The 474,731-nt window shown below is 43.1% G+C and overlaps 1 protein-coding gene, 1 long non-coding RNA gene, 1 other non-coding gene and 1 pseudogene across 13 annotated transcripts; 2 read left to right on the forward strand and 2 right to left on the reverse strand.

Annotated features, from left to right (window-relative positions):
• The first annotated feature begins 32,951 nt into the window (after positions 1-32,951).
• On the forward strand, positions 32,952-425,735 carry Camk1d (calcium/calmodulin dependent protein kinase ID). 11 transcript variants are annotated; one of them, XR_013426686.1, is made up of 12 exons: positions 32,952-33,043; positions 193,264-193,395; positions 285,909-285,983; positions 364,501-364,639; positions 370,976-371,102; positions 386,965-387,040; positions 407,856-407,968; positions 409,745-409,823; positions 416,773-416,860; positions 417,996-418,117; positions 419,812-419,942; positions 424,882-425,735. XR_013426686.1 is itself a non-coding variant. In XM_078023256.1 (12 exons), exons 1-11 carry the CDS (start codon positions 32,967-32,969, stop codon positions 419,928-419,930), a joined length of 1,143 nt encoding a protein of 380 aa, XP_077879382.1. In that variant the 5' UTR covers positions 32,952-32,966; the 3' UTR covers positions 419,931-419,942; positions 424,882-425,735. The 11 variants fall into 11 exon arrangements, 9 of the variants coding, with proteins under 9 accessions (XP_077879382.1, XP_077879383.1, XP_077879385.1 ...); XR_013426687.1 differs by having other exon boundaries at positions 424,906-425,735; XM_078023256.1 differs by having other exon boundaries at positions 417,996-418,113.
• On the reverse strand, positions 329,295-329,980 carry LOC120887394 (tubulin alpha-3 chain-like; annotated as a pseudogene).
• LOC144367346 (uncharacterized) lies at positions 394,617-396,001 on the reverse strand. The gene is made up of 2 exons (XR_013426688.1): positions 395,829-396,001; positions 394,617-395,030 (listed from the first exon to the last, which is right to left on the reverse strand). It is a non-coding gene; the product is annotated as an uncharacterized LOC144367346 (long non-coding RNA).
• Positions 425,736-445,527: 19,792 nt separating the features above from the next.
• Positions 445,528-445,715, forward strand: LOC120887698 (U2 spliceosomal RNA). The gene has a single exon (XR_005731034.2). It is a non-coding gene; the product is annotated as a U2 spliceosomal RNA (small nuclear RNA).
• Positions 445,716-474,731: the final 29,016 nt, after the last annotated feature.

Raw genomic sequence — 474,731 nt, forward strand, 5'->3', positions numbered from 1 at the left:
ATTTTCTTCTAGCAGTTGCAGTTTCTGGTCTAATTCCTAGGTCTTTGATCCACTTTGAGTTGACTTTTGTGCAGGGTGAGAGATAGGGGTCAAATCTCATTCTTCTACATATGGATAACCAGTTTTCCCAGCATCATTTGTTAAAGACGCTATCTTTTCGTCAATGTATGTTTTTGGCTCCTTTCTGTAGTATCAGATGACTAGTATTTATGTAAGCTTGTCTCTATGTATTCTACTCTGTTCCATTGGTCTTCCTGCCTGTTTGGGGGCCAGTACCATGTTCTTTTTGTTACTATAACAATTTGAGATCTGATATTGCAATGCCTCCTGCTTTCCTTTTATTGCTAAGGATTGCTTTGGCTATTATGCATCTTTTATTTTTACAAATGAATTTCATAACTGCCTTTTCTGGTTCTGTGAAGAATGTCCTTGGAATTTTGATGGGAATGTGCTGAGTCTGCCTCTGTGCTAACAGATTTGATGGCTGAGAGGACTGTAGCGATGATCCAGCAAGCAGAAATCTTCTGACTCTTCTGAAGCCTCCTTTTTGGGATTTCTGTACTGCTAAGGGAGGAGTATGGATTTCCTCTTTGAAAGGCCCTATTTGTAGACTCTTAAGCTTGGATTCTGCAGACTTCATTTTATGTGGCCATTGGTCTTTGGAGAGGGATTTCATTGAGCAGAAACACCAGGAAGACACTTGGAGCTTGAACCCAGAGGTGCTTTACCACTGATCTACATTCCCAGCCCCCATTTTTTTTTTTTGAGACAGCATCTTACTCAACTGCTGAGGCTGGCCTTGAACTTGCAAACCTCCTGCCTCAGTCTCCAGAGTCTGTGGGATTATAGGCATGTGTCACAGTGCCTGGTCACTTGGAGCTTTTTAATGGTAGAAGTAGGACAAAATTGTTGTAGTATTAAGAAGCTGGTGTCAAAGAAGCAGTTAAAAGCTGGTAGGAATGAAAGCCTCATCTCAGACACCTGGATGTCTTCCAAATCCTCAGTTTACTCTAAGATAGGGAGAAGAGAAACTGTTCCAGTATGGCTCTAAGCATCTTCATTGTTACCCCCAACCCCATTACAAAGAAAGCTAGCAAGACCCACCCATCAGATAAGCCATGGGATTACTTGTTCACTTCAACACTTTTCATGGTGCCTATCTCAGTAAATGTTAAGTAGCTAAATGAATGAATGGTACCAACCAAACAAAATGCCCAGTGATTTGGCAAACTGTTTAAGGATTAAATCAATTATAATTTCAAGTCAAGTACACCTCCTGTTGTTTTATTGTTAAGATTAATTCCAGGAAGACTTGATTAAGGCCCTTGTTATTTTATTGCATTCATTAGAACAGTTTGGGTTCTGAGTATAGAATTTAGAGTCCTTGTGTATATATGCCACACTTTTTTTTTTTTATCTATTCATCTATTGAAGGGCATCTAGGTTGGTTCCATAGTTTAGCTATTGTGAATTGTGCTGCTGTAAACATTGATGTGGCTGTGTCCCTGTTGTATGCTGTTTTTAAGTCCTTTGTGTATAGACTGAGGAGAGGGACAGCTGGGTCAAATGGTGGTTCCATTCCCAATTTTTCAAGAAATCTCCATACTGCTTTCCATATTACTCAGCAATAATAGAGAATAAAGTTATGACATTTGCAGGTAAATGGAGTTAGAGAAGATAATGCTAAGTGAAGTTAGCCATTCCCAAAAAACCAAATGTCAGATATTTTCTTTGATATAAGGAGGCTGATTCATAGTGGGAGAGGGAGAGGGAGAATGGGAAGAATAGAAGTGCTCTAGATAGGGCAGAGGGGTTGGAGAGGAAAGGAGAGGGCATGGGGTTATTAATGATGGTGGAATGTGATGATCATTATTATCCAAAGTACAGGTATGAAGACACGAATTGGTGTGAATATACTATATATATGTGTGTGAATATACTATGAATATACTATGTATATGTATAGTCTCCAGAGATATGAAAAATTGTCCTCTATATGTGTAACAAGAATTGTAATGCATTCCACTGTCATATATAAATTTAAAGACCTTAAAAAATGAAATAATACATTTATTGAATATAGTAAAACAAAACAAAACAGAAATTACAGTCCTGAGGACAAGGGTTATACCTCATTTTCTCTCCTTACCTGCTGATAATGCTGTGAGGGGAAAGACAGTATAAACTTGAGATGGCAAATGTTTCAATACCAGTTTTCTATTAATTATTATTATTATTATTATTATTATTATTATTATTATACTGGGGATTGAATCCAGGGTGCTTTACCATGAGCTATATCTCCAGCCTTTTTTAATTTTGAGACAGGATCTTACTAAGTTGCCCAGACTGGCCTCAAATTTGCAATCCCCCTGCCTCAGACTCCCGAGTTGCTGGAATTATAGCTGCGTGCCACTGTAATACCCATTTTCTTTAATAAAATATTTTCTCTATTCATTACTATTCACATAGAGTAATTTGCTAATAGGAATGACCCAAAGTGATCTGGGTTACGTATTTGTTCTGCTTTTTCTTAACCTAAAGACAAAAAGAGGACTCTTGTTAGTCATGTATAAGGAACTTTGGGTGAACATATGCCTGCAAAACCAACAGTAGTTTTTGTAAAGTGCATCTAAGAAGGAAAATATCTTATTTAAAAAAAAAATCATGAAAGAGGTAGAGATTTCATTGTTCAACATACGATAATCTGCCTTGAGAAAATTCTCCAGTTTGTGAGGGGGAGTTCTGACTAAGGGCCAGGACACTCCCCTGACAAATGTTCTTATAATATTAAGTAGGAAAAAGTTTCTTGACTTTAATTTGATTTTCAAGGATTTAAAGATGTTTTCTTTGCAACCATGGCAATGAACAAAACTGGAAACTATGAAAAGGCAAACGGAACCACGAGAAAAGTAATAATATATCCCTTAAGAACAAAATAATATATCCATTCGCCAAAATTTGAATCCCCTCAGTCTATAGTTTTGTGACTTCAACCCCCCAAACAAAAACCTGGGCTTCCGGGAAACTGATCCGGTAGCCCATTCTCTGTCTCTGAGCAGAATTTGACGTTAGCCATCACAGATGACTCACTCTATCCAGTGAAGTGGATCCTACCTCAGTCCAAGGGTGAAGATGCTTCAGTTGAGTCACCATGTTTACAGCCAATAAATTCTTCCTAACACCCCACTTGCTGGGCCCTTGGTAGATGCCCAGTAAATATTTGCTCACTTAGTAAACCAGATGTCCTATGTAAGACTCAAAGCTAAGATATCTAATTTCTTGACTTTCTGGTCTCTCATCTGCTGTCAGTGTGTTTAGTTCTCCATGGACCTGCTCCTCCTCTGTCTTTGTTCCTTCTCCTCAGTCAGCTGGAATACAGCCTTCTCGCCAACGTGAGACCTCCTTTGGGAGTCTGGGATTGGTCTTTCCACTTCCCCTACAGATGATGCAGTTTTTCCTTCACCACACAGAAGAAGGTCTCACCCGTTGCACCACTCCAATTTCATCCAACTTTATTCTAACCTGAATTTTCGAGATCCAGTGACTTAAACACCATAGTGAATATCTGCAGACACCCGTTTGCTCCTCCGATTCATCTCTAGTGGTTCAGCGTATACCAGGTTTTTTCCTCTGCCTCACAATAGAGCAATAAATGATGTCAGGTCCCTTGAAAACCCTGTGCAGTAATAGCACCTATCTTTTTGAATTGCCTTCATAAGTAGCAGACACCAGTCTTGGTGAATACTAGAAACATTGGTGCCAATTTCCCCTCCTGTACCATGCAGGTTAACCCTCCTGTGCCTTCGGCGTAGCTACCACTGCCCCTGGTACCAGAAATGGATCCAGGAACTAAAAAGAGAGAGAGTGGCTATGTGCAGAGAATGTTCTAGTAAGAAAGAGGACAAATGAGACTCCTTCCTAGGTGATATGACCTTACTGTTCCAGGGACCTGGAATGTCTTAGGGAGTCAGAGTGAGAGAAGGATGATTTTGGGGTCCAGAGTTTCGGGCTTTTTGTCTTGTGGCACATGGGAGTGGTTGGTGGTTTGCTTAACACGGATGAGACCAGTGGTACTAAATGAATTCCTTTGCCTTCCTGGGCCCCAATTTCTTCATGAACAAATGGGAGTTAATACTGATCACAAGAATAATTCCCCAAGAGTTTTGTTGGCAGGAATAGTAGGAGAGGATGCATGGAGAACTCTTAGCACCAAGCCTAGGACATTGTAAGCACTCATTAACATCTGCCTGGGGAGGCTGGTTCCCCTGTCCTTCTCCCTCACCACCACAGGGTTCTTATGTGATTCATGATTCTTCTTGGAGGCCTGCCGCCTGCCCCCAAGCCATTATGAGGCTCCTATTCTGGGGCCTTATAGTTTTCATGATAAAGACTATGACAGCTAATTTATTGAGCACCTACTATTGTCCAGCACTATCTAAACACTTATGTGCTCGAACTCAGTCCTTGCAACTTATGCAAGTTAGAAGCATTATTATTTCTAAATTACAAATGAGGAAACTGAGACACAGGGAGGTTTACTTTGCTGCCCAGCTGCTGTGACTCAGACAGCAGGTCACTGGCTACAGGGGTCAGGCTCAGGGCTTCTGCCTTAGCTACACCTTTGTGGACCTGATCAGAAAATACCCAACAGCTCCTCGTCACACCTTTTTTTTTTTTTGAAAAAATGTGTTTTGAGTTCCCAAAGCCAAAGTGTCTACAAGCTTTTGGAACAATGTTCCTTTGTTAAGTCGGTGCTGCTGGTATTTGGGGAGGGGGTGGGGGTGGGGCCCCTGAATATCTGTTCGCTGAGCTGAGTTATAGGGTGACTACCCCCACCCTACTGCAGGGCAGCAGCTCACTTCCCACACATCTAGGGGCTCATTCTTCTACGTCAGTGGCTCTGGCAGGCTTCCAGCAATTACTTTATGCTTTTGGACCATCCAACGGGACTGGCCTAGTTTCCAGAGGTGCCCTACACATAACTCTCCAGAGACAGCTGCAGTTTCAAGAGCTAGCTCCCATGTGGGAGGTCTAATTCATGGAAGGGATCTTTGGATTATCAAATATATTAACTGTTACTTGTCGCTTGCTTTTTCCATCCTCCCTTTATGTGTTAACGATTTCAGTTTCTCTGTTCCTTGTTAATGGAAGGGGACTGTTCCTGCCTCCTTTTAAGGAATTCTCTGTTGCTGCTGCTGCTATTAGCTATTGTTTTGTGAACTTGCTCTTTGTCCTGGGCAGCACGTCCAGCTCTTTACATTCGTTCTCCTCCGTTTCACAGATGAGGAAACCGAGGCTCAGAATACCAACTAACACCATCGGCAGAGCTGGAGCTGAAACCCAGTTTGGTTTAGTACCAATGTCTGTTTTCTTACCCATCAGGTTCTACCCTCAGCTGCCTGTGGTCCTCTATAGGGATAAAGGGGATGCTCTTGGGGAGAATTCAAACACTAGATGACTTGTGAAAATTCTGTTTGCTTCTGGAATCTGTTATTGACGGACTTACTTGATTTATTTGGACTAATATTGCCATCAATTTACATTTTGTGAGTTTCCAGCAGCTCAGGTTTGGAGGTCAGGAAGAGGGATAAGAGAGCAGCTTGGAGCTTGGGAACCAAGAAACATAGGAGACTGAGTTTAAAAGTCAGTCTCATGGGGGTTGGGGACGTAGCTCAGTGACAAATTTCTTACCTAGCATGCTTGTGTCCCTGAGTTAAATCCCCAGCACTGCCAAAAACAGGAAAAAGAAAAAGAAAGACTGGGCATGGTAGTACACACCTGTAATCCCAGCAATTCAGGAGGCTGAAGCAATTCAGGATGGCAAGTTTGAGGCCAGCCTGGGCAACTTAGACACTATCTCAAAAATAAAAAGTAAAGAGGGCTGGGGGTATAGCTCAGTAGTAGAGCAGCTTTGGGCTCAAACCCCAGTTCCACAAAAATAAATATATAAAGACAAAACTGGGTTCACCAGACCAACAAGATGGTGGCTGCACAAGTGGATAACCAAGGGTTGGCTCTGTACCAGTTTTGTGGTAAATGATAAAATGATAAATCTCAACCTATGGTAAGGTTTCATTAAGTTCAGATGCTTCCTGTTTGGAATTCATGGTGATCCAGCAGCAGCTAAGTTGAAGCCTTCCTGTATTTACTTAGCAAAATAATTTCTTTGAAGATTATACCAATAAGTAAGAAAAACAAGGACATGGGTACTGTTTAAGATAAACCGGTTTTGCTGAGTGTCTTTAGACACAGACATTTCATTCCAGATCATTGTATGAAGGAGGTACAGGTCTTACTCCCAGTTTATTCAAATGGTCCCCACAAAGACCATTTGCTAGTTGGGGTCATCACCTTCCTTTGAAAAATGCTAGGATTAAAACTGATGATCTAAAGGGAGTGGGTATGAATGGGATATCAGGAAGGGCAATGGGAATTCTCTAAGAATATTTTTGGTATGCTTTGTCTTTTAATTACATTAATATTTTAAATAGTCAATAAATAAAATTGAATTTAATTTTTTTTCCCTCAGATTTGGTCTGCTTTAATGAGGTTTGACTTGTCTCTGGAGTTTTCCATTGCTGTACCCACAATACCTTGGTGAGCAGTAGTGTGGAACGTGCATTTTTGGTGTATTAGAGTAGTGAGGATATCATTGTGAATGAGGAAAAACGCAATGCATTTGCTTTAAAAGGGGTTATTTCCCCCACTCAGGAGGCTCTGTTTTCCCTCATGGCCATTTCTAGAAAAGATGAGCCCCTTCTAGATTCAAACAATTTTAGGCTAAATGGGAGCTTAAATGTAGCCAACTCCTTTTCAGACATTCCTCAGGAATGTCAGTTTTCCTGAGAACACAGTCCAAACAAAATGTGAAAAAAATCCGGAAGCCTCATTGGTCTGTCCCAGACCAGGGCTTGTTTCCGGTGGGGCTCATTTGCATACTTGCTTCCATGTGTAGGCCTGTCTCCTTCATCCCATTCTTATTTGCTTACAGGAAAAAAACAAAACAAAACAAAAAAAAAAAAACAAACAACAACAACAACAACAACAACAACAAAATAGGCTTCAACTCCAGGCCCAAGAAGACCAGGATGTGATGTAGCTTTGCTCATCATATTTATCTTTTAATTTTAATTTTTTTGGGCATTCTTTGGGGTTGTTCAAAACAGATAGATAAAAGGAATTGCATACCTGTAAGAATTTCCAAAGTGCCAAGATGAATTTCACTGACACTGACTACTATTTGGCCAAGGCTAGGCTGTTTCACTTTCCCATTGGTTCTTCATTCATTCGACATGAATTGACGGCCACGTGCCATCCATTGATGGTAGAGCCATAAACAAAGCGCAAACCGTGTCCTTCGAGAGCTCACAGCCTAGCAGGTGAAGAAAACTGACTTGCTTCTCCCTAAGAAGGCAGACCTTTTGAGTTGTTTTCTAGGGATGGGGATAGGTTGGGCTGACTCATAGCTTCCTGAGTTTGTTTGTGACCCAGGACACAGGTTTTCCAAAGCTGGTTGAATGGGAATTGCAAGGAAGACTCTTACAGTGTAGGGGAATCTATGACTCAAGGCCTTTTGGCACCATGTTCTGACAGTGAGATTGGTTCCACACAGATGTGATGTGGCTTATGGTGATGGCAAAGGCTACAAGTCAAGTTGATTTGCCAAGTTTGATACCTGGATGAATCCATCTTCCCTAAATCCTTAACAGCTGATCCCAAACTGAGGGTGCTGGATAGGTGGTTGCTACCTACCTCTGTGGACCTACTTTATAAGAACAGGAACCCAATAGATGAAGTTCAATGTGGAGATGATGATTCATGTGCCACTCCTAAAGAATGGGGTAAGTGGAATCCACTTGTATGGATTCTATGTTTACTCTGAAAGGTTTCTATTTAGGAAAGTAAAATTCCAATGGTCATAACTTTGACTTCCTTTACAGATTCAGGTTTTCATGAGGTTAACCCACCCATTCTCAATTTGAAAAAATGAAGCAAGCTTATGTTCAGATTTTACTAGTGTTTTGTTTTGTTTTTTCCAATTCAGTAAGTGTTCCATTTTAAAATCAGGCCATGCCTTTTATTTTTTTTTCTACCAAAGAGGAGGCAGAGAATTGCAAGATTCTTTCTTAGGCTTCATCAAGACATCTGTTTCTCAGAACATTTGTCTCTTACATGAGTAATAAGTAGGAGAAAAGAAATGAGACAAATGGATGATCTTCATTTTCATGGGATATTATAAAAGCACAGGGAAGATCTCCGAAACAGTGAAAAGTTCTATATAGTCATCTCCCTTATCTTTTGTCCTAAGATCCCAGTCCGCCTCCTCCCTGTCTCTCCCAGTGGATGCCTGAAGCCACAGATAATATGGAACCCGCTATAGACTATGTTCTTCCTATTCATTTATACCTATGACAAAGTGTAATTTATAAACCAGGCACAATAAGGGATTAATAATACCCAGGAATAAAGCAAAGCAATTATAACTACATACTGTAATAGAAGTTATTTAAAATTTACAAATTGTTTATTTCTGGAATTTTCCACTTATATTTTCAGACTGCAGTTGACCAAAGGTAACTGAAACCATGAAAAGCAAAACTGCAGACAATATTGTACTATATTGTAAAAGTCCAGTAATCGAAGTAGCATATGCATATTGTAAGATTATAGTAATTAGGGTATTTATCAGCATAAATAGTGAAACAAGTGCATAGAACAGTCAGATTTCTATCACTGTAACAAATACCTGAGGTAATTAACTTACAAGAGAAAAGGTTTATTTTGGCTCACACTTTTGGAGGTTTCAGTTCATGATTAATTGGCCCATTGCTTTGGGGCCTGGAGGGAGACAACACATCATGGTGGGGAGCATGTGGTAGAAGAAAGCTGCTCATCTTGTAGCCAGAATGAGAAGGAGAGAAGAGGGAAAAAAACCAGAATCCCCACAATTCCCTTCAAGGGCATCCCCTCCAGTGATCTAAAACCTCCCGCTAGGCTCCACCTCTTAAAGTTTCTACCACCTCCCTAGAGTGCCATGCCAGGGACTGGGGACTTTGGGGGTCACCCAAGCAACAGACAAGAAGTAGGTCCCAGAATGTATAATAAAAATAGGTGATAAAGGAACTTCACAAACCACTACTAAAAGGATGCATCTGATGAATGACGGTAGGAGAACGGTGTATCTGGAAGAAGTCCCCAGCTGTGTTTACTTCCCATCAGAATGTCAAGTCCAATCAATGAATCCAAGATAGAATGAATAAAATGCAAAAATGAAAACACAAGGAAACCTCAAAGAAAATATAAGTAATCTTAGAGCAAAGGAGGACTTTGTAATTTTTTAAAAATCAGAGAAATAAAGTTTCAATTAATGCCAAGATTAATTGAATCATAAAATGTAAAACCATTTTAGTCTGAATATGAACATATTATAACAAATGTTAATCAAATGTAATTAAGAGCTCTCCTTTCTCTCCTCCTTCTTCTCCTCCTCCTCTTCCTCCTTCCTGTCTCTCTCTTTTTCTGTTGAGACAGAGACTCACTGTGTTGCTCAGACTGGACCCAAACTCTCTGCCCTCAGTAGCAGAGGCTACACTTGCTGGTGCATCATTGCATCTGGCTGTTAAGACCTTTTTTTGCATGGGCCCTCCCATAGATCAAACCCAGGGCTTTGTGCATACCCAGGGCAAGTTCTGTATCACTGAACTATACCTGTAGCCCAGACATGTTTATGATTAAAGAAAACAAATGTTTTGCACTGATGAATTATACAAATAATTTGAAGAAATGCACACTAATGAAAACTACAGTTTGAAAAATTCAAACTCACAAGTTCCAAAAATAAGTATTTAAATGTAATTCTGTGATTCCATTTTTCCTTCTCAAATTAGCAAAGATTTAAAAAAATACTTAACTCTAGGGGACATATGCAGGAAAACAAGTCCTTTCATGTTCTGATGACAAATGTGTAAATTGGTAAAATCTTTTTTGACAATGATTTGTTGATATATATCAAGTCCTAAAAATGTTTACATCCTTTAATAATTTCATATCATGAATTAATTAGAATAATGCATATTTATCCATCAGAGATGCTAATTATAGCATAATTGATAATTGAAAAATTGGAGGCAAAGAGCAACCATGAATAACATCATGGTACGTCAAGAAAATGGAACATCACGGAACTAGTAACATCTTGATCTCACAAAATATGCAATACATGAGACAGTTTCATGATATGGTGTAAAGTGAGAATAGGGATGCTAATTTTATTTGTATACATAAAATACATTATATTTAAATTGCTTTTAGAAATAGTAGAAAATATGCCAAAATGTTGAGTATGATTATCACTGATTGTTAGATTACAGGCAAATTTTTAGGTTTTGCTATTTTACAGATTTTTTTTTACAACAAACCTGTATTGTATAATGCTTATATTATGTAAGAATCAAATGGGAATAAATAGCAATGTTTATTTTCAGTAAACTGAAAAACACTGCCCACATACAATTTTATTATGCTTATTGTTCCCTATATCACTGGATTGGACAATCCAAAATTTTTCAACTAGAATCAAGTTCCTCTGAGATAGGCTCTCTACCTCTTTTCCTATTTCCTTTACTTCCTAACCCCGGCCCTCCCGTAGACCTTGTCTGCTTCTCTGCCAGACCTCCTTCTGCCTCTGGGCATGTGTAGTTCTCTCCATGTGAAATTTCCTCAGTGCTGCTCCCTACCCATTCAGGTCCAGAGGTTCAAGTGACATCTCTACTCTGGGAACGCTGCCCAGGCGGGCCTCTGAATTCCTACAAGCCTCTGTTACAGTTCTGTTATCTAGATTCCTCTGTGGTATCTGTTTCTGCAATTGCATCGCAATCACCCACAGGGCACTTCCCCTATTGTATCCAGGCCAATGCTTAGTGTACAGGAGGTAGTATTAGTACACAGTGGGTGCTCAATGAGTATTGCAGGTCATCCTGATCTATTTGTGGCAATATGGTTCACTATGCATTTGGAAACCTTTTTTTTTTTAAATATGTCTTTCCTTTTATATCTTTTTTTTAAAATATTTTTTTAGTTGTTGATGGATCTTTATTTTATTTATTTGTATATGATGCTAAGAATTGAACCCAGTGCCTCACACATGCTAGGCAAGCTCTCTTCCACTAAGCTACTCCAGCCCCTCCTTTTACATCTTAAAAAGAAAAAAAAAAAGCCATTTAGTTACTGATGTCTCAGACCTAGGGCAATCTCGGTGAGCCAAATGAGCATCCCAAACTGAATACAAATTAGACTAGACCTAGCAGACACTTATCCTTTTCCTTTTCATTGTTTTTCATACATCTCTGTGCTAGAAAGGAATCCCTTGGTATAAATTCTAGGCAGATGCCTAGACTCTTCCCCCTACCCGCTTGGTACTAGGAATTGAACTCAAGGTCCAACACATGTTAGGTTATCACTTTACCACTGATTTATATTCTCAGCTCTTTTTGTTTTATTTTGAGACATGGTCTTACTGAATGGCCCAGGCTGGCCTCAAACATACCATCCTCCTGCCTCAGCCTCCCAAGTCTCTGGGATGGCAGGAGTATGCCAAGCCTGTCTAATATATATAAAATAAAATAAATAAATAAAATAAAAAAATATATATATATTATTTTAGCAAAGAAGAAGGAATTACAAGACATCAAGACTTCTTCTTCTTTTATTTTTTATTTTTTTTTTACTTCCTTTAAATGAAATGAAACCAGCTTTCATTTGAGTTTCTAAAGTTTAAAGAAGGCTGAGCTCTCTTTAGAGGTGAGTCTTTATATGCTGGAAACTTGGGCTGTGGACTAGAAATGATAGCTGAGGCTGGAGGCCATAAGATACAGGCAAGAGGTCACTGACTCAAATGCCTGTATGCCAGGTGGGTAGCACACAGGAACCAGGCTGGGTGTGAAGCAATAGCCGTGGGTGGGCCCAGAGGTGGCTTTTCTGTGGAAGCACATGGTGTGTGGGCTTCTTGAGGTCTCACGTGCTCAGGTCCTTGGAGGGGCCTAGCAATTTTGTATTTATAATTTCAATTTATTTTTCTTAGAGAAGTCATTCCAAATTACATAAGCTTCAGGGCCCACAAAGCCCAGCTCTGCCTCTGGTAGGATTCTGGTGGCTGGTGTGCCCCTGCCTCAGCTGGTAGGACTATTTAACTCTAGTGACAGCTAATCAGAAGTGTCACTCAAGCTTCTAATTTTTCCAAAGCAGCAGGAATCCAGATTTTTGTATGAAATCTACATTTTAAATGTTGTCAACTTAAAACAAAAATCCTCTGTGGCCAAGTGAGTCACATTTAGACTTGACTGGGCTTATGGATTCCCAGTCTGGGGTTCTGATGATCGGAGTCTGGGAGAACTGCAGAGCTGCCAAGTGCTAGGGGTGGCCCCATGACAGGATTCACCTGCCCTCCTTGTCCTCTGTGCATGAAGAGCAGATTGGCATGGGTCGACACCGGTGTGCTTTGATCTTTTCCAGGGCTGTAGCCAACCGCCAGACATTCTCTAAATATTTGCCACTGGCCACAAGGACAGAGAGCTGACCAAGAGTATGGACAGACAAATTGGTGTGAATTCATTCCCACAATAGGCAAGGCCAGCCAACACGGGTGGTATGCTCGCTGATGTGGCAGCAATGTCACATGGACATCCCAAGACATCATGGGGTGGTTATTCATTTTCCCTGGGCACTAATTAGTCTTGCAGGTGGGCAATTGTTCTGTACTCCTCTGTGGGGCAAAAGCCAGAGAGTTCAGCAAAGATTTATGTGACTGCTCATACAGAGAACAATTCACTTCCCTAGGACCTCCAGATCCTCACAAGGCCAGATGCAACATTTTATCACTGCCAACTTTCCACCATGTGAACACTCTTTGGAGACAGTAATGCACCCTCACCTTCTGAATTAAAGGAATTCCTTCTGGGTGTCATTTCATATCCAGAATATGAGCACTCCTCTAAGTTCCTGGGGTGACAGAGGACATCGTGACTTGGTCACATGAGGCCACATGTGGAATTTGAGGCAGAACTTGACTGTAGGGACTTTGGAGAGGGAGAGACAGGCCAATGAGAATGAGGGATTGAAAGGGACAACTTGTGGGGTACTTCTGCTGTCAGCTCGGTTTGACCATAAAGCTGCTCTCCTTGGTTGCATTGTGATCACTCATGAGCTTGTGGCGGGAGCTGTTTTACCAAGGTGGCTTTAGGAGCTGCCACTTGGCTTTTCAGTAACTCTCAAATCCATTGTGGAGACGAAGCTTGTGCAGAATGGGGCCAGAGCTGGGGGCATCTGCTGTATACATTCCACTTTTCCAGCTTCACAGGGGCAGAAGCAGGAGTAGGGTGGGGATAGTGTTAGAGGGGACAGAGGGAGAACACAGCACATTTATTTTTGCAAGGGACCTAAAGGCACTATCCCCATGTGCACGGGTGTCCCCTGGAAAGGGCTCATCAGAATCACCTGGGGCCACTTTGAACTGCGCACCTCACCTCTACCTGGAGGATGTGGCCAGACATCCCTCTCCCCACTCAGGCTTCCTCCCTGCCATGATTTACTCTATTCCAACCCCTTCATTGTATAGGAGGTACCCTGGGCCCCCCAGGAGTGAGTGCCTGTCTACAGTGCATGGGTGCTGGTGGCAGGGTTGAGCCTGGGCTACCTCATCTAGAACGTCACATCCCAACCTGCAGCCTGATTGGTGCTTCACCTGTCTGTTCCGTTCTCTGAGCACAAGGGTAGGACTTCACCAATGGCTGATTTCTTCAGTCACTTGAGGATGGGAGCTGGAGGTCCCGAGGAAGGCCGGCCAAGGTCAGTGTAGAAGGAAGAGATCTGCTACAATGCCATGACTATTTAAGAGTCATGGCCATTTTTCCACACCCCTGTCTGCTGGTGCTTAGTGTTAAGGTCTGTAGACAAGTGAAAATAACACGTGGTATTTTGCCAGGGGAATGTTAGAGTTCATAAGCAAGTCTGGATGGTGCCTGGCACAATGCCAGAGGGAGTAGTTTGAGAAGTAACAAAAGCGAGCCATTAAGTGTGGAGATTCCTTATTGGTTGACCGATGTATCTAGTTTATGCTAATTAAGATAAGCTGTGCAAAATGTATAAATAGCTCTGTGGTCCTACAATAAAGGGCTCCTACACCTGCTGTATCAACGTATAGAAGTTATTGGTCCCGCCCTCCCGCTATTTTGCTGCAGCTGGAATGCGACAGCTTAGTACAAGGCTGTGTTTCTTTCTTATGGCTTTTTTTTTTTTCTTTGAGCAACTGAAGATCACCCCTAGGGCCTTATGCATGCTAGGTAAGAGCTGAACACTGAGCCACACCCCCGACCCAGGGCTGTACTTCTTGAAGGAACTAAAAAACTAGCAATCTTATATTAAAAATAAACAACAACCACCACAAACCCCAGCACTTTCAGCCTTGTAATGTGGCTGAAAGGAAATCTAGGAACCGGGAGATGGGCAAACAAGAAATGAAAGACAGAGACCAGGCAGAGATACACACAGGGCTTATTTGTCAGAGCTGACAAATGAAGGCCATCCCCTCTATAGATGGAGAGAGGCGACATAAGGTTGAGGTTTGGGACTTTTATGGGGCAGGCTCGAGGATTAGAGCCAGTAGGTCCTTATGCCAGTGGTTAAGGGTGGGGTTGGTATGAGGGAGTAGTGAGCCTTTCTCAGAAATGCCCTTGGGCCGGAAAGCGAAATTTTTCTTAAGATGGCGGCCTCACTTAAGATGGCCGTCCAGATGCTAAGCAAAGACCTTACAGTGGCGCACACCTGTAATCCCAGCTAGGCGGAACCAGGACAATGGCAAGTTTGAGGTCAGTCCTCCTGATGGTGGTGTTCTTTCTCCACTATGTTCAGGCCTTGATGGAAGATGGTCCTCGAAGGAATGGAGAGAAAACCACATTGGCCTCATAAGGTCAAGGTTTAAGATTCACATATGCACATAACATAATGTGGTCATTACTATTCCCCAATCCCTTCCCCTAACCCCCTCCACCTCCCACCCCCCACCATGTCCCTTTTTCTAACCTAATGGTTTCCTGTCTATTTTACTCTCTAGCTTCGTATGAGAGAAAACGTACAACACTTGTCTTTCTTAAACACATTCTCTTTTTATATCCCCCACCTACTTTTTTTTTTCAGATTGAATTCTGGCTAGTTTTTTCAGACCTCTCTTGCAGTTCACCAGTTCTCTCATCAGTTGTGATAATCTATTAAATCAGTCGTTGGGTTTTTAATTTCAATGACTTTCACTTCTCAGTTTGAGAATTTCTATTAGACTCTTTAAAAAACATTTTACAAAATTTTCTATGGTTTACAGCTCCTTCTCAAAATTTTCAAGTATGGTTTTAATGTTTCTGAATAGAGTCAATGTCGTTGTTTTATAGTCTAAAATGGAGAATCCTCATTCTCAGTTTTTGAGAGTCTGTTTCCACTTGTATTTTTCTGTTTTTTGTTGTTACTACAATGAAATAACTGAGATAGCCTACTTGATAAAGAAAAGAGGTTTATTTTGTCTCATAGTCCTTTTCCAATGTTGAAGAACTGCATCTTTTTGCTGGCAGAGTCCTGAAACAACATGGGATATAACAAGGCAAGAGACACGAAGCTGACATTGTATGTCTGCTGGTCTCTCTCCCTGTTCTCTTTTTTGGGAGCGTGGAGTACCAGGGATTAAATTCAGGGGCACTTGGCCACTGAGGTATATCCCCCACCTTATTTTTTATTTTATTTGTAGACAGGGTCTTACTTAGTTGCTTAGTGCCTCAGTGTTGCTGAGGCTGGCTTTGAACTTTCGATCCTCCTGCCTCAGCCTCCTGAGCTGCTGGGATTACAGGCTTGTGCCACCGTGCCTGGCTCTCTCCCTGTTCTTGTAGAGCCACTGGGATTCAATCATGGGGGTTCCACACTGATGGCCTCATCCTAATCCTAATTACTTGATTAAAGAGTGCAACTTGAACATTGTATTCTAGTTGGATTAAGTTTCTGCTTTCTTAATACCTCACAATGGGAATTAAATTTCACATGAACACTTGGGGTACACACTCAACCCATATCCAAACCATAGCCCAATTATTGGCTATTGTTGCTACTTTGCTCATAATTTCCTGTTTTCCTGGGTGCCTCAATTCTCTTAGATGATGTCAGGCCTTGCATATATGTGAATCTACATGTATATACATGAATAGCACGTATATAATAATAATGGTGAACTCTATTTCCAGGGAGGCTTTTCACAGTGTCTGTCGGGCTCTGGGAGGAAGGCACTACCAGTTGGAACCACCTTAATCCAAGTTCAAAGTCTGAGACTTTTGGATTGCCCAAGACCTGAACTTGTCTGCAAGCCTACACGCTGTAGAAATCCTTTTCTCCCCACGCAGAGGACTTTGTTTAAACTGAGGAGTTGTTAATCTGTATCCTGAACTTTGGTGGGCCCTGGACTTTTTTTGCTCCCCTACCTTTGTGAGGCTCTCAGGAGAACAGGTCAATTTTAAACTTGATTTTTTTCCAGATGGACAAGTGCCTTAGGCTAAAAACTGTGGGGCTGAGCTAACCTCCTCTGGTTTGCTGTCTTCGTGGTTTTGGCAAATGTTTCCTTACCACCTTATTCTTGCTGTTTTGCTTTTGAAAAAGTTAAACAAATATTTCATCCAGCTTTTTAAGTTGTCTCTGGTAGGAAGGTTGGTGGAATGACTCAACTTGCTGTTGCCAAAGCAGAAGTCCCGGGTGACCTAGGTTAAAATCCCAGCCATCACCTCCCACTGGCTGACGTTGGCCTATTAGTTCTCTCATCTCTCAGATGTGTACATTAAACCCTACTTATTAGACAGTGGGGCTGTGAAATTTGAAAGTGAAAGTCTTTTGGAAAATGGCACAGTGACATTTTTGTTGATTGACCATGTCCAACAGTAGAAGGTAAGATCCAGGATTACAGCATATTGCCACCTACCCCAAATAATGCCTAGGACCCAGTAAATGCTCAGTAATTGTGAAATATAAGGAAGGTTTATTTGATTTTGAAATATTTTTTATTGGTTCTTTTTAGAAATACATGAGAGTAGGATATATTTTGACACATATACATGGAGTATAACTTATTCCAATTAGGATTCCATTCTTGTGATTATACATGATGTGAAGTTTCACTGTGAGAAAGGTTTACTTTATAAGCAAGTACTTAATCTAAGTACATGTATTTAAAATGAAGCCATTTAGGAAAACTGTACTCTTGGAGGTCAAGATTACATCTTACTAGAAACCTCTACTATTTAGGAAATCCTATTTCCCTTTATTTGCTTTGTAAACCTGGTTGTTGTATCAATGCAATCATGGTTTTTAGCTTTTCACTTAATGTTATTTTGAATAGAATCTTCGTCTTAAGTAAAAGTCAGATATTCCATTGCTTTGTGAAAGAACATGGTCCTGGCCTCTTGGACACTTGGTCATTTCCAGTCTGCAGCTATTACAGATAATGCTGGCTTCTTTGCCTGCTGATGAGATTGAAAAAGTAAAATGTGTCCATTGTCCAACCTTGACACAGTGTTCAAGTCCGTCTGTCAGGCCTTGAAGTCAGGCATCTTCTATTGTACAAACAAAATCAACAAAAATTGATCACTACTTTCAAAGGAGACCTAAGGGAGGATGTTCAAAATGGAATTCAGGGTCGCTGTCAAATCTTAGTTAATAACAGTTTTTGACCAAAATAATACATTTAACAAATCATTGCCATAAGTGTGTGTGTGTGTGTGTCTGTGTGTGTGTCCGTCCATTGTTTAAAGAAAGGAATGATTTAGAAAAGATATGGTTTACCTTAAGACATAGAGAAGCTAGGTGCTAACTCATTCTATGATCTTCCACAGCTTTTAAGATAAAGAATTAAAATAATTTTATGATCAGAACAACTAAGTAACCCAAGAGTGCTTTCATTTAAGGTTCAGATGATCAAAAGATTCTGTGTTTCAAGTCAAAGAGCCCTGACAATGAGAACTCCCATTTATTAAGTTTCTTTGTTTAGATGTTTGTCTAATGTTCTCAAAACACTTCAACCCAGTAGAGACTGCTGTGATTTCCATTTTCCAATAAAGCAACTGAGGCTAAGAGGGCCCCCTATAACTTTCCCAAGACTACAAAGCTAGAGAGGGCCAGAGGCAAACCAATGGTGCCTGAATCACTGCCTCTATGCTTTCTGATTTGTTTATTACCATTAAGGAAAAGATGACATTTCTCTGTGGTTTGGATGTTAATTAAATTCATGAGTTTATTTAGGACCTAGGGCTGTGGATCAGGTGTCTTATAAAGGTGATAAGGGGGTGTAAGACATGGTATCAACCTTTTGGGGACTCAAATGGAGAGGTGAGACATCTGTGCACATGGAAGTGACAACCCAGGGACCACATGGAGTGGCCTGAGCATGCAGAGAGAGGGCTGGACAACTGGGCCAAGGGAGGAGCCCTGGCTAGCCCATCTCTGATGAGATCAAGAGTCTGGGACTTTAAAAGTCCATATTATAGACATAAAAGCTGAAATAATGTCTCCCCAGTCTCTAAGAGTACCAATTTGAATTAGCAGGCAAAGCCAAATGTGATATATTTCATTTTCCCTGAGTTCTACAGGAATAAGATGAACCTAGGATTTAAGGTTGGAAAACAGACTCCAATTGTTGAAAAAGTGGAACAAATATTTCATCTTTGAGGAGCAAAACTGCCCTTGGCTGGCATTCTTCTGTCCCCCTCTCCCACTCATTTGCCATTTGTCACTTGTGGAGATGGTGGAGGAAAGGACCAGTCCACAGATGGAGGAGAATCATACTGAAGCCCTCATTCTTCCCACAGGGTTTCCTCTGAATTAACCTGCAGCTCATACCCTGTGGATGTTCTGATTTCTGGAAAGTGCTGTATGCACAGGGTTGGACTGGGTCAAATTCAAACTTCGGGCTTTATGTAGACACAGCATCCAAAAATTTAGAGTGCCATGTCCGAGGATCCTCATCAAGCCAGAAATAGAAGATGGACTGGTGGCCTGCAGGTCTCGCTGCCTCTGGTAGGGACTGCCTCTCACTGAGTGTAGCGTGTGAGTCACAGACATCCCCGGCACAGGGAGGCAGCTCAGGGGCTCAGCATCTTTTCATAACCCTCAGTAGCTGGGTCGAGGGAAAGAGAGAAGTTTTTGTTCATGATCTCATTCCAATCAGAATGTGTCCAGACGCCCAAATATTTGATTTGAGCCTGGTTGCTAAGAGACCTCCCACTGGGACCCAGCTGCCTGCGGGCAGGAGGGCGGTATTGGCATCACTTCAGATTTCTGCCAATTTATTTTGAAACCAGAAAACCTGGAACCGCGGCCTCCTCAAGGCGAGCATGGGGAGAGGAGAGCTCTGAGTCAGCCAACCACCAGAGGAAAAACCCCACTGACCTTCTGCCGGGAGCTGTAGGAAGATTGGGAGAGAACCGTATCACTGCAATTGTTTACTTAATGGGGAATGTGCTGGGAGGACAACGAAGAAGAAATCTGGACTTTGCACTTGAAAATGCAGGTGACATCTTGAAGCCACCTCAGGGATCCCAGAGCAGTGCTGGATCTCTGGGTTATGATTTGGATGTTGCGAAAGCCACCCTGATTCAGAATCAGAACACACACCCAGCGTCTCGGGTTTTAATTGCTTGGTGACTTAAATCCCTTAGGGAAATGACAGGAGTAGAGCTGTCAAGATAAGTGTGTGAGGGGTCAGTGCACCAGGGAGAATTGGGAAACCCCCCTTCTGGTTCCTCTCCGGACAGCTGAACCCAACAAGCTTAGTCTGCCTTGCTATTGGTGAATACTCCCCAGATCCCAGGCTAACAGCAGAGCAGAACCCTGCATGTGCCCCCTCCCCCGTCCCTTGCCATTCTCATCACCAAATAGTAATATACAGAGGACTCAAAAAATTTCCAGGGTATCTGAGTTTGGCTCTGGTATTTATTTATAAAATAAATATATTTATGTGAGAATCCTATGTTTTGCTACTAGGATGTCTGGATGAGATTTGTAATATACAAATTTTAAAGGTCAACAGGTCCTATAATCTGCTGTGTTTGAACTGGATACCCAGGAATGGGTGGTATAATTCCAGTCCAAGTCTGAAGGCCCAATAGCCAATACAAATCCCAGGCCAAGGGCAGAAGATCAAGGTCTAGGCTCAAGCAATGAGGCAGGAAGAGAAAAAGGGGGTGAATTCCTTCCTTCTGCCTTTTTATTTCGTCCAGATCCTAAGTGGATAGTATGATACCTGTCCACACTGGGGAGTGCAATCTACTGAGTACACAGATTCAGATGATAATGTCATCTGGAAAAGCCCTCATAGACACACCCAAAAGTCACTTTTAACCCAGGCACTTGTGGTCCAGTGGGATTGACAGAGTGAACCATCAGTCCTCCTTTCAGGCACTTCCTTGGAAGCAGGAATAGCAACATGGGTTTTACTTTCAGGATAGACCTATTGCAGGCTTCCTTGAGTTTTTCTGCTTGTGACGCTAGAAATTGAACCCAGGGTCTTGTGCATGCCAAGTAAAAACTCTACTGCTAGGCTACATCCCCAGCACAAGCTCCACTCTTTTCTGATCAGCCCTATGGCTCTAGGTGTGTGTAGGGGGTCTGATGCCTCAGTTCCCACATCTGTCAAAAGCCATCCTGAAAAAGTATTTGCTGGGTTCAAAAGAGCAGGTAATAATTTTTGGTGCTTAGACTGAAAATTGGTGCAACCAATCTGGAAAGCAGTATGGAGATTCCTTAGAAAACTTGGAATGGAACCGCCATTTGTTCCAGCCATCCCACTTCTCAGTCTGTACCCCAAAGACTTAAGATCAGCATACTAGAGTGACGAAGCCACATTATAATTTTAGAGCAGCTCCATTTACAATAGCTAAGCTATGGAACAATCTAGGTGCTCTTCAACAGATAAATGGACAAAGAAACTGTAGTATATATTCACAATGGAATATTATTCAGCATTAAAAGAGAATAAAATCATGGCATTTGCAGGTAAATGGATGGAGTTGGAGAATATCATGCTAAGTAAAGTAAGCCAATCCCAAACAACCAAAGGCTGAATGTTCTCTCTGATGAGTGGATGCTGATCCATAATGGGGAGGGGGGAGGCTTGGGAAAAATGGAGGAAATTTAGAACAAAGGGGAGGGAGGATGGGAGGGTGCAGGGGGCAGGAAAGATGGTGGAATGAGATGGATATCATTTCCCTAATACATGTAAGACTGCACATATGGTGTGATGCTACATTGTGTACAACCAGAGAAATGAAAATGCTGCAATTGTGTACAATGAATCAAAATGCATTCTGCTGTCATATATACCTAATTAAAATAAATTATTAAAAAAGAAAATCAACAGAAGAGACAAATGGATGGAAATTAAATATGAAAATAAGAGATCAAAGGGCTCGGGGTCTAGACCCCTACACAGTGTGGACACACAGTCACCAACCAGAAGCTCTTCTGGTTGCCTTAAAAGGCTCTAATCAAGTTTGCTTGACTGGAAAAGATGAGAAGGTAGATACCTTCAAGGTTCCATGAATATAGGACTTTTGAAAACCAAGAAAGAACTGTTTGAATGTAATGTAGGAGGTAATGGAGAGTCCCCAAGAAATTCCACTACAGGCTCTCAGGGTTCTGAAAGGCATCCAATTAGCAGACAATACAATTTCCATGTTGCAAACCAGGGAAAAGATGCCCTCAAAAAGTGAAATATCCTTAAAGCCAGAGAGAATAGCCTTCAAAAAAACAAGTATTTTTAGCTGTTCAGTCTGCATGCTGAAGAAATCTGCAAGAAATATTTAAATTTGTTACCTATTCTCCCTCCTTTTGGTTAAACATATCATGTCATTCAAGGTACCCATAGTTTGTTTCCATGAAAGAAGCAATGACATCAGTCAGAGAATGCTGCCATATGATGTCACCACAGGATCCCTCAGGTGCCTGACCAAAGAAACTGTCTCTTGTTTTGAATACAAATATCCTTGCTAATGAGGAACATTGGCAGGGAGAAGAAGGAGACCGCTCCAGATGAGATAAAGGCAGCAGACTGAGGCCAAATTCTGCATGGAGATCTTGAATATTCCACAAGATATTCAGCCAAAACCTGTCTCTTAGTTTTTCAGTAATGATAGATGGCAAAGCCTGGGGTAAAAATAAACCCACTTCCAGTGTTGTTTCTGGCTGGTTCAGCGGGAAATAGCATCGTTAACCTTCAGGAGACTGGGGAGATGTCTGAGATTTGGAAGCCTGGGGCTCTCCAGGGAGCTGGGAACGAGGAAGGCTAAGGTAGTACAGAATATTCAGGGCCCAAGTTCCTCCTTGTTCTCTTTGCTTAGTTCCTGTGTAAATTTGATTAGGAGTAAAGCTTTTTGTCAAGGCTGGTAATATAAACATCTGTCAGGCCCCAAGTGCATTAGGTAGAATATTCACACAGTCAGGGGTATAGTCCTCATCCAATAATCTTGCAGACTGGTTTGTGTGCATCTGAGGTGTTCATTCCACAGATGCCTCGATTTGTGAGCCCCGAAGAGAGTAGTTAGTCCAGGAACTCACACAAGTGAATTATGTCCCTGTAACATTTTGAGTGGGCATCTCCCCCTCACTTTTCCTGCTTTCAGAAACACTTGAAGTTAAAGAACCACAGCACCTCCATCATGGTACATTGTCAACTTGAATCAGAATATCTTTTTTTTTTTTTAAATTTTTCTAAATTTAAAAGTTAGCGTGCATGAGGTCCTGGGTTCAGTCCTCAACACTGAAAAAAAATGTTTAATGTTAATTAATTGATTATGAAGCTACAAATCATTTGCCTTTATAAAAATACTGGTCTTCTCATATTGGTCTGTGGTTTAAGTAGGAAAAACTGCTATATGTTGCTGGTGATAGATTTGAAAATTTTTGGTTTCTAAGAGTTAACATTTTTGGGTATGGTTATACATACCTGTTATCTAGCTGTTTGGGAGGCTGAAAGGATCAGGCTGAATAGTTTGAGACCAGCCCAGGCAACATAGTAAGATACTGTCTTATAAAAAGAAAAAAGAAAAAAAAAACCCAATAACAAACCCCCAACTAACACCCCCCACACACACACACAACCTCTCTCAAAAATCCATTTAAAAAGCTGGGATGTATGTAGCTCAATAGTAGCTACATAGCAGGATAGCTTAGCATGCAAGATATTCTGGGTTCAATCCCCAGTACTGGAAAAAAAAAATGCCTACACTCTTAGAGAATAATGTATTGGCAGAATCTTGATAATTGATAGGTTTTATTCTATTTGAAAACCCCTGCGGGGGCGGGGGGGAAGGAATCTATGACATTCCAAGATTATTTACACTTGATATAAAATGCGCCCATCTAGTAGAAGTCTTGTGGATGGATGTAATTTAGTAGGATTTGTGTGTGTGTGTGTGTGTGTGTGTGTGTGTGTTGAAGCCATTCATTTTATAATCCAGGCAGAAAACAAAGAGCCAGATGTGACTGACAGCTATTTAAAAGAAAAAGATCCATAATATTAATACCTTATGTTTATCTGCTGCCTTTCTTATAAGAAGTCCAAAGTGATTTGTAGATGTCTCTCTTCCATTTCCATATGTTATCCCCAATTGAAGAAAGGATGGGGGAAAATGCCTGAAGTCAGGGAGTTCGGTAGGTGTCAGATTAGACCTCGGTTCTTTTATTCTGTGTGACACCTTGCTCTGGATTGTACCCTGTATTTAGTGCATCAGTATTGAGACACAGCAAGATACCTTTCACCCAAGTCTTGTTATAACAAACACCCCCCCCCATGGTACTTACTCAGGTTGTTCCCCTGCAGCCCTAAGGCAAAAGCCTGAACAGGCAAACAGCTCTCACCAGACCCACAACTGACAAGCAAATTAGTTGGTGGCTCATTTCCTGCATTGGGCTGTCTGCAAAGTCACCTATGCACAGTGTACCAACCTACACACCAATAACACGATTCCAGGGCACAGTTCCATCGACCTGGAGTTAAGATTCCTGATTTGACTCTGTCTCTGAGACTTTAATGCCTCATAGGGATGCTCCAATAGTAGTTTGCCTTTTAGAATCCTAGCTAATTAGACCATCCTCAGCCCGTCCTTAATACTTCACCCCAAATGTCCACACTCCTTAATGACTAAAAATTGAAACCCATTACTAACCTTCAAAGTAGGAATGGAGGAAGCAACACTGCAATTTTCTCAGAAGCTGCTGGTGTGAATTCCTTTAGAGTTGTTCAGTGTTCTATGGAGCTTATGGCTGTACCCCACCAAAGACCCATACACTCTCTATGGGTGACAGAACCATTGATGAATGGTGTGTGTGTGTGTGTGTGTGTTGCTGTTTTCAACCCTGATCATCACTGATTGAAGCACTTCATATTTTATTTTTTGGTTAAAGTGATTCCTTTCACAAACAGATCCTTCAGATTTTCCCCAGCCTCCAGTCTCCTGCTCTCTAACACTCATGCTTACTGAACACAGAGCTTTATGTGGCACCTTTATGGTGATATTAGCACCATTTGCCAAGCACAACTGTCTTCTGCATCCATGGGTTCAGCATCTGGAAATTCAATCAACCATGGATCAAATACATTTGGAAAAACATCGCATCTGTGTCAAACATGTTTAGACCTCTTTTTCTTGTTGTTATTCCTAAACCAATACAATTTATCAACTATTTATAGAGTTATCAGGTATGATCAGTAATCAAGAGATGATTTAAAGTATATGAGAGGATGTGCATAGATTATATACCAATACCAAGCCATTTTGTACAAGTGACCTGAGCATCTACAGATACTGGCTTTGGGAGGGAGAGGAAGGCTCTTGGAACCAGCCCCTCAGGATACTACAAGTCGACAGCCTTTCTCTCTCTTCATCTTCTGGGTTTGTGATGAGATTGCACTCTCTGGCTTCTTTGTTTGGGTGGGGCTGTGTCACTAGTTTACCAATAATTTGTGAGCAAAAGTGGTACATGTTACTTCTTGGACAGAGCAATTAATTGCTGGTGTAAATCCGGATTGAGTTCCCTCTGTCGCAGCAATTAGCAAAATTTAAAACTGTATCTTCTCTGCCAGCAGGTAGGTCACCAGCCAATTTATGAGGGATGTGAGAAACCAAATCTTTGCCACTAAGATTTTGGGGATTGGAACCAAAGCTACACTCTTCTGATGGTAACACCATTCTTTAATTTTTGCATCTTTTCACATGCTTTCCCATCTGTTTGAAATCCACATCCTCTCTTCTTTGCTTGGCAAATTCTTACCAATCCTACCAGACCCACTTTAAAAGGCGTCTTTTCTGAGAAGCCTCTTCTGACACCTCCAGGAAGCTTGTCCTCCCTAACCAGTGCTTGTGCACCGCGCTCTGTACAAACAAGCCTCCATTATAGTCTAAGTCCCACTTTATTCTTGCTGTCTATTTACAAGCTCGATTTCCTCTAGGAGACTTTGGACATCTTGAGGGCAGAAACTATGCTTCATTGATTTTTCTATGCACAGGGTCTATTTCAAAGTACAAACTCAACAACTGTCTTATAGAGCCAGGAAGGCACTCAGAAAGGACAGAGGACTAGTTAAGGTCAGCGTGTCAGCATTAGAATTTATAGTCCCTAAGCCTCCAGATACATCAGAACTGGTAATTTACCAAATGCTGTAAGATATTTGTTAAGATTGGCTTCTTTCCTTACTTCAACATCCTTGTCTGTAGTCTGAATAGTTAAAAATAAATTTAAAAAAAAGCATCTTCCAGTAAAACTTCTTTTTCTTTTCTTTCTTTCTTATTTTTAATTTTTTTGGCACTGGGGATTAAACCCAAGGATGTTTTACCACTGAGCTGCATCCCAGCCCTTTTTATTTTTTTTATTAAAATATTTATTTATTCTAATTTGTTATACATGATGGCAGAATACAACTCATTTCATATTACACACATGGAGCACAATTTTTCAAGTCACTGATTGTACACAAAGTATTTCCACACCATTCGTGTCTTCATATGTGTACTAAGGGTTATGATGTCTGATTCATTCCACAGTCATTCTACTCCTGTGCCCCCTCTGTTCCCTCCCTCCCGTTTGCCCTATCTAAATTTTCTCCATTCCTCCCATGCTCTTCCCCCATAGCCATTATGAGTCAGCATCCTCATATCAAAGAAAACATCCAGCCTCTGGTTTTTTTGGGATTGGCTTCTTTCACTTAGCTATGTTCTCCAATTCCATCCATTTACCTGCAAATGCTATGATTTTATTAACTTTTAATGCTGAGTAGTGTTCCATTGTGTATATATATACCAAAGTTTCCCTATCCATTCATCTATTGGAGGGCATGTAGGTTGGTTCCACAATTTAGCTATTGTGAATTGTGCTGCTATACACATTGATGTGGCTGTGTCTTTGCTGTTTTTAAGTCCTTTGGGTATAAACTGAGGGGTGGGATAGCTGGGTCAAATGGTGGTTCCATTTCCAGTTTTCTAAGGAATCTCCATACTGCTTTCCAGATTGGCTGCACCAATTTGCAGTCCCACCAGTAATGTATCAGTGTGCCTTCCCCCCCAAATCCTTGCCAACTCTTATTGTTGTTTGTATTCTTGATAGCTGCCATTGTGACTGGCATGAGATGAAATCTTAGATTAGTTTTGATTTGCGTTTCTCTAATTGCTAAAGATGTTGAACATTTTTCATATATTTGTTGATTGATTGTAATCCTCTTCTGAGAAGTGTTTGTTCAGTTCTTTGGCCCATTTATTGATTGGGTTGTTTTTTTGGTTTGAGTGCTTTATATATCCTAGAGATTAGTGCTCTATCTGATGTGCTTGTAGTAAAGATTTGCTTTTAGTTATTAATTTTTTTAAAATTTTGAGACAGAGTCTCGCTAAATTACTTATAGCCTTGCTAAATTGCCGAGGCTGGCCTCACACTTGTGATCCTCCTGCCATAGTCTCCTGAGTTGAATTTGCAATCCTCCTGCCTCAGCCTCCTGAGTTGCTAGGATTACAGGCTTGCATCACTGCATGCTGTTCAGGCTTCTTATGATTTCAACTTTCCTTCTTTTTTTAATTGGAAAAGATAAAAAAAAGAGAGAGAGAGGCAGAGAGAGGGAATTTTGGAGAATAGCTTCAGGGGAATTCTTTGGAGGCCATTGTGTGGTTTAGACTTGGCTTTGTGTATAAAGGGAGTATATTTGTTGACTAAGTGTCTTAAGTTTTTATAAATGCATGTATACATGTCATCAATTGTACCTGCCTTGACTGTTTGGAATATACTATTCAGTTCCAACATAACCTGGGAAGATTATGTTTCAATGTTGTAGATGAACTAAAATTCAGTTTATGTTAGCAAATCAGGGGAGACACCATTTTTGTTTAGGTTTCGTTCCCCATATAAGAGGCAACATATTTATTGTTATAGTGTCCTTAATTTTAAAATGCATCTGTGCATATTGCCAGATGCATCTCATTGAGTTGTTAAGAATAGACTCTTAATTCTAATATGAACTGACAAGATTGTGTTTCAATGTCAGTAGCAGAAGAAGCTAAATGCACATCGGGGAGAAAGTCAGGAAAGGTCTGGACATTTTTCAGGTCTAAGACAGACAGATCCAGGCTAATGTCCTCCATGCAAATACCCAAGGGGATGTGTTCACTTAAAAGTCCCTTGAGGCTTAAGAAACAAATGAAACTTTAAAAATGTTTTGGATGATAAAAACATATACCTTTGGAGATTCAGCAGTCATTCGATTCTTTTAGTTTGGTTTTGAACAAATTTATTGCTTTTCCTCTCTTTCTTAATTTTTAAAAACATGATTCTTACATTACACTGGATTTCTATTGTGTTTGCTTGTTCAAAATCCATTTCTCTTTTCTTGATGCCTTTTATTTGAAGAACACTCTGACAGAGGCACTCTGGTATAATAGTTGGGAGCACGACTCTAAGCAGGCTGCTTGAGTTTTGTGGCCTCACTCTGTGTGACCTGGGTATGTTACTTAACTTTTTCACATGTTAATCCCCTTCACTGAGAATGAGAATGATACTACCTACCTCACAGAGCTGATGTGAGAACTAACAAATGAAAATACTTACAACAGGGCTTGATGCATAATAAGAACTCAATAAGTGTTAGATGGTGTTATGAAATTCTTATATCACAAATGTTTTCCTTACGACTTTATAGTCACTGCCTTCTATTATCAGCCATGGCTATAGAAAAGTCTATGTTATATATCGGAATACATACATTTCCAATATACATGAATTTTTTTTCCTGAGAAAACATCATTTTTTGGACATATACTGATATCAATAATTCATTTATTTCTTTTTTCATTCTTTCACAGTGCTGAGGATAAGACCCAGGGCTTTGTGAATATTAGGCAAGCCTCTACCACTGAGCCCCCCTTTCTAATTGAAGGAATTTTGAGAAATTTTGTGAGGGTTTTGTGCAGGTCCCACCTTGATTTTTCATCATTTTTAAACTATATATATATATATATTTTTTTTTTTCCCTTCATGAATAGCTCTTTTCAAAGAGGTCCTGGTAAGCAGTGGGCCTAGACATCTCCAGGCCAGCTAGAATTCTCCTTGGATCATACTTAGTTTCTTTATGACCCATATTTGTGACAAAAGATTATTTTAGTCTTTACATCTTCTGCTAAAGATTTGAAGCTACAATACTGAGGATCTTCTCCACGTTGCCTGACAGACTGCTCTTTGCAAGGTTAGCAGTTTCATCTGATCTGTCATTTAGTTATGCCGTTCCATGGTGCAGGTTTAGTGCACACTGTCAACAACGCCTGTCAATCATCTACATATAGGAAACATACTCAAGTAACTCTCTCCTATTTCCAAGGACTAAGTAGATAATTTACAATGCCAACAGTTTCGTAGCATTTATGAGAAGAAGTGTTTTCAAATAGTCCATGTATTGGAGAGAGACACTCAACATTTCATGAGGAAGTGTTTTTCCTTGCAAATAAGGAAGTCTTTTTTATTGCAATATTCCATGTTGAAATTTAAACAACTTATTCATGTTAGGTGTAAGTCATGGCTAATTTTTATATATACATATATATGAAAATATACATATGTTTAATTATTTTTTTAAAATATACATTATTTTACAAAATATAAATTTTACTTTTTTTGTGTGTTTGTGTGGCAGGGCCTCACACATGTTAGTGCTCCAAAACTCAGCTACATGCCCAGCACAATAAGCAATTTCATTTAGTACCATTTTGGGTAAATGAATTCTTACATTTTCAGAGACAAAGGAATAATGTTCTGGATCAGCTTTGTATCATATGAAAAAAAAAAACCCACTGATTTGGGAGTCCTAAAGATCATCTAGTCCACCTACTATTCCACCTTTTACAAACTGAATTATATACACTCAGATACACAGGATGCCTTACATACAAAAATAATGGCAGAACTGGGCCTCAAGCTCATTTCTGGACTTCTAGTTCTTTCTGCCACTCAGCTTGCCTTCTTGGATTATCACTTTATGTATGATAGACTGTGAGTGGTAATTTAGAGATTTCAAATTTAACCTGTGCATTTTCTTTACATAGTATTTAGTTCTAGCACACCATTTGCCCAGTACTGAACCTGGGCCATGTAAACATGACGTATTGGTAGAAGGGTTGATTAGAGAAGAGTTTGATGGGCATAAAATTAGTAACTCTTTAATGATGGGTTATTAAAAGTGCCTCTTCTTTCAGCTCTTTAAAAAAGAGTTTAAGGGCTTTAAGGAAATATAAAGACTTTGAACCTGTGTTAGTCAGCTTTCCGTCACTAAAGCAAATCCCTGAAGGGCTGGGGGTGTAGCTCAGAGGTAAGGCACGTGCTTAGCACATGAGATGTGAGAGACACTGGGTTCCATCCTCAGCACCAAAAATGCAAAATCAAACCAAAACAACCCCAAAAAACCAACAAAACAAAACCAAACCACAGGTACCTGAGATAATCGACTTAGAAAAGATTTATTTGAGGTTTCAGTCTATGGTCAAGTGGCCCCAGTGCTCTGGCCCTGTGGGGATGTGGCACATCATTTCAGAATCATGTGGGGGAGCCAAACCGTTCACCTCATGGTGGGTAGTGAAAAAGAGGAAGAGGAAGAGACAAGGTCTCACAGCTCCTTTCAAGAGCATGTCCCCAATGGCCTGAAGACTTCTCACTAGGCCCCACCCTTTAAAAGTTTCTACCATCTCCCCAAAGTGCCACTCTAGGGATGACAGATCCTTTACCACATGGATCTTTAACACCCAAACCCTAGTAGTACCTAAACCTTAGTAATCCAAAATACCCAGCAGAGATTTTTGGAGTTGAAATTGTTGGGGAAGAGACAACCTTTGACTGACAAGTAATAATTTATTGGCAACAGAGTTGAAGGTGGAGCACAGAAAGAGACCCAGTTATCATTTGTTCCTTCAAACTGGAGAGAACCACCAGTTACCCTGGAAGGCAGTTGAATCAATGGCCATAAAACAAAAATGGGAAGTGCACAAGGTTAAGGCTTAACCTTTCCTAGGGGAATGCAGGGTTTTAATTTTTTAAAAATATTTAAAAAATATTTATTTATTTTTTAGTTGTAGTTGCACACAATACCTTTATTTATATGTGGTCCTGAGGATCGAACCCAGGGCCTCGCACATGCCAGGTAAGCGCTCTAGCACTGAGCTACAACCCCAGCCCCAGGGTTTTGATTTTTTTTTTTTTTTTGAGAGAGATAGAGAGAGAGAGAGAGAGAGAGAGAGAGAGAGAGAGAGAGAGAGAGAGAGAGAGGGAGGGAGAGAGAGGGAGAGAGAGAATTTCTTAATATTTATTTTTTAGTTTTCGGAGGATACAACATCTTTGTATGTGGTGCTGAGGATCAAATCCCGGGCTGCACACATGCCAGGCGAGCGCACTTGAGCCACATCCCCAGCCTCAGGGTTTTGATTTTTTTATTGCAATTTTCAGGATTAAGAGTTTCTATTTGCTTGGTTTCTGATAAGGGGGAAATGAATATAATCAAGTCAGACTGGACTTGTCTTTAACATTTCCACTTTTCTTTTTTGGGCCCTGGGGATCCATTCTTCTGGGTCTAACTTCTCCAACTCTCTATTAAAAGTTTGTGTTTTTTCTCAGGAAGTTGGTCCCAGTGAGACTAGCTTGCCAATACTGGGTGAACATCATTGAGGAGACTGGGAAAAGAAGGCAAGCCCGGGGTAGGGGTGGGGCTGGGGTTGTGGCTCAGCCATAGAGCACTTGCCTAGTGCGAGGCCCTGGGTTCTGTGCCATGAGTAACATGTTCTTTGCCCTCATGGAGCTTACAACCTTGTAGGAAAAGTCACGCTGTAGAGACATGTGAAATGTCAAACTTCATTTTCCTTTCTCTTTACCTTTGCTGTCTCTGTAGAGAAATTTTTTTTTGAGCTCTGGAGGTTGTTCCTTAGGCAAGGGGCAAGGGCAAAATAGGAGAGAAAGGAGGGGAAGAAAATAGAGTGAGAGGATGGGAAGGAGAAATAAAAGACAAGATGGTGACCGAGAGACATGGAAAAGTGTCTATTGGGACCTTATTTGACTTAGGCTCTGAATCCCACTGTTGACATTACATAGCCTAGGTGTGTAGTAGGCTACAGCTTCTAGGTTTGTGTAACTATACTCCGTGGTGTTCACACCTCACTTAACTATGCATTTCTCAGTACATATCCAGTCCTAAATAAAAGTTATTACTGTGTAGTATTGAAGGGAATGCTGTTTGCCTGGACTTCGGTGATGTGCCCCATCTGTGAGAAGTTTCTTAGTAGTTCTCATTATCCCTCCTGGAAATTGAGTTTGGAGTTTTATTTGTGGTTCTACGGCAAGTACTGTCATGCATGCATAACTACATTCTGAGGGTGGTCCCATAAGATTATAATGGAGCTGAGAAATTTCTGTTGCCTAGTGACCTCATTGCCATCATAACATCATAGCACAACCTATTACGTGTTTGTGGGAATGGTAGTGTAAACAAACCTACTGTGCTGCCAGTCTTTCAAAAGTATTGCAATACAATTATGTAGAGTACATAATACTTGATAATGAAAAATGTTACTGTTTATGTATTACTATACTGAACTTTTAATCATTCCTTGAGAATGTACTCCTATTTATAAAACAAAAGTTTACTATAAAATAGGTTGCTGTATTATGCTGGCAGCAGCCTTGGATATCTCATATTTGCCACGTCTTTAGCTGCATCATTTTCTCCCGTGTGTGATTTAATCTTGTTTTGTTCATTTTGCCCCTAGGCAAATATATACCATATAGCCTAGGTGTATAGTAGGCTACAGCATCTAGGTTTGTGTAACTACAATCTGTATTGTTCACACCTCACTTAACTATGCATTTCTCAGTACATATCCAGTCCTAAAGCCATGTGTGGCTATAATCCCTCTTAGCTTTCCTCAGTTTGGAGAGCCTTAGGTTAAAACCAGAAGTGTCAGGGAAGGGAGGTCCAGCTGGCTTCTGACCTTCTTGGGATCAACAAAGGATTTGAAGTCAGTCCACAGTCAGAACCACGCAGAAGTTGCTGGATTAAGTTTCATTTTCCAAAAGCAGATTTTCTTTTCACCTTTACAGTGAAATTGGAAATTGGAACAGTCCTGGGAAAATGGGACAGGTGTCCCCAATCAAGAGACGGTGGCTGTTTACCTAACTCGGCACAGGGGCCCTAAGGGATGGGAAGTCTTGATACTAAAACTAAAAATTTCCCATCAAAAGGTAGTCCCTTGCTGATTGAGGGCCAGGGATCTAGGGAACCAGCACGTGGGCTGCCCTCTGACAGGTAGACAGCGGGAGTGGGTGGGCAGGCCAAAGTTCACATGGGACATGGGAGGCAGGAGGCAATTCTTTGGGTTACTTTCTCCAACATGAAGGAAAGGATGTTTCGAAGTGCGTGCCCGCCATCTGGTCTCCCCATAAGACTGCGGGGATCGCGGTGGGGGTGGTAAGTAGGGGCAGACCTCCTTCATGGAGAGTGTGGGGCAGACATTCACTTCGTGCTGAGTCCGCAGAGTGTCGTGAGGCGAGTGGGAGAAACCAGTAGAGTACAACCGTGAGCTAGGCTCGCTGTTCCAGGCCCGGGCCAGGACAGCCCGCGCTGTCCCGCATCCACCCGCCGCACGGCCACCAAATAAACCCAGGAGTTTTGCTTCCAAAGGGATTGCAAGAGGCAGTGGCAGGCGCGTCCTGCGCGTGCCCGTTCCCGAGACTCCCAGGCTTTCTCCTCCGCGATACCGAAATTGACGTGAGGCTGAATTTGGTGCAATGCGAATTAGCTCTAGCCGGCAAGTCGGGAGGGGAGTGACAAGCTCGGGGAGAGCCCGCGCTGGCCCGCGCCGCGGGGCCGGAGTCCACGCCCATCAACGCCTCCATCCCCACCGCCGCCGCCCGTCGCCATAACAACCGGCCCCCGCCCACCCGCCTGTCAGCGGGCCTGGCCGACTCCGGCCGCTGGTCCCGGGCGCTAGGAAAAGGCTCCCCGCCCTGGGCGCCCGGTATCCGGCCGCTGCGCACCCCCATCTCTCCCGGCGCTTCCGAGCGCCACGCAAAGGCGCCCCCTCCCGCTGGAGGAGGGAAAGCCCGGGTGCCCCCAGTCTTGACTCCACAATAAAGCTCCTCCAGGAGTAGGGCTCTCCCGCGAGCGCCCCAGCGCCTTGCACCTGCCAGGGTCCCCGCCCCTGCCCTTGCTCAGCTCCAGGGCGCTTGACCGCCGGGGAGTGTGGCCTGGCTGCCAAGTGAGGCGCCCCCGCGCCCAGTGCACGGCGCTCCCCGGGAGGGGAGCGGGACATCCCCGAAGGCGGTAGCGCGGGAGGCGGGGAGGCGGCCGGGGCGCGCGGGGAGGGCGGGGAGCCCGCGGGAGGAGGCGGGGTGGGGGGGGAAGCGGGGCGGGAGGCGGGGAGGGAGCAGGAGGGAGGCAAGAAAGTAGCAGAAAGTGAGGCTGGCAGGCGGCGGCAAAGGAGCAGGCGAGCAGCGGCGGCAGGAAGTCTCTGACCGAAACGAGCAGAAATAAGAGCCAGGGAGGGACCGCGACAGCGGCGGCGGCGAGAGCGAAAGAGGAAACTGCAGAAGAGGAAGCTCTGCGGCGGCCCCGAGCCTCCCGCCTAGCGCCCGGCATCCCCGCGCGCCCCTGCGCCCGCGCCGCGCCCCCGGCGCCCCCTCCCCAGCGCGCCCCCGGCCGCCCCACCGCGCCGCGCCGCGCTCGTCTGCCATGGCCCGGGAGAACGGCGAGAGCAGCTCATCTTGGAAAAAGCAAGCCGAAGACATTAAGAAGATCTTCGAGTTCAAGGAGACCCTCGGGACGTAAGTGGACGCTGGGGAGAAGAGGGTGGAGGTGGCCGCGGTGTCGGCTGCACAAGCAGCTCCGGCTGCCATCACTACCGCCACCGCGGCAGGATCCCGGCTTGTCACGGCATCCTCATTGTCCGGTTCTCTGCGGAGCCCCCAGCGCGACCTCCGCGTCGTGGGTCTGCGCCCCAGAGGTGGCACAGCTCCTGTGCGGGGGAGGGGGAGCTCGGGCTCTCGGAGGACAGCCCACGCGAGCGGGCGACTTTCCACTTCCTCTGCCACCGCCGCCCTCGCCACCGCTTTCTCCCCACGCGTGACTGTGGGCTGAGCATGGTGGATATCGCTGTTTACTGGCTGTGTGCATTTACTCACCATGTGTATGGAGAGAGTCGTGGCCACGAGAAAATTCCCATTTCTGTCCTTACATCATGTATTCACATGAAATTAACATCTGCACGTACTAGGTGTAGGCAAGACTTTGGATGGCCTCGCGATTGTGGAAGAATTTCGCAGTGTTCAGGGTCACATGTGGGCAGAGTGATTGTACATTTCACACGGGCTCAGCCTCTCGCGCTGGGGTGCGTGTCCCCAAGGGAGGGTCTGCGAGTGTCTCTGTACCGGGCGATTCTCTCCTGCACTACATTTAGTCCGATGCTGGTGGCTGCATCTCAAGAAAGCAGAAATAATCAGAAGTCGATGGTTATCAGTGCTCCAAGCATGTGCTGCTGCTCCGTTCAGCCTCGGTTCCTTTCCTGCCCATGAGTTGGTTTTTGTTTTGTTTTGGAGCGCTTCAGATTCTACGTAGAGGGGCTGATAGTGAAAGAGAATCAGACACTGCTGAATGAGCCTGAAGTTCAAGTTGTCCCCCCAACCCCCATGTGCTCCGTTTCTGCTGTCATCCGTGTCTGTCAGTGCATATATATTCATACACGTGCTGTAAGAAATGAACATTGTGTAGGGGGTCGGGAAGTGTTGATTTAATCAGGAAAGAGGTGTTGCATGGATAAATCAGTGTTGCCGGGTGGTACTCTTCTTTTCTGTTCTTCCTTCCCCCACCTCCCCTCAACCCCCCACCCCTTACTGTTTCTGTGTTTGGCTTGCCTTTCCAGACCCTGTTTTCATACCCACATTATCTTCTGCCGTGAGCTCAGGGTCCACTGCAGTTGTTAGTCATATTCCTCACCCCACCCCCACATCTGCAGTGGATCCCCCAGAGAGAAGTTGTGAAGGCGGCATTCCCAACCAGGTTTCAGATTCCTGGGGAAGCCAGTGTGCCAAGGACTGGAACAGAGTCTAGGTGCTGTGGCTGCTGCATTTTGGGAGGGCACCTGTGGGCACTGACTTGCCGTCTTTGTCGAAATGAAATCAGAAAGTGCTTAGGTTTTTAATAAAGAGGGGTTTCCAAGATAAGGGGTTAATTAAGGTTTATTCACATTTGGGGTTGTGACTCTGGGAAACTCTAGTCACTGTGAAATTAGAATTGTGCTTTTTGCTTGCTATCCAGAAACTCACTGTGTGACATCAAGATGAGGGGACTGGAGAAAGAGGAGTCCTATCATGTGTGAATGTGTCACTTTAATGGCTTTTACCCACCTGGGCCCCTTTGCCTGCAGTCTCCTGGCAGGCAGATCAGTGGCCAGGCTGCTGAAGCTCAGTGAGCTGTGGCTCCCTTGAGTGGCTCCTGCTGTAGCCTGCTGTTTGAGGATGACTGCGGGTGGCTTCTGCCTCTGGGAAGGAGGGGTGGTTGCCTTCTGGTGCTGGACTTAGCTCTGGCCAAACAGCTTCCTGGACTCTGACCCCATTCTGGTAAGTTTTGGATATGGATTTCTTCTAGGCCCCCCAAAGTGTCACCTTCTGCCTTGGAAATAATTCTTGGCAAAGAAACTTCCCACTGTAGTGCTGGCAGGGGTCCTAGAAGAATGAAATAAAATGTTCAAGATGTTTTTTTTACTCAATGACATAATAGTAATGGTAACCATGGGCGACAAGATACCAAGTACCAGGCATTTATTCTAAATGCCTTGTGTGTATTAACTCATTTAAATCTCACAGTGACCTTATAATGCAGGTATTTACTATTATCCCCAATTTGTGTTTCAGAAAACTGAGACATCAGAGAGATTAAGTGACCTGGAAAATATGAGTTAGCTATTAGGTGGTGGAACTGATATTCAGGGCTAGGCAGAGCAACTCTTGATTACCTATATGGAGTTGAATCACTTTTAGCAGATGTTTAATAATAATTTGACTTGGGCTGGGAATGTGGGTGAGTGGTAGAGCCCATGCATGAAGTCCTGGGTTGATTCCTAGCATAGGAAAAAAAAATGACTTAACTTTAGTATTTGAGAAATAACTATAATATTAATGCAAGTAAAACATAAGGGACAACCTGTTATCTAAATATGTAAGAATTTCAAAGCTTTTAGATTATCAGCATCATTTTGTCTCCTTGGATTTGTTGGAAGTGATCCCAAGTTCAGTATGTCCATTTCACCTGGGTCAAGTCTAGGGACCTGGGCCTGAGTCTTAATAGGAAGGTCACTTCCTATGCCTTTGGAGTGTTTTTTTTTTTCTAGTGGACACAATATTTTTATTTTATTTATTTATATGTGGTGCTGAGGATTGAACCCAGCGTCTCACCCTTGCTAGGTAAGCACTCTACCACTGAGCTACAACCCAAGCCCATTGAGTGAGTTTTGAGTTTGGTCTTTTATCCTATTTGTAATGAAGTCTGGCATGAGTCAAAGGCATCAACAATTGTAATTGGAGTCCATTTCCCAAAGACCTCTGCAGTTCCAATCACATTGTTTGTCACACCTTCACCATATGTCTGTAAGATCCTAAGGCAGGAAAGCCCCAAGAAGCAAGGCTGTCAGCTTACAGTGTTAAACCGCTTTTGAAATAAAGCACTGTAAAACCCGAGGAGCGCTCACCTTGCCAGCCTGTGTAATCTGATATTTGGCTGCTGCATCCAGGTATCTTTCCTTGCAGAACATTTACTGTTGGAAGCTAAGGGTCAAGCCATTTGGTCAGTGTGGTTAGAGGGATGCTGCTGGAGAGTGGGGCCGAAATGGAAGTGAGGATTGGCCCAGGAGGGTGGAAAAGACCTTGAGGAAGCAAAGAGCATAACAGGGGAAAGGAACAGGCTTTGTGGCCTGGGCCTGAGCTGGCTGATGCATCTCTGAGTCAGGCCTTTGGAAAAAACCTTTCAACTCATGGCCTTCACTTTGGCCTTCTTTAAAAGGGTATCCCAGAACCTAACCAGAGCTCTGAATTAGGTGGTGAGACTTAATTACTGTTTATTAATCAACAACATGTTTTCAGATCCTTGGCACACGGTGAGAGCAAATAAATGTTGTGTAACAGCAAATTAGGAATGGTAAACATTTCTGTTGGCACATTTGCTGAGCCTGTTTGGGCCATCTCTGCTGTAGATAGCATTCAGTGACTTCTGTTAGAACAGAAACCTAATGTATGCCATTTGGAGAAGTGTATGGATTGGAAGAAAGCTTTGGTGTGATAGCTGTGAAGTAGCCCAGACTCATGAAAGTCACTTCTTCAGTTCCCAGGCTATGAAATGCATGTGACTAGATAAGGCCTCAATACCTGGTACAGACAGAATGACTTTCCCAACATATCTCATTTCCCCTAGAGTATGGAAAATAGCATGTTCTAGAAAATATACCCACATCTCTGCAGGGTATGAGTACATGTTTTTCATATAGACTGACCATTTGAAGTTGAACTCACTATTGTCGGCAGGTGGTTGGTTGTGGAAGATCTGAGCTTGGGTCCTGGGTCTGGCTTTGCCACTTAGGGGTTGTATGGCCTGATTGGCCATCTGCCCACAGTAACTTGTCTTGGCTTCTTCATCTTTAAAATTAAAGGGAAGGGGAAGGGAAGACTAGGTGATTTTTAAGTGCCTTGACAACCCTAAAATATTGGGGTTCACCTGTGTCGGGAAGGTACTTGCAGTTGCTCCTCAGGGGCTTCTCTTGTGTGGCTAGGTGCGGCTGTTTCTGTTTGGAGGTGCATTTTTAGGACTGTGTAGGTAGTGTATTGAAACAGCCCCATATCAGTTGCCTTATCTGGTGTAGTGTTAGTGGCAGTGGGTTCTATTTTTCATTAGAGAAGGGCCTGCTGGCTTATTCAGGAAGAGAATAAGCTGACTTTTCTATGGGGCAAACACTGTCTTTCCCCACCTGCCTCATTCCTAAAGTGCTTATTCTGAAATTGGTCAGTAAATACACCTGTTGAACACACAGGTGATTGATTTGTCTGAAAGCCCAGATGGTAAACAGACTCATTTCTCTTTTATGGGGTGTGTGTGTAAGTAGGAGGGGGAACGAATGCAAAGCTTCTTGAGGTGGTTCGTGTATTTGGCTGGTTGATTCAATGGTATTTATTCTGAGATTACTCAGAATTTTAGTGTCCGTGAGAAACATTTGAAAGAATATTACGAAGAGAAAAATAGGGCCAGGAACCTTAGATTTCTATCCTAAGGTAACCCAGTAGCATTATTTGCTATCAGTTTGGACTTCTTGTTTGGAGGCATGATATAAATTGAGCCTCAAATATACTTGAAAATATCTCTTGAACGTCTCCTGTATTCTAAGCATGAGGATATCTCCTGGAACCAGCAGGAGAGGATGCTTGCTCTCCTGGACTTCCCTTCTGGTTTTAGGAGCCAAGAGATAAAAGAAAGAAGTGAAGTAGACAGTGTGTTTTGTGGTGTGCACATTAGGGAGAAAATGAGTTAGGGAGAGCATTTGTGGGGTTGGGGGTGGTGGCAGATTGAGGTCGGGTAGCCAGGAAAGGCCTTGCTGAGAAGCTGTCATTGGAATTAAGATCTGAAGGACCTGTGGGATAGCTAAAGGTAGAAAGTTCCAGTCAGAGGACAGGGCAGGTGTCTGAGGCAGGAGCATGCCTGGGAACTCTGAGGACTACTGTGGCTAGAGCTGAGGCTCCAGGGGAAGGAGAGTGGGACCTGGGGGTGGGAGAAGTCGGGGTGAGTGAGGAGTGGGGGGAGGAGGGGCAGAGTTGAGGAAAGGCCTTGAAAGTGAAGAGTAGACTTTGGCTCTTGTTTCAAGAGAAATTGGGAGCTCTGTAGGGATTTAAGCAGAAGAAAAACTTGATCTGACTTAGGTTTTTTATCTTTCCTGGGGTTCCTGGTCTTAGACAGATGGCCTGGGCTCAAGAGTGGAAGCGTGGAGGCCACTACTGTGATCCAGAGGAGGGATAATGGCTTTTTAGAATTGGAGGTAATGAGTGGTTGGATTCTAGATGGGAATGTTGAAGGTAGAACCAATAGGAGAGGCTAGTGGGTTGGACATGGGGTTCTCCAAGGATCTGGGGTTGGGAGAACTAGTAGGTACGTACCATTGGTGGTTTTGTTCGCTATTTCCAGAGATTTTTTGAGCAACTCTTCTGCCTGCCTGGTTACTCTGATTGGCCATTTGCCCACAGTACCTTCTCCTTGTCTCAGCTTCTTCATCTCTAAAATTAAAGGGAAGGGGAAGGCAAGACTAGTTTCCAGGGCAAGCATGTGCCCTGTAGGCTTCTGGACTGCCCTGGTGATGACCTCTAGCATTTTTAGAATGATGTTCTGGGAAGGAGTTTCGAGGTACCACCTCTTCTGTCCCAGTGGGAGTCTGAGTCAGGCTGGGGATTTAGCAGGAAGACCTTCACACAAGTACAATATCTGTGTGAAAATACAGTTTTATGCTTTGAAATTATATCAATAGGAAGGGTTAGATCTCTTTGACAGGCGGGCCCATAACCTGTAACTCTCTCACTTGACTGAGGAACGTGAAACCCAAACATTCAGTGGACAATAGTACGACCCCTGTCTTTGGTAGACTGTTCTGTATTTGGAAAGAAAAAGTCAAACATTTTTCTTGACTGGGAAAAGACGATCGGCTGTAGTGTCCTTATCGATGAAGACAGGGGGGTCTGGGAATGGGACTTGGGGGAAGAGCTTGTTCCCAGAGGGGCTAATAAGGAGTGGTCTCAAGTACAGTTTCTGGTTCAAACTTGGCATCTGAATGGATGATAATTAAGCTTGGCTGGTGCCACGGGGGACATTTGTTGTCCTGTTGGGAGGATTTCAGGGGTTAACTTGTTGAGTTTTTCTTTGGCTGGGTCTCCATAAATCCCTTTAATCTTTCCTTTCCCCCAAATAAATCTCTTTAAATCCCCTTCAATCTCTCTCTCCTCCTGCTTCTCCTCTCTCCTCTGGGAGGGCTTAGGCATTGGTCCAGCGGGGAAGTGTCACTGTATCGGTCAGCTTGCCTGAGGGTGGCAGACCCATCCTGGCAGCATGTCAGATTTCATGGGAGGGAACCTCATGAGGGAGCCCAAAGCTCACTGGGGACACCTTTCTTTAATTAATGAAGGAACTGCCTATGGGTAGCCACCACAAGCCTAGTGGATCCTGGTTTCTTTCCTCACTATGGCCAATTCCAGCATTTATGTAGTTAAACCAGGAGGACACATGAACTCTGGGAGAGATGCCAACATCATTTTTTTCTCAGTCTGTGTTGGTTATGCACTTTGACTTTCTGTGAGATTGGAAGATCACTTTTTCTCTGGGTTAGTTTTTATTACATTCCACTTTATTTTTTTTAAGAGTTACTTTGCAATGTATGGATTATTCAGGCTGCAGTCAGAAGCAAGGGTAACCTCCAAATAGATGTTGCAGGTCAAGTTCGTTCTGTGGCAGACCATGTTCATTCAATGTCTTCAGGTATTGGCTGTGTGCTTTGTGTTGTTTTCCCTGGTATTTCAGCAGGACTCAGAAATACAGGTCTTCTGTCTCCTGGTGTATACCAAATCTTGAAGATAAACCTTTAAGATGGGCCAGGCAGGGGAGACGAGAAATAGACTTGAAAGCTAGGTCCAGTACTACCATTCATAGCTGTGTGTTCCTGGATACGTTCCTTAATCTTTCTGAGTTATGATTTTCATAGAGATCATTTCCATGTGAGATTGATATAAGGATTCAGTGATTTACAGAGGTTCCTGGCACATAAACAGTAAATGTCATCAAACTGTAAGTTGACTACACAAGAATATTCAGGGCCAGTACCAGTGAGGAAGAATCTGTCACTGTGTGTCAGAAATTGATTTTTGGAAGCTCTGTTGCAAATATGCAGGGTGATGCAAATGGGACCTCTCAAAAAATTGATTTCAGCAACCATAAACAGGTCTGCATTTGGCTGGAGAAGAACAATTGAGGAGCACAGTGAGGAGCTAACTATCCAGGCTCCGAGGGTGATGGGGATGGGTGCAGGTCGATCCTGGCTGGATCTACTGCTTCCTAGCTGTGTGGCTTTGGAGGAATTATTTTTACCTTTCTCAGCTCCATGGCCTCGGGGGTAAAACATGAGAACCCTGGGAGAACCCTGGGACCTAATCTAAGGGTTGGGGGATAGAGCTTGGCACGTGAGTCTGTGTTCGGTGAATGCCAGTCCCCTCCCATGAGTCCCTGCTCTTCAGAGGCCATTTGCACAGATTCAGAGGGTACACTGCACCATTCAACATTTGCTCCCAACAGGAGGTGATTAGTTCTCGTGGTGCCAGCATTAACCCAAGACTCGGCCTGGGCCACTCGTGTGTGTTGGAGTTGACCTAGTTTGCTCCACGTCGCAGGTTCCTCCCTTCCTCTAGTTAGCTCATCAGCTTTGTCCCTCTGACCCTCGAATGGCTCCTAAGCTGTGCAGGAATTCTGTCCCTCTCCTCCTGAACTGGTGGTCTTCCCACCACCCTTGGCCTCTGCTCCTGCTTTTTTTTCTTTCTTTCTTTTTTCTTTCTTTCTTTCTTTTTTTTTTTTTTTTTGCAGAATTGCTTCAACGTTTCTGCTTTGTTCCTTCTTGCAAATCATAGTTGGATGAGATGATTCAGGTCAGTGTCTTCCCATCGTGGAGTCATGTCGTTCGAGATTTCCATGTGCTGAGTTTATTTTAATGTTTGGGGGTTTGAGAATGGCAGTGTGTGTGTGTGTACCACATGAGCACATGTAATCATTTATTTAAAAATCTCCTGGGGTGCAGGGTAGCTGGGTAGAGCAATTGTCTACCCTGGGTCAGCCCTTGAGCTCTGTCTCAGTCTCTTTATAGGGGAGGTTTGGGTGAAAGGTGGGAGAAGGTCTCAAAAGCCTTTAATTTCCCAGGTCACAGCATACAAGGATGACGCTTGAGCTGATTTCCAGATGGGGCATTATCCCTCTTCTTGACTGTTCCACTTCAGCCCTTTTGGTGGCCAGTGTCTGGGTCTTGATTTTTGGAACCTCTGTAATAGGGTGAACAGGGGGACCAAGGTCTTAAAGTGAAAGTAGTTAATATTCTATTTGTTGAAAGGCTGTTTCTCTGTCTTTCATGACTGTGAACACAGATCATTGAAACTGGTTTTACGATGAATTGGATTTGGCCTGTATCTGAAGGTACTGTATTAAATAAAACCTGATTTCCTTTTCTTTTTCTTTTTTTAAATTGATTTTAGTGGTCTGAGCATGAAGTATTATTTTTCTTTTTTTTAAAAAATTTATTCTTTTTAGTGATATTTGTCTATAGAATGTACTTTGACATATCATACATACATGGAGTAGAACTTCCCATTCTTGTGGTAAACACCTGATTTTCAAGTCACAATCTTGTGTGCCTCCCCCCACAACTCTGTCTCCTCCCACCAAGGCCCACAGTATTCAACAGGAAAAGTCCCAAACCCCAAACCTTCATAGTTTTAGAAACTTGGGGTGGAAGAAAGAGGAGAGCTGTACAGTCAGGCGGTCTCCCTGAGTAACTGGCAGGGCAGTGTCCTCTGACCCCAAACAGCTGTCCACATACAGGCTGAAACCTCCTCAATCTAGAAAACAAAATGACTTCTTGGGAAATGCCTTAAAACTTTTTACAAATCTCTTGCAGTAGGTTGAAAGCCTGCCAGTCATTCCCTGTGTAAGAGATTTTAAGGGCAGCACCTCTGCCCAGGGCTGTCCCTGAGGTTTACCCTGCTCTTCCTCCTCCCCCAGCTCAGGGGCTCCCAGCGCCAGGCCAGGACTGTCAGGGCCAATATTCAGTCATCCCATGGACAGGGCCCCTCTAGGCCTGAGTGCAATCCTATAGACAAGGAAAACTATCACTTCTGTCAGAATATGCCTCAAATTCCAACCGAAACATAAAATGAACTCTTGGAACAAACCTTGTGTATCAGTAAGGGACATCCAGAGTTTGGCAATAATCTACAAGGACATATTCCTTGGATTCTTTATGACTATGCTAGCATGGCTGATAAAACTGGAGTTTGCGGTCCTAGTAATGATTTAAAAAAAAAATGTTGGCCTTCTGGGGCTCTTTAGTTCTTTCTTTTTTCTATTTGATACTGCAGATTGAACTCAGAGGCACTTAACCACTGAGCCACATCCCTGGTCCTTTTTATTTTGAGACAGGGTCTTACTAAGTTGCTTAAGGCCCCACTGAGTTGTTGAGGCTGGCCTTCAACTCATGATCCTCTTGCCTCAGCCTCCTGAGCTGCTGGGTCCTTTGGTTCTTTGACAACTGGGATATAATGTTCTAGAAGACCTCATATTTGAGTGTTCTTTCTTTTTTTAAAGATCATGGTTAAAAAAATACATAAAACTGAATATTGTCTTTTTGCGTCTGGCCTATTTCACTTAGCTTTTCTTCAGAGTTCATCCGTCTTATAGCAGAGGTCAGAATTTCCTAGCTTTTTGAGGCCAACCCCCTTCCAATTCATGTGGCGTGGTGAACCACACTTTGCTCATCCATTTGTCAATGGATGTGACATGGATATGCTTTGATCTCTTGGCTATTGTGAATAATGCTGCTAAGAGCATGAGCAGTCAGATCTCTCTTGGAGACCTTGCTTTTGGTTCTTTGAGTGTCTATCCAGAAGTGGACTTGCTGGGTCGTGTGGTAGTTCCATTGGATATTTTGAGGAAGCACCATGTTGTTTTCCACAGCTGTATGCTGTTTTGCAGTTTGCAAAGTGGTTTTTCCATCCACGATTCCTCCAATAAGCCTGTGAGTGAGCTGCAATTATTGCCCTGGTTTTACAGATAAGAAAATGGAGGGTCAGAGAGGTTAAATGACTCAGGTTAAAATGTTGCTAAGTGGCAGGTAGAGATTTAGGAGTCTTCTGACTCCAATGCAGTGGTTATCTTCCTATCTCGTGTGGCTAACAAGCTGGTTAATGGAGCCGATGGAATAGAGAACCACTGACTGTTAAAAAAGGAGAGAAAGACCCAAACCTCACTGTTCTGTGGTTGTATCATAATATGACCAGGAGACCACTGGAGCCTCTGTGTGCCATAAACCCACCCAGGCAGGAGGGAAGCCCTGATTTGTATTACTTGCTGGTGCCCATGGTGTAAATACTCCCACTGGAGTGGGTGGATTTCAAGGCCCCCATGGTTTAACAACCTACTTGGGAAACCCATGAATTAGGCTATCATGAGCTGGGATAAGGGGGCTCCAGCACACCCCCGAATCTTAATTCTGGTTCTTCCACTGAGGAACCAGAATCTCAGTCTTATCCTCTCTGGATCTTGATTACCTTTCCTGTCAAAAGGAAATAATTACACCTGAATTACACCTGCTTGCATTGATAAGTCCCTAATGAGATAAGGCACGTGTGATGCAGGTGTATATTGAGGCCAGACACAAACAGAAGGTATTATTATCTTACGAAGAAGACAGCTTTAAAAATATTCCTTTCTTGGGGCTGGGGGTGCAGCTCAGTGGTAGAGTGTTTGCCTAGCATGTGCAAGGCCTTGGGTTTGATCCCAGCCCCACCATCCCCAAAATTCTTTCTTATAAATGTTAGCATCATGACCAGTCTTCGAAACCTAACTATCATCTCTTGGGTAGGAGTCCCACAGAAGTTGGGTCTTATGTGGACCTTGAATCTCCATATGTCAACATAGGCCCTAAGATTTCATATTATATTTTATACAGCCCCATTCAGGTGTCCTAATGTTTTCATTCTCAGGTTTCAAGTGATTGGTAACATAAAGAGAAACTTTTTAAAGAAATTATAAGAGCAACCTGTCATCCTCGTAGAGAATTTGAAAAATATTGTCTATGTCTGTTTTCTGTTGCTATAACTGGATACTACAGACTGTGTAGTTTATAAAGGAAAGAAGTTTATTTAATATATCACTATGAAGAGATGGTGAGGGGAAAGGGGAAAAAAAACAAGGGAGAGAATTGAACAACAGCTGATGGGGTAGAGAGGGAAGATGGGAGGGAAAGGGAGGGGGGATAGTAGAGGATAGGAAAGGCAGCAGAATACAACAGTCACTAGTATGGCATTATGGAAAAATGTGGATGTGTAACTGATGTGATTCTGCAACTTGTATTTGGGGTAAAAATGGGAGTTCATAACCCACTTGAATCAAATGTATGAAAGATGATATGTCATGAGTTATGTAATGTTTTGAACAACCAATAAAAAAAAATGAATCACTATTCTGGAAATCTAAGAAGTGATGCCAGCATGGGTTTGGCTTCTGGTGAGGGCCTTCTTGCTGATGGAGAATCTTTGTAAAGTCCCAAGGCAGCACAAGACATCGAATGATGACACATAAAGCCACGTGTCATAAAGCCACTATTCAATCATGGGAGCTCCACCCTCATGACCTCATATAATCCTAATTACCCTCGTGACCTTGTCTAATTCTAACTACTACTCAAAGTCCCTGCTTCCAAATACTATTAACATGTGACTTGGTGGATTAAGTGTCTGTCCATGAACTCTAGGAAACATACTTAAACCATGGCATGCCAAGGATGTAGAGGATGAACTGATTGGCTGGATGGACCCTGGGCTATCCTTCTGGGGTGAGAGATGTAGAGAGATCTCAGAGGGTGCCCAAAGCGTCAGCAATGGGAGTGTCCCCCTGGGGTAAGATGGGCTTGTGGATATTTACTGATTTTAATACTGTTGGTGTTTCAGTATTTTGCCAACAATTAGGGTTGAACCACAGAGCACAGGTTGAATATTGGCTGTGGATATCGGAGTGGGGCAGTCTTTGCTGAGCACTGTGGGTGTCTGATTTTATTAAGTGGTGGTTGTGGTGATGGCTTAGGTCATTGTCATGGTCACCATCTCTACCCTCATCACCACCTCCAGACACATTCCCAGAGTTAACAGTGTGACTGATAGAACCTGGTGTCGAGATGAGACCCTGCTCAACAGAATTCCAGAGAGCTAATTATATATGTGAGAAAAAGGAGATAAAAAATATTCCTACCCATGTGTGGCTGACTTTCTCTGGTTAGGACAAGTCATGGGAAACTGGCTTCTCTGTTGTTTGGTGTAGAAAGTAAATACTCTTCCATACATGGCCCTTTCTTCTGCCAAACCACAGACACCTGAAGCCTGGAAGCCAACCTCTTGTAGAACAGTCTTCGGAATCAACTCAGTCATATGATTTTATGGTGGGGTCCAACTCCAGTGTAGACCAGCTGGACCCAGTTTCTCATTTGTGTGAACCATTGAATCCAGGTGTTTTGAGATCGAGGGATCTGCCTGAGATCCCACTGTTATTCTTTTTTTTTTAATATTTATTTTTTAGTTTTTTAGGTGGACACAATATCTTTATTTTACTTTTAAGTAGTGCCAAGAATCGAACCCAGTGCCTCACGCATGCTAGGAGAGCGCGCTACCACTTGAGCCACATCCCCAGCCCGACCCACAGTTATTCTTGACTGCATCCAGACCACTGGGGCTTTGGCCAAGTCCCTTCCTGTGGTGTGGTCTTTGAGGATGCTGAGAGGAAACTTAAGGAAGCCCTGCCCCAGTAACCAGTGATGGTTATTAGAGAAGACCCATCTCTGCCAGGTTTGCCTGTGCCTGTCACTGTTACATCCCTGTGTCCTGTGCAATTGGCTTTGCAGGGGTTGTGAGATGAGCACCTGAGGACGGAATGGGCTCCAGAGAGAACTCAGAGCCTGTAGCTGGTGATTTTGCTACCTCTGCTTGCTTCTCCTCTATTGTGTTCTGGCTCACAGGCCATGTGCCCCCTAGTTAGGAATTGGAACTGCAGCTAAACAGCCCGGTGGTCCCTGTGGGTCTTACCAGCAGAGACCTGAGTCAGGCCTGTGTTGAGGAGGCATCCTCACATCCCATGTCACATCTCATGGACACACAGCACCTAGCTGAGGAGAGACCCTGATGTGCTTAGGAAATGTTTGTTGAGAAAATGAAAAGATCAGCAGAAGAAAAGCAGCACCAGCTTTGATTAGTTCAAATCCTACCTGTGCTACTTAGGGATTGTGAGACCTTTGGGACGAGTTACATTGAGTTTTTTCATTGAAGTTGGGATAACAGTACCTGCCTTTTCAGCTTATGGTGAAGTTTTGTTGCAAAAAAAAAAAAAAGAAAAAAGAAAAAAAATGGATATGAAGCATGCTACATGTTATAGGTACACAAGGAACAGATCCTGACTTAATTTTTAAACAGATAGGTGTTGGGCCCCATCATGTGATGAACTTCATTGGAAAGACTGACGCCTTCAGGAGGACCATTGGAGATTCATTTTTCTCAAATTTAAGAAATTAAGCGTTAATAGACATTTATGGATTAGGTTAAAAGAGTTTGTTAGAATGAGCTTGGAGAGTTAGATGGGAAAGTGATCTTGAAAATCACAAGGGATTGGACTAGAATTAAGGAGTGGAAATAATGTTTATGCCGGGGAGGAGGCTAGAGGCTGGTAGAGTCAGCCAGAGTCATAGCACTCATTCATTCATCCATTCCTTCATCCATCCATCAAAACATACATACATTCATTCACAAACCATTTCTGAGAAAGGCAGTAAGAGCCCAGCATCTTCTGCCTCTCTGGCTTGAGATGGCTATACTGTTTGTGACCCTCATGGCCTGCCTAAAGAATGGGATTTGCTTACCAGTTGGGAGCTTCCATCTTGTGGTCACCCTGTGTTGCTCAGGTGAGGGAACTTATCTGCTGTCCTGGGAGGCTCTGCCTTGGTTGGAGGCTCCCAAGCAGAGACCCAGTGGGGGTTAGACATAGTATGCTCTGAGTTCAGGACCAGTGACATGTAACCTCCCATCCCATCCTCAGTGTCGGTCCTCTTTTGTAAGACTTCTTGAACGAGTATCCCCTGAGTGTAACCGCATTCTGGGACTGTGGGAATGGTCTACCTGAAGGTCCTTAGAATTGGTCACCTTCTAAAGCTCACTAGGAAGAGTTTGGGATCTGCTGTGTGGGATCCAGCATGGCCAGTGGGGTATCGTCCAAACAGATCCTAATCCTGAAGGAGACTCTTGGGGGTCTTTGGATGCTGGGCAGACAAGTTCCCTCTTTCTGATCCCACTTGGCCCTTGGGGAAAGGGAGAAACTTGAACTTGTCCTGGCACTAGAAATTCAAATGGATATGTCTGGACAGGACCACCTGGAAATCTGCCTTTGCTTATTCCCTTTGGTTAGACTTCCAGTAAGATTTGGAGAATTGTGAGACTGGTCTGCTTTGTTTTGTTTTTAAGTTTCTCAGATTTGGTTGATTTCAAGTCCGCCCATGCCAAGCACTACGGAGATGCTGGTGAACATGAGGTATTTCTTGTCCTCAGGGATCTCTTAGGATAGATGTATAATTACAATTCAGTGTGGCAGTGGTGTGGCTGGAGGGGGGAACACAATGTGTAAGAAAGAGGAGGGTTATCTCATTGGAATTGGGGGCTCAGGGACAGTGATTCGGGCTGTTGCTAAGAAAGTTCCAGAAATCAGGGATGGGAAAGCTTAGCATTCTCTGTGAGTATGTAATGACCTGATATACGCCATGGAGAACATTGGCTTCTATAAGAGAAAGGAACATATGCTTTTTTATTTTTTGATGTGATGTTGAGGATAGAATCCAGGGCCTCACACGTTCTAGGCGAGTGCTTTACTGCTGAGCCCCCCCCCCCCCCGGCCCCAGCCCAGGGAACATATGCTTTTAATAATATAATGAATAGCTTTCATTATTCCTCATCAAATAGGTGCTTAATGCTAATGCAAGTATAATATTTTACATAACTTTTCCCATGAAACCTGACAGCAGTCCAAAAAAAAAAAAATATATATATATATATACTGTTGTTGTCACCATTTTAGAGGTGAGGAAACTGAGGGCCAGAGAGGTTAAGTAACTTGATCAATGGCACATAGACTATTTGATAGGATTGGGATTTGAACCTAAGTTACCTGTCAATGGCCATAGCCAGTGTTTCCAGCTGTTACCCTGCAGGGTCGCCCCTGAACAGTTTTGTAAATTTTGCCCCCTGGATTCTTAATAGAGAAAATTGGACATGTACCCATATTTCTACGGTGCAAAGCAACCTGCAAGCCATACAAATACAGTTTGAAGTGTTTTAGGGGTTCATAGGGTTTCACTAGGAATTTTGAACATAGATAATAGATGGAGACCAATCCTAAGCGCTGGTAAGGGGCTTGCTTTCTGGTATACCTTTTCCAACAAGTCACTTCCTGGATGGCAGATAAGTATTCATTTCACGAATAGTTTTTCAGTGCTGACTCGGGCCAGTGCTGTCCCTGCTGGGGCTTGAGTGATGAGTGGGGGATGTGGTCCTCTTCTTCCTGGTGATTGCAGTACAGTGTCCTACTGATAACCCCACACTTTCCCCGTCTCTTTCCCTGCTCTGATACTGTCTCCTGCTCCCAGTGCCTGCCCACACACTCCTCAGGGTCTGATCCCTTCCCTGGATCTCCCTCCCCCCATGCATGCAGCCCCCCTCTGGACTTCCCTAGGGTGTCCTTAGACCCCTGCTGTCTGTCAGGGCTCCCTTGTGCTTTCTTTTGTGTGAGTTCCTCTGTCTGATGCACCTGAAGTGCCTAGAGCCCAGGGACATTTTCTCCCTTGTGATTGATGGCCTCTGTGTTTCCCCAAATATCCAGCACACTGTGTGACAGAGAATTCAGTTTGCTTTAAAAATTCCTGAGCAGTGGACTTGCCTCCACGGTCACCGAGGGAGCTGGCTTTTCTAAATGTTTTCATTACTGATAAGCTCTTGGGAATGTTTCTTCCATATTTTCTTCCTCTGGATTTTGTCTAAATCGTCACCCACTTTTCACGTGTGGATTAATCACCACATGATTAGCTGTAGTCCATTTTTGATCCGTGGGCTTTGCCTGGCTTCCTACCTCGACATTTTCTTTTTCTTTTTTTTTTTTTTTTTGGTACTCAGGGGTGCTCAACCACTGAGCCACATCCCCAGCCCCATTTTGTATTTTATTTAGAGACAGGGTCTCACTTCGTGCCTCGCTTTTGCTGAGGCTGGCTTTGAACTTGCGATCCTCCTGCCTCAGCTTCCTGAGCTGCTGGGATGACAGGCGAGTGGGATTACAGTGCCATTTCGCCCAGCAGTCCCTGGGCTCTTCACAAGCCTCTTTGCTATAGAACTGTGTTTAGAGGAAGAAGTTGAATCGCAAGAAACATCTTTAGTATATAGACTTAGCATTGCTGTCCCTTCAGAAAAGATCCTTCCTGGGTAGTATAGAAGATAACTATTGATGACATCTGGCTCCTTACATGCTGCTGTGAGTTCGGCAGCCGAGGTTGGCTGAGCCCTGGGCTATCCTGTCCAACACTATTCTATTCTATTATCCTGTTATTGACCTTCTTGAGGGTCTCCCTCTTCAGTATGACTTGTTGCAGTCTTGGGATTATCCCTGGAAACAGTGTGTTTTTGACTTTTTTCCTTTTACCCTCACAAATGATGCCCTTTAATGGTTTTGGGACTTTTTTTCTTTCTGTATTCCAGTTTGTCTAATTCCAGAGAGTGACACCTTGGTTTGCACTGTTTGTTTTCAGAGGGATGTGATGTCTGTAGGACTGAAGATAGGGTGAGAAGTTTCAGGACATTTATAGTTAGTACCTCCTGAGTTTTTTTCTTCCTCAAAGTTCAGCAAATGCTTTGTGTCAATGTTCCAGATTCATTGACTCTGAAATAAAAGTGATGTTGGGACCTGGGTCAAACCTTCTGAGTTAAAAAAAAAAAAAAAAGAAAAAAGAAAAAAGTTTTCTGTTGCCAACACCCATTTCTTTTTAGTACTTGCGTTTTGAGGAGGTTTCCAGGGCTGGTGTTGAAGATACAGAGGTGGTTTGATAAAGGGTGATGTGGTTTAACAGTATTTGAGTATATTCTAGGTCTTGGTGCTTCCTAGACACTTGACTACTTGATGGGCCATTTAATCTGTCAACGGTTCTATGGATTTAGTACTAGATGAGGAGAGCTGATTGGCCTCAGGTCATGTGGCTAATAAGTCACAGGACAGAGGCTTGAACCTAGATCTGAAGAAGCTTCTGGAAGGCTGTGCTCCTTTTCTAGCTGACTTGGGTGGAGCTTCAGGCCTCCTCCAGGGGTATCCTGTAGACTCCTCTGCTGGCCTGGACCTGGAGTGCTGGCAGGGGGACCTTGGTGTACGTCAGTGTAGACATACACATTTTTATTGAGTCTTCAGAGCTTCATCCCTGCTACTTTCTCCTCAGGCCCAGGAAGGCCTTGCCCTTGAACCTGAGCTGAAAGTTGTATTGGACTCAGTGTGTAGGAGAGAGAGTGCCAGGAACTGGGATCCATGACCTGGCTCACGCCTTGGGCGGAGAGACTCATGGGCTCAATAGCTATTTTATAAGTCAAGAATACATTTTATTATTGCATTGATATGTCTAGCCTGGCAAAAATGAAGAAAATAATTTTTAAAACATTCAGAGAACCCTGATATTTCAAATAAGAGTATTTGAAAAATAAACAAATCAAACTACATATAAAAAACCCCAAACAGCCAATTATAGCACAGGTCCCAGAATTCTGGCAAACAAAATTGCATGATTCTCTAGAACTTGGAAAAATGGACATCATTTATAGCTTAGGTATCCATTGGCAAAAGATCATGGAAAATACAGTTAGAAATCCCAGAAATTTGGAAACATCTGGTTTATTTTCTCAAATGGCTGAAACCTACAAGAGTAGGGTTTCTATCCCTGTCTCTTGCATGAGCAGGTGTCAAGCTGCTGGCTTGGGGCAGGTGAGTTGGACGGTGCTCTCTGACTCACGCTTGCTGTTCTTCCTTTGCTTCAGTTTTCTTTTTGTTGTGATTTTGACCACAGTAAAATAATTATTTTTCTTTTCTTGTTATGACATATTGTAAATGTTATTCAGAAGTTTATTAGATTGGGGTTTACTTTTTCTCAGTGCTTATTAATTTTAAAGAGTCAATATTAGTTGTGTAATAAAGGACTCATCACATATTATGTATGTCAAGTGGTTTCTTTGTATTTTCAATGATTGGAAAGCACCAGGAGACAGACACTAGGAAAATCAAACATGGTGAACATCCCCTCCATTAAGGATCTCCCAGCACCACATACAGCGTTGCTCATTGCTTCTATTTTGTTTTGAAATCTTAGTTTCTGTAATGATTTGCATGGAAGGAGGACCTTTCATGTTGTCATAGGCAACTTTTTAACAATAAGAAAGGGTTAAAAACTGTCTTGTGTTGAGTTAATATCCAGAGATATCAGGGATCAAGCTGTTAAGCATTCTGGCTGCAGGTTCCCGGTGTGCCCGTGGTTAATCCTGGAGAAAGTATCCAACAGAGGAGCCTAGACTGTGGTCATTTCATAGGCCATTCGGCTTCCTTCTTTTGGAGTCCATTGTGACCTCCTTGGTTCAAGTCATCAATCCCTTCCTGGCCAGTTTCATAGATGTTCCACCTGCCTGGTTGTCAAGGGACCCATGTGCAGAGATCTCATGCTTTACTGAACGAACTCCTCTCTCCACCTGGAACTTTTTATTTTTTGGTATTGGGGATTGAACCCAGGAACGCATAGCCACTGAGCTATATCCCCAGCCCTTTTAAAATATTTTATTAGAAACAGGGTCTCACTGAGTTGCTAAGTGCCTTTCTAAGTTGCTGAGGCTGGCTTTGAACTCCAGATCCTCCTACCTCAGCCTCCTCAGCTGCTGGGAATACAGGCGAGTACCACCATGCCCTGCCACCTTGAACTTCTGGATGCTTTTTGAACAAGGGTCTCATCTCCCATTTGCATTTTGCCTGGTGCCCCACAAACCGCCGAGCTGGTCCTGATACCTTTTAATTATAAAACTTTCTACTCCTTTCAGACTAATATTACTTTAGTGATTGACTACCATTATTTATTTATTTTTTTTAAAGAGAGAGTGAGAGAGGAGAGAGAGAGAGAGAGAGTGAGAGAGGAGAGAGAGAGAGAATTTTTAATATTTATTTTTTAGTTCTCGGCGGACACAACATCTTTGTTGGTATGTGGTGCTGAGGATCGAACCCGGGCCGCATGCATGTCAGGCGAGCGCGCTACCGCTTGAGCCACATCCCCAGCCCCTGACTACCATTATTTTAGAGTTAGTGGTTAAAGTTTACAAACACTAAAATTTATTAGATACTTGAAAATGCCTGTTTTATTTTATTTTTTTTGGTGAAATCCCTATCCAGATATGATGTTTTGGTACATTAAAAAAAAAAAAAAAATCTGAGTCACTATTTTAAAAACATTTCAGAGGTTTCTAGAATCCTGGGACCTAGTAGATCTTAAGAATTATGAATTGGCAGTCTCTGGGTGGAGACAGCACTCCTGTGCCTGACTCTCAGCTCTGTTGCCTGCCAGGCATATCTGTCTGCATAACATGGTGCCATCACTTATAATCCATAAAACGGATGTCAAAATGGTGAACATAGCATACACTTGTGATGAAGAATTGATGGATAAATCCTATCAGATTTGTATGTTTGCTTAATGCCTGGTGTTTATTAAATTCTCTATAAATATTGGCTTAAATCACTTAATTTGGGGCCAGTTTTTGCTATTCAGATTCATGGCCAAATGTGATACCTCTCACTCCTAGCTATATGTATTTAGTTGAAAGCCTTCCTTTTCCTTTTAGTTTTAAAATGATTATTATATACATAACAATAGATACTACATATTATTATATATTATATGTTCATTCTTATATATTATTTTATATTATATATTTATATATTATAAATATTTATGCATGCACATAAATCTATACATATATATTTAAATATGACATAAAGTGGATGGATTGGTATAAATCCTTTAGCATAATTTAAAAAAAGGAGGGAGGTGTGATTTTGACATATTATCCTTGTAAATGAAGGGATTACTGAATCTCCTGGTGATTGATAATTAAAGCATAGTTCAGCATATTTAAAATTTGGTGTGTCACGTTAAAATGAGATGAGAGTAGTTCAGTATATGTGTGCATGCATACACACACACATACATCTACTATATTATAAATACTATGGATAAAAAAAATTTAAAAAACATGACTTTCTGCAGGAGTAACTGGAAAGATCCTTCCATAGTACTTTCTACATAGTCCAGCAGAAGTAGGAAAAAGGAAGGCATTTGTTCATGTGTTTTCTTTTCCAATGGGTAGAGTTCACAGGCCATGTGCTTGTGGTGTCTTGGGGTTCTCATTGCAGGGAGCTTGGAGAGAGGACTGTGAGTGACAGCTGTCAGTGTTTGGCTTGGAAGCTGCAAGTGGAGGTGGCATAGGGACCGGGGAGGGAGGCACCTGTGACTGAACATCAGGTGAAACCCTCTTTTTCTTCAGATCTGAATCCAGCAGAGCACTTATTGTGATACTGTTCCAGCTTCCAATTAAGAGGACCAATGATTTTAAATGTAAGAGGGAAGGTTTGTAATGCTTCAAGGAACCAGTCACACTCGTAGCTTACAATTATTCAGTTTGACAACAGAAAAGAGGACAAAAAAAAAATCTTGCCTTTTATGAAGCAGCTGACATAAGGACACCTCTGCTGTTCATGTGATTATGGCCCTTCTAAAATGTAATGATCTTTACCAGGAGGCCATCCTAGTCAATATACGTTTAAGAGCATTTCTCAACTAATGTAGGGGTTGCTCATTTGGTAATGATATAATTGGCTGCTGGGTCATTTATCCATCTGTTTGGGGTAAAAATGAATAGATGAGGTTCAGATGAAAACAATGAATAGTGTGTGCCTGTGTGGAACGGCTGGGGCGTTTTATAAATCTCTCCTATTTTGATTTAGTTGAAAGCTTTCCTTTTCCCTTTAGACTTAGAAATAAAGAGGAGGTAAAAGTTGAAAAGAAGACCCTGGAGGGCCTTGACTATAATAGCCAAAGAAGGTCAGTTTTGTACATACGTTGAGCCCTAACAATAGAGCCAGTACCCTATAAAGTCATAGAATTAATGCTGCCCCTTCCTGGGGTGGTCACAGCTAGACTTGGGCAATTGAGACGAAAATCTGAATCCTGCAAAGAGAAATTTTGAGCTGCATTTCTTTAAAAATGGGAGGTAGGAAGAACTAGAAAAGCACAGTGCTTTGCGGTGGGACCTGTCATGTATGATGTCCCTCTGGCAGCCAGGCTTAGCAGAGGGCCTGCCTGCTGTGGTCCTCCCTTTGTTTTGCAGATGTAGAGACATTCTGGACTTTGGAGTTTTGGAAGTTGAGGCTGGAGGGAGCCTTGTGAACATCTACTTTCTTGATAGGTTGAGGAAACAGAGGCCAAGGTTAACTGGGTACCTTCCACAGGGCCATGCAGAAAGCAGGTAGCAGATTCAGTTCAAATCCCCCAAGTTCTGGTGTTCAGGGCACTTTCCATTATTGCCTTGGGATGTCAGATGCTAAACTTCTTTAGGGGACAGAAATGCATGGATTCTTCTTTGCCATGAGTAAAATGACTTTGATTTTCCTTCTTATTGTCTTTCCATTGCTTTATCCATGGCCCCTGCAGGGAGGTAGGGGCATGGACCTCTGCTCAGGCTGTTGGGAGAATTCACTGAACCAGCGGGCGTGAAGTTCTTAGCGCCTGGTTCAGCCTGAGTGCCCTGTCTTCCTGAGCCTCTTGACATGAATGGGCAGAGTTTCACCTGCTTGATGACCATCTTGCCATTGTTCCATCCTTTTCTACTTCAGTGGACTATTTTTTTTTTCCTGGAGTATAAGTACAGGAGTCCCTATCTGCTAAATTATTATTGGGTTTATTTTTATTACTGCTCTGTGGATTTTTAGTTGTTGACTAGCATTCTCTTGTGGCTGACGTTATGAGAGAGGCCTGTGTGCGAGGTCCCCTTTTTACAGGACATTTTATACTGGTTTAATTTGTGAGCTCATGGCTAGCCCTGGGAACAAGGGGAGGTGACAGGCTGTGAGTGCAGGAGGAGCAAGGGTCTTCTTGTGGTTGCTGTTATGAAGTGGATCTAGCCCTGTTCCCTTTCTTTTGTCCCCGGCTTGCCTATGTGCCACTCACCTTTTTTGAGACAGGAACTTCTGGGAGGTGCTTGTAATTTTCACAGCTGGGAAAATACATTGCCTTTTGACTCATTCACAGGCTTTAATAGAAAAATCACGCACGCTTCTCAGAATTGATTACACAGGCTGAGTTTCCTGAAGGGTGTGTGTGGCATTCAGAAGCAGCCCAAGTTTCCCCTTAAAGTCTGGTCAGTTTTCTGTCTTGCTAATTGGATAATTTCAGATGTGCTGTTAGCTGGTGATGGGAACATATTTCACTAGTAGAAATGATATGTTAGGCAGTGCCATTGACTGATTAGTTTTCAGGGTGTACATGTGGCCTTTCTGATAATCTGGGAACAAAAAGAGTTAAATTTTGGAAAAGAAAAAGCTGATTTTGAATGCACTCATACTCTAAGACCCAAAGCATGGATTCATTATTGGAGTTCTTGGTGAAGGCCCTGAGTCCCTGGGGTCCCAACAAATCAGGCTCAGCCACCTGTCCCACGATGTCAATCAAAGAGAACAAGATTGGTGAAAGGCAGGGAAGGAGCTTCAGTCAGCATGACCACACCAGGAAGAACAGATATAGGGGTCCAGTGACCAAAGATCGGTCTTCAAGGGACTGATAGAAACTTTGAGGTCAAGGTTGGGAACAAAGGCAAGGGGTGAGAGCTTGCATGGTGGGAGGATGTGCAGAGCTGGCAGAGTAGGTCACCTTGGTCAGGCCTGGGTCTGGTTGATCATTATCTCAGGACTGGTTCTGTGAAGCTCTGGGGAGGTCATTAGCACTTGAGGGGGCAATTTGGTTCCCATAGTGAGATGGTTGCTCCTGAGTAGAGGGAGCCTCAGTTCCATTTTGAAGTCATTGCTCCTACTTAGGGGGGCAGTCTCGTCCTGGGGTGATCTGTTCATTGCTTGGGGATAGTTTTGATCTCTTGTCATAAAGGTCTTACCAACCAGGCCTGTAGTTCCCTGGACTCCAGGGTAACCACAGAAGGAAAAAGAGTCACAAAGGCAAGTGGAGTCAGAGGGGACAAAGTGGAGTTGGTTAGGGGAGTGACGGGGCCCACCCTCAGGTTTTCCCACACCAACCAGTTCCCTGACTCTCCAGACACCAGCTGGGTGCCCTGTGTTTCTGTTCTGACATTAACGGGTCACACGGTTCTTGCAATTCCAGAGATTGCCCCACTTCACAGGGCAGTTCCAAGCTTGGGGCTGTGACTTGCACTTCTGACCAGCTGGCTGGAAGTTAGGGGTTCCTGTGACCCCCTCTGCAGGTTTGACGATTTGCTTGGATGACTGACAGAGCTCAGGGAAGCGCTCATTTCCATTTACTAGTTTATTAGAAGGGATGTTACAGAGAATACAAACTAACAGCCAGATGCTGAAGTGCATAGGGCAACTCCCAGAAGGTCCTGCGTGCAGGGGATTCTGCCCCTGTGGGGTTGGGGTACACCAACCAGGAAGCTCCCTGAACCCCATCATTTAGGCTTCTTAGGAAGATTCCATTATGTAGTATGATTGATGCAATCATTGGCCCTTAACTCAGTCTCCAGCCCCTCTCCCTCCCTGGAGGTGAGAGGGTGGGGCTCTCTAATCAAGTGATTGGCTCTTCTTGGACCCACCCTCTCCATCTTGAAGCTATCTAGCCCCCCCCCCCCCCCGCCCCCTCCATTCATTTATTTCTTTAATTTGCAGTACTAGGGATTGAATCCAGGGGCTTTCTACCACTGAGATGCACCCCTAGCCCTTTTAATTTTTTTTTTTATTTTGTTATACAGTCTTACTAAATTGCTTAGGTCCTCACTAAGTTGCTGGGGCTGGCCTCAAACTTGCCATCCTCCTGCCTCAATCTTCTGAGTCACTGGTATGACAGGCATGAACCAGTGTGCCCAGCTACCAGTCATTCCATTAGCATATGTAAAGACTCTCTTATCACTCCTGAGATTCCAAGGATCCTAGAAGCTGTCAAGTCAAGAGCTGGGGGACTAAGACCAAATATTATAACAAAAGATGCATCTCTCATTCCTGTCACTCAGGAAGTTTCAAGGGTTTTTAGAAGCTGTGAAAAAGCATTTGCCCCAGAAAATGGAGACAAAGATCAAATATATCTATTTCGTATCATTTCACATTTTCAGTTTGTTGACTTTATGGCTACCCTGTAATGGGAAGAGGTGAGCAATGGTTGCATAAGCTAATATTTGTAATTATTAATGAAAATCATGTTTTGGAATATGTGCCAGATCTCTGAGCAGATACTCAGCCCAACCTGCACCTTTGATCTCTTTATCTCTGCACCTTTTTCGCCTGTGAATGTTTATGCTTGCCCCTGAGGCTCAGAGAATGATGCCCCCCACCTACAGCACTTTTTGGCACAGTGAGCAAATCAATGAAAAGGGAAAGACTGTGGAGTTCCCCTTCTCTGCCCTAGACCAGAATACAAAAGGGAACATAATTGCCTTTCTTCTCCTTGTCCTCTCTGACCAGAAATCCCATTATTTGTCTCAGAAAAGAAGGCTGAGGAGCATAATACACCACACTGGGAGTGGACTTTTCTTACAAGATGATGTCTGTCCCTTGGGCTCATTCAAATTCCAAAGACACTATCTCTTTTCCATAATAGCCATTTATAAGGCCTCAAAGAGGGTGATGGAGAAATGTCTCTTTACACCTACAATGTAAAGTCCTCATGGCATACACCACATCTATTTATATTAGATTATAAACTACTTGCAGACACATCTTTTGGTAATTTACATAAGATCTCACACATTAAATGCTTAGAAATGAAGGAAAGTTGCTATTGTCTATTTACTACAATACTTATGACACACAAAAGGCTAATATTGCTTAGAAAGATTAATTTTGTGTGTGTGTGTGGTGCTGGGTATTGACCCAGGACCTTGAGCATACAGCATAAGTGCTCTGCCTCTAAGCTACACCCTCAGGCCTAGGAAGATTTGTAACCACAAAAGTTTGAAAATCAGAAATTTAAATGAAATAGACTACCCCATTTCCCTGAAAAGTTTAGTTGAAAAATACTACTACTACAAAAATAATAGCACTGACTCTGTTCCAGGCATTTTATGAATAATGTGTGCTACAATCTTCATAGCATCTCTGCTGTTTTTTTTAAATTGGCACATAGAGGGTAAGTAACTTGCCCAACGATGTATATGTAGTAGTGCAAAGATTTGGGAGAGAAAGTGTGTGTGTGTGTGTGTGTGTGTGTGTGTGTGTGTGTGTGTGTGTGTTGCTGGGGATTGAACCCAGGGGTCCTCTACTACAGAGTTACATGCTACATCTTGAGGACCACCTCCTCTCCGCTCTATTTTTTTTTTTTTTTTTGAGACAGGGTCTTGCTAAATTGCCCAGGCTGAACTTGTGAACGTCCTGCCTCAGCTGGAATTACAGGCATGTAATATGACACCTGTGAAGATCTAGGATTTGAGGCCAGGTCTTTTACAGTTCAGATAGCTTCCTCTGCACCTCTCTATATGTATCGGAGCTAACTAAGACATTGCTGTAATATAATTTATTTTAGGGAATCAAGCTGCATAATCCAGGTTCCAGGATGTAGTTTTTGATTTGAAGTGTTAGATTTGACTGAATAACCAAATTAGGTAACTGTCAAATCCCTCTTTGTTTTAGGATTTACAGATTTAACTACAATTAGAATAGATCTTTCCAAATGTTTTTTTTTTTTTTTTAGTTATTGTAAAGAGCCTTTTGTGGTGGAACTAATTTTGGTGAGCCACAGAATGAGAACTCAGCAAGGAGAACTAAGAAAGAATTCAAAACTTAGAATCACCTCTCCTTTTCTGCTGTGCATTGAGTAGCTGGCAATTAGGGCAATGTCACATTGTCTCTAACATTATGCCCACTGCTTGGACTTTATATTAGCAGATGTTTATCTCACCAGACTTAGGCACTGGATTTTAATAAATATGTGTATTTCAGATGTTCTTGGAATTCTTAAAATTCCTGATTTTTTTTTTAAAAAAACATGCTATTGTCTCTTTCTTACCTAGTATAAGTATAAAGAATGTTAAAATTCTATTAGAGAAATAAATATTGAGAACATTGCATATTGGGAAAATAAGCATATTCAGAGTCTTTTAAGAATGGTTGCTGCTCTGAAATAGCCTCTTAAAAGTTTTTACAACAAATATTTGTAACAATTCTACTTGCAGAGCTAACATTATACTAATGGCGAAAGAATGAATGTTTCCTCCCAAGATGAGGAAAAAGGCAGGGACATCAGCTCCAGCCACTTCTGGTCAGCATTATACTGGAGGTTTAACCAGGGCACTTGGAAAATGAAGTTTGCAGATGAGATGGATCCTACAGTTGGAAAATCCTAGGGAGTCCCCTAGATAACTATTAGATCAAGGCTACAAGACACAAAAATCAACTTATGTATTGGTTAGTAATGAGCAATCAAAAAGTGAAATTAGAAAGTAATTGCAATAGCATCAGGAATAAAATATTTAAAATTTTTTTTAGTTGTTGATGGGTCTTTATTTTATTTATTTTATTTTTATGTGGTGCTGAAAATTGAACCAGTACCTCACACATGCTAAGCAAGCACTCTACCACTGAGCTTCAACCCCAGCCCAGGAATAAAATATTAAAGAGTGAGTTTAACCAAAGAAATGCAAGACTTCTGTACTGCAAATGCAAAACATCACTGTAAAAAACATTAATATAGACCTAAATAATGGATAGACATACTATGTCTATGGATTGGAAGACTCAATTTTTCTTTCTAAATTGAGATAGGGTCTTGCTATATTACCCAGGCTGGTCTTCAACTTGGGATCCTCCTGCCTCAGCTTCCTGAATATCTGGGATTTTAGGCATGTATTACTGCACCTTATTATTAAGATAGCAAACCCTCCAAATTGATCTGTACACTCAGCACAATACTTACCCAAACCCCAGCTGCCTTTTTTTTTTCAAAAATGGTAAGCTGATTCTAAAATTTGTATAGAAATATAAGTGACCCCAAATAGCCAAGGCTCTTAAAGAACAAAGTTGGAAGACTCATACTTCATAATTTCAAAACTATGACCAAGCTACAGTAATCAAGGCAGTGTGGCACTGGATTAAAGACAAATGGTACATAGACAAATGGACTAGAATTGAGAATCTAGAAATAAACCCTGATGCTTTTGATCTATTGATTTTTGATAAGGGTGCTAAAAGAATTCAAAGGGAGAAAGAACAGTCTTTTCAACAAATGTTTCTGGGACAACTAATTATCTCCATGCAAAAGAATTGATTTTGACCATTGTTTCACATCATATACAAAAATTGACTCAAAATGGATTAGTAACTGAAATATATGAGATAAAATTATAAAACTGTTGGAAGAAAAGATGGGCATGAACTTCCATGCCTTCTAAGCTGAGGCAAAAAAAAAAAAAGTCGTATTCCATCAAAATGATGAAATTTTGTGCTTCAAAGAATACCATTAAGATAATGAAAAGACCACCCACAGAATGGGAAATGCTTTTGGAAAATCTGATATGGGGCTTGTAACTAAAGTATGTAAAAAAATTCTTACAACTTAAAAATTAACAGACAACCCAATTAAAGGTGAGTCAAGTATCTGCATTGACATTTCTCCAAAGAAGATGCCAATGGCAGTAAGCACATGAAGAGATGGTCCACAACATTAACCATCAGGGGGCTGCAAAGGAAAACTGCAAGGAGATAGCACCTCACACCCACTAAGATGATTATAAGAAAAAGACAGATAATAATAATTGTGATGTCGATGTGGAGAAATTGGAACCCTCATACACGGCTAGTGGAAGTGTAAAATGGTATAGTTGTTTTAGAAACATCTGGCCATTCCTTAAAAGGTTACCACAAGCCAGCAGTTCTGCTAGGTAGAGTCTCAAGGGAGATCAAACTGTGTATCCTTCCAAAAACTTACACATGAATATATGTATCAGCATTATTCATAGTGGCTAAGAAGTGGAAAAAAGGTTATATATTCATCAACTGATGAATGAAAAAACAGTGTAGCCTGTCATACAATGGTATAATATGTGGCACTAAAAAGAAATGAAATATTGATACATGATACAATTCAACCTTGAACATTAAGATCATTTGGGTGAAAGACACCACTCACAAAAAAACAAAAACAAACAAACAAAAACTATATATGATCGCATTATATAAAATGTTCAGAATAGGGGCTGGGGATATAGCTCAGTTGGTAAAGTACTTGCCTCACATGCAGAAGGCTCTGGGTTCAATCCCCAGCACCCCCCTCCCCCCCCCCCCCCGCACATATATATACACACACACACACATACACACACAAAACACACCAAAAAGCAAAATACAGCAACAACAATAATAAAACCCAAAATATCCAGAATAGACAAATGTAGACACAGAAAGTCCATTATTGGATGCCTAGAGCTGGGGGTGGGTGATGGTGGAGAATGACTTATTTTTTATGGGGAGTGGTGGTGAAGAGAATGTTCTAAAATTGTGGCAATCATTGCATAACTCTGTGAACATACTAAAAAAATCACTGAATTGTAAACTTTAAATTATGAATTATATCTCAGTAAGGCATTTCAAAAATCTTTCTTCCAGCTGGGTCCAGTGGTGCCTGTGTGTAATGCCAGCAGTTCAGGAGCCGAGACAGGAGGATTACAAGTTTGAGACCAGCCTCAGCAATTTATCGAGAGCCTATCTTGAAATAATAAATAAATAAATAAATAAATAAATAAATAAGTAAACAAACAAACAAACAATTAGGGATGGGGACATAGTTCAGAGATAAAGCCCCTTTGGTGCAATCCCCAGTATCAAAAATAAAACAAAAAATCTCTCTTCTATCTACGCATTTGTATTTTCCTATGGTAATCATAAGTTAGAAACAACTCATTTAATAATATAAAGTTTATAAAATAAGTCATGGCATGTCAATACAATGGGACATTGTGGACTTTAAATTGTGACACAGGATTTTATTTAAGGACGTGTGTCGGTGATACACTGAATGTAAAAAATAAATTACCAGATGATATGATCCCAGTGTTGTAAAAGAACATTTTTAACGTGTAGGGAGAGGTTGGGGCATATCCATCACTGATATTAACACCAGTCATCTCAAGGTGTCGAAATGACTGGTGACTTTAATTTTCTCCTCCTTGTCTTGGTGTATTTCCTAGATTTTCTATAGTCACTATGTATTAGTTATGAGATCAAACCCAGGGCCTTGTATGTGCTAGGCAAGTACTCTACCACTGAGCTACGTTCCCAGCCCCATTTTAATACTTTAATAAAGTAATAATTAAATAGAACTAATAAGTTCACTTTATAATTACTTTATAATTATTATGATTCTCAGAATAGTGACATCTTCCATACTTTGACATCCACACACAGATTTTATACACACTACACATAATAGCTAACTTTGAGAGCTTAAAAAAATCGAACATACATAGACATTGTAAGCTTTTAATAAAAGTTATATATGTGTGTGTCACCCTTTCATAATAGTTGCTCAATAAATCCTAACACTCCTCTATTGAAATGTAATGTTTTATTCATTTGAAAAATTGGGCCAGAAAATCTTTTCCTTTCCCTCCTGCCTGCTTCCTCCAAAAACCAAGCTGCACCCTCAGTGAGTGAGGAAATGGAGCCACCGTGGGAGAGAAGAAACCTCAGCTCTTTCCCTGTTAGCTCCTTCCTTTCTGTAGGCCTCTTGCCAGACTGAGCATCTTTGCTTGCTCTGCATGTAGCTCTGGATGATTCTTGGAGCTGTGATACTCAGGAGGCATCCTGTATCTTCCCTGGAAGTGTCTTTACTGGAGGTCTTCATTCAGAGGCTCCTTCACTGAGAGTTGGGGAGACTGTTTTGTATTAGTTGTTTTTTGTTACTATAATGAAGTACCCATGGCTAGTATTAAAAGAAGAGGTTTAGGGTTGGGGGTGTGGTCAGAGGTAGAGTACCCTGCTGAGGGCCCCCTTAGCTACATTACCTTGTGGCAGATTGTACCACCAAGGCAGAAGCTTGAGAGGGAGGAAGAGGTCACATGACAAGACAGGAAGTTAGGATGAGGGGAGGGGCCAGTCTTGCCACCTACCACTAGGTCCCACCCCTTAAAGGTCTCACCACCCATGACAACCACATGAGGACCAAGCTCCCATCACATGAACTCTTGTGGAGCACACCCGAACCATATCCAAACGATACCTGGGCTCTAGGTATTTTTTTCCCACTTCCACTGGGAAGGAGAAATCAAGCCCTTGTAATTGTAGCATTTTACCAGAGTCAACTTTGAAACTTACCTTCCTCTCCAGACTCTAGTATCAATTTTTGCAACTAATGGTGTCAAGTAGAACTGGTTAGAAGCAGGGTTGAAAATATCCCCTGGACTTGGCTGGAATGATTCTTTGTTTCCCAAGAATCATTTTTTGGCAGTGTACTGTTTATTATGTCTGTTGGGGGCTGTTAAGAAGCACAAGAAGAGTTACCTCTCTGCTAATTGCAGAGGTTAAAAGTAAAAGTACTCCTAATATATCTTTCAATTAATAAATTACTAAAATTGCTGGGTTGGGGGGCTTCTGAGGTGCTCATGAACAGCTCTAAGGTTACCTAGAAATAGAAGTGCCAGCAATTTTCAGATCCACTGTGGGGCAACCTCGAGGGTTGTCCACGATGGAAGAAAACATCGCACAGTTTTGGAAGTCCTGAGATGCTGCAAGAATGCGATTTTGTTACCACTCCCTTCTGGAGTCACATTCATGCTGTTCTGAAAAGTCTGTCATTGGAGAAGAATGCTCGATGAGCCTTGGATAAAAGTGAAGCTTGCGATTTCAATTGTGAAGCACATTGTGAAGTCTGCAGAGTTACATCCGCGTGATGTAAATCACACTCCCTGCTGCACAATGTGGAAGGTTCTTCCAGTCTGATTGGTCTCATTCTGTAGGACCTGGAAGAGGAGGCGAGATTGGCTTTCTGTGGAGTGCCCATTAGCATCTGCTAGGGAAGCTGGCTAATTATGTAGGTTTCTAGCGATTCACTGCCAGCTCCAGATTGGAGTGTTTTGCACACCAGGGTGGCGTCAGAGTGTATGGTCGGTTCCTGATAAAATTGTACATGGAGTGAACTGAGGGGTCTGGTTAGCAGGTTGTCGGCCACAGCCTATGCATGTTTTATCTTGCACCAGCCCTGATCTGTACTGAGACCCAGGCTATCGTCTCCCCATGGCTCTGGGGACAGGATCCTTGGGTTATGGAGGACTCTCAGGATATTCTGACACTGTACCACTTGGCAGTATATGGCCAGAGAACCTTCCTCGGGCTCCAAGAAGAGCTGCTGAATGTGAGAATGAGACTCATCTTTTCACAGGGCACAGGGACCCTGGCCTGGAGCAGCCAGTGACTTCATCCAGGCCCGAGTGAGAACGTGACCTAGTTATTGTGCCTCCCAGCACGTTGGCAGAATGACCGGACTTTGCTTCCTCCCCTGCTCACAGCAAGAATTCCGCCGAGCCTCTTGGAGGTTGGAGGGCCAGTTTTAGTAACTTGCCCTTTCCTGGTTGGCGATCACCCAGTTATTTTGGGTGAGTGTTAATGGTCATGGGTTTGAAAGTTTTATTTATAAGGAAACACTCTCTTTTGACGCCGTGTCCTTGTCAAGTAGTATTGGTCTGAAGCTGCTTGCTTCCTTTTTGGGGAACAGGACAGAGCAAAGTGGTTACAAAACCCACTTTGATTGTCACCCGTGGTCTTCTGATTTTTTTTTTTTTTTGATGCCTTCCATCTGGATTTAGGTCAAGGGAGGGAATAAATCTAGCATACACCCTTGTAGTAGACGCTGTCCTGAAGCTTCAAAGAGAAGGCCACTTTCTTGTGGGTCATTTAGCATTACCCAAGGGATATACCACCACACCCTTCAAGGCCAATTCAACTTTGGGAGGTGGCTGGTGGGGCCTGGGTGGGATTTCATTTTGGGTCATCTCTGTGACCAGTAAACACTCTGGAGGAATGAATCAGTCATGTGAATATTGTACTTGACCTTTTATAAAGCGCTGGCACTACATGCCATGTTCAAGGCCAGTGCAGAATTTTCACAGTCCACTTGGTGGTGATTTCAGTCTGTGTTTGACTCAGAGGCCAAGATTTATTTATTTGTGGGGAGGAAGTAAACAGGGATTGAACTCAGGGGCACTCAACCACTGAGCCCTATTCCAACCCTATTTTGTATTTTATTTAGAGATAGGGTCTCACTGAGTTTTTTAGCCCCTTGCCATTGCTGAGGCTGGCTTTGAACTCGAGATCCTCCTGTCTCAGCCTCCCGAGCCACTGGGATTATAGGCGTATGCCACCACGCCCTGCCCAAGATTTTTTTATTGGTAGATTTCTAGAGCTGGAAGGGAGTTTGTATATATGTCTATGTCTCCTTCTGTTATGGTTTAGATGTGGTGTCCCCAAAAGCTCATGTAAGAGACAACAATGCAAGAAGGTTTGGAAGAGAAATGATTGGGTTTCTCTTGATTGGGGTTAACTGAGTGGTAACTGGAGGCAGGAGGGGTGTGACTGGAGGAAGTGATTCATTGGGATGTGGCAATTGGGTATATATTTTGTATCTGGAGAGTGGAATCTTTCTCTGCTTCTTGATCATCATGTGAGCTGCTTCTTTCTGCCACACTGTTCCACCTTGGTGTCCTACTCACCTCGAGCCCCTAGGAATGGAGCCGATCTTCTATGGACTAGGACCTCTGAAACCACAAGCCCTCAACCATTTCCTTCTCTATAATTGTTCTGGTTGGGTCTTTTAGCCACAGCAGCAAAAAAGCTGACTAAAACACCATCTCTCTGCGTGTCTATCTTGTACGTTTCTTGTGTGGGCAGAGGGATGTGCCCACAGTCCTGCAGCTAGTGAGTGGCCGCTCTTGGTCTGAAGCACAGCTTCAGCCACCTCCGGGAGCAGCCACAGGTTCTTAGGTTCAATGCAGGTGAACACAGAAAGGTGGACATAGTCTTGAACTCTAAGAATCAAGTTAATGGGATTCTGCCTGGGGTCAGCTATGTGCCCAGAGCTGGGCATAGCTGGGGGAATCTAAGCTCAGTTCTGGTGACTCCAGAGTCCCTGTGTTGGGCCACCAATGTCTTAGCATGAGGATTGCCTTTTCTCAAGGATGATTGGGATCTCAGTCTTTTGGCTAAAGGGGTAAAATTTAGCTTCTATTTTAAATCAGGTTTTTTTTTTTTTTGCCTGGATTCTTTTTATTCACATTGCATGATGAAATATTTTAACTTCAAGCCAGTTCGGGGCTCTGGGGACAAACAGGAAGTGTACTTTTCCCTGATTAAATTGGGATCATTGTGTAAATTAGCTTTCCAGAGATTGTCTTTGGGAATTCCTGAAGTGCTCTCAGGTAGAGGTCACATATAGAGAAAACGCTCCCAGCAATCGATCATAGAAGCTCATCTTCCACTCTGGATTTCCACAGCAAGGTGACTTCACCGCAGCTGGACTCGCCGGTTGCTTTTCATATTCTTAATTCTTTTGCCAATTTTCCAGATGCTGTTGGAAATTCATGCTGACCGTTTTTTTTTTTTCATTCCATTTTGAGTACTGAATATTTTCCTGTCACTACTTAACTGGCATGAATAAAATATTCCTTTTCAGGATGATGGTTTTCAAATATTTCTTAAAGAAAAACAAAACATCCCAGTTGGTTAAATTTAGGAGGCTTGTTAAAAATTCTTATAGTACCTGCAGGTGAATTTGAGAGTAGGAATTCTCTTTCCTTCAGTGCCGGGTACAGTGCATCGTAATTACAAGCATAAATGAATCCCTGAAAGGTTCAAGAGCTAACATGGGGTTTTCCCCACAGAACAACGTGGGATGTCTTTATTAAGTCTATGGGATAGCTGTTGTCATTAATAGTGTAAGTTAAAATGGTGAGATGATTTGAAAATAACATAAATAGTAAATGTAAACTTGTTGATTCATTTATTCATTTAGTCAATTTTCTTTTTTTTAAGTGTGCCAAAACATACAGGTTTGGAGATTTACTATCTCAACCATCATAAGTATTCATTTCAGTGGCCTTAACTACATCATGCTGTTGTATCCTTCTCACCATCCATCTGCAGAACTTTATCATCTTCCCAGAGACTCTGTAACCATTAAACACCAGTTTCCCACTTCCCCTTTCCATTAGCCCCTGGCAGCCACCATTTTACTTCCTGTCTCTGTGAATTTGACCACTCTGGGGACCTCACATGGGTGGGATCATACAGTATTTATAGTCCTTTTGTGACTGGCTTATTTCACTTAGCCAAATGTTTTCAAGTTCATCTGTGTTGTATCACGTGTTAGAATTTGCTTTCTTTATATTGATTCATTATTACTTTTTAAAAATTTATTCTAATTAGTTATACATGACAGTATAATGCATTTTGATTCATTGTATACAAATAGAGCATAACTTTTCATTTTTCTGGTTGTATATGATGTAGCATTGCACCATATGTGCAATCATACATATCCCCAGAGTAATGATGTCCATCTCATTCCACCATCTTTCCTGCCCCCATGCTCTCCCCACCCATCCCTCCCCTTTGCCCAGTCAAAATTCTTCCATTCTGGGGCTGGGGATGTGGCTCAAGCGGTAGTGCGCTCGCCCGGCATGCGTGCGGCCCGGGTTGATCCTCAGCACCACATACAAACAAAGATGTTGTGTCCGCCAAGAACTACAAAATAAATATTAAAAAGAAATCTCTCTCTCTCTCCTCTCTCCTCTCTCTTTAAAAAAAAAAAATTCTTCCATTCTTCTCATGGTGCACCGCCTCTGCACCCACCCCCCCTTTATGGATCAACATCCACTTATCAGAGAGAACTTTTGGCTTTTGGTTTTGGGGGATTGGCTTACTTTGCTTAACATGATATTCTCCAACTCCATCCATTTACCTGCAAATGTCATAATTTTATTCTCTTTTAATGCTGACTAATATTCCATTGTGTATATATACCACAATTTCTTTATCCATTCATCTGTTGAAGGGCATCTAGGTTGGTTCCACAGTTTAGCTATTGTGGAAGTTTCTTTTTTCTTTCTTTTTGGTTCTAGGGATCGAACTCAGGGGTACTCAACCACTGAGCCACATCCCCAGCCCTGTTTTTAATTTTATTTAGAGACAGGGTCTTACTGAGTTGTTCAGGGCCTCACTGTTGCTGAGGCTGGCTTTGAACTTGTTATCCTCCTTCCTTAGCCTCCTAGCTATTGTGAATTGAGGTGCTATGAACATTGATGTGGCTGTGTCACTATAGTATGCTGATTTTAAGTCCTTTGGGTATAGATGGAGGAGTGAGATAGCTGGGTCAAATGGTAGTTCCATTCTAAGCTTTCTAAGGTGATTCATTATTACTCTTTTTATCAAGTACAATATCTCATTCGAAATATGTGTACATTGTGGAATGACTAATTTGAATCAATAAACATATGCATTACTTTATGTGCTTAGCTCTGTGTGTGTGTGTGTGTGTGTGTGTGTGTGTGTGTTGAGAACACTCAAAGTTCACTCTCAGCAGTTTTCAAGAACACAACACTATTGCTGTTAACTGTCATCATTGTGATGTTCAATAGGTCTCTTGAACTGATTCCTTCTAACTGAAATTTTGTATCCTTTGACTGACATTCCCCACCAGCTACTAGAAACTACCATTTTTCTTTTCTGTGAGTTCAACTTTTCATGAGAAATTTGTTCCATTTTAAGGCCTACATGATCTTTTAGCTCTAAGTATGCTAAGCACTTTGAGAAGACCGAAATATTTCTTGCAAGGCACTTATAGTGTTAATAGGAAGTCTCCATTATCATAATTAATTTTTGAAAAATAATGAATTCCACAAGAGAGAGAAGGTGAAGAGAAACTAAGATGTGACAAGCATTTATGTAATCTCTCTTTGTTCTCCTGAGCTCAGTGAGATAGGTAGGTTCAAAGATGTTGGTTTTCCCACCGTGGGACATTCCGTCAGTCAGTGTTAAGTCGGGACTGAGACCCGGCTCTGGGAAGACACTCCTCTGCCTTTTGTAAGTGGACATCAATACCAGGCCCATTTGGAAATGGAGACCCAATTTCACCAGGGCTGGTGCAGACATGGTGGACATGTGAGAACATGATTCAGACCTTGGAGGAGTCCAGCTTTATCTTCCGGGTTGACGGGCAGACGGACATGCCAAGCCGGAAGTACTTCCACAGGAGACAGCAGGGTTTTCATAAAGGGTGGAGGTAGAGGGTAAATTTATATTTTCCCTTTTCACCATTTCACTTCTGACACCAAACACATAGGATTTTCCCTCATATTAAGCAATTTCCCAAAGCTGGGGACCACCAGCTGGATATTATAGAATCCAGTTGCAACACTAGACAAGCTAACAAAGACCCCCACAGGTGAAGGCTGAGCCCCACAAGACTGCCCCACCTCTGCCTCCAGTCCCCGGACTGTGACCTGTATTTCTCTCTCTTTTTTTTTGTTTTGTTTTTTGTTCCAGGGATTGAACCCAGGAGAGTTTAACCACTGAGCCACATCCATTAATTCTAAATAAAATATTAAAAATATTGTATTTAGAATCAGGATCTCACCGAATTGCTTAGGGCCTTGCTAAGTTGCTGAGGCAGCTTTGAACTTGTGATCCTCCTGCCTCAGCCTCCCAAACTGCTGGGATTACAGGTGTGCACCACGGCGCCCAGCTGTGACCGGTACTTCTGACCAGCTGGCTATGAGTGGAGGAGCCTCATGCCCTCCTCAGTTTGGATCCTTTGCTGGAAGGGCTTACAGAACTCAAGGAAACACTTTCCTAAAGCTTCAGCTCAGAAACCTCCAAGTGGGAGAGCTGCGTGGTGCAGGGCGGGGAGTGGGGACAGAGCCTCCAGCCCTCTCAGGCACACCACCTGTCCCCACCTGGAAGCTCCCAGACACGATCACTTAGGGTCTTTATTGAGGCTTTATTATGTAGGCATGATTGATTATCCAACTGGCCGTTGGTGGTGGACTGTGCCCCCACCCTCCCCTCAGTTCCCGAGGTTGGTCCTCTAAGAGTCCCCTCGTTGGTGTAAGCCTAGGTATGATTCTGAGGCAAAAGGGCTCTCTTCCCTTCTGTCACTCAGGGAGGGTATTTGGAGGCTGTGCTAGGAGCTCTTGGCCAGGGACAAGGATCAAAGGCCCATTTCTAAGTGTGCCGCCCATAGGAGATGGTGGGGTGGACATAAAAGGCGGGAGGTCATCAGGTAGCCAGCATGAAGGACATGTGAATGAGTGGGCAGGAAGTGAGGTTAGAAAGGTAGGTGAGGGGTTAGTTCTGGGTGGCTTTCGAGGCTCCTAGAGGCTAAAATGGGTCTAATGACAGGAACTGTTAGAATATCCAGAAGGTGGGAACATGAGCAGAGCTGGGCCTTGGAAGCCCATCAGAGTCTGGGCCAGTGCCTCACATATGCTAGAGGTTGGAGGTGGAGGGCCTGCAGGGCATTTGGAAGGTGGTCCCAGCCAAGTGGGCCTGGACTGGGATGGCAGGGCTGTGGGGGAGGCCGCCCTCCATCCAGGGCTGGGCTGGGTTTGTCTCTGCTGCAGGTGAGCCCCACATCACAGGCGGCCCAGCGCCTCTCCAGTTTGACCGGGACGTAATTTGTAGCTGCTTCTTCACAGTAGATAGAACAGTTGTAGTGACTGAAAGGTAGAGCATTTGCTGTCAGATTTCGTTGGAAGTGCTTTACAGATGCTTACCGACCTTCACGGCCACCATGTAAGGAATGTTCTTGTCACTTGTTCCATTTTACAGGCAATGAAGTGAAGGTGGGCCCGTGCCAGGACCTGCATGCTTATATATATATATCGCAAATGGACACAATATCTTTATTTATTTTTTAATTTTTGGGATCGAACCCAGTGCCTCATACATGTGAGGCAAGTGCTTTACCACTGAGCTCCAGCCCCAGCCCACGACCTGTGCTCTTAACCTCTGCTAAATTTGGGTTTTACTTGTTTTTTTTTTTTTTATTTGTAACAGAGGTTGAAGCCAGGGGTTCTTAACCACGGAACCACATCCTCAGCCCTTTTTATCTTCTAACTTGAGACAGGATCTCGCTAAGTTGCTTAGGGCCTTGCTAAATGGCTGAGGCTGGCTTTGAACTTGCAGTCCTCCTGCCTCATCCTCCTGAACCACTGAGATTACAGGCATGCAGCACAGCCCCTGGCCACTTAGGTATTACATTTAAGATTCCCCACATCGAAGTGTATTTCTCTGAATGTCGTCTTCCTAAAAATAAAGTGATTATGGAATCCCTTGGCTGTCCGCACAGTGGGAGCATGCAGTGAAAGTCCAAGATGTGGGATGTCAAGGGGGTCTTATGTGGGTAGAGTTGGAGTTGTCCTGCCAGGAGAATGAGAGCAGATTGGAATGGGAAGGACCAAAGGGGTTCTAAATTTTGGTCCCATCTCCTCATGCACAGGGAGAGATACAGGAAGACCAAGTGGCTTACAAGGGCCACCTTGACAGACTGGAAGTCGGGACTTCTGACATCGAGTGCATCGAGGAAGGTTCTATTAGCTTCAGGGGGTGTTTTAACAGAGAATAGCTGGTTTTCAGGCATTCAGTAGCCCTCAATCGAGGGGGCAGGCCAGCCCCTCCTTGGCACCTCTTCTGTCCTTTCTTCTTGTGTCTTGGTCATCTGCTCCCCTTCCTCTTGGGGAACTAAGAGCTCTGGGAACAGTTGTCAGTGTTGTTATTTTGCTGTTGAGTTGTTTTTTTTTTTTTTCCCACTTCAGGGTCCTGCCCAGTGACACTGTGTTCACATTCTGGGTCCTCCCACCAGAATTTGCATAAGGGCTTCTGACTTAATCTCTTTGTTGTATGTGGGGCAGGGGGCAAGTAGCCCTCTCCTGGAGAAAACATTTCTTCCAGGCCTCATGGAATGGAGGCTATGGTCATGGTATCATCTCTTTTCTGTATTTTTTAAAAATAAAGTTTATATATATATGTATATTTTGTCTTTGTAGATGGACACAATACCTTTATTTATTTATTTATTTTTTGTTTTTATGTGATGCTGAGGATCAAGCCCAGTGCCTCACATATGCTAGGCAAGTGCTCTACCCCAGAGCCCCAGCCCCAGCCACCGTGTTTCTGGTTTCTTATTATCTCTACTTCCGATCTAGGCCTTAGCTAGTAGATTCTTGCAACATCTTAAATACAAGCACTTAAGAGTCTTGAGCTAAGATCAACAGAGCGTTGATTGCTCCTTTCCTGGCTCCCAGGGCTGGGGATTTTCCTTTATGCAGCTGTTGGGGCCTCAGCTGAGTAGGTCAGGCTCCTCCTACTTCTCTTGCCTGGTGTGTCCAGTTCCACCACATGCCTTTCCTGAGGTTTGGGTCTTCAAGTCAAAGATCCTCCCTAGGAATTGAATGATGGGCCGAAGAAGAGGCAGATTTGATACAGCATCTCTGTGTTTGGCCTGCAGCTGTGTTTGTGTGATTTGAAAACCATTTTTCTCTCATCTCAACTGTGCCCCAGCAGTGGACCCAGCTCATCTGCAGCCATCGGTAATCTCCGTTTTAATTAATCTTTCAAAGAAGCAGATTAAGTTGATTGCTTCACAAGCTGAGTTTTGGTGTCTGTACCTTTCAGCTGCTTTACAGAAGTGATTAAAATAAGAATTTTTATATGAGCTTTGGTGCCCAGTTAAGATTATTTTTGGATCTCATCTCAATGGTTTATTTCTATCATGCTCCTGTTTTTAACACATGAACGAAAAATGAGGAGCGGGGCTGCTTTTTATCTCACTGCGGGTATTCTTTTCTTTCAGACACTCCAGGATCCCTGGTGGTGGCTCCTCCTGTCTCTTTTGTGAACAGACAGATGCTGACTGCCCTTTGAGCCTTTCCAAGATATCTGGGCCGAATCACTAACCTTACTTTTCTCAGAGCTGCCTTCTCTTTACCCCCAAGGCTTTTCAGATAGCACCATTTATTTCTTGCTTATCCAAGCAAAGGTCCTGTGGCCACTGTATGGAGGCTTTGACTCTAACACTGAATTTAACTGACTGCATTGGAAATGTTTGTCTGCTTGTGGATCTCCCTTGTTCCTTCTTGAGGGCAGGGAAGTGTTTTAGCCACCCTGTGCTCCCAGGGCTTGGGACAGTGCATGGCACACAGGAAGCACTGTGTGGATCTTTCTTTGAAGTGTATGCAAAAGTTGATGGAGGATGAATGTTGCTGAGAGCCAAGGTAGGAAAAACGTTGGCCCACAGGTATGTTTTGTTTGGCCTACTTGCTTAACTTTTTTTGAACCAACATATAAAAAAATCAGGTAAATTCTACAGAGGGAATCCAGATATGCAGCTTCTCTTAAAACACTTTAAGACGTGGACTATACCGGAATGAAGGGTCGGGCCTTCCTCTGGGAGCCTCTCTGCCCTTTACTGATGTTGAGTTCTTTTTGCTCAATTCATCCCTAAAATAGTCTGGGAAAGCTGTCTACCCCTCTCACACTGGGAGTTGATAGCTGAGGGTTTTCATCCTAGCTTACGGGTGGCAAAGGACATTATTTCAACTTTATTGTAAATATTGGCATCTTTAAATAGAACAGTGAATCATTATTTTAGCTGTAACCAGTGGAATCTAAACACCATGAAGATTTGATACCTATCATTATCCATTTAAAAAACTCCTAGAATAAGCTCTTCTTCAACCATCGGAATTTCTACCTCTTTTTTTTTTTTAATTTATATTCTATTCCCACAGAATTTTATCCTCTGGTATTATACTTGTCCTTGCAAAAAAAAATATGCATATGTATCTAAATTAAATTTCCTGTGGCTTTCAGGATATAGATGTTTAAAAGTTTCTTGCATCCGGGTATCATTGTGCTAATGATGATTGTACACTGGAATCAAAATGTACCATAATACATTTCGAAAACATATTGAAAGGAGAATGCAGCATTTACTTGGAAATACGTTGTCTAATGAAATGCATGGAGCTCCCCACCCCAATTGATTTTTGTGTCCACAGAGGAATAGTCTTTGCTTTGGATAAAAAAGTTTCAGCATTCGGTCTTTTCCTATTTTTGTGTTCTTGACGTAAGGGCAGAGAAACAGCAGGTAACAGAATAAGCACACGGGGCCTGGAGTGGTGTTATGGCTGGCCCTTGTTTCCTCGTGCTTTTCCTGAGCTCTGTGCCACGTGCTTCTTACACCTGCCTCTTCTTTCCAACAGGTCATTCTTATTTTTAAATTTTTTTCCTGGTACAGGGGATTGAACCCAGGGGTGCTTAACCACTGAGCCACATCAGCAGCCCTTTTTTGTATTTTATTTTAAGGCAGGGTCTCACTGAGTTGCTTCGGGCCTCTCTAAGTTGCTGAGGCTGGCTTCGAACTCATGATCCTCCTGCCTCAGCCTCCTGAGCTGCTGGGATTACAGGCGTGTCCCATAGCGCTGGGCCTCCAGGAGGTCCTTCTTGAGTGGAGGGAGCATGTCCTTGCGGGAGGTGTATTAAAGCCTGCGTGGAGGTACGGTGGGGGTGCTGTCAAACCATGCACCTGTCTCTTGGAGGCTCAGTGGCCTGAGAGGTGGTCCCCAGGTACATTCTGGAGGATAAAAGGTGAGGGTCATTGCTGGACAGCAATCTCCCTAAGGACAGGAGCCATGTCATGGCTTAGTTTTATTGGGATGCCCACTGGGACAGAACACAGTGGTGCCCATTAGTGCTCAGTAATATTTCAAATGTGAAACTAAATACATCCTCAGTTTTCCCAGTTGGTGAATTCATCTTGTCACTGTGAATTATTGCCACCTGCCCCCCCCCCCACTCCCAACAGCACTGAAGGTGATTTTGCAGTCATCTGGGGACAGGAGCAGAGGGGAACTCGAGTAGCCAGGTGACATGCCTGCTCCCAGCTGAGATCTGCAAGGCAGTGCTCTGCCATCTTGTCTCAGCTCTCAGACAGTCAACAAGGTGTTCTTTATGCGGTCTCTTTCGTGCTGGCAATTTTGCTGTTTAAGTGGCCCAGATAGATGTATGGACTGTCGCCCTCTTATGATGATTGGCCTATGATTTTTCAACTTTACAGTGGTATGAAGGTGACATACGTGGTTGAAACTGTACTTTGGATTTTGAATCTTGATCTCTTTTGGGCTGGCAATATTAAGATCCTTCCTCATGATGCTGACAGTGGCAGGGTGCTGCAGTGCCCAGCCAGTGCCACCTGTGGTCACCGGGGAAAGCCACCACTGCTCTGCAGGGTGCTGCGTTGCTGGGCTCTGACGTTTGCTGGACTAATCATATTAAATGCTTTTTCAACATAGAATATTTTCCATTTTAGGCAGGGTTTTCAGGATACAAGTCCACCGGTAGGTGGAAGACCGTCTGCAATGTTGAAGTGCCCCAGAGTTCCTAAGCGCCGGGAGGTGTGATGAGCCTTACCGAGAAAACCCACGTGTCACGTTAGCCTGGGTCGGGCCTGAGAGGTGGTGCCGGTGGCCACGAGTTCAGCGATAACAAATGAGTGATGTGCATTTAACGAGGCATCTTTAAACATAAACACACACAGAACAGGGGTAAGTATCAGTCAGTCGATGTGACCAGAGGCTTGTAGGAATTTCCCCCAGGAGCTGTGGTTTGGTAGGAGCTGATTCAGTGTTGGTCATGACTTTTTAAAACAACAACAAATAATAAAACTTACCCATGTGTGATTTCCTCATAGGAATTTAAGGAATAACATCAGGGTAATACGTTTGCAGGCGAGGTTGCACCCAGACTTGGAAGGAAGTGAAGAAATATTTTGTCTTCACAGGACAGTCTTTGAAAGCAGTTCCCTAAGGATGGGATCCATTAGTAACTCTTCCAAGTTCAATCTTAGTGTTCTAATGATAGGAATCATGTTCGCTATTTATTTCATTGTTTTTTGTTTATTTCTTTGTTTTTTTTTTTTTGCTGGGGCTGGGGCTCTTCTTCCTACTGGCACATGCTCTACCACTGAGCAACCTTCCGGGTCCACTTTTGCATTTAAACTTGAGCATGAACTTACTTCTTCGAGTCTGAGCAGTCAGGGGAGTGCTGGGTAAAGGGCAGTGTCTGGTCTGAGTTACTCTTTTACTGTTTGACTAAAGCTTGTGTCACCGGGAGATAATAGGCCTCAGCAAAGAAGCGTGGAGTTTGGAAGCTGCGCGGGTCCCCTAATTTACATTCATAGCCCTCTTCATTCATCCTCTGACTTTGCATGGCCTCAGCTTTTCCTCTGAAGAGCGGCTGGTTCAACAACTACTAATCCTTCCTAAATAGTACTAAAATGTAATTGTCACGGCTGGAGGCATTCATATTTGGAGGAACAGAGCATGTCTGGAAATGTGTGTTGGTTCCCTGGGATCCCCAGGGACTCATTGCCTTCCCCCCAATATGACATAAGTCTTCAAGAAATGAGGACTTCATATTTCCTCTTCTTCTTCTTCTGGGACAAATCGCTGGTCTAGGAAAACCTTTCTTCTCCTCCCCTCTTTCTGTTCATAGGATGTTTTATTGGCTCAGATCAGATTCCAAGTCTGAGTATATTATAAAGCCAACGGTTCTCTTTCCTTATATGTTGTCCCATAGTTAATTCATTAGTCTGAGCCCCTACTTTGCACCTGGCATGTATGTGCTGGGTGCTGGGGCTATAAAGACAGCCGGTGCCGTGCCCTGGGGTCAGGGAAAAGGCTGCATATAACATCTGAAGGGGTTGGCAGGTGTGTGGGGAGGTTCCTTCCAGCAGCTCCATAAGGGAATGGTCAGGTTGCCTTGGAGTTTTTCATAGAGTCGGGGGTGGGGTGGGGGGAGCTGTGCTGGGCCTCCCACTGAGGGATGGGAGGGAATTTAGCACCTAAATAAGGGAGAGGGGACTTCCAGGTTGGTGGGCCTACGACAGAGGCTGAAAGGGGGACTGTTTTGAGGTGGAGGCAAATATTGGGGAATGCAGAGAGAAGAATCGAAGGGGACCTGGGTTGTCAAGGACTTTACCACTTAGTAGTTTGGATTCTATCCTGTTGCTGTGGAGTTGAACGTGAGCAGCCTTTATGTGTGTTGGAAAGACTGCTTTGAAGCTATTGTTGGAAGGAATAAGATTGTGTCAGAGGAACCAGTTAAATTGCTCTGGAGTGGAGGAAGTGGGAGTCGGGGGAGAGACAGAGACCCAGCAGAGAAGCAGGATGGAGCAGATGGAAGGTATAGTATTAGTGTAGTCCACTTTCCTTCTTTTGGGATCACTTTAGATTTGGGAGCATCAGTCCTGGAGAGAAAGGTTGAGGTCTGATGCTTGTGTAATTGGATGGTACCTTCTGCTGAGATGCACACAGGAGCAGGTTTGAGTGGGAGAAAGGCAATGATTCTGAATTCCTAGAGTCACATGGCTCCGTGAGACCCCCATGGTGTGGTGCTCAGGTGAACAGATACATCAGGCAAATAGATACTTTTTTTTTTTTGATGGAAAGACAGGAAGCAAGGTGGTGGTTGATTGGTTGGTTGGTTGGTTTTGTTTCATTTGCCTGTTTTTGCCTACATTATGACTTAAGCAATTTCCGTTGACCTGTTTGTTAGCGGAAAAGGAGCCGGGAGTATAATGTGTGGAAAGGAAGAGGAACAAGCCCCAGGAGGAAGGAAAAAGCCTGAAAAAGCTGGTCAAGGACCAGCGTCCAAACCAGGTGCAATGATGGGTGTGGGCTGGTGTTCAGAAGTGCCTCGTGTCAACTGTCACCCACTTGCCACCTGTGAACATCAGCACCATGGAATAGTGCAGAGGCTGAAGACACTTCTCTGGCTTCAGGTGGACCTTGTTTAGCCCTTCAAGTGCACAGGGTCTTGGATGAGTCCCTGCCTTGTGTCTATACATTTTTTTTTTTATAATGGTGACAATCGGTCCCATTTTTGTTTGTGAAGATCATGTGAGATGGTGTTTCTTGGCCCAGTTCCTGGCATGGTGGGCATTTAAAACAATTCTCTTTCCAGTCATTACATAGACAGGTCTTACATAAACACTGTAAATTTAAATCAGCATTCCACAGTGACTCGGCCACATCAATGTTGATAGCAGCTCAATTCATACTAGCCAAGCTATGGAACCAACCTAGGTGTCCCTCAACAGATGAATGGATAAAGAAAATATGGCATATATACACAATGGAATATTATAGAGCCATAAAGAAGAATGAAATTATGGCATTTGCTGGTAAATGGATGGAACTGGAGAATATCATGCTAAATGAAATAAGCCGATCCCCCAAAACCAAAGTATAAAAGTTCTCTCTGATATGTGGATGCTACACACAATAAGGGGTGGGGGAGGATAGAAGTTCATTGGATTAGACAAAGGGGCAGGGAGGGAGGGAGGAATGGGAACAGGAAAGACAGTAGAATGAATTGGATATAACTTTCCTATGTTCATTATGAATACATGACCAGTGAAACTCCACATCGTACAACCACAAGAATGGAATCTTAATTAGAATAAGTTATACTCCATGTATGTACATCATGTATATCTAAAAAGAACAGATAAAAAGTAAATAAGTAAAAATAAACATAAATCTGGGATTTGGAATTGGTTTTCTAAGAGATTTATTTTCCGCTAATGAAAGAAAAGATATGCTCTAGAATTTCTATGGAGAATGCAGATTAAAAGCCTTTTTATTAGTGTGTTTAAAAATATTTGATTGGGTTGGGGCTGTAGATCAGTGCTAGAACTCTTGCCTGGCAAGTGTCGATCCTCAACACCTGCAAAAACAAAATGAAATAAAACAAAAAGTAATTTGCAAGAATTTAGAAGCTTTAATAGTTTATTATTTGCATGTCTGTGATCCTAGCTATTTAGAAGGCTGATGCAGGATTATGGCTTGAGGTCAGCCTTGGCAATGTAGTGAGAGCCTGTCTTAAAATTTAAAACGGCTGAGGATGTAGCTTGGTGGTAGAGTACCCTGGGTTCAGTCCCCAGTACCACAAAAACAAAACAAAATAATGGTATGTTAATAATAATCTGTATTATAATAAACTCCACAACACAGTGCTTTGAACCATTAAGGTTTTTCTTTTTCCTTAAGTATCTCAGCTGTTCTCTTTAGTAGGCCTCAAGTAGGACAGTATGGCCCTGAGGTTACTGGTAAGGACCTGAGACTCACCCATGTCACAGAACAGGGTGCTCCTTGGCTTCCCAGTATATGGTGTCTTGTGGCAGGCGATGGCACTGGGGCCTACTGAAAACTTTCCTTTTGCTTTTGAAAAAAAAGATTAAAAAAAAAAAAGGTGTGTGTGTGTGTGTGGGACACCTAGTTACTTGAGCTTTTAAAGAATAAGAATTTGAAGAAACAATTGCTAATTGATCAAATCCAGACCTTTCCCTAACCCAGCGTGAACCCATCATGTCCCGTTGTCCTGCCTATAGGGCACCTATAAAATTATTCAACTTAAGTTTTTATAGGTGTCCTGTATATGGGATGTTGGGACAGAATGGGTTAATAGCTTCAGAGACTACCCAGGTGCATCTAATTCTTTTTGGAACTATGATATACCTCGTAAATAAACACACCTTTAATTAGTTGCAAAGATTTAAACAAGGGTAGGAAAGCTAAGAGAGAAAGCTGTTATTGTTAAGCATTGTGCGGGCCACTGTAGTCAGGTTGGGTCACCCTTTGTTTTGTTAGCTTGTTGGGCCGTTGCTTGTGTGCTGGGAATGAACTCAAGCATACTAGGCAAGCGCTCCACCACGGAGCTACAGACCCAGCCCCTGGGTTATGCTTGGTATGAACTTCCTGTGAAAGTTAAAATCACGTAGTTTTGCAATATAAGAGATTTTGGAGATCAATTTTTTAAATCACAGTAACCAAGAAAACTATTTCTGAACCTTGATTCATTCCCCTTATATTTTCATTGATGAAGGGCAAACCTACCTGCCACAGAGGGCTTTCTGTTCTTGGGGTATCATCATGGCTACTGCACATTGCCTTGATTTAAGTCTAGCCCAAAGCAAATGTGATTTAGCCTGTGATGGGTCGCTATGTGGTTTCTGTTGGGCCTTTTGAAATACTGGCAAAAGTTGCCCCACCCTTGCCTTTGGGGACATCCATGGCCAGTTCCAGTCCAGCCAGCTGTTTTGTAGCCCTAAAGAGTTTCACCTTCTTGAGGTCAGAGAATGAAGGACTTTTATCCAGTACAGATTTAGTGCTGAGAAAACTATTGCTTCAATCAGTGAGCCCTGGTGTCATGCTCTTTGTAGAAAACACCATGACAGGACTGTAATACACACTCCTCATATGTTCAGCCCAAAGCCAGACAAAGAACTAGCAACAAAACTCCACTATTCTACTTGGACTGCATATTGACTCGTGTGCTCACAGTCCTAAGCAGTTATCTTAAAAAAAAAAAAAAAATTAGCCACAGTCTGTTGGCTCTAAGCACAGAACAATTAACACCTGTAATTGTCTTGTTCTGTAAGTGCCTGAGTGTCAAAAACCTCATTAATAGAGACCCCCATACATTTGGAATGCCTGGTGACAATCAACAGGGGTGGGCGAGGTTTGCTGGAGAGAGTATCGGTGAAAAAGGAGTTTGCTAAGCAAACTTGTAGTCTCAACATGATGTGGTCATATTGTTTAACCTTCTCCCAAGAACAAACACTTAGCTTTAATATTTGCATGTGTAGTTAAGTGTTTATTACAAGGAATTCTTATCAGGACCAACGGGGCTCCTGCTTAGCAATAACTTGCCAGTCCTCTGCGGTTGTTTATGAATTTCAAAGCTTTATTTATCGCATCTCTCTGTGGATGTTTTGAAATCTGCAGAGGAAAGGGCAAATGATATGGTGTCTGACTTGTTTGTACCCTTGCGGTCAAGGGTGCCTGGTGTGGAGGAGCCACTCCAGACTTATTTGTCAAATGTATAATTGAATATGTGGATACATCACATGGCAGTGGGGTGAGGGGTGAACCAGTTGGAAGAAGCAACTCATTGTATCTCTCAGTGAGGGCCCTATGGGCACCCAAGAGCATTCATCCTAGCTCAGGTCTGGGCTTTGCTCATCTGGGTAGTCAGTATCCCTAACTGCCACCACCCAACAGTAGTTCTTTCCCCTACTGTGACAAACCACAAAGCCCCTACTTGCTTCCACATACCCTTTGGGGAATCAGTTTCATCCCTACATAGTAACCGTCTTGTCTCATCATCACCGAAGAAATTCCAGATATTAACAAGTTAAGTGTAAAGAAAGGAAAAAAGTAAAAGAAAATGCAAGTTAATACCTGACATTAGATTTATGTTTTTATTTTTATTTAAGTTAGCTTTTGGACACTCTGCAGGATCATGCTTCTAGCTCTACCTGGCTTCCTCCATTACTGTACACCTTCTCTCAGGGTCCATTACATGTCCTCTTGGGCTATTCCAGCCCTTTACCCTATTGCTCTTCATCTGCACAGGAGATTGAGGCCAGCCAAGTGCCTCAGTTGCAGCTAGGCATCTCCAAACTGCAGGCTTTTCCTTTCTTTTTAAGGAAGGTTCCTTCTGCAGGGGCCCCCACTACTCAGCTACCTCTCCCACCCCCCAGCATTTCCCATTTGCCATTTTCTTTTCCTTTGCCCCACTCCCTGTGTCCTTTTTTTGGATGTCCCTAAATTCTGAAATGCTTCTTTAACATCTGTGTATCACCAGCCACTTGCCTCTTTTATTCTTCTCGACAACCTTTCCTTAGCCTGGAGGAAAGAGCTTGGTTCTGGAGGCCTCTGCCTACCATCCAGTCTGTTAGCTCATTCTGAGCCTGAGAAGAAAAATGGAGATGTAAGGCCTTCCAGAGAGGGAAAGTCACCCAAGGGCTGAAGGGACAGGGACAAAGAGTGAGGGACAAGGGACAGAGCTAATATGCACATAAGATCACGTCGCCCGTGCTCCAGCTTAAAATCCCTCAGTAATTCACCATTGCTAGGGAAGGAAAACCTCAACGAATCATCTCAGAGCAGGCTTCTTTCCTACTCTTTCTTTTCTCATTGTCCCCACCCTGGATTTCAAATTTCAGCCTCCTGCACCGTTTGTGTTAACTGTCTGCATCCCTCCCTACTTCCCCCAACTCTATCTGCTTTTTTTCTTTGACATCTTCTTCTTCTCTATGACTCTCAGTTCTCCAGCTCCCTCCTTCATTATTTTATGGTAAACCCTTCTTCTAGAAGGTTCCCCAAGGTTCCAGAGGTAGGGGCGAGGCTGCCTTGGCTTTCTCAGCTCTTGTCACACAGGCAGGCGTTGGAGATGTGGTGAAGGAAATGCTGGTTGATGGAATATCACACGTCAGATCATCTCCAGCTTCTCATCGACGATTTTCTTGAGCATTTTTCAATGGTTCATGTTCTAAATGCTTCCTCCCCCAACCCAAACAAATCTTCTGGGGAAAAGAAAACCAGATTCCTCCCTTGAGGACATGGACTGCTGACTCTTGAGTCCTTGAATGCTATGTTTGAAACACCACCACTGCGATCTCAGGATGCTTGTGGCATTTGCTCGTGAAAATATTCAAACCGAAGTCAGGCACGTTCTCAGACCTTGCCCCTGAGAAGGGTTTGTTTGCCCGCGGAGCTCAGGATCAAGTGGGTGTGGCCGTGCTGGGGTGAGCTCAGAGACGGGACACCTTCTTTCTCAACTCGGTTGCCATATATAGTATGTGGTGTGTGACATGTCCTCACCACTTGGCATTTTCCTGGTCTGGTCCTTTTCAAGTCAAGATGGTATTGTTTTTCTCTTCTGATTTTTGTCCCTTGCTTGCTTTTCTCCATTACTTATTCCCTCAGCTCATTTACTCCTTCTATAAATGTTTATTTAGTACTCGCCAGCAGGCTAGGTTGCTGGGAGTCCAATTAGCAAGACCCCTGGTCCCTGTCACCATGGATGGGAGGGACCCCTCCACTCGTGGTAGGAGGGGCAGAGGATGCTGGGCTGTGGATATGTACACAAATCAACAGCTACATTTGTGATAAATGCTGTGACAGGAGACAAGGGGACCGAGGGAGATGTTGTTTTAGTTGGGGTGGCTCTCCTGTGCAATTGAAATTCATTTCATTTTTAAAAATAGCTTTTCGGTGGCATAAATCCAGAGACCATGCAATCCATTCTCATAAGAAGAACCATTTGATGATTTTTGGTATATTTAAATATATTTAAATATATATGTATATATTTAAATATTTAAGTATACATTTAAATATTTTTTAGTTGTAGTTGGAAACAATACCTTTATTTTATTTATTTATTCTTTTGTGGTGCTGAGGATCGGACTCAGAGCCTTGCCCATGCTAGGCAGGTGCTCTACCGCTAAGCCATAACCCCAGCCCCTGAGTTTTGGTATATTATTAATGCTCTACAATATATGTGACATAAAGCTTGTCATTTTAACCATTTTAAGTGTATGATTCAGTGGTATTATTTATATTTACAATGCTGTGCAGCCGTTATCATTAATTTTCAAGCATTTCCATTGTCTCAAATAGAAATTCTGTAACTTTAAGCTAAAGCACACCCCTACCCTGCCCAATCCCTTCCCCTCCAGTCCCTGTTAATCTCTATTCCACTTTCTGTCTCTATAAGTTTTTTTCTATTCTAGGTACCTCAGAAGTGAAATCATAAAACATTTGTTCTTTAGGATCTGGCTTCTTTCACTGCTGACAAGTCTTTGAGAATCACTTGTGTTGTAGCATGTATCAGAACTTCCTTTCTATGGCCAAATAGTATTGTACTGACATTCTGCACTTTCTTTTTCCATGTTATTTGAACTGTGGAGGCATATTTTTTATTTTCCTAGGAATATCCCATAATTCTCATCAAGTTGACTTGCATGCCATATTGAAATTAACATTGCTTTCTTTTTTTCTCTTTGGTACTGGGAATTGAACTCCGGGGCTCTGAACCACTGAGCCACATCCCCAGCCCTTTTTCGTATTTTATTTAGAGACAGGGTCTCACTGCGTTGCTTGGGGTCTCGCTAAGTTGCTGAGTCTGGCTTTAAACTTGTGATCCTCCTGTCTCAGCCTTGTGAGCCACTGGGATTACAAGCATGCACTACCTTACCTGGCAATATTTCTTGATAGACTGAATTTACTAATACTTTTGAAAAAGAGGTTGGGGGGGTAACAAGCCAGAGATGCCATTTTCTGGTGTGTGTTTGTGTAAATGTGCATTTTCTTGAGTGTGTATATTTCTATGTGTCTATAAGACACTTATAAAGTGATGCTGTCTGGTTAGTGGACGTGGAGAGGCTAACTGGAGGCAGGCAGGAAAGACAGAGCTTTGGAGAATTCACCTACCTCCTGCCCCAAAAATTCTTGAAGGGAAAGATAGTTTAATGGAAGCTGTACATCTACCTGATTTCCTCTCCCAGTCTGCACAGACACTCATATTTGTACTCGTGTGTGGAGGGCTGCTCCCCGAGGAAAGTGAATTGATAATTTTTTGATTGTCTCACAAATCAAAGGAGGACACATGCCTTATGATAAGGTGGTGGCAACAGTAGTAGTTCCTTCTTAGCTAAATGACACACATCCAATGTTGTGACCAGAGCAAAGGCAATTCTAGAGCATCAGTCTAGCCTGAGCTTATTGAGCCTCAGTTTTATCTTGAAAGATATTCCTTGTCGTATTTTTACTAATGATTTTTGGCCAATCTCTGCAGATTTTTTTCAGTGTCCTTGATCTTCTCGAATTTGACTAATTGCCAAAGGTGGTAGGTGTGACGGTTTGTTGTGGTGGCTTCTGTGTGTCTGGGACATTTCTAGAATGTTCCTAGTGAGCTAACACCCTCTCATCTTCACAGATCCCATCCCACATTGAAATGCGCACTTGGATCACTCATTCAGTAGGTGTGAGCCCATCCCCTCAGCTCGCCTTACGTGGTGTCTCTGAATGTCAGCTCATGGGGTGTTTGGGCCAGTGTTGATATCCAGTGATCCTCCTTGGGACGAGATGGCCCTTTTTAGCCTGTAGTGTCTTTCTTATGTATGTACATACATATTGGGGATTGAACCCAGAGGTGATTAACAACTGAACCACATGCTCAGTCATTTAAAAATATTTTATCTAGAGACAGAGTCTCACTGAGTTGCTTAGTGCCTCACTGAATTGCTGATGCTGGCTTTGAACTTGTGATCCTGCCTTAGCCTCCTGAGCCACTGGGATTACAGGCATGTGCCACTAGGCCTGACTCTTTTTTATTTTTATTTTTTAAAAATATTTTTTAGTTATACATGGACACAATATCTTTATTTTGTTTATTTATTTTTACGTAGTGCTGAGTATCCAACCCAGTGCCTCACATGTTCGAGGCAAGTGCTCTGCCACTGAACCACAACCCCAGTTCTCTTTTTTATCTTTTATGCTTGTTTTTTTTTTGATGCTGGAGGTTGAACCCAGGGCCTTGTACATGCCAAGCACACTCTCTCCTGACGCACAGCAGGGCAGCACGTAGCCTTGCGTGTCTTGTTTTCTTATTCTGTGGGCATATCTGAGCATTGGTGGAATGCGAGGACCTAACCTCAAAAGTTTCTGACTTTGGTTTAAAAAGAATTTAGACCTTCCCTTAGAGCATCTGAATGCTTACGCGGTGAGCATTTATGATGTGCTCCCCATCTTCGCAGCCTGGCAGAGGCAGCTGCCTGTTTGCTGGGCAGGTGCCCGAAGTAGGGCCAGTGATTGGCCTTTGTTTAGGTAGCTCACAGAGCAGAGGTGGGAGATGGCAGGAGTCCCTGCGAGGGCCTTAATGAGATGCGGCTCTGTTGACACGCTGTGGGATTTTCAGTAGAAATAATGTTGTGAATGCATTTAAATTTATAGTGATATTTTCTATCTTCCCATGTTGTTGATAATAGTTACAGAAACAGGAATCGAAACAATGACTCTAAAAGAGAGGACATGACATCTGTGGATGGCTTTTGATCAGTCTTGCTTGGAGTTGGAGTCTGTCACTGTGGACGGTGTCTCAGGTGAAAATGAGGGTTAGAGAAACAGAGGAGAAGACTGAAGGTCAGGGCTCTGACAACACACAGGTGCTCCTCCACCTCTTGATGGCAGAGGGGCTTTGCTTTTATCCCAGTGCTCATCTCTTGGCATTTCCTGGGACCCCACCTGCCGTGTGAGCCGGTGGCATTGGTAGCTGTGGATGGGGTGAGCAGAGGGGAAGCCAGCAACTGCGTGCTTTCTCCAGTCAGCTCCGCATGCGCATCACGCCTCATTATAGACATTAGAGGAAGGAAAGTGGAACCAGAGCCTATGAGAAATGAAGCCAATTGTGAGTCGTAGCAGATGCCTGGGGTAGATCTAACGAAAACAGGCTGTGGTGAAACGGGGGTGTTTGGCACTGAATTTCCCAGCCACCTCCCCCTCCTGTTCTCTCGATGCATCCATCCCTTGCTCGTACGTGTTTGGCCCTCCTGTGGTTTTTTTTTTTTTTTTAATGTCCCTGGAAAGAGTTTATGAATGTCTTCCAACTCCCCTTTTCTATGCTCGCCTCAGGATGGGGCTGAGATTCTCTCCTTCCCCACTCGGGGGCAGGTTCTGGGAGCCGGAGTGTGGATCTGAGCCAAATGGAGCATTCTACAGAGTTAGGCCTCTTTTCCTTTCCTGACTGTGTACCTGCTGTAGGATGGTGGAGATGATGGTGATATTGCTGGTGATGATGGTGATGAAGGACATGATGGTTGTGATGGGGATGGGGTTGATGATATGATGACGATGGTGGTAATGATGAAGGTGATGATGATGATAGTGATGGTGGTGAAGAAGATGGTGGTATTGACTATGATGATGGTGATAATAGATGATGATGATAACTGTGGTGATGATGAAGAAGAAGACGGTGGTGGTGATGGTGATGGGGATGATGATGGTGATGAAGATGATGGTGGTGAAGATGATGGTGTTGATGATGGTGATAATGGTGATGATGGTGATGGTAGTGATGGTGATGAAGAAGAAGAAGATGTGGTGATGATGGTGATGGTGATGATGATGATGGTGGTGATAGTGAAGGTGTCGTTGAGCCCCATGTAGAAGGACACATAAATGTGCATTTGAAGAAAAAGGTGCTGGTCATTTGCTTATGTGTGTGCATCTTAATTTCTCAGATCTGGGATAGTTCTGATTTAATTGTTTTGTCCCATTGTTGTAACCATATATTTCAGACTAAAATTCTGTCATCTTTTGTTTGGGAAGACACATTAACTGTATTTTCACAGAGTTGGGTTCTTTTGTACTTCTGATTTTTTTTGAAATTATATGCTTCATACCAGTGTTTTTTCCGAACTTAACCCGCACTGGGATCATCTGAAAGGCCTGATAAAACATAAATTCCTAAGCTTTATCCCGGAGTTGTCAGGGCTTGAGGATTTGTAGTTCTAACAAGTTCCCAAGGTGATACTGCTGCTGCTGGACCATGGCCCACACGTTGAGAATCCTTACTTTATACCACTTTTGCTTGGGGTGCTGGCCCATGACATAATTTTCACTGGCTTGAAATAAAATGGAAAAAAAAGTGAGAGGCTTTTTTTTCAGAAATCCAAATGAATTAAATTATAGGGATTGTCTCTTTCCCCCCTTGATGTTCTATCTTTTCTGTTTTCTGGTGATAAGATACCCGTTTCTTTCCTGAAATGGTGGAGATAATATGCTAGTATGGATGGACTGACTTTACTTTAAAGATTAAAGGTTGGCAACTCTGAACCAGTTTACTAATTATTGGGAAAGTATCATAGTTCTCTGAAATCTTGATGTCTAAGAACCATAATCTAATAAATGAATAGTTTAGGTCCTTAACCTTTAAATTTTCTCATAGTTTAAATGCAAGATAAGGAGCTGGAGGTGGTGGAAAAGGAGGGTTGTATTTGTTAGGTTGGCTCATTCTGAGCTGGTTTATTTCCTGATGACAGTTGTGGTAAACTTTATATTTTGCAAAATCCTTGTATCTTCCAGTGAACTCACAGCATGAAAAACACAACACAGCAGGCCATGTGCACTGGGCATATTGGGTGTGGCATGTTTTATCTTTGAAATCACCTTTCTCCTCTGTGGTTGAAGAAATAACTGGGGAGAGTGGGTTGGCCACGGGGCTCCTGGTTTGACTTTTTGATCAGATACGTAATCTCTTATGCCTCACAACCTCATATTCAAAGGGAGTCAATTTTGCATTTTTCAAACTTTTTTGCAATTTTCTCAAGCCTCAATATTTAAATAAATTTGACACTAACATCCACTTACAGAAACCTCTTTGGAAGTTTTCTGCTGAGCTTTCATCATTGTTCTGGAATGTTTTAGGCAAAGTGTTGAAGAAAATACATCAGTGTCTCCCCATTAATTTGACTTTGGATAGTTTCTTTGGAAAACCCTCTTAGTCTGGGTGTTGCAGGCCTTTGCCATGATAAGTTGGGTGATTGATAGCCTTAATGCTCCATTGGGCTTTGCCTGTGTAGACAGTTCTGAGGTTTTCAGATCTTCGTTGGCCAAATTCAGTTGAAATTAAGGAAATAAATTATAGAGAGTCGATTTCTCATCTGTACTGAAAAGGTTCCATTTAACATTCATTTGGAATGTCTACAGAAAAAGACTCGGTTAACCCTCTTTAATTTTTCCTTATAAATCTGTCTTGTTTCTCAGCTTGATTCTGCTACCTTTCCCTCTTTTGTAGATTTCCCCCTCTATCTTTTTTTTTTTTTGCAGTGCTTTAACACTTTGCCTAAAACACTCAAACCCAGAGCCTCACACATGCTAGACAAGAGCTCTACTATTGAGCTCCACTCCAAGCCCCTAGACTTTCCTCCTCTGTTTTCACATGTCCCATTATCACAGTGAGGACCACTGTTATAGTTTGGATTTTGAATGTGCCCCAAGGGCCCATATGCTACAGACGGGGTCCCCAGCTTAAGCCTGTGGGGAGGTGGTGGAGACTTTGAGAGGTAGGGCCTAATGGAAGGTCTTCTGGTCACTGAGGACTTCTCCTCCTCATTTTTTTTTTGTTTCCTGGCCATGAGGTAAACAGTTGGGTCTTCCATTTTCTCCCTGCCATGATGTGCTGCTTTGCCACGGGCCCAGAAACATTCAGGCCAACCAACCATGGACTGATACCACCAAAGCTCCTTATCTTGCATTTATCTTTGGAAGTTGATTATCTCAGGTGTTTGTTGTAGTGACAGAAGGCTAAGTAACACCATCAGCTTGCTGACCAGATTAACTTCCCCTTTCTTGAAGATTGGTGCTGCGCTCTTCCAAAGCTTTTCTAGTCTATTAATATTACTTGAAATGTGTGTGATTTTTCTTTCCAAAACCAAAGTTACTTAGTACATCACTTAGCCATTTCCTTTAGTATCTTGAAGTATGTGTTGGTGATGATATTTCTATCTGTATTTACATTTTTCTAAGAATTATTTCTTCCATATGTTATATGTCCATGATTGTATTTCAGGATATTACTTACTTATATTTTGCATAATTTTTCTGAAGTTAGAGCTGAGAAATCATCCCAATTTGAAGCAGGTTGAAATCATGATTATTTAGTCTTCTTTAAAAAAGTTATGCATTTAACTGTGAGTCAGAAATATATAATTGTGGGTATTCTTGTGCTAAGATGTGCAATATAGCAGAATAAAAGACTATTCATGATTCTTTTTTTTGATATTGGGTTTCTTTCTTCCTCCTCCTCCTCCTCCTCCTCCTCCTCCTCCTCCTCCTCCTCCTCTTCTTCTTCTTCTTCTTCTTCTTCCTCTTCTTCTTCTTCTTCTTCTTCTTCTTCTTCTTCTTCTTCTTCTTCTTCTTCTTCTTCTTCTTCTTCTTCTTCTTCTTCTTCTTCTTCTTCTTCTTCTGTACTGGGGATTGAACTCAGGGGCACTTAACCACTGAGCCTCATGCCCAGCCCTATTTTATATTTTATTTAGAGACAGAGTCTCACTGAGTTGCTTAGGGCCTTGCTCTGTTGCTGAGGCTGGCTTTGAACTTGTGATCCTCCTGCCTCAGCCTCCCGATGACATTGTTTTTGTTAGTCTTTTTAGTGTCCATATCACTTTCCCTTAGGAAATACAGGGAAAGTCCCCATAAAAGGGGATGGTACCTTTTACAAATTCAGTATTAACAATATTAATGGAGAAGTCTCTGGAAATGTCAATTCAGATGGAAACATTGAGTTTGGATTTAACTTTTTGTGGAATTATTCATGTAGTGCCATTTGCGTTTGCTGAGATTTTGTATTATTAATAGAATAGACAAATCAGCATTTTGTCAGTATGTAAAACTTCGCTTGTTTTCCTGTCTTGATTGCTGGTTGCACATAAAATTCAGAGAGGGAAAAAGAGTGTAGCTCAGAGAGGAAGGAGGCGGGTAGGGTGACTCAAGATTCCCTACCCTGTTTCTACTCTCCAGCTCTCTGGCAGGAGGCCTTCGTTTATAAGCCACTGAATGGTGCATGGTAATATTAATATAATGCATTGTGAGTTGATGTGGACTAATCCCACCCAGGGTCCATTGGGGGAGCTAGTGGAGGGGGAAGGCTGAAGTGCAGAGTGGAATTGCTGAAGACAGTGATCTTACTGGGCTGTGACTGGTCCTTGGCAGTGGCGAGAACTAGAAACTTGCCACATTCTGTTATGGTTTTTCCAGAGTCAGGGCAGTTCTGTTAGGTGGGTGGATTCTGCTGCCCTTGCTTTTCTATTAGTTCAGCAGACCCTGCTCTGGGGCCTTTCCATCACTCTCAGCTTTCCTGGGAAGTGCTGCCAGAAATGGGCCTCCTCCTGGGTGTGTCTCAGGGGTTCATTGGTGGATTCCCTAAAAGTCTTCCAATGCCGAGATGCTGTAGACTGTTGCAGCCTGTGGACTTTGGGTTAATGTAGTTGGGGATCCAGAGTGACACTGCGTGTAGTTGGGGAACCCTGAAAAAATTCCTTAAGCTCTTGCAGCCTCTTTCCTCAACTGTCAAAAGGAATAGTACCAGAGCTTGTCTCATAGGGGAGTCCATGGAAAGACCTCAAGTTTTCAAAAAATATCAGCTATGTCTGTTATTATTGCCTAAACACAGGGAGATGGATCATATGACCTTCCGAATTTCCTTCTGTCGTGTGTGTGTGTGTGTGTGTGTGTGTGTGTGTGTGTGTGTATGTGTGTATGTGTGTAAGAGAGAGGGAGAGAGAGAACAGCCCAGACAGTGTGTGGACTGTAGGGGATATTTGAACCGAGTTTCAATGTCATGTCTTTGAAGAGAGCCAGGAATTTGAGGGGTACTCTGGTGCCAGAGAAAACAGGTTCTAGAGAAAGAAAACAGAGGTGGGATCCCTTGCAGAGCAGGAGGTGGCCACAAGTTGTTTAGGATGGCATTTATCCAGAGAGATTGCTCAAGCCTCTACAGAGGATAGCCTCAGGGGCCCAGGCTGAGGTCGGGGAGCAGGCCTTGTTAGGGGATGTTGTCCTGGGGGCTGGAATTCAACCTTAGTGAATTCCAAGCCTCCTGGCATTTCCTGTGCCTCCTGGGTGCTTCAGAAATGAGGGTTGGGGTTACCCACAGCTGGCCATCCCTATGAGTGAGTGAGCCAGCAAGGAATGCAGAGGTCCCTCAAGGTAGTGGCCACATGCTAGTGTGAACAGGTAAATGGGAAGTAGGCATCTATACTTTCTTTCAAAGGAGGTCTCAATTGCCATCTGGACTTTCCAGGCCAAATGACATATCATGAATTGAGCAAAACCGAATAAGCCTCCCCAGGGCCCTGGAGCTAAATAAATTGCTTGTTGTACTAAGTAATATTTAGACCAGTTCTTGCCTGCAGGGAACTCTCCGCCCAGGAGGCCAGATGAGGCAGGTGACAAGTCGTCAAGAGAAACATATGACTGGATGTGGCAATAAGGACAGAAGGATGGCCAGCTGTTGACAGGTGGAGATGGAGATGGGCCTGTTTTATTACCAGAGAAGGACCTGTGTTACTGTTGACTCACCCTAAATGATTATTGTTCTCTCTGGCTAAATTGCATTTAACTAAGTTGGTATCATAGACTAGATATTTTCCTACCTGTTTTCTTCCCCAACTTAACACGGATTATATAGTTGTTTGCAAATTTTTAATGGCATCTTCATATTTCACTCTCCGGTTGTGCCTTTGTGGTTTATTCTCTTGTTCAACATATGACTTATTTCCATTTATTTATTATCTTCACGATCTTGATAATTTTCTTGTGATACATTCTGAGAAAGGGAAAAGCTAAAATGATATGCATAAGTCTTAAGGGCTTCTATGGTGCCATAATTGGCTCTCAGAAAGGTGTTGATTACATTTCTAGAAGTAGTACACAATGCGTCCGTCTTGGCACATCCTTGCCCATGATTAGCATGCCATTTTTTTCCTAACGTGGTAGTGCAAAATGAAACCTTTTAAAGTTATTGAAACTAGTCAAAATAGTAACTAGTCATCACTTGATTGAGCACCAAGTTATTGCATTTGTACAGGAATTTTACATCCCACTTGGTGGGAGATGGAAAATGATGTGCTTTGCCTGCTGACGGATGTCCCACAGAGTCATTGGGGATGACAGACGTCAGCTGAGGGTACAGTCTAGTTGGAGGAATACTCCTACCAAACATCTACTTTCCGCTTTTTAACTTTCCTGATGAAAGAAACTTTATTTTATTTTATTTTGAAAGAGAGAGAGAAAAAAATTATATATATATAGTTTTCGGTGGACATAACATCTTTATTTTATTTTTATGTGGTGCTGAGGATCCAGTGCCCCACGCATGCCAGGTGAGTGCACTGCAGCTTGAGCCATATCCCCAGCCCCACAAACTCTATTTTTGACCTAAAATTTAGAAAGGTACCTGAGAGGTCATGCACTTGTAAACTTCATCATCTCAAATAACTGACAATCACCCTGCCATGAAAAACCCTAGAGACAGGAGCTTTTTATGAGCTTTAATGATTTTACCACCTATTTTCTTTAAAACTGAACAGGCATGATCTCATGAATCCCCACCTCCACTTTCTGCCCTGTTTCTTTCTTTCTTTTTTTTTTTTAATTAAGTAAAAGATAAAATTGAGGAAACTAAGCCTAATGAGGTAAGGTTGGTCGCCTGGAAGGTTCAAGAATAGAATTGGGTTATCCCAACACCTACTGGCTCTGGGCAGTCACATTTTCCAATGTTGGGAAGCAACATTTTCCAAGTTAATGTAAAAGATGGGAAAATCCAGTAGATATCCAGGGCCAAGTGCCGTTTCCTGACTTTCCACAGCCTTTACTGACTACCACAGGGCACACATTAGCAATGAGTCAGAACCATGGTTTTTCTAGTTCGTGAAACTCTGCAAAAAACAGCTAACTTCCCATTGGGCCTCAGTGGATTCTGAATGAAGCCAGAAAGTGATTCAGTCTTAGATCAAAAGAGAAAACACACACACCAAAAAGCAAAAATAGAGTTCCTATTATTTCTTAGTTACAGAAAATACTGAGATTGGAAAAACTGATTTTTCTGCTTCTTAGGAATTTTATTGTATATTTTGAGTTTTCTTTTGTGAATGAATAATGGCCACCACAATGGTTTCACCAGGATCATGACTCTTTCTTGGTGTGTCCCACTTTCAGAGTGAATTCAGTAACTAAATTGAGTTTTAAGAAATTTTTAGTAAGCAACAAAGAATTGGTTAGACTACCTTTCTCGCCCCCCCTCCAAGTTTTAGTGAAAAATCACATCTTTGTAACTTAAACACATGACATTTTAGTGACAGGTAGTGGAAACATGACATGATAGTTCTTTTTTTTTTCCTTTTCCACCTCGATGACCCACTTCCAATGAACGAACATTGTATAATATTATTTTATGAATTATAACAATTTGTTCCCCTAATTCCAGTAAAGCATTATCGGCAGTGGATTTTCTAGATTAGTTAATCTGGAGGTAATCAAGTTCTACTAGTTTAATTGCTCTTTGATTTGGGACTTTGTTTTAGAAACTGTATCCAAGTGTATTCATTTTTTTTGGAGTTATTTAGAAAAATGCAACGTCCTAGACACCTTGAATTTTCTGGTCAATCTTTGTCTTAAAAAGGGCTCTTGTGAATCTGAGAAGATAGGCATTTCAGGAGAAAACTTAATGCATTACAGCCACACAATTATGGCAAAAGTCAAGTTAATAACTACCTGAGAATGACACCACTTTTCTCTTACAAAGTGTCAGATGTCTATTTTTTCATTCTCTGAGGGATGTCATCTTTCTTGTGGGCTCACATTTGTATCTGGGACAACTGAGGAGTCCAATACACTGGCCATTAGATGAGGAGGGGCTTGGTAGTGCAGCTGGGTCCCCAGTGTGTCACCATAACACATGTTCTATGAGCTTGCTCTCGCCTCCCCGTGGTTGGGATTTTCCAGAGAAGTCCCTCTTGTTGGCTTGAATGGCCCACTCAGTGCCCTGCAGATTATATTTAATAATCCTTCACCTCTTGATTTCCAGGTGAAGCCCGACCCCAGAATTCATAAGGAATTCTAAGACCAGGCAGGTGTGTTTCGGGTTTCTGAGCATCGTCTCCCTCCTGCATTCACATCCCAGAGTGGAAAGAACTTTCTCTCAAGCCTGAATCAGCTTCTGCTTTGCTCAGAGAGCTTGAGGGAGAGGAGGAAAATCCTATTCATAAACCATCTAGCTGTACAACTAAAACTGAGGGTCAAGGCGTTTGTGGGCAGGACAGGTCCAGGGTGCTTTTCATGAGTGAGTGGGGCATAAAACTCAGGTGTTCTGGAGCCAGCATAAAACCAAATATGACCAGTGCCACCAAGCCATAGCCAACGGTCTCAGCCTAACTTCCTGCCTGGTTTCACTGTCTCCTTGTTAATGCCAGGCTATTCTACCTGATTTTTTTTTTTTTAACTTTTTGGTGTTGGGCATTAAACCCAGGCCCTGTGCATGCTGAGTACATGCTGTATCACTGAGTTATGACACCAGGGGCCTGGAATTTTTTGTTTGTTTTCCTGCTCTATTTTATTAAAAAATTTTTTGTTGTTGTTGTTGATATACCTTTGTTTATTTATTCGTGTTGCTGAGAATCGAACCCAGTGCCTCACACATGCCAGGCAAGTGCGCTACTGCTGAGCCCCAGCCCCAGCCCTCTGTTTTATTTTTTTTAAAGACTCTCTTTTTAGTAGATAGATGCAATACCTTTATTGAATTTATTTTATTTTTATGAGGATAGAACCCAGTGCCTCATACATGCTAGGCAAGCGCTCTACCACTGAGCTACAGCCCTAACCCCTGACTCTGTTTTAACTGAACTCTTTTTAATAGCCCACAGCCATACCCTTGTGATGTTATCTTATTCCCTAAGTATTCAGGAACAATTTTTCATTCCTTTGAAGCTTCTTTCTTCAGTTTGGCTGCCAACAGGTGCTAGGGCATGTAAGTCTGTTGGTGATGAATCTCAGTAAGGATTTTGTGGATAACAGGAGGGCAGAGAATGGAATCTGTCCTTTCTGAAGCTGTTCTTGATTTTCAGTGTGTGTGGGTAATGGGGTAATTACATAAGGATTGAAAAATAACTTAGTAGCTCTGATTGAAAGTGCCCATGTCCATGGGCATTACCACATAATGATAGGCATGATGAGGGTTTGCAGTTCTCTATTGTGAATAACTGGTGGATTTCAAGTTATGGCAGGCCACTGGAACACCCAAGAAAAATGGAGGAGAAGTTTAGAACTCCCCACCTGCCCTGCCCTGCAAAGACCTTACAGAAAAATAGAAAATAGAATTCTAGTATGGAAATATTTTACCAGTCTGAGCTCTCTTGAGGAAATATGTGGGTAGTGCAATGGGTTTTGTTTGTAAAAATGGACACACTATTCTGTATTTATTTTGGGAGCAGTTACATATGTATATACAGCTCATGTTTATATCTAGAAAGTGCAGGATTTTGGGTGGTGCTGCTTTTATGGTACAGAATAATAGAGGAAAGAAGGATGTCTATGCTGTTTATCTATACTTCTAGAACTTGAGAGTTTTCCTCTTGTGATATCCATGGATCTAATCTAATATTATGAATGGCCACTTAGCAACGTCACAAGGAAAGGTCCTTTAAATTCTTCCCTGCAACAAAAAAATTCTATTGCCTCTGATCAGGCTGAGAGTTGTGGATGAGAACACAGAGTATCCAGGCACGCAGCCTGTCTGTCTTGAAGTGTCAGTGGTGGAAATTCATTTTTCTTCTATCCAATCAGACTACAGCCTACAGGACGTGATAGTGTGCATGTGTCAGATTTGGATCTAAGGAATATTTCCCTTCAGGGTTGCTCAGAAAGCCATGAATGCTTTAGCCTGACTAATTTGCTTATTTTAAGTTTTGGTTTCTGTGGTGCTGAAATCAAGAAAAAGCCCCTGAATGAAGGGATCTTTGAAATTAGAAAGGCCATTTGCAAGTGCCCAGATTATTCCGGCTCCTTCCCTTGCAGCATCCTGATCTGTCTTCAGTGGCACGTAACCCTGTCAGTTTACACCCTTCAATGCCAAATATCTTGTTCTCTCTGCCTCTTTATCCCCTGACTTCTACACTCACTGCAGCCTGTTTGCCTGCCCTCCATGGGCACTTGTCTCTATGGGGTCACCACTCCCACCCCACCCAGGGGATAATTCCCATGTTCCATTTCCAGCTCACATCTCCTTCCTGAGCTGTAGCCTGTCTGTCCAGCCACTCCCTGGACATCTAGGCATCAACATGTCTCAGAGTGAGCCCTTCACCACAGTTGTCCTTGTCCTTCCCAGACATGCCTCCCTCCAAGTCCTCCAACTCTGCCTGGCCCTGCCATTCTCCTCTGATACCCCATAGCCAGTTAAAAAGCTTTGCTTCTTCCTTTACCTCTGGTCTGGTCTCTCTTTTAAAATCTCTTAGTCTGATCGGTGCTGAAATAATGGATGAGAACACAGAATATCCAGGAATGCAGCCTGTAAGAAATGTACTTCTTACATTTCATTGGAATCTCTTGAACTTCTCTGTTGGCAGCCCTGCTCCTTGCTCACACTTGCATGAAGTCAGCCTGTACCATCCCCTCCCTGAATTTCTCTAGAACATCTGTGCTGGCTTTGCTCCTTTCCACAGTAGGCCTTTCTCTGGTCTGTTTTCATGATGCACCCAAAGCAATTTTTTTTTTTAAACCACATACTGACGCTATTACTCCTTGCCTTATTAGAATGTGTGATATGTCAATATCATTGTAATGTTTTGAGCAACTAATAAAAAAATTAAAAAAATAAAAGTATAAAAGCCAATAGAAATAAAAAAAAAAAGAATCCACTGGGACTTCTCATTTTCCACAAAGTTCCAACTGCCTCCTGTGTCATCTGGTACAGTGACCATACATTGGGTTCATCTGGGACAGCCCTGATTTGTGTCTCTTCCCAGTATAAATATATCACTTTTATACTTGTCCTGGTGGAGGTGATAAACTACAGGTTGAGCATCCCTAGTCTGAAAATCTGAAATTGGAACTGCTCCAAAAATCCAAAACTTTTTGAGTGCAATGTGATGCTACGGTGGAAAATTCCATATTTGACCTCACATGACAGGTCACAGTGAGAACAAAGGTGCATTAAAAATATGGTATAAAGTTACCATCAGGCTGTGAGCATAAGTTGTATACAATGTATAAATGAATTCCTAGTTTCGGCTTTAGTTCCATCCCCAAGAAACCTTGTTATGTACATGTAAATATTCCAAATTCTGAAAAAAAAATCCCCATATCTGAAACATTTCTGGTCTCAGCTGTATCCGATATGGGATACTCAACCTGTGTGTGGTTTTCCTACTTACAAGGCTTTCAGGATGGGTCACCACACCCCCCACCTCTACTTCAGTCACACTGAATGACTAGGACCTTTCTGGGTCTTTTCCGCCTCCTTATACATGTGGGTCCCTCTTCCAGCCTGACCCTTCAGCTCCTCTGGTTGGCCCTTGTGCATCTTTGGTTTTGTTTCACCTAGGAAACCTACATCTCTCCTCAGCACTAGACAAGGGACTGCCTTCTCCCATGCTCCCTAGCACTTGGACTTAGCTCTGTGCACCGTGTATTATAATTGCTTATTTGTTTAGCTCATGGCTCAGCGAGAATCTAATCGGAAGGCAAAGACTATGTCTTGGTCCCAGGTCTCTGAGGCTAGCTCAGTGCTGGCTGCATGATAAATGCTTAATAACTATTTGTTCAACAAGTAAAAAAATGGGGAAGACTAAAGTAGGATTCCTTCAAGATAGGCAAATTAAATTTATTGGTTGTCCCATATATGATGACAGAAAGACTTTAAAGTCCTGTACTAGGAACACTTTTGAATGCATTGATGGAAGAACCAAGAATACAGACTAGAACATTCTCATCCTGCCATTAAATAATCCAGGTTCACTGTGACTTAGTGGCAAACAGCCCATGCCCTATATATGCCACCTCTTTAACATTAGCTAACTTTAGCTGATCCTGGTATTATTTTACAATTGCCTCTTTAGCACAGTGTTCATGATAGGCTGTTATTTTGAGCCCTGCTACTATTTCTCTTAATAAGATATCTTTGAATTGTGGTATAGTTAGGCCTGGCATGGAGTCAGCCCCTGGTGCCGAGAAGGTGCACCCCCTTGCTCAGGACTCTCTTATTTAGGCTGCTGTGTGTTTGCTGTAGAGACTTTTTTGGGACACTTGAGGATCCTTGGGTTTGCAGAGGAACGTGGCAGGAAAAGGGGACTCATTCTCTCTGGGTGGGTCAAATGGAGAGCCTTTGACAGAGGGGCTGATTGCAGAAGAGTGGGTGGGGTTAAAAGAACTAGCAATAGCTATTCAGGCACCCAGAGACTATTTCCACCTTCAGGCACAAGGTGACCAGGGGGGAGCCCAGTGAGCTCTGGAGCTGTGACAGAAAGTTTTCTCAGAAGGTATTGGTGTGGGGACAGCCAGTGCTGGAACCTTGGACTGGAGCAAGGACAGAGCAGAGAAGAACACTCCCTCTTTGTCCTTTTGCTCTCTACTCTTCAGACAGCATCTCCCTTGGCTGACCCTTGAGTGAGAGGACCAGTGTGTCTGGGTGACACCATCTGCAGACTCTGCCTTCAGGACAGGAGGAAGGTGGGAGAGAGATCTGGAAGGGCAGAGACTAACCTGCTACTCTGCTCTGTCCCCCTGGCACTCTTGGAGGATAAGATTCTGTTTCCCTTCATTTGGGTTCATGTATGTCACTTCTGGGGAAATGTCACAGTGCTGGAAGGAAGGACCTTTGGCTTTACTGACCTTACTCCTGACCACAAAGTGCATCCGACCAGCTCAGAGCACCATGCTGGCTTGAGCCTTCTTGATTAGTCTAGTTGTGAATTAGATGGAGACATTAAACTTTTAACAAAAGTTAAAAAAAAAAAGACTCTCAGCTCTTTTTTCACCAAAGTTTCTTTCCTTATCCCACTTTTAGTATTTTGCCTCTATTGTTCTCAGTGGTAACTGTCCCCCCCTCCCGCCCCCAATCACACTCATCTAAGACACTCTCTTTTCTGGGTAGGTGTCGTAGTTTTCCAGTGCCTTTCCTCTTTTCATCATGCCTCTCTTTAATTTAGCTGTTTCTTGGGTGCCATTTGTAATCCTGGGGAAACAGCATTTGGATCATGACATTGTCTTGTGTCAGAGCTTCCACTGGGGTCCTACTGCATTCAGAATACAATCTGGCTTCCTCACTGCGGTGGACTGAAAGCTTGTACCCTGCCCACATCTGAGTGCCTAAATGCTAACCCTTGTGGGGAAGGTGGTAGGAGGAGGGGCCTTTGGGAGGGGCTTAGGTCATCAGGTGGGGCCCTTGTGAATATAATTATCACCCTTCTAAAAGAGACCCCAGAGAGCTAGCTCCCTTACCATCCTGCCACGAGGACACAGCAAGAAGATGACCATGTTGGCAGCTTGAGTGTGGGCTTCCAGCTTCCAGAACTGTGAGCAATACGTTTCTCTTGTTTCTCAGGCTATGGTTCCTAGTTCTAGCAGCCTGAACCTATTGAAGAGGCCAAATGTGTTAGGCCTTCCTTGCCCAATTCTCCAGGCCACTGTCATCCCTGGTAATTGTGCTTCCCTCACCCTGCGCCTCAGCCACCTTGGCTTCTCTCTGTGGAGTTCTTCCAGTGCCCAAGCCCCCTCCCATCTTGGCCTGTATATCTCTTTCCTCTCTGGTGACACCCACCTTTCCCCTGTCCTTCTCTCTTTGCCTTGATGGCCTCTTCTCATACTCCAGCCCACAGTATGGCTGCCACCTTCTCCAAGTGTTCTTTCCTGACCACTGACTGTCCTATCCTCCCTCTCCTGACCACCCTATTATCCCTCTCATAACATCCCATGACCATGCATATCTGCCTGGTCCTCTGTCCACCTGTTGTGCCCAGCAGCCAGCACTTGGCCCAGAGTTCAGGTTTGAGAAAGGTGGCTCTGAGACCACACAGGTGTATTTGGAAGGCGGTCACACGGGACAGCGTTCTACGTGCAGTCTCACTTCCGGCATGTCCCCCCAGTGTGTGTGTGAATAGGTTGCATTCACTTAACTTACTCTACTTTCTTGGCATCTCAACGGCTACAGGGGTTGGGTGAACACAGTTCTCAGAACAACACTTTCTATCACTCCGAAGCTGATGTCCCAGAAGTTGAGCATAGAATGGTGGTTACCAGGGGCAGGATGGATGGAGAAAGGGTGATCTGTGGGTATGAAGATATAGTTAAGTTGGAGCAAGAGGCTCTGGGGTGCTGTTACACAGCAGAGTGACTGTAGGTAACAGTAATGTGCATGGCCAAGAGCTAGAAAAAGGATTTTTATGTTTTCTCCATAAAGAAGTGATAAATGTTTTAGGAGATGGATATGTGGGACCCAATTACACAATGTATACAGGTGTCAAAACACTACATGGCACCACATTAATATGCACACATTTTTTGGGTTTTGTATATCAGTTAGAAAATAAATTTAGGGGGCTGGCGATGTGGCTCAAGCGGTAGCGCGCTCGCCTGGCATGCGTGCGGCCCGGGTTCGATCCTCAGCACCACATACCAACAAAGATGTTGTGTCCGCCGAGAACTAAAAAATAAATATTAAAAATTCTCTCTCTCTCTCTCTCTCTCTCTCTCTCTCTCTCTCTCTCTCTCCCCTCTCTCACTCTCTCTTTAAAAAAAAAAAAAAAGAAAATAAATTTAGTTAAAAAAAAAGTACAATACTTCATTACCCAGTGGTGTGGGTCACCTACTCCTTTTGTTTTGGATGCCACCTATATCCTGCTTGCTTTCTCCTACCCCCTGCAGACTTCCTTTGCTTTGGTTTGGTTTGCTGAAAATAATGATGAAAGTACACGCATGCACTCCCCCTTCTTGTCATTCTCTCTTGGATGGAAGTCAGTAGCCAGTGTAATGGTAGGAAATCCCCTATTACTTCCGGTCCTGCTCTTTGGTGGGACCAAGCCTGTGTTGACCTTTGCGCTGTGTATGAAGAGGGGGTGGCTCAACAAAGCAACATGATCAATAAGTACCCGAGGCAGCACCATCTGCTCTTCAAGAGAAGGGGACAACTTGGGTGCTTCCCACTCCTGTCTGTAAGTGGGCTTACGTGGAACAGCCATTGGTGTTACAGCGTCCCATAGCCATGTGGTCTTGTTTTGGATGACCTCGAAGGGCATCAGTGTCCTTCAGATTATCTAAGAGCTTTCACTACATCAGATCAGCCTGTACCCCAAGTTATTTGAATTAAACACCTTTTCCAAGTTCCACTTGTGGGCCACATGGAACTGAGAGTGGGACAGCACATTGTTGATATTGCAGATGAAGAAACCGAGGCACAAGAGCTTTCCAGGCTGAATCTCTGCATGCCTCCTCAGGGTGCAGCTAGAGCTGGGCTCCGTGTGCTGAGTGTTGTATGTCTCTGTTTTAAGTCCCTGGAGCTTTTCAGACTTTTAGACTTTTGGTGCATACATGTGATGAATGATTTTATATGTTTTTCTTTTTTTTTTAATAATAAATTAGATTAGCCTCATTTTCTTATTTTTAAAAATGTATGCTTATTCCACCTTGTTTGTATTTCCTTATTACTGTAGGAGAGAAAGGAAAAAAAAATTAAAACAATAAACCAAAATGTTAGAGGGACTCTTGTAGAAAAGTTAATGAAGCACACATCTGCCCTCCACCTATGCCCCCTGGAGCTTATTGAGGGTAGAGAAGGAGCCAGGTCAGCTGGGGCACCTCCCTTATCTAGTGTAGTGTAGGTGGCGATGTTGCTAGAGGGAAGCTAGGCACACAGTTGGGCCTGGGTGAGTTGGGGGCCATGCTCACTCAGAATCTGAGGTGCGAGGTGACACAAACAGATAACTAAGCGGCAGGGGGAGAGGGTCCCATCCTGATCCTCCAAAGAGACTCAGGTGAACCCGTACACTACGAGGGACAAGCAGGGGCTCCCACACTTCTTCCAACATCTACTCAGATGAGCCAAACCCAGTGCAGCCCTTCAGAGCGCCCGCCTCACTTCTGAGTAGCAGGATGGGCCAGATGAGGTGCTTCCTCCTGCTCCAGGGCCAGCATCCGGGGACATCTGTCATCTGCTTTATTAAAGCCTCTCTTTGCCCGAGGGATCAAGCCTCTCTCACTTTGCCTTCTTCACTCCTTCCCTCAAGGGATTTCCTGGGAAAGCTAGAAGTGATGGCTATGGGCCAACTTTTCTATATTACATTTTAAGATTTACAGTCGCCTCACGTCCGTGCAGGATTTGAGGCTGTTCTCTGCAGACTCCTGCCTGTTTTCTCTGACGTCGGTGTGCCTCCAACCGTGATTTTCTTTTCAGTTATATGTTGGGGTTCCAGAGTCAGGTCTCTCTTGGGGAAAGACAACTAAGAAGGTTGGCCACATCCTCTTGAGCAGAGGCGCTTTGGTGAACTGTAGATCTGGTACCTGATGTCAGGAAGAAGGATTCTGGGTGGATCTGAGGAATGGTGATTTGCAGTTTGTGGAGGCTGTGAGGATGCCAGCACTTGGCCTTGCTTGCTCCCTGAAGACTCTCCACTGTCCAGCTTCGTGGTTTCTCGTCACTGGTGCTCTGCTCTCACTGGTCTGTTCCACGCTTTGGCACCCCTTGAAGCCCAAGATGGCAGTCTCAGCAATGGGAGCTTCTGCTCAGCCAGGGGAGACCCTTTGGGGGAGTCTGGCTTAAGGCACATGGAATTAGAGAAAATGCAGGTGTGACAGAGGGATTGTGAACAGTGCCTGAACTAGCTCACTAGTAGCAGAAAAGAACCACAGACCAGTGCCCAGATGCATCCTGGGCCCAGGGGCAGGTGGTACATGAATTATATAACATCACCAGGGAAAAACCGATAAACCACACACCAGGTGCTTCAACTCAGCCAACCTCAAAATTACCCTCTTTGCTCAAAATTACCCTCTCTTTGTGGTTCTTGTGCAGACAAGAGGAGCTGGGAGATCCTCTGATCTCTCAGCTGCGAACCTTACCTGCTGCAGCTACTTTTGTGTTCACCATTTTCCTGGAGATGCGCTGATTAATCTTATCACTACTAAGTGCTCTTCTACAGAACACAGGACTTCATCACCGGGGCTGATATTTTTCCTTCTGTCCTCATTTCCTGTCCCAGGTACATAGTCATTTCCTCCTCTGCTTCAGATTTAAAAGTTTGATTAAAAAAAAAATATTTCTGCTTTTTCAAACAAAATAGTCAAGATTTTCTTAGAGCCCTCTCCTCCCATGTTGCTTGGTTTATTTCGTCAACAAAAGGAAGATAAAATTAGGTCAAGGAAAGCAGAAACTGACAATGCATGGAATTTTGGAGCAGTTCAGAATTTGCCTATTTGAAGGGGACCATTCGTATTTGAAACATGGTGTTAGTGTCTCTCCTAGATGCCTTACACGTGATTATCTAGAAAGCTGGCTCTTGGTTTTTATTTGTTGAAGAAAGAGTATAGAAGAGAGGAAAAAACAAGGCCATAGAGCATTTTTGCTGTGACCTGCTAATGAACCTGCCAAACAGCCACATGTTCAAGATCCTGCTCCTTTCTTAGAAAACCCTTAGTATTCTTGAAGGCCTAGAGTAGTATTGAGTATTTTTGCATATGTCAACAGATGGAAACAGCTTTGCTTTCTTACCTTGAGCAACCAGCCCTCAGGTTTTCTTCTTCCACATACTAAAAAAATTTAAAAAAAAAAAAAAGATTGTTATTTTTTTCAAATTGTGACTGGCCACCGGATGATGGTATGGAGTACCTCTGGGATTTGGAGTCAGACACATTCTTGAATGATCTCTGTCAGGTGGCTCAGCTTTCCTGAATCTCCTCTGTTAAAAGGAATCCTTTAGGGCTTGCAGTTTCCTGACAGTGTGTGTGAAGAATCTGGCAGGGATCCTCAGTCATGGGAGCCCAGTGAATGGGCCCTGTTAGAATTATCAGGAGCCGGGAGCAGGACTGCCTCTAATCAGTGTTGTGATGTATGCTATGTTCCTGGCTTGTGTACTCAAGGGCCATTCTTCCTGCTAGTCATGAACTTTTTTTTGGGTGGGGGGTGGTAGTGAGTGGGTTACCGGGGATTGAACTCAGGGGCACTCTACCACCTAACCACATCCCCAGTCCTGTTTTGTATTTTATTTAGAGACAGGGTTTCACTGAGTTACTTAGCACTTCGCCTTTGCTGAGGCTGGCTTTGAACTTGTGATTCTTCTGTCTCAGCTCCCAAGCCTCTAGGATTACAGTAGCCACGAGCTCTTATTACTGACTCAGAGTTAGCTGGTGGCTCTAGGGATAATGACATCCAGCACATGACGAAGAATCCAGAGACTTCAGGCCCTTTATTAGCAAATCTCCATCCATAATTGAAAAGTTTAAAAAGCCCTTGTGGGGGTCTCAAACCGATTAAATAGCACTCTGAACTATGTGTAAATAAATGTGCTCTGTGTTCATGGAAAGGTTCCCCAAATGCTTGATGTTAGCCCAGGCACTTTAGTGGCCTTCAGCCTGTGCCAGCTACTCTGAGACCAGAAGGCCACTAAGGTCAATCTAGCAAAGGCCAGTCTGGGGCAAGTCACTAGCTTGTCATGTGAGGACTATCTTGTGACAGGAGACCAGCCCAAGAGGCGTCAGAGAGGAGCCAGCCAGGAAGCAGATTGCAGTCCCCTAACAAGAAGCCTTGTTGATGCTGATGGATCCCCAGCTGTGCTCCTGGATCTCATTTCTACCTTGGTTTTCTTCCTTCACTTGCTCAGCACCTTTGGAGGGTCCTCATTTCCACTGACGCATGGCACCGTTGTTCTACAAGGGCCTCCTGTAGAATCTTTGTGCAAAAGGCTGGAGTTCCTGTTCCCTGCAGACAACCTGCCTGCCCCTCCTATCACCCCACTTGCCTCCCCAGCTCCCAAGCAGCCTGTCTTTTGGCAGCTGATTTGTGAGGTCTGACTTGCTTTGTGGCCAGCATAGTTTAAGGACAGCTCTGTCATGAATTTCAGTGGTCATCTCCAAGCCCCTCCTTTGTTGTCCTACCCTCCCACTGTTTCACGCCTGCAGGGATTCCAGCGGGGACCAAGACTTCTTGTGTTTGTGTTTCTGAACAGATGAGGGATTTAGGTCACCTGTGGCTGGGGGGTATTTTCACAGGTGTCAGGGAATGCAAAAGTTTTATGAGTCAATGGTGAGCTCCTTGAAGGCTGGCAAGAACCCTTCTCATTGTCCTTGTGTCTCTAATACATCTTGGCATGTCATTTATTTGCTAAATAAATGTGCGAGGTTATCTGTGCATGTTCACTTTCAAAGCACAGCCATGCACTATCAGATGTTAGAGCTCACTGAAGCCCCATTCCCTGTTCATAGATGTGAGAAATGAGTCAGGGGGTGATGTAGTTGGGACCCCAGCCTAAGATGCCTGGGTCTTGGGCCTTTGAGCCCTCCTGCCTTGATTGCTTACAGGTGAAAAGCCTGAGAGGGTTGTGCCTTGTGTTGTCAAACCTAGGAAGGAAGGCTCGATTCTGGGTGAGTAAGAGCCCATGGGTGCCTTTGGCTGCCCAGGACCCTCCTCCACCTGCAACCCAGACCTGTCCTTGGCTTGGAAGTCATTTTGGTTCCTTGGTCTTCCTTTGTGTGTAGCTTGTCCCTGGGTGGTTGTTCCTGGTATCTTGGGCCAGACTAAGGGTCACTGTCCGAAAAGTCTGGAACCCGCTATGGACCTCAGGATTTGTTGAGTGCCTCTTCCTCACATTCGCAGGAAGCCACATGCTCTTTCTCAGGCCCTTGTTGGAGGAAAACTTGTCTACGGGGAATGTAGTGCAGCAACCCTAGAAGAATATCTGGGAAGCTGGTGGAGAGGATTCTTCTGGATTTTGTTGAGGCTTGCTAACCATTTTTGTTTTGACTTGTGTGAGGTTTATGCTCATTGGTGGAAAGAAGGTGACAGTGGAGCCTTGGTCCCATGGTGGGAAGAAGATGCCTGGAGTCTCCAACCTCATAAGCCCAGGAGCTGCCATTGGCCCACCTCAGATCCTCAGGGAGGAGGAGGCCTCTCTGCTGGCAGTGGAGCCCAGTGGGGGCATCTGCGTGGCATGCTGGCTTTAGGACTTGAGAAAGAGAATTCTGGACACAAGTGGTCATGTCTAGTTGATCTGGAGTCAGAGCTTCTTAGACAGTTGCAAAAATGAATCTTAAGCCCTGTGTGTTGGTCCCCAAGATCCCTCCCAAGTTTGATGATTCCCCAGCAGGCTAAAGCCTCTGCGCAGAGTCATACTCATGGCTGAGATTTGGACAGTGACAGGACACAGAGCAAAATCAGTGGAAGGAAAAGCATTAGGGGTAAATTCCAAGGGAGACCAGACACCAGCTTCCAAGAGTCCTCTGCCTGTGAAGTCACACAAGATGCATTTAGTGCCCCCAGCAAGGAGTGTGACAAGATGTGAAGTGATGTCCACCAGGGAAGCTGGGCAGAGACTCAGAGTCCAGGTTTTAGTTTGTTTTTATTTGTTTCTAAATACATTTTATTATTTTTTTTTAAAGAGAGCTAGAGAGAGAGAGAATTTTTTAATATTTATTTTTTAGTTCTTGGTGGACACAACATCTTTGTTGGTATGTGGTGCTGAGGATCGAACCCGGGCCGCATGCATGCCAGGCGAGCGCGCTACCGCTTGAGCCGCATCCCCAGCCCTACATTTTACTTTTAAGAGCATTTTTAGTTCACAACAAAATTCAGCAGAAGGTCCAGAAAGTTCCCATAGCCTATGCCCTCACCAATTCAGAGCTTCCCGCCACCATCCCCCACCTGAGGGGTACCTTTTTACAGTTGGTGACCTGCATTGACGCACTGTCACCCATAGCCCACAGTTTACATGAGGGCTCACTCTTGTTAGTGTACTGTATAGATTTGGGCTCATGTATGATGATGTGCATCCTCCATTATAGTGTCACACAAAGTATTGTCACTGCCCTCAAGATCCTCTGTGCTTTGCCTATTTATCCCTCTCACTATCCCTGATGACATCTGGCTCTGTAGTTTTGCCTTTTCCAGAATATCAACTAGTTAGAATCCAGGTTGGCTTTGGGTTTGTCAAGGGTTTCTATTGAGAGCTGGTGACGTAGGCACCCTCTGCCCGGCAAGTGCCCACATTCCAGACTCCCAGAAGGAAAGCAGGTGTTGAGCGTAAACCACACAGTTTGCATAAACAGTTTGGGCCCAGTGAGACACTCGTTCCAGTTAGGATAGTGGGAACCATCCCAAAGTCCAAGTTCTCAGATGCTAGGCAAGGGACAAATGTTGCAAGCAGGACTTTCGAAGGACAGTGGTCAGACCGGCTATGTTGACTCTTTCCTGCATACCTACTATGTGCCAGGCTCTTCAGAGAGCAATTCAGGTGGATAAAAGTTATTGGCCTTGGCCTTGAGCATTGATCCCCATCTGCTTTACATTGACCCCTGAATCATAGATCTGCCTTGGATCATTCCAAGCCACTCTTAGGTACTTAGGCCTCCTGGTCCTTTGCTTCACACGAGGTAGATGATCTCATTCTTCCCCTGTCCTGGTGAAATCATGAATATGGCTGTTGTCTTCTCTGAACTGGAAGGATAAAGAAGCACAATGCCCCAGGACATTCATTCTATTCCTTTCTTAAGAAGTTTCTTTTTTTATTTTTAATTTATTTTTTACATACATGACAATAGTGGAATGCATTACATTCATTATTATCCATTTACATTACAGCACAATTTTTCTTTACTCTGTATATAAAGTATGTTCGTGCCAAATTATGCCATTATACATGTACTCTCTCTTTTTTTGCATTACAATTTTTAATACACATTTATACCACAATTTATCATATCTCTGTTTGTATACAAGGTATGTTGACACCAAATTCACATCTTCATACATGTATTTTGTAAAATGATGACCATCACCTGCCACCATCCTTGTTAGTCCCCTTCCCCAAGAAGTTTCTAAGAAAACCCTGTTTGGAGAGCATGGAACAGCCCATGGAAATGTCTCTCTTGAGGTTACATTGTTGTCCTTACCATGGACCTTTTATATTTGTTTCACTAGTCTGGGAGTTAAACCCTTTTATGAAATTTGCGAGATATTAATGAGTTCTTACTCAGGAGTTGTGGCTGTACATTTTTGGTGCTAGGGATGATTGACATTGAGACTCAGAATTTTCAGCAGAGCGTCTGAGGTTTAAGGCATTGCAGTAGGAATGTGATACATTTGTTCTCCTTAGAGGGAGTCTCTTTCCTTCCCATCTTACTGCCTTCTATTACACAGTTCATAGTTTTGACTTTAGTGAAACAACAGCAACAGAGAAATCCACTTGTCGTTAGATGTTAAATGGGAATGTATCCTTAGATAACATGATGTTGCTTTATTTTTTTCCCAAATAATGCTTCCGTTTAATTTTGGCTTCCATGGAATTATCCCAAGACCTCAGCCTTCTGGTACAGGCTTTTCCCCATCTTCCCCTCCTCGTATTAAGCCAGAGTCAGACACCCCTGGCATGTGGGAGATTTGCCAGGGTAGGACAGACGTCAGGCACTATTGTCTGCATCTACCAGAAGCTATTATTCCAAGCCCCAATGCCTAGGCTGTCTGAGGACTTTGCTTTATATCCCACAGGCTAAAATCATTTTTCTTTTCCATGGCTCTTCTTTGAAGTCATTCTTGACAGGTGCTTTTTGTGGGTAAAAGTCTGTGTGTCTCAGAGTCCTGCATGGTTGTTTGTTGTGGTTTAATATTTATTGAAAGCTCCAATCTATGGGTGCCTTTATTGACTGTAGGAGGCCAGACAGTGAGAGCCACATGTTTTCAAAATTATTCTGTGCATGTACACTTTATATTTGCAGAAAGTTTTATCACCATTTAAGAACTACGGAGTCGAAGTCGACGTGACTGAAATGTTGTGTTTCTTTTTTGTCGACCGGCATTTTGGGCTGTGATAACCAGTGCGGTGTTTGGTAGGAAACTTTCCTCCCCTTTAGTGAGCCTCACTGGTGTGAAATCTGCTGAATAGACCACACTTCAGAACTGCACTTCCAAATGGTTTGCAGTTGAACTTGACCGTCCCTAGAATCCTGAGAGAGTTTGAGGACTGGCTTGTTTCTTCTGCTGTCTGATATGAGGCAGACTGGGGAGATTGTATTTTTCTAAACAAAATGGGAAACAATTTAGTGGCCTAGCTTATGTTCCTTTCTAGCAGAAAAACCTCTCTCTTTTTTTTTTTTTTTGTGGTGCTGGGAATCAAACCTGGGGCCTACATGCTAGGCAAGCACTTTAGCACTGACTGCGTCCCCTGCCTAGCAAATTCTCTTTAAATCTGAGGAAAGGTAGACATGGCTTCTTGGCAGAGAATTCATTCTTTCCAACTCCTCATGAAAGTCACATTTTAATTATGTAGTAATTATGAAGCAGTAGGTCTTTCTCCCACTGTTCCTACTATATTTTAGTCCTTTTGGATTTTTTTTTTTTTTTTTGCTTAATTTAGTGTGACAAAAGCAAACTCTCCCCCCTCCTTTAGTCTCAGTTTAATTTTTCTGTATATATTTATTCCATGTTCAAAGATGGCACTGAAACCCCAAATAAACTGAGAAGCTCTGGGTGACAGTTTCAGTGAAGTCTTCAGAACATAGAATGGATTGGAAATTGGATAAAATGAATTTTCTTGCATAAAAGTGTGAAAAAAATGGAAATTTGCAATTTATTTTTAAAGTTATGAAAGAGACTCTCTTTGATGGCATAACATGCATCTGTGATAATTATTCAAGTCTTCTTAAAGCATTGGAATGGACCAGACTCAGTAAAATATAAAACAAAGGCTCAAAAAGTTATTAAAGCTGTCTTTTTTAGTAATTTGATTTTCTTACTATCTTGATTTCTCTTGAACATTATGCAAAGATGAAGTTTCACTTGACTCATGTTTAGTTTCAGATAGACTTGAGGAGCCCTTCCGTTCACTATCAGCTTTTATCTGTCACTCCAAACTTTGAAAACACTTCATTCAGAATTTTCCTGTTTCTGAAGTCTCTCTAATGATGTTATTCTTTTAGCTGCTGAAAGAGGGTTCATGGAGGGTTTTTCTCTTCTCTTCTTTAGTAGTTTTTTTCTTTTTTTCTTAACGAGGCAAAGATCAAAAAGGTACTTCAGCCATCACTGAGCATTTTGGGAAATTGAGGACCTTACTTCACCTGTTTCATTTGTAAAGAGAAACCTGTTGAATGTGAATACATTTAAAAATGCCCCCAAATTCAGTTATGGGAGGATGTCATGAGATGGTAGATTACAGGCAAAAGTTTGGTATATTTTTTTTCCTGTCTTCCCATCTTACCTTTTCTTCTCCCTCACTGTTTCTTTCCTGTCTAATGTTTCTCTTCAGTTTTGAGCCATTTTCTTTTATTCCCTGTCTATGTAAGCTCCTGGAAGTCCAGAGAACTTCAATAAGTTAATTTTAGCTTGAGTAGGAAAGATATTCATGAGCAGGAATTCTCAGAGATTGCCTATTTATTAAACTTATTCAGTATTTCTGGAATAGATCTGATGGGTGCCTACTATATGCCAAGTGCTGTGGTCAGACAAATGGATAATCTCATTTTTTTTTAAGATTGGTGTGATTTTTTTATACTATTTATTTATTTATTCTTATCTGGTGCTGAGGATTGAATCCAGCGCCTCGCACATGCTAAGCGAGTGTTCTACCACTGAGCCCCAGCCCCAGCCCCAAATGGATAATTTCTATTGCTCCCATTTTGAGGATCCTTGTAATGGCAGGGGAGAGAACAGAGACAAGCATAGAAATCAGTTAGTTACAAGAGAAAAATGTAATTGCCTTCCTGGTGGTGTGGGCCATGTGCTGTGCTCCTACAGTTAAGGTGTAAAAACAATCATGGAAACCTCCAATCTTCCTGGTCTGGGAGACTTTGAGGCTGATTAGACTTCACACAGGATTTCTGAAACAAAACACAGGATTTTTTAAACAGCGCACAGCTAGAGGGTATTTCAACTTTGCTTTGGTTCTGCCATTTTGTTTTGGCTTTCTTTGGCTTAAAGATAGGCCTTAGTCCTGCTGTCCCTCATCCTTGACTGGCTTTCATGTGCCATTATGGACTGGAAGAGACATAGCACAACAATGTGGGCATAAAAATGAAGACCCAGCTGGGCTGCAGCAGAGACAGGCTGCCCTGTGGGTATTCAGAACACACCGTCTAGTGCTATTAACGTGCTTTTTTAGTCTGGAAACTTTCCCAAGGCCTTTTCTTTTCCTGACTTGCCTTTAGCCATTAAAAATCATTGCTTTTGCACAGTCTGCGGTAATAAAAAAAAAAAGAGAAAGTTCCCAGTCTCTCTAATGTAAAAGTCATAAACCATGCCTTGACAACCATAGAGAATTATATCACTAATTTATTTTTATTGTTAGTATAACTTTTAATTGCCTTCCTTATCTTCATGCCTGACTGTTGTTGGCTGAAGTTAACAATGTTTTGAAAGTCGGTTCAGAGGTGGACAGATGATGCAGCCATAATAGCAGATATAGACATGTTGTTGGCGTTTTGTGAATGTCAGATACTAATTTTAACAATAATAAATTTTTGAAAGGAACAGGAAGTTCCCAACTAGTAAATGGAAGGTATTCTGTGTAAGAGGCTCTCGTCATTTCTAGATAACACCGTTTCTACTGCAGATGTGATATACGGCTTCTTTGACTCCTCTATTACCTTCACCATCCAGCCTGCGGACGTTTCAAGATGCTCAGGTTTTTGGAGTACAACGGTAGCCATGGGATAAATCCTTTCTCTTCTTATAGTCCGAGCCTTTGCAGTAATGTCTATGCCAATAGTTCTCAAGCCCCTTGAAGTTAGAACTCTGTCCGTATTGATCTGATTTTTGTTCCCCTTTTCCTGTATGCCTTCAAATTCTATCTGCTGTTTCTTAATTTAACTTGCTTTGATAATTCTGTGGCCTGTTTTAAGGGTACAAGAGACATCCTAAACATATTCCTGCTGGTAATAACTGGACTGAATGAATGTAGGGAAGGGACTTTGGAAAAGGGTGAGGGAATATTTCAATAGCCCACTTCCCCAATTCATCCTAAGGCATCTCATCTTTTCTGCAATTGGTTGTTTGGATGGGTTCTTTTTTTTTTTTTTTTTTTTTTGTCTGTATCTCATTTTAGCTTGGAAGATATGACTTTGAAGAAGTAATTAAATCATAAGGATGAATTCATGGTCAGTACTGGGAAAGTATCAAAGGTATTAAAAGGCAGACTACATTCTCCTTTGGCTCCCATGTGACTCTTCCTGCAGAAACCCTCCCTTTGAGGGAATGACTGGCACCTTTCCATTATGGTGCACTGAGATCGAGGCCAGATGGGTAGCCTCAGGCCTCAGCTGCCCACTGGGAAATCTCTACACAGTTCTCTGGAGGAGAAATTGCAGAGCCTTGTGGACTCCCTGCTCAGGTTTGTTTGCAAAAGATGGTTAAGCACTTGAATAATTTGAAGTTTTCATGAGAAGAGGTTTTTTTTTTTTTTTTTTGGTTTTTGATTTTTGTTTTTGGTAATCAGACATTTTATTTTGGCCTATAGGACAGATTTTATTTTTCTCTTCTACTTTTTGTTTTCATTCTTCTGCACTATTTTTAAATTTCTCCCATTGAAAAACATTGGATGTGACTATCTGGAAGCAGAATGTATCCATAAGGAAGAAGATGCATGGTCAAGTCATGCAGAGCACCAAATGGTGCCTAGTGTTCTCTTGGCTTGGCATGTTTCTGAGGCTCTCTGTGTGCCTGGTTACTTTATCATGCAGTGGAGATGGTGTTGTGCTAATTACCTGAGATCATCCTTATAAAACACTTAGCATAGTGTCTGGTGCATGGGGAGTAGTTGATGGTTATTGCTGTATAACTAAGTCTATTATTTATGCACTAATTCTATTATGCTCTATTGGTATGTTATGGAAGATTCTGGTTTCTCACTGCACTGATGTCTACCCAGGCCACTGTCAAATGGTCACTAAGGTCAGAGAAGGAAGACAAGCTAGCAACTTATTATTCTTCATCAAAACTCAGTTTACCTCATGTTGAATGTAAAACACTGGAAACAGCCTCGGAAGGAATGAGGGTTGCTGTTAATCAGCTGCACTGCCAGCCAGCTGTGTATATAATGGGTCAGGTCAGTTATCTATTTATTTATTAAACTCATTCCATTTAAATAAAATGCTAAGGAATTTGCTAGGAGAGTGGATCTCAAATGTTACACACTCATGCACACTTGCACACACATAACTTTCAGGCAATGCATATGTAACTAGTTTGTAGTGATCATTTCACAATGTCTAAATGTATCAAAACATCACATTGTACATCCTGAATATGTGCAGTCTTTAACTTATCAATCATATCTCAATAGAACTGCAAAAAATAAATAAAAATAAAAATGCATATATGTAGAAAAAGCAAATCAAAGACTTCTTGACCTTCCACCTCTAATAATGACAGTCTGGATCTGTCCCCTCTCATCATGAAAGAAGCCAAGGAAAGAGGAAGGGAAGAGAGGAAAAGGAGATGGAAGCATCCCATGTAACCAAAATTCTCATGAATTTTGTGTTACATAACTAATTGTACTTTCTTACTGTCCTCTACTATCCAATCAGGTCATCCCCAGGTCTCCCCACTGTGTTGAGGTCACATGCTGCATTTGCAGTACCATGGTGGCTTTGTCTGAGGGACGGGGAGGCCAAACTGACTGAATAATCTTGAAGGTTCATATCAGATCAACATTTCAGGTTTAATACCTTTAGAGGTGCTGCTGATTGTGTTTATTTATTCCTGTTCTTAAAGAAGGCGGATCCAAACTTTAGAGACATAAATGGGAACTCTGTAGCCAGATGAAATGGGAATTATGGGGCTCATGGAATCCACAGGGACCCACAGGGACAGGATGCCTGCGTCTCACACTGCTCCCGACTTGTATATTGGGCAGAACTAGCATTTGCCCAAGGAAGGGGTGGGAGCGTGAACTGAGTATTGATCAGAGAGAGGGATGTATTGATTTGAGATGGCAGGATTGGGGGCTTGTATTCTGTGGTGCCCTTTAGAGTCACAGCAAGGCCTTTGATAGCCCTTTGGAGTTACTTTTATTTGAGACTCTAGTGTTTTCTTCAAGGAGACTAAGTTCTGGTTCTGTTCAGGGTACCCAAGGGAGCTCCCTTTGTTCCAGAATAAAAGAAGAATCAGAGTCATGCTTCCACTGCCTGGCAGATATCAGGGGCTGCCCACCCAGAGGTGATCATGGGCTGAGTGGATGTCCTGCACAGGGCAGGTTCCCCAGTGAGCACCAGCTTCTCATACTTCCTGCCCAAACCTGCCCTGGCTCATTGTCATGCAAGAGACACTGTGCTGGCTGTGGTGGACACGAGGGGCCTGATGATAGGACAGACACATTCTCTCTTGAGGTCTGAAGCAGCTGGGAAGTAGGGCAAGGCAGGTGAGACCAAAATATCAGCTTTATTCTGGATAAAGGATAAATGGGAGGATGGTTGTTTGTGGCAGCGAAGGGTTTCCGAATCTGAACCTCAGGGTCACACAGACTGGCTTGCTGGTCTCAGCATACACCACACCCCTCAGGTCCTCCCCTGGAGCAGGGAGTCTGTTTGCTCCAGCAGGCTCTTGAGACAAGGGACAGAGAAGGCACTGATTTTGTGCCCTTGCAGTCCCTCCCCAGCCAGTGAGGAAGTCCTGCCTCCTTCCCTGGGGAGGAGGGGGACAGACAGGGTTCAGGGAGAGTCAGCCACAGGCATGGGGACAGGAGAGTGGAACAGCCTTCCTCTTTACAACCACCTTCCTCCTGAGACCTGGTGTCCCCAGGGATGGGTCCAGTATCATGGTGCACCTTGTTGGTCTCCTCCTCTGAGGTACTTCCTTTTCTCTGCCTTAGTGTCACGGAATAATTTATTTAGAGGGATGAGAGAAATGAGATAAGTTCTGATAACATTGGTTTTCAATGAACGTTGTCGCTCACACGAATGCACTCTTTGAATGGGTAAATGATTTCAAAGAATCAACCTTCAGCTTTTCTTCCAGACTCTGAATGTTGAATGGATGGACAGACCATTCACTTGTTTACATTTGGGACACAGACTTGAGGGTAGTTTTGTGTTTGCGTGTGTGTGTGTGTGTGTGTGTGTGTGTGTGTGTGTGTGTGTGTGTGTTGAAGGTACGATTGGAGAAGAAGCAGGGTGGGGGGTTAAGATTTCTAGAAGATTCATTACCTAGAGGAATTCTGCACTGCTCTGGAGAAGACTCATGCCTAGGAGCTCCTCCATCGGAAGGACCTTCTGCCCTGGGTCTGGGGACCTTCTGCTCCTGGGTCTGGGGACCAGGGCATGCAGATTCCGGGGACTACTTGCTTAGGAGCCTTCTTAGGCACTTGCTTAGGAGCCTTCTCCTTAAGTAGTCCCTTTATTGAGGGAGAGATTTGGTATAACCCATCCAGGGCCAGTGAAGAAGCTGGTATGAGAGAGGAAGGAGGAGAAGCCAGAGGTCATGGGAGTATCTGGGTCAGGTGAGCGGTATTTGTTGATTCCTTGTCAAGTTTAGACACCATGCTGTGTTTTGGGGTATGTTTTGAAAGCAGAATATGGAGCTGGATAATGACCTTTGTTCCAATTAATGGAACAAAAAAAATTGTTGTATTATTATTATTTTTTGGTCATTTAAAATGTAACATAAAATTTACCTTTTTAACCATTTAAAGCATACAGGTCAGTGTCTTGGTGGAATTTACACTGTGGTGCAGCTATTACCACTAACCATCTCCAGAACTTGTGCATCTTATCAGGCTTGAACTGTACCTGAAAAACACCAACTCCCAATTCCCTTAGCCCAGGTGGCCCTTCTGTTTTTGATCTCTAAGAATTTGGCTACTCTAGCAACTTCAAATAATTGAAATAATATAATGTTTGTCTTTTTTGTGACTGGTTTATTTCACTTAACATTGTGTCCTTAAGGTTCCTTTTCCACAATGTCAGAATTTCCTTCCTTTTTGAGACTGAATAATATCCCTTGCATGTCTAGACTGCATTTTCTTTAGCTATTCGTTTCATGGATATTTGGGTTGCTTCCATGTTTTGGATATTGTGAATAATACCTATATGAACATTGGCAGACAAATAGTTTTGCATTATATTTTAGAAAGTAAACTGTATATTTAAATGTAATGTGTATACATTACAATTTTGGTGATCGCAGTACACTTTGGGCTCATGTTGAACCTGAGCTTATGGTTATTCAAAAACCCCTAAAGTTTTATAGTCCAGACTATATGGAGTTGTTCTCAGCTGCCTGACAGCTAGAACTAATTAAGGTCTTTCAAAGCCCCACATCCTGGAGCTCATGATGCTACCCATTTCTAACAGGTCAATTAAAATAATAACACCATCAAATCATAAAATAAAATTGGGTATCTTTTTTCCTTTTGGTACCAGGGATTAAACCCAGGGGTTTGCTTAACTACTGAGCCACATCTACAGCCCCTTTTGTGTTTTATTTAGAGACAGGATCTCTCTAAGGTACTTAGGCCCTTGCTAAGTTGTCGAGGCTATCTTTGAACTTTGAACTATCTTTGAAATCCTCCTGAGCTGCTGGGATTGATTACAGGTGTGCACCAATGCCCCTGCCAAAGTTGGTGTTTTAAATGCCATAAAACCCCCTAAAGTTATAAATGCAACAAAACTCTATTTACTTTATCATTGTGTCTGGCCTCTTTTATCCTAAATTGTTAAGTTTTGTGCACCTTATCATACACTTAATATTGTTGGATCCAGTTCACTAAACCAGCCTGTCCAGATCTTTTGGAATTCTGAGTCTTTCATCTGGTTGGGTTGTTGGCAGCTATGACGACCACATCTTCTATAGCTCTAAGAAGACAAAGGGGCCTGCAGCAGAGCTCTGTGAACACCCTTGGGAACCTCTCCCTGCTTGGCTTCTTTGTGTATTGCTGTGTAATCATTCACATACTTATTCAGTTTTCTTCACCTATAGCCCCTCTCATTTCTTTATAAGGAAATTTGTCACCAAGCTCTGTGTCTGCAGGGTCCCATGCTGTCACAGTCTATGTAATTGTTGAGAAGTGAATGATGGGTCACACACATTATTAGGTTGTTTTTGTTGGTCATGGAGCCACCCAAGTTTTTAGGTGAGAGCTTGCTGTTCTATATCCTCATTACCAGCTTTCAATGAAAGCAAGTTTCATTCCAAATCCTGCCTAAGATGCTTAGGAAACAGAAATGTGTTGGTGAGTAGGCCCAGCACGGTCCAGGTGGTCAGTTCCGGAATCCCGGCTCTGTGCCTTAGGAGGTGCTCTGGCCTCGTGGATGAAAACTTTCTTTGTGGCAGGTTTACCAATGCAGGTTGAGCATCCCTAATCTAAAATCTGAACTGTTCCGAAGTTTGAAGCTTTTAAGGCCAACGTGACACCACAAATGAGAAATTCCACACCTGACCTCACACAGTGGCATCTTTGTTGGAATGCAGGCACACTAAAACCAGTCTATGAAATTACCCTCAGGCCATGTGTAGAGGTACACAGGAAAAGTAAATGAATTTTGTTTTAGACTTGGGTCCCAACCCCCAGATATCTCATTATATACATTTACAAATATCCCCAAGTCTGAAATCCAAAATCTGAATCACTTCTGGTCCTCAGCATTTCAGACAGGACATGCTCGATTTGTATTCCAAAAGCAGAATTCTGTTCCTCGTAAGACAGACATCAGGCAGCCATAATGCTCCAAACCAGTGGCTGGACATTTTAAGGGATCTGAGTATAGTTGTAAGTCTTTCTGCAAGATTCTAATACCCTTTCTATGCAGAGTCAGGGACTATCTAAATTATTTTACCCCATTCTATTTTTTTTTTTGTACTGAGGATTGAACCAGAGGTGCTTTACCATGAGCTGCATCCCCAACTCTTTTTATTTTTAATTTTGAGTCAGATTCTTGCTAAGTTGCTTAGGGCCTCACTAAGTTGCTAAGGCTGGCCTCGAACTTCCAATCCTCCTGCCTCAGCCTCATGAGTCTCTGGGATTACATGCGTGCAAAACCACCCCATTCTTTTTTATTTTATTTATTTTAATTTGTTATATATGACAGAGAATGCAGTTCAATTTATATTACCCAAATAGAGCACAACTTTTCATGTCTCTGGTTGTACACAAGTAGTCACCATTCATGTTTTCATACGTGTTCTTAGGGTAATGATGTCTGTCTCATTCTACCATCTTTCCTACCCCCATGGCCCCTCCCTTCTCCTCCCCATCTAAAGTGCATTTATTCCTCCCATGCTCCCCCACCCCCGGCCCCATCCCCATTATGAATCATCATCCTGATATTAAAGAAAACATTCGGCATTTGGTTTTTTGGGATTGGCTTACTTCACTTAGCATGATATTCTCCAGCTCTATCCATTTACCTGCAAATGCCATGATTTTATTTCTTTTAATGATGAGTAATATTCCATTGTGTATATATACTACATTTTCTTTATCCATTCATCTATTGAAGGGCATCTAAGTTGGCTCCACAGTTTGGCTATTGTGACTTGAGCTGCTATAAACATTGATGTGGCTGTGTCCCTGTAGTATGCTGTTTAACATTCTTCAAGATAATCAACAAACCACTAATCCCATCAAGGAAAAAAAGTTCTGATGCTTACTCTGCTGTGGTGTCACTTGAATATAAACAGCCAAAGTACTTCTAGTTGCCACTTCTGAAGTAGGGAGTTCTTGGATAGGATGCTGCTTGACCAGCCCAGGATGGTGTAGTGTAATTAGCAAAGTTCACCAATCTTAATTTTTCCCCATGTAACAACCTCCTAGATCAAGATGTAGAACATTATGAGCACGCACAGAAAGCTCCCTGATGCCCTTTGGTACCCCCAAAGATAATCATTATTCTGACTCCTATCAAGATAAGATTAGTTTTGAATTTTTTGAATTCCATATATAAGGAGTCATACTTATGTTAAAGTGGCTCATTTGTTCCCAGTGCTGTGCAGTATTCCCTTATATGTATCTTTGATATTCATTCTTTAGTTGATGGACATATGGCTAAAATAAAGTGGCTAAAAACATTCTTGTACATGTGTTTGGTGGGTTGAGTATAAGTTATCAATTAGGTAACTCCCTGCAATTGAAATTTATATGGAGATTATAATATGCTTGATGATTTCTTTTTTGTACTGGGTATCAAACCCAGAGGCACTCAGAGGCACTTAAGTCACTGAGCACCAGCTGCAGCCCCTTTTTGTATTTTATTTAGAGACAGGGTCTTGATGAGTTGCTTAGGGCCTCCCTATGTTGCTGAGGCTGGCTTTGAACTTGCATTCCTCCTGCCTCAGCCTCCGAGCCACTGGGATTACAGGCATGTGCCACTGTGCCTGGTGCCTGATGATTTTAAAGCAAATTGAAGGTGATATAGAAAATCATTAACAAAAAATGAATTTAGTGTAGGAGGACTTGTATTTAGCAAATCCATGCTGATCCAAAACAGACCATGGCTTCCATGGTGCCCTTTGCTTACAATAAACATTCTCAGCCAGAAGTTTAGTTTCCTGAAAGTGGAGGTTCTTGTGGGGAAGGATGCCTTTTCTTCATGCCTCCTCTAAGAAGGGATGGGAAAGGCCCTTTTTGTTAATTCAGCAAATAGGTGTCATTTTCCAATTATAGAGTCTCACTGTGAAAAAAGGCATGAATTACTAAAAACGCTGAGAATATAAAGTAGTTTTTGGGATCTCCTGTGTTGGAATAAGATTTTTAAATAACCATTTACATACCTGTTCTCCTGTCATCTGGTGTTTTGTAGTGAAAACAATATTTGCTGCTGATTTACAATCCCTGAATACTCTTATCAAAGTTTAATTCCACCCATATTCACTGGAAGGTTTTTCTAGAATGCTGTCTTCCTCTGAGAGCTTGCTAGAAGGAGAACCTGCTAACCTAAGACAATCGGTGGATTCTAGAATAGGGAAGGTGAACTCAGACCACCATTGGGAGGTGCTTTGTTGATTTAAAGTTTAGAAGAGACTGTATTTATGAAAGTAAAGAAATAGCAGTTCCTTTGACAAAAATGGAGAAAAATATTCTAGGGACCCATATCACACATATACAGTCAAGGTTTCTCTACCTTTTTCTAACACCTAACCATATTTTTGAATAGCCCTAAGGGAGGGGAATCAGGCAGAGTGAACCAGTGTTACAGAAGCATTTACCCTAGGACCCAGCAATCCTGGTTTTGGGCATCTTTCTTGCAGAAGCAATGACACATGTAACAAAATGACATTCACACAGGCCATACTGAAGTTTTGTGTGCAGTACCAGAATGTTGGAAAGCCACCAAATGTCCATCAGTTAGTAGGGACTGGATAAAAGGTGTATGTCTACACTGGAATGCTATATAATATGTTGCTAAAAGAGAATGATGCAAATCCATATTCTGATATGGAAAGATCTGTAGGTACATTGCCAAGTGAAAAAAAAAAGCCAGGTGGAAAACAGTGTTTGTATAAGAAAGATGGGATATGAAAATATATGTGTGAGTTTGTTTGTATTTGCATCCAGAAATACTGGAAGGCTAAATGTAAGAAACTCATAAAGGGAGTGATTGGGAAGAGATGTAGGAATGACGCCTTTTTATATCGCATTGACCCTTGAATCATGCAAAAGCACCCACCTACCAGCTAGGGCATCCTTTGACATTGATCCAAAGCAAGTGGTAGAAACAAAGGTGGCTGAATGCAGGGTGAAGGGGTGAAGCCACCTTCTCTGTTTCTTTTCTCAGAGGCTAAACCAGCGAGTTCCATCATTCAGTCAGCAAGTGCTTATTGAGTCCTGTGACATGTCGGGCACTATTTTAGGTGCTGTAAGTGGGAATGCTGAAGCCCAGGCCCCTTCTTGAAGGGGCAAACAGATAGCAAACTAGTGATGAACAGAAGAGAAGATTCACGTGGCTGGAGCCCAGGGGGAGGTGAGAGGAGCACAGGGCACACGGGGGTCAGCGGGGTTGATTGCTGGTGTACTCCTATGTATTTGTGATGCATCTGTGAACAATATTGTCGCCCGTAGGATAATCAAGTGGTGTAAATTCTCACATTTGATCTTTAGCTATAGCAATCAGGATTTCAGTGTACCATAATACCATTATCACTTTAGATATGTTTCAAATCAAGAAAAAAACAACAACACAGAATTGCAGGTCAGTGTACCCCAACCTGTTGCCCCTATATTGGCCAGAGACTAGAATTTAGTCAAATAAATAAAAAATTGATTTGATCTTCTTAGTTGGCTTTTATGACGGTGGGAATATATTGAAGTTAATGTTGTCTATGTCATTTGTAACTATAACCATAGGCCATTATATGGATAAGACATGACTATGACCAAAAATATATTTTTTTTCTATTCAGGGAGTGAATGAACAAAAATAATACTTAAAATTTATTTCATATAATTTATTAGCTACAGAAAATTGAAAAAACAAACCCCATGTCCACACAGATAAACTGCATGGCCCTCACATTCCTCTTGTCTTCATGACAGTTATTGTTTGAAAAGACGATGGAGATATTTTCACAGTAGATAGTGTCGGTATTTGAAACGTATTTCTCCTGTGTTTATTTTCTTATTCCGTTCTTTTATTGGCAAATTTCTCTTTCATAGTTTCTGAGTCAGATGAAAGATTCATATTGTTTATTTTCAAAAAGTTTCTATGATATGATGAAATGATTTTTTAAAGAGATTTTTCTCTGTCTCTTTGGGTTCAATTAAATTTTGGTGAAACTTAGGAAATAATGAGGGATCCAGATCAAAGGCAGTGGTCACAGAGTTCCTTGCCTTCCCAGGTCTACAAGAGCAGTGACTAAGTTTTGCTCGGGGAATCAAGGGGGAGAACAGGCCGAATGGGCAGACTTGGGAGTCTGAGATTTTCCTTATGACATATCCAAACTATAGTTCGATGTGTTGTAGACCCAACATTTTCCTGGGAATTCCTAGACTTGTGATTTAGTTGAAAAAGCACCAGAAATCAGATTAAGGGTTAAAAGGGGGAAAAAAAGTAGAATAATTAAGGCTCTTCTTCCATGGTCACTATAAATCCACTCTACAGAATGATGAAGAGATGCTTTGGGTGTCCCCAAATCCACTTTCATCCTGAGAAATATACAGAAAGGTGACCATGGGTCTTGTCATGGAATTTCCCTGTTCCCAGTTGCTTGTAGACTTGATGCAAGTCTTAGCTTTTTCACAGCTGTGACCAAAAGACCCGACAGGAACTATTACAGGAGGAAAAACTTATTTGGGTCTTCACAGTTTCAGAGGTCTTTAGTCCATAGATGGCTGACTCCATTCTTTTGGGCCCGAGGTGAGGCAGAACATGGCGGAAGAGTATGGTGGAGGATAGCGGCTCAGGACTTAGCACCAGGAAGTGTGTGTGTGTGTGTGTGTGTGTGTGTGTTTTGAGGGTGGGGGGTGGGGGTGAGTCTCATTACTGTAGACAAAATGTAAACAAACCCCAAAGCCTACCCCCAGTGACCCACCTCCTCCAGCCACCTCCTACCACTTCAGTTACCACCAGTTAATCCCTACCTGGGGATTAATGCACTGCTTAGGTTGAGATGCTCATCACCCAATCACTTCACCTCTAGACCCTCTTGCATTGTCTCACACATAAGCTTTTGGGGGATACCTTATATCTAAACCATAGCAATGCATCTTTGAGGGCTGGGGTTTTGGCTGAGCAGTAGAGTGGCATGCATGGAGCTCTGAGTTCGGTCTTCAGCACCACATAAAAAAAATGAATAAAATAAAGGTATTGTGTCCAACTATAACTAAAAAATAAATATTTAATAAAAAAGACTAGTACGTATTTTGGTACTATAAAAAAACCCAATGCATCTTTGAGGAGTTTGGAATTTTATCAGATCTGTTCCCTTGGAATTGCAGGGTGAACTTGGGAACATGTGACGTTGACTTCCTAGACTGGCCTTAGGGAATGTTGGATGACATCCCTGAACCTGGATGGGGAGTTACTAGAGCTGGTCTCCGGTGTGTGATCGTTCACATTTCATTAGCAGAGTGACCCAATCTTGCAAAAAGATGTTCAAATCACCTTTAGCAGCTCTTAGCCAGGCAAACCTGCTTTTTTTTTTCCCCCCTCACCTGGAGTTGAGTTGAAGCTGGGGTCTGAAAACTACTTAAAACATCTCTCAAAACAATAATAAAGTGTACTGTCTCTTTTCTTTCTCCTCTTCCTGTGGTTGTTGGATGACTAAGGAAGAAGTTAGATAGGACACTTTCTGTGCAGATACATAGCACAGATCTCTGCAGATGGGCTGTCCAGCCTTCCAGAAAGGATTCCCACGTACAGAAAGCGTGGACTTAAGCATTTCTAATATCCCACAGACTGCTGAGGAGGACAGTGGCCCAGGAGGCACACCAAATGACCTTGTGACTTTACCCATTGTCAGCTCATGTGCCACACTTTGAGAAGTTCAGCATTAGTGGCTCATGTCAGAAAAGGCAGAAAAAGCCATCAGAGTCATCTTAAATATGTTTTGTTGTATTTCATATTCTTTGCATTTGACCACTTACAAACCACTTATGGTTCAGAAGGCAGTTTTCCAAAGCAGAGCATTAGATTCAACATCATGCACATTCTCTAACCGTTCTGGATTTCAGGAAGAGAATTATCAGCCCTAAATTCTGTGTTTGCATTGTGTGGAAATCTGATAAGAAGATTACCAATGAACATGATTTATCTATCTCTCATAAAATACTCAGAGTTCTGTGGGATCCTGTTCTGTGCAGAAGTTCAATGGTGGATATCTAATTGAAGGGTAAGGTAATGCAGTAGCATTTCTTCACTGTCTTAGATAAACAAAATGAAAACTCTTGCTCATCTGGATATTTCTGTAGCCCACTAGTTACAGACAGTCTCTACCCATGAATTCAGGGATTTTTGCAGGTAATAAAAAATTTCTGATAATCCCCAATTTCATTTTAGTGGTTAGTTCCTAATTCCAATCTTATTTTAAAAGAAACAACTTTTAACAACCCTCAAAGAGGTACCATTTTGAACAGTGGTCACATTTTCTACAGGTTTAGTCCTGCAGTGTGGTGTTATCCCCAATTACAGATAATGAGACAGAGGTTCAGGGAGGCTGAATGCAAGGTCGCTCACTGAGTCCTGGAGGTGGGGTTCAACTTTACCTCTCTAACTTAAGACCCACAGTCTCTCTTTTTTAAACTGCTGCCTGCCTATTAGTGAAAGCAGAAAGGAGGAGGCCAGAGAAGGGCTGAGATAATCTGGAGTCATCACTCTTGAGGAACCAAACATTGACACATATTTGAGAGAGTTTGCCTCAGTTTCTTCATTTAAAAAATGAGTTTGAGTCTGGCACAGTGGCACACTCCTGTAATCCCAGTCATGCAGGAGGCTGAGGCAGGAGGATCACGAGTTCAAAGCCAGCCTCAGCAAAAGGGAGGTGCTAAACAACTCAGTGAGACCCTGTCTCTAGATAAAATACAATCAAGGGCTGGGGATGTGGCTCAGTAGTCAAATGCCCCTGAGTTCAATCCCTGGTACCCTCCCCCCCCCCGCCCCGTGTCTCCCCTACAAAATGAGTTTGTTATGTTTTCCTATCTGGGGGGATATTGTAAATAGGAAATGAGATAATAGGTTTAAAAATATGTTGATAAATACAACCTGCACTAAATAGGCCATGGTTTACCCCTTTTTAAAGTCTGTATTCCTTGGGTATGCCCTGTGCCCAGGGAATGTGTCCATGGCCCTTCTGTGTTTTAGGGAGGTCACTGTGGCAACCACAGGGGATGTTCACACTAGTAGAGAGCTACCTCTGGTCTGGATAAGGAAGAGCTGTCAAAGCAACACGTTTCAAGGATTGTCAAGGCTGGGAGAACATTCACCTATCTAAGTTCTCTGCAATTTTCTAGGTAAAAGGCATGAGGGGTTTTGAGAATTCATTATTGATTGATTGATTGATTGATTGCTCTACTGGGGGTTGGACCCAGGGGTTCTCTAATACTGAGCTACATCCCCAGGTCATTTTTATTTTGAGATAGGGTCTTGCTAAGTTGCTGAGGCTGGCCTCAATCTTGCGATCCTTAGTGCACTTCTGTAATCCTGAGTTGCTGGGATTACAGATGTGCACCACAGTGCCTGAGTTGGAAACTCATTTTGAAACAAACCCAGTACCAGGAAGTTGAAATGTTGATTCCTTCGGCCCCTTGAGAAATTCACTCACCTCTGCATGAAGAGTTGAAGGAAGGAGGAGATGCTACTGTCTTTCAACAGGGAGTCAACTTGCAGAGGTGGTAGTTGGGAGTCTACCCTCATTTCTTCTTGATAGTTGGGACTTGGGTAGCTGAAGAAGTATTGGGACCACATCCCAGGGCCTGTAGAGTGCAATTATTTAATGCCTGTCTAAATATTTCCTTCTCAGTTAAAAAGGAAACCATCTATTACATAGGTCTTCCTAAAGGACATTTATCACTGCACAGCAGCTGAGAACATCATCTGACAGGCTTCCTAGTGCCTGGGGTAGTGCTTGTAGGGGTTGAATAAATGAACTTCAGAAGCATCTACAGAAACCAAGCTCAGTGTGTGTAACCACTCATAAGTAGGATGATCTTTTGGTTGGTCTTCATGTTTTTATACAGTGTGTTCTTATTTTTTATTTTTTTTAGGGGAGGTTTTTTTGAGAGAATTGTAAACTTACATGAAGTTGTAGCGAATGATATGTACCCTTTACCCATTTTCCCCCAGTGGGTGACATCTTGCAGATATATAGTACAAGATTGCAACCAGGATATTGCCATCGGTATAGTCCACACCTGTTGTTCCTATGATGCATCGATTTTATTCCAGTATGTTTTTTTTTAAAAAAGTGATTTTTAAATGGTGAAATATGAATGAGGATAATAAAAACCAGTCTGAGGTTTCTGGGTCAAAGGTAGAAGCAGAGCTTTCTGGGTCTCTGTTGGGATGAAATTGGTTCCCAGCTGCAGAGGACAGGTGTGTTTGCAATGAGGGGTGGGGGGAAGCCCCAGTGAGATGCGGGGAGGGACTTTCCCAGGGTGCCATGGGGCAGAGAGGTCCAACGGTCTGCCTTTTCCAGGACAGGCCAGCCCCTCTGACGGGTGCCCTCCCTGCTCATGGTCCCCCCTCAACTCCCCACCCCCACCCGGGCTCCAGCCCATGAGCTGGAGTAGTTTGGGCTCCTGGGAGCACTTAGTCTGATCTTGCTCAAGTCCCAGTTCTGAACCAGAATTTCTAGAATGTTTGAGAAAAATTAGTCTCTTTGTCATCCTTCCCTTTCCTAGGGTTGTTTTTTTTTTCTATTGGATTCAGGCAAGCAGATAATTAGGTGTTGGAGGGCTGGTGGTGCTTCTTTTATTCATTATTTAGCAGCCTCTTTTCCAGTCCCAAATCTCCTCTGCCCCAGCAGCCCACACAGCATCGTGCCTGGGAAAGGTGGGTAATTAATGCCCACAGAAAAGAAGGGAATTTTCTCCATGGGGAGCGATTGCCAGGGCATGGGGACATGCAGCTCCCCTGATAAAGAGAAAGTGGGCTGAGGAGAGGAGGGTGGGGTGCTGTCTGGGACATCCTGGGGCTCTTGAAGTTCACTGCCTGCTGAGCCTAAAGGGGCCTTCTGAATGGGAACATGGCCTTGTTTCTATTTAGGGAGTGAAAAGCCACCCAGCATCTTTGCACTCCTGAATTAAATCCAGTGTTCTAGGTTAGAAGGTAGTGGTTCCCCCCATCCTCTCCTTTTCATGTAGACTTAGGAAAAAAAAAAAAAATCTAGGTTTCTGCCTGTGCCAGGCCGCTAACTCCTGGAGCTAACTCTTTCCTATGAACTTGGCCTTGCCTCAGGTCGAATTCGCTGCTTCCGTTAGGGCATAATGGAGAAAGGGGACATTTGCATCATACACCCCTGCCTGGCTTGCCATCCTCTGCCACAGACAGGGAAAATAAAAGACACGCCTTTCCCAGGAATTACTAATTCATGAGCACGTAGCTGCATAACACATAGTGTATGATGTGGGAAACCCTGAGAACTTATTTCCAGGAAAAGCTAATAGAATAAAAAGCTTTTGCAAAAGTGTTTATGGTATAATATTATTTCATAAGGTTTTCAAGAACCCAGTTCTAAAATTTGCACTTTCTGGAGGAAATAATGCGATCATGTACTTGGAGAACAATTTAGTTGAAATGACCCTTTCAAGGGATTAGGAAAATGCACGTGGGACGTGAGTCTTTTGTCATTATGTGTAATCACTTCTTTCAGGACATGGTTATTCCTGGCAGATTTTCTTTTTTCTTGTTTTGTTCTCCTGCTGTTGCTTTTTTGGCTTACTGGGTTTTTCTTATTAAGTATTGAAAATTTTCTTTAGAGCTTATTCTGATATTTATATAAATGAATGAATGCCGGAAAGAAAGGACAGTGTTTTTTTTTTTTTTTTTTCTTGATTGTTTTAGATTTTTCTTGGGATCTGCAGATAATGTCTAAGTGATTCCAAATGTTCACATATTAGTAAACAACCAGATAATTAGGTTTGTGAAATTGTCTCAAAATGCCCATAATTACATAAACATAGCCAGCCTAGAGGTCTACATTTGCCTCCTGGGTTTCATAATGATTTTCTATAATGTTTTTGGAAACATGGACTTTCTATGTGGTACATATAGGGTTGACATTTTGAATTAAGGAAACTGTGCTATTTTTTTTCTTTGCATGATAAATAAAAACTGGAAAAAGGATATGAAATTCAACTCTAGTCCCACCACTCAGAAGAAAACTACTGTTGATTTTTTTGGTGCATTTCTCTTGTTTTTTGGGGGGGACATAAATAGTTGACCTAATTATTTTTATATTGTATATTGTTTCTTGCATTTATCCTAAGATGGTATATCTTGGGTATTTCCCCATATTGTAAATCTTTCTAGAAAATATCATGTATGCCTTTATTTATTTATTTGGTACCAGGGATTGAACTCAGGGGCACTCCACCACTGAGCCCCATCCCCAGCCCTGTTTTGTATTTTATTTAGAGACAGGGTCTCACTGAGTTGCTCAGCACCTTGCTTTTTGCTGAGGCTGGCTTTGACAACTTGTGATCCTCCTGTGTCTTGAAGCCCAGGAAACCCTGGCCTGAGATGTGCTTCATGGCCCGAGGTGTAGCACTTTTGCATTAAGCAACGCCACTGATTGAACAGAGCCGGGTGTGGGCAGAGGCTCTGCTTAGGGGGGTCTTGGTTGACTCCTCTATTTTTGTTAGGGTATCATCTTCCTCCTTTCCTCCCTTTCTTCCGTCCTCACCATGTGTTTTCTCCACGTATTATTTTTCTACATTCCTATTTTTAGTTCTACTTTCTCATTTGCCAGTATCGATGGGCAGCTTGGGGCTGAGTGGCATTCTTTCATGACTCCTTCTCTCCCTGTGCACATGTTCTGTCCAGACAGCAGGACCCAGGCTTGTCTGGCTTTGGAAGTGGGAGTTAGCCACTGCTCTGGATGAGGGTGTCTGGGGAACAGTGGGAGAGGTTTCCTATCTGGCTCTCTTTCATGACTTCTGGGCATGAGCCTCACGTGGACATCTGGGCTGTGAACGGCATCTCCTTCAAGATGGCAAACCGGTTTTTTAGGGGCCAGGGTGGGGCTGGCTTTGCATATTGGCTGACTATGGGAAACGTGTCCTGGGTCTTTCCTCCAGAGCTCCACAGCCAAAGCCTGAGGATTAGAATCCAGGAGCCACGCTGGCTGCCAAGGTGCAGGCCAAGGTCTGTTCAACTCATAGACTCCTGAGAATCAGGAAAGACAGGACTAGGCGCTGTCTCTCCCCATCCCCGCCCATCACCCCACCTGCGAAATAGATCTTAGGTTTCCTCCTTTTCTGCTTTCACAACAATTAGGAGACGTGTTGCATGTTGGAAAAGTGGTTTCTGATCTCGATTGTGACTCCCCATTTTATTTTTTCCTTCACTATGCTGGAGAATCGAACCCAGGGTCTCACACATGCCAGGCAAATGCTCTACCGCTGAGCTATAATCCCTAGCCTTTGGGATTTCCTATTTAATCTGAAAAGTCTCTTTGCTTCTTATCCTCCTCCTTTGTCCAGTACACAGTAAACTGCGAATCACCAAGATGTGAAGACATTTTCAGGGATAGATGACTTGCCAGTCACACTGATCCCCATCGTCTCTCTGTTCATTCAGGATGAAATGTGTCACAAGCATTGATGGCTTAGGCCTGGTGTGCCCTGTGCATCTCGGTCTCCTCCTCCTCTTGCTGTGATTTCCTTCCTGTGGTTCAAATATCGCTCTGCTTCCTTCCACTGTAGTCTGCCCTTCTTCCTTCACAGAAGAAGGTCTCATGCAGCAGTGTTCTAGCCTATCTCAAGGGACAGGCCTGTTTCTTATTCTTTTCTCTTCATTTGTCCCTAGTCCCAATTCCACTCTTTTCTTACTCAGCCTTCCTTCCTTCCTTCCTTCCTTCCTTCCTTCCTTCCTTCCTTCCTTCCTTCCTTCCTTCCTTCCTTCCTTCCTTCCTTCCTTCCTTCTTTCCTTCCTTCCTTCTGCCTTTATTGAACGTCTTCTATGTTCAGGCTCTTTGCTTGAGGCTGAATGTTCAGGGACAGTGGCACCTGGCCTTCCAGGAGCTCACCTTTCCTTACCTGGGGAGTCAGGGAAGCACTGGGGTCGCCACCGTGAGAGGTCAGTGGAAACCAGAGGAGAGAGATTGGACCAGGGTCAGGAAAGCCCTCCCCGGTGAGGTGACGCCCTCTCCTTGACAGTTTTCCAGGTCAGTGTGGGAGAGGAGGGAGCAGGACGTGCCATGCAGAGGGACCAGCAAATATAAAGGCTGAAGGCTGGGCCAGTGTGGCACGTGGGTGACGGCGTGCGGCATGGATGCTGCGCAGGGATCAGGGAGCAGAAGTCACTTGGAAAAAAGTTGGGTGTGGCCACCGCGTGAAAGTTCTTGTATGTCACGTAATAGTGACAGTTAGCCCTCACATGGTCCTTATTACGTGCAAGGTACTGTCTGAGCATTTCACGGATGGTAATTCACTCAATCCCCAGAGCAACTCTTAAGTGGTCGGAACCACTATGGTCTCCATTTTACAGATGAAAAAACTGAGATGAGAGTGGCCAAGATTTGCATGAAGTCACCCAGCAGCAAGGGGTAGAAGAGCCTCCAGCCAGAGAGTCTCTTCTGGGGCACCACGTGGCCCTCCTGAACGCCTGCTGCCTCTCCTGCTGCAGCTGCTGGAGTGGAGGAGCCACAGGAGGGCGTGAAGTCCTGGGGCATAGAAGCTGGAGTTTACCAAGTTAAGTTTTACAGTCAGATGAGGCTTGAGCTGCTTACAAGTCCCCTGCTATTTTTGAGGAGGAACCTGGTAGAATCTTTTAGAATCGTTCTCAGAGTGAACATATACTGAAACGGCAGCTCTCTGGAACTTTTTTGTTTTGCAGTGTTGGGGACCAAACCCGGGGCCTTGACTATCCTAGTTGAAGCGCTCTGCCACGGAGCTACCTCCCCAGCCCCTGGTGCCCAGGTGCTGGCGGAACTGAATATTTGAATTGAAGAATAACCACATTTATGTACTTGAGTCCCTTTGGACTTTCCTTTCTCTCTTGGGTCCTGCGGGAGGATGGTGGTTCTGCTAATAGCCTTTGGAAAATTGTTGAAAGAGAAGGAGGGAGAGGCAGCCAGAGACACTGTCTCTAACTGGTACCTCTTCCATGTGGGCATTGCTTTCGAACCACATCTTTATTGTGGTAGGATTCACAGCACGAACTACACCATGGTAACATGGTGACTGTTTTCCCGTGCTGAGTTCAGTGCCATTATGCACACTGACATTGTTTTGCAACCTTCAACCACCATCCACCTTTCAAACTCTTTTCATCTTGCAAAACTGAAACTCTGCACCCATTAAACAATGACTCCCCATCTCTCCTCTCCCTTGCCTCTGGCAGCCACTATTCCACTTCTGTCTTTGGGTTTGCCTACTCTAAGGATCTCATATGTCTTTTGTGACATGCTCATTTCACTTAGCATAAGGTCCTCATGCTTGGTCCATATTGCAGCACGTGTCAGAATTGCCTTCCTTTTTTAGGGCCGTGTAATATTCTATCGTGTCTGTCCCTCATTTTGTTTATCCACTCCTCTGACCATGGACACTTGGCTTGCTTCTGCCTTTTGGCTATTGTGAATGATATTGTTGTGAACATGAGTGCACAGATGTCTGAGTTCCTTCTTTCCAGTTCTTTCGGGTACTGTGAAGGGTTAGCCCCTCCTGGACCTGAGTGTGGGAACTGTAATTAGTTTGTTCATGGTTCCCTTTTCTTATCTATTATGTCAAATGAATCATAATCTTAAAGGGGGATTTCAGGAGCCATGTGGTTTACACCTGGTCCTCTGTGCCCCATGTATTGGGTAGGAAGTGCAGTGGACACACCTCATGGCTGAGGCGGTGGCTCCCTGAGCTGTGGCAGGGCTGGAGGAGTTAAGCAGGAGGGAGTCACAGGCGAAGCAGTGCTGCCTGAGCACAGTGTAGGAGGAAGAGGTGACGGAATTCAGGAGTGTGTGCTTCATGGTGGTCCGTGAGGGAGTGCGAACAGTCTCTAGTGAATCTCCGATGTCTAGCTTGGGTGACCAGATGACCATGACCTTGGGTGTCTGGCAGATAGGGGTGGTGCTGAGACACCACCCAGAGTGTGCATTTATTTTGAGGCTTCTCTAAAAAGGGGGAGGAAGCTCCTTGGGACCTACAGATCATCTGCAGGAGAAAGATCATTACAATACGGCTACATAATGGAGCTGGAAAATGAAATAAAGATACTGTATAATTAGTGTGAATGTAGATTCTTATTCAGAGAAGGTGGTTATATTTCTTGACAAAAATTCTTCTTATCGTGTCAGGATCTTTTTAATTTTGGAAATCTGCGGTGAAGGTTAATATTTTCTTGGTTTGTTTCACAGAGACAGTTGAAACTAGGAGAACGACTTGGTATTCAATGTTATAAGCGTTCCTACCTATTTTTGTACCTGCTTTGAACTTGCTGTGAGGTTAGTCACTACTCCCTTTTCCTGCCTTTTGTTGGCTGGCCCCATAGACTCCCGGCAGGCCTGCCAGTCTCGGTGCTGGGGCTCACCTCGTCCTCCACGTTCTCTGATCCAGGTCTCTGCACCGTAGGACTGGAGCAGGGCAGAGGTCAGAGGAGCAGGTGTTGTGGGAAAGCCAATGAGTTCACTTTCAGAACCTTGATCTTGGGGTGCAGGTGGACATGTGGGGGGCGGTATGAAGGTGGTTGGATGCAAAGGTGTAATGCATAGGAGTGACCCGAGGCTGGCGGACGAGGTAGATTATCCCCCAAGGTCAGTGGTGTGGATTGCCAGAGAGAACACAAGCCTCAAGAATAGAAGAACAAAGACGGAAGGGTGTCCTCTTCTTTGTCTGCTCCCAGGTGATAGAGGAGGTGATAGGCCAGGATTCAGGGATGCATGACCTGGAGCTTGGTCTCATGCACCATCTGCATATGCACAATGGCAGACTTCAGAGCAGGAAGATTGAGATTTTGGTGAACTGACTGGAAGACACAAGATGACGTGGGGCAGCCACAAGAGCCAGAAAGAGGAGCACACAGGGAAGGCTGAGGAGGGTGGGCCAGAGTGTTAACATGGCAACTAGGTCAGACGGGATGTCAGTCAACTTTCTGCCGCTCTAACAAAATACCTGAGACAATCAACTTATGAAGACAAAAGTTTTATTTGGGCTCATGGTTGTAGAAGTTCCAGTCCATGCTCAGGCAGACCTGTTACTTTTAGGCCTCTGGTAGGGGTGCCAGATGGCAGTGATGGGGAGCACGTGCCAGGGCAAAATTGCTCATCTCATGACCAAGAAGCAAAAGACAGGAAGAGGAAGGAGCTAGGGGTCCCCCAATCCCCTTCAAGGTCATGTAGGCTCCACCTCTTGAAGGTCCACCATCTCTCAATAGTGTCATTCTGGGGACCAGCCCTCTGCCACATAGACCTTTGGGGACACTTAAGGTCCATGCCACAGCAGTTGGCATTTTGGAAATCAAGGGGTGGGAAGTCGAGGGAGGGGGAGTGGTAACCTTCTAAATGCTAGAGGGGAGAACATGATCCACAAGTGTCCCTGCGCTGGCTGCCCGGAGCCCCTGACCTTCGTCAGAGTTGTTTTGGGTCGTGGTGCTGCGGAATTCAAGATGAAATACTTCTAGCCAGCTCTCTGCTTATCTCTTGAATTCCAGACATTGCCAGTCTGGACGTTATGCCTCCTCATATCACTTTTTCTTACTGAAAGTCCCTTTCGGCAATTTAGGACACATTCTCAGGACGTCCCTTATAATCACAAAGTCCATTTAGATGCCAGTGTGTGAGCACAGACCCCTCTGGCCGTCTCTCGGAGGCATTTCCTCGAAACTCCTATCACCTTTCTGTAAACGATAAAATGGGTGCGCTTTTATTTTCTGGGATTCCAAACCCCAGGTTCCTTGAGGAGTCAGAGTTGGTGGGAATCTCTTTGGATCTTGAAACCTGGGTCACAGGTAACATGGATGGGTCACCCCAGAATCCTGGGAACTGTGGGCTCCAAATCCTTTGGGCCATGTGTAGGGTTCGCCATTTCCTCTTAGCTTCTCTCCTGGAACCTCTTTTAAACCACTTCCTTGGTAATCAGGGCTGCTGTGGATTGCAGCCTTCCTCCAGTTGTTACTGTAAATCTGTCCCACAGACACTGGTGACGCACGTAACAGTAACTGCAGTATATTGGTGCCTACCATGTTTGGGGCACCATACCAAATATTTGACATAGATTGTCTCTTTTAATTTTTTTTTTTTTTGGTTGTAGTTGAACACAATACCTTTATTTTATTTATTTTTCTGTGGTGCTAAGGATCAAACCCAGGGCCTCCCATGTGCTAGGCGAACCCTCTACTGCTGAGCCACAACTCTTCTTATTTAATTTTTACATCAGCTTTATGAGTTGAGTGGTATTAACTTCCTTTATGAATGTGGGTACTGTGACTCAGAAGAATTGAAGTCACCCTTTTTGAAGTCATTGACTCTGCAACATGAGCATGCAGAGTCCCCTGCAGGGTGAGGGAACACGCTGCCAGCCCCACCCCCAGGAGGTCTGGGTTCAGTAGGTCCATGATGGAGCCCAGAAATTGTATTTCTAGCAAGTTCCCAGGCGGCCGCTGCTGGGGACTCCACCTGGGCTTACTCGACAGCCCATGGAGGGAAGGGGTCAGCACTCAATCCACACCTGATTCGTAGTCCTTTCTCCTTCCTCTAGACTTTGAGGCTAAAATAACCTGATTTTAAACACTAAGGAATGGACAAAATGCTATAGAGCTGTGCATTTGGTAGGTACATTTACCAGCAAAAATGCCACTTGCTGTAGCAGGCAGGGTCTGCTGACCCCATGTTGAATCCTCACACAACTTGTGAGGTGGGTTCTGTCGTCCCATGTTACAGGTGAGGAAATGGAGGTGCTCATCTCTTCTGACTTGGCCCCCCCAATACCAGACAGCTGGTCAGTGGGCAGAGCCAGGGTTCCCATGAGAGTCCATGTCCCTAACCACCAGGCTCTACTGCCTTTCAGGCAGTCCAGGGAGCTCAAGTTTTAAACAGGAGCTTGGCACCGTGTGGATCACTCACCATATTCAATAGCTAGTCAACACTGGTCGACTTGGGATGGCTAGTCAACACTGGTCCACTTAGGATGGCGGAACACCTCTCCATGATGGGTCCCCTCTTTCCTGGGGGCCCATGTGGTTTTTACCTCCACCGCAGTGAAATGTGATTTCCCTCCATGGAGGTGGTTATTGGTATTTATAGAGCATCTTATAGGCCAAGAGTTCCAGAAGCTACAATTACCTCCTTAATCCTCTTAGCCTCCCTGGAAAGAGCCCTGAACCCACAGAGCCAGCTCCTCTCCTTTCTTTACCTGCCCCCCAGAGTTCGCAGCAGCACCCAGAAGCAGTGGGGGTGGGTGGGGATTCCAGGGAAATCAGGCGTTTCCTGCAAGTCCCTTTCTGAGCTGGGTGGACCTGCAGGGCTACGGTGGGGCCTTCTGAGGGGCCTCCTGTGGGCTGTAGCATTCCCACTTGTTTTCCAAGGCCTGGGCTGGTGGCTGACTGGCGAGTCACCTGCTTCCTGTGAAGGGGTGTCTCCAGCTGCATCCCCTCTCCTGAGGCTCCAGGGAGGCGAGTTGCAGTCACAGAATTTGTTTTTCTCTTGGGAAGCAGGGAACTCTTCTGTCTTGGCAGCTGCTGTGTCTAAGATGCTCATCGGAGGAGTGACAGAGAAGGTGGAAAGGGAAGAGGTTTGGGGAACTTCCTGGGTGCTCCTGGGTTTTCCCCACTCGTATGTGCACAGGGGCCTGCTGGGCATGCTTGACAAGCAGCCTGTGGCCAAGACTGTCTTGTTAGTTCCGATTAATGTAACTCATTAGTCTGAAGATCCACTGTGAAGCCAAAGGCTGATTTTGATCAGTGGGATGGCTTGTGCGGGCTGGAAAGATCCTGAGTACACTCATGCCCTGTGTTACTAAGGGCGGAATAAAGCCTGCATAAATAACAACTGCTCTTGTTGTGGGTCAAGACACTTTCAGTGGTTAGGCTCTTCTGTTTGAGGGTTGTTAATCATTTCCCTGGCAAATCATGGTGCTAGTGAAAGAGAGAATACAGTTGGAGAAATGCTCACCCTTGTCTCCCTGTCCCCTACTGCCATGTCCAGCTGGATCACTCTCTGCTCAGCCATTCGTGGTATGTGCAACCTGGTGGAGCACCCAGATTTTGGGAGACTGGTCTATCTTTGCAGAGGATCATCATTTAGTTTCGTGTATTTTTCTTACAATTTTTTTTTAAATGAACTAATTTTATTACTGGTGACCAGGATGGGAGTGTGTTATATCCAGCAAGGTCCTGTGACCAGGCCCGAGTTGGCATTTCACATGCTTCACTCGGTGTTTATCTGCATGTCTGTCGCCCCTGAGCTTTGCAATAAGGAAGAAGGACATCAATATTGCACCAGCTGGGCTCTGAACCCTGGCTTCACTCCAAGGCACTCACCTCCCTGCTTCTAGCCCAGTACTGCAGTCTCTGCCCCTGTCCCCCTCTCTCAGCGCCTTCTCTGCAGCCAGTAATACCTAGCCATCGTCTCCCTTTGTGTTTTACCTCCAGAGAGAGGGAAATGAGCTCTGGGTTAGAAGGCAGGAAGGCCCATTAAAGAGATCCTGGGATAAAGCAGGAAGAAGGAAACATGAATTAAGGGCTTGAAAAATTGGCCTTATGATCCCTCTTCTACCTCCTTCCCTACAGGAAGGCAAAGATCAGAGATGGAGCGCTGTCATTATCCTGTTCATAATTACAGGAGAGAGCCGAAGTTCTTGGAAATGCCAGCAAACTCAGGCAGCTGATGGCAACTGAGCTCACTTGCTTTTCCAAGATGGCCCGAGGAAGCCAGGCAGGGAAACTAGCTCAGGGGGCGGGAGCTCATGGGGGGGGGGAAGGCTGTGCAGTGGAAAGGATGACGCCCCTGGGCCTCTGATGTGGAAAACATCTCCCAGGGTGGTGGTTCATAGAGCCAAGCCTCATTTGTGGCTCTCTTTCGATGGTCTCCGGGTTTCTAACACGTGTCATGCGGCTTCCATGGAGAGACCCTTCTGCAGCTGCTTCTGTGGTCACAGTGGCTCAGGGCTGGGGCTGGCCTGTGCCTGTGGAGGGCAGGTGTGAGGAGGAGGAAGCACGGGGACTCCCTTGTGTGCCCAGCTGAAATCTCTGTCCTGATTGGCCTCTTCCCTTCCCCTCCTACCCTTGGCTCTTTCTTTTACACCACCAATTACCATCCTGGGTGGAAAGATTTGCTTTGGGGATTTGAGTGCTAAGCACAGCAGGGCGGAGAGGAGCCTGTCTGAGGGGAATGTGGTTAGAACGTTTTGCATGTTTTCACTGCTCCCCATACGGGTTTTTCTAGGCAAGAATGCAAACAGGCTTGAAATAGAACATATTAGTAAGTGTAACAGAGAAGCGAAATGTATTTTTAGCAAATATGGCTAAAGCACATTATTGTAGGGTGAGATGGAGGCGAGGGGAGGGTGTGGCTCTGGGGGTTGAGGAAGGTGGTGGCTGTCAGATGGCCCTGGAGTTTGAGGGTGCCTGGTTCAGTGGTTCTTGGGTTGCTGGGGTTCTGGGGGATATGATGCTAGTTGCAGGGCCCCTTTGCTACTCACCATGGGGAAGGTATGCAGATACATCCGTGAAGAGGCCTGGCCTACCTGCCTGCCACTGGGTTCAGGCACCCCCAGCTATACACATGGCTGCTGCTGGCCACCTGTCCCTCGCTGGAGGAGAACAGAGACCTGGGCTGACAGAGCCCATCAGTCTGAAGGATGTTGAAGCCCTGGTTGTTGGAAACCCTGGGAGGGAAGATAGGACTCAGACGGTGTCTTCCAGTTCCTGGTGACCCCGGGCCACACCGCTCTGCGCTCTCTATGATGCAGCTTTTCTTCCTGGGAACAGAGTGTGAACAGTTTCTTAGGGAGTGGTGAGACCAAACAAGGTCACAGGTCAGGAAGGATTTAATTTTTGGAAGGAAATTCCCAAAAATGCCTAGATGTAATATTTTTCCTCTTGCGGATTAACCAGGGTTTAGTACCTGGTAGCAGTAGGAGCTTGTAATGATGCAGTTCACAGAAGGATAAGATTTAACGCCATCCTTGCTGACCATTAGAGTTCCAGATTTCACCGAAGGTTGATTGTAAGGGAGGTTTCCACCCCAGAGCCCCATGGCGGGGCTCCAATCCTCAGGTGGTTTTCTCTAAGCTGCTCAAGTACATTCTATCCATGATCCTCAGCTACCTGTGGGTCCCTGACATCTGTTTCCATATCTTCTTGTGGAGAACCACCATGACCAGTGTGAAGGTTAACTTTATGTGTCAACTTGGCTGAGCCACGGTGTGACCAGACATTTGGCCAAACATTATTTGGAGTGTGATTCTGAGAGTGTTTTCAAATGAGATTAACATCTGAATCTGTAGATGGAAGAAAGCAGATTTCCCTCCCTAATGTGAGGGGCCTTGTCTGATGAACTGAAGGCCTGAGTAGAACCGAAAGGTCGCTCTGCCCTGAGTGAGAGGATACTTCCTACCTGATGACCTTCCACCCAGGATATTGTCTTGAATGGAGCCATCGGCTCTTCCTGGGGCTCTAACCTGCTGGTCTTCAGACTGGAACTTATGCCAGTGGAGCTTCTGGGTCCCCAGCTTGTCCACTCACCCCGCAGATCTTGGAACCTCTTAGAATCACATGAGCCAGTTCCTCATAATAAATGTCACATGCATGCACACACCCTACTGGTCCCGTTTCTCTGGAGAGCCCTAATATAACCATCTGCTACATAAACTTACGCTTTGGGGCCCAGCCAGAACTCCACCTTCTTGTTATAAGATTTGATAGAAAAAGGCACTGGATAAGGACAGCAGTAAAATTTGGGGTCTCTGGTGGTTTCAACTTTGTGTAACTGGCAGTGGGTCAGAGACTTACAGCCACAGAGGCCCTATGTTTACAGAATTCCTTGCATAAAAGTTTAAACTTGGCCTGGGGATGTAGCTCAGTGGTAGAACATTTATCCAATGTTTTTTGAGGACATGGGTTCAATCCCTAGCCATGCAAGAAAGAAAAAAAAAAAAAAGGATAAATAAATAAGCCAAAGCCAAAGGAGAAATTTAAGTTTCTTTTTTTTTTTTTTTGCATTAAAATAGCCTTCTTCTAAAGTTCCTTTTAGTGAACAAGTCCTCTATTTTATTAGGGAAATTTTAATTTATATGAACCCTACCAGGAACACATGAATCATTTCAAATGAACCACCCACAACTTCCAGCCTTTAACAAGTAAAATTGAGTGACCTTAACGATCAATTCACAAGGCTTATCATTTGATGACTTATTCCGTGGACCATTCGCTAACAGCTCGAATGGACCTGGGAGTTGCCCTGTGGCAGAGAGAGAGCTGGAGTGGATTTGTACTTTTTCATGTGTATTTGAGTTTGGTTTTTATTGGATTGACTCTGAAGTTATTCCCGAGTTCTTTCCTAATCATCGAATGCCTGCAGCAAGCCATGAGCCTCGTTGTAATGACACATACCCAGAAGAAGGGCACCGATAACTGGAATCAATACTGATGAGTTCTACCAGGGACTTCTGTCACCAGAAAGATGCTGTCAGGCTCAGAAAAATCATCAGAAAAATACTTGCTTAGTATATTCTCATTTAACCACAAGAAAAGCTCAAGGATTGGTGGCCCTTCCATTCTTGTTAAGGGACAGTGGCACTTCGGGATTTCCCTGGGGTAGCTTCTGTTGATGACCACAAGCCTGGAAAATACCTGAGGCCTCAGGGAACCTCAGGGAACGTCTTTCTTGAGCTCCATTTCCTTCTCAGAGGTCACCCCCTCTAACTCTCAATACCACTTACCCTAAGGTGAAAGTGACTGGGGACAATGGTATGCTTTGTGGAGTTGCAAGTCTGAGGTCAAGTTTCCAGTACTATTTAGTAGATACAGATTTTTTTTTTCCCCTGAGGATGGAAGCCTTCCACGCTCCCTGAAATCACGGTGTTGGGTGTGCAAACCACATATACAATGATAGTTAAATATGGCCAGTGACCTACTTGTCCTGGATGAATATAATATGAGAAAATAACCTTATCTGTAGAGAATCTTCTACAGAGCCTGAAATGAGGGGTTGACCCCCCCTTATCCACAGTAGCAGGCAGTGAGCCCAGATAATGCAGGTGCTGAGGTAGACTTCTGGGTATAGACTGTCTACATGAAATCAGTGAGTGGGCCAATCCTCACCTTTCCCGTCAGGGTCATTACCATAGTGTATAAATGCTCCTGCTCTTGATACCCCTCCATCTAATCTCTCCCGTTATTTCAAAACCTCTTCAGCTGTCATGTGAGTTTGCCTGAGGTTGGTTATTTGCAGTGGCAATTGTTTAAAGGGGAAACTGGCTCTGTAGGGAACACGTGCCCATGTTCTGGCTGCTGCCAGGAACTCAGACATCTCTGATACCACATTCTGGCTCTTAGCCCAAGAGGAAGGTGCCACTGCGCATGATGTTCCCTGGCTGGAGAGTGCATGGGGCAGCTGTGAAGGGACATCCTCCTTCTTAGATCTGGGCTCTGAAGGTATTGGTGACACCTTGACCAGCACATTGGAAGGCAGGCTGGTACCACGTCGGTATCTCCAGCGATCAGGATTGAGACAGTTTTTCTGGGTGAAATCTTTGATGGCCCCTGAGTGAGAGCAGTTGTCCCTTTATATGCTGGTCCTTGGCTCTGCTAATGTGCACTCGCAACTGAGCATGGGGAACAACTTGAGGGCCATCCCCTCTCTGCCTGGTTTGCAAAGGACTGGGATATGTTGCAATTCACCAGAGGGTGATAAGGCTGGTGGAACAGCAGTGCCGCCCTTGGAACTGTCATCAATGCTAGCTGCTTACAGACTGCAGCCACCACCCACTCCCTCGATAGAGTCCTCTACCACTTGAGGCTGTTCCGATCTGTGGTGTAGAAAGGGAACCAGGGACCCTGCTCCAGCTTGGTGGGAAGACTGAAAAGTAAGAGCCGGGAGGGAGATATGCCACAGAAGGAGGAGGTGGCAGGATGGGCATTGATGGAACATCTCAGAATGTTCCAGCCTCACTGAGTGGCTCTTTTGGTCTTGATGGGGTTAGCAGGGTTCACATGTATCATCCCCTCTATAATGAAGAGAAGAGTCATGCCCTGAAGAGGCTGAGATTTGAGAAACTCTGGCTCAGTAGAGTCATGTTTCTACCACCCATTTCTGTGTCTTTGGCAGGGTCCTCGGGCCCGTTCACACTTGATTGTAACTATGGGTCACTGGAGGGTACAGTGTATGTGGGCAGGTGTCCAAAGACAGAAGTCAGGGTTTGATGGACAGTATCTGGGAACATTTGGCTGGGCTGTTCTAGAGTGTAATTGATGGTGATAAATTGAGCTCATCAGGCTGAATGAGGCCATCACCCAACTAAGAACAGAGGGGAAGCCAAGTGACAGTGCCTTTGCTATGAAAACTTTTATTTACTTGATTTACTTGTTTTATTTTTTAATTCAAAAATTATATGGCTTCATGGATTAAGGTCATTTAAAAGGTACTTTTTGAGGGTTGTTGGCTATGACTCTGTGGTCTAGTGCTTGCCTACATGTGTGACCTCGGGTTCAGTCCCCAGCACCACAAAAGAAAAACTTTTTGAGATGCTGTAAAATAAGACAATGCATATTTTTTCTTCTTGTCATGCTCACCAGTAAGTGGGGGGAGGAGGGCTGTGTCTAAAAGAAAGTTCCACCAAAATGAAAGATCCAGGAAATCCTCCTTAGGAGATCTCTGAGCTAGCCGAGGCTGAGCCCTGTCTAGTCACTTACTAGCCATGGGAAATGGGAGGCTACGTTTCATTTCCTCGTCTGTGAAAGGAGTATTTTGTCTCACAAGGGTTGCTGAGAGGATCACCTGAGGTCATATAAAGCATTCTGCATGGAGCGTGCACAGAGGGGACATCCTGGGACCATGATTCTCAACCGCTTCTGTTTTCACACATGTCTAACTGGAAGCTTCAGTTCTTTTGTTAAGTGGCCCCTTAGAGAAGGATGACAGTGGATAGCACTGACCATGGGTTTCATGACAGAAGGCCTTGGCCTTGCCGTTCCACTCTGGGATGTTGTGGCAGAGAGCAGGGAATGTCATCAGAGTGCCCTCCCACCATTCCCTGCGTGGACCGAATACTCAACTGTGGCTTCTCTTCTCCAGGAAATGGAGTGACAAAAATGTACACATGGCCAATATGAATGTTTGTTTGACACAGGGTAGATCTTCCACATCCAGCAAGGGGGTTGTCTCTCCAGTCATCTGTGGGTGCCCACCTGCTACCTGGGGCACATTGAACAGCCTGGCAGAGATGTGGCTTAGAGCTGCTTGAGCGCGGATCCCAAGGGACTGTCTGCTCCTGTTGCTGCAGGTGACCCTTGATCAATACTTTCTGAGGATAAGATTGTTCATCTTTGCAGCTAATTTCGGAGCCCGACTCCTGCCTGTCTGTGGTTGATCGAGGCTTCCCAGCTTCCATAGCTCTGCTCGGTGCTTCACGGACTGTCAGCTTTGACAGGTACAGTGTGCTTTTATAATGGATGCAGCCTTGAATGCTTGCTTTATATATTCTTGCTAATAACCCCACAGGGCACTGTGATGTGTTTGCGGAGCCACGTAGGCAAATCTTTTCAGGACACAGTTGATCTCTATAGACAGCCCTTTCCCGGTCTCTGCTCTGTCCCTTGGGGTGCCTCTAAAACAGGTACTGCTGGTCCCTCCTAGGAGAACATGGCAGCTTGGCTAGCCAAGAAAGTTCAGTGAGGCTGAGGAGCCAGGGCTGCACTCTGCAGACTAGACTGCTACCTTTGGAAGGCTCCTAGTGGCCCTGGGGAAGAAGTGGCGGGTACCACCAGCTTCCCGACCTTGTAACGTTCTGGGAGCAGGAAGGAAACTTCCATGATTGCCTAGTGCCTGTTCTTAACCTTTTAACGTTGTTTTAAACATCTAATGCCAACTGCATCTTCTCACAATGAAAATGCACATATACACACACACACCTTCAGTTTCATGGACAATTCCAGGTGTTCACTGATTGCCTGGAATATATTTATGGACGGTAGATAAGGAACAACTGATATATGGTGGAGTTTGGATCCCCTGTTCCCTTACTCACATCAGAGAAGATTGTGGAGGGATTGTTCCTGGCCACCTAGCCAGTGAGTGGTGAAGCCAGCCCTAGAAACTTAGTACTAGAACAGGCCTAGATTCTCAATCCAGTACTCTTTCTACACGGCCTGCCCCCTGAACTGCTCTCTCTTGCTGCTTTAAGTGACATTCACATGGAAATGACTATGTTCTCATTGTATCTCAGGGAAAATCTTATCAATTTGTTTTCCTGACTCTAATAGTAGAGGATAGCCCTGTTTGTGTTATTGTTTGTCCTGCACCTCCATCCTGATGTCTGAACTTCAAGTTCATTCTGAAAAAGCAAAGGAGAGTTTGTGACTTCATGGGCTTCAAGGACTGATCTGTTCCACTTTGCTTGATGTTCCCTCTTGTAAGCTGCAGCTGGGATGTGGGAATATTTACAGGAAATAGAAGTGTGTTTGTTCACTAAGGCCACTGTAACAAAGAACCACAGACTTGGGGTCTTCAGCAATGGACATTTCTTGTCCCAGAGCTCTAGAGGCTGGAGGTTCAAGATCAAGGTGTGGGCAGGGCTGGCTCCTTTTGGGCACTGAGGGAAGGATCTGTGCTAGGCTTCTCTTCTTGACTTGTAGAAGGTTATCTTCTCCCTTTGTTTTTCATGCCCTCTCCCCTCTATTCTGTCTCTTTGACCAAAATTTTCCATTTTTATAAGGACACCACTTGTAACGCAGGAGGACCCACCCTAATGACCTCACTTTAACTTGAGTATGTCCATTAATAACCTGTCTCTGCATAAGGTCATATTCTGAGTTACTGGTAGTTGGGACTTCAGTGTATGAATTGGGTGGGGGAGGAATTAGCTTATAACAAAAGGCATTTCCTGATTGGCAGGCCCGAGTGAGGAGTCTCCATGGCCCCAAACTTGACCCAGTTCCATGCACTTTCCATGACCCTTTCCCATCTGGCTTATCCAGACCCTATTACATACATTTCCTAAGAAAAAGTGACAAGACAAATCTTTGGAATACTGGAGAAAATCCTGAATTTACTGGAACACCTAGCAAGTGTGCTGAACACCTACCCAAGCCAATCAAACTTTTTTGGAGTTGGAGGGAGCTGAAAGTGTGGGATGAGCAGCATCCGTGGGGTTTGTGGGATTCATGCTCGAAGCATCAGGGCTGAGGTTGGGAAGAGTCTTGTATTCCTGTTCTTAAGTCTCTGACCTCCCAAACCCAATCCCAGCTGTCCCCTGGCCTTTGAGAATAAACAATCTGTTGGAATTACCTTTTATAAGCTGAAGTGATTGTATTTCTTTGGTAGTGGGGAAATCATACCATCAGAGATTAAATGCAGAAGCAAATTACAGACACCACCACCAAGAAAGATGAAGAATTCACAAATACATTCACCTTTTCACGGAAAAAAAGTTTGATTGTGTATTTTAGCCTTGGATAATACCTATGATATCAGCTGGTTTGTATATCTTTTTAATTTTAATTTTTAATTTTTTTTGTAGCGCTGGGGATTGAAGCCAGGGACTCAGTTATGCCAGGCAAGTGCTGTGCCACTAAGCTACACCCTCAGTAATCATGCAATTATGAATCTGGGATTTTTGTCTTCTTTATTTGCAGTGCTATGGATTGAACCTGTTTCAACGTATCCATTGTGTGTGAGGCAGGATCAAGAGGATCTCAGCTGGGCTGCACTGTTGGTTTTTGCTTGAAAGCGTCTCTCTTTATCTGAGCTTTATCAGGACATGTGGCAAATGCATGTTGCTGTAAAATGTGGGAATTGCAGTTTGGGGAAGATGAGGTGGAATGGCATGGTGAGAGCAGTTGAAGGCATGTCACAGGACATTGATCCTGAGGCTTGAGATCTGGGTTAGTGTAGAAACACCTCTTTGGTGCAGGGTTTGTGGAGGCGGAGGTGACCTGCTGGGGTTTCCTGGAGCAGGGATGAAGAACCCAGCAGGGCTGGGTGTCTCAGGCCTGACAGGTGTCATGTCGTTCTTGACAGGATAAAATCTCAGCCATTTATAGTACAGTACATCAGATGAAGATAAATACTAGAAGAAGCTTAAATTTAGTTACAGGACCAGATTATCTATGGCGGATTATCTATGGAAAATGTTGAATCCCAGGCCAGCTTTTCTCTGTTTATTTTCGGCATACAGCTTACTTTGGGGCCATTTTTCTTTATCAGCTGGAGTGTTCTTGGGAAATACACGCTAATTTTTAACATTCATGTTACATGTCTACATAGGCACATATTAAATTAGGACATCACAGGCAGGGGGCAGCTGCTGCCTGGACCCCACCTTGTCATTCCTAACCAGCCTATCATAAAATTGGGCATTTGGGGATTCATTTTCTTTTTGCTTTTGCCTTGAATTTTCTTGCAGCTCTTCACCTTCCTTGGTTCAGTTAAGATCTGACCATCTCATTGTCATGAATTTGAGATTTAGTAGTGAAATGGTTTCTCTGTGTGTGTGTGTGTGTGTTTCGGGGGGGGGGGTTGCTGGAGATTGAATCCAAGGGTGCTCCAGTACTGAACTACACCCCCATTTTAAATTTTATTTTGAGATAAGACAGCCTCAAGCTTTTGATCTTTCCACCTCAGCCTACCCAGTAGCTGGGTTTATTGGGGTGTGCCACCATACCCTGCAGTAGAATGAATTGTAAAGATAAACTACAGATCGCTGGTGCAGGAATAGCTTCAACGTAGAATTTTGTATTATGTAAAACTTTTTCATTTTCCCTTCAATTAAAGTAAAACTGAAACTGCAAGCTTGTGGGCTATAAACTTGTTTCTGGTTACTTCCAAATGCACATCTTTTCACTCTTGTGAATTGTACTCTCTCTCTCTCTCTTTAATGAAAAATGAAAATGCCTTTTATTTCACAAAAAATTCTCAGACCCAGGCAAATAATTGTTTCTTTTAACTGCCCTATCTACCAGTGATCTTATAATAATGTAGGACATAATGATATCAGTTTTAACAACTCTTTAGGATGAGCTAAATGTTATCAGGGCATATTTCCAATTAGTTCCAACTGTGATATGCCTTTTCTAATTATCCAAGATGCTTCTCTTTCAATGTGTCAGTTCTTTGCAGTTTTCAAAAAAAAATTATTGTATTTTAAAAATCAAAGTTGATTTCCTAGTAAATGGAGCAAAATAGGTAGCTGTGCAAGAAATTCAGAATTTCAGAATGGTTCACTGGGGCATATTGTTCATTTAAGGCTTAATGCTCTTCAGAAAGTTGAGGAATAAACATTTGGGCAATTGCAAATGATGAAAATACTCCTGTTTGTTACACTGGTGGAATTCAGAAAGGAAGAATGTAGGAGAGGACTTGTCTGTCAAAAATTTAGTGAGGTAAAAGAGTGAACTGCAGATGCATATTCACTACTGTAGGAAAAGTGTCTTTTATCCCTTAAAGATCTCTTTACGTATATGTTTTCTTAAATTGTTTCTTTTTTCTTTAAGGGATGCATACACGTATATTCTCAGTCAATGACCTTGATTAATTAATTTATGAAGGTGACGTTCAATTTTAAAATTTAGAACCTGAACTTTAATAACTATCTTTTAGGATTAGGATTGGCTGCATGTGATAGACAACGATGAATAACTGTGATTAAAATGGAATAGGAGGTGTTTCTCTCTTGTACAAGCCCTGCAAGAGGTTCTAAGGGCCAGTGTGGTTTCTCATGGATCCTGAGTCCTTCCATCTTGTTGTTCTGTTTTGTGTGACTTGATCTCAGGGCCTCAAGTGGAGGCATCCATATTCCAGGCAGTGGAAAGGATATTGGGCCATGTGAACTCGTTACCTGATGGGTGGTCATGCTAATTCCAAGGGAGGGTGGGAAGTACAGCCTCCATTCTGAGTTGTATGGTCCTTGCTTGAAATCAAGGGCTTTAAATCTCAGTGAAAGAGAGAATACCAGAGTCAGAGAATAGCCAGCAGTCTCTGTGACAGTAACAATCTAGCTATAAATATAATAGAATGATTCACTAATAAACAATCCATTGATCACAGATTAAGAAAGTTGAATTTCTTTTTATGGTTGTTATGGAGTTAAATTCTATCAGAGTTAAGATTTGGTATGCCCCCATGTATCAGTAGCTGAAGTAAACTTGACTTGTTCAAAATTAAGCAATGCAGGTATTCAAACTCCCGTAGATTTTATTTGAAATTTTCCATCTGTACCCCCAAATGACTGGGTTTGAGATGTGCACAATTTCATGAAAGCCTGATTTATGAAAATTGACTAAACTTAAGCCTCAGAAATGGCAAGAGAGTACAAATTAGGTGATTAGATTGGAAAGTGCCGAGGCTGGGAGTAGTAGATGAAGGGGGCAGTGAGAGTATATTTGAGAGGGGTGGGGAAGGGTAGGAGGAAAGAGAAAAAAAACAGGGATAAGACAAGACTGTGAGGATGATTAGGAGCCAGGGCATGGAATTTGTGAAGAGCAGGAACCCTTACACATGGGATCTTACACTGTGGCCTCAGCCAGACTGAATGGTTTTCCAGGTAGAAAGGGCCTTGGGCTAGGAGTAGGTGGGTCTTGGTAATAGAAGTATCCAGAGATGCTTTGGCTAAAGTATGTCTGTATGTATTGATGTGTCCAATTTCAACTTGGGCAACACCTGGGTGCTAAAGAGAACAAGCCCTTCAAGAAGCATAGAGTGTGTTCCCATCACTGGATGTCTTCAGAGAGAGGCTAGACCTCAGCTTCTCAGAGAGTGGGGATGACACAGGAAAGAGACTGGCTTCCAGAGGGAGGAAGATGGCCGTGAGTGTTGGCGAAGGGAACCTCCAAGATGGACAGCAGATGAAAGACTATCTTATCTTCAGACCTTGAGGGGCCCTGAGACATTACCAAAGTCACTGTTGCCACTGAACATAATCTCTCTCTCTCTCTCTCTCTCTCTCTCTCTCTCTCAATATATATATTGCCATCCTCAATCAGCCTATCATAAAATAGACTGATCTAGATAGATAGATAGATAGATAGATAGATAGATAATAGATAGATATTTAGGCTTATTGAGGATGTGGTTCAGTGCTTCGTAGATCTGAAGAATTGTGAAAAGAAGCAAGGATTCTATTGCCTTGCTTTGTCTAGAGAGGTTTTCCTTCCACGGGATGCCATCTAATTAAAGATTTATGTCAGTTTTACAATAGAAATTTGGTAACAGATACTCTTGTATAATATTAGCTGTGGATATGTTAAGGCATAGATTGGGAGTGACATCCCTCAGATCATGTCTGAGGTCTATATTCTTGGCTTCTAGATTTCTGCTTTTTTATTATTCATAGGAAAGTTAGTGATTTGAAATCCTTTCTATCACTTGCTGATTAATGGGCTTAGGGGCAAGAGGAATAGAACTAGGATCAGGTAAATAAAGGCTTCCCTGGCAGTTCTTCCATATTTTATCTTTTTTATCAATCTTGGTACTCAGAGGCTGAACTGATAAAGTCATTTAGGGTGACCAATAACCTTGGCTAGGATGCAGATGGATGGTTCTGGATCTTATTTCACTGCAGGCAGCCTGCACCTCTTTTCTCATTCTGATAAGGACCGTGCTGCTTTTTCTTTGCCGCCCACAATCCATATCCACATGCATATTTCATGATTTCCTTACCTTCCAGTTGCTTCTGAAAAAAAAAAAAAAGAAAGAAAAATCAAATGAAACAAGAAAGACAAGTCAGAGCCAGGAGCAGAAATAAACATTTTCATGTAGCATTGGGATCGATTTCCCCCCAAACCTGGATCCCTTCCACGGAGCCTGAGAGGTGGCACACTTTGGGGTACTGGGATGGGATTTGGTGGGAAGAACACAAAGCAGGGCGATTTTCTCACTCTTCTTCAACAAATGGGCTTGAAAAAGGGAGATTTTCCACCTCTGAGCAATCAAGGAAAGAGGACCCTAAAGTCAGGGAAGCTGGCTGCCATTTAGCTGGAGAACTTTGTAGAAATTCTCTCATGGGGGACATGGATATTAGCAGCTCACTACCCCACAGCAGGTCTCTGCCAAGACCTTGGGGTATCATTCCTGAACCTACCGTGTGCTCTGGGCAGACTGCTGAGGTCTGTAGTCTGCCTGAGGAGAAACAATTAGGGGAAGAAGAATTCCCTGTGGGTCATGTAGTAAAACCCTGAAAGTACCAGAGTGCTAGAGATGGTAGCCTTTGGCTCTGGAGGGCAGAAGAATACTGACTTCTTTCTCACTTGGATTAGAATCATTCACTCTGCGGACCTGTCCAGGCCTGGGCCTACCTTCTCTCAGACCACACTGAGGCCAGAGGCCCACGTGATGTAACACTGCCCAGCATGAATCTCTTCTGGTGGTGCTGAGTGACCAGCACCAGGGCCATTCCCTGTGTCATTGCTGAGGTGGTCTGCCTTTCCAGGGACTGAGGATTTTATAGGAAGAGTAACATATTTAGGTATCTGTATAGCTAAAAAGACCAGGCCAGATTCACTTTTGCTTTGTGACCTTTGGCAATCACCTAACCTTTCTTGGACCCTGTTGATAGGATAGGGTTGTTTGTCTGAAAATGCTTGGGCATTCTGCCAATTTGTCATTTAGTTGACATTTCTTTTAGAAAACACTAAGCTATGGAATTTTTTTTTTTTTTTTGATGAGGGGCTTACCAGCTATGTACAGAGGTACCTCCTGCACCTCTTACTTTATTGATTAGAAATGACATTATCAAATTCTCTGGTTAGCAGAAAGAAAAGAAAATTGTACCATTAGTAAATGCTTGTGATGTAAACAGTTTGACACAGATGAAAACCCACAAGAATCCTCTGCGGCTGGCAGCATTGCTCCCACTTTACAGATGACAGAAGGAAAGTTGCCACGGGCATCTTGCCAAAGACCTCTGGGCTAACTGTGCAAATATCTGGCATCAAGACTCATGTCCACCAGGCACTCCGTCCTTTCCCGTGCTCACAGGGCTTCTCACAAAGCAACCAAGGAAAGTACAGGGAAGATGGAGACGTGGCAGTCCCAGCCTATGTGGGTAGTAGCAAGTCCCTGTTTATTTTAGTTAGGTTTTTTTCTTTAAATAGTGCCCTGGGACAAAAATTACTCATTCTGCAAATTTTTATTGAGTCTTTGTATATTAAAACACTATGCATTGGCTCAAATCCCCTAAGCAGAGTGATTCAGAAATTCTGGCTCTTGTTTATGATATCATAAGGGACATGGAGGATCTTATGTGCCTTCAAGCCTCGTTTACCCAGGGGCATAGGTCCCTGCTGTCATGTTGTTTCTGCCACCAATTGCCACATCTTGCTTTTCTTCTTATGTTAAGCATTCCTGGTATTTGCAGTCCCAAATCAGGTGCTTGGAGGAAATAAAAAGAAAAATAAAATAGCATGAGCTGTATTGTCCAGGAATTCATGATTTATTTGAAGAGATAAGTATATTCTAGGGATTCTTAACTGGGAGCGATCTCTACCCCCAGCACATTTGGTGATGTCTGGAGACATTTGGGGGCTGTGTGGGCTGCTACTTGTATCTGTGGGTAGAGATCGAGGATGCTGCTAAGAGATCAGGGATGCTGCACAGGACACCCCACTCCCCCTGTACACACAAAGTATCATCTAACCCCAATGTCAGTGGTCCCATGTTGAGAAGCTCTGGCATGTCCCAAGGGTGTGTTCTTCAAAAGCATGTGTAAAACGGGTGTGGGCACTGAAGTGTCTCTGCACACGGGCTTAGCCAACCTTTATTGAACAGCATTGCACGACAGTCTCACCCTGTCTTCTCACCAGCCCCATGGAGCAGGAACTATCATTTACCTCCATGCTACAGAGGAAGAAACAGAAGCACAGCAGCCGACCTCGGTCCCATCCAGGAAGAGGCAGAGCCAGGCTTTCATCTGGGCAGTCCAGTGCCAGGACTCTCACTCTTCAGCCACGGTAGCTCATGCTCCAGGTGTGAGGCCACCTGTCCTGTCCTGGGACTGCACTGGGTGGGAAGGGAAGGGGTGATTCCAGGAGCACTGAGGAGGCATGTTTGCCTGGGCACCTGCCTGGAACCTGGAGTTCTGTGATTTGTTCAAGATCCTGGAAGGTTCGTTCATCTGCCATTTCACTCTTCTCTCCTCGGAGCCCATCTTTCCTGCGAGGGGGAGTTGGCTTCGACAGCCCTGTGTTTACTCCTTAATTTTAGCATCTCTGCATTTTCTCCCTTGGCATGGGTTTAATCAGTTCTGCACTGTTGCCCATTCAGCGTGTTAGTGTATGTGCACGTGTGTGTATGTGTGTGAATGTGCAAACGTGTGTAGGTGTGAATATGTGTATGTGTGCATATGTATATGTGGTGTGCATGTATGTGTGTGTGTGTGTGTGTGTGTGTGTGTGTGTGTGTGTGCACCATCTTATTCCTGCCCTTGTGTTTTTCTGCTGGGGTTGCACGAGGAGCACCTGCTTCTCTCCCTGTCTCAAGCAGCCAGGGGCCTGCACATGATGTATTTAAATACATTCAATGAGATGCGTGAACCAAAAACTACAGCTGAGTAGCAGGTCCCTGTTGGCATGTGTCACAGCCGTCTGGCAGCCTGGGCTACTTTTAACATGGGAGGAGAGAGTGAGTGAGGAGAGGAGGCCGGGAAGAAGGAGGGAAGGAAAAGTGGAGTGTGCAGAGAGAAGGGGTGTTAGCAGCAGTAGTGGGAAGAGATGGTGGGAACATTCGTGAGTACAGAACTTATCACGACAGAAAATTCACACGGCGCAGTTGACTCCGGTCTTGATGAATAAATACATTTGGTGCAGGATTAACTGAGACTGATGCCTTCTCTGATAGTTTTTATTTTGTGTTTCCTAACAAAACAGGTTTTCCCTTTTTCCTTTCTTGTTGAGTCAATCTTGAGGAATTGAGTGATGGGCCTCTATAGTAGAGGGCACAGGGTGGAAGTTGATGTTAGAATATTTTCTCTTGGAATCCCACTTGGTGTTGATGTTAAAGTTACAGTCCAGATTCTTAAGCATGGAATATACTAGGCTTATGGTAGTGGGTTTTACTTGAGGAGACCTAAAGTTCTTGTGCGAGGACATTCAGCTCCGTGTGACACATAAAGAAATTCCACAGGCTGGGCGTGGTGATGGACACTTGTAATCCCAGCAGCTCTGGAGGCTGAGACAGGAGGATCACAAGTTCAAAGCCAGCCTCAGCAATTTAATGAGACCCTAAGCAACTCAGTGAGACTCTGTATCTTAAAAAAAAAAATTCCACAAAGCTCCTCAAAGCTCCTGCACTCCCTATCTGGTAGAGAACCTATACATATTGACAAAAGAGTTATGTACTTGCGTTAGTCTATCTTCTCCAGAAAACAGAACTAATAAGATTATACATACATACACACATTAATATATACTAATCTATCTATTCTCAGTGGACAAAAAACCCTTCCAAATATACAGCATATATTCTATCCATCCATCCATCTATTCATTCATTCATCATGAATTTCTGTATTGGGAATTGGCTTACATGATTATGGAGGCTGAGAAGTCCAAGATCTGCCATCATCTGCAAGCTGAGACCCAGGAAAGCCAGTGCTATAGTTCAGTCCCAGTACAAAGGCCTGAGAACTGGGGAGGTGGTGGAGATGGTGGTGTAACTCAGTCAAATCTGAAGGCTCAGGAATTGGGGCATATACTTCCCAGGTTAGTACTGGAGTCCAAAGATCTAAGAACCAGGAGTGCAGCTGATCTGAAAGCAGAAGATGGATGACCCAGTTCAAGAAGAGGGAGCACAGTCACTGTCCCTTCCTCTACCACTTTGTCCTGTCTGGTCCTCAAATGAAGATTAGGTAGCACTTGCACACATTGGTGAAGACAGATCTTCCTTACTTGGTCTATCAATTTAAATGCTAATCTCTTCTGGAAACACCCTCAGAAACACACCCTGAAATAATGCTTTACCAGTTATCTGAGCACCCTGTAGCCCAGTCAAGTTGACACGATTAACCATCATGGTACTCAACACAGAAAGTCTGCATTTGAGTTCCACTGGGAACATGTCCATCAAGACCCTGAGGCTACTTCTTGTCTGTTCTTGATACCTCCCTGGAGGTGATTTTTTTCATATTTTTTCCAAGTTGTGTAATGCACAGCCTCAGGTACCTTGACCTGTCCTCTGATTTCTTATCTCCTGTGATATTCTTCTGAGGTGTCAGCCCAAATCTCTTGCAGACAGGGCCAGAAGCTGCACTAGTTAGGAGCTTGCAACTGGGAGAACAGCCAGTAGCAACAGAGCTGCATGTCTGAGCACAGGTGTCGCCTCTTCCTACTTCTGACAGCAGGGCAGTAATGCACTGTCATCGTGTTGTTCCTTAGTATCTGGTGTCTTTCTACCCCTGCATTGCTATTTATTTTTATGGTGTTTAATGGTCATCATTAGCCCCATCATGTCCCGATAGGTGCAAAAGCAGTGAAAGAGCTTAGTCTTAGTACAAAGAGGTGTCCGATGGCTTTGGAGCTAAGGGACACCTGATGGCAAGGTTTTCTGTGTGGATATGTGATTTCAGGTATAAGAACAGATGGCTTCCAAGAGTCTCCACAAACTGCATTTTGTAGGTAGAGGAGCTGATGGGCCTCTTGTGTCTTAAGGGTGCCAAGGAAGTGATCATTTTCCTTCAAAACCCAGGGTTGGCCAGTGATATAGAGTTCATTAAACCTGCTCTATAATTTTAAAAGCAATGAAATGGTGGTTAGAAACTATCTCCAAGGTGGATTAAAAGTTTCCCAATGTTACCAAGGTCCCTGCCATTTTTGAGCCTGTAATTGGTCTCTATTTCCTGGAGAGAATGTTTCCTGGTCAAGTGGTCCATCCAGCTTTTTCCCTGGTCCATAGAACAAGCTTAAGTCATGTTCATTCCAAGCAATGACTGTCCTTTCTTGCGTGTGTGTCATGATTGCACAATAAGGAATAAACACTAGTGAAAGAAAATGGACCAGAACTAGCATCTGGTTTATGAGGATTTAATTATGCTTCTCGTGACAACGTTGGATTCCTACTTTATGGCTTTATCACTGTTTGGTCTTTATTAAGGCCGGGACTGCATGTTGTAGCTTGTATCAGATAATGATGAAACAGAGCAGAGAAGGGCTGATCCCACAGAGTGAGTGATTTAGTGGCCTTCCCCCTACCCCGTTTCATCCCTTGTATATCTCACATATATGAAAATCCCCCATTTTTCCCCCAAGAAGGGCAGTCTCAGAATTTTTTTCTTCTGCATGAAAGTCATAAATGAGAAAGGGGAGTGTAGGTGGATTCCAGGGTACACTGCATGCTGGATAAGTAAAGATGGCGTTGCTTAGCTTCCCAAACCTTTAGTTTTTCATCTGTGTAATGAGTGTATTATGCCTGTCTAGATTGCTTCTTGGGATTTCTATAAGGCTCAGAAAACACAGTGTCTGAAGAGTGCTTGGACACTCTAAGATACACTATACACTGTAAAACAGTTGATGGAATGATCCAGGCCCTGTCTTCCATGTCCATCCAACACTTGGTACTATAGAGCACTGGGCTGGGGACCTTGTCTACTTTGTGTCTTTAGTTTCTGGCAGACGGATCAATAAATGTTTTTGGAATTAATGAAAAGGAGAAAGAAAATGATCTTTTAATATTCCCCACATAAACAAAGGAGTGGGAACATTTTTCAAGTGAACTGTGCTAATTAACAGAAGAAATGATTTATTGGGTGTTTTTTACAACACTGAGCACCTCTTTAAAATTTTTAAGGATGGACGATGATGAATCTCTGAACAATTTTGAAAACTTTACAGCTCTGTTTGTATAGGGCTCCTGGTCTGTAACCTGGATCTTTTTTGCAACCCAATTTCCTCATGATTCTTTTCTGGTGAGTAGTATGCGAAGTACATCCCTCAAGCCCATCAACACAGTAGAGAAACACAAAGAGGCTAAAAAAAAAAAAAAAAAAAAGCCCTGGAAATCCTGGGCCTGGTGGAAGATAGGTTTCCCAAATAGTAAATAGGTGACTTCTTTGAGGATCTGTCTTAAGAAATGGATGGTCTGTCATAAGCAAGATGGTCTGCCCATAGAATGCTCTTCCAGTCTTTTTAATTTCTGTTACTCACAAGAAGGCTGAAGGTCGAGGTGTACTACATTGTGCCTATGAGGGATTCCATCTCCTGCATTCCCTCTAGAATTAGGAAATCTTCTTGTTCCTTTTCCAAAACAACAGAGGGTCATTGGATGACAGAGCCAATTGATTCAGCCTAGCAGCTGCTTCAATTTGTGTAGAATTTGGGCCAGGGGCACCCCAAAGAGAGGGAGCTTTTCCAGATTTGCACAAAGGCATCATGGTGACTCCCTGAGACTTCTGTTTCTGGAAAACCCACCAACAGGTCCCTCCCACCTATGCTGCTTACCCTCTGCTGGACCCTTACTTCCATCCCCGATTCTTTCATTTATCTCTATGGATTGTCGGCTGCATTTCCCACATAGCCCATTCATCCTTCCCTGTCTCTGGTGGTGGCACATTTTGATCCCTCCAGCCTGTGGATATGGATGCTTCTCAAGATCATGTCCTAGAGTGACCCTCTCCTTTCTCTATACTGGCACCTTGGTCATCTCATCTGGTCCCCAAGCCTCAGCATACCATCTAGAACCAAATCATCCTCAGACATCCTCGTCTTCTGGGAAGCTTTTAGAATGCCGAGTCCTGGGACCTCTGCCAGTGGTTCTGATCCCCTGGGTCTGGGGTCGGATGGGGACATTAACATTTCTACAGAATCCCAAGACATTTTGAGGAACAGCTCTAGGAAGACAGTTTCTCAGTCCAATCTCCATCTAGTTGTCTGCTCTCAAGGAGAAGCCCTCATTTCCAGCTCTGTGCTAGGTTTTTTCTTTGGTGCCTCAGGCTAATCCTTCCAGAAGTAAACACATCCTAGTCCACAGTAGCCAAGGGTGGAAACAACCCAGGTGTCCAAGGAGGGATGAAAGGATAAACTGAATGTGATGTATGCATACAATGGGATATTATAATTTATATTATAAAAGGAAGGAAATTCTGACTCATGCTCCAAAATGGATGCACCTTGAAGACATTGTACTAAGTGAAATAAGTCAGACACAAAGAAGAGTGACAGACGACATAAAACAATAGCTTGTAAAAACAGCCAAAAAATAAGAACTGGAAGTTATGTTAAAATTTTTACTTTACAGGAAATTATGAGGTAGAGATAATACAATCCAGCATTGGCAAAAAGCAAAATTTGTTATCACCAATGATTCTTCAAATTGAATTTCTTTAGTAATGAGAAATATTAAAAATAATTTGAGATGTTGGAAAGATGTTTATCATTTATATGATCTTCTAGTATTTAAGAGAGTCACTGACAGCAAAGGAATTATATTATGGCCTTTAAAAGAATTTAATATGCTAATATCTTTTTTTTTGATATTCATAATGAATTCATGTGGCAAATAGACTTTAAAACACATGTACTAAACAAATACAACGTTCCCGCTGTTATGTCTTTGTAAAGACATAAAATAAATAAATGATCCGAGGTAAAAACAAACAAACAAACAAAAAAAACAATAGCTTGGTGGTCACAAGGGGTTAGGGGAGCCGGGTGGGGAGTTACAGTTCAATGGTACAAGTTTCCATTGGGGAAGGTGAAAAAATTCTGGAGATGAATGGTGGTGATGGTTGCATGATGGTATGAATGTACTTAATGCCAGTGAACTTGAAAAAGGTTAAAATAATAAATTTTATGTTGTACATATTTTATCACAATTTTTGACACATATATGAGGTCCAAGTGAGTTTTACCTCTGGAGGTCTCTGCCCAGTTACTATAACTCTTAAACAAGAGGAGGCTTTGGCAGCCTCTCAACTTGGTTCTGTATTTTATCCAAAAGTAATGAAATGGAATGTCTTTCTTTCCTAAATGATTTTTTTTGTGTGTGGGGTGGGGGTACTGGGGATTGAACTGAGAGGCACTCAACCCCTGAGCCACATCCCTAGCCCTACTTTGTATTTTATTTAGAGACAGGGTCTCACTGAGTTGCTTAGCACCTCGCTTTTGCTGAGGCTGTCTTTGAACTCGACATCCTCCTGCCTCAGCCTCCCAAGCTGCTGGGATTACAGGCATATGCCACTGCGCCCAGCTCCTAGATTCTTTTTAAGAATTTTAAAGGAAATGGAGCTCCTAAGCAGATAGCACTTCTGGAAAACTCCCTTGCCTCTCCTCACTCTGGTCTCCTTCCCTTTGTTGGGCTTATGTTCTTGGCCTTGCTGATCAGAAACAGCCTTTCCCCTTTGGGGAAAGAACTGAGGCCCAGGCCAGGGAGGTCTGGTAGCAGGAATCATCTTCAAGAAAGGTGAATGGGGACAGAGGCTGTGACCATGCACATCTTATGACATTTTGTCTTGTAAAGATGCTGGAAGGCATCTCCGTAGCAGCAAAGGCCAGATCTCAGAGGCTGGGGAGCCTTCACTGGAGTTAAGGCAAGATTTTCTTGTCGTAGCTGTTAATGGGAAGGCCAACAGGCTCCCACTTGGCTTTGGTGAGTATGCCAGTCGCCGTCCTGATTCAGGCACAAAACATAGCCATTTCCTTCACGCGGAGTCCAGCTCTTGGCTGAAGAGCCACTACAGACCAGCACTTGGCCACACCAGTGTTTTGTCCTGACAGGAGTCGGTCTGCAATGTCGGCTTCCTTCTAGAGGGGAATCTGCTTCTCTTGACACAGATGGGGTGATGGCATACTGTTTTTCCTAGAACCTTAAAGTTTTAGAATGTGACTTCCAGGTGACCCTTGTTTAAAAGGAGACTCTAGCAGAGTCCTACCATTAGTGCTTATAAACATCATAGGTTTTTCCCAATTCATCCAGGACTTCATGGGTGATGCAGTTCAAAAGCAGCCAGGTGGCACCGGGTAAATTCCATGAAAGCCTGAGTTTCCCATGAGGCTCCCTGGCTGGGCATGTATCTCCTATTTGGGGACTAGGATCACTGATCTTGAATGCCCACCTTAGGCCCATGTGTTTAAGGCCTGGTCTTGAGGATGGTCCTGAGGCCTCACCTCCTATAGATTCCACCACCTCCCAACAGCACCAGCCTCAGGACCATCCTCAAGACCAGGCCTTAAACACATGGGCCTAAGGTGGGCATTCAAGATCCAAAGTATAGGACATAGGTAAAAACAAGTGGAACAAGAATGGGACCGTTTGCCAAAGGGACACATGGTCCTGCTGCCAACCCTGGACACTCCTGTAATTTAGGGCTTCCCAAGAGTCACCAATGACCTGAGATTTCAATCTGCCCCCCCACCCCCGCTTGAATCAATCAGAGGAGTGGCTTCTGCAGGACACAATGGGGACACAAATGTGTAAGTGAGGCGTTTTCTGGATTCCTATGTACTCATTCTGCAGGGAAGACAGTGCAGCTGAATGCAAAGGAATGCAAGCCTCAGCCCTGACAAGCAGTGAACAGCCTTAATTCAGCAGTGTGCACACAGTTGATTTCTCTTTCCGTAAAGGCAGTCCCTGCTCACGATAAGAAATGGAGACCGGGGAAGGGAAAGGATTTGGTTAGACTTTGCAAAGCCCCCGATTCCAGAGCAGGATGGTTTGACCTCCGTTGTTCATCCCTTCAGCACTTATGCAGTAGGCAGAATTTGAATTTGCATTTGGTTTGTGTTGCAGAATATGCTCACATTTTCCTTTGCTGGCAATTGTCCTGGCTGTCAACGTCAGCAGGCTGTTCGTGGCAGGGAGTCTGGGATTTTGGAATTGGAACATCTCCCTTCCTTGGCCTTTATGAATTATCATTCAAAAGCAGTAGTCAGCTCGATTATATATCAGGGTAGAGGTTTTCAGCTATGGCTGCAGATTAGAATCATCTGAGGGAACTTTAAACACACACTCATGCACCTGAGCCCTACCCCAGTCCAGTTGGATCAGTATCTCTGGGTGGTGCCCAGACATTGGGATTTTCTTTTAACCATTCCTTGGTTAATTCAAATGTGTAATGATGTCAAGAACTGAGAACCACCCAGAAGGAGCTTACACCAGGACAGGATGAGTATAAAGACTTTTTTTTTTTTTTTCCCAATTACAGAGGTCATAAGAATGGATTGTCTGCAAATTCTCATCAGGCCAGAGGCATTTCTGGGTAGTGGGGAGCACATGTCTGACCTATGAGTGTGGTGATTCCTGGCTCTGTGCTGTGGAAAAGCTGTATGAGTTCATTCAATGCATGTGTTTTGTTTCTCAGTTTCTTTATCTGTGGAGTGGATACAGCAATTCCTGCCCCATATTCCTTATAGGGCTATTGGAAAGGAGCTAATGAAATCATATATTTATGACAAAGCAAATTTGAAAATAAAGTAAGCACTCCACAAAAGAAGCTCCGCTATTGTCTGGCATATTTTGATGTAATAAAAAAGCCAGTGCATTGTTGTGCATCTAAAAGGCTTAGCCTGAGTGCATAAATAAATATCAAATGTGTGGATTCACCCAAATGTTTCTAAAACCCTTTCCAAAAGAAACATACCGAAGAATCGATCTGAATACCTTTGGGATTCATTTGGGAGAAATCAAGGTACAAAAGGCACTGCCTTAAGCTGCCTCTGGGTTTGGACAACTATGGAGTCCACACTAGCAAAAAGCCATTTTTTATTTTTATTTTTTTGTTTTTTAGTTCCTGGGGATTGAACTTGGGGGGCACTCAACTACTGAGCCACATCCCCAGCCCTATTCTATATTTTATTTAGAGACAGGGTCTCATTGAGTTGCTTAGCACCTCACTGTTGTTGGCTGGCTTTGAACTTGTGATCCTCCTGCCTCAGCCTCCGGAGCTGCTGGGATGACAGGCCTGAGCCACTGTGCCTGGCTCCAAAGCCCGCTTTTGTTGCACGTGCCCCTGGGGAGACTCAGCCCATTCCTGGGACTGTTACTAAACGGAGCATGTCTTTATGTTCTCAGATAAGGCCTCACTGGGGCTCCCAGGGCTTCTACCCCTCGATGGTGGCAGTTGTGCTGTTTTTCTGCTTTTCATTTGCCCCTTGGTCGGTGACTTTTCATCTGGAAGTGGGCGTGACGCTGCGAACGGGCCATCTGTGTGCTTTGTTCAGTGAGGCTGTGCTCAGAAAAGCTCACACGGGGCGTTTGCTTACTTCCCAGGGAAAAAAAGTTTCCTGGTGCAGGTGATTTCACCGTGTTCCAAGAGTGCAGGGGAAAAACAAGCAAGCCGTGCGGGGCGCGTGTTGACCGTTCCCATGATAGATGGCCCAGAGCAGGCCCAGGGTGTTTACCTTTGCCTCACTTGTTTTCTTTTCTTGGACAGAAATCGACGGCACACACCTGAAAGGACACTGTGGGGTTTGTGCTCTCTTCCCATCGTGAGTATAAGGAGTTTGGCTTTACTGCCCAGGCCAGCCCCACAAGAGAACATTCGGATGGGGACTCATTTTTGTCACAGTCCCACAGTCAAGTATGTCTTGCTGTAGCTGACTGGCTGGGTGTTTTGCTGGGTTTATCATTCAGCCTTTTATTTGTCTGTTTCTTGACCAGCCAGAGGCCTTCCTGAGCTCCCTCTATAAGATGTTAGGAGGACAGGTGGAATAATGAGACTTGGTGAGGCCACAGCCACCCTGGTGGTGGTGAATGCATGTATTCCTAGCTACTTGGAGGCAGAGGCAAGAGGACCACAAGTTGGAGGCCAGCCCAGGCAACCTAGCAAGACCCTGCCTCAAAATAAAATTTTAAAAGGACTGAGGATGTGGCTTAGTGGTAGAGAGCTTGCCTTGATGTGCTTAAGTCCTGGATTCAATCCTCAGTACTGGGAAATAAAGTGAGGGAGGTTGTAAACATAGGTGGATATGCCTTGGGGAAGCCATGCTGGCAGGCTTTTGGGGTTTGGGGACTCAATATACTTCAGGTGGGCCTTTGCAGAATGAAAGAGCATTAGGGTAAGCGTTTGGGCCTTCCTGCTTTCAGTGCTAAGCCTCTAGCTACTGAAGGCATTCATATGCATTAGGCCCACATAGTGAGGCCTGTTAGGAATATTGAGTTTCTGGAGGGCACAGCCCTGGACTTCTACACAAAAAGTGTTTAATCAGGGCTGGATCTAGCTTAGTGGAAGAGTGCTTGCCCGGCATGTGCAAGGTCCTGGGTTCAGTCCCCACAACATTTAATCAATGTTTGCTGGATGGATGGTACATTATCCTAAATTTAGAGTGGACTGAGAATTGTGAAAGCTCCAATGATGGATGTGGTTTTAGTTCCACATTTATCTTCTGGGTTCACATCAAACATTTGTGATTCCTCCGTCTGCCTGACTGCAGTGGTAGGCTGTGCTTTAAGATTAAAAATGCTGCCTTCTGCAAAAGAGCATTTGTCACTGTGCTTTCCTGGAGAGAACAACAGTTCCCTGACTTGCTAGCATCAGGCAATGACAAAATGGACCCGAAAGCGCTTCTCAGTGGGACAGCAGTATGGAGATGGCAAGGTTGTGTTAATGTTAGTGCCAGGTGACAATTAGCTGTATCCTTGACTGCTTGTGCTGTGAGGCAGGAGGATGATCAAACACATCATGGATGATTGGCACGAGGGAATCCCTACACACACACACACACTGCTTATATTTAGCATACTACTTATTATTATGCAAATGTGGTGAAAGTGTAGGGCTCCCTTGGACCACATTCTGGAATATTTGCATCAAGTTAACAAAAATTTATTAGGTAGCACAGAGCACTATGCAGCTACAGTGATAAACAGAATAATGATGTCCATTCAGTCTAAATGCTAGATGCAGCCCTGTGGGCCCATGCTACCTAATTTGATTCTCACAAACCACACAGGTAGGAGGGTTATTTCCTTCCTACAGAGAAGGAAACTTAAAGTTACCTGTCTTCAATCACATAAGAAGTCTGTGGTCAGGGAGGATTCCAACTCCTAGGTCAGCCTTGCTTCAAAGTCTGCATTGCTAATAAATAATGCTTCAGTAACACTTTACTCTGGTTGGCTTCCTGGTATGGATCTTAAAAAGAACACTGAACTAACATCAGCTCTGGTCAAAGCTGTCTTGCAAATCGTCTTGCAATTTGAGGGAAGAAACAGTATTATTTACTTTTTCCACTCAGTAAGAAGTGCCTGGGTTGGGAATGTAGCTCAGGGGTAGAGGGCTTGCCTAGCATGCATGCGGTCCTGGGTTCAGTCTCTAGTACTGGGGGGGGGGGGGAGGCGGAGAGAAGTGCATGGTACATAGTTCCGTGTATTTATCCACATATGTTTAGAGCCCCCTCTTTTTTTTTTTTTTTACAAAATGCATTTTAATTTTTATACAGTTAAAAAAAATCACTTGGCACATGGTTCTCCAGGTTTTGACATATGCATAGAATCCTGTAACCTGATCACAATCAAGATAGAGAACATGGACTGGGGTTGTGGCTCAGTGGTAGAGCACTTACCTGGCATGTGTGAGGCTCTGGGTTTGATCCTTAGCACCACATATAAATAAATAAAATGAAAAATCCATTGGCAATTAAAAAATATTAAAAAAAGATAGAGAACATTTCCATAACCCCCTCAAATTCCCCATGGGGTCACGCTCTCCCTCCAGCCCTAACTCTTGGCAACCTTTTGCTATAGTTTTCCTCTTCTAGAATGCAATATAAAAGGAATGAAATGGTAGTCAGCCTTTTGAGTCTGGCTTCCTTCATTTCGCATAATGCATCTGAGATTTGTCCATGTCATAGCATGTGCTGGCAGGTTGTCCCTTCCTGTTGCTGAGTAGAATGCCACTGTACTATGGCCAAGAGTTTGTTTAACCATTCACCAGTTGAAGGGCTCTTGGGTTGCTTCCAGCATGGGCTGTTATGAATATAGTGGTTATAAGCATTTGCATATAGGCTTCTCTGTGTACATACATTTTCATTTATCTTGGGTAAATACCTAGGAATGGGTTCCCTGGTCTTATGTAAGTACCTATTGAACTTTATTGGAAACTGCTAAGCTGTTTTCCAAAGCCTTTGTACCATTTCATATTCCCACCAGCACTGTTTGATGTTCTGTTTGCTTGACGTTCTTGATAGTTCTTTCTTGTCAATTAAAAAAGATAGAATCTTAGCTGTACTATTACTCATGTAGAAGCATCTCATTGTGGTTTTAATTTTCAATTCCCTAGTAACTAACTATCTTGAGCATATTCTCATGGGCCTATTTGCCATCTGTGTATCTTTGGTGGTGTATTTTGTCAAATCTTTTACCCATGTTTAAAAACTGGGATTTTTCTTATTGCTGCTGTTGATTTTTTATGTGTATGTGCACTAGGGATTGAACCCAGGGATGCTTAACCACTGAGCCACATCCACAGCCCTTTAAAAAAATTTTTAAAAAATTTTGAGACAGGGTCTTGCTGAGTTGCTTAGGGCCTTGCTAAGTTGCTGCAGCTGACTGAACTTGTGATCCTCCTGCCTTGGCCTCCAGAGCTGCTGGGATTACAGGTGTGCGCCACCATGCCTGGATTATTGTTGAGTTTTTAGAGTTCTATATCTATTTTGTCTTGATTTATACATGTTAGAATTGTCAATTTCTACAACAGATTTTCTTTTGGGACTTGGTTTAGGATTGTGTTGAATGTGTAGGCCACTTTGGGGAAAATTACTATCTTAACAATCTACTATCATTCTACAATAAAACTACTTTCTTAACAATATTGATTTTCTAATCCATAAATATGGTCTATTTTCCCATTTACTTAGGTTTTCTTGGATTTCTTTCATCAGTGTTTTATAGTTTTTAACATACAATATTTTATTTATTTATTTTATGTTTATACTCAAGCATTTCATTTTTTGCAACTATTACAAATTTTATTATTTTTTAAAATTCTGATTTTCAATTATTTGTCGATAGTAGGTAATAATATAATTGGCTTTTACATATTGACCTTGCATTCTGTGACCTTGCTAAATTTACTTAATAGTTCCAGAGGCTTTTAAAAATTTTTGTTTGATTCTTTAGGATTTTCTAAATAAACAAGCATGCCATCTGCAAATTTAGTTGTGTTTCTTCCTGTTCAATGTGTTTCCTTTTATTTATTTGCTTATTTTATTCATTTTTGTCTTGCTTTATTGCACTCACTTAGACTTTAATTATAACATTGATTAGGAGGTACGAGTAGTGAGAGAGCAGACATTTTTCCTTGTTCCTGACCTTCAGAGAAAGGTAGGATGTTAGTTGTAGGGTTTTTATAATGCCCTTTATCAGGTTAAGAAAATTTACTTCTGTGTTTAGTTTGTTAAAGTTGTTTTTAATCATGAAGGATATTGGATTTTATCAATTGATTTGTATATATTGGGTTGATCATGTGGTTTTTCTTTTTCAGTGCATTAAAATGGATTGCACTGACTTTTGAGGATTGAACCAGCTTTGCATTATTGAGATACATACTACGTAATTGTGATGTGTTATCATTGTAATATATTAGTGGGTTCAATTTCGACAAATTAGTTTGTCAAAAATTTTATATCTATGTCCATGAGAGACATTAGTACCATTTTTAAAATTTCATATGCCACCTTACTGATAATTTAATAATAACAGCATTTAAGACAAGATATAAAAGCATAATAAAAATATTGTGTATTCATCAAGTGAAATTTAAAATAAAATATTGTCAATACAGTTGAACCTTCTGTGGGAGCTTTCTGAGGTTGCTAATGCTAGAGTTAACCATCCTTCAGAGAATCACTAATTTGAATTTGATTCCATTTATATAAAATTCTAAAGTAATCATATTGATATATAAAAAAGTAAAGACATCAATCCTAAATGTTCATGTACCTATAGAAATCTTCAAGACAAATTTTTAAAGATAAGCATGCACAAATCTAGAATTTATTTGGTGATTATTGTAGCTTTTTTACAAGGAAACAAGATGGACAGTATTGATCTTGGTCACTTGGATGACTTAAATGCACCAAAAAACATTAGATTCAATAGATTTTTTACAATGTTTTCCTTAAACAGCAGAGCATATATAGGGTACAATTATAAAATGTTCTAGTGTACAACTCATAAAATGTTTTATTAGTTCATTTTAGTTATACATAACATTAAGATTCATTATGATGTAATTATACAACCCTAGAATATAATTTGTTCCAATTCAGTCCTAGTATTTCTCCTTTCCTTCTCCTTCCTTCCCCAATCCCTTTTCTTTACTCAACTGATCTTTCTTCTATTTATTTATATGTATATTTTTTTAAAATCAGTGCATTATGGATACACATAAAGGTGAACTTTACTGTGGTATATTCATATATGTACATAGGAAAGTTTGGTCGATTCATTCCACCATTCTTTTCCTTTCCTGTCTCTCGTCCCTTCCTCTCAATCCCCTTCTTCTACTCCACTGATCTCTCTTCTATTTTTATGGAATTGTACCCCTCATCTTCCCATTTTTACCTCTCTTATTTTGTTCTAGATTCCACATATCAGAGAAAACATTTGACCCTTGACTTTCTGGGCCTGGCTTATTTCACTTAGCAGGATGTTCTCTGGTTTCACCTATTTACCAGCAAATGCCATAACTTCATTCTTCTTTATGGCTGAGGAAAACTCAACTGTATATACATATACCACACCTTCTTTATCCATCTATTGACAGGCACCTGGGACGGTTCCATAGTTTGGCTTCTGTGCATTGCACTGCTGTAAATGTAGACGTGTCTGCATCCCTACTGTATGCTGATTTTAGATCCTTTGGGATCACTAAAATGGGACAACTGGGTCATATGGTGGCTCCATTTCTAGTTTTTTGAGGAATTAGTACTATTTTATATTCCTACCAATAGTGTATAACTTGTAATGCTTTGGTTTGGGTTTGATATCAAAGATATCCTTTCTAATAAAAGTGTTTCCTTCTCTTCAGTCTTCTGGAAGGAATAGTATAGAATTGGTATTATTTATTCTTTCAGTGTTTGGTGGAATTAATCAGTAAAACTGCCTGTTTCTTCAGTTTTTTTTAAACTTTAGCTACAAATTCAATTTCCTTAATATATACAGGAGTATACTCAGGTTACTGTTTTCTTATTGAGTGATGGTTTGTATCTTTTCAGGAATTGGTATATTTCATCTCAGTCAAGTATTGGCAAACTAAGACCCACTGTGTAAAGTTTTATGGGAAGAGAGCCGTGCCTATTCATTTACCTATTGCTTATGGCTATTTTTGCTCTATTATAGCAAAGTGGAGTAGTTATTTTTTTTTATTGGTTGTTCAAAACATTACAAAGCTCATGACATATCATCTTTCATACATTTGACTCAAGTGGGTTATGAACTCCCATTTTTACCTCAAATATGAATTGCAGAATCACATCGGTTACACACTCACATTTTTACATAATGGCATATTAGTGACTGTTGTATTCTGCTGCCTTTCCTATCCCCTACTATCCCCCCTCCCCTCCCCTCTCATCTTCCCTGTCTACCTCATCTGCTGTTGTTCAATTCTCTCCCTTGTTTCCCCCCCTTTCCCCTCACAAACCTCTTCTTTGTAATTTTGTGTAACATTGAGGGTCTCCTACCATTTCCATATGCTTTCCCTTCTCTCTCCCTTTCTCTCCCCCCACTCATCTCTGTTTAATATTAATCTTTTCCTCATGCTCTTCCTCCCTGTTCTGTTCTTAGTTGCTCTCTTTATATCAAAGAAGACATTTGGCATTTGTTTTTTAAGGATTGGCTAGCTTCGCTTAGCATAATCTGCTCTAATGCCATCCATTTCCCTGCAAATTGTATGATTTTGTCATTTTTTAGTGCTGCATAATACTCCATTGTGTATAGACGCCACATTTTTTTTTATCCATTCATCTATTGAAGGGCATGTAGGTTGGTTTCACAGTCTAGCTATTGTGAATTGTGTCGCTATGATCATTGATGTGGCAGTATCCCTATAGTACGCTCTTTTAAGATCCTCAGGGAATAGTCCGACAAGGGCGATAGCTGGGTCAAATGGTGGATCCATTCCCGGCTTTCCCAGGAATCAAAGTGGAGTAGTTATAACAGAGATCATAAAGCCAGTAAGCTTTAAATATTAAAATTTATTCATTATAAAATGATTGCTCACATATGATCTCAGTTATCACCTACATAGGCTTTAAGTTGTTCATTGTATTTTCTTCCCCTCCTTCCTTCCTTCCATGTGGTGCTGGGGATCAAACCAGAAACTTGTACTTGCTAGGCAAGTTCTCTTCTGCTAAGTTACATTCCTGCCCAGTAGTCATCTTTTGTAGCCCTTTAATGTTTGTGGGATCTGTAGTGATATCTCTTCATTCATTCTTGGTACTGGTAAATTTGTGTTCTTTTTCTTTTCATTTCATGGTCAGCCTAGTAAGAGCTTTTATCAATTTTATCAATGTTTCTAAAGAATCATCTTTTGGTGTAGTTGTTCTTCTCTATTGTTTTTCTGTCTTTATTTCATCTTACATCCTTCCTTTTGCAAAATTTGGGCTTAATCACCATCTCCCACCAGGTTCTTAAAGCTAAATCTTATATTACTGATTTTAGTTATCTCTTTCATTCATATATATATATATATATATATATATATAATATTATATTTTTATCTTTAAGCTATATTGCACTAATTTCTGGTATGTTGTGTTTTGATTTCAGTTAATTCAGGGTATTTTCTAATTTTCTTCTTTTAATTCATGGATTATTTAGAAAAATATTGTTCACTTTATAAATATTTCAGAAGATTCTAGATAAACTGATACTTATAGCTGATTTATTTTATTAGAGTTAGAGAGCATATTTTGCATAATTTAATTTCTTTTAAAAATTTAGAATTTGTTTTATGATCCTGAATATAGTATATCATGTTGAATTTTCTGTGTGCATTTGAAAATACTGTATATTCTGTTATTGGTGGGCAGTTTTCTCTAATTGTCAGTTAGTAATATTTAATAATGGTATTCAGAAATTCTACATCCTTGCCGATTTTTTAAAAATATTTTTAAAGTTGTTGATAGACATTTAATTAATTAATTAATTATATGTGGTGCTGAGAATCGAACCCAGTGCCTCATGCATGCCAGGCGAGTGCGCTACCGCTGAGCCCCAGCCCCAGCCCTCCTTTTTTTTAAAAAAATATTTCATCCTTTCTTTCTTTAAAAGAATATATTTATTTTTTAGTTGTACACAAAACCTTTATTTTGTTTATTTATTTTTATATGGTGTTGAGGATTGATGAGCTAGATGAGCGCTCCACCGCTGAGCCACAACCCCAGCCCTCCTTCCTGATTTTCTGTTTAGAAGTTCTATTTATTATTGAGAGAGAAATGTTGAAGTCTTCATTCAAGTATGTTAGATTTGTCCTGTTTTTCCTTTTAATTCTATCAGCTCTTCATGTATTTTGAAGTCCTATTTTTAGGTACATGCACATTTAATATCTGCATTTCTTCTTGGTGAATTTATTCTGTTAGCCTCTCGTGGCAGCCCTCTTTGTTTCTGGATGTTCTTGTTCTGAAATTACTTTGATACTTCTATCTAGCTTTCTTTTGCTCATCATCCTGTTAAGTAGACCTTGTCTATATAATATTTGGAGTTTTTTTAAAAATAGATAGTCTATGCTTGGATCTTTTTTTTCTTTAAATCCCATCTGAAAATATCTGCCTTTTAAATTGGTATGTGTGGACCATTTATTTAATATACTTATGGGTGTCGTTGGAGTTAGTTGGAGTTTATTATTAGTTGGAGTGTATTATTTGTGTTCTGTTTGTCTCTTCTGGTTTTTGTTAATCTGTCCACCCTTTTCTACCTTACCTTTATTTGGATTATTTGCTATTTTTAATATTCCATTTAGATTTTTGTGCTGACTTTGATCCCTCCCCTCTTTACATATGTAGAGATTTTTCTAGGAATTACAGCATGTACATGCCTACATTTTCATGGTCTACTTTGGGGTGTATTTTATCAATTGAATTAAATTTGAAAGCTCTACAACAAAATTAATTCCTTTATTGTGTTCCCTTTATAATCATGATATTACTATATCTATATATCTTAAAAATCCATTTTAATTTTTGCTTTCAATAGTCATTCTAATTATATATAATTTATATTTGCCATTTGTTTGTTTGATCTAGAGGATATAAAATGCTGTGGATGGCCAGTGTTCATGAGTGTTGATGAGTGGATCTGTTAGTCTGTTTTCTGAGGTCATTAGAGATGTACCATACAGAACTGAGAGGTCTTTTTCTCAGAGGTCTGAGGTCTAACACAAAGTTTTCTTATTGTTACTGAGCAAGGCAGGCTTTCCCTTAAGCAAATGCACTTTTAAAATATGAGTGTCGTGGAAAGTCATGAAGCCTTTAAGTTAAAATCTATTGTAAAAGTTTTTCTCTAGGGCTGGATACTCATGAGCCTTTCAGGCTCTAGGTGGTGAAGTGGGGGCATGGATAGAGGGATGGCTTTTGCCTGCGTTGTGGTGAGGTGAGTGAAGATCCCTGGTCAGGAGCTTACGGAGGTGAGGCTCTGGAAATGGAAATAACTTCAATGTGAATTTCCTCCTACATATTTGCTACGTAGGAGAAAGTTCTTGTGCTGAAACCTTAATTCCCAGTGCAATGGTATCAAGGGGTGGTGGGATTGTTAAGAGTTGATTGGATCCTACTGGCCCCTTCATTAGTGGAGTAGTGCTGTTCTCAAGAGTTCCTGTGGGAGTGGCTTTGTTATGAAAGCAAGCTCCTCTGGACCTGCTTACCTGATCATCCGCTCTTCTGCCACGATACTGCAGCTCGGAAGCCCTTGCTAGCCACTGGGTGACACCTTTAGACTTTGCAGCCTCCAAGATCTTGAGCCAAGTAAATGTCTATTGTTTAGAAGTTTCCTCGTGTCAGGTATTCTGTTGAAGCAGCAGAAAATGGACTAAAACGATACTCAAGAAAAAGACATTTAGCCAGCTGGCCACCACAAATCAGGCTGATTAATACATAGAAGCATGAAGCATTAATTGCAATTCTAAGGAAAGGAATAGTGTCCCTCTTCTTTGTATATGGACACTGATGTCCAGGGTGGTTATTTCCCCTAATGTCCACGGCACCCTAATTTGTGCTGGTGTTGGGATTTGTATCAGGATATGGCTGAGTCCAAGGGCTGTGTGCTACTAAGCTCTGGTTATTGGCATTAGCACAGGGCAGATGCTGAAGCTGCTCCCTTTAAGCTAGGTATGGGGAGCCTTGGGCAGGCTGTGGCCCAGGGAAATGTGAACCTCTTTTTTGGGGGGGGGTACTGGAAATTGAACCCAGGGACGTTCAATCACTGAGCTACATCCTCAGCCTTTTTTCATATTTTATGTTGAGATAGGGTCTCACTGAGTTCCTTGGGGCCTTGCTAAGTGGCTGAGGCTGGCTTTGAACTCATGATCCTCCTGCTTCAGGCTCCTGAGCCACTGGGATTACAGGCGTGGGCCACCACATCTGGATGAATGTGAACCTCTTGTTTGGGGAAGGCATAGGGCTGAATGACCTCAGATCTTTTGTACATCCTTCCACCTTTCCTGGCTCCATTTCCTTTTGTGGGAGATGAGGACACTGAGCTGGGTGATCTTGCTGGCTCCTCTGGGTCTTAGAAGTTAGTGACCTTCCCTTGAAGTGTGGGAGACCCTCAGGTGGGAAATTACAATTCGTAAATGCATATGTTAGTAATTTTTTTGTGTGAGATCAAATGGAGAGGCACCAAGGTCCTGTTGTGATTTTTGTGGGAACTGGGAGAATATACAGGGGTTCCAGGAGAGTCTTTTCTTGACCTTGGGGCTTGGGGGAGGCAGTGGTTTCCATGTGCATTCTGCCAAAAACTTGTTTTGCATACTGCTCTTTGGATCCCCTTCTTCTGTCTATACTGCAGTTACAAGCTTCCTCCCTTCTGAGATGACCAGAAGTCTGAGATTGTCCAGCAAGGGACAGTTGGAGCATGGGCTTCGAAGACCCTGAATGTGAAGCTTCTCCTGTGGAAAACACAACTGGGAGTGGAGGTCACATGAAATTTCCATGAACATCAGCACTGCCATTGGTGCAGAGGCAGCCACAGTGCTATTATGACATGCCAATGATACCTGTCCTTCTTCAGAGATATATAGCATACAGTCTGTCCCCTGGCATTCATGGGGCCTTGTTTCCAGGACCCCCATAGGTCCCAGACTGTACAGATGTTCAAATTCCTAATGTAAAATTATCTAGAATTTGCCTTATACACGTCCTCCCATATGCTCTAAAACATCTCTGGATTACTTATAATGCCTAATACAATGTAAATACTGTGCAAATAGTTGTATTGTTTAGAGAATTATGATGGGAAAAATAATCTGTTCATGTTTAGTACAGACACAACTTCTTTCTGAATATTTTCAACCTGCAGTTGGTTGAATCCATGGATGTAGGGCCTGTGGATTCTGAGGGCTGAATCTATATTAGGGACTGCCAGGCAGAAAGCAAGGCTGTGTCCAACAGCCTGCCCTGAGCTCACTCATTCCCCTTCTGTCTTGTGCTAAAATATGATCATGGTTGCCAGGGATGCATGGAAATGACCAGAGGCAGAAGATTCCTAGGGCCTAGACCTCACTCATCTGTATGCATCACATTTGCTTAAACATATTGTCTGTGGGCAAAGTCCAATTATTTGGAAGCAGGTTAATGATGAACATAACGATGACTGTATCTACCATCGTGAACCACCACAGAGCAGGGGAGACTCCAGGGAAGCATCAGAGTTGAGCAAAATCAAACCCAACCTCCCATTTTGCTTGGAGCAGCCTGGTCGGGCAGTCCTTCAAGGCTCGTCCTCCATGTTCAAATGCAAAGTACAGAATACAGACAAATTGCAGATGAGGAGCAAGACTTGAAATTGCTGTCCCCTGACTTGGCTTTGCCTTTCTTTGTTTCCTAGCAATGATGTTCTCATAATATTCTCCCTGGGTGGGTCACAAACTGAAAAACTCCTTCTGCTGACTTTCCCCATGGGGTGGATGATGTGGCAAATAACAGTCGGATGATGAGGTCAGGGAATTGATGATAAAGGCAAAGGAGGTTTTCCATCTCTAATTACAAAGATTTATAACCTAGGAATCAGAAAAGTCTCCTGTAGTTAATTTTTAACAAATCCCTTATCCACCTCTTCCCAATAAAGAATGATGCCCCACGCTACGCAGGGGTGGGGGGCCCTGGCCAGGGTGGCCCATCCCTTCTGCTTGGCAGTCCCCTCCCTGGGCAGATTATTGAGCAATTAAGTCATTTCTATAATAGAAAAAGTCTGAGTGTTTCCAATCATGATTGGGTTTCCTTTTCTCAGTTTGATTCAGCAGTTTGCCTTGTTTCTTCTTTATTATTCTTTCATTCAACAGGCACATATTGATCACTTGGCCCAAAGAGTCATTTTTATTCTTTTCATTTCTGGCTGCATCTCCTAGTTGATTGACAGCGCTGGCGTGTCTCTGCTGCCCCCCCCCCCCCCGAATTGCTTATCTGGTTGTGAGATTATATGAATAGATGGAAATGCCCCACCCCTCCCTCCACGTGCAGCTTTCTGGTCATTTTCTGTAAAGTGATGAAGTATTCCACCAGTCATGTCATGAGTTTATCTCTTTAGAGCATGATTCTTAGGCCAGAAACTTCCAATTTTGTTTACGATGTGTCTACAGTATAGACGCATTTTTTTTCTTCTTTATATTTCGTGCTTCTTCTGTGCCGTAGTTCCAATGGCTCCATGTTACCCAGTGCCCACTGCTCTTCAATTTTACACAGCCCACCACTGTGTGGGAAATCTTTAAGGCTATTTTATTAGTAAAGAGGTAAACTTGATTGATAGTAACAGTTCCTACTAATATAGCACAAATAGCTTGTGGGCTTATTATTCATATAGAAGAATATTATTTTAAAATATTATTTTAAAAATAGGGCATCCGGGGCTAGTATGGAGGCTCAGCGAACATAAGGAACTGTTTTTTTTTTTTTTTCTGTTCCATCACCATTAGAAAGAAACTTCTGTCCTCAAGGTCATAAACTCACTGTTGGAGATCCAGCCATCATGAACTTATTTCAGATTAAGAGACAGGACAACGGACAAAAAAATATGCCTGATAGCTGGATCAGCTGCTTTGAAGGAGCTTTTCTGTGAGCATCACAAGATGACTTTGTCATTGGCCTCCATGAGCTTTCAGAAGGAAGGAAGTTGAGTCATCTTGCAGTTTGATGTATTCGGGTCACAGTAGCTGTTGTAGCAAATGCACCTCCAGATTTTAGTGGCTTATCAATAGGCCTTAATTTTTCTCTTATGGGAGTCCACTGTGGATGTTCCCTGTTGGCAGTAGTCTTCACACGAGGGACTAGGAGACCTGGGCTTCTTTCAGTCTGTGGTCTTCTCTCCTATAGGACCTTGAAGTCCTTTGCATGTAGTGGTGATGAACCCAGCCCAACTCCATCTTAAGATTGGGGACCATCTCATCACAAAGTCATGAAAAGTTCATTTCTGTTTAACTGTAAAATACTAAGATGTCTATTTGGCTTGACCATAATTTGATGTTTTAAAAACTTGCTTGGGATTCCTGCCGGTGCTTTGAACCTATGGTTACTCCTTGACCAGATAATAACCCTCCCTGAAATCCCAGCTGCTCCTCATTGACTTTGGTGTTGGAATTGGAGTTTGCTCCCTACCTTGAGATGTGAAACAACGTAGATCAGAAACCTGCCCTGGTATTACACTCACCAGAACCCTGCTGGCTCTAAGTTCCCAAGACACCCGCCTTTGTCACTTTTTGTGATATAAAATCTTCCCTGCAATCAGACCATTTGCTGTTCTCTGGCCCTGTTTTTCCAGGTGAGACAGTTGCTGATCAGCTCTCTGGTGTACACAATATAAGCTTGCTTGAGTCAGTGGTCTTTTCTTTGGGCCATGGATCAACAATGGGCAGGTGGTGAACCAGAATGGAGAGTCACCTGTGAGAAGTGTCTGTGGGCCAGGTGGAAGCCACAGTCTCCACTTACGATCTACTCTATTGGCAGAGTTCAGTCCCATGAGCAGACGGGCCTGCCAGGCTGGGAACTCATCTACCTCTACCTGCTGCTGCAGCTCGAGGCTCGCTGTTCCCGCCATTATCCTCCTGCTGGGCCCTTCCACCCCTGTGTCCCATACCTAGTCCAGGCTCCAAGAACCTCCTGTCATGCCACCAAACTTCCCTCTTGTTGTTTTTATTGCCCAGGGACTTTGTTTTTTTTGTCCTCTACACACGAGAACAGGGACTTCATCCTCCCCCTCCATCATCTTTATGGCTAGCTCTGCCCTTTGGGGTTCCTCCTCTGGAGAAAGGCCAGTGAGTATTCCATGAAATCAGCTCAAGGAAGTAGTGAGGCCAGGAGGGAAGTAGTTCACGTGAGTACAACTGTCTGGCCAATGTCCCGAGGCCATTCTTAGGGCCTCGGGGCTCCTAGTTAGGTTCTGACACTCTCTGTAAGCTCACGTACTATGCCAGCCGGGACAAGGCCTTCCTTTCCATGGATCAAAGTTTATTCTAGAAGATTCCTGCTCCTAAAAGATGACGACTTTGTGACAGTTCAGTGCTTGAGTTTGGCCAGGTGACGTTAGGTTCTCTCTGCCTGGAGTCGTCGGCCTGTTTTGTGAATATTTTGGGGGGCAGGGCTTATTTCCTTGTTAAAGCAGTCAGTATTTGCTGGTCACTCTACATAGTGAAGGTGCGATCTTCCTCTTCTCACTTAACCCTCTCCGTGACCTCGTGAGATCGGTGGTGTCATGTCTCTACAAACAAGGACATGGGCTCAGGGAGGTGAAGCCACTCGTCCTGGTCACTGCCAAGAGTGAAAGTCAGGCCTGTTCCTTACTGTCCTGGATGATACCTTCCAACTGGGACTGTCCTGAGACAACCAACCAGCACTGAGGGTTTCCTTCCCTTCTGTGTCCCCCTTCTTTGCAGTTTCTTGGAGGCACCATCGTCTATTATGACTTTGGTTAATTTTTTTTTTTAATCATGAGATGCTTCAAATTTACCAAAAAGTACAGAAAAATAAATGAACAGACTACCATGTAACCGCCACCCAGATTGAGCAACTGTTAATTAACATTTGTCTTGTTTGCTTCAGATTTCTTTAAAAAAAAAAAAAAGAAAAAGAAAAAGCTATGGATACAGGTACCTGCCACATTATCCCTGAAACCATTCCATTTGCTCTTTTGACCCCTGGGGCAACCTCTACCTGAAGCTGGTATGCTCCCTTCTTGGATATCTTTTTACTTTCACTACATAGTGTATGTGGTATGTCCAAACAATGTAGGGTTCAGTATTGTGGATGAGCGTCTTTTATAGGTGGGCATGAATAGAATATTCTGGTAACCTTTTTTTTTCACCCATTATGTCTTTGAAATTTATCCCTGCTACTTCATGTAGATCTCATCATTTAATTTAATGGCCATAGATTATTCCACAAATGACTTTATTACAGCGGACTTTTCTTGCTTGGGATACTTACACTTCAGGAGTTTGATCCACCTGGATGAGGATATATTGCTGTGCCCATGTCATGTAAATTAATAGCTATTATGTCTTATGGATATATCATATCCCACAGGATGACTGTTCCATTCCACTCTTAATAAAAATTCCTGTTTTAAAAAATTATTTTTCACTTCTTATAGTGCTTCAGTAAGCATGTTTATACATATATCTCTTTATAATGCCTTTATTTCTAGGAGAGTTCTTAAAATGTAACTTAACAGTATTGCCAGATTAGTTTCCAAAAATGTTGAAGCAATTTTTACTCAGCAGCTTTCCCACATAGATTTACCTTTTCTCAACCTGCTGAGAATAACGCTGTCTTATCGAGGTTTTAATTAGCATTTCTGGATTACTAGTGAGTTTTGAGCATCAGTGAGTACGTTTCTTGGCCATTCTGTGGACTGTGGACTGTATCCTTCCCACGTGGGTTTGTCCATGGAGGGTCTCTGCTGGGCTTGGTTTCTCTGAACCGATCCTGGAGAGGTGCACGTGGCAATCTCAGTGGGGAACTGGGGTATGATGTGTATTTTAACTCTTTGTCCATATTTTATTTGTAGGACTTGCATATTTTCCTTTTTCCGGTAAGATTTGTAGGTTTAGTTTCTTGCTTAAGAAGTTTAACTGCTGGGCACGGTGGTGCATGACTGTAATCCCAGCGGCTTGGGAAGCTGAGACAGGAGGATCTCAAGTTCTGAGCCAGCCTCAGCAAGGGTGAGGTGCTAAGACCCTGACTCTAAATAAAATACAAAATAGGGCTGGGGATGTGACCCAGTGCTTGAGTGCCCTTGAGTTCAGTCCCCAGTATCTCCCATCCAAAAAAGGAAGATTAACTTACATGTTCTCATTCTTTTCTCCTAAAATGTCTCCAACATTTTCACTGTACTCTTTTTGGTTAGAAATAGTAATCATCGTTAACTCTTTAAAGGACCCAGATTTTCCTTACATGGGATTATAATGTGGCTAAGACATTGGGACTCTTTTTTCCTAAAGATCGCTTGCTGGAACACAGTCAAAAGCTCTACTGAAAGAGGATGACCCTCCATGTGTTCTTGTCTTTCTCCTTTTTAAAATTCATATTTTGATCTTCTTTGTTCAAATACTGTGAGCCTGGTGGAGAGAGAGAGTCATGGTCAGTTCATGGCCGCACTTACAGGGAAGGGAGATGTACTTGGTTTAGTTAGGTGGGTCTGGTATTTTTGTTTAAAAATCAAGTAAGCAAACATGACCATTCTAGTCACCCCTGACATTTACCCTTAGGAAAGATTCAGGGTCCTGGAGACTGACAGAGTCTTGCAGAGGGACCGACGGGTGGGGTTCAATTCCAGGTTTGAGACCAGGTAGTTTGTTCCTGTAGATGAAGTGAAGGGAGCTCATTTGGCTGGGAGGCAGATCCAATTTAATGAAAACATTGGTGAATCTAGTTTATATCTTTAAGCACAATTTTCAGAAGTGTTAACGTATACAGCAAAGGGGAAAAAAAAAAAAGGAAAATCATAGCAGTCTTAGGTTTTTGTTGGGTGTGTAGTTTTGACACATTTCCAGAACCTTCCTTTGTCGATACATGAGACGACTTTTGCCATTGTGAGGATGAGGTCCCAGTTCCAGGAAGAGCCTGAGGAGGTGCAGGCCAGTTGCTAGGCGTCCAGCAGATGAGTGATGAGATGCAGAACAGCGCATTATCATTCTCCCCGCGTCCAGCGCGGTGGCAGAAGAGAGGCCTGCGGTGTGTGCGTGGGAAGTGGAAAGTGCCCGGGTTTGAGCCTTTCCTCGCAGGGGTGCCAGCCTGAGGGCCAGTCTGGGGTCCTCCCCTGCAGCGCTTGACTGAAGGGGGAGGCCGAGGGTGGAGCTTCACACCTCTCTTCCAGGTGGCAGAACTGAGGCAAGAGAGAGATGACTTGTAAACAGCTTCTTGGGAGAATTCGGGGAAGAGCAAGGGTCTTATCCTAACCCAGCAAGGAACTTTTGACTAAATTGGCATCAATTCTTCTTTTTAGGGATGTTGGAGGAAAAAATTATTCAGTGATGCCTACAAAAGCAAGAAGACAGGGAGGCTTGTTCAAGACTCTTGTGGTGGGAGAGGTGGCATCGACTTTCACATCAAACAGGTTGAAAATGTCAGAGTCTTGCAGAGGGACCGATGGGTGGGGCTCACAAGTACAGCATGGGCCAGGGGGAATTGACGGCCAAGGGGCAGGATGGCGGTCAGTGGATGGAAAATTGTGAAGAGGAAACATCAGGGGTAAGGGGGATTCTGGCTAACTCAACCTATTCTTGCTGAAGGCAGACCAAGGTGACCAGACACCACCTGGAGGTGTGGGAGGATGAGGAACCTGAGCAGGTGGGGCAGGTGATCCAATGTCCAGGACAAGGGATTCTTTCCCAAATTGGATTTTACAAGGAGGGCCGGGATAGTAGCATAAAAAAGGTTCAGGAGCCTCACCAATGTTTGGCTAAGCAGAGAATCTTTGTCAGGGAACATGAGAACAAGTAATTAATTTAGCTAGAATCATGGCATTTGGGAAACCGGCACTGGCCTGATTCTTTTTTTTTTTTTTTCTTAACTCTCACACAGAAGGAAAAAAAAAAGTGTGTGTGCTAAAACCAGTGGATCTGTACATCTGTCTCTCAGAAAAAAATCTGCCTCATCTTTGCCTTGGCCACAGGTCCTGAGGGTGTTTGGATCTCTTGGACCCCAATTCTTCCTCTCTACCTAGCTCCTGGCATCTGACCTCTTGGTCTTTTAACCAATCTCACAAGTCCCAGGCCTTCTAGCTATTGCCCCTTCTGGAAAAGTCTTCTACGTATGCCCATGGTTCTCAGTTCTCAGCAAGAGGCCTATCCTGGCCACCTATTCATGCCTGCATGTCCATCTGTAGTTCTGCCAACCTCTCTATGCGTCTAGCTCTTACCCACACCTGCCCTATCTACTATATGTGAGCTAGCTCATGTTGAAACTGTGTGCAGTTTCCAGTTTCATTCAGGACATTCAATAGAGTGGTGCTCGTGTCTCCAGATGACACACGGGCATGTCCCCAGGAGACACAACCAGGGGAAGTTGATAGCTCTGCTCAACCTAAAGAGGTGACCGCCCATGGGCTCTCAAGCACCTTAATCATGGGCCAATTTGGGGAGACACTTCTAGGCAGTCGAGTGTTTTGGAGCCCTCAAGTCACCCTGCCTGGGAATCTCCCTGTGTTGAGTTACCCTGCTTTTGCTTATCTGAAATCTCAGAGTGGCCTACTCTGTGTGTCAAGGAAACGTTACTTGCTGTGTGTCTCCAAACTGCGCCTCTCTCTGCCCTCTGGGCCAAGTGGAGCAGTCTGTGCCTGGGGCTGGGGTCTCTGGGGGAGGGGGTGGATCACAGTGTTCAGGCCGTGGTCCAGTCCTTTGGGACTGGCGAGGGCCTGTTAGGACCAGAGTCGCCCCATGTTCACTCCCACCTTCCCTGGGATGGGTCATAACCATCATGGCCAAGAGATTGAGAAAAGTGCAAGGAACAGTGCTCTCGGGCTCACTTGGTCCTTCACTTTTTGTCAGGGGTGTGGTCTCGGGGAGCCGTCTTCTGTTCTTGTGGGTAGCTGAAAGTCTTGCTCTTCTTTTTGGCCAGCAACATCTTTTTGCCGCCACAGGTAGGCCTGTGAGGTAAGAGCTTTCCTTCTAGCCATGATGGTCTTCATGTGATTATGTCGTAGAAAATAGGAGGGCCTGTCCTTTGGGCTTGAAGATGGAGTTGATTCTATTAAGCAGGAATTGAATAATGAGACCTGTGGGCAGTTTAGAAGGAGAAGGAATTACCACATGGGGCAATATAAGGGTCAATTTGCATCTACGGAGTAATTGTGCTGGTGAAAAGAATGAGAATTATGAGGCAGAGTTTTCAGATTCAAGACAATGAGGTAGAGGCTTAATTCTAAAACAACAAGGAGGGAATTAGGATCGGAACAGAAAGTCCAACTTAAAACCTCGGCCACTTTCCTCTAATTGGGAGCGTGGGCTCATGGAAATACCTCTACCCCAGACCTAGGGAGCTGGAGTGGGAGCTGGCTCCACTGGAGGGTCCATAATCTCAGAGAATTCACCTATCATCACCCAAATTGCTGTGAAACAAGAATTTAGACCCCCCCCCACCTTTTCTTGAGAGGAGAGGGAAGTACAGTGAAAAAAAAATCCTCTGTATCTCACTTTTTTACTCTTTCTGAATTGTAAAATTTACTACATTGACTTTTGCATCAAACCAGGTTGAAAATGTCAGTTCCTTAGGTGATGCTAAACATTTTAACCTCATTGAGCCTGGTTCCTCAGCTGTAAGGTGGGCATAAGAATGTTACCATGCAGGGCTTATTGATAGAGATTAGAAATTGGTTGGTAAATAGTTTCTAAAATTAAGTTTTAATAAAGTTGTGTGTGTGGACAGGAGAGGAAACTAGAGATGGAACCCATGGCCTCCTGCATGCTGGGCAAGTGCTCCACCATTGAGCCACACCTGTAGCCTTTAACAATGGTGATGGTGATGGTGACAGTGGTGGTGGTGGTGGTGGTATTGGGTATTGGGATGGTGGTGATGATGGTGATGGTGATGGTGGTAGAGTTGGGATGGACATGGTGATGGTGATGATGATGATGATATGATGATGATAATGGTAATTATCTAGTTAAGGAAGCTCCAGTTTTTGCACAATAACTTGTTTTCCCAGGGACAGGAATGTTCTCTGCATCCCAACTCTATACTCATCAGGAAGCACAGCATAGCCTGGGTCTTGGCCACACTTTGTTTACAACTTTACTTATGAAATTGGCCCAGATGTAGCTCAGTGGTCAAAAGATGCTCAGGGTCTTTCACTTGGTTAGCAAAGGGAAATGGGGTCAGTGTTGAAGCAATCATTTGCTAAAGGGATAAGAAAGAGGGGAGGAGTTTTCAAGGTGAAAACAAAGTATTTTTGATTACTCAGTAGCATGAGTAGAAAAATCGTGGGCCATAAATGAACTTCCTGCATGTGGGAGTGATATGACTTGGACAGGAAGGACACTTACCTGTTTCTCTTCAGAGGGATGTTGAAGAACACACACACACACACACAAATTATCTAAAGCACATTTGATTGGATGGAGAATACTGCATATTAATCATCTCTGTTCACTTTTCCCTCTAAGACCTGCCTCCCCCTGGCTGTCTGCTGTGTCAATGCACACTCTTCCATCTGATGTTCTCAACATCCACAGTGTGATCCAGGCTCCCTTACAAGGCAGCCTCCAACAACCCATCACATCTGGGCTTGAATCATGTCATAGTCACTGGCTTTGAGATTTGGATAACATCTGGAACCTCCATGATCCAGGGATAAATAATAATCATATAGATTTGCATTAGGTTCCTATTATGGCTATAATAAATTAGCAAAACTTAGTGACTTAGAGCAGCACAAATTTATTATTTCATAGTTCTGGTGAGAAGTCCAAAAGTGAGTCTTTTGGGGCAGTCATCCAGATGTAGGTGGGGCTTCTGGAAGCTCTAGGGGAGAGGCCATTCCTGACCCTTTCCAGCTCCTAGGGGTCACTTCCTTTCCTTCTTGTGGCTCCCTCCCAGCTGCGACCTCTGTTGCCTTGTCACATCTCTGACCCTTCTGTCTTCCTTTTATAAGGACCTGTGTGATTACATCTGCTTGGGAAAATATGAGATGCTCTCCCATATTAAGATCTTTAAACTAATCCCAACTGCAAAGTCCTTCTTGCTGTGTAAGGGGACACATTCACAGGTCTGGGATATGACATGGGCATCATGGGGGGGGGGCATTATCCTGTCACCATAAGATTCTATAGTGTCGTGAATATGAGTGACGTGAGCCACATATACACACGCACACACCACGTGCACATTCTGAGCGTTGTGCTTGCCCTCCATGCCGCTGACCCCGCTGATGCTCCTCTTCTGCATGTATCACCTGTCCTATTAGACAGGGTCCCCCTGGCCCTGGAACACCTTCTGCTTGTCATCTTTCCTGTCTGCCTGTTCTCTGTTATTTTTATCTGTTGAAACATACTCATCTTTCAAGACCCATTTCAAGTCCCCCCATTCTCTGTGGATGAGTCCTCTAGGGCTATTTATGGTCCCTTGTGTTCTTCATGAATGGCCTCCATGAAGAAAACCTTTTCTTCAATAAGCAACTGAATTTCTTCACCAGTGAAAGTGTCCAGTCTGACTGTGACCCAGGCTTAGAGGTCTAACTAACCGGTTCACATCAGCCCTCTTTAGATGGGTTATTTGTACAGCATGAAGGGTGAACTTGGCTATAGAACAGGATTGTCACTGACATTTTGTCAATGTGACATAGCTAGTTGATTAATCCAATTATAATATCTAGAACAAGGCTTTAATTAGCCAGAGAGCCATTTTACATAGATTATTATTGATTATTCTCATCTCTTTTTCCCCCCCAAAATGTTCTCTACTTCATTAACTTTAAATGGAAAAACTGTGTTCACCTAATAAAATGGATAAAAAGTAGGTCTTCCTTTGAGCCTCACGCTCAGGTCTCTCCCTAGAGACAACCAAGCTCTTTCTTCCTCTTTCCTGAGTCTGGTGCTCCTATGTACGAGTGTATGTTTATACAAGTGGGAGCTGCACCTTTATTTTATTTTTTTTTCATTCAATATATCTGGGGGATAATTCTATATTAGTACCCATAAATCTATTTAGTTATGCTAAATGGCTGACTGTACTCCACTGTATTTTCAGAGTGTTACTTACTTAACCTGTTCCCTGTTGATGGACATTTAGGATCTCTCCAATGTTTTGCTGTTTCAAGCTTTTGTTTCTTTTTATGAGACTGTTCGTCATATTTTCTTTACATAAATACAGCCAAATACCTCTTTCATTTAGTCATCGTTGTATCCAGGAGGACTCTGTGGTTATGTTTATGAGTGAGCTTGGAGTATTAAAAAGTGTATGGATGGGTGTTCTGTTGGCAGGAAACTTTCTTCATCTTTGTTGCTGAGACATCTTCCCTGATGAGAATAAAAAGTAAGCCCGTGGGGATGTTTAAAAGAAGAGGGGCCGGGCGTGGTGGCACACACCTGTAATCCCACTGTCTCAGAAGGCTGAGGCAGGAGGATCGAAAGTTCAAAGCCAGTCTCAACAACTTAGGGAGACCCCGACTCTAACAAAATCCAAAAAAGGGCTGGGGATGTGGCTCCGTGGTTAAGCGCTCCTGGGTTCAATCCCTGGTACCAAAAATAAATAAATGAATAAATAAAAAATAAAAGAAGAGTAGTGAGTAGTCCCCAGTAGTGAGCAGGACCTGTGTGAGGGACAATCAGCTGAGGTAACTCACGAATATCCTGACCCATCAGTGTCCCCCATTTGATGATGACACTCACTGTTCCCTACCAAAGAGGTTGTGCATTTGGCGCTGGGAGGACAGCGGCGCCTGGGAGCAGTCCGAGGGAATGTCTGCCAGGTCTTGTGTCCTCATCAGAAAAGGAAGGGAAGAGAAAATGTGACGGAAGAGCCGCCTCTGTAGGGAGAAATCTTCCTCAAACAGGAGACCTGGGAGGACCATGGTGAGAAGTGCCCTCTGGGAGTCGGGCACTGTTCAAGAAAACTGGAGAGTGTCCTGGGGGTTCTGTTTCATCCAGGTCATTCCCTCTGTCACCCAAATAGAATAGAGTTCTATGACAGGCACTCGTCTGTATTTCTAGACTTTTCTGCTGTGGCTCCAGGAGACTGTAATTCCAGAAGGACTGCATCTTTTATCCTGCTGCCACCTCCCTGAGCCAGGCCCTATGAGTGTGATAAGAAAAAAGGGACTGGCTCACTCAGGTTCCAAATCAGCCTTTGACAAGGCCGTGAGTGAGGACAGCCAAGATGAGGGGTGAAGCCCGTCGGAGAAGCCCGGGGGTAAGTTGTGCCGGGAAGTGAAGCGTGCTCTTTCAAGTGTGGCAGTTTGCATTCATTTGGAATTTATTTGTCTCCTGCGTTCGGATCAGTGACTCTATGAACAGTAAAGATTTAGTGCCACTGAAAAACCTTCAGAAACTGAAGATGTCACCGACGATGACAGTGCTGGCATTCTGATGCCTTCCCCCTGTGACAAGTATGGTTATATCCCAGACCTGCTCCGGTGGCTTTTGAGACACACAGCGGTACTGGGGATGAGAATCGATCTGGGCAAAAACCAGGCTAATTGTAGGAATATTTAAGGACGCCTCGTCATGGTTCTTGAAGCCATTGTGGCCGGGAGGGGGGGGGCGGTTGCTTGTCCTTCTGGGGTTTACTAGTCGCAGAGGAAGATGGGAATATTTCAGTGGAAAAGCCTAACTGTTGGAGTCTCTGTGCTCCTCAGGTCTACCCTGAAGTCAGGAAGCTGTCTCTAATTGGAACTGGTGAGTGAGGCACTGTCCAAATTAATAAGAGCCTCAGTTATCGATTACTTTTTAGGAAATAGAATTTTAATACTTTTAGCTTAAGCAAACATATGGCTTCCTATATAATTGCCAAGTAGGGATTTTCAGAAGATAGACTTTAATGAATAGATGCTGTATCTTAATTGGATAGCCATTTTCATGCACACATTATCTGTTCTGGATGATTTTTTTTTTTTGGCTTGACAGGACTTTATTTTATAGATTGGACATGGTTTTCTTTTGGTCAGCATGCTGAATTGGCACTCTAAAATGTCATTAGTGGTATGTGAGTTAGTGGAGATTTTAACTGAAGATTTTAGCAGAAAGCGTTGTCACTTCTCAACTTGCCTGGTTTCTGCCCAGAGAGGTGCTTAGACACAGAGTCTGTCTGACTCCGGTGCTCTTATTATCCATTTGGATTCTCTAGGGTCAGGAAGATTATTGTTAGGGTTAGCAGACAGGTTTTTCCATTTTAAGAACTGATTCTGCTGTGGAACAATGTGTCTAAAAGGCACCTGTCTGCTTCCTACATTGTCTCAAGCCAAATATCACCAACCTCACTTTTTGCTATTGAGTTCCCCCCCCCCTCCTATTTTTTAAAAAACTAGTCCTTAATATTATACTGGCCTGACACCAGGGAAAATAATATGCTTAGAGGAAAAGAACATTTTGATTTATGGTTCGAGGCTGGGGTGGGGGCGGGGGAACGTCTGTAGGCTAGGTTGCTTGGTACATTAATGGCCGTGGGCTGGAGGCGATGCCTTTAATAAAGTTAATAACACGATCAATCTGATTCGTATGTAGAATGACTAAAAAGCAGAAAAAGGCAATGAGCCAATAGTAGCTGACTCTAAGCTAATAGGGCAGATCATTTTAGCACCATCTGAGGATCTTTTGGTCTAATTTGGGATGGATATAAACGTACTGAATGGTTGGTTTAGTGTACTGTCATGCATCAAAGAGACAGCTCTAGAATTCCTGATCCTTGTTGGAAGTCAGAGGAGCCTTTTTAAAGAGTCTTTTCAGTTCAATTTGACTGACATGGTGGAGCATCTGAAATGTGCCAGTCCCAATTGATTGTATCGAGGTTTAAGTTTAGCTCGTTTTGTGATTAAATTGTTCTTATATGAGAACAGAAATTAAGTGGTGTGCACTTTAGGGTAAGGCAGCCTGGGCACTATCTTTTTATTTGATATTTATTATTAACAACTTAAGATTAAAGATTGTTAAAATTTGGGAAAGCAGATACCACAGTTTCTTTTTTAAAAAATAGTTTTTAAAGAAGCAGGGTCCTGCTATATTGCCGGGGCTGTCCCTGAACTCCTGGGCTCAAGGGATCTTCCTGCCTCAACACCCTGAGTAGCTGGGACTGATTCAGGTGCATTCCAGCAGACCTGGCTTCTGCTTTTTATAATAATGATCGCTAATGAGCAGGTGAGTTCACCAGCGTATCTATGGGCTTGGCCTAGCTCTGAGTTCTGGTCTCAGTAGAAGCCACAGATCTGGAATTAAGATGTGCTGCGTGGCTCTATGAATTTTTTTTAACCACTGTAAGGTACATGTGTATCCGAAGTTCACATGTCAGTTTTTAGCCAAGGCATCCTCAGGGTACATGGTTAGTAGAAGTGAGAGAGAATCTTTTGCTGCCTTTCCTGGGAAATCAGGAAGCTGAGGCATTCCCAGAGCCTAGCCTACTTTCTTGCTTTGTCCTCCCTTTGGTGGCCTTGATCGTGGACCATTGCGCATGTCCAGGTATGTGGAGATGCAGTGGGTGTACTTCTGGGTACGTAGTGTGTATGATGGTAATCTGTCATCATAACAACAGAATCCCAGTCTGGAAACTGACTAAATAAAGCAAAACAAAACAACCTTCTCAGAAACCATCATTTATGAAAGTTAAAAGAGTAGTTGTTTAGAATTCTTTAGTCAATATAGAAAACATGACCTCCCATTTAGTTCTGGAAATACAGCTCTCAAAAGATTGTTTGTTTTCTCCTGGCTTACAATCAGAGGCAGCTGCCCCCAGGTGAGGATTTGATTTTCTTTGAAATGTGGAAGAAAAGGGGGAAGGATTCAACTTTCGCAATTTGTATAGCTTATCTCCAGGTGCAGAAAATATTTAGCATTTCAAGAATAGTTTTTTTTTTTTTTGTCTGACCTCTCTGATAATTTGTCACAGAGATTTAATTTTGGTGGAAACTTGGTATTTTTGTAAATAGAATAATGGCTTTCTTTATAATTCAAATAAATGTTTTGTTACAACTTGAAAAAAGGGCGATTTTCGGAATACTGGAATTTTTATTTCTGCCATGATTATGTATTTTCTAATGTCTTTTCAACTAAAATCTGCTTTCTCTTTTACTATCAAATTTTATTTATCTTATTCAGCAGGATGAAGGTTTATGGGAAGAAATATATAAATCCACAAATTGAACATTTTATCGGTCAAGACAAAATGGTGATCTCAGGACCACGGAACAGTAGATTTTTACTTACACATTCAGTCATATAAGTAAAGGTTTAAGATGGATCAGGAAGGACTCAAAAGAATTTTTATGCCTCGTGAGAAACCCTGGAGGGCCTTTCTCCATAGACTTATGCGGAGACTCGCAGTTCCATGGTGGGAGGAGGAAAGAGACAAATGGTTCTTCTCAACATTGAGTGGAAGGTTATTAGAGAATATTATTTATTTTCTGGATTTTCAGCACAGCAGAAATGTGGAGAGCCAGCTGAGAATCAGAAGAGAGCTCCCAAATAATGGCGATCATCAAAACTGTCTTGGACACCAAGCTGGTGCCCAGTACCATTGGGTATATGTTTTAGAAAAGCAATTCCAGGAGCAGATAGGAGGTAGATAGAAGGTAGGCTTGCTGGGGGAACAGGTGAAATAATGAGGACCTGTCTCAGAGCAGTGGTGGAGGATTGGAAGAATACAGGGTATTTGAGCCTTTTAATGGAAGACCCGAGCATCTAGCAGGGTCAGTGGGTTAGTGGAAGTCAGAGAGACTCTTTTGCATGTGGAAAAGATTCAAATATAGACAAAGCTGAGGGGACCCATCTCTGGGTAGGAGGGTATTGAAACTAGGAAAACAACTAGAATTTTTCAGGGGTGGGAGCCTAGAAGAGGCAGAAGGACTATAAGGATGAGACCGTGAGTGTCACTGCTGGTTGAAGTGGGGAAGAGGACCAGGTGGGGATGGAGAAAAGAGTGGATGGAAAGATGGAAGAAGAGAACAATGTTATGGAACCAAGAAGAGTTTTAGGAAGGAGGTGGAGGCTATCACAAGGCACACAAAGACCAGTAAGACCAGCAGTGAGAAGCCATGGCTGGGTTTAGCAATGGGGAGCCCTGGTAGGGGAGGGCCCAGACCACCTGGTTCCAGTCAAGTGGTGGTAAGAGAAGCAGTCAGCTTGCAGAAAGCAGAGGAGAGGGCATGGTGTGGGTGGATTCAGGCATGCATCTCCAGATGCAAGTGGAATCGCAGCTGGCTGAGCTCCCTGCCATCTAGCTTTCTAGTGTGTGTGTATATGTGTGTGTGTGTGTGTGTGTGTGTGTGTGTGTGTGTGTGTGTGTATTGTGTGTGATGCTGGGGATAGAACCCAGGAGCATTGTACCACTGAGCTGCATCCCCAGCCCTTTTTATTTTTTATTTATTTTGCTTTTATTGATGCATTGTAGTTGTACATAACATTTGGGTTCATTTTGGAAATAATCAGACCTGCATGGAATTTAATTTACTCCATTTCAGTCCCCAGTGCCTGCCCCTGCCCACCTTCCTTCCCTCTCTTTGCCCAGGCTGGTCTTGAACTTGGGATCCTTCTGTCTCAGCCTCCCGAGTAGCTGGGATTGCAGGCTCTGCACTACTGCCCGGCTACCATTCAATCTTAAATGCGCAGGGCTTGTATTTTATGGCTGACTCCGTAACCTGCCTTGGCCTCTTTGTATTTTTAAGACATTGTCATTCTTTGTCCCTGCTTTTGTTCCTTGGATTTTATTTTCTTGGGTTGTCTGAAGGCTGTATGGGCTCTGGGATCAACTTTCCTTCCTTTGGTGCTTCCTGCCACCTGCTCCCTGTCCCTCCCTGACCCTTGCTTCTGCCCCCGTGGTGCTGTATAATTACATTGAAGGTGCCCAAACTACTCTTCATTCATGAGTTTTGTTTTTGATGTTTTTAAATGAGCTTTCTTGACCAGGGAAAGCGTTGTCAAGTGATTTTTGTTTATTGTTGAAACAATAAAAATTTATGCTGATCGTATATCCTCTAAGAAGACCTGAGCTCTGTCTTTGGAAGGCTTAGGGAAGATGAACGCACTTCGTTTGACTAAATAAGAAAGTGAGTGGACCTGCAGCTTGTGAGTGAAGGCAGAGCCCCAGCCAGAGGGACTGACCCGGATACTGTCACCTTCAGACTCCTGAGGTACTGAGCTCAGTACTGAAGTACTGAAGTACTGAGCTCAGTATTCTTCTGTCTGACATGGACGGACAGTAACTTCCACTTCTGTACTGTACTTGGTGGGGTTGTCAGGACTGGATTAGTTGACAGATGCCAGCACTTGGTAAATGTCAAGTGGTACACGCCATCTGGTACCCTGTGATCATTCCCAGGATTCCTCTTCCCTCTAGGGAAGTCATGAGGGGAAAGGGTTATCTAGCTCTTCCAATGGTCTCTCTTCTCAAGCAAAGCCATTGAGTTGAAATTAAAAAAAAAAAAAGTGGGCAGACATTCTATTTTTATTTTCTTATTTTGGTCAGATGGACATACCATAGACTTTTACATTTTAATTACAGTTCATGATATTGTGTAGCCATCACCACTGTCCATCTTCAGAACTTTTCATCTTCCCTAACAGAAACTCTGTCCCCACTGTACAATAACTGTCCCTCTCCCTTCCCTCTAGCAACCACTGATCTATTTTCTGTCTCTATGGATTTTACTCATCTAATGATCTTGCATAAGTGGAACCATATAGCATTTGTCTATTTGTGACCAGCTTATTTCAACAAGCCCACGTCCTCAAGGTTCATCCATATTTCAGCATGTGTCAGAATTTCCTTTTTAAGGGTGAGTAATATTCCATCATGTGTGTCGACCACGTCAGTGGACACTTGGATGGTTTCTATCTTTTGGCTGCTGTGAATAGTGCTGTGACTGTGAGTGTGCAAATCTCTGCCCAGGTCCCTGCTTTTCTTTCTTCTGGGGATGTATCTGGGAGTGGAAATGCAGGCTAGCCTTCATCCTGAGATGATGGGACTATGTCCTTGACTTTGCAGCATGACTCGGTAACGGTAGCTGAGGATTCTTTGTCTGCAGCCTTCCCTGAGCCCTTCCACAGAAGCCTCATTGGCTGGCTCAGGATTGTCAAGCTGGGGACTCCTGTACCTATCTCTGCCCAGGATCACAAATAGTCCCTCCTTCCCACAGTTAGGGACACAGCGGTATCACCCTGCTCCAGCTCCCTGCAGCAGCCCAGCGTTAGGGACTCAGGTGGAAACCGAAGGAAAATGAATGGAATATCTGGCACAGAGTCGCCCAGGTGCTGGAGCCCTGATGTTTCTCCCCATTACACTCCTGGTTCCACCCTCTGGGGGACAGGGGAAGGAAGCAGTACCTACTCCAAAGTTAAGGGTCTTCTTCCATCCAGGGCCCTCTGTGAGGTGAAGCCCCTCAGTTAGAGCAGAGAGAGGCAGGGGTCCTGCGCTCAGGGCAAGTCTCTGGTTTTCTGGGGCCAAAGCCACTGGCAGTGACCAGGTATTATCAGGGCAGTTTGATTTCCTCCATCCCCGTTGTGGGTTTTTAATGTCTTGATATTTAATGATTATTGTTCTGGCTGGTTCCAGAAGGCTCAGCATAGAGTCTTCTGGGAGGAGAATCCTACTTGCTAATAATTTATGCATTGGGGCAGAAGGTCCTTGTTCTAACGTTTTCCCTGTGGGTATTTTGTGGATGGACCATATTCTGCCCGTCAGGTTTGTGTAATTGGATTCCAGCCTTAAAGACAGATGGAATTCTGTCCTGAGAGTTAGGATTCCAGTAAGATCTGTGTCCCGAGGACCCACAGTCAGGTGCACCAACTGGAGGGGAATTCCCCTCTCTGGAAGGGATTTTTAAATTATGTGTTTGTCTTCTTAGGTCCCGTCAGATGGGGAAGGAGAGCGAGGGCAGGTACCTTCTCCTGGCTGAGCCAACGCTTTGCTCTTGACTGAAGAAGGCAGCCCCAAAGCCTTGGGGCCGCATTGGTGCTTCCAGTGGTTTCTATCAACGCAGCAGACTTTGTCTCTAGTCGTGGTTGTGTAGAAGACATCTTTAGCATGTCTCTGAGGAACTTAGAATTGCTCCTGAAGTTGGGGGACGGAGAACAGCTCAGTCTGTCCTGGGGTTTCCCTGGCCAGTGTGCTGTGAACCCAGTCCCTGAATGTGGAGACGGTGGAGGAGGCTGTCTGTGTGTCTCCGTTCTTGGGGCCTCTGGCCCCAGCCCGGGTGTGGCACCTCTGGGGACAGAGACAGGCTCTCTGGTTCCGGACATCTTGGTTCCAGTGCGTGGCTGTGCCCTAACAGAGTTAAATTTGTATTTTCAGGCAGGCACGTCTTCCCCACTGTGTGGTCCTTATTTGTTTGTTTGGTTTGAAAAGGAATTAAGCTGCTTAATGAAAACGTGCCTACCCCTACCGATTAATTAACCCCGCGTCAATGCCACGTGTTGCACCGACTCGCACTGTAATTACATCGTTACCTATCTGCAAGAATTAATTCAGTGTTTGTGAAGCGCTCTGAAACCTTCCTGTGGGGAATCTGGGAATTTCAGTAGGACTTTCTAGTCTGTGTGGCGGTGAGAGGGGTTGACAAATGCAAATAGACCCGGTCTGTCTCTGCAGGAGGAACCTGCCCCAGGACGGTACCTGTTGGCTCCAGGGGAATGCTGTCACCCCTTTGTGCAGGTGGCCCTGCAGATGGCCAACCTAGGTCCCTTTGGTCCAAACCTGTGTCGACATCCACTATCCATTTGTGGGAGGACACACTTGTCCCTGGGTTTTTCTTTGCACGAGGATGTTGGTAAGGAGGCCTGCTGGATAAGCAGTAGCTGTAAGGCCCGGGATCAGACCTATTGCTGTCCTTACCCAGACTTTGGAGATAGGATCAGAGGAGCGGCCGCAAAACTAGAATTCTGGACTCTAAGTCTTCTTTCTCTCTCTCTCTCTTCACAGTGGGGCTTTTTCTGAAGTGGTTTTAGCCGAAGAGAAGGCAACTGGAAAACTCTTCGCAGTGAAGTGCATCCCTAAGAAGGCGCTGAAGGGCAAGGAGAGCAGTATAGAGAATGAGATCGCCGTGCTGAGAAAGTAAGTGTCAGGAGGCCGCCTGGCCCTCCTCTCACGCTGCCCCCGTGTCCTTCCTCCTGCCTGCCAGGCCGGGCTTCCCAGAGGTCAGAGGGGTCACTGGCTGCTGGCCGGAAGCCTCTGCAGATGATGACTGACACTCACACAGCACTTCCCAAGCCCATTCCACTTAGATCTGGTCTCTCTAGTAAAATCCACTGGCCTCCATTCAAGGTAGTTGGCCTTTCCACAGAGCCCAGAGGTCAGGCAGACTTGGTTTTGAAAGGAGACCCTGCCATTCATTCTAGCTGAGTGACCAGTTCCTGAATAATAGCATCCCCTCTGTGCAGTGGAGGTCACCTCCTCTCCACTGCAGGGTGTGGAAAGGGGAAAGTGACCAGGCGCTTGCCGGGTGTGTGCAAAGCGCTGACCTCAGCATTGTGCACAGGAAGTGCCCCGTGACGGGAAGCTGCCGCCACCCCTACTCTGAGCACCATTATGATTGCTGTTACATTGGCTTTATTTTATAAAAGGGAGATGAAGCTCACAAATCAAAGGCCCACGTCCAAAGCCTCTTTTGCAGTTCACGTATGGCAGAGCTGGAACACCAACCCCTTTATGGTTGGTTCTAGGCTTTGGGATGGTGTTTTCCTCCTCTCTGCCACAGACGTGGCACGGGGCACCCAGAAGAGTCCAGTGTTGATTGTCTTTGTGCTTCACCTCTTCACTGAGTTTTAGTCTTGCTTCCATGTGCAATAGGACCAAATCAAAATCCCGTCTCCCCCCTCTAGAAAATGTGCACACAATCCATTCTGATGTGGCCGGATCCACGCTTTAGTGTTGTGCTCGGCTTTTCTCCCCACAACATTAGAATCGAGCCATTGTCTCACCAAGTTTGGGGGAATGAGCCCTTATACGGCACCTGCTTTTACTTGTCTGGCATTTATCTGAACAGTGAGCTATGGAAATTTTTTGTGTTGCTATTAATAAAAGATGTTCGAAACATCCTTGAAATTTTGGGGGTTTGGAATCACACCCTAGCAAGAGTCCTGGGACAGATAAACACAGCAGAGTGGGAGCAAGCCTTCTAGGGCCTGAAAGCAAAATGTCAGACATTCTGCATTCTTCCTGCAGAAGCCGTGCCTCACTTCATGTTCTGGGACCAACGTGCCCCACTGAACAATGCTTCGCCACCATCTGTCCAAACCCAGCACCACCGAGGTGGTCAGGACGGTCCATCCTGTTCTGACCTCTGTGTGACTCAGACAAGAACCCAGAGCATTTCTGATGTGTATTATTTCAGGACAAATGGGTCTCAGTGGCTTTTTAGTATTAGGGTTTTTGCTTATTTGTTTGGTTGTTTGGTTGGTTTCTAGGTTCTCTGGATTGTCTATTAGGGACCCAAAGAGTTTCAGATTGTCTTGAGAGGCATCACAGGAAATGATTCTATGGAAGGGAGTCTGGAAAAACAAATTAAGAACATTAGCATCAAGCAGGAAAACACTATGTTAATGAAACATTTATTTAAATTGCCCATCTTCCAATATGAAATCAGTGCTCAGAGAAATGATCCACTGGTGACATGATGTTGCAGATATTTGGCATTTTAGGAAGACTTGTGGGTAGCCCCAGGGCTTTTCAAGGGTTCGGCTTTGGGCACGGGGCATCTGCTGCTGAATTGAAGGTGGCACCTTTTTTTTTTTTTTTATGTGACTCCCTTGTGGGCTTAGAAGTAAAAACACTGAGGAAGTCAATTTCTATTCTTAATGTTATTTTCCATCCACATCCCAGGAGTCATGGATGTAGGTTTATAAGCCAGTCTTGGTTTATGCCACGGACACTCTGCTTTAATTTAACAGGGTAGTGCCTCTACCCTGTGTGTGACTCATATAATCACTTCCAGGGTGAGCGCATTGAAAACCTGGGGCGCCGGGAAGGATTTGGAACAACTCGTTTTGATAGTTTCTCACTATCATTTGCTGTGCAAGCGCTTCAAGCATGACTCTTCTTTTAGGAGTCAAGAACAAAGAAATGATTTCTTGGGGGATAGGAGGTGATTTATCTCTTGTGCTGATTTATTTTTTTTTTTTGGTTCTCTGAAAGTGATTTCAAAGTAGAGTGAGAGGCAGTTCTACATCATAAGCAGCCCAAAGAAAGAAAACAGTTTGGAATGACTCTTAAAATACTGTCATGGAGACATTCAATCATTAATAAATATTAATCAATTTCCTAGCCTGCTTCAGGAAGCCCTTCTGAGCTCCAAGTTGTAGATGCAGTTCTTGTCCCCTGAGATCTAATTAGTGCAGACAAGTTTTAGATGCTGCTATATAAGCATGACCAGGCACCTAAGAGAGGGGATTCCTAGTTCTTCTTTTATTTATTTTTTAAAATTTATTTATTTATGATTTTTATGATGCTGGGGATTGAACCCAGGGCCTTGTGCATGTGAGGCAAGCACTCTACCAACTGAGCTATATCCCCAGCCTCCTAGTTCTTCTTTTAGAGTGGGGTTGAGGACAGGTTGTGTAGAAGAGAGATGTCCATATGATGTGTATATTTTGCTGGGGCAGAAAGGCAGAGGACATTTCAATCAGAAGGAGCAGCCCAGACAGAGGTTGGAGATGGGAGACAGGCCAATGGGCTCGGGATCTCCATGTGGCTCCTCTCGCCAGAAGAAACAGTTCAAGGTGATGCCTGGGGAGAACTGAGGTTGGATTGTGGAGGGCCTTGTGTACCCTACTTTGGACTTTGAACTTGTCCCTGAGAAGCCTCCAAGGGGTTTTAATGAAAAGAGCACCATGACCAGGATTTTTTCTTGAAGACTATTGTAGCAAAACTTATTTAGATTGGAGGTAGAGGACTTGATCCATGGAGGGATAGTAGTTAGGAGGTCATCAGAAGAATCAGTAGAAAAATGAAGAAGCTGCAAATTAAAACAGGGGCTGTGGGGTTGGGATGGGAGAGACTGATATGAAGGGGTGAGCTCAGTGGCGTCTCCAAGGTGTAGAGATTTGGAAGGAGTAGGAGAGATAGGATTCCAAGGTGAGCATGGGTTTCTGATATGGATGCCTGAGTGGCTAGTGACCTCATTAACTGAGATCAGAAATATAAAAGCAGGAGGATAAGTGATGGGTTCTGACTTGGACATGGAGAATTTGGGGCTCTTGGGGATGTGCAAGTGGAGATGACTAGCTGAGTATCCAGGACTGGAGCCCACCTGTGATCTGCACTTGCTGGATATTAAAATTTTCTGAAACAACATACTAAAAAATTCTTTTGAACCTTTAAACGAGTCATTGTAGATGGTGGTGGTGGGGGGTCCCTGGTAGACCTGCTTTATTCTGAATTCTTCCATATCCCCTGGTCGTTAGTATATTTACATGCTATTTCCTCCAAGGAGTCCCATTTGAGAGGCTGCTTGCCCTCCTACGTGCTAAGTTTATTGTAGGGTGAGAGATTTATTTATTTCATTGGGTAAAAGTAATGCAGCTAATATATCCTTATGGATGTCTTTGCTCTGAAAATAGTTCCAAAATGAATTTTTCTACTTGATAAGTAGATATTAAGCCAAGTTCGGAGGGAAAAACCCCCGATAAGCATTGTGGTAGGCTGTTGCTATGCAGCAGGGAGAGCTGCTGGCCTGAGCTGGTGTTCAGTGGGCTGGATCTATATGATTCATCACGAGCTTTTCCAGACAGAATGGCTAGCTGCAGTTGCATGCATGGAGCTCTTATGCATATGGAATAGAACATCATTCACGTTACACACCTCGCTTGGATTATAGTTTATGATTTCTGTGGTATTATTGAGTTAGAGGGCAAGCGCTGCTCCAATCTAATTTTAAAGCAACACATAAAGCACTTTAGCTGGGATAGAAAGGCAAATATATAATCAGTCTGCATTTAAAGGAAAGGTGAAGAGAGGAGATGCATGAAGCTGACAAATAAGGGACAGAAGAAGCAAAACAGATGTATCTAGAACAGCCCTTGTAATCCTAGTAGGGGTAACTGAGGCTCTGGTTGGTTAAAGAGGTACTATCTGAATGAGACATGGTACCAGAATTCAATATGCTGTTCTAAAGATTACTTTGTAGGCTGCAGAGATTGTCAGCTTTGCGTTAGGAGGCTGGAGCAGGAACTGCTTTAAAATTGTGTCTCTAACTGGGTACACTGGGGAGTCTCCACTGATGGTTCCTGTTACTAATTAAGGTCAGTAGGAAAGCTTTTAAGAACATACTGATGTCCAGGCTTATCCTAGGCCAAATGAGTCAGACCTGGAGGTATGGGGAAGGTTGGAAAATGGAGAAAGCACCCCTGGTCACCCCAACCACCCAATGATTCTAACATATAACCAGCTCAGCATGGAAAACAGCTGCTCTTGGGCCCTGCCTGGGTGGCACCCTCCAGGGGAGGGAGCTACTTTTCCTCTTGTTCAGGAGCGTGGGCAAGTGTTACTGATGCGCGCGCGCACATACACACACACACACACACACACACACACACACACACTCAGAAACACACCAGACCATGGTCCCTTTAGGGGAGAGTTTCATGAGAGAACTCAAATGTGTTCCCTTTGGAAGAGCCAGCATGCGGCCACCTGAAGCTTGGCCAGGGGCTTAAGCCACAGTTCCCTGAGGCCAGACAGTTCAGGCCAACAGGAGAGAAGGTGGCTTTGAACCCCAAGAAGATGACTGTTGCTCGAAGATTAAGGAGTGGCCTTCAGAGAAGAACTCACTGAAATCTGACTTGTTCCGGCTCCTATAAGGCTTAGTTCCAACGGGAGGCTGGCCCTGTTGGCTTGTTTAAATCACTGCCAAATGCTGGTTTATTGTGTGTGTCAGAGAAACATGCACGTCAATAGCAATTCATTGATTGGGGGGTGAACAAAACCACTTTTCCAATAGCTGAAAATGGCTAAGCTCTGGTGAAGCTGATACTTGAATTTCTCAGGCACCAGTGAAGCTTCTGAGGATCTATCTGATGTACTTAGACGGGGACTTAAAAATCTCTGGAGTGGTAACATTGGGATGGAGGATGTGAGCAGGAAGTGTGTGAAGTAATGGCTCAATGCCATGTGATCACACTCAGGGAATCAGGCATTGCTCTCGTGATCCCAGAACCCTTGGTTACCTGGAAACCCCTTATCGAAAGATCCCCAGATTAGAAGAAAAAAAAAGGAATTTATGTACAACCGGGATTGAGGGGTGTGGTGGTGAGTTATTTGGTGGTGTGTGTCAGAGAAACATGTACGTCGATAGCAATTCATTGATTGGGGGGTAAACAAAACCACTTTTCCAATAACTGAAAATGGCTAAGCTCTGGTGAAGCTGATACTTGAATTTCTCAGGCACCAGTGAAGCTTCCGAGGATCTATCTGATCTGGGTGTTTCCAGGTGCCCTTCTCATGTGCTTTGTCCATCCTAATAATCTAAGAACATTTTGGATTTGACTTGAGATCTAGAATCAATGCATTTTTATTCGGTTGATTTTTTAAATATTGCCCACAGAACCCCTTGAATTGAAGGGAAATAGAATTGGCTATGGTCCCCATTGCAAGACTAGGATATTCGGATGACTTGGGCAGGCCTAATCGCTGTGTCTCTGCAGTGCCCCTCCCTGTGGTGTCTGCTTCCCAAATATTGCGTGGAGAGTAGCTCTCGTGGAACAGTTAGTTGGCCTCCCCCAGCACTGTGGGAATGAGGGTTTAGATGCATGTCTGAAGCTGGCCCTCCCACCTTCATTCCCAAAAGCCATCTGCTTGATAGAATCCAGGCTTCTTTGTAAGCCAGCCCTCTGCTTGGCGATCTCTAGGTTTTACCTCTCCACCCACACTGTGTTTCATTTGTCCCTCTGAAAGGAGCAGATGAGTGCCTCTGTCCCACTTTCCTGCTTCAGGGCAACACAGCTCTTCAGGGTGTCCCCCTTGATGATGTCCAAATGGGCCCTTGCCTCTGAGATTTCACAGCACCAAGGTCTACCTGACTCTGATGTACCATGTCTGCTTTCTGAGACTGGATTTCCTGAATCCTGCCCTGAACTAAAGGCACAGCCGTGAGAAGGGAGACAAGGGGTGGGGGAGTCGGTGAGATTAAGGAGGGTACAAACACTGGGGCTTAGATGCTGATTATCTGAAGGGGGTTTAGGGGAAAGGAGAATTCTGCACTGACTTCCAATTCTCCCTGGCTTTGGTGACTGCATGAGCTAGGGTTCTCCAGAGGAAGAAAAAAAACAAATAGGATAAATGGAGATGTACCCAGGGAGATTTATTAGGAGGGATGGGCTTTTGCAATTACGGAGGCCAGTTACAGAGAAATTCTACTGTGTGCCATCTGAAAGCTGGAGACCCAGGAAAGCCAGCGGGTGAGATGCAGCCCCAGCCCAAAGGTTTGGGAACCAGAGGAGCCATAGTATAAGTCCCAGTTGGAGTCTGAAGGCCTGAGAACCAGGAGTACCAATGTCTGAGGCAGGATGACCGTGCCAGCTCGAGCAGAAAACAGATGCTTCCTTCCTCTGCCTTTCTGTTCCGTTCTGGCCTCATGGGGTTGGGGGATGCCCACCCACATTGGTGAAGAAGACCTTTTTCTCTAGTTCTACTGATTTAAATGCTAATGTCTTTCAGAAACACCCTCAGGGACACACTAAAATAATGCTTTACCAGCTATGGAGGCATCTCTTGACCCAGTCAGATGGACACACAAAGTGAACCATCACAGTGAGCGAGGGGATGGCAGCTCCCTCCACCAATCCGGTGTATTCTAGAAGAGGAGGCAGCTGAGAGGCAGAGATGGTTCTCCTATGGCAACAGAATGCACTGAAATCGCTTAAATCAAGTCTGGCTGTTCCTGCCACCTTTAATACTATATATATCACTCTGTAGGTGTTTCGAGTAGTGGAGGAAACAATGTGTTTTAACACGCTTTTTGAAACAGTGTCAATCATGTGCATGCTCATTTCCTTGTGCCACCTCCCTGTCCTCTATTGTGGGTGTTTACTCAGGGAGTTCAGCTGTGTGCAGACGAGGTGGTGGTTCGATTCCTCTCATGCTATATCTTGGCAAATATTGTCTCCCTTCTTCTGTAAACTTACATTAGCTAATGATTTGTACAAATGCCACTTAAATGATTCCAAGGAAAGTGGTGGTGGTGGTGTGAGTGTGTGTGTGTGTGTGTCTGTGTGTGTGTGTGTGTGTGTTAGAGACTAGTATTTCTAAAAAAAAATGTGTGAACAACTTGCATTGGAGAATCACACTACATGAAAGATTAAGTGGAAGGATAATGAGAAAGATGATGATGGCAAATACAGAACACACAATAAATATACACCAAAGGCTTGCTATTACTGTTTAACTTTTGTTGCGTCCATTCTGTCTTCTACATGGTTGTTGGTGTTATTTATATGGGTAAATAAATTATTTTAGTGAAACTTTACATCTAACTCCCTATTTTATATTATATATAATTTGGTGAATGCACTTCATTTAGCATATTTGAAATCCAGGGTTATTATTTAGGTGGTTTAAATAATTGTTTACCTGGCTCAATAGTAGAGTACTTGCCTAGCAGGTGTGAGGCCATGAGTTGAGTTCAATCCGCACTATCCCACACACAAAAAAAATGTTCACCATTTGAAAGCTATAGAATGAGCTTTTTCTCTCTTAAAGTCAGAGGCTTTAAGTCAGGTTTTGGTCAATGTATAATCAAAGGAGTTTTTTTTTTTTCTAAATTAATAGTTTCATGGATTTTGACAAATGATGTTTAATATCCATTTAAAGACACTTTCATAAATATTTAAAAAATGATCTTCACTATATGATACAGACAAGTATTAATTATAATCTAGGAATCCAGATACATACAAGGATATTAAACAAATATATTGCTGTAGTAGATGTGGTATTTTGGTTCTTATTAAAGGCTACAGAACTGATGGACCCAAAACCCACACGTATATGTACCTGTGTATATACACGTATGTAAATATACTATATATTTGTATAAATATACACACATGCACAAATGTTAACCACATATCAGTTGCTTACATCTTTTTATTGAAAACTTGGCTTCATTCTGTAAATTGTACACTCAAGACTGTCAGAAATCTGCTGTCGAGGGTACCTGAAGAATATAATAAAGCACACAAAAGGTTTTTAATGTTAAAATGTTCTAATGTTAAGTGTTATACAAATAGTAGGTATTCCTGCTGTCGTTATACTATCAGGAGAGCTTGAGATATTTTTATGAAGAAGGAAAGAGCAGAAACTGTTTTGACCATTTTATAGAAAGGTGTGGAATGTGTAATTTGGTGAGTGAGGGAATCCAGGTGGGAGCAGAGAGCACCTTACCTGGGGGGCTGTCTCCATCTTTCTGTTAGGAAAGTACCATTGGCACTCCGGACACCCTAGCAGCAACCAATAGGGAACCTAAGTCTCATGACTCCCAACAACAAATTGTAAGAAATAGTTGTCAATTAATTAAATTAATAGATAACTTTCAAGTCAGAATACAACCTTTTGTTCCAACCTCATCTTCTGAAATCCAGAGTAATTTATACAGATCCTTGGAAATTTTAAGTCCAGGCATTCTCCCTCTTTTGTGATTTAGAAACTATCTAGGACTTCTGTAAGCACCGTTTCATTGAATCCTCACAATAAACCAGCAAAGTGGATATTCCTATCCCCCAGAGGAGGGGACTTGGATTTAACATAATATAATAAATAGATAGAGCAGGAGGTCAAACCCAGGTCTTCTCTTTCCATTACAACTGGATCCATCTGGAGTCTCCATGTTCTCCCCGAAGAAAGGGGCCACATATTCTTGGTACAGGCTACACATATTCTTGATACTCAATGGTGACAGGATAAATCTCTTCCCATAAATTGTGAGCTGATTAGCCTGAGAGTCAACCTTCCTAAGTTTGCATCCTGTTTAGAAGCTGCCTGACCTTGGGGAAGTTATTTCAACCCCTGTACCCATTGTCAAGAAATGGGGGTGATGGGGCTGGGGGTTGTGGCTCAGTGGTAGAGCACTCACCTAGCATGTGTGAGGTACTGGGTTCGATCCTCAGCACCATATTAAAAAAAAAACAAATAAATAAAATAAAAGTATTGTGTCCATCTACAACTAAAAAAAAAGCTTCTTTAAAAAAAAAAGAAATAGGGGTGATATCAGGATTGCCAGGTGCTGAAGAAGTCACATCACACAAGGATTACTTCCATGCAGGCCTCCCTTTGGATCCCAGGGAGGCCCTGATGATATAGGAAACAGTGCCAGCAGTGATGAGGTGGTGGCCGCTCTCCAGCGGAGAGGACACTGTTGTGATGTACTCAGTGTAGTGAAGGGTTGTCAAGATTATGTCAGCTTTACGTTTTTCTTGCTGGAAAAACAAGGAAAAATCTTATCTCTTACTGTTTGCTTTTGATGTTAGTCACAGAGTGTTAGAACTGGAAAAATAGCTGAGAGATCATGGTCCATTTCTCCTGACTTCCAGACAAAGAAACAGGTCCAGAGAGGTGAAGAGACTGGTCCCAGGTTGCACAGCTAATCAGGGCAGATGTGGGGTCAGATGGATGGTTTCTGGGATCTTACTTGAGAATGGTTTCTTCATAACCACACTACCTGGTCTTGCAGAGTATCCTGCAGGAGAAAGCAAGAAAATAACTCTCCCTCACCTTTAGAAGCCCCTTGGCATGTTTGGCAAGGACTAAAGAATCTACTTCCACTGCTTGGCCAGATTCCAGGATGGGATATTGAGTCTGGGTTCAGAAATTCCCCCCGTGATTTCAGTTACGCGTGCTCTTCTTTCTGACTCTCCTCTTTGGCGGCGATGCTGTGCTGCGGTGGGCTGCCTGGTCACTCTGGTGTTCTGCCCCTAACTGTTTCTGGTTCTCTGGTATGGGATGGAAAGGAGCTCAGCGGCCAGTCCCAGAGCCTGTGTTAAGAGGAAACATTGGAAAGACTCTGTTTCCATCTCAGGTGTGTGCGATAACCATGGCCCTCTGTGCCAGTTACTTGTCAATAAAATGAACATAATACTTCTCAGACGTGCGGTAGGCAGAAGCCAGCCACAGATTGTGGGAATGATCTGGAAACTGTGCAAAGTGATATTCTGGTGTGAGGTCATCATCCCGGAGGACCTTCCCACATGCTGCATCTGGTTGCCGGCCAGGGAGGTGTGTGCAGCTTCTTGTCTGCTGTTGGATCCTTTGCCCTCTCTGTGCCTTTCCCAGAAAGTTCTATAAACAGGGAGGGCCGCCTTCTCACGGGCCATCAGGGACAATAGAATGTTTTAGGGGACACTGGGGTCATCCTGAGGGACCGTGCAGAGCAGGCAAGGCAGGGAAGGGGCAGTTTGAGCTGTAAATGAGTGAGTCACTTTGAGAACTCTGCGGTGTGAGGGGGGGGGGGTAAGCCAGCCTGTTCGAGAGGCTGTGGAATTTTCCTCAACGACACATTTTTATATACGAGTATGCAAATTTTTCTCATTATGAAAGTAAACCAGCAGAAAGAAGTTTTTACTCCAGCATTAGCTATTCTTTCTAATGAGTCTCCTTGCTGGGTTTTAGAGCAGAGGAATCCTGCAGCTCTTTCTTTAAAATGAATGGGTCCTCGGGTTGAGGTACATTAGTTTGAATTGTTTCCTCTCATCCAAATCTTGATCCCCTGGCTCTGAATGCCCAGTGATGGTGGTGGTTTTATTTAATCCAGGTGGGACCTCCCCCAGGACAAAGCCAGGTGGCACAGCAACTGAGAGGCGGGTCCTTGTGAATGACAGCCCAGATTTGATGTAGTGCCTCCAATCTTGAGATTGAGTTAGAATGTTAGGTATGTCTTATATTACGTGAAAATTTGGGAGGTAAATTGATTTGTGGCCTCCTCCTTCTGTTTAACTGCATAAAGTTCCTCTTGAACATATTTATTTGGTGCTGAGGATGGAACAGAGAGCCTTGTGCGTACTCTACGTGCATGAGCTGTACTCCTGGGCTATCACTCCTACTCCATAAGGTGCCATTTTGGATTGGCCCCATGTTCTGTGGGATTTAGAATGTGGTACTTTGCAGGTGGGTACCATTTTTACTGAGTTTTTCTTTAGAAATATCGACAGAATGGTTGAAACTTTGATTGACTTGTTCTGGGATTCAGTGTGAGTCCCGTCCCTCCCCTCCCCTCCCCTTCCCTTCTTTCTCCTATGTGCTTTATTTCTTAAAACCTCACAGAAGATTGTGGGAACTAGTTGATAAGGTAAGTTGAACCATCTCCAGGATCTATGAATAAGTTGCTTATTGAATGGATGGTCTTGCATTTATTTACTTTCTAAAACAGTCATTTAAATGATCCGGGTTTTTTTTTTTTAATGCAGAATTGGGGGCTTTAGCTCATTTGGACAACATGTTTTGTTAATGATCATTATTAAATTACTATATTATTATTGATATCCAGTCATATCTTTTACGAAAAGATAATGTGCCTCTTTAACAGATTATTTAGAGTGGTTTTCTTTTTATGAAGCTCACAGTGCCAATTAGTAGAAAACAGACTTCTGAATGGAGACCATGTTCTGAAGGAATGACTTACTCAAGAAATGTGCCTGTCTGGGGCTGTAGCTTAGTGGCAGAGCACTTGCCTAGCATGTGTGAGGCACTGGGTTGGATCCTTAGCACTGCATAAAAATAAACAAATAAGATAAAAGTATGCTGCCCATACACAACTACAAAAAGAAAAGGAAATGTGCCTGTTTTCACAGTATTGCCACCAAGTTGGAGGCACAGATGGTTCAATTAGTGTGGATACCTTTAACTTCCTTTTTTTCAGCAGCAAATTGCATTGACTTACTTGCGTAAACTGTAATTGTTTTATATAAAATAACCTTTAATATTAACATGTCACTTTGAATTTTTCAGAGTGCCTTTTGGAATGGTGTCATGTTACATGGATTATAGAAAATCCTGTTATTTTGAGCTCTGTTTTACTAAGGACATAAATCCAATTGAAGTTCACCTTTTCTGCTAATCTTAAAAATTATCTGGTGGGCAAATGACAGAATGAAAAGCACTTATAAAACCCACCTAGGTAAAGAAATACATTTAAGTTCTTGAAACTAGTCAATGTCAGTAATTACCTTTTTGTCTAAGTGGATACAGCAGGTACCCTGGGGAGCCATGGGTTCAAGAGGCTGTAAGTGCTTACAATAACTCAACATTCTTTAATGATATTTTATAGCTCAGACTTTTGGATGGTTTAGATTTCTTCTTCTAATTACAGTGAATCAGAGAGCTCTTACATCTATTTAGCATGGTGCTATGGTCTGAATGTTTTATGTCCTCCAAATGCATATGTTGAAGTCCTAATCCACAAGGAGATGGCTTGGGGTGGTGATTAGACCACCAGGCTCCCTGGAGGAGACTGAGACCTTAAGAAGGAGACACAGGAGAGCTAAGTGGCCTCTTCTAGAAAGCACCAGCTAGGAAACGGAAAGGAGGTGCTTGCAAAACACTGAATCTGCCTGCTGGCACCTTGATCTTGGCCTTCCCACATCCAGGACTGTGAGAAATGTATTTCAGTTTATGGTAGTGTTATAGCAACTCAAATGGACAAAGACAGAAGGCCACATCACACTTCCAAGGTGACTGGTGTTTTCCTAGATCCCTTTAATTTTCTTTTCATTTATCACTCAGATTCATTGGAATAGAAATGGGCAGTGTTGTAGATGCACCGCCCCCCCCACACACACACTGCTGTTTCCACATCATTTTCTCTACCTGAAATGCTGCCTCCACTCCTGGTGTAGTCCTCCCGGCCATATGGTCCTCGACCCAATAGACTCTCCATCTTCTGAAAGCTAGCAGCAATGCAGATATTCAGGCCCTACCCCAGAGCCACAAATCAGAAACTTGACCCAGATCCCCAGGGTATTCATTTGCTTATCTATCCATGAGAAACACTGATCTAGGACATTTTCCTCCAGAACCTCAGTATGATTTGAGCTGTCCCCACTATGTGCTCCAGCAGCACCTGGCATCTCCCTCCATGTGACACTTGTCACCATATAGAGTAATTGCCTATTATCTTATCTTCATTCCCCGGCAGATTTAAATCTCCTTGCACATAGGAATGGTCCCATTGTATTTCTTGTGTTTGTCAAAGGCCTTGCTACATAGTAGGTGCTTGGCGTATTTTTGGTGAGTTGAATTATACCAATTTCACAAGAGGGAAGATTGAGGAAGACGACATGCATCCCCCTTCCCTCTGAAAACATCCAAATGCTGTATTTCTTTGCATGCATAGAATTGTCAAGTATTTTGAAAACATAAACGTATTTAACCAAACAAAAATGTTTTGAGAACGATAAATTTGAATTCATTTCAAAGATGGAAATCAGTACAAAAAAAAAACCCACATAGAAAGAAAAAAGAAAGTTTGGATAAAATTCATCAATCCCTGTCATGAGGCTGGGAGTGTTGCTCAGTGGTAAAGTGTGTGCTTAGAACATGTGAGGCCCAAGGTTCAATCCCCAGTGGTGCATTAAAAAAGAAAGAAAGAAAGAAAAAAATACCTGGCAGAATTGGCCCAACATTTCCATTTTTGTTGCTGGGTCTTCTTTGGTGGGACATGGAGTCCTCTTTTTAAAAAAATATAGGCCACAGAGTGAGATGAGTGAATGGCTACCAGGGACATCGTCTGTTGTATACTCTGCTTGAGGTTTGTTACACCTTCAACAGGATTTTAAATATAAAAAGACACTCTTAATGGCTCCCAAGTTTCAGTGAGTAAATAACCCTCTAGAAATAAACTGGCATCATTTTGAGATCGATTCGTGGATTTTGTTTCTTGAACCTTCTTCATGACTTACGCACACTTTGGAAAATGAATCCAACCCCACCCACCCTTCAAGGAGGGTGCCAAGGCACCTGGCAACTGTGTGCCAAGGCAGCCTGAGCGTTCCATAGGAGGGGTGCAGGCACTTTGCAGAAGGGTTCAGGAGAGGGACCAGTCAGCCACTTGATGCATCAGAAGAAGGTGACCTTGAAGGATGGGTCGGCTTTTCCTGAGTGGAGGCAGGGGAAACAGGTCAGCAGATGGAACAGCCAGATCGGGGGTAGACAGAAAGACATGAAAAGCCTGAGCTTTTTTTGGAAGGCTGGCTGGAGGGTTTGAGAAGATGCCAGGGAGGAGGGGGGTGTTGGCTGGGGCCAAAGCCCTGAGGAACACTCTTGAAGCTAAAGGCAGTGGGGTAACTGGAAGATTGTTGTGTGGAGGAGGATGGGGAAGATCAAGGAGGATTCCTGAGGCAGCTGGGGGTGGATTAGGGCACTGTCAGGATACAGACTTCTTGGGTCTGGCTGTGAAAGCCCTGGCTAGGGGGAAGGGCCCAGAACAACAGAACAACGTTAAGGAGGAAGAATCAGCAGAACTCTGCAATTGGGAGATGAGGATTGAGGGAAGTGAGTTTTCAGGGTGAGTGGTTGGGAAGATGCTGGGACCAGGCACAGAAAGAGAGAAGCAATGAAAAAAAGCAGAGCCTGGTGCTTATTCATGTGGCCATTTTTCTTCCAACAGGATACCGAATGACAGGGGTCATTAATAGGAGCCCATAGGCTGACAGAAATGAAGCCATCAGATCCCAGGCCTGCAACCCTGTGGTAGAAATGGTGCCTACGTATCCTGACTCGGGACTTGGTCAGTGATGCTGTGGGTGTCCACTGTGCTGGAGATTGGAGGAGACACACTGGGCAGAGCAGGAGGGAGAGATGATGGGCAGGCTCATTTTTATCATTAGGTGGAGCTGGTTTACAGAGACACAGAGGAGAGACTGAGTGTGAGGATGGTAGTTGACAGCCAGTATGGCAGAGATGTGGTATAGTAGGACAGAAATCAGGGCCAGGAACCTGATGATAGTCTATATTTTTAAGATGGATCAAATGAAGCAAATGTTTCATACTCATGGTGGCATGTAGTGAGTGGAATGATCCATCCTCTGAAGTCTTGACTTCTAGAACAATGGAAGTTTTCTCCTTCCTTCTCTTTTTTTTGTTTTGTTTTGTTTGAGAGAGAGAGAGAGAGAGAGAGAGAGAGAGAGAGAGAGAGAGAGAATTTTTTAATATTTATTGTTTAGTTTTCGGTGGACACAACATCTTTTATTTTTTATTTGTATGTGGTGCTGAGGATCGAACCCAGCGCCCCGTGCATGCCAGGCGACCGGACTACCGCTTGAGCCACATCCCCAGCCCTTTTTGCCTTCTTTTGTTACTAAGCTTCTTTAAATTGTGTTTCTCCTCACCAGTTCATTTACCTTTACAAGGTAGCTTTCTGCCCTTTCATGGTACTGAGACTGCATTCTCAAAGATCACTGATTAATTCTGAGTTGCCAAGCATCTTGGCCTTTTCATAGTATCGAGTCCTCTTGACTTCTCTGAAACATTTGACCTGTTGACCAACACTTGACCAGCATGCTTCTTAAAGCTCTCAGATTCCTTATGATGACATATTATAAGTATATTCGCCTTCCTCATTTTTTGAGGGTTCTTTCTTCTTTGCTGACTCCTCCTCTTCCTTCTGTTTCCCAGCTGGGAATATTTTACAAAATTCAACACCCAGTCTGCTTTGCTTTCCATATATCCATCTGTGGAGATTTCCTCATTTTCTCTGTTTAATATGGAGAATTTTCAGCACACTGATGGCTCTCCAAAGCACTGATCACCAGAGCAGGTAGACAAGATGGCCCATTGGAATACAGAAAGAAAGGTTAGAACTTCCACTTACAATTTTGTCTCTAAGAACAAGAAAGAAATTGAGAATCATAAATATCACTTTAGATTGACGGTTGTCAGGCAGACAGGCACGGCCCTGTGAGTCGTTCTGAGGGAAAAGTGGCCCCACAGAGATCTTTGCTCACCTGCCTTCTGCCTGAGATGTTGTGGGCCATTTACATGTGGCCAGGGAAGTGGATCTATGGATTACAGTGCCTGGATGTACCTAAACCACCCTTCACAAAATAGACCAAGAATCGAGAAGAATCCTGAAAGGAAACGGTGGCTCAAAGATAACACTAAAATGCAGGCACACACATACAGTAAAAAAAAAAAAAAATAGGAGAGTCGACATTTCTGTTCTTGGCAGTTCTTCATCAAATATGGTACAAGAATAGAACAGTGCATGACATGTTTAATTTCATTATCTCACTTCAGATACTAGCATTGATAAGGGTTTTCTAGCAAAAGCAAAATGTTATTTTTGTAAGTACTAGAGAAAATAAAATTTATTGAAATTGTTAGTAGTAGTATATCTGTTATAATTTATAAATAAATACCTATGTTGGGGGTTTTGTACTAATAATACAAAAGGGTACATAATTAACACAACTTGGACCCCATTGTTCCAGAGACTTGGGCCCGTATTTCTAGAGCTGTACAGACCTGTGTATGATAGTATCTGGCTTGATCTGCACATTTCAGTCAGCCACCCCACCTGCATGCCATATATCTCAGAATAGACAGTTGGGCTATCTAGTGAAAAAGGAGTCATATCCTTGCCAGTGGCACAGAGAGCTCCAAAACCCAGCCCAGGGGACAGTGAGAGGCCATAGAACTGGCTCAAGAATCCTTGTACATGCATCCTGGATTCTCAATGAGCAGACTGGGAAGGCCATTGTCAATCCCCACCAGCCTGAGGTGCTTGAAGGGGAGTGGCCACCTTGTTGCTGTATCATGAAACCATCCCACTGCTCACCCTCAGATGCCATGTCCTCCTTACCCATAAACTCAAGCCAGGATGAGTCCAGGGGAGTTCTCTGCACACAAGCCCAGGATTCCTTGCTGGTTCCATATATATATATATATATATACATACACACACACACAAACACACACACACACACACACACACACACACACACACACATACACCTGTTTCTGGTCCTCACCATTTTATGCAAGGAAAATTACAACAGCTTTCCCTCACTATGTTAGTCAGCTTTCTGATACTGTAATGAAATATCTGAGAAAAATAAGCTTAAAGGCAGAAAGGTTTATTTTGGCTCATGGTTTCAGAGATTTCAGTCCATAGCCACTTGACTACATGGCCTTTGACCTGGGGCAAGGCAGAGCATCATGATATTAGGGCCTTTGTGGAGGAAATCTGTTCTTCCCACTGGGGCAAACAAAAAGAACTCTTTTCTGTTCTCTCAATATGCTCTGCTTCCTTGCCCCCTTTTTCTCTCTATCTGTCAAAGATCTTAGCCATCTTTCAGAACCCCTTTCAGTGTTGCTAGAACATGATGCCTTCCTGTCTAAGCTGGTCACAATCTTCTCTCCATTCTCTTAGATGCTGGTGCCATCGTGGAGAACCTCGGGCTGTGTCACCTCAGTCATTGTTCACATTGTTCCAGGTAGAGACTGGGTCCTCTTTGGTATTCAGGCCCCTGATTCCCACTAGATAAGATAGAGGTTCAGAGTGGCTTTGAGTCAAGGAGCCTGCAGACCTTCTTGTTGTCCTTGCTAAGGGGGAATCATTTTAAATGTCATCTACATTAAATCTTTTGCTTTGTGCTTGGCTTGAGTGTGTTTTTCCTTAAGCAGAAAACCCAATGATCCCATCTCCTCTTTGGAGGAAAAGATCACCATGTGGAACCTCACAGGGCCTTTTGCACCCAGCCAGAATGCCCCATGAGGGATTTCCAGAAGGTTCCATCATCCAGACCTGGCTGCATGAGTCAGACCTCTCCAACTGTAGATGATTCTTAAGGCTACAATTTGCTTATCCACATGATCTGTAAGTCATTTAAATGAACAGATGTTCCTGAATTGGTCATCTAGACTGCACCAAAGCCATCAGACTGAAATGTGCATTTTTCTTTTTAAAACTTAGCCTCAGTGGTAGACTGTACCCTGCGGCTTGTCTCCTGGGTCACAGTATTTGGTGTACTAAGCTAGTGATGCTGCTGGATTTAAATTAGCTACAGATGAACTCCCCTGGCAACTTTGTTTCAAGTATTGTGCAAAGTGGATTTTGAATGCCGAAGCCTTACTGTACAAACAGGTCTGTCAACCAGAGCAAGGTTCAGGTGGAACTGGAGGTTCACGTGGAACTGGAGAAATGGAGTGCAATTCAAAAAGGCTTGTATTGTGTAAGCCCCCCTAGAAAGAGAGAGAAGTCATGGTGCGCCACATCCTCAGGACCAGCATGAGGAAAAGGTGGGGGTGCTTGGAGAGGCCTTCCAGGGAGCCACAGGAGGACGGGTCAAGGGTTAGAAGTAGCCTCTGGGAGGAGCCACAAGTGACTGGTGTGAGAGATTTGACAAGGGACATTAGTTCCCATATATCTATTATTGTATTGAGTGGCCAGCATTCTATGGGGCCCCGTGTCTGTCCCCTCCCTACCTCTCTTCCTTTCAGAATCCTAACATGTAGACATCATCATCCATCTCCTTTATTTTACAGTGAAGATAATGAGTCCCAGAGAAAATAAACTACTACCATTCACCACTAGTCAACATGGGCTCAGGAACACAGAAATTGTAGATGAAATTTAAGCTGCATATGATTTCTTATCAGGAAAAGATCATCTAATGGTGGAATAAAGAACTACCATGTCTTGTCTGGAGAACTTAGGACACGGTCTTCACTCTTCTAACTCTACCTGGAGAGGGGACTGGAAGAGCTGATTTATCAATGGCTCTTCCAAATTATAGTTCCAATTACGTTTGAATTTTCCTTGGTGTGTAAAATAAGTGGAATTGTTCTGGGCAAATATAGAATTTGACACCTGTCATCGTTTTTAAAATAGTCATCCCATTTCCAGTCAGATATGTTTTAAGATAAATAGCAAAGAGGTTGCTGTTTTCCTGGTAGGAAAATCCCTTAGATTTTTATGTGACATTGTCCACTAGTGACTCAGTTTGAGCATCTCTCTGTTCCTGACACTGTCTGTGCTTTGGCCCTTCTCATTCAGGTGATATTTCTGTTTTCAGATGTTCAAAAATCTTTTCAAGGGCTACATGCATGTGATTGTACTAACAGGATTTATGATAATCAGAACACTATGTTGGCCAAGTGGCTGTCAACTCTCGGGGACAGTGTTTAAGAGTTTCATAAGATTTCTACACTCTTGGAACAACTACTTTTCTTTGCACACTTGGGGTGCAGGAAGCTGAATTCAAGTGTTACAGGTTCTGCCTCATATCCTGTGAGTGCAAATTCTCCAAACAATGCCTGAACCCTGAGATTTGTAGAAGTAACTAGAAAGCTAACAAGGGTAAGAGGCTTATCTCAGGGAAATATTGATTTTATTTGGAAAATAAAATGCCAGTGCATTTTGAGTGATAATTAAGGATGAGTAAAATGGATTCACCAGGAAGAAAACAAAAATGAATTTCCTTTACCAGACTCACAGAGCCATTATCCAAGAAGAAGGATGTGATGTGCAGTGACTTTGAGGAGGAGATAGAATGGCAATGATAACGACGCTGATGGTAATAGCATATGCTGCTATTTGCTGAGAATACACATTCTTGTTCAGACTTTAAATCAGCACCAAAGGAACAGGGGTGGCATCTCCATTTTACAGATGAGAATTGTGAGGCTCACAGGTTCAGTAGCTTGCCAAAACTGGGATTAAAATCAAAGTCTCTTTCAAATCGAAGCCTTGTTTTGTGTGTGTATCATATCGCCTCCTAATACAAACATGCATTACAATACTTGAATTCTAAAAAAACCAACCAACTGAAATAAGGGAAAACACACAAAGCTTGAAATAAACAAGTAATGCTTTTGGACTGTAAGCAGCTAGGTTTTGTCCTGATCATAATAGTCATTAGGCTGGGAGCTTAGGCTATTCAGACCAAATGTGTGCATTTTCCTACAAAGAGGTCAGCTGAGGATAAGCCCTTGCTGAGAAATCCTTCACAACTCAGCTAGTCTTTCTGGGAACTAATCAGAGATTTAAACTGGTTATTCCTAATTTAAGGGGTGTCAGAATTACCTACAGGGCTTAGGAAAACATAGATTGCCTGGCCCCATCTCCAGGTTCTGGAGCCTGAAGTTCTGCATTTTTGTCCTTGGTGTTACCCGCCAAGACAACACGCTTTGGAAAACACTGATTTAAGCTGCCTCAGCCTCAGGCTGCATTCTGACCCTGCAGTCATTTCTCCAATGGGGTGACCAAGGGTAGAGCCTGTGAGGTCCCTGAAGGTCAGCTTGGACTACCACAACCGGCCATCAGTGACCTGCCATTGTAGTTCTTCTGAGGCCCATTGGGGGCTTCTCGACCATAGCATCTGTCATGCTCAAAGGCCATTTCCTTCCTTCAGCGCATGAGTACTTGGCCGCATGCTGGCATAGGGTCACCGCTGTGACATGGGGTCATGTGGACATAGCATTCAGAACAGGACTGTTCACGTGTGCATACTTTTATAGAAAGCTCTCTGTGAATTAATAACACAATGGTTTTCTTGCTACAAACCTGTATAAGTCTTCCAAAAATGTTTGAAAGATTTTTTAAAGAGGCTTTAATCGTTTCTACTCTGTTTTCAGAAATAGCAGCTTCAGGCAAACTTATAGCATTTGTTCCTTAACTAAAGAAAATCAACCTCAGTCCACCCCAGCTAATGACATCGATTGGGAGAATCCTGGTTTTATTTTAGCTCATGGAAGGGAAAGAAGTGGACAGCAAAAATTTTCCTGGAGAGGAAACCAGATCTGGTTCTTGGACATTGTTTTTAGGAATTCATGATCTGCTTTCTAGTGTTTAACCATTCCTGTGACTTAACTTCAAGCCCCCCTCACCCTGGATGTTTTGTAAGAGTGTCCCTCATAGGTCCCTATTGGTCCCCTCATCATGCTGGTCCAGACAAGGACAGACAAGCTTCCTTTAGTCTGTTGTTAAATTCATTTCACAAAAGAGAAAAAACTCAACATCATGAAAAATTGCAAGGCAAATACGATGCCAGAATAAAGGACAGTCTTTTAAAATGAAAAGAAAACCCCCAATCCCGTCACTTTCTTGTGTTTATTTTTCTGATATCATCATGACAGGTGCAAGCTTGTCTGCCACAGGCCTGGGAGCAGCTTCTGAGAACTGCTGTTCTAGGATGTTCTCTTGTGTTCCTGATAAGGAAGGTGAGTCACAGGAGAACACTAGCTCCCTAGGACCAGGGGCCAGCTTTAACCCCAGGCTTCCAGGAAGATTTGCTTTGGCTTTCTTGGTTCCCTGTCAACAGAGACAGCTTCCTGTTAATGGTTTTGACATGGTTCACTTTGGGTTTCAGGTTCCTCTCAGTAAAATATATAGTTGGAAATGATCACCAAGATGTATGCTATAATTTTTATGTTTTTTTTCCCTTTTAAGGGAAAACAAACTTCTTTGCAACATTGAGAGGCTGCAAAGGTAAATAACTTACCAGAATCTCTGGGGCTAGGGTCCAAATGAGATAGGGCAAAGGACGATAGCTGATTATCAAAGAAAAGGGAATGGGTAGATAGCACTTTCCCAGCACTTGCAAACACTTCTGGGGGAGGGGAAGGATCACATTTTCCAACCCAAGCACCCCCCACCCCCACCCCCACCCCAAAGCCTCCTTTTTTAAAAAAAATATTTTTTAGTTATAGGTAGACTCAATATCTTTGACTTATTTATTTATTTATTTATTTATTTATATATAGAGAGAATTTTTTAATATTTATTTTTTAGTTTTCAGTGGACACAACATCTTTATTTTATTTTTATGAGGATCGAACCCTCACACATGGTAGGCAAACGCTCTACCTCTGAGCCACAACCCCAGCCATCCCACCCCCAAGGGTTCTTTCTATGTCTTTTGGTCATGTAGGCATGAGTAAAAGGGAAACCTAAAATTTCTAAAGGGGCAAGACTCCCCTACTCCCATAGATACCATTTCTGGGTCCCCTTCTCTCCAGAGGACTGACTCTCTCTCTCTCTCTCTCTCTCTCTCTCTCTCTCTCTCTCTCTCTCTCTCTCTCTCCTATCCCTTAAATAAAATTTAAATTTCTACTAAATAGTAGTAAACAAATAAATTTATATTTATTTAGTAGTAAATAAATAAATAATAGTAGTAAATAATAAATAAATAGTAGTAAAATAAATTTCTACTCTTGCCTTGGCATTTCTTGGATGTTTAATCTTATACACTGGGGAACAAGGATCTGATCCTGATTTTTGAGACCAGTGTCACAAGCATGAATACTAAAAGAAAAACCAAAAAATAAACCCAAAAAAACTCCCCAGGTAGCTCTGATGTGCAGCCAGAACTGAGAATGTTTGGATCAGACGAAAGCATCTGGAAAAAGGAGGTGCAGGCTTGTGGTTGTGTCCTGACAGCGCGGCTTGTGTGGCCTGTACTACAGTTCTTTTTTTTTTCTTGTAATACAATAATTCATATTCATATGTCACATAGAAAAATATATGCACCCTTCTCTTATTTAATGTTCAAGAGAGAAAGTTTGAATTTGCTCTTCCATCACTGTGGATAAATTAGGGAATGGCTGTTCTGTTAGGAGGATATACTGGATTATTAAAGATTTTGCCTTCAGGATTTTTTCAACAGTGATTTTCTTTGCGATTTTTTTTTTGAAGGATATGTTTACATGCAGTTCTGTAGGAACACAGGAATAGTAAATAAAATACTTCCCATTCATGTTGTGGTGTTGAAATGGGTTGGCATATTGCAAGTCAATGTAAAGTGAATATTCCACTTTGCGGAGGGGGGGGGCTTGGATGGTTCAGTACTTTTGGAAATTGGCAGGGCATTTTTGGGACCCTAGCTGCTTGCTGCTCTTTGTCCCTTTTTTAAAAAATTTATTTTTTATTTTTTTTAAATTTTTAATTGTATGTGGACACTATATCTTTATTTATTTTTTATGTGGTGCTGAGGATCGAACCCAGTGCCTTACATGTGCAAGGCAAGTGCTTTGCCACTGAGCTACAGCCCTAGCCCATGCTCTTTGTCCCTTTGTGTCCCCTATGTGGGTGACAACTGGCAAGGCACACAGCTGCCAGATGTGTATGATGGTGCCTGGGTGGTGGTGGTGGTGGTGGTGGGGAGAATCCCTTAGCTGGTGTGGCCGCATGAAGATGGAGAACCTGTTAAGAATAATGATTAGGCAGCTTGAGATTCGCTGACTGCATGCTTAGCCCAGTTTGCAAAATAGCTTCCTCCCTGAGGGCTTTTAGTCACAGAAATTAAATGGGAGGCACACCCAGGAGAGTCTGCAGTAAAACAAAGAGAAACCCTACTCTCAAAAAGTGCCTGCTAATTGTTTGGGGATTCGCCACAAATAGGGTAAATATCAGGTGGGATCTCCAAATCCCTCATCAGATTTGGCAAATCTTGAGTCTTTATTCAGATGATTATCTTTCCCCTCCCTTCACACTATTTGATGTTGCTCTCCAAGCTCTTTCTGCTTCCTGCAGCCAGGTCTCTATCCCTACCATGTGCACCTGCTGGGTCTTTCTTGCACCCGGGAGAGGAAATCAGAGAGGGAAAGAACCAGGAGCAAATTGCCTTTCTCCACTGCAGTTTAAGAAGTTACTTAAGCTGTGCATCAAACTTGAGAGTTGTCAACTGCCAATTTCAAGTGCAGTTTTTTAAAAAAAATTTATTTATTGTAATTTAAAAATAAGGAACAGAGTGTGAAAAATGTACAAAATGTTCCACAGAATTGCTTGGCGTGGGAGAGAGGCCAACCTACTCACCCTGCCTGGAGGCCATTTGAAAAGTAAGCCTGCAGGCAGTGGGCCATGCTGCCCTGACCACCTTAGCTTGCTTTTTGTGATTTGTGCATTTCTCTTGAATTAGAGAAAACAGAAGTAGTTTTGAATGGTAGCAACAGAATTGCAAGCATGAAAAAAGTAGGCCTCCTTATCAGGACAGGTCAAGTGAAAAATCTTCCCTAGTTCCTTTTTGCTAGTGACAATACCAGGTGAGGTGTGTTTGTACTTAGAAGCTGCTTCTTTTACAAATTGCAATTTTCAGCATTGACTGCTTCCTGGGAACAGAGACTTTAAAGAATACAAGCTTCATGGGAACATTTGTCCCTGTTTATTGCAGTTATTTAGTAATGTCGGAGACTGGGATTCCTCTGGCCAGAACATCCTGTAAGAGGTAGAGTGGCCAATATTCTGGCATGAATCCTCTTTTTGAATGCCCATTGCAGTGGAGATCTGCTTGCATTTTGCTGATGTGCCAAACCCTAAAGCTGAGAAAAAGAAAAAAAAAAAGAAATAGGAGCAAATTAAACTTAAAGCAAACTACAATTCTTTACAAGTTACAGTATGCTAAAAAGTACAATGTCAAGCTGATCATTCTCTTTGGACTCTTTAGAGAGGACATCCAGCATGTTACACAGGGTATTATTTTCTGTGGCACTTTCTATATCCCTTTTAGGATGCTGAATACTGTATTTCTAGCTTCAGAATTAGGTATGTGCATATCTTTTTTTCTCAACTATAATCCTTAAGGATGCCTCTCAGTTTTTGTTTTGTTTTGTTTTGTTTGCCAGGGCACCAGGGAGAGCGCTTTATTCATAGTTACTGTTCCATTATTATTGTTGAATGAAAGCACTCAAACAAAACATGGGTGTGATTTCTTTTGTTTTTTCAAATCAAGCTCCTAGATGAATTATATAGTCTAGCTGGGCAGACATAAAATTGTACAATAAAAGCACCACCCAAGTGGATAGAATTATAAGACCATAAAATTTTAGAACCATAAAAGGACCTGAGAGATTTTAATTCGACTTATTTATTTTGCAGATGCCCCATTATAGCTCATAAGAGATCAAGTGACTTGCCCAGGCTGGGATGGCCAGTGGCAGATGAATCGGCCATCCACTTTACGTACACATTGATTAGCCACCTCGCAGCTGAGGTTGCTAACAGTTGTTTTAGTGACCTGTTGTGGTACATTTACATTTCATCCATCTTTGTGCCTCTGATTTTCCTTGGGAGAGATTGTTAGTTGATTTTTAATTTTATCTTATCTGAATTTGGCACCCATGAATTTCTTTTTCTCTATTTTCTAAAATGTATTTGTGCTATTTTCAAGCAAACTGACCTGAACAGTTTGTTCTGTCCAACTTAGACTCAGTGGGGTGGTGGGAAGGAGATAATTATACCAGTGGACAACAGCCAGACCATATATAAAAGTAAATCCAACCTCCAATCTGTAGCAGCCAGTCAAGAAGTCTAACAATAACCCTGTAGCAATTGGCCCCAAATGGCCAAGACTTGATCAATAACTGGCAGCTGCTCTAATTCTTGTCCTCATTTTAAACTTAGAACCAAACAGAAAGCCAAGTGTGCCTTCCTGACCAATCACAGGCGAGGCCCCACCTCTGTCAATCTTTCTGCAAAGTCCCTGTTCCTATTTCAACAGCCTCCACTTAGGACATATCTGAACCTTCCCTTTTTGCCACCATAAAGCTTTCCACCCAACTGCCTGCCTTTGAGTCTCTGTCAAATGCAAGTGATAGTGGCTAACTCTCTTATTACAGCAAGCTTTGAAAGCAAGAGCTTTTGCTTTTCTCATTCAGGTGGGCTGCACTTATTTCTACATGGGGAAAGACCCAGGAGGAAGCCCAGCCCTGCCTAATTCAGTGTTCTTTCTGGTTATGGTTCTGCTGCCAGCTTTATATCTGCATAATAGGAGCTTTAAGACCCACTCATCTCTTCCTTTTTGAATAGCATGTATGAATGAGTCTTGGTTGAAATTGACATATAGTAGTTCTGCCTTATCGTTGGCGAATATGTTCTAAGGAACCCTGCCCCCCAACCCAGTAACTGCCAGAAATAATGGATAGTCTTGAATCTTATATCCAAGCATTGTCATATCTGTAATAATCATTCAAACAACAGTACTGTCTAGTAAATGACTAATGGGCAGGTAGCATATATATGGTGGATACACTGGACAAAGGGATGATTGACATTCTAGATGGAATGACAAAAGATTTTATCACACTACCCAGAATGATGAGCATTTTAAAACTGATCATTTGTTTCTGAAATTTTCCATTTACTATTTTTAGAATATTGTTGTGAGTAAATGAACCCCCAAAATGAAATTTGGAGGCATTTACTGTATACTCCATCTGTGGCAGTCTCCTGACCTAACAGCCTGGTAACCCTGCCAAGGCAGGAAAGGAGGTTGGTGCTTGTTCAGAGTTAGTGCCTCAGAATTTTCTGAATGCTCAGAAAACTTCATTTAGTAATCTCTCTAGAATTTCCCAAGGAGGATGTTGTCAGTCTTATCTATTCTCTTCCTTTTTGGAATCTACCCTTTCCTCTTTCTTGAGAAGAAAAAATGTTTTATTTTCCAGTATTTCTCAATAAGGATAAAAGGTCTAAAATCACAAATAAGATTCAAAATTTACCCATCAGGGTCATTTTTTCCTTGTGAATGTCCCTAATTAAGATGTTTAATTAAAGTGATGGCATTATCTTGTGGCTCTGTTTCTCAGAGCAGTGACATTGCCCAGGTGTTCTTCTTGAAGGGGATAGGAGCTGGGAGCTAGGCCTCCTGGGTGTCTATCAGGCCACCCAACCACCGGCTTCTGTGATGGTGCAATTGATGTGTTTTCAATATTATGCAAAATGTATGCAAAATCAGTTTGTACCTCTCATTTCCAAACACAATGAAACCATAAAGCCCTTTAAGGAACAAAAGAGTCAATACATGTCAAGCAGAACCATAACCAGAAAGAACACTGCGACTGTTACTTTCCTGGTTACTAACGCCATTAGCTAGAAATCATTAGCTAGAAATCCCAAGGCTGCTACTTTCTCTTAATCATAATTACCTTACCCCTTCCAAGCCTTTAACCTGACAGGCTCTTTTCTGCCTCTGGCCTTCCCCTGTTCAGTTCCTTCTGCTTAAATCTCTGTCTTCTTTCTGGCTGGCTCCTTCCTCATCTTTGAGATGCCTTTTAAATGTCATTTTCTTAGAGAAATCCCCCTAAACTCTGGCCTAAATTAGACCTCCTGTTTTATTTTTTTAGACTACGGGTCAGTAAACATCTTCTATAAAGGACTTAATAACAAGTATTTTAGGTTTATGAGTTGTAACATGGTCTGGTAAAGAGGCAGCCCCAGATACTATGCTAATGAATATGTGCCCTGAGTTCCAATAAAACTTTATTTACAAAAACAAGTGGGGTGTTGCTGGTTGTAGTTGACCAACCCTTGTTTTAGAGCAGTCAGTTCTTTTTTATGTACAGTATGATTACATGTTGATTTGTTTATTATCTCTGTGCTCTAAACCATGTTAGAGTTAAGGACCACTTCGGTGACATCCACTTCTGTATCTACAGGGTGACAGTAGTGCTGAGCACCTCACACTTCATAAGCATTGAATGAGTGAATGACTGAATGAGGTCAAAATGTGACAGCACTGAGGTCTGCCTTCTTTCCACCTTGATAATATACCACTGTCCTTAACTTCTTTGCCGAACATTTTATCTTCTATCCTGGAATATTTCCTTAACAGTCAGTGGTCTTCATCCTCAATCCCCTCATTCTCCTACCCCAAAATCTAACCCCTTCTGGGCTTTTTATCTCTTCCCAAGCTCAGACTGCCCCTGGCAACATCTGCCTTTGGTTATGCAGTTTTGAGCCATGTGGGAATTTGCATTGCTTTTCGCTCTAGTTGATCCATGGGGTGCCCCCTATAATCCCAGCTGCTTGGGAGGCAGAGGCAGGAGGATCTTAAGTTTGAGGCCAACCAGGAGAACTTTAGCACGACCCTATTTCAAAATAAAATAAAAAGGTTTGGGGATGTAGCACAGTGGTAGCATTCTTGCCTAGCATGTACATGGCCCTGGTTCAATCCCCAGTACAAAAAAAAAAAAAGGAAGGAAGGAAGAGAAAAGAAAAACCACAAACAAAATAAAACAAAACAAAAAAACCACAGGAGTGAAATTCTCTATGTGTCATCAGAGATGAGCTCATCTTAAGAGCGATAATATCCCTGTTACCAGGAGGAACACTGGGACGTGTCAAATTGGCATGAATGTGATTTGGCGGAAGTAAAAACAAAAAACCAACCACCACCTAACAACCTACCTCAAGCATTTCAAGAGGTAGTAATTTCTTTTATACCAAACGAGTTTGGTTTGCTGAAACACGCTTAACTCTAAAGGTGCGATCCTTATTTTTACGGGCAACCAATTTCAGAGTGACATTTTGGGACGTGCTGATCCCAGTTGTATTTCCCTTGCCTTCTGAATGCCTTGCAGCAGAGGAGACCATCAATGCTCCTCAGCCTCCACAGCATGTGGAGCCACCCACCCGCTGAGCTGGTGTCACAGGGCTGTGCATTTTCTCCCTGCTGTCAATTTTCAGGGAGCCTGTGAACTTGGGCATTTCTTCTGTCAGATGTAGAAATGTGTTGTCTGTTCAGAAAGCTAAAGGCTAATTTAGATGATAGGTAGACTTAGTTTGTCTGCTTGAGAAATAGGCAGTTTTCAGACTCATTTTTTGCTAGCTTACAAAAAAATCAAAAAACAAAATATACGTCTTTTCCCAGAAGGTTGAACCCGTGTTGAAGCTGCCTGGACCTGCCTGGTGCCTGAGTCCCAGAAGTAGTTGACTTAGGCGGGGTTGCCACGTGGTAGCCATGCCCAGGGTGCAGCAGCCAGGGACGTGGGAGAAGAGCCAAGAACACTGGTCAGGGTCCACGCGGAACAAGCAGAGCGATTCTGTTTGGTTTAAGCAAAGGGTGATTAATATGGCAGGTGCTGACATGGCCAGGGGGAGGCTAGGGAAGCAGGCTCTCTGCTGAGCCTCCAATAATGATGCTCAAAATGATTACCTCTTGCTAAGGTCAAGAGGAGGGGGAAGGGTTGGGAATATGGGGGATTATCAGAATCCGAGGAGTCACCAAGATTCTGTGGCTTAGGAAATAAACCCTCCCTCTAGTTCTAGACCTGGGAACTAGTGCCTGTTCCCCAGGACTTTTGCAACCTTGCTGGCTAATGCATCTAGCGCCCTCTTGAAAGTCCTGATTTTTATCTTTGCGTTTGTGTTTTCTCAGTCAAGTCTGATGAGTGTGCTCTGGGGGTGTGGCGTCGCTGCCTGTAGGAGTTCCCACCCTCAACTGCCTGACAGCCACTCACTCTCCTGCCCCTGCCTGGTGATCACTGCCACCTAAAAGAGTGTGACATTAAATATCAAATTAAAAACATGCCATGACAGGTTGAAAAAGAGATTATGGAAGAAGGGGGAACATTTCCCCCTACTTTTTGGACAAGACACTCCTGCATTTTTTATTTTGCACTGGGCTGTGCAGGTCCTGAAGTGACTCTTGACAAATCTCATAGCTCTGTAACGGGAGGGATAGCCTCTGCCTTAGTATATCTTCTCTTCTCTGAAAGGACTACTTCTCTGCTTGGGGGAGAAGAGGCTGCACATTGAACCTGCATGTGGGAGTCTGGGGACAGTCTTTGGCATTAAGATGCCCTGCAAAGGGAGTGGGGGAGGTAAGGGAACACATCAGGCCCCCAAAAGAACATAACCCACAGAGTGAAAAGCCTGGGGAGGGGCTGGTTTAGAAGTGGGTTGCGTTGCCCCCCTGTTAAAAGAAAAACTTCAGACAAAATACATTTAAGAATGTATTTGAGCATTAAAGACTCATGAGTCGGGCAGCGCCCAAGATGGTTCACAGAGCTCCGCTCCAGCAGCATGGATCTCGAGCTTTTCTAGGTTGACTAATCCAAGTGAAGCTGTTACTTGATTGGCTACAGCTGATTTGCCTTATTTGGGTTCCGTCTAGTGGAATATGCCTAGTAGGAGTTTAGTTGGTGATTTCTGATTGGTCAAGCTCAAGTTTCATTTGACTTGATCTTGGGCTTCCGTTTTCACCAGTCGGACCCAGTGTGCTCCTGGAGTCACCTCAGCCTAATGGCCTCCCAGTTAACTCTTTTGTTAATGCCTCAGAGCTCCTGGGTTTTATTACTGAATTGGGTTTGGAAGCTCATCCCACAGAAAATCCAGTGCCCAAGAAACAAGTGTACCCAAAGAAAGAAAAGCTTTATTTGGTGGCCAAAGAATGGAGAAGAAAGAGCTTTGCTCACAAATCAGCTTCTATCTCCAGAGGCTGAGGGGTGATAGAAATAGGATAGGAATAATGCGGGGGAGGGACAGGCTGACAAAGGGGAGGGGTATTCACGTCTTTCTGGGAACAGGAGATCTCCCTTCAGGAATTCAGGTGCCACCTCTTTTCACTCCTTTCATTGTCTGGTGTTTCCAGTCACGGTGGCTGGTAGGTGGCTTTAGCCTTAAAGTGGTGGGGAGAGAGAGAGACCAGGCAAGTCCAGGTCAAGTTAACCTTATATTATAATTCTGGGTAAAACATTTCTCAGATGATCAACATGTCTACATGCAGAGTTGAGCAGAATCTGACCCAAAGATTAAGGCAACAAAAAAGGCAGATTCAATATGAAGGCAGAGACGCCAGGCGTTTTCATGCTGCTCCAGTCCCCCATTGGAGGTCTGCAGGCCCAAGTAATGAGTCATTGTTTTTAGCAAAAAGTGGCCTTCAGGTACCTGAAGAGTGACCCAGGTGACTGTCATATTCTGTGCATATCATCATAGCCCATATGGCAGAGGTATGATCTACAGTAAAGCTGGCAGGGGACTAGTGATGTGGATCACTAGTATTGCAGCTAACCTGGTGGTTGTTTAGCTGTGTGACCTCCAAAATTAGTGACTTTTAAGTCATATAAGAGCAAGTGAAGCCAGGGGGCTTATTTAGGTTGTGCCCCTGTTAATAGTTTGAGCTGCTCCTAGGTATACCTATTCCTAGGTACAGCTTCCACTGCAGCATGTGATTAGAGGTGCTCAGATGTTGGCAGTAGTTCTGAATCCTTTCCCAGGAAGCTGCAACCCATGGTGAGGCCCAGTATTGAAATCAGGGGTCTGTTGGAGCCACTCAGCTTAGTTTCTGGTCTATCCCTGCCATCCATACTGCCCTCCCAGCTCCCCATGCTGCCTAGTTTTTCACACCTGGTCTCTCTCTCTCTCTCTCTCTCTCTCTCTCTCTCTCTCTCTCTCTCTCTCTCTCTCTCTCTTCCTTTCCTGTATTTTTCCTGCGGGTCTTCCCTGTATCTTTATTAGCGCCCCCAACTGGTGAAGAGAAGGGGAGCACAGTATTCTCTTCCCTGTGAGTACCATGGTGAAGCGTAGGATGTTGCAGACAAATGCTAAGATGAGGCTATTCTTTGTGCATTTCGGGGTTTAATTCAGTCATCATGTATTGAGTCCCTATAGGGTGCCCATCAGTGGTGACAGTGTGTGATATGCACATAGCTTCTGCCCTGCAGAAGTTCCGAGCCTCCCGGAGGAGCTTAGCACTTCTCCTTCCCTAGGGTCAAGCCGATGGGACAGTGTCTGTTTGGAAAGTGACAGCTTTTTGACTTCCAGAATGGGAGGTGCTTAGTTGAACCTGTGATGCCCTTTATGGCTGGGGAAGCATCCATTCATTCCCTTGAGAACTGAACTCAGCTGTCATGTTCCCCCCTCTGGGGATTTCACTTTGAATTTGTAGGAATTGAGGCCAGGCCATTCTCCACACGGTGGACTCCGGTTTACAGCACTGCTAACGAGAGTTACCATCATTGGCCCTCCAGTTGGTATTTTGCATTTAGATAGATGCATTTACCATCTGGAGGCAAGAGGATTTCCCCTCCTGGGAGGGACCTCAATAAATGAGCGGGTGGCTGCATGGCACTTGCTATGGAAAGAGATGGCTGTCATGTAACCCTACATGGAGACAGGTGCCTTTCATCCTACAGAGGTACATCCACAGTCAGGGTGTTCCCTAATTGAGGGTTGTAGCCTGTAGCCTGTGGATTGGAGCCATTCCAACCATAGATCTTTGGGCAGCTCTTCTGTACCAACTTGCTGCATCTCTTGGGCCACCCTTAAGTCAGCAAAAACACACAATTATTGTCCAACAATTCGAAAGGACTGTATTCCCCATTGACCATCTCTGCTCACTTTCTATCCAGAGATGAAAAGATCTTGCTATTTGCTGATGTGCACTGGGTAGCTTTGTGCTCTTAGCAGATCTCTGGGAGGTGTTCTCCAACAGAATTCCTGGATATTACCTAGATACAATGTATCAAACAGCAGCAAATGTTTTTTTAGCACCAAGTGTGCATATTACTTTGCTGTGTGCCATGGGGATGGGAGGAGGGCATCTCTCTCTCTCTCTCTCTCTCTCTCTCTCTCTCTCTCACACACACACACACACACACACGGATTTCTGCCTTTAAAGTTACCAACGTCTTTCTACACAAGCGCTCTAATCACATTTCCTTGGCGAAGGATAATCATGTAATAGCTTCAGAAAGACCTCGTTCATGCCTTGATTTTCACTGTCGCCACATGAAAGCAATAGCTGAACCTGGGTCCCTGCTGTGGAAATGAAAATACTTGAGGATATTCCGTTGCTTTTCCATTATTCATGTGCATCGGTGGCAGGACATCATGGTGGCACATCTGCTCAAAGCATGTGATTACGTGTGGGCCTCACTTCAGCCTGGGCTTGTTTCATTCCCTACAGCTGTTCTCCAGCATGATAAAATCTGAACGATGCAGATCCTTTGCCCATGAAGGGCTCTTGAGACACCTCACTTTCTGCTATATCCAGAGTAGTTTAATATTTATTGAGTACTTACTATGTGCTGGGCGCCTTTTTAACATATCTCAGGAAGCAATCTCATTTTCAAAAGAAAGTGGAATATGCTTTGGGCCACTCTGTTTCCTGCGTAGTCAGAACGCCCTCCCGAGAGATTAAATCCCTGGGTGCTCTTTTTGAATTTGCCACAATCAGACAGAATGCTTGTCATAGAGCGATGCCAAAGGCAAATGATCTTCCTGTTATTGTCTGGGCTGCAGGGTGAAGGCAGGTCTGAAGGGAGGAGAAGGGATCTGTGCTGGTGGCCTCGAGGTGGCTGATTGAGATTGTGCAACCTGGGAGGAAGATAAATGAAACCAAGGTCGATTAACCTTTTAACAAGTGGCTTCTAAAAGACATGCGATCGGTTCTGTGTGCGATGCCTGGATTTAGCAAATCTATTTTTATTGGGTCTACAGAGACCAAAATATCTCAATATGTGTGATGTGATGTAATCTCTGCATTTGGGGTGGGAGTTGAATAAGGAAAGCATAGAGAAGACACTACTTCAGAGTCAGCAAAAACACACAATTACTGTCTAACGACTCAAAAGACTGCCTGGATATTCATAGGCTTGAGGAAAGGCTGTAATCTCCCTGCAAATTCAGACAGGTGAGGGATGTTTCTGGGGATTGTCTGGGTCCATGTGGTCTTCTGGCTGGTGGTGTTGATTGTTGTCAGTAGTTACTAAGCAGTACTGATGACTTAGTATTTTGGGGGGGGGGTTAGGTGGTCCACTCATTCTATTTCCTTGAGCTGTAAAACTTTGGTCAAGGTTTTGGGTTTGGGTGACTCCAATGTCCCCAGCTGAGGGTGAGAGTTGACAGAAGAGACTATGTCAGCTCTGGCTCACTGGATCCTGGCAAGGTCTGTGATCTCGCATTGTGTGGCTGGCATCAGGGATTAGGCAATGCAATACCTGGAAGCAGAGACCATCTCAAGCAAGATGTGTGCCTCCACTTCCTCCCATCTCCACACCCCAGTGTTCCCTCCCTGTGGTGTCTTTCATGAAGACCTGTTACATGGTAAATGCCAGGAACATGACCAGGCTCAGGAAGAGTCGGGAGGAGCAGTCATGCCCTTCTGGCCTTTATCTCCGCAGGTGAGAGATGCTCGTGTTGTTAGAAGCACTTGGGAGCTCCTGGCATTAGGGACACATGGCCTCTGCCCATAACTATTGAGATAGTTTCCAGATGGGTTCAAGGGGAGGCCTGGGGCTTCCCTAGATTCCGTTTCTGGAGACTAAATGCTTAAGTTGTAAAAGTTCCTTATAGCAAAAAAAAAACCTTTGATAGTAACAAATGGCTTTATTTTGTAATAAGAAGGATAACTGTTAATCCGTATACTGAATGTAAAAGAAAAAAAGGAGGAGAAATACCCTCCAGAGCAGATTTGACTCCAGGTCCCCTCCTTTAACTTGTGGAGCTGGGTGGATTCCCCACTTCGGGTGCAGCATTCTGCTTGAGACCTCGCCTCAACTCAGAGGTGGCTTCAGAAGCAATGGACCCAAACAACAGCCCTGAATTTTAGCTCAGCATTCCCACTCCATGCTGCAAGGCAAAACCTAGAAAGAGTCCCTGTTCTGTGACTCACTCACACTTTGTTTCTTTTTAACAAAATAAACATGAACATGTCCATGAACATTCCAAGGACATTCTGGGATCCTTCGATTAGCCAGGGTTCAGGGGGTGAAATGTTGTCCTTTTCCTTTTTAGCAACCAAAAATGTTTGATAATGAAAGAACTTTCTCTTTGATTGACTTAACCCAACCAGCTGTTTGCTCACAAGTCTTTAAATCCTTGATGAGTCTTTCGTGGTGTGAACCTGTAACCCAAAGCATTGAGTGCCCTGTAGATAATGTGAGCACATTTTTTTTTGCTTTATAACAAATGTCATTTCATTCTCTCTTGCTTGTATCTGAGCTGAGTATTGGTATTCCTGGAGGAAAGTTTGTGGTCTGAGCTCTGGATCTCATGGGCGGCCCTGATTGACAGGAAGCAGTGTGGCAGGGTACGGCTTCTTTCCTGGAATCTCAATTCAGTCCTCAAAGAGACAGGTTGCAAACACAACTTCAAGTCCGCAGCAGGGCATTATTCCCTCCTGCAGCCTCAGCCTGACCTTGTCCACATGTGTCAGCTCACCTGGTGTCCTTAGGTCCCTGGAGGGGCAGTCGGCTCTAGGAGAAAATGTGCAGAAGCCCCTGCCTGTGTTTTTTGCCAGAGGAACAGATCTTGTGTGTGTGTGTGGGGGGGGGAGGGGGATTCATTTTGTAACCTCCACAGGAGGTGGGGCTGCAGCTTCTTCCAGAACTAGGGAAAGGTGAAACTCCGCACCCCCCCCCCCCCGTGGTCCTCTCTGTGGTCCTCTACTCCCCAGACCACTCCTATTTTATATGATCAGTTCTTAGTCTATCCAAAGCAAAGTTCATTTTTAGTGAAATAATCCAGGGAAATGCAGGATGAGGTCACTTGCCATCTCATCCACAGTCTCTTTACCTCACATTCACAGGAAGGCTACAGATAGCAGGAAATCCCTCAAACCAATTACATCTCACCCAAAAGGACAGGAGCCACGATTCCAATGTAAGAAAGATTCCTGAGTGACAGGAGCTATATTACAAATGAGAGGGTGACATTTCTAATGGAGCACAAAGCCACGTGAGCATCCTGAATTAGGAGCAGTGAGTGGGTCGCCTTACCTTCCTGCTCAGTAGGTGCAATTTATCTGTTACGAGTTCCTGACCTACTGGAAACACCTCGATTTGAGTTTAAGTAAAAAAATAAAAATAAAAAGCAATAGGTTGTTTTTTTATTTTTTCCAGTGTCAGGGTTTGAGTCCAGGGCCACATGCGTTCTAGGCAAGTGATCCACCATTGAGCTACACCCCAGCCCTCTTATTTTATTTTATTTTGAGACAGGGTCTCACTGAGTTACAGAGGTTGGCTTTGAACTTGTAATCTTCTTGCCTCAGCCTCCTGAGGAGCTGGGTTTACAGGTATGTGGTACGTTTTTTTTTTTGGGGGGGGTGGGTGGGGGGTGATAACCAGGATTGAACACAGGGGTGCTTAACCACTGTGTCACATCCCCAGGGCCTTTTTAATATTTTATTTAGAGACAGGGTCTCACTGAGTTTCTTAGGGCCTCACTGAGTTGCTGAGACTGGTTCTGAACTTGTGATTCTCCTACCTCAGCCTCCCGGGGTGCTGGGATTACCCAGTGGGTATCTTTTAAACCCTTGGTGAACATTTATTTGTGGAGTATCTGTGTGTCTTGCTTTTTGACAGGCACTGGGCTTCAGGGATGCTTGAAGCCTACCACACCTGCATGTCTGGGCCAGAACTGGGGAGATGAGGCCATCGGAGTCAGATCAGTCATATCTGAGTCCCAATCTTGCCTCTCATCATCACACACATACACACAATACATTGCCTGCATTTAGCTCAAGCTCAGTGTCTCCACATTCCACATTCCTCATCCCCACCCTGACTGGCTTTTCCAGCCATGTCCTTGTCTCAATGGGAACACCCCTGTGCAAGAAACCTGGTAGTCCTTTCATGGGGAAAGTCATCCCATGCCAGCAGGGCCTGGGCGCCCCTCACTTGATCAATAGATCATCTTGCTTCAGCCTCTGAAATGTGGCATTTCATCCTCCAAAATCCGTGGCCATGATCACTAGTGAAACTGGCATATGGGATGGCAAACTTCTCCTCACTCAAGACCTGAGCACTGTGCTTAGCTTCTCTAAGGAACTTTCCAGAAATGCCTATTTGAGGCTATTCATAAAGTCTCAGGAACTTGAGGATCAGTCTCAATTATCTCCATTCTTCATCCCTGAGAACATTTGTTTTAGGTAGTAAATACCACCTGCAATTTGCACGTGTGTTTGAGCACTTGCAGGGATTGTTCTGTTTCTGATCCAGAGAACTTTCTAGAATGTCTGTTGTTCATCTGGTATGTGTCTAGGGGAGTAGAAAAAGCCAAGAGACTGATTCCTGACGTTGCTGGGACTCTCCAGCACTGGGAGAAGGGAATGACTGTTTTGCTTGTGTGAAGCATCTGCACATTTAATTGATCACAGAACTCATCTTGCTGTAGGACGATATTTTGGGAAATGATACAGTGTATGTAATATTTTATTTTACAGAGAAAACAGCTGAGATCTGGATAGATGAAGGCCATGAAACTAGGAAGTGTTAGAACTGAGATTAGAACCCAAATCTCCTAGCTCCTGGGTCAGGGCTGCTCCCTGTGAACCATATAGCTTCTAGTATATATAGAGAAAGTAGAGAGAAGCTAGAAGGTATGCACATGCATGAGAGAAACAGACAGACACACACACACACACACACACACACACACACACACACACACACACACACCTGGGCCAGAACTGGCATGGGAAGTCGGTAGTGTTTGAATGCATGTCTGCTCATGTTATCACTGGCCCCATCCACCTCCTCCCAACACCTGGTTATTCCAGGCCACTCAGAGGTCCACTCTGACCCCCTGTGATTTTTCTTCATCCTCTGTTCTGTGAGTCAAATAGAACTTCTGTGGCATAACTCCTGCCTGTTGACCTCAGAATAATGATTCAAAAGAGGAGACAGAGTGATAGCGCCCATGAAAGTGAGGAGTGTAGGAGGAGAGGCCCTCAAGACAAATGAGCCGTCGCCAGCCCTCAGAACACTCTGCCTGTGTGGCCCACAAGTCTGCCTCAGCTGTGTGCTGCCCTGGATGGGCTCTTGGAGGCAGCTTCCCTCCCTCCCTCTGGCAGGGAGCTCTTGGAAACGGGAGTTATTGGGAAACCCAAAGTAAACAGCTCAGCGTCTCCCTGGGACCTGGGCAAGTTCTTGCCTGAGACTGGAGGGGCTGTTGCCAGTGGCTGTGCGGCAGTCTGTGGGGCTTTCTGGGGCATGTAGGGGCCGGGAGGCACCAGGCACAATTTGACAGGGAGGGACACTGCAAAGATAATGGGAGTCCTGTCTTTTAGGGGCACGTTGTCAGGTCCGGGTTGGAGAAAAGGCAAAACGTAAGCCCTCTTGTCCATGTTTGTTTCACAGCCATGCAATGCAGAATTGAGAGCAACCAGAACAGCTAGCTCTCTGAGCTAAAGCAGGTGCCTTTTTCCTCTTTTGACCGCGGAGCATGACCACCAGGGAGGGATCCCAGGCCCTCCCTCCCTTGCAGGCAATGCTTTCTCACAAACAGAGCCGTCTCTAGGGTCAGAGAGACTAGGAAGGCAGATAGCTCTCAGCGGCTAGGCCCAGTTCATTTTCTACATGGTCCTACCCTGCCCATTTCCCAGTTCATGTCTGGTTGACTTTTAACTGAGGATTTTGTTTTATTTTTTTTAATTTTGGCACTATATCCTTTTAATATTTTATTTGGGGACAGACTACGTTGCTGAGGCTGGCCTTGAACTGGCAATCCTCCTGCCTTAGCCTCCCGAGTTGCTGATGATTAAGGTGTGTGTCCCTACTCCCCCTTTTTAACTGAGGTTTTTAAGAGAACAAGTCTCAGTAGATAAGGCTTTGGCTTTGAGATCTGCCAGAGACTTATGGGAATCATAAAGCAGTCTCTTAGGGTAGGGCTGCAAGGGTGGGCAGGGATCCAGCTGGTGGCTCCTGATGATCTTGACCATGGAGTACATTCTCTCTGTCAAGGTTCTGTTCTCTTAGGATCTGAGCAGGGGCTGAGGAGTCACTGCCTGCCATTTGTGAAATCGGGGGCCCCAGGTGCTGCTGTCTGCACCTGCCAATCTCAGGGCTGAGGTCTTTTGCTCTTTCAGAGGATGCTGGGGGTTAGACATTATCATAGGCATTTTGTAGATGAGAAACCGGAAGCTCCTGATGCCTGTGGTCCCCAGCAAGGAAGTGACAAATAATTTAAGCCCAGTTCTGTCTCTTGAGTCACCTGTTCCCACCTCCCAGGAGAGCGAATGCCCATTCACTCTTAGAGTAGGCCGTTTCTTAATTATCCAACTGACCTCAGACAAAGGAAGAAGAGGAATCTGAAATTCAGCAATTGTGTGGCATCTCACTGTGATGTCCCAACCTCTGTCCACACCCCGACTAGAGGAGAGGAATGTATATTTAATTCCTTCTCCTTCCCCTGAAGGAGTGGGGAAGGAAGAGGGAAGGGAGGAAGGTGACCTTTGTCTTTATAGTCTCCATGTTTGATGGTCAGTGTCTGTAACACAGTGGTCCTGAGTAGGTTGTAAGGCCTGAGCTTCAGCTACTCACAAACCCACTGAGTAGATTCCTTCTCCACCCTCCGTTTCTCTGACTGTACAAAGGAGTTAACGGTGTATCTATCCTAAAATTTGGTGTGATGTTAAATGAATTAACACTCATCAAAACCCAAGAATAGTGCTTGGGTCATGGTTTGTGTTCAATAAACGTTACCTATTTGTATTAGTTGGGATTTTCTGTGCATTTTTAGTTTTTCTTTGTTCCCAGCCTCCAATACTTCTCCAAATAGTTCTAGAAGGTCACTAGCTCAGCCAGGTGCCGTGGTACACTCTTGTTATCCCAGCAACTGGGAGGCTGGGGTGGGAGGATCACAGATTTGAGGCCAGCCCTCCAGCCTGGGCAATTTGTAACTTAGCGAGACCCTGTCACAAAATTGGGGGAAAAAAGGGGGGCTGAGAATGTAGCTCAGTAGTAGAGTGCCCCTGGGAACCACAATTAAAAGTAAGGGAGAAACAGATGAAAGAACAAACTTTCTGCCCCCATTGCATGTGCACTGGACCTATCTGAAGTCCTGTGCGTTTCTGCCCTTTAGGGAAGGCAGGGAAGGTTGATCTGTGTGAATGCTCCCACTCATCTGTGGCAGTAGGTCACAGCCAGCTCTACCCTTTGACCTCCTGGGTAGAGGACATGCATCAAGGTCATCAGTAACTCTGTGGAATGGTTTCTCATAGCAGCAAAATCAGTTTGTAGATGAAATATTTAATATGATCAAGGTTGATTTTTCTCCTTGATGATACTGGGGTGGAGAATTAAAGCTCTTTACACTAACAAGAAGATCTGTGTGGGTGATGAGAAAGAGGTTAAGTAGTTCTGAATTTGTCTTTTCCTTCCACTAGCAATGTGTGGGTTTGGGCCAAATCCTGCACTTGCCGTGGCCTGGATTTGGCCTCTGGGCAGAGTTGGAGTGCAGGCTTTGAAGCTTGGCACGGCACAGCTGCTGCAAATCCTACCTCTTGTCTTGCCTGAGTGACTTTGGACAATGGCTCCCCACCTGGGGTCTGAGTGTTCCTGTCTCATCTGTAAATGGAATTGTTGGAAATTCTACTTCCTAGAGTTGTTGTGAGAATTCTATCAGAGAATACAAACTGAAACTTGCGTACCCCCACGGGGGCTCATTCTGCAGAGGTGTTTGGGACAGACTAAATTGCTGAGGCTGGCCTTGAACTGGCAATCCTCCTGCCTTAGCCTCCCGAGTTGCTGGCATTAAGGTGTGCGCCACTACTCCCCCCTTTAACTGAGGTTTTTAAGAGAACAATACTAGCAACTCTCCACATTCCCCTGGTGTGTGATAAGAGAAGCTAGGCTCAGTGCCTGGGAGAAGAGGGCAGGCATGAGCAGCTCAGCCCTGTGGGCCTCTGTCTGCTCAGAGGAAGTGGCCTGTCCAGGAAGCCCATTCTGATCCCCTTCCTCAGGGAGGGCTTAGCAACTGGGCTTCCTAATGCACAGGTTGGTATTAGCCAACCCCAGGTCTAACGCCAGGTCTGCCACTGCTTTATCAGGAATAGGGTTTACATTTTTATGTCCTTCCTCTAGGAGGGTCTTCTCTGTTTTATTTTTCTTGTTTTTCTAAACTTGGTAGAAGAAAGGAGCTTTATGTATTGATTCCTTAAAGCCCAGTAGTGCTCAGGGAGGGCTTGGCCTGCAGTCCCTCTGGTGTGGTTATCCCCTTGGGGACTTCATTTGTCCCTGGCCCTTTTCTCTTGTTCTCTCCCTGCTTTCTGACCTCTGTGAGCTGAGCAGCTTTCCCATGTCTTGCCCTTGGACCATGAAGCCCTGCCTCACCTCAGGTCTAGAGCAATGGAACCGGCTGTGGACTGAAACCATCAGCCCAAATAAATCTTTCTCTTTTTGAGTTGCATGTCAGGCATTCTGGTCATAGTGACGAAAAGGTGATGAACACACTCATTTTCGTGGCTGGGGGTGAAGGGGCTGCTGTCCAGGGGCGCTTGGCGTCCCACAGAGGAGTGAACTTGAGACCAGGGGAGGTGATCTTAGATCTGCACATACAAGATGTATCCTTGGTTGTGCCACAGACGTGACAGCTGAGATTCGATGTTCCTCATCCGCATAATGTAGGAAATCTAACGACCTGTGAGCTGTCTTACTAATTAGCTAGGAGAACAGACAAAGCTGAACTCACAGCAAGTGCCGAGAATGGAAATTCGCCTTCCCGTGGTACAGTGGTGTTCAGTGAGAAAATGTGAGCGCAGACATTCTCTTCCTAGAAGAAAGTAGAGTCAAAACCTGGTGAGCTACTTTGGGGGTCATTTCAGGGACCCCTTCCTGGGCTTCTGGCTCTGGGCTGGGTTGTGAATTCTTCAGATTGGGCAGAACAAATGTTTCCAACTGTATTTATTTCCCTCTCCCTCCTGGACTTTAAAACCAAGTAAAAATTCATCACCCCTGTTTCATTCCCCCTATTTTAGTAAGGATGATACAGGCCGGCTGTATGGGAACCCTCTAGCAAACCACCCCTCAGCCAGGGGAAGTTGCTCTTGAAAGGTGCTGTGGGTTTGGTCATGAGGAGGATTTAGAAGACCTTCTTGGACATTTGGTGGGGTGTTAGTTTCCTGGGGACATCTCTCTGCACTGTTCGCATGGGCTCAGCATCCCTGAGCAGGCCCGACATCTGCTGCAGATGCAGAAGTCTAAACCTTCCAGCCAGGACCTGTGTCCTGGAATGGCCCTGAGGATCTAAAGCAAGAAAATAACTTTGAGTACTGTTCCCATGTATCAGGGAATTTTTCTACTGAGACGCAAATTGACACTTATTTTAACACTAACAGGAGCTCAAAACCAGAACCCATGTGTGTGTGTGTGTGTGTGTGTGTGTGTGTGTGTGCGCGTACATATATATGCATATGTGTGTGCATACACACACACACACACACACACACACATATATGTTTAAATGGGATTCAACAACAAAACAAAACCAAAGAAAATATACAAAGCAATGCAACAGTAACAGATTTACACAGGTTAATGTGTTTTGCTGTTGGTGTGGACAGATTCAAGACTGTCAAGTTTTAAGGAGCAGTCTTTCTTTTCCCATAATACATGAGTATTTGTCACTCAGGCAGTGGCAAGAAGGAATCTCAGGTTACGTTTTACTCCATAAAATGCAGCACCACAGGCCTGAGAAACGGCAACCGTAAAGAATTCCTCTGTACATCAGAAAGACTGTATTATTTTATTTATTTTGGTGGTGGGAATTGAACCCAGGACCATCTCTCCATCTCTCGCTTTCTTTTTTCCTCAGACATATGCTGGATGAGATTCTTGGGATAGCACACTAGGAAAGGCCTTGTAGGACGGTGGTTCAGTGCTTTGGCCTTTCAGGGTCAGGCTCGTCTGTGTAGAGTTGGGCAAATGATTTCAGCTGTGTAAGTGTCAAGTGTCTCCTGGGTGAAATCATAGGGTTGGTGTAAGGAGAACATGGAATTGTCTATGTAAAGCACTTGGGGCTGTGCTTGGCAGACATAAGTGCCAGTAGCAGCTGGTTGTCATTATTGTTTTTCTTATTGTTGCTGCAATTCCAAGTCCAGCTTGCCAGGTCCTTATCCTCTAGCAGAGAGGCCATGCAAGGAAATGGGCATTCATATCTGGTGCAGATACAGACAGGTGCTTCCCAGCCACGGGCAGAACTCACTCCAGGCAGGCCCGGGATGTCGAGGGGGAAATGATGACCTGGCTACGTCTTAAAGGACAGATGACCAGGAGAGAACTGTGGGGAACATGAACATTATAGGGACTGATGGGAGAAGAGGAGTTTGTAGATCCTGAGCAAATATGAGAGAAGCAGAAGGAAAGTCAGAGTCTGAGACGTCAGGTCTGAGAGGGAGGAAATGATCAACCCCCAAACACCCAGAGCATTCAAGAAAGATAGACTAGAAAGTGTTCCTTGTGTGTGTGATGAGGAGGCCATTCGTGCTTCCCCAGGACCATTCTGCCAAGTGTAGGATTTTAACAACTGGTTCCCGGGAGGGGTTGGGAGGAAGAAGACTTCATTTGTAGCATTTATCCATTTCCATGGTGTCAGTACTCCCAGTATGAATGACTGAAAGTGATGAAAAGGGCAGTCTGAACCCTCAGGAAGTGTGGAAGAAAACAAAAATGTGGACGTCCTCTACCCAGCTAACCTGACTTCTCCCACCTCCTGTTGGCCGTAAGTCTCCATTCCAAGTGATGCCTTGACTTTCTGGCCAGTACATTTGTTTCCCGTTGAGTTTGATTAGTAGGAGTCAGGACCTGAGAACCCCTAAAGGAAACCATAACAACAGCAAACACTTTTACAAAGCCCTCGGCATTGACAAAGCCCTCTTGTAAGCACTGTACGTATCAATCCAAACAACAAGCCCTGCTGGTCTCCGTTTTATTGATGAAGAGAATGAGGCACAGAGATACTTAGTGTCTAAATTTGCATGAGTCTCAGAATCAGGATTTGAATGTAGGCTCTGGTTCCAGGGCCCATTTTCCAAGTGATACCATGTGCTGCTTCTTAACTGGTGAGTTTCCAGAGGTGAGAACAAGACCCCCCCCCCGCCCCCCGCCGCCCCACCAATCAGGGATATAGCTCAGTTGGTAGAGTGCTTGCCTCGTATACACAAGGTCCTGGGTTCAATCCCCAGCACCACAAAGAAAAAAAAAAATCTCCCTGGAAAACTCTACCCAACTATTAAACATGGGCCTCTGCCCATTCTTGAAGGATGCAGGAGAGACCATCTGGGGTCTTTAATGTTCTGAAATATTCATTCCTGTAGTTCCTGTGCCTTCTCCTGGTTTCTGGGGACTCATCTGTGCTTATATCTGTGCCTATTCTGGCATCCTGGTGAGGAGGCTCAGTCCAGGCCGGAGGTCACACGAGCTGCTGTAGATGGTGCTTGCCTACCCCCCTACCTGCGCCCCAGTTCTGGGTGCTTCCTGTCACTTGTGGTTTCTCTTGCTCAGGGTTACATTGATAAGGCCTTATCACTCCACTTCAGTGGGCACTTTGTTTCTAGATGAGGCTATTAACAGGCTAATAAAATGGGAACTTGCTGGAGCAGGAGTTAAAATTAAAAGCTCTCCCTCTCCAGACGGGCTCTGGAGTGCTTTGCTAGAAGACAGACTAGGCTTTTGCCCAGTTGGCCGTCCTTCTTGGAGACCTCCAGAGGATGCTACTGGGTGTTGTTGGGGATTCTACTTCAAAATCTCTGGGCTGGAAAAATGGCAACCTTTAAGGATCATGGAGAGACCTCACTGGAGGATAAAGCCAGCTTTTGAGGCAGGGAGGGCTTGACATCCCATGGCACATTCTCCACATGCCAGTTGTCTCAGGTTAAGTTTTAACACTGTAGGTTTAATGGGGGCCCAGCTGCACCAGGTGATTGACTGGATGAGGGGAAAGAGACGCCCGAGTTCCCCCTACTTTTCCTGGTGGAGGAAGAAGAAGGCATTTTCAGAGAGAAAAAGAGGCTCTGAGCTGAGGGCCTGTCGGATGCATGTTCTCCAGGTGAGGCAGGTCTATCACCTGTATCACGAAATGCTGGAACTATATGATTTCAAAAACACCCAGGAGCCTAAACGTTCCATGATTTTGTTGACATCATAACATCTTTATGTTAGTATTGTGGCATTAAAAACAAACAAACAAACAACAACAAAACCCCTTAGCCCCTTTTACCAAGATGGCGCTGAAGGTGAACAAGGATGCTCTTGCCCCCTCCCAAAGCTGAAGCCAAAGTCAAGGCTTCAAAGGTCAGCAAGGCAGTGCCAAGGGCATCTGCAGCTACACAAAGGGGAGATCTTCACATCACCAACTCCTGGCAGCTCAAGCACTGAGGGTCCTGAGGCAGCCCAGTACCCTCTGAAGAAACCAGCTTGGCCGCGTGTGATTGTGGAGTTCCCCTGACTACCAACGCTCTGTTCACTGTGGACGTCAAGGCCAATAAGCACCAGACCAGACAGGCTCTGAAGCAGCTCTGTGGCATTGACGTGGCCAAGGTCAACACCTGGATCAGGCCTGAGGGAGAGAAGAAGGTGGACGTTCCAATGACTCCTGATTGTGATGCTTTGGGGTAGCTGACAAAATTGGGATCTTCTAAAGTGAGTCCAGCTGGCTAATTCTAAATAGAACTTTTTCACCAATAAACAAAACAAACAAACAAAAAATCAACCCAGCTAGTTTGGTCTTGGCACAGGGGTCCTGTAAGGGAAAGACATGACAGGGACCCATGTTTGGACTGTATCTTTGGGGAATATGATAGCTCAATGGAAGAGTGTGCCTGCTCTGTCTCCAGACCTGACTAGACAGCGTGTGGGGTGGTGCCTCTGTCCCTTGATTGATGGCAGGATGAAAGGTAAGCAGGGCCAAATCCCGAAATCCACTTCTCCCTATAGTTTAGGGACAACCCCAACTGAACCCAAGGATTCAATCTGGGCATCCTTAAACTCTTCCCCTAATGATCGCAAGGCCCCAGGAAACTTTAAGACAAAGTCTGGGACTCATATCCTGAATAGCCACCTTCTAAATCGGCGCCTGGGTGTGATGGATGGCCCTCCAACACGGGCAGCTGGTGGCCCTGGCGACAAGCCAGGAGTGCTCAGATCACAGCCATCGCATCACACGCGACTCTGAGAAGCCACTGGAAAAATAGGGCAGGGTTATTGAAAATCTGATTACATTTTCATCATGGGAAGTATGTGGATTGGCCTGGAAACTGTGCGCTTTTTTCTGTTTTGAAACTCAGGACCTCATCTCACTTTGAGTACGCAGCCGCTGAGGGCCTGGGCAGGTTTTTCTTGTTGATGTGGCTCCTTGGCTTTGTTAACGTTCGCTCTCCTACGTTGGCTCTGTCTTGGATATTTGTAAGAAATAGAAGTCAGAAGCAAGTTAAATAAAGGACCTTTAAAAGCATGCTAAGATTTAAGTGTGCTTCGCCTGAATTCAACTGAAGCCAAAGGCATAAATTTTACTTATTTTGTGTGTCTGTTATTTCTATTTTGGGTTTGGATCTGCAGGTGCTGCTGGCTGGGTCATGGAATCATTTACTCATAAAAATGTCTGATGAAAGGGGCCTCGACCATCTTGGGGACCACGGATGAAGGGATGTCATCAGTCCTGACTCCTAGACAGGACTGTCAATGAAGGAGAGGTCACTGTCTTGACAGGACAATGTCACGATTAGGAAATTTATTCTTAAGTTTCTCTTGCTTTCTCAGATGTTTCCCTTAGTGCTTGGTGATAATGATAATGACAGTAGTTAATTTTATTGAGGGCTTACTGTGGGTTACGTACTGTGCTTGGGACATAATGTAACCCTCATTTCTTTTTGCAAAAATTTTCAAGGTAAGCCATAATGTCCTTACTTTACAGAAAGGAAAACAGGCGGAGAGGAGAATGTCACTTGGCCTGTAGGAGTCTCATTCCAGCGGTGTCTGTCACTGGGTTCTGCCCCACCTTTCCCTCTGCATTCCTGCTTGGTTCTTTCTAATATTTTCAGTTTTATAATATTAATAGAGCTAATCCCTTATGCTTCAGGTGTGAGCCGACCTTCCCAGCAAATGTACAAGGGGACTGTTTCCAGCTAGTTCTAGACAAAGTTTCAAAGTGGTCTAAGGATCACAGTGACTTTTTGGGATGTCCACATTACATGTTTTGCCATAGTCAATTTTTTTCCTAACCAGTGCTTACCAAGATTTTACCTTTCCACATAGACAATCACTGTTAGTTCACACCTGCCCCAACTCATACTTTCCTACTGAATTATTATGATTTTTTGATGAAGGGAGGTGGCACAGGGTGTGGATAAGAGGACCGGACTGCCTCAGCTCTCTGAGTAACCTCTGGGGCGAGTCGCCAGGTCGCCTTGCACAGTTTACTTGACCTCTGTATGCCTCAGTGCCTCCTCCATAAAATGGTCACGATGACTGTACTTAGTTCATTGGGTTATGAAAATGGAATTAATTAATACTTACAAGCTCTTAGAACATGGCCTGGCAGGAAGCAAGTGTTTAATAAATGTTGTGATTGTTACATGCAAATTGAATCTGGGTCACTGACAAAAATATTAAACCATGGCTTTATATTGTATGCACATTTAAATCAAGGCAATCCAATCATGGGCTTTCTCTTTTTTCTGTAATGAAAAAAAAATACTATAAAGTTTTATTTTGCCTGTTTTCCGTATTTGACAAAATACACATATAGGTTTATGTGCTACAAAGTTCTGAATAGGGATTACTGTATTAGATTGAATACATAAAAATATGCACACTATACTTTGTGGACAATTGAAAGAATGTTCGTGGGAGTGGGGGATGTAGCTCAGTGGTAGAGTGCTTGCCTAGCATGTGTGAAGCCCTGAGTTCCATCCCCAATACTACATGCAAAAAATATATATATATATATGGGAAATTTTCACTACCATCTTTTGTTGACTTTATAGCCTGGTCTCTTTTAAAGTTTTGACTGAGTTCATGTTTGTGATAAAACACTGGAGCCCTGTACCCCACCTCCCCAGGGAGAATGGTTACCCTGCATGCTCCCCTCTGCCCCACATTGCTCATTAACCATGAAGAAGCCCACACCAGCATGCTCTAGGGCTGCTCGCTGTTGTAATGCGGGAAGACAGATGTGTCTCATGTGCTTTGATTCTTTGAGCAGCAGTCACACCAGATATTGTATTAGAACCTGCTCACCCGGAAGGGTCAGCCAGAACCTTTCCTTCACAGAAAGGTGTGTGTGAATAATTACAGAACCTGGTGGTGAGGTAAGCACATTCTTAACTCAGCAATGCAGCGGGTGCCCAGACCCACAAGTGCCCAGAAAAGGCAACATTAGAGATGAGTCTGATGGCTGCACCTGGTGGCGGAGCTGGAGGACATAGGGGGCACTCTGGAGAAGGGAAGATGTATAAGTCAGAGGGCCCCAGAGGGTGTTTGTGTGACAGACAGTGAGAGGGAGGAGGCGGAACATGTGGCCCAGAGGGTAGAGGTGAGTGGGAGCCATTGATAGTTCTAAGTGGAAGGAAATGGTTTGGATTTGCTATTGAGGTTCTCCATGTTATTCATTCCATTTCAATCTAAGAAATATATTTAAGTAGCTAATTTCATCCAGTACAGTTTCTGGGAGGGAATTATTTAAGCTCCTTTTTGGAAATGGAACTTATAGGAGTCTAGGTATGCATGAGTGTACATGTGTGTGTGTGTGTGTGTGTGTGTGTATGAGTTTCTGTGTTACAAGTTGATAAGGAAATATGAAGATATAGTTAAGATAAGATATAGTTACAAATTGGTAAGGAAATACAAAGAAATGAGATTAGTTTACCTATTAGGGAAGAATGGGAAAACTTAAACTTCTTATATAATGTTTCAAAATTGATTGAAGAAACAAAACTTGAATTATCTCGGTCAGAATTTCAGTAGCCCACACTCACCAGTGCATGAATCAGCTCATTGAATCCTCAAGACCAGTGCCTATTAGCTACTCTTTTTACCTACCCTTTTATAGAAAAAGCCAGAGGGCAGAGGTCGAAGGTCATCTCAGCCGTTGGGGCGTGGAGAACCTGGGTCAGAATGGTAGAACCAGGCAGGTCCGCCTCCTGAGCCTGCAACAGGTAATCCTGCATTAGGTGGCACCCACCTCAGGAGCATTTGTTAAGCAAATAGCATGTGTTTGGGGGGCGTGCTGGGGGATGTGGTGGGAGGGAGGCTAGCCTTGAGTTGCTTTTTCAGTGTTTGTCCCTGTTGAGTCACTAGAGTTCAAGACCCTTATCAGCTTGACACTTCACCAGGAGCACCTTCTAAGCAAGGTGAGCGGGAGATCTTTTTTTCAAGGACACACACCACCCAGCCCATCTGATCAGGGATAAACTTAGTTGAAAATGCATTTAAGCTTTTGAGTAAAATGACTAGTGTACCCAAGGATCTTTAAGTCTTCTAACTGATCATTGGATCCTCTTGTTTTATTAAAAAAATTTTTATTTACAATGATCAAAGAAATGCTTTTTTCATAGAAGACAAATGAGGGAAAAATACATACGTGAGAAAGAGAAAAAAGCATTCAGAATCCTATGGATCAGAACCCCCCACTGTTAACTTTGGCATCATTTATGTTAACTATTACCATTTATCCTTTTTTTCCTTCCCTGAATATATTAGTTACCATTAATTTTTCCTTGGAGCAGGAGAAGCCTCTTGTGTGATAGGCAGATGTGGATGTCATGACAGCCAGAAAATGAGGGACCCGGAGCATGACAATTTCCATTTTCTGCTTCCGGGAGAGCTGTTTATTAACTTTGAGGAAAGACATAATTTTCTATCTTGCCTGCATCTGTTTTCTGACTCTGGGCCCTGAATGTCAAGTTCCAAAGTGGTAAATAGACCCTTACCTGGCCCTGTTAGTCACCAAGGTACCTGACAGGTTATTTTTCTTCCTGCAGACGGCAGATTTCTGATTCACCAGTGATACAAATATGGAAGCAGCCACCAGAGGCAGAGATGAGAAAAACAATGTGGGTGCTAAGGTGCTGTTTTCCACTGGAGAGGTCCTTGAAGTCCCCCATAGAGCCTTTTCAGAATGAAACGTGAAGTCATGTGTTTTCAGACCATTAATTTTATTATATAACATCAATAATTGGGTTAGAGCAGGGCATCTGTACTTGTTTGGAAATGTCAACTCAAAATTGTCTGTTTAAATTTCTACCTCTTGGACAAGGCCTAGGGTAGACTGCTGTCCCTGTCAACATCATGCTTGCCTTATTTTGTATTCATCCTCGTGGGTTTTGGTCCCAGGTTGTGGAGAGGGGACTTCATGACAGCCACCGGTGCATGGGCTGCAACCAGAAGCAGATTCAAGGTTCTGCTCCGTTTGGCTTTTTATCCACCAACATCCTGACCCCAGATAGTCACCAAAAAGGACTTAACATGTGGCTTTGGATACATAGGCCTCCTCCTAAGTGTTTTCATTGTGTCATTTTGTGTGTGTGTGTGTGTGTGTGTGCGCACGCGCGCGCGCACGCCAGAGTCTTTGTGAACATTTGTATATTTTTTAATAAAAAAGTTGGTGTCGTTTCTCTACATTTTATTGAAATTATAGGAAACTATACAAAAAAGAAACTCATCAAACTAATGCTTCGTGTTTATAAAAGAGTAATTAAGAATATTGAGTGCATACACTAGCATTCAGTTTCTGTTCCAAGAATGAAAAAACATGTATTTCTCCCTCAGTCATTAAGTATATTGCTTTTAAAAATCAGATCTCTGGGTGCTGGCACATGGCAAGGTGACCTGGACATGTATCCAGTGCCAGACTTTTAACCTTGTGTGCCAGCTGCCGTAAGCCTCTGTTTGTGGTGTGCCCAGCGCTGGGCTCAGAGTCTTGCTCTGACACTGTCAAGACCAAGCCCTCTGTGGGAGCAGATCCAGGGTTGAGACTCATGCCTGAGGATTTTTTCTTTTTTAAAATTTTAAATTAAGCAGGTGCTGTGGCGCATGCCTGTAATCCCAGTGGCCCGGGAGGCTGAAGCAGGAGGATCATAAGTTCAAAGCCAGCCTCGTCAATTTAGCGAGGCCCTAAGCAACTCAGTGGCTCTAAATCAAATATAAAAAAAAAAGGCTGGGGATATAGATCAGTGGTTAAGCACCCCTGGGTTCAATCCCTAGTATCAAAAAAAAAAAAAAAGAATTTAAATTAAACTTATTTTCTGCTACATAAAAACATACAAATATTATAAGTATGTATCTGTGAGATATCATCTGATATTTTAATATATGTGTAATATTTAAATCAGGTTACACATACCTGTCTCCTCCAACATTTATCCTTTCTTTATGATGAAAACATTCAAAATCATTCATTCTGGCTTTTTCTCTTTTGGGGGATGCTGGGGTGGAATCCAGGGCCTTGTGCGCGCTGGGCAGGTGCTCTACCATTGAGCTGCACCTGCAGCCCCTCTTGTTGTTTCATGAGCTGCAGAATAATCCCTGTGACCTGGGCACTGGTATTGCTAATTTGCATGAGTGGCTTTCTGTAGATTCTCCTCTGTTTCTTACCATTTTGTATCCACCTTGTTGCTAACATCTGGCCATGTTACTGTGTTTCATTCTAGCGCACTTATTTTTAGTTGCTTCTGCCCTGTCTTTCTCTCCATTGCTCCAATGATCACTCTCTGGGTTATCCTGCACTTCAAAAGAGTGTCCTGATGGCCTCCTTGTACAGATCCCTTTGCAAGCCAATGGGGGGATTTTCTGGGGGGGCTGTATATTATGCAGAGGGCACATATATATTTAATTTCATCCAGTCTTGCCAGAGTGTTTTTTTAAGCAAATACTTATTGAATACTGTATGTTTCATTATGTTTTGTATTTAGAAGGATACATGAGGAAAAGACAAGAAACTCTTCTTAAGTTGTTTAAAATTTCTGTGGGGAAAAAAGTGATAATAAATAGAATATAAAGATAGTAGTAATAATAGTTATCACTTATTGATTACTTGCTGTGTGCCTATTATATATGTTGACAATTTTTAATCCTCCGAATCTGTAGTAGGCTGCTTCATGTTACTATACTGAAAAACCTGAGCTAATTAACTTATAAAGATAAAAGGTTTATTTGGGCTCAGAATTTTGGAGTTTTGGCCCCTTTGCTTTGGGCTTGTGATGAGTTGGACATCCTGGCAGGAGTGCGTGGCAGACAGAGCAAATCACTCCCCTCAGGAGCTGGGAAGCAAAAAAAAAAAAAAAAAAAAAAAAGAGACAAGGGTCCCACAGTCCTCTTTACTCCCACTAGGTGCCATCTCCTAAAACTCTACCCTCTTCCAATAGTGTCACCCTCGGAACCAAGATTTTGACACAGAACATCATCCAAACCATAGCATAACCCCATGAGGGGGTATTATTAATTCCATTTGCTGTCAAAAGGCAGTTCAGAGTGACTTAGTAAATCACTTAAGGATGCACAGTAAGATTGGCAGCAGTGCCAATCTTAAACCTGGGTCACCCTTACTCCAAAGACTGTGCTCTCACTGCTGCACCCAGCTACCTCCCAAAGTGAGACGTCTGCTTTTAAAGAAGACTCGTGAATTATTGAGTGGAACAATATTGACTAAGATTTTTTTGAGTAATATCTGCTAAACTCTGTTCAGGGACTTTATGCCTAGTACACTGATCAGTCTCACCTGATCTTGTGAGGTTGGTGACATTATTCTTCTATGATATGCTCCTGAGAACACTGAGACACGGAGAGGCCAAATAACTTGGCCAAATCCACACAGAGCTGGAGTTTTTAAATGGAACATTTAATTTGGGGATTATTGTAGATCCACATGACATTGTAAGAAATAATGCAGAAAGATCCATGAACTGGTTTACGGAGGTTCCCTTGTGGCCACAACAAAACAGCGTTGTGCTGGGAATCCTGATGCACAATAAAGATGCAGAAGCTTCCAGGATTCCCCAGGCTGGCCCTTTGCAGCAAATTCCTTTTTCTTCTGTTCCCTCTCCCCTTTAACCTCTGTTCTTCATTTCTATTGTTATCATTTCAGGATTGTTACATAAATGAGCTCATACAGCATATCACCTTTGGGGATTTTCTTTTTCATCCAACATTCTCTGGAGATACACCCAGCTGTGTGTATCAGTAATTCACTCGGTGTTATTGTGGGAGACGTATCCCCTGGTCTGGGTGTCACCATCTGGATATCTGGTTTGTTTCCAGTTTGGGGCTATTAAACATAAACCTGTGCATAGGTTTTTGAATGAACAGAAGAACAGATTTTTTTTTTTTTTTTTGCTACCAAGGATTGAACTCAGGGTCACTCAACCATTGAGCCACATCCCCAGTCCTATTTTGTATTTTATTTAGAGACAGGGTCCCACTGAGTTGCTTAAAAAGTTCTCGCTTTTGCTGAGGCTGGCTTTGAACTCTCGATCCTCCTGCCTCAGCCTCTCAAGACACTGGGATTTCAGGTGTGCACCATGAACAGAAATTTTGATGTCTCTGGGGCAAGTTCAGTTGCTGGGTTGTGTGGTTGTCATGTGTTTAGTTTTTAAAGGAATTGCCAGAGTTTGGGCCCTGACAGGTGTGTGCCCCTTTACATTCCCACCAGCAATGAGTGGGTGATGGTCTCCTCCTCCTGTCCAGTACTTGATGTTGCCACCATTTTGTTACTTAAGCCATGCTGAGAGATGGGTTGTGGGATTGTGTGGTAGCTGTAATTGTGTGGTGGTTTCCCTGATTACCAATCATGTTGAACATATCCTCCTGGGCTTACTTGCCCTCTCTTCATCTTCTTTGGTGAAATATTTTATCTTTTTCTCATATTGTATTTGGGGCTGTTTGCTTTTTTTACTGAGACTTCTGAGAGTTCTTTGTGTAGGCTGAGTACTAGTCCGTGGTTGAATGTGTGGTTTGCAAGTATTCTCTCCCACTCTGTAGCTTGTCCTTCACCCTCCTAGCAGGGTCTTCCCAGACCAGACGTTTTTATTGTCCTAGGGGTTGAACCCAGGGGTGCTCAATGACTGAGCCACATCCCCAACCCTTTTTTATACTTGATTTAGAGACAGGGTCTCTCTGAGTTGCTTAGGGACTCGCTAAGGATCATTTGAACAACTCATGATCCTCCTGCCTCAGCCTCCCGAGCTGCTGGGATTACAGGCGTGTGCCACCTCACCCTGCTAGAGGGGTGAAGATGCTGCTAGAGCAGACATTTTTAATTTTGAGGACATTCAGTTTGTCAAGTCCGAGAGTGCTTTTGCCTGACCTTAGATCCTAATGATGTTCTCTTTTTGTTTTCCAAAAGTTTCTCAATTTTAGCCTGTACATGTAGCTTCATGCTCCCTTTGCTCTACTTTCCGTAGAAGGTGCGTGATTTGGGTTGAGATTCTGTTCTTGCCTCTTACGCCTGGCTTTTCTGCCTCATGCTCCAGTTGCTCCAGGACCACGTGTGCAAAAGCCTTTCTCCATGGACTGGCTTTTGTATCTTTGTTAAAATCACTTAGGCATCGTGTCTATTTCTGCATGCTCCCTTCTGTTCCATTGATCTATGTGTCTGTCCCCCTTACAGTACCGCTGTCTATATAGTATACTATGGGTCTTAAAACCAAGCAGAGTTATTCCTTTCCCTGTATTCTTTTTCAAAATTGTTTTGAGCTATATTTGAATTCCTTTGCCTCTCATGTAGATTTTTAGAATAATCTTGTTTATATCTACCAAAAAAAATGCAGCTTGGATTTTTGATCGCCATCTGTGCTCAATCTGCATCTTGATTTGGGTAGAGGTACTTCCCTCTATTTCTCCTGCTGAGTCCAACTGAAAACACTGGATCTTAGCTATAAAACAAACCTAGGAAGATGCTGAAAATTGGAAAGATGGGGTCCCGGGGGCCTTGGGATCCAAGGAACAACACGGTGGTGAGTCTCCTGGGTTTTCTTTCTGCCTCATGCAGCCCAGAGTTGGAGCTCCAAAAGGCGGCACTCTAAAAATGCCGATGGGTACAAATGGAAACAACAACACAAAAGCAAAAATCCCAAAAAGTCCTGCTTTCTCTTTAGCCAGAGGACCAGGGAAGGACAGCCTAGCAAGAGAAGCACCAAAAAATATTGAAGAAAATCATGGCCCTCTGCCACCCATGTTGGCAAAGACCAGGTGGGGAACCTAGACTTCCATCCCATGAGGCGCACCAGGTCCCCCAACAGCCACACCACGATGGGGCTATGGGGAGCTGAGACTTTCATCTCTGTCATTGTCTGTATGCCCCCCCCACCACCACCCAGACCACTTAGGTCTCTGCTGAGCAGGAAAGGGCAGCTGTTCACGGGTGTCAGTGGAAGCCTGGTGGGAACCTGGCAATGCCGGGTGGTGCCCGCACCCTTTTTGGAAGCAGAGATAGAGAACTGGACTGTGAACTCCAGTGGTTTAGCACCTGACCCCTGTACTTAACCCATCTGCTCTGGGCCCCCTGAAAGCAAGAAAAAGCTTTGTCAGGGAAGCCCTTGAGAAATCACTTGAACCTCGTTTGTTGAGAAAATGTAAAGGTTGCTAAGAAAGAGGGGATGTTTTCTGGCTGAGTCGAGGCAGGGGGACTGGGAATCAGTGGCATCTATATGAAAGAGCAGAGAAGAACCTGCCCACAACTTCTGTGGGGAGCAAGCACCCAGCCTCCACTGAGTGGAGAAGCTGCTTGCTTTAGATGGGAGAAGCCCAGGGTGGGGTGGCCAAGAGTCCTTGTCCCCCACCCCAGTCTCCCTCCTTCTTTCTTTCCTTTTTAAAATATTTTCCAAATTTATTGGAACACAAAGCCTCTTTTCATGCAATAGTACATAATTTTTCTTTCATGGAATAATACAAAATTTTTTGAGGAAGAATCTTTGGGAAATGCACAATAAAACAAATAGTTGGAGATGGACTATATTGTTGAAAAGCTGGGCTCATTCTGATAGCTTAGGACAAGGGATGCACATTTTATTGGCTCTTTCTTTCCCTCCCCAAATAGCATTTTATGCTGCCAGAGTAGTAAATGCTATTTTAAAAATCATTCTTAGGTGTTTATGTGCTGTTTTGTTTTGGGGGTACTGGGGATTGAAGGTACTCTACTACTGAGCTGCATCCTTATCCCCTCCCTTTAAAAAAAACATTCATTTTGATTTAGGGTCTCACTAAGTTGCCGAGGATGGTCTCATTCTTGCCATCTTCTTGGCTCAGCTTCTCGAATAGTTGAAATTACAGGTGTGCACCACACCTGCCCATTCTTAGTGTTTTGATCTTTATCATGTGAGTGTAGCTATGTATGTGTCTGTGTGTCTATGTGTGAATTTCCTTCTCTTATTTTATCTTATTCTATTTTTTTGAAAAGCACCAGAAATCTACCATCTTGAGGAATTTTTACATGAACAATGTTTCCATTGACTCTTGATACCATGTTGTACAGCAGGTCTATCGAGTTCATTCTTCTTGCTTAACAGAAACCTGGGCCCTCTACTTAGTAACTCTCCATTTCTCTTCTCCTGAACCCCTGGAAGCCACCGTTCCATTCTTTGACTCTGAATTTGGTTATTTTAGTTGATTTATAAGTGGATCACGCAATATTTGCCTTTCTTTGAGTGGCTTATTTCACTTGGCATAATGTCTTCAAGATTCATCCCTCTTGTCACACATTCCAGAATTTTCTTATCCATTCATCTTTTAGTGGATGTTTAGGTGGTCAGTACCTCTGGGCTATGGTGACTGCCTGTCTTTTCTTTTATCCCAGGGAGCCTACCTGATTTCAGGGACTTAATCTCTTCTTGATCCAGGTGAACCCAACTTAGCTAACAGCTGAATTCTGCTTAGAAGAGCGAGGGACAAAGATGATGGCTTCCGTTGATCCTGAATGCATTTAAGCCTTAATTTCCTATTCATACTCCCTTCACAGTTGCTGGGAAAATTAAATGTCCTGCACAGGACAGGTTCCCAGGCTTCTTGGCTGGTAGACCTCCCCTTGTCCACTGGTCATCACTGGTACATGGACAGTTTGATAGTGTGTGGCTTGCCTCAACACTCTGGTTAGCCACACTCATGGAAATCTGTGAAACACTTGTTCTTTTTTAATGCTGTATGCTCAGTCAAATTATGGTAGAATACAGAGATGTCTTTGCTTGAGGTTTTAAAAGATTTGCAAAGATTAAATTTGGGCTTGTCTGGGATAAATGTCAAATTTTAGTAAATCACAGAAGTATGGACTTTTAGTAGAGAGATTAAATAGGCAGAAAGTCATGCATTTGTACAATATCGGACCTGTAGAGATCATTCAGTTTAATCCTTTGTATTCAATTTGTGTTATTTTGTTTCCCCCCATGGGAAAATTAAGATATATTAATCATATTAAGTCAGGTGATGCAGAAATGAATATGGCAATAGGTTATGTCCTTGCTCCCTTTCCTAGCCATCACTGATCTTTTTACTGTGCATGGTTTTGCATTTTCCTCAAGGCCAGACAGTTGGAATCATTCTGTTACATGCCTTTTCAAATTGGCTTCTTTCACCTAGTAACATGCAAGTAAATCTCCTCCATGTCTTTTTGAGGCTGAGCAGCTCATTTGTTTTTGGTGCTGAATAATATTCTTTGTCCCCATGTGCCACAGTTTGTCTACTCACATATTGAAAGACACCTTAGTTGCTTCCAAGTTCTGGCAGCTGTGAATTAAGCTGCTCTGGACGTTTATACAGTGTGCGTTTGGTGGGGACTGAGGAGGCTGAGCTGGGGATGGGCTTTTGTTCATCCACCTGTTCCTCTGAAGTGCTTCCATCTCCCCCCAGCTCTATGGGAGCCTGTCAGTGGATCTCTCTAGAGAGCAGCCCGTGGGCTTGCTTCAGGAGGTGGGCAGTGTCTGGGCATCGAAATGGTCCTTGCAGAGATGGATCCAGTCATCCTGATTTTAGCCCAATCCTCCCAACCCTCGGTGATATCTGGTACCTTCAGTTCCCAGAGCCTTTTGGGGTTTGGGAATGCAAACCAGCTGTTTTTGTTTGTTTTTCACCATGGCTCCCTGGAGCTTGGATTTTTGATTTTCTGGTCTCCCAAATCAGTCGCATCATGTCCATCCACTCTTCTGCTTCCACAGTTATTTCCACCTGTCTTGGTAACAGTCATTTCTTCTCCTGGTCTCTTTGTCTTTTCGGCTATATTTAATGAAAGGCCTCCAACTCTTCTGTTTTAATCATATCTTTCTGGTATACTATGATATGAAAATTGTAATTTATTCACAAGCCATTTCCCTGTTGATACATTTTTCCAGTTGATCTCATATATTTGTTTGCTTGTGCCTCTACGTATAGTTCTTGAATCCTTTTATCCTGGGTTCTTTTATTTCAATTGAAATATTCTCATAAGTGGAATTGTAGGATCAAAGGCGTGTATGTTTTACATTCTAATGCCAGATTGATTTTTCCAAAAACTTTGTTGCAATTTACACCCCGACCAAACACTGAAATCTTTTTTGTTTTCCAATTGAGAAAATTGGGATCCCAGGAGGCTGAGCACGTTGCTTTGTTTTAAGCGATTGATTGGCTATCAGATGATTACTTTTTTCAATAGTACATTTTGATCAATGATGCAGGATTATTTTTAAAATGAGGTGGACGGTAGGACGGCGACTGCAGACTCTTCAGGTCAGCAAAGGAACGTTTCCCATCTGCTTTTCCATGTGGCAACAATGGCTTTGATTGGAGTTTGTTTGGATAAATCTCATAGACCTTCTCCTTGAAATAGAAGTTATTATTTCCTTAACAAAAGGCTGCGGACATCCACTCATGCCCTGCAGGATCTCCATCAGGGGCTCTGATTATCCCCATGGGAGAAAAGGGGGCTGAGCTGAGATGTGGTTTTCATTCTGGAATGAAATGTTCTGTTCCGGGGCCTTTTGAGGCTGAGTGTTTCTTCTCTGGACCACAGAGAACAGGGCCAGAGTGGCTTTTGTGAAGCACTGTGACCCACCTCTTCAGCTTGTTGGTTCAGTGTTCTGATTTTCACTTACCATTAGAAGAAGTCCACAGCTTGGTAGGCAGTAGAAGCCTCTGCCTCTGTGGGAAGCTGTTGCCCTGTAGTTGTAGCCTCAAGCACAGGACCTGCATGGTGGCTGCTCCCAAGTCAAGGGACGTGGCTGCCCAGAGATGGATCACACAGAGGGGGTTGGAGCTGGGCTGGGAGGCCTCATCAGTCTGCTGGTACAGGGAGGGAAGAACAGGTGTGCTAGTCGGAAGACCTGGATTCAAGACCAGCTCAGATGGTCCTAGCTCTGTGGCCAAGGACAGCCCAGCTTCTCCTAGGATTTCCCACCTGGAGACCTGGATAACGACACCTTGTCTTTCCTGATACCAGGCTATAGGAATGGTAAGGATAAACCTATCTGCTGGGTCAGGGCTGTATTGAACATTCTCCATTCAGCTTCCTTTTGTATCTCCTTCCCATCTTCTAGGTGTGATTCATGGAGAAATCTCATCTCTCATGAATGCAAAACCCAGGTCTCCTTGTACTCCACAACGTCACTAGTACCTACCATGGTGCTCATAAAGGAATGAATGAGCAATTGCAAATATGAGTATTTAGCTTCATCTCTCCTCATGAGACTTTTAAAATTCATAGGCACATTTAACTTTCAAAATAAGAACAGGGACCTCAGTGTGACTGACTGTTCACTTTGTGCCAGAAACTCTGCTAAGCAATTTATATGATTATATTTATGGTATATAACTGTGTTAGACAGCTTTCTATGATTGTAACAAAAACACACAAGAAATCAACTTATAAGGAAAAAAGGTTTGTTTTGGCTCACTCTCTTGGGAGTTTCAGTCCGTGGTTGTTGGTCCTTTTGCTTTGGGGCCTGTGACAAGGCAGGGAGCACATGGTGGAACAAGCTGCTCACTTTGTGACAACTGAGAAGCAAAGAGAGAAAGAGGAGGGGCTGATGTTCCAGTATCTCCTTGGAGGTCACAGCCCCTGTGACTAGAAGACTTTCAAATAGGCTCTACAACTTAAAGGCTTAGCCATCTCCCAGTAGCACCATGGACTGGACACCAAACCTTTAATAGATGGTCCTTTAGGGCACACTTATCCAAACCATAGCAGTAATATGTTATTAAAGAATTATTAAATTACACCATTTTATACTGGTTTATTTAATCTTTGCCAGCAATCACACAAGGCGCGTCCCAAGAATCAACTCCTCTTACAGCTGAAGAGAGCAAGACTTAGGTTAAATAATTGGCCCAGTGACTCTTGGCTGCGACAAACCCATGTCCCTGGGTCAGTAGCCTACTCTCTTCTCCTTCATGCCTAACTACCTGCTTGCTTTCTTGGCCAATTCCACCCTCTAGGTGTGATTCATGGAGAAATCTCATCTCTCATGAATGCCAAGCCCGGGTCTCCTTTCACACCACAACGTCACTAGTACCTACCATGGTGCTAGTTCTACCATGGTTCTCTTTAGTGTCATCAGAGGGCCCTCAGAAGCTTTTTCTTCATTCAGTCCATTAAGAAAACCAGATGCAGTTTGACACACTTTCTCTGTGGCATGTTCCCTGTGGTCTCTCTCCATCCAGTCTTTGTTCCTTTAAACTCACCCCAGAATTACTTGTGAATAGGATGAACACACATTTGCTATGTTCTTAGTTCTATAAGGTTGGTACTATTATTATCCACATTTAATAGGGGGGAAAACTGAGGCCCAGAGAGGGTAAGTCACTTGCCCAGGATCCTACAGTTGCAATTGAAAGACCTGGATTCAGATCCAGGGCAGCCTGCCTGCAGGCCACACTCTTAATGATTGTGTTTGGCTGCTTTGTGTCAGCCCCTGTGCTTGAAAAAGCTTCAGTAGCCACGTGTTGGTTAATGACAGGATACTCCTGTCCTTTGCCCTGGCCCTCAGAGCCCTTCAGAATTGATCTCCAATTTATTTTATCCTGCCTCACTTCCAGGAACCACGGGGAAATAATTTAATCCGGCACCTCTGCCCCTTTGGCTCTGTCCTCCCCCTTTAGCCCTGATGACTGCATGGGGCCTGGCCGCTCTGTGTTCCTCTTGTTTGATTTAGAGCACTGGTTGTTCGCCATATAACTAGAATGTTCTCACCTCCCATTGTTGAAAGGTACCAGCCTGGAGCGGCTTTTGTTGGGGGAAATGGAGCGAACGCAGTTTGGCTACAGTGTGGACTCATCTACACGCTTACAGAAAGGTTCCTTCCTGTACCCGTCACCCTGAGACTGTATCCTCTTCTGCCCTTTGCAGGGAATTAAGGTCTTTTCTGTTCTGAAGAGAGAGCACTGACATGAAAGAAAAAAAAAAAAAAAAAAAAAAGATCCATGCTTGTTTCTTTCCAGGAATACTAGAAAGAATTTTTCACATCTTGAATTTTCTTTAGAGAGTTTATTGAAGGTCAAAATTCACAGTTAAAAATGATTTTTTTTTTAGGCCAGGCGCTTGCCTGTTGTTCTTGCTACTCAGAAGGCTGAGAGTGGAAGATTTCTGGAGCCCAGGAGTCAGGGGCTAGCCTGGGCAACATAGTGAGACCTTGTCTACAAAAAGAAAGAAAATAATTTGTCTGTCTTAACCAATCCTTCTTAACCAAGGATGTTACTCAGGAACACCCATGAGCTTCCTTTCAAAGATTCTGACTCATGATATCTGGGATCATGTCCTAGAATATTTTGGGAGAGGGAGGGTACTGGAGATTGAAGTCAGGGGAACTCAACCACTTAGCCACATCCCCAGGCCTATTTTGTATTTTATTTAGACGTCTCACTGAGTTGCATAGCACCTCACTTTTGCTGAGGCTGGCTCTGAACTTGTGATCCTCCTGCCTCAACCTCCGGAGGGGCTGGGATTATAGGTAGAATTTGTATTTGTAAAAACTCTTTCCTTGGCCTGGGTTTGTGGCTCAGCGGTCAAGTGCTGGGTTTGATCCTCGGCACCACATAAAAATAAATAAAATAAGTGAATATATATTTTTTTTAAAAAAAACAAACCCTTTCCTTGATTCTGCTGCTAGGGTAGTACTTGTTGTTGGAGTGCTGCCCCTTTGAAGAAGCAAGACATTAAAGCATTGCATTTAGGAGTGCAATGAACTTTTCCAGTCTCATCATACCTTCCAGTTTGTTCTGGAAAGTGTTGTGGATCTATGGAGCAAACAGAAATAACAGTCTCCACTTCAAACAAAGGGGGTATTTCTGTTAGAGCTTTTCTAATTAAAAACAAAAGCAAATATTACCCTTGTGTTTAATTTACCAGGAAATTTATTTTATTGTGGTTTCTAACCCTATAACTTTATGTAATAAACTTTGTACCTACCTAATGTAGTGAAAACATCTTGTTCCAAAGCATTGAAAGCCCAAGATGACAATAAAAACATTTACATATGAAGTATGTATGGGAAACAAAATGCACCAAATTATGCTCTATCCATGTATGAACACACTACAGTGAATCCTGCTTATGCATATGATTGTAGTGCACAAATTATAATAGTAGTAAGAGTAGAAGCAATAATAACTAATAATAATTAAAGTAGAGCCAGAGGATCAAGGGAGGGGGGGAGGGGAGACAAAGAGAAGGTGCTGGAGAAGGAGACTGATCAGATTATGTGCCTGTGTGAATATGGCATAATGAATTATGTATAATTAGAATGCACCAATAAAAAATTTTAAAAACCCATTTACATATAAATAGAAGGTAAAATGGATGAAGAGACAGAGTGAAAGATACAGCTGTCCTTTCTTCCCAACTCCGGCGTGTTGTTGTCATGTGGAGGTTGTCAGCTGTCACTCAGCAGGGCGAGAGGCAGCGTGGCTGTTAGTGACGAGCTTATGTGGGAAGGCCCTGATTATAGTTATTACAGATGAGGACGTGTTCTCTACCTCTAGTTTTGTTTCAACCTCCTCACTATCTTGCAGAAAAGTGCCAAACAGTAATTCTCACAATTTTTGAGCTGCGTGCTTTTAATACTAGAGTTCCTGATATTGTTACAATGTGCCATTTTTTTTTTCTGGATTCAAGCCAGCGTTTATTGGTGGCTTCATCAAAAGTGAGGAGCAAGTGGGATGTGGTGGTGCACACCTGTAATCCAAGCTACTGTGGAGGCTGAGGTGGGAGGATCCCAAGTTTGAGGCCAGCCTGGGAAACTCAGTGAGATCCTATCTCAAAATTAAACATAAAAAAAGAAAGGGCCGGGGGTATAGCTCAGTAGCATTGCCTAGCATGCACAGACCCTGGGTTTCATCCCTAACTGTGCCTTGAATGGACAGCAAGAGGGGACGGCAAAGAGTCCAGGGGCCAAGGCTGCTCCTGAGCAGGAGGTCAGAGGGACCACAGGGCAAAGTGACACCTGTGCTCTCCTACACTGGCCCTTTATCTTGCCTTTGTGTATAGTTCTTATATTTCTTTCCAATCTTAACAATATAGAACACTGAAAATTCAGCTCAAATTCTTCACTTGGGTGTTTGAAGCCAGTTATAACTTAGTTACTTCCCATGTAACTTTAATGCTTCTTCTTTACTGGTGACCTCAAGTTTGCCTCTGAACCTTCTCTCTTGTATTTCCCCTTTTCCCTCATTCCTTATAAATACCAAGGTTTCTTCTTTTCTTATCCAAATTCTTCCTGGTAAGATTTGCTGTCTTTATATCACCTGCAAAGCTTTCTGTGATGGCTTCACATCTCTCTGTGTCTCCCTTCTTGAAATTCCTGCTGGATCCACTTATGCACTATATAAGAAAGCACTTTGCAGATGCTGTTTTTAGGATGAGACACGGTGTGCTGTTCAAAGGGTCCACCTGAGGATCAGTGAATGAGCGGGAGGCTCAGGAGGATGCAACCCTGGGGAAGGACAGTGGAATTTCCCTGAGAGAAGCAGCTAAGTCTTGTAATCTTCAAAGTTCCTTCCCGGTACTGGATGATTCATTATCTTACAGCATGAAAATGAGGGAAGAGAACAGCTCTGAAGGTACGTGCCAGGTGTTACTTTGAAAGTATGCGGTGATTCCAATATTGAGAGATCAACACCTCTGTGACTGCCCTCACAGCAGTTTTTGCATGTGTGAAACATTTGTCATTGAGCCAGGTATGATGCCACATGCCTGTAATCCCAGCGTCTGGGAAGGCTGAGGCAGGAGGATCATGAGTTCAAAGCCAGCCTCAACAAAAGTGAAGCACTAAGCGACTCAGTGAGACTCAGTCTCTAAATAAAATACAAAATAGGGCTGAGGATGTGGCTCAGTGGTTGAGTACTCCTGACTTCAATCCCTGGTTAACCCTCCCCCCCAAATACACATATATCATCAAACTGGTAAGAGCATTGGGAGTAGATGACTTTAAGGAGGATGGTGAATCTTGGAAAAGAAGGTTTCAAACTATTGAGTGTGGCCTTGAAAGGTTGAGGCATTTTTCCCCATTGTGCAGGGGCTACCATTCAGGGAATCAGCCATTCGGGTCATGTAACTGTCATATGATAGGATGGAGTGGTTGGAAGATATGTGTCTACCACTGTCTGGAAGTTTATCCTTCCTGTCTCTGTCTCCAACCCTGGCAAGAGAAGGTGCTCAGTAAGGATTTGTTGGACAAATGAGTGAATGACTTTGATCTTAAAGCACCATGTATGGGTGGGCTGTTGCCAGTCTAGCCAAAGCATCCTTCCTGTGCTGGGTGATGCCTCTGCTCTTCTGGGTGGTGGACAAAGTCTGTACTTGATCGTGATGCCCTTGAACTCTATCACAAGCTTCCAGGTGGTTGGTCAACTTTGGAGCTAAGAAACATCTCCTTCCTCAAAATACCTGCTCTTAAATTCTTTCCTCAGCTCAATGTGGGTTTATTTTAAATGAGGATGGATGAGGACTTCAGAAAATGCTTTTGAGCTGACACTGGAAATTAGAGGAACCAAGTTACAGCCATGCAGATCTGGGGATGAGAGTTCTAGGCAGGGGATAGGAGTGTAAAGGTCCCAAGAGGGGAGCAGCCTTAGACCGTGGAGAATAGCAAGAAGCCCTCTGTGGTGGAGCAGAGCAATGCGTAAGTGGTCAGAATAGCTGACAAAGCCAGATCATGCAGGGCTTTGCAGACCATTGTGAGGAGGCCGTTGGATACTCTAGTTGCAGGGGGAGTCGTTGGAGGTCAGCATCTGATTTAAGAATTTACCCATCTGTGGGGCTGGGATTGTGGCTTAGCGGTAGAGCACACACCTAGCACGGGCAGGACCTGGGTTCGATCCTCAGCACCACATAAAAAATTAAAAGCATTGTGTTGTGTCCATCTACACCTAAAAGATAAATATTAAAAAAAAAAAAAAAAAAAGAATTTACCCATCTATGTGAACCTAACAGCAGCCTGGAGCAGATAGGTCCCATGTAGTTATTCCCATCTTAGAGATGAAGAAAAATAAAACTCCAAGAGGCTGGGCCTCTGGCCTTCTGGGGGCCCACGGAATGTTCTCTCTTCATACTGACCCATGCTTGGCCTGGGAAGTGGAGTATTTTCCTGCAAGCAGTGGTTCTTGCTCTGAGAGGAATAAAGGAGCCAAGCGGAGTCTCTTCATTTCTGGAATTGGTCCCCTAGTTGAAGTGTCACATTTTGTTTTGGCCACCACATTTGGGGAACACGTGGAGAAATTGGACGTGTACCAGGGAGGGGCAAGGAGAGAGGTGAAAGGGACCGGTAGTGGTCCTGTGGAAGGGGGTTAATGAAATGGAGGGGTTCGTGTGTCTTCTCCCTGGGGAAGCAATGATTGGTGATCCTTAAATAGCTGAGGTTTCTGGCTGGTTACTCTCCATCTCCATGGAAAATTGAGCGGAGAAGGTCAACGTCAAGTGTACGGATACAGTACAGAGTGGAAGGGCAGAATGGGCTTGGTGATTATCAGGGTCATTAGATCCCTAAGCAGACCATTCATGGAGGTTCTAAAAACTTGATCCCCAGGGCTGTGTGGAAATTAAAGTTATCCTTCTTAAAATGTTAGGCACCGGCGTTCATCAGGGATGTTCTGACCTTTTGAAATCACTTGGCTCCCCGAGGCTGTGGTCTGGGTAAGCTTAAAGCTCGCACACGGAATATTTCTTGGGTTTGGTACAGCTGCCCTTGGAGGATTCTCTCTGGAGTGCCCTGTGCCTCTCAGGAGTGACATGCACGTGCTGGTGAGGATCAAGGGGTGCACTGGAGTCCACTCCCAAGGATTTCCTGTGTGTTTCTTTAAGATTTTCAACCCCATCCCAGTTGGGAAGAGTTGTCCCCCCTGTGGCCAACCAGTTCCTTTACAGACCTTGTGTCTTGGCACCTCCCTTCCTCACCAGGACCTGCCCTTTCTCAAGCTGCACAGAATGGAATGTGTGATGATGGTTCATTTGGGAGAAGAGGGAAAGGTCGTCTGCTTAGTCAGAGGATACATCCCAAAGACTAGTGCCCCATGCTCCTTTGGCCACACAGAAAACCCCAGGTGACCATCCAGTGCTCCCATCACTTGTTCTTTACTCAGTGGTTCAATGGGGACAGAGCACAGGGTATGAGCTGTTCAGCTTATTATATTGCTCAGTGTCATAGGGACAGAGGAACTCCTGTCCCCAGTCTAATTGGAGCATGTGTTCCTTTTTTTCCTGTCAGATTCTGTCCATTCAGGTAGCCCGTCTGTCCTGCCCTTCAGATCACTCAGACTGACCTTTCCACCCACGGGGTGAGTGTCATGGTGATTCTTGACTTTTCTGTGACACCAGTGTTTTATACCCTTGCAATTAGGGTCCAGCACAGCTCTTCTTCCTCCTGCCTACTGGCCTTCAGGTGTCCTTGCCTCTGAAAGACAAGGTCTTAAGGTTCCCCAAAGGGAGGGCTTCACCATCACAGGAGCTGAGCACTTGAAGTTCATCATGGCAGCCAAGGTTCTGGCCATGTTGGATGGGACTTGGGTGACAGCAGAAGCAGGAGATGAGGATTTATTTTGTTCACTTCTTGGTTCATCCATTCATTCATTTGGAAGGAGCTCTGTTGTGTGCTGGAAAATAGGATTTAATGGTGATGGAGATGACGAGTCTCTCACTTGATGGGATTTTCTTTGGAGGTTGGAGGGGTGGGGGAAGTAGATGAAAAACAAGAAGATTTCAGGAACTGATAGGAGCCATGGAAGACATCAGATGGGATGTGATGCAAAAGGCAGGTTTGGGGGTTGGTCTGTCTGTGAGCTATACACAGAGGACCAGCAGTACCAGCTCCATGACTGTGCAGGTGTGACTGAAATCTGGTCATGGCAGATAGCACTACTGAGGGCTATCATCTCCTGGGACTTTAGTCCTGCTGAAGTGCTCCTTTTCCACCTTTCTTGGGAAACTCAGCTTCCTTTTAAGTTGTTTGTTTGTTTTATAAGCGTAAGCTATGAAGCATCTGAAGTTAGGGCAAAACTGTTCAGGCATACCATTGGGACTAGGTTACATATAAACTCTTATTCACTTACCAATTATTTGTTGAGTGCACTGTAAGCCTATAGTCCAGAGCAGATCCTGTCCTCACAGAACCACAATCTGGGGCATTAACAGAGGGGAGGGTCCCTGGACACTGTCCCAGGGAAGGCAGAGGACTGTCTGTCTTGAAGATCTATTGGAATATGGTCCTACAGGTGTCAATAATCAGTAAAAATGGGGCTGCCATATTTTAATATGGCAAAATCGATTTTATTTGTGTTAAACCTAAATTGAGAGTAGGAGCAATGATCTATGGAACTGAATGGGGCTTTAACATATGATGATTAATTCTTTTCTTCCTTCCCTTCTAAAATATTTGCTTCCTGAAAAAAACCCAGTGTTTTATTTTGCACACTTAAATGATACTCCATGGAATATTTTATTAGTAACAACTCACTACTTAAAATGCATATTTCAGTAATGAGAAGCAATTCAGTAGGCTTGAAAGGAAACCATCCTGTTCAAATGAGAAGAAACCTTCTTGATTACTTTGCAAGTTTCCTCATGCAGACGTTTCAAACTCTTCCCAAATTGTCTTTGGAATTGTGTGTGTGTGTGTGTGTGTGTAAGTGTGTGTGTGGTTTTTCTTTAATTGTCGTAAAATGTACATAACAGAAAATCTACCATGTTAGCCATTTTTGAAGGTCCGGTTCAGTGACATGAGTACATTCCCAGTTTGTCTAGTGATCATCACCGCCATTCACCAGTAGAACTTTTCTCGTCCTACAGAATCCTTGGAACTTTTACAATTTCTCTTGCTAATAGACACATTTATTTGGCTAGGACACCATTCCAGGTATTTTATAAATGATATCTGATTAAATTCTCACTGGAACCCTGAAAGGGGTATATTATATACACAGTTTTTACCAATGAGAAAACAGACATAAAGGGGTTAAATAACTTATTTCAAGGTATCCAGCCAAACAGTGTACAAAATGAAACACTAGGTTTTATCAGGAACCTGTGGAAACCAACTTCCCTCAAACCAGAGGCTTTTTCTCTTGTTCTGTGGTGAATTTCAGTTAGAAATTTTGATTGTGGCCTCTTGCCTTCTGTTGGATAACTGTCTTCAGCATGGGTTAGAATCGTGCTCACGTTTTCTGAGAATTCTGGATGTGTTTCCTTTGTACTTAATTTTTTCTTGTTTAGTGAACAGGGGCACCACTGAGCACCAACAGATAGGTTATCGATAAAAACAGCTGACAATTAAAACCATACTTTCTTTTCTTTTTTTTCTGGTACTGAAGATTGAACCCAGGGCCTTGTGCATGCTAGTTCTCTCTCCCCTCAGCTACACCCCAGTGCATTCCCATATTTCTTATTTGGAGGATTTGGAAATCTACATTCCTACCATGTGACTACTGTAGCTGCTTCTAGAATTCTCTTCCCTTCCAGAAAGTCAGGCTGTGGTTCTCAAGTCTAGTAGGAGGAAGTGAATCTGCTGCTACATTTACTACCTAACCACTGACGATGAGCTCACACAAACACATGGACTTATTGCATGGCTTTTTTTTTTTTCTTAGCCTCCTCTTTGGCTTGGCCTGGTGTGTGGACAGAGGTGTAGAAAGGCTAGTCCTGTGAGAGGTCTAAGGAAGGGCTCTGCTACATAAAGGTGCCCTCATTTGGGGGGCAGGTGGGTCAAGTGCGTATGGTCATGCATGTGTGAGCAATCTTTCGGAGCCCTGGCACCAGATTCGGTGTTGTCACTTAGATGGGAACAGCCGTGTGGTAGAAGAGGGAAGTGCTCTTTCTCTAGTTTGACTTTGCAAATAAGAGGGAACACCCTGCAGAGGCACCAGCTGGCTTTTGATCTTTAAGGGAGAGGAAGGCCAACACAGCCCCATAGCATCCCCTGTCCCCACAACCCGTGCTAACAGCCAGCAAGGCAGAGCAGGGTGGAGGGGCTTGGGGAAGCAACAGGGGGGCCTTGGGGGAAAGAAAGGAGTCCTCTGGGTCTGCTGGAGTCCCTTTCTTACCCCTACTCCTCTGCCTCCATAACAACTTAAGCCTGGTCCTAAAGTACAATGTGAAGTAGGGAAAGGCCAGTTCCTAGCAGACCTTGGGTCCTTCACCTGTGCGGATTCAATGCTTTCATCATCTGGCGTCCTTGGATACTTTCATGTCCCCTCATTGCAGTTTGGACAAAGCCTGTACCCCTCCTGGTTTCATGCTTTTCATAAACTAGCCCTGATTCTTGGTTTTCTCCCTCTACATCCATGCAGCGTCCTACCTCCCCCATCCTTTAATAACCCAGCCACTAAACCACCTGCTATTCCCAACACTCTGAGCTCTATTTTGCAAAGTCTGTGCTCTGTCTAGAAGACTCTTTCCCCTTTGTCCCCCCATGGCACCCATTTTACTTGAATAAATCCTACTCTCCTCCTCCAATGGAAAGTCTTCCCTGAGCCCCTAACCCTGGTCGGGCTCCCTCCTGGGGGCTCCTGTCTTGACCTTTGATTGGGCACAGAACAGCCTGGTGGCTGGAGTCTTCGCAGACAGCCTGAGGGTCTTCCTTGCAGTGGTAGCCTCAGAGCTCAATACACGTTTGCCAAAGAAATGGATGATCCAGCCAGCATTTGCCATGCATCCCCCATCATTTTGTATCATCAAATCTATAAATATGAAGGAGAGTGGGAGGCGGGGAGGCGAGGCTGGCTTTCTTCTCTGATAGGTGGAAAGGCGTCCACCCACCTCGACATCTCCTTTACGCTCCCTCCCGCCCCCACGTCCCTCCTCTTGCTTATTACAGTCCCAGCGGCCCTGCCTGGTGGCTGCTCTCTGCCCACTTTGGAATGTCGTCTTCACTGAAGCTGGGATCTCATCCCCCCCATTGCCTGTTTACCTCTAATATTTCACTAATTCCTGGGGCGTAGAAAGTGCTCAGCATTTATTTGTTGAAGGTTTAAATGGAATAAGTTCAGCTGGCAGCGACACATGGGACTTTGAGCAGCAGAAAGAGAAAATCCTCTCTTTTTGCCTTGCAAATATGGAAAAAAGGCTTTTCAAGAGATTCAGATAATCAGATCCAAAAGGGCTTTAAGTTGACCCCCACACCCTCCGCCAAAAAAGACCTCAAGAGAATTTTCTTCTGCATGTTCTCTAGGACATGATCATGTGAAAACTTGTTTTACAGGCGATCTGATGTTTATTTACTGTATGGTTAGCATTTTATTTTGTTTTCCAGTGTCCATCTGTTCATTATTTGTTTAGTTACACCAATTTGCATTACTATTGTGCTAATTACCAGATAATTTAAGCCCTTAGGTATTTCTCATTATAATGTTCCTCGAATAGAATTTTTATTTAACAATCAAATGACTAGTAGATATATATTTCTTTGGGGGGATTCTATTTCTCCTGGAGTTCAATTGGAGACTTCTGTGCACCAGATAATCTGTGTGAAATCTCTTGTGGATTCATTCACGAAATGGATGATTTTTCAAAAGCACTGGATCTTTAAACTCTGTGACTTTAATGAGGGGGGGGGCATTCTCTAAGGTAATGTTCTACGAAGCTCCCCTTCTGGATGATCGAAAACGACAGATGTCCTTATTTTTATTCTGCAGAACAGCTCCTTCCCCCTGACAGAAGAATCTGTGTTACCAGACCCAGCAGCTTCTACCCCTCGAAAACTCTTTGCTTGTGAGGCTGTTTCTCTGAATTTCTGATTGTGTTTGCTGTCAACTTGACCCCACCCCTTCCAGTTAGACAAAGCTTTGTCTAAGTTGCAGGTTTTTCCATCAGAGGTGGTGAAAAGGGAAAGAGATTTAGAATCCAAGAAACCCTAGCTCTGATGGTCCTCGGCAGACGGATGGACTCCTCTGTTCTAAGTCCTCCCACTGCAATGGAATTGCAGTGTCGGTCTTTCAGGTGAACCTTGGGGAGCTGGCACAGTGCTCCCTGCGAATCAGGCAGGTACTTGATATTTGTTGACTGCCTGGGATTGAGTATCATTTGGGGGACTTTATTATCTGCAAGTCTATTGAACAAACAACAGCTACAAATTTTCAGAAGAGCTTACTTTATTTTCTCTGGAAAGCTCAAGAGAAATGGATAAGCAGATGAAAAAAATTTTATCATAATCTGTAATCAGAGTAGCATGTGTATGTCCCTGTACTGGGTAAAAAGAACATTGAATACATTTTACATATTCTCAGAGAATGTTTCTGACCAAAGCTGTTGTAGAAGCTGTGCCCTGTCATGTTGCATGGTGCTGGGGACTGAATCCAAGACCTGTGGAGGCTAGGCAAGTGACCTACCACTGAGCTGTACCCCTGGCCCTTTTATATAGTTTTATTTTGAGACAGGGTCTCACTAAGTTGCCCAGGCTGACCTTGAATTTGCCATCATCCTGCCTCGGCTTCTTGAGTTGCTGGGATTATAGGTTACTCTACCCAGCGTTTTTGCTTTTTTTTTTTTTTTAACAACATGCAAATTAGATGGTTATATTAGAAAAAATAATAAACATTCCATTATGGGGGGTTTTCAGCAAAATTTTGACACATAAAATCTTGTGGGCTCTGAGAAGTATACCTGTCACATTGCTGTATTGGAATTATTTAGTGGTCTGTGGATTAGACTGTGACTTTCTTAAAGTCAGGGCCAGATGTCATTTATTCTGGTACTTGTAAGGCCTGGCACATAAGAAGTGTTCAATATATCATTGTGGAATGAATTAATACCCTTGTAGACAAAAATGGGAAAATATGAACTAAATAACACCACAATTAAATGGCTAGGTGATTAATTAAGTAGCCACACCCAAAGTCTGTTGAAGAATGAATCATTATAAACCTGAAAAGAAATTTCTAAGAATTTTTCTCCCAGAGTTGGCTCAGAACACGTTGTTTTCAATATTGAAAGAAAATAGTTTGGATGAAGACATGGAAGGCCTGTTTATTAAATTTACATATGGCCAGAAGCTAGATCCAAAAATAATTCTACCAATAATAAATGACACAATAAATTAAATCATCTGAATTTTTTTTTTGCTTTTCATTTAATTTTACCACCCACCCTTTTTAGTTTATTTTAGGGTTTCTAGTTCTGATTGGACCTTGACAATGTAGAAGAATGTTCTAGAGTCATTTCCAATGAGTGTAGGGGAATATTCTGTGAAAAAACCTTAAGACTTTTCCCAGAGTCTATGTAAAAATGATGAGTCAAAAGTAATTTTGGGAGAGTGAGTTATATAACATTTTTTTTAAATGACTGTAAAACCTGAGGTTAATGCCTTTATTTACATCCACACTTTGTTCTTCTGCAGTCTGTGTGAACTTGAGAACTTTGAGTTGCAGGAGCCCCCAGACTTCCTGCCCTGTCCTCCTTCCCACCAGGCTACCTGGGCAAAATGAATAGGGCAGAGTTCTTTTTTGAAAGTCTCAACAAAAATAAATGTCTCTTTTTCCATTAGTGTCAGTAAACAAAACAAAACAAAAACACAAACTAAACTCAAGGACTATACCAAGAGACTAAGCATTAGATACCCAAATCTAGTTCCTTTCATTGGTGCCAAATAATTCAGTAGCTTGATGTGCCAAAGCATTGGACCCAGGCACTGGAAATGTCCATGACTTTTCTCCCCAGAAGTCAGCTTTTCACCTTTTCCACAGGGGTGGGGATGGGGGGGTGGGCTCCTGCTGAGCTGCAGGGTTCTGGGCTCTTAGTCATCTTGGACTGGGAAGCTTCCCCTAGAACTTCAGTAAATCTTGAGTGGGAGGCTTCCCTCAGTTTCTGAAGGGGCTCCCAGCTTTTTCTACTCAATTATACATTTTCTTCCCTGGCAGTGCAAGCTCTGAATCATATCTTGTATAGCTCCACATGGAAAATGACTTTGGGCATTATTCTTTCATAAGTCATTATGAGTTAATATTAATTTCATGTTAATATCCCTATAAGGCTGTATTAAAGGGATTGCTCCTTTATCCCTGAAGAAAATGGAAAGATGTGTCAAATCACTTGTACAGAAATTTCCTGTGTTAGGAATACATTTCTAATATGCAGGAATCCCAGTGGAATCATTTGAAGGTTAGATCACCTTCACAACTGGCTTGAAGCACAACTTTTTTTTCCCTGTAAAGCTCTCATTTTTTTTTTTTTAGCATCTAATAATCTTTACCATTTGCCTCAGATCTTTTAGAATCACTCCAAAGTTCACAATCCTCCTCTGCTCTCCTTGTTCTTTCTCCATTTTTAAGTGGATGAATGTTTTCATGAAGTACATAAGGTACCGTTAACATCTCCCCACACTTTCTGTTTGACAGGAGCAGCCATTTATCTCCTCCTGATTAATAATAACATTCATTACTGAGCTATCACTTTCAATTGTGTTTCTCAACTCAGATATGAAATATGACTCTTATTTTTGTTTATACTTATGGAACAGCTAAGGAATATATGAACTTCTTTACTCTTTGAACCATCTGTATGAATTAGGATGATTTGATTGGAAGACAAAGATCACATTGGTGTCAACAGTAAGTTGAATTCACTGGTTGGTGTGTTTCGTTGCCCAGAGACAGAGTGGACTTGCTTTGGTTTGATTCAGTAAAAGAACAATGAGGTCGAGACCTTGGTTTCTGCCCTTCTCTTTGCCCTGCGCCGCACAACCTCCCTCTACAGTCGGTTCTTTTGTGTGATCACAGGATGGCTGCCAGTAACTCTTCCATCAGTTGCTTCCTTGTTGAAGGCCTGAACTAAATGCCTTAGTCTTCCTGCCTAGAGTGGAGTGAGCTTTCCCCAGAGTGCCAGTTGTGTGTTGGGTTAAACACAAATCAGAGCCTAGGAATGCTTACAGGAGGAAAAGGGACTCTAAAGAATGTGATAATGAAGGAAGTGGAGAGGGGGAGGGGGCTGGACACTTCCCTTAACTATAGCCCTTACGTAAGGATCTAAACAGAGTGACCCTGGTTGTAAAGTACTCATGAAATATCAGAGGTAGTCCACCTGCCTAGTGGGCAGGACCTTCCATTGTACCCAGGCCTATAGCCACCAAAGAGTGAGTAATAAGATGTCTAAAACCTCTCTGTTGAGTCCTCCAAATTCTCTCCTTGGGATTGGAAAACTGTAGCGTAGGGTCTTCATAGTCCTGGGTTGAAAACCATGATGTAGCCCACCAAGGGGAAAAAAAATCAAGAACCCACTAAAGAAAGAGGGGTTTATAGTTAATGGAAGGCCATCCCGTGTCCACCCTGCCATCTGAGTTTTTAAAACTAACATAAAAGCAGGTCATTTAAAAATGCTGCCCGTGATGTGAAGATTCCTAAGGAAATGTTGAAGTTAATTTGTCTATTTCTATCGTGAAGCTATCTAGTTTTATATAAATTCTTTTCAGACTCTTTGAAGACTTTCTGTAATTTTTCACATTGCTTAGTTTATTGAAACATTGTAAGTAGAAGCTTCTGTTTAGTATCTTCCACTAAACAGAAAAATTAATTTTCATGGGAAGAATTGCTTAAAAAAATGCTGTTAATATTCTTATGCAGAAACTGGATAAAAACTCAGGTCTTACTTTATGACCAAGGTCATTCTAAAGCAAAACATTCTTATAATTGTTTTTAAAAGTTGTTTCCCCTTGAAAACCATATTAGAATAGTAATTTTCTGAAACGCCAGTGAGCATTTTTAATATTTTTTCATTTTAGTAGTTCACAGCTTCTCTGACTTTTGTGACTCCAAAGAGCCTTCTGTGACCACAATTACAAGGAAAGTAGAAATTTGGAAAAAATCTTATTATGTAACTAACATTGTTATGATGTAGAAATAGTAAGCTTCTTCTCTGGAAACAGTTGCTTCATGCCTGTAATCCCAGCTATTCAGGAGGCTTTGGCAGGAGGATCGCAAGTTTGAAGCAAGCCTCAGCAACTTAGCGAGGCTCTCAGCATTTGTCTCAAAATAAAAAATAAAAAGGGCTGGGGTGTAGCTCAGTGGAAATGCACTGGGTTAAATCCACAGTACAAAACAAAAACAAAAATACGGAGAAATTTTTCCATATTTTGATTTATGAGGCAGCTGATGTAGAAAGAAGCATGTTTACAAAGTGTGCTTGGATTCCTAAGTTTGAATTCAAGTCATGTCATGTAATTCACAGTGAGACCTTGGACAGATTACCTGCCCCCTTGAATCTCCGTCATCTTCCTTATAAAATAGAAATCCGAGGCCTCTCTGCTAGGGTTTTCAGTTGTTCAAATTAGATATCAAAATGAAATGTGATTAGCCCTGTGTTCCACACCTACTAAGCTCGATGTACATGATAATTAAAACCAAAAAAGGTGGGGGGAGTGGATTGAAAGAGAAAAGATGTATAAAATCCAACTGAATTGTAGAATGTTACTTCATTACTAACTGTCTATGATTGAATTGTCCTGTGTATTCATTTCCTTTGAAATGTTCTACATACCAAAGCTTTGTAGAGGGCAGTTATAGATGCGTTCTATAGGTATTATGTTCTATATGCATTCCTATGTATAGTATGTATATATAAACGTTTGAGGAGAAGGAGGACTGACTTTCATTGGGGCAGGAACAGCTCTGTGTTCCATTCTTAGATCTGTAGCAGGGATTCTGTGCTTACCTGGTGTCGGCCATGCCTTCCCTTGGAATGGAGATGTCTGCAAGGTCAAGGACACAGACCAAGGAGACCTTCCTCCCATGCTTGTGCTCTCCTCTTTGCCCTGCCCCCCAAACACCTCTCAAATGTCCTCTAATACTTCCAGGGTCCACATGGACTTTTTTTTGTTGTTGTTGGGGGGGGGGGGACCTTCCTCCTAAGATTTGGCAACAACCATGGTGGAATGTCCTAGGTAAGTTTCTGTGCAGGTGTGTGGATGCAGCGAGTGTGGATGTACAGGTCAAGGTTCTGGACGGTCAGAAATGGGACATGAAGTATAGCTGAGCCTACTGTTCTTGTGCCACCATCTTGTGAGGATTATGAGAATTCAAAATTCAAACCCAGTAGGAGGCAGAACATGTTTTGTATAATAGTTAGTTTGTTACTTTGATTTCCAACTTTATTTATTAAGTTGTTTCTTGGGACCGGGTGTGTACCTGAGAGGTAGAACACTTGCTTAACATGCATGAGGCCCTGGTTTTATCCCCAACACTGCAAAAAAAATCTTTTTTGGTAGCTCTGGTGAGAAGGGCTCGTGTTCATTGGGTAATAGCAGGTGTTTTTTGAGATCCATGCTTTGCCAAGTTTGAGTGCAACCTAATACAGAGTTATCACCTTGACTTTGATGGCTATCATTAGGTTCCGAGTTTGAAGTCAGTTAAGCAGATAAGAGAGCAGATAGATGGTCATTGCTTCATTACTTCCTAACTCTCTATGAACTTGACATTTTGAAGGACTGAGAGGCTCCTCTGATGAAGGGCCAGGGCTTTGTGCTGGAGGAAGCCTGGAGGCTCTTGGTGGGTTGAGGGCATCCCTAATTGTCAGAAGTGACCTGGAGTGGTGGCCAACCTAGATGCCCTTCAACAGATGAACGGATAAATAAAATGTGGTACATATACACAATGCCTTAAAGAAGAATGAAATGGTGGCATTTGGAAGTCAATGGAACTAGAGAATATCATGCTACGTGAAAAAGCCAATCCCAAACAACCAAAGGCCAAATGTTTTCTCTGATAAACAGATGCTGATCCATAGTGGGGTAGGGGTTAGGGAAGAATGAAGGAACTTTGGTTTGAGTAGAGAGGAGTGAGGGGAGGGGTTGGGTTGCAGGTATGGGAAGGACAGTAGAAAGAGACAGACATTATTACCCTGTATACATGTATGATTACACTACTGGAGTGACTGCACCATGTACAGCCAGAGGAATGAGAAATTGTGCTACATTTGTGTACATTACGTCATAATGCATTCTATTGTAAAATAAATTAATAAAAAAAAAAGAAACTGAAGTGGAAAAGAAAAAAAACTAAAGAGGAAAATTAAATAAAATTAGGATTGCAGTTAATAGGCTTTTTCCAAACTAATTTTATTCTTTAGTCATGAAAGTTTTGCTCATTCATTCAATAAATATTATTTCTCCCCCCCCAAAAACCAAAGCAAAACCAGACAAAAAAAACAGAGTCTCTCCTTGCTGAAGGTGAGGAGATCTTACCCATATTTTATGAAGGTCGCCATAAATATTCAGCCAACAATATTCTGATTCTGGAGATGTAGGAAAACTCTGAAGAAAGAAACTCCAGGAATGACAGGTAGCGTTTTCTTTCCCACGATCCCCCTTTCCTTCAGAGGAAACAACAGTATGGAGAAAAAGAATTGTGAACTTGACATTTTGCAGGAAGTCGGTTTCTCCGTCCGTCCTTGCCGGAGTTGGCCTCATTCTCCAAGGAAATCTAGGTGTTTACACTGCAGTCAAATTGACTTTCTCCACTTGTTCTTGATGAAAGAGAAACGTGCAAATGAACTGTCCGCTTGGGAAATTAAAAGTAGAGTAGAGTGAAATTCCATGTGTAAAGTCACGCCAGAGGGAGGAGAGGGCACAGTAGGTGGGGAGCGGCTCCGCATTGCCCAGTGACATATCCCTGCCACGGAGGACACTAGCCTACCTTTCCTTTTTTTAGAGCTGGATTTTTACAGGAGGATATTGCTTCTCAGTTTCTTTAACATTGACCCCAAAGGTGAACTTGGCCATGAAGGCTCTTCATGATCCTCCCCAGTCCACAGAGCAGGCTGCCTGATTCTGTCGCAGTCGCAGCAGGCCTTGCATTTCTGTGTCTTTGCAGACATTTCCCCCTCAGACAAGCCCTTTTCCCTTCTCTCTCTGTGCCTGGCTCCGGGGCCAAGGCCCAGAGCACAGGTCACCCCAGGATGCAGATTAAGACTTTGGAGCTGGCTGTGCTTCTGTCTCCCTGCATCCGGCTCTGGCAGGACAGGGCTTGGGCTGTTTTGTGATATTTACATGCACATCTGTCTTCCAGCCCTGGCCTGGGAGCCACCTGGCTTCAGGGACTCTGTTTTATTTATCTTTCCATCTCCACTGCTTGGCCTCTTGTCTGGCACTCCTGTGTACTCTCTGGATGTTTTAGGAAGTCTGGGTCTGTGGGTTTTATGTAAGCTCTCTGCAAATAATGTGCCATGATGCCGCTCCAAGCAGTGAACTTTAAGAAAGGGAGATGGTGACCGTGATAGGCCCGCTTTCTCCTGCTCTTCCCCTGCCCTGCCACCCTCTCCAGGCTGCAGTGCCTCCCTGTGCTCTGTTCCCTCTTACCTTGTGACATCAGAGCGCTGCCTTATTAAGCACAACCTTGCGACATCAGAGCGCTGTCTTATTAAGCACAACTCACATGTATTTATTCATTATCGATAAACATTTGATCTCCTGTTGCTAAGTCCACCAGAAGTATGATCCTTGTTGTTCCAAAGATAAACAGGAAAAAAAAACAACCCAGGTGGCTCATCTAATTTCATACCCTACCGCAGGGTCCCACCCCTGCCAGTCTTCACCCCCAGATCTGCTCCCCCCACTCCATGGCTCCCTCAGGTCACCATCCCACGTGCTCCCGGGGTTTCTGCTGCCCTCTGATTTTCCACACTGAGCCTGGGAAACAGTCCCCACACATAGCTTTTCAGGATCCCCCGGCCTCTCTGCTCCTTCCCCCTACACTTTCTGCTTCTCACTCCTCCCATGTTCTTGGCGTCCTTTCTCTGAAATCAATCATTCCAGCAGGTTCTCGGCCCACAGAGTGGATTAAGCAATGCTGGCTGCTCCCTCAGCCTCCAGCACAACAGCGGCTCCAGCTCTGTGGACCCAGCCACCGTGGGACTTTAGACTGGGCTCAAGTAGGCAAAAATGACACGTGTGCACAAGTGTGGAGATGTGCGCGTGCATCTCCTCCTCCCTTGCCTCCTCCCTCCATTATATTTCCAGCTTTTCCCTGTGTTAGCACTCTTGTGTTGGTTTTTTTGGCCCTAATTTGTGTTTACTGTTACTTAAATTTGCAAGATCTTAAAACAAGCTGCAAATATCTTATGCATAAAGTGATAGAAATTCAAATTAACAACATAAATGTGATAGATTATGCCCTTTTGATGATATCAAATTGCCATTTGCAATGACCCTATACTATTCATACTTAAGGTAGGATCTCTTGTTTTTGTTGTTATTTGTTTGTTTGTTTGTTTTTTAGATACTCTAAAGAGGTGAAAGATTTAGGAAGAAGCAGCATGAGCCTATCTTTGGAAATAACTTTTTGAGGGCAGATCTTCCCTTTGTGCTCAAAAATATGCTAATAATAATAGTTTAATAGTTTTCATTAGGTTGTATTGGTTACTGGCTCCCTTCTCCTCTGCCTTTTTGTGTGTGTATAGTGTGTGTGTGTGTGTGTGTGTGTGTGTGTGTGTGCGTGTGTTTCCGGGGGTGGGGGGGTACCAGGGATTGAACCCAGGGCCATCTCCCCTGCCCTTTTTATTTTTTATTTTGAGACAGGGTCTCACTGAGTTGCTTAGTGCCTCACTAAGTCGATGAGGCTGGCCTTGAACTTGTGATCCTCCTGCCTCAGCCTCCCGAGTCACTGGGATTACAAGTGTGTACTAGGGCACCTTGTTTTTTTTTTTTTTTTTTTTTGTGTGTGTGTGTGTGTGTGTTATTTTTGGTGACATTGGAGATGGAACCCAGGGTTTCTCATGTATGCCAGGCAAGAGCTCTACCACTGAGCCACATTCCTAGCCCTGTTTGTTGTCTTTTTGGAATTTTTTTTAAAAAATATTTTTTAGTTGTAGTTGACACAATACCTTTATTTTACTTATTTATTTTTATGTGATGCTGAGGATCAAACCCAGGGCCTCACACGTGCTAGGCGAGTGCTCCACCACTGAGCCACAACCCCAGCCCTGCCTTTTTTTTAATAGCAGAATTTTTGTTTTTGTACTGGGGATCCAACCCCCAGGACCTCACGCATGCTAGGCAAGTGCTCTACCACTGAGCTGCACCCCAGTCCTGGTACCCAGATTTTTAAAAAACATGTTGTATAGAACTCCAGTGCATAAACAGGAAAGAAATGTAGAGTTACATCAGTGTGAACTCAGGATTTCCATTTTATTCTATTGGCTTGTCATAAGCACTGTCAGTGGTACATAAACAAACATGGTAGAAATCTCCATGTTGTTCCCATTTGCTCTCTGTTGGGGCTGGGCCTGGGTAGGTTTTATTCATTTGCATTTTTAAAAATATTTGAGAAACCAAAGGATGTGGTGGGGGCAGGTAGATTGAAAAGCACTGGTCAACAGCGACCTTCATGGAGTCCAGTCATGTGTCTAATATGCCCTGATGCTCCAAGGAAAGAGTCTTTATGCCTGGCCCTGAAAAGGCAGTGTTTCCTAAAATATACCCAGTGGCCTGTGTGTGACCTCAGCCTGGCCCAGCCCTCCCTGCCTTTGGATTTGCTGTCACCTGGGTGCATCAGCTGTTCTGCTGAACAGGAGAACAGTGAGAGCCAACCTCCCCTTCCCTGCCCCCACCCCCAGTGTCATTGTCAGGGACATTCCATTGATTGGTTTTCTCTGTCCCCCTTACCCCTCAAGGCATGACTGCAGTCCTCATTCCTTATTAAACCCTGGAATAGAAAGCTAGGTGAATGCAGCTGCTCTGTTAACCACAACCTAATGGCCTGTGCAGTTTGCACCCAGCCCTGGAATTCACCCTTAGAACTTTCTAAAGAGTCGACATCTTTTGGATTATCTTTATCTTTTATTAGCAGGATATCATCAAACTGTAAACCCAGAACTTAACACCTACCTACCATAAAACTGTGATTCAGAGAGGGGATAGGTGTAGCACACACACTCCTCCTTTTAAAAACTCACAGACAAAGCCAAATGTGCTGTTCTTTCTAATCGTGACTCTAATCTCAGGGATGATGAAACTTGTTCTTATTTTCTCAAGGAAAAAAAAACACAGAATTGGCCCTTATTATTCACACTGATGAAGATAATCAGAAAGTAAGATATTGTTTTAACAAACACACCTTCAGCTAACCGCAAACACCCTCCTGAATTCCCAACATGTAAGCACTTGAAATCTTTTCTGCCATTTGAACGTGCCTGATTTTCTAAAGTCTGGTCTACCCTGAACAGACTGTGGCAGCATTGATTACTGAAATGCAAAAATTAAAGAGTACTTAATTCTGCCCTGTTCTCTCTGAATGTGGGCGCTTTCCCAGAGCATCGAGGCCCATCTCACAGTGTTCAGCTAGGTCTCCTAAGTCTGACAAGGAACAGATACTAGACAGCTGTCCCAAACGGTCTTTCCTCTTTTTCTGTTTTTCTTTTTCCTATTTTTGACCCCATCTTTTGCTTTCACAATTTGCTTCCTACTTTCTAAATAAATGTCACCATATTTCAGCAGCTGTAGTGAGACGTCCTGGATCACATTCGCCTGTGTCTTAGAAGCTTCCTATCCCGTGTGAGCAGAGGCAGCTGCCCCGGGGCCTCCTCTTTCCTTCCCAGTGGGCCTGGGACTCTCTGGCGCTGTGAAGACTGGGCCTTCTGCCAAGCTGACAGCCGAGCCTGTCCTTCCAGCCACCTATTGGATCAGCACAATCCTGGAGTTGTTGACCTCAGGGCCTTCAGCATGGGCCAGAGAAAGCACAAGACATGAGACATAGGAAAGAAAAGGGCAATGGTGTCTTTCCCCAAGATTCCAGTGACATCCTTTTGACCCCCTTTCACTTAGGCTTATGGAAATGTGAGTGTCCTAAGCCAGAAGCCTCAAAGAAACTTGGTGAACTCAAGTGCAGTGTCTTCTTTCAGGGCACAGTGACGAAGCTGCAGGGAGCAACCCAGGCGTGGGCAGCTGGCTGCATGCCCTCAACTGTCTTTCATGCAGGGATGGCCTCTGGCTCACGTCACAAGCATCCACAGTGAAGCTAGAATGAACTTTTCTGAGATTTCCCCTGCTAACGTGCCTCTGAGTGCTGGCCTCCCATCAGTGAAACTAGTCATCCAGGTTACAAGAGTTGGGCTCCTTCAGAAGAGCTTTGCATAGACTTTAATGTTCTCCAAGGCTGCAGGTGTCTATTCTTACGTTTAAAACATCCAGAGCATAGGTATTACCCTTCAGCAAAGCTACTGAAAACCCAAAGAAGGAAATGACAGAGTTCTCCTGAATGTGTTAGTGTTTCTAAGCCTAACTAAGAAATAGTACAAGCTAATGTTGTGAGGAGCTCGTTAGAATTTGACTATTTTTCATGAATTTGTCCATTTTTCTTTTCACGAAAGGAGGAATGTATTAGCCATGTTGTCTTGAACATTCATCCCCTGGACACCCTGAATCTTACTTTTCGTATCAGACCTATTACCAAATAAATATATTCAGCCAAGATAAATTTAAAGTAGACACTGAAACTGTGGAAGTACCAGCTCCCAAGTATCTACAGGCAAATCCTTTCTCAGTAATTTACCAATGCTTTTCAAATTTTGCTGCACATTTGGACAACTTGGGAAGCTTTAAAAAATCATTACACCTAGGCTATACCCCAGGCCAATTAAATCATAATTTCCAGGAGTAAAACCAGGTATAAGTTTTGTTTTCTTTTGTGATGGGGATGGAACCCAGAGCCTTGCACAAGCTAAGCCTGAGCTGCACCCTAACCATGTGTCAGCATATTTTAAAACTCCTCAGGTAATTTTCACATGCAGCACATCTTGGGATGCCCTGATAACTTATCAATGGTAGTAACAGAAGTAGGAAATAAATATACAGTTGAATATTCTACTCTTTTTCATTCAATGAATCTTGGAGCATGTGTAATCTGTAAGACTTCAAGAAAGCCTAAAGTCATTCTTCCACACATATTCATTGAGTGGTGTGTGCCAAGCAGTGGATTTTTCACACTGAATTGGACCTAATTTATTTCTCCTTTGGACTAAAGACAACCAGGCCAAGATGAACCTTCTGGAGCTATTCTAGACATAAAGCATCACTCAGGCATTTCTTAATGAGTCCTAGACATTGTAGGGGCTCTGTGTGTGTGTGTGTGTGTTGGGGGTGGGCAGAGCAGGATTTTTTTCTGTGTAAATAACTTCATATCTCAGGAAATTCTACTCCATGTCTAGCTGACAGTTTACCCATGCAGGAGCAGCTCCTGCTGAAACAAGAGCATGACCCAGCAAGGACTATTGAGGGAACACCAACTCTTGGCTCAGAGTCAAGCTTTGTGGGTCTCTCATATACCTTAATGTACTTTGCCTCATTATAATTTTAGATTCATTGATTAGTAAAGTTGGAAAAAACCTTGGAGAAAAGTATCCTGTTTGGCTGGAAGATTCTGTAAAAGTGATGTGACCAGACATAGTTAAACACAGAACCAGTCCATCAATGCCAGAGTACCACCATTGCTAGCTCTAGTGGTATCTTCATACAAGAACTGGCTGGCTGTGCCTCCCTCTGTGGACACTGTATTGTATTTAGGATGCCTGCGATGCCTTAAGAAACTGTGGTCAGGGCTGGGGTTGTGGCTCAGTGGTAAAGTGTTTGCCTAGCACACATGAGGCACTGGGTTCGATCCCCAGCACCATGTAAAAATAAATAAATGAAATAAAGGTATTGTGGCCATCTACAATTAAAGATATTTTTTAAAAAAAGAAACTATGGTCAGCAGTGCAGAAGGGCTCTTATTGTTTGTTTGTTTTTAAGGATTCCAAACAAAACTCATTTTACAGTGAGGGAATATCAATACATGGTATTTAATTCTTTTTTACATTTTATTTTACAAATTCTTTGGACTGATTTTAATGATCCTACCTTCCCAATGTTAAAAATCATGGAACCAAAATATATTTCTAAGCAGCCTTAATTCTTAGACAACAACAACGAAACTGGCAGGTGTTAAGATGTTAATTGGTTTAGGTATCATAATCTGTGCTCCTTCGTCTCCCATTGGTTATAGCTCCCTCTGCTGTCAGCAAAGAGAGGTGATTTGAAGATTTGGATTTTGAATTCTGGTGGTTGCTGGAGTGGCCTATGTTCTTAAAAGATAAGATCTCTCTATATAATATGATATATAAATGTGTGTATATTTATATTGTATATAAACATATATGTTGATGTGGGTAGATAGGTAGATATGGAGATCATATATTTTCATGTACATTTAACAAATGAAGAAATCAAGTTGGAACATAATTAATACCTTGTCAAAAATCTTGCAGTTAATTGCATCATAGCTGAGACCCACTATGATTTCCTGATTGCAGTTCTTCTAATCCACACGTGATTCCTTGTTTGCATAATCACAAAAATATTTTGGTGGACCAGATAGATGTTAATGATTTTGATCAAGAACTTTTAAAAAACACCTCTTTGTAAAAGTTGGGCAATACAACAGTCTAGCAACTGTTACTCCTTGTGTTCAGCAAGAGAATGGAGCCCTAATATCTATGGCATTCATGATATGTATTGAATACGTTTTCTCATATGCGGTTAGAATGGTACTTTCCTGGGGAGAATTAAAGAAACCAATCTCTCAAATCACCTTTTCTGTGTTCTGTAGTCTTCAGATAAAGAACCCCAGGTGAGAAAAAAGCTGAAAAGTGAAATTCACTTCCTATTCTAGCATTTTTCCAAGGTAATTAGTTAATGGTTTGATATGTATCCTTCTACATATCCTTTTCTGCATATAAAATCACACATGCATACAGATACTTGGGGTACCATGCAGTATGTGTAAGGAAGTTATAAAAGAACCAGGTAGTCCAAAGGAGAGGTGATAGGTCATGTGAGCCATGGGAAATTAGCAAATGGTTCTCTGTAGAGGAGATCTAGAACTGAGTCTTAAAGGATGAGTAGGTTAGTAAAAACAGTAAGAAGAGCTCTCCAGTTTGGCCAGAGAAAATGGTATGCACAGCTGGGAAGAGCAGGGTGTGGGAGAGCTGCCCATCTTTGTTCAGCGAAGCTTTGGTGTTGAGTGGGAGCAGAAGTTCTTGAGATGGGATGGTCAAAGGAAGACCAAGTAACTAGTGACTTCTCGGTCACGCCAGCTGTTTGAACTCTATTCTGGACGACAGGGAGTTAGTGCCAGGGTTCAAGCTGAGAAGTGTGATCAACTCTCTAATTGGAGTAATAGCTCAGGAGATGGCAGAGAGATGGGTTAGGAGGAGAGTGAGACCAGAGGGAAGTAGGGAGGAGAACCATTGACTCCAAGTTGGATGTGATCATTATGAGATGGGGGTAATAATGCCTACAGTATAAGATTATTGTTATGTGAAATAACATCTGTGAATGTGCCTATGTTTTACAAATGAAAAGTATTTTTTAATAACCATCTGGCAAATATTTAAATGCTATCACTTTCTCTTGTGACTGACAGTATCCCAAATTTTCTCAGCATTATTTCTTACACTGTGTATGATATGAGGGAAAAAATTCTGACCCCTGAAAGGAGCCAATATTTCTATATACCTATCTATATACCTATCTATATATCTATATCTATATATATCTACCTATATCTATATCTATATATACACATATTTAATTTTTGAGAAAACCATAAGCATTTACTTAGATAAACAGGAGAATTTGCCAAGACATCAGAATATTATTCAGCTATTTTTGAGGCCATTCCAAGCCAGGGAACTGTAACTTATTTGAACTTTGTGAGTGAGTGTGTGTGTGTGTGTGTGTGTGTGTGTGTGTGTGTATGTGTGTGTGTGTGTCTGTGTAAAATTTAAACTTTCTGCATTGCTTGGGAAATACCAGAGTGAGATGTGGTGACAGATACAGTCTTTGCCTGAGATGACCCATGCTGTTCCCTTGAGAGAGGCCTTTCCCAGACTGTACTGTGAACCGGAAGCGTCTGAGAGAGGAGGACCGGAAGCTGGCTCGTCCACCTGACCTCTGCCTTGAGGTCTTGTGCCCTTGCAGCTCTGCAGGGAGATCCGGTCCCACCACCCCTGCCCTATCCTTCCTGATAGTATGCTTGCCTCCTGTCTGTCCCTTCTGATTTTATTTCCTTCCATCTGGTATCCTCACACGGCCTCTCTAACCTGAGTAGCTGAGTAGATGCATTCCCATTTCCAGAAAATGATGATACCAAGAAAAAGTATTTTGTTGCCCTTTTCTTTCTCTGAATATCTCATAATTGCTTCCACAATCTTCTCCCTCCAGATCAATGAACTATGATGGAAGGAGGAAGGAAAAATAAAACAAAAACAAGAAATGTTGAATTACGATTTCCCTCCCTCCCTTCCTTCCTTCCTTCCTTCCTTCCTTCCTTCCTTCCTTCCTTCCTTCCTTCCTTCCTTCCTTCCTTCCTTTCTTTTTTTTTGTGTGCATTTTTCCCCCTCATTTGACACAGGGTTCAAAATTTGTGGATCCATGAACTATGGAAAATTAGGCTGGAGGGGAAGATGATGTTGCTATCAGTTCATAGAAGCGTGTGTATTCAGTAGCATGTCCATCCTCTCATCCTGATGTTCCCTTCAGCTGAGGGGCTTTGGAATGGGGCCTACTTGTCTGTTTGGCACTGATTTTTTTTCTTTCTGCATGAATTAATTTAAAAATGATTTCCTGGCTCTGTCTAGGGTTTTCTTGCTTGGCTGTTAGTTATCATGCAGGCAGGCATCTGTATCAATGCCCATTCAGCTTTTCTCTCTCTGCCTAGGTCCACTTCCCTTTATCCATGTCTTCTGTCTATTATTGGGGACTGCGGCAACTGGAGTGCACTCTTCTGTCACATAAACCATTTACCTTGTATTCATAGATGTGTCAGCTAATGCATACTTCAGGCCTGGTAAATGATAGGTGATGAAAATTAAATGAGATTCTTTTTAATGCCTCAAGTTGCCTCCAGTGAAATTATTATTACCTTAAATTACATGTGTTTTAGAAGGGCTTGCTGTTTGCAGATGAACATTCCTCATGTATGAAAATCCTCTTGGTCATGCTTTGGGAGGACTGAATGTTGACATAGGGGTTGAGCTATGCAAGTTGACAGAACCTCAGTCTTTGATTTTCTTATAACTGACATCTCCACTTCTTCTCTGCCCACTTTTTCTCCATGTTGATGATGGCACTAGCAGTTATGGGCTAATGAGAGGCTCTTTCTAATTATTATTTCTGCACCCTTCTGCATCTGAACATCTCTTCTGTGGTTTGCTTTGACCCATTAGGATCTCACCTGTCTGAATGTTTATAACCAGGTATCTTGAGAGCATCCACAAGAATCAGTGGTTCAACAAATATCTGCACCACCAGGAGTAGATCTTGTATTGTTAGTGGTAAAATGGAAACTTTGACTTTAGGTATTATAATTTTAGATAAATAACTCTGAATTTACATGAGCTCTTGGATATTCTCATTATAACTTAGTTACTATGGAGTTATAATATAATAGCTTTAACAAGAGTTTGGGGGTCAGGACAGAAATCCAATCTCAGCAGAGCAAATTATGAATTATAGGAACCTGGAACCCTTACTTACTCTCTTGGGATCTTGGCTTCCCATTTCTTCCTTCTTTTTCAAAAGTGGGGAAAATAATGACTATTTTGTAGGGTTGTTGTTGATATTAAATTAAATAGTTAAGTCATGAGGGGATAGGGTGGAAATCAATGGTAAAGAATGTGCTTGGCATGGTTGAGACCCTGTGTTCAGTGTCTAGCACCAAACAAAAACAAAAACTTGGCACAGTCTTGCACATGAATAACACTCAACAAACTTTATATATAACATGGTAAGTAGCATCTAAAGAAAGTTATAAAATTTGTTCATCACGAAGTTGAGATAGTCCCCTAGGAAATTGCATTTATCACAGAGGAGTCACAGTTGAGATGTTTGAGAAAACAATATCAGAGATGTCATCAAGTTTTCCAAACATAAAATGGAAGGATATAAGATCTATAGACTGAGAAGCTTGAATTCAAAGCACGGTTAAATTCTGGAATACAAAATTAAGCAGATGGCTTGTGATCATTTAGTAAAGACAATAGTGTTTGCTAGGAGCTAACATGGGTTTACTAAGAACAAATCTTCCTGAACATCCCATTTCCATTTTAAATAGTCTTATGTGATGTGTAGAGCTGAGGAAAGCCACTTCAGCAAAACATATAATTGATTCCTTATGGATAGGATGGTAAAATATGGGCTGGATAATGGCCTGTTGGATTTGCCACTAAAGCAATCAAAGCCAGCTGATTGATGTCAGTTATCTTGTTGGGGGTCTCTGGTAGAATACCATGGAGATCTTTCATATAACCTTCCCACTTATAATTTTAATTAGGAATTTGGAGGGACATATATGGGATGGATATGTACCAAATATGCAGATGGCCCAACATTGGGAGGGAAATAAGTACAATAAATGAATGGCTAAAGATTCACCATACTCTTCACCATACTGCTGGACACCTGGTATACTACATGGGACCCAAAAGGATTGAATATAACAGTGCTGATGGTGAAAACTTTAAAGCTCTAAAGTCTGAGTCAGAAAGCAAATCTTGGTTAGGAGCTCAAGGAAAAATGATCTTATTCATTTATTTAACAAATAGGTATCAAATAAATACACTATCTGCCATGCCCTTTTCTGGCTATATTTCCATTGGGATCAGTCCTTTCCATTCTGAATATACCATAGTCTGAACAAAGGAGTGACAATAGGTCTGAGGGGGAGGATCAACCATATTGCAAGATGGGTCAATGATAAGGAGAGTCAGAGGAGCGATTATAACCCTCAAATATTTGCAGAAAGACAATATAAACTTATTCTTTGTTGCTTCTAAGAGTAACTACTAATTACCAGGAAGTCAATTTCTGGTGAATATGAGACAGTCTTCTAGCTGTCACCTGTGTGAGCTCATGGAGGCTAATACTGTCTCCCTTTATGTTTTGGCCACCTAGATTCATAACATATGGGACTGTACCTGGCTCCTGGTGGGCACCCAATGCATATTTGTTGAATGAATAATGAAATGAGGGAATTCAGCCAGGGTAAAGTATTTCTGTAGGATAGATTCTGCCCCAGTCTTAGAAATGTATGAATGTTCATGTGGCATTTTGTTAAGACAATATATGTACTAAAATAATTTTTAAATTTTAAGTTCTGTTTTTGTATACCATAAAGGGTCCTGAGTGTGGAACAAGATAACTGAAAACAGATGTGAGAGGTTAGAATGTTTTCTTAAAAAAACAAAATCAAAATATATATGTTGTAGACAGACATAACACCTTTATTTTATTTATTTATTTTTATGTGATATTGAAGATCAAACCAGTGACTCATATGTGCTAGGCAAGTTCTCTACCACTGAGCTATAACCCTGGCCCTAGAATGCTTTCTTTTGCCATGTTCTAACACCTCCAAGCTAATTAAAACACTTTTCTTAAAAAACAGTTTAGAGGCCATTTTAGCATTTATTTGAAATTTCTCAAGTGTGCTTCCTTAAATGTTACCCATCCTGGCTCAAGCCCTGTTATTCTCCTGAGACCTTCTCCATAATACTGACCTATGAGGACTCTGCTTTCTCTGACCTTAAAGGCAATTCTGCAGAACTCAGCATTAATCCTTTTCTCATTGCTTCCTGCTTCTCTCCGTCTGGATGATAATCTTTTTGAAGGCAAAACCTTATTTTATAATTTTCTTGTGTGCTGCCAGACACGAAACAGAAACTCAGTGATTGCTTGATTGCCTGATTGATTGATACATGAGTTAGAGAGATACATAGTAAGATAGCAACTTTGTAACCAGTGCAAGACTGCTATGAGATGGTCCCTTCTATCTGTAATTCCTCTCTGGAATGCTCTCATGGATTAAAATTAATTTCAAGGTAGCACTCACATAAGTCCTGTCAGGTTGAATAGGCTTGGCTTTATCTATCCTGTGCATCCCATGAGGGGATTGTGGCCTGATTTTGTTAGTCTGCTATTTTGGCTAGGCAGGAGTCGAAGCAGGAGGATCTCGAGTTCAAAGCCAGCCTCAGCAAAAGTGAGGTGTTAAGCAACTCAGCAAGACCCTGTCTCTAAATAAAACACAAAATAGGGCTGGGCATGTGGCTCAGTGACTGAGTGCCTCAGCTCAATCCCCAATACCCTCCCCCCCACACACACACAAAAATATAGACAGGTGGTTAGTGCATAGTTGGTTATGTGGAGTTGAATCTGTATTAACTATTCAACGGCTGAACTCTGGGTTTCAAATAGCCACCTTCTTGACTCAACCTCCAAGAAGAGCCAGAGTTGCAGGTGCCAATCTCTAGCCCAGTTTAGAGGATCACTGAGGGCCTTGTGTAACTAGGGTGATCAGATTCAGTGCATGAAAATAGAGGATGCCCTGATACATTTGAAATTCAGGTAAAAACAATGCAATATTTGGGACAGGCTTATACTAAAAATATTTGTTGTTTATTTAGAATTCAAATGTAACTACGTGATCTGTATTTTATCTAGCAATCCTCTGTGTAATCCCATTCCTCCCGATTTCTGAAAATATACTCTTAATTAGCTCCCAAATTAATTTGACTGAATAAAAGTACTTGTGCCCATGTGACAATTCTCATGGCAGATATTTTAAATTTCCAAAAAAGGGAAAATCCACATGATGTGTTTTACCTTTTGTGGTCATATTCTTTCGAGTATATCTGATAATGGTAATGCCACAAATGTCTAGGATCTTGGTGGTCCCCAATTAAGCTCTCTTGGTTTCCTTAGTGACAGTTTATTTGATATATTGCCATAATTCATTGCTGATAGCATTTTACTCAGGTCATACAGTAACTACCACTGATAAATAAAGAACTATGTGCTCTGCATGGCAATCAGATGAAATGTGAATTTAGTGTAATTATTTCATCTCCTACAAAACAACTGCATTAATTAATAAGAAATCAAAGCAACGCATTGCCACTTTTAGTTCATTATCTTGTTCTCTTCTTTCAACTCAAAGGCAAGCTAATATGTGTATTTTAAAAATATTTTTTTAGTTGTAGATGGACACAATATCTTTATTATTTAATTTTATGTAGTCCTGAGGATCAAACCCAGGGCCTCACACCTGCGAGGCAAATGCTCTACCACTGAGCTACAGCCCCAGCCCCATATGAGTGTTTTTTTTTATTCTAGTTTATAAACTTTTTTTTCAGAGTAAGACATCTCACACTTGGGAAAACTGCTTCCATTTTCTGTGATGAGATACCTAATGTTGTTCCTTGCTATTTAGTGGCAACAACCTTTAAACATCATTTGTTCATTCTGTAAATGTTGATTAAGCAGGTCTGTGCTAGGTGCAAAGGGGAAACAGCCTGAATAATGAATGTAGTCTCTGCTTTCAAGGGGCTCATGAGATTCTGTGTGTTATGTGCTTGATTTTAAATGGTTCAGCAGTCATTTCAGTGATGGGCTGGTTCATGGTAAGAACTCATTAGCTCAGTGGGTAATGAAATGATTCTTCTCTCAAATGCATTAAATAAATATAGCACTTTATGTTCTGAGTAGAAACTACTCTTGATGCATAGTAAACCAGTACCATACAAAACCATATTTTGTATGGTACTGGTCTACTTCACCTGGGAACTGAATTGACATGTGGTGGTGTGGTAAACCTGAACCTCAATGGAAGGATCAAGCTGGTTTTCTTTTGCCTACACTGGATCTATGAACCTGACCTTGAAACTGTTCCCTGGAACACAGAGGCTATCATGGGAGATGGATATGCATACAATTGAAAGTTCAAAATGGTCTCTGATGGATGGCATTTTTCTAGGGGATAGGATTAAGGCTCTTTCCTTCTCTGGGGTTGCTTCAGGTAGGACTTTGCTGTTTAGAGGGTGGTCCTCAGTCCGGCAGCATCCTCACCTGCATCTCTGGGGGGAACTGGTGAGAAATGCAAATGCCAAGGCCCCACCCTAGACCTACTAAATCAGTATCTACATTGTAACCCACAAGACGCTCCTTGGTACACTGAAGTTTGAGTAGTATTGGTCTAATACAGTATTTTCAAGCTTTATTTTGTGTATACATGTGGTCCGAGGATCTTATTAAAACAGATTTCTGGGCTATACCTTCGGAGATTCTGATTCTGTGTCACCCAGGTGGGACTGACAATTTGGATTTCTACCCAGTTCCCAGGAGATTCTGGGACTGCTAGTTGGCAACCATATTTTGTATGGTACTGGTCTACTTCACCTGGGAACTGAATTGACATGTGGTAGTGTGGTAAACATGAACCCCAATGAAAGGGTCAAGCTGGTTTTCTTTTGCCTACATTGGATCCATGAACCTGACCTTGAAACTGTTCCCTGGAACACATAGGCTTTTAAGGGAGATGGATATGCATACAATTGACAGTTCAAACTGGTCTGTGATGGATGGCATTGTGAGACAGCAGAAGATGGAGCAGTTAGATTCCACGGTGAGGAGCTCAGCCATTTAAGCTGGGCCCTGCAAGATAATAGGGTGTTGAGATATTTGGCCTATGGCGATACGCAGGGAGCAGGAATAGTTAAATTATTGCTAAACTTTAGTGTCTAGAGACTCAGGAATGAAGAGGAGCAGAGATTAAAGGAGGACTGTTGAGAGAAAGAGTCTGAAAAAAAGTTTGGGGACAAGTCTTACATGTGACGTTCAGGACTTTGATTCTGTCTTAGAACTTTTTGCTATAATGACATCTGTGTTTAAAAGATTTCATGTCCAATTGTACTTACTAGGGTGCTTTCTTTTTTCTTCCAGGATTAAGCATGAAAACATAGTTGCCCTGGAAGACATTTATGAAAGCCCAAATCACCTGTACTTGGTCATGCAGCTGTAAGTACCTTGTTTAATTGATGATTGCAAACAGGATTGTAAACACCAGTGTTGAAATAAATGGATGCAGTGGACTGGGAGAGACAGGAGGGAGTGGTGGGGCACCAGAGAAGCCTGGACATGTCTGGAGGCTGTGTTCTGCACATGGAGGTCCACCGGCCTCCCTGGGACTAATCTGCCTCTGCTAGGTTAGAGTAGAGACCCTGCTGCATTGTCCCATGTTACCATTGCTGGGTGTCTCCGTTGCTTTCTAATGTGCCAGGTCCAAGAGCTGCTGCCTGAAGACACTCCACTGTGGGGTACACCTTGCTCCTATCTCTAGGAAACTCCCACCCAGGGATGCTGGGGGAGGGACGCAGATGGCAGCTGTGTACTCTGTCCCCTCCCTCAAATTAGGGCACTATTGCCCACATTAGATTACCTCTGCATTCCAGGAAAACTGGAGATGACAAGAAGGGAGGAAGTAATCAACAGAACATTCAGATAGAAACTTTACTTGAACGTGTATTTTTTTTTTAATTTAAGATGAAACTGGCCTCTCCACTCATAAACACTTTAAGTGTTATGATCTGGAACTATCCAGGGACATTTACTAGAATTAAGTGATGGAAAGTGCAACAGGATATTGTGCTTGAGCCAGGATGTGAGAAAATAAATTTTGGAACACTGCCTTATTGAGCTCTATGACTGAAGAGGATTTTTGATGAAGATCAAAATATATACTGAATTTCATTGATTTATTAATTGAATTGCCAAAGGTACACAGAAGAATTGATGTGAAGCTGACAGTTTTTAGTTTGCATGTATTCTTCTCTTCCTTATGAATGTTTAAACAACATGTTAAGTTGGGATCATGTTGGGATACAAGTGCTCATTGCCGCATTATTTTATTACTATTATTTGGGTGGTGCTGGGGATTGAACCCAGGACCTAGCACATGCTAGGTAAGTGCTTTACCACTAAGCTACACCCGCCAGCCCTTTTATTTATTTTATTTAGTTTTTGGTACTGGAGTTCGAACTCGGGGGTGTTTTACCACTGAGCTACATCCTCAATCCTTTTTGTTTTGAGGCAAGTTCTCCCCAAGTTGCTTAAAGTCTTGCTAAATTACCGAGACTAGCCTTGAATTTGTAATCTGTCTGCCTCATCCTCCAGAGTAGCTTAGATTACCAGTGTGTGCCACTATGCCCAACTTCTTTCTATTTTATTTCACTTCTTTTTATTTGATTTCACTAAGTTAGTTACCCAAGATGGCCTTGAACATTCAATCTTCCTGCCTCAGCCTCCCCAGTCACTGGGATTATGGGCCTGTGCCACCACACCCAGTTTATCACTCCATTTATTATCTGCAAAATATTTCAGTAGATTATGACATTTTGTGGAAATATTTTTAAAATGTCCAATTGGGAATCATATGCCTGATTTTTCTCTGGAGACTATTAAGCAGTTAAGTGATGGGTTCAATGTTAACCCTCTTATTACCTAAGTATAATTTTTCCTAATCCCATGTTTTCTGTTTTATGATTTGCCATATTTCTGTTTTTTCCTCAGAGCAATTCCCAAATTTGGGAACACATCCTGGAAGCTCATATGACTTTATTTTATTATAGAGTCTACTCTTTAAAGATTCAAGTGAGCTGGTCATGGTGGTGCTTGCCTGTAATTTAATTTTATGAGATCAAGTCCAGGAGACTGAGGTAGGAGGTTTACAAGTTTGAGGCCAGCCTGGACAACTTAGGGAGACCCTGTCTCAAAATAAAAGGGCTGGGGTAGAACACCATTGTCAATCCCTAACACCTTAAAAATACACACACACACACACACACACACACACACACACACACACACCCCACCTATAAAGAAGAATATGACATTTCAATAATAAGCAAAAATGCCACAAAATCTGTGTATTTAAGTGTGTACTTTTTATATTGGTAATGCATAAAGTACTAATACTTGAATCCAAAGTTAAATATATTTTCTTGCTTTACTTTTGAGTATATGGAAATATACTGAATATCAGTTAAAATACCCCAAATACAAAAATCTCAGTTCTGCCTCTCACTAACTAGGTGAATTTGGGCAAATGGCTGGGGTCTCTCTGCATACCAGTTTCCATCATGGGAAAAAGTGGAGATAATAATAATATTTACATTAGAGAACTGTAGTGAGTAGTGAATGTGAAAATGTGTGGAAAACTGTCACAAAGAGTAGGTCCTCAGCACATGCTGGTTTCTTTATGGACATCTGTATCATGTTGTCCGGATGTCTCTGCAGATGGTCTTTAATTTTATGAGATCAGGTCCAAGTAGATTTAAATTTGCCTGTCTAAGCAACTTGGTCGTACGCTTACCAGCAGAAGCGTATGTAAAGAAGCAGCCCACGAGAGCATCAGAGTGTGTGGAATGTAGCCAACCTTAGCTCAAAGCTTGGAAACCGTATTGGTGGCACAGCTGTCCCCACCCCCACCTCCTGAATTTCTACCAAGGACATCATCATCCCTCTTTTGGAGTTAGAGAAGACCTGGTTAATATGAACCACACTCAGAATTTGTGTTAATCCAGAGAGCAGTTAGGCTGGAACTAAGGTTTGGTGGGCACTGGATGAGATTTGTTAGGTAAATCAATCACAAAATCCTGACCTAGCAGCAATGAATGTTTGAACCACCTAAGGGAAAAAAAATGTATATACACAAATAAGCAACTAGAAACACTATTTACACAAACACTGGATATGCTCATTACAAAATGTTAACTTGTATTAATGCATATTTCTTTGGTTTCCACTACTTTTTAAAAGATCAGCTTTATACAGGTATAATTCACATTCAATATTCTGCATCCATTTAAATTGGACAGTTCAGGAATGAAGAGATAAACTCAGGTTCATAAACCCACTATCATAATCAAGATACAGAAGATTTCTGTTACCTCCAAAAGATTGCTTGTGGTTTTTGAAGTTTTTCTTCCTTTGCCATAATCCAATCAGTGACCACCTTCCACTCACTAGAAATGACTAGAAATCGAGTCGTATAGTATGTCCCTGTTTGTGTCTGGCTTATTTCACTCATGATTTTGACAGTCATTTGTGTAGCATGTCCGTGGTACCTCATTCCTTTTTATCACTGAGTTATATTCTGGTATAGATACTTCCTCTTTTATTCACTTTTCTAAAGTAGCCATTTGGATGGTTTTCAGTTTGGGGACTATTATGAATAAAGCCGCTATGAACATTCATGCACAAATTTTTATGTTGTGGATGTATGTTTGGGCAGAATGGGTGGGTTACAAGGTAAGTATTGTGTTTACCATTTTAAGAAATGCCAACTTTTGTTTTTTGGCAAGAGGTGTATGTAGATTTCTATTGCTTACATTATTGCTAACTTTTGAAGTTTTTAGTGTTCTATTTTATCCATTTTGATGGGTGTGTCATGGTATCTCAGAATCTCAGAATGGTTTTAATTTGTCTTTCCCTGGTGATTAATTATGATGACTAGCTTTTTATGCCTTGATTGATCATTTGTACATCTTTTTTTTTAAGAGAGAGAGAGAGAATTTTTTAATATTTATTTTTTAGTTTTCGGCGGGCACAACATCTTTGTTTGTATGTGGTGCTGAGGATCGAACCCGGGCCACACGCATGCCAGGCGAGCACGCTACCGCTTGAGCCACATCCCCAGCCCTGTACATCTTTTTAAATAGAAAATTATTTCAAAACTTTCCCCCAGTCTCTATTGGATTATCATTTATTATTGGGCTTTAGGTGTTCTTTGTATATTCTATCCTTTGTCAGATATATGTAATATAAATGTTTTCTCCCTTTTTGTAGCTTGCTTGGAATCATACAATATACCATCTTTTGTGACCTGCTTCTTTGAATTAACTTAAATGTTTTCAAGGTTCATCCGTGTAGCATATATCAGGGCTATATTCCTTTTTATTGCCAAATAATATCTCATTATATAGATACACTGCATTTTATGTATCAGCTCATTGGTTAGTAAAGATTTAGTTTATTTGACTGTTAGAAATAATGATGTGAGGCCTGTTTGTATACAGATTTTCATTTCCTTTGGGCACATGCTTAGGTATGGAATTGCTGGATTAAATGATAAATATGTGTTTAACATTTTAAGGGCTATTTTCCAAAATGACTGTCCTGTTTTACGAGTCCTGGGCCTTGTATGAGGATCCGACTTTCTCCAGCCACACCAGACTTGCTATTATCTGTCTTTGATGTTAGCCATCTATGGGTGTGAACTAGTACCTCTTGGTTTGATTTAACTAGTGCCTACTGTTTTTTGTGTGTGCTTATTGGCTGCTAGTGTGCCTTTCTTGCAGAAATACCTATTCAGATTCCTTATCCATTTTTAAATTAAGTAACTTTTTATTGTTGTGTTCTAAGACTTCTTCAAAGTGTCTCTTATTCTTTGAGTTGTCTTTTTACTTTTTGATAGTATCATTTGCAGCACCAAAATTTTTAATTTTGGGGGCTGGGGATGTGGCTCAAGCGGTAGCGCGCTCGCCTGGCATGCGTGCGGCCCGGGTTCGATCCTCAGCACCACATACCAACAAAGATGTTGTGTCCGCCGAGAACTAAAAAATTAATATTAAAAATTCTCTCTCTCTCTCTCTCTCTCTCCTCTCTCACTCTCTCTTTAAAAAAAAATTTAATTTTGATATTATCTATTTTTTCTTTCATTGCTTATGCTCTTTGCTGTCATATCTAAGAAACTGTTGCCTTAATGGTACCTTTTGAATAGGGAAAGTTTTAGTCGTGATAATGTTCAATTTGTTTTTTCTAATGATTTCTTTTTTGTGTCTGTATGAGGTCTTTACCTAACCCAAGTTACAAATTTTGTTTCTTTTAGAAAGTTTAGAGTTTTAACTTTTCCACTTAGATATATTACAAAATATTTCTGGTTTATTTTTATGGTGAGATAAGGATGATGTTGATTTTCGTTTTTTCTGTAGGGAGGTCCAATTTTTAGGGTTATCTATTGCATAGACTTATTTTCCTGGTTAATTGCCTTGGTACCTTTGGAAGAAATCAGCTGACTACATATGGCTGGGTTAATTTCTGTAGTTATTCTGGTCTATTACTCTATATATCTCTTATTACCATACTTTCTTGTTTATAGTAGCTTTATGGTAAGTCTTGAAATCAGGTAGTGTATGTCCTCCAACCTTGTTATTCTTTCTTAAAATAGCTTTGACATTCTTAAAATAAATTGTCTCTATTTTTATATAGATTTTTACAATCAACTTTTAAAAAATGCTTTTTGGAATTTCATTTGGGATTACACTGAATCTGTATTTCAGTTTGGGAACAATTGAAAGCTTAAAAAAAATTAAGCTTCCGGTTAATAAACATCAGATCTCGATTTAGATCTTTTATTACTCTCCATCATGTTTTATAATTTTCAGCATGAAGGCCTTCCATATCTTTGTTCAGTTTATTCTGAAATATTCTGAAATATTCAATATTTCAATTTGTTGATTCAATATTTTGTATTTCAATATTTGTATTCAATATTTCATTTTGTTGATCCTATTTTAAGTGAATTCTATTTCATTTTTCTAGTCACTTGCTGCTATTATATAAAATGCAATTGGTTTTTGTGCTAAATTCACTTATGAGTTCTAGTAGTTGTTTTTTTGTGTGTATTTATTTTCCATGGAAACAATCATGTCATCACAATGTACATTAATTCTAGTTAGTCCCCAACAGAATTGGTAAAACTTTTAACAGTTTGGTTTAAAATATAAGTATATCTTAATGTCATAGTTATGTCTTTAAAATATTTTGTTAGAGATTGTGTTTGTGGCTCAGCTCACCTAGCATGTACAAGGCCCTGGGTTCAATTCTCAGCACCACATAAAAATAAGTAAACAAAATAAAGATATTGTGTCCAACTACAGCTAAAAAAATAAATATTTTTTTAAAAATAAACTATTTTGTCAGTTCAGAAATAAATTGAAATGAACTTCTCTTATTCCTTCCTCTTTTCCATTAATGATCTAAATTAGTGAGATTTATAAAAAGAAATGATAAAAAAAGAAGAAGTAAAAAAAAGAAATTAAAAGAAAAAAAACAATGAGAGAAAACCCTAATGTATCAAAATCTACTACTATTGGGAAAATCGTTGGTTTGGTTTGAGGGTTTTGTGGGCTGTGTAATTGTTTTTGTTATTGTATTTTGGTTTTTGTTTGGCAAGACTCAATAGTTTTGTTTCCAAGAATCCATTTTTCTGGTGGTGGTGGTGGGGTCTGGGACAGTGGAAAATATTTTTTTTGTTGTTTTGATTGCTTATTTGTGTTTGCTCTTGTTTTTGTTTTTGGAGAGCTTAGAAAGTCTTTGATTTCTAAATACTTAGGATGTAACATTTTAGGGGAGTATATTTTGCAATATTTGTGCCTGTCAGGTTTTGGGTTTCCTAGGAAACGTTAATTGGAACACTGAAGCTCAAATATAATAGAGGATGCTCAGCACCCTAATTTTATTACTTTTTAAATTGCTGTTTTGATTCTGAGTATTGCAGCATATTTGTCTCTATGAGGAAAAAGAGACTTGACTGTTTATAGAGGTCTACACTCAAATTTTATTTGGGGTTTTCAACAACTAACTTTTTTCAAAGACTACCTTTTTTTCAAAATGCTATTTTTTTGGAACATTTCTCCTTTAGACAGTAGGAAGGTCAGTATGATACTGAGATCAGTTATAGATGAAAAGTCAGTTTGTTTTGAGTTTATTTCAAATGTTACATTGCTTGTGGAATATCAGTCCATGTATTTAGAGATAATGAAGGACACCCCTTAACTCCTGCCCTTTCACATCTATAATAGCTTGAGCAGGAAAATAAACAAAGTTGAAATAATTGAAAAGATGCATCAGAAATACATTCTTTTTTAAACAATAGATTATATTGCTATTGAACTAATTTTTATATGTGGTTAACTTGAATTTCTATCTCCTCTCTGGAACTCTAGGCTGTTATATCCAACAGTCTACTCGGTGGTTCCACTTGGCTGAGTAAGAAACATCACACACTTATCATATCCAAAGTAAATTTGAATTTTTTTTTTTTTTTTTTTTTTTTTTTTTTACAAAATCTGCTTCTCCTGATGCCTGTCTCATCTTAGCAAGTGATGGCTATGTTCTTCTGGTTCTTGAGCCAAAAACCTGGTGTTGATTCTTATCCTTTTCTCTTACACCCAATAAACCCATTGGCAAATCTAGTGGTCACCAACTTCATGATTTAGAGCAAATCCCATTGCTTCTCATCTTCTCCACGGCTACCACCCTGGCCCAAGCCTTCATCATGTAGAAGACCTGCTCCTCCCCCAAGCCCTCTCCACGGTGCTCTTTCTCCTGGTGTGTTAGCCAGACCTTTCTCTGCCTTTGTTAAACTCTCTTATTGGCAGCCCAACTCAGCCAAAGACTACTCCTCACTGGGCTCCAGGGCTCCATCTATCCTGGCTCCTGGGAACCCCCCAGACCTTCTGTCCCACTTCTCTCTCGCTCTTCCATCCAGCTGCAGCCAGACTGGCTTCTTGCTGTTCCTCAAGAATGCTGGGCTGCACCCCTATGGAGCCTCTGTTCCCTCTCTTCTGTCTGCCTGGAACACTGCCCCTTACAGATCTTAGTGCTCTCCGAATGAAGGAAATGCTGGAATTTCTGCCAGATGTCACCTTGTCATTGACACATACCCCCAGCCCTCCTGAATAAAAGAGCAACTGCTTCCTCCATTTTCCTGCCACACACACCTCCATTCCCTGTCCCCATCCTCAACTTGATCTGTCTCCATAGCACTGTCGCCATCTTAGAAAAGGTAACCCGGGCTTTGTTGTCTGCTAGAAAACTGCTCACACCTTACAGTATGTACTTGATAACTATTTGTTCCATTAATAAGATCACATAGAAAGTAATAATGGTTAGTACGTATTTGTTTCCTCATGTATCTTAACGACAAACCTAGGAGTCTGTATTATCCCAATTTTACATGGAGAATCTGATCAGAGAGGTTGGGGCATCCACTCTGCCCAGTGCACACTCTTGACCAGTGTGATATAATACCAGATAGCCCTTTCTAGGAAGAAAATTCTTTTAGGGAATTTTTTTTGTGGGAGCGGATGGATGGGTGCTAGGGGTTGAACCTAACCTAGGGGCATTTTTACCATTGAGCTACATCCCTAGCCCTTTTTATTTTTAGATGGTCTTGTTGAGTTGTCCAGGCTGGCTTTCAATTTGTGATCTTCCTGCCTCAGCCTCCCAAGCTGATGGCATTATAGGCTGGTGTCATTGTACCTGGCTTATAGGTATTATTAATGTGAACAGTGCAGTTTACCTGGAAAACTTGATTAATTGTGATTCAATAAGTATTCTAAAAGCAAAGATAACTAGAAAATATTCTAGTTTATAGTGGTTTGAGAGGAAAAATAATTTTCTCATTAGCATCATAGGAATTCGCTAGAACAGTTTCATTCCATGAACAAGAGTTATTAAATTTCTTACTTAAATAATATTTTCAATTAGTGAATGAATGGATGGGTGCCTTTTTTCATTGTTGTGATTTGTTACACGGTGCTTATTCCATGTAAGATACAAATATTTTAAATATTTCACTGCTTCCATGATAGCATTCAAATACGTACATCCAGTCACCTGCTGAGCTTGAAAAATGAAGAATTAAACTCATGTTGTTTAAAGAATGTTAATTTCGTTCCCAAGTAACCCAAGACATAAAAATATATGCAGCTCCAAGAGGAAATATGGTTTATGTTCTCTGTTGGCTTGCGCAAGACGCTGTTTGAGCAGTTCCCTGGTTGGGAGGTCTCTGGTGTTAGCTTTCATGGGGTTATTGTATTCACAATTTATATACTGTGTTCCCAGAAACATTTTTAATTAGAACACAAATTATCACTATCAATAGAAAGCCAAGTAACCAAGCGTAATCACGAAGACAGAAGTCTCCGAAGGTAACACCTTAATGTATTTACATGTAAATCAACAAAATCTTATCATTGTTCACCGTGGACACCAATGGAAAGCCTAGAGTTCCCGTGGTTTCTGGTCAGTGTTAAGTTGGCGGGAAGGAGGTTGGGGGACACTAGCAAGCACAACTAGTCCTCTAAGGAGCTGTCTTTCTAGAAGAGAGAATATAGGCCACAGTGAATGCTTTCTTTGAGGATTCTTCAGGGTCCTCTGAGGGGAGGCCCCCTGAAACAGAGACTATTAAGTGATCCAGGTGGATATTCTGGTGAGGTGAGGGGCTCCTGACCAAAGGACTGGGACAAAGAGGCATTGAGGAGCTGGGATGGGACAAAGAGCCCAGTCTGTGAGGGACCCCCATCTGAGAGTTCCATCTGGGAGGGTCTTCTTCTGTAAGGGACCCCATCTGTGAAGGTTCCTTTTGTGAGGGTCTTTTCTATTTTGGAAGGTCTTCATCTATGAAGGTCTCCATCTAGAAGGGTCTCCATCTGGGAGGACTCAGTTGGTGAAGGATTTACTCCATGAAGGACTTTTGGGTTCAATTTGGCTGTGTGACATCCTGGCAGGAGACCTATCTGGAGACACTGCGGAAGCCAGTTCAGTGCTTCTGGCTCATGCTGCTGCTCTCTCCCTCTCCTGGCTAAATACTCAATATGCTTTGTTATTTATTTATTTTGTCCACTGGAAATCCTACTAAGACATAAAGGGTTAAGAGAAGTAAACAGATGAAGAAAGAAAACGGAGGCTCAGTGTCATCAAGAACCAGTGATACCAGGGTCAGCTTCATGAAGCTGCCCATACAGTCATGCTTTTGGATGGAGAGCCTTCATCTTTTTCAGTGTTGAGCTTTTACACTCATAAATTTCCTCTGAATCCTGCTTTTGCTGTACTTTAAAGGTTTTGATATGTCATTTGTCTCAAAATATTTACTAATTTCCTTTTGACTTCTTCTTTGGCCCATTGGTGTTTAAGATGGTGCTGATTAAATTTCCTCATATTTGTGAATTTCCACATTCCTTCTGCTACTGATTTCTGGTTTCCTTCCATTGTGATCAGAGACTATGCTTTGTGTGACTTCAGTCTTTTTAAGTTTGTTAAAACTTGTCTTGTGACCTAACGTGTGGTTTCTCCTGGAGAATCTCATGTGAACTTGAGAAAGATGTGCTTCTCTGTTGCTGGTGGAGTGACAGCTCTCTCTGTGTCTGTTAGACCCTCTTGGCCCGTAGCATTGTTCAAGTCCTCTATTTCTTTTGTGATCTTTTCTTTGGTTGTCCATTGAAAGTGGTGTATTGAGATCACCTACTATTCAGAGGTGTCTATCTTTCTCCCTTCAATTCTGACAATGCTTGTTTCGTATATTTGGTGGCTCTGATGTCTGTGGCTTGTATGTTTATGATTATTATATCTCTTCTTGGTGAATTAGCCCTTTCACAGATATACATAGTCTTTCTTTGTCTAGAGGTTTTATAATCATGTTTTTAATACATTTTTTTGCTTAAAAATTTTCACGACATTTTTCTAAACATCCAATTACCAAATTTAATCCAGTTTGAGTGGCACAGAACCTCTTTCATTAAACATCTGGTGAGTTCTCCAAAGTATGTATAACTTTTAAATTCCCTAATTTTTTTTCCCCTGCGCTGGGGATTAAACCTGTGACCTCATGTATGCTAGGCAAGCATTCTACCACTAAGCTACACCCCCTCCCCAATTTTCATACATTCTATGAATAATCTTTAAAGTTTTGAAAAGTAATTTCTGGTCATAAAATCCATAAAAGTACATTAAGGAGAAGAACCAGGCTTAGAATATAAAGCCATCAATTGCAGAAATTATCCATTTCCTCATTTATGGATTGCACAGCTATTTACTAGATTTAGAGATTTCGATTTAATATTTGAAAGTCAGCAAGCTCAGATTGTTAGATAAAAATAAATATCTCTTATTATGAGTCTTCATTGCTTCTCTTTTTCCTAGTAGATAAAAACTTAGAGCTTGTGGAAAGAACTCCTTTACAGTAAAAAAAAAAAAATGCAGAATATACCTGATTAGACATTCTAGTTTGATGTATTCCCAGACTGCAATTCTGTTTGATGACTTAATCAAAGAAACAGCGCTCTGCTCCAAAGAAACCATGCCCTGCAAATGCCATGTGTGAATTCCTGCCTTGGAATTTCTCTAATTTCTATAATGCTCCTTGACTCCTCTCAAGCATCCAGACCCTCTCTTTTCTGTTAAAGCATTGAAGGTACCACTTGCCCTGACTTCTTAATGCCCTTCTGCCATGAGCACCATATATGCATCCAGTGTCATAATCAGATCAGGGTATTTGGCGTGTCCGTCATCTCAAACATTTTTCACTTGAGAGATTTTATCAGCCATCTGGAAAGAGATTTGGGGGGAAATCTTACAAGGTTTATTTAAGAAATTGATTTAGGAGTATTGTAAGTGGAAAGAGCACTGGATCAAAGGAGGGAGCCACTGAATCTGGACTCCCTTCTGTCTTTGATGAGATCTCTTATTCGGTGCCTGGCCTCTGTGAAACAGAGGGGGTTTTTATTGTTGTTCTGTTTGTTTGTTATGAGACAAGCTTGAGGTCCCAGGTTTAAAATACCATGACCTCATGTGTCTTTTGCTGTCCCTGTGTTCTCACTGTAAATCTGCATGAAACAAGTATAGATGTTAGAAATCCAGTTGGTGGGTTTTCTGCATTTGCTAGGGAAGTCTTTTCAGCTCCTGAGATGAGGTTTTCAAAATCTCATCTCCTTGAATCTGTGGAACCTTATGAACAGTGCATTTTGGTGATGCTGGGGTGCGGCAGCCCCTGGAATGCATGAAATTCCCAGTTTTGTCCTGGGGGAAGGGAACAAAGCTTCGATTATGGAGAGGCTTTTGTTCTGGTTTGGAAACAGGTGTGTAGAGTTCTGTTAGATCCCCTTGGCCACATCCCCGGGATTCATTTTACATCTTAAAGTGAAAAATCCTTGCTCCTTTTGTCCCCAGCCAGCCTTCCTCCTTTCTGCCAGCTCTTTCCTGTATATCTGGCCAGGCTCTTTCATATGTTTACTTTGGTGACCAATAGAGTTTTACCCTCTTCCCCAGCTTCTGTGTCCAGGGTGACCAGTGTGGTGCTTTCAGTGTCGAGGTAGACAACCCACACTGTGACCTACTGCGCTCCATGACCAACTGGCTCCTGTCTTACAACTGCAGTGAAAAACAACACAACACTGTGGCCACTCTCTAGAACTGTCTTCCGCAAGACTGCCCAGCTCCGAAATCTTAGGTTCTATCACTGCCTTCAGTCTAGCTGAGGCAAACTCCATTTCTTTTTTTGTAACAAATCACAACAATGAAAAAAGGCACCACCATTTTTTTTTTGTTGTCTGATATTACCGAGGACAGTGCCTCCCCAACCCCCAGGGTTTCCTTATCCTGCCTAACAAGCTTCTAGCTTCACCCCCACGGTCACTCTCTTGACAGCATCTTTCCCTCTTTGCCTGTTGCAGCCACCTTGCAATGCAGAACCCAGCACCAGTGCAGCTGCCTGCATCCTCTGCATCTGCATCTGGGCTGCAGGGCCAGGGCAAGAAACAGGTTGGACAGGTTGGAGCTGCTGAGATTTAAATGGTTTCCAGCCTCTTCCCAGCTCTCTGCACGGATCTGAACTCCTTTCCTGCAATTCTGGTTAGATTCTTCTGTTCTCCTGTTTATTCTAGGCATGTATTATCCTTCCTAAGCTACCTGCTCCATAGCCTTTGAAGAGAGTTCTTTGGAAATTTATTTAAATGTACCAAACTGGTATCAACCTTCTTTGTGAACAAACTCCCCATATTTTGGTTTCATTGGTTAAAAAACGCAACCTTAGAGAAGAATGAAATTATGGCATTTATCAGTAATGGATGGAGCTGGAGAATATCATGCTAAGTGAAATAAGCCAGTCCCCTCCAAGCCAAAAGCCAAATGTTTTCTCTGATATTCAGATGCTAATTCACAATGGGTGGGGGATTAGGAAAGAATATAGTTACTTTAGATTAGGTAGAGGGGAGTGAAGAGGGGGAATGGGTAAGGAGGAAGGAAGGATAGTAAAATGAATCAGAAATTATTACCCTATGTACGTATATAACTATACGACTGGTGGTATTCTACATCATGTAGAATCTGAAGAATGAAAAATTATACTCCATTATATATGATGTATCAAAGTGCATTCTACTGTCACACATAACTAATTAAAACAAATTAAAAAATTTTTTAAGTTAGAAATCTATAATCAATGTACTATGTATTAAGTGCCCCAAACAGTAACGTTTGAAGTTCATAGGTAATTGCAATCATTGATTGAAAATAAATCTTGAAGCAAATCTCTATAAAAGAAACTGAACCAATTAAATGATGAAAGCTTAAATAGTGTATGAGTTAGTTTTCAAAATCTATAATTGTGCTTTGAAATAATTCAGGCTGTGGAATGCATCTTAGTGAAGCTTCTATTTTTATTTGGATAATTTTATATCTGTACAGCAATGGGAAGAAATTGAGAAGTCTGAATAGATTGCAGCATCCAATTTGGGAGAAACATTTAAAAATCATTAGTAGGGATAATTTATTTCACAGTTATATCCTTTTTAAAAAAGTATTTTTTCAAAGAAAGTTCGTATTTTTCAAAGAAAAGTAGCGAAATAACCATACCTATAAAAAATGTTTAGGCTGAACCATTTATATATTTTGATTAAAAATTTACAATTCAGAATCTGGGCATTTAGCAGGATTTGTGATGAATTTACTAGGTGTTTTAACATGTATAGAAAGAGTATTTTCCAAGTTAAAAATATTATGGTCAGTAGAGAAGAAAGAATTGAAGTTGTGGGCAGCTTAAAACTTAGTAATCATAAAATGCAACTTCATAGTGAATTATAGATGATTTTATGAAAAATTAAAATGTGACAGAGACACCAAACTGACTATAAAATGAGTTATATGGACATTATGATGAGAACCAATGTCTAGGGAAAGGGTTAATTTTCCTATACTTTGTAACTTTCTAAACTCCCCTATATCACTTAATTGGTAGGCCAATTAACTGCTATCTTAACTATAACCTTGTTGGCTTAGTTCTTAGAACTATAGTTCTTAAGGAGGTAAACTCAAGTCATCTGAAGTTACTGCTGCCTGTGGTGAAGGCCACTTCTCAGTAACATCACAGATATTTTACTGTCTTTGTTCTATACCTGTGAACTACTTATCGTAAATTCCCTGAGCATAGTGTTTGGTCACGGTGGCTGAGAAATCAAACCCATCAATGGTGTAATGGTTAAGAAATAATGTTAGATTTCCTATAAACGCCCTGTGTAACCTCAGCTAGTGGCCCAGAACTTCAGAGCAGTAACTCATCTGGGTCTTCTGGCATAAATAAACCTGAGTTCTCCATCCCTCCCTGTGGCACCTGGTGCCTTGCTGAGTATGATTTCTACAACAAAAAGAAAATAAATTCAATTTGGAAAAAAAAATGAATTCTTCAGATATGGATTGAGAATCATAAAATTTTAACAAGTTATTAATACATGTGAATTTGTGCTGAATAATTATTCTACCTGTTATTTTCTAATAATTAGATAATAAACAGAAAGAAGTTAAAACATTATTTTTTTTTTTTAATTCTGGAGTTAGGAATCAAACCCAGGGCACTCTACCACTGAGCTACATCCTCTGCCCGCTATTATTCTTCTTAACCTCCCTTCTGTAAGATTAAGATAGTCTTTCCTGGTTTTCTTTCTTTCTTTCTTTCTTTCTTTCTTTCTTTCTTTCTTTCTTTCTTTCTTTCTTTCTTTCTTTCTTTCTTTCTTAACTGTATGTCATACTGTGGTTTTATTTCTTTATTTATTTAGCTCTTATTTGTTTACATGGTTGCCTTTTCTAATTTACACTCCTGGAAAACAGGATCACTCTCTTAGCATTTTTGCTTCCTTAAGGCCTAGCAGAGGTCACAGATCTGGTGCAGTGGAGTTGGTAGAGACTATTGCTGCATACCTCTTGGGAGGCAAGGCTTAACTCCCAGGAGGGTCCTGGAAACACATTATTCAGTTACAGATCTTGGTGGAGTCTCAGGAGGCAGCTCCTTGGCTTCCATTTCTATCTGGAGTAATATATACCAACCACCTGAGACACATGTTTACCTGCTGTATACAATACAAGAAGACCTGTTCCAGAAGAACTGTATTTCCAGAGTTTAGAGATCTTAACTTAGCTTAGTCACTAGGGGGGTCTGAATAAATAGATAAATTAGTGCAACAATTGAAAAAAAAATCTGGCTCAATCCTGAACATCTTCTGAACATTTTCTTATAGTTTCTTCTTTTCATTACAAGAATCACAAATGGGAATGTATGACATTTACACAAGAACCTGACCAATTATATCACCTTTGCGTACAGTGGCTGTAGTAATTTGTTCAATTCATATTTTTTTAAAATTAGCAATTTCTTGAAAATTATTTTTAAGCCATCTTATTTGCATGATTTTTAGTATTTATTTAGACATATAAATCAATAAATTTCTACTCTACCTAGAAATGTCTTAACAATTAGCTACTCCTCTGGTGATTCTTACCAAGGGCTCATGATATAAAGAGTAGGAGCCCTTTCTTCCAAAGAACTTGGCATAAATCAGTAGAAAATATCCTGGGTGGGAAGACTTCTCAGACACTCTGTTCTCTAATGTCTGATCCAACAATAGTTTTCTTTTTCTTTTCCTATCACATCTGACTCTTCAGAGATGCCATCATATGGGTCTACCCAACACCTCTATGTGGTAGATACTTCTAGGGAAACCTGATACTTCTAGGGAGACTGCTGGGTCCTTAAAACATTGAGATGTTAGAAAATATGTAGAGCTGCCACCAAGTCCCTGCACATGGGCCTCTCTGACTTGTCCTATTTAGCCCAAAGTGGTCAACAGGCTCTGCAGTGTGCATATGCATTACTCCTTCAAAGGCAAAATAAAATAAAATAAATTCCCTATCCTTAGTCTTTGGTCTGTCTTATGGTTTAATTTTTTTGTGTGTCAGAGGTATTAAAGATCACATCTGTATGCAATTAACCTCATCACTTTTAAAGTGTACTTATGCATCTGTTATGAATGAAAATACCATGGTTGCCCCCAAACACTTTCTCATTTGCTTAGTCACTAGGGGCTCTGAATAAGTGGTTACTGGAGGGGTGAGAAGAGCAGGGCATGGTGGTGTGTGCCTGCAATCCCATCTAATGAAGAGGCTGAGGCAGGACAGTAGCAAGTTAATGTGTTTCTGGAGGGCCCCTGGGGATTAAGCCTTGTCTCCAAAGGGGTATGTAGCATTAGTCACTACCAACTCCACTGTACCAGAGCTGTGACCTTTACATGGTAGAACTCTCTGGGGACACCAAGTGTGGCTGCCTTTTAGCATCTGATACAGGATTCAGTGCTGAGTGACTCTCTGTAACATCTGGAGAAGCCACCAGGACCCAACAATAGCTGCCCTTCTTGCCTACTAAGTTTAATCAAATATCTGCTTTCCCAGGGAGTACAGCTTGTTTAACTGATAGTGAATTGAGCCGGACCCTTGGAAAGAGCCTGAGTTCTTCATCATCTGTTTCCAGGAATAGTTCTTCAGACTCCTGAATTATGCATATTTTTATTCAGAAAATCTACCCCGGTCCTTCTCGGTGATAATTTACTGTCTTCCCAATCATCTGGGCTTGATGGAGAGAGTGGATGGCATTTTTGAGTGGAAACCAAGTCATGGAAGAACAGGCGAGGGCTCTAAGGAAAATTGACTCTTGCTTTGGGAACAGACGAGTGGACAGTAATGGGGAATTTGGACTCTCAGTATTCTGTTTTGTGGGAGATTAGGAGGATTAGGTGGGACTCTGCATTACCTGCTTCTTGGCTTTAAGTGCATCTTATTTTCTTCCATCATCTCTCAACTATAGCTGCCCTCTGTTTATGGCCAGGGAGCTGATGCGTTTTGCTGTGCACGTAAAGAATTTGAGTTTTCTGGATTTGAGTCCCAGTGGCAATAGCCAGAAGGAGTTCCATGGGCACAGTTAGTTTCCAAGGTCCTTTGATGCTCATTAGCCTATCTGGAAGTTAAGATTGTTTGTACATTTGAAGTGATATCATTTGTATCATATACGTACTTACTGATTGTATACCTGAAGGAGGTTACTTTGCATGTGCTGATACAGCATAATTGCAAAAAAGATAAGATGTGAAGGAATAAGCAGCAGCTTGACATTGTAGTGTATACTTTTATTTATGTCTTTAAGCAGTGTTGCATGTGGATACCTATGATTCTATGTCCAGAAGTGCATGGAGGACTATATAGAAAACTGCTAGGGGTTGATTCTTAGAGGAAAGGGCAGGAAAAATGATTTTTTACTGTATACCATTTTATACCATTTGAATTTTTTTTCTTTATTTGCCATATTTTTAAAAAAGTTAATGAGGCCCCTTTTATGTTCATTCATGGGACTTTATGGCTTTATGACTTCATTGTAGAGCCAGATCTGTAAGAACCTTTGGTTCTCTCTAGTTGGTGGTGACCAACCTCCAATAGTAATTATTTTGCTACTACCAATAATTCTTACAGCTGTGAGAATCAATTATCACTGTGACAAAAAAAATTCATTTTGCTGGCATAATCAGAACTTAAATCCTCTTCTATAGAGATTGCAATTGAGGGAGGCAGGTGGTTTCATATTCTAACTAGGAAGAGACCCGATGTGGCTCATTTTCAGAACAGATTCATTTTTAATATCAGCCTTCGTACTGAGCCCTTAATGACTTGGGTCTTTAATTATCTCACTGAGCAATTTATGTTGATTGAAGATAAGCCATTCTCTTGGACTTACTGATTCTATGCTCAGAAAAAAATGACACAGTGTGTTCTGACAAATTGTCTTTTAACACAATGCCTACTGTGTTGTGCTCCAAAATTCATGTGCCAAAAATGTTTACTTCTCTCTCTCTCTCTCTCTCTCTCTCTCTCTCTCTCTCTCTCTCTCTCTCCCTCCCTCCCCCCCCCCTCTCTACTGGGTTTTACATTCATAGTAGATTAAAGATGCTGTTTAATTCCTACTGTTACTTTAATATATGATCGTGGACTCTTGGTGAGTTCATGAGCTCCTGATATTGTTGTAACGTGATATAATTGTGGATGGATGGTCACGGATGGCTCCTAAATCCTAACTAAGTTATATCATCTCATGAAAAACCAATCACCAGATGAAACCAAAGAGCATATGTGCGTGTGCTGCTGAGAGTTCCCAAACCAAAAGAATGTCATGCAGTGATAGGACAGGAGACATCATTTTCCACAGTGCAAGCCAGAGAGCCACTGACCAAACCCAGAGGCCATTTCTCTCAATTCGGGAGCTGAATACAAATGAGAAAATGCTAGAAGTTAATAACCGTGAAGAGTTGCAGTATCAGGAATTCTCTTTCCCACCATATGGCTCAAAACAATTGTGCCTTCTTGTCAATAGACCTCCTGCTCTTCCTGCAAAACATCTTGGGACCTTCTCAGCTCATAAGCCCACATGTATTTTGGTTTCTATGATCAAAAGACTTTGAGAATGGCCATAAATACAACTGAATAGTGACATGCATTTGCAGGTTAGACCTATATTTGATCTAATTGTTAAAATCAGTTGAAAACAAATAATCCCTGCTCATAGGAAATGGATGTGAGAGTTGGACTTGGAGGTAAATGAAATACCAATTTTATTAAGGCTCTACCTGCAGAATATTTTCTGATCTCATTTTGTTTCACAAGAGCAGGACATTTCACTGTGACACATGTCACTGCATTTTCGAGAGTGGATTTTAAGGGGCTCGTTTGTTCCTTGTCTGAAATCCTTCTTGGCTACCAGAAGAACGGGTGCTTATGGTTATGCCCACGTGGTCAAGGGGCAAAGCTCCACCTGGTGCCAGTGGCTTTCCTAGAAGAGTATCCAGAATGCAGTTCTGCTTTTATCCTAAAAAAGTAAAAACAAAAATTACTGATTGAAATAAGAACAAATACAAACCCAGTAGTAGTTACTAACCTCTAGTTAGCTTATGAAGGAAGATGCATAAAAGAAGAGATTACAGAAATTACTAACAGCTCAATAGAATTTGGGGGCTGAATTTCACAAGCTTTTTCCTGCCTTGGGAGGACAGAAAACTCTTCCCTATGATGGAGGTAGCATGGCTGTACTGATCCTGCAGGAGCATAGAGTTCCTTTAATTCTAAAACCTTTATAGCTTGAGCTTAACCTCGGTGTCTCGGTAATGAGCCCTGTTTTTTCAGAGTTTCAGAGGCTGTTTATGCTTCAGAGAAAGGAAGCTTTAAGTTCCCTTTTCAGCGGCATAGAAGAAGCAGATTACATTCCACAGCCTCCTGCGCCTGCCTTGTGCAATGCAGAGTAAACTAAGAGAGATTATGACCAATATTGTCACCTAGGGGGTGACTCTATTTGTTGACTTAAGGGTTTCCCAGCAACCAGCTCTAATTCTTTCCTCCCACCCACCACCTCCTCTTTCGTACTAAGCTTAATCTCTATTAATTGGTTAAGTATTCTCATTCACCAAACAAAGTATTGCTCTAATAACCTATTTCTCCTTGTGTTGGTTTGACGTTTGTTCTATGAGGAGTTTGTGCCTCTCTGTCACCCCTCACCCCAAATTAAAAGTATGTTTGAACAGAGAATGCAGCTAAAAGCACATATAAAGGAAGTTTTTTTTTCACAAAAGAGTAGATATTAAGAATGGGTTTGAACCAAGGTTGTAATTTACAATTTAAAATGTCCTCGTATTCAGTTTATTACTAAGTGGAAAACAAACCGATGTTTGCAGTTGGTAAGTTTATTCCTGTGGTTCATTTTGACTTGGGAGTTTAACATTTGATCAGAAAGTTCACACACTGGGACAAAATACTTGAGAAAATCAGCTTAAAGTTTCAGACCTTAAGACAAGTCAGCAACCTCAAGTTTAGGCAAGAGTTTATATTGCTGCTGAGTTTTGGATTTGATAGAGTAGGGAGGGTTCCCAATTTTCAGCCTTACAGCAATATCTACACTGGTTTTTGACCAAAGAACTGGGTGCCTGGTCTAGCCAGGTTAACACTTAAAATTTACCAATGCTGCTCCTTACAGCAGGCTCCTGGCCTGTCTTGTTACTGCTCATTTCTAGTAACTTCAGCAGTAGAAGATGCTCAGTCTAGCTCAGAGATGATGTTCAATCCATGTGTGTTGAGACAATCAGTGAATTTATTTTTCTGGAAATTGCTTGCTTATGTTTTTGCCCACTTTTCTATTTAAATTACTCGTACTTTTCTTATTGATTTATAAGACCACTTTGGTTAATATAAAAATTACTCCTGGGTCAGTTAAATGTTTTACCAACATTTTTCTTGTTTCTCTTTACTCTTTAAATGGTTTTTGGCCACAACAAAGTTTTTATCTTTTATTTTCATGAAAATGAAAATAAAAGATAAAAACTTGGTATTTCTGAGTTTATATCATGCATAGGCAGGTGTTTTATAACTCTATACGATTAAAAAATAGTATGATCTTTAGTATTTTGTTATTTCATTATTGCATAGTAACCCCAGGTACTACTATTTCAGTCTTTATCATCCTCAGTCTGTCTGACCAGATCCTAGGTTTCTGTTTGCGGACTTCCCTGATTAATCAGTCAAGATATATATTTTTTGAAGAAGTATTTTTTTTTTTTTAGTTTTAATTGGACACAATACCTCATTTTATTTCTTTGTTTTTTATGTGGTGCTGAGGATGAGACCCAGCACCTCCCATGTCCTAGGCGAGAGCTCTACTGCTCAGCCACCACCCCAGCCCCTCAGGCAAGATACTACCCACTCTTCCCACTCTGTTGGATAGGACCTGGAATGTGTTTTCTTGCCCTAAGGCATGCCTGGGGGTAATTTCTTTGGTGCCTGCATACCTGAAGTCCCTTAGCCCATCTTGGGACCTCTAGTCAGCTCACCCAAGTTCCAGGACATGGCATTCGGTGCTGTGGTGTCCTTGTTGGGACTAGGGCCCTGGTTCAACTCCTCTAGCCTGCCTCCTCCAGTAACTGGCCAAGGTTCTCTTTCTAGATGGATGGGCCCCCCCAACTTAGTGCACTGAACCCTGTAGTGCTGACCACAGCTTAACCCTGCCCCATCTCACCATTTCACCCCTAGGACAGTGGCCTGCAGAGTGTTGGCCTGCATATTACTTCATTGGACCAGATCACCACACAATTAGTGGCTGAAAACAACACTCATTCATTATGTTATGGTTCTGGAGGTGAGATGTTTATGTCTAGGTGTCGTCAAGGCTGTGTTCCTCCTGGCCATGCTGTGGAGATCCCGGCCTGTCCTGCCTCCTGGAGGCCGCCTACTTTTCTGGGTTCCTGGCCTCGTCCTCAAAGCCAGCAGCAGAACATCTTCAAGTCTCTCTCTCCCTTGCTCTGCTGCTCTGCTTCCATCACCACATCTCCTTCTTGTCTCCTGTAAGGACCTTTGGGTTACACTGGGCCCACCCAGAGGGTCCAGGCTAATCTCCCCATTTCCACGTGTGCAAAGTCCCAATTGCCACATCGTCTCACATACTCACAGGTTTCTAGAAATAGGCCTGGGACATTGTTGGGACCCATGGTTCTGCCTCCCTCAGCTTCTATCCTCAGGATAGCCTGATTCCTTTAGCTTCAGCCCCACCCAGGCCCAACTTCCTCTCTGTCCCCACTGGCCCTGTGGTCACCGAAATCTGACAGTGAGATAATACCCAGCATTGATGATTATTTTAAATAATAGTTGACACCAGATTATGGGGTGTGGTTCTTCAGTGTATCATGGAGTGTGATGACATGCAGAAGCGCCTCCTGCCCCTACAGGGATCCTTCATGCTTTTTTCCTTTTGATTACTTAGGACTTTTTGGTTACTTAGGACCTTGCATGAGGTCAGGTGTAGAATTTTCCACCCGTGCCATCATGCCGATGTTCAAAAAGTCATACCTGGCTCCAAAATTCAACAGTTCTGTGATATGATCCACAGAGCTACCAAATGACCCAAGAATAGTCAATTCAAAAGGTAGCCTGTTAAAAAAATAAAGGACCATGATAACTTTTCGAAAATAACTTAAAGAATCATGTGGCGCTTCAGTGTTTCCTGGATTATTCAATAATTTTTCTAGAATGAAAGGCTTGGAAATTGCTGCTTTCAAATTGTCCTAGGAGTCTGAGCTTCTTAAAATATATCCATCTCCTTGAGTTACATGTTCATATTCGTGTTCAACAATAATGGCCTTAATGGATGAAGATGTCATTCTCTGAAAGCTGTCACTTACTGGCTCAATTCTACCTGTAATTCTTGAAGTACTTCTTCCTGTATTTGGAAACATAAGAATTTTCTACTCGGTAGAACAAGTAGTCCTAGTAAATTCCTCCTTTGATAGGAAAATGGAATCTTCAAAGATAATAGCTTATGAAGATGTGTCAGTTTTGTATGAATACATATAGTTCAGGATTGGAAGTGTCTCCATCTTGTCAGTGTTATGGAATATTCCAGAACATATAGCTACTTGGATCCTTTCAAAGTGGATCAGAGTTCACAGCTAGGCAGTTTTGTTTGCTAGTTTTGTTTGTGTATTACTTTTCACTGAACTTATAAAAAAATGACAGTAAATTTAATATAATTCTGATTAGACAATTAGCCTCTCCTAGGGGCAGTATAAGATACAGACCAAAACAGGGTACATTGATAGTACACCCAGAATTTAAAAGAAACTGTGGAATCAACTCTGAGTTAAATACAGGTTGAATATACCTTATCCAAAATAAGTAGAACCAGAAGTCTCCTGATTTTGAATTTTTTTTCCAGATTTTGAAATATTTGCTTGTGCATTTAAGGAGATATTTTGAGGACAGGATCCAAGTCTAAACAGGAAATTTATCTATGTTTCATCTACTCCTTATAAACATACCCTGAAGATATTATAGACAATACTTTTAGCATTCCCACGTTTTTACCAAGACCTGTTGCATGAGGTCAGGTGTAGAATTTTCTACTGGTGACATCATATCGATGTTCAAAAAGCTTCTGGTTCTGGAGCATTTGGGATTTTGGATTTTCAGATCAGGGGTGCTCAAGATACCTTTCATATGATCAAGATCTAGAACCAGCCTAGATTGTGTCTAGAGAGTCCCTAGAAACTAGAGAAAGCTGCTCAAGCTTTGACCTCCTGGCTTATTACTTTGTGTTAAATATAAGACAACCAAGAATAAGAATAGGAAACTGGATGAACTGCAGCAGCATCCCTGGGTGTCTGAGAAGGCAAAGATGTTTTGTACAATCGAGAATCAGTGGAAGACCCTAGAAATGGGGGCTCTTCCAGTATTTCTACCCATGGGCCTGACCTTCTGCCTCTGGTCTGGAATCTGGCCAGGAATGGTTTGGGTATGGGTTGTGGGCTGTGTCCATTCTGTGGCCATGTGATGTGGAAGGTCAGGAGGACTTTTGGGTGGTGTCTTCTATAGGAAATGACCTTTGTGGTTTCCAGAAGTCCCCTACTAAATCCCATGAAGTCCATTCAGTTCACTTGGCATGAATTGCAACTTTGACAGGAAAGCTTGTGTGGCCTTGGAGTAGCTGCTATTTACTGAAATAGTGACTAATTGGGCCAAATTTTCTAAAAATAGGGACTTTATGAATAGCAGTCTATTGTCAGACTGGATACGGTTTTCTTTCTGCCTAAATTACAGACACATAATGCTGGTACAAGAGTTCAGCACGATGTTTGATGTTTAATAGTTGCTCATGAAATTCTAAAATAATCTTATTCACTGAAATTCTTAGGTGTATCCAAGAATGTACCCTGGATTAGTAAACACTGAACCAGGGTAAGTCACAGGATTAGGTTCGTTTGAGCTTGTTGTCGCAAATTTTCATAACTTTGTTTTATGTGTGCCTCTGTTTAAAGACACCTCATTTAATACGTGTAGCTGATTCATTGACATTGAACTTGCAACCTGCAGCACTAGAACTCAGACCTGAACATAACAAAGCTGTGGAATACATATAAGGCCTCTCACAGCTTTCTTGAGTTCAGGAACCCAAGACAACACTTAAGCACTATGTGTGGGTACTCCTGTTTTAAACAAAAAGCACAAAACTGTGAAAAATCTGGCACTAAATCGATGCAAAATGGATACCTGTGAGAGGAACCAGTGTGACAGGTATGGATTTGTATGACCTCAGTTGGGACCATGTGCATCTGGTGACTCAAATTTCCTCTCCTCTGCTCCTACCCAAGAAAGACCACAAAACTGCCTCGAGTACTGATTTTGCAGATACCAAGGAATCATAGCAAAGAGTATGAATTTGCAAGTATAGAATTCATCAGTCATGAGGATTGATAGTTTATATTTTAATTTTCTTTTTTACAGATGTAGGAAGCACAAAATTTTCGCCTGCCTGTTGGAGATTATTGAATATTTCCCGCTATTTTAAAGTTGACATTTTTACTTTTTAGTTGCACACAGATTGTTTAGCGTCCAAAGGGTTTTCACTTCCAATGGCTTGATCACCAAAATGAAAAAGTGATTTGAAAACAAACAAAAACTTACCCCTCAAAAAAATGCCAAAATTAAAAGCACAAAGATTTTAATTAATGAGATAATGATGATGAATTGTTAAGGTTTCCTTACTGATCAGACTTCAGAATTCTTCCAGTACAGAAGAGGCAAGGAGTGGAAATGACTCCCTCCGGTCAGCTAAATTGTCTCCTCTCCTGGATTCAATTTTGTTTCAGGTAGTGCAGTTTCTTCCGCAGATTGTGCCTTCCACTTCAAAATGTTCTCTCAATATCCATTTTCCAATGGCCTTTGCATCATTTCCTGGTATCCACTTTAAGAGCTTGCTATGAAATAAGTTTTATTTTTCTCCAAACATATCCACTAATTCCTAGAAAGGAAATCTCTAGTTCTTTCCCTCTAGGGTGGATGAATCCCAAATCAGAGGGGATTAACATGAGAGGCATATTTCCCATCCATGGGCTATCCATCTGGGAGCCTGGCTGGGGACCAGCGCTGCTTCTCCAACTGTCCATTCAGAGACCAGGCAGGCAGAGTCTCCTGTTCCGCACATGGGTATAGATGTCTGGCTGGCAGAAGGGAAGAGGAAACGTGTAGGGGGTCGGGTGGGCGTGTTTATGAAGGCCCCAGAAGCAGTGCACACTCTTCCCACATTCTTGGGCCAGAATTCATATATGTGGCTCCTCTTTAGATGCCTGGGGAGCTCACACGGGGGCTGGAAATGGGGGCTCCCTTGTTGGGAACCACGTTCTAGAAGCAGCATTCTGTTCTATGCCAGGCGAGCATGTGACAGCCAGTTGTCCCCGACACACCACAGAAAGTACTGCAAAGGTGAAATTACATACGAACTGAGGTCAATGTCAAGGGAATGAGGTTGTTGGGTGTATTTGTGTCAAATTGTCCTTGTGTCCAAGTTAAACCCCTGCTAAACCTGGTCTTTCTCAGAGGCATAGGAGCCCTTGATCAGTCATCCAGACAACCAGGCATGAGTGTCTGTTTCTCTCTTTTCTTTCTTTCTTTCTTTCTTTTTTTTTTCTTTTCTCCTGGTGCTGGAGATCAGTCCCAGGGCCTTATGCATGCTAGGCCAGCACTTTACCAGTGATCTACACCCCCAGCCCTTGGGTATCTGTTTCTGACACTCACAGGAGATACTCGATGACTGTACTCCATCTGTCCTCATGCAGCAAAGACACCCAATAAGGGCAACTTGAAAAAACATCAGTGCAAAAATGCCTGGGTCCTGACTTATGCACATAATGGGGCTAGACTCTGGCAAACATTTGCCTTATATTATCTCACTTCATCCCTAAATCCCCATTTTGAGTTGGGTTCTATTATTGAGATCCCAATTTTAGAGGTGAGGAAACCATATACACAAAGACACATACCTTGCTCACAGTCTCATAGTCCCAGCAGCCAAGCTAGGATTTCAGAGGGTAGCATTGAGAGCGATTTATGGTCCCACAGTGGCTGAAGGTCACTGGGACTGTGTATTATCTTAGTTACTTGCTAGAGAGCATGTTCCCTTCAGATGGTGATACCCAGGCTAGGACTATTGAGAAATTCACACACGCATTTTACAGACAGAGAAACTGAGACTTAGCAAATAAAAGGCCCAACTAAGGTTCCATAATAGTTCAGAGTCGTTTCCAAGTAGGCGTCCCTGACTTCATGGCTTCCTTCTAAGCAAGTGGCTGGTCACTGTGAAGAAGATAACTACTTGCCAAATAAACCTTGCTGGCAGGGCTCAGGACAGCCGATATGGAAGCCACCAGAATGATAAGGCCAAGTGATAACATAGCAAGGAGAGGCCAACCTGCAAGTGACACCTATGTCAGAGCTCTGTCCAACAGCACCCATCCCATTGACACCTAAATATGGTGAGAGACAGATCTGACTTTTATAAAAAAGTAAAAAGCCATCATAAAGTAAATGCTGCTACTTATTCAAAAGCATGAATTCCACAGATGAATCCTGTGTGCTTTGATACTTGATTCTCTTTATGGTGAGTCAAAAAATAAATCAGTGTTGTTCTTTGAATTATTTCCCAGCTTTTTTGAAATGTGTTCAACTGACCCTCCAATTAGTGGTCTTAATTAACGCTCACCGCAGGTATGCCCAGAACTGTGCTATATCCAGCCCCTCTTCTTCACCCTCGGTAAATATAATTTTAAGAAGAATCCTCATCAGGGCAAAGTTAAAAAATGCAACGTTATTTATGTAAAGCCCCTTGCTGTTACCCAGCATTCAGTGTAAGTGTGGCTAATTACAGTCAGCAATTCCCATCGTTGCAGGACTATAAATAAAACTTCAGTGTCATCATTAGAGTTATTATCTTAGTTTTGTATGAGACATTCAGTGAAAATGTCTAGGGACAATGGAAATGTGGACACACTGAGACCTTCATCTGCCACAGCCATCTTCTAGAAGATGTCACATTTTCAAGAGTCCTTATGTTTTCTCCTTTAAAGTGATAACCCTCAAAAAGACTCTCTTTGAATGATCCATCAAGTATTAGAAGTCAAGTGCAGTGTGTGTTCTGGATGATTGACAGTTTATAATGTGACAACTGACAATAAATTGAGTTGCATCAAACTTTGTGAGTGCAGGGTGGCACAGTCGTTGAGACCTTTAGACAGTAGGCAATGTTGTCCATGTCACTCCCTTTAATGTGTGATAGCAATCATTTCATATATCTCCCATAAAAGTCTATCTTCTGTTATGTAATGTGAATTAAATATAATTTATTTTTCTTGTTCTAATCAATTTTTTTTTTTTTTGCAGTGGTGGTGTTGATAGTAATTTTGATCCTAGGGAAGTGAACTAAAACCTGGTAAAAGTTGTTGGCCAGAATCGATAGGGTGCAGTGGCACATGTCTGTAATCCCAGTGGTTCAAGAGCTGAGACAGGAGGATCCCACTTTCAGAGCCAGCCTCAGCAACTTAATAAGGCCCTAAGCAACTTAGTGAGACCCAGTGTCTCAAAAATTACAAAGGGCTGGGGATGTACTTCAGTGGTTGAGGGTCCCTGGGTTCAATTCCTAGTACCAAAAAGAAAGGTTGTTGGGTAGAATCAGATTGTAGGGGCAGTGGGTATGCTGTCTCTCATGGTCCAGTGTTACTACCAGCAGAGATTGGGGATAAATTAATGAGCTCACTTAATGAGTGGTTTCAGACCACAGGTTAGGTTTCTTCACACCCAGGTCTTGAACTATTGAACAGAGATCAGTTCAGTGCGTTATGTCCAGGTTTAAAAAAGAAGAAAATCGAACAGAATTGAAAATTATAATGTACCATACATAGTAAGGATAATAAGATGCTTTATGCTTTTGTTACGGAAGTGTGTGTGTGTGTGTGTGTGTGTGTGTGTGTGTGTGTGTGTGGTGTGTACTGTATGCTTTTCCAGACAGAGAGCTACTCCTGTTCAAGGTAAGTGGAACCATTGTGCAACCAGGACTTAGGCCAGAATGAAGGTCTTCAGCATCCTTACAGAGGATATAGACTTTCTCTCAGTCTCATCAAAATAGGATGTTTGGTCTGTGCTACTCTAAAAATAGGCAATATCTCACTTTAGCTGGGATGCCTAGGGGAAAAGAATGCTTTTATTAATTGCATAATAGATTAACTAAAGGTAATGCTAACTAGAAAGAGGTGGTTTCGTGGTAGCAGTAATTGGACATCTTTACAAGATGCATAATAATCTGTAGTATCCTTATTCAGTAGTTATACTAAAATCATTTCATTTTTTATTAATTTAGGAAATTACAGTATGCCAAAATTAAGAATGATAGTGTAGTAAAAATAGATGTAGATATTATGTAGAAAAGATAGAGTTTCCCTGGTTGTCTCATTTATTGTTTAATATAAGCAATTTTTTTAGAGAGAAAGAGAGAATTTTTTAATATTTATTTTTTAGTTTTTGGTGGATACAACATCTTTATTTTGTTTTTATGTGGTGCTGAGGATCGAACCTAGCGCCCCACGCATGCCAGATGAGCACGCTCCCGCTTGAGCCACATCCCCAGCCCCAATATAAGCAATTTTTGAGCACCTACTCTGTGTCGCCTACCCAGAAGCAGAAATAGACCTGTAGATACTTGATGGCTATTTAGGGTCTGGGTGAGTCAGCTTTCCATCATGTAACAAGATGCCTGAGATAATTATAAAGATAAAAGTTTTGTTTGGGATGATGGTTTTGAAGATTCCAGACCATGATCAGGTGGACCTGTGGTTTTTAGGCTTCTTGTGGGGGTAGCTGCTGGCAATGGTGGGGGGAGCATGTGGTGGAGAAAACCACTTACCTCATGGCCAGGAAGCAAGAGAGGAAGAGGCTGGATACATAGTCCCCTTCAGAGACACACCCCAATGACCTAAGGACTTTTCAGTCGGCCTCACCACCCATTGGTGCCACCCCAGGGATCAAAGCTTTAACACATGGGCCTCTCAGGGCATTCAACCTCCAAACTGTAATGGGGTTAGAAGGTTGAGAATGGAGAAAAATATGCACAAATTTATCTGGGCTTTTAGTGGAAGTTGTACTAACTGCAGTTTGGGAAGACATCACCCATCACGAAGATCCCTGAAGGAAAACTTGCCAGGCAAATAAGAGTTTTCCAGCTAGAGAAGGAGAGGCGTTGGAGGACATATCCCGACTCCAGAACACAGCTTGGAATTTGCTTTGTTCAGTCAGCAACTGATCTACTTCAAGTAACAATTGCTTCTTTTTCTTAAAAACAGGATTTAGCCAGGCACCGTGACTCATGCCTGTAATCCCAGCTCAGGAGGCTGAGGCAGGAGGATAATGAGTTCAAAGCTAGCCTCAGCAAAAAGCAAGCCTTTCTAAGCAACTCAGTGAGACCTGTCTCTAAATAAAATACAAAGCAGGGGCTGGGGATGTGACTCAGTGGTTTGATTAAGTGCCCCTGAGTTCAATCCCTGGTACCAAAAAGAAGAAAGAGAGAGAGAGAGAGAGAGAGAGAGAGAGAGAGAGAGAGAGAGAGAGAGAGAGAATTTAGAAAAAAATTTGGAGACTTGGATAATTACGTTTTCTATAAATTTAGTTTATCAGAAAGCAGCAATAAATAATGTGTTTTTGTTTTAATATGAAGTGAAGGGATTTTTGTTGTTTTTGCTGTTGTTTAGTTTTGTGTTGAGAGCCACAGCGAAGGGGCCCCAGCAAACTTCCAGCTGATTGGCTCACAGCAGCCCCAGCAAACTTCCAGCTGCCAGCTGATTGGCTCCTCTGCGGTGATGCTCATTGGGCTGTTTCCCTGCCCTTTCAGACCACAGAGCTGCTCATTGGGGAACTCTTTTGGCTCCGCCCATGCGACCCAGCCAATCGGCCTCAAGAGCAGGAGGAGTGGGGGAGTTGAGAGGCTCGTGGGAAGCCGTGGGAAGCCGGTGGTGGCAGTTGGGCACTGAAGGAATTCCTGAAGAGCTCCTGTGGTGCAGAGTGTGTTCTAAAAATAAAGTTTGTTTCTGCTTGACTTGGCTCCTGAATTGTGTCCAGTCAGACTTCGGCAGTTTTGTTTGTTTGTTGTGACTGGGGTAGAATTTGTTCTGTGTAATTTTGATTTTTGACTTCCCATTTACTAATCCAGTTAGGCATCTCAATATCTTCTTTTCCATAAGAATTGCAAGTGTTTATTAAAAAGGAAAAGAGAGTTAGAGGGTCAAATAAAGCTTTAGTGGCAGGGCAGGTGGACAAATCCAGGGATGAAGGGCAGGGACTGTCTCCTGGAGGTTGTTACATGGCAGATGTGGAATAAAGATGGAGCATTGGCTGGCACTGGCATTGATATGGGGGAATTCCAGAACAAAGGCCAGTGTGGCTTATTCAGCTCACGGTTTCCTCTGCTGACCTCTCTCTGAATCCTCATACTCGGAGAATGATGAGGACGGCTAGAAGACTGGCTGATGCTTGATACAGCAGAAAGAGCAGGGATCTCAGTCCTGCCCTTCAAGTCCAGCCCCCAACTAGCTCCAATGCATCAGGAAGAGCCTCTTTGAGTCGATGTCCATAGCTACAAAATCAGCCCCAAATATACTCCCTTGAAGCCATATTTTTTTCCTGGTGAAGATTCCTAAGGATTTACATATGTTTAGCGCAGAATCCAGGCCAGAGGTTGTGCTCTGTAAATGGATTTTCTCTCCCCTGACCTCTAGCCCCACATGTGATCCCAGGTTACTCTTTGATGAGGAATCATCAGGGTGGCTTTGTCATTGCAGTGCTGGACGTGCATTATGTCTTGTTTGACCCTCCCTCTCTAGAAGTCAGAATACGTTCCTGCGACACAGTAAAGTTCAATGTCCCACCGTTTCAGCCTTGGCCTTCATGCCCCTCTCAGCAGATGTGTGAGTACAACTGGGATTCTGCCATCTGTGGTACAGGGATGATGTACCAGGCTGACAGGGCACACCCAGCTTATGCCTGGAGGTTCCGAAAGTCCTGGTGGCAACTAAACATGTTTACCTTCTCTGTAAAAAATACAGGCTTTGGGTGTAGTGAGAGTGTAGGAGGTGAGAAGAAGGACCAAGCAACTTAGCAGGATCTGATGATCAGAAAAGCATAGGAAAGGTAACAAATATGCTCTGTGTTTTTTCCTGTCCTATCTCTGATCCTAGTTGGACCTCAACTTGGGATAATAAAACGAAACTCCAGTTCACATTAATGCAACTTGGTTTTTTTTTGTTCAACTCTGTTATGTGTGTGTGTGTGTGTGTGTGTGTGTGTGTGTGTACTTGAGATTGAACCCAGGGCAGTTCTTTATTTATCTATTTATTTATTTTATTTTGAGTCAGAGTCTTGCTAAGTTATTTAGGGCCTCACTAATTTGCTAAGGCTGACCTTGAACCTGTGACCTTCCTGCTTCCGCCTTCTAAGTGGCTGAGATTACAAGTGTGTCCCTGGCCGGCCCAAGTTTGTAATATACTTCTTGTTACTTCTTTCTGTGATCTTTAGATGACCTCAGCAAAAGAGCTGATGTTTTTCTTTGCCTCTAATTTAAAATAATTTGCATGTCTCTTTTCTCTTTAAGAGCACTCGTTTCCTGGAATCGTTTTATAGATATTAACTTCCAGAGGAGTTTCTGTTCAGAGCCTTTTGGATACTTGGGTGGTTTATGTCTCTTCATTTGGAGATGGTTAGATACTGACTTTCAGGTAGTATGAACTCCTTAAACCAGGATATCATTGAGTTTTAAATAGGGACAACTTGTTTGATATAGTAGATCTTGTTTTAAATGACTCCAATTGTATGTGAGGGTCTTGAAGTTTTTATGTCATATGGTAAAAGCCTTAGCTGGAATCTACACTCCATCTTTCAAAGTGTATTTCTCCTGTTCCCTTTCATTCCTATGGGAATTCCAGTGTTAACTTCCCCAATATTTTGGTTTTTGGAAGCATGTTACACTACACATAGACATCTACATTCTACATATAGATATGAATTCTCTCAAAGATGCTTATTGTGAAATCGAAGGGATTTGAGACTCAGTGTCCAGGAGGGAAGGTTATGGGGCAGGCCTACTTTAACACATGAGGAAGAGTCCCGCTCAAGCCTCATTGGTTGATTCTATGAAGTTCTTAGAGTGAGTCCCTCCCCCACCTTAAGTCCTAGAGTAAACTGAATGTCCACAGGTAGAAGGGGAGGATTGACCTCTATCAGTTCAAAACATTATTGCCCCATCTTGGACGGGCCTTACCTACGTCCTGACAAGGCCTCTGCAGTGGCTTCCCAAAAGGAAGTACTAGGCCCCTGTGTCACCTCCTGGGCTAATCTGGATCATTTCCTTTATTGCCAATTATAACTATAGTGAGTTCATTAGAAACCCTGTGCCATGATTGATTTTGAAACTCACTTGCAATTTTGTAGCAATTGTCCAAAACCCAAGGCAGTATGAAGACTGAACTTTAGAAGTGAGAAAAAGCTGCTTCTTCTTCTTCTTTTTTTTTTTTTCAAACTAACTGTGGCCCCTGGAGGCAGATCCAGATCCTCTGAGCTTAGATTTGAGCTTCTGTGAGCTGGGCAAGCATCTGCCTTGCCTTGCTTGTGTGGCATGGGATTCAAAAGAAGCAGTGAAGTAAGCCGGGCATGGTGGCACATGTCTGTAATCCCAGTGGCTCCAGAGCCTGAGGCAGGAGGATTTCGAGTTCAAAGCCAGCCTCAGCAACTTAGCGATGCCCTCAGTGACTCAGCAAGACCTTCTCTGTAAATAAAACATAGAAAGGGCTGGGGATGTGGCTCCATGGTTAAGCACCCCTGGGTTCAACCCTAGGTGTCAGATGCTGATAGCCTCCCATGTACGAGACAATAATAAAACAACCCAGTGAGATGGGGCAGGGACGGAGGCTCCGCAGGCTCCACAGTTAATGTGCTTTGGGGACTAAGATGACTTTTCTTTTCCACAGTGCCTAACCCAGTGTTCTGTGTAGGGACAACTCATGGTTGTCCTGGAGATTCAAACTGAACCAGGCAGGTCTAAATCATCAAAATATTTGAAAACCACAAGGAGCCTCAGAAGACTAAAGGCTGGAGGGGTTAAAGAGACAGCTGAGATGGGTAATGGAAACTTGCCTGACCTTGGATGGGAAATAGAGCTGGGAGAAGGTGGGGAGGAGGCGGTCCCTCTTAGCAGAATCTGGTTGGAGCTGTTGCCAAGAGAGCAAGGACACAGCCTGAGCTGTGGCAGGGGAGGGGAGAGCACAATTGGGAGAAGGTGGCATCTCCCCTCATTGTGAGACCTTCCCCCTGGGTGAGTCACTCTGTCTAGGGGCCGTGAGAATCTGACGGTGGAGGCTCTGGGGAAGCCCAGGTGGAGCCTGGAGCCTCCACAATTATAGAAATGGAAAGCTTTTTAAAAACCCAACAACAACAGCAACAACAACTAAAAAGATGTTGAGGGTTCCTAAAGATGGAATACATTGTAGCTAAGAAAATTCTTGGCTGAGAAAAGGTGGGGAGTGCTAAGACAGTTGTGGGAAGATTTGGATTCCCCCTCCCCCCACCCTTGGTTAAGGGAGGAGACAAGGAGCCAGTGGCCAGAGAGGGGACCCACTGTCCCCACCCAGTTTGCATTGTTAAAACAAACATAAGAATAGAAGACTTTGCAATGCAGTAGAATGTGGGGAAGGAAATGAAAATAGGAGAAATATAAAGAATTCAATGCATTCTTTTCTTAAGAGAATAAAAATATCTTGAACTGAGACTCATCGCCCAAAGCAAATAATCTGCTAACTTAGAAATGGCAGGAAGCCTTTTCACAAGAACAAAAGGAAGTATAGCTCTTGAGGTGTGCAAAGAGGGACCGTGAAGGGCCTGTGTGGTTTCATCTGTCACCAAAAGCCATGTTGGGTGACTCGGTTTCCTCCCCTGTGGCACTATTCATGAAAATATCTATTTACCTAATGCTTTGGGAAGACATTTGAATTTATGATTTAATCAGTTTGAAAATATTTCTGCTGAGCTTTGTCGCTTCATTTAATTTAATTTTTTTTTTTATTGTTTGGTGGCTGGTGGACTGCAGGCAGATTTAGCAGGAAAGATTACTAAGGAAGATCATCTTTGCTAAGGAGCTAGCAGGAAGGAATTGAAGAAAGAGCAGCAGATGCCGGGCACTTCTTGTTTTAGGCTCTGTCCACCACATTTACTGTTTGTTTGTTTGTTGTTGTTGTTGGTGATGGTGGTGGTAGATAGTGTGTGTGGTTTCTTTTTAGTGTGTATTTGTCTTTGTTTATAAGCTTGTCGTGTTTATATGGGGACTGCTTAAGAAGCTTCCAAACAATGAAATAAAAGCACTGATAGTTTTAAGGGGAAGAGTTCAGGAAGGTGCCATAGAGCATAAGGTAGATGCCCTGGTTTTTTTTAAGTCTGTTCATTAATTTATCATTTTGGATACATACATGATTTTCCTCATTACCTAATAAAAAAAGAAAAGTTAAGCCAGGTGTGGTGGTGCATGCCTGTAATCCCAGCGGCTCGGGAGGCTGAGGCAGGAGGAGAGCAGGTTCAAAGCCAGCCTCAGCAAAAGTGAGGCACTAAGTGAGACCCTGTCTCTAAGTGAAATACAAAATAGGGCTGGGGTTGTGGCTCAGTGGCCAAGTGCCCCTGAGTTCAATCCCTGGTAACCCTCTCCTCCAAAAAAAAAAAAAAAAAAAAAAAAAAAAAAAAAAAAAAAAAAAGTTACATGATGGATAGGTGAATGTAGCTGGGATTTGGCTCTTTTTCTTGGTCTGTTACCTTGGTTGGAGGCCAGCCCAGTGGAGTAACTGGCCTATTGTTTTTGGTCCTTGTTCCGTGAACCCCTCCCACAGGGTGCTGGCAGTGGTTATCTCTGAGATCTCAACCCAGGATAGAAACACTGTTCCTACTTAGCTTCATAAAATTTGGAAAACACAGGATAGTGCATTTTGAAAGTGAAAAGGCAATCTGCAGTGTCTTGTGTATTTTGAATTTACAGGAGCACATGCACTTGGGGGGGGGGGTGTCCTTTCCTGGTCCCAAGCTGCTTGTTCTTCTGTCTTCCTCTTGTACTGACTGGTCACAGTCCTCTCCTGCTCCCAGCTCTCTTTCCTGTTCCCTGTGACATAGAACACAAAGTACCATGCTTACTCTAAAATACTGAAAATCAGCCCCAGAAGAAAGATAAACCATGAAGACTAGCAGCTCTTCAGCTGTCTAGCAAAAACAAGTTGCCAGTCCCCAGATCTCTGGGCTCCAGATCAAGGACCCACACAACCAGACCAGGCCTACGCAGCCCACTATCCGTGGGACTTGGATCCACTCTCTCTTTATCTGGGGGCCTTGGACAAAGGGTAGCCCTTTGTCTGATTTCAGCATCTTCTTGTGAAAATCCAGCATGGCTTTAAGAGTATTTCAGATTGTGTTACAACATGGCCTCCTACCCCAAGCCTTCCTCTCTGTCTATTGCTTTCTTGGTTGGTTCCTTCCACCACTATTTATTATCTGCCCCTACCAACCAACGTGGACGGTGCCAATGATTTAAAAGGATATGATAATATGGACATGATAGCATCATGGCCCTGCTTATAATCTGGAGTACGTGTGTGTGTGTGTGTGTGTGTGTGTGTGTGTGTGTGTGTGTGTGTGTAAGGGGATAGGGATTAAAACAACTGTGTTCGGTGAAGTTCTGTCTTCTGGAATTAGAATATTTGTATCTTCCAAAAGATAAGTCCTTTAAGGGGCCGTTAATTCATTATAAAGGCTCAGGAATAATTGGAATGCCTATTTTGGGGGGTTTTGTTTGTTTGGTGCTACTAAACATTGAATCCAAAAGTTCTCTACCACTGAGCTACATTTCCAGGCTGGTCTGCAACTTATGATCCTCCTGCCTCAGCCTCCTGAGTCACTGAAATTACAGGAGTGCACCACCTCACCCAGCTTGATTCTTACTGCAATGTGCTGTCAGTCACTCTGTATTCACTCTAAGTCATGGATTAATCTGGGATCCTACACAGTCCTTTGGTTCGATCGGTTAAAATGGAACTAGAGATGGACAAAGATATAATCCTAATTTCAGGATTTCTGATAGAGGTGATGTGATCATGTGCGTTCTTGGCAGCAGAAGGTGGCATGGGGAGCTAGCAGCATGTGGTGGCTGGACCCCTAGGCATGTAAGCTTTTCTAAATGTGTTCCCAGTGTTGGCCCAGAAAGGTGATCTGCTGACAAGTGAATGGCAGATGAGTTCATTATTTTTTCATTCATCCAGGAAATATGCTTCCATGGCATGTAGTTGCTGTACTGGAGAAAACAGCTGTGGAGGTGGCCGTAGAAATACTGACCCCTGGAGTAACAGCACAGAGTTACTTGTCAGTTTATCGGTTTTTATTGGTGGTGGTGGTGGGGGTGGGGGTTCTGGGGACTGAACCCTGGGTCTCACGCCTGCTGTTTGTGCTCTGACAATGCGCTACATCCCCAGCTGTTCACAGCTCTCTGCTGTAGCTGCTGCTGCTCTTCCTGAACAGTAGCTTTCAAATTCATCCCCTTGGGGTCCTCAGGTAAGTCAAGGAGTTCAGGATCACGATGAGGAGGTTCCAGTCCTCATCCCTGCCTCCTCCGCCACAGTTTCACCTGTTACATTTTCTAAAAGCATCCGCAGCCATTGCCTCTGTGTGACCCATCACATGTGGTTTAGTCCCATCAGAGGATGACTTGGAATACTGGTGACGTTCACTGTAAAGACAAGGTAGAAGCAAAAGTCCTAATTGCTGGGGGAAGCATCCTCCTGCCAGCACATCCATGACCAGTGGGCATGGACAGAGATCCACAGTAGTCTCCTTGCATGGAAGGAAACCTATTAATCAAAAAGCCCCAAGATCTTAGTTGGCTTTATTTTGTGTGAGTTCCTCCTTTACTGCATGGATCCTCTCTAGAAAAGGTTTCTGGAAATCAACATCAATCTACCTAGAAAAAATGAAGAATTCCTAAGTTCTCATGTCATCATTTTCTCCCTTAAACAATGAAAACAAGAGAAAAGGAAAGTCTGATGTACTGAAGTAATGTAGGGGCTAGACATTCTTTTATTGATTGTATCTTCGTTAATTCTGAGATTAGCCTCTGTGGCAGAGGCTTGTTAGCTTTTCACCAAACTCATTAACTTTTCTCCCTGGGAACAGAGCTGGTTGTATTTCCTAGTTAATTCTGCAGTTAGATTCAGCCCAGTGACTTGCATTTGGCCAGTGGAATGTGAGTGGAAATGATATGTATAATTTCCAGGCCTGGCTCATCAAAACCTCCAGTGCAAAATCCTTTGTGTGCTTTCTGGACCCATGGAAAAAAAAAACAGCTTCCTGTTGAAAAAAAAGGTTCTACATCCAAAAGGAAGGAGAGTGGATTCCTGGGTCACTCCTGGGAGGGGGCACTGATTGTGAGCTTTGCGTGAGCAGGAAATACATTTCTATTGCATTTGAGCCATTATGCATTTTGGGGCTTTGTCTGTGCCTACGGCTAGCATCTCCTGACTAATAGAGGTTGTCACCATAATTTCATCATGATTAGAGAGGGGAGCTTTAAGAAGCACTTGGAAATTCCAAGAGCAACAGAGATTCTCAGCTGAAGGACTTAAAACTTCCCGTGGCGAATGATGACATAGGGCTAGACCATCATCAATGACCAGCTACCGAGGGAGCTGAGTGAGGCCAGATTTGCAAAGACCTTCCTACCTCCACCTCCCCCGAGGGTTCCTGGTATTAGAGTTTTAGTGGGGGTGCCACTTAAAGCTTGCCACTAAGAGAATGAGAGACACCCACATGGTATAGGGGGGCTGTACAGTACAGCTCCGGAGTCTGACTGTATCGTTTTACAGCCTGACTCTGCAGCTTATGGAGTGGCTTTGAACACATCTCTTAATTTCTGTTTTTCAGATTTCTCTTCAAAATGTGATGATCATAGTATTTATTTCACAGATTGTTGTGAGGATTAAATTTTATACATATATATATATAAACCTATCAAATATGTATATATAACTTCATTATGTAAAAATTTTACATATATGTATACTTAGAACCATATACATCATACAGATTTTTAAAAGAAAATTATCTGTTATTATTTGTAGCCAACTGATCCAAAGACAGACACTCATTCTTCTTTTGTTTTCCTGCTCAGAATTCAAGGTATGTTTCTGCAAATAAGAACAATAGCTGGTTGCAGATGGAATGGAAATCGTTTATGCTGCAAATATTTTTATGTAACATTGTGTCGCATCCACCAGAATATTTCAAACAGTCTACAGATAACTTTCAGAAGTTGAGCTGTACCCCATCATTCATTCCATACACGTTTATTGAACATCTATAATATATTAGAAACTATACCAGCTGTGTAAAACATAAAAGCAAAAAATTAAGAGCCCATAGATATATTGTTATAATGTGACAGCCATTGGCTTTGTGTATCAAAGTTGTTAGCCTCTGGAAAGCAAGTAGGAAGACCACCGCAGGCTTCTTTAGGACTCAGGTCCTGCAAGTTATGAAGCTGTAATAAATAATATGTGGCCAGCAATGCTTGGATTAACCCACCGGCTGCTGCCTAGGCTTGATCCAGCCTTACTCGGTGGAAATGCAATACTTGGAAGCATGACCCAGGCAGAAGGGAGCTTGTAAAGAAAAACACTGTCATCTACTAAGAACAAGGAACTAATCTCACAGCAGTGCTTTTAGCATACAAAGACACTTGAAATGAGCAAAACCCTATCAGGGACAGGTACCCCGCAGTGTACACTAAGATATGTCCATAACTGAGCATAGGTGCATTTCCGTTGTGTTTGGCATTTGACCCATCAGGAGAGGAGTTTCCAACCACCTTGTTTAGACCTTAAAATGGATACTTTTCTGGTGGACTGTGCTTTTGTAGACATTGCTAGTCTTTGATCACAACAGAATCCATCTTCCACATAAACCTATTGGATAGCACCTGCAATATGAAAATCTATCCTTTCACCCTCACCCCTCTGCCTTTTATATTAATTTTAGTTTAAGAAAGTGTTCCTGCGCTGGGATTCCAGGAACAGTTAGCTGGTTTCTGGCACAAAGCAAACCAGAAACAGGCTGTTTAAGTCACAGAAAGTGATATGGCTTCTGAGGAATTAGAACAGGGCAGTCTAAGCGGACTGGGACAGAGGCGCCACCTGGAGGGAGGAGGGGGAAGAGCACAATGAACACAGACCCTGTTTCACAGGCATTTAAAGGGGAAAGAAACAGTTCTTACCTAATAGAAAGCAAAGAACTTATCTTGTAATTTAGTCTAGATTAATAAGCTCGAGAACACATCGTTACAGGATCTCTAACAAGTTCTCTTCCTTCCTACCTTTTGTGGTTTTTACAATGGATTTTCATTTAAATGCTTCATTTATATTTATCTTTTTTTGAGTGTGGAGACCCTAAATCGTTTCCAAGGTATTGCTGTTTGTCAATACTAATAGATGATTTTTCATAGAAAACAATGCCATACAGAGTATTCTTTGCTTCCCTGAGATGAAGTGGAGGTCATTGCATTCCTTGTTGATAGGAGGTAGGGAAGGACATGGCCATGAGCCAGGGTCCTCACACTGCTGCGTGTCTGCCCTTTCTAGCAGATCTAAATATCTGCTCCCCTTGCACCACCTATTCCTGCAGAAAAGCCAGTGCCAGTCTAGAATTAAGGGAACATTGACAGCAAGATAATCAAATGTTACTTTTTAAATATTCCATGAAAAATAACTTGATCCAAAATGAAGATTGATCAAAATTCTGTTTGTATATTTCTCATAAAGGTAACACTTTTTCTTAGGCAGGCTTAATTTCAGATGCGTTGTGTGCCCTACATTACATCAGGTTTCTTCCCAAGTTTTTGTTTGTAAAATGTGTTTGGCAAACCTGTCATGTGCTCCTTGGTTTTGTTTATTGCTGCTTTTGAGGAGCAAAGGCTCGTATCCTTGCTGATCTGTCTATTGAGCATCTGCTACTGTGCATGAATAAGGGACAGAGCAGATGTAGAAGATGCTTCTCAGAATTTCACCAGGAAGCTCAAGAGCCCTCCCAAGGACAGCCCTCCTCTCCGTTGGTGGAAGCTCCTCAGAGTCTGCATGAAGTGAATTTCTCAAAGCATCCTGCTGCCGGGGTCCTTGTGGTGGGTTCACAGATGTTAAGCTGCAGTCCTTGAGTCGAGAGTCCTTACAGCAATGGGAAGGGCAAGTGCTAGAACAGGCACACACAGCAAGACAATGCAAAGCCAACCTCAGGAATTGCCATGAGGAGGTACCCAGAGGGGAGGTACTCCTATAGCAAAGCATCACAGCAAAACTCTGTCCAAGGCTGTGTGTTTCTCACAGTCCTAGCGGGTAGAAATCCAAGATCAAGGGGCTGGCTGATTCATTCCTACAGAGGGCTCTCTTTCTGGTTTGCAGATGACTTCCTTGCTGTGTGCTCAAATGGTGAGCAGAAAGAGGGCCCAAGTGTCTCTTCTTATAAAGACACTAATCCCATCACAGGGACCCACCCCCATGGTGTCATCTTACCCTACTCAGTTCCCAAGGCTCCATCTCCTCACACCATCACATCACACATGGGATTTGAACATATGAATTTGTAGGGGGCGGGGGATCAAACATTCACCTTGGAACAGAGGAGAAGGTTGAACTGCAGGGGTATTTTTTTTTTTCAAAATTTTTTAGTTGTAGTTGGACACAATACCTTTATTTTATTAATTTATTTTTAGGTGGTGCTGAGGATTGAGCGCACTCATCTCACACACACACAGACACACGCCTTTACTGATGAGAATACTAAGTCACTGTGAAAGAGCTGAGCAGTCATGTGACCGAGTGCATTTCCCCAAGGCAAGGCCCCTTCTGGCCATTCCTGGAGACCCTGCTTCCATTTTAGATATCTGCAGGGCTTCTGTAAGTGGGCACCTTTTAAGAAATCAAATGACAGGAAGCTTGTGGAGGAGAGTAGGCTTATCATAGGTTTTGTTTTGGTTGGGGGGTTGAAGTATGGCCTTAGGGTTAACTTTGCTCCCCAGAATTCCAGGGGTGCCCATTGCTAAATAGCTTTTCTCTACTGCTTGTTGGTTAAACTGCAAAACCAAGGAAGGAATGCAGACTTTGATCAATGTTTGCCGAAATCTGAATAGGGAGAAAGGAAGAAAGGACAGTAGGCTATCCTTGGCTAGTCACTTGATTGGTTATTGGTATTAATCAAAAGACACAGAATGCCAATTTTATTAATCCATACTGAAATGTATAATTGTCAAGTGGGTTTGTGTTTGCAAAAATACCTGCAAAGGGAAACTAGAATCAGAAGATTGCCTGGATGGGTGGAAGCAGAGCAAGAGAGGGGCGTGGGGGTATGTTGCTGGCTGGTGGCATCAGGCTTTTATAGATATTCTGAAATCTCCACTTCCCCTGTGGGTGCATCCCTGCCAGAGCTCATCACAGCCAGTGACCAGGACTCAGCCTTCCCCAGCAATGTTGGGGAGGCCCTGCTGACCATGAGTATGGTCTCCCCACTTGATGATCTCCCATTGCTGACTCCCCCCAATCCCTCCCTATCTCAATAGGTACATTCTGTATTATAGAATATAAATCTAGGCAACCCTCTACCTTCACACATAGTGTAGTCTCCAAAGCAAGCACCACCATGCAAAAGTTGAACAATGCATGTACTTAAATATTCCTATCTCAGAAGGTTTAAGATATATTTGTATATATCTTCGTAGGTATATGACAATAGACTTAAAGTCTCTGATTATCCCAAGTCTTTAAAGTCACAGTTTTTTGATCATGTATTACCGGCATGCCACATAGTTCTTGGCTTTTGGTTTTTTCAACTAAATGCAAATGGTTACCTAAGTAGAGACCATGGAGCATTCACCTGGGCACTTTTGCTCCATTTCACGAGTTCCATCGTGTCCCATCTCCATTGCATCACTATTATGAGATCTTCATTTCTTACTTCTTATTTCAGTTGCATTTTATCATTTTCCACTTTCTAAAAAATAAATGACAATCGGGAAGTGCTCCAGATAGTCAAACAGTGGAGCCATTACCACTGTGCAGACCCAGTGATTGTCTGTAGACTTGACTAATGGAAAGAAGTCATTGCCACAATGCAGAGCTCAATTTGCTTCTATGAAAATCCAATTTTCGCATGCAAAGGACAAAAATACCATGTGATCTTCCATAATATGCTGCGTTTTAAAGTTCAATGTACAAAACTTAGGGACCTTTATACCTTCCATCAGATTGTACTTGGGTATGGCAGGGAGGTGACATTTTGCTTATTTAAATAAATTTAATAAATAATTATTGAATGCCTATTATGTGTCAGGCAGCGTACTAAGCATCTGTTTCCAAGGAGAAGAATAGGAAAAACACCTGTCTCTTGTCCTCATGTGAACCTACAAATCATCCTTATGACGTAGTTTTCAAATCCTTTAGGATAGGAATGTTTAACCTCAGCTCTATACATTTTGGGCTAGATAATTTTTTTTTTTTTTTGCTGTGGAGGGATGTCCTGAGTATTCTAGGATATTGAGCAGCATCCATGGATTCTTCCAACAGATGCCAACAGTACCCTAGTAGTCACGAAATAAAAAATGTCTCCAGATATTGCCATATGTCCCCTGGAAGAGAGGCAAGATCACCCCAAATTAGACCATTGATGGCATTAGACTTGCCATATTTCTCGACTTTGGTAGATGAATTGGCTATGGGCTTACCTACTGTTGGCCTGAGTCAGTTTGTTCCCAAAGCCTTAGAGATGTGCATGGAGACAGAAGGGCTGTGGGAGAGATTCACACTTGGTTCATGACAATAACCGTGTGTCACTTCATGGGAACTTGTCATATCCACATCCTGCATATGCAGCACCCTGCTCGTGCCTGTTGCCCACTTTACAAGACAAAGCCTGTGCTGTGGGATGTGAACTGGAACAATCCAACTAAACCAGTGGAGATCATCCACACACTGATCCTGGACAGTTGCCTAAGTAGCATTGTAAGTAAATTTAAAAAATTGAACTGAGGTCTCGGCCCACTGCACAGGACATTGCAATCTGAGACTGGGTTGGAAACCAGGCCACTGCCATCAGCCCCAACCCAGCTATGGGAACTCTCATGAGAGAGAGTTAATAGGTAAATATATCCTGTAAATGTTAGAGAGTGTGCACCCAAGACAGAAGAGAAAGGGAGAGTTGCCCGTCACACCCTCCCAGTCACTATCCTTCCCCTTCTTCAGCCTTTGCTTCCACAGAATCCATGCCCACCTCTTTATAATCCTCCAGCACTACCAGGTCCTCTCGGGCCTCTGAGAATTCCCCTTCCTCCATGCCTTTGCCCACGTACCAGTGCACAAAGGCCCGCTTGGCATACATGAGATCAAACTTATTTTCCAGGTGGGCTCAGGCCTCAGCAATGGCAGTGGAGTTGCTCAGCATGCATACAGCCTGCTGCACCTTGGCCAGGTCTCCTCCAGGCACCACTGTGGGGGGCTGGTAGTTAATGCCCACCTTAAACCCAGTGGGGCATCCACAAACTGGATGATGCTCTTGGTCTTGATGGTGGCAATGGCCGCATTGACGTCTTTTGGGACCACGTCCTTCCTGTACAACATGCAACAGGCCATGCACTTACCGTGGTGAGGGTCACACTTCACCATCTGGTTGGCCGGCTCAAAGCAGGCATTGGTGATCTCAACCATCGAGGGCTGCTGGTGATAGACTTTCTCCATCGAGATGACCAGGGCATAGGTGGCCAGGGGGAAGCGGATGCGGGGGTACCACACCAGGTTGGTCTGGAATTCCGTCAGGTTCACGTTCAGGGAGCGGGACAAAGGAAGGAGTAGTGTGGCACATTCCCCAGTCCCTTCTAGACCCCAGATGCCATCAGCAGTGCTTCTAACCATGTGTGTTAGCGCAGGTGTGGTGCCCTGTCCCACTCCGTGATATTTTCTCATTTTGAATGTGTTGTCAACATTAGAAGCAGAATGCCATAAATTTAGAAATAGTCCAGCCAAATGTACATTTTTATCATCTTGTCTTATTATGTTTGGCTTAAATTCTAGTTCAGGAGACATAACATCTTTTTTAAATAACAGTCTTTGTATTGGTTTTGTAAGTAATTTGAAAAAATTACATTTCGATTTTCAACATTTACGCCAACTTTCTGGCACATTTTTACAGCCAAGTTACACTTTAACAGAAACTATAAAGGAGATAATGAGGACCTCTTATCTGCTTGTTCTTCATGGCTGCTGGTGAAATTGGTATAATTAGGCTTTCATGAAAGGAACTGGGTTTTCCTCATAAAAAAAATACAATAATAATCCTTCCTAGTAACGCAATTGGCACTGGGCAAGCTGGAAAAAGCAAGACCTTAGTGGAAAAGTTTATGAAATTCATTGTGAGCAGAACCGCATCTTATTCAAGGCACCATCTGAAGGTTTGAAGTGATCTTTCCTTCTTCCTGATGAGAGTAATATGTGGACATTTTTCTCCATGAGGGGGAAAGAAAAGATCTCTTACAGAGAAAGTAATGTCAACATTTGAAGGAAGAGCTGCTGTACTGAAGCCATTAATAATTGCAGTGTGACACTGCAGACTGGAAAGAAAAGGTGTGTTTAACCAAATTCTTTTTACGAACAGTGCTTGGGAGCTGAATTTTTCTTTTTCTGAGCTGCTGCGGACCTCCCCACCCCACTTTACGGAATCCCTTGCAATGTGGGAGCCTGACCCAAAGCCAAGCAAATCTGCACATTATTTCAGCCAGCCAATGAGGCATGGTTTTTGGTTTGACTTCTAGTTTGGGAATTATTGGATCAATTTTCTCCTACTGTATTTGAAATGTGGTTTTAAAATTGAGTTCAAAATACAACTTTTTATTACTGATTATCTGGGTTCTCTTTCAGTGGGATAGAAAAAAATAAGACCAGAATTACTCTTCTCTATACTCATCCTTAATTTTGATTTGATTTTATGTCCAAATGGCAAGATTGGATTTTTATACACTATTAGAATGCTTTTATTCAGCACTGTTTTATCTTATGCCCAGTGACAGTGCCCAGGGGGTGCGAATCTTGTGCCCGAGAGGATTTTAATTAGCAGACACTTAAACCACCAGATGGCTCCCTTAGGTTTTAAAATCTATGCTTGGAGGAAATAAATTGTCTTACCCTAAAAAAATTACTTGAGTGAATTTGAAAGGATGCCTTAAAATCATGATGCAAGCAGGCCTCCATAGCTTCAAGATGAATTAATAGGTTTAGAGTTGCTAGTTGGAGGGTTTGGCTACTTTGTTTAATGATACAAGATCCTCAGGATGCATTACTATGTGCCAGGATTCATCATCTCTGTTAGCTTATGAATTTGTTTTTTCAAAGCTGAAATGCCTCATCTCTTGATTCTTCTTCTCTCCTCTTGTGTTCCTCTACCAAATATACCAATTAGGTGGCTCATAATTGGGCCTTCCCCTCCCCAAGGACAGCATTGGAGGTCCCTACCTAGAGCAGCACGGGGATGTCATGTGTGGCTAGTCAGATTTAATATTCCCTGCTAAACTTGCCTCCTTCTTTCCCATAGTCTTTTGAGGGTACTTTCACATTTGCAAATACACAGAAACCCAGTGGGGTAGATTCATATCATCAAAAAGAAACAGAGGCAGGGTATGTGTGAGACAGATAACGGGAGTTTGACCATGGATTCTCCTTGAAGGTTCCCAGTAAGACTGTTAAACATTCTCCTGGCTTCATGACTGCCTCACAGTAGGTCTCATGGTGTACACAGTGTAAGGAGAAATTCACCTATGTCCCTCTGACCACAGAGGTGTGGGCAGCAGCAGGAAGCATACATGAAGTGGACCTTCACCAGAAATCTTTGTTTCTTTGGGGGTTTAAAACCACTTTTCCCAGGCCATGCACCTACCCATCTTAACCTCCTTCAGTGAATAGTTTTTCGTCTTTCAAGTCTGCGGTGCAGTTATTCCAGAGTAAACCCACAGATAACCCTCTTTTAGCAGTTATACAGGCCAGATAATCATTGCTCATTCCAGCATTAAATTCTAGACTGAGAATTCAAGGTGGGAGAGCTTTAGAACAGACCTCAAGTTTTCAGACCTCTAGGGCTCACCTGGAAATTCTTGTTAAAGCAGACTTCTAAGCCCAGCTGCAGAAATTCTGATAAATAAGTCTGGGTAGGAGACAAGCCACAAATTTGCAATTCTAACAAGCTCCCAGACTTTATGGATCCCACTGGTCCAGCGATTACCCTTGAGCAGCGCAGAACTTTGAGAACATGTATCTAATAATCAGCTGTTGTCACCTCTTAGAGACAAATGACAGGGCAATGTCCATCAAAGTATTTACCATTTGAACTACAGGTGATTTTATGTGACTGCAACTCAGAACTTCAGTCAGGGTGTACAAATCTCATGTGTGTAGCAAGGAGTAACTCTTGGGTCATCAGTGAGGGAAGAGGCAGGCATCAGAGCATCACGCACAGCGTGGCCCTCCAGGTTTCAGGTATCTAGGTATATCTGGAGGGACACAATCGAGAGACAAGCTTCTAAACATTGACCATTAACAACTCAGAAGAACTGATGTCAGGCATGGAGAGATATACATCAAGTGAGGAGAAAGCTAACAAGTCTGTGACCAGCTTGCTCCAACAAGTCACTTCAAGGCATTCCTACTAATCTTTCAACCCCACCATTGCTTAAGGGGAATGAGAGCCAGAGATGACATCTCAGATAAGATGACTGTTGACAAATTCTCTGATCTCAGCTCAAGCAAACACCGCTCCATTGTCCTAAGCAGGTGGCTGGCACAATGCTCTGATTGTCTTAGCAGAAGTTTGATATGAAAATAGGAGCTTTTTTGAGAATGAAACTGCTATGGTGAGATTTTTTTTTTTTTAATGGCCTAGAGGAATCAACAAGGATTCATATCCATGGCTTTTCAACAACCCCCAAAAGGTGGTTGCTCTTGGCAGGTCATGCTGAGAAACCTATTGTGTGTGCTATCATTCTTTAATCTTTTTAGCCTTAGAAGTAATTGCAAGATCCATATGAGTAGGGCCCCTGTGTTCTGGAATTGATTAATTCATTCAATAGAAACCTTTGATGAGGCACTATGTGAGATGATTAAAAGGGTAGGCCTTGCTTGTGTCTTTGGGCAAGATAAAGATGTCTGGCATGGCAGGTCAAATCAAGCCACAGGAACAGCAGACATTGAGCCATCCCATCCCCGTGTGCTTAAGAAGTATCCATGGTGGACAGGCTGCTACTGACAAGGGAGGAGCAGACACCTGGAGGAAGGAGGGTGAACTTACCAGGCATCATCGGGCTCTTCATTGCCAGGGACTAATGTCTGGAAACCTGGGCATATGGAATTGCATGGCCTTTTCAAAGATCAACAGGACCAGGGGCCGGGCTGTGGTGCATTCTGCGCAGTCTCCTTGCTTGCCCTTCCTGGTTCCAGCACATTTTAATCAACTAGTACTGTAACACGACTCATGATGCATTTTCTCACAGAACAGATGTCCTTGATCAGAGCTAGCAATTTCTCTGCTTTCTCACTCCTTTTCCAACTGGTTTATGAAAACACCTTCTTGAACCCCATACAGGGAAGAATGGAACTTAATCAGAGGGAATATGTCAGGAGGTCATTAATCACTCAGTTTTGCACTGTTGGTGGCAAATCAAAACTCTGGGATCCATGTTCTGAGTAGGAAAGGGTCATGAATTTGCATTTCTAACAGCTGCTGCTGGTCCAAGTGCTGCCCTGGAGAGTGTTGCCTTCTTTGGCTACTATTTATTCATTCATCCAAGAAATATTTTTTTTAGCATCTACTAGGTACCAGGGCCTTAGGCATCAGGAAGATAGCCGGAACAAAGCAGACAAAGATCTCACACTCCCAGAGCTCACTGTCTTGTAGAGGGAACCCCTTACTAATAGGTAGTTATATGCATAAGCAAGGTACTTCTGATAGTACTCCCGGGACCTGTGGCCAGATGGGAAATGACTGGGGGGAGATTAGGGTTGAGTAACCCTGGGGCTTCCTCTCTACAGATGAGTGCTAGTGGTCACAGCCCTGGGCTCCAGTTGTGGGAATTACCAGTGTAGACCTAAGATCTGTAGCAGAAGTCTGTATAGGAGTTGTCTAAACCCTTCTTGCTTTCTAATTGCATAGGCTCTGTGACCAGAGGCCCATCTTCCTGAGTTCAGGGATGCATTAGGGAATGTGAGTGGGAAGGACTTGTAAGGTGGAGTGAGGAGTGAGAGGTTTGGAGAGAAGCTGGAGCCAGGCTGAGAGGGGAGGAGCTGGGCAGAGGGAAACCTCTGGTGACCCGTGAGGAGACCACCTGGTGGAGATTTATTTTCACATTGTTTTCTGGGCAGATCTTAGGGATCCCTCCCTCCTGGGTATTTCCTTCAAAACCTCAGCTGGGTGGTTTGTGTTGCTGGTGGATGCTTTTCTGTCACTCCATCCTCTTGGGCTTTGTCCTAGTCTGTTCAGGCTGCTCTCACAGAATGCCAGGGACCGCGTGGCTTTTAAACAACAGAAATGCCAGGTGTGGTGGTGTATGCCTTAATCCCAGAGGCTCTTGGGAGGCTGAGGCAGGAGGATCATGAGTTCAAAGCCAGCCTCAGCAACTGAGCAAGGCCCTAAGCAACTCAGAGAGACCCCGTCTCTAAATAAAATATAAAAAAGGACTGGGGATGTGGCTCAGTGGTTAAATGCCCCTGGGTTCAATCCCTGGTACAAAAACAAACAAAAGCAAAAAAACAATAGGAATCTATTTCTCACAGTTCTAGAGGCTGAAAGTCCAAGATCCAGGCACCAGCAGAGTCTGTGTATGACGAGGGCCAGCGTCCTGGATCTCAGACAGCCATCTCCTGTGTCCTCACATGGAAGGAGAGGTCCTCCTTTATAATCCCGTTCATGGGGCTCCGCTTTGATGACCCAGTCGCCTTCTGATGCCACCACCCTGGGGCTTAGCTTTTAACATACAGATCTGGGAGGGGACACAGGCATTCAGTCTCTAACACACTGTACAATGATCCAAAGAGGCTTGACAGGAGACTCATGATCAAGTCGTCTCCTGGGAGTAGTGGGATTATGCCTTTCAGGACCCTCGTCTGTGGGATGGAGACAGGGATACTTCTGGGGTGTTCTGAGGAGTATTTTGCAAAGCACTTGGTTGGTTCCCTCCTCCACAGCCTACAGAGGGATTTGGACCAAGTAAAGTCAAAGGGCTTTGCCATTTAAGTTTGAAACTATAATATAAAACTGTCCTTACTGACTGTCCAGTGTCAGGGCAGAAATAGAAGAAATGTCATGCAGGGCCCTTGATGTTGAAAAGCATGAGCTTTTTAAGAACTGCTTGGAACATGAGAAAACAGGAAACACAGTGAGATTATTTGGCAAAGAATAACGAAGGCTCTCTAGTGGCAGTGCAGTCGTGTCCCTGAAGCAGGTAGGGAGTGTGTGAGCTGGGATTTCAGTAGTAGGTGGAGAAAAGGTAGAAAGGAGGAGGAGGGGAGGAAGAGCTACTGAGCACAGCGAGGAGACGAGGATAAATGTATGATTTTAATCTTCTTATGGCTTCATAGACACCCCATTGTGTATATTTACCACATTTTCTTTACCCGTTCATCTAGCGACTGGACACCTAGGCTGGTTCCATAACTTGGCTACTATAAAACACTGAAGTGGCTGCATCGCTAGAGTATACTGGTTTTAGTTCTTTTGGATCAATACCAAGGAGCAGGGTAGCTGGATCATATGGTGGTTCTTTCCTAGTGTTTAAAGGAATCTCCTCACTGCTTTCCAAAGTGGATGCACTAATTTTCAGTCCCACCAACCAGGTGTGGGTATATCTCTCCCACTGTCATTGGCTGATAAATGAATGGAGTTGGAGAACATCATGCTAAGTGAAAGAAGTCAGATTACGAGAGAGAGAGAGAGAGAGAGAGAGAGAGAGAGAGAGAGAGAGAGAGAGAGAGAGAGAGAGAGCATTCTCACAAAATAGAAGGAAGACAAATAGAGTAGAGAAAGGGGATTAAGGGGAGGTAGGGAGGGAAAGGGGAAGTAACGGGGAATGAAGTTGATCAAAGCTGTGTACATGTGCACACATGAATCACAATGAATCCCACTTTCGTGTATCTATATCATGCACAAATTAAAAATATTATAATAGAAGGGAGACCAGCAGAGAAAACAAAGAGGTTCAGGGGAGGGAGAAGGGAAGGTACTAGGCGGAAAAAAAGAGCATGTTTAGATGAAGATACCAAAGCCCCAGGGCTTTGTATTGTGGGTTTGTACATGTACAGACCCACATCTTCTTAATGAAGGCTGTCTCGGTGAATCACACTTTAATTTAGAATTTATGATTAATGATTATTTGGAAAGAGACAGGCTACAGTTGGAAGAACAGAAATTCATTAGGTGTTTTGACAATCTAAACAAGAGAATTATAGAATTTTTTGCTCCAGAAGGAAAAGGCACTATGTCTCTCTTCTATGGGAAAGGAGAGACCTGTGTCTCCGAGAGGTTAGGTAGCTTCCCTGATATCACACATAAAAACATGCAGCACTTGGAATTTGGCTCAGATGAACATGTATCTTTTGCTGCTATGTAAGCTCATCATTCATCTATATATCTATTAATGAATTCGAAATTCTTGGTGGTAGAATAGTTATTATGTAAGTTGAAAGGATTTTTTCCCATTAAAATATACCATCAATTAACATTTTGATGTCCTCACAGTGGTTTTTAAACTCCATTAACAGGTTTTGTTTTGGTTTTGCGGTGCTAGGGATCAAACCCAGGGCTTTGCACATGCTGAATAAGTGCTGTGCTACTGAGTGGTATCTGCAGTCCATTGGTTTTTAAACTGCATTTCTGGATTAGTGTCTTTTTTAATCTTTGGTTGCCATTTATTAGAAAAGTGTAAGGAAGTTGGCTTCAGTATGTGGGGAAGGAATACAGTGTTTGGGATCTGTGTTCTGAGAGTCCCAAGTGGGTTCTGGAGTAACTAAGGGAGACCAACACTTTGCTGGGTTCTTGCTTCTCATCTGCTTTAGATCATTACAACTATAACTCGGCATCTTCTGCAGTAAGAACTGATTGTGATTACTGCACAAAAATACAACCTTGTAAATCCACTTGAAAGAAGGCAAGCAAATACATTCCTGTTGTCAAGAGAGAAGTCCTTGCATTTAAAAGGCTATTTGGGGAGGCATTAATCCGTGAAAGAGTTTGACGCCAAGGCAATGATCTGCCTGAGATTGACAGGTGAGGAAGTGCGTGGTCTGCCTTGAAGCTCAGCCTGCATCTTCCCTGGAGTCTAAGAGGTGACCAGCTGGGATGGATCCCAGCTTCTGCACTGGAGCTCTTTGATATCATCGCAGAAGAAGTAAAGATGTGTTTCTTTCCACCATGACTTTTTTTCAACAATTTAAACTTCACAAATAATAACTCTGCACATTAGTCCAGTATTTGGCAGCAGAAGTGAGAATCCCATCGTGCTTTTCTTCAGCCATTTAGACTGGAGACACAGTTGGAGAATCCCTCAGATCTGCAGACCTCTGTGAAATCAGCTTGCAGATCCCTGCCCTGGCTCCTTGCCATATGCTATAGGATTCAGTAACAAAATGCAAGAGCCAAAGTATGTTGTCACACATGGCAAAGCTTCCCCAGCCCGAGGCATTCCTATGTTTCTGTGTGGGAATGTATTTGTAGCTCCTTTACATTAAACTAAAAAAATCAGGGTCCTTTCTTCCTAGGCCTAAAGGACAGGCAAGTCATTTTATTATTTCTCAAAGAGAGAATAAAATGAAACCTCAACTTAGATAGGTTAAGGGGAACATTTCAAGGTCTTTTAAGGGAATATTTAGCTAGAACAGTTAGTAATTAGATAACCTTTAACAACTTTCTTAAAGTCTTAAGTAGCTAGGACTGCGGATGTAACTCAGTAGTAGAGCACTTGCCTACAATGTGCAAGGTCCTTGGTTCTGCCCCAGCACTGGAAAAACAAAACAAAACAACAATTATAAATACCCATTGACAATGTCAATTAATACTTTATTTTTTCAAAATACACCTTTTCTCAGCTTGGAATCCAGCAGGTTAGAGTAAGACCTTAAGGCATATCTACACCTGTTACTGAAGGAGGAAAAACCTGAAGAATTCCAAAATTGGTCATTTTTTTCTCCAGGTGATGACACACTACTGAATAATGTGTTTTTTTTAATTGTATAGACAATTTATCTTTTTAAAGAAACATTCCTAATTCACATCTATCCAAGGTCAAAAACATTTACTATGACTTTCAGTATCAAAAATGTACTCAAAATAGCATTTGCTATGAGGATTTCCAATTTTGTTCCACAGCCATTGGCCATAAGTGAATTTGGATATTGGGTGTTGCATAATTTAAAATTGGTCCTCCCCCACCAAGAATGTTTTTCATTAAATCTCATTGTTTGCATAACAGATTTACAGGCAGGAAGCACTTAAATTTTTCAAAATAAAAAATGCTCATTTTTCTACTCTGCCCACACATTATAAACACATTGAAAAGGAATTCTTATGGCAGAACCTTTCAATATCTCATCCATATGTGCATGTCATATACTTCTTTCTAGCTAATAGTTCCTCAAGATTTTTTACTTAACCTATAAACTAGAATTGATGACATTTTAATGATATAAATGGAATACTGTGGTCAAGTAGAACACACACTTACACAGTGTCAACTTTAATTAGATCCACTTCTGCAGCAGAATTAAGAGAGACGTGTCCCCAAAAACAATCCTACAGAGGCCACAGCCAGAACGTGTTATCATTATTAGCCATTCTTTTTATACTTCCTATATATGGTGCAAAGCTGTGCTCAACAGTTTCAGCTTCCAATCATCAAAATGTCACTCACCTTCTACGGTGGTTGAGGAAACTGAGATATGGAGATGTAAGTGACTTGCCTAAGTGAGAGAGCTTGGATTGGCATCCACATCTCCCAGAATCTCAGACCCACCACCTCACCTGTTCTGACTGTGGTTTTCAAAGCTCATTTCAAAAACTCTTTGTACATGTTCATGCATCCGGGTAAGAATTCACTTGAGCCCACTATTCTCTGTGCCTTGTTTCCAGCCATAGAGCTCCAAGGTGAGGAGCAAGAGTATGAAATCCAGGTCTATGGCCAACGGTGCCTGTGACAAACGTCCAGGCACTTCTGCATCAAGTTGCTCTGCCCAGGTGCTCAGATGCATGCAGCTGGTGCTGAGAGAGGCTTGTGGAACATGGGGCAAATAGCCGGCAGCTGAGGCTTTACCATTTTGTAAAGAAACAAACAACAACAACAACAAAAAAAAAACTCATTATTACTTGAGCAAGAGAAGCAAGGCTCATTTTGATTATGTTAGATTATGTTTGATTATGTTAAAGCCCTGTGAAGACATTTTTAAACAATCCCTTTCCAGTCCAAAAATGTTAAAAATATCAAGTCAAAGTGTCTCTGTGATCTGAGGTTAAATCATGATTGAGGACAAGGCAGGCATCCCTGGCCTGTGCTTATATAATAGGATTTCTTAATAACTGGCTTCCAATAGCATTTCTACTGAAAGAGCATGTGAATACCTAAGTAGTTTGTGTTTTAACAGCATTTGTACTGCGATTGTGTGCAACGTGTACTGGCCCATTATGTTTCATAGAACAAGCATAATTGTCGGGATGATAAGACATTCAGAGGCATAAGTTATCTCATAACTGAGCTGAGAGTGTCTTTGGGGCACAATCTTCTACATCATTGTGTTTCTGTTAAACACACACTCAGCCCTAAGTACAACTGGCAACCTCGAACAGTGAGGCTTGCTTTTTCTCTTATTTGATTTTTCTGAGGACAGATTGTAGGGTATTGTCATGTACCATAGGATGCAACTAATAGCCAGAGACTTTTTCAAATGTGCACATTTCTAAATGGATCACAGCCATTTAGCCTAGAAAATGTGTCCAGTGCCTCCCTGTGAGTGAGGCAGAGATGCTGTCTCCACCCCACTGAGTTGCAGGTCCAGATTTGCCATGTGCTGATCAGTCACAGCCCTGTATTTCTTTAGAAATATGGCAGATTTGCATTTTTGTATAACTGAAGATTTAAGGGAACGCTGCATGTTTTTCTAGATGCCCATGTGGTTCTAAAACGTGCAGGGACAGTCAGTCCCTTTGCTTTTGCAGTTCTGTTGGTGCAGAGCCTCGGGCCATATTAGATATGTCAGTCTATGCATTTGAATTACCTAGTCATTTTAGTTCATTAGCAGAGCCCCTGATGGAGGACAGTTAGCCACTGCGGGGCTGAGATAGACTGCGATTGTGAATTGGCCTCAGAAGTATTTAAGTGGCCTAACACCATCCATGCTTTGAAATTGCAGGCTGTGAGTGTCAGCATGTTGGAAGAGGGGATCAGTATTGCATTATCGGTGTGGTAATAAGCCTGAAACAGAGACTTTGCTTCTAATGTCATTAGAAGATGATTCCGAGCTTCGGACAGCTCCATCAGATGCGGCAGATGGGTTTCTTGGCCCTGAAACTACTCACTCACCCTTCCCCCACCTTGTTCATGCTGCAGAGCTGTTTGCCTAGGCTGCCAAATTCATGCCTCCTTTTAGGTTGCTCTGGCGTTTTTGCCTTTGGGTGTGTGTGTGTGTGTGTGTGTGTGTCTGTCTGTCTGTCTGTCTGTCTGTCTGTCTGTCTGTCTTTGCTCACCTTAGGGCAGGGACCTGCCTACAGATCTCTAAAGGAGACCACCATCACTAGAGATGATCATGTGCAGCAACTCTCCCCAAAGTAAGCAGTTATAACGACTACAGATTTTGTAAAGAGTGGGGGCGGGAAATTCAAGAAGATTCTCCAAGACGTGAAAAAAATTTGGAAAGTAATTGAAATGATCCTTACTGCCTCAGTAAAGTTATTAAAATTCTGACTGATGCCATTTTTTATGCCATCACGGTTGAGAATAATAGAATTCCAACAATAATGGAGCTCCGGACCATGGACAAGGCCACTCTGATGTGTGCTTTCATTCAATAAATCTTGATTGAATATGCCCCAAGTGCCAGTGGCTGCGATAAGTTACAAAACACAGACAATGCCAAAGACATATTAAATAAGTAAATACTGCAGTCTATGTGAAGGGACTGAGTACTGTAGAGAAATCCAGTGGTACAGAGAGACGAGGGACATCAGTGGGAGAGGGGTGGTCTAGTGAACCTACCTGTAAGGGGAAGTGAGGTCAGGTCAGGATAAGTGAAGTCTTTGTTTTCATGAGGAAAAGTACTTTCTATTTGTGTTCCAATAAAAGTGATCCTGCAGAGAGCAAGGAAAGTTACTGGGGAAGAAAGTGGGGGGAATTGCCCAAACAGGGACCTTGAGTGGTGGAGAGGGATACGGTCTAGTGCCCATGCGGAAGGATTGGCTTTGGAAGGATCAGACATCATCCTCTGTAAGGGGGAGGAAAGCCAGGTAATTTGGTGCAGATGCTTCAGGTGGTAGGCGTCTGTGGAAATTCTCTTCTGATATTTCCATTTTCCTAGTGAAGGTGGAAACTGGATCATCTGCTGAGAATCTCGGAAAACACAGATGGAGGAGGGAAGTTATGAAATGATTGTCAGCAGGAGTCAGAAAGTGAAGGGACGAGAAAATGGACCTCGATGGTCAGGCACCATCAGGGGTCAGCACGAACAGGAGTGGGAAGTGAGGCCGTCCAGGCACAGTGGGCCACGTATAGTCGCAGATCTTCAGGAGGCTGAGAGGCAAGAGGCGAGAGTTCAAGGTCAGCATGAGCAACATAGGAGACTCAGTCTCAAGATAAGGCCAGTAAGTCTGGTCACCAAGCCTGCGTCCTTCACCTCCTACTCAGCTGCACAGTGCAGATGTGGATCAGGTAGCGCTGGATCTAACCAGGGTCCCAGCTTTGCCAAGTAAATAAGCCAGGGAGAAGAATTCGGGTATTTTGAAAGCAATTATAAGGATTGGCCGTGGATTCGAAGCTGGGTAAGGGAGCAAGACAGAGCGTGGAGTTGGCAGGGGGCAACATAAAGATGACAGGTGGAAAGATGGGGTGCTGGTCTCCCAGAGGTTGAAGGATTATTGGAATCTAGATAACGGAAGGTAGAGATGAGAGAGAGGATGCCTGGTAGTAAGATCATGGAAGTGTCGCGGTTACTGGTAATGAGGAGGTCTAGGGTGTGATCAGGAGCCTGAGTGGGTGAGGAGGAGGTGGTGGGAGAAACCACTGAAAGATCTGTGGACTTGCACTCGAGGACCGAGATGGGCAGGAGCATCTCCATGCTGTTAAGACAGGAGTGTGTTGGAGAATAAGACAGGCTTGTTGATCAATAAAAAAGGGTTGCCTTGAAGTCCATAGGTGACAGCACTAATGAGGAGCAGTGGTGCCAGCATCTGGCCAGGCGCTCTAGATCTTATGATTGACAGCACAGTGAAGCCAAAGTGGACCTCACTTCAGTCCCGAACAACACCACCTATGTCTGGCAGGTCACTAACTCCTCACCTTCTCAGTTCCCTCACCTACTGAGTGGCTATAGTGGAATATATCTGGGCAGTTCTGAGGGCTAAATAAGATCATGTCCATGAAATGTCAAGCATTGTTCCTGGTATATAGTAATTACTTAAAATATCATGATGTTACCCCAAATCTTCATGTGAGGCCTCATGCCTTCAGCTGGGAGAAGAGTGGTATTTTTTCTTTCTATTCTTGTATGGCAGTAGCTTTTAATTAATGTCAGGTGGGAGTCATAAATGATCTACTGATTTGGGGCTTTGGTGATCAGACGGAGGAGTTGAAAAGCACAGCAGAAATCTTCTAACACTTCATGACAAAGAACTGCTTCGTTAATTGACTGGATTTCCATCTGGCTTGGCAATAGTCAGATGGTGGCTCATATCATCAATCCCCCGTGACATTCAGTTAACCAGCCATTCCATAATGTCTCAACCACAGAAGAATTACAGCACCAGCTAATATTCTAGAAGCACCAAAATTAAAACACTACCCAGTTGGGTCTTTACTCAGTACATTTCATTTTTGTCGTGCCTTACACCCCAATCCAATTTTTGTTGCTGATGACCATACATGTTAGTAGTATTGCTTTGGGCCGTTGAGCTCACATGGTTCAATGGATCCTGAATTGAACTTGCTTCCTTGGCCAAAGATTTGAAAACAGATACTCATTTAATTATGACTTTCAAAAACCATATGTATCTATGAAATATATGGTTATTGCATCTATGTCCATTTTCTAAATTATTTTTAACAAACTTCAAAAGATCAGAGATTTAAAGATGAGATGATCCAATCTTATATATCTCAAAGACTCTGTGGATGGAGCTGACTGTGTGAGCTAAATCCCAGATTCTCTGTGCTTCCCTGGAAAGATTGGTTTGTGTTAATTATAGAGACAAATCTCTTTGACTTGCCTGTACTTAGCTATTAGAAACATCTTAGAGTCACCAAGCACAGGCAACTTCATGGCCTGGATTTTGTGTGCTAAGCTCTCCCTTCTGCTCACCTTAGATTTTATTCCCTTCCTTAGCTGTCTTTTTCTTACTAATATTAAGCATGCTTTACCTTTCTGAGTTGTCTGCATCCCTTTAAGCTGCCTGTTATGGGACTGAACATAAAAAGAAGTTCTTTACTAGTGGATCAGAGCTCTCCCCACACCTAGCAGAGAACCTGGCACAACACAAGCATTCATAACATTCGTTAAATCAGCAAACATTTCCTCAGTCCCATGTTTGAAATGGCAAATCCCAAGAATTTGTCTAGCTTGAGTGCCTTAGAATAACATCAGCACCATAATCACCATAATACATAATAATGGGTAGCATATGTCAAGTGCTTGCTTCGTCTAATTATTTTTCATATGTTACTTAGGTTCGTAAGGGCAATTAATATTTCATTTTAAAAATTGAGCTGTAGAGAGGAAAGTCACTTATTTAGACTCAGGGAACAAGAAGCAGAGGAGCATCTTCACCCTACCCTGCATTGTCCCATCAAGTGACAGCACTGGCCGAAGCCTGCATCCCCAGCAGGAGCTGGTTACTTGTAGCCATTCGGGGGCACCACTCCTCTCTCAACATTTGGCCCTGGTTGCCAAACCCCAGGACCCTGCTGTGATCTGAGCTGGGAGCAGCAAACTGAGATGTGAGGCTGGTGGCCTGGCAGGTCCTAATCCCAAGAGTTATGGGGCAGCCTAGTTGGCACCTGTTTCTTTAGAGAGATAAATTAAAAAGCTGCACTCTTCGATGTCTGCTTCCGGCCCATGTCTTCCATTGCAGTGGGATTGAGAGATGGCTGGCAGTATGATCTGATCACAAGGGAAACAGAAGGATAAGCTGATTTTGATTGAAATTCCACTGCAGGCACCTTGAAGCATTTTACGGTACAGTAGCGCTGAGCCAGTGAATGCTGTGGGTTCCCCTTGTTGAGTCTTGCCCCTGGCTGGGAGCTGATATGGAGGACAACCTCCTTATTCATCCAGGGATTTCCATCATGGTGCCAAATGCCAGGATTCCAAGGAGCCTCTCTTGTCCACAGAGCTCATGAGTTTATTCCCCCATGGGGAGGACCATGTGCCCTCTTTCCTCTCCTCTCCCATTGCCTCTTGTTGCAGGCCAGGCCTTGTCCCCAGCCCCTTCTCCTGCCACCTCCTGTGTCCCCAGGGAGGAGAGCCAGAAGAGCATGTGTTGCAAGTGGCCTCAGACTTTCAAGACACTGAGTTCTCAAACTGTAGGGGAGATAGACATCATGATTGTATTTAGCAGAATAATTTTATTTATTCATATAACTGCCAACTTCTCATAAAGGTAGCACCGACGATTTATTGATTCTCAAGTAATGCATTTTTAGAAGCACAAAGCAATGTATAACATTATAAGTTTTCTGTTAATATAAAACCCAACCAAAAATGCATGAAAAATGGATAAGAAAACCAATTTCATATAAGGAGTCAAGTAAATGAATTAGAAATGGCTAACAAACATTTAAAACATTCAAATTCATTATTAAAGAAAGCAAATTAAAGCAGTGTTTGTGTGTATGTAGACTATGAAATGAGTAAAGATTAAAATAAAGCTAATCCTGCCAAGGGTGGAGCAAGCCGGACATTCGAATTTTGATGGGAATGAAAGTGAGTAATTCTTGCTTCCCAGTATTTTTTCCAGTGCTATTCTTTATCTAGGGATGGAATCCAAAGGCATAATTCAAAATGTAAACAAAAGTATACGGTATTCATATCAAGTTGTTCCATTCATTATTATCTATAACAACAGAAGTATCTACTAGGAGTATATTGTTAAAAAATAAATGATTCAGCTGGGCATGGTAGTGCATGCCTGTAATCCCAGTGGCTTGGGAGGCTGAGGCAGGAGGATCACAAGTTCAAGGCCAGCCTCAGTAATTTAGTGCGGCCCTAAGCAACTTAGCGAAATGAGACCCTGTCTCAAAATAAAAAGGGTTGGAGATATGACTCAGTGCACCTAGGTTTAATCCCCAGTACCAATAAATAAATAAATTCTACTATTGCACTATTTAATGAAGTACTTTTTTGAATGGTGGGAAATACTTGCAATATCACCTGAAAAAGCTCCGTACAAAGTGATATATGCATATATGATTTGATCTCAGTGTAAAGAAAACGGATTGAGAGAAAGAAAGTTAAAAACGTTAACTATGGGAGTCCTCAGCTGGTAGAATTTTGGGTAGCTTTTGAAATTCTAGGTATTTTGCATATATTCCATATTGTCTATCCTGAGAACTTACTATATTTGTAATCAGAACATTTGAAAGGCCTCTAAGTGTAAGGTACTCTCTCTGTTCATTTCATCTCAGCTTCTCTCCAACCAAATCACTTCTCCTTCCTGTAACCTTATCCTTAAGATAAGGCCAACGATAGCTTGCCTGTGAGAACCAAATGAATTCACCCCGTTGCATAAAATGTTTTTGCCAAGTGAAAGGTTTTCGGCAGTGATGGGTTGAAAGGTGGTATTATTTATGACAAATGTGTTTTCTGACTTGTGAAAACATTATGTTTTCACAACTAGCATGGCAACAGAGCGGTCCTTCGTGCTCCTTTGTCCCGTCATTTTCCTGCTTCCCTTCTGCATTTTTCTGTACCCAACAGTGTCCCAAGCCCCTCCTCTGCACTCTTCCTGGGCCTTGCTACTTGACACCCCTAGTCTGGGTGCTGAGAAAGATTCTCAAAGAGGCTGGGCTGTGAGGGAAATCCACAGGTAGGAGAGGACCTGGTGTTGTGAGTGAGGTTCCTCAGTATCAGATACCAGTGGAGGATGGGTTCCAGGATCCCCACGGATACCAAGACCTGCAGATGCTCAAGTCTCTTGTGTAGAACAGCATAGGATTTGCATAGAGCCTCTGCCCATCTTCTCATATACTTTAAATCATCCCTGGATGACATGATACATAATATAGTGTGAATGTTATTCAAATAGTCATCATATACTGTATTATTTAGGAAATAATGACCCTTCCCCCCAAACTCTGGATATGTTCAGTACAGATGCAATTTTGATTTCTCATATTTTTTGATCCAAAGTTAATTGAATCCAAGGATGGGAAGCCCTCGGATGCAGCTGGCTGACTGATTATTCACGTCTTATCGGTCTCGTGCAAAGGGAGAGGGACAAGATCAAAACCAGGAGATGCAGCCAGAAGGGCAGACAGGGGAGAACGATGAAGCCAGGTGAGCTTCAAGCTGGAGAAGCTGAGACTGAACAAGAAACAAGGAGGGGAGCCGAGGAGCAAATTTCAGCAACTTCCAAGGCAGCATCTCTATTGAAGAGATTATTTTTTACATGGGACAATTTACATCTCTTTGGTTGGGGACTTTTTAGTATAGCAGTAGCCTTCATCTATTGGGCCACCGGGAGTTAGTAATGGTCAGATAACCAGAGATTTCTAACAAGATACTGGATTTTTCTTTTTTTTAAGCAAAGCAATTTCAGATAATTAGTGGCTCCTAGAGTCTCTAAAGGAATAGGATCGTCCAGGCCCTGCTTTGGATGTAACAGAGTGAATATGTGGAATGTGTTCTAAAATGCTCCCACCAGTGACTTCAATCGAATCACTGAAATCTTATTATCCTCTGGCCTGCAGGCTCTCTAGTAGAGGGTGCAATTGTATTAAGTGTAGGAAACAAATGCACTTTAAATTCAAGATTGGATACAGGCTCTCCTGGCATCTCATCTTTCTGAGAATCTCAGTTCTCTCTGATTTTGTCGTATTGCTTTCTTTGTGCTTAGCAGAGACCGTGTACTCTTGGAACTACGGCAGACAGCCAGATTGAGAAGAGGCCTTATCAATTCAGCAAACCTATCAAGTACATCTCATGGTTCTTATCACTGTGCCCACCGAGCACTGCTCAAATGCTTAGCCAGCAATCTAGGTTCACGGCAGATAGGGCCATCTCTTGGCCCTCCTTACTCTATTCCTTTTTACCTTTGAACAACAGATTTCATATTAGCTGGTGTTTTATTCAGCTTTTCCACTGCTGTGACCAAGAATTGTGGCAAGAACAATTGGAAGAGGAAAAGTTTATTTGGGGGCTCATGGTTTCAGAAGTCTCAATCTATATGGCTGATTCTATTGCTCTAGGTCCAAGGTAAGGCAGAACATCATCATGGTGGAAGAGTGTGGTGGAGGAAAGTGGCTCAGGACATTGCACCAGGAAGCGGGGGGAGGGGGGAGAGAGAGAGAGAGAGAGAGAGAGAGAGAGAGAGAGAGAGAGAGAGAGAGAGAGAGAGAGACCCCAAAGGCACACTCTCAGGGACCCACCTCCTCCAGCCACACCCTACCTGCCTACAGTCACCTCACAGTTAATTCCTATCAGGGGATTAATGTACTGATTGGGTTAAGGCTCTCATAACCCAATCATTTGACCTCTATACTTTCTTGCATTTTCTCACACATGAGTTTTAAGGGACACCTCATATCTAAACTCTAACAGCTACTCTGTGAAATATCAGACCCATCTTTCTTTCTTGGGTAATGTTTTGTTTTTCTTGCTTCTTATGGTGAAAAATGTTCAACACTTACAAATGTGGAGATGATATATAATGAGTCTCTCTGTCTTGGCTCAGTTTTCCCAGAGACAACCTCTGAAGCAGAAGTTTGGGTGCAGGTGGTTTTCTGAAAGCAGGGAAGGAAGCAGAGCAGGAATTTCGGGGGGAGCTGCCCTGCAGATCCACCCAGTCAAAGGCCTCAGCCACTTCCCAGAACTCTGGAGCTGAGGCAACCCTTCAGTTAGTTCTCCTGACTTGGAACAAGGGTGCAGGGATAGACGTTTAAATCTTCTCATTGTCCGAATGTAGGTTGCCCCAAGCGAGGGTGACATTGGACAAGCAAGCTCTTATGCTATATAGGAGATGTCTTCAGAAGGACCTAGCTGAGAGCCATCATCAACCAATACTCCTGCACCTAGAATGTCCTTAGGGAGTGAGCAAAGCAGACACGACAGCATCCACTACAGTGACCCTTCACCAACTTCTGCCACTGAGCTGCTGTCAACTTTGCACACACCCACTTCTCCCCCTCCCAAACCCTGGTTTGTTTGTTCATTTATTTATTGGGTACCAGGGATTGAACTCAGGAGCACTGGACCATTGAGCCACATTCCCAGCCCTTTTTTGTATTTTATTTAGAGACAGGGTGTCACTGTGTTGTTTAGGGCCTCCCTAACTTTCTGAGGCTGGCTTGGAACTCCTGATCCGCCTGCCTCAGCCTCCTGAGCTACTGGGATTATAGGTGTGTGTCACTGCGCTGGGCTATTTATTTCTTGTTGTTGTTTTTATAGCAATTTTATCAGGGTGTAAAATTACCCCACCATAATTTTCCTTCATTTTGAGTATAGAATTCAATGATTTTTAGTAAATTTACCAAGTTGTCAACCATCTCCCTGATCCAGTTTTAGAACGCTTTCATCTTGTTAATAGCACACTCAAAAAAAAAAAATTTTGTCTTGTATATTTTGAAGCAAGTTACATTGGTGAGATTTTAGTGCAATTAAATTCTTAAATGAAAGGATCTATTGATAGGAATAATATGTGAGTGAGGTGCCATTTAGCAGCTTGTTGAGGTCACATAAGACCTTGGGAGATGTAACAAAGAGCCGTTTCCAGAGAAAATGTCTTCAACTGCCTGAGCCAAGGAGTTCTTCACTCCCAGAGGCTGTCTAAGAATACCACTTCTGACAAAGGGCTCTCTGCTTTATAATTCTTCTACTTTATTCCTCAAGACAAGAACCCGGGTTCCAGGTGGGGGCTGTTTAAGTAAGTATAGGTGTGTGCAGACAGAAAGTGGAAAAAGAGAAAGGCTGTCTAAAAAAAGATGTGCTCCAGCAAGACACCATCTTTCCATGTTGCTAAAAATGAAAGAATAGACACAGAGGAGATGGATCAAGACTGGGCAAGACAAAAAATATTTCCAAGGTTGACATAAGATTACACCCTCAGTGGGCTTATTTGTTATCCTTTTAATAAAATAATGGGTCTAGGAGAAGAGAAGAGGGTACCTTGTCAAAAAGAGCTGTAAGTCAGATACTTCTTGGTAAAGTACCATGCAGTGGTTTTTAGTACATTCACAAAGTTGTGGGACCATCCACACTAATTCCAGAACATTCACATCACCCCAAAATTAAACTTTCTGTGTCCATTAGCAGTCACTGTTTGTTTCCCTTTCCTCTGAACAATCACTAATCTACTATCTCTCTCTAGAGATTTGCCTTTTCTGGATGTTTTGTATAAATGGGGTCCTGCAGCATGTGGCCTTTGGTGTCTGGATTTGTCACTTTGCACGTTTTCAGTGTACTTAAAATGTTGCAGCCTGTGTCAGTACTGCATTCCTTTTGTGGTTAAAATAATACTCCATAAATGGATTATGTAGATCACATTTATTTATCCATTTGTTCATTGATGGTCATTTGGGTACTTTCCTCTTTACCAACTCTTAAGAATAAAGCTGTTATGAACATTAACATTTAAGTTTTTATATGAACATATGTATTGAATTCTCCTGGGTATATGCTTAGGAATGAAATTGCTAGGTTATATTGTTAAGACTATACTTTAATTTTGTGAGGAACTGTGAAGTTATTTTCCAGAGTGGCTTCCTTAGTTCTCATTTATTTTCCACCAGCAATGGCTGAGGTTCCAATTTCTCTGCATGTTTATCATGTTTATTGCCAACACTTGTTTTCCATTTTTTTTTTTTTTGCTTTGCTTTTAGATTCTAGCCATCCTAGCATGTGCAAAGCAGAGAGGCATATTTTTAAAAAGACATAGCAAAGGAAGGTGAACGTTCAAAACACAAGTCCAGTTCTGTACTTGAAGCTCTCAGTTCTGTGCACACAAAGCCTCCTACCAGTGCTCAGTGGTCATGGCTGCTGACAGCCATTGTACTCCCGGGACATAAAGGATGCTCATAAGGGCTCTTTTGGGGGAAGGTACCAAGGATTGAACTCAGGGACACTCAACCACTGAGCCACATCCCCAGCCCTATTTTGTATTTTATTTAGAGACAGGGTCTTACTGAGTTTCTTAGCACCTTGCTTTTGCTAAGACTGGCTTTGAACTTAAGATCCTCCTGCCTCAGCCTCTAGAGCCACTGGAATTACAGGGATGTGCCACTGCACCCGGACCTACTCTTCTTTTTAAGACCCACATGAATCAAAACTCATAATTCAAAATAAACCATACAACCACAAACATGCATGTGCACACACACACACACACATACACACACACACCCCAAGATAAGATACTACTAATGGAATGTGCCAAAGAGAATAAGAAAGGTAAAAATGCAGGTAGCACTGAAGAAGGTGTCTCTCTCCCTAAGGTGAGTTTTTAAAGAATTGCTGCATATGGATTTTTTGGTTTTCCAAAAACAAGAAAGTCTGAGAAAGACATTTAGTCCAGAACACTGTGAATGGAGAACAGTAGCTTTGGATGGGGGTGGAGCATGGGCCTAGCTGTACAAAGCCCAGGGTTCCTTCCTCAGCACCACAAAAAACATGAACTAATTTTAAAAAGAATTGTAACTTTGTTGAAAATGTGTTTCAGGGCCCCTTTAGTACTTAGATAGCATCTGAGATTTCTATTTGGCTTTGTTATATTTTTGTCCTTCAGAAATACATTTACCACTTGGCTCAGTGCCTACAGTAAACCTGCATAGCTATGAATACATTACTGAATCTTAAACCTGTCCACCTGAGGCTTGTGTATCTTAGAAAAGCTTGCCAGAAATTGAGAGGGACGTTGGAGTGGTAGGTGAATTCTTTACAAATGTGATTTTTCTGTGCAGTACATTCCCATTCCAGGAAATATATATGTGGAGACTCTGAATAGACCAGAATGCCTGAAAGTACTTTCTCTTGCTTCCCTAACCTCACTGCCCCTGCTGTTCTACTCTCCTTTGTCCCTGTGCTGCCCACATATTCCCCCTCTGTAGATGTGATCGGAGTTACTGATACAAGGTGATTTCCCCAGGACCCAGCCTGGGGCAGAGCCCAGGAGCTGTGCCTCTGCAGAGCTGAGGGACAGCAGATGAGCACTCCCATAGCTCAGAATGTGGCTTTCCCTACCAGTGAAAGGAGGGACTTCAAAAATAAGTAAAATATATATTAATCCAGATTTTACAAATAAACATAAACTGTGTAAAAAAAAAAAAGGCATCCAAAGTCCCTGAACCACAGAGCCTAGGCATTCTTCCTTCTGATGCCATATGTAATGCCATGAATTGGGGCTAATGGATCCCTGGAAGCTGAAAGCCCCAGTGTTGGGGTGCCCCAGAGAAACAGAGCCAGTAGGATGTACATAGACAGATAAGTAGATGGGAAAACAATTATTATAAAGTCTTGGCTAACGTGGCTACGGCAGAGGCCAACAAGTCCCAAGATTGGCAGTTGGCAAACTAAGACCCAGGAGAGCTTAGACCAACGTCTAAGTTCCAATCTAAAAGCCAGCAGACTTGAGATCCAGGAAGAGCTATTATTTCAGTTCCAGTCCAAAGGCAGGAAAAAGCCAGTGCTTGACTACTTTAGCACTGGGGATGTGCTAAGGTAGTCAAGCAGGAAGTTACCTCTTATTCAGGGGAGAAAGAGCATTTTTTGATCTATTTAGGCCTTCAACTGATTGAATGAGGTGCACCCACATTAGAGAGGTTAGTTAGCCCTATTCTGCCCACCGAAATTCAATGTTAATCTCAGCCAAAAAGACCCTCACAGACACAACCATTCAGAATAATATTTGGCCAAATATGAGAAGGACAATGGCTAGTTCTATTGCCCACCAGAAGACACTTTTTACTGTGCCAGGCAGCACAGCTCCCAAATGTTCTTTAATCTATCAATGGTGATTGATTATTCGATCAGTAATGATCGACAGAATAACAAAATGTGGGCCCCAAAGACTGCTAATCCTTTATGTGGTTTCAGTTTCTCCATTAAATTTGATTGTAACTGAAGAACATTTCTGCAGATAGTTTACTAGGTAATTTCTCTTTATAGGGAAATGAGTCCAAGTATAAAAGCATGAATAGGTCTGACCAGGGCTATATACCTTGACTAATAGTCTTTGCCAGAAGTAGCTCCTAAATTTCAGGCATGATGCAAAGGAGTTATTCATCTTAAATTACAACCCCAATCTCGGGACCTCATTTTGATACAGTTACTGTTCATTCTTTGAGATTAGTAATATCCATTCTTAAAAATATTGGGGGAAAAAAACTTCCTTTGTCATTTTTGCATCATTAAGGCTACTACATAATGCAAACATAATGTGATCTTATGGGTTGTTTAAAATGCTGTTTTGGAACGTGTAGTAGTCTCATTCAATGTCATGTGGTATCTCTTTGCCTCTACACCAACTGTGAAGGATGAATGTGTGGGTGCTGGGAAGACAAAAAAAATTGGAATCCTTCAGTAAGAAGTACTTTTGCCCACTGTGAGTACTAGAACACACAGGCGATGTGTTTTTCAAGCTGCCTACGGCATAGCCAGGAGGAGAGGTTTTCTTCTCTTCTTAGATTGCAGGCACTTGGAGCCGAGTGGGCAGGAACCAGGTTCAGAGGCTGCCTACCTGGGACCTGGTCTGTTTCATCAGCTTAATTCTAAAAGAGCACAGGAACTGACAAAGGCATTCCCATGCATAATGCCTAGTTGTGCAATTACAAGGGAAGGCAGTTATCTGTCAAAGTACACAAGTGGCAACCAGTGGCCATGACTTGACAGCTTTTGTTCTGTGGCCTGATCTGTCAGTTTTGATTGCCTCACCCTGTCCACGTGACATGGGTCAGACCATGACGTTGCCAGTTAGTCATCCACATTCGAGGGAGGTCACTCTGTCCCCACACGCCGCTCTGTATCACTAACTCATCTTTACCGCATGGCTCTAAAATGATTTTTTGGTATGATTTTTTAAATTGCTGGTTATAAAAATGTGCTGAAGGGTTTTGTTGTTTATATGCTTTAAGATGTGACCTTCTGTGGCATAGGGAAGTCACAAAGACTCTTATATTCAGGGACCCTGTGCAAAACCAGGGACAGCCATGTGGAAAAGCCATTTAGTGGGTGGGCCAGGGGCTCTAGAACATAATTCAGAAGGTGGAGTGCATATACCAAGCAAAACACACAAGTTAAAGCAGAAGAGACAAATGGGAGATAAAATTAGCGAGAAAGTTATAATATGCAAACTAATAACCAGTTTAGGGGGGTGGGGGACTCAAGAATGAATGAATGAGGTGGAAGTTGAGAAAGAATCACCTTGGCAACCAGTTGCTGAAGGAAGTAGACTGCAGGACATTTCTGTCTGTGCCCCATGAAGCACGCTCTGAGGATTTACACGCTATGTAAGGTCATGCCCAGCTAGACCCACACTCCACTCACTGTGCAGTTTTGTACATGTCTTTATTTGGCAAATATTTCATTTGCTTTTCCTCTGGGGCAGGTAGCTCAGTAGTCTAAGGTGGGGACAAACAGCCAACAAGGCAGACCGGGCCCTGCCCTCATGGAGTTCAGTCTGGGCTGGAGTGGCACAGTACAACAGGCTTCACACATGAGCATGCTAATGATTGATGACAGCTGGTGTGTGCTCTAGAAATACAGGGTGCAGAGAGAGGATGGAATGGGCAACCTAATCTGGTGTGGGGTTAGGAAAAGGCTCTTCTGAAGTAGGGACATTCAAGCAGGAGCCTCAAGGATGAGTAGGAATAGAAAGAGGAAAACAGATGAAGCTTCAGTAGGCGGAAAGGGTCTGTCTGAGGCACAGCAGTGGACAGAATTGGGAGCCATGCAGTAGGCACGTGTCCTTGTGTGCCTTTCTCAATGCTGTCACTAGAAGGTGAACTTGAGAGCCACTGAAACTTTACCGGCACAGGCAGTAGACATCTTGCAAGGCTGACCCTTGGACAGGTAGTTTTTATTTCATCCTTGCTGTTTTAAAGGGCATCTTAAAGCCTTCCTGAATCATCTAAATTCAAGTGCTCTCCCACACATGTGTTAGATTTTCAGTAGAAATCCATGTTGGCTTAGGAACATCAGAACAAATATAAATACATATAATAAATTCCTATTAAAACTGAATAATGAAATTAAAAATGCGTCTTTTAGGTTTGTCATAAAATTAGGACCCTATCAGTTGCCTTCAGATTCCAACTCTCTGAGCATATGTGAAATTGCATAATTGTTCTCCATCAGTTTTGAGCAGTCATTTACCCAAGATAGACCAAGATGTGCTTACAGCCAACTGGCAGTTCCCCATGCGGGAACTGTCAATTTTGCAGGCGATCTGTAACCAAATTGTATTCCTAGACTCATTCCAGAACCATCTCCTATCTCTTTCAGTTGTTATCCACTCAAGAGATGCAAATTTGCTTTAATACTAGAAAAACTATAATAGAAAAATAATTGTGCTGCCAAGTAAAAATCTTCCTAATTATAACTAATTGTAGAAAGGCCAATCAATATGTGATAGTCAAAGAGATGATTTTTCCAGTATTATGTTTAATACATTCAGGAACATCTGTTGGCATAAAGCTCATACTGCTTAAGCTCCACCAGAAGGTCACCGTCTGGGGTTAATGAGCACTTCATTTACCTAGAACATCTCCAGGAATATGCCAGACTGGGTCCATGCCTTCTGACCTGCACCCGCAAGTCCTATTTTATAAAGTTACAGAAAGAGATCTAGTTGGTGCAGAAGTCACAGTATTCACTTATGAGATTGTGTTGTAAGATAGAAATTTTCACAAATTTTCACCCTGCTCAAGTGCTTGGCTATCTTTCCAAAAAAATCCCTGGCCTGTCTGTGGGAAACAGAAATATATAAAGTAGGGATTCTCCAGCATGGGTAACCAGCAGCCCCTGAGTCATCCTGCCCAAGTGGCAACTCCTTTAATCTTCAAACTTTCCTTCAAGAGAATTCCCTGTCAATCAGTGTTCCTGGCACCCAGGTCCCTCTGGAAAGAAAGGCAGAGGGAATTAACATTCACAAGGGACCTGAAACAAGCCATGAGTCCACAGAGGCATCTTCTTTTTATTGTGTTACTTAATTCTTAAAATGGATACAATCAGCTCTTTTCTAGATGAGAAAAATAAGTCTCAGAGAGCTCAGAGCTGGGTATTCTGCATACCCAGAGACCCTCCAGTCCCAGGGTCTACAAGCCATTTCCTATGCCAGGGACTCCTGAATCTCTAGCCCAGTCCTTGCCTTCAACTTGCCAAACAAAATGGATATTCTCTGTCCCCTTCTTATGTGATCTCTCAGCAGCCTTTGTAGGACTGGCCGTGATTTCCATGATACCCTATTTCCTTCTTTGCTTCCTACCTTTGTTACTTTGCTAGCTCTTCCTAGTTTAACAGAGTTCTGCCATTAGATACCCCTTTCTCTAACTGAGTTACACTTTTTTAGGGCTTGATCACCTTTTGGCTTTAAAGAGCTTCAACATAGTGATGTCTTGCTAATTTTAATCTCTGTCCCTGACCTGCTGCCCCTTTGAACTTCAGACTTATTAAAAAAAAAATAGCTACCTGCTTTACTGCTTCATCCAATAGGACCATAGACTCCATATAGCCTACCTAGGGATCTAGATCTGCATTGTTCTATGTGGTAGCTGAACACGATGTAACTGTTTACATTAATTAAAATAAATAAAATTTGTAAATTGGTTATTCAGTCGTACCAGCCATGTTTCAAATGCACACTAGCCACACATGGTTAGTGGCTACCTTTCTGGACAATACCCACAAACAGCATTACCATTATCTCAGGAAATTCTGTTGGTCAAGGCTGCTCTAGATATTTTTATTCCTTTAAATCTGTTCTTTCTCCAGGGTCCCTGTCATAGTCAGTGTTCTCTAGAGAAACAAATTTCATAGGAGGTATTGATCGATTGATCAGTTGATTGATTGGTTTTCTGGTTGGTTGGAATAAGTTCATGTGATTATGGAGTCTGAGAAGTTCCACAATTTGCCATCTACAAGCCGGAGACCCCAGGAAAGTCAGTGATATTATTCAGTCTGTATCCAAAGGTCTGAGAACTAGGGAAACCAATGGTATAAATTCACGTTGAAGAGTAGGAAGACTGATACCTCAGCTGAAGAGTCAGGCAGGAGGCAAAAGGAGTCAATTTCTCCTTCCTCCACCTCTTATTCTGCTCAGGCCCTCAACAAATTGCATTATGTGCACCCACCCACATGGGGGAGGGCAATCTACTTTACTGAGCCCTCCAATTCAAATCATAATCTCATCCAGAAGCACCCTTACAGACATACCAAGAAATCATAGTTATTCAAATAATCTGGGTACCCCCAATCAGTCAAGTTAATGCATAAAATTAATAATAATCATGGCCCTCATTTAAAATAGTGGTGTCATCATCGACTTGTTCAAGAAAAAATGAATGGGATCTTCGCCTTCTTGGGGGTCCCATACCAGCTTCCTCCATGAGCCTTGCCTACTGTGTTTCTAACACGTACCCTGTCTCTGTCCACTGCTGACTCCTGTGTTCCCCAGTGAGAGCCTTCGCCTGACCCCCTTCTGATCTGCCGGCTTCCCCTCATGCATCTACAGCCCATCTCCAGCATCCACCAGAGTGATCTTTTAAAAGGGTAAATCACTTCACCTGCCTCCCACCAGGCTGAAAACCCTCCCGTGACTTCTCATCAGATGGAGAACAGAGCTACCCTGCTTGACCCTCCGCTTACGTGGCCCTCTGCAATCTGGGCTTTCCTTTCCCATAAACTTGTTTTTGAAAACACTCTACCCATTGCCCACCAAACTACAGCCACCTGACTTCCTTTTGGGTCCTCAAGCACCTCCAGACTTCTGCCCTACCTGGGGGTCTTAGGACAGGCTTATCCCTCTGCCTGGAGTGTTCTCCCCCTGACCCTTACTGGTTCCTTGTGATCTGTCATTGAGAAGGACTGTCTCCCAACCCATCTAAAAGAGGCTGTACCGGTACTCATGCCCTTGGCTCTAACTCTGCACAGCATTTCCAATCCTCGGGCACTTTTTCACATTATCTATTTTTTCACATATTTACTTATTTTCCTTCTCTTCTCCCACTTGAAAAGTCATATGTGCTGGGGATTCAATATGAATAGCATGCCCTCTTGGGGCACAAAAATTTTTTAAAAATGATTTGTGATGATCTTTTTTTGGAATGTGAACAGGTGCTTTGGGTTTAGATGAGATTAGCTATTTTTTTCTCTCAAGATCTTGATCATGCAAATAGTTTCTTCACATATCTTTTAACCCTCTTTCCCCTAAGTAGTTCAAAAGTACAGTGTCTCTGTCGTCTCCACAAGTAGATTTCCCAAACAAAATCAAAACGCCTCTAGTTCTTTCTCACCCACAACCACACTCTTCCTGGTCAGCCTCAAGGGCAGCCAGTTGGGAGCTGAAGGTTCCAGATGGAAGGCAGGTGATGCTGTCACTGAGGTCCCACCCAAGTGAAGGTCTCAGAGGCCTCCTCCCTTCAAGGTCCAGCTTCAGTTTTTCCTGAAATTCACTGAGTACTATGCCAGGCTGCAGGACACAGAGGTAGTTCAGGCATGTCCTCCAGGAAGCCTTGTTACTATCTGGTTTCTCCCTTCTGTGATGTCCTGCTGGGCATCCAGGTGTAGTCCCGATTGGCAAGTCATTAGTCCTGGTAGTCTTGACCATCAACTTGAGCTTCTTTTGTAGCTCCCCCATCACAAATCTGCACTGCGCACCAAGTGGTTGATGTGCTCTAGGTGCTAAAATAACTCTTCTTTCATGGACGATTTCCCTTAGATATCAGCTCAGCAAATTCTCCTTCCACTCACTCCCCTGGGTCCTGATAATTCAAATTCTGGGCTCTGCCTGCCCACTGGATTTTCTCCACTTAGCTAAATATGGCTCATTCTTTTAGGACAGATTCACTTCCTCTTGTCTCATCCTCTCGCCCTGTCCCCTAGATCCCTTTCAGGGACCTTTATAGTCAAACACCTTCACCGCTCCTCTTCCTACCACCACTGGAACGCTGATTCTATGCTTCACTGGGCTGTGTGTGACAGCCCCACTTGACTAGGGACAACAACCAACTGGCTCCATATAGGATTGTTCAATGATTTGGTGAATAAACAAAGCATGCAGTACAAATAAAGTAGCAAACAGTGAGCCTCACCCCCCTAACCTAAACTTTGAAAAAAAATAATAAAAAGAGACTGTACATTCAAAGATACACAGCATGCTGAGGAAAGATGCCCAGCAGATGGGTTTGCTGTGGGCGCCATGACTGTACACCATGGAGTGGCTTAAGCAATGGGATTTTTATTTTTGCACAGTTCTAGAGCCTAGAAGTTTAAGATCAGGATGTCAGCAGTTTGGTGCTTCTTGAGGATCTCTCCTTGTCTTGTGGATGACTACCTTGTCCTCATATGGTCCTTCCTGTGTCCACAGTACCCCTTGTGCCTCTTGTTTTTGGGGTGCTGGGGCATTGAATCCAGGTCCTCATGCCTGCTAAGTACCCACTCTACCACTGATCCTTCTTCCTCTATTTATAAGGACACCAGCCCCCCTCTGTGACCTCCTTTAACCTTAATTGCCTCTCCAAAGGCCTTATCTCCAAATGTGCTCACATTCTAAGGTATACTGGGGATTGACTTCTTCAACATAGGGGTTTTAGGGGGACACAATTCAATCCATTACACCCCAAAACCAGGAAGGCAAAATGGCCAAAATCAGAGTATAAGGAATAGAAGGGGTTGAATCTATCTGGCTCACTAGATAGAGAGGCATGAATTTATATTTTGGAAACTTCTGAACAGATCAAGACCTGGCAGATATTGTGAAATGGAATTCTTAAGAATAAAGGGTTATGGGGTTTTTTTTTTAATTAATAAAGTAGGATTTGTTGAAGGAGGGACATATTGAGGGCAAGGTTGTGTGAAATGAAGCCTGGATCTCCCTGGAGAGGGTACCCTGATCCCCCAGGAGCAGGGTATGCAGGGACCAAAGCTAGATACAGCCGTGGGGATTTTAGGCACCAGCCCCGATGATGGTGCCTGGGAGGAGGGGAATCCCAGACACTGCCAGGTTGGGGCTTGACTGAGGAAAAGATGGAGAAGGGAAACTTTCTTTCACTTAACTGGGTTAAAATGTACCTATCCGTCCTCTGGACCTTGGGGTTTCTTGATTGAAAAATGGTTCCTGAACTACAGCCTGTAATTTCAAGAGCACTTTCCCTGGGACTAAATGTAAAGGGGCAGACGGTTCTTAGAAAACATATTTGTAACCAGCCTAGCTCTGGGGCCCATCCAGACCACACTGTTCTTGTAGCATGTCACCTGTGTCCTCTCCACTGCCTCTGCCTTCATGAATCAAGGCATATTTTCTGTGCCACTGCTTTTTATGACCCAGCACTGCTGCAAGTATTTCTCAGAGTACTCGCAGCTCTGTACCATTTGGCTTCTGCATGTTATTTTTATTACATCTGACTTTGTTCTAGAGGAATAGATTGATGGAGCCCACTTTACAGCAATAACGCCTGTATTTCCTTATAACCAATGTGTGGTTGGTAATGTTAGGAAGCCATAAATATTTGTAATTGTAATAATCAATGAGTTTTAAAATAAAAGGATAGTTATCTTTTAAAATCAAGTGAAGTTCAAGTGCATGTAAACAATAACTGGTTTTCCCAGAACCATCAAAAAAAAAAAATGCATGGTATACGGAAAGAGCTATTGTTTATTCAACCCAGCAACTTTTATGTTTCTTTTTTCTTTTTTATTAAATATTTTTTTAGTTATAGATAGACACAATATCTTTATTTTATTTATTTATTTATTTATTTATTTTTATGTGGTGCTAAGGATTGAACCCAGTGCCTTACACATGCAAGGCAAGCGCTCAACCACTTTACAGCAACAACGCCTGTATTTCCTTATAACAAATGTGTGGTTGGTAATGTTAGATCTACAAACCAAGCCTCAAATTTTATGTTTCTTGACAATTTTTTTTCAATTTGAAAGAATTTGCATTACTGATAAATTTGCAAATAAATTGAAATTTTGCTGAGATTATTATATTGGATTATTTCACATTTGTATATTTCAGTTCCACATACAATATAATAGCAGTACACTGTAATGGGTGAGGAAGATTGGAGACTGAGCGAACCCAATTTCAATATCAAGACCAGGTTGTTCTAAATAAACTTCAAAGATGGAATTCAGAAGAGCAGCAAATTTTTGACCGTCTCTTCTTTCTTCTGCTTCCTTAATGTTTGGCATTCCGTTCATCTTCCCACCTTTGCACCCTTGAAGCTGAGTCTCTCTCCCAATAGCCACTACTATGATTTGAAAATTCTTTTTCCCTTCTGAAATATATATTGAAATGTCATACTTAGTATGAGATATTAATAAGTGGACAAGAGGACGTTTAAGAGGTGATTAGGGCTCTGCCTTCAATAAAGGATTAATGCATTCTTGTGATTAAGAAAATCATTGGGTTAATGGGTCATCTTAAGGGTGAGTCTCTTATAAAAAGCAGTTTGTCTGGGCTTCTTATAAACTTTTCAACTCTCCACATGATGACCCACACCACCTCAGGACTTTGCTAGAAAGAAGGCTTTGCAGATGCAGCCCCTGGACCTTGGACCAGAAACATAAACCTCTTTTCTTTATAACATTCCTAGTCGGTTGTATTGTGTTCTTAGCAACAGAAAATAGACTAAGACAGCTACCATTGTTTCCATTTTCTCTCTTGATCTGTTATGATTCTACTCCTTTTCCCCCCAATCTCCTGACCCCAGTCCTTTCCAACATTTTTCGGATGCTATGATTGGAGGATTTCATTTCTAACAAGGAGCTTTAAACCACGTGCATAGGAGGTTTCCCAGGGAAGGTTATTGACTCAGGAAAATGACCTGTCAGTCAGCTCTGCAGCCAAACAGCAGCCAAGCAAAGCCTGGCCTCCCAACTGGAGAGTTGACACCTGTGCCTCACAATGAAGCTAAACTTATTTCCTCAGCAGTGATTCTTGGACCATCATACTAGCCCTGACTGCGTCTCAAGTGGTTTTGAGAATAAGTGGGTGTCTCAGTTCAGGCTTCATAGCAAAATACCATAGGCTGCGAAATTTATTTTCTCACAGTTCTGGGAGTTGGAAGTACGACATCAGGGTACCAACAGGGTCTGATTCTGGTGAGATCTTCATTCTTGGCTCACAGATGGCTGCCCTCTCACTGTGTCCTCATATGGTGGAGGGAGAGAGGACTGGTTTCTCTTCCTCTTCTCATAAGACCCAAATTCCAACCCCAGGGCCTACTCTCATCACTTCATTGACACCTAATTACTTCTCCAAGGCTCCACCTCCAAAATCACTGGGTTAATGGGTCATCTTAAGGGTGAGTCCAAGTAAGAATGTAAGAATGTGAGTCCAAGTAAGAAGCTTCCAAGTAAGAATGCAGGGGAACATTCGTTCCATAACAGTGGGCTTTTAAAAAGCACGCTTAATGAGATCGTTGAAAAGTCTAAAATGATTTGCAAATTTAGACTTTTTAATTAGTATTGTTACATATTTTTTTATTGTCAAGTTTCTAAACATTTCCCCTGTGCCTTGGTTTCTAAGGAAACCAAATTATTTCTGAGTAATGTTCAAAAACAGAGCCCTGGTGCAATTTGCAGTTTAAGAAGCAGAATATTAAATGCACAGAACATGGAGGCTCTGTGATGTGACATCTTTCCGTACTGATGCTTTAGTTTTCACTGGATTGTGGCCCTTTTGGCAGTGAACATACTTAAATTGAACAGAGTTCATCAATACCATATATATCCTGTAGCAGGAAAAAAGGGACCTTGAGAGAGTAAGGAACTTGGCAGATCAGCTTTGAGGGAGACAAAGGACTGGGCAAGGCTTGGGAGGTGGAGTGCTCAGAGGAGGAGGCAAGGTTGCCAGGAGGGGTAAGCATTCCTGCCCTAGCTCCAACAATAGCTGCAGAGGAGAGGCGGTGGTAGCAGGCAGGCCATTGGAGAGAAAGCACTGGAACATCAGCTAGCTATGCCATCATTGGAAGGTGGACCAATGGTAGATGGTGTGCAAGGTCATGAACACAACAGACTTTCCCCCTTGGCAGTTAATGCTGCCTTATTGCCACCAAGTGTGCATAGTCACTGTGCTGGCACATAGGGGGCACCCCATAAGTGTCAAATGGGTGTTCAATAAATAACAAGGTGTAAGCCTCCAGGGCATCCGGGTTTACCTGGCCCTTGGCAGCCATCTATTTCCTGTAGTACATCCTTGAGTTCTGCAAAGGTTCAGACCTTGAAACTCACTGGGAAAAGTTCTAGAAAAACAAAGAATGAGGCAAACTTGGTCTCAGTTACCAGGAGAATATGTCTTGGGACCTTGGATTACCTAAGGATGGATTTTTTCAACAACATAACTGTCAAAAAGTAGTGTCTTTTCTGTTGTTTCCATTTCTTTTTACTCTTTGAATTGCTTTTTATTTCTCCTGAGTGCCTTTCCTTTCTTATCTAGCTTGTCAGTTTGCTTTGGAAATGAAACATCCAAGCACAATATTACTTGGAATGACTCTAGGTAATAATAGTAAAAAAAAAAAAAAAACTAACACATAGGCCTTTTATAGCTGCAATTGTTTTTTTTTATTTCTTTATTAACTTTTTTACAAAGAAGTTTTCAGTGGGTCAGTTCTTGCACATTAATTGCTATGACTTGTAGAAATTAATACCTTATGTGTTACTACCAAGATGCACCTTCTATTGCATTAGAGTTGTAGAGTTGTTTCAAAACTGGTTTATGATTTTAATATTTCAAATAAATCTGTTTCATGTTGTTCTTGAAAAATCTGTTTCTTCTTTTTTCTTTTTAATAGTGTTGATGTGTCCCTGAAGTTTATTTCTAGAAAGGCTTGATGATTTGAACAAAGCACTTCTTTTCTTAGAGAAGTATATACTCTAAAAAATGTGAAGGCAGTTAGTTGATTCTTTTCTGGACTGTACCATTCCATTACTTCATTAGACCTAGAGAAGCATGAAATCTCAGAGATGACTGGGACTGTGGAGCTTGTCCCCCAGGCCTTGACCTTTGTCCCCATTTTGATAAATGCAAACAAATAAGCAAAGAAGGAACCAACAAACCAACCATTAAAGACATTCTGAATTTCAAAACAAATTAAAATGAAATTGTGCTATAAACACCAAAGCAAAGCAATGTGATAATGTGATACAGTGTCTTTATTTATCTCTTTCTCTTCTGTAAATCTCAAATGACTTTGATGGATGTCCTGATACCTCCAAAGGCATGTGCCTTCTCTCTGTTGAAAATGGCTAACTAGATTAACGCTCTCACTTTACAGAGGCAAAATCTGAGGTCCCAGGAGTCAAGGAGTGCTTAGCCACTCAATATATTAAAAGCAGAACTTAGTCAAAATCCCAGATGTCCTGCTGGGAGGCCAAGGCTTTGCCCATAGATCCCCCTTGTGTAAGGGTTCTTTCTCATACAAAGGAAGCTTCTAGACAGGATTCCCCCCCTCCTCTTATCTGATGGTGCCAACATTCAGGAAGGGTATTTTGACCTTATATCATCACAGCAGAACAGAAGCCAAGGTCAGGAGAGATTTCTTAAGCCTGGCGAGTCCATGGATCCTGGTTTGGCTTTATTCCTTTTATTATGTTCTGAACATTTCCACTGTCATGACATAGGAACACTTCCTGAGAACACTTCTGAGAAAGAGGTAGGGCAAAATCTAAACCTAAAAAATGGATTATTTTTGAAATGCAGTCTGGGTCTTTTATGACCCTGAGTAATTATAACAGCTCCTCTCAAACTCTTAATTTCTTCTTTTTTTAAAAAACAGAGTATCTGGTGGCGAGTTGTTTGATCGGATAGTGGAGAAGGGATTCTACACAGAAAAGGATGCCAGCACTCTGATCCGCCAGGTCCTGGATGCTGTGTACTATCTGCACAGAATGGGCATCGTCCACAGGGACCTCAAGGTGAGGCCGTTGCTTAGCAACAACCCCCAGTTGCTCCTCAACCCCCAGTGCACCTGTTCAAGAGGACTGATTCTGAGAGAGGAATGATGCTTTGAATAGAGAGGGGTGGGACACACTGCGAGTGTCTGTGTACTTTCAGTTGTCATTGCTTTGGGGGCCTAGAAGGAGCTTGGAACAAGATGAAGCTCAATGTGGCTGATCCTTGTTTGGGAGATCTTATCACCACGATGGAACCAGAGGGCCACAGAGAACTGGGTTGTGTATTACTTCAAGCCCATCGGAAAGATCATTCTGTTCAAGACAAACACCATCAAAGCCCTTCGCCCAAGTTTAGTTCTTCAGAGCCTTGTCCCAGTTCCAGCCCCCATTTCAGCACAGCACAGCACAGCACATGAAAGAGAGGGAGCAAGAGGCAGGCACCAGGAGAGGAGAGAGAGGGGACATGGAAGGTTTGCAGGAAGGTCGGCTAAATAGCTATAGGCACAGCTTTCTGCCAATGTCCTGTGGCTTCCTTCCTCATCGTTTTTTTTATGAGGCTTTGACATGTTGACCCTTCATCCATTAGTGCTGAAAGATCCAGGCCTTCCTGTGGGTACCTTCCCATCACTTTCCGCTCCCCCGACCCAGGTCCATGTAGGTAACAAAGCATAGATGTCACCCAGACGAACCTGAGGAACACTGAAAAGCAGCAGCCCCGTCGATGTGCTCTAAGTAGCTCCAAGCTACCCTAGTTACAGGTCCAGGCCCCAGAGCTAAATGCACCTGGCCAGAGAGAATCCACCCCAGCCTGCACACCCACCACCCATAGCATGGATATAAGGACCGTGTTGTAGTGAAGCCACACTGTACACCAACTGTGGGGAATCTGAGTCAATGTCAAGAATCAATCATAAATATTTGTTAAAATGGAACTTCAGCATCTGCTCATTTATCTGTTTCTGGTTGTCAAGAGATAAAATGGTGTAGCTTTTCTTTTTATAAAAACTCACAGTTGGGCTGGGTGGGGGTATATAGCTCAGTGGTGGAACACCCTTCTGGCATGTGCAAGGCCCTGGATACACACACACACACACACACACACACACACACACACACACACACACCCTGACTCTTTGTGGAGTTTTCTTCTCTCCAGGTATCAATTTCTCTCTCTCATTTTTCCATTTTTCCTTGCCAAAGGCGATTTTAGGACCTTTTATTTTATTTTATTTTATTGATCTCTTTTCAGATACGCAGAATGTTAGCATGCATCAGAACTGGCTAGGAGGGTAGTGAAACCATAGCTTGCTGGCCTGGCCCAGAAGTCCTGATTCTGCCGGGCTCCCAGGGGCTGGAGGGCTTTCACATCTAAAGGGGTTGCAGGTGATGCTCATGCTGGTGTGGGAAGCTCTGTTGGAGAACCACTGGATGAGGGGATATGGAGATGTCAGTTGAGTTCTCTCAACCATTGCCCTTTGCAGATCTCTTGATGGGTGAAATGGGCCATGAGCATGAGAGATAATTTTCAGGGCTTGGAGGCTCTGCAGAGAGCCAAGGCCAAGCTAGATGAGCTGGCCTGGTGCCCCCAGGCCAGGCAGCAGGCGGGGCTTTCATTGCTCTCTTGTAGCTCCACCAAGTGCCAATTCTGTGCTTCCAGAACACAGCAGGCAGCTGTAGCTGAACAAGTTAGTGTTGTGACTGCAGGGATGTGGTGTGAGGGTCTGATTTTCTGTGCTTACTAGAAAAATAACTTCTAAGCAGATAAGCCACATCCAGGAAGAGCAGTGTTTATTTACCTCCTAGAAAGGCGCATGGGATGAGTGGGAGATACTGCTCTTCGCTCCCATGTAATGCTTTTGGAGAAGTATTTGGTGCTCCCAGCCTGTGGCGCTTTAAGAACACCAGGCTTGTGGGCAACAGGAGCACACCTGTAATCTGTGACTCAGGAGGCTGAGGTAGGAGGATTGCAAGTTTGAGGCCAGCTTCAGCAACTTAGGGAGGCCCTAAGCAACTATGTGAGATGCTGTCTCAAAATAAAAACAGCTGGACTAGCTTCTCAGTAGTAAATCCCCCCTGGGTTCAATCCCCAGTACCAAAAAAAAAAAAAAAAAAAAAACCCAAACCAAGACAAAAACCACCATGCTTATCAATGTGTAAAGACCTTAAGCATTTTTAGTACATTTTTGTGATCTCTTTTTAGAAGTACAGATGGGTTTGATATACGTAGGGGAAGTGAGGATTGAAAATTTATATTTTCATTAATATCTGAGAAAATTAAAACCACCTGTGGTCTAGGCCAGAGCAGTAGAAAGCTTGATGATGTTAATGAAAGATTGGTGCCCAACCTGAACACTACCCCCATGTGCAAATAAACTTCTTCCTCCTTCTAGAAAAGTGTTCTTGTGTCTCCTTGCCCCTGGAATCTACCAGGGCCAATCATCTGATCTTTTTTTTCAAAATGAAGGGACTGAGACAGGAAGTACTCACAGCTGCAACCTTGGTTTAGACTGGGGTTTCTCCGCCCCTGCACTACTGACGTTTGGAGCTAGTCCGTCCTTTGTATGGGAGACCATCCTGTCCCTCATGTTTAGCTGCATCCCTGGCTTCTACCCAATGAGTGCCAGCACCATTCTTGGGGTCCTGACAACTAAAAACATCTCCACACATTGCCAAATGTCCCCTGGGGAACACAGCTGCCCCAGTTGACCATTACTGGTTTAAGAATGTGATTCTATAGGACATTAACTTTACCCAAAGTATGTTGATTCAGATCTTTTTAAAGACTGTTAAAGGAATTGTTATATAGGGTGGAGACTGATATTGTACCTCGAGTATTGGCCACCAGTTGTCTTGCAAAGATGCTGTAATAAGCAGCAAAATAATCTTACAGGTGAGTCCAGGCTCTTCTAGAACTCTGGGCAGAGTTATAATACAGTGTGACAAGGTCCCCTCCCCATGCCACAAGCCCTGGGCCTCCCATCCAGAATGTCTCTAGGCCTTCCAACCCTGCTCCTCTACCTCCACCCTGCAGAAAAATTCTTGTTATCTTTCCCTAGACTTGAGCCGATTCAAATTATCCATCAAAACTGGGAAAGACTAGTTGATTGACCATCCTCAGGTGCCATTGTTCTTCAAAATAACTTTCTATTGACCCAAATGAGTCTTTTCTAGGGGGAATGTGTGGGGAGGGCCTCTTGGCTGTTTGGCAGCCCTGTGCCTGTCTTAAATGTTGCTTAGCAGCCTGAGATGATCTGCCTCCCGCTCCTTCCTGCTCACCTTTACAGCTGTAGACATCCTGGGGTGAGGAAGATTAAAAATCAAAAATAGCAAAAGTCCACTTTATACATGTATGAGAGGATCCATGCTGTCCATCAACGGATAATCCCCAATCCATGTTTCAGAAAAGAGTATGAGCAACCTACACTTTTAGGTTGAGACCATCCCCCTCCCCCCAGTTCCTAAGCCTTATTCATATTTCAACTCCTGATTGGCCCATTTTATTTTCTTTTAAAATTCATCCTTCCACAAACTTGATCTCATCTCAGGCTTTAGGCCTGTCATGGTGACTATTGAATCCTGCTGCTTTTTTTGTTGTTATTATTAGGGACGAAGGATACTGTTTTTTTTCCCCCTTGGGTTGTTAAAGAACAAAATTCAGTCAACACTTGTTAAAGTGGTAAGGTAGCCCTTATCAAGACTTGGCATAGTTGAGAAGAGAAATGGAGCTCAGCTTTGGCACAACATGAACAGGGGATGTTCTTCCTTGCTTAGAACCCAGAAACAATTATGAGTGGGCTCCTAGATGAAAAAATTACTAAGAGGGGACATTGGGGGTAGGGTGACTTTTGCAAAAAGTACATAACAAGATCTTTGCTTAGATAAGCCAACGACTTAGAAATGGACAACAACTCTGAGATGGGACCTGGGCATCTGGGCTTTAGATCTGAGATGGGCCCAGGTATCTGGAGTTTAGAGCTCTGGGTGGTTGGGTGACTGGGATTCTGATATGCAGCCATTGCTGTGAAGAAATTCTGAGAACTGGCCAAGACTCTCCTTGGCCAAACTTTAACTTGGCCCAACCTCATTCAGGCTCCCGAGTGCTCTCTCTCTAAACAGGCCCTGATCTTGGACTTTGGCCTTAAACTTAGTCCAGGGTTAGCAAGAATCCTCCTGAGTCAGTTTAGCAAAAATCATATACCTGATATCTTATCTGACCAAATTCCTTAACCCCCTACCCACAATATATGCCCCTCTGGCCCACCTTTTGCAAAATCTCAGTTTAGCCAGAATCTCCCTTAGTTCCAAGGTTTCCTCACATTGCTGTCTCTTCCACTGACCCCACCCTCCTCCAGGGCTGTAAATCTCCACCTGTAGTATTTGGGGTTGAGTTTGATCTCGCCCTACTGCACACCCCCAGTATAGCGGTAAAGAGTGCTTACCAACTTTCACAAGTGTCTGAATAATTTTTCTCTTTAACAACATGACAAGTGGAGGATGAAGAACGTGATCAGATTCCAGGGGTGGAGGATTCTCCTATGCTGGATGAGCCAGAGTCTCGCTAGGACTGGGCTGTGCAGGGTGAGTTGGGGAGGGAGCCACAGGAGGCCAAGGTCAAGGCTTGGAGAAGAGGTATCAGAGGAGCCTGACTCAAGTTTGGTCCAGAACAGAGCCTTGGCCAGTTCTCAGAACTTCTTAACAGCAGTGGCTGCACATCACGACCCTCCCACCACCACCCTGGAGCTCTGAAATCCAGATGTCTGAGCCCCATCTCAGATGTGCCATAGGACACATTCATGATGTCATTAATAACATTCTCAGGTGATTCTGCCTCCCAACAGTGCAAAGAACCATTCCTTTTCTAAACTCTAAACAATAGAATAGTTCCTAAAATTTGATACTTAGGAACCAAAGATTCACTAGGAATCTCTGATAGGAGAAGCAACCGCTTCAGGCTGTGGAGGAAGCCCGGATGGGAAATGTGTGGGGAAAAGATTTTCCTCCTCAGAATCTTCATGCTGTGCTTCCTTTAGGTTTCATGTAAATGAAAGCCATGATTATTCACTCAGTAAATCTTCATAATTATCTTGTAGGGTGGATGTTCCTAGACAACAGCCAAGTCCATAGTCCTTGATGTTATCATAGGGACAGCATCATTAACTAAAGCCACTCTTTTTTTTTTTTTTTTTTTTTGGTGCCAGGAATTGAATCCCAGGGTGTTTAATCATTGAATCACTGAGCCATATCTCTAGCTCTTTTTTAATGTTTTATTTAGAGACAGGGTCTCACTGTGTTGTTCAGGGCTTTGCTAAATTGCTGAGGCTGGCTTTGAACTTTCGATCCTCCTGCCTCAGCCTCCTGAGCTGCTGGGATTACAGGCCTGTGTCATTGCACCTGGCTGAAGCCACTCTTTCAAAATTAAAAAAAAAAAAATCAAGTTTGTCCTCTGTGTTCAGGTGGTCAGCTCAGTGACTAAGGACAAGCTCCGAGGCTGTAGGAACTCAGTCTCTGTGAGCCCTACACACTGAGCAATGAGATTCTCCAGCTTGACATAAAATGGACAAATGATGCTTCATTGTCTTCCCCTCTCAATCCCTCGGCTGCCTCCCCTCAGCCTTCCGAGGTACTCAGGCATTCCGGAACTGCAGTGAAGAAAGGAACACAGAAACTGTAAGAAATGTCAAAAGCACGCCTGCTGTCTGAGCTCTGTCCTGTACGCTTCAGAGGAGCTACAAGCAACCCATGCTTTGTAGAAAGGCACACAGCATCTCAGAGTCTTTAAGGACACTGGGCTGGAAAGTACTGCATCTTCCAGCTCCAGATTTGTCGGAGTTGCCGTCCTTCTGCTTCCCAGGGAGGGAAGCGAGCAGGTGCCTGACAGTCTCAGCAGGCACTGATGCAGCCCATCTGCCACAACTACAGGACACCATGGGAGGATGCTGAGGACAGGGAGAGAGGCCCTGGGATTTGAGAAAAGTAGCGGGCAAGGGTTGCTAATAAGAAAGGAACACATGAGCACCCGCAGAAATGATTTTATTTCCTGTGAAGCCCCCTTCCTTAACCAAGAACTGAATCCTCAAGTCCAAGAGGCATCAGCTTCTTAGATGGCCTTAAAATATGGTTAATCTTCATGAGTAGGCAAAATACTCAACATCCTGGGCCAGATTCCCTGCCGCCCTCTGGACCATGCCTACCAAGGCTGCTTTCATTGGTGCACCTGCTGTGCCTAAAGGTCAAGGACTTTCTTAAGTATGAACAGGTTTTGCAGTTTGGTGAGGAGTTTCCCATACTTAACCCAGCTTTAAACATGATTTTTTTAAAAAAAAAATAATAATTTTCATCTTTCTCTTTTTTTCCTAGCCTGAAAATCTGTTGTACTACAGTCAAGATGAAGAATCCAAAATAATGATCAGTGACTTTGGATTGTCAAAAATGGAGGGCAAAGGAGATGTGATGTCCACTGCCTGTGGAACCCCTGGCTATGTTGGTAAGCAGAGCATGTGCACGTGTGTGTGTGTGTGTGTGTGTGTGTGTGTGTGTGTGTGTGTGTGTCCCCACGTCAACTCCTTGGGTCTTTTTAGGCATTCGAGCGAGTCTGGCACGTGATCACAGTGGCCTTCATTTCTCTTGAGGGAAGAATAAAAATATTGAGAGACCCTGGAACAAGTTAGCAGGGAAGTGATTTCCCCTGAAACCTTTTAACAGTCGAGAATAAATCCTATTTGATTTGATTGGGAGCCGAACTGGAGGCCTGCAATTAATTTGGATGAATTCCCGGATTCTAATACCAGAAATATTGCATGTATCTATTTTTGAGTGATTTACAGGGAAACATTGAGATTACAATGAGGTGCAGACACAATAAAACATTCAAAATGTTGAGATAGATGCCGCCAGAGAGGAAATATTGATACGAGGAACCTGGTTCAAACCGAGATAAAGTCATTCTCTTGAGATAGCCCATCCTGATCTGTACTGGCCACGCCAGGAATTATTCAAGCTTTTCCTAAAATCAGAACTGCAGATCCTGTGCCACACATACGAAATGCACAGAACGTACTGACAGATCTGAACGCTTGAATGCTGAGCTTCATCTTCTGTCTTCCGGGACTTGGAGGGAGGCCATAGGAACTATTGGTCATCTTTCCGTTACTGGAACCCACGTCTAAGAGAGTCAGCTTCTGAAGGGAAAAGATCTGTTTTGACTTAGAGTTTTGGAAGCTGCAGTCCATAAGCAGTTGGTCCTGTTGCTTTTTGGGACAGTGGTGAAGCAGCACCTCACGGGGGAGCCTGTGGGAAAACCATTCACCTCATGGCTGACACATGAAAGAGGAAGAGACTGGGGTCCGAATATCCCCTTCAAAGGCACATGACCAATGACCAGAACACTTCCCGCTAGGCCCCACCTCTCGTAAATTATCTATTATCTCCCAAAAGCACCATAGGCTAGTGACCCGATCTTTAACACAAAGGCCTTGGGGGACACTTCTCCACACCATAGCAAGAACTCTTGGTGAACATGTTGAGACCTTTGTTTATATCCATGTGTTCACTCGCTCAGCACAATGCCTACTGGGAACCCCACTTCATTCTGAACCCAAGGGTGAGGTTGTGAACAAGGAGGACACAGAGCCTACCCTCCCGGAGCTTGCTTTGTAGTTGGAGCGACAGAGAGAAACAAATAAATAGGACCATTTCAGATCATGAGTGCTAGGAGGAAAATAAAACTGAGTGCACACGGTAGAGTAACACAGGGTGAGAAGGAGTTAGGACTGACTTTAGGACCAGGAGGAGACACGGGCACTTATGTAGGTGACAGGAATAGGCCAGCCACGGGTGAGTTAGGAAGATGGGGTTCCGGGCAGAAGATGCACTTGTGCAAACACCCAAAGACAGGGTGTATGTCTCAGCCACATATATCTGAGAGCAAGGGAGAAAGGAGACTGGAAAATGGAGAACAAGGCTGGATTCTTGTCACACCAACCCTGATGGCCTTTCTCCATGAGGACAGTGGGTGAGCCCCCGGGAAGAGGAAATAGTACCCCCTGGCTTGCATCCTTCCTGTGCATCTTTGGCACCAACCATGCAACCTTCCCAGGGAACTAAGAAGAGTTGGCTTCAATCTCTGGGTCCAGAGGCACCAGAACACTGTGGGAAATTCCCAGCGGACTTGCAGCCCCTTCATGGCCCTTTAAGGCCTGGCAAAATCAGGATGTCACGTCAAACTGGCAACTGTTTGATTCTCAGAGTAAATCAAAGAAAGGAAGAGAAGAGGGAGAGGAATAGGTAGTAAAACAAGAGAAGGGAAGGGAGCAGATGGAGAAGGAGGGAGGCACATGGCATAAAAGTGGGAGGGTGGAGAAGCTGTGGGGAGCTCTCCCATGGGAGGCTCCTGTCCCTGGCTGGTGACTATGCACAGGAGCGAGAGCGGGAGGTGCTCGGGCTAGTTTTTGTTGTTTTTCTGGGACTGGAGATTGAACCTAGGGGCACTCTACTCCTGAGGCGCATCCCCATATCTTTGTATTTTTATTTTGAGATGGAATCACCCTAAGTTGCATAGCCTGGCCTTGAACTTGGGATCCTCCTGCCTCTGCCTCCAAGTAGCTGGGATTACAGGCTCATGCACCTGGTGCAGCTCTGAACATTTTTAAGAGGCCAGTGTAGCCGTGAAGGAGAGCCGCACACAGACAGCGATCTTTTCTCCCAGGATAGGACAGAAGAGAGGTGCTGGGTTTGGATTGTGGAGCGAGACATGTATGCCAGGGGCTGGGCAGAAATGCAGGCGTGTGTGGTGTGCAAGCAGCAGATAAAAATGAATGAGACAAGCCTACCCTCCGGCTTCTGGAAAAGATGGGCAGGGATCCTGTTCCAACCACAGAGAATTGTCGCCATTAGGAAATGAGAAGGCCTGTTAGGTCATGGCGGGGGCCCATCTCCTGGTCCCGAGGCTGTGTTCTTTTCAGCAATGTCCCCAGGCCAAGCTACTTTCCCCAGGCTGTGGAGCTCCTGATGTCCACTTTCCACTCCAGGGACTTGGCTCCTGGGCTGTGATTTAAATGTTCTGACCAGGAGTGTGTGTGTGTTTACACGTGCATCTCACTATTGTTCTCATTTTGGACTCTGATGTTGAAAAGCTCTAGCACTTTCTAGATTGATTTTCGCTCCTCTGCCTGTTGGCAAAACCCATGGAATAGAGGTTTCCATGTGTCTCTAAGTGACTGCCACCTGAAGGTCTGGTTCTATTTGCTGCTGTGTCAAGCAATAGTAATCCAGAAGCAATGTTTAGAAGGGTCCCCTGCTTTAAAGGGCGGCTGGGCAAGCCATTGCATGATTCTGTCATCAGTTACAGAGTTTTTTGTTTTGCTTTTTTTTTGTTTTGAGGAGATGAGGGAGAGGAAGACTGTGGGGGATATAGTAGCTTTCCAGTTTGTTCATATTTACTGAGCATTGAGACTCCTTGAGAGTCTGACCTTGTAGTGAACGTAGAGAGGGGACACGACTTCAGAGCAGAGAAGGGGCTGTCGGAAGAGCTCATATCCTCACTAACATCCCTTGGGCAGTCATAACCTGAGCTGGAGTCATTTCTAGCCCCCATAATCTGCATGGCAAGCTCCTATTCAATCATCAAAACCCAGCTTAAATGCAACCTCCTTTTAGCTGCTTCCTTCAATCCACATCCTTTCCCATCTTGTCCTAATTATTTTTCTTGGTCCTTTGCAGTATGGTGGCTCTGCTTACCTTGCCTTAGAGTTTATGTTTATCTGTGTCTCTCTCCAGCACCATGGGTTTTTTCTCAATCATTAATCAACTCTTATTCATCTCTGTATGGATACTTGTTGAATTGAATCAAAGCACAAAATTCATAAATATTAGCAAATTTTCTTTGTCTCCTCCCCTTCCATTCATGCAACATACCTTTATTGAGTTCCTACTGTGCACTGTATACAGTGACTGGGATTTGGATGCAAATCTGAGTAAGGTACCCTCTCTGCCTTCAAAATGTTCAGTGTTGTGAGAGACAGGTAGTCAGGTGAACTTGACAGTGTACATTGAGTACTACATTCGTCTTCCATGGAAGAATTATGGATTTCCTTCCATCTGTTTGAGGCACTGGCAATGCATCAGTAGAAAGAAAAAAGAGAAAACCAGACAAAAATCCTCATCTTTCTGGCCCTGCATTCAAGGGGGAGGGAGATACGCTATAAGTCAATAGCTGAGTAAATTAATGTATCTGTTAGATGGCAGTAAGCACTACTGGGAGAGATAAAGTGGTGGAGAGGATAAGGGTGTGCGTGTGCCTGTGTAGGGGTGTGATCCATCAGCTATCATTAAGGTGACACAGGGTAAAGATCTGACAGAAATGAAGGAGCTAGCTAGGCACGGTGGTGCACACCTGTAATCCCAGCAGCTCAGGAGGTTGAGGCAGAAGGATCTTGAGTTCAAACCCAGCCTCACTAACTTAGCAAGGCCTTAGGAACTCAGCAAGACCCTGTCTCTAAATAAAATATAAAAAGGGGCTGGGAATGTGGCTCAGTGGTTAAAGCCCCTAAGTTTAATCCCTAGTACCAAAAAAAAAAAAAAATTGAAGGAGCTGACCATGTTGATATTGGAGAGAACACACCCAAGCACAGTATCATGGCCCTAAGGCAGAAGTATGTGAGAAAAGAGCAAGGACTAGCATGAACAGGGGGTGAGGAATAGAAGACCAGAGAAGTCAGGGGCAGCAGGTAAACTGACCAGGACTTGGAAATCACTGTAGAGACTTTGGCTTTGGCTCAGGATGATGCCTAGCCATTGGAGGCTCTAAGTTAAGGGAGGACATGATCTGATTTTTAACAGGATCCTCCTGGGGTGGAGCCTGGAATCAGGATAGACGGCAGTGGAGAGGTGCCAGGGTGGGAGAAGAGAGACCAATTAGAAGGGCTGAAATAATATGGGCCTGGACCAAGTTGGTAACAACAGAAGTGATGAGACGCTGTCTGATTCCAAATATATTTCCAAGTCACGGTCGTGAAGATTTTCTGAGATATCGGAAGTGGGGTTTTGGTGAGAGAAGTCAAGGATAATTCGAGGTTTTCCAGCCTGAACATCCAGAAGGGGGGCTGTTGCCTTCAATTGCGAGGGAAGAGCCTGAGAATTGAGCAGAAGTTTGCAAATGAGTTTGCTTCTGAGTTGTGCAGATTGCTGGGTCACAACATTCTGGTCACAATATTTTCGTCAACTGGTCAGCGCATGACCTTGTTTTATGTGTGTTACCGTTAAAATCACTTTTTAAACACACTTTGTTGATTCATTAACACTGGAGGCAGAGCTGACAGCACTACCACTCGTGCCTGAACTAAGTTTGTCCAATGGAGGAATATTCTCCAGAAGGCACAGAACAGCCCTCTTGTTCTCAGAAATGCCAGACAGTTCTTCAGCTGTGTGCCCTGGGGGTTTCTGTCTGCTCCCAGCCTGGCACATTCAGATTTAAAAACAAATTTGTGTATGCCGTACAAAAAAACGCACCCCCCCCTCCATGGCTTCAACAGCTTTACAGCTTTAGTTCAAACTCATTATAGTTAGAGGTGTTGGTTTCAATTTGTGAAACCTTGTTTTATTATGGCTATTATCTAAATGACTCTTCAGCTTAATAGTTAATTCTGCCAACATCAAGTTATTACTTTAATTTAAAGGAACTCTCTAACAACAGTGAAGAGACAATGAAGCAGAACTGTTTTCCCCCAGTGACCCTCAAGCACACGGTGCTCTAGGAGAAGGCAACAGGAATCTAAGCACTTTGAACTTTGCCCTTTTATATGTAGCAGCTGCTAGGATTTTATCAGGAGCCATGGCCCGTGGAGACAAATGTCATTTCACTGATAGGGGATTGAGACATCCCTCCAGCCAGGTCACTGTGTTCCTGCTGCAGGCGACCTGGAGGACTGGCTCTATCTAGAGGTTCCCCAATAGAACGTGGCAAGTGTGCAGTACAGATACTTGTATGGTAGCATGTTTCAAATATGATGTGACTCACGTATCTTAGAAGCAACTTGAAAATGCAGGTACAAGAGGGATTGCCAAGGGCTGGAATAACCAGGGGAAAACTCATGGAGAAAGTGGAATTTGAAGGAAGGATAGAATTCACACAAAGATATGGACAGTTAGCAAAGTAGAAGAAGCAGGGGAACAGAGGCTCAGAGTCACCATCTGCTACTTGTAGGATCTGGAGAAATGAGCAGGCTTGGAGAGAAAGCTGGTAAAGGTTAGTAATTGCTGATAATTTAGGAGAAGCGATGGACCCATCTGGTGGAAATTAGCTTCTCAGAACAACATGTTAGCTGTCAATATAATATTGACCTGGATATGGAATCCATTTAATTCAAGTCAAGAATAACATTCCCTTTGTTGACATCAATAAGAAGCAAAATTCAGAGCTAAGAAATTTAGTAAATTACTTATATTGCCTGCTCAATTACATTAATTAAAATATCCAAATGTATTCTCTTGACTCACTGAACATCAATAGTAAGAGACAGAATGCATGTGTTTCAATCATGTAATTGATAAGAGATCAGAGACGACAAATGTACTCCGATTTGGTAGAGAAGAGCCTGATGTTTTTTTTTTTTTTTTTTTCCTTAATGTTGCAATTTGCACATTGATAGGATTGCTGGGATCCTCTGAAACCAGAAAGAAAACTAAACTCTCTCAATAGAACTTCAAATCTTTGTCTATAGATCCAGTGTCAAAGTGTCTTCAAGAGAAAGGCACCGTGTTGCTCTTCTCCTACCAGGGTGATTTCCCCACCTTCACTTTAGAGAGAGGAGGCTGATAATGGAGGTTTTAATAACTTTGTGATGTCTCTGAGCTAAGTGAAATTGTTTTTTTTCATGAAGCCTGGTTGAGTGCTGACTGATGACTCTGCAGTATTTCCTTTGGAGGGCACAGTCACTGTTTCAGGATTGGACTTTACCTGGAAGTAGGAGAACACCACCTTGGTTCTGGAGATGCTGGCTGATGGCTAAGTTACTGTGGCTGTCAGGGCAGGGACCAGGGTGGCCCTCTTTAGTCTGTCTCTGACTGAACTTGCCTAAAATAGTTTAAGCACGTTTCGTCTTGCTCTTCTCTAAATGGAGATGGAGAACAGTTGGTCAGCATGCTTAGAGTGTATTTTCGCCCAGTTAGAGGAATGCCCTTAATGCAGGGATCTCTGCATTTTTAGAACTTGACGTGAGACTTGAGATGAGGATGAGCTCTTGAAAACCACGGCACGGGAATGGGGACCTCCAGCCTCCAGGTAGCAAAGTGTAGTTGGTGGCAGTCACAGCAGAGGACCTGAATGTGAGTCTCCCTGCCATTGGTTTGGCCCGAGAGAGGCCGAGGCTCTTGACTTAAACACCTGGGCTCTCAGTTTCTCTGATGTAAAGTAAACAAGCTGAACTCTGTGTCCCCTTGTGATTTTTTTCCTCTGTTCTAATATTATGTGTCTATAGTTATGTGACTTTGTGTGTTTTAAGTATGTAAGTATCCACATGTCAAGGAGAATGGCGGTCATTTTCTTATCTTCACTCAGAACAGACGAGAAGAAACTGAATTAAGTTGATGGCCATCACCCATTTCTGTCCTCGACAGCCTGATAATCTCTGTTCTTTTCATGTCCCTCATAGCTTCTCTGCCCCAGCCCTTTAAAGCTCATCTTCAGTGCGGTGGTACCCCCGGCCCTGGCAGAGCTTGGTTTTCACCGTTTCCCCACTAAGTGCCATATTTGAGTCCTGATTGGAAGCATTACATCATTGCTCTCCTCCTCTCAGACTGTTAGTGTTGAAACGGGATTTTATGTAACTGGTAAATTGTCCTAGGGGCAGAAGAGTAGGCGGAGGATCCAGATAAGAATGTTCTCTTTCCTTCCTTGTCAGCAGCCACTTGGTGACAGCCCACAGGGAGCATCTCACACCATAACATGTGTGAGATGCAACACCAGGTGCTGTTTCCACCCCATTTTTACAGAGGAGTGGACTCCCTGCCTGGAGAGACTTGTAGGGTCTCTTCCTGGACACAAGCAAACAGATAAGCACAAAAAGTTCATCATTTGGATAAACCCTGCCTTTGAGGATCCCCTTCCACATGTACAATTGTTTTTGATAAATCTTTTTTGGAGGGGGGGGAGGCGGGGCCAGCAATCAAACCCAGGACTCCACCATGAGATACACACTTACCTCTAAATCACTCTTTTTTGGAGTTGTAGGAATTTTGATGTCTGTTCTCTTTTTAAAATTATTATTGGTACATTATAATTATACAAAATAGTGGGATTCATTGTGATATATTTATAAATGCACACAATTTAGTTGGTTTCATTGCCCAGTATAGTCCCATTCCCTCTGCCTCTCTCCCACAACATCCCTATCCTCCACTGGACTGGTTTACTTTCTGTTTTCAGGAACATCTTTGTGGGGGCGGGGGGCTGGGGATTGAACCCAGGGCCTTGTGCATTTGAGGCAAGCACTCTACCAACTGAGCTATCCCCAGTCCTGTGAACATCCCTTTTAATCCCCCTTTTTCCTTCTCAACACAGCATTTCTAAAGCACTGTCTATCCTGCTGGAATTATTCTTAGTGATTCTCCTCGAAACACTTGATGTTGGGATGGAGTTCACAGTTTCTGAACTGGTACCGTTTTGTTGTGATGGAAAGGAGGGTCAGCAGCATTTTGTGGCTCCTCGTCCTCCTCCTCCTCCTTCCTTCTTCTTCTTCTTCTCCTTCTCCTTCTCCTTCTCCTTCTTCTTCTTCTCCTCCTTCTGCTTCTGCACCCAAAACATTGGGATGACTATAGGAGTCTTCTTAATTTTTAATTGTTGCTTCTTGTCAGGTTTCAAAAGTTGGGATTGACCTAAGTGCAAAGTAACCATCACTAATGGTCACAAACCAGACAGGTGGGAGGCTGAATTCTTGGAGCACCTGCAAGGATCGTGCAGAAGAGTTATTTGTTGCCACGTCGCCCTGAAATGCCTTACTTAGACATTTATGTCCTCCAGCCCACCGGATTCCAAGTCTCTCCCACATTTCAAAATCCCAGCTTCCCCCCAAACCCCACCACTCCCTTCCCAGTCCTCAGCCTCACTCTTCCACCCACCAGCTGCGTCTTGGCTTGGGTAGCATTCGACAGTAATCCCGGCTCAGATCAGCATGGTAATTACAAAACCAGGAGAGTGCTTTCATGGGGACTTTCCAGGCCTGTGGTAACATTTAAGAGGCTACTAGGAAAATCAGAGTACTGCTCCTTAGCTAGACAGTTGTAGTAAATTACAGCTGTCGATGAAGAATGAGAAACGGCAAAGGAATCTATACCTGCAGGAAGAGATCAGAGCTGTCCCAAGAACCTTCCACTCCTCTTCTGAGACTCTGGGTGGAGGAGAGGCCATGGATAAGGAATGATTGACTCTGTGTTTCAGCTATATCCAATTTGCCCCCAATCCACATCACAAAACTCTAAATGTGGAGGAAGCAATAGCTGTTTACTATGGCGTTCACAGGAAAGCCCCTCTTTATGGAAATTTTTCCTTCTCTCTAATGTCCCTGCTTCGGACAGTTCTACTGCCAGGAAGCAAATCTGACCAGGCACTTCCAACATTGCATCCTGTGGTGGTGAAATTCTTACTGAAGCCAAATTCTCCCCAGAAATGTATGTCTGCATTCTAACAACACAAAAGCTAGTGTTGGTTCTCCTTGATCTCTAAAATTGTTAATTACCTTCCCCGAGCAGGCCACTGTCTTCTTTCTCTCCCATTGTTTAAAAGAAAGCACCACTTTGACCTTCAGTGTCACTAATGTTTTGACATTGGATTTATACAATTGTCTCTCATCACCAGCAAGGGGAACTGTGTTTCTTTTCTTCTTTCTTTTTCCTTTTTTCTTTGAGGCAGCATCTCGCCAAGTTGTCCAGGCTGACCTCAAACTTGCAATCCTCCTGTCTCACTCAGCCTCCCAAGTAGCTGGGATTACAGGTATGCGCCATGACACTTGCCTGGGGGCTGTGTTTCTTCCTGAAGGTCTGGCAGACCACCTGTGACCCAAGTGTCTAGCTCCGAATTTGTATCTAATGATATTTCTTAAGAGGAGGCCTCACAGGCAGCTCTCCAGCTGAGCTCAAGTTCATTCCCATGAAGGTACTCTAGGACAGAAGGGTAGATGTCCCCGAAGGGGGGAAACTGAGGCATGAACAGATAATTTTTAAAGATATACTAGCACAGAGCCTCGCCTTAATTCGGTCCTCTGATTCCATCCAGGAACTGAGATCATAGGTTTTTATTTAGAGTAAAATCAGTACTTTTAGAGTTTCATTCAGAATAATTTGACTTAAAAATCAAAAACACCTCTCCCATCTTGCCCAATGGGCTCCTCTGTCCTGGCCTCAGCCTCTTCCCTGGCTGTCCCTGGTCCTGGTTACTTCTGTGGTTTGTGTCTGAGCTCCCTATAAGACTGCAACCAGGGTCTGCTGCTCCACCCCAGGGAGGGGCCCAGGGAGGCCCTTCGCTCGCTAGCTATTGGTTAAATGACTGAATAAAGGGAGAAATATTTTCCAGGTCCTGTTGGGGCTGCTCCCTCCTCATTGTGTTCCAGCCCAGTCATCTTTGAAGTCCTGAGAGGAAGCATAGATCAAATATCCAAAGAGGAGAATGAATCACCTTGACCGTGAATTTAGTAACAGGGTGAGGCCTTCTCGGTTTCCTGCACCCTCCCCTCAGAAACTGCTCTGTGGCATGTGCTTGGGTGCTCAGGAAAAGGGAAACTTCTTTTTCTACTTGATGAACTCAGGAAGATTGCTTACAGGGCCCCACCCCCAGAAGGCTCTCTGCTTTCTCCGTTTTCTTCTCTCCCCTTCGGTAAGAAAAATCAGCAATTAAGTTGTTTTTAAAAACAAAATGAAAGCTTCCGGAAATTCTTTTTTTTTTTCCCCCTTCCCCAAATCTCTGGAGTCCTTCCCTTTACCAAGAATACTTCCTGTAAATCCACATAAAATAGCTTGGTTTATAGAAGGCATTGCCCACGAACTGGAATTTTCCATAAGTGGGTTGGAGGCAGATCTCACAGTAGTAAATCCAGTTATTTAAAATTCTAAACCTACTGTTTTCTAAATTGCCCGAGTTAGGCCCGGGGACTCAGGAGTACCGCATCTATCCACAGAGATCTCTGATGGCTCAGGGGATGCTCTGCTGGAGGCTGCAGGGTTCACACGGAGATGAGCTTGGATTTACAGATGTCAACTAAGGAAGTTTCCAACAGGAATAGTACCTGAGATCCGAACAGGAAGGTGGTTCTGGGCACTCATAGAACAGAATAGCTTGGCCTATTAGTTTTAATTAATAATTCTGAAATCCCTTTAAGAGTTTTAAAAGAAGAGTGACAAACATATCCATTTTTAGAGAATTAGGAAAGTTCTGTTTCTTTTAAGGCCCCAAATTCTTGTCAGAACTCATCAGTCATGCAAATATATTTAGAGGTCAATTTTGCCTTTACTTAATATAGGGATATCCCAATGGGTCATGGCTGGCTTTCCAAAAATCAATTTGTCTCTTTTTCTCTATTTTGTTTTTCCTGTACCTACTCGCCAAAAATATTTGGTGCAGTGAAATTTATTGGTAGCTCTGATGTATGGAATTTGGAAAACATCTTCCCGTAGAAATAATGGCATGTGTGGTGACTGGATTGGGTTCAGTGGCTAACCACATGTTAACCACTAGAATGTGCTTAGCCCTCAACATCAGTGATTAGAGCATGGCCCTGTTCTCCAGTGCCTTCAAGTCTGGTGTTTGACAGTGTGAGTCACACACAGCAGTAAAGGGTGTTTAAGACACATTGGGAATCACGGGTGGCTAGTGTGTTGTAGGATTTGAGCCAATAGACTTGGGAAGCCAACCATCATGCCTTGTATGTCACTTAGAGCTTCCCAGACCCCAGCCTCACTCTCTCTAAGTCTAAAGGGCTGGCTTTGGCCAAGCCTAAGAGATGCTTAGGTTAGACCTGCCATTTACTTTGCATATGACCGTTTCAACAACTCCAAGTAGGTGATTCTCTTTATGGGGCCCAACAGCCCCTAGGGACTTGGTTACATCATCCACATAAGGAGGGATGCATGTGCCCCTCTCCACTGGTGTGGCTGTCCCTTCAACTGTAGATGTGCCAGGAAAATAAGCCCTTTCCTGCTTTCCCTGGTGGCTGATGGCCTCTCCACTAACCAAGAGCCTTTTAATAGCTACTGTCTTTGTCAAGAGCTCCAGTGAAGTTATTCCAATTGAAAGTCTCCCTCTTTGGGTGGGGAGTCCTTGGCAGGGCCTCCTGCCACATCAGGATTCTTAAAGGAAAACATTATTTCTCCTTTATGAAGCAGTTGGTCAGCATCTCCAGGCAGCCTTGTGAGAGTGTGGCCCAGAGAGCCCTGTCATTTTCCAAGGCCCTGCATAGACTGTGTTCTGCCCCTCGTGGGCCCAGAAATTCATTTGTCTTCCCAAAGTTTGTCAAGTGGATGCTTGCCATATTTTAGAATTTCTGAGGAATTCTTGCCAAGCAGCGTGAGACCGATAACACAATACCAAGGAGTTTAACTGGTTCTCACCATGAAAACGGACCTCTGAAAAGATCAGAGGGAGACGTGAACTCCCAGTGCTGCCTGCTACACTGCAGCTGAAAGGAACCAGGAAAAATGGGAGTCAGTCCGCCCAAAACAGCCCCTCCAATTCAGCAGATGGATGAAACAGCAGAGCCAATTCCAGAACACAGGAGGAGAGCAAGAAAAACTATCCTCCAGGTCTGGGAGTTCACCCTGATTTGGTCGGCACATTACATCACCAGGGTTTTGAAGATTGTCTGAGAATTTATCTTTTTTGAAGAATTCTTATGAGATGAAAAGAAGCTCTTGGAAGTGATCTAGGTAGGCTTTCTCAAACAGGGTTCCAAAGGATACTTGGTTCCTGCAATCACATTACAAGTCAAATTCAGGCCATTGGTGTATAGGTCATTATTCAATTTTCAGAGTATTTGAAGGTGATGGGAATGTTACTTCTGAAGCTATTTGCTTTATCTTTTATCATGACATTACACTTGTATCTTCACCCCTGTGTTTGTTTCCAAGTACAATTAAGATCCTCACCAGAATGCAGACACTTTGCTCACAGCCAGTTGGTTTAAAAGTAATTGTATGTTAGCCAGGCCACGTGGCACACGCTTGTAATACCAGCAGCTTGAAAGACTAACGCAGGAGAATCCAAAGTTTAAGGCCAGCCTCCGAAATTTAGCAAGGTCATGTCTCAAAATAAAAAAATTAAAAACCCAAACAAAAAATCAAAACAATATATTTTTTTTTAATTGTGTTGTAGACATAACCCAGATACAACACGACAAAGAGAACGAGAAAAGTTTGGCACAAATACATGGGCTTCTGCACACAATATTATTATCCTAATATTTATTCATAACTTAGAACTTTCCCCCTAACATCCATCCATGTTACTGATCCAAACCAGAAATTGTTTTTAACCATATATTTGATGTTATAAACTTTATCATTTAAGCAGAATCTCACAGTTTAGGACTTAATAGTCTGTGGCTGCGAGGATCTATTTAACATCTCATGTAACATCCAAGCTCCAAGCTACATAAAAGTCAGCCACTTGCTTTTCAAGTCTTTGCTGTGTCTTGCACAACTGTGTAGTATGTTGGTTGGTGAATTTGCGAGACTGAAGGTGAAATGATTTATATGAATTGACGTTTATTTTATTTATTTATATGCAGTGCTAAGAATCAAACCCAGTGCCTCACACACACTAGGCAAGTGCTCTGCCACTGAGCTCCAACCCCAGGTGAAATGTCTGATGTCTGATTTTCCCCAGTGTGTGGATGGTGGCCAGTACAGTCCTTTTTTCTAATAGACAAGCAGGAGGAGGATGTTCCTTTAAAGACTTCTCCCTCCCCCCATGCATGAGGGTGGAGATAGGGAAGCCGGTATGGACTGTTCCTAGGAGAGATGCCTGTTTTTCAGGGACTATGGTTTTTTGTCCACTCTCAGTACATGGAGGCTCAGGACATGGGCCCAATCCCTGCTCATACTCTGGTAGCAGCTGTCAGAAGTGTCCATGGCTTACCTTTCTGCACTGCTCTCCTGTGTGTCTGTCACCACTGGGTACCTGGTATGTGACATTTTTGTGCTTTCACCTTGGGCTGACTCCCTGTGACTCTGTGCCATTTGACACCTGGGTCAGTAGCTAGAGCAGGCTGGCTGGCCATCTCGCTAACAGCCCTATGGATTCCTGTGATGGGCTCAGGGCTCTCCTGAGACCTGCAGCAGCTCTGTGGGAGGGGAAAGTGGCCAGTGGGTGCTTTATGTTATCCTGTGTCTCTCCTGAGCTTTCCATTGTCCCACAGGATGGCCCTGGAAGGTCCTTGAGAGTTCAGTCATTTCTTGCACCATCGGTGCCAGTGTAGCCATTCAGACCAAAGCGCCAGCCCAGGAAGAGAGCGTACCTTCTAAATCAGAAAGCCATTTATTGTGGTAAATGGCTTCCCTTTGTCAATTTCCATAACTGAAGAGTCTGAGAAATATGCTCTTAACAGTTAGAGGGCAAGGGAGCCTCAATTTGGCCAATTGTCCAGGGACTGCTTCTCCACTTGGTGACTCTATGGTTCTGTCCCTCCTTTTGCTAGTGCACTGAGGGTGAGCATAGCCAAGAAAGGGTATGCAACTATATTTCTTATGCTCTCATTTAAAAAAAAATCAGATAAGAGGTTTGGAGGAATTTAGGACTTAAACCTAAAATTAGATTTGGGGATGATCTGTGGATGTTATTTGTCTCTCATGAACAGAGACACTAAACAATAGTTTATATACCTTCCTATTCTTGCTTAGGAAGGTTTTTATCTTCAACAGAATGAAAGAGAGGATTTCCCTGTTGTTTTTTTCTACAAAAGGACTTTTCTTAGAGACTGAAGCAGCTCTTTTCTTCCCAAACTGTGTGTTCTAGTAAAAGAGCCAGGTCTAGGGTCAGATTGACCTGGTTTCAAATTCTAACTCTTTTGTAACTAGCTATGTAACATGGGACAAATTACTTAGCTTCTCTGTGGCTCAGTTTCCTTATCTCTGAAGTGCAGATCATGGTGATCCTCAGAGTTCTTGAAAGAATTCAAGTAGAAAATATTTATGAATGATTAACACAGGCCCCAGCTGATGGTAGGTACTTAATAGGGGTTAGGTACCTTCCGAGGAAATGGATGTAGAGGCCACTTTCCAGCCGTATTCCAGGTTACTTGACTTCTCAGTGTCTCTGTGTCATCACCTATAATTTGGGAATAATGATGGTCAGGATGTTAGTGGGTTCATGCAGCCAAAGCTCAGAGAACACACAATTCCAAACAAGGGCAACACTGTTTTTGTTTTCTTTATCCTTTTAATTGTTCTGGGAAGGTGTGTCCTAAAGACACCTTTGCGGGGAGAGGAGATTTTGATTTGCCTGTAAGACTCACTGTCTCCTATGTATTTACTCAGCACAAGCATGCACGGAGCGCCAACCACACCAGATGCCGCTGGTCACTAAACACTGGGTGGTTTCTGACTCTGGGCTGGAGCCCACGGCCTGAAACAGGGAGGGCAGGAATGGTACAAGTGAGCCCAAGCCCTGAGGAGGGGTGGCTCTTACTGGGATGGTGGTTTAGGTTCAAGAAAATTGAGATTCAATCGCATTTTTCCTGCTTCAAAAGTGAGCAATGAAATGAGAGTACTGATGAGTAGCTCACCCCAAACTCCAAACCTCATTGAGAGTCCACGAAGGCAGAGGCAGGACCCTTTACCTTTGTGTCCCAGGGGCACTTACACAGGGCCAGAAATTTGCCTTGAGTCAATTTGAGGTGCAGTCACATCGTCCAGACCCCACACTGAGGGTGACTTCTCAGGCAGGCTGGGCTGAGCTTTAGTGCTGAGCCGGGCACTGTCATGAAATAGCCATATAGGAAGGATTTGCTGATGGATTGGTCATCTCTAGTCAAACACACACACACACACACACACACACACACACACACATCTTCAATTGTTTTTCTAGTTAGAAAAGTCAACAAATAAAATGGGTCCTAACTCTCAATTTTTATATTTAGTATCTTTTTTTTTTTTTTTTTTGATACTGGGGGTCAAAGTCAGGGCCTTGTTTACGCTAAGGCCCTATATACTCTGCCTCTGAGCTACACCTCAGCCCTCAAGGCAGTTTTCAAACTCATGGAGAGTTCAGTGTGAATAACATACAGGGGGGAAAGAGTCCTAATAAGCATCTCCAGTCCCAAACATTTAAATGATCAGGCCTGTGTCTGTTCTTTATCATCCCACAGCTCCTGAAGTTCTGGCCCAGAAACCTTACAGCAAAGCCGTTGACTGCTGGTCCATCGGAGTCATCGCCTACATCTTGTAAGTATTGATTGCTGCCCGGGCTTCTCTCCTCAGCTTTATTATTATTATTATTATTATTGTAAAATATACATATCACAGATTTACCATTGTGGCCACATGGAAGGGTACAGTGCACTGGCAGCAGATGGATTCTCTATGCCACTATTCATTTTCAAAACCTTTTTGTCATCCCACACTTAAAATCGTTTCTATTAAAAAGTAATTCCAGGGCTGGGGATGCGGCTCAAGCAGTAACGCGCTCTCCTGACATGCGTGGGGCTCTGGGTTCGATCCTCAGCACCACATAAAATAAAATAAAGATGTTGTGTCCACCAAAAACTGAAAAATAAATATTAAAAAATATTCTCTCTCTCCCTCTCTCTCTCTCTCTCTCTCTCTCTCTCTCTCTCTCTCTCTCTCTCTCTCCCCCCTCCCTCTCTCTCTCCTCTCTGTCTTAAAAAAAAAAAAAGTAATTCCATATTCTGTTTCCCATCAGCACCAGGCCACTGCCCTCTACCTTCTGTCTCTATGAATTGGACTATTCTGTGGACCTCGTATAAGTGGGATCATTCAGTATTTGTCCTTCTGTGGCTGGCTTATTTCACTTATCCTAAAGTTCTTGAGGTTCATCCATGTTGTAGCATTTTAGAATTTCCTTCCTTTTTGAGGCTAATATTTGACTATATCTATCTACTGCCCTTGGCTTATCCATTTATCCATCAATGGACATTTGAGTTTCTTCTATTTTTTTTAAAAAAAAATTTTTATTTGTGCTTCTGTCTTTTGACCCTTGGGAATTATGTTGTGATTATGGCTATACAAATATCTGTTCAATTCCCTGCTTTCAATTCTTTGGGGCATATAAATCTAGAAATGGAATTGCTGGGTCATAGAATTATATGATAATATAATTATATGATAATTCTATGTCTAGCTCTCAAGGAAACCACTAGTAGTTTCTATACCAATAACATCCACTTACCTTCCCACCAGCAGTGTACAAGGTTCCAATTTCTCCAGATCCATGCCAATGCTTACACTTTCCAGTTTTTCTATTATAGCTATCCTGGTGAGTAGGAGCTAGTATCTCATTTTGGTTTTGATTTATATTTCCCCAGTAATTAATAACATTGAAAATCTTTTCATATGCCCTCTTAGTTTTTTTTTGGGGGGGGAGGGGGCAGGTAGAATACCAATCACTAGGAAGATAGTAGGACATATTCCAAAGAAATTGCAATTAGGAAAAATCATGATGAAAATTTAGAATTTTACCTTTGGATTCCTCAATTCTTTTTAGATGCCTTATTTCCATTCCCAGGAAACTGAGTCCTAAATCATAGACTTGTTGCAATTATTTCAGGATTAGATATTTGTTTCTTACCATTATATTTGTCTTGCTTAAGTCTACCATAAAGCTATTTTATAATTGCAATTTCTTTTTGCAATTTGTACTTTCAAATAATTATTTTGTGACTTTCAAATGCTTTTAGGGTGGGTTTAGGCCAACTAGTTTCTGAAATTACATAGAAATTAATCCCCCTCCTCATCATCCCCAAGGAAGGTACAAACAGAGCCCCTTACACACAGTAAAGGACTGTAGGAGATTGGAACTGCAGAAGGTTCTGACAGTATGTAATGTCCTATTCTCCTCCTGGAATGATAGGAACATCCCCCTGCCCATTGGCCGTGTCTCATTATCTGGGAAGCAAATGGTCTTTCTATAACAGCATTCTACTAGGTAGCTTTTGTAGTTTACTGTGGACTCAGGTGACGGCTCCTGTACATTCTTGCCATTATTGCAGGGGAATTTTATCTATTATGATACCCTTGGCCTCTAGGGCTCCTATTTATGGAAATAGATGAAGGCAGCTTCCTTTGAGCTCTAAAATTAAGATATTACACTTTCACAGCACTTTCAAAGCATGCCGGTGTCTTCTGCAGGGATTTCTTCCTTTTGTGGGTTACAGACCTTTTTTTTTATTAGTTGTTCAAAACATTACAAAGCTCTTGACATATCATATTTCATACATTTGATTCAAGTGGGTTATGAACCCATTTTTACCCAGCATACAGATTGCAGAATCACATCAGTTACACATCCATGTTTTTACATATTGCCACACTAGTGACTGTTGTATTCAGACTTTCTTGAGAATCTGATAAGTCACGAACCCTGACTCCGAATCAGATCTCATGTGCACACAGTTTGGCATGTCATTTTGGAAGGGAGGGTGGTTCTAAATAAGCAGACTTGGACATTCTGTGATATTCACCCTGGCTCCATAATTTTTCAACTAAAATTCTTATCAGAGGTCCTGCCTCTCCCAACTTCCCTGTACATGACTTAATGAAATAGATGATAGGTTGGTCCCCTTCCCACCAAGGACCAAAGCTGATATTGATACTCTAGAGAAATCTTCCCTGAAACTGGGGGTGGGGGTAACACCTTTTCTGGCCTTCTGGTTGTTTCTTTGTATCTGGTTGAACCTTGAACCACTACTTAGGTCAGCATCCATGTCTCTAGACTCACCTTGGGGAGATACACACATGTGTACATGCGCGCGCACGCGTGCACACACACACACACACACACACAATTATTTCCCTGAATTCTTGGCCTTGAGGGCAAGATTTATTACAGCTACTAGAGGTGCATGTTGACTGATGTTTCTTAGAATTACTGGGATTGGCAACTTAAAACTAAGTCATGAAGTCTCCATCCTCAGGCTATTATAACAAAATACCATAAAGTGGTGGTTTGAACAACAGACATTCGTTTCTCACCATTCTGGGGACTGGGAAGTCCAAGGGACTGGCCAGATTAGTTCCTAGTGAGCACCTTCCCCTGGGCTTGCAGACCACTGCCTTCTTGTTATGTTCTCACGAGGCAGCTAGAGCAAGTGCCAGAGCGAACTAACTGGTTCCTTTTCTAAACCAGTTACTGGCAAAGTAAATGGGATCCTCGTGATTGGCAAGTGAAGCAGTGAGAGTGGAGGAGGGAGAGTTCCAGAGTGAAATCACACTTCTGCCAGTGAAGAAGCAGGCAGGAAATGGAGTGGCAGCAGGTACCTTCCCATTCATGCCATGGCACGGAAATGTGGAAAGAGGGCCACCGTGGTCAGAAATAGCCATTCAGGAGCACGTGCACACGTGGGGTTTAGAAGACATTGAGGTGGAGGGATGGCACCTGGACTTGGGTATGACTTCAACAGTGGCGCCTCCACTTACAATTGTAGTACACAGTGCTATAATTTTCAGGGTTTGTGTTAGTCATCTTTGGGTTGCTATGATCAAAAAAAAATCTGACAAAAACAATTTAGAGGAGGGAAAGTTTATTTTGGCTCACAGTTTCAGAGATTTAGCCCATCGTAGGCCGACTGCATTGCTCTGGACCTAAGGCCAGGTGGCACCTCATGGCAGAAGGGCATGAGAGAGAGAAACTGCTCAGGACAGGGCATCTGGGAAGCAGAGAAAGGGGAAGGGGTCCTCGAGGAAGATGCACCCTTCCAGGGCACAGCCACAGTGACCTGCCTCCTCTCACCATGCCCCACCTGCCTGCAGTTATCACCCAGTCTGTCTGTTCAAACAAGGGGACACTGAACAGGTCACAGCTCTCATAGTCTCATCCTTCTACCTCTGAATATTTCTAAATCAACACAGGAACTTTTGGGTGACATCTCATAGGCAAACCATGACAGGGTTCAAGTATAGTAGTAAGCAAAGACTATATTTCTTTGTCCTTTTTTTTTAAGTAACAACTTGATAAGTTCATCCTTCCTGGGCACCACCCACTTTGTCCCAGAAAAACCTTCACATCAGTTTCATGACTGTCAGGCTCCCACAGGGAAAGCCGATTTTCTTGACTCCTTGCAAAACTTTAAGGGCCCCAAGCTGAGAGTGAATGAACTTTGGGCATCAGTTTTATCCTATAAGATGTTCAGACTCCTCTGAGTGACAGGCCAAATCCTGGGTTTACTTGACTATATAGCACACTGTGCATGGAGAACCACCAATCGCAAATTTAGCATCATCAGTACGTTAACCTACTTGTGAGTCCGGCGTCTGGCCATATAGGTTACTGGTACTCTAATGAGAGGCATCTTTGCCATCTTCACGTCTTTAGGACCTAGCACAGAGCCTGAAGTAGAGAAGGTACTCTAGAAATGCTAGTTGTTGGCACTGAGAATGATTAATTTGAAGCTGGTGATTGACATTCATAGCAAGCTTCGAGAGTTTCGCAGAGTTCGACCATCATGGCAGGTGGGTGTTCTGGGTGGGGAGGCACCACTCAAGGTCTCTCTAGAAGGTTGGATAAAACTCATAGAAGCTGAGAGGCAAGATGGAGCATCTGAGCAGGAGAGGGATGCAGGCACAGGGGCAGGGGTGCTATGGCATTTGGGGGGCTCATGAAGACTTGGTGAGGCAGTGCTGTGCATGGGGCTGGTGTTCAGCGCAGAGTTGGCACCAAGTTGAACCAGAATTAAAAGGTAGAACTATGGGTCACAGTCGCAGGCTCTTGCTACTTCTCCATGCACCATCCCTGGTCTCACATTCCTATCCATTCACTGAAGCTGTGAGCAAGACTGCTGAGCAGGCCAAGACCAACAGGCAGCACCCAGGGGAGCCCTCAACGCCTGGGGGATCACATCGAGCTCCTCATTCTTCCTCTGAACTGGAATGGAAAAGTGGTTAGCCTCTGTAGATTTTTGGAGTGCAGCACTATTATTTTCATCTGATAGGCCTGTCACACTGAGATATCAGACTGCAGCAAAAGTGGCTGAGACAGGCCACAGCACCGATTCTTTTACCTTTCCGCATTCTATGTAAACATTGCTCCCTTGGCCAGGGCAGACACTGGCTAAATTGGCCCCCTTGGCCTCCACACTCATTTCTCTATTATTCGTCATTTGGAAGGAGAAATAGTTTTTCCATCCTTGATAGTTTTACCTATCGAGGATGTGCCTTTGTAAAAAAAAAAAAAACCAACACTGGAGGGGTCCTTATTCTGCCAGGATCTTCCTTTGGGGATTAGGAATTGCCAAAAAAATAAAAATATTTTCCCACATAGCTTCAGCGGACACAGTGCAACGGACCTGGCTCAGCCAGAGGAGCACGAGTTCCAGGGAAATAATTTTCTATACTCAAAACCCGAATCAGCAGCTCCCAGGCCAAATTTGATTTTGTGATAACAAGTAGTCTGCCTCTTTTCTCACAACCTCAAGGAGATTCTTTAATGATCATTTCCCTAAATTATGCTTGGGGCTACAACATGCTGCAGAGATGCACAGGGACTCTTGGCTGATATGAAAACAGAGAAAGATCCTAAGGAGGTTCCCACTCCCCAACTGAATCTGGCACGAAGGCAGGCGGGGCAGGCTTAAGTGGACTTGGCCATGAGACCTCTGACCTCTCTGCCTAGAAGAAACTCTAGGCAGAACACTTAACAGCAATGCCCTTACTTTCTCACTGGGATCTTAGATTGTTCACTTTTTGAAACTAGGTCACATAAATGTTGCTTTGCCCATGTAGATAGTTTCATTAGCTTCCTAAGAGTGGAGCTGGAAATGCCTAATATGCATGCTAGGACCATTTTCTGAGACAAAGGATGATCCTCACTAAGGCAGTCCCCATCCCTTTAAGCAGTTGACAATTGGCTCTTTATGGAATACAGATGTTCTGGGAGGAAATAAGAAAGTAAGCGTCCATGGAAGAGAATGCATTGTAACCACCGGGCCCCAGCCCAAGCCTGGAGCATGCACGGGCCGTTTCTCCCATCAGTACAAGGAGTGTTAATAAGAATAAGAAAGACCCAACAGACATTGCCGGCAGGCAGCGCCCATCTTGTTATGTGAGTGACCTTTGCCAGGTGAGACACATTGTCCCATTCAGCCCACCCTGGACCAACTGTCTGGACTTTGGCTTTAGAAATTTAGAAACTAAATAGATCTGTTTATTCATCTTGCTCAGATACTCCTTGTGAGTAGGTTCACACCAACTAGACCCAAAAGAGGTTTTTTTTTTTAAAAAAAAAAAAAACTGGAGTGTTCATTACTAAATCACCATGAAGTATGTGCCCAGAAAGGTAATTTAATATGCATGTCAACAGACAAGCATGTCCACTCCCCCAGGGGACTAGTCCAGGAGAAACCAGTTAACACCACAAGTTTTCTTCCTAGACAAGTAGTCAGAGAGATGGAGTTGGTGGCCTTGGTGTGTTCAGAAAGGCTGGGTTAGTTTCCAGCCCGCCCTTCTCAGTCAAGGGCAATTTCTCTCCAGCAGTGAATCTCTTCCTCTTGTCTGGTCGGAGGGGCTGAGGCTGACCAGCTTCCCCCATCCCTCCACTCTGCCCCTCCCTTCTGTCCTAGCCTAACTCTCTGTAGTTGTGCAGGGGTGGGTGACTAACTCCCAGGTTCAGTCATCGTGGTCATTCGTTATATTCCAGTTTGTCTGCTTTGCAAGGATTTTTCAGAAAGGTCCCCAGCTCCCCCCGTCCTCTGTACAGAGTGGACCCTAAGGATGCCAAACTCCTCCTGGGGATTGTGAGTCCCCGTAGCTTTAGTCTCAGATGCAAGTCCTCCTTAGCCATATTTCAGCTTTGTTTTAGGGCCCATGACCTTGACTCCATTGCTTCAGAGAAGGGGTTTGATTCGTTGTCTGTGCCAATTGCTTTACATCCATCTCCTCAAAATACTCCAGTTTCAAATGGCGGGTGCAAAGCATGCACAGGAGTGAGGGAGACGTTTGACAACAGTGCAGTTGAAGTACAGAAATTCTGCATTCCCAAGATAGTGGGAACAACTCCCTGCCAGTGACTTCAGGAAGAGTGGCAGCCTTCAATATCTGTGGCATTGCCTTGCAAAGGCCCTGGGGTTGAAAGGGTATCATGGACAAAGAAGATGGAAGAGAGTGGTTCAAATATATTAATTTTTGACCCTAGATGGTATGGCTCTGTGTCCGATGGAAAACCATTTTACTTCCTCTGTTCTGTTATTTCCATCTCAGCATCAACTCCTGGAAACTGTCATTTACGTAGCAACTAAATGCTTTGGGATATTCAGCCTGGAGAATGGAAGGCAGGGAATGGACATGCAGGCCCTTAACTAACATTTATTGAGCCTAATGTATGTCAGGCAATATGATGGGTTTGTAGAAATGGATCCATCACTGCCCCCATCTCAGAGGCGACTGACAGTAAACATAAATTACAATCCAATCTTGCTGATATCATGCAGCAAGGATGAGGAGACCACTGTGGTATCTCCTGGGACAGAGCCAGGAACTGCCTGGGGCCTGAGGGAGACTTCACAGGACAGGTGACAGCCATCTGGATTTGGAAAGACAGAAAGGAATCTGCCAGGAGGGAGCCAGCCAGACGGAGGGAAAGTCTCCCTCCCCAAATAGTCCCTGCAAGACCATCACATAGCCAGAGTGACGGTTTGTTCCTCACGACCCAATTATCTGTGGATAAGATGTGCTTCCTGTGTGTGAGAAAAGATGCCCCATTCATTTGGAAACATAATTTTAAAAATACAGTTTGAAAGAGTTGAGCCAGCTTCAAACTATTGATATATGAAACACGAGGATCAGAAAAATATAATCTTAGAATTATCAGGATTTTTAATGCTTTCAGCGCTGTATTGAGCACATGGATGAATCAAAAGAGGTTTTTGTTGTGCTTTTAAATACTTGCTATGGAGAATCAGCAACAGCAGGGAGGAGACCATGCATAGACAAGAGAAAAGAACGAACAAGGGCACAGAAAGGAGAAGGGCCAGCCCTCCAGGAGGCAGCCCTGCAGCAGGTGCTGAGCAGGCTCTGTGCTTAACAGAGTGGAGGTGGAGTGGCAAGGGGAGAGAGTCCGCACCTGCACTCAGAAGCCCTGATGGAGGAGGGTGGGAGAAAGCCCATGATGCAACTCCAAGTATTGTGGTGCCCTGTGAGCTCTTTCTGGCTTCTCTTCTTCTCGCTGCATCCCAGGGCTTGCATTCAAGCTGGTCTCCGAAGTGCTCTGTGAGATGAGAAGGAAAGCCAGAGGTCACCACGAGGTGCAGCAAGAGGCCTCAGCCATGGGATGCAGGGCCTGAGGCATCTCCCAACTGGATTGCTAGTGCATGCAGATGGCTGGCGGCCCATCCATCAGACCTGGAAGGGAGGGAGGGAGGGAGGGAGGGAGGGAGGAGGGGAGGAAAGGATGGAAAAGAGATTAAAGAAGGAAGGAAGCCCAGGAAGGAGAAGGAACCAATCTACAGAGAAGGCAAAGCCTAGATGCAGAAATCTCTTTGGAACCCTCCCTGGTTGTAGCATGCTCGGTTTGTGCTTGGTGTTAATCACCTCCAGATTGGACGTCTGCACCCCTTGGTGCTTTGGTCTGAAGTTCATTACCCGTGAAAACTAATTTTCACTGCTGAAAGTTTCACTGGGTTTCCTAACTCAGCATTCCAGGCTGTGGGAAGCTCTCCTCGCCCCTCCTCTTGGTCTGCCTTGTGTCCTCAGTTTCAGAATGAACTAGAGCTTAGTGATGTGCCTGGCCCGGCAGGAAGAGTCCCAGGGCCCCTTTGCTAATGCCCTGGAACTTCCTGGGGGTGGTATCTGTTTGGCTAATGCAAGAATCAAAAAGTTGATTCCTGATGGATTGGGCGGTACACGTTTCACCTGAGGGGAAGTGTTTTGTTCCTCTTTCTCTCCTTCCTCCATTCCCCAAGCCTCTCCTCTGTTCCATTTGTGACGTTCTTTAAGGAATGTCCCCCCCCACCCCCCACCCCCCACACACACACAAAAAAAAAGCCACTTTCCCTAATCTACTTACCCATCCTCAGCTTTCCGGGCATTATCCACCCTGAGGGGATGATGGGGACATCTATCTGTTGAGTTTGCATCAACAGCACAGAACCTGGAGTCAGTAGTTTTGTGAACCATTCCTAGTTTCTCTGGTTCTCTTCTGAGTTTACAATAAGAAAGCCCTGGGAAAGCACATGATCAAACAGCGGGTCAGCAAAATTATCAGATTGCATTTTTGTAATGACTCAGATCTCTTTGGTCATTCTATTTGATAAAGCCAAATAATGTACTGAAACCTGTTTTGCTCACTAAAGGGGCCTTGTGCATAAATGCAACAGACATGTCAGCTTTAAAAGCTCTGATTTATTTTATTATTTTTTAAAAGTTGATCATATTATCCAGAGTAAGATGAATGAAACTCAGATTCCTTAGTGCATGTCCCAGACAGTCACTCAATGAACACTCACTGAATTCCTCTCAGTAGCCCCTGCACATTAGGTACTCAAGTGTTCCAAGGAAGGATGCCCAGATGTGGTTAATTTTGCTAGTGCTTTTCAGAGACCCATTGGGTCTGAGCTGGCCTTATATAGCTTATCAAGTTTGTAATATATACAGGGCTGAGTTGTTTCAGCCATTTGGGGCACCTCGGCCTAACTGAGTATAAGCTTTCTCAATGAACATGCCTCTGAGAAAGTGCTCAAGACAGCTCGGCCACTCTTAGAGTGCTCAGAAATATGGCATAAAGGATCTAAGTTGAAGAGCAGGTCTGCTACCCTCCACCGCTGCAGTCAATACAAGGCACACAAATGATGACCATCTGTTACTCTTGCTTCTGAAGCAGTGTAGATACCTAGTTCAGAGTGGATGGTTGTTGGCAGATGGTTGTTGATAGAGAATTGTCCAACATTTTACAATGTGTTGCTTCATTGCCATGATTGTCATGGGACGTGGGACTGAGTCCCTTGGGACTCCTCTGCTCCTTTCTCTCAGAGCGGCTCAGCAGCCGCTCTCCTACATCAGAATGTTTTAGCTGAAGGAACCTGAAGAGGATTTGATGGGACTGGTGGAATGGAAAAGGGAAGACAGAGATAAGGGCATTAGTGATTGCTGTGTGACATACTTCCTGAGGTCTGAAGAAGATATAACATTATATGTTATAACATATAATGTTATATGTTACATCTTTAGCATCTGCTGGGCACAGTAATACATGCCTGTAATCTTAGCAACCCGGGAGGCTGAGGCAGGAGGATTGCAAATTCTAACCCAGCCTCAGCAACTTAATGAGACCCTAAGCAACTAAGTGAGACCCGTCTCTAATACAATATAAAACAGGACAAGGGATCTGGCTTGGTGGTTAAGTACCCTGGATTCAAACCCTGGTATGTATGTCTATGTGTATATATGTGTGTGTGTGTGTGTGTGTGTGTGTGTGTGTGTGTGTGTGTGTAGCATCTATGTATTATCTATCTAGCATCTATTATCTATTGCATCTAGCTACTTTATTCATCCACTCATCCTCCTGCCTGTCTGTTTTACCTATTATATATATTAGTATATAGTGTATATGTATATAGTGAATAATATGTATATACACTATGAATATATGTGTGTACTTACCATACATACATTTGATGTTTAATGTATGTGTGTATATCCTACCTATTACTATCAACATAAGGTAGACACTATTGTCCCCATGAATAAAATAAGCTGAGACTCAGAGAGGATGAATAATTTCCCCAATGTCACTCAATCAGTGCTTGGAAGAGCCAGGATTTGAATCTGTGTCTCCTTTCCTTTACATCCCAGGCTGAGGGAGCCATGTGTGCTAGTCAGCTTTCTGCCACTATAACGAAATACCCGAGATAATTAACCTATAAAGAGTGAAGGTTTATTTTGGCTAACGGTTTTAGAGAGTCTCAAAATTGGGTGCAGCCATTGCTTTGGGCCTCTGGTGCTTGATAGCAATGGTGAGGTGCATGTCATGAAATAAAGTGCTCACCTCATGATCGGGAAACAAAAGGAAGAAGAGATTGGGGTTCCACAGTCCCTCTCAAGGATGCACCCCACCCAGTGACATAAATACCTCCCACTGGGCCCCACTACCTCCCAACAGTGCCACCATGAGGTCCATGCCTTTAACATACAGACACTGGGGACGTTCACCCAAACGCCAGCACCATGCCACTCTGCAGTGCTGAGAGCCAAGCTGGAATCCGTCCTCTGAGAGCAGCACAACCTTTTCCTTGAAAAATGGGTTCATTGTCCTTCAGAACCTCTCCCCCCAAGTAGTCTAAAGCAGAGAATTCGGGATTGCCATTCGTTGTCAGTATGGACTGTTGCATTACTATAATTTTATGTGAAAGATTTAAAAAAATAAGTTTCAACATTTCAGAAGCACATTTCACAAGTACTTAGAAATTTTGCTTACGTGTATCTTTATTTCCCAGCTCCCCTGCCAGGGAACAAGACCTATTAGAACTCCAGCCTCATCCATCCAATCCTCTAAGACCCTGTAAGGAGGAGGCTGCTTCTTCTGTAGGTCCGGACAGTTACAGAGCACTGAACGCCAGCAGTTTGACAGGCTCCTATTGGAATTTGGTTCAATACAGGCGCAGGTTCATTTTTCCTCTCCCTCTCTCCCACAGACAGGACCATAATGGTCCTAACCATTTCCCTCCCATCTGTCTTTCAGGAAGGCAGACTGGGTAGAACATTAGGCATTGATTTTATAACTGCAGGCCCTCTGAGCTGTTCTTTGGCAGGTCACATGGACTTGTTTTCTGCTCTGTTTCCAAATGTATCATAAACAAAAATCATGACCCTGGCTTCAGAGTCAGGCTGGGAAAGAGAACGTGATTGATATGCCCCCTATCTCTGTAGCGACACGTCTGGCTGGATATCTAGAGGTTAATATGGCTTGGCTCAGGAGATTCACAATTGAGAAAAATAATTCTGTTCTACCTGTTAAGTAGGAACGAGTTGTCTAAGCTCCCATGCATTTATTGCCTCAACTGAGGATTTAGGAAAACTTACCTCTCAGCTGTGAATTAAATGAGACAATATACCTATGCTGTCTAGCTCTGTGCCTGGCACACGGCAAATGCTCAATAAATGGTGGCTATTGTGATTAACCTCTGTGGGACCACAATTAGATTCTTTACTGTAGAAGACGTTCCATTTGTCCCATTAGGTAAGACTGGACTATAGAATTGGAGAGGCAGGACTCTCGTCTGTTTTATCCACTGCTGTATGATTATTAGCATTTGGCCCCTGTCAATGCTCTATAAATATCAGTAGAAGAGAAGCAAAGCAGGCTTTGTTTTTCTAGGCCACAGCTCTGAGCAGATGCCCTGCCATGTCCCTGAGACCATCCCTTCATCTCTGTTTCCCAGTGACCTAAATTAGGGGTTGGGTCAGGTGATGACTTCTGAACCTCAGAATAGAACTCCCATGACTTTGACAACCCCCTGCCCCACTGCTGGGCAAAGTTTTGTTTTGTTTTGGTTTGGTTTTTGGCACTAGGGACTTAACCCAAGGAAGCTTTACTGCTAAGCTACATCCCCAACCCTTTTCTATTTTTTTAATTTGAGACAGAGTTTCACTGAATTGCTGAGGGCCTTGCTAAAGTGCTGAGGCTGGCCTCCAACTTGCCATCCTCCTGTCTCAGGCTCCCAAGTCACTGGGATTACAGGTCTGTGCCACCACACCTGGTGGCAGAGTACTTCTTCAAACAGCTACTGGCTTGAAGTCTTGGACTGGGAGCAGGGCCTGTCAGCTCTGAGTGGTCATCAGATAGGTAACTGCTGGTAGGAAAAGCTGCAGAGAGGAACACTGCCACATGGAGGAAGGTGTCCAGGATTGGACAATGGAAGGTCAGGGAGTATTTGTTGAAGACTTTTTGGGCTCAGTTCAGTCTGCTTAAAAGATAGCATGTATGTCAGATGCCATTGACCACTGGAAAACTTCACTGAAAAGTAACTGAAAAATTATTGTACGTGGGAAAATAGAATATATATCCATTCTGGAGAGTTTCGTCCTAATTTTTGTTGCTGTTGTTGTTGATCCTGGGGACTGAACCCAGGGCCTCATGCATGCTAGGCAGTTTCTCTACCACTGAGCTGCTTCTCCAGTCCAGACCAATCCTGCTTAAATGTGCTGTTGCAGACACACATGGGTGTAGAAGACACATGTACACTCACACACAGCACAACGTTTCATGTCACGCATTTCCCACTCGTCAAAGAACAGTCGATAAACAAATATCCATTAAATCATTTCAAAGATAGAACAGAAATATTGTGTACACCACAGCCTCTGTCTCTCAGGAACTCATAGTCAAACTGGGAAGATAAACATCGTAACTACAATAATTAGACATCATCTTTGTAAATTCCTCGAAAGGACCCAGGGAAGAGCTGGGAGTTGAGCTGGATGGTGAGGAATGGCAAATGTTTGGAGAGGGGCCAACCAGGGTGGGAATGGCAATCATTTCCGCCTTGCTTTTACTGAGCATATACTTTGTACTGGGCTAGATACTGGAATTACAAAAATGAATGCAATGTCATTGTCACCTTTGGAAAGCTAGAAACTAACAGGAGACAGTGGGACATGAATAGAAACCAGCACCCATGCCATAAGGCATTGCCTGGGAAGCTGGAAGAGAGAGGAGAGGAAAGGGATCCCTGCCATGGGACCTTCTTGGGGTCAGGAAAGACGTCACAAACAAGGGTCCCACACTGGAGCTCTGCAAGGGAAATAGTCCGTCCTGTGGACTGGAGAAGGCAGCATCCCTCGCACAGAGGACAAGGTATGGAAAGGAATATTCTAAATGGAGCAGAAATGCTGTAGCTTCCCCTGACCGGCTCTAAATGAACCTTTCCTGACTATTGTTTTATATTTCCGGTTTGTGTTGCAGTGGGGTAAGCTGTTCTTACCCAGCCATCTAGTCCATTCCAGGCTTCTGGGGAATCTGAGCTTTGGTAGCCCAAAGAAATGCTGTGTACATAAGACAGTGGGGTCTGGTGGGGACTGTGTAAGGTGGTTAGACCGGCTCCTGTCTGTGGTCACTCCAAGTCACATAAATCTTAAATCACTGCTGGCTAAGCAGGCACATTTGTGAGCTAGATTAGGTCTGTGACCCCTGGTCACGTCTGTGGAATTGCACTGAGTGAGCCAATCCGCGCTCTCAGCTCCAGTGCAAATGCTAGGCCAGGCTCTGTCCCTGGCTTCTGGCCTTCGTTCACAGCTGCCTGCTGGCTGCCTTAGCCAGGATCCCTCACACACACCTGGTCCCGCTCACTGAGGCCTGAATGGAATTGCTATCTTGTGCTCCATGGGTGGTTGGCACTCCTGGTTGCAATGAATAGATTCTCCTCAGTCGCCACAGGAAATGGGATTTGCTACATGGTTTTATGTGGAATGAACTGGAAGCCCCAGTCCTCACAGCCCTGCACGGCTGCTCTCACAATATCACCTCTGAGCCAAGGCCTTTGCCTCCTGCCATCGGCTTTTCTGTCCTCCAAGCCCTCGCTCGGCCTTCAGTCCACACCTAGGCGAGCTCCAGGGTCATTACTGGGCTAACGGGCCTGATGTCAGGTGGCCTTGTGCTGCCCTGTGTTATCTCAGCCCCCACCACACACACTCACCAGGAACAGCCTGGAGCCTATTCCCGAGTGCAACAGTTTCCATGGAAGGGGAGGTTGAGATTGCCAGACACTGCTGTCCACATAGTCAGGCCACTTGGACTGACTCTGTCCTGTGCTCCTCCTTGCATGGATGGCAGCTCCCGTCATCCATACTGGAGACTCTGTCTCTGAGCTGCTTTTGGTACCTGTTATTCCTCTAATCCAGCCACCACTCCCTGGCCTTCCTGTCTCCCCTTTACCTGTGGTGCAGCTGCTAACTTTTTCTGCCTCAAGCCCACCCCTCCCACTGCAAAACCAGGGACCCAACTCTCTACACCCACCAGGGGCTTCCTGCAGGACAGAGTACCCCCCTTAGTGTAGGGCACATGGCCCTCAGCAGCCCCCCACTGCCTGATCCATCAGCCCACTTGTATTTTTGCAGTAGTAGCAACAGCTGCAGAAACTTCTCTTTGGTTCTTGACTAAACTGTGTTCCTTTGGGCCTTGGTGCCCTTATCACTGGTCGGCCCTTCCTGCCTGAGGCCCTGCTCTTTCTCCTATAAAGTTCTTGCTCATTCTCTAAGACCTAGAAACCTACCTCTTCTTTTCCCCACAAAATAACTTGGGCTAGATGCCCATGTTGTACATGCCCATGATAGCCTCTGCATAGCTCTGCGTTTGTTACTCCTATGCCATGGCCATCTGCTCAGGTCTCTCTCCCACTGAACTGAGCTCTTAATGGCAGGAAGCTCTTATCATTATGTCTCCAGTATCAGATCCAGTGCCTGGTATATATAGTAGGTGCAAAATAAATATTAGATAAATGTATGCTAAGTATACCTTAGGAAATATATGAGTCCAATTTCTGCTGCTAATTTAGACTGGGTAATTTGTAAAAAAAATAATAAGAAGAAGAAGAAGAAGAAGAAGTTTATTTAGTTCATGGTTCTGGTCCAAGAGCATGGTGCTGGCTCTGGAGAGGCGTTCATGCTGCATCATCCCATGGTGGAAGGCAGAAGGCAGAGGGCAAGAGAAGGCAAGGGCAAGTTTACAAAACAGAGAAGGAGGAAGGGAGCCAAACTTATCCTTATATTAGGAACCCTGACCCAAGATAACAGTAGTATTCAACTCATGAGAGCAGAGGCCTTGTGACCTAATCAATCACCTCTTCAAGGGTGATTAGAACTGTCACAGGGGTGATAAAACTCCACATGAGTTTTGAAGGCAACATTCAAACCATGATAGGCACTAAGTAGAATGTATATGTTAGCTAAGACTTGAAGTAGTATAAGATTTATGTGTAAATACTTTTTTAAAGTCACTGCCTGATCAGAGCCATCCTAACAGGTGTGAGGTGGTTTGCATTATGATTTTCATTTGCAGTTCCCTGATGATCAGTGATACTGAGCATTTTGTCATATACTTGTAGACCATTTATATGCATTTGGAGGAAATCAAGAAAACAGAAGACAGTGAGTATTGGTGAGGATGCAGTGGGACAGCCACTAAAGAAAACACTGTGGAGGTGCCTCAAAAAGTTTAAAATAGTATCACCCATCCAAACTAGAAATATTCCAAAAGAATTGAAATCAGAATCACAAACAGCCATTATGCCCTCATGTTCATAACATTATTCACTATGGCCAAGGGGTGGATACAACCCTAATATTCATCAGCAGATGAGTGGATAAATAAAAGATAGTATATACGTACTATGGAATACTGTCCAGCCTCCAAAAGGAAGAAAATTCCACAATGCGTTGCAACATGACCTTGAGGGCCTTACTAAGGCTAAGTGAAATAAAGGAGCCATAGAAAAGCAAATACACATGATTCTGCTTACACGAGGTGTCTAAGAATCAAACTTGTAGAATCAAAGAGTGATTGCCAGGGCCAGGGGAGAGGGAAAGGTGAGGTTACTAACCAAGGGCACCATTTCTATTAAGCAAGATGTATAAGCTCTAGGGATCTGCCTACAATATCGTGCCATGGTCAACAATAATGTATAAATATGCATTAAGAGGGTCGATCTCATCTAAAGCATTCTTACCATGGAAAAGTAAAATATAATAAAATTAATTTTATAATTCAAGTCACTGCCTTTTCTCACTGTCTCTTCTGTTACCATCTTCTTCCTGTCCTTTCAGTGTCTGTCTCTGATATCAAAAGCTGTTAGGAAAACCAGGACCTTAAGCCCATAATTCAAGAGGGGCAAGAGATGGGCAAGAACCCAAGGCTGAGGTGAATGATAGAGATGAAGGTACATAAAGGGACAGAGAGGTGGCCTATTTGCACATCCTTTCAGCACATGTCCATTTTTTGCAGGGAGGCAGAACCATGGCCAAAGACAAGCCAGCAGAAGAACATAAGTTAATGTAGGATAATGACCATAGTAAACTCACTGGGCCTCTCCACAGGAGCTTTTATGCTATTATAGCATTTCAGTTTCCAAGAAAAACAGTTCATTGCCGAATCAGCCACAGTGGGGCATTGCTGATGTTCACATTCATTTAGGTTAAAAGCCTTCTCCATGGAAAAACTTCTTCTGTATGGAATAGGTCCATGTCTGGGAGTGCCATTTTGGGGAATCCAAACCACACTGCATCCTCTCCACAGAGGCAGGCCAGTCTGCCCTCAAAGGCGGGCCTGCACAACTGGGTTCTTCTGGAATGTCTGTGAATGACATGGAATGTTAGTGTTTCCACTACCTCCGGTAGGGGGAAATGTAGTGAGGAGTCAGGTTAGGAGAGAACATTGAGATCCCCCTGAGCTGGGGCAGTGGAGTCCTGCTGCACCCCAGGTCTTCGTCTCTGCTTCAGAGCCCAGCCTCCGGGGCTGAGCAGCCAGGGAGGAAGCCTCTTTTCCAAGTATGTGTCCAGGCATCTAAACATTTGTCCAGCATCAGCTTCAGGCAGGCACTGGCCTAAGCACTGAGAATTTGTATACTAAGGTAAGGCATGGTCCTGCCTTAGGAGTTCATGGACAGGTCTGTGCACTACAGTGAGAGCACATTGTGACACACCTGCTCCACCTGCAGAGAGAGATCAGGCCTTCCTCATAACACACCAGCTAGTCTTCCAAGGTATGCCAGAGTTAGGCGAAGCCAGGGACAGGACAGCCAAGGTAACATGGACAGCTTTTACCCCGATCCAGAACCAAGAAATGTCTTGTGTACAAGGAGCTAGCTCTAAGCACCTTAGCAAACAGGCCCCAAAAAGTAGCATCCTATTATCACAGGGTCCTCCTTGCAGATGAAGGAGTTGGGGAGGGAGCAAAGCAAATGACCCACATAGAAAATTCAAAGTCAAGACTGGAGCAGAAGCTTCCCTTCTCAAGTCGGCTTCCCTTCAATGAATCGACATAGGAATTAAGAACATAAATCTTGAGTAGATGGCATGGGCTTGAGCCCTGGCTTTGCTAAATTGCTAGTCCCTTGGCCATTGAAATGAGAATGGTACCAGGACTGTACAGAAAGGTGTGGTGTGAGGGGATCAAATCCTCGAGGCCCCAAGGAAGGATGGGAGGGAAGGATTTGTTATCAGGATCTAAGATAGGATCCAGTTGAGTCTGCTCCCAGGAGAGGAACAGCCTTCTGTCCAAAGGTGAACCCACCTGAGAGCCAGGACAGAGGGGGCTTGTCATTGATCTTCTCCCTTCTTCCCCATCTCTGCTGTGGTCCCCATGCACTGGTACCCTCCAATGAGAGAGAGTGCTGCCCTTGTTCACCTGTCCATACAGACTGCCCCCAGGGCACAGGGCAGGTGGCTCTAAAGGGGCCGACGGAGATGTCTGGGACATTAAGCTCCTGGGGAGAGGTGAGTGTAAAATAGTGCAGTATTGATCTCGGTGGAGTTCTCAATCCACCAAAAGGAATCAACTGAGGCTACTAGTACTAGCAGTCTGTTTGCACACACTTGCCACAGGTTGCAACAGGAAATCTGGAAGGTAAGAGAGTATTACCTGGATGATAGTTCCATGGCTGCAATGGGGACCATGAGAGGGTCCTGTGAGGGTGGGTCCCTTTCTGAGGCACAGCCATCATTGGGCTACTCTGAACCATAAACTTTTTGGCCTGGAAAACTGATAATGGCTTTATCACCTTTGAGTCATATATCAAGGATTATTTAAAAGGTTTGATATGAAAAGGTAAATCACACTTCAGTAACACCAGTACAGAACAGAGGATTAGGAGGCTGAGGCAGAAGGGTCACAAGTTCGAGCCCAGCCTCAGCAATTTAGCAAGGCTCTAAGTAGCTTAGTGGGACCCTGTGTCAAAATGAAAATGAAAAGGGCTGGAGATGTGGCTTAGTGGTTACAAGTGCTGATAGCATCCCCTTGACCGCTCCAGATCCCCTTTCCATATATGAACAGAAGAGGGCGCTCTTTTGGGTTTCCTCCACACAAAGTACTAATAATTTTGTTTTAAAATCTTCTTTAATTTTAACTCACTTAGGCTCCAAGCTAGATCCATTTCATTTTACCCTGTCCTCAGTACACCCGTGTGAACACAGTATTCTATGCCAATAAAAGAAAAAAGAAAAAAAAAGAGCTAAAATGAAAAGAAATTGGCACCAGAAGAATAAATCTTTCTTGGGATTTTTTTTTTTAAAGATTTTTTTTTTCCTTGAAAAGAAAGCCAAACCATAAAGTAAAACATACTCGGTTTTTAATAAACAAAAACCTCACATATCTGAAATTTAGTTTTTTTCCAAGAAAAACTAACAATTTTCTCTGTCTGCTTTTCCTAATATGCACATTTCACTTAGCCCAAATCCTCATTATGGGAAAAATTTACATATCCATCTCCAGGCAGCCTGGGGTTTCCTTGTGCATGAAGTATGTGCCTGGTGGTTTCCGAAGTGCTGGCTGTTGTTCATTTCGCCCAAAGCAGCAAATCTTGAAAAATGAAATTTTCCAAGCACTCAGCCTCTGAAATGGCCTAGTGGGGATAAATGATTTTGAATCTTATCGGCCTGCAGAACGTTCTCAGCCTTGAAAAATGCCACTCCCCATGCCCTCTGCAGTGGCTGGTGCCAGGCACCTCTCCTGGTGAAAGCAGCTGAAGACAGGTAGTCCTGGGCGGTGGCCTCACCTCAATACATTTCTCATGTGCTGACAGCTTGATCCCCACAGACCTGCAGTCTTCTGGTTCCCACTAATTTGTTCTCATTAAACTGGTCTCTAGGTTGTGGCTGTGTTTAGAACAGCCTAGAGCTATGCGTGGAATTCCAGGGCTTAGCACAGGGACAGCAAGGTGGCTGCCACCTTCTGTTCCCAGAAGCCAGATATGTGCTGTCCAGCTTTGCACCTGGCCTTCCAGGACCGGGCCCCACCATCCCCTCCTCCCTCCCTCCTACCCTTTCTAGGTCTTTATCTGTTTTAGCCAATCGAACAAACTGGGAGAAGAGCCACAGTAGCTTAAACCAAAAAGAATTAGGAATTTTCTAGTCTGGTAGCCTCCATTTCTCAGATAAGGAAATTTTGTACCCAGAAATGAATCTGTAGCCTTCCGGAGGTAAAGGGACTGAGAACAGGGCTGGAAGGAGAAACCATGCTTTTGAAAAATTAAACTAATTTTTTTTTTTTATACTGGGGATAGAACATAGGACTTAGGACCTCATGTATGCTAAGCATGTGCTCTCCCAGTGAGCTTCCTCGAGCCCCGGAAGGCACAATTTTGCGTCAAAATTATATTTGGTATATTTAAATCAAAATTTCTGATCCTGCTATTTTGTTCGATGATCCTTGGTCCGTCTGGATCTATAAGTTGCTTGCACCAACATCCTCACCGAACCTTCTAAAAGCCAACTTTGAAATGGTACTGTGGCTGATCCTGCAGCATCACAAACATGTCACCTCTTGTTGACACTTATTGCATGTTTATGGGCAAAACTATAACCTTCCCCATACCCAATGTGGGCATGGTAGGGCAAACCTGGTGGGTTAGGGCACCTGAGGACAACCTGGTAATCAGAGTGGCAAAATTTCCTTTTCTTTCTATGACAATTTCTTAAATGAAATGAACCTAGAGGGGCCCAAGATTGTATAATAAACCTAAAATATTTCCTTTATTCTTTCCACGAACTCATCATCTATTAGGGACCACATAAGATGAATGACACTAGGGCTTCTAGGGTGTCTGGGTCTCTGGTTATTATTCCGTAGAGTTAATGTGAGTTTAAATATATGTATTTACCTCTGATGATCACCGGGGTTAACCCTCTCTGCTACTTACTGAATTGTGACTTTACTTGGGGGCCACCTGTGCCCATAGAACACGTGGCTCCTTTGCTCGGATGGTCCTCACAGCGTGCACAGCGCAGGTGACCTCGACAGGGTAGGTCACATCTCTTCCTTCCAGGGGAAGTGCAGAGGCGGCAGAGCAGAGGCACAGACCCTCAGACCCTACCCTGTCTTGTTTTCCAGGCTCTGTGGCTACCCTCCTTTTTATGACGAAAACGACTCCAAGCTCTTTGAACAGATCCTCAAGGCAGAATACGAGTTCGACTCTCCCTACTGGGATGACATCTCCGACTCTGGTAGGTCTGCCCTGCGCGGCTGCTCCCTGGGACACTTCAACCAGAATGGTCCCAGGGCTCTTGTCTGGGTCCCGTTGGGGGCTGCTGGATCAAAAACTACCCACAGCCTGGGTGGATTAAACCACAGACATTTACAGTTCGGGGGGCTGGAAGTCCAGGATCAAGCTGCTGGCACATCCCGTGTCGGCGAGGGCTGCTTCCCAGTTCATAGACCATCTTCTTGCTTTGTCCTTATAGGGGACAGGCAAGCAGAGAGCTCTCTGAGGCCTCTCTGACCAGGACACTAATCTCTTTCCTGAGAGCTCAACCCTTATGACCTAATCAGCCCCCCAAGGCCCCACCTCCCAAGGCCATCATCTTGGAAATTAGGATTTCAACATGAATTCTGGGGGACATGAACTTGTAGTCCTTGACCACTTCCAAGGGAGCTTTATGAGCTATATATTTGGCCTTGACTTGGAGGCCGGCTTGGATGGAAGACAGGCTTGAGACATCTAACCTGAGCCCTGCCAAAGGGCCCGGACTTCCTCACCCTCCACCTCCCCTCCCCATGCCCTGGGAGTGAAACATTATTGTCTGACATTTATCGAGCACCATCTGTGTGCAGAACACTAGTGTGTCCACTCCCTGGGTCCTCAGGATAACCCATCAGGTAGGCATTGCTTTATCCCCATTGGGCAGATGGGCAAACTGAAGCCCCAGTCGATAAAATGACTGGACCAGAATCACACAGCAAGTAAGCAGCCGAGCTGGATTCAAACCCCAGTCCTCACTCCCACCCCTGCATTTTAGCCGTGGTACCACACAGAAATATCCCCCAACAAAGTTCACCATCTTTCCTGAGGGAAAAAGAGCCAAACCAAACCAAAACCTGGGCAGAGTGGCAAAGTGTCTGCAGGCCTCAGTTTCCCCCAGGGAGGAGTAACCCGCCATCTTCCAGAGGATGAGATGGAACCATGGACAGACTCTGACAAGCTGATCCGGTCGAGAACTTTATTATTTGTTGTTACTTCCACCTAACTGGAAACACCTTGCCTTCCTCCTCAATCTTCTGATACCCAGGTCCACAATCTAGATCTACAAGGCCTGCAGAGAAGAGCCCCACGGGCTATATTGTGCTTCTGAGTCCAGGAGGGCACAGCCTCCCCCAGAAGGCCCAGTCTGGTGGGCAGGGTGCTCCCACACCTGCAGCATGACAGGCTTCAGGCTGTCACACCATGTCATCCTTCATTTCTGTGACCCTGCCCTCTTGTTCCCAGTGTCCTGCTTCTGGGCCAAGGTCCTGGCCTGGGTCCCGAGCACTCTCCTTCCCCAGGGAGCACCTCGTGGTATGGCAGCTTCGTGTCCACAGGTTCCCAATGGGCTGAGTGGGCTGTGGATGGTGGCCCTAGGGACTGGCTTCCCTCCACACCTGGCCCGGGACCTGACGGCATTGTCCAGCCCATGGGGAGGACCTCCCTGAGGCAGTGGGGAACTGAAGACAGGCGTGTGATCATCTGGTCAATGCCTCTCCTCTCCAAAGATGAGCTAGTGACAAGGGACCTGGAGACAGAAGTCAGGGTCCCAGACTGGCTTTGCTATCTCCTCATTCACCAAGTCACCCTTGGAGTCAAAGCCTGGGTTGGTACCTTTTGTTTCTGAGGTATAGCAGGGTCCATGAAGGGCTGGTCTTGGGTATCCTATGCTACATATGATATTCCTGAATATGTGGGGGCATCCTGTTGTCCTGTGTCACACCACAAAGTAATGCCTTTATTGTACCTTCCTTTTGAACAGCAAAAGACTTCATTCGGAATCTGATGGAGAAAGATCCAAATAAAAGATACACGTGTGAGCAGGCAGCTCGGCACCCATGGTGAGAACCCACCCCGCCCCACTGTGAAGACCATGTTGTCTGTCATGTGCTCCCAGGGAAAACTTCCTGCTGGCCCTCATTTAGGAAATCCACCCAAGTGTTTGTTTCATCCTGGCCAGGGCCCTTCCTCTGCCCAAGCTCGAATTTGAACCCTTTTGTGTCCACCAGACACAATCTTCTGAATGCACTCATGAGAAATCAACAGTGCAAAAGATAGTTGCAGCTCTTCAGTTTACAGAAAGTTGCTGAGAATCATTTTTATTGAAGGTAATCATCCAGGGAGGTGTTAGGATTGGAGTTCCATTCCTTGAGTTTATTAGTAGTTAAACGGATTGAAGTTGTATGTGTTTTCCTTTTCAGATGGTTTTCCAATTAAGGTTGGTTAGTTTGTTTGTTTCATTCTAGGGAGGCTACTTGATGCTCCATGGAGTTCTGCACATTTTCAGCAGAGCAGTTGGGGCTGCCTTATGTTTGTGCTACTCTAAGTTAGAACCCAGCTTCGCTGTTGACTGTCTGTGAACTCGAGTCTATACTTGACTTTTCTGAGCCTCAATTTTCTCATTATTAAATGAGCATAGCATTCCCAAATGTATACATTTGACATAATAAATAATGGAAGTAATACATTTAAAGGATTATTACAATGTCCTGTGCAGAGCAAATGTTAGTTAATTGTAGCTCTTTTTATGAAAGCCCTGTGGGCATCCATTTTGAAACAAATTCTAAGAGTAGTAAAACATTCAATGTGTTAGTCAACTTTCAGTTACTGTAACAAATATGTGAGGCGGTCAACTTAAAAAGAGGAAAGGTTTGTTTTAGCTTTCAGTCCATAGTCAGTAGCCTTGTATGTAGTGGGGCAGCACATCACATGAGTTCTCGGGGACATTTAAGACTCAAACTATAGCACCCACTGTAATGAAACTAGGGGCTCAAGAGTGTCACTCAGTGGTAGAGCACTTTGCCTGGCAGCATGAACCCCTGAGCTCTGTCCCCAGCACTGCAGGAAAAGGAGAAGAGAGGATAATACGTGGAGAAAGAGCTGAGTTCAGGAGGGAGTCCGCCTAAGGAGCACTGTAGGACACTGCCCTGGTTAGCCCACCATCTTCTGAAGCATCACCTGCAGAGTTCCCTATGCTGTGAGCCTTCCACTGGGGACCTGCAGAAAGGCACTGTCCTGACCGAGTGTCACAACGCTCTAATTCATAACACCAGTTGCTTATTGAGTCTCCTGTTCTAGACACTGTGCTGGAACACAGTGTCACTTTCTCTCTTCATAATAACCCTGCAGTTTAGGTTTTATCTTCTTTTCAGAGCTAAGGAAATAGAAAGATAATTTAACCCAAATGCACAGCTAACTAATGTCAAAGGCAGGATTCCAGCCAGAACTGCCTCCCTTCAAGGGAGAAGAGGAAGAAAGGAAGGTGGGGGAGGGGTGTTCTTCAAAGGCAGAGAGTTTCCTCTGTGTGTCTGGATGTTTCTTAACATGTCACCTGAGGGACAGGGGTTGTGGCTCAGTGGTAGAGCGCTTGCTTAGGACATGTGAAGCCCTGGGTTCGATCCTCAGCACCACATATAAATAAATAATAAAGATATCGTGTTCATCTATTAAAAAATTAAAATAAAGTCACCAGAGACAGTAGTTGCAAGTATGTGATAATATATATATATATATATATATATATATATATATATATATATATATAATAAAGATTTTCCCATTTCATACACAGTGGGCCTTTAAAGCTGTGAGACTTTGCAGTTATGGAGGAAGAAAGGGAAATGGTTTGCCTCCTAGCGCCCATTCACTCAGCCAGCCTCACTCTCTAGAAGGCGGGAAGATGGCCAGTGCAAACCTGGTCTCTCCTGCCTCACGCTTTTTTTTTTTTTTTTTTTTTGGTACCTGGGATTGAACCCAGGAGTGCTTAACATCTGAGCCATCATCCACAGCCCTTTTTATATTTTATTTAGAGACAGGGTCTGTCTGAGTTGCTCAGGGTCTTACTAAGTTGCCAAGGCTGGCTCTGAACTCATGATCCTCCTGCCTCAGCCTCCCGATTACAGGCATGCTCCACCATGTCCAGTTTACTGAGCATTTTTGAAAATCAAAACAAAAGCTTTCTGACGGGGCTGGGACAGAGGCAGGTGAGCCGAGCCCTGCTCCTGGAGGTTTCCACCTGACCAGCAGAGAGAAGGGAGCTCCAAGCAGGACGAGCAACCTGGGCCACAGAATGGGGACCAAACACTGTGCATCTACTCACGGTGCCAACAACACCTGGCATTCCGGAGTCCGAGTGGACAGAGGCAACAAGTAGAAAATGAGACTAGAAAGAAGGACTGGAACTAGCAGGTGTCTGGCCTGGCTTTTGGTCTCCTCTATAGGATCCAGATCATAAGTAACAATATACATATCCTGGGGGGCTTTTCAAGGGGTTAAATGAGATAATACATGTGTCAAAGAGACCAAATCTGACACCTAACATATGTGACTTACCACTGTTTTATTATCAACCTAAGGAATTTGTACTTTCCCCTTTGGGCCATGGGGCCCAGATGGGTTTTAAGCAGGGAAGTCAGGTTTGATTTTTGAAAGCCCCCTCCAGCTGCAGGATAAAGGTGGGGAGGTAGATAGGTGTGGAGCAGGGTAGGAAGGTGCAGGCCAGGATGAGGAGGTGGCTTTCCCACGGGAGCATGACAGGGATGGAGGGGACTGTCCACTCCAGTCAGAGCTGGAAAGTCCCCAGGTGTTGGCAGAGCATGGGGAGAGCCCAGGATTATGCCCAAGTTTCCATCTTAAGGCCTGGGAGAGAAGGGCTTAGGTGGAGAGATGAGCTGGGCTTTGCGTGTGCTGGACTGCGGCAGGTGCGCTGCTGGAGTGTGGAGCTCAGGAGAGAGGTCAAGCCAGGGGTGAAGGTCTCAGAGTTGTCAGCCCATGTCTCATGGCAGATGTGCCAGCTTGAGGGCAGTCTCTTGAATGCCACCCGATTCAGAGGGGTTTTACCCCAAGGGCTCTTAGTATTTTTATTGTTGATTGACTTCCCAGGAAGTCAGACACGGAAAACAGTAACATCAAATGCATCAGATACAAGCATCATCACCAAAACCCCCCTCTTGCCTGCATTTATGGTACACTTGTCTCTGTTAGGTAAAATTGGCCAGGCAGAGGATTCAGTAGGTCATGCAGATTTGTTGAAATAAGGACGTCAGCAGAGCAGCGTTATCAACACCACTGTTCCAGAAGCTGTGACCACAGCACAGCCAACATACCATCAAACCAGAGCCTTCATACCATCATTCAGTATTCCACCCTGTTTTTCCTACTTACTCCAAGCCACCCAGGACTAGGCGAGGCCTTGGAGCCACAGATGCCTTCCCATAGCCTCACAACAGACCAGTCTCTTTGCAGAAGAAGGCTCTTTGCAAAGCCCTCCTTGGAGAAGGCAGATGTTTCCCAGCCTCTCACTGAGGTTCAGGAACCAGGAGGTGCTGACTGATGGTCCAAGAGTAGGGAAAGACGAGCGGCAGCATGGGAACCCATCCCCGTTATAAGGCAGCACCCTGCCATCTGACCAGAGATCGTTTATCCAGGTCGGATTGTTCTGAACACCTGTCACCAGTTTCACTGACAAGTGAACTAAAATAATGAATGCATAGAAGATTGGTTGATGTTAGGGAGTTAAGGCATTGGCTCACGTGACTGTGGGGTCAGATAAACAGGAAGAGCAGGCTAGCAGATTGGAAATCCAGGCAAGATCTGATGTTGCAGCTCAACTCTGAAAACAGTCCAGAGGCAGAATTCCCTCTTCCTCTTTTTTTCTTCAAAGCCTTCCATTGATGAGATGAGGCCCACCCATAAAAATAGTTTTTACTCAAAGCCTACTGATGGAAATGTTAAACTCATCTAAAAAATACTTTCATGGCAACATCCAGACTAGTATTTAGCCAGATATCTGGGTCATGTTCTAGCCAAGGTAACACATAAAATTAACCATCACACTCCTGATTATTGACAGAGACCCCCTCCCCTCCTCAGGGCTCCAGCACTGATTGGCCATAGGAATTGGGAAGCAGCCCAAGAATCCAGCAAAGCACTGTTTGGAATAGCATCAGGCCTACCTTGAGCAAATGGTTAGAGAAACAGAACCAAGGCCACGGAGAGAGAGTAAACCACTTAAAAAACCCAAAGCACCAAGGGCAAGGAGAGGGCATGTGTATGCTCTGGAAGTGCAGGGGCTAGTGAGACAGGCCACAAAAGGTGTGATTTGTAAAGGCCATCTACACTGGTGATGTAGAGGACAAAGCCAGGGAGCAAGAGATGTGAACGAGATGTTTACCCATAGCTTTCCAAATTGGTATGTGCTTACAGATTTCTACAGGAATTCTTCTGTTTCAGAAACAATCTGGGAGACCACTGACCCCTTCATTTTTAAGACCCCACTTTTCCAGCGCTGTTGATGAATAGGGCTGAAGCTAGGGTGAGCTTCACCCTGAGCGTCAGGGTGGCCACGTCGTTAGGGTCACCTTCCTAGCTTACCGTGAGCAATAGCAACCATTTTATTATGGTGTGCGTTTGAGGATGGTGCTGTGTGCTTGTGGCCCAAGGTGACTGTACCCTTGATGACTGCCTGGCAGGAGGCTCTGGGCCACTTGCTGCCCAGCATGACTCTCACCCAGCTGTAGCAGAGCCCAGGACTGTGGGAAGTGAACATGAAACATTCCTAAAATAACTCAGAGTTGCATTTTTCCTTACATCTGGGCCCAGGATAACCCACAGAGAAGGTGTGGGAAGCACAGCACAGGCAGCAGGCCCCAGGCCCAAAGTATAGGAGACCACACTGCCAAGAGGCAGGTGGAACCCCAGGGCCAGACTCTCTGACATCCCCTGCTCCCCAGCCTGTTTGGTTTGGAGTCTGACTCTGGCCCGAAGCAGCGTTCAATCTGAGGAATTCCACACTTCCTACCACTTTGGCCCAGTTATTTCCAAGAAAGACTTGGCCACCAACATATTGGAATTGGTATACTTTTCTGAGGATTAGCTTTTTAAAATGGTCCAGGAAGAAGCATTCCCGTGAGAAAACACTTAATAAAAAGGCCTACAGCTCCCCAACCTGTTTGCTCCTCTGATTTTGGATTTGTCTAGTCATATATGCTATTTCTGTCTCTCCCACGTGTGTCTGGGGAAGGGGGCAATTGGCAATTGTTGGAAATGAAAATGTGGCTCACTCTGAGCCTCCTCTTGGCTGTGTGTCTTTATCCCTCCTGGGAGAAGACAGGAATATATTTGGGGGAAAGATACTGTCAGCTGGGACTTTTCCAAGATTATACCCACTAATAGAAAAGTCTTGGGAATAGGGCTGGGGATGTGACTCAAGTGGTAGCGAGTTTAACATTTCGCCTGGCATGCGTGCGGCCCGGGTTCGATCCTCAGCACCACATACAAACAAAGATGTTGTGTCCGCTGAAAAACTAAAAAATAAATATTAAAAAATTCTCTCTCTCTCTCTCTCTCTCTCTCTCTCTCTCTCTCTCTCTCTCTCTCTCTCTCTTAAAAAAAAAAAGAAAAGTCTTGAGAATAAACTAAAACCATAATAAAGATTGCCCAGGACCATCATAGACTGGATTCTAAATGTAGACCAACCTGGTATAGACTCAGTGTCTAGGACCTTGACCAAGTTTGCAATTCTGAAGGGAAAGAAAGGTTTAGTGGGATGATTTCTTGCCTGAATAAGCCCTGAGCTTCTTTTTTTCCTTTCCCGAAGCAGTTGGGAATAATAGTGTGTGATATCTGGAATGTTCCATGGCCAGGGCAGACTGGGTCTGGGTGGTACAAGGTTTTTTCCTGTACCAGTTCCCTTCTGGCCAGTGAGAGTGATCCACAACTCTGGCACCTGCCCCTTGACTTTTCCAAGATTCCATAAACTCTAGGCATCAGATGCCAATCTAAAATCGTATTGTTTGGTACTAAACTGGAAAAGGTGGAAGGATCAGAGCCCAGGAAAGACTAAGAGAAGACTACAGCTTCCTCTGATCAGAGAGGGCAGGCCAAGGGGTCAGATGTAAGGGGAAGGTGATGGCGTGGTCAAGAAGGGTGTGGGGGAGAGAAGAATGGCTGTGAGTGACCTCCAGGTCCTAAGATTGGCAATTGTAAGATGAGGAAGAAGTGGGAGATGCAACGAGAAGAGAGAGAGAGAGAGAGAGAGAGAGAGAGAGAGAATGGAGTAGAAGAGCACACCCACTAATAGAAAAGTCTTGGGAATAAACTAAAACCATAATAAAGATTGCCCAGGACCATTAAGGACCCAGTTGAATACAGAGTGGACATGATACTCTAAGTTCTTGGAACTTTCTAGAAAGTATAAGTATAGAGGATGCACTAATCAGGACTGAGTTGAGGTGGAGAAGGTAGGAGAACAGGGCTGGGGGCAGATGGATGGAATGTCCCCACAGAGCTTAGCTCAGCTGAGATGGAGCCAAGAGGGAGGTGAGCAAACCCGCAGGGTCCTTGGAGGAGAGGCCCTGAGGAGGGCAGAAAGTAAGGATCTTGGCTGCAAGGAAGCTAGAAGCCAGGCCCTGGGGAGGTTCTGGTGGTCAGAGCAGTCAGGAGACACATGTGAACTCAGAGACTTGCAGGTTAAGAGCTGGAGTGGAGGGAGGGAGGTCCCAGAAAAGGAACAGGCTGGAGTGAATTCAGGACAAAAGAGGGAAAAACAGGAGGCTGGTAGCAAGGCTCTGAGGAGAGTGTCTGCAGATCCAGGGGAAGGTGCAGAGTACAGAAAGTGGCTGGGACTTGGGGTGATGGTGGTGGCGTGTGTGAGTTGAGGAATGAGTCCCAGGGTGAGAGAAGTCACCCTCTCATGAGGCTGTGTTTCCCTGAGGACAGGAGGAGGGTCTCTGGGAAACAACTCGGGACCCATTTGCCCTTTTTGAAGGAATATCTTTGCCTCTATTTCAGGATTGCTGGTGACACGGCCCTCAACAAAAATATCCATGAGTCCGTCAGTGCCCAGATCCGGAAGAACTTTGCCAAAAGCAAATGGAGAGTAAGTCCTGAGCATTTTTTTTTTTTTTAATTCGCAGTGACTTTAACCACTCTCATGAATCTTGCTCTGTCATTTGAGTGTGTATTACTTGTAAAGGTCACTGTCACCCTAATTGGAGGGAAATTCCCAGAACTTCATCTAGCTAATTTTGTTAATTTTTAACTGATAATGATTAAGACCTGGAGGGAGGACCACAGTGTAAGAGGGACACCATGTGTGATTAAACCTTTCCCCTCTGAGATTCAAAGATAGCAATCCTGCTGGCTCTTACTCATTTGCTCTTTCGTAAGCAATATAACCGCCTTCATCTCTCTTCACTTTGCTGCAACTTTGAAGAGTCAGCTTTTGCTAAAGTGATGGGGAGGGGGAAAGAAAACAGGAAATCTGAATTGATTTCACCAATATTTTCAGATAAAAATGCAATGGATTTAAACCCATAGAAGGTACTTGGGAATGAAATTGACCAAATGATGTTATATGCATGTACAAAGAGAAAATGACGAATCCCACTATGCTGTTTGATTTTAATGCACCAATAACAATTAAGTAAGACAAAATTCAAAAATATAGAAAATAAACCACAGGGGTTTTTTGATCATGGATTTTTGACTTAAACTATGTTTTAAACAACATGGGTAATTAAGGGCTGGCTGTCTTGCCTTGGAAGCCAACAGTGAGTGACTATTATAGAAACACAATTCCACTGCCCTATTTTATTCAGAGGAAATGCCATAAATTGGGACAAAAATACCAATTATAGGAAAATAAATACTATTCTAAAGCATCACATTTTAATATATTACATTCTCATATGCCTTTCATTCTAAAAATCTCTTCTCTTAAATTGTGGAAAGAATTGTCTTCCATTTATTTGTTCTATATATTTATGTGGTCAGAAGAAAACTATTTTCTTGTATCTCCAAAATTTATTTTATTTGGAGAGGGGGGGTGTTAAAATAACTTTGCACATTTTTGGAAGAAGGGACAATAGAAGTTTTCTTTCTGAAGTGTCCTGAGAATGATTTGAGAAGTTTGCAACGTTTGGAGTAAGCAGTTGCTTAAAAGGAAGCCATCAGGGTCTTTCTCTAACTATCTGGAATATTTTTTTCTGGTGTTTTCCTGTCTTGAATTTCAGCAAGCATTTAATGCCACAGCCGTCGTGAGGCATATGAGAAGACTACATCTCGGCAGCAGCCTGGACAGCTCGAATGCAGGTGTCTCAAGCAGCCTCAGTCTGGCCAGCCAAAAAGATTGTGCGTATGTAGCAAAACCAGAATTCTTTAGCGGGCATTTGAGACAAGCCTGAGGCGGAGAGGAGGGAGCCATCCTGCCCAGTGCTTTCTGTCTGCCAGGCACCTCCCATACTTTATCCCACTTAATGCTCCCAACCACCCTAGGACTTTATTTTTTTAATTGAGCCATTTAATACTCACACACACGCCAGGTACTATTATTGCCATTTATAGATGAGAAATCCATCTGTGGCTCCAAGGCCATGCAGCTGGGCCTGTCTCAGTGAGACCCAGATACTTCATGGTCTAGCTCCTTCCCCTCCAATTTGCTTCTCATTGTGCAGTCATTCTGTGGATGGAGGAGAGAGTGGTAGGGACTCCTGATGGTTGTTCTCACTGACTTTTAATTTTTTTTTTTTTTTGGAGAGGATGATGATAATTGAAGCTCATTTATTGGAAGTGCATTGACTTTGCAATAAAAAAAAAATTAGAAATAGTTTTTCTTCATCCTTTATCTTTATTTAGCATTGACATCCTCAAGATCTTAGTCCCCCTTCCACTGCCCTCTCTTTACTGTCCTCTCTGTCTCATGCTAGGCCATCAGTGGCTCCTCTCTGCTTTGGACAGTTGCCTTGATTGTCCCCATTGATTCTCATCTCCCTAACCACTGAGCAGCCCTTCAGCTTGGCTCCACCTTGAGCATCACACTCTTCCCCACTTGGCTCAGAAAAGGGTCTCCTTCCACTAAAGATCATCCCATTTCATTCAGAACTTCACCCCCCCCACACACACACACATTCTTCCCAGGATGTATCCATGAGCTTCCTTGACACAGTCGCACACACCTGTGGACCAACTTCATGTGTCAACAGAGATCTTTCCCCCACTCTGACCAGAGGGAACCCACAGTTGGTTTTTTCTTTAAAGAATCGTGTGCAGGCATTGACGGCAAAGCTCATCTTATTAATTAATTGTATGGATCTCCCTGTGTCAGAGTGTCCAAAGCTCTCTAGGGACATGCACCACTGGAGCAGCTAATGCAGCCTGCACAGCAGGGCCTGTGGAGGGCTTGAGTGCAGCCTGGAGGAATTTTTCTAGGTCAAAGGGCTGCTGCTTTCTCACAAGAAAAGGTAAACATTGACCAATCAATGAGATGCTCACAATGCCAAATGTTTCTTAGCCCAGAGTATAGACAACACACCAACCAGGGGCCAAAAGAGGATATCCGATTCTCTCTTCATTCTTAAAATGCCTAATTAATGGATCTGTAGTAAGATTTGAACAATTCTTACAATGGCAGTATATGTTCCATACCCAGCCAAAGCCTAGTACATAGTAAGTGCTCACTCAGTAAATGGGCCTACTCATCATGGTGGCCAAGATAAATGCAAAGCATTTATAATTATAATGAAAAAAAAAAAGAAGAGAGGAGAGTTGGGTCTATGCTTAAAGCATTTTGAACATACTGCAAAGGTTTTCCTATGGGGAGGTAAAAATGGAGAGTCTGGGGCTAGCAATGTAGCTCAGTGGTTGAGTGCATACCTGGCATGCATAAGGACCTGGGTTCAACCCCCAGCACTGAAAGAAACCCTGTAGAGTCACGTGGGTGGGCAAATGTTTGGTCCCCCACAGACCCAACGCATCTGACTCTTGTCGTGGGAAAGGGCTGCAAATTTTCTTTTGAATCTCTGAACCCAAGCGTCTGCTGTTCCCCTGCAGGTCTGGAACCTTCCACGCTCTGTAGTTTCATTTCCTCTTCGTCAGGGGTCTCAGGAGTTGGAGCCGAGCGGAGACCCAGGCCCACCACTGTGACGACAGTGCACACTGGAAGCAAGTGACCGGCTCTGGAGGTGGGAACCAGGGGGCGGGGCCAGGGAAGGGGAGCCCTGGGCCACCAAGATCCCGCCCTACCTGGTGCACCTTCCTGCATAGGACTGGAAGACACAAGTTTTTTTATGGCCATATTTTATACTGCAATTCTGAAGTGTTCATTTCTCACAAACTCTACTGACTCAAGGGGAGCTGAATTAATAGGACCTGGTGCTGTATATATGAATCTTGCAAAGCTCTAACCGAATGGACCTTCTTCTTCTTCCTCTCCCCCAACTCCGCCATTTCCATTCTCTGCAGCGTAGGCAACTGTCTAGGGTGTATTTTTTCATGGAAAAAAAATATGGTTTCAACTGGATTATTTAAATATTAGTAAATATTGTGCATTAGGATTTTGTTTTCCTTTTAAGAAGTATGTGTTCTTGCTCTATATCTCTCAGTTACATGACCTCTATCGTTTGCTCTTCAATAGTAATTTTATGTTAACCTTTAAGAGATTTTTTTTCCCCCTCCGGGGAGAATTTCAAGGTATTTTTAAAAAATTCTAATAAGAGGATCGAGAATCTGTCTCCAAGGCTAAGAGTGCACTTTACTTCTCTTTCTCTGGAGGGGCAGTTCTGGGGGGTTGGGGAGGAGCCTGCAGAAAACTTTTCCTCGCAGCTTCTCCAGCAAAACCCACACCAACCACAGCAGAAACCAAGACACCTGCTCCCCGGAGACCCGAGCTCAGCTTCCCAGGCTGACTTTACCAGTCAATGAGATGTCCACGATGCCAAGATTTAGGAGCCTCCCTTACCAAAGGGCAAGCTGCTGTGTTGTTTAAAGTGAACCCATGTGCACCCTCTTTTCTCATGAGGGATAACCGACGAAACTCTGATCTCAGCTATGCAGTTTTAAAATTAATCTCTCTTTGTTTTTTAAAGATGCATTTCTAATCTTAAAATGGCCTCCAACACTCACAAGTTGCTTCTCCATATTTTTACCCTGTTGGTTTATGAATGTTATCTAAGAGAGGGGAGGATAACAGTCCTGAAGAAGGAACCATTTATCTGGGGTGATAAGAAGAGGTGACTACCAAGTGAGCAGGACACTGGCCACCCATGGAAACGTTCAGAGATGACTTCAGCTAGGCCCTGCATGTGTGTGAAGGCGTCCCTCTCCTCAGTGGAACCAGAAATCAAAAATGCCTCAGTTGCCCTGATACCGAAGGATTTCCCAGGATGTGGAATTCTTAGTGTTAAAACCAGGAATGTCCAGGGATATTAGGCCACATTGTGCACCCACGTAGAGGATAGGTGTGCAGGAGAGTGAGCGGTGTGCAACACAGGGCACACTTTCCCAGGCAGATGGCTCCAAAGCCTCCCTCTGCCTTTGTGCCCATCTAATGCCCCTGGCTCAGTTCTGCACAGTCATCCTTGAGCCCACGGAGGGTGTCAGTAGGTCTACCTGATGGTCCAGTGGCCATCCCAGCTGATGGCCTCACACCCCTCTCCTGTGAATGGCCAGTCATAGAAGGTCCTGTTGGGCAAACCATTTTTGTCACATCTACACTTTTGCCTACTTTTAGTGCTGCACAGCCCTCCCAACACACACACACACACACACACACACACACACACACACACACACACATTGTTATCAGGCTCAGCAGCCCCATCCTGTCTTCCTAAGGACATTAGTGCAGGATATAAGTGAGCAACTGGAAAGAGGGGCAGCTGGTCTACCTGTTCTACATGTGTCACATGCACTCACTGCTTGGCAGGAATCCTGCTTAGCATCTGCCTCACAAGCGAACAGGGTGAAAATTTAAGCTCACCCTCTTCAAACTGTGCAAAAAGCCTAGAAAAGTCTATAAAATGAGAGCAGGCCCAGTTGAAAAGCAAGTGTCATGTAAACTGGAAAAGCATCAACCTCTCCCCATCAGAAAGACAAGGACATAAGTATTATAATAGTTCTTGAGAAAACTAAGGAGTCTCTCTAAGAGGTTGATTAGGATGTTGCTTACCAATAAGTGTCACAGAAACATTCAGGTTCATACAGTATAAGAAAAAAGTAAATAGAAGGTTCTTGCGCATCAATAATCATCCTGAGTTTGGTACCTGTAATGTGCATAGAGTAATTATCAGCTTTTTTTTCTATGTGCTACACACAGCCATTTGTGTTTAGAAAGCAACATTTGAAACCAGGTTCTATTATTGGTGATGAAAATCATTTCTGGAGCTGATATATGAGGTGCATGTTATATACAGTTATTTAAAAGTATCTTGTACCTGAAAAATGCAGAACAGGTGAAGGGTGAGCCTGTGCAGGTACTTTCTGAGCTGTCTGGATCAGTTCTTGGCTCTTGGAGTGTCAGGTCCCAATAACACTGCAAGATGGAGAATGGTTTGGGCCCAGTAGTAGATTCTGCTGAACATGACATCAGGAAGCATCACTGTCTTGATGCCACTGGACTTAGGATATTTTTCATTGTTTTAGAAAGAGGAGGAAGTAAATACCATATGGAAGAGTCTGCCCTTTTGAGAGAGCCCTTGGTATAAAAGGACAACTACTTGGCATTATTTATGTTTTATGAGGAAACAAGAAGAGGATGCAGAGTAGACCTTTGCTTACAGCCTGAGAAATGGAATGGCAAAGCCCTGAGCTCCCCACTGATTTAGTTCCACTAGGATTAACTGAGCATTTCATATCTCACCCAGAATGCTCAGCTGAGCCATGGGTAGACACACAGGCCCTATTTCTGGCTTCTTTCTTGACCCCCAAGTCTCCCATTTGGACTTTCACCTTCTCTGTTCAAATGAATTTCTTTCCCCTCACGTGGATATTCAGTTTTGAATGTGTCCTTGAATGGTCTTCCCTTCACTGCCTGTCTGTCTCTCTTGACCCCCTGATCTTCATTTCATAAATGAGGCATTAAGAGCAGCTGGCATTCATCTGGAATTGAGTGGGCACCACACTCGGGTCCCACAGGCTTATCAGCTTGTCACTCTTCACCAAGGTACCTCTAGAGTCTTGGTAGCTCCCTGCTCTGCAGAGCCTTGCTTTCCAGCAGGGACAGTATGCTCTGGAGTCCCAGATTGGGGAGGTCAAGGTAGTTGAGTCTAGGAGGGGCAGGGATACCTAGGTGAAGTGCACTTCACCACAAAACCCCAGAGGAAAGAGGGTGCTGCCCAGCTAGAGAGACAGAACCCCCAGGGCTGCTTATGGGATTGGCAATCACCAGTGTGTGCCGCTCCTGCCTCCATGGGAACTAGAAAAGACAATATCGCCCTTCATGTCTCCTTTGGAAAGAAAAGAACTATGCTGAAAGCATGTCAAAAAAATAAAATAACAGAGCAGGTGTGATGTAGTGTTCTCGACCTTGATTCTGGTCACTTCTTTAAAAATCTCACCTCAAAAGCATGGAGCAGCTCGTGACTTTGAGAGGGTGCCACTCTCCAGCTAGCTCTTAAGGTAGTGTCCAGGGAGCTTGGCTGTCAGGCCTAGGTCAAAAGAAGATGGCTGTGGCCAAATAGGCAAAAAGGGTTTGCCTCTTAGAAAACATCAGCATTCTGATGAACGCAGTCCACACAGTGAGCCTCGACTTGGTTTACCCAGGACTGATATGCTGTCCATCTGTCCACCTTGGTGCCCAGCATGGCCTGGGTGAATGATGAGTGGGAGAGGGGACTTCCCTCCACTTGTGGAAACAGAAAGAAAAGGCCATATCCCAGGGAAGATAGACTTGGTATTTTAGAGCTTTGGACCCATGGCCCCTTGGATCCAGAGGGCCATGGCTGGAATAGATTCTCCATACTGGGGAAGCCACACTGGATCCATTGCTCCAGAGCCAAAGACATGAGACCTGGGGCTAGTGCCTCTGCTTCAGCCCCCAACACCCCTTCCTTCCCACAACCACCATAGATGCACTGCTAGATGTGAGAAAGAAAGTCAAGGGCCAGCAAAGGGCAGCTCCTCCCATTTCCATAAACAGAAATGTACTCCTTCCCAGGTTTGCACACTTACTCCTGGCAAACGCAGTGATGGTCCTCTGATTCAGGCAGTGCACGACCCCTTTGCATGTTCTACTGAAACAGTACTACTTCCTGTTCTGTCTCCTCACACTCCACAAAGTTTACCTTTTCCTTAAACACATTCCAGACCAAACACTGTTCAGTTTGTTTCCAAAAGAAAAAAAAAATGTATATACCTGTATGTAACCCACCACCCTTTTGGGGGGGTACCTGGTCCTAGGTTGGGGCTGCGAATGTACCAGACCTTTGCAAAAAAAGAAAAAAGAAAAAAAAATCCTTTGGTTTGCAGAATTGAAAATGTTGAGATTGGAAAAACAGATTATTTTTTCAAACTGGGGCTTATTTCCTGATGGCTCCAAGAAGATTTGTATGCGGATGAGTTAGCTTGAAAACTTCAACTCGGTGGCAGGAGGTCTAAGGAAGAGGAGAAAGAGGAAGATAAAAGCCCACACTCCTTTCACCAGGTCCCTTCTTGGTGGTCTCAGTGCATCGTGGTCTGCAGCCCAGGCGTACGCACAGCAGCTGGCCCCGCTGGGAAGTCTGCCCTGCATGCTGGCCAAGGCCTGGCCTGCCTCCTGCTCCACATGACAGCCGATGCCTCCAGAATCATCAGGAAGGCGTTAGCCTTTCCCAGACTACCTGCCTCCTGCAGCAGGAGCAGCTCAGCTTGTGGCTCTGGGGGCTCTGCTTTTGCAAATCCAAAGGCTGTGCATTTGGAAGCCAAACATTCAGCATGTGGTTTTGTGGACAAAGCAAACTGCCATGGCTTCTCAGTGTCTGTATCTTTCTACACCAAAGGGACAAACTGTTGCATTCACCCTTTGTACTAAGGCCGCTTCTGCATATGCCGTACTGTTTTTTAACATTATTTTTTTTGTTGTTTCTGGGGAACTTCTCATATGATTATTATGTCTTCTGATGATTTGCTGTATTATTTTACTTACAGGTGATTTTATTTTCTTATGGACAGGAAAAAAAGAAAATGAGAGGAGTGCTTGAGGCTTTCGTCACAGAGATGAGACATCACTAGGGACTCAACAGCCCCAAACACTAGTTAAAGTGCTTCCCAAAGAAAAATTTTGACAGACCAGCATTGCCAGGCCCTTCCAAAGCCCTGCTCTTGGGTGGACAGGGCTTTGGCACAGGGTTGTCGGTCAGGCTGCAAAAGAGCTACAGAAGGAAAGAAATGAGTCCTGCAGCTCTGAAGCCTGCCACTGTCCTTCCATGGTCTTGGGCTGTTTCAGAGTGACATGAGATGCTGTCCAAATGTCAACAGAAAGGCAGTAACATGGCAACAGTGTGCTCATTTTGAAAGACAAGGTGGCATGTTTCAGAGAACATTTATCTTAGTCCCACGTTCAGGTGAGAAGACATCAAAGGTACACTCTGCCCAGAATAAACATTGGAACTATTTCCAAATTGGCTTTTGTGGCTACACATAATGTAATCACCCTTCTTTCGGCTCTCCCTCAACAGTGAGCATGTTTTCCAAAAGCTTACAATGTCAAACCCAGGAACATTCCCATGTCGACTACTACCAGCTTGCGATGGGTTCAATTTTCCCATAAAAACATGCTTGTCCAAAAGAAGGGAAACTGTGCACTTATTCCATGCATGTAATAAACTCTGCAAGAAGTTTAACCCTCATAGGTTTGCGGCATTGCAAAGTTGTTCATGGGTCTATGTAGCAAATGATTCTCTGCCTTGACAATCATGTATACATATCAAGATTTCTATCATAATGATAATGAGGTTGATGACTTCTTGTTTTCCTCCAATAAAGACAATTAATCACCTTCAGATATACGTGGTCTGTTTTTTTTTTTTTTCCTCTCTCTGAAGTTTGAATTTGAAGGAAGGGGTTTGGATTGGGACCCTGGAAACTCCTGCATTGCCCCTGAATATTTTATAATGCCTACCTTGGGAGCAGGAAGTGGCAGGGGGCTGGAGCACATCTTGAGTTCAGGGGTGGGGGTGTGCCCAAGTTCAATGCCCACTGGACAGGAAAACTCCCCCTTTTTCTTGCTACTGCACAAGTTGGCTGCAGGCAGCCTTGGGAACTCAGATCACACTATATATTAAAAGGCATTTGGAGGAACCTCTGAGTAAGGGGTGGCACAGCAGTCCCAGGCTGGAGCAATCCACACTCACACACCTCCACGTCCCCAACACAGCCTATACTTTCAATGCCCAAAGGAAGCTTCTTTTCCAAACAGAAAGCCGCCTGCTTTTTTGTTTAATATATTTTGAGGGAAATTGGGAGAGAGGAGTTATAATCCATAATTCATCAGATTTATTGTGGTGAGGGAGTCTCATGACAAGACTCCTCCAGTCCAAATAGGAAGTGGTTATATAGAGGGGAAAAATGATTGAATATGCACTTGAGAAATGTAGACCCAAAATGTCCCTTCCAGCCAGAATCAGAAGCAATGGCATGGATCTTAGGGAAATATGGATGGGAGTCAGAAGTAGAAGGGTTACTGTCTGATGTGTTCTTTTAAAATCGATTCTTGCTTCTCTTAGACCAGATCCTAATAAGGAGGTGTATCAAAACAAAGGGATCCTTCAGAGGATGGATAGGTGACATCATTAATGAGATGAGACAAAGAATTTTGTCATTTATGGGACAAAAGAATTTTGGTAGTCTTACCATTTGGGGGGGGGGTATGGGAATTGAACTCAGGGACACTTGACCACTGAGCCACAGCCTATTTTGTATTTTATTTAGAGACAGGGTCTCCCTGAGTTGCTTAGTGCCTCACTTTTGCTGAGGCTGGCTTTGAACTCGTGATCCTCCTGCCTCAGCCTCCTGAGCCGCTGGGATTATAGGCATACACAACCAAGCCTGGCAGTCTAACAATTTTTAAAAGGACTATTAATGGTAAAGATGGACAACAAATTAACTGTAAATCTAGCCCAAAGAAATTCACAGAAGAATAAAACTGACCCTAATTGAAAGCAGGTATTTTTAAGGAACTAGGAGTTCAAATGTTTTAAAGTCAAACTTTATTTTTCTTTGCTTGTCCCTCCAGTCATATGGACCAGCACCTCTATCCTTCTGATCTAAGCTTCCTTTGACCCACAAAATATTCCACTGGCTCTGAAATTCATGCCAAATTTCCTATATTTTAACATGAATTTTCGTCTTAAAAATTATCTTGGAAATATCTTTTGGTGACTAGAACATGCTTACAAGGTGATTTATTAAATCAAGTGCAAAAGTAAACAAATGCCTCCTTACTGCTATAGGATTGTTCATCCAGGAAAGGGCTACACTGTACTTGATGGCCAAAGCAGGTACAGACCATGTGTACCCACATCCCCTTGCCTTTCTCTGAAGGATTTCCCAAAAAGAATTATTGTAACATAAAAACCTTCTTGTAGAGAAAGTTTCCAAAACCAAAAAACATCCATCCCCATGCAGATCACCACTCTGCTGGGCTGCTGGGCTTTAGGGTATGTGTACTTGGTCAGGAACTGTGCCCAACCCCATCTGCTTTCCCACTTGGTTGCAAAACCTATATTGAGTCCCCAGACTGTGCAATCCCTAAAAGAGTTCCCCAATTACACAGTGTGCATACACAGGTGTGTGTATGCCATGCCACAGTGGGGGGCTGGATTCCAGTCTGCACCTTCTGGGCCAAGTCGAGCACTAGGGCTTGGGGGACAAGGTGCTTGTTTTCCATTCAATTCATACAAAGACACCCTTTGGGTCCCCGCTGTCTTGGGTGGGCTCAGAGGACTTTGGAGCATTAGACAGTGTGCTGTGTGCCCAGCAGGAACTTTGATCGGGTTCAAAAGGCTGGAGAGAGCTCCAGCTGGGAGCTCAGAAGCCAGGGCCAGACTCCAGTGGGAGTCCATCTGTCCTCTTTTATTCAAGGGTATGAGGATTGAAGAGCACATTTAGCCTTCAAGAGTCTATCACCCAGGGCTTGGTACACAGAAAAACACTTTACAGATCTCATTAGGCATCATGCTGTTCCAGAGTGGGTTGGCCTCCCCTGCCTCTCTTCACTGACAACCAATTGAAGGAGGTCTATTGGCAGCCCTGAAATTAGACCTAGGAGCCCTCAGTCCTCCCTGATCTGTTTCCTCTACAGGGTCCAGCGGTGCTTTTGGGTAAATCCACTCACACTTTCATACATTCGTTCATTTATGCATTGAACATTCTTTTGAGCACTTGCCATATTCAGAGTTTTCACTCTGAGAAAATTAAAGTAAATCTGGTGTGACTCCTATCCTCAAAAGCTACATGAAGGGCAGGAAAAAATTAGAGGGAACCATGTGAGCAGGAGCACAGAGGTGGTGAATGCAGCACCTATTTCTTTGGGTGGGCGCATAGGATATGGGCAAACCATGAGGAGAGAGAGGTAGACTGGAGAAGCCTTGTTACCACTGCAACTAGTGTCACTACTGACAATTTACTGTGCTAAGTACATTTCATACAGTATCACATTGACCCTCGGCCTTGGCAAGGAAGGGGCTCTGATTATCCAAATGAGTTCAGAATAGATCAATAATTTACCCAGAGTCAGTTGTGTGTGTGAATATAGTTTGAAACTCAGCTTGTGTCGACACAAAAGGCCATTCTGCTGTCTTGCTTCTCACGATTTGGTGCCCTCATTGAATTCCAAACCATGACATTTGGATTTTATTTAGTAGGTAACTGGGAGCCATTGCAAATTATTGAGTTGAGGAGTGACATGTCAAATCAGTTAACATTTTGGAACATGACCGTTATTAGGGTCCATTCTATACCGCCAAGGGAAATTTATCTTCTGTAATAGCTCAGTCTGGCCTTACATGTGGTCTAATAAATGAAGAGCTACAGAGAGATCATAATCATTACTGTGTATCAGCCCATATGTTTTCTGTTGTCCACTTTTATTTCTCAGGAGAGATGTCATAGAATCTGGATTTGACCTAGAATCCAAGATGCAGACAATAAGGATAACATGACTGGGTTTTGTTTTTCTATTTTTTTTTCAAGTCTATTCCCCAGCCTTGATTAATAACACTGGAAAGTTATGTCTGTGCACATGAAGTTTCATCCCTGACATGCACGCTGCCCTGGTATCTGCTTTTCTTCGAGTTGCCCTCAAAGCCACTGATTTATTTTTCAAGACAGTGTCTCCAATCTCTCGTGTTCTTCCAGCCTCCCCTGAGAGGAACGGCACCGAGCATGAGCTCATCTTTCTAATGTGTCTGCACTAGCAACACATGTTCCAGAAAGACAAGGGGCCAGAAGAGGCAGCTCTTGATCAACAGGTTAACCCTTTCTCTCTTGCCCACGTCTTTGTTTCCTGCCCGGTCCCTGGAATATTTCTTTGGTTTCAACATTACATAGGCTTTCTTGAGCAGGCAGAATCTAAACCTTTTCTTCCCTTGCTGGGTCAGGCTGTTTATATCAGAACACAAGCACACTAGAGATTCTGAGCCGCCAGGCCAGTCTGGCTCTAATTATGCAGAAGAGCATTGGGACATCCTCTCTAATGAGGGCCAGCTGTTCTCCAGCAGGGGCACAGGAAGACAGCTAGCTGACTTTTGAACCCACCTAGCCCAAGGTGCTTGTCAGGTGGCACTCCCAGGGAGAAGATAGAGCTACCTGGAGTTGACAAAGGCATGAAGAGCCAGGCAATTAGAAAGGGCCCCACTTCCTCCTTGCTGTGTTCCCAGAGCTGCAGCCTAGGGCTTCTCACATTTCATCTCTTGGGATTCAGCTAAAATGCAGATTTTGATTTAGCAGTTCAGCTTGGGCTAGAACTGCTGCATCTCTAACATACTCCCAGGAGGCTCCTCTGCTGCTGGTCCCTGGACCACCTTTGAGTAGTAGCAAGGGGAGCTCTGGGGAGTCTCTTGCACTGATTCTTATCCATGTGGAATATTCAGATCCCCTTGGGAGCAATTAGAAAATTCTAAGGACCAAATCAATTGAACTAGGATTTCTGGTGATTCTCAAGTACCACTGGGACAGAACCATCGCAGCCAAATCATCACACTACCTTGAGCAGGGAGATTGAGCAGCTACCCAGAAACTCCATGGCTTCCAACTAAGCAAATCTAGACTGAAACTATAAATGATAACCAGCCTGTCTCTGAGAGTCCAGGATATATTCCAGACCAATTCTTCCTGGTCTTGCTTCAGCCAGCATATGGTATATACTCTTGTTTGAATTAATCTTCTGTCTTTTTCCAGTCCTCCTGGGCCCCCCCTCTGAACCTTCTGGAACTCATTGACCCTCATCAGAAAAATCTCCTAAATTCTGTGTAGATGGAGAGAGACAGAAAAAAGTTCCTCTGCAAAGCAGAGACTTGGCCACTGAGAGTCTGGCTGCAGACCAGACAACCCCAGCCCACAGTTATTATCATACAAATCATCTATTATCATGGGAATCGACAGATTTTTACAGTGGTCTATTACCAGCCACTGTCTCAAACATCCCCCAAATATTAACTCCTTTTCTCATAACAACCCTACTAACTGGTTCCATTTTAGATCATGAAAACTGAGGCACAAACAGGTCAAAAGCCTTGTCCCAGCCACACCGATAGTAAGGGACTGTTATGGATTAAATTGCATTCCCTCCCCTCAATTTCCATGTTGAAGTACTAACCCTCGATCCCCCTCATTTTCTTCAACTCCATTTCTACCTTTTCTGGTGTATTTCCATCCATGTCAGCTATCTCTCTGCTGCGTGGCAAAATAACTAAAACTCAGCGATTCTAACTATAAATATGGACTGTCGCATGGCTTCTGTGTTCAGGAGTCAGGGTGCAGCTTGGCTGGGTGCCGCTGGCTCCAGGACACTCAGAGGCTGTGGTCCAGCTGCTGTCAGCTGGGGCCACAGCATCTCAGGACTGGAGCAGGACTGAAGGACTGCATGCAGCCCACTCATGGCCACAGCTAGACTTTCGTCCCTGGCACCTCATGGTAGAAGTCTCATTCCTTACCACACCATGTGGGCCTTTCCACAGGCCTGCTCACTAGGAAGTGGGGTGATCTGAGAGAGAAGTGCCCCCAGATAGATGGAAGGTGCCGTCTTTCTGAAACATATTGTGGAGAGGCACCTCACTGCTTCTGCTGTTCTTTGTTCATTAGAAGCAAGTCAATGAGCCCAGCCCATATTCAAGGGAAGGGCTGCTCAAGAGTGCCAGGGACCAGGCTGCAGGGACCATGGGGGGCTCTAAAAGTCTGCCCACCACACCATCTTCCTGTTGTCCATGTGCTCCTGACTGCATAGTAGTCCTTGTTGAACAGAAAGACAGGTTGAACCTGGGCTGCAGACTCATGGTCTAAGTGTATGCAGGGTGGTGGAGACACTGGAGGGTGGGAAACACCAAGTGGTTCTCAAAGCTACACACCTGTGTCTTGAAGTCTATTGTTTGGGTTAAGGATGTAGCCCAGTAGTAGAGCAATTGCTTAGCATGTGCAAACCCTGGGTTTCAGACCTAGAACCACAAAGTAAGTAAATAAGTAAATAATTTTATTTTCTGCAAGAGCATAGTACAAAACATTAAAAGCATTAACAAATTGTCCCGAGGTTGTTTGAAGCTGCAACTGAGAAGGAGTTTTGAACCCTCCAAAGAAAAATTAGCTTGAGCCAAACACTTCAAGTCCACAGGCACACAGGGTCCACCAAATGGCAAAGCATATGGTGCTTTTTAAAGAGCATGTGGGTTCTGATCCTCCATGAGGAAATGGAAAATAATTCCCACCAGTAACAACTGGTCCTTGAAGTGAGGATTAAACCCACCTGCAGGGGCTACCTGGGAGGAGGTCAGATGGACTGGATCCCCAGCCTGATGAAGAGCAGGGACAAGCTCCCAGGCAAAATGTGCTGGACTGAGAAGAGGTGGCCCTGCCCTCTGATATACATGCGCAGAGGAGGGGTTTACAGGGTCTGAAGCACTTTACCATGAATGACCACATGGTCCTCAGAACAGCCCCTGGAGATAAGTGGGGATGACACAGATCACAGCTCTGCCACATATGTGACCAAGCTGAGTCTGAGAGAGAAAGTGACATGTGAGGGGCACAGTCAGTTCCACTCAGGGCCAGTGCAGCATCTCTCACCCGCAACCCAATAGACTGGAAAGTAGCATCGAAAACCCAGCTAATTAAAGGGCCCAGAAGAAAATCAGAAAGTGAATTTGCAGTGAGGCCTCCCCAGTGCAAGTGACACAACCCACGGCAGGCAGGGTACTGAGAGGAGGCGGCGGACAGGGGTGCATCCTGTGTCTTTCCTCACCGGTTCTCTGGGTTGAGTTTCCAGCTGTCAACTTCTTGGCCACTCACAAGCAAAGCATAAGCACGTTGAAGGCTTGTTCCTCTCCATTGGTATCCCCTCCATCTTCTCAGGGAGGTTATTTGCATTCAACAGAAATTTCCAGAGTACTTCCTAAAACATACCAGGAACTCCCACCCAAAAGACCTAAAACACACCATGAATGCCCACCCAAAATCACTTGCCATGATTCAGCTTCTCCAAAGACCCTCCCTATAATTACCCTTCTTGTCACCAAGAGTTTCCAAAAGTGTCAACAGAATGTCAGCAGGGTTTCTGCAGAGGGCATTGTGGTTTGAAGCTTCCTCTTTCTTGGACATGCCAGGTTTGCAAACAAAGGTGTGATAGAGTGTGTCTCAAGGAGAGCTTGTTGCTATGCAAAAGATGCTATCTCTGTTTTCTTGGTTAAAAACTTGTAAAACATCCTCTCTAGCCTAAGAATATGAGACAAAGAGTCACGGGTACATACCCACCCACTGACATGTAACCCCACTGAGTATAAAGTTTAAAGAATTTCCAGATTCAGGGTCCAGAGATTTTTAGGCATGAGCTCCTCTGGACCGCTGCAGCTTAAATAAACCTGCTTCCTGAAAATTCCTTGGGCGTTCAGCCTCATCTGTCCTACATCATTCCTACATGCTGAACCCTGCTCCATGCCCTGAGGATACAGAAGAGAGTAACACACACACACACACACACACACACACACACATGCACCCTCACTGAGTTTCCATTCATTCCCCCCATTTCTCCCATCTCCCTTTTATAACATGGCTCATGATTGTCAAGTGGGTTCTTTGTCTCACAAATTCAAAGAATGAAATCCAGGGACATAAGGGTAACAGTAAAGTAACAAGATTTACTAGAATAATAGAAAGAAAGAAAGCAGAGGTTCTGAAGAGAGAGAAGTCCAAAGAGAGGGTTGCCAGTGGGTGTCTGTTGTTGATGGGTTTTTATGGACTTGATCTGTCCCAATAGTTGATTGGGGGAGTATAGAATTCAGAAAGGGGCCGATCAACTCTATTTTGTCTTCTACTAATCTGGGGACAGAAGTCTCCAAGCCTTTATTAACATAAGGATGGGGGTGAGGGTTTGTTGGCTCAAGAGCAAGTGCTTTAGAGAAGATTTTGTGGAAGCTAGAGAGGGGGAAAGGAAAAGTGTGTGGGGGACATGAAAATCAAAGGGAGATCAGTAGAGGAAAGGGAGGGAAGGAAATGAAGAAACCCCAGGAAGTTATATTGGCGAAATTATATTTTTATATTGTGTGCATGTACGAATATGTAACAACAAATCCCACCATTATGTACAACTATAATGCACCAATTTAAAAAATGAGAAAAAAAAATCTACTTGTCTGGGATCATTGAGCACTAGACATTATCTAGCTCTGTCTCATCATAAGCCAAAAACGCTCCATATTTCTCATGGTGATTTCCTCCACATCAGCCACTGAGGGAGGGTCTTTGAACCCAAGGGGAGTCCAGAAACTTGATCCTGGTCCCGGATGTGTCACTAATGAGCTATATAATCTTGGGTGATTCATTCCAATCTTTGTCCTTCTGTTTTCCATTTATACATTGACTACATGAATTTGACAAGAAGACCTCTAAGGTCTTTAAAACTTTCTGTTGCTCAGACATAGCCCAAGTGCCATGTTAGAATTACAATGGGTTTCCAGCATCCCTCTTGGGTCTTGCTCTTTGCCTGGAAAAAGGTGTTGCCAAGTCAGGTGTGCTGTTTCCTGAGTAACATGGGAAAAAAATCAGCTGAGCCCAGGAATTTCAGGGTGTGTTTTTTGTTTTGTTTTGTTTTTCAAACTTGGATCCTAGCCCAGAACAGAGAAGAAAAAGAAGTAAAACTGTTCTAGTCGTCATGAAATGCACATTTCCTGCTACTCTCCTCCAAGTCTGGTGTTAAATTAACAAGCTCAAATGTGTACATTAACAAGATGACTCAGGCTCAGAGAATGTGGGTAGCATGACACTGGTTTTAAATAATGGCAGTAAGAGGACTTTTCTGATCCTTTTGTTGACAAAAGACAGCAAGACATCATTAATCTAGGTCAGTGATCTCTAAACAGTTTTGATTGTGAATCCTGATGATAAAATATTTTTGAGCATGTTCCTAATATATGGATGTTTATGTACTTGGAAATTATAGTACTATACCTACTTATAAACTATAACACACACACAAAGTCAGGAAATTAAAGGGACAAGATCAGCACAAAAGAAACTCTCTTCCACAGAACAAAGTTTTCATCTTTGCTACATTAATGTGGGTTCTGGTGGGTTCTGTTTTTTTTAATCATGATTTAAGAGTTTGTAATACAGCAAATTGAAATTTAGCTTTCAAGTCTAGTGGATCTAAACTCTTGATTTTTAAGTGCTCTTGTAAGTGAAAAAGTTATGATTCAAAAAACATAGATCTAAATGGAAGAAGTCTATTATTAGAGGTGCTTGTAATTAGGGACATGACCATATGCAAATTGGAAACTTATAAGACCGAAGGTAGGGACATTGCAGGTGGTTCCCTCTTTCCCATCTCTTTTCTTTCCTTTCTGCCAAGGGCTTTTGAACCTCTTTAAATCAAACTTCATGAACCTGAAAATATAATTCACGCACAAACAATTCTCTTAGTCTATTTTTAAAAAAACAATATGTTAATATTGTGGTTAATGTTTATATTTAATTCTTTATAAAGACAAATCTTTTGAGAAGTTACAACTGGATGGAAAATAGAACCTTTTTCTCTTGGTTAAGGTACTCCTGAGAGCTTATAGCTTCAGACTACCAGAAAAACTTTTGGAGAACATGGCCCCTTTTCATGGAACTCAGCCTAGAATTGAGCAGAATCGATGAAGAGACAGCGCAAAAACCTTTAAAATAATTTTTTATTTTATTCATCAATGCTATGGTTTGGGTGTGAGGTGTCCTCCAAAAGCTCATGTGTAAGACCATGTAAGAAGGTTAAGAGGAGAAATGATTGGTTGTGAGAGTCTTAACCTAATCCATGGATTAATTCCTGGTAGGGATTAACTGAGTGGTAACTGAAGTGGTGGGGTGTGGATGGAGGAGGTAGAAATTGGGGTGTGACTTTGGGGTATATATTTGTATCTGACAAGTGGAGAACTCTCTCTCTGCTGTCTAATCATCATGTGAGCTGCTTCTCTTTGCCACACTCTTCTGCCATGATGTCCTGCCTCACCTTGAGCTCTAAGGAATGGAGTCAGATACTTATAGACTGAGACCTCTGAAACCGTGAGCCCCTAAATAAACCTTTCCTCCTCTACAGTTGTTCTGGTCAGATCTTAATCACATCAGTGAAAAAACTGACTAAAAGAATCAAAGTGGCATCTATATCTTTGTAATAACTGATTAATACATGCAGGAGACATTTCATCCATCCAAAAGCAAGGCTTAGAATACTTAGGAATTAGATAACCCTTGCCACCAGTCTGTAGCCTAGACTGTAACCAAGACCCCTTTAAGGACACTGCCTCAGTGGCAGGGAAAGTACTTCCAGATCTCTTGGTAACTGTCTTGAAAACCCAAGCCTACCACACAGTGGTAAATCTTACACTTACCTAGGGGCTATAAGTGAAATTGTGAGTCCTTTTCTGGTTCCAGTCCGCTTGACTGATGTTTGTGACCTGTGGTGCAAAGAGTTAAATGGAGAGAGATGCAGATAAGATGCTTAACCAGAAAGAGCACCATCTGTGGTATAAGTGAGATGCAAAGACATCTCCTGGTGCAGGGCTTCCTGAACTTAAATGCGCACACGAAACACGGGGGCATCTTTGTTAACATGACGATCATGATTCAGTCACTCTGGGATGGGACCTGAGATTCTGTATTTCTAGTAAGTTCCCAGGAAGCCCAGGTGCTGCTGGCCAAAAACCCATGCACCCTGAGTAACCAGCCCCAGCATATGTGCCTCTTCAACAAGGAACACAGTCTTTCTTGGACCTGTTTGCTCATAGAAATCAACAAGTGAGGAATCAAAGTAGAAGATGGTGTTGGTGAGCTATATATAAAGCACAGGAGCTACAAGTAGTAACTAATTACCAAGAGGTTGGCTGCCCAACAAACTACCAACTGCTCAGTGATACCTCCAGCCTAATAAGATGGCAACTCTGGGTTAAATGCCTTTTGGCTGCTGCATCCTCTGAGAAGCAGATCTAGCAGCCAAACTGGAGCAGGGCTCCTGAGCATCACAGCACCCCCTGCCGGCAGGAGGAAATTACAGGGGAGACCAGGTGCTCTTTAGGGAGAAAGCCACTGCTGAGTCTCTGGTCAAAGATGTGCATGAAGCCTGCATTTCTCTCGCCAAATGCTTTGTTTATTCTGGCACCTGCCACAATGGGCCAGAATGGCTTCTGAGTCTGTTTCCCTGTGGCCCAAACACCTGCCAGCCCCAGGGCCACTCAAGGGCAAGCTGAGATTAAGGTCCACAGCTGTGTGGCAGGTGAGCCAACCAGGTGGCCCAGCAGTCAGCCGGCCCACGGACTAATCCCCTCTGGGGATGATTTGCTTACTCCATTGGGAAAGACCTTTCTCATTTCTTGTTTTAACACTTCTGACTGGGCTGAATCTTAAGGCCCAGCTCAGCGGCTCCTGCCTTGGCTGAACATTGGAAGCTCCTGCGTGCATTTTCTCTGGTTGTGATTTCATTGCTTTGATTGTGACCTGGACATTGGAATGCTTAGAGGCTCCCTTAGGTGGTACTACTATTCAGCTACAGTGGGCCACCCTGAGCAGCTGAAGTACTGATCCATCTCATGAGGATTAAAGAGCCTGACCCCAAACCTCCCTGTTTCTCCTCTGGTTTGTACAAAACAGGGTTAACTTGGAGAAGAAAGATTTAATTAGGATGCTTCTGACTATGGCTCCATGGAAACTTTCCTTGTTCTGTTTTTTTCTTTTTTTTCCTGTGTTCTTTAAGGGCAAATCCACCCACTGACTACTCTCTTTCCTTGTGAGCAGAGAATTTTAAAACACTGTTGACACGATTAACATAATATTGCCAAATAAAAGTTATTTATTTTCCCAGTGAAATTTTAATTTCAGAAAATCAATTAATTTTTAATATAATTATGGCCCATATTTGGGATATACTTATACTAAGAAAATATTCAAATTTAGTTAGGCAGCCTATTGGTCAAACCTGGTGACTACAGTAGATCTATAATCAGAATAATATTCTTTCTGTTACAAAGGTTAAAAAAACGACTCAAATTAGGCAAATAGGGCAAAAAAAAGGAATTAATTGGTTCATCTAACTAAAAAGTCGTCCATGTATAATTAGGCTGTATTTAGATGTATCCTCTGATCTTTCTCCATCTCTTAGCTCTTCCTTTCTCCTTGAGGTCTTTCCAGATATTAAAAAAGAAGGAGGTCCCTGATAGTTCTGCCCTAAGAAAAAAGAGAAAAAAAATCCCTCCTGAGAACCCCAAGAAACAAGGAAGATTGGTGTTTTAGCTTTTTTCACTGCTGTAACCAAAGGACCTGACAAGAACAATTTTAGAGGAAGAGAAGTTTATTTGTTGCTCATGATTTTAGAGATCTCAGTCCATAGATGGCTGACTCCATTCCCCGGGGCCTGAGGAGGGCAGGACATCGTGATCGAAGAGTATGGTGGAGAAAAGCAGCTCAGAACATGGCACCAGGAAGCAGAGAGAGCTCTACTCAACAAGGACAGTATATAAACCCCAAAGACATACCTCCAGGGCCCCACCTCCTCCAGCCACACCCTACCCACCTACAGTTACTACCAATAATTAATTCCTATCAGATGATTAAGGCACTGAGTAGGTTAAACTTTTTATAACCCAATCATGTCTAAACTTTCCTGCATTGTCTCTCACATGAGCTTTGGGTGGACATCTCATATCTAAACCACAACAACTGGTTTTCCTAGTCAAGTCATGTGTCCATTCCTGAACCAAGGAAATTGGTTCCAGGACTTTGTGGATACCATAATCTGCTAGTGCTCAAATTCCTTCTATAAAATGGTGTGATATTTGCCTAGAACCTGAGCATATCCTCCTGTATACTTTCAATCACCTCTAGATTCTATATAATACCTAATAAATGTAAATGCTATGTAAATAATGACTATGCTGCATTGTTCAGGAATAATGACAAGACAGTACAAATTCCTTTTTTCAAGTATTTTCCACCCGTGGCATATTGAATCCATGGATGCAGAGCCCACTGATACTGAGAGCTGATGTTCTCTGCTCCCAGCTGTTCACATGCTCCCTTCTCACCACATCACATGGATTGATTAGCATTATAATGAGCCAGGGATTAGGTGGTTTTCTAAGGGAAAGGATTTTGAGCAAACAGATGTCTATCTACTACATTCTACAGAAGAAGAAAGGCACTCCTTGGTCATCCCAAATGTGCACATATACTGCCTAATGAAGGGAAACTAAATCAGAACAGAATTATGGTTTGGATTTGGGTGTCCACCAAAAAGCTCATGTGTTAGTCAATGCAGTGATGTTCAGAGGATCGTGAGTGCTGTGACCTCATCAGTGGATTAATCCATTTGATGGATTAATTATCTAGACTACTGGGGGGGTAATTATCTAGACTACTAGGACATGGCTGGAGGAAGTAGGTCACTAGGGGAGTGATCTAGGGAACTAAAACTGTCCCTGGTTGCTCCCTGTCTCTTTTGCTCTGCTTTTTGGTTGTCATGAGCTTCCTCCACACCCATCTACCATGATGTTTCTGCAATGGAATCAGCCAACCTTGGACCAAGACCTCTAAAACCTTGAGCCAATGTAAATCTTTCCTCCTCTAAGTGGATCTTGTCAGTATTTTGGTCACAGCAATGGAAAGCTGGCTAACACAGATGGTGTGTGAGGTCAGAACTACTCCTCAAGGCTCTCTAAATGGACCTATTCAGTTGACTAGTAGTTCTAGCAGAACTCACCTAGGCCTCTGCTCTCCAGCAAAGTGTTCTGCAAGTAGAAGAGATGAAGGTCTTGACTGTTATTTGGGAACCAGTGCTATCCTTGGAGGAGTTTTGCTCTTCCAGTTCAGTGCATCCTCTGGCTATAAAGATGGGAAAACTCTTGTTCTGTTATTGGGTGAGGGCACCCACTTCTGATGCCTAAATGACTCATTCACAATACTCTTCCCTCACTTTACTCACTGATAACCTCACTGAGGTGACCCCTGAGAGTTCTTCTGTCCTGTGGATGGGTGGCCAATTGTGTTCCCAAGGGCCAAGGAACATCTAGATCCACAGGGTTTGCCCCATCCTGTCTTGTGCTGGGAAATTTCTGTCCATGTGCCTCCTGTTTGAGTTCTAAATAGTTCTAAATAGCATATGCATCTTGAGGCAGAGATTCTGTTTTCTGCTCTGCAGGGTCTACCATTAGGCTTTGTTGAATGTTTTAAGTTACCAGAAAGAGGAGGAAGAATTCTCCATTATCCTCTCATCCCTGGCTAATGATGTCTTATCGCCTTCTCTATTTAGTGTTCTTCTCAGTCAGAGGTATTTATCAGACTCAACTTTTTCATAACAAGATTGCCCATCTCATAATTCAAGAAATTCTGATTGGAATAGTTCAAACAAAGGGCTGGATTAGGATATATAATTTTTGCTTTTTGAAGAGCTCCACAAATAATTCTGATAATCTACTCTCCACTTCCCACAAATCTCTCTTGAAAATTGTTCTAAAATAATCCTCTCCAATTGCTTGGAATATCAAATCTAAGGGTGCAGCATCAATGCCTGGGGTTTTCTTTTAATATATCCTCACACCATGATATACCACAATTGTACTGAAAATAATTGAATGAAAATATCAGCCAACCAAATGTTGCATGCCACTAACCAATTGTAGTCTTATATTTACAAGTGCTTTTGGGCAAGCACAAAAAGGAGATTCCTTAATCAACGGAGGCGATTCCCCCTGTTAATATGGCTTAGATTTGCTTCTGACAGCTTGGGGAGGGAATGCAAGAGGAGCTCACAGTTCTTTCTCCTCTAACTCCTGGTAACATGCTGTGACAGTCTTCCCATAGTATTTTAGGGTGAAACTGCCCCTGAAGACATGGCTATCAAATATGGTGATAGATGAATATTCTGTTTGCTTTACATTTTGTTACAACTAACATGAATCAAATCCTGCCTAACAATGTCAAGAAGAATAAATTGGGATCTGGGAAACATAAGACCAAAAAAAAAAGCAGTAAGGTAAACTCTCAGGGGGATGCCAGATTGGCAGAAAAGGCAAGTGAAGGTGAGAACACGGAAAGACAGGTGTCCACAGCCTGGGGCTCCCACTCCCTGTGATGTAGACTCACACCTGTTAAATCTGAGCTTACTTTGGTGTCTGATTATAAGTAATATTCTTCCCATCCGACTATCAAACTATTCCTCTCCAGCCAGTGGAAAAAATAACAAAGCCCTAGGCTTATCTTGTTTGATGTCTCAATTCTTGTAAAACAAATGAGTCAAAATCATTCAAGGAACCTGTCCCATCTCCCTTCCTCGTCCCCCACCCAAATGAAAACAATGTTTTCTAGTCAAGTTTCCACAAGTCAGGATGATATATGAGTTTATCAATATCTTGCCAAATCTATTGTTTTCAGATTCATATCGTAAGGGAAATGATAGTAGTTTAGACTTTTTAAAAACTTTTAGCATCAGATTCCTTTCCCAGCCGTGGAAACTTTTCTATAGAAGCAGCTCTAAAAACATAAGGAAGTGGTGCATAGCCCACCCTCTTAGGGGTCTGAAGGCATTATCTGAGGAAGCCATTCACAAGCCCAAATTTCCCTATGAACTTGTGGCTTCCCTTGAAAGTGAATGAAAAACTTTAAATTCTATATTATAAAATATCTAGGATTATTTTAATATAAAAATATTATAAATAACTTACCATCAGGAAAGCAGAAATGAATAAAGGTAACATCATATAACTCTATCTTAGGATCCCTGAATTTTAAGAACATGGACTCACATAAATATGTAGATAAAAATAACCGTGTTTTTCCACTGCTATACAAGTTATGACAGGAATCATGAAGGAGAGCTGCTCAGTGCTGCCAACAAGTTGGCAAAGTACGATGTTTGGGGCCACTCTTTGGTGGAAATTAAGAAAGTCAAGTTGAATGGAAGTCAGAAAAGCTTCTGATCCACTCTATATTTTACCATCTTGCAAAGGACTCATCAAGAACATTTTCTGTAAGGGCAGAAGACTACATGTGGGTCTTAATTTTACCATTAGTGTAATGATTTTCATTCACATCAAATAATGGAGAATGCCAAACCCTTCACATTTCTCACAACCAATTCTCTTTTACAATGTCGGTGCTTTTCATTCCAAGGATCTTGTCATGTCTATATTATAACATATCTAGGATTATTTTAATATAAAAATATTATAAATAACTTACCATCAGGAAAGGTTTTCAAAAATTCAGTTTGCCTTGAAACTGTTGAAGGGCATTCAACCTTGAAAAATATGTGCTTTAAAAAGCAGACTCTTTGAATCATATGTATGTTTTAAATGTATTGTCAGTGGTGGATTGCTAAACCCATTCTCGAAGAGAAAAAGAAAAAAAGTCCTGATTTGTTATGTTTGCCAATTTCTGTGGTGTAAATGCTCCCACTGTAGCTGATTCCAGGCTACCAATAGGGCATCACTGAATGCAGAGTTGAGAAGAGATTATCCTCATGAGTAGGTATGAGCAAGTTCCAACATGCCACTGATTTAAACCTACATCAAACAGATGCACACAACTATAGGTATAATTTAACAAATATGTATAAAGGGAACACCTGTATAACTCCACCAAAATCAAGAAATGGAACATTTGACCTATACCCCAAAAGTCTACGACATACTTCCTCTTTCTCATTAGTTAACCACTGTCTTCACTTGTAGAATCAACTCTCCCTTGCCATGTACTTTTATCACATAAGTATCAATCCCTATGCATTCTGATTTAATTTGGCCTATTCCATCTATACATAGATGGAATCATGCACGGTGCATTCTTTTCCTATTCGCTTATTTTGCTCAACATCATGTTTGTGAGATTTATCCAAGCTGTTGCATGTAGATAGCATTCATTCATTTTTATTGCTGTATTGTGTTACAACATGGGAATATACTCAGTGTTCCTCTGGAGCCAGCTTGTGCAGACTCATGAGAGCGGATTGTTAAATGTTCATGGGTTTTGTAAGCTAGTTGGTATCATATTGGGAGCTTGAAATTGGCCACTATGGAAGTATTTACACTGTGGAATTTGGCAAATGCTTCAAATCAGAGCTTTTCCTCCCTATTGTTAAGCATCTGCCAAAATGCCAGTGGATGGATATACAATAAATGGATTCATTCATTCTACAGTGAATGGGCATTACTATAGTAAATGGGTGTTTCCAGTTTTTGCCTATGAACATTCTCTTCTATGTGTAGAACATTCTTTTCTATGGTAGAATGCACTCACATTTCTAAAGGATAGAGTATATAGCCTAGGAGTGAAATGCTAGGTGATATGATGAAAATTAATAATGAAAATAGTGCATACCAGAATTTATTAAATGTATTTATATATGATATGATATGCATGTGTTCAGTTTTAGTTGATAATGTCAAATAAAGTTCCCAATCCACTTCAAGCCCTAGCATCTCTGTTTAAGAATTCCTATTACTCCTGTTATTCCTATTACACCCCTTGGTATTGCCAGACTTCTAAACTTTTGCCAGAGTAGCGGTTGTATACTTATATATCATTATGGCTCAAAGTTACATTTTCCTAATTCCTAAAGAGTTTTGAGCACTTTTCCTTATGTCGTTTGGTCTGTTTGATTTTTTTCTCATGTAAAATACTTGTTCAAATACTTTGCTTATTTTTTTTTACTATTTCTTCTTGATTTTTCAAGGTCCTTTATATATACTGGGTTTTGTAAATCAAGCATCTCATGCTGTACATTTCTAATTCTTTTTTCCTTTTCCCTGAAGTATGGTGACATAGTTGTTATTCCATTAACAAAAATCTTGTTTATAGTAATATGAGTACATTGGTACAAACTCTAGATTTATTATGATCTGTGTGCATGAATTTTGTTTGACCCCCTTCAAACCTCTCTGGAATCACTTCATTTCTCTTATTGTTGGCTAAAATTTAAAGATGAAATGTAGAGATTCTTTTCATTTATGTGAGACTGAAAGAGCCATGGATAAGAGAGGAAAATTCTCTTGAGTTATGCCTGGGATCTTGTGTTCTACTCTCTATGTTAGCTCAGATACTTTTATTTTTTTTTCCTTTAAAACAATTTTTTATTGTTGGTTGTTCAAAACATTACATAGTTCTTGATATATCATAATTCACACTTTGATTTATAAACTCCCATTTTTACCCCGTATACAGATTGCAGAATCATATCAGTTACACTTCCATTGATTTACATATTGCCATACTAGTGTCTGTTGAATTATGCTGCCTTTCCTATCCTCACTATCCCCCCTCCCCCCCTCTTCTCTCTCTACCCCCTCTAATTCATTTCTCCTCCTTGTATTATTTTCCCCTTTCCCCTCACTTCCTCTTGTATGTAATTTTGTATAACCCTGAAGGTCTCCTTCCATTTCCATGTAATTTCCCTTCTCTCTCCCTTTCCCTCCCACCTCTCATCCCTGTTTAATGTTAATCTTCACATGCTCTTTGTCCCTACTCTGTTCTTAGTTACTCTCCTTATATCAAAGAAGACATTTGGCATTTGTTTTTTAGGGATTGGCTAGCTTCACTTAGCATAATCTGCTGTAATGCCATCCATTTCCCTCCAAATTCTATGATTTTGTCATTTTTTAATGCAGAGTAATACTCCATTGTGTATAAATGCCACTTTTTTTTATCCATTCATCTATTGAAGGGCATCTAGGTTGGTTCCACAGTCTTGCTATTGTGAATTGTGCTGCTATGAACATCGATGTAGCAGTGTCCCTGTAGCATGCTCTTATTAGGTCTTTAGGGAATAGACCGTGAAGGGGAATAGCTGGGTCAAATGGTGGTTCCATTCCCAGCTTTCCAAGAAATCTCCCTGCTTTCCAAATTGGCTGCACCAATTTGCAGTCCCACCAACAAGGAACAAGTGTGCCCTTTTCCCCACATCCTCACCAGCACTTGTTGTTGTTTGACTTCATAATGGCTGCCAATCTTACTGGAGTGAGATGGAATCTTAGGGTGGTTTTGATTTGCATTTCTCTGACTGCTAGCGATGGTGAGCATTTTTTCATGTACTTGTTGATTGATTGTATGTCCTCCTCTGAGAAGTGTCTGTTCAGGTCCTTGGCCCATTTGTTGATTTGTTATTGTCTAATTTTTTGAGTTCTTTGTATACTCTGGATATTAGGGCTCTATCTGAAGTATGAGAAGTAAAGATTTGTTCCCAGGATTAGGCTCCCTATTTACGTCACCCCAATTGGAGTTTTTCTCAGATACTTTTAAATGTCCTAGGTCTACTTTATGTAGGCAGTGGTTCATTTTCATAGATTCTAGAAGCTTCCTGCAACCCAATACAATGCCCTGGCAGATATAATTCCCAATAACTTTCTATACCTTTTGAGGCACTATTGAAGGTTCATGGTAAAGGAAAAAAAGGAAGCAAAAAGATGATCATATAATCAGAAGCCACCTCTCCCCCAAAGCTACTATTTATTAATCAAACTGAACTTCATTGTTCCTATAGTGGTTGAGTTTTATCTATGATACTTGAAAATTTTGCCCTCCTTTGTAAAATGAACAAAAGAGCTTAACAGTATCTAACCTTTAAAAAGAGAACAGAACTAAAAACTTTTTAGCAAGCTGGGCACTGTGGCACACGCCTGTAATCCCAGTGGCTTGGGAAGCTGAGGCAGGAGGATCGAAAATTCAAAGTCAGCCTCAGCAAAAGCGAGGTGCTAGGCAACTCAGTGAGACTCTATCTCTAAATAAAATATAAAATAGGGCTGGGGATGTGGCTCAGTAATTAAGTGCTCCAGAGTTCAATCCCCAGTGCCCCCCCACAAGACAACTTTTTAGCAAAAGATTCTGCTCCTAAGATAAACAACCATTAAGCAGAAGAGATATTCCAAATAATATTCTCTGTTCAAAATCCCTTTCCATGTGGAAATTTCAAATACTTTATTAAGTAACTCTTAGATCAAAGAAAACATAGAACAATACTGAAGAATTTCCAAAAGTATTGTTAATGAAAATAGTGCATACCAGAATCTATTAAATGTACTTAAAGAACTGATTAACTTCACTCTTTATAATAGAAATGCAAATTAGAAGTACACTGAATCAGCCTTTTGGCTAAGATTAAGTGTAGTATCTGTTCTTATCAATTTAATATTGGATACATGCTCTATGTAAGGACAATGTGTTAAATGAATTTTTTGGAGCCAGGGAGATCAAATAGGAGTTATTTCATCTACTTCCTGCATTGCCCTGAGTGTACATCCTGCAGGGATGTACAAAAAGATGATCATATAATGATTATATAATCATATAATCAGGGTGTGTGGGTGGTGGGGGAAAGCATACTGAGATACCATTTCTCATTTACCAGACTGGACCAAAAAAAAAAAAAAAAAAAGTCCGATTTTGACTACGTACTCTCTTGGCAAGAATTTGATGGCAAAGGCACACTCTTTTTTTTCTTTCCTTCTTTCTCTTCTTTTTTATTTTATTTATTTATTTATTTTGTGTGTGTGTATATGTGTGTGTGGCCAGCAGGAATGTAAAATGGGACAGCTGTTATGGAGGGGAACTTGCCAATCTCTAGCAAAATTATATACATTTACCCTTGACCCAGCAGCACTGCTTGTTAAAGCAAAAGACTAGAAACAACCCAAATGCCCATCTACAGAAGACTGGGTGAATAAATTGTGGTGTCGCTGCAGGGTAGAGAGATCCAAAATACTGCAAAATCAATCTTAAAACATTTTCAATGATATTGCTGATAATGGTGTTGTAAAATTGTTAGGCTGTTGCAGGTATATTGTGAGAAAAGGCAAATAAATACTTAGGTTGGTGTCCTGGGGAACTAGGATTTTCAGTTGCAGAGAAAGAATCAAAGAGGTTAAGTAAAACAGTGTGAAATTGAACCGTAAGTATCATTATGAATTTACAATGATTTTTTTTAAAATTTGTGCTTTCCACTCTTTCCCCTGGAATGATATATGAACAATGACCTTGTCGGTAGCATTGAATACCTCCAGAATCAGACTATGGAATCTAAACGCCATTTCTGAGTATAATAACCCAGAGCATCTTAGACAAAATGCTGATTCTGGGTATGTATCAGGGATTTTAGAAAAGGAGCCTGCAACATCTCACACTGGAAAGCACCGAGGTCACCAAGGAGTGCTTGGGTTGTGTCAAAGGATACGGAGGCAAATTACCTCAGGGTAACTAAATCATTGATGAACAAGAGGACGGTTCTTCCTAGAAGTATTCCAAAATTAGCATATCAATATTTGAAATCCTATTTCACAGTTCTGCGCACTAATTATCAATGTGCTAACATCACAGAAAGGAGATAACCAGATATTCTACTCCTCTGGATGGAAGCACAAATAAGATCAGACTCATGTTTTTAAGACATTACTTCCCAGGACTTTATCTCCAAGTACTAATTTATATGAAATAAAGGGTACAGAGGACCCTGCTAAATTTTAATATCTTCCAATGAGTGAGTCCGGAAAGGAGCAGGAGCCTGTCTAATCTTTCTAAGGGAAAGGAAAAGAGAGGAAAGGAAACACTTAGGAACAGGCACAGGAACCTCTCCTTCCAGTCTCTCCTCCAAGCAGAATTCTCAGCAAAGGTGTTTTAGTCAGCTTTTGGGTCGCTGTGGTCAAAAGACCTGACAGAACTATTTTGAGGAAGAAAGGTTTATTTTGTCTCAGTTTTAGAGATTCAATCTATGGTTGGCCAACTCCATAGCTCTGGGCCTAAGGTGAGGCAGAACATTATGGCAGAGGGGCATGGCAAAGGAAAGCAGCTAGGGACTGAACTGGCACCCCCTTTCTCCACAGAAAAGATAACTAGGCCTCTCCAGAAATCCTCACCATGGCTGATTTTAGGACTGTCAGCAAAAGAGTCTCTGCAAAAGAGTCCAATGTAGGTAAACTTCCTATTTTCATGTTGCCCTGTTTTACTTGGCCACTGGCTGAGAAGATACCAGCACTCCAGGTGCTGAGCACCCCCTTACTAGTTTTTCACAAACATGTATCCAGTATAGTAGTTTATAGAAATGTGCAAACAAGGCTTCTGGCCTGGAGCTGGAGCTTCACAGAGATGTCTACATTTTTAAGATAAGTTACAATTGGGCTCCAAGGTAACAGCTGGCAGGGGAAGGAAAGAAGGGGAGAAGAAGCTCTCTCCTTCTCAGGTATTGTCCTTGAAGGGTTAACTTGCCCAAAACAGTGAAAGAAAAAGCTGCTTTTATGTGAACTTCTGCAGACTGTGAACTTCTGAACCCTTCCCCTTACATGCTGGGTATAAAACTCTGAAACTACCTGAACTCGGGGTTCAGGGGATTGATTGATTACAGTAAAAGCTGTGCCCCCTGAGCCTGGCTGCAGCCAAATAAAACTGTTTCCTGCTGTCTTTTGATGTCTTGCCTTGTTTGTCCCTATAACAGGGATAAAAATAAACCCCAGTGACCTACCTCCTCCAGCCACACCCTACCTGCCCACAGTATCAGCCCAGTTAAACCTATAATAGATTACAACTCTCATCATCCAATCATTTCACCTTTAAACATTCTTGCATGGTCTCACATGGGTGCTTTTGGGGAATACTACATATCCAAACTAAAAGGGTAGAGTCCTACCTGCTAGGATGTTTTTGGTACTCCAGCTAGATCTGATAACTACTTACTCAGGTTGCTGGCTTCAGATTTCTCTTAGTCAAACCCTAGGGATAGCAAATTCCTGTAAAAACAAGGACAAGATACTATTCCTGCTGTTAGAATTCTGGATATTTCCTAATGTCTTATCTTTAGGGCGAGTTTTGTTTTTCCCCTTTTGGATCCCATATTTGTTGAGGCTTTGATTTGGCTGCTTTTTTCCTCCATGGAAATGAAAATAAGAGTGGCTCAAACAAGACAGATGTGAATTCCTTTCTCATGTGAAAAGCTGAGCTGCTGAGGAGTCCAGGAGGACAGGGCAGCTCCATTCCATGAAGTCCTCCCAGGACCTGGGTTCTTTGCATTATGTTGGCTCACTATCTCCTTAATGCTCTCTCTACCTGCTTGGTCAGGAAGAGTTCAATGCCTTTGCTGTCACCTTCAGTCAGTGAGAAGGGAAAAAAAGAGCTGAGCAAGCAGTTCCCATTTAAATGTCCAACCAGAACTGCAAGAATGAAATGCATGCACTCATCCCATTGGACAGAAGTCAGCCATATGGTCACACCCAGTTACAAGGAAGGCTGGGAATTGTAGTCTTTACATAACAGGAAAAAGGGGAGAAAGTCTATTGAGTGTCAACTAATAGTGTTCTATAGGTCATCAGCCAAGCTGTCTGGTGACAGCATTCAGAGATCACCAGGGTAGTTGGCTGTGACCTCAACCTGGCCCTCTCTCCGGTCTCATGTTTTCCCATAAGTTTTTTTTTTCTCTCTACTTGAATCTTATCCCCTTCTTAGGTTCTGCTACCCTTTTGGGATAGCAGATCTTTAGAAATAGCAAAGGTCATGGAAAATACATATACTTTTTATTTGTCTATTCTATATTAATTTTAAAAATATGGAAACTGAGGGAAGGATGGAGGGAGGGAGGAAGAAAAAAGACAGTTCAAGTAAATTCTTTCCAAGCTCCCGGGTCTAGCATTTGCCTTATAAACTAGGAATCATGGAGAACACAAAGATCCACTGGAGGTGGATTCTAATCCATCATGCTTTGTGACCTTAATCTTTAGTTGCATGGTGAGCATGTTGTTTTCATTTTCTTGATATTTGAATTTTAGACTAGGGAAATGAACAGGTAAAAGGAAGAAAGACTAGAAAATGGGGCTGGCCACCCACCCATGAGAGAAGGCGTAGACAGTAGTGTTTAACATTAGGGTCATCCAGGAAGTTTCTAGTTACTGCCCAGGCTAGGAACCACGGGGGAAACTTGTAGAGGAAGCACATCCCACACATTTTGCAAATCTATCTACATGTGTCAGCAGATAGGGACGAAGAGGGCCACTGTAAACCACCAGTGACCGTGTCTCCACTCTACCAGCTGACCAGTATCAACTAGTCCTAGGAGCCTTATACCAAAGTTTATATACACCCAAGACCATCTATGATATGAGACAGAAACCAAACTCCTATGAGATCATTCAGCCACCTGGGAATAAAAAGAACAACAGTAAGTGTGTTTCCTATTTCAACTGCATCTATACCAGCTTCTTCTCTGTTCCCTTTTTTGAGCAGCTCCCGTGTCCTCGGGTCCATATCTCATAACGTGTGTTACTGCCAACAGGAAGGGAAGAGAGGACATATGGAGAATGTGGGGTATGGCTTACGGAGGGATCTGGCACCATTCTGGAGTGGAGTGGTGCCCATTTCTAAATCATCACTCTCCTGTGCCTGTCTTGTGTCAGATGTCCCTCATCTTACAAAAAAAAAAAAATGGGCAGAAGAGCAGAATGTTACAGCTCTGAAGTTCTCTGCAGTTTGAGCTGATTTCTGAGCTTGAGGAGCTGAATTCGGGTCAAGAGGAAGAGGTAGTCATGGGCTCTCAAGGAATTCAGGAGATAACCCGGCACACTTTATCACCCTAGCAGACTTACCAAGATACCTAGGATCTTCTTGATTGCTCTCCAGGAAGCAGTTTCTTCCTTGGTTTCTCTCTCTTCTTCCATAATATCCAAGACCTAGTCTCCTTTGTTCTTTTTTTTTAATATTTATCTTATTTTTTTTTTTAGTTTTCGGCAGACACAACATCTTTGTATGTGGTGCTGAGGATTGAATCCGGGCCGCATGCATGCCAGGCGAGCGAGCTACCTCTTGAGCCACATCCCCCGCCCTCTTTTGTTCTGGTGTCCAAGTCTGGACCCACCCATCCCTGGACTCCATCTTAGAAGAACTGCACCTGGTACCCAGTTGGAATCATCCTCAAGACCCAGATTTCTCACTTACAAGATGGATTCCTTTGTGTCTAACATCAGACTTTATTGTGCTGAAAGGTATCCCCCAACAATGGAAAACAGCAGGGTCTGGGAGGACATAGAAGAGAGAGAAAGGAAGGAAGGTGTAGAACACTTCCTGCCTCACATTTGACCCTGTATGACAAAGGAGAGGGCCCTGGGTCCACAGGGTGGAGTGATGTGAAAGTAAGGGCTGGAGCCATCTGTGAGAACAAGACTGAGTATCCCTGGCAGACTCAAAGTCACACAGAAGGTAAAGACCACCAAGAAAACAATATCCTCCTATAAGTTCTTAGGAAAATGGGTGCCAATTCATGTATTTTCCATGAATTTTCCATTCTGGAGGTTCCTGAAAGAGGGGCATATGCAATTTTACTTCATGAAAGAATATCTCCAGAGGACGTAGAGGTATTCAAATTATAGATTTGTTCCTCAACAGAATAACGCCACATTAAAAAAATGTTACAGCAGTAAACACAGACCTTTAAGGGGATAATTTTATAAAGTGTGACGTCATACGTGAGGGCAACCATCTTTTGAGTAGCAGCAGGCAAGTTGAGAAGAAGAAACCTCTGCAGATTCTGTGACCACTGAACACCTGGGATCCTGGCACAGAGTTTTTCTCTCCTTGACATTGTGGATTTTCCTTTGGTTACTTCCATGCCATCTGCCTATCTCACTTCACTGGTGCAGCCACTAAAATCTGTCTTGGTTTTTGGCCTCTGTGACTTCATTCTGACTTCTCTTTCTACCATTCTGAAAGCGGCCCCTTTGTCTTCTTGTAATCACTTCACTCCTAGGAGCTCTTCTCCCCTTTATAATCTCTGCTCAGAAGAGATTTCAGCTCTCTTTTTGCATAATAAGGACCCTCAAATCTACACCACGGTAGCCTTCAGTGATACTCAAAGTGTGGTCAATGACAAGAGACAAGTACAGAAACTGAGTGGGTCAAGTCTCTCCTGGTTTTGCCATTGCTGCAATATCTGGATACTGATTTTAAATTTTACATAATAATTTCCAGTTAATACGTGCTCTTCCTTGTAGACCACACAAAAGAGTGTCTGGTCCCCGATTCATGGTGCCTAACCACGGATTTTTGTCTTTAGTATGAGGAATACTTAGCACAGTGTTTTCTTTTTTTTTTTTTTTCAGATTATACTTTTCACTGGAAAATTATGGGTCAGGAAAAGTGACACTGATTTCTTGACACTGATCCTTTCCCACAAAATCTGCCACTGGGTCCATCAGCTGAACTGAGGATTTAAATCCTTTCTTTTAGAGCAGTAAGACAGAAACAGATCTTGAGATGAACTGTGAGGCTATGCAGAAGACTGGAACAAATGAGGCCCTGTCTCCAATCAGGGCGTCCAGGTGTAAGGTGGGCATAGGGCTGAGCAGGGAAGATGGTGCACGGCAGGAATGGCTGAGAGCCTGGTGGGCCTGGGGAGTACAGATAGTTCACAGCCAGCTTGGAGCTGAGAACATGAAGAAGAACCCTAAACTTTTAACGTCTGCCAAACTTGGCTAGTGCCTAGAGCTGCTGGCAGCCCCAGCTGGTAATCTGTTTACCCAAAGGAATGAAGCATCAGATAAGCTTTGCTGTGGAACACGGCCATGATTCCTAGTCTAAATGTTGCAATTAGAGAGAGACACAAAGCTGATCTAGTGGAATTTGAGGCCAGTGAAGCACTTCTGAATATGAGTTAGAAATTTGGGTCTGGGGTGAAAACTTGTTTAGTTTATAGAGAACTGATCTCAGGGAAAACCACTTGTGGCCAGAATTTTTGCAGAGTTGAGGATTGACTCAGAATTAAGCCATGAACCCAGGAATTTTTTGTTTTTGTTTTTTTTTTTTTGCTTCCCTCTGCCCCAGGTTTTTTTCTTTGGGATTTTATTTAAATAAACTACCTTTGATAGAAGGCGACTTACAAATGGACAAAGTCTTATTTGTCTTTACTTAGCATTGTGGGTTCCAGTAGGAGATGAGGATCTAGTAAGTGAGTATTGTGGGTTTCTATTAATGTATGATCAGATTCTCTAGAGAAACAGAACAAATAGGAATTGTTTTTTCTTTCCCCTCACCCCACACACGTATGTTCTCCTATGTAGAGATTTATTATTAAGTATTGACTCAAGCAATTATGGAAGCTGAGAAGTCCCCTGATCTGCGCTTGTAAACTAGAGGCCCAAGAAAGTCAGTGGATCAAAGTCATGAGAGCTGACAATGTACGTTTTAGATGAAGTCTAAAGATCTGAGAACCAGGACCACCAAGGGAAGAAAAGAAAATCAATGTCTGAGCTTAAGCAATTAGGAAGAGAGCAAATTCTTCCTTTTATTCTATTCAGCCTTCTATGGATTCCTACCCACATTGGGAGGGCCATCTGCTCTACTCAGATTACCAATTCAAATGCTAGAAATAATGCTTAACCAACCATCTGGGTGCCCCATGGCCCAGTCCAGTTGAGATGTAGAATTCATCACCACGAATAGTATGGGGAGCTATGGTGCCCTGGTAAGCCAGCTCTCCACAGGGGAATTGTAAGTCATGATGTGTAGCATTTGCTGACTTCTGTGGTATAATATTCCCACTATGACTAATTTCAAGCTGCCAATATGAAGCTATTGAGCATGGATTTGGGAGATGTGCAGTCAGCTCTCACAAACTAGTGTGATCTGGTTCCAACATAACATGGGGAGGGAGCAAACATCTGAGACAGAAAAGCTCTAGTCTAGAAATCTTCACTGATTCTCTTAGACTAGGGTAGAATGACTAATTTGGGGTCCTGTATTATCATGGGAGGTATTTTGAAATTTTTTTTGTAACAACTAAGCCACCTTTCTTAGGTCTACTACTCAGTTTCTTTCTTGTTAGTCTGTGGGAGTTGAAGAATTCAGTCCCATCTCTAATGTAAAAACTTACATTAATCAAACTCTGCTCAAGCTGGAAAAGATCTACTGGGTTATCCATTTTTATTTGTTTCAAGAAGACGAAATTAAGGCTCAAAGAGATGAAGAGATTTGTCCAAGATCCCAGGGAAATTTTTCAAGGAAATTAAATCTAGAGTCTGGTTCTTCTGACTCTCAGGTTGTGTGTGTGTGTGTGTGTGTGTGTGTGTGTGTGTTTCTATTACAATTTGCTTCTCTTCAAAAATGGAAATAGATCCTTGCTGAGCCTGAGCAATATGGAAGAGCAGAGCTCAGAATGGATTATTCAGGATAGGTTAGGAGTACACACTATACACGGGCCCCCTGATGTATAGTACATTATTATTCCTTTGCATTTTTGCTGTGGTAGAGGGTCAGAAGCAAAAGCCTGGGAGAAAGAGAAATTAGGTTCTGACCATAAAACTGTAGCCTTTGCCTCAAAATCTAATTGAACAAACTCTGGTGATTTGGAGCTGAGTGTGAGTTCTGTAGATCAAAAGAAAACCATGACTAACACTAAGCTCTGTAAGAGGCAGAATTGCATGTCACTTTGTAAAACTAGGGTTTTTGTTGGTTGGTTGGTTGGTTGGTTGGTTGGTTGGGGATAGAGCAGAGGTGGTGGCAGAATCACCTGCAACAATAGTGGTGGGGGGAAAAAAAGCAAGTAAATGGAAAGAAGAGGAGACTGCACATTTACCCCCTAAAATGTATAGGATGCCCTCTTATCACCAGGGAAAGGGATAGAGCCCAGAAAGACAAGACCTGTCAGTGATTCTGAGCCAAAGTATGAAGAACTGCAGGTGAGAGATGACAAGTCACTATTGCTTAAATCTGCAGACATTGAAATGAAGATTTTCCTCCTTCACCCTAGGAGTGAAGCTCAGTGGGATAGAGTATTTGCCAGGCATACATGAGACCCTGGCTTCTATCCTCAGCCCTGCAAAAGAAAAAGATTGTCCTCCTCAGCATTTTCATATGATGCTAAGGAAGGTGACAGTGGATTTTGAATGGCTCAGATAATCAAAGATAAAAGCTAAATGATCTTAATTAGAATAATTTCTTCACTGTCTTCCAATCCACCTTTCTCTTTTGTTTTTAAAGCACCATAGCGTCCTGGCTCTTCAGTGAAGGTCTTCCCCAAACTCACTCCAAGTAACTGTTTCCCATCCCCAACACTCAGCTCAATGCAGCTGCTATCAGCTCTCAGGGGTGCAGTAGATATTTGTGGTACCAATTTCTGAGGAGTTTGGAAGCCCTATAGGCCATGCAGAACTGCTAAGTTAACTTCTATAGTTGACTATAGTGGAGTGACATTGGTTTTCTCGTACTGAAATGGCTTTCATTATTATTTTTCTTTTTAGTTTTAGGTGGACACAATATCTTTATTTTTTTATTTCTTATTTTTATGTGGTACTGAGAATCAAACCCAGCACCTCACACATGCTAGGCAAGCACACTACCACTTGAGCCACATCCCCAGTCCCCATTAATTTTTATTTTCAAGTGGAGAATGGAACTTCAGAAAAACTAAGTTGTAATTATATGTTTAGGACAAAACTAAAGTCTCATTTTGTTGTTGTTGTTGTTTAACACGGTTTGATTGGTTTTTCTATCATTTGCAACCAAAGAACCTCCATTGGGATAGCTTCATTGCTATGCATATTTAGTTTGTTTCTATCAACCTGGCAGATATCTTTTTTTTTTACATTTGAAATATTCAATGTCATGTGTTTCTCTTCATCCCCTTAGTGAGCTCTGGATGAATGTCTCCATGTTTCCTCCATCAGCTCTCTGGTGGCTCTTTACTGATTTGGGTAATTAAATGAAATTCTATTATGAGGGTGGGTGGGGCCTTATATGTGCTATATGTAACTTTCTATGGAGCCTTTAGGGAAATTATGAAAAGTAAAAGCCTCCTAGTAGATCTTCTCAATGGCATGCCTCAGTCCCTACCCATTTTTTGAAGTGCTTACCTCTATGTTCTTCCAACACATGGAAGGGGGTTTCTACTCACTTAGGGTGTACAATAGAGTGCCCTAGAACTTAGTGAAGGCTCCCCAGATAGCCACTCACATTAGTATTCCAATTAGTTTGATGACTGAGAGAATACTTTGTAATCAGTTAGCTCTAGGTTCACAAACTAGCTATGTGAATGGGGGGGAATTAATTTTTCTGACCTTTATTTTCCTCTTCTATAAAATGGAGCTCCATTCTATATTTGCAAACTCCTACCTCTTGGCCAGTTGATGAGACAACTTCAACACAACAAATAGGAAAAACACTTAAACCAGAATCTATTGCAGAGTATATGATAGCCCCAGACCTCATATTGGTGAGGCCCCATTCAAATGGTCCTAATGGGTCAAAGCCATTAGGTATAGATCAATATTCATATAAAAGGTGTCTGTCAATCAGAGTGCCACACATCAGAGCTGCTGAACATCTTTTTTCCCCTTAGTACTGGGTATTGAACCAAGGGTCTTGCATATGCGAGGTAAGTACTCTACTGCTGAGCCACATCCCTAGCCCCTTTATAAATTTTACTTTGAGACAAGATGTGTTAATGACTTTGCATTGCCATGATCAAAAGACCTGATGAAAACAATTTAGGAATGGAAAAAGTTTATTTTGGCTCACATTTTAGAGATTCAGTCAATGGTTTGTTGACTCCATTGCTCTGGGCCTAAGGTGAGGCAGAACATGGCAGAAGGGCATGATGGAGAAAAGTTGCTCAGTTCATGGCAGCCAGGAAGCAGAGAAATAGGAGCCAAAGAACAGATACCATTCCTAAGGCCATGCCTCCAGTGATACACCTCCTCCAGTCTCACCCTACATGCCTAAAGATACCACCAAGTTGTCCATTCTGCTGTTAATAGATCAATCCAGCAAATGGATTAATCCACTAATGATGTCAGAGCCCTAATCATTGCCTAAAAACTCTACCCCTGAATCTTGCTGCATTGAAGATCATGCTTGCAAAACAAGTTTTTGAGGGGAATTTCTAGACTTAAAGCAAAACATAGGATCTCACTTAATTACCCAGACTGGGCTTGAACTTGCCATCCTCCTGCCTCAGCCTTCCAAGAAGCTGGGATTACAGTTATGGGCCACTGCACCAGGTCTGAATCTTTTTAATAACATTTCCTTCCTCTGGCTTTCACTTTCTCCACTCACAGTACCCTTTTAAGGACAGATCTGCTTGGCAGTATCAAACAAGGCCAGCTGCCCTAAATTAAGATTCTCAACTTTTAATTTAGTTCTACTTTGAGAAGGACCAAATGTCTCCCACAAGCCTGCTTATGTAGCATTTTTTTAATTAAATAATTGAAATCCAGACTTTATTCTAATGGTTCAAAGGGGCTTTTTCCTATACCTTCTCTTCAAGATGAGGTTTCACCCTGAGATGTAAAGCACAGTTCTACTGTGGGAACTGCATTTCCTGAGAGAGAAAATGGAATTTTAGAGGTGTACTCTTTCCACTTCTGCTGCGTTATCTTTCCTTTTGAGGTTAATTAAACTATTTAAAGACATTGCATTGTGGCTCCTGGGAAAGTGCTGTAATTTAGAAACTTTTGTTCATCCAGGGCCATTGGAATTGTCTTGCAGAAAAAGTATGTTGGAGTCCAGTGAAGAGGTTCAGAGAAGATTAAGGATAGTCCCAGATGGACTTGGAGGCAGCAGATGGGACATGAGTGCTCTGCTGACCCTCACTGGCAGGATGCCCATGCAAACACAATCCCTGGCATCATGGATGAAGCACCTACTAAAGGGCAGGCGTTTGGGACGTTCTTTCCTTATGACCTCACGGCCCTCAGGTGATGCTACAGGTAGCTATCATCATTCTCATTTCTCAGATTCCCTTCCAAGGATGCTGTGGTTTGGATAGGGTCCCCATAGGTGCTTGTGTTCAAGACTTTGCCCTTGGTGTGGTGCTATTGGGAGGAAGGTCTAGTTGGAGGTCCTTGGTAGCAGGCCCTTGAAAGGGATTGTGAGGCCTCAGCCTCTTCCTCTTCTATTCTTTGCTTCTTGGCTCATGAGATAAGTAGTTTTGCTCTATTGCACACTCCTACCATGATGTGATGCCTTGTTAGAGGCTCAAAGCTATTGGGGTCACTTGATCTTGAACTAGAACCTCCAAAATGAGCAAAATAAACCTTTTCTCTTTATAATAGAAGTATCTCAAGTATTTTGTTATACTGATGGAAAACTGCCTAATGCGAGGGCTCTCTGATTCCAAAGCCTTGCCTTTTCTATTGCTCTAGTTGTCTTCTTCCTAGAAGACAACTAGAGCAATAGAGATGAGACAACCCCAAGGCAGGGCTACTAGATAAGTTGCCACTTCTGCAAAGTCTTCCTGTTATCACTATTCATATCATTGATGACTTTGGTATACACAGAGAAAGACTAGGGTCATAGAATGAGCAGCCCTCAGGGGTTCTGGGGACATGTCTCAGCTCTGAAGTTCATTAGGGTATGACCCTGTGATAATAGTTATGGGGACAGAATTGTACTCCTCCCCTAAAATTCATACATTGCAGCCCTACACTCTCTGCCAAGGAGATGGCATTATGAGCTGGGGACTTTGGCAGGTAATTGGGATTAAATGAGGATGAAAGATGAGTATCTTTATAAAAGGAAGTGGGGACAGCAGAGTGCTCTCTCACTCTATATGTACCAAGGAAAAGCCATGGGAGTACATGGTTAGAATGTGGCCATCTGTGAGCCAGAAAGAGCACCCTCACCAGAAAAGCCAATCTGCTGAAATCCTGATCTGGAACTCCCAGCCTCCTGAAGTGTGAGAAAATGAGTTTCTGTTGTTTGATTCATGCAGTCAGGGCTGGGGATGTGACTCAGAGGAACAGTACCTGTCTAGCATATATAAGGCTCTGGGTTTGATGACCAGCACCACACACACACACACACACACACACACACACACACACACACACCAAAAAAAAAAAAAGAAAGAAAGAAAGAAGGCAAGAAAGAGCACCAATGGAAAGACAATCAGAGGTTGCCTGGTGCCGGGATGATGGGATAGGATGTAAAGAGGCAGGATGCCACATTTGGGTCTAGAAATATTGCATGTCTTGTTTTATAACTTGGTGGTGGTTACATACGTGTTCATATTTATCAAAATTCATTGGACTGTATACTTTAAATGGCTACATTTTGTAACATGTAATTTGTAATCCAAAAATGTTTGAAATTAAAAAAAAAATACTTTCAGCCAGGCACGGTGGCGCACGCCTGTAATCCCAATGGCTCGGGAGTCTGAGACAGGAGGATCACAAGTTCAAAGCCAGCCTCAGCCATTTAGGTGAGGTGCTAAGCAACTCAGTGAGACTCTGTGTCTAATAAAATATAAAATAGGGCTGGGGACGTGGCTCAGTGGTCAAGTGCCCCCGAGTTTAATCCCCAGTTACCCACCCCCCTAGTAGTTCCTATTAAAAATAGAAGACTTGAACTATAGTCAGAACATTTGGTTCTGAATCCCACCTTTACTGCATATTTACTGTGTGATTTTGATCAAGTTATATCATCTCTCTGGGTCTCTTGGACTTCAGTTTCTCATCTGTAAAATGGGGATAATAATGTTTTCCTCATATGTATTTAAGACTATTATAAGTGCATTTCATTTTATATTTTATTCATTTATGCATTCATCCAACAAATATGTACAGAACATCTACCATATGTTGGGCACTGCTTTAGGCAGGCAGGACAGACCCACCATCTGGGCAGTATAACAGGAAATAAAACAGGCAGTGCCCTGTGCTCATGGAGCTGGTTTCCTAATGGGGAAGAAGAAAGAGGCAATGAGCGAAATGATAGTGATGCAATTAAGTAATAAATTAGAGTGCTCAAGGAAGGACTTCCAAGTTCAAAGGAGGAAGAGGAGAGTATGCAAAAATCTGGAGGAAAAGGGATCTGAGCAGAAGGAATATTGTGTGCAAAGGCCCCGAGGCTGTAAGGAGCTTGGATAGTCAAGGAACAGAAAGCACAGTATAACTGGAGCATAGTGAGCTCGGATGAGGGTCAGGAACAAGGAGAATGGTTCGAGATGGGTCTGAGAAGGACGTGGATCCGTGGTGATGTTGGGGTGGAAAATGAGTCATAAGAGATGGACAGTAACACATAGGAGGCTGTGGGAGTTGTTCTGGGGGCTTAGACTCGAATGATAACCTGGGAGAAGGAACAAAATGTGTGTATTCTGGATACATTTTGGCGATGAAGTCGGCAGGGCTTGGTGATAGATGATGTGAAGGGGATGAATATTGAAGAGAGTCAAGAACGACTCTGAATGTTTTGGGACGTGCCATTGCGTAAGATGGTGGTGGCATTTGCTGAGGGAAGGGTGTCTTAAGCAGGAAGTCCAGAGTTCTGTTTGCAACTTGCTAAATTTAAGATTCCTGCTAGACAATCCCATGGGGATGTCATGTGTGCTGCTGGATGTGAGAGTCTGGAGCTCAAGGCCAAGGTCAAAGACTAAAGAGACAAGGGACTGTCTCTTTAGTCTTTGACTGCCACCACTCTGACCTGTCTCCCTTTAAGATATGTTGTACCTTCCCTGGATGTAGGTTGGAGTGTGGGGTATATGTAGGAGCAGGAACGGGAGGCAGCCACAGATGTGGTTCTCCCTGCACTCCAATGACTGACCTGAGGGATCATAGGTATCTTCAGGATCCCTCTAACTCCTCATTTTTTAGGTCTCATTTTAAAGGACTCCTTCTCAGAAAGACCTCTCTGACATCCCATCTCAAATGGGTCTTCTCCCTTGTTTTCTACCTCCACTGCATTTCCTTGATGGCACACTGGTTTGGTTTCATCCAGAGCACTCATTCACAGGGATTAGTTAATGTGTGCTATTTCTCTCCCTCAGTAGATAAAGAATGTGACTCCATGTTGGAAGGAAGTACTCCTGTCTTGGTTGTCACTCTCAGCCAAAACTAGCACTGTGCATAGCACTGTGCATAGTAGATAAATAAATAAATAAATATGTGTTGAAGCATTTAGTGAGTGGTCTCTGAGATATCATGCTTCAAAGAGAATTAAGTGAAACTCCAAGCAGGAGCAGGGCAGCCTTATTTCAGATCTATCAAGACTTCATCCTGAGATAAGGATCAGATTTTTTAAGATAGGGGCCTGGGGATGTGGCTCAGTGATAGAGTGCTTGCTTAGTTTGCACAAGGCCCTGGGTTTAATCTCCAGCACTTCCAAATATATATATATATATATATATATATATATATAAGTTAATTAATGAAAGATAAAGACTACATGGGGAGCAATAGTCAGGGAAAGCGGAGGCAAACGACATGGCAAACTTCCAAGCCCCACTGGACACTGGGTGCCACTCGCATTAATCACTGAGTACACAGCATATGCAGCCTTGTTAGCAGGATCATGGGCCAGGGACGGATGGATCCCCTCCAACCTCCTGCTAAGCTTCTGAAACGGAAGAATTTTGTAAGCATTTTGAGTTGTTCTCATGAGATGTCCTGGCCAGCAAGCTGAAAAACTGTGTGGCTATTTGCCAACTGCCTGTTTTTTAAATCTAGTCCCTTCCATGGAAAATGAAATTGAGAAAGAGTTTAAAAATTCTAATCAGAATCTGTCCCTGCAGGGGAGAAGACTATTTTTATGTTCCCATCCAACACACTAGAGACTTCTGGGAATGGGCAGCTTCCATCAGAGAGGCCAACATGAGGCACGAGGCACGAGCTCCCCTAAGGAGGAAGCCAAAATATCACACGGGGCTCTCTCAGCAAGATCTGTCCAAGCCTATCAAAAGTAGAAGGGATGCATGGGTCTGGGCAGTGAAATGATGGGAAAATTCCAAAGGGAAGTTGAAATGTGAAGGACCAACTAGAAGTAAGAGCCTCCTTCTCTTCTGAGGAGAAGATGTGCACGAGCCAGTGGGAGGCAGCAGGTGAAGGGAAAACCTCGCCATGTTTCCATCACCTCAGGAAAGGTCAAGGTCCCAGCGTTGAGGGACATGTGAGCAAGGAGGTGCTAAAATTTGTTTCTCATTTGAAATACTGTTCGTGCCTCTTCTCGGTGAGATGGAAATCTTGTCTCTCCCTCACAGAACAGTGAGTGTGATAAAGTGCTAGAAACATCTGTATGTAACAATCACAGATTTTTGGAAGGAAAAAAAAAAGGGAGGAAGGTTAAATGTTTCCAGCCCTAGTTTCCAGAAAAAGGAGTTGGTGGTGCCCATAATCCAAAATCTCACCAATATTTGATTATTTGAGAACCAGAAAATGCTGTGTACAAGCTGCCAGCACTTGATACCTGCACCAAAAAGATCAAGATGAGCTGAGAATGCAGCTTTCACCTTAGAGATGGAAGAAATGCTCTTTGTTGAAATACTATGCAGTTATTTTGTGTGTATTCTGATTTGGGGGTTATAATGTTCCTTTTTACCACCCAAAATAAAGGACAGTAATCCAATCCTTGAAAGCCCCACTGCAAAAATAAAGTGGAAAAGTGACCAACAATGGGCATAAGTTGACCCACACAGGATCTTTATTTATTTATTTTTGGTACCAGAGATTCTACCTAGGGGTGCCTTACCACAAAGCCATATTCCCAACCCTTTTTATTTTTTTATTTTATTTTGAGATGAGGTCTCACTAAGTTGCTTAGAGCCTAGCTAAATTGCTAAAGCTGGCTCTTGAACTTTCAATCCTCCTGCCTTGGCCTCCTGAGCCACTGGAATTACAGTCAAGCACCAGAGCTCATCATGGAATTTTTAAAAGTAGAAATAAGGTCTATGCAATGGGTGTTCCTGAAAGAAGGAAATCTTCCCTTCTTTTATACACTTCGTAAACTGAAAGGCAGGTGTTGCTTCTCCAGCCACCATTGGTGACCCTGCAGCTTGCCACAAGAGGGCCACCAGTAAAGGTGTGGAGATGAGGGAGGGCTGTTGGCCTCCATCCTTACACAGCTGGTTGGGATGAAGGACAGGTGGGAAGAAGATCCTGCTGTAGTGATGGTAGGACAAATGTCCCTACACATTGTCACTGATGCTTATGACCAAAACAAGAAAAATGATGCAAATTAAAAAACAAAACAAAACAAAAGCAATTAATGTGTTGCTTTCCTCTTGAAAGTCCTCCAGTGGCATGTAGTTCTTGGCAATCAGGTAGATTGGGTGGACCTTCAAAATTTATGCCTCTGGGACATTGATGGGGTTATCTGGAAAGCTGAGGTAGGACCAGGCTGGCCCCTCTCTACAGCTGATGCTTAGAACTTTCACTGGATTGACCTTGGGCTGGGAAGCCCAGAGGTTTGCAACAGTCCCCTCCTCTTCAAAACTAAACATGGGTCTGAGTTGTGGACTCCAACTAAAGTAACTGCTTTGAGAAATCCAAGGCAAAACCAAACTTACAAAGAAAACCGGCTTTAAACTCAGCCTGAAAATGACAGCATGGGAATTAAGAAGAGCATTTCTTTGGAAAACATCCATGCAAGTGTAAAGAATCAATCCTCTTGATCTATTTTCAGGGGCCGGGTTGAAAGTAATATGATAAAACAAAAATGATCAATCGATTGATTTTAAATTTACTGATGGAGAAATCAATACAGAAACGCTAAATCATCTCCATGGCATCATAGAGAAAAAAATTTCCAGCGAACAAGAATAAAACTCTGCACTGTGTTATAGCCTCGCTGAAGCTGGCCTTTGCTTCACTTTTAAGTGATGGGCTTCTCCTTATGAAGTTCCTTTCTATTACTGGAAATTTCTTCCTAGAACCTTGGACAACAAGTAGAGAGAAGGTGCTAGGAACCACATGTTTGAATTTTCCCCTACTTCATGTATCAATACTCTAGTCCTCAATGTGATAGAATTTGGATGGATGGTATCCTGGTCTTGAGGAGGGGGCCCTTATGTTTGGATTTGTGCCCTTAAAAGACACAGGAGAGACTATTTTCTCTCTCTCTCTCTCTCTCTCTCTCTCTCTCTCTCTCTCTCTCTCTCTCTCTCTCTCTCTCCTCCACCACCCCTCTCCCTCTCTTTTCCTTTTTCTACCCTTCTTTACTTTTTTTAGTTTTATTGATTTTATTTTTTTAGTACACCACAGCAAAATGCATTACATTTCTTATTACACACACATACCACAATGTTTCATATCTTTATTTATATATAAAGTATGTTGACACCCAATTTGATTCTTCATACATGTACTTTAGGTAATGATATCCATCACATTCCATTGCCCTTGCTAATCTCCTGCCCTCTCTCTTTCCCTCCCACCCCTCTTCCCTGTCTAGAATTCATCTCCCCCTCCCTACCCCACTATGAGACAGTCCCCTTACATCAGAGAAAACATTCAACATTTGTTTTGGGGGGATTGGCTAACTTCACTTAGCATTATCTTCTCCAATGCCATTCATTTACCTGCAAATGCCATGATTTTATTCTCTTTTAATGCTGAGTAAAATTCCATTGTGTATATATGCCACATTTTTTTTATCCATTCATCCACTGAAGGGCTTCTAGGTTGGATTCACAGTTCAGCTATTGAATTGTGCTGCTATAAACATTGTTGTGGCTGAGTCCCTGTAGTGTGTTGTTTTTAAGTCCTTTGGGCCTACTCCTCTTTAAAATGAGGATACAATGAGAAGATGACTGTCTGAAAACCAGGAAGTGGGTCCTCACTAGCCCTTAAATCTGCTACTAATGCCTTGATCTATTTCTCCAGAACTTTGAAAAATAAATGTTTGCTGTTTGTGCCACCCAGTCTATGGTATCCTGTTACTGCAGACTGAACTGACTGAAACAGAGGTCTGTTTAAGGAAGGGATTTAAATATGGACTGGAGTTGACCTATAGCATCATGAGAGTTCCTTTCCATCCTAGATTTCTGTGTGTTTTTTGTTGAGTCTTATGGATACTTGATTGGATCAATCAATTGGACAATGGGTGACTAACCTCCTGGGATTTTTTTCAGTTCCCTCAGGGTCCTTTCTCCATACACTAAGCCAGTAGTGGTGACGTTGTGGAGTGGTGGAGGTGTGACCAACATGTGTCTGTGAATATGTATCATCCTTCCTACAGGACATGGTTTATACTATGAGGTTGAGTTATTAAAGCCCAGTAGTGTCAGACTGACTCTCAGGCTTTATATATTCCCAGCTCCTGGTATTCATGTCCTTTGGATATGTGGGGGACCTGTGACTTGCTTCTAACCAACAGCCTATTGTAAGGGACACTTCCTTGATGAGGTTACATAAGGTAATAACTGGCATCTTGTTTGTTGACTTTCTCTACTGCCCTCTTGGCTCGCATGTTTGGTGAAACAAGCACTTATGTTAGAGAGGCTCACTTGGCAGGGGAGACTGAGAGCCTCCAACAATGGCCAGCAAGGAAGTGAGGGCTTCAAGCCCACAGCCTGCAAGAAAAATACTACCAGCAATCACACGGGCTTCCAAATGGGACCTCCTGATCCTGCCTTTAGATGAGTCCCAGCACTAGCCAGTGATTGGATTGCAGCTAGTGACAGAGCCTGAGGCAGAAAATCCCACAAAGCCATACCTGGATGTTGACCCATAGCATATGTGAGATAATAAGTGTGCATTGGTTTAAGCCACCTAATTTATGGTAGTTCTTTACACAGTGATAGGTCATCTATCAGCCTCAAGTGTTTGCATTTGGATCAGTTTAGAAATAATTCATAGCTACTCTACATATCTGAACTTCTACCTTTTTATCAAGGAGACTCCCCCAAATAATATCTCCCAGAATAAAGTGTTTATTGCAAAGATAAATAACCTCTACTTCTCACCTCTGGCTGCATGTTACAGTCATGCAGAAGATTTTTCGTTCTGTTTTGCTTTTTATGTTCTTCCTGTGGTGCTGGGGACTAAACCCAGGTCCTTGCACAAGCTTGGTGAGCACGGTACCACTGCACCATATTCCAAACCCTTTTATTTTTTTTATTTTGAGACAGAGTCTCACTATATTGCCCAGGCTGACTTTGAACCTTGACCCTCCTGCCTCAGCCTTCCAAGTAGCTGGGATTATAGGCATGCCACTCTGCACCTGGCCTTTGCTTCGCCTTAAATGCTGGCACCACTAGAGCCCCGGCCAGGTAGGAGCGGGTCCTTTGGCAGGCACCTTTTTGTTTATAGCTCCCAGTTCTCCCTAATGGGCAGCCAGGGTGGAGAACCACTAGTGTAGAGTCACATTATGTAATTGTCTGGCACTTTTATACTGGCAATTTTGCTCTTATTTCAGCATTCAAAAGTTCAGAAATATTGAAGTCCACTCCCAGGGTATCCAGATACACAATTAAGAAATGTTTTTAATAAAAGAAAAGGACATTTCTGTGTCTGGTTTAAATTTTCCCATTTTATTGAGCAGGAAGGAATGAAATGCCAGACCATGGGGCTCATGCCCAGCCATCTGGCAACTGGAGACTCATCCCGCAGGGAGAGTGGTGCCGCCAACCCATGACCCTTTTATGGGAAGCAGGATTAATTAAAATATCCAGATAATCCACAAGTTTCATTCTATTTAATGCCCCCCCATCTTTCTTTTGACTTCTTCTCTGAGCCTTTAGAAAAATCAAAGAACCCTACTCCCCAGACAAGCTAACTAGAGTTTTACCTCTTTGCTATGTATAGACACTGGTGCCAAAGCCAACCAGCTCTGAAGACACCCAGAAGGGGTGGCAGCAGAAGGGTGGGGTGGGGAAGAAAATTAAGGAGCTTCTTAATTCCCTCCCCCAAAAATGCTGCCTAGACAACCAAGAAGTGACCTTGCCACATTGCCTCCTCTTGTGTGCTGTAAAGGTGGGGGGCTGATGTGCTATTCAAGGATGTCTTCGATGATCCTCTATTCCAAGAAATTTGACAGCTGGAAAGAGACTGAATCTTTACACACAGAATATACAGCTTCAGATAATTGCAGCCCAACTGCTGTAGGACTTAAGTGATGGAAGATGCTGTTCTCGGGGTGGGATTTTCATTGAGGCCAGCAGCTAAGAGGGTCATGAAACTAATGGAAAAACCCTGATGGCTTCTTGGCAAGATGCTAGGCGAGGATGCAAGGAAGAGAGGGACACCTGGGTGGTGAAGAGTCATTCTTTGCCTCCTTCCCTTCAGCTCTCCAGTTCTCATGATGCTGACACTGCCGACGTCACCCCTCAAACATTTAATTAGTGTCTTGTTGTGTAGGTCACTGAGGACTCAGATGAATTAGCCACAAACCCTATCCTTAGGAAACTCACAACTTAGTGATGGATAGACGAAAGAGCCAACCAGAAAGAAATGTGGTCAATGCCATAGGATCTCAGAGGAAGGAGTACTTGATTCCAATAAGGAGGTTACATCAGTCTTGTTTGCTAGGTTTCAGTGATATTTAGTTGTTGTACAACAAGGTGAATACAATTAACACCGCAGAACTGTATGCTCATAAAACTTACCTTCTTAACCATTTTTTATTATGTGTCTTTATAACAGTTTTTTTGTTTGTTTTTAATACTTTTTTAGTTGTGGATGGACACAATACCTTTATTTTATTTTTTCATGAGGTGCTGGGTATAGGGTCTTGATTTAACATCTGAGCAGCCATCTTAAATGTTAATCGCCATCTTATGAGATAAGTTTCGCTTTTCTGTACTTCCTCCTACCCGAACTCCCCTCACCCTGATTAGTGACCTACCCCATAGTACCATAACTCTAAGCCAATCCTAGAAGGACACGACCTCTTGACTCTGGAAAGCCCCATGGTGCCATTGACGTAAGCCAATCCCATGCTATTCCCCACCTGCCTAGCTCTGATGCAAGCACCCCCGAGCCTATCCCATAGCGCCACAACTACAACTCTAAACCATTACCCCACAAAAGCTGAACACTCAAATATCTTGGGTGCCTCTCTCCACTCTATAGAGAGATGGCCTTTATTTGTCAGCTTTGACAAATACATCTTTGTGTGGATCTCTTCCTGGTCTCTGTCCTTCATTTCTCACTCAGCCATCTCTTGCTTTCTTACTTTCCTTCCACCGGAAATACAACCCAGTGCCTCACACATGCTAGGCAATTGCTGTACCACTGAGCCACAAACCCAGCCACTCTTTTACCACAATTTAAAAAAAATGATTTTTAGTAAGACTTTCCAGTTGACTTAGACAGGATTGCCCAGGGTTTCTCAACAGTTAGTTTTTCACTAAACTATAAGATCTTAAAGAACTCCAACAGTTGCTATGGGCAACAAGACTCATGATAGCCTTTGAGTGACATTTTTTAAAATTTTTTTAAAATTTTTTTTATTGGTTGTTCACAACATTACAAAGCTCTTGACATATCATATTTCATACATTAGAATCAAGTTGGTTATAAACTCCCATTTTTACCCCAAATACAGATTGCAGAATCACATTGGTTACACATCCACATTTTTACATAATGCCCTATTAGTAACTGTTGTATTCTGCTACTTTTCCTATCTTCTACTATCCCCCCTCCTCTCCCCTCCCATCTTCTCTCTCTACCCCATCTACTGTAATTCATTTCTCTCCTTGTTTATTTTCCCATTCCCCTCACAACCTCTTATATGTAATTTTGTATAACAATGAGGGTCTCCCTCCATTACCATGCAATTTCCCTTTTCTCTCCCTTTCCCTTCCACCTCATGTCTCTGTTTAATGTTAATCTTTTCTTCCTGCTCTTCCTCCCTGCTCTGTTCTTAGTTGCTCTCCTTATATCAAAGAAGACATTTGGTATTTGTTTTTTAGGGATTGGATAGCTTCACTAAGCATAATCTGCTCTAGTGCCATCCATTTCCCTGCAAATTCCATGATTTTGTCATTTTTTAGTGCTGCATAATATTCCGTGGTGTATAAATGCCACATTTTTTTAATCCATTCATCTATTGAAGGGCACCTGGGTTGGTTCCACAGTCTAGCAATTGTGAATTGTGCTGCTATGAACATCGATGTGGTAGTATCCCTGTAGTACGCTCTTTTAAGGTCTTCGGGGAATAGTCCGAGAAGGGCAATAGCTGGGTTGAATGGTGGTTCCACTCCCAGCTTTCCCAGGAATCTCCATACTGCTTTCCAAATTGGCCACACCAGTTTGCAGTCCCACCAGCAATGTACAAGAGTACCCTTTTCCCCACATCCTCGCCAGCACTTGTTGTTGTTTGACTTCATAATGGCTGCCAATCTTACTGGAGTGATATGGTATCTTAGGGTGGTTTTGATTTGCATTTCTCTGCTAGAGATGGTGAGCATTTTTTCATGTACTTGTTGATTGATTGTATGTCCTCCTCTGAGAAGTGTCTGTTCAGGTCCTTGGCCCATTTGTTGATTGGGTTATTTGTTATCTTATTGTCTAATTTTTTGAGTTCTTTGTATACTCTGGATATTAGGGCTCCAGATATCTGAAGTGTGAGGAGTAAAAATTTGCTCCCATGATGTAGGCTCCCTATTTACCTCTCTTATTGTTTCTCTTGCTGAGAAAAAACTTTTCAGTTTAAGTAAGTCCCATTTATTGATTCTTGTTATTAACTCTTGTGCTATGGGTATCCTATTAAGGAATTTGGAGCCTGACCCCACAATATGTAGATCAGAGCCAACTTTTTCTTCTATCAGACACAGAGTCTCTGATTTGATATCAAGCTCCTTGATCCACTTTGAGTTAACTTTTGTGCATGGTGAGAGGAGGGGATTCAGTTTCATTTTGTTGCATATGGATTTCCAGTTTTCCCAACACCATTTGTTGAAGATGCTATCCTTCCTCCACTGCTTGCTTTTAGCTCCTTTATCAAATATAAGATAGTTTCTGTGTCCTCTATTCTGTACCATTGGTCCACCCGCCTGTTTTGGTACCAGTACCATGCTGTTTTTGTTACTATTGCTCTGTAATATAGTTTGAAATCTGGTATCACTATACCTCCTGATTCACACTTCCTGCTTAGAATTGCTTTTGCTATTCTGGGTATTTTATTTTTCCATATGAATTTCATGATTGCTTTCTCTATTTCTACAAGAAATGCCGTTGGGATTTTGATTGGCATTGCATTAAACCTATAGAGAACTTTTGGTAATATCGCCATTTTGATGATGTTAGTTCTGCCTATCCATGAACAGGGTATATTTTTCCATCTTCTAAGATCTTCTTCTACTTCTCTTTTTAGGGTTCTGTAGTTTTCATTGTATAAATCTTTCACCTCTTTTGTTAGGTTGATTCCCAAGTATTTTATTTTTTTTTTGAGAATATCGTGAATGGAGTGTTTTTCCTCATTTCCGTTTCAGAAGTTTTGTCACTGATATACAGAAATGCCTTTGATTTATGTGTGTTGATTTTATATCCTGCCACTTTGCTGAATTCATTTATTAGTTCTAGTAGTTTCTTTGTAGACCCTTTTGGGTCTTCTAGGTATAGAATCATATCATCCGCAAATAGTGATAATTTAAGTTCTTCTTTTCCTATTTTTATGCCTTTAATTTCTTTAGTCTGTCTAATTGCTCTGGCCAGTGTTTCGAGAACTATATTGAATAGAAGTGGTGATAGAGGGCATCCTGTCTTGTTCCAGATTTTAGAGGGCTTTGAGTGATATTTTGAAATACGAATGGGATTTTTCTCAGAGGTAAACTAAGAAATGTCAAGACAAAGGGCAGAAGGAATATTATAAGCAAAGACATTGGGTGCCAGGTGAATTGCATCCAGCATGACTCAGGATGAGGAGGTATAATGAGAGAGAAAAGAGGACCTGAGATGATTATTTTTTAATTGAGATGAAGTTTATAGAACAAAATATCACCATATTAACCATCTCAAGAGATACAATTAAGTGGTTTTAGTTCATATTTACAATGTTGTACAAACATCACTACCATCTAATTCCAGAACATATTTATCATTTCAGAAGAAACCCTGTACCCATTCCCCATACACCCTCAGTACTTGGCAACCACTAATCTATGTCCTGGCCCTTTCTCCTCCGTTCTGGAATCCTCTTATGAATAAGTGGCTCTGCTTGACAGTGTCCTACAAGTCTCCCAGGCCCTGTTCATTTTTCTTCATTAAAAAAAAAATCTTTCTTTCTCAGTGTGGATAATCTTCAAGTTCACTTATCTTTATTCTGCCCTTTCAAATTTGCTATTGAATGTCTCTAGTGAATTTTTCATTTCAGTTATTGTACTTTTCAACTCAAAATACCTATTTTATTCTTTTAAGTAATTTCTTTATTGCTATCCTCTGGTGAGATCTTTTCCTAATTTCTTCCTCCCTTATTTTCTTTCTTTCTTGGTGTTGGGGATTGAAACCAGGGCCTTGCACATGCTAAGCACTGACTCTATCACTGAGCTATGCCCTAGCCACCATTCGTATTTCTGTTGTTTGTATACTACTTTGTATATAATTTGGCATAGGAGTAGAAATTCCAAGTTTTCCTCTTGACCTTCCCATGATATAGGAAGTCAATGTGGGCAGTCACCAAATTCAAGAATATCTATTCCAATTACCTACTCTGAAGCTGTGAGAAGCAACCACAGATGGGTTCCCAGACTTGTGAGACTTACTCTGAGATGGACTTGTGGCACAGAACTATTTACTATGTGACCTGCATGACTATTTACACTCTGACTCTTGTCTTAGTGATAGTTCAGCAACATTACAAATAATATCACAAATTTTTTAGGATTTCTATTGCTCTAGTGCACATTTACACTGGTGAGCACATGCAGCTCCCTTTGTACAAGTCTGGAAAGATTTAGAATATCTTGTAATGTTATCACAGGGTCTTTCTTTAAGGGCTCCTCACCTCTTTTTAATCAAAGGGCTCTTAAAACTGTTTTAGGTCTTAGAATTACTTAAAAAGTTATGACTCTTCCACAAGTGGAGATTCAAATCAGACTTGTGTTTATTAAATCTAGATTGATTGATTTATTTCAATTATACAAATCAGTCTGGTTTTCAGAAGGAGGTTCATCTATTCTTCAGTCCTGAGCAAATCATCACCAGTCATTGGATGATCTCTTTGGCTATACTTTCTATAGCAGCTAACATATCTACTTTGTCTTTGAAAATTGAGTGCTGCTACATGCTTTCTGTATTATAGTACCTCACTGTCCACACTGAGATCATTTTGATGGGAACCTCTCCCACCTTCATTTTTGACCTTCAGAGCATGCCCATCTCTGTGCTTTTCAAGGATGCTGACTCTCAACACTTTCAAAAGCAAATGTATTACAGGTCTTCTCAGGTGCCAAGTTAGGGACTAGTTTACAATTTGAAACTTATCTTCCTAATGTTTTGAAATATTTTCTCTAAATTATACCTAGGAATTTTGGGCATCTCAATTTAAAGCAGCATGACACTTTGGAGTCCATATTTTAAGTAACTGATTAAACATTTAGAGGTGCTCCCAGCTGCTTGAGTTAGCTGGAACATTAAATCCAAAAGCTCTGTCAAATGCACAATAAATTCTGTGCAATCTTAAATTAGGTTTCCTCTTATCTAATCTAGGAGACACACTAAATATCCATTCGTGCCATTAAATCCCTAGGCATTAAACAATACAAATAACAAAATACTGAAATTGTTTTGGTGCAAAAAAACTTTCTTCCAAGTGTGATGTGCTGATGTGCCTCATGCATGTGCAGTTACTCTAATTACAGGTTTGGAGATGAAGGGGGTTGGTATGATGGGCAGGGTCAGTTTCTTGGGCTTATAACTAGTGCAGCCACACGGAACCTCCTGTTCAGAAGGGTCTCACGATTGTTTTCATGCTTTATTGTCACTACCGCAAAGTTCTTTTTAACAATAGGCCCTGAGTTGTCATTTTGCACGGGGGTTCTACATATTTTGCAGTTAGTTCTGAGGGTGGGCACCAAAAGATCTGGGCTCTTTATGCATATACTATCTCAGGCAAGATTATTACATGGTCTTTAAGCAAGGTTGGGTCAACTTGATCAGAGAAGGAAGGAATTGCTACTTCTGCTAGCAGGAGAAGCCCAGTAGGGTTTATGAGTTTATAGTCATCAGACTTCATTAAGATTTTTGGAATCCTCCTCATTCCTAATTAGTTTAGAGATTTTGTATGAGTTCTGGTAAAGCTATGACTTCAATCTCAATTACTCCACATCTGATTTTTGGCTATGTTGACATTTTGATTAATTACATGGAACTTTCTGGGGATTTTGTAATGGCTTAGATCAAGAACTTAAAAATATAAGCCTATTTGTTCTGTTTAATTCTGTGGTACAGTTAGAAGAAATCATTCAACCTCATGGTCCTTGTATTTCTCATCCTAAAAATGGTTTATCAGAGCAGCAATACAATCTACCGAAGCCCTGCCTTTAATAGATATTTCAACTCAGGAAACCCAGGGGACAATTTATATAAATATTTCGCCATTGTGTGCCATGAACTTTTAGCGTTCCATGCTCTAAAACCAACCAGAACTGATTATTTTCTAAGCCTATCAAGTTACAAAACAGTGGGTTCCACCAGGCTCAGGAGCACACTGGGAAGTGAGAAGATGGACGTCAGTAACTGCAGATGACTCCTTTAAATGTCCTTCATAGACTAAAGGTCAGATCCAAGGTGATGACCTCAGGAGTCAGGGCATGGGTGACTGTTCTGTGCTTATGGCTGGTGTATTTCTGGACTTTCTCTTGGGATAAGTATCTCTAAGAATGCTGAAGGATAAGGAAAGGAGTCCCTAAAAGGAAAAAAAATATATTAGGATAAAATAGGGGAATACTGGAGCCAGGTGTTGTTTGTTCATCTTCTGTTCCTCGGGTACAACAAAATACCCAAGATTCAGTAATTTATAAAGAATAGAATTTTTTTGGCTCACAGTTCCAGATGCTAGGAAGCCCCAGAGCATGGTGCGTCTGCTCATCATCTGGTGAGGGCCTCGTGGTGCATCGCAACATGGCAGAAGGCAAGGCTGCTAGCTTACATCTTCTGCTTCTTATAAAGCCACTAATGCCATCATAGGGTTCCCACTGTCATGAGCTTCCAAACCTTATTACGTCCCAAAGGCTCCAACTCCAAATACCATCAACATTGAAATTTGAATAATATTTCCAGCTTGTGAACTTTTAGGGGACACATTCAAACCAAAGCCCCAAGTTTTGAGGAGAACAAAACAAACTCATGAGAAAGACAGGTCCTTCTTTCGGCCTGGATGTATGTGGTCAGTGGGACGTGCCTTCTTTGACATGGTGGGGAGGAGAGGAGGAGGAATCAAAATAGACAAGTGTGATCAGGCCAGGGAGTCAAGGGAGCATATTTCTAATGGGCTCTATTGTCTTGGAAAATTTGGAAAGGCAATTCACTATTGTGTGTGAAAGCAAAGGAGGTGGCTCAGGCATAAAGAAAATGAAAAAAAAAATCTGATGAATAGAAAAGAAACCGAGACTCAGGTAAAAATTGACAAGAAAATTATATGGAATCCTACCAGATACTCTTATTCTGACACACACTGTGTCTTTCTGGTGTATGTTAATAATAACAATTATCTAAGTAACATCTATTGAAGGCTTCAGAGTGTCAGGCACTGTGTTACAGGTTTCACGTGATCATCTGGATCCTCCTCTCAGCCTTTGGGCTGAGGAATGATGATTTACCCCACTTTACAGATGAGCAGGTACAGAGAGAAATGAAGGTGGAGTGGAGTCCTAGCCTCGCCACCTGTATACCTGTGAACCTTGGGCAGTTTACTTAGTTTCTCCAAGTCTCAGATTTCTCTTGGTGAATTGGGTTGGAATCCTTATTTTTTAAATTGGTTCATTATAATTATATATAATAGGGAGATTTGTTGTTACATATTCATGCATGCATATATATATAACATAATTTGGTCAATTCATTTCCCAGTGTGGGATCTCTATTTTATTAAGATCATGAGGTCTAGTAAGATAATTGGTGTGAAAGAAACCAATGCATGGTGGGTACTTTATTTTTAAAAATCTTAATAGAATATGAATTGCTACTGAGTTGTCTTTGATGCAAAGTCCTTATGATTTTCTTTTTCTTTTTTTCTTTTTATTTTTTGGTACTGGGGATTGAACTTGCGGCCTCACATATGCTAGGCAAGTGTTCGATCACTGAGTTATACACCCAGAGCTTTATTTTTAATTTCTAGTTTTTGAGACAGGGTCTTGATAAGTTGCCTAGGCTGTCCTTGAACTTGTAATTCTCCTGCCCCAGCCTCCTGAGACCTGGGATTACATGCTTGTGTCACCACACTCATGTTCTTTCTTCCCAATGCAAGACAGACGTGCCTGCCACCACAAAAGTGAGGCTCCTTGTAATTTCTGCTACCAGGCAGGTATCAGAAATGGGCAATGCTTTTGTTAAAAACAAATCCTTTTTAAAATGTAGGCTGCATTATTAGCAGCTGCACACTCATTCCTCCAAAGACACTCACGTTCCCACACACAGTAGAGGCCCCAAAAAGCTCATCCC

Source organism: Ictidomys tridecemlineatus, chromosome 10, assembly GCF_052094955.1.
Source record: "Ictidomys tridecemlineatus isolate mIctTri1 chromosome 10, mIctTri1.hap1, whole genome shotgun sequence".
Taxonomy (NCBI): domain Eukaryota; kingdom Metazoa; phylum Chordata; class Mammalia; order Rodentia; family Sciuridae; genus Ictidomys; species Ictidomys tridecemlineatus.

Coding starts and splice junctions, on each gene's coding strand:
- Camk1d (XM_078023258.1), top strand. CDS start 34,307: ATGGCCCGGGAGAACGGCGAGAGCAGCTCATCTTGGAAAAAGCAAGCC. Junction 193,396..285,908: donor GAGATCGCCGTGCTGAGAAA/GTAAGTGTCAGG, acceptor TTTTTCTTCCAG/GATTAAGCATGAAAACATAG. Junction 285,984..364,500: donor CTGTACTTGGTCATGCAGCT/GTAAGTACCTTG, acceptor TTTAAAAAACAG/AGTATCTGGTGGCGAGTTGT.